Source organism: Lissotriton helveticus, chromosome 4_1 (genome assembly GCF_964261635.1).
Source record: "Lissotriton helveticus chromosome 4_1, aLisHel1.1, whole genome shotgun sequence".
NCBI classification, from domain to species: Eukaryota; Metazoa; Chordata; class Amphibia; order Caudata; family Salamandridae; genus Lissotriton; species Lissotriton helveticus.
In genome coordinates this window covers 1,478,953,157-1,479,483,156 of record NC_136063.1, presented here as the reverse complement: position 1 = coordinate 1,479,483,156, position 530,000 = coordinate 1,478,953,157, and the positions used below count along the sequence as shown (strand labels likewise).

Below are 530,000 nucleotides of genomic sequence, written 5' to 3'. Positions count from 1 at the left end.
CCATGGGGCTCTCCACATCTGTGAACCTAGTAGATCTCATCACACCCCTGTACACCCCCCCCCCACACCACTACCACCACCCCCCAATCAGGCCCTGTACAGCCCGACAGGTGCGCCGCTGGCGTTGTGTATCTCCAAGGCCCCACACCGAGACTTCCACAGAAACGTGACATGGGGCATTCACCGCGGTGACAGCGACCCCTGCAGAGCGCCCCTCGGCACGACAACTGGCCGTAAAAACACACACACAAGCATGTGGCCCTTACCTTTCTTAATGACGGTCTGGTCGGGGATGTTAATGTTCTGATCCTCCACGTGCTGCAACACAAGAAACACCACAGCGGCTGTCACGACATGCCGATAACACAACAACTCAACAATAGCTCGGGACGGCACGCGCGGGGAGAGCTCCCTGACTGCGGCCTTGTGTGAGCATCCACGTGTGAAACACTTCCGGACGCCACTGTGTCCCATGGCCTCCTGCCCGAAGCTGGGTGTGCTGGTGTGTGTGAGGGTGCAGGGGTGACGTGCAGTGTGCTGACGGCCCAGGGCCCCTCTCACACCCCAAAGCCACCCCCCGAGGAGCCTCGTTCCGCTCGTTCATAATCTGAGGTTGTAGACCCTGGGGTTAGGCCCTACATTGGAAAATCATATTATTATTATGCTTTCTGTTTGTCTACTCTCAGAGGATGCATACCCATAATCTCCATACATGTAAAACTGAATACATAAATGTATGCCCGATTACATTGAAAAATATAACTCTTCGTCACAATTCACTCGGAGAGGAACTGCAAATCTCTCACTCGCCTTATTTTTACAAGTATTGCCTGTTACTTTAAAGGCAGACTCTTGTGGTCGAGAAAGCACACAAGTGGCACGCAAAACACATTCTCTGTTTTTAAATCAACCATTTTCAACCGAACTCGGAAAAAATGGAGGACAAATTAAACGGCTTTGGGTGTTTCAGATGAACGGGGGTAGCGCCGTGCCACCAAGAGCCAGGGTCCTGCCCGCCCACCCCTCCAACAATAACACGGGCTCTAACATTTTCCGTTCTGCGCGGGATTTATGCGCCCGCTAATTGCGCCTGATCTGAATGATTCCGCCCGGATGGGGCCTGCGCGCTTTATTGCGCCTTTTATGGTTCTCGGCGCGCTCATTTGTAACCCGCCTCAAGTGCTTCTGGGTTTAAGGATAATTAAACTAGAGAAGGATCGGAGAGGGGTGGGTGGGGGAAAGGGGGGCACTGCCAACCGGGAAAGGAAATGTAAATATATTTATATTTATAGTCCTTTGGGCTGTGTTTAACGGCAATATTATTATGGTGGAAGCTTCTGCCAGGCGCCATCGATTTTTAATACAGGGAGAATTAATTATTACATAATAACTGATACATTGTCTATGCACCTATCAAAAGACCGACATAAAATATTAATATGTAATTATAACAATGTGTGGGGGCGTGTGCACACACGGACAATATAATATTTGCAGAATTAGACGACTGTCCTCCCTCCACCGTAAATTGTTTTTAAAGTCTGTATCTCTGAACGTAACTGTAAATACTTAAAAAAATACATTTAGAAAATTTAGTCGGGTGTGAAACAAAAATTATTCTGAACGGGTTAAAGAGGGGGCTGCAGAGAAGGGGAAAAGGCGCTGCCTTTAGCTTGAACTATTTCGAGGCGGAATGTACCTGGAAACTGTTCACAATGAAAAAGGCCGCCGTCTGTGGTGAGACAAGGCGACACACATTTTCCAGGAGTCAGATTGTCAAGGATATTCCGTGTTCAGTCCCAGGTTATTTGTATCCAAGCGTGTATTTCTCGGTGGCTCGTGTGTTGTTATATTTTGCACACACTGACACGGCTGCAGCAGCCAGATATGGCCGGCGCTGCCTCCCTGCTCCTGCCTCGGGCACAGGCCTATTTTAGGCAGATAGCGCTATAATGGAGTGTTATTTTATAATCAAAGCCTCCGCGTGTTGAGAACACGTCGCCGTGTCCTGGTGTGTATCTGGAGGGTTGTTTACAGCGCCCCTGCACATGGGAGGGTATGTATTCGGCTATTAACAGCCTGCACAGGAGGTTAGACTAAGGGGGCCCAAATATATATGAAACTAGGCAGTCGCCTAGGGCGCAAGTCGCACGAGGCGCCTAGAGAGCCTAGTTGCTGGTGGCTAGGCTGTACCTGGCTGTGACCCCTGCCTCATACTTCTGGTAGGAAAATCATTAGGTTTAGGGGCGATGGTTGCCCTAAAGCGGCATACTGGACAGAAAGATAAACCACCACGAAGCCATTACAAGGGTGGTTGGCGCTATTCAAAAGCGATTAAAACAAGGTATCGAAGTGCTGTGAAATTCAGACAATAAACTACTGTAGAAGGACAGCCATAGGAAGGAAGCAGCAAGAGGCACTTTAAGGCCAGACGCGGGTTGTGTTGGATTAGCTGTGCGGCACACACAATGTGTGATCAGGGCCATCTGCACTTTATTCAGTGATGATAACTGCAGCACCGTGGCGAGGGTTGCTTCTTTCAGCGCCGTTTAACACTGAAACTCGGTGTAAGAAGCATTTGAAACACTTTCAGGTAGAGGCGGATTCAGGGCACACATTCGCTGAGCTCGGCCTCACCTCAATGCCCTGGGATCATTTGTTCATTTTTTACCAAAACCTCAGTGTCCAAAATAGACATTATTCTGCCTGAAAATGATTTGCCATTAGCTGCCTTTGGGTTAGACCCCGATCCCCGTATTAGAACACTTTCTACACCTGCCATAGTTCCGTTTTTTGGTAGTGTTAGGCCCTGGTTGTAGTACTGTGTATTGTAGGATGGCATGGGACCCACGGGGCCTCCCTGGCATTCTGCCCTGCATGACAGTCCCACCTCAATCACAAACGAATGTATATCTGCCCCGAGCTCCTCTGTATGCGACTCCTACATAAGGCACCATTTCATTTAACTGCACACTAGTGAAAACAGGAGGACTTCCTGTCGGTGAAATTAACTCACAATACACTATACACACCACAACCCTTCTGAATGACTTAGAGCGCCCCCACACACAGAATTAGGAGTTGCAGGGGGCTGTTAGAGGTGATGTGAGTGGTGTGTGATCCATTCATTCAGCCCCCATCGCTCTGCACCTGTTTGGCACCCCTGTAACCCCCCAAAATGCACTGCTTGGGCCTAACCATTCATTGAGAGCCGGTGTGAGGTGTGAGTGCGTGTGCACGCCTGCACGTGCCTGTGTGAGAATGGCATTGCCCCGTGGAAGCGCGCGTGGAAGCGTGCATTGGCGCATGTCTCCGCGCCCGTGCGCAATTGCGCGCGTCCTTACCGACACGTCCTCCAGGGAGTGCGGCAGCGAGTGGATGGAGATGTCCCCCAGGCCGGAGCCCAGGCCGTGGCCCCCGTGCAGCAGCTCCTCGTGGCGCCGGTAGTCCCTGCGGGGGTCGAGGCCGGAGAGCTGGTGCGGGAGCCCCCGGTGCGGGTGCAGCAGGCCGGCCTCCTGGCCCTGGCGCTGCCAGCTCGGGTGCTGGGGCTGCGGCTGGCCGTGCAGCGAGTTGAGGCTGTAGGGGTCGCTGACGTGCGGGTAGTGCTCCTGGGACTGCGGGTAGATGGGCTGGTAGGGCGGCGGGAAGTAGGGCGGCTGGAAGTCGGCGTTGGGCGTGTGGGAGAGCGGCGGGGCGCTGCTGTAGGGGGACTGGCCCACCGGGCCCAGCTGCGGCAGCCGGCCCGTGCCGTTACTGGCGCCATCGTGCCGGTCCTGTGGGAGAGAAGCACACGTTAGTAGGCACAGACACCGCACACACAGAAACACTCTCAAATACTGCCTTTACTAGAGGCGGAAACATGAAAACACAACACTTTTGTGAGGTAACGTGCATAGGTAACAGTCAGCCGGCGCGCAGCAGTGTGTTTACTCAAGGCGTGTTTATGTGCGTGCGCCCTCACAGTGAAAACAAAAATGGAAGATAAATGAAATTACTTTTATGACTGAAAAACTAACACACACTCCGTATACTCTCACGGATAGTCGGTGCACGTGCGGTGGCTTCAAACATGCGCCCTTGCCAAGCGAACACAAAAGCACACACACCGGGATACTTTTAAGGGACAAAACATCCAGGCAGGAGGGCCCTTTAACTTTGTTGTTGTTGTGTATGTCAATGGTTTCTGAGAGTGTTTACATACCATTGACATACAAAAAAGGCACAATACTCCCTCGCTTTGGCGTCCCAGGGCTCTTTGATGCGGACTGGCGGCCACGAGCATTCTCCAAACACTAGCAAACAGTTTATAATTATTAGAAAATAAAGGCAACTTCTCGCCGCTCTTACGGCAAAAACGACAAAACCTCCCGGTAAGACATGCCTTTGTGCATTTCCCCATGGCTGCAGCCATGAACGGTACAAACAAAAATGCAAATTAATATCTCGATAGTAACTGCTGGGCTGTGTGTAGGAGCCGCTATGCTGTATGTGATAATTACTCAATATGGCTTTCCAAATATGTACTGCCAACATTCAACGTATTCACAATAACAGTTCTACTCTTAAATTCCTTGGAATTTCTTGAAATATTTCGATTAGAAGTGTGCGCCTCCTTCACGTGGAGCTTTAATATATATAATAAATACGCTGTTAATGTCGTTTGATTATAATCTGGTGAAACACAACTCATCTTTGTAGCAGAGGCTACCCCGAGCTCAACGACAGCTGAGCCCAAATGTATTCGGTAAAATATAGCATCGAATTATACGCGCATAAAACATAAGCTCAAAACTATGGCGTTAATGTCGGATACATTCTGTGCATTGTTCTGGAGCTCGCCACTGCACGCGCCAGTGTGTGTGTGCACCGTCTGCCAGGGCCCACAATGTGTACAGAAGGCAGTGAACACCTCCGAATGCTCTACACTAAATAAAATTGTGTCGGGGTCACACAACTGCTTCCCTGGCCCAAATATATCATGTCTGTCTAGGTGTACACCCGACCAGATCGGCAGCCCCTGGGCTGATTCACACACATAAAGCCGTGTGCAAGTGACACAATGAATCTCGGAAGCCTCACAACCGCCACACACTTTGGGGTAAGTGTAATACCGCCAGGAAGGGCTGCGGATGTAACAGACAACAACTACCACAACACAGTCGACAGCATTAGGTAATTTTCCGCACTGAGTTAACATATACAGAGTGTCAGGCAACCACAAAAAAAAAAAACATTATATTTTTATAATATGTGCAAAAATTAAAATACAAGCAATGTCTGTCCTGGATATAATGACGGGCGAGGTAAAAACAAAGCACGTGTATGGTGTAAGATAAAAACGTGCAGGGATGTAAAAAGGTTTACAAAGCGACCTTTTTACTCTTTGCATGGATTCCACAGAAGTGTTGCCGGTAGGGAGGGAGCATAGCAAGGAATATTTATAAAAAATATAAAAAGCACGCAGCAAAAACAAAGCCTTACAACAATCACGGTGGCTGTGAAAGCCAAAATAACGAACAACCACAACAACCTGTACGTACATCTAAAAATAAAAAAACAAACAACTCACCATTGCAGAAAAACTGTGCACTAACATCTTCGGGCGTTAGAGAGAGAGGGGATCGAAGGGTAGAAAAAAATCGAGAGATGTGACAACAAGGAACGAACGAGTAAAAATAAATAATAATTATAAAATGGAAAAAAATACAAGAAGGCAGAAGAAAGCCAAGCGCTATGCTGCGTGTGCAAGGCCAAAGGGTGTCACAGACGGCGAGCCAGGACTCGAATCCATGTGTGCCTGGGGAAGGGCTCCTCCGGGGATGCGCAAGCGGCGGTGTCTCTCCCGGTTTGTAATGGCAATTGAAAGTTTGTGTGTGGTTTCCTGTCCCCCCTCTCTCTCTCCTCAGCGCTCCTGCCTTCCTTCTCTCGCACCGTGTGCTCCTGTGCAGACAGCCGGCTGCTCTCTCTCTCTCTGTCCCTCCCGGCGCAGCTCCCGGTCCCAGAGAGCGGGCTGCTCGCCTTTGACTCCTAATAGCAGATATTCATGACTATTAATGTTACACGAATACTTAATAAGGGGCCGAGAATGGCTGCAAATCGAGCGTGAAGCGAGGAGGCAACTCCGAGGCAGAGCCCGCTCCGAGTGACGTCCATTGACTGGAGGGTGGGAGGGTCTGATCGGGGAGGTGGGAGGCAGGCTGGGGCGGGGAGGGGGCTCTGGGTGGGGAGGAGAAGGGGGCGAGCCCGGCGAATCAGAGGGGAGGAAGGCAAGGGAGCCATTGTGAGCGGCTTCCCAGGCCGGGGGAAAGCGAAAGAGGAAGAGATGTGACGGGGTGGGGGTGCGTGGATGGGGGCAGGGTATGGGGCGGGGGGGCAGAAAAGGCGAGGCAGAGAGGGGCATAGGTGTGGGAGACAGGTCGTGAGAATTTTGGGGTGAGGGGTCCTGACAGTACCAGGAGGAGTGTGTGTGGGGGTGATTATTATGGAGAGATTTGCAAGGCTTTTGCCACAATTAATCTCTAAGCGGCATATGCCCAGGGTACGAGGTGCCCAGGAAGATGGCATGACTGGTTGCCAGGAATGCGGGCAGCCAGGAGTATTTTACAGCGCTTAGAAACGACACAAGTAATGTATACAACACTCCTTTAACATACATACCAATATACCCTATTCCGGCGGGAAACTCCCGATTTTAAGCCAAAAATGGCTTTATTTTAGCTGGCTCCCACCTGGAATTAAATTTTCTTCAATAGAAGCCAATGGGGAAATTGAATTCTCCCTATTTCTGTTTAAATACCTTCCACTTCCCTGTCCTAAAATGTTGGCATGTAGGCTTTAAGCATGTTATAGTTAACGAAACTTATTTCCATCAGCAGGATAACGCGTGGTGTGTCATGCGCAGCATCGCCCATTCATTCGCGGGCCTCTGGGCGCTTGGGGCAGTTTAGGAAGGATGGGAGGGGGGGCTGGGATCAGGGGGCGAGAGAAGGGGACGCCGGAAGATGCGAGGGTTATACTCTGCCCGGGACTGAACACCTTTGAGTCTCGCGAGTCTGAGGTCCATAGGAGGGGAAACGGGCGCGAGAACCAGACGCCCCGGGTGGGATGGAGAAAAGACGGGGAGGCTGGCGCGTGAGCAGTCAAGCCTACCTGGCGGCATGCGGTGCCCTGGGCTCGGTGGCATGTCTTTGCACGTGGCTGCCAGCCTCAGGTGTGCAGATACACCGAGCACATGACAGCGCGGTTGTAATGGCCTCGAGGGAGGCATAGGGGGAGCTAGAGCAGCGCATAGGAACGAGGATACAAAGGAGAGAGGTCACGCGAACGAAGATACCACCTCCGCCACCCAACCCCCACCCCCCACAAAAGCTGCATAGAGCATGAGGAAGCAGAGGGCGCACTGAGCTAGCGCCCCCTGCTGGAAGAACCCCAGAAAGAGCGGGAGAGGAGAATCAGTATGGCTCCCTGGAGGAAGAGCTAGAAGCAAAATAGGATGGTGGGGACACCTTGAGTAGCAGTAGTATGAGGGTACGGGGGGGGGGGGTAGCAGTAGTATGAGGGTACCTGGGGGGGGGTACATTTACTCCATGTAAGTAATTGTGGTGGCACCTGGGACACCCAGGCTTCCTGTAAGATGATGTTGAGTTACACTAGTAGTGGGGGAGGGGTGTCCTTGGGGGTACACAGGCTCCATATAAGATGTTGAGTTACAGTAGTGGGGGCACATGGGAGTACTTGGGTTCCATGTAAGATCCTGAGTTACAGTAGTTTAGGGGGGGGGGTTGAGGGTCATATGCTCCCTGCAAGAAGATGTTGAGTTTCACTGGCATCGGGGGAGGGGGCACCTAGGGCTGCACGGGTTTCCTCTTGAATGGTGAGTTACAGTAGCTTGGGGGGGGGGGGGCACGTAGGGTAGATAGACCCCCGGAGGAAGCGCTTGAACAATATCAGTGCAGAGGAGTGCCCCTGGGGCAGATATGTCAGTGAGGTGAAAGCGTGAGGTGCCCCAGAACCCGGGAGGGTTCCTGGGGGCTCACAGCCCCATTTTGGAAGGCAGTAAAGTACAGTAGTAGAGAGGAGGGCCCCCCGGCCCGCTGTAGGAGAAGCTGGAGGCACAGTCTGCCAGGAGACTGCTCCTGTGGTGCAATGGCCCCCGCAGCGAGAGGAAGTGGTTAGTAAGAAGATGGCCCCTGGGGCACCACAGTGCCCGGTATACATTTCTTGAGGGTTCTTGAGGGACAGCAGGATAAAAGATGGTAACTTGGATTTAAATCACCCTGCAGGAAGGGAGCAGGTGAAGAGAGCACCGTGGTGCCAATAGCCCTGCTGGTGGATGAACTAGAGGTGCAGTGGGCCAGCAGATGGCACCTGGGGCCATGTACCTACCTTGAGTAAGAGCTGAAGAAATAGAATGACAGAAGATACACCTGGGGGTATATAACCCCTCCCCTGTAGAAGAACTGGCAGTATAGCATGACAGAGGTTGTGCCTGGGAGTATATAGCCCCCATAGAAGAACTGGAGGTATAGCATGAAAGAAGATACAGCTGGGGGTATATAGCCCCCATAAAAGAGCTGGAGGTATAGCATGACAGAAGATACACCTGGGGTATAAGTCCCCTGGAGAGGTATAGCATGACAGGAGATGGCACCTGAGGGTATATAGGCCCCTGGAGAACATCTGGAAGTATAGCATATCAGGAAAGGGGAACCTGATGGTTTAAAGTCTCCCCTCCCCCCCTCCCCCCCGGAAAATAGCTGGAGGTATAGCATTACAGAAGATGCACCTGAGGGTAAATAGACCCCTGGACAAAACCTGGAGGTATAGCATGGAAGGAAAGGGCACATGGGGCCTACAGGGCCCCAGGAGAAAAATGGGGATATAGAAGTATCCTCAGAGGGTACTTAAGGGAATTATTGTCCCCTTGAGAAAGATGTGGAAGAAAAGTAGGGTACGACAGGGCTCGTGCGACCATGCGGCTCCTACAGAAAGAACAAAAGCTCGGAGGATAGGAGAGAGTACCCTAGAGAGCGTACAGCCTATTCCAGGAAGTGCTGGGGGACAGCATGAGAGGACGCCCTGGGAGAAGATCTCTGCTAATAGTAGGATAGAAGAGGACACCTAGAGGCATAGGGCCTCCCGAAGTCAGAGGTGGGGTGTAGCAAGGCCTGAGAGGCCACCTGTGGGCACATGATCCCATACCGGAAATACTGGATGCCTCTTATGATAGGTAGGGAGAGGGTAGAGTAAGCTATAAGAGGACACATGGGGGAGTTAGACCCCTTAGAAAAGTGCTGGAGGTCAGGTAGAAAGTAGAGGGCACCAGAGGGCAGATACCGCCCTAAAAGAGAGCTGAATGTAGAGTACGAAGTGAGAGGGCACCTGGGGGTACGCCGTGTGGTAGCTGCCGTCTCCCGCCGCTCCTCTCTTGGCGCTGCTGCTCCCCGGGGGCGAGAGGCTCCCCGGGCTCTCCGGGCCTCCGGCCTCCTTCACTTCCGCCTCTGACGCGGGGAGGCCCGGCTCCCCGGCGGCCTGGGCCCGCTCCATGCCTCCCCTGAGGAGCACTCCCTTCCCGCTGCCGCCCCCACACACACCCGAGACCTCCTCGCAGCCCGGGCTCGGGCTTCTAGGCGCCTCCGGAGCGCTCCACCGGCAGGGCCCGGCTCACGCCTGAGGTGCTGCTCCCGGAAGCCCCAGAGGCGGCCTCTTGAGGGCCCCGGGTGGCGGCGGCGGCTGCGGGGCGGGTCTTGGGGCCCGGGGGTGAGGTCCCGGGACAGGCCTCCCGGTGGGGTGTGGAGGGTGCAAAGAGACCCCCAGAGCGCCGCAGGGAGGCCGAGCCCGCTGTACTCTCCAGGCACAGCTCGCAGACCTGCTCCCTCCCTCCGCCGGCTCCAGAGCAGAGGCAGAAACCCGTCCGACCGGCTGCCCCACTCCAGACTACACCCCCAGAGGAGGGCGAGCGGCAGGGCTGCCGGCCCGGAGCTGCTGCTGCAACAACAACAGCGCCCGGCAAGTCCCTGCACAGCCCGGGGCGCACCTGGGAGGCCCTGCTGCACGCCCCGGGAGCCGGGCTGCACGCACCTGGGGGCGGTGCATGCACGTGAGAGCATGGCCTGTACGGGCCTGGGAGGCCCTGCTGCTGCACGCACCTGGGGGCGGTGCGTGCACCTGAGAGCATGGCCTGTGCGGGCCTGGGAGGCCCTGCTGCTGAACGCACCTGGGGGCGGTGCGTGCACCTGAGAGCATGGCCTGTGCGGGCCTGGGAGGCCCTGCTGCTGCACGCACCTGGGGGCGGTGCATGCACGTGAGAGCATGGCCTGTGCGGGCCTGGGAGGCCCTGCTGCTGCACGGACCTGGGGGCGGTGCATGCACGTCAGAGCATGGCCTGTGCGGGCCTGGGAGGCAGCACTGCAAGAGCGAGGCCCCACCACACACCCGGGAGCACAGGGGAGCATACACTACAGGGACCTGGGAGGCAGCACTGCATGCAGGGACCACACCACACACACACCTGCGAGCACTGCTCACACACGGAACCATGCACTGCACAGACCTTGGAGACCGCACTGCAAGCAGGAGGCACGCTATACACACCAGGGAGCACTGCAAGCACAATCGAACAAGCACTGCCCAGACCTGGGAGGCCGCACTCCAAGCAGGGGCCACACTACACGCGCATGGGATGTCCAACTGCACACACATGGGAACACTGCCCGCACAATTAAACATGCAATGGACAGACCTGGAACGTAGCACTGCAATCGGCGACAGCATGCACTGCCAGAACATTTAAGGCCACACTACACGCATCTGGGAGCACTGCAAGCACAGGAGATGACAAGATGCACACACCTGGGAGCACTGCATGCCAATCAAACGAGCACTGCCCAGACCTGGGAGGCCGCACTGCAAGCAGCGAAGCCACACTACACGCGCCTGGGACCACTGGAAGTTCTTGGCACGTCAAACTGCACACACGTGGGAGCACTGCATGCCAATCAAACGAGCACTGCCCAGACCTGGGAGGCCGCACTGCAAGCAGCACAGCCCCAATACACACACCCGGGACCACTCCATGGCACGTCAAACTGCACACACGTGGGAGCACTGCAGGCACGTGGGATGTCAAACTCCGTACATCTGAGCTCAATTCACGCAGATGGGACGTCCAAGTTCACGCACCGGGTAGCAACCGCTGCACAATCCTGATGCACGCACGAGGGCATACACTGCGCACACAAGAGTATACACTGCACGCTCCTAGTACAACGCTATGCACATTGGACGCCACGCTGCACACACTGACAACACAGACACGGTGTAGGCACAGCATGGCCTGAGATGGTAAATTGTACACAACGAAAACATGCACTGCACGGCACTGCACACAACTGGGAGCACGATAATCAGTTAGAAACATGCACTTGCCACATCCCATTGCCAGATGCACACATTGCACGCACATGCGAACACAGCACGCACACAGGAGACAGACAGTCCATTGCTGGCACAATACCACATGTAGGAAAGGCCACACTGCACAGACACAAGAGCACCTCGAACACCCGAGAATGCACAGCGAACATTCCTAGCACCACACGCTGCACGCACCTTGTGGAACACATTGCACCCACATATAAAGACGGAAGACAAGGCCCATACACAATCTCACCTGAAACGCCTACCCAGAAAATATTTGAGAGCACACGCCTCGGGAGCACGGCAGCTGGAGGCAGCACACCGCTACATCTATCTACTGCACACACAATGGAGAATACATTGTCCACTACTTTCTGTCCGTAGCAAATATTTGGGGCTTACGCCTGCGATATAGGCTCACTTACGCCTACTATATAGGCACACGTGGGAGTCCAAGTGCAGATATATGTGATTAGACAATGCCTATACCTGGGAGCAAAGAAAATGCATGGAACCATATCCTGCACACACATGATCAATAACTGTATGTGCATAGGAACACACATTGCATGTACCTGTAAGCGCCAGGATGCATTAAACCTTCAAAGAGAGACCTGGGGGTACAGAAGCAAGAGGGCCCCTGGGAGGAGAGCTGGGTGCAGAGGAGCTGGGGCAGGACCGTAAAGGACACTTTTACCTCTATAAAAAGACCCGGATGTGTAGTGAAGCAGGAGTGACTACCAGGAGGCCTGTGCCACCCGGAGTGGGAGATGCCTCTAGAGTGGCCACTTGTGGACGCATAACGTCGCCCCCCGGGATAGGAGTTGGAGGTATACCATGACAGGACCCACTTCTGGGGGCACCACTGGCCTGGGAGCACCCGTTGGGCACACACGCTGCAGTAATCCCTGAACACTCCTTGTGTTACTGTATATACGGGCGAGCCCACACCTGGGATACTTGGAACCACGCAGTCGGGAACACGCAGAGCGCGCGCTGCGCATTTCTAGGAACTAGCTGCACACACAGTGAAGCCCGGCACACCTGAGAGCAAGCACCCGAGAGCACGAACACCAGGGCATTGAAGCACAAGGAAAGTGCACAATTTAAGCACACAACACACACATGCACTTTGCGCGTTCTCGCCCCGCCCGCTCATAGCGCAGTTTCACCCTGTGCCCACCGAGATGCCCCTAAGTTTTATGGATGTCTCCGAAAGTGACCATCTATCAACCCGTGGGCGTCCCACCGCGCCCGTGAACTCGTCTTGCCCCCGTCACCGCCCCCGCCACACCGCTCTCCACTGGACTTCGGACCCCTCGCGTGACCCTTGCCCCGGCCCGTCCCGTGGACTTTGGACTCCAGCATCTCGACTTTGAGCTCCCTCCCGTGGACTTGGGACTTCCTCACGCCCCCTCCTGCGTACTTGGGGCTCCCCCGTGGACTTGAAGCTCCCACCCATGGACTCTGCCCCCCGTGGACTTGCGCTCCCTCCAGTGGACTCTGCCCACAACCGTGGCATTGGGCTCCCTCCCGTGGATTTTGGGCTCCCTCACGTGGATTCTACCTCCTCCCATGGACTTGGGGCTCCCTCGTGGACTCTTCGCCCCTACCGTGGCCTCCAGCCCCCCAAACCGTGGTACGTCGGCGGAACCCCCCCACCCCACACCCCCCGTACAGCCTGGGTGCCGCCTGTACGGCACAGGCGGCACGAGAGAGACCCACGACGCAAACAAAGGACGCGCGCCTCAGAGAGGACAATAAATGGAAACACACCACAGCCGGCTGTAGTGTGGGTATCTCTAAGCTCGCTCGCGACCGAAACAAACGCGAAGGCAGCGAAGGTCAGGACGTGAATATTATGCACAATAAAAATACACTTCCTGGACGCTGCACGAGCCACCTCAGAGGACCGGCGTATGCCTCAAATCTCACACATCTGTACAAGCTACCATATAAACATCACAAAGAAGCCATCAGACACACCGTGCACGTACTTGTGATTTTAATAAAAGACTACATGGGTAACACTTGCAATCACAATGAAAGCATCAGCGTCCTCAACACACCAAATGAACCCATTAGTTAATTTAAAACAATCTTTATTAACGAGAAAAGAAACACTCGGTGTCGTTTGTATACCTAGCGCTTCGGGACATCAGAGATTTGAAGCGCTACATAAATGCCACAAGATCACACAATGTGTGCGCACCCTGCTGTGCGCTGAGATGCGAGGCTCTGACAGAGCGCTGGCCACGTGCTTCTGGTGCCCGGGCTTGTGTCACGCGAGCCACGCTCGATGTCACACACGAGAACAATGAAGGCGCCGGGCGCGTGCCTGCGGTGGACAGTGTGTGCACAGAGGGGCAGTGGCGCAGGACGGGGGCGGTACAGCTCTACAGATATAACAATGGCATTACAAGGGGTCAGTGCCGGGGCAAGGGCAGTTCAAGGCTAGCAGTCACGGGCAGAGGTTGGCAGTGGACTAGCAAAAGAGAAGACGATTAGAGAAGGGGCAGGGGCACAACAGGGCAGCAGAACAGTGATAGGGCAGGAAAGCAGTAGCTGGGCAGTTTGAGTAGTAGGGGTGGTGACAGGACTGAATATAAGTGACAAGGCAGCAGAAGAGCAGTGACAAGGCTCTGGGCAGTGACGGAACAGGAGAACAGTGACAAGGCAAGTTGCAAGGGCCGGACAGGAGAACAGTGACAGAGTGGGTAACAGGGGCAGGACAGGAGAAAGTGACAGAGCTGGTAGCACAGGCGGGACAGGAGAAAAGCGACAGAGCTGGTAGCCGGGGCAGGACAGGAGAACAGTGACAGAGCTGGTAGCAGGGGTAGGACAGGAGAGCAGTGACAGAGCTGGTAGCAGGGGCAGGACAGGAGAAAAGTGACAGAGCTGGTAGCAGGGGCAGGACAGGAGAACAGTGACAGAGTGGGTAGCAGGGGCAGGACAGGAGATCAGTGACAGAGCTGGTAGCAGGGGCAGGACAGGAGAAAAGTGACAGAGCAGGTAGCAGGGGCAGGACAGGAGAACAGTGACAGAGCGGGTAGCAGGGGCAGGGCAGGAGAACAGTGATAGAGCGGGTAGCAGGGGCAGTGCATGAGTGCAGCGCAGGCCAGGGTCAGCGGTAAGGTTGTGAGAGTGTAAGGGCAGTGACAGAACAAGAAACCAGTGGCAGGGCAGGAGAGCATTGATAGCACTGCTGGCTGTGACAGGGCAGGGTGCAGAGACTGGACAAGAGAGACGTCATAGGGCAGTGGAGTACAGAAGAGCGGCGGGTCAGTCGCTGGAGCGAGAGACCATTGACAGGGCAGCGCAGCAGGCAGTGACAGGGCAGGAGAGACACCATAGCCCACAGGGCAGTAGCGCTTCGACTGGGCAGTAGAGTAGCAGGGACGAACGAGCAGTGGCAGGGCAGGAGAGACACCATAGCCCAGGGGGCAGTAGAGTGCAGTAGCGCTTCGACTGGGCAGTAGAGTAGCAGGGACGAACGGGCAGTGACGGGGCAGCGCTCAGGCCGGGAGCTGGTTCACAAACAGTAACCCGGATGCTCCACGGAGCGCTACAAGTCCGGACAGGAGGCCCCTGCCCACGCCTCTCACCTGCTCCGGCTGCATTTTTCACATTTCACGCTGTTTGCGAAACAAAACAAACCGAAGCAAAACAAAAAGGCTCGGCCATTTTTGTTTTTATGACAGCCACTCACGTGGACGGGGAAGGCATTCTCATTCTAAAAACTAATGATGTGCTACTTCTACGCACTTTTCGTGCTGCCCTAGCTAAACGCAACCGTTTCTAGAAAAACAATTATATTGTAACGCATAAACAATGACCTGCTCGGAATAAAAAAAAATTAAAAAGAGGTGGCCATGGTCCCAAGTGTACCACAACTCTTGGTATCAAAAAGGCCGGAAGAAAAACGACAATTTACTGATTATTGCGAAAATATTCGTGATGTAGGATTGCAATCACTTAACCACTAATAACTTGCCAAAGGTTGTCATGAAATAATATCTTTTGTTTAATGAAGAATATACCATTGTTCATTACAAATGTATAGTTAATGATTTCTCGATGCCTGAGTTATTGTAAGAAAAAAAATCGAAAATTCAAAAACACACCTTGGAAATAGCTAAAAATGGAGGCACCGGGGTTTTCATGTGCAATAGTCAACTGACTCGATTGCAAACTGACAGCAGGAGGTTCCCTAAAGCCGACCTTTCTCCTGTGTGCCGGTGTCAGGCAACTCTCACATGTCATCCTCTGGAGATTGTTTACGCGCTGTGCATAACTACACAAAAATCTCCCTTTTGCCTCAGCTGCCCATTTTCTTTCTCATTGCATGTGTACATTTATATTCGATTTCCTTTTCAAAAGTTTAGAAACTCAAATGAACTAAACAAACTTTAGGTTTCTAACACGACTTGTTTGAAACAAAAATCGCAGAGTATAGTCTAAAACGCGCTCAGTGCTTTTATGCAGTAATATGAAAGCAGGCGCCTATGCGAGTCTGTGGGCGCTTTAAAAGTCTCCCAAAATAAAGAAATAAAGCAAAAAACAACGTCCATAGTAATACAAGGGTGCAGAGGCAGTGCAGAACAGGACAGCAAGTGTCCTGCAGTGAGGTGCAGGTTCTGGGGTGCATCCAGGGGGGTCCCCACCCTCTCCGGAGCTTACCTCACATTCCTCGTACTTGATGTTGTCCGTCAGCTTCCAGAGCATTTTCATGGGCTGCCGTGACAGGGCCTGGCTTCTCCCCGCCTCGCAGAAGTATAGATCCAGTGTGCTGGTGAGAGAGGCGCGGCGCCGGGGAGAGGCAGGCTGAGCGGGAGCTGCTCCTGTCTGCGCGCTGACATCTCCCTCTAATGGCCAAACTCGCCCACTCCAGCGCTTTACCAGGCAGCCGGCGCCTCATTAGCATAGCCACCCTACCAATGGCTCCCTTGGCACGGCGCGTGCGGGGGGCACAGCCCGGGGCGCTGCTGGGTCGCGCTCGGCGCGCTCTTACTACTCCGCCCGCCCGTTACGGCACTTTTCAAGGGGTGGCGTTACTATTTCGGAAGGAAGCGGTGCCCATGGAAATAGAGGCGCAGGCTGGTTTTATTGCACTGGTACCATCTGTTCTTTAATATAACACTGCATTATTACACATACCTGGCATCCGTCCATAGGAGTGCCAGTCTCTCCGCCAACCACCCTTGCCATCCACCATCTATTCATTTAGCAATCTATAGCTCCACCGACCCATCCACCCATTCATCCATCGGGGTACGCGCAGCCCACCAAATGACCCACCTGCTTGCCATGCCTACATCTATAAATCTGTTTCTGTGATAACCCACCCGTCCGGCGCCCCACTTACCCATCAACCTATTCATCCATTATTTCATCATTTTATCCATGCATCCACCCGCTAATTGATCCATCTATTTCTCAAGCTGTCAAGTAACCAATTCATCCATCCACGTATCGGTCCATCCATTTATCGAACCACCAGTCCATCCATTCAAACCTGTTCCTCTACTCATCCGTCAACTAATACAGCGGTAGACCATCGATCCATACCTTTATGCATTCATCTACCCACTCACCAAACTGTCAAGTAACACATTCATCCATCCAGTTACTTTTCTATCCATGTATCGAGCCACCAATCCATCCATTCAGCCACCTATCCCTCCAGACATCTATGGATCCATTGATCCACGTTTTTGTCCATTCACCCACCCAATCATCAATGCACCCATCCATCAGACCATCAAATAAACACTCATCCATCGACTTCTCGATCCATTCATTCATCGAATCACCAATCCACCGATCCACCCCACTCGTCCGTCGTTTCTTCCCCGTCATTTCTTCCTTTCGTCTTCGCCTCCATCAAGCAATGCACACAGCCCTCCACCATCGTCATTCGCCAGCACATTTGTTATTTTACCCATCCAGACTTTTTTCTATTTTTCTATCAACCCACCCATCTATAGTTCTAGAAAACATCGCCAACACTACTCTGGTTATCTATCTATCTATCTATCTATCTATCTATCTATCTATCTATCTATCTATCTATCTATCTATCTATCTATCTATCTATCTATCTATCTATCTATCTATCTATCTATCTATCTATCTATCTATCTATCTATCTATTCTGTCTGTCTGTCTGTCTGTCTGTCTGTCTGTCTATCTATCTATCTATCTATCTATCTATCTATCTATCTATCTATCTATCTATCTATCTATCTATTCACACACACATACACGCATATGTATCTATCAACACCACGTCTATTCGTCTTGGCACCTGTTTGCCCATCTACCCACCCATCCACGTGCTCACTGCTCAGCGGTAAACTCTGCTCTGCGCTTGCCTAATGCTGGTGTTGACTGCCAGTGAGACTGGTCCTTTTGCTAACCCCATGTCTGTGGTATTTCTTGAGGGGCGAGGGCGCTGCCTGCGGCCAGTCTTAATTTCCAGACGCTGCTCTCTTACTTTTAAAACACAGGTCTATATGTAGCAGGGCTACCTCCACCGCGCCCCTCTCACGCACGGAAATGCACCGGGTGTGTGGCTCGATGGCCACGGAAGCTGCTTCTCAAAGCCACCCTTATTTGCAAGGATGTTGTTGACAGGTTGTACTGTTTCTGTCGCCCTTTCACCCGGAAAGAGAACTCGGCAATGACATGGAGCTATTTGGCTGCACATTGAAGCTAAAATGTCTGTGAGATAAGGTGGGAAGGACACTCTGAGCACAGGGCACGCTCAGAGGCCTGGCATGACCAGGCACTGAGGCCCCACAACCTTGTGAAAGCAGTGCCAGCCAAGACGCAGCAAAGCCACCCACCACCTCTCTTCCAAATCTGGCCTGGCCATGGAGCAGGATACATGTTATTTCACAGATAAGGCGCGGACAAGAGACCTCCTTCCAGAAATAAGTGCGACATCGCGTGTTATTTGTGCGGACATGCGGAGGGCTGACGGCCGCAACCCCGAGGCACAGTGCAGGGTAAGACCCCTTGCACTGCCCAGGAGTGGCCGCCGGGCACAGAGGTCCGCAGCCCCCGGAGCGCAGGAGCTCTGTCTGGCCCCGGCCTGGCTGCACCTTCATGCTGTTGTCTTTGCCCCCCTAGGAGCGGCCTTTGAGGTGCAGGCTGGGCCCTGCTGGGGGCAGGGAGACAAAGGCTGGGGTCTGAGGCGCCCCCCTGAGCCGGCTCCAGGCCTGGGCCCTGCCGGCATTACCATGACAGGGCTCGATGAATGGCACTGTGTGTATGTGGGGGGTATTGTCTCTTACACCCTTGGACCTTCCCACACACACGAGGCGAAATCGCATTTCTGGAGGGGCCGCTGCGGCTCGTGTGTGTATGTGGGGATGGGGTTGTTCCCATACACTCTTGGGCCTGTCAGGCCGCACACGTGTTTGATAACTGTAGCCACAAAAGGTGCCATCCTTCGCTTCCGCCTGTCCCCTGACCCAGGCCTGCAGACTCTTTACCCACACCCCCTGCCTGTCCCGGGCAATGTTACCATCACGTACGGCATTTGTTCTAGCGACCTCTGCGAGCCCCGGCGTCCACCAGATGGCCGCCCTTTCCAGCCGTCATAAAGTTGTTTTAAAGTTGCATTACAGCATTTCTGCCCCTTACTCCTGCAAGAACCCGTCCTTCCGAAATAAACAGAATTTTTTATATTGGAGTACATTTAATTTATCATATTAGCCTGTTATATTATTGTTAGTTGTATTATTTTTGTTGTTATAGTCATCATTATTATTAAACGTGGTGTACAGGGCCGTATACAACCCTGTTAAAAGTAAGAGTGGATGTGACTCAACGCGACGTCAATCGTCCTTGGACGGATGAAAGGCTGAGTGCCTCTCAGCTACAGTTGCTCGCGTAGCACTGGCGAGGGGTAAGCTGGCGGAGACGTGTTTACCCTTCTCTTTGCGTGAATCTCTTATAAAGGGGCAGCGGCTCCATAGCCTGGGGTCGACTGTGTGTGTTGTAGGGTGGCGTGGGGGTGGGGGCCATCGGGGTCTTACTATCTATTAATTTATTTGTTAAGCACCGATGCTTAATGAAGTTTAACACCAAACAACTGACGCTGCAGCAGCTAGGCGACCGCTTTACGGACAACCCTGATTTGTAAAATGCAACTTTCCCTAAGCAACAGGAGTACTACCTTTTAATTGCATTGTTCATATAAACTGCATTTAAGTCCAGCTGAAGCCTCCTGCGTATTGTCACCGTGCTGGCGGCAAGTCTGTAGCTCTCAACTCCACTTGTTGCTAAAAGGAGTCCCCCTTTTAATTCCTCGGCCTTTCCAGTACTGACATAACAGGAAGCTTCGAGTTGTGCGTCAAGACTTTATCAAAGCCAGAGGTGATCTGAGAGCAGAGATTGGAAAATGCACCAATCAATGGAGCCATGATACCCTGCCAATGAACTGCGACGGGCCAGGGTACCAGTAAAGCAAGCCCCGGGAGCAACAGAGAGCGCAAGGCTCCGCCTTTTAACACCGAGAGCCAAGATAAGCGGAGAGAAGAACACATGTGGATGTTTAATGTCAAGAGCAGTCCAGATCTTTGTAAATCACGATTAGCTTTATTCTAGGTTGCTTCATAATAATAATAACCCGTGGGACGCATGCGCTTTGTAATATACCCTCTCTCTGCAAAACTGAGGATGAAGGCAAAGAGGTCTCTTTTTTTAGGGGGGGGCACCTTTTTACGCCAGGAGCAGCTCTGGTCCTTGTGAAAAAGGGCGAGTTGAAATGCGGTATCCTTATTAGCATATGGAAGTGAGAGGGCACGCGCTTCACAATGGGACATCATCTTTCGAGGAGCAGTGCATAGCTTCGCCTTTCAACATTCCTAAAAAAAAATATCACCGAAAAGCGGAGGGCAACAATTTGTTTTGCACGTGACAGCCCTGGAGGTCTTTGTAAACAACAGAGAGTTGCGCTTTGTTTTTTTTGTTTTTGTTTTTAATATATATCTTCACATGAAAACGGATGCGGTTTGCAGCCACACGGTCTCGAGTGTACAATAACAATGTACGTGCGCTCTGGTAACACAGGCGCCAGCTCTCGCTATTTTCAGGTGAACATGTTGTATCACTAAAGCTTTTCGTGGTGGCCCGCCTCCCCTGAATTCTAACTAGCCCGAAATGCAAATCAAAGGGCGGGTAGCCACAACTCTCTTTGCCTTAAATCCTTCCTTCTCTTGAGTGTTCCCAAAGGTGGTGAGTTTACAGAGGCAATGCCACCCCAAGCCAACGCCCCTCCCTCCTGAAAAACTCTGCCCAGCAGTCGGGACCCCACCCCACAGGTAGAGAGTTACACAAAACAAAAAAAATAGACTCAGTAGAAGTGACAGCTCGGTAAAGGGCGCCCTGCAATGTGTACATTGGAAGTCCCACTGTCCTATGCTACATTTTTGAGTCACCACAGGTCTGCGGTCTGCACTTATTTCCACGTGTGATGCACTTGCACGAGTTCGCTTGTGCAACACAAGTCCGCACTAGAAACCACATTTGGGAAATAAACTGTGAACTATAAATACATTATTAGGAAACAAGAACAGTAAACATATTATTAGAAATTATAAGAATGAAATAAACAACACTAAATGTAAATATCAAAACAACAAAACTGAACTTTATGAGGCGCTTGCTTGCCAGTCCTGCCGGACAACGGCGCTATCCAGAGCAGGTGTTACCGTTACCCACAGTTGCCCCCAGGGGCATATTTCTGCTGTCCGAGGTGGTGGGCCCTATTGGTCCGCTGGGGTGACCAGGGACTGGGGCTGACTGCCTCTGGGAGGCCCGTCATGAGGCCCGGGGCAGCCGGGCAGGGAGTGACTTTCCGCCTCCTGCAGGAAGTACGAGACATAATTAGCACTTAGACGGAGTGAATGTGTACCTGCCAGTCGCCCATTTTCTCCTGGACGGACACTAGCGCTGCACCTCGATGATCTCCCCAGGCGAATCCTCCTCTTACCTCATCAGGAACTTCTCACCTGCAGCAGGGCCGCGCATGCGCAGTGCGAGCTCTGGTTAAGTGAGTGCACTGCCCGACAGGCTTGGAGCGCTTAGAGTGCATGCAGCACTTGGGAACCTGCAAACATTCTGCCTTATCATTTCCCTTCTCCGGCCCTTTCATTCCCTCCCTTCTTTGCTCTCTTCCACTTTTCCTTCCTCCCACCCTGCCTTCCATACCCGTTTCCTCCTTTCATCTCCTCGACCATTTCTCCCTTCATTTCGTCCTTGCACTCTTCCTGAAGGTTCATTCCTTGTCCAATCCCTTACTTTCATTTTTCGCTTCTATTTTCGTCCCGCTGGCCGGCTCGCGCTGCCACTCCATTCATCCTTACTTTTCTTCGTCTTACTTTTCTCCACCCACAATGCCCAACCCCCACGGTGCGGGGGGGGGGGGGGGGGGGGGGGGGGCATCACCCTCCAGGTGGTCCCGTCAGCACCGCACTTCTGCGGGGGGGCTCTAGATTGAGCCCGGAGGGGGCCCCTTCACGTACCCTGCAGGGGGGGGCCCTCAAGGTTCGTTACGCCACTGGTTCGTTCCTTCTTTCTTTCTTCAAAATTCTCTCCTTTTAGTTCTCACGTTGCTTTCTAGTGTGCGCGTTGGTGTGTCTACAAAGCGGTGGGGGGGGGGGGGGGCCGAGAGATAAACTAAGCAGGCGTAGTTTACGACCCTTATTGATACACACTCTTGCAGGACTCAGACAGGTGTTTTTTCCACGGGTCTTTTCACAATCTCCGTGTGCCATGCCGCTGTTTCTATTTTCAATGTGTTTTTTCCACGTCTCTTTACCTCAAAGAAAACAATGACTAAACGGTACCAAGGAAAAGACAAGCAAGATCCCTTGAACCCGGAGTCCATGGGGGGCTTGGGGGGGGGCAGCCGACCCCAGGGAGGTCCCCCCCCCCCCCCCCGGGCTGTTTGGGAGGGGCGGGTGGGGGCCATCTTGAAGCAGGCCAATTTTTTGGGCTTGTTTTGGGCTTCATTTATTTGCGGAGGAGCCCAGCCTATAAGGGGCTTGGGCTCCTCCCCCCGGCCACCATTTTAGGCTTAGGTGACCTGGTGGCCGGGTGTTAGCACAGGGAAAATTTGTTTCTGTGAGGTTTCTTCTTCAGCTTAGCTTTGTAATGGCGGGCGAGGATTATCGTGTACTTGAGGCGATCCGCCTCCTTAGCGAGGCGGGCCGCCTGGATTTGGTCATCGGGGAGCGGCAGGTCGAGCAGCAGCGGCCTCCGCGACGTGCGTCAGCGGGAGTCTCGGCCGTGGTGGCAGCGTGTTTGTCCCCGAAGCGGCGCCGCAACGAGGCGGTAAGTGAGAGGGGCCGCTCGCGTTCCCGCAGAGCGGCCCCGGCGGTCAAGGCGCAGCGGGGGAGGGGCTCGAGTATCTCTGAGCCCGCTGGTACTGGTGGTCTTTCGGCAATTGAGACGGTGGTTGGGGGATTTATGCAGGCGGCGCCGGTTGACATACCGGTGTCCGCCTTTAGGGAGCGTGCTGCTTCTGCTCCATCGCAGCAAGGTCGCCGGGCCTCAGGGCAGCGTGGTGGTACACGGCGCTCTGCCTCGACCTCTGCAGTGGCGGTTGGTGACGCCGCTGTGGGGGGAGGGGCAGAGGCCACCTTGGTGCGAGGGCCTCTTCCCATTCTATCGTCACAGAGCTGGTTTGGTGAGCAGGGGCATAGTGAAGTGGTTCCTGGGCAGGCTGGTTTTTCTCAGGAGGTTTCGCAAGCTCAGGGGTCGTCAAGGGGAGGGTTTATATTAACTCCTCCTCGGCCCCATAGAGTATCTTTTTCAGCTGCCGGGGAGGCAGTTTCTTCTTTAGAGGGAGTTGGTGTGGTTGGTTTACCCGGGGTACCTTATAGCCCCTTATTGTTTCCCCCCCCTTTATCTGTGGGGAGGGAGGTTGTTTCAGTGTGCAGTGGTTCAGTAGGAGAGGGAGAGTGGGCGCAGACTGGGGGGCAGGATATTTCCCCCTTTTTGCAAACAGGTCTAGGTGGTGACGCATTTGTTTTTCCTCAGGTTCCTTGTTATTCTGTGGCAGACAAGGGGTTGGTGGGTCCTGCTTCAGGGTTGGGGTCCGTAGGTGGGGCTCCCCCGGGGGTTAGGGTTCGGTCTTGGGGGGGTTTGGATATTTTTCCCTCTTGGGCGGAAGGGCTGAGGGATGCCGCGCAGTTTGGCTCTGGTGAGTCGCAGGGTGCTGAGGTTCCTAGGTCTGGCGTTGTGCAGTTCCCAGGTGTACAGGTTGGTGGTCAGAATAGGGCGTCAGGTTTTTTGGTAGGGGCACACCAGGAGGGCGTGGATATGGGTTCTCAGGTTCAGGGTCCGGCGTCGGCTTTGGTTCAGTCTATGTTAGAAGGCAGCAGTGATGAGGAGGTTTGTTCCCCTTCTCCCCCTCCGCTTCGTTTGAGCGCGGTCCTTAAGAATAAGCGGCCTGTTTCAATTGATGTTCAGGGAGGAGGACAGGTTTTTGACAGGGCGGCGGGGGACGTGTGCCCAGCTGCTGGTTATTTAGGTGGTTTTACTCCTGGCACATCAGTCCGGCCTTTTTCTTTTCAGGATAGGGAGCGTGCTGGAGCAGCGGACTTGGTAGGGCGGAAGGCAGCCCATTTGCGCCAAGGTGAAAAGAGGGTGGAGCCTTGCGCGGCACGTCCCGTCACAACGAGGGATCCCGTCGTGGTCACTACAAGCAGGTTAAGCGCGACCTCAGTGGCCCCAACGAGGGATGTCAGCGCAGCCGGTTTAAGTAGGTCAAGTGCGATCTCCCTGGCTCCACCGAGGGATTACAGCGCAGTTTCCAAGAGTAGGTCCTGCGCGACTGCTTTTGCTCCACAAGGTCTTCACAATCTGTTGCCAGTGAAAGGTGTTGTGAGTGGTAATAATGGTGGAGCATACAGGCGAGTACAGTCTGCCTCCCCGCCTCGCTCTCATGTCAGGGTTGGTAAGGCCCGTGATCGTTCACAGACCCTTGAGAGGGTCCGGAAGGACGTGGTGTTGCCAGTTGGAGGACTCATTAATTCTTGACTATGATGAGGATAGCCCTGAGGAGGGCGAAGTGCGGGATACTGTGTCTAAGGGGGGGCAGTCTCATGTGTCTTTTAGTTCTTTACAGGCACCGGTGGTGCGTGCTAGAGCAGAGTTGTCCAGACCGCGAGCGCTCGGCCCCTCAGTGAGGGCTCCTCGGACGGCGGATGACGTTTCACCTGTGGAGTGGAGAGCGGAGCCAAGCCAGCCTCCTTTGTTACGTCCAGGTGAGAATGTGGTGCCTCAGGCTAAAATGGTGTCTGTTGGGTCTGGGGACGATTTAGTCTCCTCGGGGTCTGAGGGTAGGTTACACAAGGGTCGTTATGTTAAGGATCAGGGTGTGGGTACTGATGGGGTGGACAAGGTGGTGGCGGCTAAAGTTGACAGTGGGACTTCTACTGTCGGAGCTGACACAGGTAAGGTGGTCCATAGTAAGGAGTTGAAAATCAAGAAGTTGCCCTATATGGGTGTCACTAAGCCGTTGGGAGCTCATTTAATGTTGAGCACTAAGGAGAAAATATAGAATGGTGAGTTTGTGGAACTCTTAAAGCTGTTACATAGGGAAGTGCGTGCTAAAGAGGGTTCCAAGGAGGAGGAATACGAATTGGCTAAGCGCCCTAAAGTCCCTTTGACCATCGAAAATTGGACGGCGGCGTTTTTAATATACGCTAGTGTATACTGTGAGAAGTTCCCTGAGCGCTGCGTTTCACTGTTTAAATACATGGATGTGATTCGTAAAGCTCAAATCACAAGAAATGATTTTGCTTGGGCGCAGTATGATGAGGAGTTTAGGGCGCGTATGGCTTGGGATCCTGAGGCGAAATGGGGGGAATTAGACACTGACCTTTGGCAACACACTATGGGTGCGTCCACTAGTGGTAAAACTATTTTTACGGCCAGTGGGTTGCCATTACTTTACCGCCCCTTTCAGGCGCGACCCACCCGGGGAGGGGTGGGGACTAGTACATCAGCACAGGCTAATGTTGGGACATGCTGGGATTTCAATCGAGGGACATGCACTAGAGAGTTTTGTAAGTTCCGACATGAATGTTCGCAGTGTGGGAAGAAGAGCCACCCTCTGTCAAAATGTTGGGGACTCAGGCCTCCGGGTGGGCAACAGTGGTCACAGCAGGGTTCAACACATTCTGCCACACCACAGACACATCAGGCTCCCAGGGGAGGGAGAGGTTCATCAGGTGTTGGGCCCAAAGGCTCGTACACCGGTTAATGTGGTACATTTGTCTGAGGCGCTACTAGGTTATGGGTCTGCTGAGCTGCGAGAGTTTTTGGTGTCTGGGTTCAGGGATGGCTTTCATCTGGGTTATGTGGGGCCTCGTTTGAGGAGGTGGTCGAAGAATCTCAGGTCAGCGGATGAGCATAAGGATGTAGTTCAGGAGAAGTTGAACAAGGAGGTGTGTGAAGGCAGAATGGCAGGTCCGTTTGATGATTGGCCTTTGGAGAACTTAATTATTTCACCCATTGGAGTGGTTCCCAAAAAAGACCCGGGGCAGTTTCGGCTTATCCAACACTTGTCGTGGCCTGATGGTGGTTCTGTGAATGACTTTATTGATGACGAAGCGGCTTCTGTCTCCTATTCTTCGGTTGATGTGGCCATGTCGTTGGTGGTGGCTGCGGGCCCTTCTGCTTTAATGGCAAAATGCGATATTAAATCCGCATTTCGACTGCTTCCAGTCCATCCTGAAGATTGGCCGCTTCTGGGTATCCAATTCCTTGGGAAGTGGTACGTGGACAAAGCATTGCCAATGGGCTGCTCCATGTCATGTGCCTTGTTTGAAAAGTTCAGTACGTTCTTACAATGGTTCTTCACACAGGAATCTGGTCACACTTTGGTCACTCATTATCTGGACGATTTCTTTTTTGTGGGTGCTGCTGATTCTTTAGACTGCCAGAATGCTTTGGTTAAGTTCCAGACACTTATGGTTCATTTGGGTGTTCCTTTGGCTCCGGAGAAGACCATGGGTCCTTGCGCGACCATGTCTTTTTTGGGCATTGAAATTGACTCTCAGTCCATGCAAGCTCGTTTACCCCTTGATAAGAAACGGAACATGTTGGAGTTGGTGCAAAAAATGTTACCTAGAGAGAAAGTCATGGTGCGGGAGGTTCAGGTCTTACTGGGTCACCTTAATTTTGCTTGTCGGGTGGTCAGGGCGGGCAGGACTTTCTGTAGGCGTCTGGGCAGGGCTCTGTCTGGTAGCTACTTGCCACATCACAGGGTTCGGCTGTCGGCGGGTGTCAAGGAGGATTTGCGGATGTGGGTCACGTTTTTGCATTCATTCAATGGTGTTCCTCTACACAGAGAGGTTGATTGGATGTGGGATGTGCAGATCTTTTCTGATGCGGCTGGTAGTGAGGGTTTTGGCTTGTATTGGCAAGGAAAATGGTGTGCTCAGCAGTGGCCCGAGCCATGGAAGAATGGTGGTCGGAGCATTGCCTTTTTGGAACTGTTTCCGGTTGTTGTGGCAGTTACGTTGTGGGGCCAGGAGTTGGCTCACAAGAAGGTTCTTTTCAGGATTGACAATCTGGCTGTGGTTCAAGTTATCAATCGACAATCTGCAAAAGATGTGCAAGTTCTGAAATTGCTCAGGGTCTTTGTGTTGGGATGCCTTAGATTTGATATTTGCTTTAGGGCCCTACACATTCCTGGTGTGGACAATGACATTGCGGATGCTTTGTCTCGTTCACAGTGGGAGAGATTCCGTGGGCTAGCTTTGGAGGCAGACGTGACACCGACTCCCATGCCGGAACATCTGTGGACGGTAGGCAACACAGGGTCTTTCAACTGGTGGTAGGGTCTTTGGCGCCTTCTACAAGATCAGCTTACGAGTTGGCGTGGAAAGACTTTTTGGATTCTGGAGCTGTCAGGAGAGAATTGCAGTGGCAAAGATCAGAGGATGTGGTTCAGTTTATTTTGTGTCTCATGGATAAGGGTTTAACCAGAGTTACAATTGCTGGTAAGTTGGCGGGGGTTTCCTTTATGGGGAAGTTACTGTGGGGTTATTCACCGTCGGCGGGGGAATTGGGTAGGAGAATGTTGGAAGGGTGGGCTCGGGAGCGGGGTTGTGTTCGGGCGGTGAGGTCCCCTTTGTCTTGGCAGCGGTTGGCAAGTGTGGTGTCTATTTTGCCGGATGTTTGCAGGGATAAATCTGAAGTGTGCCTGTTTTCCACTTTGATGGTTTGGATGTTTTTCGGCGCCTTTCGGGTGTCTGAGTTGTTGGGTAATCGGTTTAACAAGGGAGTTTTGTGGGGTGAGGTTCGTTTGTCTGGTAGAGGTGTTCATATTTGGCTTTCACATTCGAAGACTGATCAGAAGCAACAGGGCAAAGGTATTTGGTTGGAAGCTGTTTCTTCTTGGGAGACTTGCCCTTTGCGCTGGGCGCAGCGTTGGTGGGAGATTTCGGGCGGGGTTGTGGAACATAGGGTTTTTCAACACTTGGATGGTTCTGTGGTCACTACATATCAACTGCGCATGGTGTTGCGGAAAGCGCTGCGTCTGCTTGGGCTTGATGAGTCCTGTTATGGCACACATTCTTTTCGAATTGGAGCTGCGACAGAGGCTTTTCATAGGGGTTGGTCGAGGGAGGACATTATGCATTTGGGGCGCTGGACTTCCAACTGCTTTCAGCGCTATGTCCGACGTGAGGTTGGGGATGCGCTAGCGCCTGCTTCCGTTTTGCCTTTCTGATACTTCTTTTTCTTACAGGTTCTGTGGCTGGTCCTCGTTCTCCTTACCTGACGATATGGATTGTGGGACACTCCTTCGTTAAAAGGGCTCAACTTCAAGCTCGTTTGAGTTACTTTGGTGCTATGCTTGGCTTTAATGAACGTTTATTTCAGGTTGTTTGGAAGGGTAGGGGGGGTATGTTGTGGAAGGATCTTATTCCAGCTCTTAACTCGTGGATAGTGGGGGGGGTTTGTCCAGATATTTTGGTTTTACATCTGGGAGAGAATGACCTATGTTCGGTTAAGGGTGTTGTTCTTCTTAGGACCATGAAGAAGGATCTTTCTTTGTTACACCAACATTGGGCTGGATGTCACGTCCTGTGGACAGAACTGATGCCGAGAAGGTGTTGGCGCAATGCGGTTAAACCTAAAGCAATTGACAAGTCTCGCAAAAAAGTTAATCTTGAGGTGTCTCGTTTTTGTCGAGACTTAGGGTTTGGTCGGATTGTTCATAGTGACATCCGTTATGATGCTGTAGATTTTTTCCACAGTGACGGGGTCCATTTGTCCCGGATGGGAATGGATTTGTATCTTTTGGAACTGCGGGAGGTGTTGTCCCGCTGTTTGAAGGTCCAACGTGTCTTGGGTTAGTGTGGTTTACTTCCCCTCTTTCTCCCAGGTTTTCGGAGCTGTTTGGGGGGGCAGAAAGGTGGGTTTTCGTTGTTCCTCACCCACTGCTTTCTGGGTGGCGGATTAATTTGATTTGACACTTTTGGGCATGAGGGGAGTTGATATTTTGGAAATTGGATTTTGTCAGGGGAAGTTGTGCAGGTGGATTTCGGGTTTGGAGGCATAGGCTGGGGGATCTGGTCGGGCTTTGGCTGTAAGTGGGGTTTGGAGATTTGGTTTTGAGATTTGGTTTTGGGGCCTGTTGAAGTTATAATGTTGTAATGGGGGCTGTTTATGGTTTTAATATGTGATGGGGTATGTACGGGTGGGGGCGGGTTTGACGGAGGGTGAGGGGCGGGGGTGGGAGTTTTGGGGGTTGGAGAAACAATACAATCAATTTGAAAAGGTTTAGATTGTTAGGCTTTTGCCGAGGTAACGTTTGTAAATGTGCACCTGTTTCATTAAAGCGGCCTTTTTCACACTCTACTTGGTCTAGTGGTCTGCTCACTCCCCCCCACCCCTCCCTCCCAAGGGGGGCTTGGGGGGGGGCAGCCGACCCCAGGGAGGTCCCCCCCCCCCGGGCTGTTTGGGAGGGGCGGGTGGGGGCCATCTTGAAGCAGGCCAATTTTTTGGGCTTGTTTTGGGCTTCATTTAGTTGCGGAGGAGCCCAGCCTATAAGGGGCTTGGGCTCCTCCCCCTGGCCACCATTTTAGGCTTAGGTGACCTGGTGGCCGGGTGTTAGCACAGGGAAAATTTGTCCCTCCCTCCCTCCCTCTTGGTTTTCACCCCCCTCTTTTTCCATTAGGGGTTTTTTCTGGGTTTTTTGTTAGTTTATTCTGGTAGTCTGTGGGGCAGCTGTTTTGTTATAGGTGGACATAGGGTTCTTTGATTTGTTATTGTTATTCATTGTCGCTTGGAACAGGTGCGGTGCGGATTAATTTGATTTGACACTTTTGGGCATGAGGGGAGTTGATATTTTGGAAATTGGATTTTGTCAGGGGAAGTTGTGCAGGTGGATTTCGGGTTTGGAGGCATAGGCTGGGGGATCTGGTCGGGCTTTGGCTGTAAGTGGGGTTTGGAGATTTGGTTTTGAGATTTGGTTTTGGGGCCTGTTGAAGTTATAATGTTGTAATGGGGCTGTTTATGGTTTTAATATGTGATGGGGTATGTACGGGTGGGGGCGGGTTTGACGGAGGGTGAGGGGCGGGGGTGGGAGTTTTGGGGGTTGGAGAAACAATACAATCAATTTGAAAAGGTTTAGATTGTTAGGCTTTTGCCGAGGTAACGTTTGTAAATGTGCACCTGTTTCATTAAAGCGGCCTTTTTCACACTCTACTTGGTCTAGTGGTCTGCTCACTCCCCCCCACCCCTCCCTCCCAAATATTGGTTGTTCCAAGTCGAAAACCAGGTGAACGACGTCACGCAACCCCTTGTCCACTGTCCAGCTACGGGACAGCATTTTTAATTTTGCAGGAAGAGTAAGTATCAGAGGTACTCAGGCAAGGGTGAAACACGAAGAAAAAGAAAGAAAGAAAGAAAGAAAGAAAGAAAGAAAGAAAGATAAATATATGGGAAATAGAGTGAGGAGAAAACAAAAAGTATTAGAGCTGTGAGATGAAGGTTGTATAGCTAGATGAAGCAGCCTTCAAAGAAAGTTTTATTTATAGAACATTTGAGCAGTTTTCAGAAAAACATCAAACATTCTAATTGTAAAACTAATGAAGACACCCCATTAAAAAAGATCGATTGACTGTACTGAAAGTGCCCCCCATCCTATGTCCGCTTTTGGGTGATGCATTAAGTACTCAGGACAATGTGTTTTTGTGGTGCGCATGTGTAAAAGTAGAAAATGCACTTACATAGTGTGCATACGAATACTCTACATGTCCCACCTTGCTACTGCCGCCTAACATAAGCGCGCAGCTTAGGCCCAAGATTACCCCAAGCAGTGCTATCAAACATCCTTACTGATGGGCTAATGGGGTCAACAAACTCCAATGGTGACTAAATAAAGCCACTACAGACACAGAACCGGCACAAGGAGGGCTTAGATCCAACATTAAAAATAGAACCTTTGTGTGATTAAAACATGGTCACTGCAGCCCCACCTGACAGTACCGGAAAGTACAAAAACTTGTTCCCATATTTAACAAATTTGGGTTAGATAGCCACCGCCCACATGTGCACATGTTGAAGTCATCTTTCTTATATGATACCAAATGCTTGAAGCTTTAGGCCCTGTTAAGTTGAGATAAAAATCACTGCACAAGATGCTTGTACCTTTCCATATGTGCCTCAGTAAAGTGATTCTGTAACACAAGGCTTGCTCAACAAACATACGAGAACAGAGGAAGGTGCTAGCTTCGCCGCAAAGAATATCAGCATATCAAGTTTAGAAATATTTCTGATGTGCTATGATGTTGCAAATTGTTAAATGGAAAAGTACCAGGACTAATACATGGCATTACAGCGGAAAGTCCCAGAAACTGCCTGCTTGAGACACATAGTCAGCAACACTATGTTATGGACAATAAATGGTATAGCGCAGCCTAGGCCTTTGCTGGTTGGTTCAGTAGGCCATGCTTAATTTGTGCTACGTATGTTATGATGCTGTATCCTCTTGTGGTTTGTGCTTATAAAAGCTGTCAGAAATGTCACATCTTCAGATACTCAGTGACTATACTGTCTGTCTGTGCTGCATGTATTTTGCATTGTTTGTTGGTCTCCAATACATTCTGCTATCTTCTGTGTTGACAGAGAACTGTATCTGTGTTATTATTTCTTATTCTTATTTCAGATTCCACACACATCCCCAGCAGCCATCTTAGAATGGGTTTCTTAAAGCATTACCAATGCTTTCAAATATGGCTGCCAAGGATTCAGGTTCATCCGTAGTGGCCATTATTGAATCATTTGTAATATTTTAATATCCATTGTGGTAATCTTTGAATACACTGACCTCTTGTTAATCCATGGCGCAGGCGTGTGGCTTACACATCCTCAGAACCCATTTCATACATGACATTCTTAAACATCATGAGTGTTAATGTATAGCAGCATTTTCATGCAATTTTGTGACAAAGATAGTGCTTTTCAAAGACAAAAATGTTTAAACTGTGAAAACGGAATTCACCCAGAAACTCCTTACAAGATACATACTGTGCAGGTGTTAAATGCCTAAAACTTAGAAAGCAATGGATTGGTAAAGATTTTAGAAGAGGGCCATGAATGAAGGTGAAAGTTTACTAAGGCTGTGTGCCATTGAAAAGTGACAAAAAATTGTGCTAAAAGCTTAATGCCAAAGGGCCATTACTTTTCCAGATCAGCTCAATCACACATACCCAAGACACCGGTTTCCAGGTTATTGCCTGCTTTATAAAACTTGAAATTATTTAATCAATCAGGTTTTTATGCAAAGCTCGTTATACTGCGATAGCCCGACCAGGCTTTGCATCAACAAATTGCACCTCTTTGAAGCAGATGCTAATAAGGGAAATGTTATTTGGTCTAAAAACCCATACATTGCATGTATCCCGAAATGCACAGCACACATTCAATTCCTTTTGAGTTTGTCTAGGCAGAGAACTTTATACTGGTAGGGTATGCTTCTGTTACAAAAACTATGCTAAACATTGTACTTACTATCTCTGTACCATGGTGCGAGATTGAGTAGCACAAGACACTCCTATTAGAGCACAAGGGATGACAATATAATGCAGTGGTTCCTTCATAATTATTCAATTAAGTAAAAACAACTTACTTAGTGGCTCAGTCAATGCATTCCAATAGCATTTATTGCAAAAACAATATGCCACCAAAACTTACAGTCCATTAGAATGCAAGACATACAATTTGTATGTCATTTTAGTAAGCATTAGCAAAGCATGTACAATAAATAGGCAAGGAGCTTCAAAGAATATTTAGAAAGCATAGACATGTGAGTTGTGCAACAGTGAATGATGAAAACATATGCAGCAAAGTTTTGACAATAATGCTATTGGCTGCAATGCTGATCTATTCATTAAGACATAGTTATTCGAAACTCAATTGTACAATGGTAAATTTCATGAGAAATGGAGTCTAAGAATAACATATACGTTAACGTTTCGATCCCCAACAGCAATGATTTAAGACACAGCCTTCCTCAGGACAAGATATTGAATATCACCTCTGTCCTGTTAGTGGCAAATTCCATCTGAGCATAGAAGTCGAAAGGAAGGTAGGTTTCATTCACCAACTAAAGCTGAAAACTTTGCCAACAGATTCTTAAGCATGCACATGCATGACGATTACAACTAAATTTACGGAATTGGGCAAGCGATGACAGCAGCAGGCTAATCTTAGTAGATATGGATTAGTCCTGTTTTTTACCCTTTTGAACAACACAGTCTTAAAAATGTGGTTGCTGCATTTGCAAAAAATAAGTACATTTGTACCAAAGTGTGAGCATACTATTTACCAAGGCGCCACAGGGAACTCGGTCACCCCGCCAATATGGCGGTTGTGCTGGTCCCCGGGATGCGTCCCCTGTGGGGGGTGGGGCCAGCACAGAGATGATGCGGCCGTTGCCTGCCCCCCACAGGCAGCGATTGGACGCACAGGCCATGCCCCAGAAGCAGAACACGCACTTCCGGGGCAACGTAAGCAAAACGGGTCCCGGATCTTGCCGGGGCCTGTTTATTCCTGATTCTGGGGGCAAGGCTCCTATAAAAGGAGCGCGGAGCGGCGGCATGGTCTTTTCCTTGTCGCTCTGCTTGTGTGACAGATGTTCACACCCCCCATGCGCCAGAAGCTTTTGGATGCCTGTTTCTTTTTCCCCACCCACCATCCCCTAAGGCAACAAGGTTTAGAAAGTATTTATGATATCCAGGCGTTTGTTTAATGGTTTTCTTTCCAGATTGAATTTCGTAATCTTCTTCTCAGTTACTGAAGTTGGTGCCAAATAATGCCATATCGATATGTTTATTTTACAGGGCGACGTCATTTATGCTTGTCATATTTTTTGTCTAAGTATCCTTGGTCTGCGGTAAGGTCATAATTACTGGGTCAATTTTTACATCTCTTAGTAGGCATTCCATTGTTTAATGGGGACGCATGGAGGGGGGACAGTGGTCCCTCATTACACTCCGGGGGACGCTTACGGCCAGTAGGCTGAAGGGTGCTTGGGTAGGAAGTTCTGCTTCTGGCAGGCCCCTTGGGTCAACACCTGAGCAGGCTCATGTGCGCCAACGTGGCATAACATCAGCCCCTGGGTGGTAGTATTAGAGGGCATAGGGGGTTCCCGCAAAAAGGAATCTGATGGGCAAACAGGCCTCCTGCGCAAGGTCAATCAGTTAAAGGGGGACCTGGAAAGTAGTTGGGAACAGTCATGACCTTGCACGTAGGCTCATCCGGGATACGCAGAAAACAAAGTGTACATATTCAGTTTTAGGTTAGGTATGGCTATGTATTAGACTCATGTTAACAAATGTGTACATTATGTGTATTTGAAATGTTATTGAATATGTTTGGGTTTTCTGCATATTAATTTGTGTCAAGAATTGTTTAATTATGATTTATTAATTTTAATAAAATACGTCCGGGGTTATTCGAACCCTAATCCAATTTCTGTGTTTGGATGATTTTATTATCGGTGCCTTAGGGGAAAGAGGGGTTTGGAAGCAACCATCCCGGGTTCCCTGGCCCGGAGTTTTTAGCGGGTCAACAAATCAACCAAAGGGAGGGGACTCAGCAATACCTGGCTATATCACAATTCCCTTTGCCACTTCCTTGTTGAGAATACAAAATTCAGGTCTATTCTAAATAATGCTCAAAACACCTTAAAAACTTTCATTGTTAATAAGGTGCTTTTTGACCCATGGAAAATCTGTAATCCATACAAAGGAGTTCATCGGGTTCTCTTCCTAACATGGTCCTCAATCTATGTTTGATTTCATCAGTAGGAACTTGATGTTTGCGTAATAAAATCTGAAGATGGTACTGTTTTTTTTTCAGATCATGCTTCTGTGATTTCCTTATTAGATCTGAATTCTGTAAAGAAGCATTCACGGGTATCCATCTTTACTAGTTCCCTTTTCTTTAATTAATCATTTAATACAACATTTGAAGAAGCACTAATTATTTTGTATTGTGATAATGTTTCTAGTGGGATGCTTATAAGCCTATCATGAACACTTTTTATTTGAAATATTTCAAAGAAATGTACTGTATGTAGCTACATATTAAATATGAACTGTACTGGAATCCCTAGGTGATTGTATATTTGTGATATAAACAAATGTAAAAAAAGAACGGTTGCAAATTATTTTTACAGAGCAAACTAATAAATGCTAACTAATATTGATAGGGGGATGAAATAAGAAATGAGGATACATACCAGTGAAAACACTGAAAACAATAATTACCATAAAAGCGGGATCATTGTTTACAAAGGGCAAACCTCCCAGACTAGACAATTTATCCAATGACTTTATAGAATTTTTTTTAAGTTAGTATGTCCAAAGTTATTAGACTTATTTAATTTATATTTGCTGACACTAAATGCAGGCGGGGAACGTCTTTTTATCGGTGTTTTCTAAAATTAACATCTAAACAATTATTTGCCTTTTAGGCATTTGAGACCTATTTCCAATATTAATAATGAACATCTTTGCACATTTCTTGGCTTCCAGATTAAAACTGTATTCACCCTTCTGTTAAGGCATAATAGTACAGCTTTATACAAGGCAGATTACCCTCAAACAAAATGTTATTGTTTGCCAATATGAACTATGTTACCTCAAATCAAAATGTAATTGCCCTAAAGCTGCTATTAAAACGCTTTGTTTTTGGCTCAGATTTTTAAAACACGATTATACTTGTATAGTGATCATAATGCCAATATTTTTTTACCATTTATCCATTTTACTTTTTGACAAATCTGAGGTCCATTGTTTTAAAGCTTTATATGGCATAGAGTATTTTAAATTGACCAGCATTTTGGTGGTGTCCAAATCACATCAACTATTTGGGAATGTGATTTGTATTATATGTTAGAGATATCATCAATCTTAGCTTTGGTGATATTGAGAGGAAATTGAATTTTTGATGGGTTTATCGTATATGCCGTATATATCGTGTCCGGGTAATCTTGACTTTTTAAAATGAGGCGAGTTGCCATGGTGAGAAATTGACTTTCAATACTTCCTACATAATTATTTTTAAGGCCATTGAATCGATTCAGTTTCAATTCTGTTAAATCGGAAGGATTCAAGAATGGTTCTTTTCAGACTTCAGAAAACCAAAGTACAAGGAAGTGTACATTTTTCATATTTTAAAATGATTCATTTGTGTTTTGGCATTCGGCAACCTTACTGTTGGCTTCATCCTTATGTTGCATCAAAAGCTTCTGGTTGGAAGACACGTGAAGTGAGCTTCACTTTCAAGGAACTACTTTTCATGAATAATTGGGAACCTTAACACAAATAGCTATCCACAAACACTCTTCTGCTTTATTGTAATGACTATAAAAATAGATAATCTTCTTAATGATTCACTAATTCACTAATTCAAATAGTCTTCTTAAAACATTTATTTTGCAAAATACATATGGAAGAATTAAGTAAAAATAGTGTTTTGAAAAATTCAGAAAAATACACAAATAATTTGCCACTCATCTGTGTTTAGTGATTGTGGGTTTGCTACGTTCCAGAAATCTTGAGATGTGCATGGAGTTGCTGTTTCCATTTATATATGTTACATCTTGTCCAAGTTGACTGTGGATGATTCAGAGAAGGCTAATTAAAATGCATTAATTACTATCCAGTCCTATGCTGTTGATGTAGATTTCATGGACGATACTGCTGTGGGATGCAATTTTACACAATATACTTGCATTGTATCTCTGAAATCTTGATTCAAATTCTCTTCTTTTGGTGTACTGCTCCATTTAAAACCGATAAGATAATTCAATCCTTCAATTAAACATGACAGTATGGAAGTATGAGCCAATAATGTTATTTAATATGATATTTTATTGTGATAAAAAATAGATTTTGGAATTATTGTTTGAGAGAAAATTGTTGTGATTCTCATAGTACCAATTGTCAATTGGGGCATTTATTTTTCCTTCTTCTAAAGTCTGAACATCAAATTTTAGATTTCTTCCATACGTCTGGAAATGTTCTTCTGGAAACCATACGCAATAAAAATCGTTAATGTTATGGGGGAGTTTTAATTGTGCTCACCATAACATTGACAAAATAACTTACTTTATTATACACAATACTGTTAAGAGAGATGTATTCTTTTAGTCTTTTACCATTTATTGTCAAATAGATAACATATCTAGTGATAAGAAATACAAGATGAGGTTTCTCAACACAGTGAGTGTTCTGTTATTTACATAAATGACTAATATGTTAATGATACATAAGCTTGGTTACATTGTGAGTTAATATTAATTTCTGACGTTATTTATTTTATTTATGCAGTATTTTCTCTACTGATTTTCTGCTTTTTCGGATTTGCTCTATCATCCACCTCTTGCACATTTAGGGTCTGATTCACAAAGGTAATTTAAACCTTTTTGGTAATTTACTCTTTTGAGTATGTTTACTAGCTTTTCCTTAATCACAAAATCGAGGTGAAAGTTACTAAAAAAAAACAGCAGTAAGTTCATAACCACACATCGCCAACCCTTGGTACTGCAACGCTCTCCCATAGAAAGTAATAGAAGTAAAAGATAGAAATTAAACCCCACGGGAAATTATGGTAAATTAAATTAAATTATTAAAAATAGCTAAATATATAATTTAATTTGAGAAAAATATATAAAAATATACATATTTATAATGGAATTACAATATATGAATACCCTGTTGTGAACGTAGGCAATTTATTGCAATATAACTAAATTACTTTAAAATAATTCTATACATCAATTATGATAATTATTAATTCATAAGGTGGGAAAAATAATTTCATTTAATTTAGCATGTTTTCGTTAATCAAAGATGTATTTCAAAATTAACTTAAGAATGCTGTAGCTTTTTTTAATTTTTTCAATTCAGTTTCTGTTTTTTTCTGATTTACCTTCACTTTCACCTCTTGCAATTTTAGGGCCTGACTCAGAAAGGCACCTTACACTTTTGAGTAATTTACATTTGTATGTGAGAATCCCACTTTTAATTATTGCTTATGTGATTGTCCCCCTTTACAATGTAATCTCATGATGTATCTTTGAATAATGACATTTTGTGTGTAATTTTATGGTTATTTGTTTTTAACCAAATAAAGTTATAAATGAATGAATGAATGAGTAATTTACATTATGGAGTATGTTTACTACTTTTTGCTTACTCAAAAATCAGTAAGTCCAGCCCCACACATGGCCAACCACTGGTACTGCAACACCCTCCCTAATAAAGTAATGAAGGTAAGAAATTAAAATAAAACCCTATGGGAAATAATGTTGAATGAAATGAAATTATTTAAAATAGTTTAAAATATAATGTAATGTTAGAAAAGTACATACAAGATATTACATAATTATTATTTAATTTTAATATGTGTTAATAGCTTATTTTTAATCTACACAATTGCTTTAAATATTACTAGATACATTTAAAATAATAATATGAATAACTTTTATTGAAAACAAATGATTTTTTTCTGTAAGTTTAAATTAAAAAATCTATTCCCACCTAAAGAAAACAAATATTTTTATTATGCATTAATAATTATTGAAAGTGATATTGAAAAGTCGGCATTAAAATATTTTATAATCAAACAATAAATATGTCCATGCTATATAGTCATAGGTGTGTACACACACACACACACAGATATATATATATATATATATACATATATATATATATATATATATATATATATATGTATGTATACGAAATTAAATGCATTTATGTGTTTAACTATTTTAATTTAACTTAACATTGTTTCCCTAAGGGGTTTTATATTAATTCCATACCTCAATTATATGCTAGGAATGGGTGTTGCAGTACCAGTGGTTGACCATGTGTAGTGCTGGAGTTACTGCCTTGTTTTTTGTTATAGTAACTTACATCCAGATGTTGTGACTAAGAAAAAAGTAGTATACTTACTCATAAGTGTAAAGTACTCAAAAGTGCACGTTACTATTGTGAAACACCCCCTTATAGTCTTGTGCATATTGATAAGGTTTATGATTAAAAGTTTGTTACATGTACTAGTCTGAATTAATTTAATTTCACAACTGCTTGTGGTATCTCCTCAACTTAATTTACAATATATGATATATATTTTATTAGTGGTGATCGATTTATGAGATTTCTTAATCCTTCTATTTGATTAAAAAAATTATAAACATAACATTCTCAGAAATAAATCTGCTACAGAAATTCATGGTTACAATCTAAAATCTACAGGAATGTGAAATTATGCAGTTAGGGTCAGTATGTGCAATTGTAGCATCCCACCCCTTAAAACACATGATTTCAATGTTGACATAACAAATTACATCATCGTTCACATCATCAAGAGATCGAACACTGAGCATCCTCTCAGGAGATTACCCTATGACAGTCATGACAGGCCATTCTCTTCTGTAAATCAGGCTCCCCATTTGATCCCTGTCCACCAATAATTCTTCACAAAAGTCATTGACATTGCAAACCCTTTTGTTAAAAGTATTCTCAATGCATCTCTGTCATTGGGTGAAGTCACTTTTGAGTGCTTTATCATTTTTTATTTCGTTCAAAAGTTAAAAATAAATAATTGAAATAAATGTACATTAATATTCAACATAAAGTATATTTAATATTTATTTTTTAGTTAAATAAACTTTTTTATTTTGCCTATCCTTTTCCATGTGGAGGTCTCTCTCCCAACTGTGTAGCTTCCCTATGATAAAGTAAAGGAAAATCTCAAAAATATATTCGATTAAAAAATAAATATAAAAAATGTTTGAATTGTAAATACTAGTGTAAATTAAAGTTCTATGTTTATCTTAATTGGAGGCCCAAATTTAAATTGGCTGAGGTCACTTCTGAGTGGAAATTAGCAGCCGTGAAACCTCTGCAACAGATATCTTTAGCAAACCCTACCATACTATCCAACCTATGCCCTATCTTATTGCTTCCAGCTTTAACTGAAATGTTGGAGAGACTGGCGAACGGCTAATTAATAGCTGTCTTGGAAAATGACAATCTTCTTCACCCCTGACAATATGGCTTCCGTCCCAAACATTCCACAGAAACAGTTTTGTTGGAAGTATCAGACACTATAAAAACGACTCTGTGTTGATTTCACTTGAACATTCAATACCATTTCACATGATATACGCTTCAGACAAATTAAGGACTATAGCATTTCCCACAAAGCTTTGGTCTGGAATAAAAGATCATTAAATGATCGCTCACAAGTAGTCACTTTAGGACCCTGCACTTCAACAGGAAAACTTTTAACATCGGAATTGCCACAGTGATCATCTCCTTGCCCTATACTTTTTAATATTTATATGGCCCCTTTAATCTCTTGGATAACCTCATTTAGAATTCCCACTACATCTCATGTCAATGGCACACAGTTGATCCTCTCACTTGACAAAGGATCTTTAGGTTCTGAAGTGAATTTTAGAAACTACCTTAGCAAAGTTATTCTGCGGATGTAAGCAAACCATCTAAAATGCAACACAGATAAAACTGAGATTCTCTTGTTCAGAGAACCCAATTTCTTTTCGCCACCCCATTTGTTGCCACATTCTGTGCCTCTGTCTCCTGCCACAATTGAAGTTGTAGGAAACCTGGAAGCAAAATCTGATACTGCCCTCTCCTTCAGTCCACATGCCAAGGTGGTAGCATGCATGTGCTTCAACCTTATCAAGTCCCTGAGAACATTTCTTCAGTTTCTCCCACTAGCTGCTAGGAAATCGGTTGCAGTTGCACTTATCATCTCCCGGCGTGATCATTGTAACAGTCTATATGCTAAAGCCTTGAAATACATCTTTCACAAACTGCAGATGGTTCAACACGCAGCAGCTAGACTTGTGTTAAAACTCCCTAGATGGAGCTCTGCCTCCACTGGCTTGAAAACCCTACACTGGCTACCAGTCCACAAAGAATCCTTCTTAAGACCCTTGCACTGGAGTTCATATCCTTTAGCCCCTTGCATGCTAATGACGGCCCCCAGCCGTCATGCACTACAGTGCTTGTGTGCTGAGGACGGCTGGGGGCCGTCATGACCGCACCCGCGCTGAAATCTGCAGCACAGGAGCAGAATCGGCCCAGCATGGAAGGGGTTAAAGCTCCTGGACCCAAATAAATCACTGCTAGATTCACACATTATACTCCCCTAAGATCTCTTAGATCTTTTCATGCTAATCTCTTCAACCCCCTTCCATTCAGATAAAAAAAAACAGAGATGGTAAATCCTTGTCAGTATTAGGATCCAAGGTGTGGAATCCATTGCCTAGCCACTTGCGTTTTGTGGAATCGGTAGTCCTCTTCAGAAAGCTTATGAAGAACTAGCTCTACCAGGTCCCGGATGCACTCTGCTACTTCCTTATCCAATATAAACATTGGTGGTGGTCCGCACTCCATTATTAATCTGTATTAATCCATTATTCTTTAACCAAAAAAATTTCTACAAATGCGTGCGTCCCCGGGATTGTGCAAGCCCGCATACACTCGTAAAAGCATAAACATATGGGGAGCGTGTGCGAACACACTCCACTCCCAGGTGCACTGCTCATGAGGACATCAAATCCTGCTTCATTTCCGTCCATTTCACCGTTTCACATATTTTACATTGTTCGTCTTCTCTTAATCTACTTTTGTCACTTTTGTCCAATCCACCTAGTTCCCTTACTGCATTCAAGCAACTTCTCGTATTTCAATGTGCCCATCCGGGCTTCCTTTTGAAATAAGATCTTCATGCACCAAATTATTCAGAGCAGCAATCTTTTTATTTCATACAAAACCCAATGCATTTCGGGCTATGGTCCAGCCCTTCGTCAGGGGTAGCTGAAAACGGACAATTTAAATAATACAATATATTAGAATAGTACCAATATTGTTTACAGCCCTTTTTAAAAAAACAAACATTTACAATATAAGCGATCTCGTGCCCAATGCTAGTCAATACTGCATGGATACATATGTAAAACGTTTTCTTATCCATATCCTACATTGCGTACATAAACAATCCTTCCTTCCATCACCTCGAGAAATCTACTGTACCATCGGGGAGTTTAAATTACCGTGTGTAAAAAAATATTTAGCACCATGTTAAAAATTCAACATTTGGCAGTTCCATTCGACAGAGTAATAATAAGTATTATTTGGCAGACGCTCAATTGCTAATCGCTTATCCAAAACCTTCAATTATTTAACCTTGCTTGCTCACTGGATGCGATACGTATTAGCCTATTACCCACTAAATATTACTAGGCATCAAAAAGCAATCTCATTCTCATGCTTATCGTACCTGCTCATCGTACCTGCTCATTTTCTCATCTCTCGCAGCTCGCGCCGCGCGCTGCCGATAATTTAATCCCCCACACGTGCAAAGTTACGTTTCTTAAAAAAGCACATCCTGCTCCGCCCAATTCCTCGCCATGCTTGATGTATTCACAGTCCGCACTATCAACTACGCTCCCCACAATGCACCATGATGTTTATACCTAGTTATATTTATATTAAAAAAAAACGTTTTAATACGCTTATAAGAAATGTCCATTATCCATTTTTTGCTGTTTTGGTGTCCTTCCATGCTTACGAAGTGCTGCCGCTAGAGATTGTGGTTCCGAACATAGTTCAATTCCAAGTGGATTCGTGGGTGTCTTTTCTACATTTTCTGCGTTTTTATTAAGGGTGCAATGACCAAAGGGGGCTTTAATTATGAACATAAACATTGGTGGTGGTCCGCACTCCATTATTAATCTGTATTAATCCATTATTCTTTAACCAAAAAAATTTCTACAATGGTGCTAAATATTTTTCTACACACGGTAATTTAAACTCCCCGATGGTACAGTAGATTTCTCGAGGTGATGGAAGGAAGGATTGTTTATGTACGCAATGTAGGATATGGATAAGAAAACATTTTACATATGTATCCATGCAGTATTGACTAGCATTGGGCACGAGATCGCTTATATTGTAAATGTTTTTTTTTTTTTAAAAGGGCTGTAAACAATATTGGTACTATTCTAATATATTGTATTATTTAAATTGTCCGTTTTCAGTTACCCCTGACGAAGGGCTGGACCATAGCCCGAAATGCATTGGGTTTTGTATGAAATAAAAAGATTGCTGCTCTGAATAATTTGGTGCATGAAGATCTTATTTCAAAAGGAAGTCCGGATGGGCACATTGAAATACGAGAAGTTGCTTGAATGCAGTAAGGGAACTAGGTGGATTGGACAAAAGTGACAAAAGTAGATTAAGAGAAGACGAACAATGTAAAATATGTGAAATGGTGAAATGGACGGAAATGAAGCAGGATTTGATGTCCTCATGAGCAGTGCACCTGGGAGTGGAGTGTGTTCGCACACGCTCCCCATATGTTTATACTTCCTTATCCAATGACAGCTTTCCTTGCCTTTTCTTCCTTACTTGAGCTTTTGCAGATGCAACTCTAGCGCCAGGATGCTCCACTTGGAGTGGCAGAGTGCCTTACAAGATCTATATTCATTAATTCATTCATTGATGCCTCAAACTAATGCTTTTTCTCCTCTGATGATGATGCAACTAACATCTTATACATGCAATTCTGCTACACATTTGTCAATGCAACCCTGCTGTAAAGTGCGATCAGATTTATTCTTCAAATAAAAGTGGAAAGAACTTCTTAGGGCTGGAACAGGGTCCTAGACTATAGACAAGAATGTCCTGAGTGCATTAGCAAAGTCTTAAATAAACAGGGGGCAGAAAGTGGGATAATCAGTAATGAGAAGGACGAGGAGAGGAGTGGGGTTCATGGGGAAAGAGAGAATGCATTAGGACAAAGATGCAAAGCCAACCAGTAAGTGAGGTAGAGAGTGAGGGGGGATAGAGAAGAGAAAAGGAAGAGGTAAAGAGAGAGGGGGTGCTAATGGGGCACAGAGAAGAGAGAGGGACGGAGAGAGAGAGAGTCTGATGGATTGATGTGCATAGGTGAGGGGAGAAAAAAGAGGGAGATGGTGAATGGAGGGAGTGGCAGAGAGAGAGCGAGGAAGAGAAAGAGCGTTGTCAGCAGAGAGGAAGGGGATTAGAAAGGAAGCCACGGGTGGAGTAAGAAAAAAGGAGTTAGGCCGAGAGAAACGGAAATGGAAATATATAGAGAGAGGCAGAGAGCAATAGAAGATGTTAAGTGATAGAGGACAAGAGGATAGTAGAGGCAGGGGTCCAGAAAAACAATCCTGCACGCAACGCAGGCGCCCTTGTACCATGGTGCAAAGGTGTCTACATTGGCACTAGGCAGCCCATTGTGCACCAGCACATGGTAAAGGACAGGAATGTGCTGTATGCCATTAAATTCGGTGCAAGAAGTTAATTTTCTGCGCTGTGTCACTTTCTCATAACTGAGCCCCCGTGTGTCAGGGCTGTGTGCAAAAGTTCAGGTCCATCTCAGGTACAGGTGAACCCACATGTTCAGTTCTCCTACACTCAGTGCACTGTGCAGCGTTCCTGCTTTCACACAGTACTCACACTATGTTTACAAAGCAATCCCGACTTCAAAGCACTTAAAAAAACAGCACTTATCAAACCCTGTCAGAACTGATCTGCCCTGGGGGGCCTTTAGTTCAGGATGAGATGGAGAAGGTCAGAATTAAGCAGCTCAGGCTTTGCCTTTCCTCCCCCCTCCCCTGCCCCACCTCCCTCAGTGAGTGTCTCTGACACTGCACTAGTTTTCCTGGTCCCTGATCTCTGTGGGGTTCCATAAAAGGGGTTCGCATTTCTTTAAAAATGATCGCTCCGAGGCACCATCCCCTCTCGGGAAGCACACAGCTGCTTCAGAGAAACGAGGCACAACCACGAAGCGCACGGTCTTAAAAAAACTACAAAAACAAAGTGAGACCAAGAGATGACAACAACCAGGCTAATTCACAACGGCATCATGTGTATGTAAAGTATTACTTTACGTACTCTTAAAGAACTGGTCACAAAACACCTAAAACGCGACTATTCAGGGATTATGCATAAACAATTAGTGCAAATGGAATAGACTGTGGCCTCTCAATTAAAAAAAAATAATAATAAAGGAGTCCATGAAATACTAGTCCTGTTGAGGTATTATTTCATGTACTCATAAATGGCATTTTTGTATTGGCCCCAACGTTTTCTAAAAGATGGCTCCCAGAGAAATGATGGATTTACAACAAAGTTTCAACACATAAACATATGATATAATCGCAAAGACACGGATGATGAAAGAGGAGACAGAGCAGGCGAGATGGATGGTCGTTGAGTATTAGGGTTTATTACTGACCAGCTTAGCTGTTGTCATTCTACCTAGTTTAGAAGACTCAGAGCCCAGTCAGCCCTGCTGGACGGGAACCGCAGCCTCTTTTGTTGCGGATTGACAGCAGGAGCAGGTGCTGCACTGACTGAGCTATTCTTTGTAACTTAAGGCCCGATTTAGAGTTTGGCGGGACTCGCAAAGGTGTGGTGGTGGCAATTCAGCCACCGCCGAACCGGCCGTCTGACCCCCCAATATGAGTTGAGTGGTTGGACCGCTGCCGCTGCCAGGGAACTTGCGGCAGTCAAAGGCCACAATATGCTTGGCGGGACCACATGCACACCAGCTCCTGCACGGCATGAACTTTCGAGTCCATGCAGTGCGGAACCATGTTCCATTCCGGGTGCCTTTTTCAAAGGCACCGCAGCCTTTGAAAGAAGCACAGCAGTGGGACCGCCATGCCACCCACCCACCACACCACTTTTAAGTTGTAATATGGCGGGCATGCGGCGGCGGGTCTCGGTGGTGCAGGGTGAGGAGGTGAAGTATCGCCTGCTTTTGCACCACTGAAACTTGTAATTGGGCCCTAAGTGTTATTTTAATGGCAGTGCCTTGCAGTGTGTCAAAGGGCCAGAAAGCACATTGGTCGTTTTATATGTATGTATGTATTTATTTTGTAACGCCCCAGCTGGTGGCAGCCCCTTCCTACCAAGACCCTGCCACAAGGGCAAGTTAAAGTTGCACATAAGATAACCAGGCCTGGTGTGGTGCTCACAGCATTTTGTACACACCATGCTCATTTTGCCTTGGCCCTTAAAATATGTATTGATTTGTTTTTAGAAAATATAGGTAGACAGGTATAGTGCCAAACAACAAAGGATTTGCAGAACATTTGCAGATGTTATGCCTTTTCCTGGAGGGTACAGCAGCCGCGGCCGGTAGTAGGTGTAACTGCAGGGTGGTGACGTTGGGAGGGGGAGGGGCAGGGTGGGGGGTAGTAATGTATGGATTACGGACTTTAACAGGTAAGTAAATATATAAATAAATAAAACGAATTTTGTTGCGCACACTGCATCGCATTTGGTGATGCAGTGCACACAACGAAATTCGTTTTACTTATTTATATGTTTACTTACCTGTTATTGTCCGTAATCCATACATTACTACCTCCCACCCTGCCCCTCCCCCTCCTCACGTCACCGCCCTGCAGTTACACCTACTACCAGCCGTGGCTGGGGTACAGTAATAAGACAAGGTAGCAGCAGGTAGATTTGAAGTCAGCAGCAGCAGTGCTGTAAATAGGCATGTATTCTCAGGCCCAGTGGGGCATGTTTAACAAGCTTTCAAGCAGCGCAACTCCGCAAACCACCTTGCTGCGCTGCGTAAAAGGGAAAGGGCAGGAATGAGCCTTATTTAGCATTATACTGTGCATTCCTGTCCTTTCCTTGCACTGGCACACAATGTGCTGCCTAGCCCCAGCACAGGCACTCTTGTGCTGTGGTGCAAGGGTTCCTGCATTGCAGTCAGAATTGTTTTTGTGCAGGAAGGGACACCTCTGTATCTCTTAAAGAGGAGAGCCAGCACTTGTCAAAGGAGTGCAATACTTTTTAATGTGCGGGTATAAGCATTAATCAGTAAACAGGTACTCTGGGACAGTGACAACCTACACCTTTGTATTTTTGTTTCAAGCACTCAAGTGATGTACAGCACTACAGCAGGCAGCCGCTGTATACGCAGGGTCACTGGAATTATGTGATTCTGCAGTAGCTCGGTTTTCCGCATAATTATAGATTTGCAGTGTTTGCCACATAATCCATCTTCAGCTGCATAATCTGCAGATTTTAACAAAAAATGTTTCTAGCTCAAAGAGATCACAAGTTACTAAAATCGTAGCAACAGGTGTTGCTAAACAATGAAAGTCTCAGTGTGAAGGTAGACTTATTCTTTCCATTGGTTATTACTGTATTTGGACACTAAACTGGTAGTTAGGAGGTGAAACCTTTGCTCAGACAGTGTTAACATATGGAAAAATGACAAAATTATTACATAATACTGTCACAAAATGTGCCTCATTACGTTGCATAATTTGTCTTTTCGTGCCGCATAATTTAGTTAACTCTGTCATATAATTTGATTCTCCTCTGATGCCTAATTCCAGTGGCCATGTATATACATTAGTTAACAGCAGCAGTTCAGAAGTAGTCATGCCAGCTGCATATATTTAAAGACAGTAAAGTATGTAAAGAATACATTAATTTGTGGTCAACAGTCATCCAACAATGGGCATTTAAATGATGATATCCGAGTGGACATCAGTTACTGTGTTGAAATGAAGAAGATATGGGAGGGACACGGGAGCTGGATATGGAAACTACAGCAATGAGGCCCACTTCATAAATTCTGTTCTTTATTATCAGACAATAAAAGGGTGTGTGATTCACACTCTAGACTGTAGGCAGAGATCTTGAGTGAAAAGAGATCTACAAGCAAGTGCCAACTCACTTTAAAGTAATCAGGAGCCCTACACATGTACAGCTACAATTTTCAGACAGAAGGTATCATTAGTTCTTGAGTCAGAGAGTGGGCTGTGTAAGTGCCTTTCGCCTTAGGGCTTGCATTGAGTTTGATTTAGCACACCCACCCAGCCAAGGGAGACATTAACAGGGTATCTTAGTGTTTATTCCAAGCACTATCCCCCTAATCAATCAATCAATCAATCAATCAGGGATTTATAAAGCAAAGCACATCACCTGTGAGGGTCTCATAGTGCTGGGGTAGCTTACTGCTTCGTGGTGATTTGTTCAATTGAACAGCCAGGTCTTAAGTCCTTTCCTTAATTCCTGGAGCGATGAGGTGGACCTGAGGTGCAGGGGAACATCGTTCTAATCCCTGACAACCAGGTGTGAGAAGGAGTGTCCTCCGCTGTTGCTTCGGTGGATCCAGTGGGCGCCCATGAGGAAGAGGGAGGTTGTTTGTAGGTGTCTGGTCGGTTGGTGGAAAGTTGTGTGTTCATTGATGTATGCTGGTCCTTCAATTTGCAGGGCTTTGTATACATGGGTCAACATCTTGAACTGGCATCTCTTCTGGATCGGGAGCCGGTGTAGCTTCATGAGGTGCGGAGTGATGTGGGTTCATTTAGGGATGTCGAGGATGCGTCTTTCCGCTGAGTTTTATATATACTGTAATCTCTTCAGGAAGCATGCAGTGAATGTGTTCCTGTAGTCCAGCCCGCTGGTGATGAGGGCCTGCGTGACAGTTCTTATGGTGTAGACAAGGAGTCACAGGAAGATCTTGCAGAGCATGTATAGGGAGTGGAACCAGGAGGTTGAAACTGCGTTTACCTGTTTCTTCATAGATAACGTGCTGTCCAATAAGATTCCGAGGTTGTGGGCATGGTCTGTTTGCGCGGGGAAAGGGCCGAGTTCCACAGGCCACCATGCATCGTTCCATGGTGAGGTGTTGTACTCAAAGAGGAGGGCTTCCACCTTATCTGTGTTGAACTTGAGACGCTTATCCTTCCTCCAGGCGCTGACATTCATCATGCATCTGTGGAAGTTGAATCTGGTGGTGAAGGGGTCTTCCAACACCGAGAGGAGGAGTTGAGTGTCATTCGCATAAAAGATGATGTTGAGTCCATGCGAATCGATGGTGTTAGTGTGGAAGAGGGTGGGGCTGAGGGACAATCCTTGGCGGACGCCACAGATGATCTTCTTGGGTTCTGAAGTGAATGGTAGGAGACAGATCCTCTGGGTTATTCCTGTGAATGCGTAAACAAATCAAATTCAAGGTTTGCTGTATCATTCATAAGGCATTGTATGATAATGGTCCAACATATCTTGCTGAGAAATTCTGCCAGTATACCCCTCTTAGAGATCTCCGATCTAGCTCAAAATCCCTTCTCAAAGTTGCTCAGAATAATAAGTCTAGGGCTGGGGGAAAGCCTTTTCGTATCTTGCCCCACGGAACTGGAACTCTCTCCCGATTGCACTAAGGCAGTGCTCGGACCATCTTCATTTTGGAAAATCCCTGAAAACATTTTTGTTCTAGACGCCTCACATAGCACCAGCACTGTCACATCTGTCTGTTAGCTCAGAGATACCCCTTTCGGGGGTGGTTCAGGTGCTATATCAATAAATAAATAAATAAATAAATTGCTTGATCGAGAACCTTTGCTGGAGATGGGAGCAGGGAGGGGTCAGGAGTTCTTCGGTTCTGCTGGGTCAGCGGATGGTTTCTTCAGGAAGGGCCTGAATTCAACATGGTTCCAGTCCTCAGGGAAGGAGGCTGAGGTGATGGAGGTGTGCAGGACTTTCTTGAGCTCCTCACCAATTGTCTTGCTCCAGAGGTTTGAAGATGTGGTGGGGACAGCGCTCTGTGGGTGCTCCAGAGTATACAGGGTTCATGAGGGAGATTGTGGCAAGAGTTGTAAGAAGGACCCACTGGGTGAGTGGGTGTTCGGGGCTTGTGTTCGTGGGTGTGAGCAGTATGATTCTGTTGAAAGTGGAGGGTTAGGGGTTGAAGGTGTTTTTCATAGATGACTGTGATCTTGCCATGGAAGAAGCCTTGAGGGTGTCACCCAGTTCTTGGAAGGGGTGATGTCTTTCTTAGCGGCTGTGTTGCAGGAGAACTCCTTCAGGATGGTGAAGAGCTCTTTGCTTTTGTTTGTGCTGGCTTCTATGCAGTCTGTTGGGGCATTCTTCTTTGTTTCTTTTGGGAGGCGGTGGTACTGGTTGTGTGCTGTTTTGAAGATGGTATGGTCTCCTGTCTCTTTGCTGGTGCGCTGCTTCCTTTCTAGGTTCTGGCAGTAGCGTTTGGTGGATTTCAGCTCTGCTGTGAACCAGCTGGCTCTTCTGGCGTGTCCTTTGGATTTGGCTGGCTTGGTGGGCGAATTTGTTTGCGCATTGTTTGATCAACTGAGAGAGGGTCTTTGCAGCCTATTCTGGGTTAGATGTTGTGACTGGAAGGTGGGTGTTGAGAGCATTGGTCCACTAGTCTTCTGATATCTTTTTCTTTTGGGTGTACAGTGTGGTCAGTCCAGTCGGGTGGTGCTGGAGGCCACAGGATGTCAGAAGCTAAGGACTATGGTCTCCCTGAGGACATCAGGTGAATGAGGGTATATGAGGCCTTATTATCCAGCAGAAATCATCAAATCAATATCCCATCCTCTAAAGACCAATTAAAGACCTTAGTCTCTTCTCAGGATACTGTGTGAGCTGGGAAAAATCAGGTACTCTTGAGAATCGTTTAAAAACAAGACTGTGATTATTGGTTTCTTAAATGGGAATCAATTGGTCTGAGATATTTGGATACCATATGAATCTGAATCATGGAGCAGGTCCTACCTAGTAACATTAAAAAGGTATTATTCCAAACCTTAAAAAAATGGTGCCACACATAGAAGGTGATTAAAAATGTAGATCATAAATGCATTGAGGGGTGTTTGCGTCAATGCCAGTTTCTGATGTGGTTCTAGATTTTTGGTTCAACTTTGGAAGACAACGATTTGAAGTTTGGTAACTATGGTCTAAATGTTGGTCTGTTTTAGGCTAAATTACAAGGTTGTATGATGAGGGATGTATGACGTTACAACGCAGGCTATTACAACGCCTGCCTTTACAACGCGGTTTTTACATCGCATACCATTACAACGCATAGCGCTTTTGGGTGCTGGATAGTGAATAGTTTAATTTACTATTCCAACTCCAGTCCCCGTGGACACTAGGGAAGGTGTTGGATAGTAAATTAAACTTATTCCCTATCCTAGAGCGCCCCCCAGCGCAATGCGTTGTAATAGTTTGCGTTGTAATGACCGCGTTGTAATGGTAGTGCGTTGTAAAAGTTTCGTTGTAAGTGATGTTTACCTATGATGAGCTTCTAAGATAATGATAACATGCACCCAACCAGAAGATTCAGAAGATTAAATGTTCCTTTAGGATGATGTTTTCCTTATATCTATTTATTAACTCTGGGAGACGTTGAGATACAACTGCTGTAGTAAGTAATGTTACATTTGATTGGATCCTAAAAACTTCCTTGAAAGATGCATGTTTTGGAATACTTAACAGACCATTTGTTTTTTTTTCTATCTAAATATCAAAACAAACCTCGGGAAAAACCTCTCCTAGAGATCTTTCACCTGTTTGTGACTTATTTGAATAGACTAAAGATGCCAAAATAACAATTTCAGTAACCTTGGATTTTCATTGTATTTGTATAATAAACATGAGGATTTTTAGTACAACATAGAAGCTTTAAATTAGACTGTGCCTATTATGACCTCTGTGCTTACATATAGAATCGCTTTACATAGTCTTGTTGAATGATTCAGAAGGACGTTTTTTGTCAATGGTGCTTCATGGAGAAAGTAGCAGCAGTGTGCAATTAACCAGGATTTACACTATGGGGTGAAAGACGATTCTACGTTATACGGGCAACCATTTCACAGCATTAATGTTTATGTACAGTAATCTCATTTGGTAGACCTGAAAATATTTTTAAAAAAGATAAAGTTAGTTTAAAAAAAAGGTTATATGTTGAACTCTATATACCTTTGTTTTAACTACACTAAAAGGTATTTGTAATATAACTTGTGTGTCAAATTCCAACGGGGTAATATTCTTTGTAATTATAAAAGTTGAATCTTCTTTTCAGTCTTGATAAATTGGACTCTGAAACATGTCTCCGCTTTTTATTTCCAAAATACTAATTATTACTATTAGTTAAGTCAAGTAATTGTTGTAACAAATGTTTTGTATGTAGGTGAATATACATGCGAAGCAGCCGCGGTTGACAGTAGGAGTTCCTGCAGGGCGGTCACGTGGGGAGGGGCAGGGTGGGGGGTAGTAATGTATGGATTACGGAGTTTAACAGGTAAGTAAACTTATAAATAAATAAAACGAATTTCGTTGTGCGCACTGCATCGCATTTGGTGATGCAGTGCAAGCAACGAAATGTGTTTTAATCATTTATATGTTTACTTACCTGTTAAACTCCGTAATCCATACATTACTACCCCCCACCCTGCCCCTCCCCCTCCCCACATCACCACCCTGCAGGAACTCCTACTGCCGACCGCGACTGATGCGAAGATGTGAGATATTTTAACTTATGTAACCAGAAGTATCTGTGTTTGTTGGATTAAACGATTTGGTAAATATTCATGCTTGCATCCATAAAATTAAGATCTATTAAAAATCCATCGCAGTTTTAACAAAATATTAGAAATAATTACATAAAACAGGTGCCATTCAAATATATGTACATGAATTTTCTGCTGCACACTGAAACAGGGTGCTTAGGGCCATATTTATAGCAAAGTCATGCAGTACAGCAAATCACCTCGCTGCCTTTATGGAACGGGCAGGAATGTGCCCTACTTAAAAGAATATGGCACATTCCTATCTTCAGTGAAAGTGGTGGGATGCACACCATTTAATCTTGTGTTTATCTTTACTTGTCCATACTTCGTCTTAAAATCATCATTCCGTGCGTGCGTAATGGTTGTTATGCCTGCCCCGCTGGCATATCTATGACAATGTAGAAGGATGGGGCAACACGTTACCCCAAAACCAATCGCACAGCAACAACAAGCCGCTTTTGGCTTCGTTTAAACGATAATTCATTTCTCCATTAGTTTGTCTATTATTTTAATCCATGTTTTCTATCCTTCATTATACGACTGTGACCGTATGTAATTCCAACTCCAATCCACATCGGGGTTTGTTCTGCCATTTTCCTAGGTTTCTAATGTTCAAACTGTGCCCTCCGGACCTCAAGTTCAAGCATGACATGTGCAGAGGTTCGTCCAAAACAATGTTTATTAAAAGTCCAATGCATTTCAGGCACTGCACTGCCCTTCGTCAGGGAACACTACAAATGACAATAATAAAGGAATAGTGAACACCACATATACACATATACACGTTATTCAGTATCCTATCATTTATTCCAAACAGTCGTGAAATTTACGCAATAATATATCCATTCCTTCAAATAAAATAAAATTCTGCAGAGCCACCTTCCTACGCAATGTAGATAATAATCCTTCATTTTTACAAAAACAACCCACCCCTCTTCAATGCAATTTCCTTTCATCAACCCCCATATTTCTCTCGATCAAAAGGTGTCTAATTTTACTCACCCAGCAGTGTGTATATAACATCCTCTGTCATCCCTTATCTCTCTCCCTCCTTTGTATAATGAAGGATAGAAAACATGGATTAAAATAATAGACAAACTAATGGAGAAATGAAGTTTCGTTTAAACTAAGCGAAAGGGGCTTGTTGTTGCTGTGCGATTGGTTTTGGGGTAACATGTGTTGCCCCACCCTTCTACATTCCTATCTTCGTCACTGTGCTGGCACCATTTTGGCTGCCTAGCACCAATGCTGGCATCTTTGCACCATGTTGCAAGTGTGTCTGAGTAGTAAACAGGGTGTTTTGGTGCAGGAAGGGCCAGCTTCCAGCACAAAAACAATCCTGAGAGGCCTAGTTCTCCTTTCTATGTGTGCTCCAGAATCGGCACACATTGAAAGAGGAAGTAACAAGAAGAAATAGATATTTCTCCTCGTTACGCCTCACCTGGGAAGGCGCAGCATTTTGGGGCATTCCCAGGTCTACCACTTTTGGTAAATCTGGGAATGCATTAAAATACACGGGGAACACCGGCACAACTCCCATGGAACACCTTCTCAGGGCAGAGTAGCCCAACGCAGTGATTTGCGCTGTTACACTGCTCCTGATTTATGAAGCCACTCAGGGCCTTGCAAAGTGTCCTTGCATGGCTTCAGTTATCGCATTTTGGGTTTGCGTCACACATGCAACATGTTGTGTGGTGGAAGTGCAACACAACCCCACACATAAATATGCCCCACAATGTATAGGTGTATGCAGGGCACAAGTCCTAAAAAAAGAAGTGGGGGGACGCTGACGTCACAATAGGAAGTGACATCACGAAAGGTGGCTTGCACCATCAGACTCATTGCCTCCCCTCGCTCACCCCTTAGATGCGATTGCATCAGAGAAGCCAGCTCGTGAGCAGCGTTCCGAATGAGCTCCGATCTCGCCCCAGAGAGGCCAAAGAGTGACTGTGTGGCTCCATTTGCTCCAGTTATCCAGCTCCTGGTCAAATAAGTGGGGGGACGCCGTCCACCGGCGTGGTACCCCGACTCGAGCCCTGGGTGTATACATCATATATAGTACTGGGCCCAGTGCTTTAAATGGGCCGGTATTGCTCTTCTCTGTTTGGAGAACGAGAGTTCCTGCACTTCTCAGCAGAGGTGCAATACTTGTAATTGGAGCGTACCTGCACTTCTCAGAAGTAAGTAGGTACGATCTTATAGGGTACCCGCACTTCTATTTTTCAGTTTCAAGCCCTGTCTGGGCCACAAAATATCCTAAAATACCCAGACCATTAAATCTTATGGTATATCTACCTCTCTCTGCAACTATCTCATTTTTTGTGTCCTGCCGAGACCATTTAGCACTCTTTTCTGACTCCACTCTCTCTCACACACACATTCTCTCTCTTTCTCTTCCCCTTTCAGCTTCCCCTCTATCCATTCCTTTACCTCTCTCTCTCTCTCTCTCTCTCTCTCTCTCTACCAATCGCTGTCTTCCCCTGTCAGTCCTGCCCCTCTACTCTTTCTAGCTCATATAGACACAGAGACACAATTTCTCTGTCTTCAGTCATCTATTTTCCTATCGAGTGATCGGCTCGCCTCTCGCCCCTCTTTCTCTGTCTCACCACTTCTCCCCCTCTCGGCCACTTCCATCAGCTCTCAATGCCCCCCCCCCCTCCCCCTCTATCCCTCTTTCTCTGTCTCTCTGCCTCTCACCCCTCCATCCCTGACAATGATATTGCGCGAGCGAGGTTATAGCGCCACGTGTGGTTAAAGAGTCAATTCACTGTCTGTGCGCTCTTTATTATGCTGTTAGGTGCCCAGTCACCTGGTCCCGGCTCTGTGCACTCTCTCGCTGTCAGGCTGTCTCGTCCTGCGTTGTGAAAAAACAACACACACTTATGGTAATGCCTGTTTCCAAAAGAACTGTTTACCCAAAGAGCCTCGCGCTGCTTCAGAAGCCCCTCCCCCACCAGAAGTCAATCTCTTTGAATGCAGATTGCCATCGCCCGCTGCCCTGCAGCCTCTTGGCTGGGGATGGCCATTTGCATTCTGACTGAACAGGAAAAACCTGCCCTGGGGTATCTGGCGCTGCTCTCAGCTGCAGGTTTTTGGAAGTGCCTTTCTGAAAGCTGAGAGCAGAGTCGGGGGCCTCGACTCCTACTCTGCCGGCACTGGCCACTGTCCTTCGATCTCTAGGCGGTGAAGGAATTAAAAGAGGCTAAGGGTGGTAAAGTAATAGAGGACTATATCAAAAGGAGAAATGGAGCCAATGAGAGAGGGGAATTCATAAAGAAGGAGGGGAGAAGAAAATGAAAACAAGACGGAAAGAGAAGCAGAGGAAAGGGTGGAAGGGACTGTGAGCTAGGGAGGAAGAGAGAAATGACGTGAGGGTAAGAGGACAGGAAGGGTGGGAAGGAAAAGAGAAAGAAAGAAGGAAACAATGAAAGAAAGAAGGAAAGAAAGAAAGAAAGAAAGAAAGAAAGAAAGAAAGAAAGAAAGAAAGAAAGAAAGAAAGAAAGAAAGAAAGAAAAAAAGAAAGAAAGACTGGGTAGTGTTGCGGCTCCTCTGGATAGGGCGTGGCTTGGCTCCCTGGTAAATAACAACTTCCCATGCCTTCTCCGCGTGACGGCCGGATTCCCTGCTCACTATTGTCTGATTTTGTGGAAGGAAGTAGAGTTCCTCCTTTAATTATTAAATCGGAATAATTTCTCCGCTCCTGGCTGCCGAGTCCGCCCCTTGCGGATGCAGGAGGGGTGCAGTGCCCACAGATCTCTCCGGGGGCACCGAGAGGGAAGCAATTGCTGAAAGGAAATCATTAGCCAGGGTTGTTCTTGAAGGCATGGATTTGTGGACTCCACAATGTGGAGTGTATTTTACTGCACAACGCTATGCAGTTTTTCGGGATTTCCTATTGACTCTGTCACTAACTAGCACTGAACACCAACCAGTTAGAGGCTCTGAGACACATCTAAATTCCGCCCATGTCGTTTATAGCCTGAGTTAGCTCAAAGGGAGAAAGCACCTGTTTCCAAAGCAGATGTATAAACGGGAAAAGTGGAAGTTCGGTAATAAAAGTCGGTAGGCCAAGGCACCTGCTGCGTAGACAAGTATGGCGCAGGAGACTACAAATATGAGTTTCCGAGTGCAGCTGCTTAAATTCAAATGATTTTGGTTGCAAGAAAGTTCACAATGTGGTTCTATTTTTCACAAACTCGATGCAATCCAGCCTCGTCCAGAGGCAGTCTTGGAGCCCTCCACCTCAGTTGTCGACTCCTACACCTCAGGGGTTGTAGCACATAAAACAATTACAATGCTGTGAGAAGCAATTTCTTAGACGGGAGTTGCCATTTTTCCCAAGCATCGTTCCTCTGAGTATTTGACTGTTGGCAAGCCTTAACTCAGTGGATAAATATTGCCACCTTCCTAAAAGAATGCGATACGGGACCCGGAAACTCCAATATCTCACGCAAATAATATATATTTAGGCTTTGGACACCTGTCTTTCAGCGCTGGGAAGCCCCGTTGTTGGGGCAGCCATGCGCTATAAGTTGCTTAACAACATAACATAACAAGCAAGGCCCTGTGTTATGATCCTGCCCTGGGGTCCCCATTCGTCCCAAGACCGATGAATATCGGTGACACGACTAGGGCCCTTCATCACAGTCAGGGAGGAGGGGGTGGGGCTCATTCAGTGTTACGTCACTGACCTTGCGAGGAGTGACACTCAAGGGCGGTCTGTGCTCGATGAACGCGGTACCCCTGGGGGACCTCGCGAATACACGCTCTTCAGCTCCTGAAAGCCCTGGTTCCGGCGCTTCACGCCGCAGGTGCCCCCGCCCCATTACACACACGCAGAAGGGGCTTTTGAATGTTAGGAACCTAAAAATGCGATTTTCTAGGCAGCGTTCACGCACGCAATACGGAAGACTCCTACCAGCTCGTGAACTTCCAATGGAGATTAATATTTTAGGACGGAAAAAAAAGTTGAGAAATCGCATTTTCCCTTGTTCATTCAGATAGTTCCCCCTGATGAATAATAGGGCGTCTGTGTGTAAAGAATCACATTTACATCTCACTGGAGTGACATAAGGACTAAGGGGGGGGTTGTTGGGGTCTCTCAGTGTAGTCATACAGCTGTATTTCACTCACAGCTGAAAAGAAACCCGCATCTTCCAATTCTTTCAATCATGTCAAGGATATTAAACATGCTCCTGCAGTCATTTTGAACTACCTGTTATCTTTCTTTGTTTGTCTATCCAGATACTTTTAAGTGTATTTCTCATTGGACTGTCCATGTTATGAGAAAAGGAGGATTATTGATCATATTAAAAGACTGATACTTAGATAAAGATGGAGCAAGATAAAAAAAAACTACGGCCTGTCTGCGACGGGTCTGTCCATATCAGATTTCTTTGTGTAAAAGTTGAGATGGTGATGGGGAGGAGGGGGGAGGGGGGGGGGGTACCCCACACCACTAGATATTGGAAGTCTGATGATCTCTGGTCTTCCACCCTGTCATTGTGAAGTTAAACATGACGCAAAAGGGGCAGCACCCTTTAAACTCCCACTTCCGGCGTGCTTTGGTTCACCACTTCCGGAAGGCGTGTCTCGTGAGCTGAGATACTCGTTGCCCTATAATTCACCGCGGTGGTATTTATTTTAACCCATAACTTTCCACCTCCTCCAGGGAAGTAGGCCTTCGAAGATGAAGACTAAGGTGGGATGAAGAGGACTTGGTGGGGCAGTCTTGTTCCTCAAGGGGTGGGTGGGTGGGGGAGGGCGCCCCCCTAGGTGCTGCCCTCAGTTAAAGTTATTGAACATTTTGTAAAATAGGGCGCGAAACAAACAAAAAGTGATGGGTGGAATAATCGCTTTTATCTTCTCTACTGGCAGTTCCGCTAGGTGCAGTCTGTTGCATCTTTTTTCGTCTTTTTGTTCCTTTCGCCTTCAGGGCAAGGCTCTAGGGCCTGCAGATCGGACGAATAGAACTACAAATACTGGAGACTTTTTGGCCCCAAATGTTCTCTGTTTCGTCAACTACTCGGATGAAGACGGGATGCATTGCTCTGATGGTGCTTAATGTTGTCCGGTTTTACCCATGGGAATCAGTGAGTCAATTTGAAATAATTACCGATAAGCGTCAGAATTTTTTTTTTTTTTTAGTAGCTCATATTATTTATTGTGCCTTCCTTTTGCACCCAACTCTATTTGCGTCTCGAAGCGGCTATATCACCTACTCAGATAGGAAATTAATACATACATTTCAATTCTTCGGTTGAGATTCATTTTGAAACACTTGTTTAACTTAGCAAAAAGTAAATATATACGATTGTTCTGACGGAAGTAGATAGACACACTGACCGACAACCAGACAGATAGGCATCGGACTGATGGAAGGATAGGCGAATGGATAGACGAATAATAACTATGTATATGGGCCCGGTGTGCCCTGGGGCCAGGTAAGTCTTCACGGTAACTTTTAAAAGGGGCAGGGGTCCTCGACAGCCCTCTCCACCCACACGCGCTCCTGTCGCGTGCACCGCCCTGACACATTCACGCTTAATTCTGCATTCCGCCCTGGAGGTGAAACACATTCATGGCCTTTAAAAAGTCTTTGATCTCCTGCATAAACTTCGGTGTCTCGCGGAGTGAGAGCCAATAAAGTAGTAAAACATAAACACACACTCATAAATGGAAGGGACTGACTGGGCGGACGGCGAGACAGGGATATAATTAACTGCTGATCCTTTGGCGCCCTCCAGCGTCCATTGATCTTCCGTGCAGTTAGATGTAGCTAAATTCGTAGTAAACACGGGACAGATGCATCCGCAGTCCCCATCCTTTATTGGCGGGGTGAACGTCGTTTTTTTTGTTTGTTTTTTGCTCACAGGAAGACTACGGAAAATCACAATTAAAAGTGTTTATTTTTTTATATCAAAAGAACTAGTATATGTAATGGTTTAGCCCACGTGTGACGTGTCTGCTTGTAGCAACTTATAACTGAAAAGTGCAGCAGCAACCGGCAAAGCGCTCCCTGCCTCGTTCCACGATTCAAAGCACTGTCCGCAGCCTAGTCCATTGAGGTTCGCATTTCCATTTTATGTTTAAAATGTTCACAAAATGCAGGGAAAATGGCGTTTCCTTTATTACGTACATTACATTTTTTTGGGCTCGCGTTCAAGTACAGAGTTTATTTTTACCTGAAAAGGGAAAACATGCATTTTAATTCTAACGCTTGATTTTTTATAGCAAGGGTGTTTGTTTATGCTTTTATTCTACTTTTTTGTGTGTTTTTGCCATGTAGTCTTCAACACCTACGAATGAGTTGCACTTTCATATATTCTTTGGCGTCACTTGTAAATACCTCCATAAGCTTAGCGCCAACTTTACTATTTTGCCCTACTCTTTAGTGCTCACTATACCACGATGCTTTTCCCGTTCCAACATGAGCTAAAAAAATCAGATTCTCCTCCTGGTGGTACAATTTTCGCTCGCTTTTTGTACTCCTACGAGAGGTTATCGAATTCAAGTCTTACCGAGCTCAATTACACCGAGTTGTTATAAGTTTTTATTCACCTATAGTAACGATATTGAAATCTAGCATCATTTATACAACTTTTTAAACTGCCAATGCCCTGATTTTAAAACTCTTTACTTATTTTATTTTTCATTCTTGCCAATTGCCCTGTTACTGTTGCACTCTTTTAAAATTACAATTTTAACCAACAAAAATAAGCATTTGAAGAATCCTAAACTTTACGTACTCTTTTCTTAACAATACGAACTGAATGAAAAGCTATAAGTAACAACATCATTAAAGCTATGAATTAAAATGTGTAACTTTCATTCAATCAAATGTTTTAGAACTGTTACATTATTTTAAAATGCATAATTATCAATCCCTACTAGTTCCAAAGCTCGTGCTACTCGCTTTGAATAACAACTCTTTTTTTTTTTAAACGAATTACTTTGAAATATGTTACCTAGGAATTCGAAACTGTTTTGACCTCAAATTCTTTTTCCACGCCATGTCACACATTAGAAACGACGAACCTGGAACTGTCTAATATGTTTTGCTTATTGTATCCAATTTCTTGTCGCTTGAACAACCGAGACGAAACTGAGCCCCCCCAAACGAAAATATTTTAATCACCCATTTCTGTTACCTTTTGGGGACTGTCAGGTTTACTTTGCTGTAGGCAGGGCACGCAGTATCTGGAAATGCTCGGTAGATGTCATGTTTTGTTTTTGACTTTTTTGAGATTTATTATATATTGTTTTTTTATGCGACTGGCGTGAAAAAGGCTAATAATACCACAGAACATTCTGCACAGCCATGCAACAGCATTGGAATTATTTTTAACTTTATCTGGTCTAATTGGTTGGGGGTGAATTAGATTTACACCAAACAGTTCAGCTCCATGGCGCGGTCAGGCAGAAGATGCGGGGAAGGAGAGGGGGCTGGGGGCATCAGGCGAAGACGGTGTGGGGGGGATCACATGAAGATTTGCACCCGTGAAGTACCTATAAGCTAATCTTTTTTTTTTTTTTGCTTCTGTTTGCTTGTGCAATGGATAATGGAGAAAGTAGGCTGCATTTCAATCCTAGGTTGTTTTGCAGTAAATAAAGTTTGGCGCCTGGAGCAAAATTGGAGCAAACTCCTTTTGGGGTGCTTTGTGCATTGATGTAATAATGGAAGATAGAAAGTCATCCTGGTCCACCTTTCCAAGGAAAAAGGATGGGGGACATGTTTTAGACACTGTTAGTTTTCTGAACAGCTAGCAGTGGGCACATTCCTTGAGTTCTATTTTATCCCTGTGCAAAAATCTCTTTGTAGTTGGGACTGGAGGAAAACCTGTTAGCTCCGGCCATTATTTGTAAATGTATTTACACGGTCAACAAGATTAATGTAGCACGGATCTGCCCTGCTTTTGCCCCAAATAAAAGTGTACCTTCTGTGTCCTCAGATCTTTCTGATAGATTATGTCACACTCAAAGGGCAGCTCAGCGACCACATTTACATGGGAGGCTGAATGACAAATAACAACTTTAAATTAGATGGACATAGTGAAATCATTAAATCATGAAATTATATCTAGGTTAAGTTTACTCAGGGTGTAACAGAGTTATGAGGTGCAGAACTGGCGGGGCACGTAGTCGAAATGGTCATTGTCAGGCTGACAGATAATAAATAGTGCAGCAGGCAGCCATGTTATCCCAGTTGGGCAAAAAAGAGGAGCAACTCTAGGTTGCAAATAGAGGTAATGAACTGCAATAGTGGGAGTAATCTTACGAGTAGAGGAAAAGGTAGGATGTATATGCAATGAGTAAATACAATAGGGAGGAAAACTGAGTGGCTTGACACTCGTGGACCTACTTACAAACTGCACTTTGTGCCAGGAGCGGCCCGTGCAGGTAAGAGCAATGGGGCGGGGTGAGGGGGGGGGTTTGACAGACTACGAGAAGGGAAAATTAAATAAATAAGTAATTTTCCCTTATCATACTCTGTCGAGTCCCCCCCCACCCCGCCCCACCCCTCTTACCTGCACAGGCCAGTCCTGCTTTGTACTATGTTCTGTAGTACTACAAATGTACTACAAAATGCTATTCACAAACAACGTGCCGAGCCCTACACCTCCACCCGTCCTTTTTCAAAGCAGAGATCTTGGCATGCATAAGAATAAGTTTTAGGGCCCGATTACGATGCAGTTATGAAGGCCTCCTAACGGCATTTGCTCCGTCCGAATCGGATCGGGAGCATGTCTTTCCGACCAAATCAGAAAGGTTTCCAACAGACCGATTACGATGCAAGTTATGCATTAGGAATAACCCAATCCGAACCGGACGGAATTTGGAATGACCGAGCCGTACGGAGCAGAACCGCACGTCTCTACAGGCCGCATTTCTGAACGACCGATTACGATGCTGGATTGAGACAGCCTTTTCAAATCGTGCCATCCGACTTGAATCAGCTGTTAGAATTAGACTTTGGGAGCCCATAGCGGGCCCCCCAACACCCGGAGCCTTCCCAATCGGGCCCGTGGGGGTACCCTTGGGTCCCCCTTACCAGCCATGCAGAGTGTGGCAGGCACCAGGGGGTGCCCGCCACAGGGTGCCCAACTTTCCCCAGCCACCCCTTTCTTCAATGGAGCCTATGCATTCGGTCGAAACATAGGCTCCCATTGTAGTCAATGGGAGTCCGTCCAAATCGTATCTGGAAGCATCCGGATGCATTGTAATCAGTTGGTCGGACTTTCCCAATCCGGGTTGGTCGGAAACCATTCCCAAACCAATTCAGTGGGGATGCTTTCCTAACCGCATCGTAATCTGGCCATTAGTAGTAAATGTGGTACAAATGGGGGGAGTGTCTGAAAAATGGAGTATAATTGAATGAGTTTTCATGAATTCTAGACATCACCTTTTAATAATTATTAATACATTACATTTATATTAATATATGGAGCTGGATGGATTGTGAATATATATATATATATATATATATATATATATATATATATATATATATATATATATATATATATATATATATATTCACTGAAAAAACCATAGGTTTTACACCAGTTATAGTTAGGTGGAAATTTTACTCGCATAAAACCATTGAAATTCCCACGTTATAGTTAGTTGGACTCACTATAACTTGCGCGTGCAATGCACTGCTGATGACGTCACATATTACATCACTCATGACATGGTCAGTGACATCACTCATGACATCACTGATGACATCTCAAATGAGTCGCTCCAAGGTTGTCCACCTTTGAGTAGCACACGAGCAGCAGCTTGATTTATGTGTAGGTGAGGACGGGGATCCGCTTGTAGATGCCGCTCCATAATGGATCTGCCCGACGCGTTTCGAAGCTCCATATGCTTCTCTTCAGGGTCTTTAACGGAAGCGGTGTGCGCAACCGCTAACCCACTTCTCCATTTTCCATATGACACACCCACCAATGGGAGGCTCAAATGAGACTGTGTATTATGGGAAGTGTGGTGCGGAAAGCACATAATCAAGTCCTGTATGGACCCCGCAAGTGGGCCGTCCTCAATCCCATGTACGGCTGCTGTTTCACTTCCGTGACCCCCAAGGATGACGGGGTGGTGCATACTCCGCGTCTGGACGGCCGCGTATAAATTGTCGCTCCAAGGTTGTCCACCTTTGAGTAGCACACGAGCAGCAGCTTGATTTATGTGTAGGTGAGGACGGGGATCCGCTTGTAAATGCCGCTCCGTAATGGATCTGCCCGACGCGTTTCAAAGCTCCATATGCTTCTCTTAAGGGGCTTTAATGGAAGCGGTGTGCGCAACCGCTAACCCACTTCTTCATTTTCCATATGACACACCCACCAATGGGAGGCTCAAATGAGACTGTGTATTATGGGAAGTGTGGTGCGGAAAGCACATAATCAAGTCCTGTATGGACCCCGCAAGTGGGCCGTCCTCAATCCCATGTACGGCTGCTGTTTCACTTCCGTGACCCCCAAGGATGACTTGGACTTGATTATGTGCTTTCTTTCTTTATATATATAATATGTATATATATAATATGCATTACTTTAGGTGGGATTTGTTTTGTTAATAAGTCTTTAAAAAATAATTACATTTAATATATGTAAATAAAATTATATTGTTATTACAAAATTAAGTTAATAATGGTGTAACATTTTTTCCCGTTGTTTGGCTTGATGACTGAAATGAACGGTTGGCTCTGAAAGATCTAATTATGTGATTTTTTTATGGACACACCAGTGGATCTACCTATACTTCAAACCACAGATAAGTAAACCTTCAGACTTGGTGGCCGCTGATGCTTTGGTTACTCAAGCAGTTTTAAAGTTCTAACATACAGTTTTGAAAGATGTTACTACAAGTGAGAATACTGTCGAACAAATATGTCAAAAGCTGAGAGGGAGGAAGTCAATACTTTCAGGAATGATACAGACATCATCATAAAACCAGCTGGAGACAATGCTATTCTGGAAAAGTAAATACACCAAAATCAGGTCCCCCAGTTTGAACTATCAGGTGAGTGTTTCGGCCACAAGCAGGGATCTCCCGGCAGCCTTAAAGAAACAAGTTGCTGATGTGGTCCACAACAGCCATACCCTGTCATGTGTCAATAAAAAAGAGGAGACATTCCTGATTGAACTCAAGGCCAGAGTACCAGACTTCTACATACTTCCTAAAACCCACAAGAACAGGCACCCTTTGACAAGTAAACTCATTGGATCTTGGATTGGGTCTGACCAAAAAACTCTTTCCAAGTCTGCAGATTTTTTTACTCTGAGAGCTACATATGAACTCCTTTATGAAGGACCCAACTGGCATTCCTGCAGTGGTATAGGACTTAGGTTTGACCAGACATGCCGATTCCTTGTCACCTTCAACACTGAATCCCTCTGCACCAGCATCAAGGCAGGCAAGAGAGTGGTGTGCCGGGGGTCATTCTTTCGAATGGTACTTCTACACATGTAGTTCATTGCGTGAAGCTAGCCCTCAAGTGGCATAATTTGTCCTTTGAGGACGTTCTCCATTGGCAAACATCAATAACCTCAATGGGTGCAACTTTAGTGCCCAGCTTACCAATTATGTATAGAGCCAGTTTATAAGTTTATAGTTTGAGGACATGTGCATTTTTCATTGCTTTAACCCATTTAAAAACAGGAAACTACCATTACCACACAGGAATTACAACGTAATGCCTTTACAAGGTAACTTTTACATCACAGATGCCATTACAACACATGCTATTACAACGCATGCCTTTAAAACAGATACAGTTACAACGCATTTTAGGTAAGTTTACTAGGTAAGCTTTTATATTGGAATAATGAAATTCAAATTAGATGTTTAATTTTTAATGAATAATTATTTTAATGATTTGTAAATGTAATTAAAAAAATATAATACTGAAGAGATGTAAGAGAAATAGGGGTTATCTCTGGGGCAGTGTAATAATATCCTGGCATTAATTTTAATGTCTGGGTAATAATGCATTTTAATTTTTAATATTAATATTATTAATTAAAAATATACTCTTGGGATGTTTCACCCACCCTGTGGCACAGGATGTCATGAGAGTGTATTACAACTCAGGTATTAACTTTAATGCCTCAGTATTAATGTATTTTATTTTTTAATATTAATATTATTAATTTAAAAAAAACATGAAAAAATACTCTTGGTGGTGTAACACCCACCATCTGGCATGGGATGTGAGGGAAATAGGAGCTTTATGTGGGGGAGTGCATTATATCCTGGCATTCATTTTAATGCCTGGGTATTCATTTATTATAATTTGTAATATTAATATTATTAATTACGAAAATAGAAATATACTCATGGTGTTGTAACACCCAATTCTGAGACGGGATGTGAGGAAAATAAGGGTTTTAGGTGGTGAAGTGCATTAATACCTAGGCATTATTTTCAATACCTGTGTATTAATTTATTTTAATTTCAATATTAATATCATTATTTAAAAAAAGATTTCAAAAACACTGTTGGACTGTTACATCCACCATCTGGTACGGGATGTAAGGGAAATAGGTGTTTTGGGTGGGGGAGTGTATTAATATTCATGCATACATTTTAATATCAGGGTGTTTCTTTTATTTGACTAAGTAAAAATAATAATAACATTCATTTTCAAATAAAAAACACTCTTGATTGTGTAACACCCACCCTCTGGCACAGGATGGGAGGGAATAGGGGTTTTGGGTGGAGGAGCATATTAATACTCAGGTATTCATTTCCATACTTGAGTAGTAATTTAGCTACATTTTTAATATTAATATTAATAATAGAAAACATAGAAAACAACTCTTGATGGTGTAACATCCACCCTCTGGCATGGGATCTGAGGGAAATAGTTGTTTTGGGTGGGGGAGTGTATTAATATTCAGGCATACATTTTAATATCTCGGTGTTAATTTATTTGACTAAGTAAAAATAATAAGGACATTAATTTTCAAATGAAAAACACTCTTGATTGTGTAATACTCACCCTCTGGCACAGGATGGGAGGGAATAGGGTTTTGGGTGGGGGAGTTTATTAATACTCCAGTATTAATATGGATACTGTTGTAGTAATTTATCTCACATTTTAATATTAATATTAATAATAGAAAAAAATAGAAGCAACTCTTGGGGGTGTAACACCCGCTCTGTTGCATGGGATGTGAGGGAAATAGGAGTTTGGATGGGTGAGCATATTAATATTCAGGTATTAATTGTAATACCTGGGTATTCATTTTAAATCAATTTTATAATTTAGGGGCTCGATACGATGCCAGTTGGACTACCATCCGACCAACATCATAGCAGAATTGGGAGTGACAGACAAGTAGTCGTAATCATAATAAGGCCCTTGGAAGTTCAAAATATTTATTAAAATAATTAAAAAATCAGACAAAACAAATATATACAACTTTATTTATTTAAAATAATATTTAATAGTGCTTTAGAAATCTGAAAAAACTTCTAAAAATATTTCAGAGTATAACTTACTTAACAAAATTAAATTACTTCAAAAAGAAATGTGCTAACATATTTAAAAAAAACTTTAAAGTGCTTTCCCACACTTTCATAGGCCCACGTCGGATTGATTGTATTTTTTTCAAATTTTGGTTTCAAAAAGTAAGTTTACAGAAACAATAGGTTTTCTTTTAAACCAAAGTGTTAAAAAAGCAATTTAAACAAAAAAAAATGTGCGAGGTGTTTTTTAAAACTTAGGGCCCCATTGGGATGGCGGGCGGATTGCCCCCGCCGGGCCGGCGGTAGCCACCACTGGCCCGGCGGGGGCGATCTGCCCGCCATCCTTTCATCATAGACCCCCGCCATATTACAATGGCTGGGGGTTCCTCGGCGGACGGAAAGACCGTCTGCTGCTTTTCCACCCGGTCGACAAGTCATCCAGGCGGAAAAGGACTCAATATGGTGGCAGTGTCTGTTAGACACCGCCAGCCATATTACTATGTGGGTGGGAATATGCCTTTCCGCCACGGAAAGGCATGTGGTGTGTGCATGCGGGGGCCTGTTGCGGGCCCCCAGGGACTCTGGGGGGTTGGTGGTGCACATGCAGTTCCATGCACAACATGGCAGGCACTGCGCGGGGCCTGCCACATTGTGCATGGAAGTGCACGACATGCCTTACTGGCATTGCGGCGGGCGGTGCTGAGAGCACTGCCCACCGCAATGTCAGGAATGCAGGATGCACCCGCCAGTGTGGCAGGCACATCCTAATGTCTGCAACAGGACCCCCGCACCAATGGCGGTCGGTCCCAATCCCCGGAAAGATGGCGGGCTGACAAAGTCTGCCCGACATCCTAATGACCCCCTTAGTATACAGTATTCACACCACTGAAAACATGTGGGAGAAAGGACAAAATGGATGCCCAGAATCTGCAATTGGATTTTGCCGACATTTTGGATTTTTTAACTGGATGTTTGGTTTATGCAGGATATTTTGACTTGTGTACCTTTGGATTTTTGGATTTTGGGGCATCGCTTCGAAGGACAAGCATGGATTAATATTGCCTTGACAGTGAATTTGATACATGGATTTGTTGCTGCATTTTTATCTAAAAAAGCATCTTTTTCGTCATTTTGTTTTTGGGTTTGTGTTTTTTTTTAGACTACACAGTAGTTTTTCTAACAATTGTTTTGTTGAAAAATATGGCTATGCGAATCTGTGTATTTTTTCGACAGTTTACAATGGGAGTTGGATACCTTCATGGAATATGTATTTGATACTTTGGATTATTGGAGTTCAAGACTCTTGGTGAAGGGTGGTTGTTTACAAATCTCCAAGAGTTGAAGAAAGAAGACAACTTCAGGTAAGAAATCCGACATTCGCTTAATTACAAAAAATAATAAAAAAAATGGCAATTCAATTATTAACAAAAGCAAAACAGGCAAGTAAGATAGAATAGGTGTTGGTGTTTGCTAGAAATGTAGTATGCATGAAATATTGTCTAGGTAGTCTGGAGCCATCAACAATGAAAACTGTTGAATTTGCCCCAATAGTCTCTCTGACATTTATTTTGGTTTTTTTTAAACACGTGGGGTCTGACTAAAGGTCAATGATTGTGCTAGTCTCATAGGGGCCTATTTCGATGGCAGGCGGACACCGTAACGGAGCGCGGGATCGCCATGCACATTTGGATGCACCACCACACTGGTGGGCGCATCCTGTGCCTTTCCCATTGCTGGTGGATCTGCTGGCTGCAGACCCACCTGAAATGGAAAAGGACTGTGCACGGCACTGCTATGCAGTGCATGGCGATGAGCATTTCCCCACCCCTTTCATCCTGCAACGGGCCCCCAATGCAAGGACCGTATGCCTTTCCACGGCACCAATGCCACAGTGGAAAGGCCATTGACCACCAGCATCCTAATATGGAAGGAGTTGTCCTGCAGACACCACCATCATATGCAGGCACTTTTTCCGCCGGTCGACGAGAAAAGCGGCAAACCGCCGCAGACCCCCCATCCATCATAATATGGCGGGGGACATTCTAGTGAGGATGGCGAGTGGATCGCCCCGCCAGGCAGGCACTGGCTACCAGCACGGCGGGTGCGATCCACCCACCATCTCAATGGGCTCCTTACTTTGGAAACTTTGCTCCTTCCTCAAAATTCCCAAGAAATGATAAACGTTTGGATGAGGTTTTCTGATTGATTTGTTGAAGGAGTTGTGCCATCCCTCTATGGCATTATTAGTCTTTGCACCTTCCTCCAAGCAGGTCGTATAACAGTTCCACCAATCAAAGGGTACCATGGCTTTTTCCTGCGACCCGACCTGCTTAGATGGTCAGGTCGCATAACAGTTCCACCAATCAAAGGGTACCATGGCTTCCTCCTGCGACCCGACCTGCTTCGATGGCCAACCCATGTGTCTTTAAAGTAATTTAGTAAGGGTGCCAATTAGTCATCATTATATGTAAAGTACTCCGATTCAGTAATTGACGTGTAGAATTCATCCAAACTGTCATAAAGTACAAAGCATAAAGCAGTTTCTTTCTTTAATTCATACTGGTGTTTACTGTCTGAGATGTAATCCTCAACTAAGGATTAAAAAAAAAATTCTCTAATAGGCCTGTGAAAAGTGAAAAAAAAACTTGAATTTAGGTGTTGGGATATAATTTAGTAATGGTGTTAATAAGGGGTAATTTAAAATCAATTATCACTTTTATTGAGTATTTTAGATTTTACCACTGTCAAAAATTCAGTGTATGTTGAGGTTTGCTTATCAGGGGCAAACTGTACACCAAAGGAACTGTAGTGTTATTGATATTGGCTTGAATAGTGTATATTTGGGTGATGGATGGGGTGTGGATTTAAAGTAGAGTATCCTTTTCTGAGGGTTTTTATTGTCATGCAAAAGAAAAGTTTAATTAGTAAAGGTTACTGCAAGTTCAAGCAGAACGTTAATGTCAGAGTAGGTATAGGGTGTTCCACGTTATGGGTTACTTGCCTGGTTCTTTCTTTGAATAATTCTGTGGAGGTTAGGAATTTGGGGCATAGAACTTGCTATATGCATAGGAATGGTTTGGGATACCTCCCTCAAAACTGACAACAGGGTTCATTTGAGTGGGTGATAAAGTTTTGATTTGCTGGATGTTCGCTCGAACCTCAATCTCCATTGCAGAGGCAGGGCGGTTAAGCCCAGTGTTTTTTTCAACAGTGTCACCAAGAGTAATCGCTCTGCCTGTGCAATGGGTTGCATTATGCTGCACACACCTCGAATGAATCCTGGGCTCAGATCATCTTTCCTTGCAATAAAGGTAGCCACCGTACTTTAGCAGTCGATTATCTCTGTTAGATTTGATGTAGGTTGCCTCTCTTCCTGTTGCTATATTGTATTTGCCTGTAAAACTGGAGGAAAAGTAATTTTCTGTTAGAGTATTTACAAGTCCCAATGTTTATTACTTATAACCTGTAAAGAAAATGTGGTTAATATTTCTTGACTGCCTATTGACTGTTCTAACACCATTTTCTTTATTCCAATGCTGGACTCTGATTTTGCCAACTATGATTTTGTACTGAGATTTGTAGTTGACGCCTGTGAAAAGAAAGACAGGTTTTGAAAATAGTTAATGTCTGTGTTTTTACCTTTGTTGGTTTCTTTGTTTGACAGGTTGTCTGTCCTTTTGGTGGTTCAGGACTTTTTTCAATTAATATGGTTGAGTTGGATTACTCCATTCTGGGGGTTGTTGGGTTAGCTTGTATGGAAAAGTTGACATAAACCGAGATATTTAAATTGACTGTTATCTAAAGTACAGCTCACATTTACATTTTTTCTTTCTTTTGTTTAAACTGATGGTTGTTTTTTTTCCTTTTAGGGTACTTAAGAGAAATCTTTTGGTCAGTTTGGGTTGAAAAATTAGGTTTGGCAAACATTTTACCTCTCTAGCTCTTTCACTTTTTGAACAAGTGCTAGTTTAAATGGATTTGAGCACTGATGATGTGTATGTTTTGTCCTTTTTGATGGGTAAATTGCAAGTTCCTCTGCAAAAAATTATAATGTCTGAATGCTTTACTTTAAATGCATTACATTTCATGACCAAAAACTGATAAGTTTCTTCCCTGAGGCAAGCACCCGGCGGAGTTGGAATTGTATTTTTGCCTCCCACCACTGACCAGCACCTTCCCCAAGGCAAGCATCCAGCGGAATTGGAATAGTAATTTTGCCCCACCGCCACTGTCCGTACAGCAGAAAGAAGGTGGTCCCAGTAGAGCAACATCTAAGAACACACACAATTAAGTAATAGCAAACATTAAATTAGCCGTACTCCAAAATTATGCTCAATATTATTCATTCATATTGAACATCCATAGATGTTGTCCAACCAGTAAAACATCTGGAAATTGTGCAAAACAGATGTGCTCCAAAAAGGGAAGGAAGGGGGAGAAAGTTGTGTGCGTCAAGTGAGGTTTGGGAGTGAGAGGAAAGGTAGTGACAATATATACATCACAATGCTATTTACAATGGAAAAAGGGCTTGTCCAGCCCGGCAATTAATTGACAGCAGATTAACAGCCATTGTCTATATCACATAGGCACAGTAGTGCAGACACTGACACACTAAGACAAACAATAATGCATCCAATGCCACACCCAGGCACACACTAACACACCCAGGGACTTAGCATAGCAGACACTGACACACCAAACTTCACACTGATACAGACACTGACACATCCAGCCAAACACTAATGCCTCCAATAACACACCAAGGGATACACTGACACCCCCAGGTACTTACCAATGCAGACACTCACAAACCCAGACATACAGTAATACAGACACTGGCACAGCCAGCCAAACACTAATGCATACAATACCACGCCCTGGCTTACACTGATGCATATGCTAACACACCCAGGCACATACAGATGCATACACTAACACACCCAGGCATGCACTAATACATACACTAACACACCCAAACACGCCCTGCACAAACACTGACACCCAGACACACACCGATGCATACACTGACACACCCAGGAACTTACCAATGCAGACACTGATACACCCAGACATATAACAATGCATACACCAACACATCCCTCCAAACACTAATGCATCCAATAAGACACCCAGGCACACATAGCTGGGTCTGGTGGCTCAGTGCACGAATGTGTCAACTGCAGGGGCCTGTGTTCGACCTCATGGTCACAGGTTCAAATGCCAGAGAGTCAACTCAGCCTCATCCATCCAAGGTCAATAAAATGATACCATTGAGTTGGGTAACAAGAAACATCTGTTATTCATCGCCAAGGTACCGACGGGTGAAAGTGCGCTTTACAAATACACATGTTGTGATATGTTATGTTATGTCACAGTGACGTATACACTGGCACATCCAGGCATACACAAAAGCAGACATTGATATACCCAAGCATACACCAATACAGACACTGATACATCTAATCTAACTCAAATGCATCCAACAACATACCCAGCCACACAATGATGCATAGAGTGACATACCCAAGGTGATATAATGCATACACTGACGCACCTGGGAATAAATTAATGCAGACACTGGCACGGCCAGGCATAGACCAAAGCAGGCACTGACACACCCAGCAAAACATTAATGCATTCAATAACACACCCAGGCGTACACACATGCACACACTGACACACCCACTCTCATACCGATATAATCACTGACACAATAAAAACACAGAGTTAGCTATATGTTTGAGTAAAGGGTGGCTCTAACATAAACTTTTTTTTTTAGAAGGTTTTTTAACTTATTTATAATGTTGTTCTTTTTTTTAAACAAACAGCAATAAGTGTAGTAAAAAGGGTAAGGATGGGGAAATGCAAAGATGCAACTGGCTTCACTCTTCAACAAACATTATTTAGTCATTGGAAGCAAAAAAAAAAAAAGCGAACAGCGATGTTTCTTCACTGTATCCAAGAATGCACCCACAAAAAAACATTTTTACTGTGACATGCATGTGCCATTTCGCACAGTCAATAATCATGCCACGCAATTCCAAATACAGGCAGTTGTAATAACTGCAGCTGTTGAAGGTTCTCCCAAGGCTACTGTAGAGGTCGACTCTAATGCCACAGTTGCTTTCTCGCACATCATCTGGTTGTAGACCCTTTCATGAATTGTTTTAAGCAGACTGTGCAGGATTTCACGATTTGCAAAAAAATCGTGAAATCAGCAGTTTTGTAAAAATGCAGCGATTTTTACAAAACTGCCAGCGAAATTTAGAAAATATGTCAAAACACCTATGGTCCATACGAATTTCATGTTGAAGATGTAGATTTGTGAATCCCGAGAGATTCTGAAAAGCCATCGATACATGGATGCGGGGCAGGCATGTGTGTTTTACCCACAGTGGTAGGCTCCAAGGGCTTCAGCCCGCCTCCCTCCCCCGTCGTGTTTGTCAGCCCGGGTTGAGACAGCTTCCCGGGCTGGCAGCCGTCTTGCCTTAGCTGCACCCGAGTACTTCACAGATCTTTAAAGACCATTCACTTGTTAACTAGGCTTTGTTCTGTTTTCACCCCTGCACCTCCACTCTGCTCATTGCTGTAGGAATTTGACACCCCCCCCCCCCCCCCCGAAATTTGGCTCAAGTTGAGCCTCTGCACAGTGGCACGAAATAGTCGAAGCAGGCATAAAATCCTTCATCTGCACGCACACTCCACGTTCAGTGGATTGATAGGTCCGAAATACATGTATTCTTGCTGACTGCCCCAATAAAACCACTGCTGCCCTGATGAATGCAGCATGGAAGGAATCTTTTAATAGCCGGTTTCAAGCACACCAGGCTTGCATGCAAACATTAGATTACTAAAGGCCTGGTGTGCAGCATGCCCACGGGCACATACTCTTGTTTTGTACATCATTGGTATATGCATTTGCCACTGTTATTTATGGCATGTGTCTGCAAAAAGGCATCTGTGATATGGTTGAGTCTTTACACCACTTTCAAGAGGGCCGTCCAGAGAGTCTCAGCTGAGGGGGTTGTGAGCTGTGATTCATTCAGAAGCCATCAAGCCATCTAGCATTCGAAGCAGGAAGCGTGACTCATTCAGTAAACACGGAGCTGTTACATTGCCGCGCAGGTTTGTGTTAGCAAGTACTTGTGGATCTTGGGGTAGGTTATATTCAAAATTAATGTTGCTTCTTTGACATGCTCCAAAGAAGGGTGCCGTTCGTGCATAAGGGAGTGCTCTGCTGTGTGGTCTATTTTGAAGCCCTCATCCTTCGCTTCACTGGGAACTGCTGCCGTTTCCTGCCCGGTGTTTGTACCTCCCAAAGACACATTGCTGATTGGAGTGGGGTTGTTGAGGGGGAGCTGGACTGCGAGGACCAGAGTTACTAGCGCTTTGAGACCACGCGCACCTGGTGCCTCTTCCCGCCCCCTCCTCCCTGTAGACTATTAAATCACGCCTCACGGCCCCTTCTCCGCGGGTGCCGTTCGTGCATAAGGGAGTGCTCTGCTGTGTGGTCTATTTTGAAGCCCTCATCCTTCGCTTCACTGGGAACTGCTGCCGTTTCCTGCCCGGTGTTTGTACCTCCCAAAGACACATTGCTGATTGGAGTGGGGTTGTGGAGGGGGAGCGGGACTGCGAGGACCAGAGTTACTAGCGCTTTGAGACCACGCGCACCTGGTGCCTCTTCCCGCCCCCTCCTCTCTTTATTTAGCGACGCCCATACTCGCATACGAGGGACGCGCGCGGGCGGGCGCCGGGCGAAGCCCGGGCCAAGGGCGGGCCCGTTAGAGCCCGGGAGAGACCGGACCGGGCCACCCCTCTAAGTCTGTGTCCAGCTGCTCTTGGTTTGTTTGAACCTTATTTCCATAACCTGATCGGTTCCTGTGCAGCAGGAAATGATCAATATGGCAACGAGGGAGACGAGGAGCAAAGCGGCCACCCTGGTAACAGGTACTCTGGATAGTTTTCTCATCAAGGCAAATACTGTGGTAAACAATGGTCTCACAGCCCTAAAAAAACAGATAGCAGGGGGGATTGAAAGTTCGCAGCGAGTCTCCCCGGGCTCAACCACGGATGCTAGATCCCCAGAACTGCTGGATGTTACCCACTTATCCCTTCTGGATAGCATCGACCAAACAATTGAATCAGTGTTACAGCAGCTGAGGACATCATCCAACTCACAAAGAGATCGAGACTCACTTCTCACCATCCGAGAGTCAACGTCTCCCCCAATATCCCATCCAGTTCAGACGCGGGAAGAGGGGAATGACTCTAATTCTGCACATCTACGGGGTCTTCGGGAAGGTGCAGTCCCGAAAAGAAAAAGACCTAGGCAGTCAAAGGGTGTTAAGAGGGCAAAATTAGATCACATCCCAAACACCACTGGTAATACCATCGATGTCACGGAAACTTCTCCCGCCGTGATTATTACTGACATGGTGAGCCCAATACACCCTGCCCACACTCACACATCACTGCACCCTGGCCCGTTCATCTTTGGAGAGGGATCCTCTAGCAGTACAGACCACATCATCCATTCTTTTACTAACATCATTAAAAAACTGCTAGACCCACTGCTGGTTAAACTTGACTGTATAGATGCTAGACTTTTAGCCATAGAAAAATCAAGCGGGGGTAGGGATGTCCAGCAAGGATTGCGAACTAGCACTCAAGGAGAAATTGGGATAAACACTGGGATCTCCCCTTCACCCAGTGCTCCCAGGGCTCTGATTCCAACGATGCCCATTTCCACTGTCACGGTGAATGTGCCCACAGTTACCCCACCTCAACCCGTCTCATTACCTCTACCAAGGCAACTCCCTCCTGTGCCTCTTGTCAGGAAGTCAAAGTTGCCTACTCCGACTACGACAATGAGGCAGGAAAAGCTGCCCAATGTAATGGCTGACCACCCTAATCAGACTAGCTATAGCCTAAATCGGCCAAAAGCAGTTAATCTGCCTCCAGAGGCGGCGGCCTACACTGTAATCCTGACTGGGGTTCCTGAGCTTTCTAGCCTTGCGGTGGAATCTTTTGACTCCTTACGCAACAAAGTCATTAGCTGGTTGAATGTTCATAGGCCTTTACCAACAAATCTGAGAGGGGAAGTACTGATGGTTAGGATGGTTCCATGGGTTGGCCAGACTGCATAGAAAATAGGGGGTGATTGCATTCTTGTAAGTTTTAGGAATTCCCAGATTGTCCCCCATATATGCAATTGGCTTGGGAGCACAGGGAACACATCCATTGAACTGGTCCAGCTGTCGTTTTTTTACCCAATATGCGATGACTCGCATCTTGGGGTAAACGACGGCTGGACTAGGGTGGGATTTGCTATTGACGGCTCAAGGTATAGGCACCCACGTCATGACATATTTACACACAGTAATTATGTTCATGCTAACAGATACAGCTGCCTTGACCAGGTTGACTGACTCTCGATGGCTATATGTACTGGGGACAGAGAAGGGGTTCCCCCCCACACTGTTCTGTTGGGAACAGGGACAGTTGTCACTGATACTCCCAACTGTAGCCCTGTCCCCTCTTCATCGGAGAGGTCAACCACCATTAATACCCAGGGTTACTCCACCAATCAATTGCTAAGATCATTTCACTATAACCCAACATCTCAAGATGCAATCGATCTGGGGGTCCAAGTGGGGCAGGTATTCTCGGATAGGTCTCCACCGCCATGTACAGACAACCTTGGTGAGAGAGTGAGGGGAATGGCATCCAAGTCAGGGCCGGGAACAATGAAGGTCCTTTCGTGGAACGTTGCAGGCATCCCCAATACATTAGATTCTAATGACTGAGGGTCCCTAGTAGACAGTAACGATATCTGTCTCTTTCAGGAGACTTGGGCTAGGGAAGTCTATCCCAGGGCGGGTTATGCAACTTTCTATATCCATGCTAGGTGGGGTGGTAAAGGGAGGCCTTCCAGTGGACTCGCTATCTGGGTGGCTAGTCACATTGGCTGTACAGCAGAGATAATACCAACCTTTTCGGAGGGCATACAATGTGTTCTTCTTAAATGGCCACACGCCCCTAATCTGGTGATTGTCACTGTGTACTCGCGTCCAGTTAGTGTGTCCATGGAATCATCCACTTTGGATGATTTATCCTCATTCTTGGGGCAACTACCCGCTGATTGTAAAATACTGATGGGCGGAGACCTCAATTGCCACTTTGAACCACTGAAAGGTTTGAAGGAGGGTGCCCTAACTGCTGAGGATGATTATTGGGGGATTCCCCCCTGTCAATCACCAAACCCGAAATTATGGTCCCCTTTAGCGGTGCAGGCTACGTCCCTAACCCTGAACTACGCCCTGAGAGCCTGTAATGGGCGCACTCCATCCGACACCCCCTCAGTGTGTACCTTCAATAGGAAGGACCACGAGTCGCGTCTGGACTACATTTTTGTAGATATAAGCATGTGGTCCAAGGTTCTGGATTTTAGGGTAATTGAAAGAACCGATAGCGACCATAATGCTCTCTGCTTAGATATGGTACACCCCGTGCCCGAAGAAGGGACGCCACTCACAGACCCAAATGAAGACACAGGGAACCTAGTTTTATCTAATAACAGACGCAGGGTAAGATGGGGGAAATTAGTAAGCTCAACAGAGTGCATCACGAAAATCTATGACTTGGCACTCCCAAAGTTAGTTGAATTGGATGAACTAATTAATATACCCAGAGCTACCGATTTTAATGAGAAACTAGCCCAAATTCATGCAGATTTAGTGGGAAGCTTAGGAGAGGTTTTCTACCCTGAGGCGGTGACTAAGAAGAAGAGGACACCAATCTCAGCTTGGTACAATTCTACATGTAAAAAGATAAAAACCGAGCTGATCCTTATGATAAAGTCTGGCACCAATAAGAACAAGGTATCTGAGTTGAGACGGAAATACAGGGAAGCCATCGCCCAGGCAAAGTCAGAATGGGATTGGTATAGATGGCATGACCTATCTTTGGCACTGGAAACCAGGGATTCAAGAAAATTCTGGTCTCTAGTCCATACAGGTACAGCCGAGCCGAAATCAGCGGTGGAGCCAAATATCGCTGCCTCAGTATGGGAATCCCATTTTAGTAAATTGTATCAAGATACTCCTGTAATTCCCACAGAGGCAGCTCTCGACACCACCTCTGAGCCCGAAGAAAAATTAGAATTGACACTGGGTGAGGTAGTAAATGCTATGGAGAGATTGGCTTTGGGGAAGGCCCCAGGTCTCGACAAACTCCCTGGAGATTTGTTTAGACACCAACCTGAGATCTGGGGTCCCTACTTCCTAATCATTTTCAATTCCATTTTAGGAGGGATGGAGATCCCCTGTACTTGGCTGGGGGCAGAGATAGTACCGATCTTTAAAAAGGGCTCTCCTCTGCTCCCGGCCAACTACAGGCCGATCAGCCTTATAGACGTACCCCAAAAACTCTTTGCCCGTCTTCTCCTGGACCATCTCCTTGATTGGATGGAGGACAATGCTATCCTCAGTCCACTCCAGGCGGGCTTCAGGAAAAACACGTCCACCATGGACCAGATTTTCCGCCTCATCCTTCTCTACTGGAAAACAGTGGGGATCGAGGGGGGGAGTCTGTACATGGTGTTTGTGGACCTGAGATCCGCATTTGATTTGGTACCCCGCAAGAAATTATGGGCGGTTCTCAGGGAGCTAGGTGTTCCTCCACAATTGCTACAGGCAATAATGAGGCTCCACGACGGTAATTTTGCCCAGGTTAGGTGCGGGAGGGATGGAGCGTTGTCATCTAGATTCCCAGTTCTCAGGGGGGTAAGACAGGGTTGCGTTCTTGCGCCGACCCTGTTTTGCCTCTTTGTTAACGGTGTCATATCCCACCTTGATAATGTCAGGGATAACGATGCCCCTAGGTTGGCAGGCAGGAGGGTTCCGGCAATTATGTTTGCCGATGATGCCCTCCTGCTCTCCAAATCCCCAATGGGGATCCAACGGATACTGGATGGGTTTAGGGATTTCTGCAGGGCGCATGACCTGGAGATCAACGCAGAAAAAAACCAAATTCATGGTATTCAATCCCTCCACAACAACTAGGCCTAATCCAATCCTGGGATCCGAAAGGCTGGAAAGGCTTAGAACGTTCCAGTACTTGGGGGTAACTTTACATGAAAACCTATCTTGGGGTCCACAGATTGCAAGATCCCGTTTAAAGTTATCCCAAATGGTGGGGGCAATCTTGAAGGTTTCGAACTCATCAACCTTCAAACCTGTTAGTCCAGCCTTGGAGATGTATAAAACCCAAGCCAGAACAGCCTCATCCTATGGTGGTGAGCTATGGGGCCATAACGCTGGGACAGAACTTGTTAAGGTGGAAAACATCTTTCTCAGACGTTTGTTGGCTCTTCCCCAAGGCACACCTTTGGTACCATTGAGACTAGATATGGGGCTCCCTTCAAGAGGGGATGAACTGGCTCTAAAACCATTGAGGTACTGGCATAGGCTTTGGTCCACTGGTGAACTTTCCCACTACAGGCAAGACCTCAAGCATGTCCTGAATCTCAACTATTGTGACAGAATTCCATGGTTGGTATATGTTAAACGAGAATTCTACCGATTGGGACTGGCTGAGCTGTGGGATGACCCCGAAAGAGGTTGTCTAGGGGTGTCACGCAAAATGCTCACTAAGATTTTCAAGAACAAAAGCCTACTCTCGCTCGTTTGTGCACCAAAAGTCGGCACCCTTACTGAACAATTTTTGGCCACCAAAAATTCTTTTTATTTTGGAGGTTTTATGGATATTATTTTTCCTATCTCTGCAAGGAAACTTTTTATTCAGTGGAGGTTTGGTACACTGCCCCTTAAAGCCTTCACAAGTAAATGGACAACGCTGGACGATAAAATCTGTATCGTTTATGGTCTCAAATGGCCGAAATAAAGAATTTTGGATTGGATTGGAATTAAAAACACGCAATCACTGCCTAACACGGTTCCAAATCTGCAGCAGCCTTTTCGGATGGAAACAGCCCACAGTGACAGTGCACTCTGTGCATCCAGAGTCAGAAAGACAGTACAGGAAGACTAGCAGAATTAGCTTGAGGGACAAGTGTTACTGTATTAGTTTCCTTGGAGATCCAGCTATCTGAATCAAGGCGCTGTATGGTCCCACAAGATTGGGGGGCATCAGAGGCACTCTCAATTCTTCGAATTGACGTGGGTAGGTGATCAGAAGTGGGCAAGTTACATTGGCACACTCAATTGCTTTTAGTCTACCATGAATGAGTCAAATAGTCTCTTGCGTGCTGGGTATGTACAGCGTTTGTGATGGTGAAACTGACCTAACCTCCAAATTTACTACAGCATTAGTGGCATACACTGGACTGCCAACTGAATTGGGCAAGACTTTATCCTTATGGTGACAGTATGCAGAGTCCTTTTTTTACTTTTCCCTGGGTGCGACCTGGGAAAAATCAAAGGCTTCACAGCATTAACTAGATCTCAATCAATAGTTACAAGTTCATGTGTAATACAAGGATTAACTCTCCTCCATCAGGAGGACCCATATGTATTTATTCAACTCAGGTTACTTGATTCAGTACTGGGGCCGGCGACTTCTGATGCTGGTAGAGCCTGCTTATCTTCCAGCAAAACCTGTTTGGTGGCACCTAGGCTTTCCTCAACATTACTGATCTCATGGTTGAGGGCCCCCATAGCACTATTTAAAAAATTTGCTAAAGAGGGTGCCTGAGGAAGAGGTGTACTTCCTCTCAGTTCCAGAGGCATCGGTGCCCGACACGATGCATACATGGGCACTAGAACATCCCAGGGAGAAATACAGCACACTCCCACAAGGTTAGGACTGGAGCTGTGCTCCCGTAGAGCTGCAGATACTATAAATATGCCTATTACAAGTGGAATACTCTGCTAAAACAGTTTCCATATATTTCAGGCTGAAAATGAATGATTATGAGTAAAATATAGTGCCGCAAAAATGCCACTAAATTTCCATATTTGTACCGCTAAATTTCCATATTTGTGTCGCTAAATTTGCTAACCCATGCCGCAATATGCTGGGGGGTCTGTTTAGATGCTTCCCCATGAAACCTGTCCCATGTGAATACTTCTTTGCAGTGCCTCTGGATAACTGCTTGCCTCAAATATTGCACAGCACATATTTTGCTATTACCTTCTTTTCCCCAGAAGGTATAGTAAAGTGCTTCCATACTTCACTTTATTTTCTATGAGGTGGTGTGTCTTCCTCCGCATCCTCAACAGGTTGTGGATGCTCATCTTGGATGGGTGATTTAGCTTCAGACATTGTGTAAAATCAGAGCAGCACTGGTTCTTAATCCTCCTTCTAAAGACTTCACTGGAAAAGTACCTGCTTTTAGGTGTTGTTTTCCATGGGGAAGGTTGGGGTCCTAATATATCCAATCAGAAGGCATGGTGTCAGTGGGTTTTTGAACGAATTCGCGAATCCGGTCTGTAAATTTGCGCATTGGCTAAATTGGTAAAATTGTAACTTTTTTGAAACACAGATATATGGTGGTCTATATATACTTGTAAATATGTTCACACCGATGTTATTAATGCCAACAGAGGAGTGTATACATGGGCAGCAATTAATACAATTTTCAGCGAATCCACGAATTTAAAGCCACGACTTCGCTCTGCTCACATGATCGGTAGTAAAAAACATAGTGTAGTAGTCCTTCTAGGTTTGCTGACCTGCATAGGTACCGCAAAATTATGAAAAAAAAATTTGTTTAATTACGTTTAACCACTTGGATGCTAAGGTGTTTTATGGCTTTGAATGTAATTTCCATTGAAGTCAATGGAAACTCCATGACGAGCTGGGCTCGTCATGAGCGTCGAAGGGGTTAAAAAACTTAATTTAATTTACATTAACCACATATATGATTTGTATGTTTTTAAAATTATAAAAAGTATATATAGAAAAAGAATATTTCCAGTACAGGAAAAAATAAATATAAATTGTAATACACTAAGGGGCTAATTGCGATGTCATTTGGAAAGGCTCAGAACGGGATTCGGATTCTCTGATTCGGAACCTATGTTTCTGACCAAATCAGACACATTTCCGACCGACCAATTACGATGCAAGGAAACCGTTCGGGCTGTCTGATTTGGTTCTGATTGGCATTCGGACAACCCGAGTAATTTCAAGCCAAATCGTACAGCTCCATGGACACAGTTTCCGTCCGAGTGGTTATGATTGGCAATTCTGAAAGCCGTTCCAAATTGGTCTGCCTCACACAAAACAGCTGTCAGAATCTGACTTTAGGGGCCATAGCAGGCCCCCTTCATCCATAGGCCTCAGTTAGGGCCCTGGGGGGTACCCATGGGACCCCTCTTTCCAACCATGCACAGGGTGGCAGGCACCATGAGGTACCCGCCACAGGGTGCAAGGTTTTCCACAACCACCCCTTTTTTCAATGAGAGCCTGTGTTCTCGTTCGGAACACAGGCTCCCATTAAAGTCAATGTGAGTCCGACTGAACGATGTTCGGAGGCATCATAACTGGTCGGTCGGACTCTCAGAACCTGATTCCGTCTGAAATGATTCCGAAACCAATTCGTATTCGGCCCCTAATTATTAAAAAGAGACCCCATAAATTCTTTGAAAAAAAAAAAGAGACCCCATAAATTAACAAAAAAAACTAAACATTAGATGGACATCATATTTTAGAAATTGAATTTGATAAGCCTTTTAAAGTCACTGAAAAAAACAAGGGTTACAGGTACATTATAGTTAGGCTCCGATTCACTAGTAAAAAAAAAACATAGAAATTCAGCAGTTATAGTTACCTGAGCTAATTATAACTCACACCTCCGCAATGCACTGCTTATGGCCTCACATAGTACATCACTCATGACATGGTCAGTGCCATGAGGGGGCATAAGTTATAGTTAGCTCAGGTAACTATAACTGCTGAATTTCTATGGTTTTGTACGAGTGAAATCTGAGCCTTACCATAACTTACCTGTAACCTTTGTTTTTTTTCTGTGAATTTCTAAGGTTTTTTTAATTACTATTTCCTAACTATAATGTCCCTGTAACCTTTGTTTTTTTAGTGAATATATATATATATATTTTGCAACTGTCCCGCCTCCCGCCATTGGCCATGATGAAGCCCCCCTTCAGTTGAAACGTGTTGCCATAAAATTTTTCTTGAAAGTGAAAGGGCTGAGTGCTGTTTTTGGTGCCCATCTGACTCGGGAGGCGCACCAGCTGCAATTTGCAGCTGCAAATTTGACACACCTCACTCCTATATAAATATATGATACTTGTTCCCGGATACCGCCCCCACAATTCACCAGCCGGTCAGACATGGGCGACACAGGAAGACGGCACACAAGAAGATTTGGAAATTTCAGCCGCAATCTTTATTTCAATCTTTATTCCATTTTTATCATTTTTTCTAATCCTTTTTCAAAGGGCATGTACGCCAAAGAAACAGACCTACGCATTTCAGCCGTAGCCTTAAACTGGTTCCTAGAGTTGGTGCAAAGAGTGTCATCTTTAAAGGGCAACAGCCCCCTTTCTCCAACCTCCTAATTAAAAACAATTTTACTTTTTAAAGGGATTGGATCACATATTTCACTCTTATTTATAACTGAACAGCATTATATTTCACAAGTTTAATAAAACATTTACTCATTCCTTTTTTAACTATCATTGAAAAGTACATCCTTTTATTTAAATAGATTGCTAACAATTAAAAAAAATTAGTATATCAAGACATCCTATTCTTTACTATGTTGTAAAAAACATTTGTATATCAATACATCATATTCTTTAGTATTTTGTAACGTAAGCTTGTGTCCCCATTTAATTGTCAAATTTCAATCTTCACCTTCCAAAAACCATATTCTTATCAGCATACACATCGCCCTAGCATAGCTATGACCAGAGACAGAGGAGCAAAGCAGAATGGAGCAGAATTCTTGGTCTCATTTTCTACAAACTTCGGGGCATATTACCAACCACTAGCGATAATTATCGCTATGTTGGCTTAGCGGCAATATTTTTATCGCTGTGCTGCGGCGATTTTTATCGCTTAGGAACCTCGCTATTAACAAGGTTTATCTCCAAGGCGATAAAAATCGGCCGAAATGCATGAATATCGCTGAAAAGTCAGCGATATTCATGCATTACCGAGCAAATGCTCTTAGCCATGTTATCCACCTACCATTGGATAACATGGCTAAGAACTGCAAAGGGCAGGTGTTAGCTTTTGGAGATATTCGCGCTTAGCGCGAATATCTCCAAAAGTTGGTAATAGGAGATAGCGATGTTAGCGACTGTTTCCAGTCGCTAACATCTTGGCACGCCCACTTTGCATGTCATTAGTGATAAATTTCACTGACATGCAAAGCGGGGCCCAAGATGGTCGCTATCTCCTACTAGCTGTTGCTAGCTGGTGTTAGCGACAGCTAGGTAATAGGGAGATAATTTTATCTCCGCTTTCTTGGCTTTTAAAGCCAAAAAAGCGGAGATAAACCCCCTTGATAATATGCCCCTTCATATCTTATTACCCTTAGTAGTAACCCCAAATTTACACACCATGACTGTATCTATATAATGTGTCAACCATTCAGTTTGAAATTCCAGTTGAAACGAATTTTACAGTGCCTTGATATTGTGCAAACCTCGCAAATATATTGTCTAAAAAGTACCTGCTCTTACTGGCAGTATAGATCTATGTCTTGGGCAATATATAGTATTTTCTTCCCCTGCACATAAAAATTGGCTCATATTTCACCATTCAGCAAATATATGCACGGTACCGAGTGTTTCTAATTATAAAGTGCACAGACAATGGTAACATCATAAGATGTCTCTATATATGACGCTAAGTCACAGTATATTAGAAATGAGCAAACATTGCAAAGTTGTTGTCTAGACAATACTTGTCTTTGACTTTAATACAAGTCTCTGGAGCAAGTATATGCAAAGTATTGAGTACTTCCAACTATAAAGTGCACAGAAAGTGCTACCATCATCTAAAAGGCTCTATATATTGGCTCACATATACCCTCATGAGCAAATATATGCAAAGTGCTGAGTGCACAGACAATGCTACCATCATCTAAATGTCTCTATATATGACACTAAGATTAAAATCAGTTCACAGTCCATTTGAAATGCGCAAACCTCGCAAAGTTATCTAGACAATATTTGACTTTAATACAAGCTACTTGTGCAAATATATGCAGAGTGACAAATGATTCTAACTATAAAGCACATAGACAATGCTACCATCATCTAAAAGTCTCTAGTTATGACACTAAGATGAACATAATTTCATAGTACATTGGACATGTGCAAACCTTTCAAAGTTGTTGTCTAGGCAATACTTATCTTGAATACAAATCTAAATATGTAGCTTGTCCAAAGTGCAATACTTATTTACCCTATATATAAACCTTCACAGTTGATAATGTCACTTAGATAAATGTGTATAAAGTGCAGGGTGCTTCTGACTATAACGTACACAGACAATACTATCACTGTCTAGATATTTTCAGCAGCAAGATTATAACCCTCCTAATATATATCGCCACATGTGCAAATATATGCAAAGTGCAGAGTGTCTTTGACTATAAAATACCCTGACCATGATCTTCTTCTTGTGTCTAAAAAATCTAATCTCAGCCTTCTAAACATCCCATGAAATCAATTTCCCTACTTCTTTCAGTTCCAATGAATACAGTCCATCTTGATTCTGCCTTTCTTATTGCTGCTTCCCTCCTCTGATCTTATTTGGGATATGTTCGATGTCAGAAAATGTAAAATTATTCAGACTGCCAATATGTTCTTTCCAGTAATGTTTGGACATTACATAACCAAAATCTTTGTTCGAAATTGCCCTCATATGCTGAAGAATACGTAACTTAAGCTTGATGACTGTGCTGCCGATGTACTGTTTGCCACATCCAAGATATATTCTATGTGTTGTTTCAGACAGTATCCTTTCTTTTATCTTCTTTTTTGTGCCATAGAGAATTCTGATATCTACCCAATGTTATCCATGACGGCAAGCCTTAATTTTTTGACCTATCACAAAGCAGATTCTTTTCAGCAAATTTTCTTTTTGTGCCCCTCCTCTGGTGAAGTAGCTCTGAGTTAAAAGCTCTGCTAAGGATGGTACATTTCCGTAAGTGAAATGTAGGTGCTCTGATGTTAAACCCACGAGGTCCTCATCCCTTCTCAACAGTTTCCAATGATTTTCCAATGTTTTCTGACTCTTAATTTGACACATAGAAATCAATGATAAATCTTGTCACCTCATTGAACTCTGAATTTTTCTTCGATGTTTTAGGGATAAGCACATTTTCTATGCTTCTTTGCTCTTATTTTGGCCTCATCTAGTAGTCATATGATAGCCATACCTTCTGAACCTTTTGTACATCTCATTCATTTGTGCCTCATATTCACGATCTTCCAAGCAGTTCATTCAGGCACTCAGAAACTCTCCATAGGGCATGCTCCATTTAAGAGCTTAGGGATGGGCACTACTGGAAGCTAAAATATTATTACAGGCCGTGGGCTTTCGAAATAAAGTTGTACACATCTTACCATTTTCAGTGTATACTCGAATGTCCATATAATATATTATGTTCTTGCTGATGTTATATGTAAATTTCATTTGCAAACAATTCTGATTCAAAGATTGTAAAAAGTATTCCAGCTCCTCTACTTCACCTTCCCATATTAAAACAGGTCGTCAATATAACGTACCAAAAGGACCACTTACTTCATCTTTGTGTTGTCTTCTCCTGACCCTGTGCACTCCGGTAAACAGACAAAATATCGAATTCAAAATATAGAATAGCCATAATATCAAAGTCAAAATATAGAATGGACAAAATATCGAATGGACAGAATATAGTGGTGAAAAATATCAAATGGAAGGTAAGTAATATAATATCGATTTTTTTAAATATAGAAAATCAAAATATCAAAGAATATAATATAGGTATTAAAATATATCGAATTTTTAATAATATCGATTTTTTTTAAAGTTTTTTGTATGTTAGTATATTTGTCAAAAATGTATTTTTTTGGTAATTTATTTCAAGTAATGAATTTTATGTCATTTAATTTTTGCGTAAATTAATTCTGTAGTAGGTTGTGGGTTTATAGGGGAATAGGGTGGGAAGTAATTTAATTATATTAAATTAAATATTAATTTATAGAAATTACTAATTTTTAATTTAATTTTGCATTTTATTTCTGTAGCGGGTTGTGGGTTCATAGGGGAATAGGGTGGGAAGTAATTTAATTGTAATTAATTAAATATGTTACTTTATTTATTGGTATTAATTTTGAATTAATTGTTAATTGGTAAATAATAAATTTTTAATTGGTAATTAATTTTAATTAATTGATTAATTGATAATTATGTTAATTTTATTAATTTATTTTCCATAGCGGGTTGTGGGTTTATAGGGGAATAGGGTGGGAAGTAATTTAATTGTAATTCAGTAAATTATTTTTATTTATTTATTGGTATTGATTTTTAATTTATTGTTAATTAATTGTTAATTGGTAATTAATGTGTATTAATAGGTAATTAATTTTATTAACTAATATTTATTTGTATTTTTCATTGATTAATTATGACATATTATTAAATTGATAATTAATTTTAATTAATTTTGTATTGGTATTGATATTTAATGTATTTTTATTAATATATTAAATCGTTACTTTCACTACTGTTGCACTCTCTGGAGTGGGAATAGTAGTTTTTACCCCTACGCTATCCAACGCTTTCCCTACTGTTGCACTCTCTGGAGTGGGAATAGTAATTTTTACCCCTAGGCTGTCCAACGCTTTCCCTACTGTTGCACTCTCTGGAGTGGGAATAATAATGTTTACCCCTACGCTATCCAACGCTTTCCCTACTGTTGCACTCTCTGGAGTAGGAATAGTAATTTTTACCCCTACGCTATCCAACGCTTTCTCTGCTGTTGCAGTCTCTGGAGTGGGAATAGTAATTTTCACCCTACGCTATCCAACGCTTTCCCTACTGTTGCATTCTCTGGAGTGGGAATAGTAATTTTTACCCTTCCGCTATCCAACGCTTTCCCTTCTGTTGCACTCACTGGAGTGGGAATAGTAATTTTTACCCTCCCGCTATCCAACGCTTTCCCTACTGTTGCACTCTCTGGAGTGGGAATAGTAATTTTTACCCTCTCGCTAACCAACGCTTTCCTTTCTGTTGCACTCACTGGAGTGGGCATAGTAATGTTTACCCCTACGCTATCCAACGCTTTCCCTACTGTTGCACTCACTGGAGTGGGAGTAGTAATTTTTACCCCTACGCTATCCAACGCTTTCCCTACTGTTGCACTCACTGGAATGGGAATAGTAATTCTTACCCCTACGCTATCCAACGCTTTCCCTACTGTTGCACTCACTGGAGTGGGAATAGTAATTTTTACCCCTACGCTATCCAACGTTGTCCCTACTGTTGCACTCACTGGAGTGGTAATAGTAAATTGTACCCTTCCGCTATCCTACTGTAAAAATATTGTATATTATTTAAGTACTTTTAAGTATGTTTTAGTTAATTATATTTATTATTTAATTCATTTTAAATTACTATTAAGACATTTAAAAAAAATCGATATTTTGACTAACTATATTTTTTAAAACGATATTTTTTCCTCGATATTTTGGTAATTCTATATTATTGCAATCGATATTATGTCAGTGATCCATGCACTCCACCTTCCAGTACCCCATTGTTACATTCACATACGTGGGTGTGAATGAGGTGCCCATGGTCGTACATGTTTTCTGTTTGTAAAATTTGCCATAAAAAATTAACACATTATTGGTTAGGCAGAAGGACATCATATACAGGAGCATACATGTATGGTCAACCAGAGTCAATGCGCGCATTCTGAGAAAATATTCACAGGCTCTCAAACCATCTTCATGGACAATGAATGAATAAAGAGAAACCACATCAATTGTGGCCATTACATATTCCGGGTTCCATGATATTCCACTAATGCAGTTCAAAAAGTCCATTGAGTCCCATATATATGATTGTAAGTTGGCCACATATAGGAACAGAAAAATATCCACAAACCTGGACATATTTTCCAGTAGGGAGCAGCATGAACTAACAATCAGGTGACCCAGGGGATTATCCAAGCTTTTATGTACTTTTGGAAGAACATAGATCATCGGAACGATTGGATAAGTGGTCCTCATATATTTCAATTCATCTTCATCTAAAAGGTCCTGTTCATGCCATTCCCATAGTTTAGTGTGGAATTCCAACATGATCTTACTCGGAGGAATTTCCTTCAATTTCTCATAATTTATAGGGTCATTTAGTTGTCGTTTGACCTCATGGTAATATTTGTGGTGATCCATCACAACTATATTTCCACCTTTATCAGATGATTTTATGATGATACCCTCAAATCTGCAAAAGCTCACCAGTCATCCGCCTTCATTTTTTGTTGCAACCAACCATTCAACTTCTTTTCCTTTACTGAGACGTCTCTCAAGTCCTCTATCATCAGCTCATGAAACATATCTATCTTGTTACCCAGTGGGAGCTGGGGGAAAAATTTAGATTTAACTTTACCTCTGCTGCTTACAGATTTGTGTGTTTCGATGGCTAACAAATCGCAACACTCAATTTCTGACATTTCCTCCATTTCACATTTCATTTGTTGAAACCTACTTTCTGTTTCCAGACTACATAAGGTTTTCAGCTGAATTATATCTTCTGATGTTAAAATGGATAACCCTTGGGGAACTCCAGATTTCCTTTTGGTTGAGGGCTTGGTAGCAAAGAATTTTTTCAGTTTTAAGTTTGTACAAAATTTATAGAGGGCTGCTCTTGCGGTAACTAGATCCGACCTCTATATTGGGACAGAAAGTTAGACCCTTGTGAAGTAGATTTTTATGTTTGATTTAAGATTTTTGCAGAAAGATTGAGGACCAGGTCATCCTCAGGATAGGAGCCAGTCATGTTGTTGTTTTTATTTATTCCTTTCCACCTTTGGCGCCCCTTCCTCTGTTTTTTTCTGGCTTCACCTGGTTCTTTTTGTTTTCCTCCCGAAGCTGGGTGCTCCCCTGCCTTTCCCCCGGGTCATAATCCTGAGGAGACGCATTTCCTCCGAGAAGTCTATTCTTTGATGGCCACTCATAGATTCCGAACTAACTTCTGAGCTCTCTGCACTTGAAAATTGTATTGGCTCTTGTTCCTGTACTTGATCCATGGCTTGTCTGTTGGTATCATAACTAAGCATGGGCGGATTTTGCGGATTGGCAATCCGCGGATCTGCGTATTTGCGGATTGCGACAATACGCAAAATCCGCGGATCCTAGCGTATTTTTTTTTGCGTGTTCGCACGGGTTTCTGCAAGTTCGCGAGGGTTTTATTGTACAAAACGCTCGCGAACGTGCAGAAACCCGTGCGAACATAATGTGCCTACTCATGGCCAAACGGACGGGGGTTCCATGCGAGTGCACATGCCTCTTGTGTGTATAAAAGGTCAGAGACCGATCAGAGCAGCAGATCAAGAGACATAAGCTCCTGGTCACAGGAACAGCTCGAGGATTGCTTGCTGGTGAAAGTCAAGGATGCATAGGCCTCTATCCAGCATCACAGTTGATTTTCGACGGTAAATTTGGGAAGAAGGCACACCTGCCCTGCCTCCACGACGCTCACGATTGTTTCTGGGCTGATGAATGAGTCACTGAATTTAAGCTTCAACTAGGGCACATGCTTTATTGATATCTGTAAGTGCTTCCTCGTTGGGTAAATGTAAAGTGCTTTTACTACACTACAGCTGCCTAAAGTGCCAGAGAGTTGTCTACAGCGACCATGTGTGTGTTACTATACAATCGCGCCGAAGGGCGCAGGGGTCACTATTTACAATGGCGCCAGCAAGCTGCCAGCGCCGTTGTAAAATAGTTACAAAGTTAGCTTGCACAGGAAGCACTTAGATAAAATAAAGCAGCACCTGCTTCGTTTTATCTAGTGGTTCCTGTGCAAGCTAACTTTGTAACTATTTTACAACGGCGCTGGTAGCTTGCTGGCGCCATTATATGCGTGGGTGGGGGTTCAACTTTTGAACCCGTTACATCCGCGGATTTTTTCGGATTTTTTTGGAAAATACGTAAAATACACGGATTGCGTATTCACCAAAAATCCGAAAAATCCGCGGGCGTAACGGATTTGCCGCCCATGCTTAATCATAACGACAAACAAAAGTGTAAACTCTTCCAGTGTCATAGTCGATTTCATCTCTATTGAACTTTTTCATTTTCTTCAGCTGTATTTCTTTTTCATGCTTTTCCAACCTTTTTTCTAATTTTTCAAAAAGTGTCTTCCCTTCTGCGGTTTCCTGACATTTCTCCAGGGACTGTTCTAATATATTAATTTCTCCATTGCAGATGATAATCTCCTCTCAACATGTATGATGAGGGTGTTGATTAATTTTATGGAGCATTTAGAGGTGTCAATTTGCCAGCATATCCAAGTCCAGGTCACTCAGGCCGGGAAGGACGAAAATTCTTAGACCTCTCAGAATGCGTTTGCATTCTATATACTTTTTGAGGGTCACACTCTCCCACCACAAGTTTATTTCCATTATTCTTGCCTACTGCAATTCCCTTGATAGTTACTTCAGTGTGCTGATGGTATTTGAATTGATCCAGGTCTTCCCTTGTGGGTCATTTACATCTGCACTATCTTCTAACATCTCTTTCAGAAGTTTTTCTCAATTGCTCTATCTGTCTGCCGTCATTCACATGAGTCAACTTATTATTGTGATAAGAACACTTATGAATGTTTTTCAATCTCTTTGACTTTTTATTGAATATATTTCAAATAGTCCAAATCCCTCTATTTATTTATTTTGGACGCACTACAGGTTTTTCTACATATTGTGCATGAGGGGCTTATGCTCCGCGTGTTTTAAAAATGGACTGATTTGCACTGATTTGAACCGTTGTTTTAAAAATACTTGATAGTGTACGCAACCTGTCCTTCTTTCATACGCTAACGTGGTGTCCGTCTGTTAGAGTGGGCCCGCGGCAAGGTTAGTGTTGTAGCTGTTGCTCCTCCCCAGTCCAGACTTCCTGCTTAACTGGATGCTGCGTTCGCGCACCAGTAATTGTGATATTTAGCTTGCTGTTTGTGCGTGGAGGCTTATGTTCCACATGTTCTAAAAATTGACTGATTTGCACTGATTTGTACCGTTGTTTTAAAAATACTTGATAGTGTGCGCTACCTATCCTTCTTTCATACGCTAACGCGGTGTCCGTCTGTCAGAGCGGGCCCGCGGCAAGCTTAGCGTTGTAGCTGTTGCTCCTCCCCCAGCCAAAACTTCCTACTTAACCGGATGCTGCGTTAACGCACCGGTAATTGTGATATTTAGTTTGCTGTTTGTGCGTGGGGGGCTTATGTTCCACATGTTCTAAAAATTGACTGATTTGCACTGATTTGTACCGTTGTTTTAAAAATACTTGATAGTGTGCGCTACCTATCCTTCTTTCATACGCTAACGCGGTGTCCGTCTGTCAGAGCGGGCCCGCGGCAAGCTTAGCGTTGTAGCTGTTGCTCCTCCCCCAGCCAAAACTTCCTACTTAACCGGATGCTGCGTTCACGCACCGGTAATTGTGATATTTAGTTTGCTGTTTGTGCGTGGGGGGCTTATGTTCCACATGTTCTAAAAATTGACTGATTTGCACTGATTTGTACCGTTGTTTTAACAATACTTGATAAGGTGCGCTACCTGCCCTTCTTTCATACGCTAACGCGGTGTCCGTCTGTTAGAGCGGGCCCGCGGCAATGTTAGCGTTGTAGCTGTTGCTCCTCCCCCAGTCCAGACTTCCTACTTAACCGGATGCTGCATTCATGCACCTGCAATTGTGATATTTAGTTTGCTGTTTGTGCGTGTGGTAGGAAAAAAGGGGAGGGGTTGTGCCCAAATTAACCTCATGTACATGAGCACATGACATCAAAAAGATGTATACAAATACAAAGAAGCACAGAGGGATCGATTCAATATTTATTTGTAATCAAGGTTAAATTAAAAACCTTGATATATCCAAAAAAGAATTTTATAAAGTAAAGAATACACAAATTATAGTCACATAGATAGCTATATCAAACGACTAGGTGGAGCACATAAAACGAGCAACAAATAATTATAAACAGCGAGAGTACCTTCACTTGAACTCAATCTTTCCATATAATACAATATACAACATATACATCACATATATATATATATTTACACACGAATTTCACAACAACACAGCCCTACAAAAAATAATAAACAAAAAAACCAAAAAGTTTTTCACAGAAAACACTTATATATCTATGTGCGCATTCCTGAATTGCAATGCTACACTACCAGGTAGTCCTATGTAACAGCGCCTGGGGAAATTAATTACCCCAAAATGATTATTTAGACCGGCGCCTATGCTACAGTCTAGCACAAATTAACAATTGAAACGGACTCTTCCACAGAATGTCTGTTTGTGCGTGTGGGGCTTATGTTCCACATGTTTTAAAAATTGACTGATTTGCACTGATTTGTACCGTTGTTTTAAAAATACTTGATAGTGTACGCTACCTGTCCTTCTTTTATACACTAACGCGGTGTCCGTCTGTTAGCGTGGACCCGCGGCTCCGCCCCAGCCCAGACTTCCTACTTAACCGGATGCTGTGTCCGCGCAGCAGGCGCGCCGGTGGTGCACCAAAGGCAAGCATGTCCGCATCCGTCTGCCCCCCGGGAGCAACCAGTGCCAGCCACACTGCCCGTTACACGTTAGAGGAGCAGGGAGGTAAGAAGTCCTTCAGTAGAAAGGAATTGATGGCACTGGATAATGTCAAGTGCACTGGTGGGGAGAAATGGACAGTCCTTCAGAATTTCTCTAGGACCTGTCCTACCTGCCAGTTTTGCTTACACACCAGGGAGCCTGTCCCCGCCCTAAATACTGTGAGAGAGAGTAGAATTCAGGCTGCACTCATTAATTCGCGCTCCATGGTCAAACATGCTCTAGATATCCGCGAACTTCTCTCGGACGATCACCTAGATGTGCTATTTATAACTGAAACCTGGCTAACTGAATCCTGTGACCCGGTGATTGAGCTTGCCATAGCTTTAAGAAATAAAATGGCAAGATTGGACCGCAAAACAGGGATTGCAGTTGTGTGCAGGGAGACATGGGTCCTCTCCAGTGAGGCTTCAGTGGAGTTAGCGGAGGGGGAGGCACTTGACTTCTCCATCGTCATATCGCCCCATTACACACTGGGCGGTACATTGGTGGTACATTGGTCTACCGGCCCCCTGGCCCTCCGGGAGCCTTCCTGAGAGCCCTGGATGATGTTATCATTCCTCGAGCCCTGAGTTTTTCAAACTTCCTCCTTCTGGGTGACTTTAACATTCATTTCTGAGTCCTTGGGTTCTAGGGAGCTAATGGACATGTTTGATCTGGCACAGCTAACTCAGTGGATAAAGTCGCCCTCACATCAAGGGGGTCATATAATAGACCTGGTATGCTCTAATTTCGCCTTGTCTGCATCTGACCCCCTTCAGGTCACTTGGTCAGACCATTATTTGGTACAGTTTTCTTGGTTCATAGGGAAACCTCCATCCTCTATAGTCCTGGCTCATAATAAACCGGCTCGGAAGATTGACATTCCGGCTCTCTCTAAGGCTCTTTCAATGTCATGTCCGGCGGCCACTTTGGATCTTGAAGGAGCGGTCTATAGATTTTCCTCCTGGATCAGCCAAGGAGTGGGTAAAATGTAAAAAATGTAAATCCAGTACTTGTATAGCGCACGAATCACCCCCAAAGGGGTATCACAGCGCTGGGGGCCGTTGGGAAGATTAAGCGAGCTATTGCCCAGAGTCGCATGGTACTGGGCAGACCCCTGCCAATGGAGCCGGTTATCAAACCGTGATCCCCAGCGTCATTCGCCCTGGCCACGGCACCACACCTCTCCCACCTCTCACCAGAAGGTGTCAAGACCCCCCTCCACCGGGCGACTGAGACCAACTCTATCTAAATCATGGTATTCAGGCACACTAAGAGACCTAAAATTAGGCTGCAAAACATTGGAATGGTGCTGGCATCTGGACTATTGTCCACTGGCCAAAATTGCTCTCCGCAAAGCTCAGAGAGACTACTATGCAGCTATTAGGGAGGCAAAAAGAAGTTTCTTTGCAGAACGGATAGCAAAAGCTAACAACAACAGCAAGGAGAATTTCTCTATTCTTAGAAGCTTTCAGGCACCTGTTGCAGAACATACAGTCCTTCCTGTATCATCTCAATGGTGTGAGGAGCTGTCTTCTTTCTTGGTTGAGATAATACAGAACATCCAAGACAGTCTCGGGCCGGGTTCTCTGGCCCGAGGGATTTTCTACTGTCGCCTCTCTCTGTGTCCACTCCATCAGTCCCTCCTTTTATGAACTTTGTGCCCACAGGTGGACCAGATACCCTGGCCATTCTCAAATCTCTCAAACCAGGGTCTCCGACGGACCCTTTCCCTGCTAGATTGTTGGCTGCAGTCACCGAGGTGGTATATCCAGAGGTCAATAGATGTATCAATCTATCCTTACAGACTGCTGCTGTACCTTTGAGCTGGAAACAGGCTAAGCTCCTATATCTTCTGAAAAAAACCCTCTCTAGACCCGTCCAAACTTGTCAGCTTTCGCCCTATATCTCTTTTACCAGCACTGACAAAGGTCTGCAAGAAGGTTGTTTTCCGACTGCTGGAGGCCTATGTGGAGACTTCTGGGCTTCTCCATCCGGCACAGTCTGGTTTTAGGGCAACTTATAGTACTGACACTGCGCTAGTGGAAATGGCTGAGGTCATCAGAGAGTGCCTGGATGCGGGCGTCAGAGCGGCCCTGTTTCTACTTGACCTCTCTGCTGCCTTCGATACGGTGCCCCACCAACTACTCCTTGCTCGCCTATCAAATATAGGCATTGCTGGCTCCGCCTGGGACTGGTTGAAATCTTTTTTTAGAAGAGCATTCCCAGCAGGTTTGGATGCCTCCTTTCCCATCAACTGCCAAGAAAATGTCCACTGGAGTCCCTCAGGGCTCCACTTTGAGCCCTTTACTCTTTAATATCTATTTGACTCCTTTGATTTTTCTGGCTGAGGAAATGGGTGCTAAAATAATTGCATACGCTGATGACACCCAGCTCCTATTTACTTGGAAGGATTCCGACCTGTCGACAGAAGTTGCCCAGACTTGTCTCTCTGCTGTGTTTAGGTGGTTGGCTCATGCCCAACTGAAATGCAACAAGGACAAGTCTGAGGTCCTTTTATATGGTCAGTTGCCACCCGCCTTCAGAGAATCTTTATGGTCTCCAGACTCTCTCCGTCCTAACTCTGAGGGAGCTCCAGCAAAAAACTTGGGTGTCTGGTTCGAAGAGGACTTGCGGTTTGCAGTGCAAATTAAGAAACTCACTGGAGTTTGTTTTGGCACCCTTAAGTCACTTAGAAGGTTCTTCCCCTTGCTTCCAAGGTCGGCCAAGGAAATAATTGTGCGTGCTCTCATTCTCTCCCGCATTGATTATGCCAATGCTCTGTATGTGGGAACCCCTGGATATTTACAAAAAAAACTTCAGACCATACAGAATGCCGCGGCTAGACTTCTGTTTAACATCTCAGGAAGATCTAGCGTAAAGCAGCACTTACACGAGCTGCATTGGCTGCCTGTGGCTCAGAGAGTGAAATTTAAGGTTCTTACTTTGGCACACAGAGCTCTGCACGAGCTTGGTCCACTCTACATTAGGAAGCATTTTGCTTTCTATGTCCCCAACAGATTGATGCGCTTAGCCACCCTTCGACGGATGGAGATCCCACGTTTCTGCAGAACGCGGCTGGGAGGCCAGTCTCTGTCCGTCAAAGCAGCTATTGCATGGAATTCCCTGCCCTTGGAACTACGGCATACTCAGGACCTCATACTTTTTAAAAAGCAACTGAAAACCTTCCTTTTCAAGCAGTCGTGCTAATGCTTTCATTCCATCTGGTCACTGTTATTTTGCGTGCCAGGACCTTCGTGAGTATTTGTGCGCGGTATAAATCCATTATAACATAACATAACATTATAACATAACATACAATTTTGCAGCCGATAATTCCTCACAAATCAATTGCAAATTTATTAGTTGCTGGACAATCCTTATTTTAGACGTCTTTCTTAGAATTTGCAATAAACCAGACTACGGCCCGACTGTGTCTTTTTGTACTTGTGCGAGTCAACACATTTCGGGCATCGGTTAGTCAGCGAGCATGGCAGACAGGTCCAGTCAAACATGCAGCGAGTCTCCCTGGTGAACCCCCTCACTCGACAAACTCACCTCGGAGAACTCTCACCACCCACTCTACATCAAACCCCCTTACTGTCTCGCTCCAACCTCGGGTCCCTCTCATTTTCTCCCTTGACTGCCTGTCACGGCTGGGGACAGCTTTCTTCCATCACAATCCAGAGAAGCAAGCCGGTTTCTGGAAAGCCGCATTACTTTCGGGTGCACGTCTTGCATGGTCCGACTCGCCGTTCAACAGGATACTCATTCCCGGATACTGCCCCCGCAATTCACCAGCCAGTCAGACACGGGCAACACAGGAAGACGGCACACAAGAAGGTATGGAAATTCCAGCTGCAATCTTTATTCCATTTTTATCATTTTTTCTTTTTCATTTTGCATTTGCACCACAGAAACAGACCTACGGTTGAGGCCGCAGCCATCTACTGGGTCCTAGAGTTGGTGCAAAAAGTTTCATATTTAAAGGACAACAGCCACCTTTCTCCCACCACCAATTTAAAAACAATTTTACTTTTTAAATGGATTGGATCACATATTTCACTCTTTATAACTGAACAGCATTCTTTTTCATAAGTCAAAGTACGCTTACCCATCTTATTTTAACCATCATTGTAAAGTACATTATTTCATTCAAATCGATTGTTGACAATTAAAAAGACATTAGTATATCAAGACACCCTCTTCTTTAGTATATATATACACACACACACATATATATATATATATATATATATATATATATATATATATATATATATATCAATCACCTACTGGCGGTCTCCATTGGTAGTTATAGTTAGGACCTGATTTCTATTAAAAAATAGCATTAGATTTTCTGATAACTTTTGCATTGTTTGATGAACCTGTGTGAAATTTTCAAAACTATTGGTACAGTTACTTCAGCTGCTGTCTTGAAAATTTCAGGGTGATCCATCAAGCGAGGGCCGAGAAAAAGGGGGGTCCCAAAACGCTGTTTCTCCATGTTAATTTCCATATGAAACTTTAGACACGTCTACAACCCGAACTGCGAACGGAATTACACCAAATTTTGCAAAAAGGTAGCTCTTGGTCCAGAAAGCACTCTTTTTGTTAAATGGTGTAAATCTGTTCAGTACGTCCTTAGAGATGTAAAGATTTCTTAGATATATAAATGTGGCCACGGTGGATCCACGAGCCCTCCTGATCTCGTGCCTGAGATCTGATTGGCTGCCAATACTTCAAACCAGTAAGTGTTGGCGGCAATCTTGTGACTCGGTTAAACCAAGGCAGAAGCAGAAACTTAAAAAAAATAAAAGGGGGCAGGATAGAAACACCCTGAACCGCTAGGCCTGTTCAGGGGGTCCCACAAGGACCCACAGGGCCAAAAAAAAGGATTTGTTTTAAAATTTCAGCGGGAGTCACGAACGATCTACGAATCCGCCTGAATTGTTTTTTTAAAATGAAGCGCATTCTCCTGCGCTCGGTTCAATTAAGCCCCGGGTGGGCCAGGTCCCGGTGGCAAATACAAATGATAAAGCGGGGGCCCGTGCTGGCTTCCTGCCGCCCTGGGGACCGCCACCTCCCTGGTGCTATACACCCAAAACAATGCAGGGCGGCACGCACCCCCGCAGCCCTGGAGACTGCAACCTCCAGGGGGCTTGAATACTGAAATGCAGGGGCCACGCAGCCCCCCTTAAGCCCCAGGGACCACCACTCCCTGGGGCTACATCTAAAATAATGCATGGAGGGGGGCTCCAGCCCCCATGCAGCCCTGCGGAATGCCACCTCCCTGGGGCTTGAATACCGAAATGCGGGGAGACCTGACCCCCCCACAGCCCCGGGACCGCCACCTCCTTGGGGCTTTATCTAAAATAATGCATGGGGGCTTCAGCCCCTCCTCGCAGCCCTGGAGACTGTCACATCCCCAGGGCTATATGTGAAAATAATTCTTGGGGGACCGCCATCCCCCGCAGCACAAATGAAGTAATGACGGGGGTCCATTGCAGCCCCCTGGCCCCGGGGACCAGAAGATGGGAGGGTGACCGCACGTCCTCCCTCCAGGAGCCCTCCATGTCCCTGGGGACTCTCACTCCCCAGGGCCAGCACACCCCGGGATATGGCAAGTGCACTGCTCCCGCCAAGTCATAGCTTCCTGTACAAGATACTATGCTTAGAAACTAGGAAAAGCGTTTCCCACTTTGTATGCGTGCTGCAGAGTGCAGAGGAAGAAGTAATGAAAGCATTTCTCCTTCCTTGTGCCTAGTTTAAAAGGGCGCAGTTCTCTCACACTAAACCCAATCTACTGTATTTGGTAAACTGGGTTTAGCGTGAGAAACATTGGGTGGTTGCATGGGAACGCCCATGCACCACCCTTGGCACGCCCCAATGTTGCAAAGTAATCTGAAGCAGCGCTATGCGCTGCTTCGCATTACTTTTACATTATTTCCAATGCTAAACAAGTTTGTGCTGGAAAGTAAATTAGGGGAAAAAAATGTTGTGCCGTTTTCAGTCACTTTTGAGACGCAAACACAGCACAAACGGCCACATGCATCCAACGATTTTGGAGTCGCAAACTGTGCAAATCGGAAAATTCGGCCGTTTGCGATTCCAAAATCACTTTTTGGTATGCATGAAACATTTTTTGCATTTCCTAAAAATGCGATTGCATTTAAGGAATCGCATTTGTGCGATTCCTTAAATGCAATGCATGAATGTTTTTAAAATTGCGAATTCTGAAATAGGAGGTGCAAATTAACACGAGGTTGACCCTCGTGTTAATTTGCGAAATCTTTAAAAAATGCTCAAATAAGCATTTTTGAAAGTGTCATGTTACACACACACATGTCCTTTGGACATGTGTGTGTGAAACTTGCATTTAAAAAAACATTTCAAGGGTGCAGGGGGGTCCTTTGGACCCCCCTCAGCACCCTTGAAATGCATCAACAAATTGCGATTCGCAAAAAAAAATTGCAAAAAGGCATTGATTCCTATGGGCCTCTAGGCCCATAGGAATCAATGTAATGCCATTCCTTAATTGCGATTCGCAATTAAGGAATCGCAAATACCGAAAATTAAGAAATCCCCCAAAATGTTAGGATTTGTTGATGCATAGGATTTTGCAATTCCTAAATTGCGATTCCTTAATTTTCGCAATTTAGGAATCGCAAAATCATACAATGATGCATGTGGCCGTTAATCTTAGTTAATCTCCCCCTAATTGCGCAAAAAGACAAAGAACTTGACAAAATGCAGGTCAAGCCACACAAAGTCAAAATTCACAGCACCACCTAAAAATCACAACCGCTATGAACTGCAATGCAGATAATGTATTTCCCCAGAGATTTCCAATTTCATTTATATAGCGCATCATACCACTGAGCTCCTGGTAAACTTTTTAGGTCAGGTGCTGATTTACAAAACGTAGCCTGTAATCCTTGCACAAAAGTAGAAGAAACATCAACATGCAGTTCTGCTTTGATGCCTATTTAAGTACAGCAGTTTAATATGTTTTCTTATTTTATGTGAAATATTTTGTGAAACTTACTGAAGAAATTACATTCTCATCACCGCTGGCGGCATGTCCTCTAGACAAAAGTTAGTCAACACTACCATCTAGTGGCAAATATGATCTTTAGTGAAGTTGCTCTGTAAGTAGTAGAATGTTGCAATGGAAAATGCATTTACTATTTATTTACCTCCTACTGAAAGTGCGCATTAAAACTTTATTATCGATCCCTATATCAAAAATGTATCCAGAATTTAACAATACAATTTCACACTTACACATCTAATGCAGATGTATTCATATTTTATCAAATAAAATAAAATCTGAAAACATTTACACAGCCTCCTACACAGAATAACATTGTCACTTTACATTATATGTCTTAATTAGCGTCTTTTGGGGGACCTTGCAGTTGTGTCCTCCCGCCTTGGCCCCTCAAATACAGACACCCAGTAGGGTAGCCAACTGTCCTGAATTTTGCGTGTTAATCATGGAATCTTTTTAGCGTTTTTTTTATCGCTCAGCATTCCTTCTAGGTGTAGTCTCTTGGCACTATAGTATAACGATTAAGCATGGATGTTGTATATATCCTATGTTTCAACTTATCTGGTAAACAGCTGATGAACAGGAGTTTAGAGATTTTCTAAACTTAGTCAGTGATGGATTCCGGTACATTTCTGGAGGGACGGTGTGCCACAATTGCACTCCTTGAACTCTGAACGCTCTAGCTCCCTATTTGGAATATTTTACTGATGGTGTTTCAAGAAAGGATTTGCTACATCACACCCAAAACGTGGAATGACCTCCCTCAACACTTCAGAGCCTCCTCTTCACGTCTTGAGTTCGGAAAGAAGTTGAAGACCTGGTTCTTCATATAAGCACCTTGGGACCACACACCTACACACCTTTGCCAACCGCCTGGATACCCTCTCGAGGGATTAGTGCACCATACAAATCAACATAAAATAAGCTTTCTCCTTTTTCAAAGTGAACACATATTGTTAGAATAGTGGAAAGAAGCATAGAGAATGTATGATTTGCCCAGGATCAAACAGTTGGTTAAAGTGAAAGACCAGAGACTGTAGCACACTGTTATATGTTCCAAATGTGACACCTCTACCACCATATTGTAGTTCGGTGACTATACAATGAGACTAGGCACTGTCCCTCCTCTCCTAGGTAATGGGCAGTCCATTTTGTTTAAGCATAAACACATTAGCAAATTTTACACTTTACAAAAAGGGAGCTGAGGAATACGTTCAAAAAGTGATTGCCAAAGAGCACACAATTTGACAAAATAGGGAAGTAATGATTAAAATCCATGGGGCAGATTTACGAGCCCCGTGCGCCACTTTTGCGTCACTTTTAACATGGGAAAAGTGACGCAAAAGTGGCGCAATGGGCTTGTAAAGCTGGCCCCATGTCTCTGGTTACATAGACTATTGCTAGCCTACAAGACCACAGATCGTTTGATAGTCATTCCGATGGCAGGACCAGCTAACTGCTCTTACCAGGGAAATGTCACTCTGTTGTGAGCTTTAGAATACGGCGTATCTTTATTTCCAGCATATTTAGGTGAAGTGGAAAAACTGAGATCAGATGTCAAGTATCATAGTTCCATGGCTAAAACATATCTGCTGGACCACATTTAGTTCAGTTGTCTGTCCAACCCAGTGACTTGCTTACCATTTGAAGAGTTCTGTCAGTGTTTTATAGCACTCACTGCATGTACTGAGCCCAGTGCTTAATTTGTTAAAGAAAAAAATAAATAGGTGCTAATGTCCAAATATGTTTTTGCAATTTGTTTGCAAAGGCTATTTCAGCCTGAGACTATGTGCACTGGGAAACTTGACTGTGAAAGTCTTTAATGATACAAACAGTTTCCAGTCCACATACGCTTACCTGAATTCTGATTTTTAAAGTGACTAATAAGGGTGCGCTGTTGATACATATGTATATCAACAGCACATGTATGCTCTTCATAGTTTGAAACAGAGCATATCCAACTCACCCTTTCAACCATGCCTGCTGGTTCTAGGTTCAAATACTGCAACCACCCACTTGTGATTTTTCTGGGATTTCATTTGATACACTTTTTGCCATTTCTAGTTTAGTTTGATGTGACAGATGGTTCACTGACAAAATATCGACACCACAAATATCATGGGACATATATATCATGTCAAAAATGTCGGATACAAAAATATTGTTATCCTACACCTATAATGTAAATAAAAAAGATATTTTAAAAAAACATTTTATTATACACTACTATTCAAAACTATAATTATGGAATGTAAACCTAGTTAAACATAGTAAACATTACATATATTAACATTAAACAGTAATACAATGTAAATGAATTATATTTAAAATATTTAAATAATTTAAAATTATATATAAATGTTATACTTATTTTCTTAAAAGCTAATACATGTGTATGTTTATTTAAACATATACAATTTAAAACAATTAAACAATAATAATTATAATTTATGTTTATGTTGCAATTCACTAATTGGGTTTGCTAAAGGAGAAACGGATGAAGTGGTGTTCAGTCCAGAGCAGTTCCGTGGTGCGGCTGAAGAAGATGCTTTTTCTTCCTGCGAAGACGGGGTCGAGTGTGTGTCCCACTGTGTGAGTGGGGGTGGAGACTAGTTGTTTTAACCCTATGTTGGTGTGGTTCTCTAGGAGGGCGGTGATGTTGGGGTCATTGTGGTTGTCCAGGTGGAAGTTCAGGTCTCCGAGTAGTATGTAGTCTGTGGGCTAGGGTGTGGGGTGCGATGAGGTCGGCTATGATGTTGGTGAATGGAGCGCATGAGCCAGGTGGTATGCAGATGATTTTTCCACAGAGCATCGCTCTGGGGTTGGTCTGGATCTGGAAGTGGATGTGTTCCGTGGGGGACAAGGCGTCATCCAAGTCGGTGGTTGTCAATCGGCGGGAGCTTTTTTGGATGATGGCGAGGTGGGGCGTTTTTTTCTCAGGATCTTGAATCCATGAGGGATGGCAGTTGAGATGTCGAGTGCATAGCTGACAGTTGTTGTTGTGTCTGTGGTTGAGAGCGTGGTGGTTGCTGGGGTCGGAACGGCATGGTTCCTGGCGCTGGTCATGGCTGGGTCGTGGACAGGCACAGACGGGCTCGCCTTTGGTGTGCCAGCAGGTAGGGGTCGGGTGTCGGGTGAGCAGCTGGGAAGCAGGAGTGGGAGCAACAAACTGGGGCAGCGGCAGCGAGTGAGGGAAGAGAGATGGAAAATAGCAACAGAAAAAAGAGCAAGAAAGAAAAAGTGGCAATAAGAGGCAAAAAGAGAGAAATCCCCTTTTGTAGTAAGTGTGCTCCTTTCCCCACCCACTCCCTCTAGTGCTACCCACATTTACTAACACAACTTATATTTAAATGTGTGGACACTCTGCAGTCAGGGTGGAGAAGTGCATACACAAATGTATAGGTATTGTAGAGGTGTAAAACTCTTCAGCATAATCCTTTATTCACATGTAGTAATACTATTATACTTAGCAAAGATTGAATTGACATGGGTGGGCCTCATTTATATGTTGACGGTATGGATACTATGTTGCTATGGTGACAGAGTATACATACCACTAGCATAAAGGTCTGGCATTCCGATTTAAATGCAGACAGACTTTTGGTTTGACTACGGCAGTGACTACTCCATCGTCGCCATAGCCAACCCTCTCTGACAGAATAAGGGCCATCAGAGAAATGGCTACATGTCCACCCACCCAATCAGGTGGGGCGCATAGGTGCCCATTTTTTAAACTGTCTGTCACCGCCAGGCAAACCCTCGCAGCGAGAGACAGTAAAAACCAAATAATACCCCCCTCACCATGGGAGACAACTCTAATAGTGAGGGCATCACTTTTTCCTGTTCTGTGATTTTCTGTTTGAAAATTAAAAGAGAATACAATTTGATGCAGGGTTTGGTCATGCTGATGAGACACTGTAACAAACAGTGGATTGTTTTGACAGCAACTGCCATAACAGAAGTTCCTCACAATGCTTTTTTAATGACTGTCTGCCTGGCGGTCATTTATAAATTTGACGGGCAGTCCCTCCATCATGGGAACAAAGGTATTTACTTCACCCCATGGCGGAACAACGTGTCATTCGCCAACATATAACTGAGGCATGGTTTTTCTTTATTTACATAATATTTGTCATTGTGATATCTGTACATCCTTTTTTAATTGGCAAGCTCAATTCGAAGTGCAATGTTTAGAATATTTTAGATATGAAATTGATGCTATTCTTCAAACATTTCCTGAAGCACTTCTGGTAGTCAAAACTGACAAACCGATCATATGTTTTAATAATTATAACAGGTCTGTTTATTTAGCCTCTAGAGATTATAAGACATTTGTTAACTGTGACACATAATAATTTAAATGCTACATCTTATGTTTGGAATGAGGAACTTACTTTATATTTTATCCTTGACAATGAAAAAAAAGGTTTGACCATGTGACATCTCAAGCTCACTGCCTGTGGCTTCATAAAACTAATTTATATGTGTTATTTAATTGCCCTTTGACACTTCAAAAGTGTTTAAGGCAAATTTCTTAGCCAGTTCAATTTGTTGGTACTGCTTGCAAGCTCAATTTGAAGTGCAATCTTCAGAATATTTTAGATTTGAAATTGTGTTTGATGCTATTCTTCAAACATTCCCTGAAGCAGTTGTAGTGATCAAAACTGAAAAACCTATCAAAGATTTCAATAATTATAACAGGTCTGTTTATTTAAGGTTATAAGACATTTGTTGACTGTGGATTCATAGAACGAATTTATGTGTGTTATTTAATTGCCTTTGGACACCTCACAAAGTGTTTAAGGCAAATGTCTTAGCTAGTTGTTGGCTTTGTTTGGAGGGACAGGTACCCTAAAGCACCTGCCATATGATTGCCCACTTATCTCTGGACATTGGATTAAAACATGGGAAGTATTTAACAAAAGTAAATATAACCAATAGCATTGCCTATAAATTAATTATTTGTAAATCATATGCATCATCTAACTCGTTACCAACAGTGCATATGAGGGTATCTAAGTTTGGTGTGCCCTCTGCAATCAAATCAATTACAAGTAACTGGAAAGAGACTAAAGTATTGTCTGTGAACTCTTGGTAAGCATGGAAATAAAATGTATTAAATCATCTTCTGAAGATTTAGATATGGACAATCTATTGATAGATAATACGTAGTACTTACAATAGTATTTTTATCTGTATTGCATTTAAATGTTTTGTATCAATTTAAATATATATATATTTATATATATATGTTTATGTTTATATATGCATTATGTAGCTCTTTTTTAATTTTCTTTTCCTCATTGTATTACAATCGTGGTACTGTGTAACTATGATGTTATAACGTTTTTTAAATTACAATTAAGGCTTATTGTTTATTATGTAATTGTATATTTGACTGACATATTGATATTGTATGAAACTCAAGCACATTTTTTGAACATGAGAAACTAGAACTTTTTATTAAATTTGAAGTAATTGTGGTAACGGTTTGAATGCAGTAAATGTACCTGGAATGTGTAACCTACTCAATTTCAAATCAGTGTAAGGCATGACTCGTGGGTTGGGGCTACATGCTAAGAGTTTTACAGCTCCAGCCACAGGGTTAACTAAGGATGAGGTGGTGGCCAAAAGTCCCATTGAAGATACTATGGATAAAGGGAGCTGGTTGAGTGTGGCTAATGGGAGCTGGTTGAGTGTGGGGATCAGTCACACTGAAGGGTTGTTAATGAATAATGATCTCCTGTCTGTCTGCCATTTCCCTAGCCAAAGATGTGATAATTCAGTTACTTTCCTGTGCATTAAGGATTGAAATACATCTATTATAAAAACCATCCTGTGTTTCCTAATTGTAATGTTTCTAGTATTAGCACTGAGCACTGTAGAGTGGCTCCATTTGAAAGCTTTTTGGACACATTTACATTATTGGAGAATCAGGTATTGAAAGATTTGTCACTGTTGGAAGTCAGAAGGCTACAGCAGCTTTATTGTTTTAACAGGTTATTTATTTGAATGCTAATTGCAGGTTGCTTCTCACTCAGGGAAATAATAATAATTTAAATAGGTTAAAAAATTGAGTCGGACAGAATTTACAGTGATTGGAATTTACCATGCACTATGCTGAAGTAAATAAAGTATATCAAGGCTGATAGATTTTAATATACCCCACCTACGAAGATGAGGAATCAAAATTGTAGTATAGAGTGGAAAGAAGTCCTCGACAACCTGTCTTGTCTATTGTTGAAAATATTGGGCCTGATTCACAAAGGTAAAGTTAGACAAAAGTCTAACTTTATGACTTTTGGTATTCACAGAGGGCATTTACAAGTAGTAACTGCTCTTTGTGAATACCAAAAGTTGGACTTTATGACTTTCGGAATTCGCAAAGGGCATTTACGAGTAGTAAATGCTCTTTGTGAATACCAAAAGTCTCACTTTACCTTTGTAAATCGGGCCCAGTAACTTTGCCCAACAAGCACAGGAGAAGCATACACCTCCACTGGTACAGCTGGAACAATAACATGTACATTTGGATTTTGGTAAACAAAAAGAGGCATTTTGTCATGTTGTAATATGTAGAATTGTTTTCATTCTAACCTTCTGTGTTCCTCGTGATCTCTGCAAGGTTCTCTATTCCTTGCAGCGGTTACTGGGACACAGTTGCTGTGGAATACGTCCTGTGCAGGGTGCGTCCTGCCTTGCTCCTGTGATCTTTTGGAATAAACTTCTTATTTTTACTTTCAAGCCTGGATTCATACTTTACAATTTGGCGATGATCTTCAGAGAACACTAGGAATACCCAAATACATACTTGGAATTTCCGGACTTTTATGGATTTTCATTCTCGCAGTTATTTAAAAATTTGAATCCTTCTGGATCTTCACGTGATTACTATGTTCTTGGAATTCATTTAAGGTACATCTTTACAACTTTCCATCCATTCAAAGACCCTTCTCCTTTCATTTAAGGGAAAATTCATGATCGGCGAGGGTAATATGTTTGTTTTTTCCCTACGCTTCCCTTAAATTTAACCTTCTTTCTAACACAACTTTTACCTTTAAAAGTTATCTGCATTATTTTTATTAAGGAGTTAAGGATCCAATGTGATTTTTAAAGAAGCTGTATTTAAAAGATGCAACTTACTGGGCTTTGAGAACTTTAAGTGTGGAGTGTTCTTCTTCCATTCTCCTCCCTGTTCTCGATTCCCTCGTCACTTACGTCATATACGTAAAACTATTTCCTCTCGACATCGTCACCGCCTAACATTACGGACGAAGCTTACATGTGATGTATCTGTACGTGCCACCATTTTGGAAGTACATTATTTCGGCACCTTTACATTGATTCTCATTATCGCGTGTCTCTCGTTAATATAAGGACAACATTGATTTGAGCATATTTACTGTTTATGCTCTAGCTTTTTAGTTTTTTTTTCCAATGTATTCAGAGCATTTCCACTACTTTCCATGAGTGCATTTACCGCGAGCAAATTCACTTTAGTTGAATTCTTTTCAAACATGTAAATACTGTTTAATCTATTTTTTGTTCTTCTCATTGCAATGGCTACTCATAATCTTTCAATACAACCTCCACAGGCCTTTTGGCCAGCAGGAAGGGAACCATGTATGAAATGGTTAGAATGGAAAGCTTATTTTCTGAACTTTATAGAGACAATAGATGAAGAAGGCAAAATGAAACCTGAAAGAAAAAAAAATGTTTTTACATTCAATTGGAGCTGGTGGTTTAAAAATGTACGATGAAATGACTAAAACAACTGGTGGGGTGAATCTAATGTATTGTTAGATGTTTTAAATGATTTTGATAACCATTTTTCTTCCAACGTATGTATAGGTATAACGAGATACAACTTCTTTCATAGAAAACAGGAACCTGGTGAAACTGTTGACGTTTATGTTGCTGCTCTTGAAAAAATTACAGAGGATTGTAAGTTTGACCATCTTCAAGAACAATTTATTAGAGATCAGGTTGTTATGCACATTCGAGAACCAGCAATCCAAGATAGACTCTGGATTATTGGTGATGCTGATCTTAAGGATGTTTTAGCTACAGTCAGAAAAGCAGAACTCTCGAGTAGAAGTGCCAAAGTCATTAAAAATGAGACAAAGGATGACGAAATTCAGGAACAAGTTGTGTCCAAGATTCAAAATAAGACCAATTTTAAACAAAAATTTCAATCCAAATCTAATACTTCCGATTTTAAGAAAAATGAAGATGTCAGATGCTACCGTTGCGGAAGTGATTCTCATTTGGCCAACAACAAAGTGTGTCCTGCCATTAAGGAAAAATGTTCGAATTGTGGTTTAATTGGCCATTACTCTAGAGCTTGTAGAATGAATAAAAGAAAAAAAGGTAAAGTTGTTTGCGATTCCTCAAGTGATGATGAAACCATTGTTAAGAAAATTAAATTATACATTGTTCTGTTCAAGAAGATTTGAGTGATAATCAGATGGAAATGCAATTTATCTTCAACATTTCGTCAACCAAAGAAATAAAAAAGAAGCCAATTTGTAATATGTTGATTGGGGAGTATCTATTGATATGTATGCTTACTCAAGCTCTGCTTATATTATTGTTTGCAGAGATGTCTGGAATTCCAAAATTTTACATTATTTAGGTGAAAATCTTTACACTCCTGACATTGCTCCAATGTAGTGAAATTGGCAATACTATGTTAGCCAAGTTTCCTAAAGTCTTTAGTGGCAAAATTGGACATAATTTATTTATAACACTTATAAATCGCTTTATCGCCTAACAGGCATCCTGGCACTCCCCCAACAATGTACAATCAGACTAGTGTTCTGGGAAACGCATGAGTGACCAAGTTACACACTCGAAAAGAGCCAAGTTTTTTGTCTCTTCCTAAATGGGAGGAGGTCCTCAATTTGTCTCAGCTCCAGTGGAAGCCTGTTCCATAATCGAGCAGCCAAGGTGCCGAACATCCTACCTCCTAATTTTTTTTTTAATCCTGGGTACCTTTACCAGTCTCGCTGAAGAGGAGCAAAGGTTTTTCTCAGGAACATACCAAGCAATTTTCCTCCTCAGCAGTGTCGGCACAAGCCCATGCATGGCCTTAAAAATTATACAGAGGGATTTAAACTGGGCTCTCTGAAATATCGGGAGCCAGTGCAACTCTGACAGAGCCAAAGAAGTAGAGGAACATCTTGGTTTCCCCAGGGCTAGTTTAGCTGCTATTGCTTGGATCCTCTGGAGCCTTTCCATTAAATATCTCGGGGATTCCAGCAATAAGGCATTGCAGTAATCTAATCTGCTTACGATGGTACATTGCACTATCAATGCTCGAGCATGTGCTGGCAGAAGTGGAAGAATTTTGCGCAACACTCTAATAATGGCAAAACAGCTCTCCACGGTTTTATTTACCTGTGATTCAAGCGTCAGCTTAATATTAAACATAACACCCAAGTTACAGACCTTCTCAACAGGAAGCAGTGGGCAGGTTGACGCTAATGGCCAGAAATAAGGGGAGCACAGTAGGATTCTTCCCCACTGGACAGTGGAGAATATCTGTTTTTCTCCGAATTGAACTGTAGCGAGTTCTCCTTCAGCCACTGGGCAGTATCTCGAAGACAAGCATGAAACACATCAAGAGGTGTTGCCTGTTCTCCATCTAAGGAGAGAATAATTTGAGTGTTGTCCACATAATTTACAATGTTAATATTATATGACCTTATGACAGCAATTAAAGGTTTCATATGAACCTGAAATAGGATATGGCTAAGCACAGATCCCTGCAAGATATCAGTAAAATCCGACGGATGGGGGGAAAGCGCCACTGCCTGTCTCCTATTTGAAAGAAAGGATTAAACCAGCTCAAAGCCGTGCCTGCTATTCCCACCTCTTTAAGTCTCTCCAGAAGATTGGCGTGATTGACCGTATCGAATGCGGCAGACATGTCAAGCAGGATGAAAACCACCGCTTGACCTCTGTCTGCACGCATACGAAGCTCATCCATCACAGTCACTAAAGCCCTCTCTGTACCGTTAGCTGGACAGAAACCGAATTGCGCATCCTCTAGGATTCCATTGGTTTCCAGATATTTAGAGAGACCTCTCAAATTCAGATTTAAGGGAATTTAAGAGAATCATTAGGAAAATTATATGTTTCTAAGCGTGGAACTTCTATACTTGGGTGGAAGGACCAAGGTAATCTTAACATCATTTTAAATCCCAATAGTTCTGATCCCGTTCTTGTTGTTGATGAAAAGGGCAACATGCGTACTTTAGGTGTACAATGGAGCCTTATGCTAAACCTCCTTGGTCTTATGTCTAGATAACACTGATTTCACAATTTGGCTAACACTTGTGGCACATTCTATTTGATTGGTGCATGGTGAATACCTTCCAGCAATTGAGAATCCATGCCCAATTAAGTTTTACAGACAGAGAAATCTACACAGAGTCTCTAGGAGTGTGTCTAATGACTCTGCTGTCAAGATAATAGCAGAATGATTTATTCTCCTACAATCTGAGTCACTATGGTAAACACAGGTTTGTATCGTACAATAAAACAATTCTGTTACCCTCAAAGGGCATATGCCCAGGAAGAAAGGGAGGGTTCTCCAGGGTAGGATGGGGGTTCTGGGGTCATGGAGGCAAGGGGTGGGTGGAGGGTGGAGGGGGGGTGGGTGGGGGGGGAGTCGGGGGGGGGGGGGTAAAAAAACAAAAATTAAGTTCTCATTACACTCACCACTTACCACTTACCAGATTCAAGCTAGGTGGGGTTCCCCATTAACCATTTGGGGTTTTGGACGTCGGGTAAGGGGAAAATTTCATGACTAATAATAAGGTTTCCTATATCTCCTGGAATGTTAACGGGCTCCGCTGTCCCAGAAGACGAAGGCTAGTCCTGAAGTGTATAGAACAATCGCAGGCCAAAATAGCTCTTCTCCAAGAAACACATTTAAGTTTTATTGAGGGTAATGAGGTTTTTGGTAAACTAAGATGGGTGGGGGCCTATTGCTGCTCTGGGCAGACAGTTGCAAATAAGGGGGTTGCAATCTTGATAAAGGCTGGGACAGGAGGTACCATTAGATCAACATCAACGGATCTCACAGGAAGATGGGTTATGGCTCACCTAGATTTTAGCGGAAAATTGCAGACGATTATTTCTTATTATGGTCCTAACATAGACGATCCTACCCACCTACTTAAAGTACAATCTAAGTTGGTGGAGGTTAGATCACCCATCATTATTGGGGGGGACTTTAACGTCTTGCTTGACCCCAGGCAGGATCGTTCCAATTACTGTAAGCATGTGACCGCACCGCGATCGAAGTGTGCCATGGCCAATATGATGAACGAGCTTGGGCTAATTGACGCTTGGAAGGTTAAGGGTGGGGCAGCACCAGGATATACCTATTTCAGTAAAAAAACATGGTCATGCGTCGAGGTTGGATTATATCTTAGTGGACAGGCAGTATTTAGAGATCATGAAGGATATAAGAATTTTACCTACTATTATATCTGATCACGCACCCATCATGTTCTCGGTTTCGACTAATAGGGTTCCAAGTACGGTATTACCTAGATGGACCCTAAAAAGGTCCGCATTGTATAGTCAAGATATAGTTACATCTGTTAAATTATCTATAGAGAATTATTTTACTGATAATGCTGGCTCTACTCTTCCCGAGTATGTTTGGGATGCCTGGAAAGCACATATAAGAGGTTCTCTTCACAACCTAATTTGTTCGGAAAATAAGGAGGAGGCCAAGAAATCTAAAACGTTGAAGAATAAAATAACCTCGCTAGAGAACGCTCGACTGGATACACAACAACCAAATTTAACACGGTTACTAGACGAGTTGGAACTCCTCAGATCAGAATATAGAGGGCTATTCGATCAAACAATAAAGGCTCAATGGGCCGTTCATGTTATGGATAATTATGAGTATGAGGAGAGAGCCGGTGCAGTCCTGGCAAGTAAGATCAGAATGGACCGGGTGCGCAATAATATTGACAGGTTAATGATAGATGACCAGGGGAATATATCCTGCAAACAGACAGATATGGAAGATCATTTTCTCTCTATGTTCTCTAAACTCTATGAGGAAGAACCATCTTCAGCACATGAGAACTCCGTACAATGGCTGGAGAGTAAGGCCCTGCCTATCCTGACCGATGAAGGTAGAACCATTCTTAATAGCCCCTTCACTGAGGAAGAGGTCAGGAATCATATTAAAAAATTAAAAAATAACAAAGCAGCAGGGCCTGATACCCTCCCTGGCGAAGTTTATAAAATTTTCCATGAGAGTCTGGTACCTAGACTATGTGAATTATTCAATTACGTTTATAGTCAAAGGGGTAGGATACCAGCATCCTAGAAGAAGTCCATCATTGTACTTATCTTAAAGCCAGGGAAGGACCCCCTCAATGCAGACTCATATAGACCCATCTCCCTGCTAAACGCTGACTATAAAATCTTTACTAGTGTTTTGGCGGGGAGATTGGCTAAACTGGTTCCACAACTCATCAGTTCGGACCAGAAAGGCTTTGTGCCCGGAAGATACATTCATGAGTTCATTCTGCAGTTGATTGGAAGCATAGATCTGGCGGTGGCACGGTCGTAGCCCTTGGCGGTAGCTGCATATGATGCGGTGAAGGTCTTTGACCGTGTCAACTGGGGATTTTTGTGGAATGTACTTAGGGTAATGGGTTTTGGTGAGACTTTTATCCAAACCATGAGAGGGTGCTATGAGGGTGCCTCGGCGGAAATTTTATTGAATGGTCTTTTAACATCAAGCTTCAATATTGGGAGGGGTACAAGGCAGGGGTGCCCCATCTCGCCCCTCCTTTTTGACATTTATATTGAGCCGTTGGCACAAGCATTGAGGAATTATGAGACAATTACACCTTTCAAATACAAGGAGTTGAGTTGTAAGCTTGCCTTATATGCTGATGATCTCTTGATTTATACCAGCAACCCTGCGGAAGTACTCCCTAGGGTGGAGATGATAATGGCTGATTTTGGCCTCCATTCGGGGTATCAAATAAATAACTCGAAGACAGAAATCATGTGTTGGGGGATAGATAATTGTGAAGGTCCTTGTAGCAGCCAGTTTAGATATTTGGGAATTATTATCACTTCAGATATTAATAACATAGTTCAAACTAATATAAAGAAACTATGTAAGAATATTGACCAGCTCTTCTCCAGATGGCAGAACCTTCCCCTTACAATATATGCCCGAGTCAACCTGGTCAAGATGATAATTCTGCCTAAGTTAACCTATTTGTTCAACTCAATACCTCTTATTTTTCCAGATAAAATTCTCGCGAATATCCAGGGAAAGATTGGCAGTTTTATTTGGGCTAAAAAAAACTCCAGGTTGTCATGGAAAAAGCTGAAAAGAAGATTATTAAAGGGGGGGCTAGCAATACCTGATATAAATTGGTATGCTTTATCTTTCCAGTTGAAAAATATCCGATGTCTTCTTTCATGCCCTGACGATTCTAATTGGGGGAGGATTCTGAATATAATGGTAGGTCAAGAGGGAGGCGAGTCCGGGTATCTATATAAATTTGGAGCAGTAAAATACCTCAAAAAAGTACGTCTAAAGGTTTTAAAATCAGCTCTTTTTGAATGGAACAAAGTTAAAGCAAGATGGAGAATCAAATATTATTCTGAGTGTGCCCCAATCTGGGAATCTCCAGGTTTGCCCCCATGCCTTAGGGATAGCCTGTCTCTTCCTATTAGGAGAGCAGGAATAAGTATCTGGTCTGATTTAATAGCATCAGAAGGGGTCCTTCCGTGGGAGGTATTGAGATCTAGGATAGGGGACTCTTTCTCTAGATTTAAATACATTCAACTCTGCTCCTGGTTTATGGCCGAGAAAGAGAACATCGGTGGTAATTGGGAAATCGAGCGAGCTCTCCTATCTCCTGGGCCTAGGAAGAAGGAAGTTGGGCTCTGGTATAGGAAAAAGCTGGAAACTGAGAAATTGCAGTCTCCCCCATTACATCGGGTTTGGAACTCTACTAGGCTGGAGGCAGACTCACCTACTTTGTTTGATAACTCTCTTAAAGTACTTAAAAAATATGTTAGGACAGTCTCTCTCAAAACAAATCACTTCTACACTATAAACAGGCTCTATTATACACCTAAAAAGCTGGCTAAGTTTGTTAACCCATCTCATCTCTGTCCAAGATGTGGACTCATAGAAGCGGATGATATACACATCTTTTATGACTGTCCGGTAGTGGGACCCTTCTGGGATAGAGTGGAGAGGGCTATAGAGAGTATTTTTAAAACAAAATTATGCTTGAACTTAGCCAGAGTCATGTTTGGTCTGGATGCAGATCTCATTGTTGGATTGAGGGAGACACAAGTTGTTTTATTCTTTTTTTTTATTTTGATTGCTCGAAGAGAAATTTGTAAGATCTGGAAAGATGCCAGCCCTCCATTATATGAAAATTGGCTTCGAGCTACACTTAGAACTGCACATTTTGAATCACAATCAACCCATAATGTAAATATCACGGTGTGGAAACCTTTTATGGAATGGGGGAAAGCAATGAGGCTGTTATAGTAAATGCAAGGTCCAATGATTACACCATGCCTTGGTATAAAAAGGCAGGCCAGGTTGGCCCCAGGCGAAAGCAAGAACTCCGGCCTGGGGCGCCCAGGATAAGATTGGGCCAACGGAGACAATTTGCACTCGTTAGTGGTGAGATGAGGACAAAAAAAAAACAATTCTGTTACAGGGAGTGTGCCTAACTGAGGGGTGGCAAATTCAGAGAACATTTACCCTTTATGTTTCATATTACTATCCTAAAGATGTTACATGATTGAATGACACCGCCCTACAAATAATATGTATTTGGCTTGCACATGCTAGAAAAGTATTGATTCCAATGGTTCCTAGGTAGAATTAATCACTTTCTAAGCTAGGGTGGAAGAGGGTACAAAATAGGGACAAGATGAATGCCTTGATTGCTATTGGTACTTTGAAGAAAGTAACAACTGAGTCTAAGGGAACACACCTTTTGAACTGCACAGACATGATTGTCATCAGAGATTTGCTTGAGTCGTGAGACCACTACCAAATAGCATCAATATGTGTATGGTCCGAGTCAGCACCTACAGTATTGGTAAGCATTATACCAAAGCTATGACAACAGAACGTATTCAATCATTTAATAAGCAAAGTAATGCAAGTGTTTTTCTTGAAGGACTTCATAGGAAGAGCAAGTGAAAAAGAGATTTATTATTATGGATAACAAAGTCATTAATGCAGACATCAGTCAATTCTGACCAAGAAGCAGTCTGGAGAACTAAGGAGATAGATCCCAAAAATATTAGAGGCACAATTAGAATAAGAGATGGAGACCTTAGATTGTTGAAAGAATCTATTCAGTTTTAGAATTTATATCATCGGCCCTTAAGAGTGTAAAAAATACATTCTAGTACTATAAACCTGAGCAAGAGCAGTACAAAGTTATATTTGCATTGCAATCTTAGTTACATGTACTAAAATATCACAGTGCCAAGGAAACTTATTAAAGACTCCAGGAAATCTGAACCTTATGTATGATGAATGATTTTGAAAAATATTGAGTAAGCAGAACTCAACTTACAGTTTAGTTTCTATAAATGAATATGAGCTATCTCCATTCATCCATACAAATAGTCAAATATTACACTGTTAATTCACTGGTTCATTAAATTTAGAGGACTGTTTAGGTTAAAAAGAAATAGGGGGTGTACAACAAATTGGAAAACGCTCTTGTATATTATTCTTGAAGAATCCCAAAGTCATTATATTGTCTATTGGAAGAACAACCTGTATTTTTAAGTAATACTGATTGTGTTAGCCCGTTGGGTACTTCCATTATATGTAAAAACCTATGCTGCACAATGAATGCAACTCAACAAATTCGAACGACCAATGTACATAGCTGTCCTATCCAAAACAAGCTATTTCTTAAGAGTTTTTAGTAATGACAAAAAGCTCATGTTTCGATAGATTTGCGAAACAGGCTGTTCTTTGAAAATACGAATCAGTTAAGTGCTTACACTGTGTGAAAGGCTTGAATGTTTTGGATATGATCTGATTTGTTCTCACTACCATAGGACGCAATCATGTTGCCCATTTAGCTGAATGATAACAAGTTCTTATATGTAAGAAAAGGGGGTGGGGTCGCATACTACTCACACACCGGCGGTGTCGCCCCTAAGGACTCTGGTTAATGTAGTTATGTGTTCTGCGATGCATCATCTTTCGATCTTCTGCTGTCTTCGCTGTCTTCGCCATCCCTGGACACGTGTTTCGGGGTATCACCCCTCATCAGCAGGGATAGGCCATGTTCTGGGGTTGCCGATGGCTGCCAAATATCTGCCAGGTATAGTACCACTCAGGCGCGTAGGTGCAGGGTCCCAGGCTCGTCAGCCGGCGGCTCAAGGGAGCTTAATGTTACAAAAAGGGGGTGGGGTCGCACACTACTCACACACCGCCGGTGTCGCCCCTAAGAACTCTGGTTAATGTAGTTATGTGTTCTGCGATGCATCATCTTTCGATCTTCTGCTGTCTTCGCTGTCTTCGCCATCCCTGGACAAGTGTTTCGGGGTATCACCCCTCATCAGCAGGGATAGGCCATGTTCTGGGGTTGCCAATGGCTGCCAAATATCTGCCAGGTATAGTACCACTCAAGTTAGCAAGTATAGTTTCAATATTATTTAAACAAGATATAACACTAAATCCCACTAAGTGATGTTATGTTTTACAGGTAACACACAGTATCGCACAGATTACAAAGCTAATACACCCAGGATACCCCCAGAATTTATTGAGGCCTCAGAAACTATTTTACATGCATTAAACGCAACAAGATTCATCTCATATGGAAAATTGCTGGCAAGGGAATATTGAATGCATTTAAATACAAACTAGGCTCAACCTCACAAAGACTAGGGTACTTCAAAACTATTGATCTTTATCCAAATTTGCTGTAATGTTACTAGTGGACAATGCACTAATAACCAGGAAATTAGCAATGAAGAAATGTATGTGCTCACTAGACCTCAGGGGTGTTCCAAGTGTTAATGTGAAGATAAAGATGCTGGTTTAGAAACAACATGTCATGATACAAGAAAAATGTCAAATATCTGCACACATTGCTTACATTAGCGAGATAAAGTGAGCAAGTGTACGTTTGCATGCGTTGCACCAACTAGTCTTATTGTATTGTAATTGCATTTATATAGCACTAACTACCTCTGGCGAGATACTGAAGAGCTCTGCAGGGAGAAGCATGTTACTCTGGAACCCAATATTTGACGTGAATCCAGTGGTTATTGTTATTGTTGGTTATTGGGAATAGTCAGGTGCTTCCAAGGAAATCATTCCATGTGTTTACTTCAGGTATATGTGATATTTATTTAAATATGTTTATGGTATACATTTACAATGGGGCGTGGCTGCGCGCGCAACTGGAATGGACGCCTGCGGGTAGAGCTCCGCGCCGAGCTCCCCTTCCCGGCGCAGTTCTCCGCTGAATTACCCTATTCAACCGGCCGAAAACCACAGGCGCGGTGAATGTTCATCCAGACCCAGCACCTGACCGAGTTTGGCGGCGATCGGAGCTGCTGAACCACACCGCGACCTCCTGAGAGGGCGCCCACGTCGCCTCCTGACCCGGCGGACTCCCAGGATACTCCGAGGCCCTGGCGGAAGCGGAAGGCCCGAAAGTGCGGCCTGCAGAGGGCACTTGCGAAACGAGAGCGCCCACGGACGGGACGCTCAGAGCACCTCCCCGATCACCAGTAGGCGCTATATACAGTACACGGTGAGACCTGGGACCAACCCGAAGGGCGGAAGACGAGGGAGGTGACCGCTGGGACCGGAGATACGAGGAGATACACGGACCCGGACCCGCGACAACAAGCGCCGCGGAGCCCAAGCAGCAAGGAGGACGGAGGTGAGCGGTGACGGCCCGAGACCACGAGAGGGGACCACACATGGGCACAGTCGACCGCTGCTGAGGGCCACACACACAGACGGTGAAGGCGGCGCACAGCGCGCGAACCCTACGCCATTAATAACAGCAAGGGACACGGAGCCACCCGAGGAGCGAGCGGCACACCGTGAAGTCGACCGGCAAGAGCGCTCTCGATCTGGGGCGAGCTCCCCGGGGCACAACTGAGCACACGGAGCAGACACACACAAGCATCCAGACCTGGACCCCGGCAGGAACCAACATGGCGCCCGCCACACGGAATTGACGACAGTAAGCGACAGCAACTGGAGCAGCGAAAAAGGCTGAGGCCTGGTGTGCGACTCGCGGACAACTGCCGACATAAGCAGCCGCAGGCAAACCACCCGACCACTGATTGCATGCGACGGATCACGAACGCACCCACGGCAGGGGGCCGACCGGGCAGTGCGACAACGAGGCCACGAGGTGAGCGCAGTCCACATCAATAACAGCGCCACGAGCCGAGGCACCCCCAGAGCGGCAATCGACATCCGGCACGCCCAGACGGCGCACAGACCTCCCAGCCTGGGGTGCAAACTCTGAGGCCAGTCCACGCACACGGACCGACACGAGTGGATACCTGCCGCTGACCGCCACCACCCGCCACCACACGAACGGAAGCACTGGCCACTGCCTGCCCACTGGCCACTACTGTAAAACCACCAACCCGGCCCCCCTCTCCTCCACGGCCTTACACTACCGACCCACCCTCCGGAAGCCGCATCGCTGCAGTCATCGCTGCAGGGGCCGAACGCGGGTCGGGGCACTGATGTCTAACGGGACCAGGACGCGGACCGGAACCGGAGGCGCTAACTCCAAAGGCAGGATGGACAAATCCGGTAAGACTACCGACCAAGACCAGACAGCGGCCAAACTTGACACCATGCTAGTGGCCATGGAGTGGCTGGAGGAATCCATCCAACTCACCCGAACCTCCCTAGCCACCAAAATTGATAGCGTGGCCATAGACCTCACGCACCTTCGGGCGGACCACAAAAAACTAGCGAACCGCACCACGTCCCTGGAAAGTAATATAGAGGAGCTACAGCCCCAAGTTGGGCAATCGAATAAACACATACAGGACCTACTGAACAGGGTGGAATTCCTAGAGGACAGGGCCGAAGATGTGGAAGGCAGGGCGCGAAGAAACAACGTGCGACTGGTCGGTATTCCGGAGAAATGGGAAGGGAGGAACCCGGAGGAGCGCATGGAACGATGGCAGTAAACTATACTTCCGGAGGGATCGCTCTCGCCGCACTTCATGGTGGAATGTCCCCACCAGGCCCTCCACGACAGGCTCCAACCCGAGACCCATGCTACTCCGCATATTGAACTATAGAGACAGAGACTCAATCTTGCGAGAGGCACGCAAACTCCAGGAGGTGAGGATTGAGAACATGTCGGTGATGTTCTTTCCGGACTATACAGTGCAGGTACAGAGACAACGGCACTCCTTCCTGGCAGTGAAACGACGTCTGCGAGAACAAGGCCTACAGTACTCTCTGTTGTTTCCCGCAAAACTAAGAGTGGTAGCCGGCGAACAGACACACTTCTTCACTGTTCCAATCGAAGTGGAGGCGTGGCTGGACAGTGGCACAGACACGGCCCCCAGAACGGCTGCGGACCCTACTGGCAGACACCAACCTGGCGGAAATCGGAGGAGACGCCGGCCACGACGGAGAGCACAGACGGGCGCAAGGGGACAGGCGAGAACACCTCCCCCAGCGGAAGCCACGCAACTGGAGAAGCAGGATGCCCTCCGCCTAGTGATGGAACTAAGCCGCTCCCCTGCACAGAGCGAACCGACTGGAGACAGCACGAGAGAACCTCCCAGTGACGATGAGGCCATCTATGGGGTGCCGGACTCTCAGGCCTCAGGCGCCAGACCGGACGTCACGCCGCAGACGGCGGACTACATCAGCTGATTGAGTCGAAGGACACGACGCCCTGGGGACGCTCACCGAGGACTGCGATGCTGATCACGTGGAGAGGACCAAATCACACTGCGGCGCAGCAGACGACTGGGAGTCTTGTGCCCAAGGGCGACGCACCCGGCCCTGGCTGGGGCGTGGGAGCTGAGACCACATCTGACTCCTTTTCAGTGGATATGCGACCTGGGGACAAAGCAGAGACTAGTGCGCGGTCGGCGCACGGTTCCTGAGAGCACATGACAAGCAGATGGCCAGCCAAGACACGTAATGTATGGTGTTTAATACATGTATACAAGACCCCCTGTATTGCAAGTAAGGTCTGGACTGCCATGTGCCCCCCGGGAAGGCGGGAGGCCTTCATGGAATGACTTTGTTAACTTAAGAACTATCGCTATAGTGCGCACTGTATAGCGGCCCCCCTTAGAGTTAGACTTTGTTGCTCTCCTTGAGAGCATGGACGGAAGCACGTTTGGCCTCCGACCCTTTGGCATTCTATGTGTTCATCACGTTCAATGGCTAACCGTTCCGTTAGCCGTGTTTCTTACCCCCCCTTCATTCTGATGCTGTGGTATGCTGGATTGGATACACTCTTGATGAACATAGTACGGAACACCGGCACGGTGGGGACTGTGGGACTCGTGGGGGCATGGTGGGGGAGATGGGAAAGGGGACCCGCTGAAGAACTGTAATATCTGCAATTAAAATATGTACATGGAATGTGATGGGTATGCACACACCATCTAGACCAGAGGTCTTCAAACTTTTTGATGCCAGGACCCCCTTGTAAAACCTTTTTAGGCGTAAGGACCCCCTTCCGACAAAAGATTTTAGAAACTGGTTCTCCTCATCATCAACAACTATCTACAACCATAAATGCGCCTGTTAGACCTCATCCCATCCATCCATCCATCCATCCATCCATCCATCCATCCATCCTTCATCCATCCTTCACCCATCCACCCTTTCATCCTTCCTTCCATCCATACATCCATCATCCATCCATCCTTTCATCCTTCCATCCATGCATCCATCCTTTACCTATCCACCCGTCCATCCATCCACCCATTATTCATCCACCCGCCTTTTCACACATCCATCCATCATTCATCCATGCAACCTTTTATCCATCCATACATCCATCCCCCCTTTCATCCTTCCATCCATACATCCATCCTTTACCTATCCACCCGTCCATCCATCCACCCACCTTTTCACACATCCATCCATCATTCATCCATGCAACCTTTTATCCATCCTTCATCCATCCACCCTTTTATCCATCCTTCATCCATCCACCCTTTCATCCTTCCATCCATACATCATTCATCCATCCTTTCATTATTCCATCCATATATCCATCCACCCTTTCATCCATCCATACATCCATCCTTCATCCATCCACCCTTTCATCCATCCATCCATTCATCCTCCACCCACCTTTTCACACATCCATCCATCCTTCATCCATCCATCCACCCTTTCATCTTTACATCCATCCACTCATCTTTACATCCATCCACTCATCATTCATCCATCCACTCATATTTAATCCATCCACTCATCATTCATCCACCCACCTTTTCACACATCCATCCTTTCATCCTTACATCCATCCATCCTTCCTTCATCCTTCCTTGCTTCCATCCATACATCCATCAACCCTTTCATCCTTCCATCCATCCTTCATTCCATCCATACATCCATCCATCCACCCACCCTTTCATCCTTCAATCCTTACATACATTCATCCTTCATCCATCCACCCTTTCATCCATCCATCCACCCACCATTCATCCCCCACCTTTTCACACATCCATCCATGCAACCTTTTATCCATCCATCCTTCATCCATCCACCCTTTCATCCATCCATTCATCCTCCACCCACCCACCTTTTCACACATCTATCCATATATATATATATATATGTATATATATATATATATATATATATACATACATACATACATACATACACACACATGTACACACACACATGTACACACACACACACACATGTATGCATGTGAACAACCCGAATGACAGAGTGCGGGCAGCTAATGTGCGTGTTTATTTAACACTTTTTTATGCACAAAATGCATCTTCCTGTCCAAAGCTACAAACATCATCAAATGCCAGTTTTGAATTCCGAACACAATTGCTGAAATTTCGCATAATTGTGCAAAGGAAGTTAAGCAGACTTTGAACACCCCCAGTTATAATGCGGAGAGGCTTGCAAAAGGACCACACATGTTTCACTCACCCCTTTTGCAGGTAATGTCATGCAACAGACAATCCAAAGGATGATTGAAAGGTTTTCTCCACGTCTGTTTGTTTCAAACGAGTGTTGTCATTCTCACACAGAAATCCCAATTATCATACGGGCGGGGGGGGGGGGTCAAAAAATCACGGACAGCGGAGTGCTGGCAGGGGGAGGGTGGTGCGAAATCCATCCAAGGACAGCAGAATGCGGGCAGGGGTGTGCAAAAATGCACAGACAACGGAGTGCGAGGGGGAGGGGGGGGCCCAGGAGAGGTGGCAGAAAGCAGGCGAGACCAGCAGCCACCATTCCACTGGCACACTAAGATACCTACAGGTTAAACTAGCGCTATATAAAACGTTACAAATTAAAATAAACTCCACAGTGAAGTCCATTGAATTCAAAGGGCTACAGCCTCCTCCCCCAGCCCCCCCAGCTCGTGTATGTGAGCCCTGCTGAAACAGCCTCAGGGACATATACAAAGGCACACCAGAGTACTTCACAGGTCTTCAAAAGACCTTTACTTGTTAATGAGGCTTTAATGTTTTTCACACCTTGGTGTGAATAAGGCCTCCGCCGTGAGCACCCTCAATCAGCCCGACGCCAGGAACTGCACTCTGACAGAATCGGCGACCCCCTTCCCAGGACTCCACGACCCCCCTGGGGGTCGCGCCCCACAGATTGAAGACCTCTGATCTAGACGATACCAGATTTACTCATACCTCAAACGCCATCACATACAGATAGCTCTCTTACAAGAGACGCACCTCTGTGAGTCGGAAACCAACACCTTGCGGCGCAGATGGCGGGGACAATTATATGCCACACACTACTCATCTTACGCTAGGGGGGCGCTGGTGTGGGTAAAACCGGGCACCCCATGGACAGCGCTGGAATCCTATGTGGACCCCGGAGGGAGGTATGTGGTAGTAAAGGGCAGGTTGGACGGGAACCCGCTGGTGCTAGCCTCAGTTTACGCACCTAATGCGGGACTGACAGACTTCCTAGCACAACTGTCGAACACGCTGGCACCATGGCACGGCACCCCGTGGGCACTGGGAGGTGACTATAACTGCACAGTGGATCCTGTCCTAGACCGATCCCACCCCCCCGCCACCTAACTCACAGGCGCTGAACGCTGCGCACGCCCTTCAGGCTTGGTCAACGCAATGGGACTTGCAGGATGCGTGGCGCAGCCGCAACCCAATCACCAAAGTCTGCTCATACTACTCGGGAGCACACGCCCTACACGTGCGCCTTGACAGATACATGGTCACTAGTGAGATTCTACCATTTGTCAGAGATGCACATTATATGGGCCGCACCCACTCACACCACAATCCACACTTTATAGAACTAGCATGGGAGTGACCACGACCGCCGATACCCACATGGAGGCTGCAACCTGATCTATTATTAGATAGCACATTTAGGAGCTTCATAGGTGCCCAAACGACGCAATACTTCATAGACAATAATGGAACGCCATCCACACCCCAACTAGAATGGGACGCATTCAAGGTGGTCCTCAGGGGACAGTGTTTAGGCACACAAGCTCATTCTAGACGGCAGATAGAGGCAGACCTAAGACACCTGGAAATGGACCTGATGCACGCAGAACGGGTAGCGACTGAGGGAGATAGCAACAGACTGCTGGGGGCACGGGCGGACCATGACAGATTAATGGATAGATTAAAACATGTTAACTTTGCTGCCCACTCGGCCCGCACACACCGCTATGGCGACAAACCTGGCAAACTGTTAGCCTGGTTAATACAGCGTGAAGATCGTACTTCGCCAGTAACGGCGATACGCCCGACCAACGGTCCGATAGTATACACACAGGCGAAAATCCATGACGCCTTTGTGACACATTACGACACACTGTATCGGTCACAACTGCTGAATTCACAACCGGATATCACTGCATACCTGGCTGAGGTAACGCTCCTCACCCTAACGGATGACCAACGAGACGACCTTGGGTCGCCGCTAACGGCAGATGAGCTGCGCGACGCCATCTTTGCCCTTTCCAACGGCAAGGCCCCAGGCCCGGATGGGCTACCAGCTGAATACTACAAGGCCTACTCGGATATCCTAATCCCTGAACTCCTCAGGACGTACTCGGCAGCGCTGGAGGACTCGTCCTTGCCTAAGTCGATGAATGAGGCAACGTTGGTATCTCTCCTTAAACCGGGCAGAGATGGCACACTCCTGGGATCGTACAGGCCTCTAGCGCTGTTGAATACGGACTACAAGATCCTGGCGTCAACCCTGGCCCGGAGACTGGCGACATTGGTGCCCGCCCTGGTGCACAAAGATCAGAACGGCTTTGTCCCGACACGGTGCACCTCCCAAAATATAAGGAGACTGTTCCGAGTGCAGGAGTATGCGTCCCGAACCTGGCCGGAATCGGGCTGTTTAGTTTTAGACCTTGAAAAAGCATTTGACTCAGTGGAATGGCCCTATCTACTGGCAGTGCTACGTAAATTCGACCTGGGAGAAGAGTACATCGAGCTGGTCGGGCTACTGTACCAGAGGCCTGAGGTGAGGATACGCACAGGCGGGCTGTTGTCTGGTGCCATCAGGGTCAGAAGGGGCACCAGACAGGGCTGCCCACTGTCCCCATTGCTCTTCTCGCTGGCAATGGAACCTCTCGCTGAGATGTTGCGTAGCAGAGGCACACATTGGGGCATCCCGCTAGCAGATGGCACGCACATAATATCACTATACACTGACGATTTGCTCCTGTACATCAGAGACCTTAATCACCTACCACTGGAACTATCGGACATCTTCGGGACGTTCAAGATCATGTCGGGCCTAAAGGTCAACTGGGCCAAGTCAGGGGCATACCCATTTGCTCCCAATACCCCAGACCCTGAACTCCGAATCAACGGCGAGAGGCTGCCGTGGCACTCCACCACGTTCAAATACCTGGGGATACATATATATAGACACCCCCCAGATATCCTAGACGGGAACCTGACGCGGGCCATCAAGTCCATCAGATCCCAAATCGCCTTTTGGAAGACTCTTCCACTGACTGTGACAGGCAGAGTGACATTAACGAAAATGATTGTCCTACCCGGGCTCCTCTATTACTTTGCAAACATCCCGCTATACGTCCCGGCCCGCACCTTCAGGGAACTAGAAACCATGCTTAGAGAACTGATCTGGAACACGGGAAGGCCTAGAGTAGCGCTGACAAAATTGTACACCCCAGTTGGCGAAGGAGGCCTAACGGTCCCAAATCTGGAACTTTATTACCTGGCGGCACAACTGCAATGGGTGGTGGCTTGGCTATCAGGCAGACATCAAGAAGACACGGCCACAGCTGTGGATACACTGTCCTCATTGCAGATACACTCATTATTCCACCCACTGACGAGCACTAGGAAACACACCCAACTACATGTAGCAGTGGCCGTAAAATGCTACTCTCGATGCCTGCGACTTACCAAAGACACTGAACCATACGCCCCTGCACTCCCACTCCTAGGCACCCCCAAGACTACGAATGTGGTCACGGAAACAGCCCTGGATCATTGGACGCGGTCGGGAATAGAAACTATGGCGGATCTATACGCTGACGGCGTCCTGCTCCCCTTCGCGACACTTGCCACCGACACGGGATTACCGGCAGGACAGTTCTTACAACATGCTTCCATACTTAGAGCATTCATACAAAAATGGGGAAGCATCACTGACGAACCCCCCACACATCAACTAATACAATACCTTCATGTCATGGGGAATGGCATGCATGTAGTGCACTGGTTGACCCAAGCACTGTTAACACACACAAAACGCTCCTTACAACCGTTGCGGGATAAGTGGGCAACAGACAGAGGGAAAGCCTGGACGGACAAGGAGTGGGCGGTAGTATTAGCAAGCCCCAAGAACATTCCCCGCAACGCGCGCTTCAAACAGATTCAATTCTACATACTGCACAACGCATACCTTTCCCCAGACAGGATCAACCAATACTTCCCGGGAACCGCTGCAGGTTGCCCAAGATGCGCGCTAGAGGGGGCGGACCTCCTACACGTGCTGTGGCAATGTCCGCAGCTCAGAACATACTGGCGGTCAGTGTTACAGATACTAGAGCGGAGCACGGCAATGCCGATCCCTCACACATGGGAAGCATGCCTACTAGGCCTCTACCATAGGACCAAACAGAATAAAGTGCCCTCCCGCTTTTGGGACCTCGGCCTCCTCACGGCCAAGAGACTAATCACCAAACACTGGAAACGTGCGACACCACCCCTGACAGAACACTGGTGCACCTCTCTGGGCAACTGGGCAAAAGCAGAAAGCATTTCCCTTCACAATGAAGAGACGGCAGGACTACGACAGTTCCCCATTGCGGCACAATGGGATGAGATGCTCAACTCCTTCCATAGGGAAAGCCAAGAGCCGGGTGCCCCCACAGGAGACGCCTCCCCGAACGGAGAACACGGAGGCGGGCACGCACCACCAGACACAGCTGTAGGTGGCCCCGCTGCTGACAACCCCACCTGACCGGCAGGACAGACCACATCCCCCCCACCTCCCCCCCTCCCCACACACGACACGCGTTCACCACTGAAGGCGCGCCGCCCTCCCTGGGCTGGTGGAGCAACCGTGGGCCAGCTACGATGTCACCTCTGAGCCCCCAATTGCATCGATATGTATCCACCGCACCACGCATCACGCACCTCCAAGTTTGACAGCCCCACACACACCCCATTCTTTCTATTTTTGTTTTTCCTTTACTTAATGCTGATGAGGCTGACATGATTGAGCTGTACTTCCACCATTGTTTCCATTGTGATATAACAATTCATTATATGCTTTACTCCAAGACCAATGTACACGTTCTCGAGCTGCATGATACTGTATAATGTGCAATTCATGTTTTCATTTCTCCTGTGAACCCAATAAAGGATATATTTAAAAAATGAAAAAAAAATGGTATACATTTACAATTAAATCAATAACAAAAGCTGTATCGACAAAGTGACAAGTTAAAAAAAGTAATTTGATTAAATGGCTTGTAAAACAGTATTATTCTTGTAATATCATTAAATGATGAGTGTATGTAATCCTTAAATTTTTCATAAAACTACTATATTTAACGTGAAAGCAATATATAATTTTGCTTCTGACAGTACTTTAACTTGCAGCTCTAAAAAACATAGATATGTTGTCCTAATTTGTAGGAGTTTAGGATAAATACACATAATATGCTCTAAAGTCTCATTCATTTTGTTACAAAGATGATACACTGTTATTTTTCTGAATGTATCTAGCTACCCTCAATTTAAAGAATTGGAATATACAGTTATCTAAATTGTATATAAGTATTCTTGGTTAGATTCAAAACTGAAATACAGATAATGCTATCTCATTATGGTAGGAGTCTTGAATCAAAATGAACATGTTGTTATGAGGAGGATAATATGTCATGGAGGTAGGATGTTTCCATTATTTTTTGTGGCTCCGTTTGTTATGGCTCATCATATTGAATTTGAATAGTGAATCAAGTGACGCTAAATCATGTTTGATAGTGATTGTAGCAATCTTCTTTACCACGGAGTCAGGATAGTTTGAATTACGAAGAATCATTTCTGATATAATTAGCTACCTTCTGATGCAGCATTGCAATCACATGTTGTTCATGAGCGCAATACGGTTTAGCGACTCTAATGATGTCAAGCCAAGTATTAATCTGCGAGAAAGTGGATTATCAGTTGCAGTTGTTGTAAGCCTTCACAAAGTAATATATGTCACTATTCTATGTCAGACCTAGTTAGGGTTCTTTATATCAAACCTTAGCTCAGTCCTGGGTACCTATGGCACAAAGCAGCCCAGCTGAACTCAAATGTAAACAAGTGTGAAGCATTTATCAGTACCAAAAAGGACAATAAGTAAGAAACATGACAGTAAAAATCCCACTTTAATTTATAAAAATAGCATATATTTTATCTTTAAGTAGACACCAAAATGATAAAAAGCTGAAATGATTGTGTACGTTTTCCATAAATCACTGCAATTCACTCTAAAATGTTTTGTAATTCACTGCTTTTCACTCTTAGCAGTAGTCTATGAGCCTTGAATGTGAAGGTCCCGGCCAAAGTCAAAGTTTCAGGCCAACTGCTATGGAGTAAGAGTCGGATGCAGGGGCCAGGTTGGTCCCGGTCAAGATTTTACCTTCGCACTTTTCTCAGTGACGGGCTTGCTGACATAACCCTGCAGGTTATGGCCGATTTTGGACTCCACATCGGAGGACATCCAAAGTCCAGAAGTCCGGAGGAAGCAATGGTTCTCAACGGTGTTTGAAGCTACATATGAACAGGCAAGTAGCAGTAGTGTATGAGCCTTGGAGTCTGTGCCCTAAAAAAGCTATCTTTTGCTTTAGGCTCACAAGCTGTAGTTTTGTGGGAAGAAAGCGTACACTCTAGCACCAGCCAAATGTCCAGGACCTGTGAACTACCCCTTGGGGGCTAGGACTCAATCTCATGGGCTAGTCAACTAGTCCTTGGAGTTCACTGAATGGTCCCTGGCACAAATGGGAGCAAGTCCAGCCCTCGGGGTCTCTCGCCGCAGGTTCAATATCTCTCAAAGTCCTGCCTTGGTTCAGTAGGTGCAGTCTTTTTTGGTGCAGCCTTTCATTCTGAGGTTCGTAGGTTGGGAAGGTGCAGTCATTCTTCTGTTCTTTACAAGTCCAGCAGTGTTCTGAGGCTGGGGACTTGGGATGCCACTTTTATCCAAATTTTGGCATTGTGGTTGAGGAGGACTCCCTAACCAATGGGGGCAAAATTCCCATATGGCAACCCTAGGAACTTTATCATCATTTTCTGTGGGGTTGGCAAAAAACAATCCCACAGTGCATATCCCTGCACAAAATCATGATGCTAAGCCTTTCTTCCCTAGGTCAGAGCCATGGCCACATCCCTGAGGCATGTCCAGTATAATGAGCCACCCCTCCAGGAAAGGTTCTGCAACAGGTGTTGACTTCAGGAAGAGATGCCAGCATGTCTACCTGTACAAAAGATTGGGAAAGCTAAGGTGTAACTTTTATTTGCCTATCAGAGGCTGGGTCATCTGCAGACACAGCCCTTTGGCCATCCCTTTCCAGAAAGTCATTCAAACCTAGCAGAAGGGCAGTATGCTGTATTGGGTGACACCTGCTGTAGTGAATCAGAAACAACTGCTAGAACTTTAGGGCAAGAAGGTGGTGACTTTCTATAGTTCCCTGGACCGGAAACAAGCATTCTGGAACCAGTTTCTGGCTAATCAGCCGTCATCAGCCAGGCTAGCTTGGATCCAGTGGTAAATTGAGCAAGGGACCCATGTCTGGGCATACCCTGCCAACTTAGGGCGCACAAAGTAAAACCAAAGGGGATGATGGACGGAGTGTTGACCATTGCAAGCACTCACACCCAGTCAACTGATCTGGGTTTAATCCATCATCATTCTTTAGCTCACTCCACCACCCCAGTTCAGACATGGCCTTATGCAAATCAGTCTGACACTGTGCCTCATGGGAACAGTTCAGCCCGAACTGCCAAGCCATGTCTTCCCTGAACCGGAAACAAGCATTCTGGGACCTGATTCTATGATATTACTGAAAAGTTGCTCCAACAATTTACTCCATGAAGGTGTTTTTTGCTTAAAAAACATTATTGCAATACCGTTGGCTGCCGGAGCCCTGTAAGATCAGCAATTGCTGATTTTCTGAGCAATTTCCTTAGTAGTGACTAGGAAAGTTTGAGAGAAGACACCACTGATACCAGTAGAAAAATTGATTTTGTACATATAGTTTTCTGATAAATAATATTTATTTTCCATATGAGATGTTATAATCATATGATATCTTATCCATTAAGGAGCCTAGATGGAAATACATGCAGAATGTTCAAGAGTTTTGTTTTGATTTATTCTTTTTTTTTTCTTCAACTGAGCAATCAGCGCAAGACAGTTTTTGCATGGTATAATCGCAAACAGGTATAAACATTGTCGTCATCAACAAAGCCACCTCAACACCCTCCCCTAGATTTGTGTGAACTAGTATTCACCACCAGTGCCTTCTCGTTATGGTTATGTGGTTTCGTTCTGAACCAAGAAACGGTAATGAATGGGCCTCAAGGATGATGGATAGGGCTGTACGCCCTCGGGGCCCCGAGTCGGTGTCCCCTGTGCGGTATGCGTAGTGGACTGTTGCGTGTCGTCAAGCCCGAAGTGTCATCTCCACGGATCCCAGATTTTATGAAATGTTTTGGGACACCCTCTGCTACCATATGTGGTCTGCTCGGCCGTCATATATATGTCTATACTCCTCGTCCACTCCTGAATAGTCGGCTTATCGGCCGCCCCCATCTCCTGGCTATATCTCTTTTTGCCACTACAAGCCCCAGGGAGGCAAAAGTTAACTGTGTTCTGGTGATGTCCACCTCGCTTGGTATCCCGTGTATCACAAACCTTGGCTCCATAGGCTACGGCACCCCTAGGACCATTCCCAGTAGTCCGATTACCTGTACCCAGTATGGCTGAAGTTCGGGACATGCCCAAACCGTGTAGAAAAAGTCGCTGTTAGCCGTGGTGCAAGTCAGTCGAAGTGGTGATTCTGCCCTTCCCATTTTATGCAACCTCTCCCTGTCGTAATATGTTTGGCGTATTATCTTAAACTGGATAAGCCGGAGCCTCACCTTTATGGCAACTTCTCTGGGGTGCATTAGCAATGCCTCCCAGCCTATGTCTTCCATAGCCCCACCTCCCTCTCCCACCTTGATCGGAGCCCTACTAACACATCTGGGATATTGTTGTTAATGGTTCTGTAGGTAAAGGAGACCGCTTTATGTGTTAGCTCTTCTTGCAAGAGCCTGCCCTCCAAAGGTGCGTATTCCGGGAGTTGGTCGCTGGGGACATGCCAAGCGTGACGCAGTTGTGCGTGTTTTAAGGAATTGGAAGTCGTTCATGTCATATTCCTGCTTGAGCTTTGCCCATGTTTTAAGCTCCCCTTTGTCAGCTATATACCCTATCGTGGAGACCCCTAGGGAATCCAGGCCCCAAATCCCATAAGCTTTAGTAGTTCTTTGAACCAAGTCCCCTCCCAGAGCAGTGTGTTCCGCGTGACTCATCCCGTCCTACCCATGGTCTTGATCACCCTCGTTCATGCCGACAAGGTCACTTGAGTCGCGGGCAACAGGCGGGAACCACCCTTCCCCTCGTAAATATAGTGTAAGTACGTATGAGGTAGCAATTCCTCCCTCTCAAGTGGGTACGTGGGGTGGTCTCTGTGTTTGTGTAGCCACTTGTTTATGGGTATCAAATGGGACACCCAGTAGTAGGCCTCTGTCAGGGAGAGCTAACCCTCTATTGTAGGGATTACGTTGCAGCCTCTTGAGTGCAATTCTAGGATGACCCCCTTGCCACAATAGTGTTCTAAGTTTGCAAGCTATTTTCGTAAAAATAGCTTAGGGTAAGAGATGGTACGAGTTTTAAAGAACGTATAGGAGTTGGGGCCGGGTGATCATTTTAAAAATGGTCGCCCAATCCAGCAGGGTGAGGGGGAGGTCTCTCCACCTCTCCACATCTGACAAAGTTATTCAAGACCGTTCCCAGGTTTTCCCTCCTACACACCTCCGGATGGGGAGTGACGAAAATACCCAGATATTTGAAGCCCCTCTGCATCACTAGCAGTTATCCGGGCAGGGAGCAGTCTATTTGTGCATTAGTCAGACAGTAGAGTGTGGATTTGTCCCAGTTAATTTTGAATCCTGAGTGGCTTCCGTATTCAGTAATCAAGTCTAATAGTGCTGGTATGGTCTTTTCGGGGTGAGAGGTGTACATCAAAATGTCATCAGTATAGAGAGAAATCTTCTCCTCCTCTTTGTCTGTGGGTGTCATATGAACGCCACAAATAGAGGGGTGTGTCCTGAAGGCACAGGCCAAAGACTCGAGGGTGAGCGCAAAAAGAAGGGGTGAAAGGGGACAGCCCTGTCGCATCCCCCTCTCAATGGGGGAAGGGCACTGAGCACCAACCATTGAAGCGCACCGTGGCCATCGGTTGGTTAAATAGGAGTGCCACCCAGCTGTGGAATTTCGGCCCTAGCCCAAATTTAGTCAGAGTGGCACAGAGAAACAGCCAATTGACAACGTTGAACGCTTTTTCTGTGTCTAATGATCTAAACACCTGTGGGCAAGTCCGGTTCTGTAGTTTCATAAGCCAGTTGTGAGTTCGCCTGAGGTTTAGATGGGTAGATCTTCCTGGCATAAATTCAGACTGATCTTCATGGATCAGGTCCATGATCACTCCCAGGAGACGCTTTGCCAAGATGGTGGCCAGGATTTTAACTTCCAAATTCAGCAACAAAATGGGTCTATAAGGCCCACAGTGGTCACGGGGCTTGCCGTCCTTGTGTATGACCACGATAGCAGCCATCCGCAGGTCCGGAGGGAGAACACCTCCTCATGTGAGTCAGTGAAAAGTAGGAGGAGGTGGGGACATAGGATATACATGTATCGCCTATAAAACTCTGCGGGTAACCCGTTTGTACCAGGTGTCTTCCCAAGGCGAAGTTTCACCACCGTCTCCTGGACCTCCATCAATGACAGGTCGTCTTCTAGGCGCTGAGCTTCCACTTCCACTAGTACTGGGGTGGGAATCATTGCCAGCATAGCATAGCACCTCCCTCACCCATCTATCCTGGACCTCTTGCCTGGTAATCCAGGTTAGGAGCTTCCCGTCCTTGTTCCCCACCTAGTATAGGCGGTATAATGTTGCCAAGTGCATTTTTTTTGCATTATCCGGGGCCAGTTTCTTGTATTCCAATCGCAGGGTTGAAAGTTTACTAGTGATTTCGGGGTCACTGCTCTGAACGGCCTGCATATCTAATTCGCTTATTTTGTGTTCCACCGCTATCAGGCATTTATCCTTTTCTTTCCTTTCCCACGCTACACGGTTTTGGGCCTATCCTGCAGCACGGTCTTGTAGGCCTCCCAGACCGTCACACTGGAGGGGACAGAGTCTTTGTTTTCCCAGAAGTAGACTTCAGTATACGCCCTAATCCCACTCGCAATTTTGGCGTTGCTCAGGTCCCATGGGCTCAATCTCCAGTTGCGAACTCTGTCCCTGTCCCTCAGACCCATCTCGACCAGGAGCGGGGAGTGGTCCGAGAGGCCTCTAGCTGTGTATTCTGAGCGTCCAGAGTCGTGTAACTCTCCCTTGGGGATACATATGTAGTCCAGTCTGGAGTTTGTGTCATGGGCCCCAGAGTAAAAAGAGAACTGTCTGGCTAAGGGGATGTTTTTTCCCTCCAGACATCCATCAGGCCCATCGTTGTGGAGAATCGCCGTAGTGGTGTGGTCAGTATGGATCTGTCTCCCCCCCAGATCGGCCCAGAGTTGGGTCCATGACGTCATTAAAAATGCCGCCCACTATGTGCAGGGCGTGTCTCAATCAAGATGTCAATCACCTTGGTCATGGTGGGCGCTTGTAACCTGGGTGGGCGCATACATGCAAATCAGTGTGATCTCAGTACTTCCTCATAGCCCTGAGACTCCCATGTATCTATCCAGGGGGTCCTGCCAAAGGTGTGAGCTTTGAAAGGGAATGTTCTTCTTAATCAGGATAGCCACCCCCCTTGCACCAGAAGTGAATCCTGAATGTGTCCAGGACCTTGTAGGCCCCACGGCCGATAACACCACACTGTATGCCCTTAAGGTGTGTTTCTTGCAACATTGCAATATCTGGATGGAGCCTTTTAATATGTTGCGACACTAGTCCTAGTTTAATCTTGTCCCCCAGCCCATTAATGTTCCACGTCATAACCGTTAAGGTGGGTTGTCGGGTCATGTTACATCTGGCGACCTTGTACCTATAGCACCAAAATCTAGGGGTATGTGGAAGGAGTAGTTTCTTACCTGTAACTCCAGGTCTGTAGTAGGGGTATCTCTGTTATAGTCATAATCTAGTGAATAGTCCCGCCCATGTGCGTGGACCCCGGAGCAATCAAAAATAATCTCAAGTTGTCTTCCTTGCAGTCCTGCATTGACACTTAAGAGAAAATGAAAGACAATAATGCAGCATGTACCTACAATGCTACACTGTCCAGTACTTCAAGTAGAAATGCCAAGGATATTTCACCAACATCACATTTACCATAATGTGTCAAGTTCCATCCACAGAGAAACTTCTCCTTCACAAAATCCTTGGAATGATAGAGAGGAAGGGATGGACAGACAAGCCTCCATAGGCTGCCAATATGTGTTTGAAAAAGGGATACCGTGCCTTTAAGGAACTCTCCAGAGACCCTCGGTATCCTAGCATGCACAGCCAAGTCTTTTTACTTTCAGTTCTTTTTGAAGGTGCATAAAGCAAGGCCTGTAGCATACATTACAGTACCATTTTCTCCTCAAGAGAGGAGGGCGGGCGCTTATGACTATAACAGAGATACCCCTACTACAGGACTGGAGTTACAGGTAAGAAACTACTCCTTCTGTAGTAGGAGGTCTCTGTGTATAGTCATAATCTAATGAATAGAATGGCAAGCCCATCCCAACAATCTAACCGGCGGTGGAGAAAAAGACAACACCACTACTGTGCAAACAGATTTCTTAACGAAGCCTGCCCCACCTGAGCATCTGCTCTGGCATCAGAGTCCAGACAGTAATGCCTAGCAAAGGTATGGACCGACTTCCAAGTGGCAGCCCTGTAGATCTCTGCAATGGGAACATTACAAAGCAAAGCTGTTGTAGCCGCTTTGCCTCTGGTAGAATGAGCCTTAGGCTTACCCCCTAAGGTCTTGTTCGCTTTCTGATAACATAGCTGGATACATGACACAATCCACCTGGAGATGGACTGTTTAGAGGTAGCCAGACCAGTCCTGACCGACCCATAGTTGACAAGCAATTGGTCGGACCTACGAATATCCTTGGTCTTATCCAGATAGAATTTCAACACCCTCCTGACATCCAGGGAATGGATGAGAACGCTCCGCTGGAGTGAAAGGGTTCTGAAAAAACGTTGGTAAAGTTATAGTCTGATTAACATAAAAATCAGAGATTACCTTAGGAAGGAACTTAGGGTGAGTACGCATAACAACCTTAGCAGCATGAAACACAGTATAAGGTTCCTGGCAACACAATGCCTGAATTTCACTCACCCTGCGGGCCAATGTAATGGCCACGAGGAACGCCGCCTTCCACGACAGGTGCTGCAGTGAAGCCTTGAGCTCGAAAGGTTCTCTCATCAACCTGGACAGCACCACGTTCAGCTCCCACGAAGGCAAAGGAAGCCGAACAGGAGGGAACACCTTCTTCAATCCTTCCAAAAAATCCTTTATCACAGGAATCTGGAAGAAGGACGTCTGCGAAGGACATTTCCTGTATGCAGTCAATGCTGCGAGGTGAACCTTAATGGAAGAGAAATTAAGTCCAGACTGAGCTAAATGCAGAAGGTATGGAAGGATGACATCTTCCTTGCAGGTCGTCGGATCACACCCATGGACCATTCACCTGCCACTCCTGCAAGTTCGTCTGCATCAGGACCCACACCAAATCCACTTCCTCCAAACACAGCTGCGACTCTAACCACCTGAAGTGCATCCTGCTGAACACCCGCTCGGTCCACAGACACGCCACTGAACTCTGGGACCTACTCGACACTACTTCACCTGACGTCGCCTTCCTTACAGAAACCTGGATGAACGCCTCCTCAGTGCCCGACATCGCTATAGCCAACCCGGATGCTTACAAGATCATCCGAAAGGACCGCACCAACCAAACAGGAGGAGGCATCACCATCGTCCATAAGAACAACATCCAAATCTCGACCAGCTCCGACGATAACCTCGCGACCGCCGAACACCTTCACTTCCAGATCCACACCGACCCCAGGACCACACTTAGAGGCACCCTCATCTACAGACCACCAGGAACCCGCACACAATTCAACGAAGACATCACTGACTTCATCAGCCCACATGCCCTCACCTCCGAGAACTACATTCTACTGGGAGACCTCAACTTCCACCTGGAAAAGAACAACGACAGCAACACCACCACCCTTCTGGACAATATGGCCAATCTCGGACTCAAACAACTTGTTGACACCCCCACCCACTTAGCCGGACACACGCTAGACCCTATCTTCACCTCCAGCAAACACATCTCCCTCGATCACACCACAACTCTCCATTGGACGGACCACAGCTGCATTCACTTCAGCTACAAAAAGACCACGACCCACAACCCCCCACATCCTATTCCTCGAAGAAACTGGAACAAAATCACCACCGACCAACTCCTCACATCGCTTAACCAAAACCCTCCTGCCATATCATCGGACCCAAACCAAGCTGCCACCAAACTCACACAATGGATCACCCACAGCGCTGACGATTTAGCACCCTTGAAAAACCACCAGATCAAACAAGGTAGCAAAAAGGCCCCCTGGTTCAACGATGACCTTAAGAAATCCAAGAAGTTATGTCGTACCCTCGAGAAAACCTGGAGAAAAAACCCAACCACTGACAACCTAACCACCTTCAAAGCCGCCACCCGCAGACACCACCAACCGATCCGATCAACAAAGAAATCAGCATTCAAGGATCGACTCGACAACAACGCCCAAAACAGCAAGGAACTATTCAACATCGTCAAAGAATTTACCAACCCCACCGCCGGCACCAACGACATCACTCCCTCCCAAGACCTCTGCGACTCTTTATCCTCTTTCTTCCACAACAAAATCGCCGACATACATAACAGCTTTGAAAACCAGTCCGAAGAACAGTCCACTCCACCCACCCTCGAACCAAAACAGCACTTTCACAACCTTTGCACATGGATCCCAATCACTACTGAAGACACCATCCGCCTGATGAACTCCATCCACTCAGGTTCACCAACCGACCCATGTCCCCACCACATCTTCAACAAAGCAAACTCCATCATCGCACCCCATCTCCGTGATATCATCAACTGTTCCTTCGACTCCGCTACCTTCCCGGAAAGCTGGAAACATGCCGAACTCAGCGCCCTTCTGAAGAAACCCACAGCAGACCCCTCTGAACTTAAGAACTACCCCCCCATCTCACTCCTCCCATTCCCTGCCAAAGTCATTGAGAAAGCCGTCAACAGTCAGCTCGCCGCCTTCCTTGAATCCAACAATTCCCTCGACCCCTCACAATCTGGCTTCCGTGCCAAACACAGCACCAAAACCGCCCTCATCGCCGCCACAGACAACATCTGAACGCTACTGGACAACGGAGAAACAGCTGCCCTCATCCTACTTGACCTCTCCGCCGCCTTCGACACAGTCTGTCATAGCACCCTCATTCAACGCCTCAGCAACGTCGGAATACAAGGAAAAGCTCTGGACTGGATCATCTCGTTCCTCGCCGGAAGAACCCAGAGAGTCCGCCTCCCCCCATTCAAATCAGAGGCCACCGAAGTCATTTGCGGCGTACCACAAGGATCATCTCTCAGTCCCACCCTCTTTAACGTTTACATGAGTCCCCTCGCGCGACAACACAACCTCAACATCATCTCCTACGCAGACGACACCCAGCTGATCCTCTCCCTCACCAAAGATCCAAGCACCGCCAAAACCAATCTACACGAAGGAATGAAAGAAGTAGCCAAGTGGATGAAAAACAGCCATCTAAAACTAAACTCGGACAAAACGGAAGTCCTCATCTTAGGATCATCCCCCTCTGCCTGGGACGACTCATGGTGGCCACCGGCCCTGGGTACAGCACCCATACCTACAGATCACGCACGTAACCTGGGCTTCATCCTAGACTCCTCCCTCTCGATGACCAGACAAGTCAACGCCGTCTCATCTTCATGCTTCAACATCCTACGCATGCTAAAAAAAATCTTCCGTTGGATCCCCACCGAAACAAGAAAGACAGTCACCCACGCACTGGTCACTAGCCGACTGGACTATGGAAATACCCTCTACGCCGGAACCACAGCCAAACTTTAGAAAAAACTCCAACGCATCCAAAACGCCTCCGCCAGACTCATACTGGACATCCCCCGTCAAGCTTGCATTTCCGGTCACCTGAAAGACCTCCACTGGCTCCCCATCAACAAAAGAATAACGTTCCGTCTCCTTACCCACGCCCACAAGCCCTCTACGACCTAGGACCTGAATGCCTCAACACGCGACTGTCCTTCTACACACCCACCCGACAACTACGATCATCCAATCAAGCCCTCGCCGCAATTCCGTGCATCCATAGATCCACCATGGGAGGAAGATCCTTCTCCTACCTAGCAGCCAAAACCTGGAATTCTCTCCCCACTCACCTCCGCCTCACACAGAACCACCTCTCCTTCAGAAAGCAGCTAAAAACCTGGCTATTCGATAAGTAATGCACCCACCCCCACCTAGCGCCTGGAGACCCTATGGGTGAGTAGTGCGCTATACAAATTCTCGAACTTGAACTTGGATCATAGTTCTTAGACGTGCACCAGATGCAAAATCTCTTCCACTTGTAAGCGTAAGAAGTCCTAGTGGAAGGCCTCTTAGCCTCTTTCAATATGTCCATGCAATCCTCAGGAAGATTCAAGTGGCCATATTGCACTATCTCAGGAGCCATGCCACCAAACTGCCCCCGAACTTCATGAGAAGGTCCGGCCGACACGGCAGCCGCCGGGGAGGTAGGAGCGACCGGTGAAGTAGGTCCGTGAACCACCACTGTCTGGGCCATTCCGGGACGATGAGGATCATTCGCGCCTTGGACTGAGACAGGGGAATTGGTGGAAAAGCGTACAGAAAGCTGTTCGACCAGCTGATCCATAACGCGTTCCCCAGAGTCCCTGGCTGGTAATACCTCGAGGCGAAGTCGCGGCATTTTCTGTTTACGGCGGTGGTGAACAGATCCACGTCTGGAGTGCCCCACATGGCAAAGATGTCGTCGAGCACCTCGTCGTTTATGACCCACTCGTGATTTTCTTGGATCAACCTGCTGAGGGCGTCCGCCTGAACATTCTGCACACCTGGCAGATGAGTCGCCATTATCGTCAGTCCTCTGGCTAGCAGCCAGTACCAGATCGCCTGCGCTTCCTGTGACAGTGTGCGCGATCTTGAGCCCCCCTGCTTGTTGAGATAATACATTGTGGTCGTATTGTCCGTCTGCACAAGCAAGGAGTTAGTCAGGAAGGACGGATGAAAGGCCTTCAGTGCCAAGTGAACAGCTCTGAGTTCCAGGAAATTGATGTGATACGTGGACTCTGCCGGAGACCACGTTCCCTGGATCTGTAGATGGTCTGAATGCGCTCCCCAGCCCTGGAGAGATGCATCCGTCACGATAGTCTGAGTGGGGATGTCCTTGTGGAAAGGAACCCCTCTGAGGAGATTCTCTGCTGAGCACCACCATCTCAGGGACTGTTGGGCGTGACGAGACAACTGGATCCGGTCGTCCCAGCACCCTTTCCTCTGGTCCCACTGGTCCTCCAAGCATTCCTGCAGTGGTCTCATGTGGAGACGCGCATGTGGAGTGAGGAAGATGCAAGAGGCCATCGACCCCAGTAGAGAAGACACTTTCCTCACTGTTGTAGATGGAGCAGCTATGAGAGCCTGAGCCTTCCAAAGGATCGATAAGCGTCTCTCCTCTGAAGGAGACACGCTTGCTGACAGGGTATTGATGAAGGCTCCCAAGTACTACAGGCACTGGACAGGAATCGGGACAGACTTGGACATGTTTATGTGCAACCCTAGCTGGCTCAATAGAACAGCCGTCTTGTTGAAGTACAGTTGCGCTTCCTGGACGGTGGAGGATTTGATCAACCAGTCGTCGCGGTACGGGTAGACAAACACCTTGTTCTTCTTCAGGTGCGCTGCCACCACTGCCATGCATTTGGAAAATGTCCTGGGGGCAGACTTCAGTCCAAACGGTAGTACGGTGTACTGATAGTGACTGGTGCCGACTAGAAATCGCAGGAACTTCCGGTGTTTCCGTGCAATGGGCACATGGAAGTACACAACTTGCAGATCTATTACGCAAAGCCAGTCTCCCCTTTGCAGCTGAAAATAGATCTGGTGCAAAGACAACTTTTCCCTGCGAATCCATTTGTTTGCTTGTCGCAAATCCAGAATGGGCCTGAACTCATTCTTGTCCTTCTTCTGTACTAGGAAGAAACGTGAGTAAAGGCCCTTTCCCCTTTGAGACAGAGGGACGTCTTCTATCGCCCTTTTTCTTAACAGGGCATCGGCCTCCGCCTGGAGCTCGCGCCGTCTGAACTGCGAGCAAATCTGTGGAATTGCTGGAGGCGGGCTGGTGAAACAAAGACTGTATCAATTGCAAACAATATTCAGCACCCACTTGTCCTGAGTAATTTGTCTCCACTCTGCCAAGTAATGTTTGATGCTTCCCCCCACCGGAGTGGATAACGGACGAGGGGGAAGGAGCACCTCAGGGCATAGACCCGGCCAGGCCTTTGGGCGTCGAGGAGGACTGCTGGCCACCTCTGCCCCTCTGTCGTTTCTGGAAAGGCCGCCTCTGGTACTGCTGATGTTGCTGCTGGCCAGTTTGACGACCTTGCCCTCTGCCCTGGGCACCAAAACGCCTCCGGAAGGGGTGAAAAGTCTTCTTCTGCACCTTCGGCTTCTCTAACCCGACAGCCGTCAGGGTTTCGACCTCTGCCTTCATGCGGGCCATCTCCTCATCAGCGTGTTTTCCAAACAATGTCGCTCCCGAGAACGGCAGGTTGGCGACCCTCTGCTAGGTCTCTGGTTTCAGCGACCTCAGGCGCAACCAGGCATGACGTCTCAAATTTATCCCGTGGCAGTAGCCATGGGCAGCCAAGAGCGAGGAATCCGCCGCCGCACTGATCATTCGATTGGACACCATCATGCCCTCGTTGATGATCTCCTGAAAATCCTCCCTCTTGTCCCTAGCAAGATGCTCCAAAAACTGCTGTAGGGAATCCCACAACGATCGGTCGTATCGCCCTAGGAGGGCCGTGGCACTAGCGGCTTTCATAGACGTAGCAGCCGTACCGCAGACCTTACGACCCGCAGAATCCATCTGTCTACTCTCGGGTACCGTGGATGATGGAGCAGTAGCGTGTTGTTTCCTGACGGCCGTGACGATCACAGAATCTGGGACGGGGTCCGATCTAAGAAACGCCGGATCGGAGTCTGAAGGTCTATATTTCTTCTGCAGCCTGGAGGGGCGGATCTTGTTGATGTCGGCATCAGGAAAAGCTCCTTCGCCGGTTCCTCCAGCCCTGGCACCAAGGGCAACAGGGGTCGAGACAGCTGCCGCTTATGGAGGGTCTCGAAGATCACTGATGTCGCAGGTGTGGGCACGGTCAGGGTAATACCCAGCTTCACCGCCCCTCGCAATAGCACCTCTTGAAAGGACACAATGTCGTCCACTGGCGACACTCTCATGTGGGGTGAATCTGACAGAATGGGCGATTACCCCCGTGCACTGGACGAATCCGTATGACGGGATCTCGACCTATCTCGTCTGTGAGGTCGCCGGGTCCTTGTAGATGAACGACTGTCACTCCTAGAGCGGCGTCTTCGCCTGGATCGCGATCTGGATCATGATCTGGACCTCCGAGGTCGTGGACGATCCACCTGCCTGGTCGGGGGTAGAATCTGCGGCGGTAGAGCCAGAGTCTTCGGCTGTGGCGTCCCCTTAGGTGGTGAAGGGAAGCGCGGCAGCGAGACGGACTTTGGAGGAGGCCGTGGTGGAAGAGGAGGAGGGCGATGAGGAGGAAGCGGAGGCGGAGGAGGAGGAGGAGTCTTCGGTAGAGGAGGAAGAGGAGGAGGAGGAGTCCTAGGAAGAGGTGGAGGAGTGGGACTCTTCGGCGGCAACAGAGGAGGCGTAAGCGACCTCGGCCGAGAAGGTGAGTAGGCTTGAGAGTACTCCGAGTTGGAAGATCTAACCACTCTCTTCTTCTTTGCAGGTCTTCGCAATGAAGTCCTAGAAGCAGACCTTCTAGTAGACGAACGCCGGCGCTGCCGAGACCGGGGGCTCGTGGAAGCAGAGGACAGGCTGACCACCGATCCCGGGGTTGCCGTCCTTGCCCTGGATCGCCTCCCAGAGGTTGACTTCTCCTTTTTAGACGTCGACCTCTTCCTCGACATCGAATGCCTCAACGTCGACACATCCCTTGACGGCGATCTCCTTTTCCTCGACGTCGAGTGCCTGCTCCTCGACGTCGAACGCCGAGTAGACCTCAACGTCGAGCGGTGGTGTCGCCTCGACGGCGAGCGCCGGTGCCTGGAACCACCATGACGTCGATGACTCCTCGACTTTGATGTAGTTCTCGACGTCGACCTTGTCCGAGGTCTCGACGTCAGCCCCCTCGACGTCAAACGGCGACCCGGCTTCGACCCAGAGTCCTAGGTCGACGGGGAGCACACGGTGGTCAACCCTCTCGACGCCGACGTCGAGGCCATCGACGACAACGGAGAAATGTGCCGTTTTCTGGCCTTCTCTTGACTGGGGAGCCCCCCAGAGGCCGCAGCACGGGCAGAGGACTCAGATCCAGCCCTCCCATGCCCAGCCCCACCTTGATCCTGAAGTTTCCTCAGCTCCAGGCCTTGGAGCAGGATCTTCTCTCTCTCTCTCTCTCCTGGTCCTCTTGGAAAAGGACTGACAGATCTCACAATCTTCAGGGACATAGGATGAAGGGAGACAGAGGATACACACTCTGTGGACGTCCGATTTGGCCTTTTTCCTGGCACACTCAGGGCATCTGTGGAACAATGCAGGCATTTTCGACAGAAAAGGTGGCAAAAACTGGCAAAAAACCCCAGCAAATGGAAGAAGAAGTAGGTAGACGTCGAGTGAAACACTCTAAACACTTAAAAAGTGTCAAAAAATTAGAATTAAACTCAAAAAGGGAGAGCTCAATGCTCCAGGGTCCTGTTAGCGGGAGCCGGAAAAAAGAACTGAAAGTAAAAGGACTTGGCTGTGCATGCTGGGATAGCGAGGGTCTCTGGAGAGTTCCTTAAAGGCACAGTATCCCTTTTTCAGACACATAATGGCAGCCTATGGAGGCTCGTCTGTCCATCCCTTCCTCTCTATCATTCCAAGGATTTTGTAAAGGGGAAGTTTCACTGTGGATGGAACTTGACACATTATGGTAAATGTAATGTTGGTGAAATATCCTTGGCATTTCTAGTTGAAGTATTGGACAGTGTAGCCTTGTAGGTACAGGCTGCATTATTGTCTTTAATGTTCTCTTAAGTGTCTATGCAGGACTGCAAGGAAGACAACTTAAGAGATTATTTTGGATTGCTCTGGGGTCCACGCACATGGGCGGGACTATTCACTAGATTATGACTATACACAGAGATCCCCTACTACAGAAGTGCGGTTCCACGATGTCCCTCATTCAGTAGGAGTGTCCTGTCATGCAACCCTTGCGCTCAATAAACATTTAAACCCCAACTATGCAAAAAAAACATCTCCCCACCCCACCTCCCTCCATCCCCCCACAGCCTTCTGCCCCCCTATCGCTGGAAGTGGCCCTTGGCCGATGAGAGTTGGTAGGTCTGTCATCCCCCCACCCAAGTATGAACCCTAAAACCCCAACTCTCACAGTTTGCTGATAAGGTGTCCAAACTGTTCACAGTTCGAACCTAGGGGCGCTTTAGAGGAAGAAGGGGGTCGGTACTAATTAACGATACCTTCCCACTGGTGTTCAAGTTGCAGTACCCTGTTCTTTCGAGTCAATCTCCAAGGGTGGAGCTCCTTCTACTGGGGTCTCGACCTCCTTGCTTTGCCCAAGTGCCAGGATTGCTTCCTCCAATGGATGTTGTGATTCTGGTCCAGAGGGCATGTCATCATCTTCCGAGTCCGATTGTTGGTTAGGGGGGCTGGTTCTTTGCGCCGTGTCCGTTTCGGATTTTGAGCGCTCTCCTTTGCAGTGATCTTCACGCCCCTTGTCATGCGTGAGTTTTCTCAGGGCATACAGAGTTCCTTTACATAGTCTTCGTGGGCAGCTCACAGTTATGCGACTTCATCATCGGGGAGAGCCCTGCCCGTTGGTACTGCTCTTTGGCATGCAATTGTGTAGGGATGCGCCTCCCAGGGGTCGAAGCACTGGTCTTTCCTCCACCCATGCCCATGCCTTCTCTGGGGTCTGGAAGAAGTATGCCTTCCCCTGGAAAAGCACCTTTAGTTTTGCCAGGAACAGGAGCATATATTGAAGTTGAAGGGCGCGTAGCTTGACCTTGACAGAGTCAAAAGTGCGTTGTTGTTTCTGGACTTCTCAACTATAATCTGGGAATGTCACGATCTTTAGATTTTCATAGTGGACTTCTTCCTTGCGACACATTTCTCGCAGTATCATGTCCATGTGCAAGAATTTCAGCAGTTTTGCGATAATGGGCCTTCGTGGGGCACCAGGAGGGGGTTTAGCGCTTAATGCAGGATGTGCTTGTTCTTTGACGAAGCAGTGGGAAAACTGCTCTGCCAGGATAAGATCAGTCAGACAGTTTTTCAATGCTACTGTGTTAGTGCCTAACACTCATTCCGGGAACACCACGAAGTGGAGGTTGTTCTTTCAGGCCCGGTTTTCTGCGTCGTTGATCCTCCATTGCATGTCTGCTGTGGCGCTGTGCATGTCTCCCATCCCCTTTTGAAGGTCCTTGATGGCATCTTCCACCTCCGATACTCTGGTCTTGGCTTCCCCTACCCTCTAGGATATCTTGCGGAGGTCCTGTCGGAGTAACAACACCTCCGAGCAGACCTCTCCAATCTTCCCTTCTGAGGCTTCCTGGAGTTTTGTATAGCTTGGAGGAGCAGGGCTGTGTCGGAAGGCGGCTGTGCTGCCTCTGACCACCTCGGATTGCGTAGGGAGCATCTTAGTGCACTTTTATATTTTCACCTGCTTCTGGAGCTTCGGGTCTTTATCTTTAGCCATGTCTCTAGTTTCTGAGGATAGTGAGCTGCCCCGTCGCGTGGTCCCACGCGACTGATCCGGGGGGTTATGCTCTTCGCCCCTCTCGAGCCTGCGGTGCCGCACAGGACAGCGCAGCGGCCCACTGCTACCCAGCAGGAGACTGAGAGGGCAAAGGTATCTTGCCAGGGAAGGCTTTCGGTGTTACCCACGTGTTACTGGCCAATGGCTCAGACACACAAGTCAAGCACATCGGTTCCAGGTCTCACCCCTCGCCAGAGGCTCCCCTGGTGCACAATCCACTATGTCCCACTGCGTGGAGACTCTGACTAGGTCCGTGCGTCCGGGTACCCTTTTCTGAGCCACCCGCAAGTCAGGGCACCGGTGAGGACCATTAGGCTTGGCACTGATTGCAGATGTGGTGGTAGGCCTCTTTCCGCCTCCCTTGAGGATCAAAGGGGATGGGCCCCTAGGTCTATGTCCTGGTGCAAAACCTCCGCCGCACCCTGTCCCTCACAGGAGATGACCCTCCCGACTCACCTGGCATGTTGCCCGTGTTGGCCTGTCCGGCTCAGCTTCCTATCAGGAGGACCCAGGTCCTTCCTTCGCAGCACTCGCATGCACCCGCGATACACTCCGGACACTCTTTGCGCGTCTGCAGGCTTCTTCCACAGCAGGCTCTCAGGGATGTGGTTTCTTCAAGCGCTGCTTGGGGCACCACCCAGGACACAGCCGCTATTTCCTCACTCGGGGGAGGGGAAGGAGGGGGCTTCCTTACCCTCTGGTCACCGGCTGTCTTCCAGGGGCCGAGCCTGACAGGGCCGCCCGGTCCGCACTCCGTTACTCTCGGTGTCTCTGGGAGGGGGCCTAGGATTATGCAGTCATGACACTCACAGACTCCCCCCGCGCACCCAGTCCGCAGCCAGCAGCTTTCTTCTGGCCTCCACTTAGGATGGGCGCGGGGTTGGGTGGGGGTCTTACACACCCCTCCGCTACCCGCAGGCACTCTTATATCGCTGCACGCCACCTGTGCGGCCTGGGACACCGTCTATGTCACTGGCCACCGGCCCGCAGCTAGGGCCTCCCCCTCAAATCCAGCACCACCTTGTCTCGTCACTCGGGAGGGGCACCTCACCTTAGCTGTCTAGTTATCCTCCATGGGCCGGTCACAGATGGTCAGCCTCTGATCGCCTGCCGGCTACTTCAGTGGCATCAGGAGGGGCTCCAGAGCGTTGCCAGCACAACGAGCCACCATCTTTATGTCACTGCCTCTGGTCGACCTCTGAGTCAGAAACGCCGCACCACTCCTCCGCAGGTGCTTGCAGGGTCCCCATTGGTCGCCAGGGGGGAGAAGTCCCTCAGGGGAGGTAGGTAGAGGCAAAATTTGATGCTGGTTACTTCAGGATTAGATTCAGATTCAGTGCTCTGGTGGGAGCTCGTGCTCAGTGCATCTTACTCGGCCATGAGCTAGGCCACGCCCATCCTGTTTTGATTTATTCTTGAGCTACATCCATAGTTCTTCATGTTTGGCTCCTTAGAATAGTGGCTGCTGATTTTTGGAATTATGATTTAAGTTTTTAACTTCTTGATCACGATTAATTAAGTTGTATTCTTTCAGCATCTATCTTACTATTTTTCAGTAGTTCTAAATCTTTAAATCATATAAATGTAATTTCTTCCTTGCCTGAATTGTTGATTGATTACACCCAGTCATAGATGAATGAAAATAGAATGTTTAATGAAGAAGTTTTTCCCATTAAGAAATTGTAATCTTTCTAATATTTACAATTGTGTTGAGTTGATTTGCCAAGTTGGTGAAAAAAGGTTGCTTAAAAAGCGGATTGAGCCTATTTAGGAATGAGGAATTCCATGTTATCCTAAAGTTACTGGAAATAGTGCATTGTCCTGACCGTAGTGTTTTAGTTTCATTAAATTATCTCTTTTTCAAATGGAGACCGATATGTTGGGGATTGTGACAGCTTGCTTTTCTTGCTATTATTTTGAATTTGTTGCAGAAATCATAGTCTGCTTCATATTGGTATTTAAAATCAATAGAAGTCTTGATGTTATTTGCATTAAAGGTAGGGTTAGTTGGACAATCGAGTGAAAACCCTGGTTAATGTTCTAAAGCAAAGCTCATTGAAAAAATAAAGATTCCCTTTCCAGTAGACTTCGTACGTTTTTAATTCAACTGTACAGGTGGTATGTTACAGAGAGAATTGAGCAAATTATCTGCTAAAGAATGTTGTGCCATTGGCAGCAGGTATTCTGTGAAGTCTCTGGTTATTATAATTTTGGAGTGAATATGAATGTTGATAAGAGATGCCAATTTTTTCTAAGTAGTGGGAAAAAGCTCAGTACTCAAGCGCTCGAAAAGAAGTCCAGTAGAATCATTTAAATCATCACAATTCTGATTATCTCAGTTACTGTTAATCGCAATAAGAGACATAAGCCAGATGATTGTAGATCAGCAACATGCATTCAACAAAAGACAGCCAACACGTGTTATGTCATGATGAGGTGACTTCTTCAGGGCTATGATAAGAGTCAAACAGTCAGCTGTTGAAAGTCAGTTATAGCAAGGGGCTTATTGAGTCGAAACTAATCTGAATAAAATTCTCTTCGATTAGTTTGAAGTTGTCCTCAGGGGTTCTTGATGCCGCATGAATTAATCGCTCTACAGTTCACTTCGAGGAAATCTGGCTTAAAAGTAGTTCATACTAAACCTGTTAAAGGGAGTCATCTACTCATAGGTGTGTTCCTGGCCATCCCAAGAAGTGGAAACCCTGATAAATTTCCTAATCGTTCTCCATTCGGTGTGCTGCCTTTTAGCGTTCTGGAAATGCCACTAAGTACTGTTAATTGTAGTGAACTTGTAAGTAAGTCTGGGAGGGAAGTAAACACTTAATAGGACTAGTTTGTGACTGTTTTTTAGCAATGTGTCCAGAAAATGTGCGGACTTTGCGTTTACCGTGGTTCTTTCCCTATCTATTGTTGCTGACTAATGTTAGGAGATCCTGACTCGGATAGCCTTTGGGATATTTTCTTGCTGGTAATTCAATTTAGTAACTGATTGAGTAGTTAATTCCCATTTAACCAGTACTATTTACCTGATGTGGATTTTATTGGACTATTCTGCAGTCAATCATGAAGTGAATTAATGAAATGAATAAAAATCGAATTTGTAGAGGGCAGCTAATCCTCTATAAACTGCAGCACAGAAAATAGTCCAGGAGCGGATGGATGGTTTGGTGGTTAAATAGCCAAATGTTAAAACTTTTCCTCATGTCAAGTGGGTTTGATTTGGTCTTAAGTGCTAAAGGTAGTGTGTTCTACAATATTGCTGTGCTTGTGACAAAACTCTTACCACCCCATCTAACTCGTCTAAATCTATGAACTACAAGGTTTCCACTGGCAGAGAAACAATGAGACCTTGTCAGAAAATAAGGTTGAGAAAATTGTGACAGATTATTTGGACCCAGGCTATGTAAGGACTTAAAAGCTATGCACAGGGCATTGAGCTTAATGCGTTTTACCACAGGGAAAGAGTGTAACTGAACCAAAGCTTGAGAAGCAGAGTTGTGTATGGGAATACCCAGAAGCAAACGAGCCACTGTATTTTGGAGGGTCTGTAGTATGTTTAAGAAAAATTGTAGTTCTCTCTGTTGTTGTTTTGTTGGAATAAATACTAAACTTATTAAATGGTATCTTGTTAGTTTGATCCACTCTGGATTTTTTTCATAACAAACTTTGTTGAATTTCTGACCAGCAGAACCGGCCAAGGTATACACATTGAATGCACATAGCAGAATATGCTGTATAGGCCATGCAGGGCGGAGACAGCTCACAAATATATCGTAATGCACATGAAGAGTAACCACAAGCAAAGACTCATGGGTAATTAAACAAGCTGACCCAGCCACTATCCCTACATCTGCCCATGTTTCTGGGGCAGCTGCAGGCTTCATAAAGCACTCGCTCTTGCTGCACACACCAGTCAACTCCCCTTCTCAACTTCGACAGGGTAGGGGCCCAGGGGACAACCATCGCACTGTGATGTCCTGTTTTGCCAGCAGGAGGGCCATGCCCAGAAACGCCCTTTCCGCCCTCGTACTCCCAGATCGTTCAACCACCCCCCAAAAGAATCAATAGAGGAGTGAGAGGGGGACTTCCTCTCCCAGTAACCCAAAGAGGTCTCGGGTCTCCTTGGTCCACTATTGAAGTATCACTGTACATCACCATACCAGGCAAGTCGGGGTGGGGTGTAAGCCCACTAGGCTTAGGTGAATTGGGGAGAGATATGCATAATAGATGTAATAGGATTGAACAAGTCACCGTCTGGAGGAGGTGCTAAGTTCAGTGGGTGTCCCACCAGTCTGCAACATATATGGGTCCCACCCAACTCTCCCAATGGGTTCTGGGATGGTGAAGTGAACCATTGGAATTGATAACAAGTGTGCAGTAGATCTGGGATATTCCACCGCAGCCTGGGCTGCCCATGAGCAGACTTATTTGTCGGGATAGAATTGTGAATACCTTTTGACTGCTATGCTGGGGAAAAAAACAAATCGAAAGCTTCATGTTCAAAAGTTTGAGTGTTTGATTCTTTGGTTTGGAAAATCAATGGCAAAGGTTTGCTGATTGACCCTGAGCTGATCTTTCGATACACAAAAAGGGTGATAATTATGCAGTTTCCGGGACTGCTGAATCAAAAGGAGCAAGAAATGTTTCTGAAAAGACAACTAAATTCTTTGATGTAGAGCATTTCTCTATATAATCTCGGGTTAGACATGTACTGTGGGACAGTGAAGATAGAGCAAGTTGATGTTGTTTGGATTGTATAAGTGATTTTCCTAGGTTATTAAGACTTTCTTAGATGTACATTTTGTGGAAACTAAGGCGGATGTGGTAAGAAGTAAACAGGGATGGTTGGCGGATCAGAAAGTCGGAAAAAAAAGATGGCAAAGCGAAGAGTTAAGTGTGTGGAAATGTTAAAAGCACTTATCACTTGGCCTTTCATAGAGTGTCCAACACTTCAAGCACTGTGCAGGGGCTGCGGTAAGAAATGTAATTATCAAAGCAAGTGTAATAATAAAAATTTCAAGGGCAATGTTAAAGTAAAAGAGGTGGAGTATAGTGGTGATTAAGATTTTGAGTGTGTACAGATAGTTGTGCAAGTGGGTTGTGGTGAGCAAGAGTCCAGTTGATGAAATTTTAGGAGATGGTAAACAAACTAATTTTACTCTGGGGAGAAGATAACGTTGGTTTCTAATGAGTTCTTTAATCAGAACCTGGAGGGGAGTGTGAAGTTGATGAAACCTGACATCAGACCTTTGGCTTATGGTGGGGAATCTATAGAATTGAGAGGGTATTTCATGGGAATGATGGAGTATAAAACAAGATGGTTTGCTGGAAAGGTGTATGTTTCGTTAAGAGGCAACATCATTTTGAGCTGGTTTCATGCTCAATCCTAACAGTGATCTTACCATAATTGTGAAGGATGGGGTACAATCAGCCACATGAGTTAGTAGTGGCCTACCCTCATAGGAATGTGTGCAGAGTTTGATGAAGAATTTCCATGTGTTTAGATTCGAATTAGGGTGCCTTAAGGGGTTTAGTCACACAATTAAGTTGAGCGAAAGCACACAACCTAAATGTGGTAAAGTGCATGGAGTACCATTTGCTCTGAGGAATAAGATGCAGTTGGAAACATTGTTGAAAGACGGAGTCATTGAAGAGGTGGAAGGATCAGATTGATTAGCGCCAGTGGTACTGCAAAACTGAGCAGCAGAGAGTCGAGACTGTGTTGACTCGTATGAACTGAACAAGGGAGTGGCTATAGATAAGTCTCCCATCCTAAATATTGCGGAGATGTTGACATTGTTGAAGGGGGCTGAAGTGTTTTCTTCAATTGATTTAAAGTCAGCATATCATCAAATAGAACAGGAGAAGAATTTAAGGGTTGTCAATGTTTTTATGACACCATTTGGTATATATAGGATAAAAGAATGCCATTCGGATTAGTATTGGCAGTCTCTGTTTTTTATAGAGCTATGGGAAAAGTGCTGAAGGGTTTTGATGGCATCAAAATATATCAGGATGACATTCTTATTAATGGTCTGGATGTTGATGTGCACACTGAGAGTGAAGATGGTTCTTAATAGAATAGGAACAGTTAATTTGACAATAAAAAGGGAATTTTTTAAATTTAGGCAGATGTTCATAGAATGCCTGAGACATGAAGTTTCAGAGGATGGAGTTAAGTCAAAATTAAGCTTGGTAAGTGCTATAAATGGTTTGTCATTCCCTACGAATAAAGAGGAGCTTCTAAAATTCTTAAGGATGTAAGTTTATGCCTAATTTTGCAGCTAAAAGTACAAAGATGAGACTTTTGTTAAAAAGGGGGGGCGACATTTCTCTGGAACAGGGATTGTAAAGAGGAATTCAAAGTTATAATGAGAGAGCTCATTGGTGCTCCAAATTTATGAAGTTTTGACCCCCAAAATGAAAACCACCATCATTACTGATGAAAGTGTCAAGGGGTTAGGAGCTGATTGATTGATTGATTGATTGATAGGCTTTATTTCGATATAAAAATATCATAAAAGCTTGTTCAACAATTATAAAACACAACATTTACAACAATCACTTCCTAATTACACAAAAAGGGAAAAAGGGAGTCAAATGTTAAAACAAGAATTAAATTGACAAGGACAGCCTTCTTACACGAATCAACCATGACCATTTTAAAAATTTTGAAACACCGCAAACAACCAAAGCGGATGTGTCAGACATTAAAATGCGTAGCGCCACTGTGTGCTGGCGGGTGCCTAAAAGTCTACATAAGGGTTTGAGCCAGCACCTCCTAGGTGCACAGTAATCCAGACATTCGAAAAGAATGTGGGCTACCGACTCTACTCGAGTGGGACAACGCGCAAAAAAGGGGGAGGACTGGTGAGAGGATTTCCATCGGGCAATCAGTTCACCTACAGGTAGGGTCCCCACTCTAAATTTAAAATACAGGGCCCGGTCAAAAGGGATGGGGATCATATCTAGATATGGTTCATAAGCCACCACATCTTTAATCCTCACAAAGGCTACAGTGGAATTACAATGACGTGGATCTGTAGATAGTTTAGAAGAGACCCAATTCCAATACAGTTTCTTTATCATGGCTTTGGGTGGGGCAGTTCTCGATGCCCTTGCGTCACCAAGCCCTAACTCCACTAATAGCCGTTTTACATCCCTCAACCATTTAATCCTGGACCAGCATTCCGTTGCCATGACCTCTGATAGCGCCTCTGCATAGGTAGCTAATTCGGGCACCTGCCACAACCGAGCCCAAAGAAGCAAGGGGCGGAGTTGGGCTTGGTCCTTAATCGATCTGCAACCTAGATCCAATAGCACGGGTACTGTAGGTGTGCTCAGCGGGAGAGCCATCAGATCTTTCATAAATTTGCTCTCCGATGTTGCTAATGCGTCTAGGTTGCAGGTGCCCCACAACTCCGCCCCATACAAGGCAGCACTAACCCCTCTAGCTTTGTATATCTCCACAACTGGGGCGATAGGTTTGCTTGTGGAGGAGCGTTGCTCCTTAAGTAATACACCACCCACCCTTTTGTGACTAAGTAGCATTTTTTGGATGTGCGGGTTCCAGCTCAATGAATCGTTAAGGCGAATGCCCAAATAGTCGAACTCAGATACCCTCTCCAATGGGACAGAGTTCAGAGCCGGGGGACGCCCAGGTTTTTAGGCGGATTCATAATCAAATACTTGGTTTTATCAGTATTGATTACCAATCCCCTTAATGAGCAGAACTCCTGAAAGCTATTCAGGAGACTCTGGAGGCCCATGGGAGTCTTTGAGATGAGAAGGGTATCATCTGCAAAGAGCAATGTTGGGATCCGTTTACCCACCAGGGACGGAGCATCCGAGGGATTTCTTAACAGATGCTCGACCACTCCGTTCACTTAGAGAGAGAACACAGAGTGGGAGCTAGCACACATCCCTGGCGGACGCCCCTTCCCACAGGAATCCTATCAGTTTTTTCACCGTTCATGCCCCATCGCACCTGCGCAAAATTGCCGGCGTGTAGTCTCACAAGAAGGGACAGGATATACGGAGGCAGCCCCAGTTCTAACAAGACCTTCCACAACTCCTCCCTTGGTACCAGGTCAAAGGCAGTCTTAAGGTCTATAAAGGCCAAATACAGACTGCCTTTGCCCAGCACCACCACCTTCCAATACAAGAGAGCCAGTCTAAAGGCCTGTTCAATCATCCCGGTTAGGAGCTGTTCTTTTGCAAGGGGATGGTCCTAACACTAGAACTAATATGTTTGTGTCCAGGAGTCTGCGAGGTCCAGAACAGAGGTACTCAGTGATTGAAAGAGAGGCCCTGGCGATATATTGGGCGGTCATGAAAATGAAGACATTTTCGAGGGGGGTGAGTTTAGAGTCAAAACTGACCACAAACCATTGAGAGAGATATTTCAGAGCAAGGGGATCGACACAGTGTCAGGAAGAATTACTCGCTGGCTGGTGGTATAACAAGAGTACAATTGTTTAGTGGAATATATCCCAGGGATAAGAAATGTGGTTGCAGATGATCCATCTAGATTAGTGCCAGAACATGAAGAAGTTGAGTGCAAGTAAAATGATGTGGATGAGGAAGTGTTTATGTGCCATTGATGGGCAGCTATTTCCAAGGAGGAATGGAGAAAGGCTTTCTGCGAAGATGGTGGTATTCAAGAAGTGTTTGAATGGTTAAGAGTTGATTGGAGTGCCAAGGAAAATAGGCACCTGACTGGGGCGGCTGCATTGGTGGCAAAGTGTAACATAGCAAGACTGTGCGGAGCAAGTAGGCCCCCACGGCTAAAGGATTGGAAGATAGATCTGGACTGGTGCCAGCAGGCGGAACAGACAATTTACAACGTCAGAGGTGCAATATGGAAATTTGAAAAAATATCGGGTCACTGGATGCAATACAGGGGAAAAATGAATCCAGTAGAGTTGGGGGATGGAGGGGAGACTGAAACTTTGGGATGGAGGTTAAAGGGGAGGTGCAGCTGATTCTATCCTTGCTCTTCATAAGTGTTGAATACGGCAAAGCTGATGTTGTACTATAGAGTGGGCCTCCAGTGAGGGGCCTAAATATGGAAATGTGATATATGCATTTGCTGTGTATCTTGACCAACTGTAAAATAAAATAAATGTTTTACAAAAAAAAGAGTTGGAGTAAGAAGGAAAGGCAAGGAAAGTCAGATGTTTTGGACTATGAGAGAGGTGTTATTCCAATTAAATATTTGATTTTTTGTGGGACAAGGTCGGTGCTGCCGGTTGTTTTGAGAAAACTGTTACATAAACTGGCACATGAAGGTCACTTGGGCATATCTAAGATGAAGGTGAAGTTAAGATCGGTTTACTGGTGGCCAGGAATGGACATTGATGCAGAGAGATTGGTTCAGAGTGTGTTCAATCTATGATGAGAGATTAGATTTTGAAGCCTAGGACTCAACCGATGGTTATGAGACAATTACCTAAAGGTTCTTGGGAGAAAGTCCCACTGGACATTGTGGGTCCCATTCATGGTCAAGGTAGTACATTCTATGTCTTGGTTTTAATCGATCTGTGTTCATGATGGCCAGAGATAAAAGTCACCAGTGGCATGAAACAAAACGTGTAGTTACATTTCTTCTGGAACTCATCGATAGGGAGGGTGTCCCTGGAATATTGTTAATTGATAATGTTGTACAGCGGGTTTCAAGGGAAATTGAGAAATGTTCTACTGGGAAAGGTATCATACATAAAAAAAATTGCATATATCACCTTGAAGCCAACGGAATCGTGGAGCACTTTAACAGCGTGTTAAAAAAGACAATTAAAATAGCAAAGGATAATGCTGTGGACTGGAGAGAGGAGGTGTGTGGGAAAGTGTATGTTTGTCATTTGACCCCTTATTCTGAGACTGGCAAATCACTGTTTGAATCATTCAGGAAAATAAGGGTTAACACTGTAATGGCACTTGGAAGGTTGAATGAGAAATGTGAGTGTAACAAGGACAAGCTGATGGTGCGAGAGAGGGAAGTGAAGAAAATGGAGGCGAGGAAGAGATGGTTTGAGGACAGAAAAAGGGTTAAAATTACCAAAGTGAAGGTCGGAGATTGGGTGAGAATCTGAATGCCTGGAAGTTGTAGAAGATTTTCTGAGTCCATACAGGTCGCAAAGTTGTTTAAGAATGCAATTAAGACAACAGATACCGGGGTGTGGAATCTCAACAGAGTTATTATGGTAAACTATCGGGTGGAAGACAAGGTGGACGAAAGGGTAGAGGAAGATTAACGTGGTAGGAAGAGAGTGAAGGTGTGGGTGTGAGACGATGTTTCAGAAAGGTAATGCTTCCTAGGTATTTGGAGAATTATGTTTATACAAATACAGCAGGTGAATTTATTTCTCCATTAGGATTGTATTTTTTATATTCATTTTTTTCTCATTATTCTATGTATGTATCTTCAGAGGCTGTCCACATTCTTGTAGTAGTTTCTTATTTGGTCTTGCCACAGTTTGTTCAGTAGCACTGTACATGGCATTATTTTTATTTTATTTCATCTGCTCAATTAGTTTTTTTGTAGACTTTTTTTCTATACAATTATATGACCGGGAGGTGTGTGGTAAATGGTAATTATTTTGTGTGCACATCCTGGCTTTATCTGGGACTACGTAGAATGTGATGATGGGTGTTCCATTGGAATCTCTACTTGTGTATGTTCTAATGGAATGGATGTTGAAAAATGGAACTACAGCTTGACCATGGCTGATAACTGCTATATCTATCCAGTGCTTTGTACCTATGAAACTTATCACTCAAACCTTCTACGTTTACCCTGCACCTCATTTGAAGAAGAGTCCTCTTTGTAACAGTGACCCTTGAGGTTCTTGCATACAAATGAGTGAAGGGAGGGGGGTGAGGCAAAGGTGCAGTCAACATTCTGAGATCGAGAGGAAAAGTATTCCATGATGCAGTGGCAGCAGCGAAGGATTGTTTCATAGTAGCTGACATCCTAAATTTAGGAGACAGACGCAGAAAGGTTTTGTGACTCCAAAGACCCTTCGATCCGATTGAGATGCTAAGTTTTGCTAGGTAGGAAGAGGTACTTTCATGTATGGCACTGTGCATGAGGCAGCAAATTCTGAAGGTGATCAGGGATGTGATGGGTAGCCAGTGGAGGCTGTGAAATATAGGAGTGATGCGGTTGTATCTGTTCACGGAGTCTACCAGTCTTGCACCAGAGTTTAGGGTTTGGGGGCTCCTGCACAAAAATTTACTTTCAAAATCTTCTCTGGAGAAAAGTAGGGAAAGAATGGATATTTTAAGATGATTAATAGAGATAAGGCGATGGATTTCCAATTGTAAGCCGGCAGATCTGGGCAGGTTGTTTATATGTGGGATTAGTGTCAGAGACGAGTCTAGGATGAAGTCTAGAGATTTGGCAGATGGAGTCAAAGTTGCTGATTTCAAGGGTTCTAGGTTAGAGTGGCCGAGCTCAAAGCTGGGTAACCGGGTTTGATTCTGGGCAAGGACACTCAACATCCTGTTGTTCTGGGCAAATCATTTAATCTTCCTGTGCCTAACAAAATGAATGTGTCTGTCTGTAACACAACTGGTAATCAATGAGAGTGCTCTGATACGTTTGGGTCGCGTTCACGCTATATGAAACTCTAAAATACTGTAAAAAAATAGAAGAAATTATACTCATGACAGATGAGGAGGAAATCCGTTTTCTGTGGGTTTACTTGAAGGTTCTGTCTTAAACAGATTTGTAACAGACATAAGCAGCATCGTAGATTGAAGATGTCTTCAGTTGTTGAAGTTTATAGGTAAGGTTCAATCAATCAATCAATCCATCAGGATTTTGTAAAGCGCACTACTCACCCATGAGGGTCTCAAGGCACTGGGGGGAGGGTGGGTTGCTGCTCCGGTTCATTTGAAGAGCCATGTATTTAGGTTCTTCCTGAAGGTGTGCAGGGTCGGGGAGCTTCTGATGTTAACCGGGAGCTCGTTCCAGACTTTGGCTGCGACGTAGGAGAAGGCTCTTCTGCCAGCTCTGTTTCTGCGGATGCAGGGGGTCTCTGCTAGGGCGAGGTCGGCGGAGTGGAAGCTTCTTTTGGGTGCGTGGAAGGAGAGACTCTCCCATTGAGGTATTTGGGACCAATGTTGTGGAGGGCCTTCTAGGCATGGGTAAGGAGTTTAAAGGTTACTCTCTTATCTACTGGGAGCCAGTGGAGGTCTCGTAGGTGTTGGGTCATGTGTTCGTGTCGCGGGGTCCCGAGGATGAGTCTGGCTGCGGCGTTCTGGATGGTTTGGAGCTTGTGTAGCAGAGTTCTGTTGATTCCGGCATAGAGGTCATTGCCGTAGTCCAGTCTGCTGGTTATGAGTGCGTGGGTGACGATCTTTCTGCATTTGGCGGGTATCCACTTGAAGGTCTTGCAGAGGATGTGAAGGCAGTAGAAGCTGGTGGAGGCGATCGAGTTGATTTGGTGGGTCATGTTGAAGGAGGAGTCGAGGATGATGCTGAGGTTCCGTGTGTGGTCTGTGGGAGTGAGTGGGCTCCCAAGGGCGGTGGGCCAGGTATTGTCCCTGGCGGAGGTGGAGGGTCCGAGGATGAGGACCTTAGTCTTCTCTGAGTTGAGCTTCAGGCAGCTATTCTTCATCCAGTCTGTGACGTCCTTCATTCTATTTTGGAAGCAGAGTCTGGTGTTTTTGGTGTCCTTTGTGAGGGAGAGGATGAGCTGGGTGTTCAATTCAATTCAATTCAAAAATGCTTTATTCGGTATGTATGAATACAACCATATAGCAGAATGCAAATAATGTAGCATATTCATCGTTAGATTACATCAAACTCTAATTTCAAATACTAGCAATACTGTATAGAACAGTCATTCTGCGGCACACGAGCAAATAAGCATGTTAAAGTGCATATTAATACATTTACCTAATAATACATGTGCAAACTGGCAGTAATAAAGTGCATTTGATATGTACTATTATATAGTGCAGTATAAAGTTCTCATTTTCCGGCGCATGTGCAAATTGGCTAAAGTAAAATGTATAATAATGCAACATCTAATAGTAAATGCGTAGACTAGCAATAATAAAATGCATATATATCTAGGCCGTGTCTTGAGTTCGTACAGTTTTTGTAGCATATTCCTCATTGAATTACATCAAACTCTAATTCCATATAATAGCAATTACTATATAAGAAGTCATTCTACAGCACATGTGCAAAAGGCATATTAAAGTGCATGCTAGTGCATTTGCCTAATAATACATGTGCAAACTAGCAATAATAAAGTGCATTTAGTATATACTATTATACAGTGCAAGCTGAAGTTCTCGTTTTCCAGCGCATGTGCAAATTGGCAGAGGTAAAGTGCGTGTTAATACAACATCCAATGGTGCCTATGCAAGCTAGCAATAATAAAGTGCATATATAACTGGGCCATATGTTGAGTTCATACGGTTATTGATTTGCGTGCAAAAATGCATTTTGAAATATATGTAGCCACATAAAAACATATATCTGGGCTCTCTAAATTAAACATCAATTGCAACGCTGTTTTGGTGCTGCGCGCATGATAATTTAAAAAGATGGGTTTCAGGTAAAACTTTCTATAAAACTTATAAAATTTACAAAACAGCATAAAATAACAGCTACTCTGCTTGGATATACCGTCACAGGGGCATAAGCATGTTCCAGGTTTCTTAGTTAGCGGAAAGGCCACTAGGTGGTGCACAATTCCTAATCGTAAGCGTGACAACACAAAACGGTGAGAGCTTTTAGTTACAGTGGTGAGATACGATTGAAAACCATCATTGGGGCTATGTTCTAAGTAAGAAGTGAACGTGCTTTGTTTTGCATATTTAATCATCCTGGTACTTCTAGTATGTCTCAGGAAAGTGACTTTAAGTTCCTTTTTTGATAGTCCTGACAATGCTGTTGGTTCATCAAGAATATCGCATCCATAAAGCGTTTTATACCACGATTGAATGTGACATAACCAAGGTATATTTGAGCAGCGATCGAGCATTAAGCAATCGTTAATCACATCCTGAGTGAATTTCGTTTAATCTTTAGACCAGATTGATAGCCACAGTGCCAGTGGGCGTAGGGCAATTGAGTCCTTAACATAGTTTAAGCCCACTTCCCTGTGTGTTATCTCATTTGAGGCCGCAGCCGGGGCACAGAGCAAACGTTTCAGAAAGGCATTCTCCTCATATTGAATTTGATTGCCACTCTGATTGTGTTAACCCCATATCCCTGCCCCGTACAGGGCTGATGTTATACACCTTGTGTTGTATATGGACACCATCTCTCGAAGTCATCGACCCCCTAATTTTGCTGCAAATCTAAAAACACCATTAATATTCCTTACCTTACCTTGCACAGGCGGTGAAACCGCCAAGGAGAGGTAACTCAGGTCGGCAGAATAACAGGGCCGGTGGCGTCCTGGGAACCGACTGAGCATGGAGGGGAGCGCACGCGATAAGTGCGAATGGCAGGGTGTGTCCTGGTCGTGTCCTCCATGCTCAGTCGGTTCCCAGGACGCCACCGGCCCTGCTATTCTGCCGACCTGAGTTACCTCTCCTTGGCGGTTTCACCGCCTGTGCATTTGCGGTCAGAGTCGTTTCTCCACCGCATCTCATCTACGAGATTCCACCCAACGTGTAGCCCTACAGCCCTGATGAGTTACACCTCCTTCACGGTGTGACGAAACACGTGTCGGCTGGCAACCTCCTTACTGTACCGTCCATTGTTTGACTTATAAAAGCTTTATTCACAAGAATCATTGACATTCCTCGCTTCCTTTTTTCGAAACATTTCACCCTTTATGATTAAAGAAACCCAGGCACGACACTGGGATTAACAACCAAACGTGCATGTGCACAGGATCTGTTCTCATTGCAGTTGGTCTTGGCCTGCCTAGATCATTTCAGGGGCCTTTTTTTACGAAGGGTTTGTGTTCCCCTGTCCTGTCTTTGCACCGCGTGCCGACTGCACAACGATCTCAACTACAACATCATACTGCGCAGAGCACCACTACTTCCTACTCCTCAACACAAACCCAGTCTCCTACCAAAATTCTGCATCGTCTGCACCTGTGCATCATACAGGAACCTTCCAAAGCCTGTGAAGCATCAAAGACACCTGAAGAAATCTCCCTTGGAGTGAAGGAGTCACTCCCCTGCATTTGCAGGCACTGTAACTAAGTCGACCGGTCTGAAGATCCTGAGCTCCTCCGGACTCCATGAGCTCTGCAACACAGGTGGTGGTTTTCCACAGTTCCTGAGGCCTGCCCTGCCCTGCCCTCTCACCAAGTTTGAGGCTAGTATCCCTTGTGGGAGTTGCAAAAACCGAACCCCTGTAAAAGAATCAAACTTGCAGTTGCAAAGGATTGTTGGCTTCTTTGCAAGAAGATCTTCAGGCTCCAAGTATCCCCACCCTCAAGCACCTCCAGTGACCAGAATCTTCAGCCACACCGCATCATGTGCAACGTGGCCTGCATCTTTTGGTGAGATGCTTGAGGTCCTCTAACAGCTCCTGTGCCTCAGGCCTGTGGGTCCACTTTAGGGTCGCGCTTGTTTCTTTAGGGCTCCCCTGATTGATCTGGGCCTACCCTGACTCCCCTGCTTGTAGTGTGTCCCCTGGACCTTGCTGGTCCCAACAGTGTTCCTTCTTTGATGCCTGCATTGCTTGCCTTTGCCAAGGCTTGTTGGTGCTCCCGTCGGGCAATGACCCATCAGCACTCGACATCCTTCATGGGACAGTTTGTGCATGGCCGTTGGTCCTCCTCAGTGTCACCTGGTCCTCAGAGCTGCAGAATCAAGGTCACCATCATCCATCCTGCAACATCTGACATCGGAGGGCATTCGTCTTCCAAGTCTCCTGGTCACTCCTAAGTGACATAGACTCTCTCTCCACTGCTTTCAGGTACTTCTTATCAAGAATCCATCCTCTGATTCCACTGGGCACTTTCTCCTCTTCCAGCAGTGGCACTTTCCTGAAGTCCTCTATTGGGTTTGACGGCAGTTTTTGACACCACTTCACACATATGCAACAGGCTTCCCTGGTGTAGGTAACGTGGGTACTGGGATATCCACGGGTCGGGTGGCTCACAAAACATATGTCTTCCATGGGGTTTCTCCAAGATCCACTGGGGTCTTTAATCTTTAAAAATCCAACCCCAACTTGCAGAGAGTTGTACGGAGTGCACAGTCGTGTTTCCACACTGCACACGCTCTCCTTGGGATCCCTATCTACTCACCTTGGGTTGTTCCTTGGGGTCCCAGCACTTCTAGGTCCTCTCGCCCCCATCTTAATCCAAGTCGTGATTCTTATACCACTTTCTTAGTATATGGTTTGGTCCCCCCCTGGAGCCACTGTGTACTTCGTGCTTTTTACTGTTACTTTACTAAAGTATTGTGTGCATTGTGTTTACCTCCATGTTGGAGATATTGGAACATACTAGAGAGTATTATTTAATAAATACATATTTTTTATAAATACTTGGTGTTTTTTTTCTCCAGTTAATCTATACAATAAGATTGATTCCTGGTGAAACAAGCCGCTTTAGACTCCTTCTGGACTATGCCTGAAGGCTGCTCTCCACAGCTACCACTTTGAGAGCTTTCTAAGGTTGTCTAAGACCTCGTAAATCACCATAAGGGTTGTCTGGACTGGTGCAACGTGCCAACTTACATTAGTGGACATCATATACCAGGCCAACTTGTCACAAATGTTTTGAGGCATGTGGGTTTGATTGGTTAACAGAAAAAGGACTAAAGCGTGTCTGGGTCACTAAATATCAAGGTGAGCAGTCACAAAGTCAGAATGCTAAAAATTAGACTTTACTTGCTCCCCTTCTCCTCATTTAGCATTTTTAGCATTGTTTCAATCGCTTGGAGCTCTGTTCCTCTGTTTCTGTAAACAGGGTTGTAAATCTTATTCTTTACCTGGTCACAAATGTGGCAGCTGTGTCTCAGTTCGCAGTCATAATTCCCCTTTCTTAGTCTTATAGGCAGGGCTGCAGCTGTGTCTCTGTTCCCAGTGTAAATTCATCATTCTTAGTCCCCTAGGCAGTGCTGCAGCTGAGTCTCTGTTCTCAGTGGTAATTCCTCATCCATAGTCCTTTAGATAGTGCTGCAGCTGCTTCTCTGGTCCCAGTGGTAATTCCTCAGTCTAAGTATTTTACACAGTGCTGCAGCTGCTTCTCTGTTCCCAGTGATGATTACCCATTCTTAGTCATCTAGGCCGTGCTGTACCCAGTGGTAATTCCTCATTCTAAATCCTCTTGGGAGTGCTGCAGCTGTGTCTATGTTCATACATCCACTACACTCCAAACCACAACAAATAAGTAAAAGACATTGTCATTTACAACGCCAATAGCTCTATGTCTGAAAAATGTGAGACCTATCGCATAGCAAATGCTTGTTTGTATAGCATGACCTAGTAAAAAAGCAGCAGAGCACTGTACACACTCAAAGGCAAGTTTAGAGTCAATAATTAATAGGAGAGGTAGCTGGGAGCAGAAGCATAGTGTTATTGCATATGGGTTCTGGTCCTGGTAAACAGAAATGTACTATTGCTGCACACAATCTAAGTTAAGGGGGTCTTTGGTTTCTGAAAAACAATGTAAAACACCATCCGCTTAAGTGAGATCCAATCGCAGCAGAAGAGGATATCTAATCATGTGGTGTATTCTTTCAGGAACCAGTGAGGAACAGATATTTTTATAAAGAAACTAGGAAACATTTATTAATATCAACAGTGAATGAAATCACAGTAATTTGCTATAAGGTTTGTGATCTTGCTTCCTGGTATCCCACAGCAAAAGATCGACTACTTTTGCTTTCCTGAAGGTCTGATAGAGTTAATTCTTGTCACACACAACCTCATTTATTTGATCCTGAAAGATGAATGCAGGCAAACACTGGTTTCTGAAAAATAAAGCTTTGGCATTTGAAAGTCGAAGGCAATGACTCATTTGTTCTCTTTCTGGTGGCACGAGAACCCGTCTTTGTAGGGCACAGGTGCCCATTGTACGACCGAATGTGTGAGATCCATGCCAGATTTTCAGGCTAACTACCAAAATATATTTATATACAATGAATTCAAGTAGAACTCGTTACCATGGTCTGTATATTATCCTGTAAATTAGACACTGTTCCGTTCCTCGTGGCCATTTACTGGACACGTCCACTGTAGGTGATCCAGGATACTGTTCTTTGCAATGTTAGTGGTAAGGCTGTAATAACATACATTTACATAATTTCATCTGAATATCTGAAAAACATAGTTGATTAATGGAAGTTGAAGGAGAGCATAGCTCTCCTTCCCAACTGACCAAAACAAACATTCTATGAGAATGGCAGACTACTTAGCAGCTAAGGCTATATTGCATTCTTCGTGGCAGAAACACGCAGACACTGATGAATTTGGACAAGGATGTTGTATTGTATTGTATAACAAACTTATATAGCGCGTGCTGTCACCCAAAGGGTATCCTGGCGCTGTTAAGCTTCCACTGAAGTTAGCATTATGCTTGTCCCTTTATTTCTTGCAAGTTGGTTTGTTAAAAAGAATAAAAGAGAGATACTGTAGCCCAGGGTGTACAAAACAAATCTTCAATGTACGATAGAGGTACACCACTCTCAGATCGGCAAGACATGATAACCACCTGGTTAGCAGAATAGTGTGGTTATACTGTCCAAGAACCATGGCCCTTTATTTTTGGAGTGCTGGTAGGGTTGATTTCAGGGAGCAGTATAAGACACATATTGAACAGTTATTGTCCTTGTCTGACAACAGCCCACATGCTATTGTGAGCCTCGCAGTTGAACTACAAAGTTCATAGTGATCAGAGTTTTAGGGTAGAATTGATAAAAGACTGAAGGCCCGATTACGATGGTGGTGGGCCAGCCAACGACAGCCCATTGATTGGTGGCGGTCCCACCGCCATCACAAACTATTATTCCGCCCGCCACATTTGGATGGCGGGCGGCTGTGTGGCGGTCAGAAAGACCCTCTGCCACGGACTCAACTGGTTGATTAGAGGCGGAGTAATGCCTACAATGGTGGCGGTGATCCAGGCACCACCGTTGGAATTGCGATGTTCCTTTCTGTCAGCCCTTTCCTGGCGGTGAACTCATGAAAAGGCTAGTGGAAAGGGACATTGTTGCCCCCAGACACGGGAACTGGGGGGCACCTATAGTGCCCCCCCTACATATCCCTGCGCCATGTGGCAGGCACCGCATAGTGCCTGCCAAGTAGTGCAGGGATATGTGCAGTGTCCCTTTTTAGGTCTCGCCCGAGCCATCGCATGTACTGCACTGAGAGACATTCAGTAAGTGGGTTTTGAAAGTGCTACCACATGCCTTTGCTAGCCTCAAGCTTGCGGTTACGTGCGCAGCCGCCATCTGTCTTTCCTCCGTCACGGGTCATTAAGTGCATCGCGATCATTTTCCCTTTCGCGGCTGCGTCACTTTCATGGCTGCGCGGCCATTGCTTGTTTCCAGTGGAGAACAGGGGTCATCTATTCAAATAGCTTTGCATTATATGGGGTTGGTTTTTAAACAGCACTTACTATACTCCTTCTGAGAGCTAAAGCACTTTCCAAATGGTCGTGGAAGTAGCTAGTACGTGTTATATTGGTTTTTATGCACACTTTCAATACCTGGGTATGGGTTACTTTTTTTTCCAAATGATCAGTGGGACTCTATTGATTTCTAAGGGAGGGTACACGTCATATATTTATCAATGGGTTGCTGTGAATCACGATAGCAGCGAGGGCGCCAGTTCCTCACTCACTTTCTAAAAAAAAAAAAACTTTGTTTTACACACTTTAACAGCTTTCTTTATTATTTATTAATTAACCAAGTTTGCAACGACACATATTATATATATATATTTAAAGGGTAGGACATACTGCGGGTACCTGTCTATTGCATGCATTTTCAATGGGATTCATCAGAGCTATTGAACAAGGAAACAAAACAGGATAGAGTTCCAACCCTCTTCTCCAAAGACCCCATCTACTGTTCACAAGTGGGTTTTCCCCTGTCGCTTATGAGGGTCGTGATGTACCTCGACTGCCCGGATTGAGTTATGTCAGGACACCACCGAGGTGTGTCGAACACATTTTCCCAGTATGTTCTTGTTACTTGTCCCGGTTCACTCACACAGGCGAGAAATCAAATCCGTATCCGTTCACAACCACTCATTTTACCAGCCTTGTCATGGTGCACCGCAGCAGTGTATTTTATCCACCACAAGCTCACCGCTGGGGGTCTGGGATCATTCAGAGTCGGGCTACAGCTCGCCGGGTAGCACAAAAATATTGAGTCATCCATTTCCCCACACAAGTCGTCGACTGATATTTAGCCATCCTCCCCCGTGTAACCTCTAATTGTAGAATGAAAGGATCTGGATTTTGGCACGAGGACCTTTCCCCCCCACATTTATTTTACTTGTTTTGTCTGAAACTCACTGACGTTATGGCAGAGCATCCGCATGGGCATCGGTGTGCCCTGTCCCCGCACATGCCCGGGTGACTCGAACATTACTATGAGACGCCCAAGGGTGCAACCTACCGACTACCCTATACCTAGTATAAAATCCCTCTGGACTGTGAGCACATGAACGACCTATCAGTTGTAGACCACACGCCAACCATACTTCCTCGAGATATCTAATCCCGAGTCCCCCTCATCTTTTTCCCTATACCTATGCTTACTTAGTTTTGTGCTAAATACCCACTTATCTGATCAAAGCAATTACTTCGTTTTTAGTTTGGAAAGTGACTCTTTAGTGCCACTAAGTGGACAATGTTGATAATACAAGAACAGTAGGTCCTGGGTAAGGAAATTGCTTCGCTTTCTTAGTCCGTAAAGGATGTGATTGTGCCCATCCTGTTTTATGCAACTCAATGCTTAACAACAAAGATCGGTGCTCGGGCTTTTTCACAGTATAAATGATCTTTTAGAGAAATACTGGGTGCATATTTTTATTATTCTCACCAAAGATAAATAACTGCACAAGGAAATTGCATGTTATTCCAAAACAAAAAAAAACAAAAAAACATATAGTACATATTAAAGTGATGCCAAAGGCGAGATCTGGCTTCTCTTTCTGTAGCTTTGTTCGAGTGTGTTGGTCTGTTGTCACCAGTCTCCCATGGACTTTCTGTCTTGTATAACATAAGTCTCTTGAAAATCAGGAGTGAATTTGTTGCCTGTAAAAAGTGGTTGATTCAGAAGGCAGCGCCTTGAGGCTTCCACGCCAATGTGCACTCATACAATGTATACCTTTTGTAGCTCCTATTTGTCTAGTTCCAGATCCTCCCACAGCCCACCCGCACACATCCTCCAACCGGTGCCAGCTTCTTACATTTCCTAGAACCACCTACACTGGCTACCTTTGCAAGCCGGACACACCGCTTACCAGTGCCAACTTATAAAAGCACCCACCAGTGAAGAAACTGCCCACCAGTCCCACCCCTTTCCACTGTTCACTGCTGCAGCACTTCACACTGCGCACCGGTGCAAGCGCTTGACACTACCCACGGAGACCCGCACTTACTCTGCCCTCCTGTTCTTTACTCTGCCCACCTATTCATGCTACTCACACCATACATCAGTGCCAGCTCCTTTCACTTCCCACCAGTTTCCATTCCTACATTGGACATCAATGCCAGCTTCTCCCACTGCGAACCACAGTCTACTCCTTGCACAGCCAGCCAATGTTGTCTCCTCATACCGCAAGCCAATGCGAGCTCATCAAACCAGCACCAATGCAAGCTCTTCACACTACTCGCACTATCGACCGGTACCAGGTCCTCACACTGCTCACCAGTGAAGACTCGCTATTCTTCCCACTAGTGCCAGATCAACAGATTGCCTAGCAGTGCAGTGACACAGAGAAGGCAGTGCTGTGTGTCCTTGCAAAGTGCGGCTCTGACTCATAGACAGCTTTCGCTGTTTTGTCAGCCTCTCGGTTTCCAAAATAAAACAAGCATTGGCATAGCCAATAGGTCACGCCTTTGGGACATTATAAGTGTTTAGTTATCCAGCACAATATCCTTGGTGCAACAACATCGTGTTGCATGATTAAACACTTATAAGGTCCCAAAGGCGAGACCTATTGGCTATGCCATAGCTTGTTTGCATTGCGGCAGGTGCTGCAGCCAGCAGCACCTGCCGCAGTGCAAAATATAGGCATTGCAATCGCTGTGGTGGGACCACCGACAGCCTGTCGGGCAGTCTTCTCACCATCGTAATCGGGCCCCAAGTTCTTTCTAATTAAATAACAGTGCTCTGATTAACAGTGTGGAGGGTTCACTCTGGATATGTCCTACATTCCATGTTACGTGTGTTGCATGAAACAACCATCCTGAAGTCTTGTTCTATATTTGAAAATAGACTACTTTGCGTAATCTCAAGTTACATATTTTACTTTTAAATTTACAAAACTACACAATTACATTAAAGTGGCTCAGTGATTAACAACTAATATGTAATAATCAGAAGTATATATATAAATATATCTAAAATCCACTGTCCTCTTCAAACTCAGAAAACCAAATCTATGATACAGTGCATCAAACCTGAATATCTGTTCTAGTGTTATATCAACACAGTTAATTTCCGCACAAAGCAAATTGTGGAAGGGAAAGAGTTCTTCAATGCTCTCCATGTGTGTGCAATGGGTCTAATGTTCATCCTTTTAAGACATATCTTCAAATAACAACACCATTGCTGACCAAGAACTAGTACACCCACAAGGTTCTCCAATGGAATGCTCCTACACTGTCTGCGCAGGAAGGCAGTCCTTTCTGAATTGCTACCCACGGTCTCAATAAAAATAGAGGACCAAATTCACATTATATATACACTGTCTTGATGAAGATATATTCAAACAATTTTATTTAAGACCTTCAACTATCTTGCTCCACCAACACCTTAATGGATGCTTTAAAGCATGTGTAGTAACAGTCCATTTTTGGTATATAAAAAGTTGTTTATATTGCACTGTTCCCTTACTTTCAGGCCATGGAATAATATTGTCATCCCAACTTTGAACCAGCTCCAATTCGTTTGAACCTTTGTCAAAAACCAGGCCTCAGAACCAGGCCTCAGAACCAGTCCTTCTCAATGGAACCAAATCAGATCATATTCCTCTAAGATGGGAACCCAATTCAGTGGTTTTAGTTTAAGAGCCATCCTTATTAGGGCACCTATTCATTATATTTTTCGAGAGAACTAAAATCTGTTTAACAAAATTTAAACTTTAAGTACCTCTTAGACATAAACCAAAATATATGTTCTCAGAAATTTTCATGAACATTGGTAATCAAACATCAGCACAATAAATAAATATTTGGGACTCTTTCATGGCAAGTGTGAATATTTGAGCAAATAGGCAGACAACCAAACGTCCGTGATGGAGCAATGCAAAACATCATAAAAGACAAATTCACAAGCTTTTAAGGCTCTTCTTCCACCTGCACAATCCTGCATGAAAACACAGTTACAGCATAAGAATGGGTACCACTGTTACCTTAGCCTACCATTCCATCAGAGCCACTAAAAATGTACACAGCTGCTATGTTTACACAAATGAACAGCATTCAATGCAGCAGAAGGTCTAGGTCGTAAGCAGGCTCGCTTCTTCTTCCCTGTCTTCTACTCACATTGAATAGAGAGGTGAAGGTCATCTATATTTTATGAAGGTGACTGAAGAAAAAAATCAGGATCAATATTAGAAAACAGGCCTCACAAGAATCCCACAAGCTACCCCACTCCCTGCTTTTATCCCTATTTAATCTTTGGGTTAGCTCTGGAGCTTCTTCAGCATTGTAAAATTCTTGAAAAGGTGCTAAATCTGCATTTCTAAGAAACACCACTTTCAACATTAGTATGGAGAAAACAAAAAGGTACTGGGACAACATGAAACATGCAGTACAGGTAAAGCAGTCTTGTGATTGGCAATGATGCATCTGCCAGGGGGAACATTCACCCACAAAAAATTTGAATGCTGGGTAAATGCCTCTCCCTGAAATAACAAAGGAGTCTGCAGTGCCCCAATATAAGATATGCCTGTTATATGAAGATCAGGTTGCTGTACAGTATTTAATAGCATTTATTTTAGATTCAGGGACCTTTCAAACTTTAAGGAGTTTTAACAAAGTACTTTCTAATAAAAGAATGAGCCACAAATAAGAGTGCATGACAGATGGTTATTATTTACAAGACCTTTGTGAACCATCTTGTTCTTCCCACACATACATTGCCTTCATAACAGGCAGCTGATATATGTCCCCTCATTTTGCCACCAGACTCTGTGTTTCTGAGCTTTGCCGGTCTACCACCTTCATATCTTACCCACACTGCCCCTGCCACTCTTGTGTTGGATCCTTAATACCAACTACTCCCTCCTTGTCAGATTTTTCCTTGTGGATGGTGACCATTTGGATATCTAATCCTGATCAATCCCTCCATTTGTCTTATACCCATTGCCATTATCTCCAAGGCTATTTGCTTGACTGCCACACCCGTAGCCTCAGATCCTCATTACTCTCTTTTGACCACTAACTCAATATTTACTGCCGCAGCATGTTTTTGATACTCAAAAGCACCCACATACTCCTTGTAAATACAAATGTATTCCCTTAGATCCTCACACCACGATTCTTCCTCTGCTTCAGTCCGGTAAAGAAATGAAAGAAAGCAGTAGCGCTGCATGAAAGTAGGTGGAGGCTATAAGCATAGTCTGCCACTCGATAGGTACCTCAACAAAACATGTGAATTCTTGCCATAATTTTCACATTCATTAAACATGTAATATAAAAGTCTGAAGAACTAGTTCATGTAGTGGATTAAGTTCCGGAAAATCAACAGCCTATTTGTGAAGAGTCATTGAAAGTTACAATGGTAATAAGAACATACTTTACGCAGTACAAGACACTGTGAGTGGTCTCGCTTAGTGTCCACACTCCTGACAACTAAACTTTAGAAATTAATTAGTACATGTAAAGCAAACTGTAGTAGTAGTGCTGGCACACAAATCCACAAGTCTGAGGGAATACGAGTTGCTCTGCTAAGGAATCAAGGAACTAGAAGCATGATGGGACATTCTAGTTTTTTGAGATAAAGAAAAATATAACTAAACATGGGTCAAAAGGGGGACACTGGAAAGACGGGTGCGCATGTACTGTTAGCCTACTGCATACTATTTTCAAGAATAGAGTTCTGATGATTCTAACCTACATTTTGGTAAAAGAAGGTATTAAGTGTAAAACCACAAATAATTAGTAGTAAAGATTTGCTTAGGTACAACTTCATCAATGGCTCAGTTTCCGTTTTCTGCACAAAGATATATTTGTTGTTCCTAAACACCAAATCAGACTAGATATGTTATAGTCTACTAGAATCACAAAGATACTCGGTTCTACTAGTTTAAAGATTTATTGCTTATTTTCAGAAACCATTTCATATACAGTACAAGAAACTGAAGAAGCAAAATTACATTGGTCACGATTTCACCAGAAATGCTAATGCTAAAAACAACCTGACCAGCAGAGGTCTAATTGTACATGAGACAAGATTCCCAGAGGTCTGGTAAAGTATGTGGGATATGTTTATACTTTGAAACTAAAACTGCCCGGTGAAGCCATGCATCAGAAAGCAAGATAATACAGGCATTCCATATCATACCATTACTGTTTTCAGGTACAAATGTGTACTTTTAAGAAAAAGATACATAGTTTAATAAAAGATGCAATAAAAATATCTAAACATTGTTAAGAACATAAAAAATTAACAAGTCAGGAATCTATTATTTTTCATTACCCAAATGCATTTGCAATGTTGCTAGGCAAAAAGCATTTTCATGTTCTTCTTGATGAACAATAAAACAGACAAGCTTAAAAGCCTTTTACATTGTACAGTTTATGGCTTAGTTTTTTAAAATCTGCTGTACAGTGAAAGTATGTTGTTTCTACCAGAAACTTTGTTTTAACAAACACCTGAATAATTTTGATTATCCAACAACTATCTATCAATATATCTAGACACCAGCTGAACTGCTGCTGACACTTTGATAAGAATAACTGTAGGTATTGGATGCGGATGATGAAGCGGTTGCGTCAAAGCTACCTCTCCGGGATCCACTACGGGAGCCTGGACGGGAACCTGACCGGGAGCCTGGAGCAGAAGACACATTGTATGGACTACTGATGCCTTTAGATGACATTGAGCATGCTTCAATCATTCGTAATCCAGTCTTATCTTCTACCATCGATCGGTCTATAGCTTCTTTGTAGGAGATCTTTAATTTGGTTTTCGGGCAGGTCAAGACTTTGGGATAGTTGTTGACATCTCGTAATTTCTGTGCAGCTCGCCCATCTATCATCCCTTTTCTAATAGCCTCCTCTGTAGATATCCGCCCCTGCACTTCTGGATCAATGAGGCCTCCGGTGATGTACTGGAATTCAAGAAAGCGTTGGCCAGCTTCATATGGCAGCCAGTTCACCTTCATGGCTTCTGCTGCTGACAATTTATTCTTTCCTCTCACACCTTCAAACCCAACATAGGCTTTCTGAGCCTGTTTCAGCCTTATTGCCATCTCTTGATCAATCATACCCTGCAAAACAGCATCCTGAAGTGAAAGCTTTTGACCAGTGGAAATATTTATTATGCCTCCTGTGCAAGCTTGGGCTTCTAGTAAGCGTTGCCCTGTAATTGTGTCAACAATGCCACGTTGGATGCCTTCTGAAATGGAAATCTTTTCTACATTTTCAGAATCAAATATGGCAGCTATTGGACTCATATCTTCCAGAAGATCTGAGAAAGAACCACTTTTGGTAATTGAGCTACTTCTAAATCCTGGTGACGACGGCGTTTTGCTCACTGAATCAAGCCTGGTGGCACTTAACACATCATCAGAGCCATTCTTCTGGCAGATTAAATCTGCAAACTGAGTGAGGCTCAAAGTTCCAGAGCGATACTTCTCAAATTCTGTTTTATCAATCACACCTCTTTCTATTGATTCTTGGATGTCATACTGGTTGCCCGTTTTCCTGTCCACCAGAACGACTCGTGTGCTGCCATCTGATCCAGTTATAGTTATTTCTTCCCATTCACACTCCTGTTCTGAGAGTTCAATAAATGTTTCATAATCAATAAGACGTTTGTTATATGCTTCCTGCACAGTCATTTCCTTGTTTGTGTCTGGATCAACTATAACAACTCTCCGTTTTCTTAGTGTATTCTTTTGGGATGTTTGCACAGCTTTTTTCTTCTCTCTCAGGGGCAGCAGGCAGAGATTAGTCTTGCTGTCCACCATGCACCGGTCCTTCAGTTGCAAATAAGTTAAATTTTCCTCTGTGTTAGGATCAAAGAATCCTTTGGTGTCATCACTTGGATCAGAAAGAATCTCATTCATCTCTTCATTGAAAAAGCCACGTTTGTATGCAGAATCTACTGGTAAACGATGGCTGGCTTTGGGATCAATTATTCCACCAGTTGCAATCTGGGCCTCTAGTAAACGAATCCCATGGCCTTTTTCAATGAGTTCTTTGTTCATCGCCTGGAATAAAGAGATGATATTTCCTGTCTCTGGGTCTTTGTACCCTGTAACAGCCCGTTCAGCAGAAATAAGTTTCTCCTTAAACTCTATTCCAATTAGTCCCCTTTTATATGCTTCTTCAACTGGCAACCTCAGATTATTGACAGGATCCACTATGAAACCAGTGGCTGCTTGGGCTTCAAGAAGCTCAAGAGTGGTACCTGGTCGCAGCAAGCCTTTCTTCATTGCTGCATAGATGCCAATTATTTCTTTTGTGGCCTCATTGTATACGCCAGCAATGCAGCTAGATCCCTGAAGATATTCTTTAATACTTTCATTGACTTCTTCGAAAGTAATTTGACCTTGTTCAAGTTGTTCAAGTGTTGTTGCACGCAGAACACCTGAATCTACCAACTCATTTGCAGTAACTGGCTGCCTTATACCTTGAAAGGACATGCTTCTCTTTATTACTGGCAAGAGGAGCAAACCTGTGTGTGGTTCTATTCTGCATTTATTTTTTAGTTGTGCATAACTGGCTTCTTTTTTTGTGAGCGGATCAATGTAGCCCTTTGATTCATTCAAACTTGTATACAGGTCTCGATCAATCAGCCCTCGGGACAAGGCAACCTCTTTAGGTAAGTAAACACTATTTACTGGGTCCACAATGCCTCCGGCAGCTAACTGAGCTTCAAGCAGGCGCATCCCTGTTTGTCTATCAATTAGGTTTTTCTTTATTGCTTCTCCAAGGGCTACAGTCTTCCCAGAGTATGGGTCCTTAAAACCAGTGACAGCCTTTTCTGCTGCATAAATTAGCTCTCGGTCTGGAAAATCAACTAGGTCTCTGGCAATAGCATTGTCCACTGTCAACCTTTCATTTTTGTATGGGTCAATAACGCCACCTGTGGCAGCCTGCGCTTCCAAAAGCTTAACAACTGCTTCAGGATCAATTAACTTCTTCCGCTTTGCCTCTACAAATGCATATTTCTCCTTTGGTGTTGGAGATACACCGGCAATTGCCCCAGCCCCTCTAAGATATGGTTCAATGTCTGCAGCAACTTCTGTTATAGACTTTTGCCCCTTAAGCAACTTGTCATATGTTGTTTTGTCTATGATCTGACATTCAAGAAGTTGCCGTGCTGTAACCTTTTTCCGCAAACCATCAAACACAAATTTTGAGGGATCTACTGATAGTTCTTCTTCAGTTTGCGTATGTATACTGGAGCCAATAGATCGTTTCTTAAGATTTTCTAACTCCCTCTGAAGAGCTAAACGCTGAGCTTCAAGCTCAGACTGACTGGCTCGGTTGGTCTCATCAACCTTGCGCCGGCATCTCTCCTCAATTGACCTGATCTCTGCCTGCAGTCTTTCAATTTCACTTTTCAGAGTCATTTTTTCTCTCTCTGCTTTTTCTTTTTCTGATTCAATCCTTCGAATATCCTCCTCTTTACGGCTGTACTGGCTCTTCCACTGGTTTAAGTCATTGCGGATTTGTTGTTTCTCATCTTCTAACCGTTGCTTTAGTCGAGTCTCAGATTCTAGTGTTGCTTTAGCTCGGCTTAACTCCTCTTCTAATCTTTGTAGTCGTGCTTTGTCTTGGTCCAAGAGTTTGATTTTCATCAACAGGCTCTCTCTTTCTTGTGTAATTTCTGTAATTTGGCTTTTGGACTCCTTAATCTTATTTGTTGCCTGGATGGGAAAACAATGAGAGAATAATATTTTGTCATTGAAATCTTTCAGATTATTTACATAATCTTAAAACTTTCATACATCCAATAAATTTACTGTTTTAGACCACTGATTTTCAACGTATTGGCCTATTGGCTTCCCTAAAGTATTGACCTCTAACAAAGGTTTGAAAAAATTAATAAAAAGCAGAGGGGGAAGAAACGTACCTTTGAAAAGAAAGAAATGAATATATTTGTTATTTGAAAGAAGGATTAGAAGGAACTTTGGTTAATAAAGGGTCTCACACCTAATACAGTTTATAATATATGTCAGAATTTTAATTCAATTAGCATGTTATACATGATTCAAGGCACACATAGCAAACCAAGACAGGTGGTTAAAAGGAATGCATGATTAGGAGGAAGGAAAAAACAATTAAAAAGGATTAAATCACAAGAAGAGAAAAAATCCCAAAAGGTAAGAACTTATTAAACAGTCATTTTCAAAAGCAGCTTATGATCAAAGTGGAAAAAACGACAATACTTGGTTTTATAGTTATATACATAGCTTTATAGGAAAATAGTAACACTGTGAGTTAAACAACTTGGCACGCTTCGGCACTTTATTATGTCTGGAATATAAATATATGTACTAATAGACACTGCAATATCATATTTATGCATGCATGTATGTTACATTGTAGTAGAATCCATTTTTTCTAGGTGCAGTAGTAGCACAAAACAGATTACAGTTTGCCAGGGGTTGTCTGTTGTCTGAGAACATCATTTTCTGGGTTTATTGATAGGCTAAAAGCTAACATGGACTCCGTCAATAAATGTAAAGGAGAGCCCTTACCACCATGAATTGACTATGATATTTAATTTAAAATATAGTGGGGATTGCTCTAATCCCTGAAATAGACATACATTTGAAAAACTGTCCCATTCTTTTTATAGAACACCTACGAGGTATTATTTATAATCTTTGTGTTTTTTTTGCTGATCTATGTAATGGGATTAGTTTAAGCTATACTGATGGTAGGAATTATTTTGCATCTAGATTTGCAAGACTGCAGACAGATGGAGTTACTGGTTTGGTGCATCCTTTATTACTATAACTCCCTTAGTTCCACCTACCATTACATTAACCATTGCATCTGACTTTGAGGAAAGTACATAGACAATTTAAAAGTGAACTTTAAAATAAAAACAAATTAAAGGGATCACGGTTGAGAAAATAAAATGTGTATTAAAAAGAGTGTAACTCTGTAAGTCATTTATAGGAGATTGGTTTGAAGAACGTTAATAATTACTAGATTACTCTAGCTCAGTGTTTTCCAAACTGTTTCCTGACCCACTGGTGGGTCATGCGCAAATTTGTAGCGAGTCGTGAAAGTTCAAGCAATAAAAAAATGCCTTTAAATTCTGTATTTATCTGGTCACATTTGATGTGCTTCCAGGACAGAGGTCAAATATAAGGCTATGTCTTCTCAGAAAGTTGCTGCTTTTTCCCATGAGGATCGGTGTTTACAAACTCCTCTCACTTAGCAGCCAGAGAAAGAAAAGTAAAGTGAATTATGTGACAATCTTGCTGGTGTACAGGTGTTTTAAAAGAAAGGCTGAAGGATGTCAGTTTTTGTACCACACAACAAAATGTAAATAACTGCGAATTAACTGTACAGATTCAGCAGTTAGGAAAGCAAAAATAAGGCCCATTTTTCAGCATTTCTGAAGTGTGATGGAGACAAAGATTTTAACAGGATCAAACCGAATAAAGAAACTACATGGTGGTGCACAAATGATAAATATTCACTGAAACATGATTCCCACGTATCATTTTTGTGCAATATAGTTTTATCAGAAAAACTGTGTCTGTGCAGATTTAGCTGCATTTCAATAGAAAATGTGCTCTGTTAATGACAGTGAGCTACTACATGATACTTCAGTTACATTAAAAATCGCCCACCTCATGTCCACTAAAGCTAGGTGGATTGCAGAAGTTTGGTGCTCTAAAAAGCAGGATGTGGTTCTAAAAGTTTAGCAAACCTCTGCTCTAGTTATGTGAGCATTTTAACTTAATATTAACTTTAACTTAAGATCATTGGATTGATATTTTGTATTCAATTTTATATAATGTGATTATAGGTCAAATTTAAATATGTAGTATTTAGTGGGACTACAGTTATGGCTAAGATTACGTTCAGGGGTCAATGTACACTTACATTTAGTTTTTGGATTAGTGTACAAGTCATGAAGTCAAGTAAAGTGTATCTTGATATAAGCACTCATGGATAGCATGTTGACATAACAGCAGGTCGAAACAGTGGGCTTTTTAATGTTAGGCATGGGGTGGAGGATATGGTCGTTAGCAGATATGGAGAAGAACTAATAGTAGAAGAAGTAATGGTAGCTGAAATAATGACACACATCCAGTAAAATGCATGTATTTCAAAGTCCTACACAGACAACTTTACTAGACCTCTTATAGAGAATTTACTTTGTACTTTTTTTTTAGCTGATTAAGTGTTCCTAGGTTTTGTCAAGGATATAAAAGGCATTTGTTGGTTCGCAAATAAATTAACACTCAATAATTTAACATCAATGGTATGTAGAGATACCTGATGAATTTCCAGGAATTGATGATAGGCACCAGTTGATATCCTTAAGATAAGTAGCTGGCACTGATAAAGGTTTGTTGGGGAAACACAAGATTGAAAGCAATTGCATATGTTGTGGTGTGGAGGAAATATAATTCCTACATGTGTTATGCAACTGAGACCAAATGATCAATTTTACCATTATTTGAAAAAATAATTAAATTAACGTTGATTGTACTTTTTATCTGAGGTGGCTAACATAGGCTAAATAGGTTCAGATACATGACAGATTTTCATGATAAACTCGTAAATAAATTAGCCATAATAAATCTCAAATAAATCAATTTACAAAGTCAGCATTTTTGATATGGTCCTACAGTAACTATGTTGGAGACTTTTGCTTCAGTTCCTCTTATGAATCTTAACATCTAATTTTTTATATTTTCAATGTTCATATGTTTTTTAAATACAAAAAACAATGAATGTACTTCCCCAGTCTCAAAGCATGTGTTCTACTCTTCTCCCTTGAGAGGGAGCTGCGGTACCCTATTATAGCCTCTCTTCCCAGCATTAAGTAGTGGTCTATTTCAGGATAAAGTTTACATGCCAAGTAAATCCAAATAATAAAAATAAAGTTATGGTTAATACTAGACCTTTTCACAATAACATTCGTTTGGTTACATGTATAATTACTAATATGGCATAAACATGCATTTTAAAAATACCCTTGTGCATATGTATATAACATAACATATGGGTTAACCATACAGTTATGCATGCACTGAAACCATTATTAGCAACCATCCCCGCAGTTTTGTGACTTCAAACATGGACTGTTTGAAGACAATTTGTAGAAAAGCATTTATTGCAAAAGAGAGAGTCTATCTTATTTTTATGCAAGCCAGTGCATTTTATAATTAAAGTGAATGTTATAGTGTTGTAGTATTTTTTCAACGGGGTACAAGTTAATAAAGTTTCCTGACAAATTAACCTTTCTCCCTAAATTAAACGTACTTTAACTCTTGATGGTAATCTATTATTTGATGTTTAAAACTGGAGAGAGAATAGATTTTCTGCGACCGAGTGTATACACAACCAATAGCTATTCCGAGGTCCTCAATATTTGTTCAGTTGAGCAAAACCCTGGAGATTTCACAATCAAAAACAGAACCACATTTATAGATATTTGTGAGCAGATGATAAAACAAGCAACACAGTTGTGGCAGAATAAATATGATTCAGATACACTTAACTAAATTAGCGTGGAAAGCCAGTCATTTGATTTACTCGGTCACTTGACAGACACAAAAGTCAGGAGGAAACATTTTTGAATACCTCTAGTGCCTGCCTTTGGAACTTTTCAATTTCCTGTCTCAAATTTCCCCTTTCTTTCTGTAACTCATTAATCAGCCCCTGTAGTTCTAGGCTTCGTGCGTTGCTTGTTTGCAGTTGATTTCTTAGCTCAGTAATAGTGGCATTTTTTTCACCATCTACTTCGTCTTTGCTCTTTCTCACGTCGTCATTTTCCAGCTTCACATTTCGGAGCTCCTCCTCTAATCTCAAGTGCTCCTTGGTGAGGTTCTGCGTGAGAGACTGTAGCCTCTCTATTTCTATTTTACACTCATTCAGGCTCTTATTGCGTTCTTCGATAGCCTTTTGAAGATGCTCATTTCTAAGGTGGGCCTGCTTTAAGCTCTCCTGCTCCTGAAGCAGCTGACGTCGCAAGGCATCCACCTCTGCTTTGAGCCTATTCAATTCGTCAATTACATGTTGGTTCTCCCTAAGTTGGCTGTCTAAAGAATCTCTGTGCTGCCTAAGGTCATCTTCACTCCTTTTCTTTAAAATGGACATTTGCTCCATCTGCTGGGTGAGATGTGTGACATTATTCATTTGTTCTTTGTAGGATCTTGTCAGGCTTTGCATCTCTTCCTCCAGCATCCTTCGCTTTGCAGACTCCTCCAGCAGATTCTTTTTGTGCATGCCATTTTCCTCCTCCAACTTGTGCTTCTGGAGGTGCAGCTCTCTAAGACTGCTCTGGAGTTTAGAAATGTCTTGGTCTCTCCCATGTTTCTCCTGCGATGTCCTTTCATGCTCACTCTGCAGTTGGAGGATCTGTTTCTCATGGTTAATTTTTAAAGTGCTGATTGCCTCTAGGGTGCTAATATTCTCCTTCTGCAGATCAAAGTTGCTCCTCTGCAATCGAGCAAGCTCATCCTCCAGTGATTTCCTCTCCCTACTTTCAACTTCTACCAACTTTTTCAGTCGATCAATTTCCATATTCCTGTCCTGAATGGTCTTTGCAGCATCGTCAAGTGACTTCTTGTACCTCAACTCTTCTTCTGAACGGAGTTTGTGGATCTGCTGCAGTTCAGTCTCTAGTTTTTGTTTTTTTTGGGAAATCTCAGAACCTGATGTTTTATGGTGGCGAATATTTTCTTCACTTATTCTCAGACGCTCTGTGGTCTCAGTCAGTGTGCTGTTAAGCCTGCTAATTTCCTCATTCATTGACTTCTTTTCTCTAATTAAACTGTCAATTTCTGCTCTGTAACTAGATGCATCATTTTGGTTTTGCTTAGACACCTCTTGGATTGTTGTCTTTGTAACGTTGATTTCAGTCTCATACTTGTTTTTTAGGCTTATAATTTGCTCATCATAAGTGCTCCTTACCTTAGCCAGGTCATTTTCACATTGCCTGTAGCGTGCAGCCTCTTCCTGTAGCTGAATCTTAAGTTTCTCAATTTCCTTGTTTCTATCCCGAATGGTCTTTGCAGCATCATCCAATGATTGTTTGTAATTTGAAGTATCTTCTGAGCGAAGCTGAACAATCTTCTGGTACTCCAACTCCAACTGCTGTTTTCTTTGAGTAATGTCTGAGCTAGAGGCTCGCTGTTGCAAGGCAGCTTCTTCTGCTCTTCTTTTCTGATCATTTGTTTGAGCAATGGCCTCGTTCAGCCTCTTTATTTCTTCTGTTAGGCTCTTGTTTCGACTTGCAAGGTTTTCAAGCTGTGATTTGAGTTCACTGCATTCATCATTCTTCTCAATGGATATCGTCTTTATTGTTGTTTTCGTGATATTGATTTCGCTTTCATACTTGCTCTTCAGATTGATTAGTTGATCCTCATATTCCCTTCTTACCTTAGCCAACTCATTTTCATAATCCCGTTTACGTGCTCCTTCATCCTGCAGAAGAACCCTCAACTTCTCTATTTCATACTCCTTTTCTTTGACTGTCTTCTGAGACTCTAATTTTTGCCAGTTGATGCTTTCCAATTCATTTTGCTTTTTTTGCTGTACCTGCTCAAATTCATTCTTGTGCTGATCAAGTCTGTCTTCTGCTGCCTTCCTTCGTCTCTTTTCCTCTTCAATTTCAAACGTCAGTCTTGCAATCTTTTCGCTGAACTCCTTTATTTGGCTGTAACATTTCTCCAGATTTGCCTTAGACATACTACCATCCATTTCAACCTTCCTTTTCATTTCCTCTAGAAGAAGAAGTTTTGATTTGTACTCTGAACATTCCTGCTGGACCTTTATCAGATTCTGATCCAGGTATTTGTTCTTGGAATTATTGTCAGAGTTTGCATCTCTGGCAAGTCTTAGTTCCTCTTCTAGCATTTCAATTCTTGTATTTTTCATCTGTGAAATAAGAGAAAAAGTAAATAAATCCTTATTAGTGGTTCACTGTATCTTCAATGCAAACAAATAAACACAAACATACCAATGTTGTTGAGGTAAATGCAAGGCAAATTGAAAGCTATACCATTGTAACAAACATAATATTTCAGCATCTAATTTTTTTTTTTACCAAGATTCCTACACAGTATTAGAGACTTTACATTAAAAATGGCATCTAAGTAATCGGTTACATATGGTCATAGGTTTAACAATTGCAAAACATATCTACCAGTAACATTCCATGAATTCAGACCTGGTACTCTCCTTATGTTCTCTTGAGGTAGACAAATGTAATCCCAATGAATGTCAATAATGGAACTTATTATTTAAGAGTCAGGTACTTAGGTTTCTGGCACACAGAATATGAATTGGTCAAGATTATTAAAGTAGTAAATCCTCATTTATTTTTATTTAGCGGCGGCAACAAGCCTAATTCAAGCACTGATGCTGTTTTTAGGTCCAGTCTGAAAATGCAGATCAGTTGCATAGGTCTAATAACTAACATGATAGTCTGCTTGACCACGTTTCCCTAAAATATGTTTTTATGTAGCTGTAATATTGTTAACCTCAAGTTCCTGCTTAAGTACTTTTCGCTGGCACATCCTAGCACAGTCCAAATCCAAAGTACTAGAGTCACAATTCATGAAGTCCTTTTAAATTTACACCTGATGATAATTTGATTTACATATGACAGGAATTTACTTTAGGTAACCCTGACTCATAAAACAAGTACATTATCCTCTGGAGTTCTGTAATATTGTGCAAACCCAACAGTTTGAAGGTATTCACAAACAACTTTTAAACCCAGTTACACCTGGAAGTGGTTGAAGATTCACTATGTCATGGAAAGAAGTCAATTAATTTTGATGGTGGATTTGTTAAGGGAATGTGTTGAACTTGGCACTTTTTGCAGGGTCAACCCGGAACTTTTTGCCTTCCTCCTGTATTTTGTCTGACCTGTTTTTGTTTGTTTTATGACTCTGGGCACTTTACCACTGCTGATCAGTGCTAAAGTGCATATGCTCTCCCTATTGTAAATTGATGTGTGGATTAGTGACTCCATGATTGGCTTTTTTGATTTACTGTCATACCCTAGTACAGTGCACTGCAGGTGCCCAGGGCTGGTAAATCAAATGCTGCTGGTGGGCTTGCAGCATGGTTGTGCCACCCAGAGAAGCAGACTGTAAAGTGTGTCTCAGGTCTGCTATTCCTGAGCCTGTGTGCAGTCTGGTACTGCCATGTTGACTAGGCAAGTGCACCCACTTGCCAGTCCATCAACCTTCCCTTTTCTGCATACTAGTCACCCCTAAGATAGGCCCAAGGGCAGGGTGCATTGTAGGTAAAAGGTAGGACATGCCCTGGTGTGTGTGGCATGTCCTAATAGTGAATTACAGCCATTTTCGTGTTTCACTATTGCAAGGCTACCTGTTCCACATAGGCCAAAATGGGCAGTTTGATTATAGCATCTTATAATTCTAACTGACTCAGGGAACTAGGTAGAAATTCGAGTTTAGTATGCCTGAACACAGAATGATAAAATACATCTTTTAGTGAAGTTGGTTTTAACATTGTGTTTGAAAACGACACTTTTAGAAAGTAGATATTTTCTTGCCTAACTATCCAAGTCTGCCTCTGCTAGGTTGTGTATTCCTTGTCTACAGTTTGAGTGACAGGAGCTGGGGGATTCCAGGAGTCAGGGTGAGTCAGCACAGGGCAGAATAGACCCATCTGCATGTATGTAGAGTGGTGGGAGGGGAGCACCTGGGACCTGAATAGGGTTGTGCCTGCCTTCCACAATGCTGGCTCCACCTCCTGTGGTGCGTCTGATGTCTCTGATCCACACTGTCAAAGGAAAGGAGTCTTGTCAACAAAGTGCTCCAAGGACTGCACAGAAATGGTTTGGACTGAGTTCCTCACTGTTGGAACTGGCCCTTTTTGCAGGGTCATCCACAAACTTTTTGCTTCTTCCTCCCTTATTTTTCCTGACCCGTGGCTGTTGGCAATAGGACTCTGCGCACTTTACCACTGCTGATCAGTGCTAAAGTGCATATGCTCTCTGTGTAAATTGCTATTCTGATTGGATATACATGTTTGGCATATTTGTATCACCATGAAGTCCCTAGTAAAGTGCACTGGGTGTGCCAGGGCTGGTGATGACAAATGCTACTAGTGGGCTTGCAGCACTGATTGTGCCACCCACATGAGTAGCCCTAAAATGGTGTCTCAGGCCTGCCACTGCAGTGCCTATGGGCAGTTTAGAACTGCCATGTCCTCCTGGTCAGTGTCCACACTGACCAGGCCTAACCCTTCCCTTTTCGTGCACATCAGCCACCCCTATGGAAGGCCCAAGGTACCCCCCTGGGCAGGGTGCAGTGTATGTGAAAGGTAGAGCATGTACTGGTGCAGGTAACATGTTCTGGTAGTGAATTACAGCCATTTTCGTTTTTCACTATTGTAAGGCTATCTTGCTCCATAGACTAACATGGGGGATGCTGGCTACAGTGGTTAACAGCATTTCTTCCCATAGGAACAAGATAGGACATAAGTATCTAGTATCCCTGAACTCAGAATTTAATAACATCTTTTAGGAAAGGTTGTTTTTAAATCCTGTGTTTGAGAACAGCACTTTTAGAAAGTTGCTGTTCTCTTGTCTGACCCTTCTGTGTGCCTGGGCCTGTTTGTGTATTGACTGTCTGGTTTGTGAGTGACAGGGGCTGGGGAATTCCCCAGCAGGATGGATGAGTCAGCACTAGGCTGAATGACTGCAGTTGCAACTGGAGTGGTGGGAGGAGTTAGCACCTGGGCTGAATAGGGCTGTGCCTGCCTTCCACAATGCTGGCTCCACCCCCCTGCTGGGCGGCTGAGGACCCTGCCCCTCACTCTGAAAGGAAAGATGCAGCCAGCAAAACAAAGTACTCAGGATCCACCCAGAACTGGTTCAGACCGGGCACAGGGCCCACATGCACCAAGAGAACAAAGACTTTAGGGGTATAAGTACAGGACCCCTGACAACAGAAAATTAGATCATCCTGGAAATCAAGAAGGAACCTCTGCCAAGGAGAAAGCTGACTCTGAAGAAGGAAGATTGTCCTGCTGTTGCTCTGCTGGACTGACCTGCTGTTGCTTTGCTGCCAAGGAGAGGGGAAGGACTTTGCTGTGTGCTGTGTCCCCTGTCTTGAAGGAATCTCCAAGGGCCTGAGAAGAGCTGGCTCCCTGTTTTGAAGTCCCAGGAACAAAAGGACTTCACCCCCAGCTTCCCTGAACTCTGCTGAGAGAGTTCTGTCCCTCCTAGAGTGCTTGATCCAGTTGTGGGGCCTCTGGAGGTTGGACCTGTGCTGGGAAGCTTGAAACTAAGCTTGAGTGACTTTTGAATCTGAAAAGTGTCGCATCGCTCGCTTGCGGAGCGCATCCCCGACAGTGCGAGAAGTTTCCCGCCGCTACGGAGGTCGAGATCGTCGCAGCGCCTGACGCCGCTGCCAGAGACGTCGCATCCTTCGTTTGCGGGACGCACCAGACAGGTGCGGGAGAATCGAACATCGCTGCGAGTATCGTCGCAGAGCCTGTCGTCGCTGGGTGAGAACGCCGCACCGCTTGCTTGCGGACCGCATCACGTCGCTGCGAGTGTCGTCGCAGAATCATCGCATCGAGGAGCTGCAAGAGAAAGGATCGCCGCTGGACCGCGCATCGTCACCCCGGAGATCGTCGCAGCACCTACGAGATCGTCGCATCGTGCCTTTGCGAGAACAGACTTCCTACGGAACCTACGCACCGGAATCCATACAAGTGGCCTTCCTCCCCATACAGACCGGATTCGTCGCAACACGCCCGCTGCTGCAGCGGGGCTGTCGCATCGCCTCACCAGGGTCTCAGGAGCAACGCATCACTTGTTTTCCACCGCACCAGCTTCGCTTTTGGAACTTTGTTGCAACTAAAGGTACTGTGAGTAAACGTGACGCAACTGTGAACTTTTCACGCATCTGTGGTTTATTTTTACCGCAACTTGAAGAATTTTAACGCAACCTTAAGAACTCTTTTGAAAACATATTCTTGAACTGTGTATGTTGGATTTTTGTCGTTTTGGTCTTGTGTAGTTTTAGATTAAATACCTTTATTTTTCTAAACTGTTGTGGAATCAGTTTGTGGTGTTTTCACTGTGTTACTGTGAGTGTTGGTACAAATACTTTACGCATTGCCTCTGATTAGCCTAGACTGCTCAGGCCAAGCTACCTAGAGGGCGAGCAGGGGTTATCTCAGAGAGTTATCTCCTTGTCCTGACTAGAAGCAAGGGTCCCTATTTGGACAGTGGTACCTACCCCTGCCAACTAGAGACCCCCAGATCTAACATTGGTGGTCAGGAGGTGGGATTTGAACTTGTATTTGTACTTGACCCACAGTAATTGGTGTACATCACTAGTGAGTGCAGACCACTACGCCACCACATACTGTTTGTTTTTTCCGGTGTCCTCCTGGAAGTATTTTTGGATATTGAGACTCTGGCTAAGTGTTGCACCTATAAAATCCTGCCAAAATGGAAGTCAACTTTTTTCACCTGTGCATCTACACAGAAGAGGAGATAAAAGCCTTTTGCAAGAAGAGGGGGCTGCCTGTGGAGAAAGGTTCCACAAGGAGGGATCTTGAGGCATGCCTGTATTCCCATGAGGCCAGAATTTGGGAAGCAACATTAGCAGATGATTCTGAGGAGGAGGACTTCTCTGATAGTGAAGAAGAGAAAGATGAGTGGCTCCTTGCTGCTGAGCAAAGGTGCAGAGAATTAGACCGGCTAAGCAAGGAAGGTATGATCCGGTGGGCCTTAGCCCAGAAAGAAAAATGGGATGCTCAAGGAAGGAGCTTTGCTGAGTTGGAGGTGGAGTCCAGCTCAGATGGTGGCAGCATGATTATGATATCTAGTGTGGAAAGAAAGGTACAAACACCCAGAGATGTGGCGCCTGACTTGAGGGAGGGGGTCGACATACACCAGGGGGTTCAGGTTTATGATGTAGTTCCAGTGGAGTGCAGTGTCCCTGAAGTAGATGGGGGGACTGGCACAGGGGACCATATTCCTAGTGGTGGGAGGGACACTCTACTGACTCTAGATGAGAGGTACAGGGAGAGGGGTTCCCCATGGTAGAAACCTTGGTGTGTGTGTGTGAAGACCAGCCAGAAGAGTGTGGGTTGTGTGACAGAGGCAGTCAGATACTGTCTTGCCAGTCTCAAGAGAGTGGTGTGGGGTACTTGTGTGAGGCACTGGAGGGTGAGGCAAAGGGTAGCGTGGTTAACAACTGTGGGGGGCTGTGTGATTCATTTGTTGGAGAGCATATTTTAAGTCCCTGTTTTCCAGAGCTATGCCAACACCCGGTGGAGTGTGAGTTCTCTGACCCCAGAGAGCTTGCGTTGGAGGTAGACCTCTTGGTGGATTCCAGAGAGTCTGAGGAGGCATTGGGGAGTGATCCCAAAAGGAGTGGCTTGGATATCTTCCAGACCTGTGAGGTGGAAGAGGCTCAGTGTAACCCGGTTAGGTCCCAGTGTAGTGGGAGGGGTGTAGGGGCTCATGTCCGGTCTCAGTGGAGAAGGAATGAGTGTGGGACGGTGTGTCTCACGGTGCCCGAAACCCAGTCTCAGGGCTTGGAGGGTTCCTCGAGGGAACAGCAGGTTGGGGGCCTAGACTGTACTTGTAGGCCATTTGAGGAAGATCTCCTAGTGTCTGGTGAACGGGGAGTGCCTGTAACCAGGCCTCTATCAGTTCTGGTGTCTGGCAGTGCTGCTCCATTTGGGAGGGTACAGAAGTCCAGACTGAGGGGTGAGAGGGGGAAGGAGTCCCCAGTGGGAGAACCAGTGGGTCAGGGACCAGTCGGAAGGGCTGAGTCCCCAGTGAGTGACCATGGTGACCTCACTTCTGTCCTGGGGGATCTTCCCGCGCTGTCAGGTGGACAGGGGTCGGGAGATCTGCGCCAGGCAGACTGTCACAGGACACATGAGTTGTGTGTCACCCTCAAGGGGGTACTATGTGAGTCCCTAGAAGTCCTGGCGTGCCAGGCAAATGCACAACCGCAGGTTTTGGTCCCTGGGTTGGGAGACCAGGTTCAGGATTTGCCTGACCTGGAAGGAAGGACATCTGTAACCAGTGTCCTGACCAATATGGTTCCATGGGGTACCCCTCCAGTAGGGAGGGTGCAGCGCTCTGGAAGGGGGTGCAGAGGGAGGGAGTCCTCGCCTCTGATCCCGGTAAAACCTGAGGGGTTAAACCCTAGGTTGGGAGACCAGTTGCTGGAGGGAGGTCCTGAACTGGTAGGAAAGTTGTGTTCTTGGTTATCCTGGTGGACAGGGTTACCCCTGGAAGGAGGGCAGGAGTCTCACCCTTGGGGTGGACTAGGCCACAACCTTGTGTTGGCCAGGTGGGTACTGTCTACTAGTGTGGGCATATCTGTGAGTGAAGTCCTGGTGCGCCAGGCAAGTGTTCCACTGCAGGGGTTAGTCCCTGGGTGGGGAAGCCAAGTTCAGGTGCTGTCTGACCTAGAGGCTTTGGAGCCTAGGTTTGAGGGCCAGGCCCGGGGTATCCCCCCTGACCTGGAAAACCAGTTGCAGGATAGCACCCCTGAACTGGTGGATGAATGGTGTGGGACACCTGCCACAGGTGCCCTGGCTATTCTAGAAGGGGGTACCGCTCCAGGTTGGAGGGTACAGAGCCCCAAGGAAGAGGAGGACTGGGTGTGGAGAAGCCCACCTCAGCCTCCTATCCAGCCGCCGGATACAGGTCCGGGACTGGTGGGTCAGTGCCAGGATGTTAGACCTGACTTGACAAGAGAGGGAGTGGACAAAGGGTGCCAAGCACCTGGGGCTACTGCCCCCCACCCTCTGATGCCACAGGGGTTTGAGAGCCATGAGAGGCATGAGGCCTGGATCTCACCCTTGATCACTGTTGGTGGTCACTGTGGCTTGCTGTCTGTCTGTTGGGACACACCTGTGAGTAAATTAAGGTTAGGTGCTGCACAGGTGGTGTCCACAGGTGAGGAGAAGGGTTCCACATGTATTGGCATGGTGGACCCTGAGAGTATGGATAGAGTGATCCAACTGGGTTTAGGACGGCGTAGAACAAGACTGCCCTGCTGTGTGGGCCAGTTTCCGTGTTCTATCGCCTTAAGCAGGGAATCCCATTGAGGTATCGTTTGGTCTACCCTGGCTTTAGGCTGGAAGGGGGTTGTGTTGGAACTGGCCCTTTTTGCAGGGTCATCCTCAAACTTTTTGCTTCTTCCTCCCTTATTTTTCCTGACCCGTGGCTGTTGGCAATAGGACTCTGCACACTTTACCACTGCTGATCAGTGCTACAGTGCATATGCTCTCTGTGTAAATTGCTATTCTGATTGGATATACATGTTTGGCATATTTGTATCACCATGAAGTCCCTAGTAAAGTGCACTGGGTGTGCCAGGGCTGGTGATGACAAATGCTACTAGTGGGCTTGCAGCACTGATTGTGCCACCCACATGAGTAGCCCTAAAATGGTGTCTCAGGCCTGCCACTGCAGTGCCTATGGGCAGTTTAGAACTGCCATGTCCTCCTGGTCAGTGTCCACACTGACCAGGCCTAACCCTTCCCTTTTCGTGCACATCAGTCATCCCTATGGAAGGCCCAAGGTACCCCCCTGGGCAGGGTGCAGTGTATGTGAGAGGTAGAGCATGTACTGGTGCAGGTAACATGTTCTGGTAGTGAATTACAGCCATTTTCGTTTTTCACTATTGTAAGGCTATCTTGCTCCATAGACTAACATGGGGGATGCTGGCTACAGTGGTTAACAGCATTTCTTCCCATAGGAACAAGATAGGACATAAGTATCTAGTATCCCTGAACTCAGAATTTAATAACACATCTTTTAGGAAAGGTTGTTTTTAAATCCTGTGTTTGAGAACAGCACTTTTAGAAAGTTGCTGTTCTCTTGTCTGACCCTTCTGTGTGCCTGGGCCTGTTTGTGTATTGACTGTCTGGTTTGTGAGTGACAGGGGCTGGGGAATTCCCCAGCAGGATGGATGAGTCAGCACTAGGCTGAATGACTGCAGTTGCAACTGGAGTGGTGGGAGGAGTTAGCACCTGGGCTGAATAGGGCTGTGCCTGCCTTCCACAATGCTGGCTCCACCCCCCTGCTGGGCGGCTGAGGACCCTGCCCCTCACTCTGAAAGGAAAGATGCAGCCAGCAAAACAAAGTACTCAGGATCCACCCAGAACTGGTTCAGACCGGGCACAGGGCCCACATGCACCAAGAGAACAAAGACTTTAGGGGTATAAGTACAGGACCCCTGACAACAGAAAATTAGATCATCCTGGAAATCAAGAAGGAACCTCTGCCAAGGAAAAAGCTGACTCTGAAGAAGGAAGATTGTCCTGCTGTTGCTCTGCTGGACTGACATGCTGTTGCTTTGCTGCCAAGGAGAGGGGAAGGACTTTGCTGTGTGCTGTGTCCCCTGTCTTGAAGGAATCTCCAAGGGCCTGAGAAGAGCTGGCTCCCTGTTTTGAAGTCCCAGGAACAAAAGGACTTCACCCCCAGCTTCCCTGAACTCTGCTGAGAGAGTTCTGTCCCTCCTAGAGTGCTTGATCCAGTTGTGGGGCCTCTGGAGGTTGGACCTGTGCTGGGAAGCTTGAAACTAAGCTTGAGTGACTTTTGAATCTGAAAAGTGTCGCATCGCTCGCTTGCGGAGCGCATCCCCGACAGTGCAAGAAGTTTCCCGCCGCTACGGAGGTCGAGATCGTCGCAGCGCCTGACGCCGCTGCCAGAGACGTCGCATCCTTCGTTTGTGGGACGCACCAGACCGGTGCGGGAGAATCGAACATCGCTGCTAGTATCGTCGCAGAGCCTGTCGTCGCTGGGTGAGAACGCTGCACCGCTTGCTTGCGGACCGCATCACGTCGCTGCGAGTGTCGTCGCAGAATCATCGCATCGAGGAGCTGAGAGAGAAAGGATCGCCGCTGGACCGCGCATCGTCGCCCCGGAGATCGTCGCAGCACCTACGAGATCGTCGCATCGTGCCTTTGCGAGAACAGACTTCCTACGGAACCTACGCACCGGAATCCATACAAGTGGCCTTCCTCCCCATACAGACCGGATTCGTCGCAACACGCCCGCTGCTGCAGCGGGGCTGTCGCATCGCCTCCCCAGGGTCTCAGGAGCAACGCATCACTTGTTTTCCACCGCACCAGCTTCTGCTTATGGAACTTTGTTGCAACTAAAGGTACTGTGAGTAAACGTGACGCAACTGTGAACTTTTCACGCATCTGTGGTTTATTTTTACCGCAACTTGAAGAATTTTAACGCAACCTTAAGAACTCTTTTGAAACCATATTCTTGAACTGTGTATGTTGGATTTTTGTCGTTTTGGTCTTGTGTAGTTTTAGATTAAATACCTTTATTTTTCTAAACTGTTGTGGAATCAGTTTGTGGTGTTTTCACTGTGTTACTGTGAGTGTTGGTACAAATACTTTACGCATTGCCTCTGATTAGCATAGACTGCTCAGGCCAAGCTACCTAGAGGGCGAGCAGGGGTTATCTCAGAGAGTTATCTCCTTGTCCTGACTAGAAGCAAGGGTCCCTATTTGGACAGTGGTACCTACCCCTGCCAACTAGAGACCCCCAGATCTAACACTCACCCTCTACCTTCAAAGGACAAAGGATGCGCTAGTATAAATATTGGGACCCAGACCCAAGAACTTTAGATCACTTTCGGGAAACAAGAAGAACCTTTGCTGAGGAGAGGAACCAGAGAAACTGAGGAGGAGATTATCTATAAGCTGAGAGCTGTTTGGGGGATTGGCTTGCAGTGGTTGCCTGACTGCCAAAGAAAGGAGAAAGGACTTTGTGCTACTTTCAAATCAACTTGTGAAGGATCTCCAAGGGCTTGAGATAGAGCTTGCTTCCTTCTGAGGTCTCAGGGACAACAGACTTCACCAACCAGCTCCCCTGCCTTCCCTTGCTGGGAATTGAAGTGTCTGCTGTTGAGCTGGGCCTTCTGAGAGACTGCGTGTCGCTGGGAGCTGGAAGCGCGACTCAAGATGAAAGAAGCATGTCGCTGCTGCAGCCGTTGTCGTCGCATCACCGAAGAAGAGTGGCGCCGTCGCAGCAGAAGCAAGTCGTACCACGGGAGAAGCAAGCCGCCCATGCAGCTGTCGCCATCACATCACCCGAAGCGCATCAACGGAGAAGAGTGTCGCCGTCGCATCACCAGAGAAGCGTGTCGCAGGGCCTGTCGCGGCTCCGGAGAATGGTTGAGTCGCCTCACGGCCGTAGGGCATGCACGCATCGTTGTCGCATCAAGAAGAAGATGCCATTTTGTTTCACTGCACCGGATCTTCATTGCATCACGGTGCTGCTGGTCGCATCGCCATGGAAGCACAGTAAGAAACCGACGCACCACCTCCCCACGCAGAGAAGAACCAATGCATCCCCTACACAGCAGTAGGGACCCGACGCATCACCGTTCTTGCGTGTAAGGAACCGACGCATCACCTTCCCTGCAACACTCTCGTTGTATAGCGTTACACATCCAAAGGTACATTGAACTTAAACTGTTGCATTTTACATCTAAAGAGAACTAAGCTATTTCTACCATATTTGAATTACAGTATTGTGGATTTTTGTTGTTTGTGGTCTTGTGTTAAGCCTATATAAAAATACTTATTTTTATACTCCGGCTTGTGTGGTGTCCATTTGTAGTGTTGTCACTGGGTTACTGTATGTGTTCACAAATGCTTTAAACACTGCCTCTGAGATAAGCCTGTCTGCTTGTGCCAAGCTACCAAGGGGGTGAGCAGGGTTTATTTTAGGAGTGTACCTCCTTACCCTGACTAGACGCAAGGGTCCCTATTTGGTCAAAGGTACCTGCCTCTGCCAACTAGAGACCCCCAAATCTAACAGAATGCCTTCAACAAAAGGTATTCCCAGTGGGGGTAAAAACACTGAAAGAAAGTACCCTAGCAAATATGTGACGCCATTTCCCTATGCACAATTGTTCATTATGTACAGCTGCACATGTGGAAATGCCTTGGCGTATTAACAAATGAGAATTCACAAAGGGTTTTAAAAAGCAAGCTTGGAAACCTGCAACTGTTATTGTTTTCCAGGCATATTCTTGGAAACAGTGGAATTCCAATTTTTTTATTTGCATAATATAAGACAGTGTAATCATATTTTGAAATTCATTATCACTAGGCAATTATGCATTTTTGATTTTGTTTATCTCTCTACCCCCCACCCATCCAACAACTCCCCCGGGAGGAGGAGCTTCACGCGCAACCAAGATGGCCGCGTGAGCACAGGGCTCCCGAGCCCCTCGTAACCTCCCGAATATATCCTGTCACTTATCCTGCTCGCTGTTGACATCTTCGTGCGGATGAACCACAGGAGAAGCGAAAACTGAAATGTATATCCCGATCGGACCCCGGAGACCGGAGTTGTGGTGTTGGAAAGTTTGCGGCCTTTGCCTCTTGGATGACCGGCGCCCGATTTGGCATGGTGCCCTGGGCATAATTGAACAACATCGGCCTAAGGCAGCAAAGGTGGCCGGTCCGGTTTCACTTTTGCTTTGGTTTTTGGCTCTTGGTTTGGATCCCGGGCCTGGGGACGCCTCACCCGCTTCGAAAGTTCGTACCCCGATTGGTTCTTGGGCGTGCTGAACAATATTTGGAGTTTTGGCTGTGGACTAGAGTATAAGCTGTCTTTTTTGGCCATTTCTACTCCTTTGCCCGAGGGCCATTTTGGACTTTCGCTTTCTTGACTGTCTGCTGCTCTGTCATCTTGGTTGACATCCCTTGCAGTTGGGTTTTGTCTACTGCTCTCTGGTTGGCCTGCCTCTTGATTTGGATAACACCTGGGATTATTCTGAAATGGCGAACAAACTGGAGGGGGACAAACAGAAGTTGAAAACCACCAGACGGGGTGGATATACCCAAACCAACATCAGGGATCGCTATGCTCAGGTTAAGGGGTCGCCCAGTGGACCGGGTAGGTCACTGGAGGAGGCGAAGGGTTCATCGACTCCGGTAACTGAACCAACTTTACAGGATGTGATGGCCGCCATCGATGGTATTAAGTCTTCCCTCGAGAAGCAAATGGAGACCCTTGCCCATAAATTGGATACGGTGGCGATCGATGGGAATTTGATCCGCACGGACCTTACAAAAACCAATGAAAAGGTCAAATCGTTGGATATAAAAACATCGAGCCTAACGGATGACGTCGTTGACCTGCAGACCGAGGTCCGTAACTTAAAGGCCTCCAATGACATTGTTATCCGTCGCCTGGAGGATTTTGAGGGGAGGGCTTGGCAGAACAATGTCCGTATAATTGGGGTTCCGGAAAAGGCGGAAGATCAAGCGGCTGACCTCTTTGTTGAGGACCTTATCGTTAATCATCTAGCACCCAAGGGACTGAGCAAGTTCTTTACGGTGGAACGGGCCCATAGAGTCCCGGGCGGCAGACCGAAAGTGGGAGCCCCGCCGCGGCCTATGATAGTGTGGATTTTTAACTTTCGGGATAGAGACGCTATCCTTCAGGCTTCGCGGGCGGGTGGACCCTTGAAGTTTGAGAACTCTCCCATCAGATTCTACCCGGACTTCACGCAGACAGTCCAGAAACAGAGACTCCGTTTTTTGGGGGTGAAAAGGAGACTTCGAGATATGGGTCTCAAATACGCCATGCTTTTCCCGGCCAAGTTGAGGATTGAGTATAACGAACGGGTCTATTTTTTTGATAAGCCCGAGGTGGTGGCCGATTGGTTGGACACTCTGCCGGCCCAACAGGATCCAGAGAGTCAGTCTGGCGGAGCGGAGGGAGGACTTAAGGGGCAGGAAGGAGCGCCATTTGCCTGGTTTCTGGGGACACTGGGGGGATTGTTACTGTGGTGGTTCCAATTCTGATGTACATTTGACTGTGATTCGAACGGGGGGTTGCAGGGCTATCGGTTGGTCTTTCTCCTCCTCAGCTTTACTTCTTGTAGTTCAGTTTAGATGTGGGGGCGACAGGCACACTGCGAGTTGGGGTGGCTCTTTAGTCGTAAGCAGGGGTGCAGGGTGGGGGGTGTTGCAACGGGTTGTTTGGGGGGGGGTGTTGGTTTTCAGGTTACTGTTTTCGCAAGGCGCTATATTGCAGGACATTTCCATTGATATGCTGGACTCTGTTCGGGGTTGGATCTTCTTTCTCTTTCATGATGGGGGGTAGGGGGTTGAGGTTGATGAGTTGGAATGTTAACGGGTTGGGGGACAAGATTAAGCGTGGGGTGGTACTGCAACTTTTGAAACGTCACTCCCCTGATGTTGTTCTACTTCAAGAGACCCACTTGATAGGGAATACAGGTCATGCCATGAACAGGAAGGGGTATCGTCTAGTCGCCCTCGCTTGGTTCTCTTCTGGGTCCCGGGGGGTTGGAATCCTTATTAAGAACGCTCTCCCGCTTGAGGTGGACTCCACGGTCCTTGATGATAGGGGACGCTATGTGGCTGTTTCGGGGCGGGGGGAGGACCGCACGCTTTCCCTAGTTTCTATTTATATTCCTCCCGGCCTACAATCTACTACCTTTGCTGATTTGGGACAGGTTTTACTCGATCTCCCCGGGGGGTCTTTGATACTGGGTGGAGATTTTAATGCGGTGGTTTCCGGTATGCTTGATAGACATCCACCTAGGGATCTAAGGGGGGCGCATGGTTGGCTGCCTGACTTCATGGACACACTGGGGCTGGTGGACTGCTGGAGACTGCTCCATTCTACTCAGCGGAGATAATCATACACTAGATAGAAAGTATGACTTTTGTCCAACCGGACAAGAATTTATTTTCATAATATTTTTCAATAAGTAGCGTTTAAGAAACAATCAATAACAAGTGGGCATAGCCGTGACCCACAAAACACAAGACAGAACAACGAAAGGGATTGGCCAAAAGGCAAGCCAAAATGGGTCTGTATACTTGTACTCAGTTTACACAGACATATATCAACTTTTAAACACCATTGCACACTCTAATACAGCTTAATCTTAGTGCATAAGGTGTATTGGTGTCGATGACGTTTCGATGCCACTATTAAATACCAGGCATCATCTTCAGGACAATAGAATTATACATTGTAGTCTTGACAGTAATATGCTGCGCCTTTTTATGTTACTATGGCAGGAGGTATAAACGAGTCTCATGTAATTCTGTGAGGCGCGCGGGCTCAGTCCCTCGGGATACACGGAAGTAGATGAAGCAATTTGGCTCACCACTACCACAATAATGCGATTGTGCATTTCCCACCAGCTGGCGTCCAACACGCGCGATTGCGCAGGGATGCTCTGAGACTTATTAAGTGGAACTGATACCCTGACAGCTGGCCGAGCAACCCTTACTAACTCAATTGTGAAGGAACACGCTTCACATAGTTCCTGCTAGTTACTTTCAGATAGTTGAGGGTTTGCAGAGGAAATTGTTGTGGGATGGCAGACCTCGTATTGCGTTTGCCAAATTGACGCTCCCGTGGTACGACGGGGGTATCGCTCTTCCCGACATTAAAAGGTATTATTGGGCATCGCAATTAGGGGCCATCAACCATGGTATGTATGGCCCCGAGTTAAATCCTGGTTTCGCCATGGATAGGTGGTTACTTCCCGGGGGCAACTATTATAGGGTGTTATATTTTAAATCGGTGGTGAAGTCTCTGACGGGGCCGACGAGGACGGCCGTACGGGTCTGGCAGGATGCCACTAGTGCGTTAGGGTGGAAGGATCGTTTGACCTTGGCGACCCCGCTTTTCGGATCTGATAGGTTTGGTAAATTGTGGAACACTAGGGGGTTCGAAAAGTGGGATCTCATTGGCATCACCAAGGTGGGAGACCTCTGGGTTAAGGGACAAGTGAAGTCGTTTGCGGTCTTGCAGACTGAGTTTGAATTGGGAGGGACGGAGTATTTCCGTTATGCTCAGGTTCGCCATGCATTGATGTCAGTCTTCCCGGAAGGGGAGGAGATACAGGAATCTACCCCGCTGGAGGACCGAGTGTTGGATGGTCATATGCCGGATAGTACCATCTCCCTAGTGTATAAAAAATTGATTAACCACAGGGCAGACCTTCTGTCGCAATTGCGAGATCAGTGGACCCGTGACGGCCTTGAGCTTGATGATGAAGACTGGCAGTCCGCGATCTCCTCTCCCAAGGAGGTCGCGATTCCGGCATGACTCAGATTAGTTCCGCTCAAAATATTGCACAGGGTATATGTCACGGGTCCCCGTCTGGTTCGAATGGGTTTTTCTGAAGAGGGTCTGTGTCAACGGGGTTGTGGACAGTTGGGTATGTCTCTCCACATCATCTGGGAGTGTAGGGAAGTCGCTGATTATTGGAGGAAGATCCACGAGGTGATTCAGGAGCTCACGGGTGTGGCTCTCTTGCCAGAAGCCAGGCGCTGCCTGTTGAATGTTTGAGAGCCCACCGATCATAATGTGGCTCAGACTCAATGGGTGACTCTAGGGGCCATGATCGCTAAACGTAATATTGCACAGTTGTGGGGGTCCAAAGGCCTCCTACTCTTGAGGTGTGGATGGCAAACATGGATTGGTGCATGTTCAGGGAAAAAACTGTATATTTGGCTTCGGGTCGTCCCCGGAAATGCCATAAAGTCTGGGGTTCCTGGAACCGGTATAGAGGAGACATATGTGTACCACCAGCGACGGCTGTCTTTGATGTCCCGCTTTCCCCCTGACCCCGCATTAGTCCTTGACCGCTTTAATGTCTTTGATGCCTCCTCTTCTCCTCCCCGTTCCCCCGTCAATGTGTTGACTATTCTATTGTCTATTGCAATGATTTTCCGCCCTCGTACAGTCTATGCACTTTATGTATTTTGTTGTTGCCTTGCTTGTTTTTCAATAAAAACAAATATAAAAAAAAAAACTCCCCCGGGGAGTTGTCCATTGTCTAACATTCTGTTTTCCTGAGTTTGACACAAAATGATAGCCTAGCTCCTTTACAGTTTACTATTACAAATGTGACCAAAGTTGCCAGTTAGAGCCAGTCAGTCATGTTGTTCATGCATTATTCATCAACTTCCCTTTCACATGAACCCCAATAAGACAATGGGTCATATCATTACCGTACTGGTTTCTTCTCTATAAACTACCCGTTTTCCTCTATCCATCTAGTCAATGGGGTGCCCAGATTTGTAAGCCTTTCATATGTGAACGTATTTCCCTCCTTGCATAGATTGCCTTTTCCAGATTATAATTTGCAAGCAGGCGAAAAAGCCATTGCTGAAATCTAGCGGGGGGGGTTGGGTTGGGATCTAGCCATGTTGATGCTATGCATAGACGGAGGATCGCCATTCCAATCAATACTAATTCCTCTCCGATTTTCCTCTGTGTATCCAGTGCTACCCCAAGCCCTATCAGGGACAGAGAGAGGGAGCATTCTACTCCTAGAGCCTCCTTAAGGAAGTTGATGACCTCCAGTTTAAACTTGCTAACCATGCTGCAGGAGGCAAAGATATGGATCAGGTCTGCCTGAAATAATGCACACCTGGGGCATGATGTTCCTTTCCCAGTCCCCCATTTGGCAATTTTTTTGGGCGTATAGTATACTGAAAAGCAAGTTTCGTAGTATTGTGCCTGTAGCCGGAATTAAGATGCTCTGTGCCAATTTACATGAGTGAAAAAAAAGGTCCTCAGAGAACCCAATTTCCTTTTTCCACTTTAGCGCCGGTTCCTCCATGTCATCTTTCATTAGAGAGATCAAAAATGTATGAACTACCCGTGTAGACAGATCTTTGTTTTCAATCAGTTCATCAAATATGTCATAGTTAGCGAATCCTATTTGTCCACCACCTTTCTTGTTCAAGAAAACCCTTATTTGAAGATATTTGTAAAAGTCCCTTTGATCTATCTCGAAGCATTCTTTAAGGTTTTCTAAGGAGACATGGACAAGAGGAAAGAAAAAAGCTCCAGGTTTTGTCAGTCCAATCTCACCCCATCTTTTAGTTATGGGGCCTTTAAATATTTCTTGCAGATTTTCCTTATTGCAAAGTGGTGCATAAAAATTGAGCCATCCAATTCCGATCAGTCTTCGAACCGATTTCCAGATTTTAAACCCCCCTTGTTGTGTTGTGAAGCTGACTTTTTTAAAGTAGTCGCCGTTAAGTTACTGCCAGGCCCAGCCCCAAGCTTCCACCCCCATTATAAGTTCTAAGGGGTCGGTACGTCTTCTAGCGGTCTATCTTTTGGCTTCTCTTGTATTAGAACTAGATTGTGTAATAGTACGGTGGCCCAGTAATAAAGTCTTATATTTGGTAGGGCCAATCCCCTCTTTCCTTGGGTTAAGTAAGGAATTCATAGGCCCTTTTTGGCTTGGCGTATGCCCAGACAAATCGGGAAAAGAAATCTTCTATTTTCTTCAAATAGTCAGTTGAGAATTCCAGTGGAACAGCATGCAGAAAGTATAAAAACTTGGGAAAATATATCAGTTTAATAATGTTGCATCTGCCAATGATAGATAGATGGAGATTATGCTGTCTCGACAGGTCCTGATTAACTTTAACTAGTAGGGGATCGATGCTATCTTTGACAATGTTATCAATGGTTGCTGATATATTAATCCCTAAGTTGGTCGCTTTTTTGAGGCCTCCGGTATCATTAGTCATTAAGTTCTTGTTACCCACTATTTGCGTTTTGCCACAATTAAGAGTATCCCGAGAGGGTCCCATATCTCTCAGCTTCTTCTTTGATTTATGTATAGCAGTATCAGGGTCGGAGGTCACAAGGGCAATGTTATCGGCATATGCCAAGACTTTTGTTTCCTAATTATGTGTTACAATAGGCCTAATAGTCTTATTATTTTCTAGTTGTCGGAGAAAAGGGTCAATATAGAATGCAAATAGCAACTGTGAACTTGGACAGCCCTGTCGGTGCCTCTTGTTATTTTAAAAGGATCTGCAAGTGCTCCGTTAACAAATACCCTCGTCGTAAGGTGAAAATAAAGCATTTTGATAGCCTGTAGTAGCCCATCTCTGATTCCCACCCTTGATAGGGTCTCCCATAGAAAAAACCAGGAGATCCGGTCAAAGGCCTTTTCTGCGTCTAGCAGGATTAGTGCCACCAGGTCTTTGGATATGCTGGTGGCATCTAAAAGTGAAATAACCCTCCTTGTGTGGCCTGTTGTCCCCTGCCCTGGGATAAATCTGTGCTGCCTGATGGAGATGACCTTATGGATAACTGATGCCATTCTGGTGACAAGGATTTTTTTAGTAAATCGTACTATCACTATTAATCAGTGTTATAGGGCGATATGAGCCAGGCTCGCTGTAGGAAAGTGGCTCTATATATACTGGACCAAAGTAAGGCACAGTGTGTATAGAGTCCCCAACCCCCAGAGGTTTGGCAAAGGCTAAAGTTAGATATAACCTTACTCTCTAAAGTGGTAGCTTGGTCGAGCAGTAAGGTAGTATCAGAGGACAGTGTAAAGCATGTGTTGTACACACTCAGTCAGCAAATGGTCTCACACACTCAAGAACTGAACTCTATGCCAATGGTTTTGTATCAAAAGATATAGTTGTTTTATTTTAGAACCAACAATTTTGGTTACAGTAGTGATTTTTAAGGAATATTATTGTATTTTAAAAGTTGACACTTAGAAACCTTTTCAGATGAAATTGCCAATGTTATCCTATGGAAGGTAGGTTCACGTTTCTTTTCTAATCCAGTACTGGACTCCTAGGTTCAGCACTGGGACCCCTCTCTAAAACAGGTAAGTAATTACGTTTTGGTAGGTGGTACGATTTTTAAAGAATATTTGTAGTATGCAAAAATCGACAGAAGAAATGTCACAGAAAAACAGTCAATGGTTTCCTATGGAAGAAAATTCAAGTTGCAGGTAAGTACGGTTAGAATTACTTTTCAGGATTGGTGCTGGGCTAAAAGGTGCCAATTGCAAAAACAACAAGTGATGGACTGAATGTGGATCAATGTCACACACTCCCCCAGTCAAAAGATCTGGGCCCAAATCCATCGTTTTTTTGCACTCCACACCACCCTGGGTTAGACAATGGCGATATGCAAATCAGCTCTGACCCTGTTGCCCCATGGGAACAGTCCAGTCCGAACTACAAAAGCCATGTCCTTCCCAGAACGGAATCAAGCATCCGAGGACCGGACCGGTTTCGAGGTAACACCTCTCTTCAGCCCGGCTAGCTTGACTCCAAGTGGTGTGGAGTGCCTGGGACCCACGTCTGGGCATCCCCAGCGCACTTAGGGCGGCAATTGCAAAAACAACAAGTGATGGACTGAATGTGGATCAATGTCACACACTCCCCCAGTCAAAAGATCTGGGCCCAAATCCATCGTTTTTTTGCACTCCACACCACCCTGGGTTAGACAATGGCGATATGCAAATCAGCTCTGACCCTGTTGCCCCATGGGAACAGTCCAGTCCGAACTACAAAAGCCATGTCCTTCCCAGAACGGAATCAAGCATCCGAGGACCGGACCGGTTTCGAGGTAACACCTCTCTTCAGCCCGGCTAGCTTGACTCCAAGTGGTGTGGAGTGCCTGGGACCCACGTCTGGGCATCCCCAGCGCACTTAGGGCGGCAATTGCAAAAACAACAAGTGATGGACTGAATGTGGATCAATGTCACACACTCCCCCAGTCAAAAGATCTGGGCCCAAATCCATCGTTTTTTTGCACTCCACACCACCCTGGGTTAGACAATGGCGATATGCAAATCAGCTCTGACCCTGTTGCCCCATGGGAACAGTCCAGTCCGAACTACAAAAGCCATGTCCTTCCCAGAACGGAATCAAGCATCCGAGGACCGGACCGGTTTCGAGGTAACACCTCACTTCAGCCCGGCTAGCTTGACTCCAAGTGGTGTGGAGTGCCTGGGACCCACGTCTGGGCATCCCCAGCGCACTTAGGGCGGCAATTGCAAAAACAACAAGTGATGGACTGAATGTGGATCAATGTCACACACTCCCCCAGTCAAAAGATCTGGGCCCAAATCCATCGTTTTTTTGCACTCCACACCACCCTGGGTTAGACAATGGCGATATGCAAATCAGCTCTGACCCTGTTGCCCCATGGGAACAGTCCAGTCCGAACTACAAAAGCCATGTCCTTCCCAGAACGGAATCAAGCATCCGAGGACCGGACCGGTTTCGAGGTAACACCTCTCTTCAGCCCGGCTAGCTTGACTCCAAGTGGTGTGGAGTGCCTGGGGTGAATGTGTGACATTGATCCACATTCTGTCCATCATTGTTGTGTTTGCAGTTACCGCTCTAAGTGTACTGGGGATGCTCAGACGTGAGTCCCAGACACTCCACACCACTGGAATCAAGCTAGCCGGGCTGATGAGAGGTGTTACCTCGAAACCGGGCCGGTCCTCGGATGCTTGTTTCCGTTCTGGGAAGGACATGGCTTTTGTAGTTCGGACTGGACTGTTCCCATGGGGCAACAGGGTCAGCGCTGATTTGCATATCGCCATTGTCTAACCCAGGGTGGTGTGGAGTGGAAAAACGATGGATTTGGGCCCAGATCTTTTGACTGGGGTGAATGTGTGACATTGATCCACATTCTGTCCATCATTGTTGTGTTTGCAGTTACCGCTCTAAGTGTACTGGGGATGCTCAGACGTGAGTCCCAGACACTCCACACCACTGGAATCAAGCTAGCCGGGCTGATGAGAGGTGTTACCTCGAAACCGGGCCGGTCCTTGGATGCTTGTTTCTGTTCTGGGAAGGACATGGCTTTTGTAATTCGGACTGGACTGTTCCCATGGGGCAACAGGGTCAGCGCTGATTTGCATATCGCCATTGTCTAACCCAGGGTGGTGTGGAGTGGAAAAACGATGGATTTGGGCCCAGATCTTTTGACTGGGGTGAATGTGTGACATTGATCCACATTCTGTCCATCATTGTTGTGTTTGCAGTTACCGCTCTAAGTGTACTGGGGATGCTCAGACGTGAGTCCCAGACACTCCACACCACTGGAATCAAGCTAGCCGGGCTGATGAGAGGTGTTACCTCGAAACCGGGCCGGTCCTCGGATGCTTGTTTCCGTTCTGGGAAGGACATGGCTTTTGTAGTTCGGACTGGACTGTTCCCATGGGGCAACAGGGTCAGCGCTGATTTGCATATCGCCATTGTCTAACCCAGGGTGGTGTGGAGTGGAAAAACGATGGATTTGGGCCCAGATCTTTTGACTGGGGTGAATGTGTGACATTGATCCACATTCTGTCCATCATTGTTGTGTTTGCAGTTACCGCTCTAAGTGTACTGGGGATGCTCAGACGTGAGTCCCAGACACTCCACACCACTGGAATCAAGCTAGCCGGGCTGATGAGAGGTGTTACCTCGAAACCGGGCCGGTCCTCGGATGCTTGTTTCCGTTCTGGGAAGGACATGGCTTTTGTAGTTCGGACTGGACTGTTCCCATGGGGCAACAGGGTCAGCGCTGATTTGCATATCGCCATTGTCTAACCCAGGGTGGTGTGGAGTGGAAAAACGATGGATTTGGGCCCAGATCTTTTGACTGGGGTGAATGTGTGACATTGATCCACATTCTGTCCATCATTGTTGTGTTTGCAGTTACCGGGCTAAAAGGTGCAGCACTGAGGTCTCTCCTGATAACAGGTGAGTAAATTGGAATTCGTTGTTCGGCTGATTTTAGGTGAATATTTTAAAGTTCCAAAACTCCACACTTATAAGAATTTCTGAGTGAAACCAGTCAATGTTAGCCTATGGAAGAAAGGTGAGTTATCGGCTTTTAGGTAAGTACTCGACTGGCAGAGTTAAGGTTCTGGGCTTAGACTCAGGGGTCACCCAGGGTCAGGTAGGTACAGCTGGTACACCCTCAGCGGCACAGGGGCAGCCGGGTGCAGAGGTAGTTAGGCCCAATGTTATCCAATGAGAGGCAGGGGGCCTTCGGTTGGTGACTGCTGGCTAGCAGGCCACGCGGCTGTGGGAGCTGGGTTCCTGGTCACTTGCTCAGGGCAAATGGTGAAGTAGGATAGGACACAAGTTGCATGGCCAGGGGCACTCGGGCGGCTAGGTGCAGGGTGCTTTTGAGCCGGCGGGCGCTCAATGTAATTCAATAGAGATCTTGAGAAGGTAACAAAGGCCGTAGGCCCGAGGACGAAGGATCTTCTGGAGCGACCAACACTTCGAGCGGTAAGTTGGTATCTTGGAGGGCAGGTAGGCATCCCGGAGTTGGGCACAGGAGGCCGGGTGCAGGGGTGTCTTTGCACGTCGGGAAATCTTACCCTCTGCTGGTCGCGGTAGGAGGTGTCCCTGGTTCTGAGTCTGCACGGCGTCTGGGTCGTCGAGGAGGGTCCTTGGGCACTGGATTCCAGGTCAGAATCGCCAGGGGGACGTCCTCAGGGTCTTTGTCCACTTGAGCACCGGCCGGGCTCGGCGGGTGCAGAGTGGGCTGGATCCGCGGTTCCTGGCTGGCACCAGGGGTATTGCTGTTTGAGCAGAGCCACTGCTTGTGGGAGTCCCAGTCTCTAAGAGGGTCTAGGCAGGCAGGTCCTCCGGGGTTCTTGAGGTTGCTGTCGGCAGGGGACGCCAGGAGCAGGTTCAAGGATCAACAGGCCTGTAGGGCTGGGGCCAAGTCAGTTGGTGTTGTCCTCTTGTTAGCAGCTGTAGGGCTGGTCTTCTTCTTCTTGGTCTTTTTCCTTTTTTCAAAATCGGGATCTGAGTAAGGAAGGTTCAGGGTGCCCCTAAATACTACATTTAGGGGTGTTACAGGTAGGGAAAGGGCAGGGACCAATAGGTCCCTGTCCCGGGGTGAGTACACTGTCTATCCTGCTCCTCTCAGGTGTGAGTGGGGCAGGAGCCTATCTCTAATTGGGCAGGGCTTCAATATGGCCGAAGCCCGGAGTTGTGCTTCACCTCGCCTCTTTCACCTGAGGGGTGGAGTTGGCACAGGCTGGCACACCCCCTTTCCTAGCGTAGGTTTTCCCGCCAGTCTTCCCGCCAGAGTGGGGTCAGAACCAGTGGGGGCCAGTTGCTGAATACAGCAAGTGGTCTGGAGAAGCTCACAAAGGCGGTATGCCTTTGAATCTTCCCCCTGCAGATCCTGGGGGAGGAGGCCTAGCACCTCGCCCAGGATGTGCATTGTTGCAGGCCCAGGAGAGCGGGGGCTCTCCACCCAGGGGTCCAGCAACATGTCTGCTGTGAAGCAGCCTAGGCAGCCTCTCAGACCAGACGTGGATTGTAGGTTAGGTTTCAGGGGGCATCTCTAAGATGCCCTCTGAAGGGAATTTTACATTAAATCCCACACTGGCATTAGTGTGGGTTTAATGTGTTGAGAAGTTTGATATCAAACTTGTCAGTCTTCAGTGCCCAGGAATAGCCCTGGGTACTGTAGGGGCACCGGGCACATGCACCTGTGCCCACACCACTGGCATAGGGCACCAGCTAGAAGGGTGACGGATGTATGCGAGGGCAGTGGGTGTGTGGGCATGGCACACAGGGATGTGTAAAACTATTTTGTGTTCCAAGCACACCAAATTCTACAATTAATCTATGTTTCTTCAATATAAATCGATCTGTGTGCTGCGCCTAATGGAGTATACCCTATTTACTCCTATTATAAATGAAAACATGTGGTCCTCTAGCCTCGGTTAGTTGGAACTTAGGAGCGCACTCAGCCTGGAAAGGCAGTGTGTGGATGTCAGGGTGCAGAGCCCCTAAGGGTGGCACAATAAGTGCTGCAGCCCTTAGGGATCTTGTCTGGTCACAATGCTCTAGGTACCTAGGGTACCATTTACCGGGGGCTGACATGTGGCCAGAGGTGCCAATTGGGTTTCAGCTTCAATACAGTTTTAGGGAAGGAACACAGGCCTTGGGCACCTGATTGGCAGGAGCCCAGGGCACACTCAGTCAAAGCACATCAGCAATGCAGCAAAAAGTGGGGGCATACCAATGGAAGAAAGATGGCACTTTCTCACACTCGCATGTTTTTTTTATTTTTAGGAAATCGCTATTTTGGCGGGTGACCTAGAGTCTGGAGGTCTTCCACCCTTAAATACATGCATAAATAGCTGGGTCATACAGTCTTTAAGCTGCAACGAAATTTTTTTGTATAATTCCAGAGGGTAGCTATCCAAACCAGCAGCCTTGCCATTAGGGAGACTATTAATGGATAATAATATCTCAATCCATTGCGGGCGCTCATCTAACAGTAGGTGTTTTTCCCAAGAGAATTGCTCCACGGGGATTGGACTCAAATATGCCTTGACTTCTCCCAGTTCCCTAGATGAATCCTCCTGATATAGTTTTTTTGGTAGTATGCGTTAAAAGTGTTTCTAATTCCATCTGGATCTGTAACCACACCTAGCACTGGGTCTTTCATTTCTTGTATTATGTTCTGCGTTGCTTCTTGTCTAGCTCTAAATGCCAGGTGGTGCCCTACCTGCTCACTGCCCTCATATGCTTTATCTCGCCATACTGCAAGTCTGCAACATTTTTCGCAAGGATTCCCATAATATCTGATTTAGACACAGCCACTTTTGTCTGCGCTACTGCGGGATCCCCACCGATTGGAACACTCTAATCAGGTCCTCTTCTGCAGCTGACAGACTACTTAGTGTATCATTAAGAAATAATCATTTTTTTTATATGAGGACAGGGACAATCTAAGGATTCCCCCCCATATTCCTGCTTTTAACGTATCCCATACAACCTCGATTCCTGTCCTCCCTAAGTTCTCATCAAGAAATTGAGGGATCCATTTCCTCATATAACTCAATATTCCTCATTCACAATCAGGGCTTGTTCAAAACTCCATGTTGCACCACCCTTAGTTTTTGGCCTTCTTCCCTTGATCTCAGCCATTAAGGGGTTATGATCGGACACTATACGTGGGGCGTTCTCAATACAACAATCATGGAATGGGACACTAGTATGAAGTCAAGTCTAAAGTGCTCCCTGTGTACGAAGGAAAAAATGGTAAATCCTGGGTCAGAGGGATTTCGCCAATTTCAGAGGTCGCAGAGTGCGTGATCTAAGGATTTTTGTCCTTAATGCCCAGAAGACTTTCGGTTTCCTACCACTATATGTCCAGTTAGTTTCTGAGTTAAATGTTTTATCAGCAAGTATGTTTATGTTAAAGTCCCCACATAAGAATATGCGGAGCAGCCAGGCAATAAGTTCATTATTCACGTGCTCAAACACTCCTGGATTATCCAAGGTGCTGCCATAAACTGAAGAAATGGTGAATGATTGCTCATTGCTTTGAGGGCATTCAGTTATTACCCATCTTCCTAGATGTTCCACTGATGTTTGCCTAAATTGTAGAGTCATGTTTGATGTCAAGATTGCCAACCCACGTGTCCGTGTATTTTGTGTCATCCCCCCCAAAATTGTGTAGCCAAGTGAATTTAATAGGTGCAATTGAGCCCTTTCAATGTGAGTCTCCTGCAAGCAGACAATGTCTGTCTTCAATAGCCGCAGCCCGGCTGCAGTGTGTGGTCTCTATTTAGGGTCATTGAGACCACAGATATTAATAGTGGCTATGAGTATGTTACTCATCAAGCAAGAAAAGAGAAAAAACCCACAATACTTGTAGAGCATCTCCCCCTTTTGCCAGCCCCCCAACCCCGGTTCCCACCCAACCCCACCTCCCCTCCCACCACCTACAGCTGAGGTAACCTGGCCCTGCCCGATGATGTCATCGGAGTAGTCATGACCTCGCTGCTCCTCGAGACTCGCTCCCTCAAAATTATCCTAAAAAAAATAAAATCAAAGAAAAATCTGTGAATCTTATCCTAATATTTTTTTCCCAAATCTTTGTCAATCATTATTTTAAGTCATGCGTCCTGTGGTTTGGCTCTGTCTACAACTAGACCCCACTCTCAGTTTGGCCAGAGATCTCCTTTAAATATGTTTGGGCCTGAATTTCAGTGAGAAAGCTGCAGGTTGACCCCCTGAAAACAACCTTTAGCCTAGCTCAGATCTGCAGATATACTTCTGCCCGAGCTGCTGAAAAGGGGCAAAGAATTGTCTAAGTTTCCACCTTCGCTCCACAGTGGCATGAGCGAAATCCGTTCTCATGAAGCTCACTCCATAAAATTCCTTTTTGGCGTTTGGTCTGGCCAGATTGTAAAGGGATTGCTGAAGTAAAAAATTCCCAAAGTATACAAACAGTAAACGCGGCTGCTCAGAAGTAGATGAGGGACATTTTGACGGTGTTAAGGAGAATATGTGGGCCCGCTTGATCTCTTTGTCCTAGTCCCAGGTGTGCAGTTCAGGAAAGGCCCCCTTTAGCAACGGTAGCATATATTTTCTGGGGTCGTTCCCTTCGGCTCCTTCTGGGATGCCAAGGACACGGAGGGTGTTACGGAGCTGTCTCTTTTCATACTCCTCCATTTTCCACATTAGATCCTTTACTATGCCCTCATGTGCATCGCCTTGTGCTTTCAGTGTGACAAAGTCCTTCTCCAAATTTTCAGTCCGAGCCTCCACTTAGGCCATTCTGTCTGCGATTTCACCACATGTTCTGCCCACTTTCTTGACTGCCCCTTGCAGTTTTTTGGTGGCAAGACGTGCTCTCCGATTGTCTATCTTTACCTCCTCCTGAAAGCTCTTGATTGATTGTAACACCACTGCTAGGGCAGGTTCATTCTGGCTCCCAGTCCCTCCATTCTCAATGTCGCCTGTAATTGTGTGGTTTACCCATGAGCGGATTGTTTGATCTGCTATAGTGGTAAATTGAGAAGCTGAATAGTCCCTTCTCAGTTCCACAGTGCTTCTGCAGTCGGGGATCTCGCTCCTCCTTCTCCTACTTCCTTTATTTGTTAGGGATTTCTTCTGTGCACAGGGTTTTGAGAGAGGCACAGAGTCAGTGGTGCTCCTCTAAATACACCAATCTTCTTCGCTGGAGGCGGTGTGCTCCGATCAGATAATTTGGATTCATCAATTAGGAAGTAGAATTTCTCCAGTGTATCAGGTGATCTGGCCAAAGGCAGAGGGGCATCTGCCTTGTCATTTCCAGCTACATTTCCACTTTCATTTCCAAGGAGCATTCACTCCCAATTATTTCCACACTATCTGGACACTTCTGCTGGCCATCTTGGGGGCCGGCGATAAAGGTTGCAATGATAGACTCTTTAGTTTCTAATGCCAGGTCAGGGGCAGTATTTGGTTGGTGGCTAGGCCCAGGTGTCACCCCTCAGGTTGATGTAACGTCAACCAGGACTTGCTCGTTGTGCTCATTATGCTCCTCTGCCCTCTTCCTTTTTTCCAGAGCCCTATGCCTGCCTCCATCTGTTAAGCCAAAGATGTTGGTGATTAATGGTTGGCAAGAAACCAAGTCCCGAGGGGTTTTTGGCTGCTTTTTTTATTGTGTCAGTTTTATCCGTATTTTTACTTTTTTCAGTCTTTTACACACCCTTCCCTTTGCCCCCACAGGTATCGGTCCTCTTTCCTTGATTTTCAAGAGTCAGCATGGAAGATTGGGTAGCTGCAGTCGCTGTTGACAGAGAAGACTGAACACTTTCAATCCTAGCGTTCTTCACACCCCGTCCTGTCATACTTTCCCACTGGGAAATCTCCAACAGAGTGGTGGTGATCTCTACCTCTGTGTGCAAAATTACTAGAAGTAATTTGACACTTCTAAATGCTGATGTAGGAGGCTGCAGCCCTTGCAGGTATAAATCTACATTTGGTAATAGTGAGTATCAAAAATGCATTGAGTTACACCTAGGTGGGGCAGTAAATAAATACAGAAAATCTAAACATGGTTTTACATTTGTGAATATCACTGCTCAAGAAAGCAATTTGCAAGGGTAAATTCCAATCCGGATTCATAGAATCAGGGTTGGTGACTTTTACGTTCACAGAGTGCATTTAAGAATGCACACATTATGCCAGAGAGGTGAAATTTCTGAAATGGCATAGTTTGTGACTAGTTGTGAGTGAGTGCATCCGGTGAGAAGGTGGTTCAGACCATCTAAGCCACCTGGACTTTTCGCACTTTAATCACCTGATTTTTGAGCTTTTACTGTGGCTGAGCCTCATAAGCTGGGACTCACCCACGGTAAACTTGTGATAAAAAGGACTGCATGTGGTTTCTGCCGGTGTCCGCCTTGTGAGATAAGGCCGCTTGGCTGCAGCCAAGATAAGTGGCACTAGACTGGTTACATGTGGGCACGTTTTGCACCCGTGTAAGGACTGTGAGGGGGGAGATTCCTGTTGTACGCAGCCCAGGAACTGGGTAAAGATAGAATGTTGTAGAAGGGACTATGCAGAGTTGGGTGGTGACATGAAATAGGCTTTTAATGTGGGGCTACACATGAAATGGGTAGTCAGTGTGCTTTACTGTTTCACTCTAGGAACACGCCAATATACTCCTATGAAGGAAGAGACCACGTGGGGTAGTTTCAGTTTCCTTGGGCCTACAAACTCCAGGTATGCACAAAAGTACACAGTAAGTTGAGTGAAAAGAATCATTCTATGTCCAAAGGCATATCTGTACTGCTTATGAGCCAATGTCATATTCCTCTGACTCAGCTCAGAACCAGAGCCCAGGCTTGGTGTGACCCTGCCACTCTGGAATAATTACCTTTATCACCAAGCTGTACCATCCGAGGCCCAGCCCTTCACTGCAAGTATTCTCAGGGTGGAGGTCTTCTCTCCAAGATGGAGAGATGGGGTGAAGCTGCAGGACATCAATCAGCAGCTTTCACCCAATGCCAGGCACTAGTCCTGCTCCAGGCTTGGGCCGTGATGTCAGCAAGTGGGGAAAGGGGGCTTTTTAGAGACCATGTGGCATAGGACCCCTGGACAACGCCATCTTGAAGTATCCCAGAGGCCAGTGAGGAAGGCGGGATCAGGGGAAGAAAGGTGATGTGGCCCTGCAGGTTAGGACACAAGTGCATTCCTGCCAGCCCCCTCCACTTTTTCTTAAAAAGTCTTGCACAGGAAGAGGAGCTCTCTCTGGGATGCGGTCTTGCTGAGGAAGACTGGTTCTGGGGGCTGGCGCCATGGGCAGTTGGAAGGAGGGGCCCCCTGACTGTCTCCAGGGCCAGGAACTCTGCCTTTTATGCCTCCAGGACTGGTGAAAGAAGTGCTGAGATTCTGCGCAAGAAGAGGAGAGGCCCAGAAGGAGAGCCAGGTGAAAGTCTGGTGCAGAATGCCAGTGAAGCCAGCTCCTTGCAGAGCTCGCCCTCTCGGAGGACAGTAGGGTGGTGGAAGGTGCTCCAGATGGCTAGGGCTGGCCACCAGGAGCAGAAGGAGATGAATGCCGGTAAGATCGCCCACCCCCCCATGGGCCCGATATACTGCCCGAAAGGTAGGTGACCTTTGATGAGTCCGACGATGAAGCACACAGGGTTCCGCTGCCGGTCTCCAATGTGCCCCCGGGCGGATCAGGTCATGAGAGCTGCGCCAAGAGGAAGATAAAGCCGGGAAGCCCTTTAGTGCTCTCCACGAAACTGACGCGGGACCCAGGATCCCATCCCTGGGCCCCAAGAAGTGAAGTTGGGGTGCTCCATTGCGCCCCGTGAAGGTGCCTCAGGGGCCTTTGGGCCCAGATGAAAGTAAAGTTGGAGGTGCCACCGCACCACCCGTGAAGGTGCCTCAGGGGAACATGACCCCCATATACAGGCCTGATGAAAACGGAGGCAGCGAGTGCCGTCATACCCCCGTGAAGAGGCCTTAGGGGCCCAGGATCCTACCCCGTAGGCCCAGACAAAGAGGAAGTCAGGGATCACTGTCGTGCTCCCTGTTAGGCTGGACGGGGGACCAGGACGCCTCGCCCCATTGGCAGGACAGAGTAGTGCCGTTGAAACTTCGCTGCATCACTGCCAGGCTGGTCACGCCCCCGTCTCTGCCCGCAGGAATGGGTAGACCAAAATACAGGGTCGGCTCCAGCGGCAGCACGTGAGGGTGCTGGCCAGGCGGAGAGCCCGCGAAAGCAGCCAGCAGTGGGCTCCCGTCCCCAAGCTGCTCTCCAACAACTTACCTTCACGGGAGGTGCCAGGTGGGACTACCCCTCCCCTCCAATGAATGACCGATACGTGATGTGAGGCCGCCAGCCAAGTCAGTGCGGCTCTCCTCTGAGCAGCAGGAGAGCCACTGCTTAAGGATGCATGCTCCAGAGGGAGCGCCCCATAATTCCCTGCAAGGCCTGGCAGCATTTGGGGGTTAGAATGGCTTGTGGTGACCCCAGGAAGATGGGGTCATCAACCTCATGAAGCACATGTGCGGCGTGAGCTGCATGAGGAGTGCAGACTTCCAAGAAAAGAATTGGGAAGTCCCCAGCCTGAGTCTCTAGGGCTCAGACAGGAATAACCATTCAAGGGATTCAGTCCAGTGTTAACTTCCTCCGAGGCTGGAACTTTTGTTCTGCAGCATGGAGGATCCTTGTTTTGGGGGGACAAGGATTATGAGTTGCTTCCAGGTGGGCTTCATGTGGAGAGTCCCTTTCGAGGGAAGGAAGGTGTTAAATGTGCGGAGGTGCATTTACATAAATGTGGTCCTTTTGTGACTAGATGTCACATGTGATATGTGATGTTAAAGTTGAATTGGAAATATGTTGCTAGAATTCTTGCAAGGGTACCTGGTTATAATTGCATAGCCATGTAATTATAAATGTGAGCTCTTTTAGGGGCAGTAACTGAATTGTGTTGTACATGTTACCAGATATAATAAGTACTCCTCACTTCAAGTCATGCTTTGACGTGTATTTTTGCTACTGTGATTTAAGTGTGTATACTGTGTTGTCAGTATGAGGTGCTCTCGGTCAGGGTTATATGTCACTATGGCAGGTGTTACCAGTAAAAAAATGCTTATTGACATAATGTGGTGGGCAGCCACTAGCTTGATGCCAGTGGTAAGGGCCCTCACTCCAAGCTATGGTCAACCCGTGGCATTTGGGGGCAAAATGATGTTCATACATGTGAGTGGTGGTACTTACGCAACGTCAAGAAGTATTTCTAGCATCTACTGTATATTTGTAAATTGTAGCGTAGTATTGAGTAGTGTGTGTGGAATAAATGAACTTATTAAAAAAAGCACAGACTGGACACTCAATTATCGAGTGTTATTTCTGCGTATCTGTCAATGGTGATTACTAGCCCACACCACTACCTTGACTAAGCTTGGTTGCCCTGCAACGCTACCATCTGAAAGTCAAGCGCTACGATGGGGTGTTTGGTTCCCAGTGAAGGGCAAATGTAGATCCATTACTTGTGCACGCCTCACAACTAATGCCTCTTATTCCAACAATCTGGACAAGTTAAGAAACACCTACAAACTTACAGATTTGGGGGTATTTTTGTATCTCTGGCAGGCAGATTCCGTCCCTGTAAATGCGCACAGAAAGAGCTTTTCCAGGTTGAGATGAGAATGGTGTAACACCATATTTAACGGGGTTTTAGGAGAATGGAATTCCCTAGTGGGGAAATAATTTCCTTGACAATGAAAAAAGTGCTCAGATATTAGCATTTGCAACTCGTGGTTATTTCAAATGCATAAATGTTACACACTGCTGTAAATCAAAGAAATCTATAAATACATAGATTTTCTTCAACATTCTTCAAATCTTTTGCAAATCCCAAAAAGAAACTAAGTTGGTCCTATTGAACAAATTAGGTTCGAATCAATGCCAACAGACCCTTTTCAGGTGAGAGACTACCAATTTTTTAAGCCAAAAACAGCTTTATTTTAATTTTCTCTAACCTGAAATTCTCTCTGATTCAACAGAAGTCAATGTAGAAATAAAAAAAACCTGATTCAAAATCTTCAACTTTCCTGTTATACAATGTTGGCATGCATGTGTTATGTAGGCAATTTACCAACATTCTGACAGGGCCATTAATGACCTCAAGTAACTTCAACCAACCCATACTAATCGTCAGCCCAATCATCTATAGTCACTTTCCTTCTTCTACGAGTTTGAAGGGTCCCTCTCTTTTGAAATCATGACAGGGATGGCATATTTACATACTTTTAATTTTGAGTATTATGTTCCAATTGTTTTTTATTTGCCCAAAACAAACACTGACATCCATCAAAACTTGTTCATTTGTTTTTCCAAAAGAGTACACTATAGTGTGAATACAAGTAATCTCAAAACTAATGTAGAAGCCTGGGGTGCATAGAAAACAAGAGGGGCATCTAAAAGAAGTGTGTACATGCAGTCAACACTATGAATATCGTTTACACAAACAATTATCCAATGTTAAACTGCAAAAACAAATGTGGATAATATTTCTATAGAATGTGACACTTAATTTTTCTTTTCTTGTCACATAATTCAGTGAACCCTGCCACATAATTTGTTCATTTATTTATTTATTTATTTATTTATTTTGAAAGTTTTATATAGCGCGAACAAGATCTTTGCAGATATCAGATCGCTTTACAGACGAAGGGTACATCATGTGAGTAAATAACAATTGGGGTGGGGAAGGTACATGCGGAAGCATAGTCAGACAGTTACATCAATAATGATACAAGTACAAATAAGTGGTAGCGTAAACAATCAGGTAGGTCAATAACACGAGTCATACAAAAATGCAAAAAGATCAGTAGAACTGAATGGTACAGCGTCTGTAACTGTCATCCCCAGTAATAATTCAAGTGTATTTAGCCATGACGATAGCTTTTACTTCTTTCTTAACAAGCATTTGCAATGCAATAGGTCTCGCATTATGAAAGTTTGAGCTATTGGTCTTGTAAATGACAATTTTTTTATTTATGTGTTGATTTTGAAAATAGCTAAATTAATAGCTTTGTCATTTTCAATGCCAATAGTTATAACTTTCGCACATGTGACGACTATAGCATTTGTAATGCAACATGTTTTGTATTTACGTGACTTAGATGTATTGATATTACAAATAGCAACTGCTTTTAATTTTTTTAAATAATTAATACTTAAATAAAAGTGATTGTAATTTATATTGGCAATAGCTTAAACTTTTGTAAATAACGTTTGTGAAGATTATGTTCAGTGTATTTTATTGTGATGAAAATCCAAAAACAGAAGTGAAATAACATCTTTTTGTGACATTTGTAATAAAGCTTGAAACATTGAGAGAACATAATTGAACCAGTTGTTGTTGAATGGTTGCACAGATTGATGCTGTGATGTCGCGGAGTGATGCTGGGATTGCGCTGAGTGATGCTGGGATTGCGCTGAGTGATGCTGGGATTGCGCTGAGTGATGCTGGGATTGCGCTGAGTGATGCTGGGATTGCGCTGAGTGATGCTGGGATTGCGCTGAGTGATGCTGGGATTGCGCTGAGTGATGCTGGGATTGCGCTGAGTGATGCTGGGATTGCGCTGAGTGATGCTGGGATTGCGCTGAGTGATGCTGGGATTGCGCTGAGTGATGCTGGGATTGCGCTGAGTGATGCTGGGATTGCGCTGAGTGATGCTGGGATTGCGCTGAGTGATGCTGGGATTGCGCTGAGTGATGCTGGGATTGCGCTGAGTGATGCTGGGATTGCGCTGAGTGGTGCTGGGATTGCGCTGAGTGGTGCTGGGATTGCGCTGACTGGTGCTGTGGTGGTGCTGAGTGGTGCTGTGGTGGTGCTGAGTGGTGCTGTGGTGGTGCTGAGTGGTGCTGTGGTGGTGCTGAGTGGTGCTGTGGTGGTGCTGAGTGGTGCTGAGTGATGCTGTGGTGGTGCTGCTGAGTTCTCTCTGCAACTGCACTCTGAATCTGCACTCTGAATCTGCACTCTGCACTCTGAATCTGCACTCTGAATCTGCACTCTGAATCTGCACTCTGAATCTGCACTCTGAATCTGCACTCTGAATCTGCACTCTGAATCTGCACTCTGCACTCTGAATCTGCACTCTGCACTCTGAATCTGCACTCTGAATCTGCACTCTGAATCTGCACTCTGAATCTGCACTCTGAATCTGCACTCTGAATCTGCATTCTGAATCTGCACTCTGAATCTGCACTCTGAATCTGCACTCTGAATCTGCACTCTGAATCTGCACTCTGAATCTGCACTCTGAATCTGCACTCTGCACTCTGAATCTGCACTCTGCACTCTGAATCTGCACTCGGAATCTGCACTCTGAATCTGCACTCTGCACTCTGAATCTGCACTCTGCACTCTGAATCTGCACTCTGAATCTGCACTCACAATCTGCACTCACAATCTGCACTCACAATCTGCACACTGCACTCTGCACTCTGAATCTGCACTCTGCACTCTACATATGGTATGTTATGCTTACATACGTTCCATATATTATCCATGTATATGCCACATTTAGTTAAGAATATATGTTCTGTTTAGTTACATTACTTTGTTTGTATACCCTTTTATGCTGCTCTAAAGTGATTTCAATGGGTGAAATGCGGAGCCTGGCCGAGAGTAACAAGGCAGTGCTGGGAGGGGGGCTGCGCACCAACTGAAGTGCTCTGGTTGCACGGCCTGCGGCCGTGTGAAGTGGTTGCACGGCCTGCGGCCGTGTGAAGTGGTTGCACGGCCTGCGGCCGTGTGAAGTGATAAGCCTTTGAAGTATGTAAAGGCTGTGTTTGCGGGGAGAGAGAGGGGAGGTGCTGGTGTGGGAGGAGTGCTGCTACGGCCTGGGGGAAGCTGGCTGGGGAGGGGGAGGAGAAATGAATGGGAACAGAGTTTATGGCCCAAAAGCGCGTGCCTGTGGCCACGTGAACTTCAAGAAAACGCCAAGGAACTAAGCCCTTGATTTGAAGAGGATTTCGAGCACTTGAATTCTCGCTCCTCAATGCGCTTGCGCGCATTTAAGGTCACGAGACCTAAAAAAGTATGGTAGAGGAGATGAGCCTGGTTTCAGGGGGGAGTGAGTTCCAGATCCTGGGTGCCATTCCTGAGAAGGAGCGTTTATAGGTTTTTTCCTTGCGGAATCTTTGGGGCTTTAGCAAGAGATTGTTTGTGCCTCTAGTGTTTCTGGAGCCTCCAGAAATCGTCAGCTTCTGAGCGAGGTATCCGGTGAGCTCAGGTGGACAGCCTTGTGCGTCATGCAGGCGATTTTCAGATGTATTCTGGCTTCAAAAGGTAGCCAGTTCAGGGCTTTCAGGTCAGGGGAAATGTGTGAGTGTTTTTTTGATCCAGTGATGAGTCTTGCTGCGGCGTTTAGAGAAGCTCTTATGGGTGCCGTAGTAGTTAGGGGGAGACCGCAGAGGGCGATGCTGCCATAATCTATTCGAGGGATGACTAGTGCTTGTACCGCAGTTTGGAAATCTTTGGCTGGAAGGAAGGGTTTGAGTTTCTTAAGGTATTGATCTGGTAGTTCGCACCCTTAGTTGCTTTGTTGATGTGTTCCTGCATGTTGAGGTTGGTGTCAAGTGTTATGCCTAAAGATTTTGCTGAGTCCACGATGGTGGGATGAACATTGAGTGCCGTTAGGTGTTTAAGCCAGATTTGAGCGGTAGTGATCTTCGCGGGAGGTGAGATCAAGAGGAACTCTGTTTTAAGAGCATTGAGCTTGAGATGATTAGCGGCCAGCCAGGATTGGGTGCTTCTGATCGTTGAATTCAAGAGCGTAATGTCTTTGGGTGATTGTAATTTGAGATAAAGTTGGGTGTCATCGGCGTACATGTGGAAGTGAACATTGGATGCTTGTAGCAAGGTGGTGAGAGGTTCCATAACTAGGTTAAACAAGGTTGGGGATAGGGAGGATCCTTGTGGGACGCCTAGCTGTTACTCTTGAATTTCTGCGATCTGTTGTGTAGAAAGGTCGTGACCACTTGAGCACAGTTCCAGATATACCCATTCTTGTGTTTAATAGATCGAGTAAATTCTCATGTTTGACGGTGTCGAATGCAGAAGAGAGATCAAGAAGGATGAGGAGGCAGGTATCGTTTTGATCTAGGATTTGAAGGGCGTCGTCAATTATGTGAGTCATAGCAGTTTCTGTACTGTGATCTGCTCTGAAGCCCGATTGATGAGGGTTGAGTAGATCAAACTGATTAATGTGTTTAGTCAATTGTATTTGTGCGCATTTTTCCAACAGTTTGGCAAGAGTCGGAATATTGGTAATGGGACGGTAATTATTTAGTTCAGAGGGGTCGGCTGTAGGTTTCTTTAGTAGAGGTGTGACTTGTCCAACTTTGAGGGAGTCGGGGATGGTCCCTTGTAGAAGTGAACTGTTGATAATTTTAGTCCAGAGTGGGAGGGGCGACGGGGTAAGGTCTTTGACAGCGTTGGCAGGAAGGGGGTCCGTGAGGTGATTGGCTGGTTTCACAGTGTTGAGCAGTCTACCAATTTCTTCTTCCGGATAGGTGACAAAGGATGACCATGTAGCATTGTTTTTTGGTTCAGTGGGTGCTGTGCAGTGGGGTTTGGGGTAGAGACTTACGTCAATGAGGAGATCGTTCTTTATGTTGTCGGTTTTTTGGATAAAGAAAGAGGCGAAGTCTTCACAGGAGGGTGCTTCACCCAAAGTGCTGAGTGGTTGGGGTTGCTCCTTGGATTGTGTTCTGATTAGCTCAAACAGCTTTCTCGGACGATTTTTGGCTTGGTCGAGCTCACGGCTGAAGAAATCTGATTTTGAGCGTTTTATTTTCCTGAAGTAGGCATTTCTCTTTTTCTTCAGCGTTTTTAAGTGCAGTGCGGAGGGAGCTGATCTCCAGGTGCGCTCTGCCATTCGCATGGCCCGTGTATCGTCATTGAGACTCCCGTCGTACCAAGGATTGGACATTTTTGTGGAGGCTCTTTTTAGCTGCATAGGTGCAGCTTCATTAACTATAGAGGTCATAGCGTTGAGATAGTGATCCGTCAAGGATTGGACATCCGTAACGCCGGTAGGAGGAAGTAAGAGGTTGCAGCTGTTGGGGGTAGAGAGTTTGGGTTGAGTTTTTTCAGGTCTCTTTTCCAGACTTTGGGCTTGAAGGATTGAACCGGGTTAAATTTGACTTTTTCATTGATGAAGAATGTGACAATATGATGATCTGACCAGTCACAGGGTTGGATAGATTCGAGTTGGATAGAGTCCTCTTTGGAGATGATAAGGTCAATGATAGAGCCTTTCTCATGGGTCGGGCTGTTGCATATTTGGGTGAGGTCAAGGGCGTCGAGGAAATTTTTAAGACTATTTACCACCGCGTCATTATGATCGTTCCAGTGGAGGTTGAAGTCACCAAGGTATATTTGTGTGAGTTGTCGCCCGGAATTGGTTGTGATCAAATCCATGATTTGTTGCGAGAAGGTAAGGTTGTCCCCTGGTGGGTGGTAAATGCCGTGAAGAGAGCATATCGGTTTGCCCTCACTGATAATATCGAGGCAGATGTATTCACAGGAGGTTGGGGAGGGTAGGGAGGGAGAGGTTACTTTCAGGACAGAGAGGTTACTCCTGTGTATACATGCGATTCCACCACCTTTTTGACCAACCCTGTCTAGTCTAGTGATGTGGTAGTTGGGGGGAACCAGTATGTCCATTATAGGTGTAGAAGATTCAGTTAGCCAGGTTTCAGTCATGATGATTAGGTCAAGGTCCAGTGTTAAGATGAGATCAGCGATTGCGGAGGAGTGCCTAGAGGCCGATCTGCAGTTGAGGAGGGTGCATTTGAGACGGGGTGTGTCGAGGGTGGAAGGGGGTTCTAGAGAGAGGGGGACTTTTCTCAGGTTACTAAGGATAGAAATTCTGTTGTTTAGTGTGGGGGGTCTAAGGGGATTTGGATGAATCGTTGGAATGGCGCGGAGGGTGGTGGGTATGTTGTTAAGGGGAGCTGGGTCGTAGGAGCGGAGGAGGGTGACTGTGTCGAGGTCCGATAGTGGGTTGCAGGAGCGATGGGGACGGTTTTCACGATTGCGAACAGGGATTGAGGTCCTGTGCGGGGGGCGTTGAGTGCGAGAGTCAGCCGACCGAGTGGAGGTCCTGTTGGGAGGGGTAGTGCTGGTGAAGGCGGGTGAGGGGTGTCTGGGGTGTGTGCAGAGTAATTGTTTGATGATGTGAATGTCTTCTGTGAGCTTGAGGAGGGTGGTGGGTGAGGAGTGAATGGAATGTATGCAGAGTAGTTGTTTGATGATGTGAATGTCTTCTTTGAGCTGGAGGAGGGAGGCCATAACGGAGTCTAGTGTGGGATGTGTGTTGGGGGTGGGGATTGGAGGGTTGGGGGTGGATGACATAGGGGGGAGGTTGGTGGTATGGAAGAGGGTATTGGTGGTAGGCGGAGAGTGCATGGTGGAGGATGGGCGTATGTTAGTGGTGATGGGGGCGCATGTAGGGTAGTGGGGGGTGAGAATGGGGGGAAGTGGGATTGTATGTGGTTCTTTTTTGAGGAGGCGCAGTTGAGTTGATAGAGGCGGCGTGTTCTGTGTGATTAGTTAATGGGTGGAAGTGGGGGCTGAGAATGGGGGGGATAAAGGGTGGGGTTTGTCTGTGTGCGTGTCGATCTGGTGCTGAACTCGGTTAGGCGGATTGTGGGTGGGAGCTGTGGTGTCGTGGGTAAAAAGAATGGGAATGTGGGCTGGTGAAAGGGGCGAGGGGGTACGGCTGGTGTATGTGGGGGAAAGATCTATGTCTGTGATTGAGGGGTGTGGGGTAGCAACAGTAGATGGGTGCATGACTAAGGTGCCGGTGGTAGAGGAGAGGTGCGTGTCGTTTTGGGGCTCAGCTAGGTTAGAGGCATTGTGGTTGGGGGCTGTGGTGTCAGGGGTGAAGGGAATGGGAGTGGTATGAATGGAGGTCAAGGTGTTGGTGGGGGGGAGGGAGTGCGGCTGGTGTATGTGGGGGAGAGATCTAAGTCTGTGATTGAGGAGTGTGAGGTGGCTACAGTAGGTGGGTGGATGAGGAAGGTGCCGGGGGTAGAGGAGAGGTGCGTGTCGTTTAGGGGATGAGCTAGGTTAGAAAGGTTATGGTTGGGGGCTGTGAAGTCAAGGGTGATCGGACTGAGAGTGCTATGAGTGGGGGTCCGCGGATTGGAGAGGTGCTGTATGAAAGTGGGGAACAGGTTGTCTAGTATTTCCAGGTTCCTGTCTGTGGATTGGATTAGGACAATCCCGTTGTTATAGATAGTGATGGTGGTTCTGCCCGGGAAGAGTTGGGATGGTGTGATGGAGAGTGTTCGGCCATGAGCGGATTTCCTGGTGTTGGAGACGGTGAGTAAAGAGAGGAACGTTTTTCTCCATTGAGCTCTGCGTGTGGTGTGGAAGATGATATCAATGTTTACGGCACCATTGACCGGTGAGAAGTAGGTGTCTGCAAAGGGAGTTTCAGGGTGGGACCTCAGTAAGTTGTGTTTAAAGCGTTTAGCGGCTTTTTTGGTGAGTGTGGGTGGGTAGTTGATTCTATATGTGTGCTTGCCGATGAGCTCCATGTTGGGATGACGGAATAGGTAGGTGTGGGAGGGTGCCCAGTAATCACCGGTTGCATGGAATGAAAGTGACACTAGTGGGCAGCCAAAGTATATGCGGTAGTAGTCAATGCAAACCGGGATAAAAATTGTAGTGGGTGCGGGTTGCACAGATGTAGGGTGCACAATAATGATATACAGGAGCAGAATACAAACGCATCCACTAATAACCAGTTGCATGGAACAACAGTGACATTAATGAGCAGCCACAGTATATGAGGTAGTAATTGGTGCATACAAGAATAAAACTTGAAATGGGAGCAGGTTACATAAATGTAACAGGTCTATATGAGCAATTAGTTGGTGCATTACAGGAATAAAAAGTGAAGTTGGTGTGGGTTACAAACATGTACAGAATAAAATGTAGGTATAATACTGACGATATACTAGAATGAAATACCGATGCAGGCAGTAAAATACCTGAATCAAAAGTGACAATAGTGAGTTGTCAAAAATGAGTGGTCAAAAATAAATGAGGTACATGAATCAGTAGCAAAATAGAGTTGCAACAAAAGTTATATGTTATATAACAATGGTGAGTAGTCAAAAATAAATGAGGTACATGAATCAGTAGCAAAATACAATTGCAACCAAAAATAATATGAGACCAAAAGTGACACTAGTGAGCAGCCAAAATATATGAGGTAGCAATCGGTGCATACAGGTGAAGAAAAAGTGGGATGTGCAGGATACAATTAGGAATATAGACATATAATACCACTGTAAAAGGCAGACACCCTATCATAATCTGGCGTGTAAACAAATGATGTAAATATATGAGGTAGCATCGGTGCATTACAGGTGAAGAAAAAGTGAGATGTGCAAGATACAACTAGGAATATACATATAATACCACTGTAAAAAGGCAGACATTTTATCGTGAGGAATGACTAGTCCATGATGGTCGCCAAGGATAGACAGTCTAAGATGGCCGAACTGATAGGGGAGATAGGGAAATTAGTCCTCTGTCTGCTGCTATTACTTTGAGCACAGGGAAGGGCAATTTCACTTTCAATTAGAGCAAGCACTGCTCGTAGCATGCTGGGAGGGAGGCTTATCTCTACTTCTGGTGGTCTTGTGTGGAGGAGTTAAGCTGAGGAGCCTCGTGGACATCAGAGGCATCGGGGGGGGGGGGATTTATTGCTACAGTTTTATGGCCCCAGCCATTTTGAACAAAGGAGATAGTTTAAAAATGTGAGTAGGCGGGTGGGGTGAAATAAATACCTTATGTACAAGCTGCACCGTGAGCATGTTGAGTTTGCAAGCAAAGATTTGCAGTTACAATGTTTAATCAAAGTGTGTACAGGGCGGGAGGGGGGCCTCTCTCAGCCCTCCGATATCGCTGTCGCCTCCAGCCTCCGGTGGCTGCACCGTGAGCATGTTGAGTTTGCCAGCAAAGTTTTGCAGTTACAATGTTTAATCAAAGTGTGTACAGGGCGGGAGGGGGGCCTCTCTCAGCCCTCCGATGTCGCTGTCGCCTCCAGCCTCCGGTGGCTGCACCGTGAGCATGTTGAGTTTGCCAGCAAAGTTTTGCAGTTACAATGTGAAATCAAAGTGTGTACAGGGCGGGAGGGGGGCCTCTCTCAGCCCTCTGATGTCGCTGTCGCCTCCAGCCTCCGGTGGCAGGCTCCACTCATCCGACGTCCCTCCTGGTCCCTCCTGGTCCGGTTAGTCTCAGCTCTCACTCCATCAGCACCTCGGGGCAGCGGCGCCACACAACCGTGCTGCAGAGCGAGCGGGAGGGGGGGGGGTCCGTTGTCGTGGCCGCGTCTGAGGTGTGGGCTGGTCGCAGCAACCGGTACAACAGCCCCCGTCTCTGCCGTGGAGAGGGCGGTGGGGGGCCTCTCTCAGCCCTCCGATGCCGCCGTGACTCCACTGCTGTGGAGCCGGCGGCTCTGCTCCTCTGCTGATCTTTGCTGGTCGCAGCAACCGGTGCAACAGCCCGCGTCTCTGCCATGGAGCGGGCTGGGGGAGAGGGGTCTCTCTCAGCCCCCCGATGCCGCTGTGAATCCTCTGCTGTGGAGCGGGCTGATCGCAGGATAATCCGCGGTGCAGGCTCAGCAGGCTCCCGGAGCTTCAGCCGCTCAGCCCCGGCGACGCAATGGGGGTGTCTGACGACGAATGTCCAGTGGCAGGTCGCGGGGCTTTGCAGGCTCCAACCTCCGCCAAACCTCCGCCAAACAGTGCCGGCTCAGCAGGCTCCCGGAGCTTCAGCCGCTCAGTCCCGGCGACGCGATGTGGGTGCCTGAAGGCGAGTGTCCAGTGGCAGATCGCGGGGCTTTTCAGGCTTCAACCTCCGTCAATCAGGTCAGCGGGCAATCCGGGCAATCCAGTTACTTGTGGTACTATTCCAGTTACTTTTTCTGCTTCCCTTCCGTCGTGCTGGTGGGTGCTAACAGGGATAAAGCCCGAAATGGGATCCCAAGCACTGGGAGCTCTTCACAGGAGCTCCTACCAGGCGGCCATCTTGGATACAGATTCATTCACTGGCACATAATGAAAGTGGTACACAGTTGGGACCACTCATCTGAAAAGTATCTGTTGTAAGAGACAACCCAGCAGTCTGGATGATCATACAGGCTTTCACCAGGTTCCACCTTCGGTAACAAATGAATTTGCTTTTTTTTTTACTTATCATGGTTGTAAAGATAGCGAAGAAATGCACTCATTTTTACTAACAAAAAGAACTGGAATTTGAGGGCTAAGGGCCGGATTATGAGTTGGCCGGGAGGACCACCAGCCCGCAGTGGCAGCGGTTCTTGAAATGCAGCCAAGCCGGCGGCATCCCACCGGCCACATCAAGAGTTCATTGTGGGGCTGGTGGTGTGTGTCCTGTAGAGACTTGGCAACAGCATACTTCGGCTCTGCTTTTGAGCCTGAAGCCGTTGTTGACCATTCTGCAATGCCTCCAACCAGTCAGACACACTATTTCCCTGCAGTACGATATGCAAGAGAAACAGTGCGCGCAGCAAACCCGATGGCATAAGGGGAAACACTGATGACACCAGTAGCATATCTCAAGGGCACACTCGCCCTGGAGACAGTTTTGCACCCCAAAATCTGCCTTTCCGCAGACCGTTGCATGGTGATGTCCCGCCAGGGAAAGGTTGTTGGAAAGGCAGGTCATAATACCCACGACAGTGCCAATGCCTGCACCACCTCCATTGACTGCCACTGTCTCCCTTACCGCTGTAGCCCAGATATTGGTGGTGGTGGCAGATTGGAGGCTGTTTTCACGCCCACTTCGTATTCCGGCAGTCGGACTGCTAGGTATGTGGGCGGGTAGACCGCCAAAATGTAATGGCAATTCCCAGACCACCAAGGTCATAATTACACTATTTTCCCATTTACCTCTCATATTAAATTTCCTTATTGGAAGATAAAAAGAATTTGAGAGACACATGCATTAGCACAAAGTATGTTAGTAGGGATGGTGAAGATGATCTTAAATCACCAAACTGCCAGAAACAGAACAGACATGCTTTTTCTTGAACTTATTAATATGCTTGTAAAGCCATCTAGGAGGTAGCACAACTAGGACAGCTAATAACCGTTTACAGGGCAGTTGCAGTGTGTAGAAAATAACTCTTCCTACTTCCTTACTCAAACAGACACAAATAACTTCAGTACTAAAGAGCTGAGCAACAACTGGAGCATCTTAACATTAGCAAAAACACACAGCAAACGTACCACTTAGTCTAAAAAAAGGAGCATTTCTATAAAGTGCAACAGGCATCTAGTCTGACTAAAGTTTCGCTTAAAAAGAAAATTGAAACATTATTTAGACCAGCCATTTGGATTAAGTTTCACTCTATTCGTGGGACAATATTTGAAGGTAAACTATTTAAATATTCTGTGTTCTTATTACCCTAGTATGTTTGGAAAACCTAATCTAATGCTGCCAGTACAGAAGACACAGAATACCTGGATGGGTTGGGTTACAAGGCTCTCCAAGATCTGGAGATGTGTTAGTTTTTGTCCTGGGTAGGCAAGGGAGTAGTTAAAAAATTAAATTACCCTCACTTCAAATTCACATCTAACACATATATATTCAAACAAAACATACAAAGAGTGAAAATGCAACACTCCTTAGAAGAGTTCCCCTCACTATCGTTCCATACCATCTCTTCATTCATCTTGTCACCCATCTGTCCATTCCTTAATCTTTGCACCACCCATCCCCATTCATTTATACTTTTTACACCCATTCTTTCATATATACATCCATCCTTCCGCCCATCCACTCATCAATATTCAAGTATTCATCCACCCACCCTTTCACGTAAAATGTTTTTACCCTTCTCGAGCTACGCATTTTTCCATCCTTCATTGCTCCTTTCAAATTTTCAATCCAAACTTTCACCTGTTCATCTAGCAATCACTTTCACCTCCATTTCCTACTTTACTTTCGCATTTCTCTCCTTCGTTTCGGTCTTTCTTTCCTCTTTCTATTAACTCCATCTAATCTTATTTTTCTCGCTCTAGTTCTTTCTTACCTTTCTCTCTCATGCAAATCTTTTCTATGTGCCCCACTCTCTGCGTTTTCCCCTAGTTTATTTATTCCTCTTAGTCTGACTCCTTCACTATGCATGCCAGCTCAAGGCCCACAACCCTCTTTCATGGTATTCCCTTGCAATGTTATTTGTGGGCATTTTATCTACACACATAGGATGCCCATGACCATCTAATTAATATTCAAGCAGACCTAGTTTACCAGTGTATAGGGCACATTGGTAGCCACTCCTGAATTGTCATCACTGTGTATAGGTTATGGGTGAAATATTTGTGTTAGTTACTGAAATAAAGCTTTGGATATTAACTGCTTCCAGCAATCAAATGGCATTTCGATCTAAGGCGAGAAGAAAAGATGCAGAGGTAAGAACGTAAGATGCAGTTTCTGATTTTTAAGAGCAGGGGATGACTATGGTGTGCTACTATGCTTTTGTGAAATGATACACAGATTTCCTTGAAGTGTGCTTTGCTTATTTAGAGATGGTTTGGTCTGAAGGATTATTGTTGTTATTCATTATTTATTAACTGCTCTTCTAAGTAGTGGAGTCATTTCATTTTCTTAATTAAAGGTCCACACCGGAGTTTTGTAGGAAGCTGGCTCTTTAAATAATGTACCAAAAAAAAGGTACACTGTGTAAAGAGTCCAGGCAAACCTCAAAGGAATTAGAGAGGCACCATTGACACCCCAAATGCTCTGTTTTGTGGTAATGTGGGCGAGAAGTTAGACATATCAGAGGGTAGTGCTAAGCATTTATTGCACACACAAAGGCAGTGAGACACACACCCAATAAAGAATCAAACAACAATTTTTTAAAATAATGCATACTTTTATATGAATTGAGATAGCAAAATCATCAGAATCAGGTAAGTACTTTTCGAGTTATACATTTTTACAGTTTTCAAAAGTTGACAGTGCAATTTTTCGTAGCGGTAATGTTATCCTATGTGGAAAAACATGTACTGCATTTGAGCACTTAACAGTGACTTACAGGACTGTTCTCTGGGACTTGAGGCGAGTATGGAGCAAGGTCCACAGACACACCAACAGTTCACCCTAGGAGGCTCTGGGGCTTCTGTGTGCAGAGGAGTGTTACAGAATTGGGTGTTCTATTCACTTCAATGGGGAACAGTCTGTTTGGAAAGAGATTGCAAGCTGGTACTGGGGGACCATTCTGGGGGAACCCACAGGGGGGCTCGACCCTTGAGATGCTTGAGAACGGCGGGATAACAGTGATCCACTTCTCGGTCTGTGGGGCTCGGGTGCAGTGGTGTCTTTTGGCATTAGGTTCAATGCTTGAGTCTCTAGCGGTTGGAGGGGCCTGAAGAAAGAGGCTGCACAAGGCAACTGGAAGTCCAGTCTTGGCAAACCCAAAGATGGGCTTAGCCTCAGAGGGTCTGGGGACCCTTTTGGCACCCTCACCTCCCTCAGAATCAGACTGTGGGGCAAGAGTGAGGAGGTGCTTTGAGGCGTTGGGTGGTGGTGGTCAGAGGCTTACTCTGTGCCTTGGTTTCTGCTGAAGAGGTGCAAACAGCACAGCTGGGCCACTCACAATGTGCATCTCATTGTCCCCGAAGTCCCTTGATGTGCTGGTCAGTCTTCATCAGCATTGGAGACCGGACTGGACAAAACAAGTCTTGGCTGCAGCAAGGGGTCTGGTACCCCAGGTATTAGCACTGCACAGCTCCGGTCGGTTCTGGCTTGCCCACACTTGGAGGGAGGATGGCTCTTACAAGTAGGAGCACATTGACCTCTTCCTGAGAGGCTGCAGCGTTGGTAGTCCTGGTACATGGCAAGATGGTAAACTGGATGTGGCTTCTTTGGTGGCTGCAGATGAAGGAGTAGCCCCTCTACTCCAAGGGAGTTTCTCTGGTGAGTGGCCAAGCACTGGCAAGCCCTCCAGGTTTCTTGGAGTCTGCACAGTGGCAGGATGAGTCAGGTTCTCCATGAGTGACAGGGAGCACAGACAGGACGGCATGGTTAGTGCCAGGTCAGTAGTTACTCCTTTGTTCATGGGTCAGCCCGTCCTCTTTGTCCACTTCTTTATTTTGTCCAATGAAGTTTGAAATTCTGGTAGTAGAGGGTCCACTAAATAAACCATTTAGGGATGTTAAGGGGAGTGAGTCATCTAGTTAATGGCTACTACCAATGGGCTACCTACCCTTGAGGTCACTATGCCCCCTAAATAACCACTTCCTTTGGGGGAGAGGTCATCATTTTGTCCCAGAATTCCTAATTCCACCACACACAAGATGGTGCAAATTCAAAATTTGTATTCACTTGAAGCTGATCACCCCAGAGGTGATCAGCCTGGCAGTGCAACACACCTCCTACATAGCTAATGTTCCCACCTGGCATGGTGACAGATGGGCCCAGGGCAGGGATGGCATTTCCCCTATCTGGGGAAGCCTTGGTTCAGATATAAAAGACAACAGAGGCCTTTGAAGCCTCCTGCAGTGATATGCTGATATACCAGCCATCCTGGAGAAGGAGGTGATAACACCTGCCTCCAGAGCAGGCATTGTTCCTGACCACCTAAGAGCGAGCGCTCTCACCCCTGGGGTCAGAAATTTATTTGTGGTGGCAGACTGGACAGCACTAGTCAGCCAGGGACGGTAGTTTCATGGGGTAGTTTCAAGGTACCCTCTGTGTGTATGTATTAATAAATCCATCACTGGAATCAGTGTGGATCTATTAATATGAGGTGTTTGATACCAAACACCATTGGTTTCAGTGACGCCATTATGTAGCTGGGAAAGTAGGTTTGACCAGTGCCCAGTACATACCTTAAGATGGCTTCCCTGTTCACTTTTACTGAAAGTAATTGAACTGGTCAGCACAAAGCCATATCAACTCATGCAGATATTTTCTCACATGTAATTTAGTGCACCCTGCCATAGGGCTTTAAGGCCTACTGTACGGGTGACTTACAAATATTACATTCAATGTTAGGGGGACCATGTCATGTTTTCACTTTTTGGAGCACCTCGTCTTGAAGCCTGCAGTGTCAGCCTGTATGAGTTTGGTGCTGGGTCCCATAAAATGTCACAAGGTATGCTGCAGCTCTTAGGGGCCCTCTTTAGTACCTAGGTCCTAAGTACCAGAGATGCCACTTACTAAGGACTTACAGAGGTGCTAAATGACTGGTCACTCGGGGATCAAGTAATAAGTTGTATTGTTTTTGGGAAAGAACACTGGCACTAGGGGCTTGGTTAGCAGGATTCCATTGCACTTCAGTCAAAATTGCATCAAATACCAGGCAAAAAGTGGGGTGGACTACTACAATAAAATACTATTTTCCCACAGGTATATACAGCTCAAATACATTTTTCTTTTTCAGGACCCGATTTTTGGAGGCGGTAGGCTATTGGAGGATTTAAATAGTGACTATCATTGTTTTCAGGGTAGATAATATTATAAAAATCTGCACATGGGAGACATCAAAGTAACAGGAGGTTAAACTGTCTGTATGGTTAAGGCGCAATGCTTGAAAGGTTTCACATGTGGCCTTTAAGCATGGGGCTGTATTTTGCGGAACAGGGTGGGAAAATGCTTTACAGTGGTCTGAGTAGTATAAAATAATTTGATTGTAATAAAGACATTTAATATTTTGTGATCAACAAGTCAAGGGTGTAATGGCCTTCTTTTCAGGGGGCACAAAGATGCTTGACACAAGAGTGTGGTGCATGTGGTGGTGGCCAGACAAATCTAGGTTAAAAATGTCAGTGATAATTTACAACACCCCCCGGACAACGCCTTCCCATCCATACCAACACCAATGGCAGCTGGCGACCTCCATGGAAATTACACCCACACAGTGGAACCGCCTGTGGCAAGACATCCCTAAGGTCTATCGTAGTATCCCGCAGAAGGAAAATGCATACACAATTATGACACAATGGTACTACACACCTGCTCGATTGCACAAGATGTTCCCTGCCTCTTTCCCTTTGTGCTGGACGTGTTCGACGGCATCTGGGGATTTCATACACATTAGGTGGGCTTGCCCACTCATGGCCCTGTTATGGAAGGAGGTCCTTAGCCATATTAAAAGGGTATTGGGTTTCCACCTGCCTGATTCCACAAGCACAATCCTTTTGGGCATCAAGCCTGCCAGCTTAAAGGCGCTCACCCGCAGTGATTGGACTATAGTGCTTCACATGCTTGGAGATGCTAAGCAACTTATAGCTTTATACTGGAAGAAAGAGGAGACCCCCCAATTGCTGTTTGGTATATGCGATTATAGCATGTCATAACCATGGAACTCTTTACAGCGAGGCTGCAAGTGCGTGACACCCAATTCACAGCTGTTTGGCAACCCCTGATTAAATACCTGTGCGCAATAGAGCATGCGTGTTACATGCCCATTAAGCTTAGGGTGCTATGACTCTTCGAAGATGCTATACTTCCGCCTGCTCCCAGCAGATTGCTCCCGCAGCCAGATCAACCAGGCACGCAGCCTCCCTTAATAAGTGATAGGACTTTCACTAATGAGTGCCGCTGAACACTTCCCCCTGCACGCCCACACCATTCTTACTCTTACTGCTATCAATCTCCACTCATCACTGTTCGCCTTCTTTGGGCCTCTTGCCCGTGATCTCAAGTTGCCGTTCTTCAAAGGTCCTGTGAAATCCCACAATAAATCAATATTGCACTATATAATGTACCACGCGGCCGGCCCCACATGGGTTGTAGGCGACATGCTGTGTTCAAAATTACCTTCTTGTTGCTTCTTTATGTTCCTAGAAACACTCCTGCAAAACGCGGCAGGCCCTAAATAGGGTTGTACGCCTGACACTGTGTACATCTGGACCTGTGTTCTATTCATAATTCGAAAATAAAACAGATTTCAACAAAAAAAAATTCAGTGATAATTTGCTGATGTGGGGAGAACGTAAAGAGGTTGAACATCCCTACTAGTCAGAGGGAATATTGATCTTTATGAGAAGAGTGCTTAAATGACCAAAAACAAAACGATACATTCTTCTTTTGGGGGAGGGGAGATGGGGCAAACAGAAGAAAAATAGGTAGCATTTTTTACAATAAGACTACATGTATCCAGGCTGATTTAATGAGTAATTCACCTTTATGTCCTCCATGTTCTTGGACATTTCATTCAGGAATTTATAATAATCCCCACCTCTGGTGAGAAGTTCTATGTAACGACTCTGAATGTCTGCAGCCTGAAGGAAGAAAAATGCAAAGGAGTCAAAATATATTTCTTAAAAATAGAAATACAACCTTTTTCAAAGTGAAACAATGAGAAAGATGGATAGATAAAAGGCAAAATATATATCAATAACAGATCATTTACTTAAGGAGCATGGTTAATTTAAGTTTATTTGAACCATAGCCAAGTTGCATGTTTACTTTAAAAAAACAAACTCCACCAAACACACTTCACAACATGTTACATGGTAGTATACACAAAGATACAGTTCATAGTTATTACATTAGAAACACATAAGAATTCTGGGTCACCCAGTCAATGTTTGCAGCACTACTAATGGGTATCATACCTATCTCAAACAGCCTTAAGTTTTGACTGCACAAGTGAAATGCCCTGTCATTTAAAAATCTCAAATTGTTTTATTAGAGTGACACACACTGTTGAAGAGAAGATTTATATATTCTAAATCTACTGTACACGACTGCATTGCTGATTGTACGAGATTCACCTCGTCCCCAGAATTTACCTTGCGAGGACCATGTACACCCTCTCAAATTGTATATTTGTATTGGGCGATATTAGCCAATATAGAGCAAGGATCATTATATTTTACCAAAACCTGTTCCGCTCAGATGTGGGTTGCACATTGATTTCACCAATACCTTACTCATTGTTCTGATGAATTCCCTTTCCTTTGCCTGGGTTTTTACCAAAACCCATTTAGGATTGGTACCACAAACCACTTATGGGTCTTTGAAAGTGAAGTGAAATGATTACGATTATGGTCAGCAAAGGTATATAAATGCTTATATGCAAAGGGCAACAAGAAGAAGAACCTCCACAATAACAGCTCACTTGGTAAACCAAAGGGGTTTTAGTTCATATGATTGGCGTAGGTCCCGATTTAGATCTAGGCAGACGGTTACTCTGTCACAACAATGAGAAAGATCCTGTCCGCCGAACAATAAATTCCATTATATGCTATGGGACTAATATTTCAGTGGATGGGATGTCAGTCATCGTGATGAAGTAATCCGTCCACTGATACCTAATACAGGCCCTTTGTCTCTGGCTAGTGGGTGGTCATGAATCTTACTGAATCACTACTATCTATCTGACCAATCTTCTCCAATCGCTACACAAAACTATCTATTGATCGTCAACTCCACTTTGACTAGTACACTAATGTTCCGGATTCTTCCAAAGAGAATCTTCACAGCAATGTGGAATTTCCTGTATCTCTGGAAGGCAGTAGAACAAATACCTGGGTAGAGGGGGTGAGCTACAATAGAAATTGAATCTATATACTTGGCGAAATCCATGTCGAGGAGGAGGCAGTCCCTATAGCCCGACACCCTTGCATAACTCTGACATGCGATTAAAAACAAGGGATGGCGCAAGAGGCATTTTCAGAATCTGTGCCCAATGTAAACCAAAAGCCCTCTGCCATTTACTGCATTTCAGTTACTGTTTCCCAGGAAGGACACAACACGTCTCGATTAGGAACTTGACAGCTATCGAAAGGGGGCCAAGGACCACAAATCAGTCTACCTACGCAGGCATTCTTCGGTTTTCTGTTCTTAGAGCGACCATCTCAAGCCCACCTAAGAAACTACGGAGATCTTTTTTCATGAAGATGCTAGTCAATGTCCTAAATACATTCTTGTTCCACTGGAAAACTCAACTTTCATTCAGCAATTATTCATTTGGGCTGTAGACCTTTAAAAGTTAGTGTCACAATTTTACAAATTTGCCAAAATACATTGAAAACTAGAACCCTGGTTTGTTTTGAATTATTATTCTCTAATTTCAAGGGGTTTATTCCTGTGGCCCATTAAACGATCATGCAACCTATTTGCAAGATAAATAATAAGCATGTTATGTTAGGAGCTTGTGCTCCATTTTTCGAGATTTTCAACTATTGAGTAGGAACTCTCATTTGAAAGGGGCAAACCAAATGGTATATCCTTTATCACACTCAGCCTCACATATCTAGGTTATTACAGAATTCTGCAGAGGTGCAATTTTCCTCACAAGGAAATCAGAAGGGGAACTGCTAGCACAAATGCTAGCATTTCTTTTTATTCCCATGGCCTCCCTGTAAAGGCTGCACAATGGTAGACCTGACGCCATGTATTGCTTGGTAGAAGAATCCTGCCTTCTACTCCTGCTTGAATATTGTTGACCACTATGATGAAAGAAAAGTCGAATCAATCCAAGCCTAAGTATATCGTGGACCAGTTACTAACAAATACTTTGGGGGCATGAGTATTTCTTGAAGGATGAATAGAAAAAACTGGTCTTTCAGTTTTCGTGGACTTGGCCATGATGCTATCAATTCAATTAGTTCGCCTTTGCCACCAAATTAAAGGGCTATCAAATAGACTAAACTCCTCCCATCAGTACCTACAATACTTTGTAGAGACTTTCTCATAAGAGAGCAAAGCTAATATGTATCTATGCTGAACCTACAAAAATTATGTTTTACTAAACTAAGCTACTGTATAGGATGTGGCATTCTGCCAGCTGAACAAGAAAATCTTTTTTTGTATGGTATAGGATGACAAATGGTTGTATAAAGTGGCAATCGCCTAACTAGATTTTTTACTTACTATTGCACTTAAATTCACTTTATGTTGTGGTTCCAATTGTAACATCAGTCACTAAGTATCTATTCAGGCTGATCTCAAATACCACTTCTACTGGCATTCAGTACACTGCATGGTATTCTGGCTACAGCAGAGAACAGCCTGCATGTCCAATATAACTACAGCGGAAAAAGACAGTTTCACAGTCAAAACTTTGTTGTTTTTTAATATTACTGTAACAATCTTCTTCAAGCCAGGCTATCACAATAAAACTTCCCAAATTGCAGCATGGCCAACCTCAGCATAAAGAGCATTGTCGTACCTCTTGTAATACAACTCCTGATGGCGACTGGACCATTGTCCTTTTTATTGGTATGTTTAGTAAAGTTTCAAGGCCCGAACTATAGGATGCTAGCTGGAGTTCATAATCCTGAAAATCAAAACACACAAAATGTGTTAATAAATATTTAGATGAAATTAAAAGTAGAACAAAATATGTTGAAAATTTCAAAAGCAGATGCGCATATTGACCTGGGTAATCATATTGTCACCGAAATATCAACAGCCCCCTTGTAGCTATGCCTGGGACAGAAGCTGCATCACCCATCAGTAAAAACTAAATTTCAACTTCAGCAAGTACAGGAGTGGGGTACATAGTGGTATAGGGGAGGCAGATGAGGAGAGAGACGCATGGGTTGTCACTGTTCTGTTTCTCTTTCCATTAATGCTATGCTGGGACACTGCATAAAGCTGTGACCTGCCAAGTACTTGAAAACACTAAATTGAAGGTGGTTATCATACTTGAAAAAGACAAAAGTATTGCACAAAGGACTGCCTCCCGCAGACTGCGCAATTACCAACAACCCTTAAGGAACCAATCACATAATGGGACTAAAAGTGTAAATATAACCGTGATATACAGAAAATCACTACAAGTACGTTTTTCAACACATGAAACCTGAATCCTTATGCCATTTACTAACTGTTCCACAGTGGATGGAGCACATACAAATAGCATGATCTATACTCAAAGGTTAAACAACTTGTTAGTTACATCAGCAATACACACTAGGGCATGACCAGAAATCATGTACAGTGTTAACCACTCATACAAACTCAGCTCTGAGAACTAAAGCAATTCTTGTTAAGTGAATGTGTGTAACTCATACATTACCGCATCACAAAACAGAGGCAAAGGCTACAAACTATGTTATATTTATAGGAGTATTACTTAACCTCTTCCGTGCGGCCCCGATTACCCCCCCGGTGCTGAGCCCTAATGAAAACAGGCGTGGGCATGACGGAACGGTTCCGTCATAAGCACAGCTCGACCGATGCTCATGAAGGTACCGTTCCGTCATGAGCATAGAAGGGGTTAAAATACACTGCCTTTGGTTATAGCCCTTGTAAATGTATGTCAAAGATACGTTCAATATCCTTTCACTGGGTAGAACACTACAAAACCTCTGAGGAGCACTAAAAACCATGCATAAGGGAAGGTTGCGATGATAATTATAGTAAAAGAGCTACTCTACATTCATATAAAAACTGGTGGCATCCCAGAAAAAGCAATGGAATTCTTCAGGTAAGATATCAATTCAACTTTGACATCACCGCCATGTACTGCTTCATGCCACACACATCATAACGTCCAATCATTAATGATATTACAAGACATCACCTTTGGATTTACTCACTGAAAACTTTAGAAACTATCTTTCTGTACCTTGATCGATGATGCACACTGCTCTGCTGTCTTCTGAACCTCTTCGACATCGTCTCGTTTACCATTTATTTCTGTATTCAAGATCTATTTAGGAAAAGGAGATCCTCATGATTATGTCTAGATTATGTATACAACATTGTACTTTTTACTTTTCAAATCAGTGCAGCGAAGCCACTTCACCAGACAGATGCATTGTCTTTGCTCTTCAAATTATTTCCAATTTTGTAAAAGACAACATGCTTTTTGTATACATCCCTTGCAACAGATTTTCTATTCGGTAATCAATGTATCACAGTTTGAATTATTAAAAAGATAGATGGGTGTGGAGTACAGGTTGCACACAGATGTTAGAAATATATGCTTAACTCTCTTAGCATTAGTGACAAGGCAGGCCTCACTTTGTTCCATTGCTCTATAGATTTTCTATACTAAATATTACATTTTCAACTACATTGCTGAGAGCTATGTGGTAGAGATATACATGCCTTAAGGCTCACTCCCAGCACAGAGTCACTTAGTGGCTCTAAGCCATTCATAAAAATACAAACAGAAGATCTACATTCATTATCTTTAAAAGACTCAACAACTACAGTTTTAAAGTTCTTTTACAAGCTCCACACTGCATATACCTTCTGCTCATTTAAGTATCTGGAAACTGTATTAGAATCAACCAACTTTGTAGATTCTATGACATCTTGTCGATGCTTTGTGTCACCAATCCATCTACTGAGTCCTTGCCAGAGTTGCCTGTAGTTTCTCAACTGCTTGCCCTGCTTTTCCAACTCCCAAGATCTACAAAAAGACATTACCACATTATGTTAATATCACTGCACAGGTATCATAGAATGCATCAAAGTAATGATTTCTCCTACTGATATAATAAAAAGAAAATTCAATTGGTACAAACTAAGAAGCAGTTCAAAACATCATAGTCCTTTGATGGCCAAAATATTGTGTCACCTCTTCTGGCACATGTCACGTATGCAGAGTGAGCAAAGACAATTTGAAGTAAAAATTGACAGCCAGAGGCCAAAGAGAACCTGTAGCCATAATTTAAAAAAACACAGTCCCATTGCTCATTGACCAAAGATAAACATAACAGGCACAGGGAGATGATGAAGGGAGGGCTGAACCTTTTCAGACACTCACCTCCAGTCACAAATCTGGGTTGAATCCATCATCGTTCTTTATCTCACTTTGTCACTTCAGTTCAGACCTAGCTATATGCAAATGTGTCTTGACCCTGTGCCTCATGGGAACAGTCCAGCCCAAACTGCCAATACAGGTCTTCCTTGAACAGGAAACAAGCATCCTGGGACCGGTTTCAGGGTAACACCCCTTATCAGCAAGGCTAGCTTGACTGCAGTGGAATTGAGAGCTCCGTCCATGATCTCCTTGTGTTTGCTGTGTTCGCCCTAAGTAGGGAGGGTATGCCCAGACGTGGCTCCTTTGCTCACTTTGCCACTGGATTCAAGGTAGCCTGGCTGATGAGGGGAGCTACCCCGAAACCAGCCCCAGGATGCTTGTTTTCAGTCCAGATCTGTGACTGGGGGTGAGTGTCTGAAAAGTTTTGGCACTCCGTTCATCATCTCCTTGTGTTTGCAAAGATAAAGATAGGCAAACAGCTTCACAAGGCTTCCATTAGCCACCGGAAAGTAATCCTAGTTGTGGTGGCCCTTCTGTAGTATAATTGAGAAACAAGGATACCATATTCAGGAGGCCAATGGTAGGCATATTTTTTCCCACCGACTCTACACCCTAATCTCGAGAACACATAATAGTAGAAAATTGCCAGAATCAACATTTTTACTATACTTAATGTACAACAGTTTTCTCACATACCTGTCATCTATTTCTTTCTCAATCCTTTGCCAGCGATCATTTAGTTGGGTTACTTTGTCACTAAATTTGGAAATGTCCACATCGCAATTTGAAAAGGACTGTGCAATCTTGTTGTTAATTTGCATTGTGTTCTGAAGCTCAGTTTCCATGTTTCTCAGCAATGCTTTCTTCTGTTCCAGTTCAATTTTCATTTTCTAGCAAAGAAAAATAACAACTATATTCAGCCCCTAGGAAGACAATTCGTATAGATGGTATTGCTAGTGTACATGACATAACTTCTAGCATGAAACAATTTAGTGAACATACATATAAAACTGTATTAGGGCCCTTGCAATCTAGATGCTAATGCTGTTTTCTTCCCAAAGTTAAAATATATGGTAAAACGCACTTGACAATTTGCAATTTAGTCCACTGAAAGAGCTGGCCTGCTTGCTGAGTGACTAGGTGCTTAGACTTTAAGACAGCTCAAACTTTTTCGAATGAAGCTTAAAGCACTGATGTGCACTGGGTCCCTACTAACCAGACACCAGTGCCAGTGCTCGTTCCCTACAACAAGGTTCTAAATGTAATACAATTGCCACACACAGTGGCACCCCTTTAAGTTGTTAGTAAGTGGTACCCTTTGGTATCTAGGGAATGGGTACCAAAGAGGGTCCCCAAGGGCTACAGAATGTATTATGCCACCCACATACAAATTGCATGCAGCCTGCCATTGCGAACTGTGTGTCATGGAGCAAACCATGAATGAAAACATGACATGGCACACTTCCTGTGTGCCATGCCAAAGTCACTGAATGTACTATATGTAAGTCACCCCCACAGCAGGCCTTGTAGCCCTAAGGCAGAGTGCATTATATTACATACATGGGCATATTTGCATGAGTAGATAAGCCCCTGAGCTGTTTAGCTCAATTACTAGAGGGTGCAAGTGCACAGGGAAGTCATCGTAAGCAGTACTTAATTTGAACCAGTGGTTTCTAGTGCTTGGCACCAGCACCTAATAGTCAACACCGGTACTTGTGACAGTCTGCCACAAGGTGGCACTGTCTGGCTAATTTAGAGATGACAACACCAACAGGTAATTATTCATTCAATTTACATTAGAAATGACTATTACCTTCTGCCAAAGCCATTCTTATAGCTTTGGAGGCTTGAAATAGTCTGATTTGTCACGCTTGTAGGGGTGTAATGGTTAGAAGTTGTGTTGTTACTATGATTAGCAGCGCTGGCAGGGGCAATAGGTGATGTTAGCTGCATTGGCCTCCTGACAAAAGCCCTGGCACGTACTATTATTTTTCAAACAAATTAAGCACTGATCTTAAGTATCTTTACTAGTCACCAGTCATGATGAGTTCCCCAGCTATTTGATGGATTCACTGAAAACTATGGTGTTTGATATGAAACACCTTGTCTTAGTAAATCTGTACCCTTCAGAGTACAAGATTTGTTATGACATGCCCCCAAAGGGCACCTTAGAGGTGGCCCAGAAATACACACCACTATCTAATGTGCTGACTGACTGCTATCATCCAGCCTGTCACCACAGACATGTTTCTGACCCCCTACAGGCGAGAGCCCACACTCTCTGAAGCCAGAAACAATGCCTGCTCCGGAGGAAAGTGTTAACCCCTCCTCCAGCAGGATGGCTAGTGATTTAACATATCAGGGCCCGGGGCTTCAAAGATCCTAATTCTTTTGATTAGGGACCTCAGCTTCCTCCAGACCTGGGAGATGCCACCACCTGCCCTGATGCTTATTTGGCACCAGGACAGGTGGGAAATTAGCTATACAAGTAGGCGTGTTGCCCTACCGGGCCAGTCACACCTCTAAGGTGGGCTGCCCTATGTACTCCACGAAAGAAGGATGCCACCATCTTGTTTTTGGTGGAATTTGAAACTCTGGGACAGGGTAATGCCCACTCCCCAAAGGACGGGGTCATATAGGGGGTGTAGTGACCCCAAGGGTAAGAAGCCTATTGGCTACTACCGTTCACTCCCCTAAATGCCCCTAAATTCAGTATTTAGGTGGCCCCCTGACACCAGGAACTTAGATTCACCTGACTTAAGAATAAGAATGACAAATAAGAACCAACGAATGCAAGAACTCAGGCCTGACTCATTCTGCAGCTGTGCCTCCTCGCCTCAGATGGCTGCCAGCACTTTGTCAACGAACAGCATCTCCCTTGAAGTGGAGGAGATACTTCCCTGCAGCTGGCAGGCACTGAACGCAACTTCCAGTACACCAATCTGCTGACCACCATGTCCACTGACACAGCAGCCGCCGAGGAAGAGGTCACCATGCTTCAGGAGGTCAGATCCACTTTCTTGCAAGTTTGGAGATGCCAGGACCCCCTTTAGCTGCCCTACATCAATACCCAGGGTACAGGAGCCATTGAAGCAGCCAAGGCTTGTTCAGTGTCAAGCCCGGACAGCAACACCGCCAAGACCGACCTACCAATGTGGGATGTCATCACCAGCAAGGCAATCATTGAGAATGGTACAGCTGTCCTGTTTTGTTCCCATCTCGCAATTGCCCTAATGCCAGCCTACCGAAGGTGCACCCATGCTCCAGAGATTCTCAAGAACCAAGCCCCCCTTTGGGTTTCGAAGGGCTTGTCCCCAAACCCCACTTGCAGTTTTTCAACTTGCAGGTCTCTCCATAGACTTCAGCGGTTGCGTTCGAGGCTACCTTTGTGACCAGCACCTCTACACGCCAGGGCAGGTAAGCCGATACTGCTGGTGGTTCTAAGGACTTTGGCCCCTACTTGCCTTAAGTCTAGAAGATCAGTCCTGTAAATCGTTTGCAAGTGAACCTATGCAGTGTATGTTTTTCCCAAAGGATAACATTACTGTATTCAAGGCTAATACCTCACAGCTAAGAGCTGTATTTTCAATGTTTTCTAAAAATTGCTAACTCGAAAAGTACTTACCTCATCTTCTAGATCTTGGTATTTAAATTAATATAAAAATCTGTTATTTTTCTAAATTGGTGTTGGATTTTGTTATTGAGTGTCTCTCTCATTTATAGACTCTTTGTGTGCAAAAAATGCATAACATTCCCATCTGATAAGCTTAATGCTGCTCGACCACACTACCACAAATAGAACACCTTACTCAGCTCCTGTCCACTAATAAGGGATACCTGGACTCTCTGCACAGTGCACCTCCTTTTAGTGCACTATATAGAAAGCCATATTCCTACAATTATGGACTTGCAGTGTTTCCACTAGCACTTTATTTTTGCTGTTTTTTTGCATCAACATCTAGCTGAATCTTGTCTTTGAAGTGGTAAACAAAGCGATGCAGCTATACTTCTTGCCTCAGATAAATCACATTTTTGTTGCTGTTAATATGTCCCCTTTCTCCTTTCCACTATGTTACTCCCTTGCTCCCCCTCCTTCCACTCTCTCATTTTTCTCTGCAGTCCTTCGATGCACCTCCTTTGTTCCTGTTATCCATCACATCTGTTCTCCTTTAGTCCAATCTCTGCCTTTCTCCCTTAGTCCTCCTTTCCCCTTTGTAATCTCCTTCATTAACACATTTTCTCTTTGATCTTCCTCTTTTTAAACCGACCTCCTATTCCTCTAGCCAGCTTCTTCATGTCCACTCTCTTTGATTTTCCTCTTTTTCCACCCTCCTTTGCCCCTTGTCATACCTCCCTTCCCTTAGTGTCTATGACCCTCTTTCCTATTCAATCCATTTCACTCCTTCTTTACCCTGTTCTCCGTCCTTCCTTTACATTCTTTCATTTCTTGCCTCTCCTACTCCCATCCGTTAACTTCAACGTTAGCTGTCTAGTGATTTGGGGGCATCTTAGAATATAGAAAATGCAGACATCCCCAGAGACAAGCGGAGCACCGTAAATAAAGAAACTATTTAAACGAGGTGTGTAAGTAAAACTGCTGTATCATTCAGGTACATTCAGTTTCATAAAGCTATGAATGCATGTGCAAGAAGGTACAGAGATTCAATTTATGTATAAAAGCCCAGGGTACACTATCAGTGCCTTTGATTAGCATAGAAAGGCATCTGATTTTCAAAATATCAGTGTTTGATTTATTATCTGCACAGGCTAATTCATGCACATGGAAAAACAAAACAATGTATACAAATGGTCAGCAGTTTAAAAAGAACTTAACTCAGGTCAAGATTCACTGCCTGGCAAAACAATGCATGCAGATGTAATAGAAACCACTGAAGGACGACTATAGACAGACTTCACTATTTATTTGCTGAGCTTTATATAGTGCAAACATGACCCATTAGGGTTTTGGGGTGCTTTTACATAAAACAGTCAGGTCATACCTGCAAGGTAAACAAGCATTGGAAATGCAATAGGTCTCGCATTAGGAAAGTTTGAGCTATTGGTATTGTAAATGACAAATTTTTTATGTTTGTGTTTGTTTTGAAAATAGCAAGTTTAATAGCTTTGTTATTTACAATGCCAATAGTTCTAACTTTTGCAAATGGGACACCTATTTAAAGTACAAGAGAAGATATTATGTATGTAATGGGCACATTTGTTAAGATTACTAGTATGTGGTGGGGGGAGGGGGGGCGGAGTTGTAAATGTGATAATGCTTGTGACTGGTAAAGCAGACACGGCGCCAGAGACACAGTTATTGCAGATTAGTACAGGATAAGAGAACAGGGAGTTAGAGAATGAGGCGGCTGGAAGAGAAGAGCAGATTAGTACTGGAGAAGAGAACAGGGAGTTAGAGAAGGGTGCGGGTGGAAGAGAGCAGCAGTTCAGCCCATGAGAAGAGAAGAGACCAGGGAGTTAACAAAGGAGGTGGGGTGGAAAAGAGCAGCAGAGCAGCACAGGAGAAGAGAACATGGAGTTAGAGAAGGAGGTGGGGTGGAAGAGAACAGCAGATCGGCACAGGAGAAGAGAACATGGAGTTAGAGAAGGAGGTGTTGGAAGGGAACAGCAGATTAGAACATGAGAAAAAAACAGAGTTAAAGAAGTAGGCGGGGTGGAAGAGAGCAGCAGATCTGCACCGGTGTAGACAACATGGATATAAAGAAGGAGGTGGGGTGGAAAGAGCAGTAGTTTAGCACAGGAGAGGAGAATAGAGAGTTAAGGAAGGTGTAGGGTGTAGTTGGAGGGTGTAGTTGGAGGGTGGAGTTGGAGGGTGGAGTTGGATGGTGCATTTGGAGTGAGGATTTGGAGGGTGGAGGAGTTGGAGGGCTGAGTATTTGGAGGGTGGAGGATCTGGAGGGTGGAGGAGTTGGAGGGTGGAGGAGTTGGAGGGTGGAGGAGTTGGAGGGTGGAGGAGTTGGAGGGTGGAGGAGTTGGAGGGTGGGTGGAGGAGTTGGAGGGTGGGTGGAGGAGTTGGAGGGTGGGTGGAGGAGTTGGAGGGTGGAGGAGTTGGAGGGTGGGTGGAGGAGTTGTAAGGTGGAGGAGTTGTAAGGTGGAGGAGTTGTAAGGTGGAGGAGTTGTAAGGTGGAGGAGTTGTAAGGTGGAGGAGTTGTAAGGTGGAGGAGTTGTAAGGTGGAGGAGTTAGAGGGTGGATTTTGAGGGCTGAGTTGGAGGGTGGAGTCGGAGGTTGTGAGGGTGGTGACGGTGGTGAGGGTGTGAGGGTGTGTGAGGGTGTGATGGTGTGTGTGGATGAGGGTGTGAGGGTGAGTGAGGGTGTGAGGGTGAGTGAGGGTGTGCGAGTGTGTGTGTGTGTGTGAAGGTGTGTGTGGATGAGGGTGAGTGAGGGTGTGTGGGTGTGAGGGTGTGTGAGGGTGTGAGGGTGAGTGAGGGTGTGTGAGGGGGTCTGAGGGTGTGTGTTGGTGTGTGTGATGGTGTGTGAGGCTGAGTGAGTGAGGGTGAGGGTGTCTGAGGGTGAGTGAGGGTGTGAGTGTTTTGAAGGTGCGGGGGTGAGGGTGTGTGAGGATGAGTGAGGGTTTGAGGGTAAGGTGGTGTGAGAGTGAGTGATGGTGTGTGAGGATGAGGGGGTGAGGATGAGGGTGTGAGGGTGAGGGGGTGTGGGGGTGTGAAGGTGAATGGGGTTGATTGAGGGTGTGAGGGTTGTGAGGGTGAGGGGGGTGAGGGTGTGAGTGTGAGTGAGGGTGTGTGAGGATGAGGGGGGTGTGATGGTGAGTGAGGGTGTGCGAGTGTGTGTGTGTGTGAAGGTGTGTGTGGATGAGGGTGAGTGAGGGTGTGTGGGTGTGAGGGTGTGTGAGGGTGTGAGGGTGAGTGAGGGTGTGTGAGGGGGTCTGAGGGTGTGTGTTGGTGTGTGTGATGGTGTGTGAGGCTGAGTGAGTGAGGGTGAGGGTGTCTGAGGGTGAGTGAGGGTGTGAGTGTTTTGAAGGTGCGGGGGTGAGGGTGTGAGGGTGAGTGAGGGTGTGTGAGGATGAGTGAGGGTTTGAGGGTAAGGTGGTGTGAGAGTGAGTGATGGTGTGTGAGGATGAGGGGGTGAGGATGAGGGTGTGAGGGTGAGGGGGTGTGGGGGTGTGAAGGTGAATGGGGTTGATTGAGGGTGTGAGGGTTGTGAGGGTGAGGGGGGTGAGGGTGTGAGTGTGAGTGAGGGTGTGTGAGGATGAGGGGGGTGTGATGGTGAGGAGGTGTGAGGGTGAGTGAGGGTGGGTGAGTGAGGGTGATAGGGTGTGTGAGGATGAGGTGTGAGTGAGGGTGTGATGATGTCAGGGTGTGTGATGTTGAGGAGGTGTGAGGGTGAGTGAGGATGAGTGTGTGAGTGTGAGGGGGTGTGAAGGTGACTGAGGGTGTGTGAGGGTGGGTGAGGGTGTGAGGGTGGCTGAGGGTGTGAGTATGTGAGGGGTGTGATGGTGAGGATGTGTGTGGGTGAATGAAGATGAGTGGGCGATGGTGTCAGGGTGTGTGAGGGTGTGAAGGTGGGTGAGGGTGTGTGGGTGGTTGATGTGCGAGGATGAGGGTGTGAGGGGGTGTGAGGGTGAGTGAGGTTGTTTGAGGGTGTGAGGGTTGTGAGGGTGTGTAGGTGAGTGAGGGTGTGTTAGGGTGGGTGAATGTGTAAGGGTGGGTGAGGGTGTGAGGATGTGAGGGTGTGTGATGGTGAGGAGGTGTGTGGGTGAGTGAGGATGAGGGTGTGAGGGTGTGAACGTGGGTGAGGTTGTGTGGGTGGGTGAGGGTGTGTGAGGATGAGTGTGTGATGCTGAGGGGGTGTGAGGGTGTGAGGGTGTGACGGTGAGTGAGGGTGTGTGAGGGTGTGAGGATGTGAGGGTGTGTGATGGTGAGGAGGTGTGAGGGTGAGTGAGGGTGTGAGGGTAAGGGGGTGTGAGGGTGAGTGATGGTGTGTGAGGGTGAGTGGGTGAGGTGGTGAGGGTGTGAGGGTGAGTGAGGCTGTGTGAGGGAGGATTGTGTGAGGTTGAGGGGATGACCTAAAGAACAGCCAACCCAAAACAGATAACCTATAAATTGCTACTTGGAAGAAACACATACTCAATGGCGCAGGTATACAAATAGGAATGTCACCCAAAGATGCCTGCACATTTCTCCCTAAACGTTGACCTACTCAAGTAAGCGACAATGTACCGTTAGGCCTACCCACTCTTTCATAAAGTTTCTTCCTACCTGTGCAATTAGAACTCTGATAAAACAATGTCTCTTCACTAACATTTACAATTTCTTTTTTTCTTTTAATCAATTCTGTTATGAGTAAAGCGACATCACATTTGAAAAGTAAATCAATGATGCTGAGGTCATGTACTTCAGAACAACAAGGCCAATATCACTTCTTAATACTATGAGGAATAGGAGCCTTTGACAAGGGATCAAGCAATAATGTTTAGATTCAATACAAATATCAGAATGTACTGCATGCAACACATCACCTGTAGGCTAATAATATCGAACAAAAGACAGAATGTGAATTAGTCATCCATCCAGTGAAGGATGGATACGAATCCTTTGAGGTCAAAACTGTGCAGCCACTGTGCAGAGCACTTTTGCACACATTCAGAAGAGAGTAGATGCTGAACGGAAGGCACTTTTACTAACATTTTTAGATCTTAATGCACATCTCGGGTAAGTCAGATGTTCTTAGTATGCGGAAATAAGGATGATGTTTTCCACATTACTCATCCAATCGTCTGACTGCATCACCTCAAAAATTGCTGCTAAAATTCCAAATTGAAAGGACTCCACAACGAGAAACTGGTTTAATCATGCAGATTCAGAACTGGTTTAACACCACCATTCTGGAAGCGAGAATAGAACAACGGGAATAAATGCATTCGAATATTAACCTTCTGGTATAAGCTGTGCAGGCGAGGGAGGCGAGGGAGGGAGGAGAAATGCGAGAAATGTGTGAAGCAGAGGGCGGGGGTAGCGGATACCTTTGAAGTGAAGCTAAGCTTCACTTCAAAGGCTTGTTGGCACAGCGCACGCTGGGGAATGCCTGTGGGAGGGAGGCTGGTGTCTGTGCACGCGCTTTTTATGGCAATGCGCATGCGCATTGAGCGAGCTTTACACGGGCACTGCATGGAATCGCCCGATCTCGGTAAGCTCTGTTTAAGCCCCTTTATCTCTCGCTCCGCTCGCATTGATAGGTCACGAGACCTAAAAAGCACTGGAAATGCAGTAGTTCTTGCATTTGCTTGAGTTAGAGCTATTGGCGTTGCAAATGACAATGTTTTTTACCCATGTGTTATGGAGTGTATGTACGCGGTGTGTAGTGGAAATGTGAGGGTTGGATTGGAATTGTTAGTTGTGGAATTGTGTTGCGCGGAACTGTGTGGTGTGGAATGGATTTGTGCAGTGGAATTATGTGGCATGGTGTGCAGTTGAATTATGTGGATAGTAATTATGTTTTATTTAGTATACAGGAATTATGAGGAGTGGGATTGTGTGCTACAGAGTGTAATTATGTGGAATGGTACTTTGTGTTGTGGAGTGGTATGTAGTGGAGTTTGATTATGTGGTGGGCTGTTGAATTTTGTGGCATGATATGGAATTCTGTGGCGTGGATTATATGTATGTGGTGTGTTGTGCATTTTTGTTGTTGAGTTGAATTATATGGTTTACTGTCGAATTGCGTGGATTGGAAATGTGTGGAGTTGAATTGTGTGGCGTGGAGACGTGGATAGCTTTGCCCTTTTGATGACAAAAAAAACAAATAGGTAGAAGCTTAGCTCCAGATCTGTGTTTTAGGTGATGAAAGAAAAAGACAAGCAAATACATCTCATTACAGAGCTCTGATCTTTCCCGGGTCCCATGCATAGGTGGTTCTTCTAGGCCAGGCTTTCTTTCTCTCTCCATTTTGGTAACGTTGGGGGAGGAAGATGGCTCAGTGATCCAATAATCACCTCATACATCTGCATTAATCTAAAGGATCGAGTTTGAACCCTGGGAAGACAAACTTCCTCTTCGGAGGTTGGCAAACCAAGTCACATTAATCTGTTATTTTCAGAGCTTAGGAGCGGAACAAATTGCTCGAAAAATATTTTAATTGGTATATTACTATAACAGTTTGAATAATGAGATAATCAACCCTACAAAAACAGGAATGGAAAGACAATTTAAAAAAAATCTGGCTTGGGCAAGCTAATAAAGCATAGACCTGAGAAACCGAACATCCCCGTTATTCATTTTTACATTTAATCATCTCCAGCAATACTGTAAGGATTTTATCTATATTGATTTAGAATAAACAGCAGGGTGTGTATATATGAAATAAAGCAGTTTGTGTAGCTTAAATGGTTAACTCACCTGAGAGAGCAAAAGGCACTAGATAATAGCTTGAACACTCGACAACGTGAAAGAGAAAAAAATCGTAAAATGATGTTTCGCAGTAACCTTGGGCCACAAGAGATGCATTCATGGAGCTGCCTGTGAAGACCAATAACAAACCAAGCGAGGAGGCGAGGTGCCGGCTCCCCTTCTTGGATGCCTGAAACTAGACGGCGAACACATTTTCAGTTTTACAAGTCCTTGCCAAAAGTAGCAGCCTTTAAGGCTGGTGTACAAATGCAGAAATAAGGGTTCTGGCGGGGGCTCGAAAGCACTCTCCAGACAGGACTTGGGTGGGGGACGATACAGAGGCTCTCTAAACAAGCCTGGTGTTCAAAAGAATTCCTGTTAGCTCTTTCAGGTGTATTTCCCTTGAATTTTGCACATCTTAAATGCTGGGTTTAACACTTTTTGAGACAGATCGTTGGTTGATCAGAGACCCCTGACTCTATTAATTGAAGTCAGATGCTCAAATGTTTGGTACCTGTGCTGATCTGTGCCGAGGTGTGTTTATTAGTGGTATTACATATTTTTTTATTGGTTTGCGATTCTCTCCCAAATATCTTTTTTATTGCCACTGCCAATGTTTTGGTTTTTTTTGCATGAAAAGAATCAATGCTCAGATTAAACAGGGCAAACCAGAACATGTCTTGTACATACGTGATGTGGTTCTAAGGAGGAGTTTTGTGCACATTTTCACAGTTAAAAAAAATCCTCCATGCCATGCAGTTTATGTAATGTAGCTGCATATAGCATGGCGATAGTTCTGCAATCAGTACTTAGGCTTACAGTTGTATTCGCTTTTAGTATTTGCATAGGAATTCCATGACAGCAACTTCAATATTTAAGAAAAAAAAGTTGTAACTTTTTTTAGGTCGCAAATTCGAGACCTCTTGTATATACATTAGTATATGCTTGTTATATACTTATATGTGTATGTACTATGTGGGCTCTGGAGATCAGCCCTAGGACTTACCTGCTTCCGCTTAGGGACTTTTTTTCTGTTCAACTGTCTCTATTTAACGGTCTTCATAGAAAACGACCACCAGAAGTCAGTAAAATACCAGAATTGCTTTCTGCTGAGAGACTTTCTTTATTTTCTTTTTCTGGCAACTGCCTCGATTTAACTTTCTTGATAGAAAACGACCAGCAGAGGTCAGTAAAATACCAGAATCACTTTAGCATTCTCTAGATTCCAGTCCATAGAAATGGTCTTCCATGAGCACCCGGGGACAATATTTTTTTCAAATCTTGTATTTTCAGTGATATGACCACCAAAGGCCCTGACAAACAGAGCTTTGGACTATACCATTTCCCGCTGAAAGGCAATATTTCTCCCATGTGTTCTCATACCTGACGTACCACGCAGTTTGGTGCTTACTTTCCCTCAATGTAAGAGAACAGTAGATGTTTTAGCACCCAGGCTAATGTGCTGCATAGCTAAATACATATAAGGTCACAAAGGTGAGACCGATTGCATTGCAAATGCTTGTTTTTTTGTCAATAGGTAAAATGGAGATCAGGCTTTAAAGCATGAATGTATAAGTGCTTTTCCAACTACAATGTATGCTCGTTCAGCTGCCAATGAGATGAAACACTCCCATTCTCATCTTTGGACTTCTTTTTATTAAGATGAATATATGCACCAAATGGACTGCAAAATCACCGGTGCTGTTTTATGCAGTGGTCATAGAGCGAGTTAATAATAAGGTAAACGGAGCTCTTTTAAACTTACCACCCTATGAGCAAGATAAATACAAAACAATTGTTCATCTTGGATCAATTGAGAGAAACTTGCATTTTTGCAGTAGTAAGCCATCGTACAGATTCAGGCTCATATTGTTTTCTGTGGAGCGGCTTTAAATGGTGAGGAGTGCGTCAGACGTTCTTTCAAACAAACACAAAGAAATGTAATTAATATCACTGGGGCAGCAAGATTGTCTTTAACAGAACTGTCAGCGCTCTTCAGCTTCAGAAGCAGTGGAGAGTACTGAGCAGACAGTTTAACCTCGGTAATAAGACCCCGGCGCTCCCACAAATACTTAACACAGCGAATAAGCCAGCCTGGATGTGAAATATGTCCTTGCTTCTTTTGTCAGTCAGGGGACGAAGGAATCAATTTCTGGTAACACATTTTCAGGAACAGGAGCCAATTACACTCCAGTGCGGTTCCACGGTGTAGTAAGCATTCCAAGATACCAAAAGTGCATAGTTGCTAACTGTTCTGTTTGTGCAGGGACAGTCCAGGCAAGTTGGAGACTGTCCCGGGTAATATTTTTGCAGAAACTGTTCCTCTTTATTACACACAGGTACGGAAACAAGAACGTGCTATCTGCAGCAGCCCAGTGCTGCAAAGTGTCACAGGAATTTTGTTTTCAAATGTTGGCAACTGAGTAGTTTATTAGTTCAAATAATAACAACCGGTATGTTCCCCAGTATTCTCCTACCTGCCAAGCGGAGTGTGGCAAGCCCTGCTCACTCTGGTCTACCAGCATCAATATGAAGCTCTACTTTCTCTCGAGGGAAATCTCGCAACCAACAGTTGACGGAGCTAAGCATAGTGTGCGATGAACAATTGGAAACAAAAACAAGGATGGTGAGGGAGCCAAATCTGAGGCTCAGGGCCACCGCATATGGGGTGCAGACTATAATACTGGTCATGTGGCAACGCCGGGACCAATCAGGGAGCAAGGCTTTATTTAGGACCGCTTCCAAATAAAGCTAATTTTACTATCCTGTGTTTCAAGCTGCTGGGGCAAAAATGTGAAATCATGGAATGGGTGGGGGCATCTCTAACTGTTATGTGTCTGAGGCGTTACAGTCTTCAAAAAAAAAAAAACCTGCACTCAGTAATGAACCTTCTGCACGTTTGTAAACATCGAATCGAATAAACCTCACCCTTTCCCCCTTCCGTAATTAGGTGCAAAATCGTACACGGCGTGCAGGAGCCGGGGTATAGCAGGTGTACATGTGTTTGTAAATGTGTTTGTATTTATATAGCGCACTTCTACCCAGAGGTCTCGTAGCGCTGTATTCATACCGCTGTGGAACCCATCCTGGCTTTCCTGTGAAATGTCCACTCCTGGGCACCCCCAAGGTGAAGCCAGGCATCCAAGCGCTGCTGGGGCCGTTGTGGAGATTAAGCAAGCTATTGCCCAGAGTCACAGAGTGGGACCCATGATTAGACTAGGCACCGAGGCGAGAATTATCAGGTCCGGGGAAATTGAGTCCAAGAGCCGCCGAGGCGAGAATTGAACCCTGGTCCCGGGCCTGACCTCTGCATCAGGGTCTGCCGCTCTAACCATTGAAAAACCATTGAGCCACGCTTCTCCGTGTGGCAAAAAGATGCGTAAGGTGTGGTTGCAGAAATGTTCATGCCCCGTTAAAAGGAGGTCTTGGAATGCGGGGTGCAAGTAAGGCAGCTAAGCGAAAGCTCAGATTTGGGGTAGAATGAGGAAAAGAAAATCCAGCTCCGAGGTCGAACAGACGCAATGTTTTATGGCTCCTGCTTGCCTGAAGAACTCATGAAAGGTCTCAGAATCTAGAATTCCGTCTAGAGCTGTAACTGCTAAGGCATTAGCTTCTTCAATTGGTTTTCCTTCAAGAAATGTAAAATCACCCTGTAGTTGGCAAATAACACATTGTGGTAAACACAGCATATCCCCTGCCCCAGCACTTACGTTTTTGTTTCTCCCAAACACCCAGGTCCCATCTCTATCATGCAGACCGAGCTGACGGAGGGAGATTGTGGCGCTGGGGTGAGTGCTAGAGTTCGAGGCAGGTGAAGGAGGGGTAGCAGGATTTAGAAAGTGACACGGATGGAGTGCTGTGGGGGAAGTGGACCCCCGTCTTTCTTCAACCCGTTCACCATCTAAAATGGTTGAAGAATATGGCTGTTAGGTACTAAATTATTTGCAGCTGTCCTTCTCTCCTCCTGGACTACTGACCATTGGAAGCACTTTTGGAGTCCTGTTTTTTCCTTCTACAGATGATTTGTTTCCATGCGTGTTAGTCCCACTAAACTAAACAACCTGGTATGTGTCTAGATATGGGTGGTCCGTGATATCAGTCCCCTGAGCAGATCATATGATCAGTCAAAGAAGCGGGAGTTGACCGCGTATTTCTGATCCTCATGAATATTTTGTCAAAAAGCTATAAGTCAGATGACTGAATGAGAACATTTCCATTGTTGTAGATGGAGATGGTAGCTTTGGACATGAATAGCGCTGAGGGTGTTATGGATATTCAAAGGCCATGTGGTGTTTTCCTGGATAAGTTAATCTTGGGCATTACGGTAATGGCTCTTCTCCATTGGGCTCTTTTATTGGCGAAGAAGATTAAATCAGTAACCACAATTCCTTTATTAGGGCAAAAGAAGATAACAGAAATGAGCGTTTCAGTGTTCCATTTGAGTAGTTTATGCTTGATGTTTTTTGCTGGATTTTAAGTAGGTTGGGGGGTATTTAATATTGAGTGCATTACAACCTAACTGTGACAGCAAGCTATCAGAAGGAATTGAGTAGTCTGACTCCATTTTATCTACTGAATACAACAATTTAAGCATACATAAGGGCCTACTCAGAAGTGCAACTATCTATAAACAAGTGACCAGTGCACATATTTAGCCAAACTGTATCTTAGATGATAATTAATGCACTTCAATTTGGGTAGCAGAGTTACTCCCAGTGTAGTCAGGAGGTTTCCAGACATTTTGCTGTAGGAGGCATTAGGAGCTTTGGAACTTCTGTGTTATAAAGCAGTGAAAGCCAGAGAAGTGCAACTAGGGAGACACAATTTAGAAGAAAGCATGGAGTGGGCAGGGAACCAATGCTGATTACCCAAGTTAAGACTGATAAACACCCACGACTTTGAAATGATTAGGGGTGCAAAATATTAAATATATGGAATTATAAGAAAGACTGAAACAAATTAGTGCAGATACAATCAAACAATTGTACGGGAGACCTGCCAAAAGCGTTGCAATATGACTGCTCCGATAGGGCTCCGGCTGTAACCTTGTTGGTGAGCGAGAAGTCCTTCTTTTCTTTCAGTGAATCACCATAGGGGGAGGAGAGAGCCTGGACATGTCTGCACAGGTCTCTGCTCAGTTGATGTTTCAGTGTTTTGCTCACCTCCAAACCTACAAACACCGGATGTAGACAGGAATAAGTACGCAGGTGTTGACAACGTTCACTACCGAGCACCAGCCGTCTGACCCAACATATCCCGGACGCGAGGCCTTCCATATTCACGTGCCGCGACGGTCTGCAGCCTTGAATTTAGCGCTAATCTACCATCGTAGTCCCAAACGCTCTGGGGGCTGATCCTTATGCCGCCTAAGTAGGCGACGGGCACGTCTTTAATCAAGGTCTCTGACTTCTTACAGAATTCTGAAAAACGATCTACACTTTGATGAGACACAGGCGCAGCAACAATGACCCTCAAAAAGCGGATCGCCTGAACATGCTCGAGAACTACAAAGTTGAACTACGCAGTAACATCAGTCGCGACATCAAATCCTCAATGGATCATCTACGTTCGGCCTGGTCGGGGCGGTGTCGTCCCTGCAGCAAGATGTGGATTCGGTGTGCACCAGGGTCCTTGACCTCGTGACACAACACCAGGACCGCGATCTATAGCCCACCAGATCCATGGGAACTTCCTGCCGACCTACCTTTCTGCCTTCACCTGTCCTGGCCCTAATCCCCACCCTGTTTATCGCCTTGCTCTACTCCTCTCCACTTTCCTGTTGCTGACCTCTGCCTTCACCTGTCCTGGCCCTTAGTCCCCACCCTGTCTATCTGTGAATTTTTCCCTCGTCATTTGAGATCTAGCTACTTTGTCTGATGCCCGATGGAGCTACCTGGTTTAGCTATAGGGGAGACAGGTCGGGGATTCCCTCCTTGGACGTCACCTACCCAGTTGGTCTTCAGCCAAATTTCCTTTTGTCTCTCCTGTCGTCTCTTCCTGCATCCTCCCTCTATTTTTGTCTCTCCTTCTCTCCTCTCCCAATATATTGAGACTGAACTATTTTGTCGAATGCCCGATGGAGCTACCTGGTTTAGCTATAGGGGAGATGGACCATGGACTCCCTCCTTGGTCGTCACCTACCCAGTCTGCCGTTAGACAGACCTCATTTCGTCTCTTCCCCTATCCCCCCTTTCTCTCCTTCCATGCCCCCTCCCCTCTACGCTCCATTTATTTTTCCCTGCTTGTTCCTTAAATTGTTTTTCCCATTGAGACCGAGCTATTTGGCCAATGCCCGGTGGAGCTACCTGGTAGCTATAGAGGAGATGGGTTTTGGGACTTCCCTTCGACCGTCATCTACCCAGCCGGACTTTGGACAGACTTTCCTTTCGTCTCTCTGCATTATCTCCCTCCTATCCCTTTACCCTTCCCCCCTTCCCCTCTACACTTCAATTATCTCGTCTTCTATGTCTCTTGCAATTGTTTGTCTAGCAACTGATGTAAATTGGAAGTGATGTAATCTTGTAATTGTAATTTTTGTGGAACCTCATGTAAAGCGCTCTGATACCTCCGGGTCTAGCCAGCGCTATATAAAACTCTTAAATAAAATAATAAAATAATATTTCAACTTCATGAGTTGAAGTTCCTAGAAGTCCCTCTTCACTTTCCTTGTAATTGCCTAAGCCACATCCTCTTTTCACCACGACTTACAGAGCAAAGCTGCTATTTTGGGATGAGGCCAACATGTAGGAGAGGGGACAGAGGTCCCCAAAATAGAAGCTTCTGACCTAAGATACCCTAGCTACAAAAAAATCAGCCTGATCCGCCCAGGCACGGAGTTCCATCAGGATCAGAGAGGGGCCCATGCTAGTGAGCGATAGTAAGATGCAAGTGGTGGGTGTAGGAGGGTAACTGAACAAGGACAGCAGTGACTCCACCCAGGAGTAGAATCCATCTCGTAGGTAGACTTTGGGTTAATCCAAACTGTTCTAATATAATTCTAGTTGTGATTAAATTTGTCAGGGAGGTGAATGGCAGGGCATTAACAGGGATATTTAAAAAGAAAGATCCTATGAACACCATCCTATGAGTCGCCTGTGAGAAGAACGTTCATGAACCAGCTTGAAAGGCATCACTGGGAATTTGCACACAGAATAAACTCTAAGTTTTGATGTGTTAGAGTTACTGAATAAAAGGCAAATACATTTGAAAGGCCTTTGGTGTGTGCTTGCTAATCACGTACTGTTAGTGTAATAAGTCATTCTTCTACCACTTACACCTGTTGTGAACCTGTGGTGCTTGCGCAGAAAGCAGAGACTCTAACACGGTACCCAGAAAAGGAATATGCTACTTACCAGTATGCATCTGTTCTTGGCATAGAGGGCTGAAGAGTGGTACATTTATGAATAGATCGCCATCTGGTGTTGGGCTCGGATGATTGCACTTGTTTTTCTTCTGGAGAAGTCTTTGTCGTCATAGATGACTCCTCCTCTTGGTGTTAGTGCGCATGGGCATCGGCTCCATCCTTAGATTGTTTTGCCATAGTAGGGTTAGATGGAGTAGTGTAGTATTATACATAAAGATATGCCCATGTAAGTGTATCTAAATAAGATAATGTTGGGACAGACACAGGTTTCCGGGGAGGCAGGGAGGGCATGTACCACTCTGCAGCCCTCTATGCCAAGAACAGATGCATACTGGTAAGTAGCATATTCCGTTCGAGGCATATGGGCTGCACATGGTACATTTATGAATAGATTGTACAGCAGTTACCTCCCTAGCGGTGGTCACCAGTGTCTGTCGCAACTGTTTGAAATAGAGTTTTTAATACAGCTTGGCCCACTCTGGCTTGTTGTGCAGCCTGTACATCAACACAGTAGTGCTTTGTGAATGTATGTGGTGTAGACCAAGTTGCTGCTCTACATATGTCATCTAGGGGAATGTTCCCTAAGAATGCCATAGATGCTCCTAGTTTTCGTGTAGAATGAGCTCTAGGAGGAACAGTTAATGTTCTCTTTGCTTTAATGTAACATATTTGTATACATCTTACAATCCATCTAGCGATGCCTGCTTTAGAGATAGGATTGCCCTTATGTGTTGGGGAAAATGCTACAAATAGTTGTTTAGTTTTCCTGAAGTTTTGTGTTCTTTCTATGTAGTACAAAATGGCTCTTTTGACATCTAGTGTATGTAGAGCCCTTTCTGCTACCGTCTGTGGCTTTGGAAAGAAGACTGGTAGTTCCACTGGCTGGTTGATGTGAAATGCTGAAATTACTTTAGGCAAGAACTTTGGGTTTGTTCTAAGAACCACTTTATTCTGGTGTAACTGTAGGAATGGTTCTTGTATTGTCAATGCCTGTAATTCACTTACTCTCCTGAGTGAGGTAATGGCTATAAGGAAAGCCACCTTCCATGTAAGGAATTGTATTTCGTACCTATTAGTCTGGTGAGTACTACGTTGAGGTTCCAGACTGGGGAAGGTGGTAATCTTGGTGGAATGACTCTTTTAAGGCCTTCCATGAAGGCTTTTATCGCTGGTACTCTGAACAGTGATATGTGCTGCCTGTTTTGTAGGTACGCTGCTATAGCTGCTAGGTGTACCCTGATAGATGTGTACGCTAGATTACATTGCTGTAAGTGTAATAAGTAGCAGATAATCTCCTTTGTTGATACGTCCAGAGGGTTGATATTGTTATTAGTACAGTGTATAGCAAACCTTTTCCACTTAACTGCATAGCATGCTCTGGTGGTGGGACGTCTCGCTTGTTTAATTATCTCCATGCAATTTGGGGGTAGATCTAAGTATCCAAATTCTAGGATTTCAGGAGCCAGATCGCTAGGTTCAATTGTGTGGGATCTGGGTGCATTATTTCTCCATGGTTCTGTGTAAGGTGCATGGGTAGAATTCGTAGCTTTTGATGTGGCACTTGTGAGAGTTGCAGGAGCGTGGTGAACCACGGTTGTCTTGCCCACGTGGGTGCTACTAGTATCATGGTCATTGAGTGTTGTTGCAGCTTTCGGACCACTAATGGGATTAGTGGGAGAGGGGGAAAAGCGTATGCAAATTTGTTGGACCAATTTATCCATAACGCATTGCCCTGCGACAGGTGGTGCGGGTACCTGGACGCGAAGCTTTGGCATTTTGCGTTCTGATGAGTGGCAAAGAGGTCTATCTCTGGCTGTCCCCATCTTTGGAAGAATGGCTGCAGTATTTGTTGGTGCAGTTCCCATTCGTGTATTTGTTCCGACTGTCTGCTTAAGATGTCTGCTATCTGGTTTTGGACTCCTGGTAGGTGTTCGGCTAACAGATAGATGTTTTGAGGAATGGCCCATCTCCAGATTTCCTGTGCTAGTCTGGATAGTTGGAGAGTGCGCGTCCCCCCCTGTTTTTGAATATAATACATTGCTGTCATGTTGTCTGTTCTGATCAGGACTGCTTTGTTGGTAACATGTATTTGGAAGGCTTTCAATGCTAGAAACACCGCTAGTAGTTCTAGGTAATTGATGTGCAGTCTTTTTTCCTGCACACTCCACCTTCCTTGTACTGTGTATTTCTCCATATGTGCTCCCCATCCTGTGAGCGATGCGTCCGCTGTTATTGTCACCTGTGGAATTGGTTCTAGGAACGACCGCCCCTTGGCAATGTTTGTTGTGTTCCACCACTTCAGAGAGCGGTGTGTGCGGTCGTCTACCAACACCAGATCTGTAATCTGTCCTTGAGCCTGATTCCACTGTGTCGCTAAGCATTCTTGTAGCGGACGCATTTGTAGTTTGGCATATGGTATTAGCAGTATGCAGGATGACATCATCCCTAATAACTGCATGAACACTCTTGCTGGTAGTGAGTGTTGTGGCTGGAATCTTTGAATGATTGTAAGCATTGTTTGTATCCTGACTGGATTGGGGTATACTTTGGCCTTTTCTGTGTCTATCGTAGCCCCCAGATATTGTTGAACCTTGCTTGGTTGTAGGTGTGACTTTGTATAGTTCACCGTGAACCCTAGCTGGTGTAGTAGCTGAATTGTCTTTTGTGTGTTTTGAAGACATTCCTCTTGTGACTTGGCCTTTATTAGCCAGTCGTCCAAGTATGGGAAGACATGTATTTGTTGTCTTCTTAGGTGAGCTGCCACCGCTGCCAGGCATTTTGTGAACATCCTTGGTGCCGTTGTGACACCAAACGGAAGGACTTTAAACTGATAATGTTGTCCTTCTACCACAAACCGGAGGTATTTCCTGTGGGCTTTGTGAATCGGGATATGAAAGTAAGCGTCTTTTAGATCCAGTGTAGAAAGAAAGTCCCCTTTCTTCAGTAAAGGAAGTACCTGTTGGAGCGTGACCATGTGGAAATGTTCCGAATTTATGTATGCGTTGAGAGGTCTTAGGTCCAGTATTGGTCTTAGAGACCCATCCTTTTTGGGAATTAGGAAGTATAGGGAGTATACTCCTGTTCCTTGTTGGTGCTGTGGAACCTTCTCTATGGCATGCTTTCCTAGCAGGGATAGTACTTCTTGCTTTAACAGTGTCAGGTGATCTTGTTTCATTGGACGCTGTTTGGGGGGGATGTTTGGTGGGGTAGATGTGAGTTCCAGGCAATAACCATGTTGGATAATTTGTCTCACCCACCTGTCTGATGTGATGTTTTCCCAGACAGGTAGGAACTGTGATAGGCGTCCCTCGACCGGTGTTATATGGTCTGGGGGGAGCTGTATGAAGTCACTGCTTTGGGGTTGGAGAGTTGCGGTTGTTGTTGTTTCCGCGACCTCTACCCTTGTTGTTGTTACCTCTGTAACTACCTCTAGAATTACCTCTGGGTGATGTAGGTGTAAAAGAGGTTTGTTGCTGGCTTGTACCTGTATTTTTGGATCCTCCTCTATAGGTGGACCTACGAAAGGAACCTCTTTGTGTCGGCTGTTGCAATGCTCCCATTGATTTAGCCGTTTCCGTATCCTTTTTCATCTTTTCTAAGGCCTCATCTGTCCCTGTGCCGAAAAGTGTTTTTCCATCAAAAGGTTGGTTCAGTAACGATGTTTGTACCTCTTGTTTGAACCCTGATACCCTAAGCCGTGCATGTCTCCTTAACATGATGCTTGTGTTTGTAGCTCTTGCTGCAGTGTCTGCTGCGTCTAGGGCGCACTTTATGGAAGTGTTTGTAATTAACTTCCCTTCTTGTATGAGTTGATCTGCCTTCTTTTGATGTTCTTTAGGAAGATGTGTGATAGTTTTTCTAATTCATCATAATGCGCTCTGTCATACCTTGCCAGTAGTGCTTGCGTATTAGCTATGCGCCAGCTGTTTGCCGCTTGAGATGCTACTCTCTTGCCAGAGGCATCTATTAGCTTAGACTCTTTGTCAGGAGGTGGAGCTTCTCCTGTAGATAAAGAGTTTGCTCTCTTACGCGCGTTTGTGACCACTAGTGAGTCTAGAGGAATTTGCCCTTTAATGTATATTGGGTCTTTTGGAGCTGCCCTATATTTCTTATCGATTCTTGGGTTCAGTACCCTAGCCCTCACTGGGTCTTTGAATATCTCTGATGTATGACTGAGAAGGCCCTTAAGCATTGGTAGTGTTCCTGATGTTCTTTGTGCAGTAGGTAGTGTTTCTAATAAGAAATCCTCTATTTGAGGTTCTGCATGTAGTTCTACCTTCTGATATGTTGCTGCTCTATTAATGAGTTGCGCAAAACCAGTATTATCATCAGGAGGTGAAGGTTTTGAGGGATACATTTCAGGGTCGTTATCGTTATCTGACCCTACATTGTACTCTTCCCATGGGTCTGCCTCCTCTGGGATTGTGTCTTCATCATCCCCAGGATGTTCCCCCTCCCCTGTGTCACTCTCTACATCTGTTGTAGGTGTAGATGGTCGTGTGGGAGGAATATTTGGTCTATTGTGAGGAAGAGGAGAAGATGGTGTGTGTCTAGGTTTTGGAGAAGGGGGAGGAGTTGTATTTGTCCCCATTGTTCTCTTCTTCGGATGAGTTTTGTCGTCCGAATGTTCATTCTTCCTCTTTTTAGGTAGTTCTGTGACTACCTTGCCAGTTTTTGGATCAATAAACAGAGTCTTTTGTTTAGGATCGGTCTTGTATTCCTGTGTCGGTACCGCAGTTTTCGGTTCCGAAAGGTGTTTTTTCTTCTGACTGTCCATTTGTATTTTCGGCACCGAGATTTTATTCGGATCCGATGTCTTCGGTACCGAAGATGTCCCCGGTGTCGAGGGTGTTTTCGACGTCGAAACGTGTTTCGGTGTCGACATGGACTGCTTCGACTTCGAGCTTTCCTTGACTTGGAGCTTTGGTGTCGATGTGGTCCGTTTATCGGAACCACCATGATGGGAGACCGAGTGTTTCGGTTTCGGTTTCGTTGCCGGGCTCGAAGGCGGGGCGTCGGAAACTTTTTTCGGTTGTCTGACCGGGCTCGAGGACGGGGTCGACACCGTGCGGGGTCTGTTCTTTGGTAAAGGGACGTCGTCACTCACGGTTTGTTGGACGTCGATTTCCTCGACGTCGGACTCGTCCACTTCAGACCCCGCCTCGTCGGCCTCTTCTTCCTCCTCTTCTGGGTGCTGGTCCTCGAACAGCTCCGGGATTGCTTGTGACTGCATTCTCGATACCTCGTGTCTTCGGGCTCGACGGTTTCTAATCGTCGATTTTGAAGAGAACGCTGCACAGGCCTCACAGTCCCTGGATTCGTGTTCAGGGGACAAGCAGAGGTTGCACACCTCGTGTAGGTCCTTGTGTGGGAACTTAGCACCACACGTTGGACATTTTTTGAATGGAGTCCTTTCCATGGACCCCGGGCTGGACTACTTCGAGTTTCTCGTAGTCGTCGTCCTTCGAAACGCGTCGGTATGGAAGTGAAGTCGCGTTCGATAACAATACCGTCGAATTGGAAAGGGTTACGCGCCGAATATGACCTTCTTTATCGAAGTCGGTCCGGAGCGCTTCGATCCTCATCCGAACCCGATGGCGGAAAAAAACAATCTAAGGATGGAGCCGATGCCCATGCGCACTAACACCAAGAGGAGGAGTCATCTATGACGACAAAGACTTCTCCAGAAGAAAAACAAGTGCAATCATCCGAGCCCAACACCAGATGGCGATCTATTCATAAATATACCATCTGCAGCCCATATGCCTCGAACAGAATGATATCTGCATCTTGCATTTTTTGATCCTTGTTCCAGTGTGCACAAAAATCAGGGCTTCCACATGAAAAATGGAAGTCCTAATTGGTAGAATCAGGATTTTCATGCAGAAATAAGCAAACGCCCCAATTCTGAGTGGGTCGGAAGGAAGGTGCAATTCATTGCACTCAAATTCAGACTCATCAGGGTTTGGAATTTATCAAGTATCATAATTTGCACCTATTTTTACTTTTTGGCGAGTAAAATGCAAATTTTTCTGCATAGGACAGCAAATGACCGGTCGCAGTAAACATAATACTCTTGTCCCCTTTTTAAATTCCAGCAGGTTTGACCTTCTGAAACTTAACAAAGAGTGAGGACTTGATAGCGCTCGCTAATAACTGGGAACAGTAAATACCATACAACTCAAAATTACGACTGCTGCCAAAGCAGTTTTTTTTGCAGAGGCCATAAAACTCAGTCAGACTTAGAATCAGGTACTTAATCTTGAGGAAAAGGCAGTCCATCTAGAAATAATAGGTGAGGAAAGCTGGCAGGTAAGGGAGAGGTTATGATGGGATACACAAAACCTTTCCATACATTTTGTTATCCAGAAAACACGGCAAGTTTTCATGGTGGTATGTGTCATGGAAGACCTCATTGAAAAGTATTTTCTGATGGGGAATGGGGTAATAGAGGTTAAAAAAGCAAAAGTCACTGCAACCCTAAACATAAAGCAGAATTGACTGATTATCCACCTGCATAAAGACAGCCAGGCACATATTGGGGTTAGTTAGAACCTCCTGGAAGTTAACTAAAGTCCCAGATTTCCCGGATTTAAGACTGGACACAGTGAAGAAAGGCAGCAGTTGTAAATCCCAACAGAAGCTATATTACTCCTGTTGTGATTTCGGACTGCTGAATCAGTCCCAAGATGCAAATGGCCTGATTACAACTATGGTGCGAAGTCTGTATCGGATGCAAGCTGGAATTTTCCCCTCAAATGGGATTCCAAGTTGGTCGGTATTTGCTACACACTAATTGCACATCTGCCACTTGCCTGTGTGCAAATTCCGTACATCACCCTATCTGTTCATGAGTTTCTGGCAGGCAAACTTGGCGAGAGTCTTGTTAACAAATAGCATAAAATTCCTACATGTAGAGACTGGAACATCTTTCAGCATGGGTAAATATGGCAGGTGTAGCTCTTTGATTTTATCCACTATTAAGACTTTAGTCTTAGATACAATCGAGCAGACAGAACCAGTTGTAGGCCGTTCAAGTCACACACAAGGTTATAACAACCTGAAAACTTGATGCAACCAAGAAGAACTTCTTCGTATATCAGATTTTGAGTAGGCAGTCAGGGGCTTTTTAGCCTATCTTCAATCATTAATGTAGAGAACTTGAAATCAATTGCACAGCCTATTTCCATCTCTCCAACCATCAATGTATGAAGGCTGAGATGTCTGAAGTCCAGGCCCACAGAAGGCGAGGTGTCATGTGCATTTTCTGGGGTTTTTATGACAACATTTCTCTTTTCTAGTAGAGGACATTGACCATGCCCATTTTAAATATCAAATATAACCTTTCTTCAGTAGGTTCTAAGTATACAAGAAATCTAAGAAAATATTTATTGAATGAGTGAACCATTTCTACATAAATGAATACGTTCAATTACATTTTATCACTTTGCAAATTTTTTCTAAAATTCATTAAGAAGTATAAAACATTTCTCTCACCTTTAGCGCATTTCGGTAGGCCTCTACCTTGTCAGGGTCCAATGAAATAGTTTCCTCTTCAGTGAGTCTGGCTTCGTAAACCTTGATTAAGTCTTCTGCTTGGAGAATACTTTGGAGCAGTAGTCGGAGTGACTTTAGCCTGAATGAAAATAAAGTGACAAAATCGGTCAACATTTTTACAGAAAAAGCAAGCATTCTTTATTGTAGCTAACTTTTAAGGTGAAAATACACACAAAATGCTAGCATTTGACCAATCTGTTTGTTAGACCATATAAGATGTGGGAGCTGACAAACCTTTAGGGTGTATAGCTCATTGAATTTGTACACAACCTTTCTTTTGACTTAAATGAACAGTTAGAATGGGAGTAGAGATGGCACAGAGCAGATCACACCACCCACCTCCAGTATATCCGTGGGATTGGTGCAGATGAACAGCAGATTAAGTTGAGATCCTCCTTCCCAGCAATGCCGTGGTAGGCCAGAGAGACCAAATGCTGGCACTATAGTCTGCACATCTGCATGGATCGAATGTCCTGCCATAAGGTCTGAAGCTGCAGCTCAGACAAACAAGCAGCCGCTCAGGCTGTGACCTACTTCCTTTTTATGGTTACTGGGGTGCAGATAACTCTGCAATAGATGGTTAGGCAGTTCCAGATCACAGAAGAGTCCCACAATTATGGAGAGCCCTTACAGGTACATGCAAGTGAGAGCCTGAAGGGCAGTTGACCCACAAAAAGAGTAAAGAGCTACAGGACTGAAGGTGACTATCCCTGGACTCTAAGAAAGGCAACAGTATGAAACTCGCCACAGAAAGTCGGTGGATTCATCGTAATTTGTCACTGAAGACCTGCTCAGAACAATAAACGTCCATGTGGTTGCTGCCCGCTGGTTTTTCCTGCTGTTCTGGCATTTAAATGGTTGCAACAGTGCCCTAGAGCCTCATTATCCTTCTTACAGTATGTGTTGCTCGTAGTTATAAAATAGTAAATCTTAAGGCTTACCAACATTCAGGAGGCTGGGTTGACCCTCTCTACTGTCTTGCACAGGGACAAATTCCTCCTCTAAGTCACCACATTTCTCTAGAGCTCTATTTGGTGGGAATCGCAAGCCCATCCAACTGTGGCAACCCAGGCCCTTAACTGATCCAAAAGATGGAGGGTGGCTGTATGATTTGTAATACTCTGCTTCATGAGATGATTCTTAAGCAAAAGACATACAATTGATGGATGGAATGCAGAACAAATCAAAACATTCACCCCCAGTCAAGAGATCTGGGTTAAATCCATCATTCTTTTGCTCGCCATGCCACCCCAGTTTAGACCTGGCCATATGCAAATCAGTCTTGACCCTGTGCCTCATGGGAAGAGTCCAGCCTGAACTGCCAAGCCAGGTCCTCCCTGGACCGGAAACAGGCATCCTAGGACCGGTTTCGGGGTTTCACCCCTCTTCAGCCATTATTGCTTGATTCCAGTGGCACAGTGAGCCCCAGAGATTCTTAAGACATTAACTGATCCACAGGTAGCCTTGTGTTTTTGCAAAGCTGAGAAATGCTGCACAGAACCTGGTCTTAGGGATGGTGATTGCCTCCAATACCAAAAAGGCCATATATTTCACAGGTGTACATTGCTCACAGAATTTGGTAAAACACACACCATTATGGTAGATATTTTAATCTGGTCCTGGACCTGACCACTGATACAGCAGGTACATCAGACAAACACAGTGCCTAAGATAAGGTGGTCTTGCACAGTCTCATGCAGAATCACAACTTGGTTGATTTCTAGAATGCCAGTCCTTTAGATAAATATTACACAATACTCTTGCAGGTTCATAGTACCTCAAATAGTATAGATTCTCTATTACATGACACACTCCTTCAGCAGCTACTGCACACTGACGCACTACCCGGGGCCAAACAGATCATTCTCCAATTCAACTTGGCATTCACTTAGGTCAAATTTCACCACCCACAAAACATTGGAAGATGCCAGCATTGACAAATAGACTACTGGATGAAAAATGCCTCAACTCACATGTTACTCCTCCACAGGGAGGGGGAGACTGCCTTATTGGTTGCTTCAGCAGAAACTATGGACAGCCACACAGGCAACCTGGTGAGGTCTGATAATGAGTGACTTGGACATAACAAAGAACAGATACCTTACTGAAAGCTTTTGGTAATTAAATATTATTGAAGCTATGCAGGCAGAATACAAACCCAATCCCAGCCCCCTCTCTCCTGCATTCTAGAAGTGGAGACCTGTTCCCTTAAATATCACTATACTAAGGCTTAAGAGGAGATCCTAATGAACCTCAAGTGGAGACGGGAAGAGATAGCAGACAGGATACTCACATTTCATTTCAAACGGAGGGAATCCAAACTGACCATACCGGTGATTAAAGGTGAAGAGAGAAATCTTATATACCCCAAGGATATAGCATCCTTCTATGAGAAGCTATATACATCATCCTATGTGATCTGGCTCTAGAAAAGCTCCTGAAGTCTATCCGCCCTCCATCTGTCAACGAGGAGGGCCATGCCCTACAGAATGGTGAAATTAACATAGAGGAGATGATTGACACCACTGTTAGTCTGCTTAAGTGTAAAGCTTAAGTGAATTCTTTAAAACCTACTAAACCAGGTATCCCAGATACTCTACAATGGCCTAATTTACAAAGGTATCTTACACTTTTGACTAAGTTTACTACTTTTTGCTATTCACTAACAGCTCTTTTGTAGTAACTTACACTTTTGTAGTAAGTCCAGTATTACACATGGCCAACCTAAAGCACTTCAACGCCCTCCAGTAGAAAATAATGAAGTTAGGGACTCAATATTTTAACAGTGTAAGTTACTGCAAAAGTGCAGCTCATGAATAGCACTTTGTAGTACGTTTTATAGTACTACAAAAGTGAAGTTTGTGAATCAAGCCCAATGTTTTAAGGAAGCAGATTTCACAGGCCCCTTGGCCCAGTAAGGTCATCATAACTCTTCTCCCCAAGGCCAAAATCTTAGCAACCAGGCAGTTTAAAGGTATCCCCTCACTGATCCACCACTCACAAGTGGGATTTGTATCTGGGTGGTCTTCCAAGAACCACATGATAATACTCCCATACCTACTCTGAGAGTCACAAAAACAGTAAGTATTGCCCTTGTTTCCAAAAAGGCTTTTGATCCAGTGGAGTGTAAGTATCAGTTTCAAATAGTGGCACACTTTTGTCCAGGAATGAATCTCTAGGAATAAGTAGTAATATCAGACCCTGACAGCGCAAATGAGCTATGAAGGCTTCTTGTCATGTACCATTTACATAAATAAAGGCAAGAGACAGGGGTGCCCACAGTCAGCTCTCCTCTTCCTCTTGGCCTTGAAACCCTAGGCCACTGCAATCAGAACTTTGCTGTAGATTTGAGATATTCCATCTCAATTAGGTCCTATAAACTCTCATTTAAGTGCAGATGACATGTCTTCTTAATAGAGTACCGGCCTATGTTGTTGAAGATAGTTTATGTACTTTGGGCCAAATCTCAAATGGATTTTAGAAAGTGGTCCCAACTCCAGCTGTACTTGCGGGGCACGTTGCAAACAGTGAAGTTGTTAATTGCACAGCATTACAAAATTGTTCCTGGATGTTGCTGTTAAGGATTCATAGATTGCTCTGGTGTATGGATTCTAATATCAAGGTGTTGAAGTGGAGAAATGCTTGATTCCAGGAAATTGAATGCACATAATCCAATGACCTGTGTATGATAAATATGGGTTTGAATTACCTTTCACATCACTTATCCTAATTCACATACAGGCCCCCAGCTATCCTTAATGCCCAGCCCACACATGCATAAGGAGATGTATTATGTCCTGCGACCAAGGCCTTGATGCATTGTGCAAATATAGCATAACATCACCACAATTTGACAATCCAGTAATCAAGGACAAGCACGGAAAGCAGCACATGGACTTCCAAATGGTAGTTCCTGGATCCACACCTTGGCCCACTTATGGCACAATGCAAGACTGAATATAGGTGAATCTCCTGCACACTGGAATGTGTGGAGGATGACTGGAGTTGGCCAACTAGATTAATTGATAGCTACAGAGGCTTTGAAGCCTTTTTGTGATCTCCAATCTGAATTTGGGCTTGAACCGACCCAAAAATGGAGTGACTCACAACTGATCCACTTCATACAGACAATTATCGCCTGTTTGGAAATACCTTGAGACTAGAGCAACCCGAAGGTAGTGGTGTTGGTCCTATATCGCCTTCTGGTAAATCACATCCATGCTGGCCTGTACAGCAGGTGGCAAGGCAGCACTTGCAATTAGTGCTGCAGCATGATTACTCACTGGAGGATAGGTAAACCCTGTTTTCCTCTCATAACTGGCTTCTTAGAGAAGCTAGACTGAAATGTGCCTACTTTGAAGTCCTCCACAACTGGAACTGGACATCATCTGGGATGCACAGAGCAGATCAACAGCCCCACTCCAAATGCCGAAGGTGTTAAGAAGTGGTGCCCTCCAAACACAGACAAAGATTGCTGGTGACAGCATTGGCAGTAGCAACTGCATGCATTCTTAGAGTCTAAAGGGAACACTCCCTGCTGAACCACAAGGAACTGCTGACTGAACTGGTGAAGACAGCCGACTGTGAGCGCACTATATACAATAATTACAATGAGATGACTAGTTTTGAAAAGGCATGGGAACCATCTGTTTGTCCACTAGTTGCTGTGTCTTGACTGGTTTAAGAAAGCTACATCTGTTTGGTTCTGTTGTTATCTATCTCGTTGTGAGAGAACAATCCCTTACTTTAGAATCCTTAAAAGGGAAATTAAGGCATGAATCTGACTGTGGCATGATGGGGTAGGAATTGGTCTTCGGTCCTTCGTTAGTTACTTACCGTGTGTGAATTTTATTATTCATGGGTCCTTTACTTTGCTCAAGCATGCTGATAGTTCTATTAGCATGCTTGAGCAAAGTAAAGGACCCATGAATATTAATAGATTTCACAGACAGTGAGTAACCAACGAAGGATCAAAGATCAGTCCAGTGTGCATATTTTCTACAATATCCTCTTACAATATCTTATGGCACAGGTCGATTTGCTCCATGAGTGCATTTCCAATACCTATTGATGTATCTATAGTTTAAAACCAATAGAGAACTAATGCAAAACAGAATGGAGGTGACAAATAAACACAGGAAACCCCTATTAGAATAGTTACTCATCTATACAGCAATAGTTTTAGCCGAAAACTGTTTCTGGACACCTTCGAGGACTGGTAGGTCCATTTCTCTCACACACTAGACTGGATGACCCAAACAAACACCTATTATATACAGCACACTTCTGGCTTTATTCTGCTTCATCTTCCTCCACTTTGCTAGATTGGCTGAACTCATTCAAATCACTGGAAATTTCCCAAAAGATGGTCTCCTCTGTAAAAATCAGAATTTATTTTAGACTCTCCTCTAACCCTTAAAACTCACATCACCAAACTTCACCCTATAAACTACACCTGCTACAGGCAGCAAAACCAAAATTGCCTGCTGGCGAAATCATCGCCGTGGTGAAAAAATGTCTTGGCACACTAGGTGGAGATCATCTGTCTCAAGAAATCTCAACCTAGCTCCAATCAAATACACTCACAATTATGCAGCTAAGTTGGTTTATTTGAAGGGATGAGGGACAAGAAAGATAACATCACTTCATATCTCAACACATTGTGGCACTATTAGCAATGGTGTTAACAGCAGACTGAATTAAAAGAAGAAAAGATGAAAAAGTGATGTCTGCAGCTTGATGATTCGTGTATTTTAGACAGCATTTAGGGAGACTGGGGTGGTATATTGCATCAATAAAAAGCCTTAGAATTAATGCATAACAATATTTGTGAACTAAGTGTGAATTATATTATACATTCTAATGTGACGAGATGCTGGAACACGTTAATTAGCACAGGTATATTAGATGAGATTACTTTTCAATACCTCTCCAAGTAGATTGAAGAGAAATCATTGACATTCTCCATTTTTTGAAACAGTAAACTCAGCTCGGACTGTACATAGGATGACTTGTCTGAGCCCTTAAGGGTGACCATCATTTCTTTAATCTTGCTGAGCTCTGCATATAACGCCTGGGACTCACTTCTCTTGCCCTGTAAACAATATAGGACAAAAACGTCAGTGAATGCAACATTAAGATTCTGTTGTTCAAACTGTCAGTCAGTGTATTATCAAAGGCAGGTTCTACTCTCTTTCTCCTATGTAGTGAAACCTTTAGAGCGCTTGTGACTTACCTGTATTTAGAGGGACCGGTTAATATAGGTTTTAGATTTACCTGAAGTCCATGATACACTGATATGGTAATCTAGTATGAAGCTTTGCTTCAATAAATAAAACAGTGGATGTCAAACAATAGAATATCTGTAATAAGACTCTCATCGGACATTAAAGGACATCCGCAGTGCTTCACACTTGGATGCTATCTTCATGTATATTCACACTAATATTTTACTATATTGCATCTATGTACCGTTGAGGTATTATATTGTATTTATTAAACATTATATTTAATGAGTATTGCTAATGTACCTAAAAGGCAAAAATATGCTTTGCATGCAACAATAAAAGCATAAGAGAGTAAGATACTGCAGGGCTTCCCAAATAGAAAGGCTTACAATAACATTTTCAACTGATGTGAAGATAGGAAAAAATGAAAAACAGAGGCAGAGAATACACGCAACATATGTTCAGATGAATTTGGTATTTTCAACAATCTTCTGAAGGCAAGATGGTCTGGTTTCGAAAGTGGGCGAGTGAGAGTTTGAGAACTAGTTTCCACACCAGTAAAGGAAAGCTTTAGTGCCAGAGTTGTTTCCAGATTTGGTATTCCCAGGCAAAGAGTATCTTTGCTGTGAATACCAATTTGTCCTCTGGAAATGGTGAGCAGAGAAATGCCCTAGTCTACAGCCATGTAAATTAGAAAGAAAATGTTTCATTTTATTCTGGCCTGGATTGGAAGCCAATATAGTTCCTTTATTAACGTCATGATGTGCCTGACCTTTCTCTTCACAGATATTAGTCAGGCCACTGCATGAAAGTCAGTCTTGATTATGAGAGTGATGCCTGAGGCACCCCAGCTAAAATGGTGTTGCCAACATCCTGATGAGTGCCAAGAGGTGAATAATTTGTTCTAACAGTATTCGAAGAAGTTTGCACCCTGGACCATCTTGATGAATGCACTGGTGAAGCTCAAGTATTTCACAGAAGAGGTAAGAGATAGGTAGGAAATTTCAAATGTTTGTTAATTTTGAAGAGTGGTGTCAAGTTTGTTTTGTGCTTCGGGGTGATGAGTACAAATTCGTGATTTATAGAATTTAATATGAAGGGGTTATCGAACATTGGCTGCTCCGTATTTATGATAACCTCGACAGCATCATGGGGAGGATGTAAGGTTCATATGGATGCATACCAGATTTGAAGTTGAACACCATTGTGACTAATAAATAATTTGTGTAAACCTGCTATAAAATTCACAAGCTGTGCATTGACATTGAAGTAGTGTCTACTCCTTAGTAGATGTTAGAAGCCGGAGCATTCCTAAATACATCTAAGGTATTGCTTGACCACATTTTGGTCTTGCCTATGTAATGAATCAATGTGGCAATGTCTTCTAAAAATGTGAATGTAACTCAAGGTGACTGCCCGATATATAATTGTGTAATTAATATCATCTGATTAAAACAGTGTAGCTGACTTCCCTTCAGTGGACCTCTCTTGACCTCTCTGGTTGCATCTTAACAGACAGATTAGAATATTCTGATGCACTGTGCTCTTCATCAAAGAATCCCCTCTTTAGTAACAGCAGTGCTCTTATAAGCTAATTTCCCACCAGTCTTGGTGTCAAATGGTCCTCTGGGTAGGGGGTGGCATCTCCCATGTCTGAGGGAAGCCTGGGTTGCATATTAAAGCCAACAGGTGCTTTGAAGCCCATGGCCCTGATATGCTAAATCACTAGCCATCCTGCTGGAGGAGGTGTGAGCAACTTGGGATTATTTCTGGGCACACCTGCAGGAAGTCAGAAACCTGTGGTGGCAGGCTGGTCGATGCCAGTCGGCCAGCTCACTAGATACGGGTAGGCTTTTCAGGGGACACCACTCCGGTGCCCTCTGGGTGCATGTCATAATACATCTAGTACTGGCAGCAGTACAGATTTATTAAGACAAGGTGTTTGATACCAAACACCATACATTTCAGTAGAGCCATCATGTACCTGTGGAACGCGTTATGACCAGTGTCCAGTAGATTTACTTAAGATGGCTTTTCTGTTCACTTGTGCCATCTAGTAATTGAACTAGACATCACAGGGGCATATCTGCTCATGCAGATATGTCTTCACATGTAATATAATGCACCCTGCCTTAGGGCTATAAGGCATGCTGTAGGGGTGACTTACATATAATATATACAGTGACTTTGCCATCGCATACAGTGAGTGTGCCATGTTGTGTTTTCACACACGGTTTGCACCAGGTCACACAACCTGCAATGGCAGTCTGCCAGCAATTTCTATTGGGTCCCTAATACATGCTGCAGCCCTTAAGGACCCTCCTTAGCACCCATGCCCTAGGTACCAGGGTTACCATTTACTCTGGATTTACAGGGGTGCCAAAGTATGTGCCAATTGTATCACAATTAGACCATCTTACCTTGTCTTTAGGGAATGAGTAATGGCACTAGGGCCTGATTAGCAGTGACCCAGTGCACATCATTCGAAAAACATCAGTACCAGTGGCAAAAAGTGGGGGGTGACCCTGACAAAAAGGTGCACGTTCCTACAGACACTTATGTGATCTGTGGAGGAAAGACACCCTATTTGACATGGTCACCCTGACTTTTTGCCTGGTATTGGATGCAATATTGACAGAAATGCACTGCAGGCCCTCAGTGCCAGATCTCTTTTCCGAAAACTGTACAATTGTTCCCTCAATTGGCAATACATTTAGCACCCCCTGCAAGTCCTAGTAAATGGTACTCCTAGAACCTAGGGCAAGGAGGCTAGAGAGGGTCCCTAAGGGCGCAACATATATTGTGCCACCCTAATGGACCCCTCAGCACACTCGTTCACACTGCCACTGTAAGCTGCGTGAAACAGCGCAGAGAAAAGTGATGACACAACGTAGCACACCTCCTGCATACCATCCCTACAGACACTGCCTGCAGTATAGATAAGTCACCCCTACAGCAGGACTTCCAGCCCCAAGGCATATGTGTGGAATTATCTACATGAGCAGATATGCCCCTGTGATGCCTAGGCCAATTTTTAAATATATCAAGTGAACAGGGAAGCCCTTTTAAGTACATGTCCTGGACACTAGTAACTACAAGTTTCCCAGCTACACGAGGGCTTCACTGAAACTAGAGATGTTTGGTATCAAACATCTTGCAATAATTAGCCCACATGGAGTCCAGTGATGGATTTATTATTACAGGCACCCAGAGGGCACCTTAGAGGTGCCCCCTGAAAATCTACAACTACTAATGTACTTGCTGACTGGTGTAGACCAGCCTGCCACCACAGATAGGTTTCTGACCCCCTGCAGGAGAGAGCTTGCACTCTCCGAGGGCCTAAACAATGCCTGCTCTGGTGGAAGGTGTTGTCACCTCCTCCAAGCAAGATGACTAATTAATCAGCGTATAAAAGTGAGGAGGCTTCAAAGGCCTCTGCCACCTTTGATATACGACCCAAGGCTTCCACAGACAGGGGAAATACCACCCCAGGCCCATTTGACACTCGTACAGACGGGAAAACTCGTTAGTCAAGAGGTGTGTTTCCCCATCAGGCTAGTCCCACCCCTAAGGTGATGTTAACACTAAACTTAGAATTTCACCATTTTGGTTTTTGGTGGAAATAGGCTCACTGGGTCAGGGTTAATGCCACCTCGCACAGGATGTGGTCCAATAGGCTGTGTAGTTGTGATAAAGTTAAATAACCCATTGACTACTACCTGTCACTCCCCTTAAAGCCATTAAATTGAGTATTTAGGAGGAACCCCTGATGCCAGGAACTCAGATTTGACTGATCCACTAGAAGAGGACAAAAAAGATTCACAAGACAGCGAGAACTGAAGACTCATGTGGACCTTTGGTGCCAAACCCTGCCTGCCTGCACCAATCTCAATAATTGTGACCTGAGCAACTACAAAGAACCCCAGTAGACTTCCAGCCCTACGCAAATTGCCAGCAATCTCCCTGTTTTGAAGGGGGGGGGTGTATATACCGCGAAATAGACCCGAAGGGATCATATCACTTTACTTGAGCACCAGTTGTGTTACAGATGGACACATGAATTATTTTTATTAGGCACGGAGGGATTAAGTGCTTTGCCCAGAATCAAAGGATGTTGAGCGTCCCCGCTGAGACTCGAACCCGGTTCCCCAGCTTCGAGTAGAGGAGCTACTCCCCTGCAGTCCGCTGGCATAGTCCGGTTTACCGTGTTGCCACTCCCCAGCCAGCCCGACACAGCAGCCTTCCCGGAAAAGGTGTGCTCCTGTGCTCCAAAAGGGCAGATCTCTCCCCCCACCGAGTGATAGGACAACAGATCTGGAACTGAACAGCACCACTACTTGGGGTACTGGACCCCTTGCAACAACGAAGGCCTGTTTAAGTCAATTCGGGACTCTAACAGCGGCAAGAATGAGCATCCGTCGAAAGACGAAAGCACCACAGAGACCCACTTTCAGAGCGGCCCAGCTGTTCTGATTTCTGTGCCCTCAACCAGCGAGATGGATAACGGAAGGCCCTAGGATGCAAAGAGCCCAGCCGACCTTTCCACTCTGCTCCCAAGCGCCCCAGCCCTGGTACTGGCATACCGGCTATGCCTCCTAATTCCCAGGACCCCTGTGACCCGAGCCCCCCTGTTGAGAGCCCTCCGGACTTGTCCCCCTCTACAGCCTGTTTGTAGGTGTCCACTCTTTCTTCCCATCTGCGTAGCACGCACAGCTATCAACCCGACAAGCACCTTTGGATGCCCCAGGACAGGAAATGAGTAACTGCTGATGGTACTTTGGACCTTGGCACCCTATGACTAAGTCCCCCAGAAACAGACCATAAAAAACTGTATGCAACATATGCCTTTTCTCCCATAGGGAAGCATTGCTGCGTAAAGATGCGTTTAAGTTAAATGTTTTCTTACCTGTGAAATTCAACATATTAAAAAGTTCTTACTTGATAACAAAGTTCTTGGTATCAAAAATATGACTTCTTTTTCTAAATCGGTCTTGGATTTATTCTTGAGTGTGTATCTCATTTATTGCCTCTGTGAGTACAACAAATGCTTGGCGCTACCCTCTGATAAGCCTATACTGCTCACTCACACTACCACAAAAGAGAGCATATAGTGTTATAATTTTTGCCTCTGTAAATCGATACCGGTTACTTGGACCCTTCACATAGTGTACCTAATATCTGTCCACTATATAAAGAGACAGCTTCCTACAATCTGAATTACCCATGTATGCGTCACAGTCACGGGATGGCCAAGGGAAACTGGAATTTAGGGGTAGAGTTCAAGTGTGTCTTTAAATGCAATATCTCTGGAACAGCAACGGAAATTTAAATGGTTCCAGAATTGGATAATGTGCATCAATCAATGAGACATTATCCTAAGGCATAGGTGAAAGAAAGAAATCCTTGCATACCTAAGAATTGAATAGGTGTGATACAGAAACCCAGAGTATCAATGGTGGCATGGTGTGAATTAAGGCAATGAGTTTCATCAAACGCACAGTCTTTGAAAGTCTCTTGTCTCCTGCAAGCCCTGAATCCTCTTTCAGAGTACTCATTTCTAGCTGGGGTCTGGCCAGCCGTGGGTCAGCTCATCCCTAAATAGCAGCATAAATTCCTTTTCTTCCAGGGTAGGTGAAAGCAGCAAAGGTTTATCCTTTATCCGTGGAGTGGTGTGGCTCACTGGTTAGAGGCGGCAGACCCGGGAGCAGAGGACGGCCCAGGACCAGGGTTCAATTCCCGATGCGGCAGGGTCTTGGACCAGGGTCAACGGACTCGATAATTCTCGCCTTGGTGCCTACTCTAACTAGGGATCACACTCGGCAACTCTGGGCATTAGCTTGCCTCATCTCCACAACGGCCCCCCACATACGCCGGGGATGCCTGGTTTCACCTTGGAGATACCCAGTAGGGACCATCTCACAGGTAAAGCCAGGACGGGTTCCCCAGCGGTCTACAGCGCAGAGATACTCCTTCGGGAGTCGATTCTAGCGCTTTAGAAACCCACAATCAATCAATCAATCTGAATCCTAGGCTATATCCCAGATATGACAAAACTAAAAATGCATTTGGTCTGCTTCATGACACCTTATACAAAATTGCAGATTAATATGTCTGGTATGCCCAAAATATACCTACAATTGGAATCAAGACAAGTAACCAAGGCCAAAGAGGCTGAGTCGCCAAATTCCATAAGCCATACTGCTGATAACAGAAGAAGACAAAAACTTTATAAGAATGTTTTCCCCCCAGGCTTCAAAAGGGGGATGAACAGGAATCAAATGATCGAAAGAACATCAATTCCCAAGGAAACAGTTAAACCGAGGGATTCTCTGAAATTTCCAGCCACATAAAATGTGAATTGATCCAGACTCAAATCAGACAGCTTGCGCGGGGTTTAGCGATCTCCATAAAGATCTAGCAGTGAATCTGCCCTGCCGCTACAACCAGTCGAGGTCAATCTTTTTTAATTAAATAGAAAGCTTCAGAGCTACGATTCTGACAGTGTGTGTTCCCTTTCAACTTTGTGTCCCAATCCCAAAAAAATGCATATAAATGGACAATTAAGCTATGCGGGAAATAAAGTCAGGACACTTGGAAATGGATCTATGGGTCATACCTCCAAGTCTGATATCCGGGCAGCAAAGTCTTTAAATGCCTCTTGATCCAGATTAAATGTATTCTTCTGAAACAAACTCATCTCATAGCTTCCCAACCGCTGACGAATCCTCTGGAGCTGAAGCAATAGCTGCGTTTCCTGCTTCTCTCGCTCTCTATCAATCTGTTGACCTCTGTCAATTTCCACATATCCATTTGATGAAGACCCAACTTTATTGGAAACTTCCCTGATAACTGCAATGCAATTCAAAAGAAGCAGAAATATTATGTGTGAAGTGACTGTGTGAGGAAAAAAAAAACAATAGTTAGACATAAAATGTTTGTGGCTAGAAGTATGGAATGTGCATGCTCAATCTTCAAAGACATTCAAGGGAAGAAAACGAAATCAGAGTTGAATAAATAATACCATGGCTATGTTAAACGAAACATGTAATAATTGGTTACCATGCGGAGGCACATGAAAACCTAAAAGCCACATGAAAATCTAACTGAGGTATTTTACCAACTGTCTGTGAAGAAAAAAAGTGCAAAAATTATGTAAATTACACACAGGGGGTTCAATTTAGCTTCCATTAGCAGATCTAAGACAAGACGTTCTCATCTACTTTAAGCCTAAGTATAACAGCCATCGCATCTTCTGCAGGTGAAAGTAGCATAACTTTTTTTAATGCATTAACTCAACATACGCTATTTTTCACCATAATTTGTAACGGTCCTTCCTAGTTTTCCATAATGATCACTTTTCCTTATTAGAACACAAAAAGCCACCTTTCCAATGGCAGTCAGTAGTGAACGGGTGATGGCAGACTATCCCTAAAATGAGATTCTATTAAAAGGGGGTGTATGTGTTCGCAGGAGCCACGACAGGGTGAACATTTGTCCACTCAGCAAGCCAGCAAGCTAGAGTTCCAGCACACTTTGGTAAGTCTCTCATTCCCCGCCCGAAAACTCAAAGCCATGTTTATATCTGCAGTAGGTACACAGTACCAGCTGAAAGGTCCATCGTAGATCTCCTGCATTTTACTTTGATAAATAGCGTTACTACTCTACAGCAAATACCCCCAGGCAGCTACCCCGCCGCAGCTGTGGATGTAGGGCAAAAGAAAGGAATGCAAAGCACATTTCAAAGAGGAAACCATCTTTTGGATTGAAGAGGGTGCCGCAGTATTAAAATTCAATTGGGAAGATATGGCAGGCCAGAGTGATACAGGCACTCCTGGGAAATTGAGGTTGTAACAGCCTGTGGAGGGCGAAGCACCAGTTTCAAGCACCCCAGCCTCCTTGTCAGGACTAGGGATAAGTGTTAAGACTACTGACTCTCTGAAACTGTCATCTACTTCTGCTGAGAGTTCAAAAAGGCTCAAGCCGTCACATGCATCCCTGAGATATTTCTGAAAGCAATGACTTCAGGGGGGGAAGAAGAGGTGTCTGCATAATGGTTAGATCAGGCCTCAATAGCCAAACACTTCCTATTATGAGGTATTCACAGGTAAAATTGGAGGTCTGCTGTTGAAGGCTGTTATGAATATTTTTATATCTGGATGAAGACCACTGATGGGGGGAGACACAGCAGAAAACTGCTTGCTGCTTAGTGATAACATCTACTTAAAAAGAGGATATAACTCTACCAGGGGAGCTTTGTTCACATCTTAATGACTTGCCATCAAAATAGTTTTAACAGACTTGAGAATTACAACAAAAACGTTCCGATGTTTAATCATACATGGTGGGAAATAATTAAGAAAAATATTACCACACTTTCGTGCCACATACCTAATTATAAAAGCCTTTAAACTGAAGATTAATTCAGTCATTTTATTAAATATGCTTAATCTTATACCATTATAAGATGCTCACAGTGCTGCATTCGTCTGTGTCGTGTCGACCATTTTGAAAGAACACACAATAAAATTCTAAGAGGGCCACCTGCAGCTGTTGGCTTTGTCATTGCAAGAGCAATTCAACATGTATTCGCAAAACAAATAGTGCCTACAAATGGATGGCTTGACAACAGAAGGAAGAGAGAAGTACTGGAGTGAGTGAATGAGAGAGATGCCAAGCTCCAGCAGTGTTTGGTGTTGAAGCAAGGAGGAAAGAGCAATATGGAGGAGGATGGGGGGGGAGGCGGTAGGATTCAAGCATGGCTGGGGAGGCAGGAGTAGGGAGAGAGCGACATGGGAGAGTAAATGAAAGAGAGGGAAGGAAGGGAGCAGGAAATGCATTCCCAGTGAGTGCTAGACCACAAATGGTGCATGCAACCGCAACTAATCAAAGGTCCTGGACATCAGCAAGGGAAGGATACAGACTATATCAGTCCAACATCAGGGTAACACACAAACAGGGAGCAAGACCCATAGACAGGAGCAGGGGCCTGAAATGGACAAGGACGTTTTCCTATCATGAGGAGGAGGGCGGGGGTGTAGACCCATAACCCATTCTAAGTATGTGTTAAAGCACCGGTTATAATGCGGTCTATAGTGACGCAGAAAAAAATGAGAATGAAAAAGAAGACTGGGAGGGATGGTCCTAGAACAGCGCTATGCAGAAATGTTTCAGCATACTGCCAGAAGGAAGAAACAAACCTTGGGTGTTGAGCTCAGTTATGTGCTTTTGTTGCTGCTGCTGCGGTTGCTGAACCTGGATTACTTTAGTTGTTTGATAGTTCGGGAGCTGAACCACTAAGGTCTGATAATGTTTCTGAGCTTCTGAAAATTGAGACTGCATCTTTCGCTTGTCATCATCACCAAACATCTCTGATCCTTGGCTGTTTCGAAGGAATTCTTGGTAATGAATTTCCAGATCTGATACAACTTTTTGGTAATCCTCATAACGCATTGTTTTGAGCTAAAAACAAATTTAAGAAATCAACAGATTTTTTTAGAACAAGCATTTTTTTCACGGATTCATTGGTACATAACATCCAAAAATTAAGTGCTTCATAAAAGAAATGCAAGCCTGATCTAAACATTTTAAGTAGTTTAAACATGAGCATATAATACATTTTTGCAGGTGCCACGATTAAATTAACCAATCAAAACACAAATATGATTTTGTTTTCTATATCTTACAAAATCTACAGATGCTTTGGCACACAGACCAGCATTAATATGAGAAAGGCCAACACACTCCATCATTCTTGGGTGCAGATACAACTTACCATGTAACTTATTATACTAAACTGTGCTGAATACAAACTTTCTGTTATGGTCACATGAAAGACTGAAAAATCAAGAGCACCTTTTTGAAAAAAAAGAATTTAATGCTGAAGTGAATGTTCTTTTTTAGGAGAAATAGGAAACATGGGTGGTAGGTTAGGCCACCACCTCTGAAGAAAAGATGCCACCATGAAAAGCACACTTTGAAACAGCTTCTCCAGATATATCCTATAAAATGTAGAACAAAGATCACTTACAGAATATATGTAGCAACAATCTGCATCCACTCCTGAAAGACGTGCTACAAAGCCTCTGTGAATTAAATGACTACCTGCCTCATACTAGTGTCAATACTGAAAAACTTCCCAATAGTTTTCGAAATTGTGCTGAATAAAAAGCCAATCTATTTAGAGGTCACAAGTTAAGCTGTCCCAAAGCTAAAACATATTCAGCTTAGTTCTCCTTAATTACAACATTGAATAAAGTGATACATTCACAATTTAGCTTTGTGTAAAGTCTTTGTATTTGTCTGAGTTCATTAAAGAACACCTAAAAATGAGCGAGGTTAACAACCACACAAATACACACCTTAGCAAGAGTCATTGCTCTAATTTTCTCAATGTCCATCATACAATATTTCCAAGACACCAAGCTTTTCATGTTGATGTACAACTGGTTCCAGAAGGACAAAAACAATTCATAGTACTGCTCAATCCTGGAGAGAAGATCAAAAAACATTTCAAGATTACCACAGAAAACATACTTTGTGAGGTACTGATGATTATTTCAGTTTCGAATAACATAACATCACCAATAACATTACTGATATGGCAAACAGTCAAAAGTTTTAAAATATGTTTAAAATCATATCACCTAAACTTTTCCAAAGTATGATGTATCTTTCCGGGAGGAAAGAACAAGATGTGTTGGCATCAGGCAGCAATTATCGTGTTTATGACATCACTTACGCAAATAGAATGATGGCTTTTAGGACCATTTAAAAAAAAAACACATATCAAGTTTTGTTTAGCCTAATATTATATTTTTCCGAATTCAAGAAACAGCTCTTAATGAGTTTCACCAATTTAGGCACGAAAAGTAAGTTTCATCTTCATTAGTCTTTTTTCAGAATATGAATTAAACCGTTTTTCAAAAAGTAACCAAAAATGGGTTTTTACTGAGTTTGCTCGTGTATATAGGTATTTGATCAACTACACTGACTAACCTTTGAAAAACTCTGCATTAACAAGGTCAAAGGTTGCTAGAAACTTCCAAAAATGGTCATTAGGTGGATCCACAAATATGAAAACAAAACAATGCACTATATTTGTAGAACGTGATATGTACTGTATCTATCACTGATGATGTATGTTAGCTGACAAACTGGCATTAAGATAGCTTTGGCAAGGACGAGGCTCAGAGACAAAATGAGTCTGCAGTTCCATGCAAGAGACTGGAGGAGGCTATTCAGAGTTTTGTAAATGTCCTGTCCACATTACTGATTACATACACTTTAAATAGGACTGATAGGAGATCTGTGAATTTATGGTTGAAGTCCTGCATTCGCCAAACACTTAACCCCCTCGGTCTACAGATCCAAAATGGATCGACAGATCCAATCGAGATGCGGCGTCATCTGGGTCAACACACAGATTTAGCTTGAAGTGGCAAAGTGTACACAGCTACCAGGCAAGATGGCACAAAAGCCACTGAGGAGTATGTACATGGAACACATATCACAAATGAGTGTGGATGAGACATAGGTACCAGAACTGTGTTGAGGACAATTATTCTTAAGAAAATGTAAATTATGGAACAACTCCCCACATTCTCTTGCTCCTATCAAATGCAAAAATATATTTTAAATTACTCCTGAATTGAGGACAACTATACCTAGGGGCTAGAGGTAAATAAGTAAGCACCAGAAATAATAAGATGATACGACTGTGAGGAATATGTGTACACACGCCATATTAGTAAGTCTAGAAAGATATCTTGGTTGCATTGTCATCAGTCAAAACACAAGAAATGCTACTATTGGCACTGTAACTTACTTTGTAGAAAGATCTACAGCAATCGGATTTGGTGGAGGTACGATAAGGCTAACAGAAGGAACCAGCATATCAAGTCCTCCTGGGCCAGTCACGTGCCATTTACTCCGCTCTGAGTTGTTCTTCAAAATGCATTCATCTCCTTTACGTATAGTTTTCTACAAAAAAAATATGAGGTTTGTAAAGTTGAAACAGACATTTTTCATCTTAATGCACAGGTGTACATTGACGTTGAGCGGAAAGTATCCTGCAATCCCTAATAAACAAAAACTAATGATCAATCACCAACCATAATAAGGAAAATGATCCCTTTGTTTATTTTAGCTACTGCTATGTTTTTATATTGCCTTTTGAAGATGAAAAGTTAAATATCCTAATAAAACTAAAGTGACAACATGGCTTTATGAAGATATCGTTGATTCTAGTGACAAATGAAGAGAGTAGACCATACCCTGTCTCGATTGGGTAATCTCCTTCCTTTCAGGTTGAGCTACCACCAGAATGGGTGTGATATTGCTCACCTAGGAGTGCTCAATCTCACAAGAAGTAAAATCCACCTATCAAAGTCGCTGGTTTCATATACTGTCATCAAGCACAAAGTTTGGAAGGTCTCTATAAAATGGTGGATAGACTAATGTCGGAAAGGATCAGATACCACTGTCTCACATGGTGGAATACAGCTATTGCTTAATGTGGAGTACAGCTCAGGGTAGAACCAACTCTCTTTCTTCAAGTCTGCCTCACTGAATGAGATAATGTCTCACACAGTGGGATATTATTCTCTAAAAGCAAGCTGCCCCTGCATCGAAGATCGGGCAGCCACGGCGGACTTCTCAGAAGATGATCCCAAACAGCCTCCCTTGGACCTGAAGGAAGTTGTAACTGCATTTTTTTAATAAACAAACTCCAGACAGCAATCAAGCAGGACTCCGGACGGTCAAATGCCTACAGCTGACAATGGAAGAATCGGATGCTCCGTGACTCCTTTGAGACGGATTGAAAAAAGTCCCTGAGGAACCAGACTATGGCGAGAAAACAAAGAATCAAGTGCAGGTCCGCTCCTCAGGACCGGTAAGGCGCAAAGAGGAACCCCATCTAGTTACAACAACAGGAGACTCAGGACTCGCTTCCTTTTGCCTGACCCTAAGATGGCGTCAATGCAAAAGCAAATCAGATGCCCACAGATAGTGCAAGTCCCCTTAGCTCCCCCAACCTCCTTCACCAACCGCATATTTCTGGACCGCTGTACCGGTCTATGAATCGGCTGCCCAGTGACACGAACATTAGGGTCTGAAGACACAGAATACACAGACTCACAAGCACAACCGGCCGGTCCCCAAGATGGCAGCCATTCACCCCTAACTCACAAACTCTTCATAGAAGGCCCTGGTCCGGTCATCACTCACTGTGAGCAGAGGAGTAGGACTAGTCACTATTCATTCTTTTTCTGCCTGCAGTAAAGGCGAAGAAGCGGTTATTCTTCCTAAACCAACCTGGAAAATACCTGCTAATAGCTAGTGCAGGGTAACTATCTTCCTACAGGATTCTGTTGGAGAAGTATTTTTTTTCTTTCCCCAATTGGCTGATCACTCGACCTGGGCTAGTAACGACTGCTCCTTAAACAGTGTCACTTCACGCGTCTTACCCAAACCGGAAGGGAGCCTGTCTATTCCTGGCTACGCTTTGGCCACAGTTCCTGAAAAGCCCCTGGTCAACTCACCACACTGATCTCTCCTACACGCGGGCTAACAGATAACACTCTAGCCAATCCACTGAGGTCAGACACAATATTCACTAAAATCACATGGGCTAATAACTAACACCCTAGCCAACCACTGAGGTTAGACACAATATTCACTAAAATCATCAACCTGGGTTTTGCCTCTGTAGTTTAGATCATTTCTCCCCAGACTACTGTGCTGAATCGCACCTTAATCCCCTCACAAGTGCATCCCCCCGTCCAACTAATGGACAGTATGGCAACCACCACCCCATCCCGCCCCTCCCTTTCCAAAGGACTAAAACCACACGGCCTGGACTCCTTCTCCATCATTCCCCCCTCCCAACCCCACTCCTAAAGCAAAAAGAAACCTTAAACACCGGCTGATCAGACAACACCCAGAAACCCTAATTGCGGACACATACTATTGCTCTTCCAAAGGCCAGATAAAAATTGACCTCATTTTCTACACCACGAGAACTGCTAATTGGAACAACCTCCTCAAGACACATCTGCACATATCGAAAATAACCAACACCACCCACAGCTGCAAACTTACGATCAAACTCCCTGATCGCTCCAAACTTAGAGGCAACACCTCCGTGACCATATACACCAACGGCACAGTCTTGATCCAAGCCAATAACGACAACCTAGAATCCTTTGACTCCCTCTTCCCCTCACTCCGCGATGCCCCTCCACTTTCTCATAGCTCCCAGCCGTCCATCCTCTTGTTCCCAAATAGAAGCCCCCCATGCGATTGCACAGGAAATTCATAAGACCCCAGCCATGCCAGACAACCTCCAGACACCATCTGACAAGCCGTTCACCCCACCCAGAGAGGATTCAACTCTCTCACAACCCCCTTTCAAATCAGAGCCCCGACATAGACGTGGCTTCCCAAGTCCATTCCAACCAACACCCACCTCCCCCTTCCATAACCCACCACCCCACAATACCTCTGTCTTGCAAGCCTGCCTCCTCTCGCCAATCTCCATGCTCCACCCTGTTTACCCCTCTCCGACAGCGCCCAAATTTCTGCCCCCGCTCCTTCAAAATGGATACCACAACATAGATCAGGCCCTCCAACCCCGAGCAACACCCATCCCCGCCTTCCTTAATCACCCACTCTCAACAAACAACCTGCAATCTCAGGGTGCTACCCTTGAAGCCTATCCCTTTCCCTCCACTGCCACACAAGAGATGGCAGCGGGACCCCCACCGAGACAGCCCACTCTCAATATCCAGGACCTTCCATAGAGGAAATCGGGGCAACTCAAACACCAAAAGTCAATGCAGAGAGTCCAGCCCACACCGACACCCCCGTTCACTGACACCACTCACGCAAAGCCGCCCAATATCCAACTGCCTAGATCATCCACGACCCCCAATTCGACTCAGTCCCAGAGACCCAGAGACCCAGAACATCCGCCTGAGATGCCTCTTCCCTTCCCTACTTAAAGACAAACCAGCGACTGACCCTGCTAGAGAGACAGCTTGAAAGGGTAATTCTGGGTCTCTCAGAAATAGTAGGGAACGTCACCACACTCCGAAAACCCACCCAACATCCACTTCCAATTCCCCTATTCGCCAGCACTAATCACTCAAGGCCTCATGAGACCCAACGGCTCAACTGGAACACATATAAAGAAAGAGGGAGGCCTCCTTTTGGATATGGGACAAGGAGAGAGCACTGAAAGAACTAGAACAGGTCCCAGAAATTCACTCGTGTGTGGTCAACCCCATAGTGTGTATGCGGTATATCTCAAATCGCTGCACAAACATAGAACAAATCCTTTTTCAATCTAAGGGCCAAAAACAATAACAATAATCATAAACCATGTGTATATAAAACCAAGCAATTTATTATAAATCATTAAAACAATGTTTATACAGTACTAGTACCCAAGGTTGTATACAATATATAATATAAAAACAAATATTTTTTTTTTAAACTGTTACACAATGTACCAATTATTCACAGAATAATAATTGTTGTAGATGTCGACGCAGCGTTTCGGTGTACCAACGATATCACCTTCTTCAGGACAAACAATTCTGTGGAATGTTGACTTTTTACACAAAACCTCTCTTTCAATTTAGTGGGGTTTGTGGTTCCAATTTATTCAGGTGTGTAGATCATCTGGTGTCTTTACTTCCAGATTTGCTGACCTTATTCAGTCAGGAAATTTCTTTAACGGAGGTACTGGAGGGGGGCCACCGTATTTTGTTACATTAAAATCACAAAAAAATAGGGATTCAGGGTCCCTTCTATGCAGCGCCACTGGATGCCTTCAATTCATTCCACAGCGTCGGTGCACTTCTTTACTTTAAAAAGAGGTTGTTCGTTGCCTCAATGCTTTAAAATCAGTATCGGCCTCCCTGCTCCCCTCGCAGTCCTACTCCTTTTCAGTTTCGTAATTCTTCCGCCACCGCCAACATGGTTTATGATTATTGTTATTGTTTTTGGCCCTTAGATTGAAAAAGGATTTGTTCTATGTTTGTGCAGCGATTTGAGATATACGGCATACACACTATGGGGTTGACCACACACGAGTGAATTTCTGGGACCTGTCCTAGTTCTTTCAGTACTCAACTGGAACACAACCCCCCTCCAAAACCAAGCTCAAAGACCCATAAGAACAAGAGCCTCCTTGCCCACTGAAGAAGCGATAGATCTTGCCTCCACATTTGACACAACCATTACTGTCACCCCCAGATCCAATATTCAGGTGATCACTGGTATGGGAAGAGACTGCCCCCCCACCAAACCCTTAAGACCACCAGCCCTCCACACTAATATCCCCAGGGCTCCCTTAACGAAGAACCCCAATAACGAGAGTTCCAACACCAACTGCATGCTCATTAACTGCAGGTCGGCATCCAAACATGCAACCAAATTGGCAGAGACCATCCTCACACATGACAGTGACATCACATTCATCACTGAAACTTGGCTAAACAAGTTCTCTCCCCCAATTATGGACATGCTTGTGCCCCCGGGCTACGATATCTTACACAACGACAGAAAAAAACAGAGAGGAGGGGGCATAGCAATCATACACAAGAACAGCATCTCTGTAACGGAAACCGACTCCCTCAAATATTACTCTTTCGAATGTCATACTACAACCATTAAGATGAGTGACAACAACTCACTACTCTGACATCTCCTCTACCATCCGCCAAGAAACACCTCCTCCTTCGGTGAGCACATCTCCGACCTATTAACTCCTTAGGTCTGGTTAGCGCTATATAAAACTCATAATATATAAATAAATAAATAAATAAAAGACCAATTAACATCTGCTGATCAGATGGGGGAGCAACAGCCAGCCCTCTGAGTCTAAATAGGATCTTTTGAGATTTTTGATTTTCGAAAGGAAACAAATGTATGCTATTGTAAAAGGCTTGCCATAGCTTTAAAGTTAATTAGCTCACATATTTATAAACAAGAACTAGCAAAACCAACAGGATTGGCTTTTTATTAGGGGGAAGTGTTTGGTAATAGTTGAGAGGCTTTGCCATGTTGCCTCCAGCTGTCTCAGAAAGAAAATCCCAGTATCAATCAACATCTTGGGCTACAATAACTTGGAGGCTGGGAGTAGGGTCCCTTACCTTTGCTGAATATAATGTATTAGCAAAGGTAAGCTGTACTCTCAAAAAAGAGCATTATAAAAAAAGAGTCAGAAGATAAGGTTTGCACTGTATATGATTAACACTAAAGGCATACACTGTGAAAAATATTACATAGTTAATAAATTTGAAAAAGGACCAGCTTTTTTATTTCATCTTTGAAAAAGTTGATATGCTTATTATGGCCCACATATGGCTGTCAATTACAAGCTTCACATCTTGTTACAACTGCGGCCTATAAAAGCACTACTTGGTGCACTATCACAAAACACTAATGAAAACTTAAATGGGTCAATGTAACTTTCCACAAAAAGACATGGTGTTGATTGACACCTCATCACAGCAATGTCAAACATAAAAAACCCAGGAAAGCCAATAGCCGACACAAACAGACAGAAAGAAAGCCCACCCTTTTTTAGGTCGAGCCTGAGTGAGCGCGCATGTGCTACTCTGCGAGACTTGTTGTAGTGGAGTTTGGAAGAGAAGCCCCGCCGACTCTCCGCCTATATTTTTCATTGGCTTGTGTCATTGTCCCTCGTAAACGCTGGCTTGCAAGTCGTTGTTGGAGTTGTTAGTCCCTCCTTAGCACTGTCTTATCTGCATTTGTAACCACCCATGGCGACTGGCCTTTTAGTGAGGATGCGAGATGGTATGTCTTATTTAGTTTGTAAAGAGTCTTTTCTTTCATGGATTTCTCCTACTGCAGGCATGACATGCTTTACTCGCCATGACCACTTTCACTTTAAAGCAGCCCTGGACAATGGCGGCTGCTTCCTTGAAGTGAAATAGGTTTCGCATTTACAAGAGTTTGAGCTATAGCCACTGTAAATGACAATAGCTTAAACTCTCGTAAATTTGAGATGTATTGCATTGCAAATGCTTGTCCTCTTTGCTATTTCTTATTGTACTTCATAAGGAACTGAGGACATGCGGTATTTCTGAGTGCTAAGGCTATCTGTAGCCACATATAACAATTGCCTGAGAAAATAAATGGAAACACATACCAGTCCTGCCTTTAGCTCACTAGTTTGTAAACCAACTAAAATCACATTTTCTGACAGCATGAAATGTCTAAACAGAGAAATTGTATTAATTTACCAAACGTTGTAGAGCGGAATTCTGATTTAACCGCATGAGCGCTACCGCGTTTTCCCGCTGTGCGCTGAAAAATAAAAAATGGCTTGATCGTGACGAAGCCAGCTCGTCATCCGCGCAGCGCAGGTAACGCTGATGACGAGCTGGCTTTGTCATTAGCGTCGAAGGGGTTAAATAAAACTGAATAAAGATAAACCACACAAACAAGATTATAAAATGTGCCCATACCTAAATTACCGAACAAATCACCACAACCCATGGGTGGTCTTTCCTAGTCTACCAAATATTTCAAATAGGTACAGATATAAACAACATTAGTTTTACACATGTTTCTATAGCACAAGTTGTCTTAACCAATTGACAAAGCCTAAATGAGACAAAACAATTCCTTCTCCATGAGATCTGCAGGAATGAGCTAGCAGACTAAACTGAAGTGTGCAAACAATCATCAGTTGCATTTGGATCCTACTGAAAACACTTTTAACAGAGGTCTTGAGAACATACATTTATGAACAATTAAGGAGAGTCAGGATAACGTTATTCTGCTGGATACCAGGCCAAATACCTTGCTCCCCCTCTCCAACCAATATTCTTAGCATTTACTTGAATCAGACAATTAATACTGCTAGACAACTATCAAATAAGGTTGATCAATTTGTATGGCAAATCCTGCCTCGGGCAGCACATTACCTAATTAATTTACTTCTTCAACTCGGAGTCTTATAAACTTACATTTCATTTGACAGGAATCAACAATCTTTTTTCAAAGGCGTGAATGAAATATTATGTTGTGAAAGGGAAAATAGCACTCATAATCAACCATTCTATTCACTAGATGAGTGAGAAACTAAACAGGAAACAAGAAAAGCAAGGACTCTGACAAACAATAACCACATTTCAGTTGTCAAATGAATAGGTTGGCTGGTCCATGCACTTGTTGAACACACTAGGACCCAGAATCGTCATTAAGTTATTTTATCTGACAGCCATACTGGGCAGAGAAACTCGGACATGCACACCATACCTAAAACACAAGACGCAACAATCATATGCATTTTGGTGAAAGTCATCATCATCAAAAGACTTTATTCGGTTATAAAACTTTGACAACCATAAAAGTACATAAAATCACAATTCAGAATCGGTTTACATATTTCAGTCAATACAAAAAGTAGTTAAAAATACAAAGACTCATGGCTAAAAGGAGTTGTATTTTAAAAAGATATCGTTTGTCTTGAGTGAAAAACATTTCTAAGAAATACAGAAACAGATGCCACTGAAAATATGTCTTCAAGTTTCTGAATAGCTAGGAAGGCAGGTCGACATAGTCTAAGATTCAAGTATTTTAAAATGGGCATGATCCACCTTTTCCTTGGAACAGTATAAAATTTACAAAAAATAAAATATGAATATCTGATTGAGTGGAGGTATTGGTGAAAGTCAAAAGCCCTATCTCCATACAGAAACCCCAAAATGGGGAGGAAGCTTTCTGCAACCTGCAGTAAGAGGCAGCATAAATGGCAAATGTTCCACAAAACACCATTGAGAACCAACACAAAGGTTCCAGTGGTAAATAGTCTCAAAAACTTCCTCGATGCCCTCAACCTCACCCAAATATGCAACCGCCCGACCCACGAGAAAGGATCTATCCTCGACCTGATCATCTCCAAAGAGGAGTCTATCCAACTCGAGTCCATCCAACCCTGTGACTGGTCAGATCATCATATTGTCACATTCTTTATCAATGAAAAAGTTAAAGTTAACCCGACTCAATTCTCCAAGCCCAAAGTTTGGAAAAGAGACATGAAAAAACTCAACCCAGGCTCTTTGCCCCCTAACAGGTGCAATCTCCTACTGCCACCGACAGGCGATACGGACGTTCAAACACTGACTGACCACTATCTCAACACTATGACCTCTATAATTAATGAGGCTGCACCTATGCAGCTAAAAAGAGTCTCTACTAAAATGTCCAATCCATGGTACGACGGGAGACTCAATGAAGATAGACAAAACATGAGAATGGCAGAGCGTGCATGGAGATCAGCTCCCTCGGCAATGCACCTAAAAGAACTGAAGAAAAAGAGAAACGCCTACTTCAGGAAAATAAAACGCTCAAAATCAGACTTCTTCAGCCTCCAGCTCGACCAAGCAAAAAAACGCCTGAGAAAACTGTTTGAGCTAATCAGATCACAATCCAAGGATCAACCCCAACCACTCAACACTGGGCGTGAGGCACCCTCCTGTGAAGACTTCGCTGCTTTCTTTATCCAAAAAACTGACAACATAAAGAGCGATCTCCTCATTGACGCAAGCCTCTTCTCCAAACCTCAGTGCCTAGCACTCACTGAACCAAAAAACAATGCTACATGGTCTACCTTTGGCACATACTCGGAAGAAGAAATTGGCAAACTGCTCAGCACCCTGAAACCATCCAATCACCTCACGGACCCCCTTCCTGCTACCGCAGTAAAAGACTTTACCCCTTGGCTTATCCCTCTCTGGACTAAAATTATCAACAGCTCTCTCCAACAAGGAAGCATTCCTGACTCCCTCAAAGTTGGTCAGGTCACACCTCTACTAAAGAAACCTACAGCCGACCCCGCTGATCTCAACAATTACCGTCCCATTACCAATATTCCCACTCTCGCCAAACTGCTGGAAAAATGCGCACAACTACAATTGACTAAACACATTGAGCAATTTGATCTCCTCAACCCTCACCAGTCGGGCTTCCGAGCAGGACACAGTACAGAAACTGCTATGACTCACATAATTGACGACGCACTTCAAATGCTAGACCAAAATGACACCTGCCTCCTCATCCTCTTTGATCTCTCTTCAGCATTTGACACCGTTAAACACGAGAATTTACTAGAGCTACTAAACACAAGAATGGGTTTATCTGGAACTGTTCTCAAGTGGTTCACCTCCTTTCTTCACAACAGGTCGCAGAAATTCAAGAGCAACAACCTGATGTCCTCGCCAATACCCGTAACGCTAGGTGTCCCCCAAGGATCCTCTCTATCCCCAACTCTGTTCAACCTAGTCATGGAACCTCTCACCACCTTGCTACAAGCATCCAATGTACACTTTCACATGTACGCAGATGACACCCAACTTTATCTCAAATTACAGTCCCCTAAAGACATCTTGCTCCTGAACTCAACGATCAGATGCACCCAATCCTGGCTTGCCGATAATCATCTCAAACTCAATGCCCTGAAAACAGAGTTCCTTCTGATCTCACCTCCAGCGAAGATCTCCACCACTCAAATGTGGCTTAAAAACCTAACCGCACTCAATGTCCAACCCACCATCGTGGACTCAGCAAAATCTCTAGGCATAACACTCAACACCAATCTGAACATGCAGCAACATATCAGCAAGGCAACAAAGGGAGCGAACTTCCAGATCAACACCCTGAGGAAACGTAAACCCTTCCTCCCAACCAAAGACTTCCAAACTGCAGTACATGCACTAGTCCTCCCTCGAATTGAATACGGCAGCATCGCCCTCTGCGGACTCCCCCTAACTACAACTGCACCCCTAAGAGCTTCTCTAAACGCTGCAGCGAGACTCATCACTGGGTCAAAAAAGCACTCCCATATTACCCCTGACTTGAAATCCCTGAACTGGCTGCCTTTTGAAGCCAGAATACATCTGAAAATCGCCTGCATGACACACAAGGCGGTACATCTAAACTCACCCGGATACCTCGCTCAGAAACTGACAATCTCTGGAGGAGCTAGAAACACTAGAGGCACAAACAATCTTCTGTTGAAACCGCGAAGATTCCGGAAGGAAAAAACTTATAAGCGCTCCTTCTCAGGAATGGCGCCTAGGATCTGGAACTCACTCCCGCCCGAAACCAGGCTTATCTCTTCCACTACACTCTTTAAAAAGGAAGTAAAAGCTATCCTCATGGCTAAATACACCTGAACTACTATCTCGAACACTGTTAGTACTCTGCACCAATATGTGCTACATGTTTGACACTTTTGATTATTTGTATTAATTGTTTTATTACTCACGTGTTTGGCTTTTTAGCCACCTATTTGTACTGTTTGACCTATTGATTTATCTGTCTGACTATGCTTCCTCATGTACTTCTCTCTGTAAAGCGCTCTGATATCTGCAAGGATCTTGTCCGCGCTATATAAAACTTTCAAAATAAATAAAAATAAAGCTAACCAAGCAGTGTCATCTGCTGACATCTTGTGAAAACATCATCTCGTATTTCATATTGTAATGTTGGGGAAAAAAATTCTAACAGTACTTTTGACAACAACAGTTTTTTTCTAAAAATCTAATTTAAAAAAATATTTTACTCAATCATTATACATATCAGATGATTTTGTGTTGTGTAAACTGGTCCTCATACCTGTTCCTGCTTGTAATCACAGAGCGCCTTCAGGACGATGGGCTTGTTGCTTCGATACTCCGGATTACGAGGCTTCAGCTGCACTATCTTCTTGGATTTATTCACCACATTTTGAACTTGCCTCTTGTATTCCTGAATTTTCTCCCGTTCTTTCTGTTAAAAGACAGAAAATTAAATATATTTATTTATGCCTCAACTCCTGGAAGCTACGTACAATAACCTTCTGAAGTAATTTAGTAGTTTACAGCAATCACCATTCACAGTGAAAATTTGAAATGTGAGGGAAACAGCGTGTACAACTCTGTCAATACCACGCAGGTAGGTAACAACGCGGACGTTACATCCTCCGCGTTGTTACCACGCATGGCATTACATCGCAAGTCGTTTGTACGGCTTGCGCTAGATGGCGCGCAACACCTGGGAATGTGTTGGATTTTAAATCTAACACATTCCCTGCTGTTGCGCTAACTGGAGTAGGAATAGTAATTTATACTATTCCTAAATCCAGCGTGCCATCTAGTGCAAGCCGTAGAAACTACTTACGATGTAAAGTAATGCGAGGTAACAACGCGGACGATGTGAAGTCCACGTTGTAACCTACTGCATGGTAATGTATGGCGTAGTAACGTCATACATTCCTAAGTTGTAAGAGTTTCCATTGTACAGCTAAGCATTTACACCTCAAAACTATTCTGTGGAAGATAAGATATACCGTACAAGTGGGCTTTTGGAATAATGTAGTGCAACTAATGGTGGCCAGGTTTTATGATTTTAATTCTTCCTGTACCCAAATAGGTCATACATGTGGATGTTATTAATACCCACTGACATGTTTTTTCACTTTACACCAAACCATCAAAGATATTTTGAAACCACACTAGAAACAAATGTTTGACTAATATAGTGGTGAATCTGCTGAACAATGTGGTTTCCAGGTATTTGACAATTTAAATATGCCTGTAATTTGGTGGTGAAAAAGTAAGATGAACATATAAAACCTATATCTATTTTCTTTAACAAGGCAACATTTTCAAGGCAGGGTACGATGACTTATGTAAATCTTACAAAATGTATTTACCCATAACTGCAGTGAAATAAATGAGTGCGGCGTAGGTTATCTGCCCACAAACATCATTCATAATGAAGTGGCTCTGAACCTTCAAAATCATGAGACTTGTTCACTGGTCATCTGGACATTACTAAGTAGGGGAGAGAACAGCAATCTTGCCAAGCCAACCAGAAACATGTATGAATGTATCATCTCAAGGGAATTGTTGGCATTCGTTATTGGTATATGTTCAAACATTAGCAATGATGGAATTAATCAGCAGAAAGTCACCACTGCTTCTTCTGATGGATATTCATATTTTTTTACTAACAAAATGTCCGAGTGATGGAAAGGAGACCGACTGGGTTTGGCTGATTGTAGATGACATAATTTGGTTATTTTGTGGAGAACCTCCTTTTGATTTTGAACTCAGTATTTCACCTAGTGTTGGGTGAAGTGTGGACTTTTTCATTCTACTCCTACTTTATAACAGGTGTACAACTCATCCAATACACTACAGAGCTTCAAGTCCAATATCTTGCAACGCAGCCTTGACAAGCTAGATGCCCAAGTACAGAAGTGCACAAATACCTTTTTAGCGTTGACAATTACTGCAACCATGCAGAGCCTATTTGTCACTAAACCCCAGTATTTTGCAAGGGTAATGAATCCTTTCTGCCTCCAACCTGAACTACTTTACTAGACAGTGTGGAAGCAGGAGCCTTTGAGTGCCTTTTTTATTAAATATTAAATCCCACACTCAGTGTGGGTTTAATGTGCTGAGAATTTTGATACCAAACTTCCCAGTTTTCAGTAAAGCCATTATGGTGCTGTGGAGTTCGTAATGACAAACTCCCAGCAACATATATTCTTAATGGCATTACTGCACTTACAATGTCTACTGGCTAGAGGTGTGGCTGGCCTATGCCAGGGCAGTGAGCTGTAGGCATGACACACAGGGATGAGTGCCATGTCGACTCTTCACTTTGTTCTGTACCAAAACATGCAGCCTGCAAAGGCAGTGTGTTAGTGTAAAGGTACAGGGCCTCTAAGGGCGGCACAATAAGTGCTGCAGCCCTTAGAGTCCTTCCCTGGCCACAATGACATTGGTACCCATGATAATTTTTACAAGGGACTGACATGTGGCCAGAGAGGTGCCAATTGGGGGTACAAGGTATAGTTTGGGGAATGAACACAGACTTTCCTGATTGGCAGGGACCCAGGGCACATCAGGTCAAAGTACATCAGCAGTCTGGCAAAAAGTGTGTGGGGGGTGTTACTGCAACAGAAACCCATTTTCCTACAGATGGCGCAGTGGATGAATGGATGGTGGAGTGCATGGATGGCTGGAATAAGGAACAAGTGAAAGATGGATGAAATAATGAATGGATGACAGAGTGTAAATGTGAAATAGTGGGTGGATGGAAGGGTGAAAGAATGAATGGAAAGATGCCTGAAATGAAGAGCCAAGGGAGCTCTTCTAGGGAGGTTAGGGCGCACTTTGTTGGTGCCATCGGAGCTTTCGTTGAAAGTGGGGGATATTTTAATGTGCTGGCTACTCCCTTGCCTCCATCATTTATCTTTAGAGCCAGCAAGGTTTTTTCTCTGGATTGCTGCCTTTTAATTTTAAGGAGAAATGAAATGTTTCAAGGGCAAGCATTGTGGGCATTAATTGCACGCAAGAGTCCACCATCCTCTTTGGCCCAAAATAAAAAAAGAAGAATTAGAACGACGAACGAGACTTGGGCACCACCAAAAATAAACAGTAATACAGCTCGCCAAAGTGGGTGTTGAAAAATGAGAGAAAATCACTGTAAAGGGTACACAAAAAAAATCCAACTTCGAAAAAATACCCTTCAACAGTGACCCTTTAAAGACAACTGAATGAAAATATCTATGGCACAGAGATGTTTGGAAACCACGAATGGTGGCAGGCAAATTAGCTAAATAATGGAATTGACATTAGTAGATTACATCATTCTCACGATTTTTTGTGGACAGTTCTATTCAAACTGATAGGATGCCAAGGGGATATTAGCAAAGTATTCCCGAATTTTTCCACCAGGTGGCAGTAGTGGTAAGCATGCGATTCTTTTGACCTCCTACTAGAGAACTGCTGTAGGATCCTCGATGTTACTAAACTTGAGTAATACCGCACTGTTTATAAAAACAAGACGCTCTTCAATTAAAAGAGATCGTTAAACATGTTTTAAAGGTGCGCTTCATTCAGCAAGGAAATGAAATAGCATCAGATATTCTAACAAAAGTAAGGTATTTCTGAAGAAAGAAAACCACAACACTGTAGGCAAGATTGTGAGTTCAAAGAGGAGGGTAACCTTCTTCCGAGAATACCTATCATGCCGAATGTTTTAGGACTCCTTTGTGGGAAATGTATTTTATCAACGCTTAGAAAAAGAAAATAAAACCTCTGAACGCCCTGAAGTGTCAAGTACACAAAAGAAATGTCGTGTCTTCACACTCTACCAACATCCACCCTAGTAAAACAGTGTCACTCATGAAATGCATAATTCCATGCAAATCATTTTATACGAATGTCATTAGTGAAATATCCGACAGTCCTTCCTAAGGGTACAATGAAACATGTGTAAACTCTCGCAGCCAAGGAGAAATGCAAAGTAAACCCCTGAGAAATCCACAGTGCGGTCCCTTGCAGTTTATTTGATTATCTTTCCCTGCCAATACAGCTGTAGATGGTGAAGCATCTTATCCCCAATTTCACATTGCAGTGATATTTGCATCTAGAAACCGACTAAATGCCCTTGAATGGTGTATGGATGGTTTATTCATTTGCATGCTGCCAAGCACCTACCAGTCAAAATAGGGAAAGCCGGCCAGGCTTCTGGGTCCAGTTTATGCTTTAACACAATTCTTTCGAGAGGGACATCTCTTTAATACGAGAAGGTCTCACAAACTGAACTTTACCAGTTCCCACATTACTTCTTTTTTTTTTTACTGCATTCTGCTCAAGGATTCTGTCTTCCAAGAGTGCGACTTGACACATTAATGTAACCAAGAACAAAATGGTTCAATCCTGTGTTTCGATTTAACAAAGAAATGCATTCTGGTAGTTGTAGTCTTGATTTCCTTCAAACAAACCATTTTCATAATTTTACGTGGTTACAGTAACAAAGTTCTTAAAAGGCAATCTCGGGACAGTAGCATTGCTTTGTTGGTGATATTAAAGTTATCTGGTAAACCAAGGAAGAAGTTCTAGTCTGTTGTATTCTTTAGCGGGGTCCCAGCACCCTCAGGCTGCAGTACAAGTGTACAGAAAAACTTTCCTGTGAAAATTTGTAAATGCTAGCCGTTCATAGATAATTAACAGTCCATGTGTCTAAGTCAAACAAGACTGTTATTTAATTCTAATAAACCTTTTTTCCAAGTTCATACATTAACTAATTTTCTCTAAAATAAAGTTCTTTCCATTTCTCACCAAGTTTTGTATTTGTGAATCCTTTTATGGTCAGTAACTTTTTTGCTGTATTTTGTTGGGATTTTGCAATAAATATATTTCATATAGCAAGCCCTTTATAGGTGATTACAGCATATATCATTTTTACAGATTTCAGAATTTGGGTATTTGCAAGTTCCCACCCAAAGGAAGCCTGGCCATGGTGAAGCCTCGCAAAACCAAACATTTCGAAAAGGAACCCCACCTGGGTGCTCCAGAGTTGACTTAAATGAGTCTCTTATATTCCTTAAAGTTTAGGAGTCCCAGTTCTGTGTGATTTGCATTTTAGGTTTTGCAAAACGAGGCAGGTATGTGAACGAGATTAAGTGAAATGTCCATTTCCTAAGTGCAAGGGCCTACAATGAACTAAAAATAAAATGGTAGTACCTCCAGATTTTTGATCAGTTCCAGTATATGCTGCAGATCCATGTTCTTGTCGCAGGTGTACTTCTTTCGGATGGAGTCATGTAAAGTCTTCAAGTAGGTGTCAGTGCTCTGCGCCTCTTCAAAAAACTACACGGAAAGACATAACAGCGGTGAGATGCAACCTGTGGAAAACGTTTCTGAAACCCTCAGGAAAAACAGAACAGTATACTTTTTCCTAATCAATTTCCTAATCTTTAACGTTAATATGCACATTAATAGAGGAACAAATTAGCTTCTTCAATCAGAATGCAATGTTGTATAGCAACATTCTGTAGAAAGAGTGGAGCCGATGCATAAACATCTTCTAAAAAGTCATCAATTTACTCTTATAGCTTTCTTCCTCTGTTTTGTATTCACTTCACATTTAAGCAAAGTGTATATTTTCATCCACACTTCTGCTGCCCTACACTTCCACATATGGACTGTCCACTACACATTCCATCGGAATAAATGGGGCAGAAATGAATGTGCCAGCAGCGTAGATTTATTTTTCTGTTTTCTGTACCAGGAAAGTAATTTTTGTTGGCGAAATACCATATTCTAAACCAACTGCATGTAGAGCAGTGCTCAAGTGTTTTTCACATCCAATTTGCACACTTACTCCTGGTGTTTTTGCTGCTAACCTTAATATGCAAATTGGGCGTGAAAGGAATTGTGGTAGTTTGTGAGCCCCAGTTTCACACTGACCCCATGGATATTCTATGTGTAACAATAAACGTACTGCAATGCAAAATTCACCATGTGTGCTTATTCCCCCATATTATGTTATTAGAAACTCCATATAGTGTTAGGCTGTAATGAAAAATGTTTCAGTTTTCTAGAGGAAATGTAAATCCAGATGGACCACTTGCTGAATTTCCACCATCACGTAGGTAGCTGGTGTATTCACCTCTTAGCTTATTTTATTTCACAAATTAGAGGATTTTCCCCGCCCACCAAGCTCTAAATCAGGGTCTTAAAGTCAGGCAAATATTTCAATCTTCAGGAGTGTGGATTTGAGGTTGGCAGCCTAACTTTTGTGGTCCTGTAAGTATATCCGATGAGAGCCGAAAGATATACGCAACCAAGGCTCGATATAGGTGAGGGACATGTAAAAACATTTCACATCTGGGTACCTCGGTCAACGAGGTCAATAATGAGAGCAGAATCTTTAATGTTCTGCTGGTAGTACCTCAGATTTCTAGTGGACTAATCAGTGTCACAGATCTATTCTTTAGGAGATGGGTTGTGAACAACATCAAGTAAGTCATGTGTCAATCTCGTCAACCATAGAGAATGAACAGGATTATTACAGTACACACAGTTTTTAACATTTGTGTCATGTTTGCAACTTTCAGTGCAGGATTCCTGAATGCTTACACAATATTCAAAAGTATCATGTTCATGGATAAAACCAATTTACACCACATGTGCAGGACCATACCTGAAAATATGCGGCATTCTCCTTCAGATGAACATCAATGCATTTGGTGATCTGGAGAATCCAGCTCCATTGTGTCTGTAGAGTGTCCATGTATGCCTGAAAAGATAATGAAAACATGTGTGAATCAACAGCGTTGGAAACCCACATCAGTGGCCTCTAATGGAGGACGACTATTAGGATGCCGCAGCAAGAATCATACTGAGTACTGTGACTTACAAGCCCTACTTCTTCACTAGATCTTTGAAAGCATACTTCTGATCACCATGACTTTTTCAAGTGCTTGTAGATTGAGATGTGGCTAGTGCCAGAATTCTGTGTATTTGCCAGATGGCTCAAATAAGTGTTGTGTGTACTGGCATTCTGGGGAATTTAGCCAATGTCCTTTGTCCACTAAAGTAGTCATGAGCAGGGGTGCTGTGGTGAAAGAGGACACTGCTACTTGTGTCAGGTTTGTGGTGCACAAGTTAAATCAACGGTGTTTAAACATTTTCATTCAGCGTCTTATAGGGGACCTATTGCTAAAGTTAATCAGAGAAACAGGGTGAAAAGGAGAGGTTTCTATAATAAGACAGTCTGGTGAGCAGGAACTTGTGTTTTTCATGAGCTTTGGAGCCAACTTTTCCAAACAGGGACTAAGGTTTAGTGGTACAGGAGCACGAGGAAGGACACTGCCCCTTAAAAACAGCATGGCGCTGCAGTCAGCCACTCATTTCCAGTACCCCAGGAGAAACATGTCTATTACCAGCTCCAATAAATGTATAGCCAATCTTCCCTTGGCAACAGTTTCACAGATGGGTAATAACATTTGAAACTGATTTTTACATTCACAACAGGAGTACAAGAAAACAGTTTTAAAAAATCATCCCTTGCACAATGCCACTCCATTGCTTTCTTTTTTTAATGTACTTTTATACATGCATAAGTACATGAGGAAAAGCACAGATCGATGATTTTTGTGATAAATAAAAAAAGTTACCTCAATTTTGTCCGCTGCCGGGTGCTGATTGGCAACTAGTTGGTCACTTTCTTGCTTCAGTTTGTTTAGTTCTTTTTCTTTCACCTCCAGTTGGCTCATAAGTTTCTGGCAATAAAAAATAAAGGTAAAAATCAACATATTATAAAATACAGACACAAATGTGACCTGTTAAATAGTGATGCCTGAAGAAGGCCAAGGTCAGTGAAGGACAACAGCGGACTCATATAGCTCATCTGCAGGACAACACCTTTCTCACAGTGTGGACCCTCACAGAGAAAGAAAGGCTTCACAGATGAATTCAAATGCCTTTTTTCAACGTTAAGTGTCCTATGAGCATTTTTATGCACTGTATATTATGAGTTTGGCAAATCTATTTGGTATAATATCCAACTGGCTCTTTGGTCAACTTTCGTACAATATTAACATAATTTGAATGCTATACATGCAGTCCTCTTGCTCATATGGTTGTGAAGGCACATGTACGATACGTGCCTTTACTAGGGGAAACTACAGAGGTGAGAGTGTACCAAATTGAGAAAATAATGACCTCCTCGAAAACATTTGACATGATGCCTTATCTCAACGTATACCGGACTACATACGTCCATGTGTCTCTATTGGAGTTTATGGCTTCCAGTTTGAAGGCAAAAGCTGGGAATTTGTTTAGAGAGGGAGTTATTCTTTATGTAAGGCCAAATGGCAATGAATACAACAAAAGCAAAGACATATTAAAAAATAGGGGTTATTTGTTTCTCTTGGGAAATTGATCATGTTAGAGCACATGATAAAAGGGTGAATTCCATTTACACGTTTTAGCTACAAAACCATCGGTACCTTATTTGTACTTTGCAATGAATATTACTACTCTTATAAAGATATTACTTATTTGCAAGTCATCCTGCAGCTATTCACCTACTTGTTTTAGTATCTGTCCAGCAGACACGGGACAAGGGTACTATTACAGAGAAATGGTAAGTAGATTAGGTCTTGTTTGAAATATATTTGGTATGCGCAATGACCCAAAATTAAAGAAGAACACAACATGGTAGGCTATATCATTTACTGGATTTAAACAGCAAAATTAAATAGAAATAGGGATTTAATAAGATTTGATTTAATGCAGCGACCCTCCGGTGGTACTTTGCAGCTACTTACCGAGAATGACTCTTGCTTTTTACCAATGTCCGTATTCTTGTCGCTCCAATCATAGAGAAGTTCCTCTTCCTCACGGTCGTTGATCCACATGATCTCCTTGGAAGTTGCCTGGATGATGCCCTGCAATTGCCGCAGTTGATCCATTTTTTCAAAGGATGATTTCTAGCAGGGGTAAATCAATCACACTACATGTTAGTGGCAGAAAGTCTACCATTCCTCATGGCCCAGCCTTGTAGTATTGTAAGATGTGCACACACTGGTCAGTCACAAGCTGGAAAACAAAAATTCTAGTCTTTCAGAAAATCTTGAGATTGAGTGATTGTGGGAAACTGGACCTCTGAATTCACCGCCATAGAATCAGCAATTGGAAACTCTCTGCAGTTTGGTTTGGCCCAGCATGGTCCAAAGACACTACATGCTGACTGTACCGCCAGTGAAGTGACCTGCAGATAGCTTCCAGAAGGGGGCAAATGAATGAGGATCCATGTGTCCCCTTCTGGAAGCTATCTTTTGGAGGCAGAGTCTAGGGGATTAGATGCAGTTCACAGAAAAACAGAAACAAGCAGTTTATAACGAGCTGTAAATTTTACGATATGCTATTAATTCACACAAAAAACACATATGAGAATACGTTTTATTGGATTATGTCACATCTTTCACAAAGTAAAGCAACATCAAAATCACATTTCAAATGTTCTATTTAGACCTTGGAAGCTCACTGCGCATGTCTGTAAACAATGACTAAGAGTGAGTGTATTTGATGCAATACAGACCTATTCATTCATAAAGTAATTTGCCAAAACCTGACACTATAGAGCAAACAAGATTAAAAGGAGCCCAGAAAAAAAGAGCTCTCGGCAGCCAAGATGTCTTAAGTATCAGTACCAAGTGTACACTACCAATCAAGAGGAACTGGAGCAGAAAGTAAGCAACATCACACCGCCTTTTTATAGTTTATCTGATTATGTTGTATGCTATTTTAACTTGGGTTAATGATAGTGCCCTAAAAATAGTTGATAAGTGAATTGCTGGAAACCTTGCAGTGTGTACTACAAATCTGCACTTTAAAACTACAAGCCAGAACACGTCCACTTTTATTTAAAAACAACTGCTGCTAGGAATAACCCACTGCTGCTAGACTGTTGCTTGATTGTGTTTTTGCACATTTTGGCTAAGCTTCGCTGACGGGGAGGCCCTTTTTAGGCACGCCAGAAGCACTCCCACTAGGCACCATCTTGGTAGGCCTTCTAGTTCATTTTGCACACTGCAAATCTCACCCTATTTAATAGGAGACGGACTGAGGGCATGCCGCTGGCGTGCCAAAGGCAAGCCTGTCTGCACCCATCCGCACACCGACCACGCACAGCACCAACACCTATGCTGTTCTCCCCCGCAGCACGGAGCTCTCCAGGACCCCAGCACTTAAGTAGAGTGGAGAAATTATACAAGGGAAGAGCTTCTTGCCCTGAGACCCTCTTTTGCTGAGCTTCAGGGCCACGATCCAGGTGTGCGAGCTAGCAGCAAGCTAGCAAGCTCACCCCAGCAGAAACTACAACAGGGATAGTACCAAAAGGAAAAGGAATCCTCCATCGTGGGCTTATTAATGCCAGATGCCTCTGTAAACATGCCATAGAAGTTAAACTCTTACTGGGGGACAGAGGGACAGATATTCTATTTGTTACGGAAGCATGGGCCTCACCAGATGCAAAAAATACCAAGACCAGGAGAAAAATTGGAAATTGGTATTAGGAGATTACAAAGAACAGCTTAAAAAAGGTAACAGCAGACTATTTTGCTGAACAGGTAGTACACTTTCTATATATGGCCAAAACGGTGTTCTCCTTAGTAAAAACATTGCAATCCCCACATTTCGCCACACAAAGAATCATACCATCGCAAGAGATGTGTAATGGGATTAGTTCATTTTTGGAGAACAAAATAATGAACACTGTACATAATTTAAATATAAATGACTCAGTAAAGCCTCTATGACCTGAACACACCCGTAATATATAGAATCCACCATACAGGAGCAGAATAACAGGATTCAAAGGCTTGAGATCATCCCTCCAGTTATGGAGAAGAATTTCTTGAGTTGGCAGGAGCCATTACTTTGGGCTCCTCGCTCGACCCACTCATTCCAAAATCCTGGAAGGTGCTTGCACCACAGCGGACCAAGGCTTTAAGATACGTCTGTAATCTTCCTCTGGCCACTGCAACGTTCCCAAGGACTGGAAACCATCCACAAGCCCTAAAGACTTTGTTAATTTGGGCCCCATTTCTCAGCTACCTTTTCCAATAAAAGTATTACAAAGATATATCAATAATATTATATCGACCCATATTAATGCCAGTAAATGGTTCCACGTGGCCCCATTTGCGTTTAGGCCTCATCATGGGACTGAGACAGCTCTGGTTTCAGTTACTGATGATATCAGAGGACTGTGGACAGGGGTCAGCAAGTGGTTCTGGTACTTCTGGACCTGTCCACAGCACTCAATACAGTGGATCACTCCATCCTGCTCAAGACATTGGAGGAAGCTGGTATGGTGGGAAAAGCCTTCGATTGGTGCAGCTCTTATCGAGCTGACCGCGAACAGGCAGTACAACTTCCTCCTTTTCGTTCCAGCTTCACTGCACTAAAGTAGGGAGTCCAGCGTGGCTCCTCTCTCAGTCCCACCATGTTTAATGTATACCTCCAGCCTCTCATTAAACTCATACATTGGCTGGGAATTAACTGCATTAATCATGCGGACGACACACAGCGGATTGTCTTGTTCAACCCAGGATCCGAGGGGTCCTTAAACTCTTTTCACCAGTGCATGAACAGAACAGTTGATTGTCTTAGAAGCAACTCGATACAGTTTAAAGCTAGAAAGATGGAGACTATGCTCTGCCAGGTGAGGAGGGCAGAAGTCAGTCATCTAAATTATTTCTGACTGACAGGAGACAGCTCAATTCCTGTATGGGTTGACCCTGTACGAGATCTGGGGGTACAATTAGACTCCACCCTCTTGTTAGTAGACCATGAAAATAAGACATCCAATATCTGCTTTGATCTTATGAGAGCTTTACATAAAATCCTCCCACTTATTCCAACCAGCTGGCACTCCTGGATCATCCACAGCACCATCATAAACCAGATTGATTATTGTAATGCCCTTTTCATCAGCACACCTGAGAAGGCCATAAAGTGCTTCACACTAATTCAAGCTGCAGCTGCCAAACTAGGGCTTGGACAGAAATAGAGTTCTTCCGTGTCTTCAGTCCTTGACTCCGTGCATTGGTTACGAGTGAAAAAGATAATTTCTTTTAAAGTAGCGCGCTTGATGCACATGATTGTCTACCAGCAGGTACTTAACACCCTGGAAGATACGATTACTCCATACCAACCAGGCAGATTACCCCGCTCAGCCTCTATGCCTAAACTCAAGATTCCTAGGCACTAGAAAGCAAAAGCCAGAGGCAGAGTCTACTCAGTTCAGGGAACCAAACTGTGGTACAATACAACAACGCCCATTTGACTCTCTCATGAGCATTTATCCTTCAAGAAACTCCTGAAAACATGGATCTACAGGCAGTAGTTCCCCCTCGGGAAGGTCAGGCTTATGTCCTGCAGCGCAAGGAAGCCTAAGGGTTGCAGTTGCGTTTAGCAGATATTTTATAATAATAATATTTGCGCATTCAGAGACGATGTATGTCTTGTTTTCATGACAACCTCTTGGAAGCACATGGCAAGTCCAACATGCATTGTTTCAAAACAGCTGTTGTCATCAAATGTATTATTGCACCCACAAGATTATCTAGTGTGGGATAGATATCAGTCATTGTGCTGGGCAGGGAAGAAGTCGAAGCAGGGCCTCATGGACCTCAAAGAGAGGATGCAATCCCTTGAGGCGAATGGTGGTCAGTCGGACGGGGGCACTCCACAGCACCAGTTGGCGCTAGTGCAACAGCACCACCATTTACTTCGGAAGGATGCTAAATTGGCCTGGAAGGAGCACAGAGCCGGATATACCAATGAGGAGACATTGGCTGTGTCAGGCCACAATTTCTCTATACCTGTACTTTGGATGTGCAGGGGGGTTTGCTGTCAGCCCGCCCCCCCCCCCCACAAGGTGGCCCAGAACTTTGCAACATACTTTATGAAGAGTATGCCCAGAAGGAGACATTGACTCTTGCCCAAATTGTCGAGCATGTGGATTCCCTACCTCCTCGGGCCCTTTCAAACACCGCTCGGGTTCAACTGGAGGAGGTAATTACAGAGGAGGCGCTCTCCCTGGCGTGGTTACGAAAGGAGAGAGCTCCTGGCTCCAATGGATTCCTGTGCGAATTCTTTAAGGCCTATATACCTGGCCTGAGTAAGCATCTCTTGGGCTTGATTTGTTCAACCATTGAGGAAGCATCACTCCCGCCAGACTGGTGACACGCGGAACTTGTGGTCGTTCCTAAACCGGTTCACCCACTGTAGGAGCACTCTTCATATCACCCTATTTTCCTCCTAAACATGGAGGTGAAACTTGTTGCCAAGATCTTGGCCAACAAGCTTGTGAAATTTAGCCCAGATGTCATCCACCCGGAAAAGGCAGGCTTCATGCCAAACTGGGCCACACGCCATGACATTAGGCGGTGTACTGTGCTTTGGCTCTTGCAGATCGCCACGGAGGGGCTTCTGGCAGCTAAAGACAAAGTGTTGGATTCCGTCAGATGGGATTATCTGTTTGACGTTCTCCAGAGACTAAATCTAGGTCCCAGATTTCTTTCCTATTTTCGGGTAATATAACCTGATCTGTCAGCGACGGTACAGATTGCAGACGCGGTATGGGAGTAATTCTTGATCCGTAGGGCCATGAGGCGGGGGTGTCAGCTTTCCCCCATTGTTATTTGCGCTGGCAATGAAGCTGCTGGGGTCTGGGTTCAGATTGATTCCCAGGTGAGGGGCTTCGAGTGGACTGCAGACAAGTCTGATAGAATCGCCCTCTATGCGGACGATGTCCTGTTTTTCCTTACTGACCCACAGACCTCAGGGCCACGCATTCTACTAATCATGCATATCTTCAGCAAAACGTCGAGGCTCTATATGAATGCCTCGAAAGCTGTAGTGTTTCCTGTAAATGGCCGTGCTGGGACTGCGGAGATGGCGTAGGGCTAACGTTAGTCAGTGGTGGCTTCAAATATTTGGGAAAGTATATCTCGCCGGACACGGAACGGTTGTGATGCCATAACCTGGCGTCAGCACTAGCGTGGGTAATAGAGGAGGTGCTGGTCTGGTCGCTTCTGCCGCTGTCACTGACAGGCAGGTCAGAAATCTTCAAGATGGTCTCCCTGCCCTGAGTGTTCTATCAACTGCAGAATTACCCATATGCTATCCCCCAGTCATGGTTCCGACAGATTAATGCCGCTCTCTGTGGGTTCTTGTGGATAGAAAAATTATTATTGCAGGCAAATAGTTTGTCATTAGTTCACCGTTTTTTGCTTATTTAACTTAGATTGTGTAATTTATTTATTTGATTTTTGAGTTTTATATAGTGCTAGCTAGACCCAAAAGCATCAGAAAGCTTTACAAGTTGTGAGCATAGGTTAACTCGAGCGAAATACCTCGATACATGTGTCTCAAACACAGTCCTAAAAGTGTAAACACTACAGCATTACAATATCGAGGACAATGAAAAAATAAGAACATAACAGTACAGCATTATGGTAAAGACGACAGTGCCAAAATAGGGACTGACTGGGTCAGGTGACCGTAATGAAAGAGTCTGTAGAGGGGGGTTGGAGCTTTGTGAAGCATGGGTCAGCTTTAAAGCATGTTGAAATAGTTGTTTGCTAAGCAGTAAAGATTTGAGGTCCTAATTCACTGCTGAGGAGAATAGCCCTAAAGAGGGCAGAGGTTACAGATGCAGCTAAAAATGGAAAACAAAGATTTTACAAATGTTGAGGCTGTGGGTTACTCTTAAACTTACCAATAAGGTGTCATATTCTTCTTCCAACTGGTAGATTGCTCCCTTTTCTCGCTAAAAAGAGAAACTAAAGTAATTAGAATCATGCAAATAAATAATTGGTTTTAACATTTCATGCACAATTGCTTACCTCACAATGGTACAATAACACAGGAAGTTACAATATATAACATGCCTGTTGCATGGCAAGACAATTTTTTTTTAATAGGAAAGGGTCAGTCTCACTTCACTGGGCTCATTTTACGTCTTCTACACATCTGAGCAATACACTGGGCACATCAAAAGTAATTTACAGATGCAAATTCTAGTTATTTATTCACAAATTTAGATAGGGTGAATCTCACATTCCTAAAGTACATTTATGAAACTAAAAATTGCTTTAGGCACCACACATGTTTGTCTAATGTCAAATAATGTCATATTATTCTTGATTTAGATTCGTTTATTCTTCTTGTTTGCCATAATTCTATACTGGTTAGTCGATCCTTTTATGCTACTCACTCACTACCTATTATTAGACTATTCACGTTAGCCTGCTGTATCTCGATGCCCCTTCCCCTTGCTCCCTGTAACCTTTAGATACTGTCATAAGCCATTCCTTTAGCCTAAGTTCTGCTGATTTTATCGTAGTTGTATGAAAGACTCAGTATCGTCTTATATTATCGCTTATTTGATTGTTTATTGATATTTTATTAGCACATGACTTCTATCCGATCATGCTACAGAATTTTATATTGCACCCAATATTATGTTGCGTCACCCTCACCCTCATACTATCCTCACCCCTTGTTTCTGTGAAGCGCCCTGATATCTGTAAAGATCTTGTTCGCGCTATATAAAACTCTGAATAAATAAATAAATAAATAAATACACAAACTCATATTTTATGGTTGCAGATGGCAACTTTGTAAGTACTTTCCTGACCGGAAATGCGCCCTGTGAAAGAAAGAACTTTGGGAATTCTAGGTGAATAATAGCAAACAAGCACACAATCCAGAGCGTGAATTGTGTCTCCGTTTCACAACACGCTGCCTCCTTTATGAGGAGTTTTATTTTGGAGTTTTCCATAGCGTTAACATGACCGGTTAGGGTATCAGAGCGCTGTATCAACAACAGGTAAGTTCTCCATACAAGGGAGAAATGCAAAATGAATTTGCAATCATCAAAGCTTATACAATATAACCCTTAATAAGCACATTTAAGCGCTGGATGTGTACCAGAAAGTAGTAAAGCAGAGTGACTTCAGGTCTGCACTTGAAATTGGTTGAGAGAAAAAGTAATCTCCTATCGGTCACATAAATAATATTTACTTGGTACCTAATTAGAGTCCAACCAAATCTTTATTAATGCTGTTCAATGTTAAACTTAATTAAAATGATTTACTACCAAGCTTTAATGTATTTTGGGGTCACCCTTCTTCAGGTATCTAAAAATGATAAATGTCTCTTTGCAGAAGTTTAGAATGGCTTGTAGAAAGGAGATACCGGTCTCGTCGAGATCCCAAAAAATAATTAATAAATGCACATTTTGAGACCTGGTGGCTCTAGGAGTGGGTTCCTAAGTGAAATGGCCGTGTGTTTGTTGATAACGTGTCCAGAAGGTTTTGATTTCCACTGAGATTTAGTCCAAGGTGTAGACACCCACATACCAAGGCAATTGCCTTTTAATGGGGGATATCATGGGATCTGTGGATGCTAGTCGCACCACAGTCAATATGGGAATACAACAAGGATGTGCATTACAAGATGGCAAAATTAGTTAACTCTACGATGAGAAGAAAGCGCCTTCAGCAAGACACTGGGAGACTGTATCCTAAGATGGCTCACTGTATGCAAATTCTACCTCTCAAGATATAGTATCAATCAATTAGCCGCTGGGTTATACCTATATGCGTTTTGATTAGGAACAGTTGACCTTTACACAACTGGATGATAACAGTAATAGACAGGCAGGCCCACAGTATTTTGATATCTGTGATAGATGAGATATCAAACGGCATATGAATCGATTGGTTCTGCGCCTTTGTGCAGTTCTACATAGCTCGGCAGATGCCAAATAGAGCTTGAAAAGGGTCTACTGTGGGATGTGGATGCATTAGGTTTGGTTATGGAAAAAATTATCTCATCCATTTAAGAGCCCTGGCGCCGGGAAACCCACTGCGGGTAGCTGTTGCGCATTAGAAGTTTAAATAAATAAAATAAAATAAATAATAAGAGCCAATCTAAAACACCACAGGCAAATGGTGAGTGTGCATGGGCACAGTGTGGTGCATAATACCACAAGTTACTACTGGGTCATGAACTAACAGGACATCAGTTTACCTTTGCCCAGGAGACATATGAGAGTTTGAGTATTTTTTTAGTGTTGCTGGCCCACCTTTAATCAGAATATTAATGTAACCAGCCATGTGTTAACAAGTTAGTAGAAGAGTTTGCGATGTTTTTTCTATGGACCTAACCCAGAGAAAAGTAGATTTTAGGTGAGGGGTTGTTCTGGGTGTAGTATAGTTTGGGGGGGGGCTTTTTAGAAACCAGTAAAGCTTGAGCCATTTTTATTGTTTTTAGAGTTTTATATAACGCGAACTAGACCCGAAGATATCTGATATCAGAGCGCTTTACATAGCACGTGTTTTGCTACACAAGTGCTCATTCATTTTTGTTAGGCACGGGGAGATTAAGTGATTTGCCCAGAATCACAGGATGTTGAGCGTCATTGCCGAGACTCAAACCCGGTTCCCCAGCTTCGACGTCGACCGCTCTAGCCGTAAGGCTACATCCTCTCCCCAATTTTAGAAATACTTTAGAAAGATGTCCAGTGTTAGTGTGAAGTTGAGGGCGCTGAGCCATGTTTAGATAGCAGAACATTCTAGTTGACAACAGTGGGATGGCCATTACGTGCCTGGTGGAATGGGAGGCCCTAATGCCTGGGCATTGCATTCACCTTGAGAGCGCCGCACATGATGACGCCTCTGCGAGGGACGAATTGATCATGCAGAGAGACTGTCAAGCCCACCTTCTAGAGTCATTACGATGCATAGATTATGGGGCATATCAGGCCATAATGCATGCAGAAGGCGGCAAGCTAGGCCGCCCCTTGACGCGGTTACTGAGGTGCGCAATGTCCACTACCCCAGTGACTGCTCTCTGGGTTACTCTGATGTCAGTAGTCACAACTGGGGATGAAATCCATAATGTTCTGCTCATACTTCTGTGCACTATATAATCCAAAACTTGAGGAATGCCAATCCCAGGTTCAAGAGTTTCCCTTCTCTGCGGGATCAATCTGCCAGAGGTGACGCAGGAACAAAGAGAAACTCTGAACAGCCCCCTTATGGAACAAGAAGTTCGACGCGTCATTCGCAACTCCCCTACATGCAAATCCCTAGATGTACTGTACACTGAGTTCTACAAGGCCTACTCCCTACATTGCTAGAACTATACACAACTGCCCTCTCTGTCAGGCAGTAGCCCTCGACCCTCTGGGAAGCCCTCCAGGCCTCACTCCCGAAGCTAGGACGGCACCCCCTCAAGATTGCCTCTTACAGACAATTGTCTATGTTGGCCAGTGATTACAAGTTCCTAAGCAATGTTATAGCAACTCTTCCATTAGAGCACATACCGACCCTGGTCCACCTGGACCAAAATGGGTTCATACTAAATAGATCCCCAAACCTGAACATTTGAAGGATGCACAGACTGCTGGATTAGACTCTGCGGCACTGGCCCTAAGCAGCCTGCGGCTTGCTTGGTCCTGGACCTTGAAAAGGCATTAAACACCTTAGACTGGGGATATATGTTTGCAGTACTAGATACAATGAGCATAAGGGCCAGGCTGCAGGGCATGATTCAACTGCTCGACGCTGAATCCACAGTGAGGGTGAAAACAGGGTAGTGAATATCGGCCCACATCCCAGTTGGTAGGGGCAAGCGTTAAGAGTGTCCTCTGCCTCCCCCGCTCTTTGCCCTGGCGATTGAGCCACTTGTACAGTGGCTCTGTCAGGCAGGTTGCACGTGGGGTTTTACTCCTCGGTGGCATGGTACATGTAGTCTCCTTGTACGCTGATGATGTCCAAGCCTATGTTAAAGATATCCAAGAGGGTGTAGATGAGATAGCACACATTCTGAATGCCTTTCAGTCTGCATCAGGACTAGGAATTAATTGGGCCAAGACTTGCTTGTTCCTGTCCCACCTGGAATGCCCCCATAGCACACTGAGGTGGGCACCCAGGCCATCCAATGGGAACCTCACACCTTCTGATATTTGGGCATTAAAATATACCACTCACTCCAAGATTAAATAGAAGGAAACCTCACAAAGGCGATTGCCTCCCTCTGGCCCCAAATCACCTTTTGGTGCTCCCTTCCCCCTTACAGTACAGGAGCTCAGTATCTCTCTTCAAAATGGCGATGCTCCCAAGACTCCTATACTATTTCACTAATTTGCCAGTGGGTATTCCCAGGAGCACCTTCAGATCACTGAATGCAATGCTCAGCACCCTCATCTGCAACAAGGGGAGGTGCAGAGTGGCCCTGGCCAAACTGCAGCTCCGGATAAAGCGAGGAGGGTTGGGCACCTCGGTCTTTGAGCACTACTACCTGGTAGCACAACTACAGCTGCCTACCCGCTGGTTGGCAGGGCACCATTTAGCAGATACAGACATGGAGCACAAGAAGAGGGCACTTCAAGTTGTGCGAGAACTATTTCTCCCCAATGCAGTGTTGCCCATGGCCCGTATCGGCCTCCTACGAGTGGCGTACAACAGCTAAAGAAAGGCACTGCGAGTCATGCTGGAAATGCCACAATATGCTCGGGAGATTCCTTCTTGCTCCATTTGGGCCTTCCGGATGCAAATAAGTCATGAGGAAGTGCAACTCTCGGAATCGGAGACTCGAGGAGACCTGGTCCATGACGAGGTCCTCATTCCCTCTGACAAACTGATGAAGCACATGGGCCTCCGGGCAGGCCAATTCCTGACATATAGGCAGCTAACAAGAGAACTGGACCGACTGTGGGGCACAGTGGAGACACACATTATCACAGTAGGTGCTGGCCACCTGGCTTACTAAGGCCCAGGACCCACAGGTGTCGCTCAGACGGGCTTGGGAGAATGATATTGGCTGCGAGCTGGCCCAGAAGAAATGGGATAGAATACTGCTGCACCCTTGGAAGGTTTCCCGTAATGCTTGTTTTCAATATATACAACATAACAGCCTACATAGGGCATACCTTACCCCAGCCAAGCTATACAAAATCTACTCTGCGACATCACCGACTGCTCATGCTGATGCGCCCCTGGGGCAGACAGGTTACATATGTTCTGGAGCTGTCTGATTGCCTGCACCCTTTGGACAGAGGTCACAGACACCGTTACCAAGGTTACAGACTGCACGGACATAAACTGTGTAGCCAGCGGCTTAATGGACCTATATAAATACGTTTGGCGGTGCCTCTAATCACTTCATTGTCATGGCGTTGCTAATGGCACATCAAATGACTGATATGCACTGGAAAGCAAGCGCACTCCAGGGCGTGGCAACTTTTAAATGAGGAAGAGCGGAAGCACTACGCTCTGTCGGGAAGAAGCTAGTGGATTGCGGAAATGCCCCATTGTGTCCGTATGGGATGACCTACTCTCCATCTTACAGGCAACAACAGACAGTGACACTGTGAAACAGACCATTGGGGACATTCTGTCATTAGAGCCCCACCCCCTTTTTTCCACCTTACAACTCCCCCCTTCTCGTTAATTTCCGCACCATACAGCCAGGATTTAAGGGCAGTGCCTCTGTGCTGTGCATTCTGCATCGGTGCAAGCCCTGCACGTCTCTGATAGACTACAGGCAAGACTACACATCAGTACCACGCACTACATGACACTCGAGGCTTTTCCAAAGCTCACAGTTTGATTGGACTGTCGCGTTAATCAAACCTGTACTGACATGACATTCTGGATCAACATTTGTTAGCACTGGGACATGCTGCAATATGCCTATAATTGTGGTCTTCAAGAGCTGGATATGTGGTAATACTGGTGTTTGTAGATTGACGAGGTAGAACAGGTCTAGTTGCCTTCTTGGAACTGGTCAATTTGAGTTTTGGGAAATGCTGATTAAGTCGATTTTATTATTGTTTTTCTAGAGTTTCTCTTATTGTTCGGATTGTTTGTTCTAGCTCTTTATGGACATGCCCATCCATTTTATACTTAATGCAGAAAACAGGGTGTGGAGTTCTGGGTGTGGACGTATTTTTCTTTAATTTGTTCTTATTAGCATGTCAAGTTTTAAGGTTGTGCTGGCTATTAGAGTGTTGAATGTCAACACAATGCCTGTTGTCCTTTGTTAAAAAGAGGTAGGATGGGAAAGTAGGCCAAGATGTGCTAGGGTGTGGATGTTGAAGAGATGCCAAAAACAAACGTTTTGCACATTTGTTTGGGATGGAAGCTTGAGCTCTGCCAATTTGTTGAGGAGAAAGGTGTCAAAAGGTGGTATGGCCAGTTGGCCCTTGTTTGGGTGTTACCTGAAAACAGAAACTCTTTAGTAATCATCTGGTGTAGTGTATGGCCAACCCTCTGCAACTGACTCGTAAAGTGTGGGTTGCGGACAGATGAGGTTGTACATAGGTGGATGATGGTGAAGAACTGGGTCTCAAGTGAAGTCCCTGTGATATTTTAGCAGAATGGCAAATGAAGCCAGGAGATCAGCTATTCAAGACGTGTGCAGTGGGCCTATAAGTGTTCTACCTGTAAACTACAGCCAGTAGTTAGCTGTGATTATGTTATTTGGCAACGAGTAGCTTATGGTCTCTTAAGTGCAGAAAAGACTTCCTGGGAGGGGTTGGAAGGTACGAATTATCAGAAGGCTAAAGGGAAACCACCTTCTATTACACCTCCCTCATGACTTATGGACAACTGTAGGTGGGTGTGAGCAGCTACTACAGCTTTGCAGATTTGCAACCAAGGAAAGAGGCTGGTTTCTGTCATGTGGACGAAATTAGGGTGTGACCTTCATTGGTACATAGTGGTTATGAGAGAGCAGTAATTCAGAGGCAAGTGAGTCCAAATCTATGTGTCTATTCAGCTAGTAGGCTTCTTACGTGGTCCACTATCATGGTAAGAATCATTCAAAACGTTCAATAATCTGAAGAACAACAAATCCAACACCTGACCTGGAATATAGCTCCAACTATTCGCGATACTGTGAATTCAGATCTGCATAGTTCAGTACAACTGCGGTTGGTGAGCTGGATGCTCCCCACTGGATTTTAACCTTCCAATTCTAAATTGTATTTTAAAAACATGTCCCATATACGGAGAAGCAGACATTTTTTATTATGAGATAACCAGTTGGTGGTATTATTGAAATGAATGACTTGCAATAGGTGAGAATGTGCAGGCCAGACACCAGAGAGAATAGGGCAGATCACAAACTTGTGCTTTTAACCACACACTAGGTCCTTGGCAAAGCTATGTGGCAAGTCTCTGTCTCTCGGCACTCAACTCCAAAGAGAGACTACATCTGCCACTGGGTGGTCCCTCATCTGTGCTAAGAAAGTGGCTTGACATTCCACGAAGTCAATTAAAGCGCCAGTAGATATTGGTGCCCTTTTAAACAAGCCTCAGGAGTAAACAGGTAGGAAAGCATAAGTACTCCATAGTCAACTAGAGGTGGTGATCACTTCCTACTTTGCTGATAAACATGCCATTATTTTGCCCGCAAATGGAGAACTCTGAGTGATGCCTATGAGAGACACAGAGAGAGTTTTTTGTCAGTGTGCGTGTCTACCTGTCTGTGTGTGCCTATCGATCAAATGGCTTCCAGGTTTACCATTCTACATCCGTTCTAAATACTTCACTACCTTTCCAGCCAATACCAGCAGTGTCCTCCTGATAGGTGGGAATCGGAATGAGTGACATCTAATAATACCAATCATCACTGTCACACTTTGTAGCCTTCACGTCTAGGTCAATCAGATTGTTTCCATGAGGTTAGGCAGCACATGAGCCCTGATTCGAATGATTGTTTGTTTTCCCCAATAAATGCCAGGTTTAGGAGTCTTTTAATTTAATTCTAAAAACATGTAAAACGGAAGGAATCCGAAAGCTAAGGCTGTGTGGAAAGGTGAGCCTCAAATTGTGCCTCCCTGATCCGCATAACTGTAGTCAACAAGTAAGACGTGCTTACTAACTTTTATTTTATGGTAATACGTTTCAAAGCTAGGGACGGTGAAAAGGCTAACTAACCATTTAATTAAGAAATCAGAGAGGCGGAGTCAACGTGGTGAAGGCTGTTTATGCTTCCCCGCTCACGATCTCGAAAACTCTCCCTTTATTCAGCATCGACAAACCTCTAAATACTAACACCATAACCTACCGAAAACAAAATGTTCCAACAAGTCGTAGACCTATGGGGGTGTTGGAGTAGAATAAAAATGTTTAGTTTCAAAAAGCACCCGTAGTAGGATAGAGGGTACACACTGAGGACAGGCTCTCGGACACCCCTCCAACTCCTCCAGTGGAGTCGCCTTCTCTTGAATCACGGCAGTAAAATTGGCTTTACAAGAAATGCATTCACTGTCGCAGAACGGACGCGGCGATGCTTGGAAAACAAGCATTAACACGTCCCCTTTCTCTCGCCAGAACTTGCTCACAGAGATGATGCGAAAGGGAGGAAGCCGTGTTTGCATGATTATTAAATATATATATAACACTCTCTCCTCCGGCCGCCGGCTACACCTGGTGCTAAAATGTAAATCTGGTTCAGAGGAAGCCGACCGCAGCCCAGGGGGGGGGGGTTCCTTAAATATTTCTCCGGCCTATTGTTTTACTCTTTGCCCTAAAACCGTGGGCCTGCGCCAAGTTCAGCTTTGCATGTGGTTTCCAGGGATACCACGACCTTTGTGGGCCTGTCTGCGCAAGGACTCCACCCTCAAAGGCCCTGCCCCCCTCTTCAGCTATGTGGTATCGAATCCCGCCACTGCTTTGAAATGTGCAGCCAAAATTAATCCACCGTGCAGGCTGCACGGTGCAGCGCTGTTTTACTCTTCGCGCTTCCGCCTCGAAGGAACGGCTTTTGCCGCAATTTACAGGGCTGTTATTCTGCTTGTTTTGGATAGTAGAGGGCGGCGCTGGTGGGTATCGGGTGCCAGCCCGCCGTGCCAACCCACAGTGCCGAGCAGCCTCTGCTCACAAAGAACTCACTAATGCCTGCCCAATTCTGCGGCGAGGGCTCCATTTCCAAGCTCATTATTAATAACCTCCAGCGAATAAAGCACAAGTAAAGCAATATGCCTTCCTCTTGGCTCAGTTTGGTTTCAGTGGGATCTGATACCCTGGATTGATCCCTTTCTCCTAAAAGCGTTTGGCCTCTGATGCACTGTTGATGCCAAAAATGCATTGGTCTTTATCACAGGCGGTCTGACTCACTCCATGACCTTCAGGAAGGAGCTCTGGAAAGTACTGGATCTCACAATCTCCAGTTGTCTGGCAAGAAGGGACAACATTGGTGAACTTCTTTCAACCCACTAGTGCTACGAAGTAGCTCCTACTCACAAGAAAGCTCTATAGCTCTATACCAACAATTAAATAAGTAGGTACATTCTACAGAAACACTCCTTGAAATCAGTAAAATTATTAACCACTTCCCAACACCCATAATGAGAATGGGCAGTACATTCCAGGATGGACATGTTCCTTAAAGTAGGGACTAACTTTCTCTGGCACCAACTCCTGGGAAAAGGTTTTCAAACTCGACTGTGCTTACACTAGAAGTGTTCCAGCAATGCAGATGGCGGCATTCACTCTTTTAAGGTGCCTTGATCAGAAGTAAGGTTCGTGCTAACACCACTCACTCTCCTTCTCCAATAAATTTCACTCTACCTGCATTTGCCTAGAAGTCCTGCCACATCTTACTGAAATTAATGTGGCGCCCTACTCCAGCCCCATGGCCTACTAAATCTTGTGTTCCGATCAAGTTCCTAACCCCACTCTGACTTAAATCCAGTCGTTTTTTTACACCCCATTCCAGACCCTAAACTCACACCTCTCGTACACACCCCTACAGAAACTGCACCCACTTTTTACCAATCCTATGCACTTATTGAAACCCACTTAAATTATTAAATAATGTATTCTTCTAAACATTACAAACGCTCCTCCTGACCTTGCACCTTCACTGATCCCTTTCCAGATCCTTCGCCCTCTTAACCACCTTGAAGACCCCAAATCTTTACTGCAGCATTCCAGACCATCCATTACCTATGACAGCCTTCCAAATACCGCACCCTCGATGTTGGCTCTCCACACTCTGAACCCTCTATGGCTGCCTTCCAGAACCTGCACCTTTTACGATTGCCTTTCAGACCCTGCAAGTTCGATGGAGGCTCTCCAGAACCTGCACACTCTAAGATGGCCTCCCAGACTCTGCACCCTCTATAGTGGCTCTCTGTACTCTGCACTCTCTATGGCTGCCTTCCAGAACCTGCACCTTCTACGATTGCCTTTCAGACCCTGCACGTTTGATGGAGGCTCTCCGGAACCTGCACCCTTTAAAACGGCCTCCCAGACCCTGCACCCTCTACGGTGGCCTTCCAGAACCTGCATTCTCTACGATTGCCATCCAGACGCTGCACGTCCAATAGAGGATCTCCAGCACCTGCACCCTCTAAGACGGCCTCCCAGACCCTGCAACCACTATGGTGGCTCTCCGTACTCTGCACCCTCTACGACTGCCTTCCAGACCCTGCACGTTAGATGGAGGCTCTCCAGAACCTGCACCCTCTAGGATTGCCATACAGACCCTGACCTTCTATGGCGGCCTTGCATACCATGTACCCTCTATGACTACATTCCATACATTGCACCTTCTATGCCTGCCACCGAGACCTTACACTCTGAGTATTTTTTGTGTATTCTGTACCTTCAAAAACTGTATTCCCATCTCTGAAACCTCTATAATCCCTTGCTATATCCTGCAGCCTGTATGACAGCCTGCTAGACTTCATCTCCTCCCTCCTCCCTCATCCCTTCAAACCCCTCCTATTGTCTTTTTTTACCTTACCTATAGTGCATACGCTGAATACTAAACAGACCCTGCACATGAAGTTAACGCACTCCAAATCAGGCAGCCTCTTAGACTACCTTACAGCAGCCGCGGCCCGTGCAGGTAAGAGCGGTGTGTCCGGGGATTTCGATGGACGATGAGGAGGAAAAATTAAAAAATAATTTTCCCTCATCATCGTCCATCGAAATGCCCCTCACTGGGTCCCACAGCTCTTACCTGTACAGGCCGTGGCTGCCTTACAGAACCTGCACCCCGAGTACTGTCTGCTAGAACCTCTACTCTCAAACTACACATCTTCTATGTACATCTTCCCGCAGCTACACCTTGTATGACTGCCCTTCATATCTTACGCTGTCTGAAAATCTTACAGATCCTACACCCTCCGCAAATGCCTGTCAGACCCTCCGATGTCTATAAAAGCCTCCTGGGTGGCACAATCTCTACTAACAACTTCCAGGCCCTGCACCCTGTATGCCTTCCAAACCCTTCACCATCTAGAACTGCCTTTCACCCCCACCACTGTCTATGAAAACCTTCAGATCCTGCTCCTGTTGCCAACGCCTTCCATATCCCTCTACCTCTATGCTCATCCTGTCTTCCAGTCACTCTGTCCAATCATGCATCTTTCCATACCCTGTATTTACACGTTCACCCTGTCAAATACTTTCAATGCACCTACCCGGACACTGCAAACACCCCTGTATTATCTTCGCACCAACACCTACCCAATCATTCAAACACCTGCCCTTGCCTGTTGCCTCCCTCCCGTCATTGTGTACTGTCTTTGCTGTGCCCTGCTCAACTAAGTTCATTTCACACCGGTCTTGCACACAGGACGGCATGCTGGTTTCTCAGTGGATTTGAGAAGGAAGGATGTAAAACTAAGAAAGACATTTTCCTTAGATGGAATACAGGCGACGCTCTTCAAAGCTTAGTGTTTAGTTGGATGAACTGATTGGGGAGCAGCAAACCAACATAAATTCAGATCCTCATCTTTGGTATTTTCCAAAGAGGATGATCTGGAACCTTTTTTGCAGCAAACGTGGATATTTGTCACAAAAGAGCATTCCAGGAAAACCCCATTTTGGTCTGCAGCCTTGGATTCTAAAAGAAATTAAACAATATTCGGTGAGGCACGGCGAACGCAGTCAGACTGCCAGTGCAACCCATAGCACATACTTCAGACTGGGAGAAGCTGACCGAACAAAAACGGGACCGCATCAGAACTATATTACACGGGACTATTATGAAACAGTACTTGTCATCAGACTCTGCACCGAAAGGCCTCCTGGTGACCAATGCACCGCGTATCTTTCTGAATGATGCCACGTTTCGTAGAGAATGGGCCATGATCGCATGGCATTGCACGCGAGATTGGCTCGTTCTTATAATAAAAACTGCCTTACGTCTCTCAGAGGCTCTACTAATAGAGATCCAAGAAACTGAATCGCAATTCAGAACGACAGTGACCGGTTATAAGAAGAAACTCGGTGAGATTAATCGGGAACTCAACAAGTATAAAGAAAATCTGTTGCAGGCTAAAATAACAAAATTTCAAAAGGACTTAAAAAAGTTTGAATTTAACAAAACTTATCCTTATGCTGACCCAAACTTCACGGTCCCAACTAGAAGTAATAACGATTCAGACCTCACAGATGACAACTCCTCCAACAGTAGCGGATCCAGTACAGGCTCCAACAGACAAGGAAGGAGACGAGGAAACAGAGGGAATCGAGGGAATCAGCGATTTTTCAACCATGCACCCAATTGGCCAGCAGTACCACCTGCCGGGTATGGACCTCCACCTTTCCCCTTTCCCCATCCCCAGTTCCCTATGATGGGTTGGAACCCAGGCTGGCACCAACCACCACCCCCTCAGAATCAATACCAGCAGCCTTTTTTAGAGAGGGGTTGGAGAGGGAGAGGCAAAAGCAGACGGACAACCAACCAAGTATCCTGGCAGACAGACGACCCAGTCGGCAACCACACCAGGAGCAAGACACCACAAGCAGGAACAAGCAACCAACAAGTCTAATCACCAATCTTTCGGATCTACAACTAACAAGCACTGAACAACAAGTCCTTGAAAAAGGTCTAGGCTTCGTGCCATCAGCCCGCCCAGACAAATTCAGGCTTCATTGCGAACTAACTGACTTTTTTCGGAAATTGAAACTAAAGGCCTTCTTTGAAGGAAAGGAAGACCCCAATGCAGATCTTCGCAAGGGCGATACGGGTCTCAGATTGAAATCTACATTCACACCGCCCCCTCATACAGTACCAGCAGCCATCACAGCATTTGAACAAGCAGTGTTCCTGGATTTGGAAACTTGTCAAAATCCTGAGGTATATGGGAATTTCAAGGCTGAAGAGTACCAAGCACTTGAGACACTGAAGAACAACACCAAAATTACCATTAAACCCGCCGATAAGGGCGGGGGTATCGTCATCCAGAACACCGTTGACTATGAGAAAGTATGTGAAGGTCTGCTCAATGATACCAATAACTACGTTCCTCTCACTCATGACCCTTCGGCTGATCTCCAAAACCGAATCTCCACCATGGTCAAGGAAGCTGAACAGAATGGTTATCTTTAAAAAAATGAGGCAGATTTCTTGTCTATTAGCAAAAGTATAGTCCCTTACTTTTACACACTTCCTAAGGCTCATAAAAATAAATTGCCACCCCCGGGAAGACCTATAGTCTCAGGAATTGGGTCTCTACTAGAACCCTTGTCCACCTTTTGTGATCAGTTCTTGAAACCCATTGTTCCAAATACACCCACATATTTGAAGGATACTAAGAGCTTACTCCATCAACTACAGTCTATATCCTTTGAGCCAAATTCGATAATACTGGCTACCCTAGATATAGAGAGTCTGTATACGAGTATTCCACAAGATGAGACGATCAAAGTCCTAAGCTCAGCTCTCAATTCAGTCTCTTGGGAGTACACTACCCCCAAAGAATTTATAATAGACTGTGCGACTATTGCACTCAAAGAGAACATTTTTGCATTTAAGGGACAACTGTTCCTCCAATGCTCTGGTACCTCAATGGGCAGTACATTTGCCCCGAGTGTGGCGGGGCTATATGTGTCTGATTTTGAAGCAAAGAATATTCAATCCATCACGAACCCCTTCATCAGAAACATATCCTTTTGGAAGCGCTACATAGATGATGTGCTACTCATTTGGAAAGGGAGTATGGAACGTCTAATGGAATTTCTCAGATGGATCAATACCATCAACAGATATCTGAGATTCACCCACACTGTCAGTACCACGGAGGTGGTATTCCTTGACATAGTGATAACGAATAGTGGAACAACATTAACCACTAAAACTCACTATAAAGCGACTTCAAAAAACAACTTATTACAATTTTCCAGTTTTCACCCACGCCCACTGAAGGAAAACTTGCCCTACGGGCAATATCTACGGATTCGGAGGAACTGTAGTAGCATATACGATTTCAAACAACAATCTACCGAATTGACTGAAAAGTTACAACAAAGAGGCTACCCTGATCATATCCTGAATAAAGGATTCAAACGGGCACGGAACCACAAATGAGAACTGTGGAGGAACCACCCCTTACATGTGTTACTACCCATAGCACTTTGTCTAACCTGATGAAAAAATCCATTAATAAAAACTGGAAAATTATTTCCAGTACCAGGAAGGACTGGCCAAAACCCCTCTTCTCATTTAGAAAAGGTCGTAGTCTAAGAGACTCCTTGGTGCACACTAGACCTAAAGAACCAGCGTCCTTGCCTACACGCAGTATCACTGATGCATGGAATCTACCAAGGGTCATCTCTGCTTCTGCCCAACACAGAAAATTTAGTTACTAAATTGGATACCCCCAATGGAACACTTGTACTGGTGCTATTGTACCGTCCACCGCAATATATGGCCACATTCCCTTCTACCCTAGCTGAGTCATTGGCTCCTTTGGTCACCAACCATTCCAAACTCCTTTTGGTTGGTGACTTAAACTTCTGGTTTGATAATACAGCGTCAGACCCACAAGCTGCTGAGACAAAGGAACTTCTTGATGATCTCAATTTGATACAATTTATTGATATTGAGACTCATCAGAAAGGTCACAGTCTCGACCAAATTTGGTCGTTGAATTTATCTATTTCCTCAATAGATATAAAACCTTGCAGCTGGTCTGATCACCACTGTATAAGCTTTTCTTTCCAACTAGATAAGAATATTCAATTTAAGCTACAAACCTGCAGGACCATTAGGAAATGGACCTCCATGGATATGCCCATGTTTTTAAATTTTTTAAATGCTTCCCTTCCCCTAGAGAGTACTAACGTGGAGGAGGCTGATTCTCGGTTTAAAGAATGGCTTTCCTCTGCGATTAACATTTATGCTCCATCTACCCGCCTTTGCAGCGCTAGGAGTAAAGATGCACATAAATGGTTCACTCCTCAGCTAAAAAAATTAAAACTGGAAGTGAGGCAACTGGAAAGGGCTTGGCGCTCTCAGTATTGCCCCCTAGCTAGGGCTACTTATTGCCTAGCAAGAAAGGCATACCAAAAAGTACTACTAAACCAAAAAACTGCCTATTTTTCATCCAAAATTTTAAATTCCACCAATAAGTCAAAGGATATCTTCAGGATAGTGAACGACCTCTGTAATGATGAAAGAACTTCTCCTCCGGTTGTTCCTACACAAGCACTATGCAACTCCCTGAATGATTTCTTTAATGAAAAGATTTTATTGATCAAACAGCACATCTCCACACTCCCAACGTGTGCCCCTGTGGATGACATTTCTTTTAATTTCCTAACTTTACATTCTTTTCCCCTTATCGACTTGAAAGTCTTTTCAGAGCTATTAGCCAGAGTCAAATCTGGCTCCCCTATGGATGTCTGTCCCCCTCAAATTATGAAGGAAATTGGTCGTGCCATTCCCAACAGTATGATGTCCCTGCTTAACAACTCGCTCATCTCAGGGACGGTTCCTAGTAGTTTTAAGCAGGCCTTATTGATACCCCTCACGAAGAAACCTGGTGTGGATCCATTGGACCTCACGAATTACCGGCCTATATCCCTGCTGCCCTTTCTGTCCAAAATGTTGGAGGCCCATGTTACCAACTGCCTCTCAAATTTTGTGGAGGAATCGGGCTATTTGCAACCCAACCAAGCAGGATTTCGGCCTGGCCATTCTACCGAGGCAGTCATATTGGCTGTCCAGAACATCTTGAGGTCCAATGCTGATAATAACCTTCACCAAGCCCTTGTGCTCCTCGACCTGTCTGCTGCATTCGACACGGTTGACTATTCCATTCTGGTCAACCGTGTCGAACAGGCAGGCCTTAGAGACTCTGCTTTGGCTTGGTTGAAATCGTTCTTATTTGAACGCACCCAGTCTGTCTGTCTAGGATCTTTTTCAGCTCCTAAACTCAACTCCTTCTGTGGGGTCCCTCAAGGCTCTTCCCTTTCCCCTTTATTATTTAATTTGTATATGCGGCCCCTTCTTTTTGCTCTGAGCAAACACAAAGTCATTGTATATAACTATGCAGACGACCTGCAGTTAGTTTTTACACTTAATTCCCCAAATGCTGTGGAGGATTTTCAATCAACCATGACTCTGATCCAGAATTGGATGTCTCTAAACCATCTAAAATTAAATCCGGGGAAAACCGAGCTGATTTTGCCCGGTAAGAGTGAAATTGGCTGGAGCCCCAATTTCTGGCCCATGGACATGGGCCTTCCCCCAAAGAAATCACAAACAGTAAAGAGCTTGGGGGTTACTATTAGTGAGGATCTCTCTTTAAAATCTCAGATCGGTACGGTGGTGTCTTCTGGTTTTTTCCAATTGAGAAAAATCAGGAAAATCGCACACCTCCTCACCCACTCTGCCCTAATCCAGGTGGTCATGGCCCTAATCCTTTCCCATATTGATTTTTCCAACAGTCTCTATTTAGGCCTACCTATAGGCCAACTTAGAAGACTGCAGTATCTGCAGAACCAAGCCGCGAGACTGATTTGTAACGTCCCCAAATGGGTCTCGATCAAATCTGGCTTAGAGACTTTGCATTGGCTTCCTGTGGCTCAAAGAGCTGAATTTAAAGCTGGCTGTATTATTTTTAAGGCTCTGCAAGGGAAGGGCCCTTCCTTTATTAAACAGCTGATTGGCAGATACGTTCCTTCACGTAGCTTGAGGTCAGCCCACAAAGACCTACTTGAGGTACCTCGCTTTAAGAAGAAACGACAGGGAGGTAGTAGCTTTCATTTCTTAGCAGCAACCCTGTGGAATTCTCTGCCGCCAGTTCTCAGGCAGTGCAAGGAGTTTCTTGCATTTAGAAAGGCATTTAAAACGCATTTATTCACACAGGCATATTTGAAATAGAGACTTTCGTTGATTTACCCTTGTTATGTTTTTTATCTCTTTCCAGCGCCAAGAAGCCTTTGGGCGTATGCGCGCTTAATACATTTTAATAAAAAAAAAAAAAAAAAAAATTAAGGGTCACCAGACACTATCCATGCTCCAATTGCTCCGTGTGCCACCTGACAACGGCCACCAAATCGTTGTCCTTGGAACCGGACAAAACCTGGTGGCAAAGATCGCACACTAATTGTAATTCAGCTAACGTTGTTTATCTCATCACATGCCCCTGTTCATACCGATACGTGGGCATGACCACGAGAAAGGTCAAACAGAGGGTATGTGAACACAGAAGTAATATAAGATGCAAGAAGACCACCACCAAGATGAGCGACCATTTCTTACAAGCTAATCATACCACCAATGATCTAAGATGGACTGTGATTGAACAGCTCACTGAAGGCCCCAATACTGTGGAAAGACTGTTTGAGAAGGAACAGCGATGGGTGTATCGGCTTGGCACCCACCTCAGTGGTCTGAATGATGACATTCCATGGGGGGCTATTAGAAAATAAACCTCCTTGTGGGATTGATCTCTGATTGATCTCTGACTATCGGTTTGCTGGTCATCAGATTACACCAGGCCTTTACGTTCTGTTTCATTTTTAAAGGCGTCCTCTCTTACATTCCCTATTTAAGGGGTCGAGCTTAGCTGCATTATGCGCATTGTCAACTCCTTTAATTGGAACGTGTGAGCTCACATTCAACAGAACCCTTTTTGTGAACCCCTTTTTGTGACCCCTTTGCTATTTTTAGCTTTAATATCGCTATTTTTAGCTTTAATATCGCTATTCCCCGTGATTACAATTAATATGGTAACCCTGCCTTTCCATATTCACTACAACCACGGCAGTGCCGGGAGTTGTTCTATCTAATGTGGCTTTTCCATTCCTTACAGTTACTCTAATCGCTATGGCAGATAATACGATAGTAGTTGAGACGTGCTAGTCTTTCTACGTCTATTACTGAGTGTTTACTGCGACCGCTTTCCCCCATTGGTCGTCCTCACGTAAACGCGCCTTTGGCCACGCCCATTCTCGGAAGAGCGCACGCTGGTGACAGAGCTCCGGCTTCATATACAGCCTGACCCTTCCGCCTCTTGATCGTCGAGACGCGATCGTGAGGGCTGGTCAGGTTCACAAAAGGGTGCCTGGCGTCGTGGGCGTGATTGCGGTTTCGGCTGTCTCCTTCATTTCTCCGGCTTGAGCTAAGTACCTTGCGAGGCTTCCCTACTAAGTTTGTCGTTTGTTTGTTTGTTTGTCTTTCCGAATTTTACAGGATGTGCCAAATACGCCGTCACTCCCCTCCCGCAGTCTATGGGGTGAAATTTTCTCTCCTTGCAAGTGAGAACCATTAAACGAGCATTTCGCTTTCCTGGTGATATTGGTCACTGGCCCTTGGCCCATTGATCGTTTAGTTCCTACCCAAAAACGCGGTATAGACTGGGATCCGTAGTGTTACGCCCATCCCCCACCATACCACGCAGTTTTTATGCGCCGCATGAAATAACACATGCTCACTGGTGGGCATCAATGTTGTTCGCCCATCGACACTGGCACTACGTGATAATTATATTACACTGATAATGCTATCATGTAGTATGAGAATAGATAGCCACAGGCAGAACCACACACCTCTGCGATGTAGTCGTGTGTTGTGCACTTGTCTGTACACCTGAGCACTAGTCACCACTGTATGTCCGGTGGCCTGCAGAACAATAACTAATTGTGTATTTGTCTGTTTATGTCTGTCTGTACCCTTTATCTTTACAGGTGCATCTAATTTTTGAGTCTCCTATTCTGAGACTAGAAGGGTTGAGCCTCCCGTTTTTTGATCGGTGAAGCCACCTTCCCAGTGCACTTCGACAGATCTTTTTACTTTCACGTCCCTTGGTAGGGTGGGCCTTAGCGCGCTCATACCGCCGGGGTTTAGTCACTCTAGGTCCTGACGAATGCCAGGTTAATCATACCAACATTGGCTGAAACATGTTGACCGCTCACGTAATGTTATTGGAAACAGGCCATCCAATTTAGTTGACCTTGTTTACCAACACATATTTTAATATGCCCTTGGTGATCAACCATTAAATGAATTTTTTATACACCCAAGCCATTTTTAAGTCACCACCTCACACTATTCACGTAAATCTATCACCTAGCCTTCACATGTTCACATTACCCGCTCCGCAGTAAATCTGGCGTTGAAGCACACTGGGGTGACATTCGGTCACACCCAGTGGGGCCCGATGATGAAGCATGTCACCGACTAGGTCGGTGAGTGAGGGCTTTCTAAACACACCTAATTGGTGTTGTTGACTTCTTGTGCTCAGCTACCTTTTTGCTTTTCATCAAGTAGCACTCTTTTGTTGTTATTTTTCTAACCTACTTAAAATATCATTCACGGAATTGATGTTCTTGGAAATTGTAGAACCTGCCAAAACAGAAATGTTAAAGAAGTCGCAAACCTATGTTTACGTTGGCATTAAAACTCCACAGGATGGACCTCTGTTGGATTTTGCTTTAAAGTCCTATCACTTTTACCTTTTGCAAAGTAAAGCAAGGGTGAGCTTGCACATATTGGTGGAACAAGCATGGAAGGAGAGTGTCCTATGTGTGAGAGTAGAGCGTCACACATAAGGGTCAGAGAGTCGTAACAACAGGTGATGGAGATGGTGAGTGTGCTGGTGTAACACAAAGGTGCATTAGAGTAGTGATTTATGCATGGTTGGTAGTGGCAATAGTAGAAATCGCTGAATATTTGATGAGTAAGATGTTGTGTGTCAGGTCCGGATATATGCTTCATTTATGTTATGGAGATTTGATGCTGCACCAGAGCATGGAGAAGTTGCTAGACTGTGTTCCCGGAAATACGCATCCTACATATTGCTTTCCCCTCTGGAGCCACGAATTAGAGCTCATATGAGATAAGTAGCCGCGTGTTAAATGCATTGCAATACCATCACTTAGACAGGCGATCTTACCAGGTCGACTTTGATTTTATCCAGCTCCCATCGATAATCTGCAATGGCGTTGTGAAACTTCCTGTGGTTGCTGATCTGTTGTTCTACAGATGCGGCATCAAACCCCCAATCTGTCAACTCCATCTGGCGCTGTGTGGAGGGAAAAGGCAAGGTGAAAATTACTATCACAAATAAACTATAGTCAAAAACAGAAAAAAGTTTGTGTGGAATAGGCAGTCGCCCATGGGACTACTGCCCAACACTCAAACAAACCAAACGAAAAAGAAAATGTTCATTTTAAATGAAGCCCAACGTCCTTTAAGGAAAAGGGGCTGCAATTACATTTTTTTTTTTAAACAGACTTTTTTTTAAAGTGTGATCACAGTCATGGTGGTATACTGACAGCTGCTACAGGCCACAACGGCTGTGATGGCATCCAATCGTAGTGGGTCCCAATTTGAGACCTACCTCACAAATACTCATCAGGTAGCCCAGATTGAGACCCACTACAATTCAGAATTTTGGAAACCGACATATTAATACACAGGTTAGTGCAATTCCTTTCCATTTGGAAAAAGGCATTACACTTTGCAAGTGGAAATTTTGTACATTGGGCCCAAAATGAGAGGCACGTAACACAGTAAGGAAATACTCATGCAGATCAGGAAAATTAGCCTTCGAATTTAAGTATCTACACCGTTTTAAGGCAAACATATTTTTTATTGAAAAGCGCATAGAGAAAACACTCTAGAAATGCACCCATTCTGCAAAAAGCTAAACTACCTGTTTTCTAAGATCACACATCCAACAGTGAGTGTTTTCTGCAGATACATGGAAGAAACATCAGGAAACGTCCTTAGCCTTTCATTTACTTTTCATATAAAATTGCAGTGTTAACAAGAAAAATTCAGAATAATCATGGAATATAAAAAAAGTATAAAGTTTCCAAAAATATAGAAAATGTCAAGTTTGAACTTTCCTAGGCAGGTTTCAGCAGTGTATTATTTCCTAAAGAAAGCGTACCCAAAGCCATGATCAAGCTGTCTTGTTGAGCAAACTTCAAATGACTCAAATGGGTGTGGTAAAACAAGTATGTGGATACAAAACATTCATTCCTACACACAAAACAAAATAAAGGACGCCTGCCCCACCCTAAGCTACTGTGAAAATACTTTTGATGAAAATACTGTATTGTGCAGCTATTTCACGCTGTAGGTTGTACCGTGCTCACACATCCCAGCACGCTTTTAAGGGGCACTTTCTTGGAAAATTTAGTTTATAAGGATTCAACACGTAGGCCTCCACCCGATGAATACCAATACTGTTGGGTGGAATATGAACCCATTCCACGTTCAGATACCATAGTAATGCATGTTCTTCCTAGTTCTAAGGTAAGCAACACAGAATGTTGCAGGTTTTACCTGGCATTTCTTTGCAGGGGGGAAACTGTTGTATGCTGTAATTTTTACACATCTTGGAATCCTCATTCCGACACAGAGTACTGTTTGTGCCCAAGCTTAAAACTTACAATCGCTCATTCTCTGGCATCGCCCCAAGAATCTGGAACTCCCTTCAGGTGAAACAAGACGGATTCCCTCTACACTTGCCTTCAAAAGGGAAGTTAAAGCTCTACTAATGAACGATGCCTTGAACTAGATGCTTTGCTCCTCCTGCCTATAGCTTACTGTATACATGTCATTTGTTGCGACCCATTGTCGCCTGCCATATTGTCTTGTTTATTCTTGATGTATATTGCTCTACTTTTCGTTCTCACCCAACCTGCTTCGATGTCCACCTTAATTTTAGCCTGCTCCTGTTGTATATTGTCCCACTTTTACCTTGATTTTTATCCCCACTAGCTGTTTTCATATGTCTTCCTCAACCGTATGTAAAGTGCTCTGATACCCACCTGGGTCATGTTCGCGCTATACAAAACTTTATATAGATAAATCAGGGTTTTCGCAGCCCTTAGAATATGGTTAGTATCAATTAGAGGCACACTAAATCCAAGTATGGAAGACTGAAAAAGGTCTTCTTTTTTAAGGTATCCTATTGAAGTCCTGAGTGTGACCAGTAATTAATTTAACATTACATGACATACAGAGGGACTGTATGCTGCAGGAAACTCAACGGTTCTTGTTCCGATGACTGTTGGCCCCTTTTGAAATTAGTATTAAAGATAGGTTACTGGATAAGGTAGGATAGTTGGAGCTTGGAATCCTTGGCCATAATCATTTGTTGTTGTTGTTGAATAACATTGAATGTTATTTTGTGGATCCCATAAAACTCAATTCAGAATTACAAGACAAACTCAATGGTACTGATTGGATCAACCTCAGAACCATGAACGGAGCAGATTTGCTTGGATGCACACCCGCGACTTCTGGATGCACACAGGTTTCTGTAGGGGGCGCTCAACTCGCTAAGCTGTCATACCGGCTTGACCAGGACTTGGAACCAGTGCTGTTTTGAAACTATTATTGATTTTTTAATTAGAAAATGAAAGATCATACAATTCCGTTACCAAGTTTCTTACTTTCATCGACTTTCCGATGTAGGCTGAATGAGCGCACAGTGTATACGCACACTGAGTGCGAAATCCATAAATCACTAACATCACAGAATCAAACTGCGCCTTTGAGGTCATGTCCGTGTCATCACAAGGGCCTTTGAAAAAAACGCATGCTAGCCAACTTTGTACAGTAAGGTGTTGGTGTCCTGGGGAGAGACAAATGGTCTGATTTGCAGGAATTTCACAGTACTTGACCCAATCTTGCATTTGTACTTATTGTGTTATGGTGTATAATGAATTTGGCATACCGTGGTTACCCACTGTAGTCCATGCTTTTAGGATGATTTATGACATTCTGTGTGCTCCGATTCCTCTCGTCCACCAAGTACAGCCTCACATCTGGTGACATTCGAATAAGTTCAGGCAGTGAACCATACACATGACCAGACTGCATGAAAGCACATCCTTCAGTCGGCGATGGATTTGCAAATTACTCTTAGAAAAACTTTTCCCAATTGGCTCAAAACACGAAAACCCATCAACCAATCAGCAGCCAGAAATCCCAAGCCTCGCTGTAAATGTTCTCTGAGAACTGCTGAGGTCTCATGGGCAGTGTGTCATCCGTGTTAGACAGTAAGACAGTAGCACACATCAATGGAACTCTAAAATGATATGGTGATGCCAAAACTCCTATTTGGCCACAGTTAGTTTTCACTTATCTTGGTCCCTTGGCACTGTTGTACTGCTATGATTGGAGAGCCATGCTACTGCTTTATAATTTGCAAGCTTGTTTGAACAACCAGGTCTTCAAACATTTTCTAAAAGAGTTGAAATCCGCAGCCTGACGAATTTTTAGAAGAAGAGAGTTCCACAGGGTGGGCGCCATTACCGATAACTCAGTGCCGCAAGATTTACTTTTCCAGTATCTCAGAACAGTCAGTTTGATAGCATGGGTCAATCTCACGTTATGTGAAGGTACAACTTTTTAGATCATATCTGTCACAAATTTGGGCGCTAAACCATGTATGCTTTCGTACGCCCTGCAACAAGCCTTAACAAACCATGCGCTCATGTGAGCCACAATTTCAAGAACTATTGTGGTCGACATACAGTCTGGTTTCACTGAGTTACAAAGACAAGCAAAACCGAGAAAGGAGGCGATACTAGTAATGTACAATTAGGAACAGGCAGTAAAGCAATGACAACACATGCTGCACAGCTCCACGCCCATGCTCGGTGAGGTCGGGGATGTCTCATCGAGTGAGCCCATGTCCAATCATTACCTTGGACTTTAAACCCTTAACAGGAAATCGGTCTCATTATAATGCCAAACAAAGCAACAGAAGCAAATACAGTAGGTCTGCCAACGCCAGTAAAAGGGTGTAGGCTCTGCTGTTCACCATGAATCACCATGGAGATGCGCCCAGGATCACTACCACCTGATTTCCTTATCAGCCATGCACGCATGATCAAAGAGCCCTTGCAGAGAGGTAGAGACAAGGACACTTGCACAACAGCCCTAATTCCAGGGAAAACAGTTCCCTGCTATTGAATTTCAGTGCATCTGATAACTCCACTACCTAGGAACAGGTTAAACTCTGGTCTGAAGGAAACTGATGGCACTTATAACAAGCATTGGTAATGCATCTGTTTCGCCTATGTAATGAATAAAGAGATGTTTTCATCAATCATCGTCCAGGAGAAGGAAAGAGATCCCTGATAGACAACACAGGGGTGGAGAGGATGTGGCGCAGTGGTCAGAGCTGCTGACTCGAGAGCTGGGGATCCCGGTTCGAGTCTTAGCAGCACTGCGCAACATCCTGTGATTCTATGCAAATCACTTAATCTCTCCGGGTGATAAATTGTTATATACATATGCTGCAATAGCAAAAGGCAAAACTTCATGAAAATATAATTCAACCAAAGCGGACGTTAGCAGTATTTCGGCAGCGGGAAACTGATAAGGGAAGCAGACGAGGAACAAGCATTGGTAAAACCAGGAAAATAACTACAGCCAATAGAAATGGAGGAGAGGTAAGTGTCAAGCCCCGGAACCAATGAGAAGCCAGGAAAGAGAGGAGGCTGGATGCAAGTCCCTTTTAAGTTTATATTAAAAACAATACATTTCTCAAGCTCAGCGCAAGCTCTGTGCAGGCGAAATCTAAAAAGCAAGGTTTACTGCTGTCATTTCTGTATGCTTGCTTAATTGTTTTTGGAGTAATCCAGTGCTGGTTAATGCACACATTTGTAATATTTAATCTCTCAATGTGTACGTCAACTGGTCTCATGAAACACTGCTGTCTATAGCCAGGCATTGATTTACCATTTTGGGATTAGGGAGGGTTTGATAAACCAGCATTTTTAATAAAAAGATGAAAACCTGGAGCCCAGTGCTAAGGCTGTTTCTGCAACCACATCGCCTCTTGATTGTAAACACAGTTAGGAGCACTGTCATGGTCACACCCACTTTGCAGTGCATGGTCTGTAATGAACAACTGATGGAGTGTGGAACCTAGCAGAATTGTAAAACGGTATTTTGGGGGTTGGTTCTATTAAGGAAACATTTCATATTGTTTCCAAGCGCATGTTTTGTAAACTGCACAGGGAATTTCAGTCCCAGCTGTAATATGATTATTTGCACACCAGTAAGGGTGAAAATAGTATTCTCAAAGCTAAAAATAACAAGACCTGGAAAGCCAGTAGGTCTCGCCTTAGCACAAGCTCTTGGCTTTGCCAATGAGTTTAAGTCATGTTGTACACTAATGTGGCTGCTGTTCAGCATGGCTAAAAGTTAGTGGTGTAGAGGGAAGTGGCTAAAAATGGAGCAGAATGGTGAAGAGTGGAGCAAAGTGGCGAAGAGTGGAGGAGAGTGGTGAAGAGTGCCGAGAAGTAGAGTAGAATAAAGTGTCGTAGAGTGGAGCATCTTAGAGCGGCATAGAATAGAGCGGCATACAGTTGTAGAGTGTAGTCGGTTAGAGAGGCCTGGAGTGAAATGGCGTAGAGTGGAGTTGCATATAGTGACGTAGAGTGCAGCGCAGAGTGGAGTGGAGGGACACAGAGTGGAGTAGAGCGGTGTAGAGTGGAGTGGTGTAGTGTGAAGTATGCATGATATGGTAGCACACTGCCATTACAGACAACACATTTTCAATTGAAATTATCTTACATTTGCACAGACAGTTTTACTGATAAATCTATACAGCGCACAAGCAATAATCTTTGGAAATAGAATCACCTAGTGTACTGATTTGTTTTGATCTTATTAAAATATTTGTTTCCACCATACTTCGGAATTACAAAAATATGTGCTTCATTTGTGCTTTCCGAATTCAGCTATATTCTGAAATATTTGAACAGTTCATTTACATACATTTAAATTTTGTTGTGTGCCAGAAACAAAAACGTTTCTTTCCCAGTACCCGGCAAGATTGTCACATAAATCCTCTTGCTTTGAAGTCAGAGAAAGAAAAGTAAATGCTAAGCTCCCTCGGAAGACACAGCCTGACATTTCAACTCTGTCTATGAATGCACAGCAAATGTGACACGACAAGAACACAATTTAAAGGCTTGTTTACAGAAAGGAGGACTCATTTAAAAATACAAGGAGAGATGGTGAACAAGCTTTGCTCCAGGGGGGAGACTTAAGACATGCTGGACAACCTAAAACAAATTAGGCCAGCAAACTGAATCCTCAAAAACCACAAAGCCAATATTAAGCAATGGGTGGAATGCATTTCCAGGGAAGCTTTGAGAAAGCCCACAAGAAGTCTTTTCGCAACCAGACAGCTGTACTGTCTGGTAGACTTTGACCCTAAAATGGGTGCAGTCACTGTGTGACTCCACCCTATGTCGTCAAACAAAAAAAGGAATTTCAGGTTGATAAATACATTTGCAGAACAGTGTGTGTTTTTTTAATAGAGTAAAATATGTGGTCCAGTCAGTTTTGGTGCGTCTCCCACAAGGCTTTAAGAGTCACATACTTGAGAAGACTGCCTTTAATCTGAATATGTGCAAACTAAGTTTTGATTTTTTTATGAACCATAAATGTTTGTCACAACGCAGTTTAACCTCAAACATATTCAAAGAGGGTTATAGGAGACCCATTAGGTTCAAAGAGGCATTCCTTCATCTGGGGGATGGTGCGTATGTACTCCCACAGCGTCCACACTGACAAGGTGGCAAATCAGGTTGCAGTTCTTAATGCTCCCAGTGACCCCCTCTGGAATACGAGGTCACTGTATCTTACAGCACATGGGTTCCTGCCCGATTGGCACAGTGAAATCCTTCACAGCAGCCCCTCCTGGCACAGGGGTTCACCGTCCACTACCACACAAGTCTTTGACCCTTACCTCATAGCAGTCTTTTTCATGGCGGCCCCTCCTGGGTGGGATATGGAGTCACGGACCCTGCGCTATACATGGCTCAGGCCCGATTGGCACAGCATAGCAAAGGCTCAATTCGCAGCAGCCCTCTCCTGGCATACGGAGGTCGCTGACTCTGTCCTACACACAGGCAATGGCCCGATTGGCGCAGCAGCCGTTTCCTCACGTCTCGCACAGGGAGGCCTCTCGACAGGGCTCCCCACTGGACCTTGCTCCCTCCAAAGCTCTCCTCTTTCTCACAGTGCACACTGGTCTTCACAAGCAGCCAGGCGCTGGTGTTCCAGGCTACAGGGCAGGTGGCCTCGGATTCCCTGGGTGATGTCTCCTCACCCAGCAGGGAGACAAGCAGGCCTTGGCCCCCAGTCCTGGTCAAAGGCAAAACTCTTGCAGAGCTTCCCCTCCTCACACATCCTGTCTGACTGCTTAGCAGATGACAACTTTTGGATTCTCAAACTCCCCTTTGAGACTCAATGAGCATTGATAACGTCTAGTGATGGTACTCGTTGCCTTACTCTCACATCTTGAGCCCCGACTCTCAATATCTAACCAGCACCTTCCAGTTGTAGCAGGAAAAAAGTTTTAGAAACAACTACATTAATCAATGTAATCAAAATAAAACACATACACGTAATTAATAGATCTCTCATTACAACATATTCCTTCACTTACACAGTCATAATTACAAACTAAAACAATTAAAAAACATATCTAAAATAAATGTCATACTAGGTTCTTTGAACAAAATTTTAATTACCTCAATGGCAATACAGTAGAACTTTAACCGCTTCGCTGCGGCCGGAATTCCCCCGCTGTGCGGGAGAATCCCACCCGTGCGCGGTTCGGACAGCTCCCGGCCGTACTTCGCAAACGCCCACCATGACATCAGACGGCCGGGGGCCCTCCGACGCATGGAAGCGGTTATAGTCAACAATAAACATCCTGAATCTCACAGCGCCATCACATTATTATGTGTGGGAACTGTGGGATTCAGGATGTTTTTGCTTCTTTCAACTCAATCTGCACCATTGTCCCTCTCTATAAATCTTAGCCAAGCTGCCTTGAACCCCCATTACTGCGGTGTGTCTACACTTGATGTGCATAAACTCTGTCTCAGGAGCATGGGCACTTGTACAGATAGCTCGGGAAGTCAAACTATGTGCTAGAAACCAAGCTATTGAAGGGGTTTTCCCCACATATAAATGAAAACCTGATTTAACAACATTACCCAAAAACATTTGAAACAATATTATTTAACTAGCCTTTTTGATTTTGTCAAGTTGAGCAAATGATAATAAGTCCAATTAACTGGATTCCAGTGGAGAAACTCTGGGTAGACAAAAAAATAATATGAATATCGCACCGAGTAACCCTGCAGAGGTGAGGACTGCAGTCCCAGAAGCTTAGAAACCCAAAACCTTGCTAGGCACTATCTAAACTCCACTTCCAGGTTTCTTCTTCTTCTTTTTGAACTCTCTTGAGCTTCACCTCTGACAAAAAACAGATCCTCTCAAGTTCAGAAGAGCTTAGAAGACTCTCTTGGTACCGTTTGCACAGTACTCTATGACACTAGGGTCATCCGCCTTGATATGTTCATTTGTAATGTCCTTCGTTACTCCTGATTGCAACCGTCACTCAGAAATGTTGTCACAGCAGGGATGGCTCTCAACAAATATATATGCAAAACATACATTATTTTTTTGTTGACCTGTTTTTGGGAATAACATTCCATTTCTTCATGCCCTATTAACACGACTTCTAATGTTTAGAACTCTCTGACGCTGGCAAGATCATCAACAAGTAAAACATGAAAATAAATTCAGCAGCAAAATAGAAAGTTTAAAACAAAGAAGAAAATTCCACTACACAAAAAACCTTCTCACTGGAAAGAGATGCCATTCAACATTTTAAATCACCAGTACCTCATTACTACCTTGCGTCCACCCCACAAATGAAGTCAGCCAACCATAACCAAAACGCAGAATATAAGAAAAGTCACATAAGGAAAGAGTGTTTTACCCACTCAATGAGTGGGTCCGCCATCATGTTACCTTTTGTTGTCGGATCTGACTTAAAGTGTCAGTAGTGATGCGCTTGGTGTATTCATCCCACCCGGAGCCGCTCTGAGAGGAGAATCCACCACCCTTTGAGCTTTTCCTTCCACGCGGCGTCTGAATTGCTTTTTGAAGGGCACGCATTTGTTCCTGAAGCTGAAGAAACCTGTGAAAGAAGTACACATTGACAATAATACTTTATTTGTCTATCATCTTTTTAAGTACAAAATTGAGCTGCAGGGACAGTTAATCCTGGATTTTAATGCTCAGTAACCATGCATTTGTGCCATCTACAAGGGTGCGGGGAGTAGGTACACAAGATATTCCATGCTCATTTTAATATACTGCATGGCGGTGTCCGGATATTTCATAATATTGGTAGAAGGTTCATGATTTCGTGGAGGGCGGTGGGCCGTGCTTTTTCCCTGACATCTCAAGGTTGTTTCACTGGGAATAATGGACGAGTGAGAAGCTGGACAGAGCACTCCGATAATTGTGGGATTGGTGCTGACTGGTAGCGAAACATAGCATATCAAAGAAATGGAGACGAGCCGCCTTTCCCAAGCTTGTGGATTGGCGAGGGGTAATGGACGATTGTACTGTATGCGCATAAAGTCAGATGTTGAACCTGAAAATCTGGTCGCGAGTGACACAGCAGGGGGTGGGGGGTGTCAGGTTTCTCTCTTATTGGTGGCTTCTTCTCAGATCTGTGTTGTAGGAGTAAGATGTATGGTCAGTAACTTTATGTTTCTGGACTTGGTGAAGAGATACCAGTTGTGATAAATGGGATTATGATGCTGGCAGGTACTCGACTGATGCTAAAAATCTTCTGTTTGTTAAAAAATGCAAATAAAAGGTTTTGTCAAAATAAAAACAACTTTTTCACAGAAATCAAGGCTACTGGAGGAGTTCAGTACCTCGTCACAAGTGTAATGTGCATATCTTTAGCAAGATGGGAAAGATCTTCAAATGCCATTACAATCCACTCCTGTTCCTAACAGGCTGCGCAACATAGCAATCAATCACGCCCAGCTCCCACTCTCCAACCTCAATCTTGTTGCCCACACTAGACAGTGGAAAGACACACCAGGAGCACTATCCTTCTTCCCACTATTTGCAAATGAGTTACCTTTTGTGGTAGTTGTCACAAGGCTTTCCCATTTGCCTCATTTCTCCAATAAGGCCAGCAATGATTTCCATGTTTTCATTTGCCAGCCCCATAGTTTCATCCAACTCTCGGTTTCTCAGCAACTGGGATCCATCACCAAAATTCAGTTCCTGTAAGATACATTTTTACAAACAATGAAAAACTGGAGCACAGTCTGAGCATTATATACAGATAAAGCACTTGGAAGAAAGAAAGAAAATCAGAAATAAGTGAAATATTCAAACCAACGTGACCGAAAATAAGGTTTTTCAGACCAAATTTAACAAACTAACTTAAAATGGAAAGCAAATTGAAAAAAAACGTACTTTTTTTGAAAAGTACTCAATAAGAGAAGGAAATGTAAGATGCAGAGCCATGAGCTTCAGATGACTCATCAGCGTACCAAGAAACACAGAAGAATAGGAAACGGGTAAATCAAAACAAAAAAAGTGAAGGTGGACCACTGATGAAAGGGAAAAGAAGGGCGAGAATCTTTCAGGCGTTTCAGAGGAGCTGAGAAAGACACAAAAACACATGGGGAAGATTGTGGAGGGAAGCGCAGGATAAAAGAGTGGGCTAGCTTAGTGGACTCTAATTAAACATTAACAGTGATGCAAGTAGAAGTGAAGAAAACAAAATGGGCAAAGGAAAAACAAAGGAAAAGAAATATAGGAAATGGAATAGTAGATGTGGACTTCCCTCAATTAGAAATAATGCAAATTTCAAATATAAATCATTTGACAAAATAGTTTGAAAACATTTTTCGAACATGTTTTCAAACAAAACAGTTAACTTGATTTGAAAGTGAATATATACCATGTGCTCTCCATGCGCAGATAGCTGCATTGAGATGAAGGAAAGTCTTCACCCAAAGGTAATTCTGATTTAATTTAATAGGCAGACCCGCCCACCTTGTCGTGTATTTTCTGTGGGGCCCATTGTGTTTTCTAACTTAGGTTCGCCTAACAGCATGTAGTGAGTCGTGTTTGCATTGCACACATAATAAAAGAACATGCTTGTTTTTGTGCTAAACATTTATTTTTCCAAATAGGCTGCACATGTTTTGTTATTCTGCTCTTCTGCTGGGATTCACACGGACCATTTCGTACAAGGTCAAAAAACACTGTGCTCTGTTTTTGCTCTGGTCGGACACTAACACCTAGACACAATAGAGAAATCCAGCTGCTGTTTTGAAACACACAGTTCTTATCATATAAACTGAGACTTGCTGTTTTGAAAAGCAGAGAGGACACATTCTCGCAGAGCAAAGGTGCCGCGACGAGAGAGACCTCCGTGACCTGAGATGTAGTACAACTATCTATGCGGGCCAGGTATGGGGTCCCCCGCTAATCCCAGATATCTCTAATATCTCACTCTGATTCCATAGTGAGGTTAGCCTTATGCAGATCTGTCTTCCTATATGACAGCCCTTTTCATTGTGTACAGTTTAATGATGGTCCTATTCACATTTTTGACCTGTATAGGTCTCTTATTTGCAGCAAAGTTATTGCATATTAGAGCACGATAAGTTTCAATTAACTAAATTTTCTTTGTTCTCTTCTCCGTTTATTATGGACCTGTATGAGTGGGAGAACAAAAGGAAGCAGCCTGCTTCCGTGATCCCTGAGAGGGTCTAGAGTGTTGTGTTCTAGGGTGCCAACTTACTTGTTTCTCTGGGACGGTTAGGAGGACAAGTAAGGCACTATGAGCTAGTCTGGATCTTGGCCCGTAGGTACTGATGTGGTATGGTGACAGTCCCTACATACTGATGCACTGTGATCCCAGGCATAGTTCTGTTGTTTCTAAGCAGAATTACTGCAACAATCGCATGCTCCCAGCTTTCGCCCCCCATCCTCCAGGTCCCTCAGTTACGAAACACACAACCACAACTTCCTGGGAGATGCAGGTATTTTGGGAAGGATCAACCCACTCTCAATGTTCCTATCTCACTAGTCTCTTTTATTCTCCCTTTCTGTTCAGCTCTTCACTGTCCTTAGCACCTTGCGGCAGCATTAAGTGCAATACAAGCAAGAAACATAACTTGTCGATCTTTAAACTGAGTGTCTGCATGAAAGAGGTCTGTGGGACTGGATGTCTGTGGATAGATGGCTCTTGGCGTGTGTGTAATGGATGTCTGTAGCTATGTTGTCCCACATACATGTGCTCAATGTCCAGTCAATGCATGTATGGGTGTAGTTTGCGTGAGTGCATAGCCTACCTACTGGCTTTTTCAAATACTGATATAATTAAGACCATTTTATCGGTTGTTTTCGCATCGGCTACTAGATAAACCATTGAATGGACAAGGTGCGGCTTTCAGTTTGTACTCCTTCACAGTACAAAGCCTTACATACAAACAGTAAGGACATGAAGAAATAATCTGCTATCAAGTACCAGATCTAGATTCTACATTAGGGGGATAGACCGGGTTCCCTTATATGTGTGGAACAATACAACCTCCATTTTTCACTTGCCGCTTGCTTTTGGGCCACTGCTTTTAGGCATCTGCTTTCACACACCAAAGTAAGGGGTCATCATATCCACATATTTCAAGATCTCTGTGCTGAGCAAGGCACTTTTTCGAGGGACAACAGTAAATAAATACACACATCTTTACTGCACTAGCAATTGCATTGTAAATACACACGCTCAGTGGAAGGCTAAACATGTGTTGGAGCTTTTGTTGTTGCAGTATTGCTAGCTTTAGCAGAAGCAGCCGGTCTCCAAACTGTAGTTAGGGACTGGGAAAAGGCACTGTTTAAAAGTCACCTTCACAAGTCTTTACTGACAAGTCAGGTTAATGCATGCTGTTGATAACAACAGTAAATGGATGCGCTGGGAGTAGGTGAGTCAAGTTAGTGAAGAAACTTCAGTGCAGGAAAACAGAGGAGCAGTGTTTAGCTATCAATGGTGCAGCAGGTGCAGTGGTAACACGGCCCAGGGGGTTTTACTACGTCACTAGGGGGTTAGGAAAGTCCATATTCATGACTGCGTTAGGGCCCATAGCACCATGGCCATGCCACTCTAGGAGAGGCCTTGTTCACTCTACCATTCATGCATCCAGCAGTCTCGAGTTACTGTGCTTGTGCCAAGTACATTTCAGGATAGCCTCAAGGAACTACTTGTACAAGTGGGAAATCTTAAAGCTTTCTCGCCAAGGCAAGCTATAATTATTTAAGTACAGGTGACTTAAATAAGCGTTTTTCTATAAAACCCATACAACAAGGGTAAACTAGTATGTTGGAATTAAGCAGTCTTTTCTGTATGTGCATTTTTTTCTCCTCTCCTCTCTTGCTGGCAGTTAATGCAAAGTTTTACTGCAAAATGTTCTCCCAGGTAACTTAAAAACCCTTGCATTGTAGTCTAAAGAATAGCATGTTGTATCTAAGATTAACAAAACATCTAAGCCAGGAAAAAAAGTAGAAATTAATTTGAACTGGGGAAAGCCAGTACATTTGTTAAGAAGGCACCAATTGTTGGAATCCAGTAATTATTATCTGGTACTTGCATGATGATTTGAAAAAGGTTCTAGTTTCCTATTAACGATGCAAAGAGATCTACTGGGGTTTGACAGCCAGCAGTGCTGCTGGCTTTCTCCTGGTAGAGCACCTCTCCAGGAGGACTAGCTGTTCTGTGCTGTGGATTGTTCCAAGTTGATTTATTTACTCAAGAGTGTGGGTTTTGTTGACTCCGCACACTACAGGTAGCCCTATTCAAGGCACTCAAACCATATTAGCACCAGCTACTTGAACTGGGACCAGAGGGGCTTTACAACACTGACAACAAGCATGAGCATAACAAAGATAGTGTCATAAAGTATAGGAATTTTTATAACAGAGATAACATAAGTGGCTACAGAAGAGGAAAAACAAATTACAGTTAAATAAGGAGCAGACAGATATAACTATTCCAGGTACGAAACTTAACTGGAGGAAAGCAGAAATACATACATAAAATGAGTGCTTCAATTGTTTAAAAAAATATAGGTGCCCAACGTTTTTCTTAAGCACTCGCCACTGGCCCTGCTGAATTGATAGGGTTGCTGAATGCCAAGGCAGCTCAGCATCCACCCCTGCCTCTTTCTTCCACCGTCCTACACGTCTTGTTTCTGTATTTGACTCTTGCGGTTTGGTTTTCAGCCCTGCCTTTCTCTTTGTTACTGTATCCGTAGCTTGCTATGCTTCCTTCTTTCTCCCTTTCCTCACCCTTTCTTTCTTGCTCTGGGTCAAAGTCTGAGGTATGAAAAATAAGATTCGATCCCAATGAACCCAAAGTAAGCATTGCATAAAGCTGGTTATCGCTAAAAGGGACTAAGAGTGAAAGCATGCAGAGCTTATGATAACAGGTTTGGGATAAGGAGTTTTAATATTTCTGAAGGAACAAATTCCTTAATGTTAAAGGTTGGAAGGGGGAAATTTTAGGCCTGGACTTAGGTATTTTTATCCATTGGTCTGTTTTGTGTCATTCACAGCATGGGGCAATGGGTCAACCCAGCAAAATGCTGCCACTCACTAAATGTGAGTGGCAACATTTTGCCCTGTGTCAAGGAGCACACCCACACACAAAAGTATTCCTATTCAGTGCCAGGGCCTACTATGTCAATGTGTGCATTTTAAGACTAAAACATATTGATTTAGTGAGGAAATAAGTGTCAGAGTGCATTCTTATTTTTAGGGAGGATATGTACTTTTTGGTAGGCCAATCTGCCACATTCCAGAGTTTCAACAGCTATACAGTGGTCCTGTTAAGATAGGTGAAGTTTAATTTCAGTTCGTGTAAATGGAATCTGGCCTTTGCCTGGATGTGATCCTTTAGCTGGAGTTTTTTTTTACTCAGGATGAATCCAGGGTGCATGACCAAGATGGCACCTTTGGGGGTAAGATCTGCATCTTCAATCAGTTTATTTTGGTGCGGACTTGCAAGATTTTAATGTTTCACCTATCTTTATTGCCGACACATGCCAAGTGCTATCATCAGCCACCTTGCACTGCGTTCAGTTTGTACAAAGGACAGATATCGCCTGCAGGACTTTAAGTGGGTGTACTCCAAAGCAGTTACCCTACTAGGAATCACAAGATGACCCAGTAGTTTGGCTCTGCACGTGCTTACGTTGGCCCGGTTTTAAAATAGCAAATAATTATGTTATTTACATCATGGCATGTCTTTAACAGATCAATTCCAACATGGACTTGGCATTTGAAGAACTTCTCAAACACAAGAGCACTAGTCATAGATGAGCATCAACAAGATCAAGTATTTGTTAGCAAAGGAAAGAAGACTTACCGGCTGCGCAATGGCCTCAGCATGCATCAGCTGTTCTGCACACGTCGACAGGAGGTCTTGGATAGTGTTCGTACGTCTGGACATGGTTACCGTTTGCCTAAAAGGAAGATGCGTAGATTGAGCTGAGTTGATGCAACAAAAACCATGAGAAATAGAACGATCCAGAAAACAAGGGTGTGAGGATCTGAGTGTATTGTATCATTTTTCTGTGGTGCCTTATTATGGAATAAACTCGCAAAAACCTTTATTGGGTCCAGTCAGGCTTGTTTGAACAACCTTAAGCTCAACCCTGGGTAGCTATGGCTTTTGAGCAGCAAGGAATAAACAAAGGATCTTAGTGTGAAGCATTTAACAGCACCAAACAACAGAATAAGAAAACCACACAATATAAAAGAAACAAGACACCTTTTTATTAAAAATAGAGTGCAGAAAGCTGTATGTAGGTGCCAGCCCACGTGAGGCCACTGGACCACTGTTGCACAGAGTGGCAACTTTCTAAAAGTTGCTTAACTTTAAAAGTGGCAGTAAATCTGATCTGGGCATCAGGTTCGGGTTAATGCCATAATTCATTTGACACCTTACAGTACCCATATTAATTAGTCCCATTAAGTAGATATCCAGACTGGGGTGTCAGCGATAACCCTGTGTTAACCAATGGTACTACTAACTTTTCCCCAGCAAAACGGCAATTTGGAGGTTTTGCTGTTAAGACATACATAAATATATATGTCTTACTTAACAATATGCAGATAACTGCCACAGTTCTTTTTTCGTCCTTACATAGGGAAGACTTGCATATATTATTAAGGGAAGTGGTGCTTTGCCATTGATTTTAATGGCAAAGTCGAACTATCAGTGTGACACTGCCCTTCAAGTCTCCAATGGCAGGCTGGGAGCCATTTTGTACCTTTGACACACTTCGAGTGGCCCAAACAGTGCTTCAGCCCTGGGCGGTGACTCTGCCTTACATGTCCTGGGTACCATATACTAGGGGCTTATAAGTAAGTCAGTCCTTGCCAATTGGGGGTAGCCAATTCAACATACACTTTGTAATGGGTAAAAACACTGGTACAGAGGTTTGATTAGCAGGCCTCAGTGCACTGTCAGAGTAAAAAACCAGCAGCAGCAGTCCAAATGGGGGTGAACATGCAAAAAGAGGCATTTTCTTACAAAGTGCCAAGTCAATTTGGTCAGAAGAATGCATGGATCTGCCAATGACCTGCTGAAGTGTGCAGCTTGATAACAACAAGTGGATCTTGGTGAACAGTGTCTCTCAATACAGAATTGAATTGAAATGTGTATGCGTGGTTGGTGGAACATTGTGTGCTTTTGAAGAAAAACCTGAAAACTACAGTAAAAATGTGACTTGAAAAAGTGCAGCAAAAAAATTAATCCTGAAGTACAATCATGGAAAACCTGCAATTGATTTGAACCTAAAAGGCCAAATGAACTTTACACCACAGAAGTAAAGGGACTTATTTGTGCATCGCAATTATACATTCATCCAGAATGGATGCTCTGTCGGACCGTCAGCGGCATCTCAGAAAAAAATCTTTTGCTGTTCGACTTTAAGATTAGAGTTATTACAATTAGCGGGTCTCTCAGCTATTGGTGTTCTATTTATGAAACATGAATACAGAATATTACTTATCCCACAGAAATTAGGCTATATTTTTTACTAGCTTGCAGCATTACCAGAATCCCTGACCCGAAGTACACAATTTGAAGACTGTAAAACGGTGCCCATTTATAAATACTCATGGGTAAAGAGCTGTTCGTTCAAGCTTGGGTTCTCCAAAGTTGGTCCTGGAGGGCCGGATCCATGCCAGATTTTTAGCATAACCCTATTTAGATAAATGTAGTTATGGTAAACATTTGGCATGGATCCAGTCCTCCAGGACCGACTTTGGAGAACCCTGCTCCATCCATCAGGCTCTCTAGAAGGTATTATTGCTTGAATGATTCACAGGGGCAAAGACCTTGATGCATAGAATTGGCCGGGAGACATGAATTCTGGGATGCAATTACTGCTAGCTGATTGTTTGCATTTGACAGCAGCATACTTATTTCATGCTGTTTACTGTTTTAAGGATGACAAGACAGAAAATGCAACTGCATATTCTCTACCATTGTTTCCACCGAAAGCACAGCTTTAATGAGTGCTTATACATCCAAACATCCATGGTTATCCTTGAGCCTGTATCTGAGTTGCTCATTCAGGCAACTCCTGATAGGTCAGGGGTCCTTTCCATCTCATGCGATCATGCACAAAGGATAATAGGACCTTGCAAAACTGTCACCAGATGAATCACAAAGATTGGAGTTCTGAAGAGTGCTATTCTTTTTAATTTCAAGGACAAAATTGGAGGCGGTATGGATAAAGCTTGGCTGAGAAAGGACGCAATGGATGCCTTGCATAACCAACCAAGATTGTTGGTCTCAATTATTCTTTGCAATCATTGCCCGTGTCTCTTTTGAGGGTCTCTACCAATAGATGGCAGCAGGAGGCTATGACTGACCTATCTTCCCAACACTAACAAGACAGACAAGGCTGATCTCTAAATGACAAAAAGGAAGAAATCAGTCCCAAGGGAGAAACTGTGAGAGGGAGGTACCTGTATGTGGTGTCCAGGGGCTGAGGGAGCACACCACTGCCTCCTTCCTAAGGCAAGAGCCCCACTAGGGTTAGATAGTCAGACACACGCTGGGGGCTGCATACCGATGATGATCAAAAAACAAGCATTTCACCCTCCTCAGACTCTCAGCCTCCACTGCGGGCAACGTCCAAATATGACAAAACAGTTTATATCAGAACCCTGCTTTAGTCACCGACAGGAGGACTCCAGCGGTGATTTCACGGTAAAGCACAAACTCGTGATTTCTTAATTTAAATCAAAAACCCAGTGAAACAACACACACACACACACTACTTATTGCAGTAAATGCCTTCTAGTCAGAGCTTTACAGGGGAACTGGGAAATAATATGTTGTGTTAGCATCTACCATACCTATTTCTGATTGTACTGCATTTTCACAGCACATTTTCCCTTAATACTTGTGCCAAGTTTTTACAGGTGAACTCTGTCCGGGGAAACTTACAATGGTTCGGCTATTAGAGCCAACTCAAAATTATAATTCCTCTGCAAACCATGTTTGTGCAAGGATTATACTTTTTCCCCCTACTCACAATCAAAGATAAACTGTAGAGCACTTGATAGGTGTCATCAGCCTAACATCCCAACCCATAAATACACAAAATTTAGCAATTACTTATTGGTGGGTGACTGCTTGCCGATGCAGCCTTAAATCATGCATCCCATGTGGAAGCTAGAACCCGTGAACAGATGAAGCCGATGCTGCACCTGGACAGCAGGTTATGTTATTCATTGTCAACGAATGAGAATGTACTTTGAGTCTCAGTATGTCCCGGATTTTTTTTCTCTTCCATTTACTAGAGTCCAACATTTATTTTTCTGTCGTATTTATTTTCTGTCTTAAATGTAGGACAGGACTTTGGTACAATATCTTGTGGGTTGTCAACTTGTCCAGACTTCTGCCCACCACGCAGTATGATCTGGTGGCCCTTCCTGGAAGCTTATCAGGTTGCCCTGTTGTCAAGGCCTTCTCACCTAGTCCTATCTTTTTAAGTTGGACGTACAGTTGACACTTCCCTTCACATGAGAAGTCATAGGTCTGATTTTTTTTTATATCCAGTTAATAATATTTAGAGAGACCTGTGTCTTTTAGTTTAAGGATGTATAGGGTTTTCATGGATTCGCTGCGGGGTCGATTATACATGGGACATTTTATCCCATAAGTTCTATTTATTGATTTGAGTCCTGAAAAAATATCTTTGAGTAGCTGTAGGTCCATCCTCAGCCAACAGTAACTTAGTTCTAACTGCTAGATAGGGTCTCGTTTTTGTCTGCACCCATCACTCAGGTAGGGGACTTTCAGAGGAATTCTGCAGCGTGTCTTTCATCCTTATCCGTTGTTTAATTTACTTTTTTTCTTATGCTGGTCAGTCTCTCTGGCCAAACGTGCCTCCGAATTCGCTCTTAGTCTGTGAAACTGATTCCAGTCCTGTGTGGTACGTCTTTCCATCTGCATGATAACCACAAAGTCTGGGGCTAGCTGTTCCAGGCCTTAAGACTTTGTTGTGGTCCTTACTTAAGTCCCATATGACATCCTACTAACCTCTTAATTATGCACAACCTCGGTGGGTCTGGTCAAAGGCTCGTGACACAGTGAGAAAAGCTCCAAAATTGAGGGTCATGGATGGACTGCTTGCAAAAGCCTCAGTCACCGATAAACTCTGGCCACATTCCAGACCACCATTTTATACCCACTCCGGACGGGGATCAACCACATGCAAATCAGTCTTGGTCCTTCTCCAATTGGAATAGTCGAGCCCAAACTGCCAGGCCAAGTTTCCTCTCAACTGCAGGCTAGGTTTAGCCTAGTTTTATGCCACAACCCCGCAATTCCCCAGCTCAGAAACTTCAGAGGGCAAGAGAAAAGGCAAAATAAGATCCCGTCTCATTCAGATGCACTTCCAGAAGTCAGACACAGACCACTTTAACATACGAGAGTATTTGCAATTGTTATCATTCCTTGACCAAAAAGGAACAAGACTTCACAGCTACTTGTGCTCTCCAGGTGGAGCACTCTAAGACTCGGCAGTTTGGTGGTACACATGCCTAGTGCACAAATAAAGAAGAAGTAAAATAACCTAATGGGTCTCTGATTAATAAACTGGTCATCACCTGTAATTTCATTGGGTGCACCCAATGGGTAAAATAATCAATTCTATGCTCCACCATGCACAGATTACAAACACAAGCATATTACTTCTCAGCAGAGGGCTAAGCACTTATCCCCACATTGTAGAGAATATAATCTGTAGAATAGAAAGGATATTATGACAGAAGATCCATTATAATTTGAATGTTAATTGTACATTTGGCAAAGCGACAGATCACACATCTTCATCTCCCCAGATGCCGCTCGGCATTTGTGTAAGTGCGGGGACACCGTGTCCCTTCCGCAAAGCTTCCGCTCTCTCGTCAAGCGGTAACCTTTTCAAAAGCAGTAAAGAGTGCGGAGTTTCCCTGCAGATGGAGCGGAACGCCATCTTAAGTGACGTTCAAAGCTGCAGCTCACTGCACCCACTCAAAGGAAGGCCTTGAACTTCAGCCAACCAAAGAATGGGAAAAGAAGACTTAAAGTGCTTGTGTGGCATAATTTGGCCCCACCCTTGTCTTCGCCTACCAAATGCCATGGGCGAAAAACACCCGCTGGAAGAGTAATGGGATTGTTTCCCTCGCTCAATTATCCCTGGATTCAGTTCCCGTGCGTGTTAGCACTGGTTCGCCATAGGTGGAGTTAATTACTGCAGAAGCTGCCGCGCCTTCAGAGAAAACTTTAATATGGAATTATGGAACCTGTCCCAACTGCCTGTGCCCTTCATTTAATTTAGTTTTAAATTTGTGCTGTAGCTTTTTATGCTGCGCATACTGGTTTTTGAAAGCATGTTGTATGGTATGGTATCTACTAAATCTGAGGTAATGAGGCGTCCCGCGCACAATCCCACTGCACGGGATATTAATGTCAGTCAACAGAGGCAGTGGACTTTTAGAGCAGGCACCCCACCTGCGTCAGGCGAGGAAATAATGATTTTTGGAATGCAACCATCATTCTGAAGTTATGCAACACTAAGGGTGAAAGGACAGCAGCTCTATGTGGACATTTAGCCTCACGCGGTATATTCGTTAAGGCTTTGTTTGTTTTTGACTTTGCAGAATTCAGGAAGACACAATACTGAAACAGGGAGGTTGACTGCATTTACACCTGAGAAACAGTCACACAGCAGTGTCCATGCAGTTCAACCTGTTGGGCTTCCAACGAGTTTGAAGTCAGATAGCTTAGGAGGGTGAAATCCAGCGAAATCAATGTTGTGGCCAATGATGCAAAGGTCAGAAAGGCTTACATGAGGACGCCCCCTGGGAAGTCTGAGGGAGCATCTCCAATATCTGGAGTGCGAAGAGGAGTCCAGGGAGATTGACACCCTCTAAGTGAGGGTGTGTTGAGAGGTAGGCAACATGTCACAAATAGTTCACATTCTTTCCTCAGTCAGAAGACTCCAGGCCATACAAACTTAAGCAGCTGGGAAACAAAAGCAGCCCAGGCAATTTTCTCAGACCAGCCCCTGCCGGCACCGGGAAGCTGGTAACGCATATTTGCTGCTTTTGTTACTGGAAGCCGATAATGTAGCACCGCTGCAAAAACTGGCCCACAGGATCAAACAAAACCCGTCCCCACCACTGCAAATCTGGCCCCTACCCTTCCAGCCTACCGGGGAAATGCCTGATGCACAGTCCAGCCAGGCCAGCCCTGAACATAAGTGGGCAGGCTTACCCTCAACACCCCACCTAGCACTCACATCACTCCGCACCTCAAAGAGCTCCACTGGCTCCCAATCCACAATCAAAACACTCTTCAAACCCCTCACACACACACATACAAAGCATAACACTACTTGATCCCACTTACCTCAACAACCGCATAAACTTTCACTCAGCCGGACTGCCGGACTCGAACTTGCACACACACCCCGCATGCACAAAATCAGATCTGCCGTCTGCCTCGCTCCTAAAGCTTGGGAGAGCCAGCCTCTTCACATCAGAGCCACCTCCTCAGTTCTGCAGGAGACTGAAGACCTGGTGATTCACCTTGCCCAGGTCCTGGTTTGGCCATACAACTTCCACTTTAGCACAAGGAGGCCCTCCCTAGTGAATCATGCACTATAGAAATACACATAACATACCCGGTTACCTTAAAGATCAGAAAATCCTTTGATTTAGGTTGGTACTTTACCGACCAGACTAAACCTTATAAATAAATCACGCAAAGTATCAAAAATGATAATCGTGCAAACAAAAAAAATGTTCTAATACCAGGTAAAACAATCACTGACAAAGTCACAAAGTGACGCGTACATCACACAGGAATAGATATATGCAGACAATGAAACACTCCTACAGATTTCCATGCACACAGACCAACACACATACAGACACTGAGGAGGCATACTGACCAGCTGACATATTGGAACCCCTGCACACAGATCTGCAGGCACCCATTTATACAATAAGACATTCAGTTTGTAAATTACACACAGATTAATAGAAACACAATTTGCAATACACATGAACAGAGCCAGAACAAGCTAAAGCATCAATAACACATGTAAAGATACTAGGACAGTCCAACAAACCTGCTTAAAGTTAAAGAGCACATCCACAGCCGCATGAGGAGGACAATAAGCATGTAAAGGGTCAGACAATCTGACGGATATCTTGATATATGTCCTGCTAATTTCTTTTAGAAATCATTCCCTTTAGAAATTATTGTTAGCCCAACTGAAGCAAATGACGACTACAACTACTGATATGCAATGATTTCTCAAATGAAACACCAAGACTAGAAGCATGTTACTTGGTGTACATGTACAGTTAGGATACCTTACTTGCAGTGCATCATGCACTCATTACGTTTATCAAGATTTATTTATTGATTGATTAATTTAATTGTCTAAACAAAATATACATGTGATAGTTATAATGTTGATGATTGCATTTATTTTCAATCAGGCTCAAACTTTTGAGAGTCAAAGAATCTACACCAACATATATCACAGAGGACCTCCTCATCAGCCTGGTTGAAGGAAAAATAGTCACCTTGATAGCCCCAAACCTCTCTCCATCATATGACACATTAGAACTTGCCATTCTTCTGTAGGGGATCAAAGAATGAATAGTTTCATCAGACCTGGACATACAGTCGATCTACATGTACTATTCAATTGCAGTTAGTAAACTCAAGGACAGCTCCTTCTTAATTTCAGAAGAGCGTCGTCCCGCTAGTCAAAGTCAGTCACAAAAAAATAAAATGATAATAAAACAATAATATTTTATTTTTCTGTGACAGACTGAGCCGATGCCAGTTTAGGGTGGGACGGGGCCAGGCCATGGCAGAGGAAGGAGTGATGGGCACTGTAAAGTGCGCATGTCAGTTTGGCCGGCCGTCTTAGGCAGGCCAAACCGAGATACGTACTTCCATTACCCCAACCCAGCTGTTGCACAGCCAGGTTGGAGAAACAGCAGACACCCATGCTCTTTTAGAGCGGCAGACCAGGCCTCTCAGACCAATTGTGGTGCTGCTCTCATGCTAAGTATAGCATGAGTGATCTGCCTCTTACTGTGCCTTTCTCTCTTAAGAATTGTTGGTGTTGCAGGTCAGAAGAGGCTGATCACAAATTCGTCATCCGGAAATATTATGGTGCTTGATTTTGGAAGTACCCACGTTTGTTCTTGTGAATTAAGTGAAGACTTACACATCCAAACATTGAATTGAATCCACCAGGATCCAGTGGAGTTATTTCAGGGCTGGATTAATGTGATCCCATCTTTTCAAGCTTAGTCACAGTCTGGCCACACAATTGTGCCCTCTGTGCAGTCCGGGTGTGTAAAATGCTTTACAATAATCCAAGTGGGCTGTCATCACACACTGCATAATTTTTATTCAATGATTATTGTGGAGGAGTAAGAGACTTTTTGCATTTTTATGCATGGAATAGGTATAAGTGCAAGTTGGTGCCCCTGACCAATGATTCGATTTAGGATGAGATCAGTGTTGAATAAGTCTCTCAGGTTTTTTGTGTGTGCTTTTTTTTGCTTTCCGTGTAGGAAAGAGGGATGACCCAGTCTTCCAGGGCAGTCACACGTGCATCCAAAACTGCTCTTCCCATAATTATTTATGAGGTCTATTAAAAAGTAGGTGCTAAATAGAAAAGAGCTGTGTTCCATGGAAAATCTTTCCTTGGTAATGCTTACAGCAAGGAGCCAAAGTTGATAGGAATCTCAAGCTAGACTTCCGATTCCTCCATCAATGCTGGTATGGATTTAGAGAGCGAAAGGCTGCAATGGGGGAGCTTATTGTAGATAAGACTTTCAGAAATGGAGTTAAATCACCCCACGCTGGACACCTCAGTTAGAAAGGCCAGATCAATGAAGCACCCTCCACGTAACACTAAGCTTCAGTATGTCTGATTAGTTCCAAGTTAACAATACAATGCCAGAAGTTATAGAATTCTTTAGGGAGCGGGATTCATAGCTATCACTGACATCCGGTTACAGAACTCCGCCGCCAGGTTGGTGTTGAGAAGACCTAGGAGAGCTAACTCGCAAAAGGCGCTGGATGCGCTTCATTGGCTACCTGTGAAGAAACGCGTGCTGTTTAAGTGCCTCCTTTTCTGTCACCGAATTGTCTGGGACAGGTCGCCCGCATACCTAAAGGATTTAGTCAGCCGATATGAACCAACTAGGACCCTCCGTTCGGAGGGTGCCAGACTGCTGACAGTCCCCAGGATAAGGAAGGCTAGATTAGGTGGACGATCCTTTGCGCTCCAAGCAGCTCAACAATGGAATAAACTTCCCTTTGTTATGAGACTGGAGAGCAGTGAAGCGCGGTTTAGGGCCTTGCTTAAAACTCATCTATACACTGCGTAGAGCATTGGATCTTTATCTTGCTGTTTCACTGTTAGCTTTCAGCGCGGGGACACGCCGCGATGGCGTTACTGAGCGCTTTACAAGCTCTTTTATTATTATTATTATTATTTTGCCGCACAAAACAACACGCTTTGTATTAACAAACAAAATAAAAAGAAGGTGTCAGACTGGTTTTAACTGTTCCTCCAGACATGACCTAATCAGTACTAGGTGCTTGAGCGATAAATACATTTTAAAGCATTTCATTTCAATGATCCTGAAGTCCCAACTTCTCGCTTGTGAGAAGTGTAAAGTAGCATCAACTTGGTCACCAGGGGGATTCCTAGAGCCAATGATTGAATACCAGGTATCATAGATGGATCTATCCATACAAGTGTTAGTTATGTGACTTTAATATTTGGATCAATATATATTCAAATTTCTCCAAGGCGTAGCCTTGAATTGTTAATACCCCAGGAAAGATCATTCCTTTTCTGTATTTTGAAGGCCGATGCATAGTATCTGTTCATTCTTTTACTGTGTCGCTATCCTTTCCAATGAATTCCCTATTCACATCTGGATCAGAACAAATATAACTCTAGATGGCATTTCTTTGAGCTCGATCGCCCCTTAAAAAAGAAAGCACAAGAGAAATCTAGAAGAGGCAAGAATAGTATCTGGCTTTTTATTTTCTTTAAGTAGATTACGGAAAATCGACTCATAACAAGATTGTCAGGGAACCCTAACGAGATTTACAGTTGTTAAAGAATCTCTTTTCTAACCTTTAGCCTTATAAATGAACAGACTTTGTAGGTCTGCAAGAGTTCCAGAAAAGAAAGACTAATCACAGCTCAGGTGTGCTAAGATGTGGTAAATACAATAGATTGAGACAGAAAAAAAGGCCAATTTTGGTAACGGCTAATTATCAGTAGCGGTACATATCTGTAAGAGTAATAACTATATGTAGATTTACTTTTGCAGTGTAGGTTAACACACCTGTGCATCTCAGGAAAGCTCATCCTCGGGGTCAGTCTGGTACTTTTACAATCACTGAGTAGGTCAGAGAAGAACACCTACACTCACTGACAAAGTGAGAAGATAAAGGACAGTCCACACTAATGGGAATATCCTTCCACGTCCCATCAACACAGCTGCGAGCTCTGATGTGAGAAGTTGTGAAAAAGGGAGGTATAAGTGCGAATGATCAAAATAAGTGACCCCTTTATGCAAAATAGTTTTCAATGACTGTTGTATGGTACCGTCAGGGCCACTGGAATTATGCAATTGTGCGGCAGCAGCGATTTTCGCATAGTTATAGATTTGTCGCATTTGCCACATAATTCATCATCTGTCGCATAATCCGCAGACTTTAACAAAAAAATTGTTTCTAGCTCAAACAGTTCAAAAGCCGCAGCAAGTGATTCCAAACAGTGAAAGGCTCTTTGCAAAGCTGGACTGGTTAACTTTCTGTTGCTTGTTGCTATAGTTGAGTGTTGCCCATACAGTCTTACCATGTTTAAAATTGACAAAATAATGAAGTAATCCTATTACAAAATGTGCCGCGTTATGCCACATAATATGCCTTTTTTTGCCACATAGTTTACACAACCCTGCCACATAATTTGGCCCTCTCCTGCCGCATAATTCCAGTGGCCCCTAGTATAGTACATTGATTTCATAATTGGCATGGCAGTCAGGTAAACATTTTTAGGAGGTGCTCATGACCAGCTCCCACGTTCAGGATAAACAGACCCCTTGAGCTCAGCTGCCCAGGAACCAAGCTCACCACAGAGTGCTCCCCGCTGGGGCTTTGTAGCATTCGAGGCTGTTGCTCTGTAAGGTTCACTCCTTCCTCACTCTTCCCTGTCCTCTCTTACACTTCTTTGATTTCTATATCCTTCCCTTACTCACGCCTCTGTCGGACGCCAGCTCTCTTCATTCATTTCTCTAGTTGTCTGCTGTTTTTAGGTCTCGCCTAGGACCTTTAGCCGTCGCTCATTTCAAGCACACACTCGTGCTTGTGGCAGCATCCACCTTGCGGGAGCAAGCAGGGGCGTGCCATCATCACTCCACGGGCTCACTTCCTGTTCCCTCTCTCTCTCGCGTGCATTTCTTGTTTTTTTTAAAACTTTCATGCGTGCATTCCTTGTTATAACTCCTGTAGGTTCTTTTTCATCCATGCTTACTCCCTTTGCAACTGCTGTCTGTGTTTCTCTCCATCCTTCTTCACTACTTCTGTTGTTATCTCTTCTTTCCCATCAACGTGCATTGGAATGCATTAAGATTTTGAGCAGGGTATGTTTAAGTTTTCCCTGTTGCATTGTTTGACCTCAGGTTATGATTAAGAGTGCAGGTCTCTGAATCCCCTCTCTTGGCTTAGTGATGCTGCTAGCAATCTCCCTCATACAGCTGACGCAAGGACTTGAACGCTGGCCCCCCCTCCATGATGCAACCACACATAATAGTGATGAAAAACCACCCCCAGAGCAGATGCGTGGCACTGCTAAGCCCCCACCACGCATTTTCTGCAGTCTGCCCCCGAGGCTTGCCTGGGATTATGGTACAGGTGAAAAATCTGAGGAGTGGCAAAAAAATCCAACCTAAGGCTCTTATTAGGAGTTGCCTGGTTAGTCCTGTGGGCTAATTATCACACTTGATAAAATCCCCAGCAGAGGTGTTCGAAATGTATTGTGTGCGATAGTTATCCCCGCTGCAAGTTTTGGCCCCAAATGAGGCATAGTTGCAGATTTTGTTGCCACTACCTAAAAATCCACATGCCCTAGTATTTTCTGTGCATTTTCTCTCTCAGGACATATAGGCAGGTTTTTACCGAGTGAGCTAAAATCCTCACAACTCTTAATTACGATCCAATCATAGAAACCACACAAACGGAACCATCACCTCACTCTGCCTGGCACACCGAGGAACAAGATGCACAGACGAGTGGTATGGCAGGGTTGTCACGGAAATTCATGCAAACAAGAAAAAATGTACCTCCCTATCAAACTGGGTAGTTAAACAAGCATTGGCATAGCCAATAGGTCTCACTTGTGCTACCTTGTAAGTATTTAGTTATGCAGCACAATATCCTTAGTGCAACAACACTACCTATTGCATGGCTAAACACTTATAAGGTCCCAAAATCAAGACTTATTGGCTATGCCAATGCTTGTTGTGGTAAGGAAAGTAATTGAAACTAGAACTGGGCTATGTGAGGGCATCATAACCACTAGTCGCCTTAATAACTTCCAGCCCAAAAGTGATATTTCTAAGTGTCAGAATGAAGAAATGCAATTAGAACATAGCTTGACAAGCTACATAATTGGTCCATCTCCAACCCCCCCCCCCGAAAGTTGGCATTAGTTTGACCCAATTTTTCTATAGCTTTCACTGTGTTCTAAAACAAACACCTTCAGTTGTAATGGGCTTTTAACTACCCTGAAAGGTTAAAAGGTAGAGTTCCCCTCCTCAGGTATTTGACAAGCAGACACTCTGACACCAACAAAAACACAATGAGGACATGTGTAGCCGGTCATAACAAAGGGTCTGGGGCATGGGTACTCACAAACCTTTTCCCGGGGGCCGCAAAGTTTGGTCTATGCTGTGACCGAGGGCTGCACTGATGCCAACAGGGGGTGCAAACTGGGTGTAGGGTAAGCAAAATATGCATATATATATATATATATATAGTGTCTATCTTACAAATGAGTGGTCCTAAAGTTAAGGGCCTAATTATTTCCTTTCCCTAACTGCAATTAACCTTTAAATAAGTGTTTGCTGTATATGTTTTCCATTTTAGTGCTGAGTCGAGTAAACAGCAGCACAGTGCTGCTGCTGCTGCCCAGGGAGCCGCACGTAAAGGTGAGGATGGCCGCATGCGGCCCCCGGGCCGTAGAGTATCACTGGTCTGGGGGAACCCCTGCAATGTTTTACTCTCTTCTATAGATCGTCTTTCTCTGGGCGGCTTGACTGGGTTATAGGGCCTTGAGGAGGTGCTCAACATGCTAGTCTGACAGGTCAGAGTGTGGACTGTGTTTTTTTATCTTTTTGTGGCCTGTTTTATGGTCTGATGGGCAAATTTTAAATTAAAGATTGCCTACAGCAAGCTCAAATCAAAGCAGCCTTCCATACCTTGCAAAACACTTATACAGTGTTTCTTTACAAGTTCAAAACTGCATGAATTTGCAAACATGGCACTTTTTTAGCTAAATTATTGGCTAATGGAGGTCACTTTTATTCTGGTGCCCGGGTCTGTTTCCTGCCCCCGTTCAACCCTGCTGCTTCGCCACCCAGTAATGTACAAACTGCCACCCCTAATGAATCACAATCCTATACCCAAGTATGAACTACCAAGTCCTCATGCCAACAACAACACTTATCTGGAGTAGTGTATGCAAGAATATCTAAGGCCTGGAAATCCAGTTTTCCCACTCTCCCATGTCACTTAGGAGCACAAACACCGGAGTGACTTAGCGTGACAGCTATGTACCTTCTGCACACACTCTCACATATAGTCCCAATTACAACAGGCACACCCGACCATTGCTCAGTGTACTCTGTATAGAGGCCAAGGATTTGGATGAACATGTACTCTGATCCCCTTTATGCATAAAGGCCTAGCTGTACTCATCCCGCCTGACCTCAGACCTGAATATGGCAATTTTAGATAATATGTAATTGCATCATACAAAACAGTCTCCCTGTAAAGACCAGTAACGATTAAGTGCCACTGTGTTGTCTTGCAAACCTTATTTGCCTGACAGGATTTTATGGTGCACTGCCTGGCAGAATCAGGCATAAAAAAACACCTCTTACTCTGCACTGTGACTGATACAAAGGCCTGGCTCTGTACCCTGCAGATCCCAATTCAAGACATCCGCAAGAGCTGTCCAGACCAGCAGAGTCCATTTATACAATCCTTAATAAAATAATCCCTATCAGGCCATGGAAGAAATTCAATGTAAAATGATTCCAAGAACCCTATCAAACCTCCCCAGTCATTGACTCAGAAATGTCTGTATCCCTGTTCCACCAATAGGCAGCAGGGGCATTTGACTTTAAGGTACCTCAATACACTTTACACCTGGGCCTAACATAAGCTGTACCAAAAGTAAGAAAACCAAAAACCAGATTCCTCAAAGAAGAAAAATAGTCAATCTCAATGAAAACAAGAGCCAATTAAAAACATGCGTGGGGCAATGGATGGAGCTTAAAATCCATATCCTGAACACAGCGTGCAGCGAAGAGACAGCGCAAGCGTTGCCTAGGCGAGACCTAAAAAAAACAACTCCAGGAAGTTTAAGGGAACCCAGCAATTGAGGCTTGGATATGATCTCCAAAAAGGAATATGCTTTGCTTGCAATTAAGGCTTTTCACAAAGCTCTCAACCTTGCCATATTTCATTATGGATTACATTTCACACCATTCAGCGAAGTCCCACGACGCCTTCACACCTGGAGTCAGTGGTTCTGATTCTGCGGTGCATAGATGAGAGCACAATGTTGGTAGTGGTGCCAGCTATTAGAGTTGCATATTGGTGCATGATGCCAAGGAAGCTTGCAGCAAACTTGACGTAGTAGCCTATTATTGTGGTTTAAGCATTTGCCATTAAGTAAAGAAGTGTGAGAATAGGCATAGAAGCAGCATGGCTCAAAAAGATCTGTGTGAAAGAGGACAACGGCTGAAGGAGGCTGAACCACATCCTCTTAAGAGTATATGGAATATGATGACAAAACAATATGTTTACTGAGAAAGTCAAATCCCATCTAACCTCAAAGTGTTAATTTCTCCAAATTCCAAACAACGCCAACTACTATAACACCACAATCACAACAAAACGTATACGTAACAGCAACCATGGCCACACCACTGACGTTATAAATCCGAAAATCATAATAGTCCACAGTGACAGTTACAGAACCCACAAGCCACGTTTGAAAGTACCAAACCTCCAAAGGCACAATGAGGACACATCAAATGCAATGAAGCACAATATAATCTCCACACCATAGCAAAACATAGTGGCCATCCATCTTTGTTCATACTGCTCCCCAAAACATTAAATGTGCATGCCAAACGAGAATATGTGAAGAATAATAAGTGTTGTGTTAAAAATGTTATCTGCTGAAACAATAAGACCTGGAACAGAGGCTAAAATATTTCTGGTCAATCCAGTAAAACAAAGGAGAATCGAGAATACTTATTCTAAGACTGTAGACTAGTTTGTCATGAGTTAATCTTAAAACTAGCATTACAACACTGTATCTCTTTGAACGAAGTTCAATCATAAGAATGTATCACAGTTAATTTAGGCTCAAGGAGCGCAAAGAAAATAAGGCCTTTTATTGAGTGGTTTCAGACAAAAAACAATTATACAAGAAAAAAATATATAGCCAAGTGTTTCCTGGAATTTCGTGCGGAGCAGACAATTGGAGTTCTTATCCCAAAGCCAATGAAAAGTATTTCCTCCGCTGATTCCTTAACTATGAGACTGCAGTCTCACCTTTGGACTCGGGTGATGATACCAGGGGAGGTTGTATCTCCTGTGTGATAGTGGCGTCACATCTCCAACTTTAACACTAAACTATCCTTAGAATTCACACAGTGGGACTATATTTTGGATCCCTTTTTAGGTCTCGCCTACGACGAACGCGCTGAAAGAGCGTTCTCGCAAGCGAGAACTATAGTCGTTGTCTCAGCAGTCTGAGACCGACGAAGTGAGACAAGACCTGGCCGCGCGCAGTGTTTCTCCATAGGATAACGTTGTGCGCGCGGCCAGGTCTTGTCTCCACAGCATGGCAGGAAAGGATCGGATCGCATCGCGCGCCTCTCTGGAATGCAGGGGAGTCTGCAGAGAGGCGCGCGGCGCTGTTAAAGCTTCCATGAGCGGCCCCCTCCTTCCTGTTGCGTTACCCGCACGGCGACATCTGTTTTCAATTAGGAAAACAGATCGCTCGCTGTGGCGAGGGCGCGCAGCACTTCTGGCCTTGTTTCTGCTGTAGCTGCATAGGTTTACATTATCAGCGAATCAGTGATTTAAGGTTTTGCTTCACATGTGTCACATTTTAGAAACACGTGAACGTGTTGTAGTGCGGAGGCGACCGGGCGGGGCACTAAGATTGGCAGCTTCGCTTCTACGGTATTGTGAATTTATATAGCATGTTGAGCCCAGGGTTCCCAGGGTTAGGCTGGCAGTATCCTACATTCCCGTCTGTACATTTAGCACTGTTTATTTGTGCATGTGTGTTTGTCTGAACACTGGCATGTCTGGGTGTGCAGCGCTTTCCGAAAGCCGCATTCTGCAGCTTGTGTGCACGTGCGTGGCATCCACTTCAAGGACACCGCGCTCTGTTTTTTTAAACTTTAACACTAAGCGCAGCACCCGCTTCAAGGACACTGCACTCAGTGCTAAAGTAAAAAAAACAAAAAAACAAGCACAGTGTCCTTGAAGCGGCGCCGCGCTCAGTTTTAAACTTAAGCATTTACAATGCAATTGAACCTAATGCATTGCCAATGCTTGATAGTGATATGGTGTTCCTCTTTTTAGTTAGTGCCTGGTATTGGATCTGTTTTCACACCCATTACATGTCTGCTGAATGGGAAAAGGACACAGACATTAGTCAAACCCGGGGGCCATCTGAAATACACACGAGTCAGCGCAAACTACCAGGGCTTCCAGGGGCAGAGCCAGCACAAGCACGGCGCGCAACACATGTCGCGGTGACCACAAAAAAACGGCGGCTCTAAGCATCCTGAGGGAGTGATTTTTCACCTTGCATTCAGGATAATATTCCCATGATTGCTTATTCAAGCATTTGAATACTGCACAAGTAGTGTAAGTACAATTTTGTGTGTACGTCCTGACGAAAGCTCCGCCGACCCTTCTGGGCCTTTAGGAGCTGAAACATGTCGACTTTTAAAAAACAACGTATATGATAATCTGGTCACACGATTATCGAATATATCCATTGGTTTTTAGTTTACAGTATTCACCTTCTTTATTAAATTTGTTTTTGGTGCGTATACTGTTTTTTAACTATACCCTCGCTGGTTGGCCATTGTACCTCTCATGTTTGATCTCTGGATACTTCTACACTCTCCAGAGGTGCCTCGGGTGAGGCAGGCATACCTTACATTTGACTACCCAATGACTATGCCATGTCGCTAGAAGAGGGGCGGACACAAATATACCGCATCGTAAAAAACTTCTGGCTTCTATGAGGGTTGTCAAAGTGAACCAATGGGTTTGTAGATACAAGTGTCCTTTTCTACTTGATTACCAAAATATTGTCCATGGGGAACTGAATGGGACAACTATTCCTCATCCCTCCTTTTGATGAACGAGCGCAAACTACCCTCATCTGTAATGGGTTCAGAAATTATTAGCGCTCAGCTTTCCTCTTGACATTTATTAATAATTTGTTAGCATGAAATCTATTGACTGTTCGGAGTTAAAGTTGTTGTACACTGCTGGTCTGAACTTGCATATTTTAAAGGCAAAGTTGTTTCTGGGCAATACCGTCATAGTTGCTCCAGAATTTACACTAAAAGGTTCAGCAGTTTCCAAGATGATGCAGAGTAAAAGACACCGGCATCTACAAAATGTTGACTTTTTATGCTTTTAGCCAGGGTTAATTTTTATTTTTATTACATTCCTAGCTCACAAACAACAATAACCGATTACTTTTTTAATGTAGCAATTTTCTTGTGCGGTGACTAATGTTACTGTGGGCTTTTGAATGCCTGCATCGTCTTTTGATTTTTATTAGATCATGGCTGTGTTTTCTATATAGGATGTTGTGTAACACAAAGGTCGCCGTTTATCAGACAGCACAGCTGACTGGCTGGCTATGCGAAAGACATCTTGGTGACTTTCAGAAAGTTGACCTGGTGATTCACTTCCGCCCATGGCTTGATATTGGCTCTGTGGTTTCTAGCTCACGTCAGTATTCTTGCACGAACTCTTTTTCTGTAATAAAAGGCCTTTAAATCTTATCTTGCCACAGTTGATGAGCATCCACAGACAGAGGTAAAATGTTAAGCTGTGTTTTCTTGTGAGTCTGGATTTTATTTTGCTTTTGAGTTGCCCGAAAGTGAAAACGTTTATATAACATGCATTTGCAATGCAATAGATCTCACATTTATGCGAGTTTAAGCTATTGGCATTGTAAATGACAATGCCTTTTATTTATGTTTTTAAAACGAAAACAAAAATAAAAAACATTGTTATTTGCAACGCCAATAGCTCAAACAAGCGTAAATGCGAGACCTATTGCATTGCAAATGCTTGTTCTTCCTCTTCCCATCTCTCCCGCTGGCTCCCATTCTTTCACACCTACCCTTTTGGAGTTTTCCCACTCACACACACACACACACACCCTCTACCCATCCATCCATCCATCCATCCATCATATGCTTCCCTGGTCACATCCTCCTTCTTCTTTTCTTCCATTCTAAAATCCCTCTTTAAACATCTCCGTATCTCATTATATCTCTCTTTCGCTATTTCCGTTTAACCTCAGTGTTTTTTTCTGAGATAGTTGCTGAGATCGTTGGCACAAAAGTCATCCTAAGATTTACAGCAAGTCAATTAAATTTGTGCTCTGCTAAAAGCCAAATAACAGACATTCTACTAAACAGGCATAAAGCCACCGGTCTGCACCAGACTTTCTCACCAACAGTAGAGCCGTTTTTATCGCTGGTCCCATTAAAAGCACTATACACCAAAGGGTATTCTTTGAGGCACTTTGTAGAGCATGCAAGGTCTAGGTCAAGGAGTGGTCTACCTCAAGCATATTGTTAAGCGAGTTCGATTACTAAGCAGCAGGTAGTTAACAGGCTTCAAACGCAACCATCTCAAGGTACCACTTGCCAAGAAATCTATGTGCGGTGGAAGCGCATTACCAGATCCAGAAGCATGACCTAGAAAATTCTTCCATAACGATAATCCAGAGGGAATGATTAAACTATAACAAAGGAAAGCCCTAACCACCATGCTATACTGAAGTCTTCAAAACAAAACTAATCGACAGCGTGATAGAATGCGCAGCATTTTCAGCCAGAAGGACCCTGAAAAGCAGCTGAAATGTAAACTGAAAAGTTCCTAACGTTTAGCTAAGAAAATACCAGTTTTATGGAATTACCCAAGAAAATATTCACCCAATCCGAAGTGGTATTTTCAAAGTTGGCCAGTATTGGAGTACCACATATCATCATTACAACAAAACGTCACATTCGGTAGTACTCCCCAACTAAGAAATTGAGAAGAAATGGGGAAAATTCCTTTTTGGGACAACAGAGAAGCAAAAACTTCAATATGATTTCATATAAACTTCTTCTGTAAACCCCCACAATGCTGGAACAGCTTTATGTGAAAATCCTATAACCCTTCTTGGTGCTTCAATTACCCTTTTCCCCGCCAAATACACAACCACCCTAGGACCATTTTCATGCCTCCTGAGAGAATGGAGATTTCACAAAAGAAAACAGAAATGCCAGAAACAGTACTGCCCCATTCTTGGCTTGCTTTCAGAAACAATCCCTATAATTGTTACTCGGAAGTGGGAAACCCACACAGATCCTGGGAACCAAGCCTCTGTGTTTTTATTTCAGAATTTGTTCTGCCTTACCTTGGCATTCCGCAGCTGCAACAAGGTTTTATTTTTCTACAAAAAAAGACACAACATCTTTAGCCTTTCCAGTAGAGACCTTGAACGAGTTCAGGGTCTTTTCCATTTTAATCTGCTCTTAAATGAACAACAGTTGCGGACTTTAAAGCAGTTTTTACGCGACCAGAGAAAAAATATGAAATAATGACTGGCGTTGATCGGGCATGCCCTATTTCAAAAGGCAAGGGTCCACCCCCGCAGTTTCTGGAGCTCAAGGCTTATGCGAGTATACAGTTGCCAGACAACAAAGGTTTCTTGGAAGGAATGAATACCTCTGGGTACTGACACTCTTTGCACACTGTACACGTGATCACAAGAAAACATCATTCCCGAGTCCAGGCATGCCTTTAATAAGTCTAGAATTATAACCAAGACATTCTGATTTTGCTAAAATGTTATATGAACGATATACTTGGTTGTGGGGGGGAGGGGAGGGGGTTCAAGCCAGCCCTCTTTATGCACTTGTCTGATATTGTGCCGTTCACATTTTTCTTCTGCCCACAACAGCATAGAGCATGGGACAAAGGGTCAGCCCACACAGGACACTGATTTACTGTGAGTGACGTCATTCACGAGGAGTGTATTCACACACAAAGTAGTTCCCTTCAGTGCTAGGGTCAACGATGGCAAAGTTTCAAAACATGCCCTAACCATTCCGGTTTTTACATAACGTGTGTAAGGAGGGTTGCTAGGTATCTCAAAATATTTTTCAAACAAGTAAAATGACAAAAACAGGTATTTTCGACCCTTCACATGCATGACAGACATGCTGCCTGGATCCTGCACACATACAGTTAGGCCAAATGTAATTTTGACTTATGCATTACCATTATTAACTGTGCATTTATGTGGAAGAGATAAAAAGTGTGCCCCGCCTCAGATACCGATTCAACAATATGACATCCACACCACTGAAAAATTGAGGCATCTCATACTGTAGAACCTTTACACATCAACCTACAGATAAGCTCCACGCATAAAATGTATTAATGAATGGTGAAAGTCAACAACTCCAGTGTGAATTCTTAAAACCCCCTGCAAAGAGGCTCGCAAACAATGCCCGCTTAATGCAGTAACTGGCTTTGAGCCAACTTCTCGCACACCTCTCATTAGGAAGAATCGACTTAACAAAAGGACATCAATGAAAATGGGAAAATAATACTATTTCAATATTCTGTAATTTTTGCAATCTATCTTACACCTGGTGCACAAAACTCGGGCCTGATCATCTCTTTGGATCTTGGGAAGTCCCGGGAGACAATGGAGGGCATTACAAAGAGCATAGCAGATCTAGAGCTCAACCTGTGGGAGTGTTTGCTAAGAAAATTCAATATCTGAAGTTGTATCTCCTTCAAGAACCTTTTATGTTTTTTAATCAACTCCCGCCTGCCACTACCCTCCTCCGCCTCGCCAAAGAAGGTTTAATAGCCACAACCTAAACTCTTTAATGTAGTTAGGTGAAGATTAACAGAATTTGCCAGTTAACAGATCGACTGCGCATGTTTGCTTATCCAATTATCCGTTGGTCCATTTCAGCCGCCGGCTATGGGTGGATATCGATTCCCCAAGATAAGCTCCCATCACACCCTCTATTGTTCCGAAATACTGGCCGCAAATAGGAGTGGCTTCTAAGCCCTTTCTAGGCAGGTTTAGGTTTTATATTCCTCAATCAAAGTTTTGCCTTACAGATAAACAGAACCAGGAAGAAGTGAGACCTCGTCTAGAGTACTCAACAGGGCGTATCTTCAGAGGCAAACATTCGGGATCCGTACCCTTCATCCTAACCAGTGGAGCATGGAGCTCAATTTAAACAGGGCAACATATGTTGGGGAACACAATTCTTAACATTTGCTGCCTGGCTGAAAAGAAACTGGACCTCAAAGGGCATTTCAGCCAGAAATTTTGTTTCGCCCTATTTCCTCCAGCATTGGAGGTTCATAGGGGCCTTGAGCTCCAGAAGCAACTCTGTAAAGGTCAAGGCGCTGTTTCATTAACGTGAAAAAAAATATTAATTTAAAAAATAAAAGAAATGCCTTTGCAATTGTTGGAGGTATTCACAGTAAGACTAACGAACAACAGATATCAGGAATTTTTAATACTGAGCCAGGCAGCCATGCAGAATTCTCGGAAAGCAATCTATAGCTATTGGTGCACAACTAGATCAACTTTTTTTATAGGAACAAAAGGGCATGAGGACAGAAACTCCTCATCCGTCCCTTACTCTCCTAAAGCGTCCATGCTTGCATCTCAGGTCCACACTTCAGATGGAGGCCACTAACTTACGTTTCTGACATCCTTTGTGGTACGTAAAGCTACAATACGCCCCCCAACTCAAGCTAGAGAACACTGCAGCACTAGGATCCGAAATATTTCTCAATTAATAAATCGGATGTGGTCCGATCTGAACCCTTCTTCTACTAGCTTTGTAGTTGAGAAAAACATACTTTATTTAAAATGTGTACAAATGGAATTTGTGTAGCAGAACTTCAGCTGGCTTCTTGGGAATAATAATGATAATCTGTTTTTAGGACTTGCTTGACAGCACAGCTGTTTGCAAGACACATTGTTACCATGTTTGTAAAACTCATAAATAATTGCCTTTGGCTCTACCGAAAGGCATACTCCTTCGCCACTCAGGCTATTGGCTGTTTGTTGTATCATGACGCCTTCTACAGAGTGCTTGCGTTGCAGTGCATGAGGGACTGTTATACATGTTAAAAGTAAATTGAAGCCTTTCAGATTAAATCATTTATACCATACATGGCTTTTTGTAATGTTTTAATTAGGACACTTCTTCATGATTTCCTTGTCTTGTCGATTTTATTTTCCATCTGTGTCTTTACTATTGACTTTTCATTTATGTTTAGTTCCCGTTGCTTTTTCCCCCTGTGTGATTGTTTCCATTGTTTTCACCACCAGTCTCTTATTTATATTACATCATCCTCTATTTTCCCATTAAAAAAAGCTTTGAAAAAAAAACGATGATTGGCTAACATATGTAAATACAGGTGCATGCACAAATGTTTCCTATGTTAAGCGCATTATAACCAGACCTATTAGCTTTGCCTATTATTGTTCAATCAATCAATCAACACTGATAGAATGCAGCAAATCACCAGTGAGGGTCTTGAGGTGCTGGAGATGTTGGCTGCTGCAAGGTGGTTTGATAATTCGAACAACCAGCCCTTGAGTTATTTCCTGAATTACTGGAGAGACGGTGCAAACCAAATCAAAGGTTTCTGGTCAGTTGGAGGAAGGGCAGGCGTTTGTTGATGTATGCTGGTCCTTCATTGTGCAAGGCCTTGTAGGCGTGCGTCATCATCTTGAACTGGCATCTCTTTTGAATTGGGAGCCAGTTATAGTTTCTTGACGTGGGGTGTGATATATGTCCTTCTAGCGAGGTCGAGGATGAGTCTCGCCGCTGCGTTTTGTACTGTTCGGAATGTCTTCAGGAGGCGTGTAGTGATTCCTACGTAGAGTGTGTTTCCATAGTACAGTCTGCTGGTGAGGAGGGCCTGCGTGACGGGTTTCCTGGTGTTGAGAGACAGCCACCTGAAGATCATGCGTAGCATGCAGAGGGTGTGAAAGCAGGTCAATGAAACTGCGATGACTTGTTTATTCATGGATCGTTTGCTATCCAGGATGATGCCGAGGTTGCAGGTGTGATCTGTTGGGACAGGTGGGTGGGCAAAGTTCCACAGGCCACCTGGCGTTGTTCCTTGGTGAGGTGTTATTCCCGAAGATGAGGACTTCCATCATGTCTGTGTTGAGTTTGAGACAGTTATGCTTCATCCAGTCTACAACATTCCTCATGCATCTGTGAAAGTTGGCTTTGGTGGTGGAGGGATCTTCGGACAGTGAAAGGATGAGATTATGGCATGTAAGTGTTGAAGACGGTGAGGCTGAGGGAAGATCTTTGGGGTATTCTGCAGATGATCTTCTTGGGCTGCGAGGTGAACGGTGGGAGACAGATTCTCTGGGTTCTACGGGTGAGGTACGAGGTGGTCCATTTGAGGGCATCTCCCTGGATCCTGATGTGGTGGAGTCTGTTGATCAGGATGTGATGGGAGACGGTGTCAAATGCAGTGGAAAGATCCAGGAGAATGCCATTTCTCCACGGTCCAGGAAGGCTCGGATGTCGTTGGTGGCTGCGATCGGTGCTGTCTCGGAGCTGTGGTTAGATCGGAATCCACATTGGGAGGGGGCCAGGAGGCTGTGGTCTTCAAGGTGTCGGTGAGTTGCTGGTTGTTCGATTTCTAGAGGAGTTTTGCTCTATAGGGGAGCTGCGAGATAGGTAGGTAGTTCTTTGGTACGGCTGGGTCAGCTGAGGATTTCTTCAGGAGGGGTCTCACTTCAGCGTGTTTCCAGTACTCAGGGAAGGGGGACATGGTGATGGAGATGTTCAGGACCTTCTTGAGCTCCCTGCAGATTGTCTTGCTCCCAAGGTTGAAGACGTGGTGGAGGCTAGAGTCCATTGAAGTTTCGAGTGCACAGAGTTCATGATGATCAGTGTCTTGCATGGTGAGGAGTTCACAGTGGGTGAGCAGGTGTTCGGGGTATGTGCTCGTGGGTGTGAGCTGGTTAACTCTTTCAGCGGCAGAGGGTTGTTCGAAGTTTTCGTAGACAACCGAGATCTTGTTGTGGAAGAAGTTGGCGAGGTTGTTGCACAATTCCTGTGAGGGTGTAATGTTGTTCTCAGTGGCTGCTGGATTGGAGAACTCTTTCATGATGGCAAAAAGTACCTTGCTGTAATTTGTACTGGCTTCTATGCAGTTTGTAAGGGTGTTCTTTTTGGTTTCTTTCAGGAGGTGGTGGTACTGGTAAAAAGGCGGTCTTGAAGGCGGTGCGGTCTGTCTTTTTGCTGAGGTGCTACTTGCTTTCTAGCAGTCGCCAGTTGCTTTTGGTGGAGCGCAGTTCTTCAGTGAACCAACTTGCTTTTTTGATTGGTCCTTTGGCCTTGGCAGTCTTGGCAGTGGCAATGGTGTTGGCACATTCCGTGATCCACAGGAGAAGTATTTTACTGCTTGTTCTGGGTCGTGTGTAGAGTCTGGGAGGTGGGAGTAGAAAGCGTTGAACAGTCCACTTCAGTCTGGACTGTTCCCGATGAGGCGCAGGGTCAATACTGATTTGCATATGGTTGGGTCTTATTTGGGGTGGCATGGTGAGCAAAAGAATGATGGATTTAACCCAGATCTCTTGACTGGGGGTGCATGTATGATTTATTCAGCATTCCGTCCATCATTTGTTTGTCTAGCACTTTTCACCCAAAGTGGGATGGGTATGCCCAGATGTGGGTCACTTGCTCACTGTGCCACTGGATTCAAGCAAGCCTGGCTGACAGAGAGTAATACCCAGAAACCGGCCCCAGGAGGCTTGTTGCCGGTCCAGTGAGAACCTGGCTAGGCAGTTCGGTCTGGACTGTTCCCATGAGGCACAGGGTCAAGTCTGATTTGCATATGGCTGGGTCTAAATTGGGGTGGCATGGTGAGCAAAAGAACGATGGATTTAGCCCAGATCTCTTCACTGGGGGTGAATAAATGATTTATTCAGCATTCCGTCCATCATTTGTTTGCATAGTAGAAAGCGTTGATCCATTTGTCTTTACTAGTCTGATACCTATTTCTAGACTCTGTGTGTGGATTTGGGGGGCACGTAGCATGAGTGGGTTGGTCCTGAGATGGTGAAGTGGATGCTGTAGTGGTCGGTCCACGTGAGTTGTGTGGCGTGGCTGTACTCCGGCTTTAAGTGGGCCGGGTCTCACCGAGTTTGAGCACTAGCAGATTTTTAAAGGGGGCCTCGAAACGGGTCTCTATCGGGCTCTGTTTTGTGCCCTGGCACAAGCAGTCCGTTGTTTGCCAGATTGCAGTGACAGCAGGCACATCAATGTGCGCTGCTCACTTCTCACTAGTGGAGAAGTTATGGCATGACGTAATGCCAGGTGAGGGTTGTAGAGGAAGGGAAATCCTTGCTTCTTACATCTCCCATGTGTCTGCTTTTTAAAACACAAGACTCCAAGCGTTGTTGCGAGTGAGGGGCCCCTATTGACTAGCACACACTGCAAATTGCCACTTCTCTTTTTGAAACTCAGGAACAGCAACATTGTGCTGTGTCACTAGGGCTTTAAGTGGAAGCTTTTTCAATATTATAAACAAGCCATAGGTGATGCTTATTTATCTTATGCAACTAACAACCATGGACAAAGCCAATAGTCCTGACTTGTTGTAGGTATGATGTTACTTGCTGTATCATCTATTTGGATGCAATGACAGAAACAGCAATATACAAGTCGGGCGGCACACTATGTTAAGCACAGATTTTTAGCTTATGTCTTTTAAGCCACGCCCTTAATTACATTGGCCACGCCCCTTTGAGGCACCCCCCAGTTTTTTCATCCCACTTAAAACCCTGGCTTTACTGGACCCTGTCGCTGGAGGTGAAGATGGGTTCAAGCGTGTTTCTTGTGATGTGGGTAGGGTCGTTGACAAGCTGCTTGAGGTCGATGTTGCTCATGCTCTTCAGGAGGTCGGTGGTATTGTTGTCTCTCAGATCATCGTAGTGGAAGTTGAGGTGCCCAAGGAAGATGTAGTGCTGGGAGTCGATTGCGAACTAGGCAATGAGGTCCGGGATGGAGTTGCAGAACCTGGGGGGTAGTTCTTGTGGTCTGTAGGCCAGGGTGCCTCTGATGGTGCTTTTTCCGCTCATGTGTAGTTGGAAGTTGAGGGGTTCTATTATTGGGCTCGGGTCGTCTGGGTATGTTGTGCAGTGAATGGTATCCCTGTAGGTGATGGTGATTTACCCTCTGTGTTTGTTGGTTCTGCCACTGTATATTGTAGCATTCAGTTATGGCGCAGCCTGATGCGCAGTCAGGGTTTAGCCAGGTTTCTGTGAGGAAGATGACATCCGGGGAGAGGAATGAGATTGTGTCCCGGATCTCCATGGCGTGCTTACTAAGTGATTGTGCATTGAGTAGGATGCACTGGAGTTGTGTTGAGGTGGCCTCGGCTGGTGTTGCAGATCGGGCCATGTTTGTGGTGTCTCTAGCGCCATTGGTTGCTTTGGTGTTGAAGGTGAGGTGGCTGTAGCAGCAAGTGAATGGCCCTCTGGTGGGGCGCGATGATATGCAGCAGCAGTGATTACTCATGCTTCTGAAGTCCATGGCTCGGAGGTAAGCAGTGGTGCAGCTTCGCGGGATGGAAGGGCCAGGGGTACTGGTGCTGGGCATGGTCAAGGCATGGATGGGCTCAGCCGGCGTTGCCTTTGGCATGCCTTCAGTGCGCCGGTGGGCTGGCTACGCAGCGCCCTCCATAAGTACTCCTGGGAGGTGAGAGGATGCGTCCGGGAGGCGAGAGGGGAAGGGAGTGGTAAATGTCAGGGGAAAAGGAACAGTAATGACGGAGACAAAACGGCGGGAAAAGCAATATTAAACAAAATTAAATGTAATTAGCACATGAATGCAGTAGATGGGGACAAATGCAGCCACTAACAGTGCTCAAGTACTCACAGGTGGCTACAAATATTTAGGCACAAGAAAATGTGCACAAATAATGGCAGCAAATTCAGGAGCAAGAAAATCCCCTGAACAGCGGGATCGAGGCGCCAGGGCTTGAGGACCTGGGTCAGCGGGAGAGCGGTGCTCTTGAGTCGAGTACCCGCTTTACATAGTGTTCCACACCACATTTCTGCTATTACTATTTGTGTAAATGACTATTACCTAATTTTATACCACTGAATGTGCAGACCTCAAAAGGCCAGAGGACAGAGTAGGCCTTAACACAATGCAAACTAGTGACATGCAGACCTCAGCATATCAACAGAATTGTTAACTCACTTTTGAGGCCCATGGGTCGTGCTGCCAATCTGTATCAGCTAAACTCAATTGTTGAATTCTGAATTGTATTGATCCTCTACTCTGTCCTATTCCTATGAATTTGCTTTTCATCACAATCTTTTTAAGCTGTGCGAAACCAATGGAAATAAGTGAGGAGGGGACTCTTCTATGGCATTACCTGGGCCAAACATTTCAATTTCATGAATTGGGATTGTCAATGATGACCACTTGGCGTGTCTTAGCTCATGGAACCAAATCGCATCTTCCAGTATCACTTAGACATGCCTGCCAACATCTTGAAACTAGATCCATTAACGTGCATCCATTTCAATGAGTTTTTATTGGAGGTATTCAGCATCAGGCAATACAGTAAGAGTAAAATCTGTGACAAATGCAAAATGACTGTACATTTATCAATTTTTTCAACTGAAAAAAAGGATGCAACATGCTTAAATTAGCGATAGTATCTGTTCCCTATTAACGTAAATTGATTGACACGAAGGCAGTCCCAGGCGGAAGACAGCTAAAACCAGGCCTATTTTTCTGGCTTAATCCATCGGGAGACTCCAGTCTGAATCGGGCGGGTTGGCGTGAAAATGGCGTAAAAGCCATCGATAAAACATGGCTGTACATGAACATGACTACACCTGTAAAAGCATTTGGTATCTGTTGACGTGTTTCAACACGCCCATTTGTCACAGACTTCGAAAGAGTGCACTTCTCACAGAAGTACAAATTATGGTTCAAACAAAGACTGGAACTTTACTCCCAACGGTGTAATGCAATATTATGTGCCCACCATGCATAACGTGTGAGAGACCCCCAGACTCACATCTCACAGATATTCATAGGTCTCGGGATAAAAGGGGGGTCCCTAAAGGATGAGGCATCATGCCCCTTCTGACCCTCTAAGATCATTACTAATAATTTGACACTAAACTAATCTGCATTTGCCTCATTGGTGAGAAACGTGATTAAACACAACATAAATGCGTGTTGTTGACATGTCAACGCGACTACAGTTTCTTCGTCTGACTAAGTCTGCAGGGGTGTGTAGGGCATCTTATGAACCTGAGAGGACCGGATGGAACTGGGCTTTGTGTGTGCCCCACCCTAATTCCAAAATTCCACGAAAAGCTTTGGGAAGTTAATCTCCCCTGACATTTTCCACCTCGTCTGACATTTCAGAGATCTCACAGCCCATTCTTAAACTGGAGAGCTTTTCACCAAATGCAAATCCTGCTTACTGGGGTCTTGCACTGAGGTTTGGTAAAAAAAAGTAAGCATTGGCAAAGCCAATAGTTATCACTGATGCTAGAGCAATTAGCTTTGCCAATGTCTTATGCATATTGTATAGCAGCATTGTTCAGCATGGCTAATCATTGTTGGCATGGCATAGAGTAGAGTGGAAAGGAGTGGAGTAGAGTGGCGCAGAGTGGAGTGGTATAGAGTAGAGTGGCATAGATTGGAGTGGTGTAGAGTTGAATGGTGTAGAGTGGAGTGGTGTAGAGTAGAGTGCCGCAGAATGGCATAGTGTAGAGTGGCATGGCGTGGCATAGACTGTAATGAGGTGGAGTAGCATATGTGATGTAGGTTAGAGTGGCATACAGTACATTTGTATACAGTGGAGTGGTATGGGGTGGAGTGCATTAAGTGGCCTATGGTAGTGTGGAGCAGAGGGGAATGGTATCAAGGAGAGTGGCATAGACTGAAGTGGCGTACAGTGGCACTGTGTGGAATGAAGTGCCATAGAGTGACACAGGGTAGAGTGGAGTAGATTAGAGTGGCGTAGAGTAGAGGTGCATGGAGAGGGGTGGTAAAGAGTGGGGTTGTAAAGAGTGTGGTGGCGTGAAAAAGAGATGCATGGAGTAGAGTGGTGTGGAGTAAATTAGAGTGGAGCAAAGTAGAGTGTCGTAGAGTGTAGTGGTATAGAGAGTCGTAGAGGGGCTTCGGGTGGAGCAGAGCATAGTGGCAGGAAGTGGAGTGGCACAGAATGGTAAGTAGGGTGGCATGGAGTAGCATAGAGGGGGTAGAGTGGTATAGAGAAGATTGGCATGGAGTGTAGTTGAGTGGCGTAGAGTGCAGTGGCTTAGAGTAGAGAGGTGTGGTGTGCCAAAGAGTGGCATTATGTGGAGTGGAGAGAAGTAGAGTGGAGTGACATAGAGTGGAATGGCATAAAGTGGAATGGAGTGTGGTAGAGTGTATTAGCGTGGAGTATAGGGACGTAAAATAGTACAGTTGTGGGTGTGAGTAACTAAAGCATCAATAGACATGACAGATCGGATCAAAGCAAAACAAATAGAGAGCTGCAAGTCTGTGCTAAAAATGAGAAAAGTAGATTGAACGTCCAGAAATAATACAGAAAAACGTACTAAAAAAAATAGTGTGTTGCAAAAAGAAGAGGAAGAACACATGTACTCGGTCCATATTCCAGGGAGGAAAAAACACAAAAAGGTAGGGGAAGCCAATGGCAGCTAAGCAATCAAATTATTGCATATGAGAGTGACAACAAAAACAACTAATGGTATGCTGTGTGTGGGTTGTAAGCCCAGTGAATTGTGAACATGTCTTGCGTTGTGTGGGCGAGACCTAAAAAGAACAAAAACAGTCACTGCATTGTTATAATAATCCAATTTGAAAAGCGTGCAATGCCAGGCCTTTTAATAAACTGATGTTCCTTGTGCAAAATTTCCACAGGCCAGGTGAGGCTATGACTTCGGGATATATAAAGGTTTGTGTACTAGTAAGCACTGGCAGCAATCCAATTTCCTGCCCATGGCAAGTCAAATCAGTGTAAACAAATTTCCACTGCTGAACACACTAGACTGCATCTTTCATGGGTGCCACCGCTGGTACCTGCCATTCCCCATAAACCACTGCCCATCACCCCCCCCCCTTCTGATCCCACAGTGTGTCTCATTTTGGTTTTCTAGGAAGTGAAACAGCTAGCATGTCTCAAAGCTTTTCCTTTTAAGGCATTGTTTGCAAAGTAACAGTCAAGTTTTCTGTTCAGTTCCAAAACGTGCATTAACTGCACTACGAGGCCAGCCCCCCCCCCCCCCCCGCTCTCCTCAAGGCACAACAGCATCAATGAATTATCTAGGATAACTGTGGTGGAAGTTTCTTTGTTGATCAGATTCCCACTAATATGTTCTTGTGTGTGCTCCCTTATGTGTATATGACCATATATGTTTCTCTGGGTGTATTTTACGTCATTAAAGGTAATTTGATTTGCGTCTATCCAGTAATGTTACAGCATTAACAGTCACCCTTTCTCTTCATCCAGTTTTTATGGTATGGCTTGACAGTGCAGCTGTTGCCAGAGAATTATGTGAGAATCACCAGGAGAGGGGCTTTGGCTTCACCCACATGTTGAGAGCCAAGAGTACATGTTTTGGGCAGAAGTTGATTGCTTCCAACAAAAGCAGCTTGCCCTTTACGCAGCAGTGATCATTTTTTTTTATTCAGGTTGCCAGAGGTTGAACTGTCAGTGCATACACATGACATAGTAATGCTAATAAAGTGTGTTAGATGACTAGATAGTTTATGTTGTTTTTCTCTGGCAGCCGCAGCTCAGATGGAAGGAGGGCAGTCATTAACTTCCATGGATTTTTAGGTCTGGGTTGACAGTTTAACTGTCACTTGACCTTTTATCCTACACCAATATTATTCTACGGTTCTTTGCTTCCACACTAATACATATCCATTCCTATGTTATCTACTTTTAATGCTTTACATTATCATACAACATTTCTTTGAGAGTCAGACATACTGGCATTACCAATGCTAGCTCCAGTTTTCAAAACAAATAGTTTGCACTAGTTGGGTTTCGCCTGCCGAAGGCTGCGCTCTGCGCAGCTCTTCAGCGCAGGTGAAATCCTATGTCGACAATAAGCACTTCGGGAACGTCCCCCGGCTCTCATTGGCTAGCTCCATAAATGGAGGCTAGCCATTGAGTGCCGGATCTGTCCGTCAAGGCCGGACCAGATTCGGGGGCGTTCCCGAGATTTTTTCCCTGGGCGGAGTTACGTTTTTTCCGTTCCCTCCCCTTTCACTGAAAGTGATTTCAGATGCGCTGTCCATTCCCGCCCCCTCTGTGTGCCTTTCCGCCCCCCCTCGCTGTCCTGTGCACGTTTCCCGCCGTCCGTGTCCTCTCCCGCCCCCTCCCGCCGTCCGTGTCTTCTCCCGCCCTCCTCCCGCCGTCCGTGTCTTCTCCCGCCCTCCTCCCGCCGTCCGTGTCTTCTCCAGCCCTCCTCCCGCCGTCCGTGTCCTCTCCCGCCCCCTCCCGCCGTCCGTGTCTTCTCCCGCCCTCCTCCCGCCGTCTGTGTCCTCTCCCGTTTACAGGTATGATCGATACGCCTGTGAATTCTTATTTATTAAACAGTTTGCCTTAACGGGCCGTAGCCTCGCCGTATAATAACCTAACTGGAATGACATCACTGTAATCGCGTTAAAGCGAGATGCGTCATCATGTTGACTAGGCCAGAGGATACACGGTAATCCTTTCGGTTCGATTTCATCGCGCTGCCCCTTTAAGACGAAGCTTCAGTTTGTTTACATGTCATCCTTCTCCGCAGAACTCCCATGCTGGCTTCGTGGACTCCCTATTCATTGGTCAGTAGGGCTCTGCTGCCATTGGTCTTCCCCTTCACAGCTGTTGTCTGGCGCCCGGCAACCAAACTCAACCGCGCGCTTGTGTGAGAACAACAAATACATACACCGACTTTCCTCCGCCCCATTCCCTTCGGAGGATATCTATTGGCTCAAAAAGAGATGGGCGAAGGCCAAGCGGTACGGTGGCCAATTAAAGTAATGTTGCTACCCAACGTTTCGCAGCTATAGGTTAGTCGAGATGTCACTGACAGGCCAGCAGGGTTATGTGCGCATGATATATTAAGTGTAAAGGTGTAGGTGCCAAGGGTATCTTGTTTAAAGAGAAGCTGGTTATTTTTTTTACTTTTTTAGCCCAATCCGCTAGATATGTTTTTAGGTGAGGACAGGGGTGATCATTTAGCCTCCGCCTCCCCGAGACTCTTGTTTTGAGGCTTCTCTTACAGCCCGGCACCCCGAAGACCAGCTGTGAGTGACAGCTTCGGCTGTTCCCACCAATAAGAAGCGGGCTGTATATACTCCAGGGCAATCATTGTTTAGACTTAGAGCATATGTGACGGGGAGTAGAATCACTAGTATTTTTATTTATTTATTATTTTATTTATTTAAAGCATTTTTATTACCCGAAGGTGTCAGAGCACTGTACAATAGAACCAGTTACGTTACATGAGAGAACTGTTACAGAAATGGAACAAAACAAAGGTGTTGCTAAGGGGTTCACCACCCTCGGATAACTTATAATAAAGAGACTCTATCAGAACAATATGTTGAGTATAGTACTTTCTGAAAAATGTGGATGAATTAGCTTACGTTGATCACAAATAAGAACCATACTAATGCCAAACCAGAATAATTGCACAATATAACGAAAAGGTAAGCCAGAACTTACAGGCTGTAGACAGTTGCTCCAGAAGTCTCATTCACTTGCACATTTTGGGCTGCATTGAGTCTGTGCTTTCAGTCCTCCCTCGCAGGGGTTAAATTTACGAAGGATGGAAAATGTTTGCGCTTTTAAAGCTTTCTAAATACAGTTTCAAAAGGCTTTATGGTAAATTGGAAAGACATCATGACATTTCTTTTTTAATCAGACTTTACTGTTCTCTATCCTCAGTTAAGCAGGTTCGTGATTTTTGTGGGCAGGGCTTGTTTTGTATTTTCTTTTGGTAGGGCGTGCGCTTGTTTTGGGCTTCTTTTCAAGGGGGAGTGTGCTTGTTTTGGATTTCAGACCTCGCAACACGAGTGGCGAGGTGAGACGCAGTCGTGGTATCTGTGCACAGACTCTGTCCATGGGACGGCTTGCCTGCCCCCTCCACTAGCTGCCCCGATGTCCCCTTGCAGAGCCTGCGGGGGCTGGACGCCCTGCTGTTGTCGTTGGTGTGGCTGCAGCCTGTGGCCGGTAAGGAACTGCAGCTGTGTCTGCTTTGGGTGGAAGGAGGAGGATTTGGGGGGGGGGGGGGATAGATAATCGAGGCAGTATTGCAGAGTGTATTATTTTAGAGGATATACGGGTTATGGGCTTCTGTACGGGCATGGGAGACTTTGGCGGAGACTATGTGTTTTGGGGTATATGGTACTTGAGTAGTCAGTGTTCGTTCCTTTATGAGGGGGGTATGCGGTGGTTTTCTTTTGGGAAGTATTTTCGGTAGGTTGTGCTCTTGTGCATTGTCTACGTTTTTTTGGGATTTGTGTTGCTTTTTAAGGCTATGAGTTGTTTACTTAGAAGTAGTCTGTGTTTTTGTCCGTTTCCATTGGAGAGAGGGTATGCGCAATGTTTTCTTTGGTATGTTTCTGTTCGGGGTGTATGTTTTAAAAGTGTAGGCTTTTCTTTGAGTGCCGTTTTGTGTGTGTATGTGGGGTACGTGTCTTCGGGCGGGCATGAAGGGTATTGTTCTTGCATTACAAAAACCCGCGCACTAAAAATTTATTCTGGTTCAATGATGTGGAACTAAGGAGGGTGACTGCTTTGCAGGTATGGGATGTGGGAGGAGGGTTGAGTTTAGCAGGGTCCGTTATGCAGTAGTTCGTGGGTAAAAACAACTGTTATGGTTGGGCTGCGGCTAGCAGGAAAATAGATGGGCAAGCATGCATGGTATCGGCGGACCAGTCATTAGGGCTACATGTCTGGTTTCATTCGGAACAGTCTATTGATGTGGAGAAGTGTGGCTCAATGGTTAGAGCGGCAGACCCTGATGCAGAGGTCTGGCCCCGGACCAGGGTTCTATTCCCGCCTCGGCGGGTCTTGGGCTCAATCTCCCCGGACCTGATAATTCTCGCTTTGGTGCCTAGTCTAATCATGGGTCCCACTCTGTGACTCTGGGCAATAGCTTGCTTAATCTCCACAACGGCCCCAGCATGCACCACCTCGTTTTATTTTATTCTAATTGTAACAGATCTTTGTGTAGTGTGCAGAGTAGTGAGTGTGCAGAGTAGTGAGTGTGCAGAGTAGTGAGTGTGCAGAGTAGTGAGTGTGCAGAGTAGTGAGTGTGCAGAGTAGTGAGTGTGCAGAGTAGTGAGTGTGCAGAGTAGTGAGTAGCTAGGGAGTGCAGGGGGAGTGCAGGGGGAGTGCAGGGGGAGTAGCTAGGGAGTGCAGGGGGAGTAGCTAGGGAGTGCAGGGGGAGTGCAGAGTGAGTAGCTAGGGAGTGCAGGGGGAGTGCAGGGGGAGTAGCTAGGGAGTGCAGGGGGAGTGCAGAGTGACTGCCGACATTAAGCTAATGGCAATGTAAATGACAATGCCATTTATTTATCTGTTTTCAAAACCAACACATAAATACAAATGTTGTCATTTACAATGCCAATAGCTCTAACTTTTCCAAAGGCGAAACCATTGCATTGTAAATGCTTGTTTTTAAATTGGAAAGGATTTAAATTTCAAGGGAGCGGTTTTCTTCTGTAATTCGATGGGCCACCTGATTGTGCTAACTGCTGTTTAATTTGATGGTATGGAATGGGACTTTATATAGCGCTTACTACCCATGACAAAATGCTGAAGCGCTTTGCAAACGGTAGTACCATAGATACTTGCCTAAAAACTAACATAGGGCTTCCATGTAGTGGCGTGCAATCCATGCCAAGCTTCAGCACCTCATATGAGGTAGTAAGCACTATATAAATACCCATTTCGTACCAACACTCATGAAGCATTCTTGTAGCATTTGTAGTAAATATGCTGTTGCCAGGGGAGTGAATGCAGTAATACTGGCGGGTCTGACAACTGGTAGGTGATAAAATACTAAACCTAGTGCCGGATGCCACTCCTCCTTTGGGGATATGTGAAGCTGTGGATCACTATAAGCTACCTCTTCCGTTGCGTCTGATTCAGTCTGAATGTGAGTTTGGCAAAGCCCTTAAGACTTGGCTATTTAACCGGCTTGATTAGCTGCTGCTCTGTCTGGTACCTCATTTTCTGCCCACTACAGCGCTGGGACACCCATTTGGGGTAGCTGTGCGCTCAATAAATGCCTATTATTATTATTATTATCAATTCAGTGTTTGTACGTTGTTAACTGTTTCACATTTATGTAGGTTGCATTGTATTTATATTGTAAGTTGTGTACATAATTAAGTCTGTGCATGTGATGGATGCTTCCAAAATAAATATAAAGATAACTATATGTTTCAAAAGAGGACAAGAAACAGAAAACATTAGGACAGTGAGGCAGAGACTCAAAGTTTTCGATTATCACGGTTAGAGACTGGGAACGAAAAAGGTACGGGCTTTATTGGAAATGTAGATTACTTTATATTAATCAACCAGAAGATAGGAATCTTCAACAAGTTAGACTCAAAAGTGGCCATACTGATGTTTTTGAACTTACAAGTTCAGTCAAAGAAACACTATTTTGAAATTTTAGAAAATATCTCAAAATCTTTCCATCATTGGCCACCACTTGACTCGGTCACGGATTTTAAAACAACTCTTGCATGCTTCACAAGCATTTTGTGGAACCCTCCCTACACCACTGGGCTAGTTGCAACTATTTTAGAGTAGTTCCTTCCTACAGAAGGTGAATCCACTCAATGAAAGAATCCAAAGGTGCAATCCAATTTGCTCAAAACTGTTTCTCCTCCCCTCTCAGGTCAATATGAAAAGATCTGGTCGGTCTGAGTCTGCTAAACTGAATGGGTTACTAATAGAAATGTCACTGTGTGAAAGCACCAAGAGGTCCAGTTACAGATGTTACAATATACCACAGAATCTCCACAGACACACACAGATTGTTATGATTCCCACCAGGGCCGGACTGGGATCCCAAAGCAGCCCTGGCAATTTTGTCCGACAAACCCCACACCCGGGAAGGGGAGTGGGGGCAAGCATGGATGCACTTCTGCTTAACAAAACCTGCCCCCAGCACAGCTGCTTTTGTTACTGGGGGCTGATATTGCAGCATTGCTGCAAAACTGGCCCCCAGTAACAAAACGGCTCCAAAACAGGCCCCCACTGCTCCAAAACCAGCCGCCACCACTCCAAAACCAGCCGCCACCACTCCAAAACTGGTCCCAGCTTTTCCAGCCTCCCGGGCAAATGCCCAACGCCCGCTACAACCAGCCTGACCCTGATTCCCACTAAAGCCACTGGCATTGCTGGGCATCGTGCTATGAAGGGCCATCTGGAGTAAGTTGCAAACTCCACTCCGGATGTCTACATGGTGAAATGCTGATGGTCTTATATGATATAGTATGTTAACAGAGATCTGTGTAGGGCTGTATTGCAATTAATATGGCCTCGCAGGGCTATCGGGCCAGTCGCCCTCACGCCCAGGGACCAAGGATTCTGTTTCCACTTTGAGTAGGATTAACAGGTGCGGTTGATATATCTTATATGTTTGGCATACTACTGTTTGGTGTGTTTATCGAAATATTTGGCCCTTTAAAAGAATTCTAGGTATTAAATGTGTATATAAGGGGATCATCTGTTTCGGTTTTATCCTGCCAGTCACCAGAGTACATAAAGGGCTTCCTTCCATCCTTCCTTCCTTCCTACCTACCTACCTACCTCCCTCCCTCCCTCCATCCCTCTCTCAGTTCAAGTGTATTTTATAAATTGCTTCCAGCCTCCACAGCATGAACAACTGGTCAGCCAACTTCAGCCATTCGCTCTCTTCTCTGTGAGTGACAGCATTTTGCTTGTGCACATCTACCTAAAATGTAGTCCACTTCACTGCCAGGGCTGGTAGACCAATTTCTGCTTACATTTCATTTTCCTATGAAATTTATTTTGGCAAGGAGTAGTTTTTACTCATTTTCTGAAAACATATGCAAGTAAATTTTAAACAGCACCATTTTTACCGTTTATTACTTTTACACTTATAATGCATATTTCATATGTTTGAAAACAAAGTTACAGGCTTGGCGAGGCCAGAGTTATTGGCTTTGCCAATGGCTGTTATTAGGGGGACATTTCATTAAAGGGAAAGCTAGTTGCAAAGCTAGTTGCAAAGGCCGCAAAGTGCTGTACACAGCAACCGGCTCTGTAGCCAATATGTGAGGTAGAAGCGAAAAAGGGCGCATACATGCGTCAATGACGACAATGGCAAAAAAAAGCACAAAAAATAGTAACAATATTTATCAGAACTCTCTGGAAATCCCTTAACAGTTTCAACGTCACACATGCTTCCTTGTGATATGTCTCTAGCGGAGGAAGTGACATTTCATGACTTGATAAGTCAATACCAACTTCCAATCGACTACCTTATTCACTTTAAAGTTGTATGCATGGGGCAGTCTGGGGACACAGACCAAGGTATATTTATAAGCGTACCTTAAATTATGGATATTGTTGGTGTTATGAACTCAGTTGGGCAAGCTTCAGTAAAAATAGTGGAATTCAACAAACCATTGTTCGATGAGAAAATCATTAACATTCAGGGTCCTATGCTGTTTATTACAGCAATAATCAGCAAATCAGCTGTAGTGATGTAAGGTCATGCAGGTTATGTAGTGTCCTCCCCGCCCGGTCATAAGTAAATGATCACACTACACACAGAGCTCGGTATTACATGTCTTTATTCTTCAGAGTGTAACCGTTAACTGCCCGCCCTACGTCATGAAATTTCTTCACACCCAATCACGACACTATTCTACAGAATCACTCAGGGCCTAGAGGGGTCCCAATATCTCTAACATACACAACACTAGATGTTATTGAACTACACTAAAGACAGCTATGTCAAATTACTCCACCCATAGTCCACCACACTAGCCCAAAATTAGAAAACACATCTTTAAATAATGACCGCTCAGCCCTCCACAGGGCTTGGCCGCCCCACTCACTGCTGCCGCTCCTGCCTGCCTTTGCCGCCTCCTGCCTGCAGATTCCTTCGCTCGCTGCCCGCTGCTCCTGGGAATTTCCCGCTGCTCCTGGGAATTTCCCGCTGCCCGCTGCTTCTTGGAATTTCCCGACGCTGCCTCCCTGCGGCCCCGCCCCCCTGTGATTCCATTCGCCGCCCCGCTCCCGCCACCCAGCTGCTCCTCCCTCCCGGCTCCTTACTTATGACGCCCCCAGAGCGACCGCGCAGCGGACGCCCGCAGCGGGAGCACCGATTGAGCGCTGAAGGTGCGCCAAAGGTAAGCCCGTCTGCGCCCGTCCGCGCCTGGCCCGCGCCCAGCGCCAGGACCCCTGGCCCTCCCCGCCGAGGCAAGACGACCCGACTGACCTACGACGCCGCCACTCTCAACGCACTCAATGCCGGCCGGACCCACGCCTGCTGCCGAGCCACCCCGAGACGCAAACACGGACCCTTCACCTGCTGCACCTGCAAGTTCACCTGCCTCCGAACCTGCCCCGCACCCGCCAAGGCAAACACCAGCAGCAACCACCTCAAGTGCATCCTGATCAACACCCGCTCCGTCCACAGACACGCCGTGGAACTCTGGAACCTCCTCGACGCTACATCACCGGACGTCGTCTTCCTAACGGAAACCTGGATGAACGCCTCCTCTGCACCCGACATCGCCATCGCCATCCCGGACGGGTACAAGATCATCAGGAGGGACCGCATCAACCAGACCGGAGGTGGCATCGCCATCGTCCACAGGAACACCATCCGCATCACGACCGACGCCAACGACTCCTTCGCCGCAGCCGAACATCTCCACTTCCAGATTCACACCAACCCTAAGACGACCCTCAGAGGCACCCTCGTCTACAGACCCCCGGGACCATGCACACAATTCAGCGAAGACATCACAGACTTCATCAGCCCGCACGCCCTCCCCTCCACCGACTACATCCTCCTCGGGGACCTCAACTTCCACCTGGAGAACAACAAGGACCGCAACACCACCGCCCTGCTGGAAAACCTCGCCAACCTCGGACTCAAGCAACTGGTCAACACCCCCACCCACTACGCCGGCCACACGCTTGATCCCGTCTTCTCTTCCAGCAAGTACATCACCTTCAGCCACGCCACCGGACTCCACTGGACCGACCACAGCTGCGTCCACTTCAGCTTCAAAAGATCCACGACCCACCACCACCCGCAACAGGTACCTCACAGGAATTGGAGCAAGATCACCGCAGACCAGTTCACCACCTCCCTCAGCCAGAGCCCACCCGCCAACACAACGGACCCCAACAAAGCAGCCCGCAACTTCACACAGTGGCTGACCGCCTGCGCCGACGACCTCGCGCCACTAAAGAACCCTCCCAGCAGACCCAGAAGCAAGAAGGCATCCTGGTTCACCGACGACCTCAAGAACTCCAAGAAGACCTGCCGCACCCTCGAGAAAGCCTGGCTCCTCGACCGGACCACCGACAACATGACCGCCCTCAAACACGCTACCCGCAAGCACCACCAGCTCATCCGCACCACCAAGAAGAAATCCCTGAAGGAACGACTGGACAACAACGCCCACGACAGCAAAGAGCTCTTCACTATCGTCAAGGAGTTCTCCAACCCCAGCACCGGCACCAACGACATCACTCCGTCACAAGACCTCTGCGACTCCCTCGCCTCGTTCTTCCACTGCAAGATCGCCGACATCCACAACAGCTTCGGCGCCCCACCCACGCACCCAACCGTCGAACCAACGCCCCCCACCGCCACCCTTCGCACCTGGACCACGGTGACCACCGAAGACACAGCCCGCACGATGAACACCATCCACTCCGGATCACCGACCGACCCCTGCCCACACCACGTCTTCAACAAGGCCGACTCCACCATCGCACCCCAACTCCGGAACATCATCAACGCCTCCTTCAACACCGCCACCTTCCCGGAGAGCTGGAAGCACGCCGAGATCAGCGCCCTCCTGAAGAAACCTACAGCGGACCCCACCGATCTCAAAAACTTCCGCCCCATCTCGCTCCTCCCTTTTCCTGCTAAAGTCATCGAGAAGATCGTCAACAGACAGCTGACCGCCTTCCTCGAGACGAACGGATCCCTCGACCCCTCGCAGTCCGGCTTCAGAGCCAACCACAGCACCGAGACCGCCCTCATCGCAGCCACCGACGACATCCGGACCCTGCTCGACAAGGGGGAAACAGTGGCCCTCATCCTCCTGGACCTCTCCGCTGCGTTCGACACGGTCTGCCACCGCACCCTAGTCCAGCGCCTCAGCAACATCGGTATCCAAGAGAAGGCACTGGAGTGAATCATCTCGTTCCTCGCCGGAAGAACACAAAGAGTCCGCCTCCCCCCGTTTCGCTCCGAGGCCACCGAAGTCATCTGCGGCGTCCCGCAAGGATCTTCACTCAGCCCCACCCTCTTCAACATCTACATGAAACCTCTCGCAGCCATCGCACGCCAGCACAACCTCAACATCATCTCTTACGCCGACGACACCCAGCTGATCCTCTCCCTCACCAGAGACCCCGACACCGCCAGAACCTGCCTACACGAAGGGATGAAAGACGTCGCCGAGTGGATGAAGGACAGCCGCCTGAAACTGAACTCGGACAAGACGGAAGTCCTCATCCTGGGATCTTCGCCCTCCGCCTGGGACGACTCCTGGTGGCCCCCAGCCCTGGGCACCGCACCCAAGCCAACCGACCACGCACGCAACCTGGGCTTCATCCTGGACCCCTCCCTCTCGATGACCAGACAAGTCAACGCCGTCTCCTCATCGTGCTTCAACACCCTGCGTATGCTTCGCAAGATCTTCCGCTGGATCCCGACTGAGACCAGGAAGACTGTCACCCAGGCACTCGTCACCAGCCGACTGGACTACGGAAACGCCCTCTACGCCGGAACCACAGCCAAGCTACAGAAAAGACTCCAGCGCATCCAGAACGCCTCCGCCCGACTCATCCTGGATGTCCCCCGACGCAGCCACATCTCCAGCCACCTAAGGAACCTGCACTGGCTCCCCGTCGACAAGAGGATCACGTTCCGGCTCCTCACCCACGCACACAAGTCTCTCCACGACCTGGGCCCCAAGTACCTCAATGACCGCCTGACCTTCTACACGCCCACCCGCCAGCTACGGTCCACCAGCCTCGCCCTCGCAGCCGTACCACGCATCCGAAGAGCCACCGCCGGAGAAAGAGCCTTCTCTTACCTGGCTGCCAAGACTTGGAACTCCCTCCCCATCCACCTTCGGCTGACCCAAGACCATCTCGCCTTCAGGAAACAACTCAAGACCTGGCTGTTCGAGCAGTAGCATACCCCTCCCCCCAAGCGCCTTGAAACCCTCCCGGGTGAGTAGTGCGCTATACAAATGGCATGATTGATGATTGATTGATTGATTAGTGCTTCAAATTGTTGTCTTCTACCATGAAAAATGCATAGCCACATAATGTCCTTGATATGGCATCCATTACCTAATGAAGGGGGAATATCACAAAACAAGAAAGCACACGAGTTAACCAAGCCTTGATCAATCTGATCAACCATCCGAGTTCAGCTTCTAAGAGCTGGTTTAAATGTACAGGCTATGAACGCAACATAGCTCAAGGCTCTAGATTGTGTAACGCAAATGTATGAGGCAATGAGAAGATTGTTATCATTGAGCATTACGTCTAAACATTGACTCAGTGACACCTGACAATTGTGCACGTACATAGGGTAGAAACTGCACCGAAACAAATGCAAAGTAAAGTTGAATGTAATTTTAAATTCATCGCACTATTTTACAGAATTCAGCACTTGGGAGCAACGCTTTACAGGGTAGGTATTTTCAAGCCAGAGATGACGTCCAAGGAACTGTGCACATAAACAGAAGAAGTGTCACAGGGGTATGCTACCAATACACACTTTTCATAAATCTACAATGGGGAAAGTGCTCTTGCAGCAGTTTTGCTTGAATAGTGATTTCCAGTTGGCTAGCCTTTGGAAACTCAGGATGCCAAGCATGAAGCTCACTCCTAAAGGGTGGCATTCCAGAAAAACATTCTGCTGTAACATCCTTTCCACTAAACCCGGTTATCTAGAGCCAATTTCTTGTCCTCTGTAAGCCTCTCCTTCAAACTTTTTTCACCAGCTCCTGTGGTGTGTTCATTAAACAGGCTCATGAAGGACTAACAAAATAGCAACAATGTTATCATTTTTGAAGGGATGGTGCCGTTGCAGCTACTTCAAACCAACCCCAGGGCTAACATTAGTGACAGCTTCCCTTTTAAGCAGAGATGCTGCTTCAGCTTACTCTTTGTTAAGACTAGTATCAAACTTATGGCATAAGGGCTGATGTCATTGCACAGTTTGGCTCTAGTACACATAAAACATGTCCTTTGAAAGTACAATTAAAATGGCGACATAATATGGGTTCTCTTCCGGATTGGTTGGTTATGGATGTATATGCTTGCTCTGGACAAAGTTATTGGACTAAATTAACATTTCTGGGCACCAGTTTATTTTCAATGATGTCAGGTGTGTAGCCTAAAGCTGCACTACCGTGATTATTCAGAGATCTTTTCTCCATAATCCAGTTCCTCGAGGCAGTCAAAAATAATTGTCGAGAGACTGATTTATCCCTCTCCCTTCCCAGCACGGTGTTCAGAAAACAATGTTGCAAAGCTTAAAGAAAGACCTTGCTAGTTGCAGGGAAATGTCTGAGCGGGAGGTGAGGTGTGTACAGCAGGCCAGGCATTAACGGAAATACTACAATGCAGGTATTGTGAAATGTCCTTTGGAGAAGACCTGTTGTGGCGAGAAGATAACAAGCATTTGCAATGCATTAGGTCTCGCATTTGCGATGGTTTAAGCTATTGCCATTGTAAATGACAATGTCTTTTATTTATCTGTTTGGCTAATTAACACATAAATACAAGGCATTGTCATTTACAATGCCAATAGCTCAAACTCTTGTAAAAGCGAGACCTATTCAAAGAAGCGGCCGCCATTGTCCCAGGCTGCTCGGAAAGTGAAAGCACGCATGGCGCGCTGAATATTGCAGGAAAGCATGTCATGCCTGCAGTAGGAGAAACTCATTAAAGAAAATAGTGCTTACAGATTAAACTAGTTAAAGGGCTTTTCGCTCGCTTCGCTTGCGAGTCCTAAAAAGATGTACAGTGTAACAACTGAAGTTAAAGGGCCAGTCCTCACGGGAGTTTACAAATGAAGACAAGGCGGTACTAAGGAGGGGCTAACAAGCCTATTAACGAATCAGGAGTGAGCATTTACGAAGGGCAGTAACACAAGCCAATGACAAATATGGGCGGAGATAGGACGGGGCTTCTATTTCATACTCCAGTACAGCATGCCGCAGAGCAGCGCATGGGCTGCCCAGGCTCGACCTAAAAATTTAACTATGACGAAGTCATCCTGATCCAGTGCACGAAAAGTTTCTACCCCTCACAAACCATGATCCCATCCACAAACTCGTATTGAGGTTCACTGTCCCAAATTAGATTTCTGATAAAGATGTATAAGGTTTATTTATTTATTTATTTTGAAAGTTTTATATAGCGCGAACAAGATCTTTGCAGATATCAGAGCGCTTTACAAAGCAGGGAATATAACAAGAGAGTGAGAAGCAGGTCATTAGGTATAGCGAAATTAAACGTAATAAGTGAAATGGGTAGGTACGTGGGGGAGCAAAGTAGAACAGGTACATCAGTAATGCAAGTATTACAGATAAATGTGTGCATAGATAGTCAGGGAAGTCAATAATACAGGTGAGACACATAGTCGTAGCGTTCGAGCAAAATAATACAGATCGGTGTAAAGTCTTTACAGCAAAGTAGAACAGGTACATCAATAATGCAAGTATTACCGATAAATGTGTGCATAGATAATCAGGTAAGTCAATAATACAAGTGAGACACATAGTCGTAGAGTTTGAGCCAAATAATACAGATCGGTGTAGAGTCTTTACAGATCTACGTTAATAGGTTAGGTGTATTTGGCCATAAGAATAGCTTTTGCTTCTTTCTTAAAAAGTGTGATGGAGGAGATGAGCCTGGTTTCAGGAGGTTAAACAATAAACAGTCTTCCTAGTGTTTTTTTTCAGTTTACAGTAAAAAACAATGTAAACAGTGATATAAAAGGTGTGGGTAACTGTAATACCACGTGCAACCATTAAAAACGTCTCAATAATATAAACAAACATTGGAAAAGCCAATAGGTCTGGCATTGGCAGGGGTTATTTTGTCAATGTTTTTTGTTAAAAAAAAAAAAAAAAACATTTTGAGGAGCTGATGGCCCCTTCCCAATGTAAAAAATGTATACTGGGTTAAAGTTTAAGTATTTTCTTGCTCCCTTTACTAATCCCTGCTAGTGAAGGGAACTACTTTATGTTGATGTGCTGTTTGTGAATGAGCAGAGTGCTGTGCAGAGTGAGATAACGGCTGGAGTGGACTGCCCCACTGGTCTATGGAGTATGCCGTACCGGGCAGAATAAAAATGTGGATGACTCGACAGTAGACCACAAGATGAAGAGGGCTGACTGAAAATCCCTTATATTATATATACAATTTTAGGAAAAAACAAAAGTCATTGGCCACTGCCAGACTCAAAAAGATGTTATGATACTGTGAGATTCAACGTACTGAAGTAACTATTCAAAACTCTTTTGTGGCTCGTAAAAAAACTGACTGTATATTTGGGGTACACTGAGCTTAGTAAGTGGTAAAGATTTTCAAATAATAGAACATCTTAATTTAGGCAAACTTATCGAACACATGAAGCTCCATGCAGTAAATAAGATGTTATGACAATTTAAAAGGAAAACAAACTTTCTAGGCTCGACCAAATTAAATGTGGAAGTTTGACCGGAAGTTAAACGGAGATTAAAAAGGGAGTGTTGTTTATGTCTCACAGAACTTTCATCCATATTTTGGGAAATTGTGTCAGATGGGGCTCCCTGGTTATTGGTCTGGCTTATCCTTACAGAGGTGTGGTAATGGTATTGTTTCCAGCAAAGTCAGCATATTCTGTTATGTTTTTGCTCGAATGAAGCACTTCTGTCGAGTCAGTCAGGGCTGGGTGGTGGTGTTTTAGGAATGCGAGTTCTAATGGGTCTGTCAAGGATGAGATCAGACGAATGCTTATTCAGAGTGCCCTGCAAAATGTTCCGGAACACTCCCACTCATGGAATATCATCTAGAGGAGCTACTTAACCTCTAGCACAACCGTGTGATGCCTGTTCTGATGAAAGGAAGGCACTTTCCTACAACTGAGTTTGGTTGAGGCAATTTGCCTTAACAGATTCTTCTCTTTGTGGGTACAGGTCACTTATCGCACAACTTTAGAGAACTCATTACCATGAACCGGAAAACCACTGTCAAGTTTCATAGTCCGAGTGGCACCATTTGCAGTGCCACTGGAATTATGGGGCAGAGGAGGAGCAAATTATGCTGCGGTGTTGACTATTTTTTATTTATTTAATTGGATTTTCCATAGCGCAAACATTACCTGAAGGTGTCAGAGCTCTTTACAAAAGAACCAGTTGCGATACATAAGGACTTAGGATTACATGAGTTACATAAAAGATACAAACAGGAAAAAAAATTACAAATGTACAAGTTGTAAAGTCACTCAAGGAAGAGATTAAACTATCTGTCAAAAAAGGCAAATTATGCGGATTAATGCAGCTCATTTTGTGACAGTATTTCTTCATTATTTTGTCACTTTAACACATGGTAACCCTTTCTGGGAAAATATTTCACCTTATGTGTACCAGTTCAACATCTAAATACAGCAATAAGCAATTGAAAGATGACCAGTCAACCTTTACGGAGTGGTTTCCACTATGCAGAGACAGGTCACCAAGCATTTAGTAACTTTTTATCAGTTTGAGGTAGAACATCTTTTTTTGTTAAAGTCTGTAGATTATGCAGCAGATGATGGATTATTATGTGGCAAATGCATAATTATAGGAACATCGCCGCGGTTGCAGAATCACATCAAGCCATTGGCCTTGATAATAGGGCAGTATTTCATTTCTAGGTCAATTAACCATAAATACAAATTCGTTACAACAGCCACTTTCACACTCCTCAGCTATTTAGGCCTACTGAAGAAATATCACTTTGCTCTCTTGGGACACTGGCTGGGTTCGACTTCAGTCATTAGATGACCAACTCCATCATTTTGATCCACCGTGGGAGAAGGGTGATGCTCGCAAGTGGTGGGAATCTTTAAGAATCCACATAATTCAGATTTTTTTTAATTCATCTCAATATGATGAACAACAGAAGTGCATTAGTTGAATAATTGTTGGTCTGGCAGACCAAATGGGGAGGGGTTTACACTAACTTATAGGAACACGACAAATTAACAATGGAGTTTTATCGCTAAGGTTTGGGTGTGCTGTGAAACACCACAATACACTCAAACATATATTCTTGGGTTGGGAGTGGCAGCGTCTGTGGTTAGAGAAGGTGAGTGAAAAATCACTTGATTTTTTTTCCCCATTAAACTTACCAAAATTCCATTAAAAATGGTGAAATTGTGCTTTTAAAGAGAAATATGGTGTGCTGGTATCACACAATCATTTTTCACGGAAGCACACCCTTTGCATGAAAAAGACTTGCGAGAAACCCACTGTAAAAACTGATTTGAGTACAAGCAAGAAACTTTCTGTAAGAACAAGTGTTTTGCTGGCAAAAAATTTGAGAAATTAATGAATCTGAAATAGTGAGAAATTACAAGAAACGCGAAATTCTTAAATAATGCATATTTTTTTCCGAGGTAATAAATCATGAGAAATTGAGTAATCTAAAATGTTGAGAAATTTCACAAAGTTCCCATAACAACAACATTCTAAAATAATGCATATTCTGCCAACATAATAAAAATTGCGCCTAAGTCCAGTTTGTACAGTACAAGGGTCAGCAATCCTCTAAGCGTACATGATTGACCATAACACCTGTGAAATTTTCCTTTTGACACTCTTGTACGATGGCTCCAGCAAAGCAGGTACGAGCAAAGGGAATGATAACACGCAGCACGACTTTGTCGATGCTCTGGCAAAACACCTGCAGAGAGAACTTTGAACTTTCTTCTGAACTTCCAAGACAATTTTTCACTTATTTCATGGTCAAATCGCTGGGAATTTACAGTGTCAAAATATTAGGACTGTGGTGAGGAGAAAGGTGGGGTATCAAGCAATTATGATATTCCAATAGACACGGCAAGTAAGTCGGAACACAGGTGCTTTGTGAAAGCTTTCTGCAAATACCGATGGAAGAGTGAATTAAGCAAATCAGACTAGAGGTTATTTTAAGAATTCGGTGGATATCACAAACCTTGTCGATGTCACAGCACTGTGATGCCAGAGTGCATGTAAGTCAGATAGAGGTGCACTGTGAGAGCTTTGTAACCCTCTTAGGGGAAGGACACAAACATACACGTGCCAGTGCTTAATTTGAGCCAGTGGTTTCCAATGCTCGGCACCACCACTTAATTATTAACACTGGAACTTATGACAGCCTGCCACATGGTGGTGCTGTTTGTCAGATATAGAGATAAGCACAACATCAGTTGTTTATTAATTAAAAAATGACTAATAACCCGCCATCCAAGTCATTCTTACAGTTTTAGGGGCATGGATAGCGTGAATTGTCACACTTGTAGGAGTGCGATGTTTAGTAGCTATACTGTTCATGTCATTGGCAGCGCTTGCAGGAGCAATGGATAGTGCAAGCTGCCTAAGGATGGCCCTGGCATTAATTATTTTATTTCTTTACAAATTAAGCACTGCACACACCAGATAGAGCAATCTTGCGGGAGCTTGGTAGATGCAGTCACACTAGGGCATGATGTCAGTACAGAATAAGCTCCGGGGATGGTTCAGCAGTCACAGATGCTCCTGTGGTAGGTAGAGGAGAGGTGCACTGTGAGAACTCTGTGGATGTCTGTCAACACAAAAAAGCAACCCTGGGTCTAGAGTGAAAAAGGACTGCAGGAAAATCCCTTATAAACGAACGGTTTCCCTCACCAACCCATGAGTGTCATGCTTCATCATTGGTTAACCTCCTCGCACTGCAAACCTAGTTGCAGTGTGGGCTACAACCCCCTCACTGAGAGGGAGGAGCTCAGGGATGTTTTGTGGTTTCACCTAGAGGTATACTAAAACCTACAGATGAGCTGGGCGTGGAGGGAGTGTAGAAAAGGGTGAACATGAGTTAAAACCAGCTCCCTGGTATGTCAGAACAAACTTTAGTAGGACATTTAAAGGTCAGGATTAAAAGGAATGGGTTACAGCAGGGGAATTCAACCTGTCATAGACTCTACTGGGTCGACATGTTTCAGCTTAAATACGGGAAACGGCCTTTACAACTAAGCCGTTTCCCCGAAATCTTTAACCACGCATGCAGTACAACGCATGCGTGGTTACCACTAATGCCTTTACCACGCATACCTTTACTACGATGTTTGTAGTAAAGGCATATGTGGTAAAGGTAAAAAGAAAAAAAGGGGCGCTTGGGGGGGGTCTCCCCCCCAAATAAAACAACTCACCATAAGTCACGTCGGCGTCAGCGTCGTTTAAGAGAAATCGGAAAAAAATGCCGTTTTCTCTTAACGACGTATGACGTCACCACGCAATTATTCGAGGAAAAGTTTATCCGTGGTAAACGAATTCCGTTGTAACGCATGCGTGGTAAAGGCATGCGTTGCAACGGAATTCGTTGTATCATCATATATTCCTTAAATACCCTCCATAGAGTTGATGTGGCTTTCTTCAGGACCCAAAAAGTGCCAACTGAGGTGAATCAACCACACACAGATGGTTGGTGAGGGAAACCGTCCTTTAAAAGGGATTCCCCTGCACTCCTTTTTCACTCTAGACCCAGGGGTGCTTTTTTGTGTTGACGGATTACATTGCTGGTCGTTAAACCTCCTCTGGCCTCCTTGTGTGTATAGAACTCTGTGGATGTCTCGATAGCAGACATCATTGAATGGTGCAGGGTAAAGTATTTTGTTGACACCTCCCTGGATGTCTCAATACCAGACATCGGTAAATGGTGCAGGGTAAAATAAAGTGATATGGTGACGGCTCTGTTACTATCTCCGTTCCTGCATAACAAAGCATGGTGCATGCAGGTCAGTATGGAAGTGCACGGCGAGGGCCCTGTTACTATCTCAATACTTGCATAACAAAGCATGGTGCATGCAGGTCAGTATGGAAGTTCACTGCAAGAGCCCTAATACTAGCTCAGGACCTGCATAACAAAGCATGGTGCATGCAGGTCAGTATGGAAGTTCACTGCAAGAGCCCTAATGCTAGCTCAGTACCTGCATAACAAAGCATGGTGCATGCAGGTCAGTATAGAAGTGCACTGCGAGGGCCTTGTTACTATCTCAATACCTGCATAACAAAGCATGGTGCATGCAGGTCAGTATGGAAGTTCACTGCAAGAGCCCTAATACTAGCTCAGTACCTGCATAACAAAGCATGGTGCATGCAGGTCAGTATGGAAGTTTACTGCAAGAGCCATAATACTATCTAAGTACCTGCATAACAAAGCATGGTGCAGGTCAGTATGGAAGTGCACTGCGAGGGCCCTGTTACTGTCTCAAGACCTGCATAACAAAGCATGGTGCATGCAGGTCAGTATAGAAGTGCACTGCGAGGGCCCTGTTACTATCTCAAGACCTGCATAACAAAGCATGGTGCATGCAGGTCGGTATCGAAGTTCACTGCAAGAGCCCTTATACTATCTAAGTACCTGCATAACAAAGCATGGTGCATGCAGGTCAGTATGGAAGTTTACTGCAAGAGCCCTAATACTATCTAAGTACCTGCATAACAAAGCATGGTGCAGGTCAGTGTGGAAGTGCACTGCGAGGGCCCTGTTACTATCTCAAGACCTGCATAACAAAGCATGGTGCATGCAGGTCAGTATAGAAGTGCACTGCGAGGGCCCTGTTACTATCTCAAGACCTGCATAACAAAGCATGGTGCATGCAGGTCAGTATGGAAGTTCACTGCAAGAGCCCTAATACTACCTCGGTGGATGTCTCAATACCAGACATCGGTAAATGGTGCAGGGTAAAATAAAGTGATATGGTGACGGCTCTGTTACTATCTTCGTTCCTGCATAACAAAGCATGGTGCATGCAGGTCAGTATGGAAGTGCACTGCGAGAGCCCTGTGAATGTCTCAATACTGGGATAATAGTGAATAGTGCAAGACAAAATAGTGGGGCATTGAAAGGCATCTGAATAGGCTGCAGTTGCAAGGTCACTCTTGGCTTCGTCTGTATTTAGATGCAATACAATGTGCAGCAAGTCGTATGAATTAACAAGCATGACGTGCAATGGAGTCTTGCAACGCCAAAGCCCCGACATGGCACACACCGAGCAGCTATTTGAACTGTAAGCGTCAAAAACAGCAATAGACGCGGCCTAAGACAGGGATCCTGACCTGGGAGCACGTCTTGCACGTGTTTTTGTTTCAATAGCTTATAGACAATGCATTCTAAATTGATACACCTTAAGACACGTTTCCTCATAGAGCGCATGTCTTTTAATGTTCCACTGTGAGACTTCGGTTCTGACGTCCACAGACCTGGAATCGAACCCCCGGTTTCAAAAGTTCAGAAAGGCTCCACCCAAGCCCCCACCCCCGTCTTACTGCCTCTCTCCAAAACAGCTCCCTGCTGAGGAATGGCAGAAAGGGAACGAGGTGCCAAGAAAACATATATTCTAGGAACACGATGACTTTGCGTTGTGTACATCAGAAAGTGGCAGCAAACATTGGCAAAGCCAATAGTCTCGCCTTTTTGCTGCCAATGTAGACCTATAGACTTTCAAAAGTTAGTCATCATTGCCAATGTGAATGGGACAAAACATTAGCGAAAAACAAAAAAAACGTAATGGCATGACGGCTACCCAGCATCACAAACGAAAGCCCACTGCACATCCAGCTAACGCCCACAAGAGGTATATAACAACTAAAACGGACACTGAAAAAGACCTAAAATGCCTCAGGGAAAGGGTGTGGCAGAAACTGGGCATTCCGTGCTGTGTGCTCGGGATATCGCTGCACTGGCCTAAGGCGATGAGACAAGTCAGGAAAATATGTCACAGCCACATGTCAGGACTTCACTATTTGGTATCGTTGCTGTGCTAGGGGAAATTCAGCAAAGGATTTCCTTTTTTTGTGATTCAGCTTGAGCAGACTCATACCTCTCATCTCTATGTGAGTTTTGTCATCAGGCACTGAGTGTGCCGGTACCTCAACCAATATGCCGCCATATTCATAAAAGGTCCAAAAAGATTTTTTTAAGAATCCTGCATGTAGTGTTAGGTTCTGGCTGTGACCCAGAAGCAGCGGAGTGTGGTCCCAGCACTCCAATTCAACCACCTTTTGTGATCCTGACCAAACAGCCATTCCCCTGTGCATGAGTTCCTTTGCAAGCTAAAGTTAGGAACAAATGTAACAAATTATATTTATTATCAATGTTTACACAACTTAATGTTTATCACCATCACAGCAGCTCCTGAAAGTCATGGTCGCCACTGTAGTTTAACTCAGAAGATTAACCCAATAAGCCAGAATCATGACCATGGGCAGATTCATCATTACACACGTCCGTCAGATGGTGAAATCGGCCCCGATGACCAATAAGAGCTTCACCATTTTATATTCTTTTGACCGTGACGCTCGGTGTCCATTGTGTATCAAATGACATTCTACGATATTTTCCGTAATCCCACTAATTTTAACGTTGAGGTTCCAAACAAAGCCCTACAGTAATCGCCTGTGTTAAAATGAAGTTGTGTGTTAAGGACTGGAGAGTACCACATAAAGCAAGAACAATTTCCTTGTGGCTTTATCAGTGTTGACTGCTCCACAATGAGCCAAGAGGCTTACGTGACTCAACGGGCTTAAAACAATACTAAGGTCCAAAAATTGATGCAAATAAAATGGTCACTGGAAATTAAAAATGGAGATGAAAGAAAAAAATCCTAGAACATTGTACCCATCACATTGATTATCAATCAGAACCCTCTAGGGAGTACAAAGTCAGCCTCGTTGATATCACAGAGCCCTTCTTATTTCCATTATCTTTGGGCACTGTGCAGCCATGAACCTCCTTGAACTGACTCCAAAGGACATCACAAGATGCTCTAGTCCTTATACAATTTCTTTAGAAATGACTGGACATGATCCCCTCTCTTATGCCCTAGTCAACGGACTGGAATCAGTTTCACCAATCAGTCGCCTCAAAGCATCGATTGAAGGGCTTCTCCTAGGATGCTCAATAATGCTGTTACTTCTTCTCAACAACTGTATGTAGCCACACACACTGGGAAATTGACCACATGGCCTCTAGTTCCGGTTCAGCAATGATGCTCAACATCCTGTGATTCTGGGCAAATCACTTAATCTCCATGTGCTTAACAAACAAATGAATGTGTCTGTCTGTAATGCACCTGATGGTCACTTAAAGGGTTCTGATACCATCAGGTCAAGTTTGTGCCATATAAAACTCTGAAAAAAATAAACTAACACTAGGACCTGTTACCAAATACAGAATGGTTGTTGAATATTTAATGCACATTATTGGTTTTGTGTGTTTTATAGCACAAGCTCCATCCGAAGATATCAGGTCTCAGAGTGCTTTAAATGAGCACCAGTTGTGTTACAAACAGACACATCCCTTTATTTTTGTTAGGCACAGGGAGATTAAGTGATTTGCCCTGAATCACAGGATGTGGAGCGTTGTTGCCAAGATTAAAACCCGGTTCCCCAGCTTCGAGGTCAACTGCTCTAGATGAAGAGGACACATCTGTGCATGAGCAGATCTAAAATAGAAGTGTATCAGAAGACACACACAAGCTCACACTTTTCAATTTGCCATAGTCCTATGAGAAGCACAAGTCTCCATAAAGAATGAGAAGAATATAGAGATCATTTCGCTTGAGAATTTTCTTTCTCCCGCAGACAAAAGACATCATCAACAGACCAAACAATCAACTTGTGATGCTTTTTAGGGACCTTCTGCTCCTCCAGTTGGACGAGCAACAGAGCTTACAAGACCACTGTTACAGTTATGTCTGAATTACTGTGTTATTGTTCACACTGTCACCTACAAAAATAAATCACAATAACATCAATTGATCTAGAGCAGAGCAACTGGACTTAATAAACCTGAGGAAAATAGACAAAGTCAACACAACACAGCAGATAACTACAGGGTACAGCACTGGATCACAGAGGGACAGTGAATCAAATGTAAGATGCTATGCACAGTACATAAGGGCTAGAAAGCAAAGACCCTACTACCTGTAGAAACCGGCACGCTTCATTCTCTCGCTTGCAGTCTCAGAGCAGCTTCGGGATGGAAAAACACAGACAGACGAAGCATAAAGGGAGAAACGCCAATGACCGCAGAACTGCTTGGCCCACCAAATATTACCTTGCTAGACTAACGACTTTTAAGAAGCTGAAAACAGCACTATTACTGGATGCCATCTTCCCACTGTTGACCACACCGAGTCAATAACCTTTAACTGTGAAACCAGAGCCTTATGCTGAAGCACTAGCATGAGGCATTTACATCAAGGCATGATGACTAAAGCACTCGCTTGATAACCTTCAATGACAGTCCAACTCTTTAGACAGAGCTCACTTGTGCAACACACACGGCGTAAACTCAGCAAAGTGAAGTCACTGAAATGTGATGGGTGGCCCCACAAAACACAAATAATTAAAACTGAAAAACACACAGAAGATAGTGTCTGAAGAGTCCAACAATTATACTGTAGAGTTTGTTCTCTTTGTTTTTTCTCTCCTCCTTTAGAAGGTACACATAGTTCAACGGTGTCAATATCAATATACTCTTCTCTGATATTAAAATACCATGGGAGCCGTGGTATGAAGTCTCAGAACAATTCTCTTTATTATTCTTCAATACATCAAAGAAACAGCCCATCCAACACGTTTCGCCATCCAAGAGGACTTCATCAGGAGTAATGTATTTTGTTACAGCAAAGTCACATCGAAGTCTAAGTGTAAAATGGATCAGTTTGCCCCAAAATTCTTGGAACACTCGTACAGCTCCAATATTGTAGGGAAATGAGGAGAGAACAAACTTTACAGTATAAATGTTGGACTTTTGAGGCACTCCCTTTTGTGTGTGTTTTCTGTTTTAATGTATTTACGGTTTTGGAGTAGTTTGACCATTAGAAGGTGAGTGCAGACCACTATTACCTTGTGGAACTAGCACCCGTGCAGCTGTCTTTAGGCAGAACTACTCTCACTTTGGGATTACAAATAATTATAACACTCACTTTGAATAACTGAAGGTAAAAAATAAATAAGTTTACAACTTGATACCTTCTAGCATGCCGTGATTCTAGAAAGAGGTTGTTCCCATCATCACATGTATGCAAATCTTTCCCTGAAAGTGGAAGTGATTTGTAAGACAAACAGCTATCAACAAAGTACTTACTAGATATTCCGATGCCCACTTTGTTTTAATGGTGGCACTCCCACTACTGTTTCATGCTCTGAAAATGTGTTAAAATGTTTAGTGTCATAGACTAAACAGCAAGCTGTCTCCTTTGCACCAATTAGGAATTTATCCCAAGATCACGGATTCAAACAGAAACAAGCATGCACTATTTGTATAGTATTTTATCTACATTTTGTTGAAAGTTCACAGTGCCAGGTTCATTAAAGATTTTTCGATCACTCTTTTAGAATTATTCCTGTCATAGCTGTGAATTGCACCTGGATACCTCAGCCTGATTCACAAAGCATCGTCTATGAGTAGTTGAGTCTCATTCCCGTCATTCAGTGCGGGTTACGCTTGAATTTTTAGGCTCCGTTCACAAAGCTTTACCTGCGAGTGCCTGAGTCCTACTTCTATTTTGAGTGTAAATTGTACCTGGATTTCAAGCAACAATTCGCAAACCTGTTTCTACTAGTAGTTCATCACTCTATATTTCTGAATTACAGCTGGATATCAGGCCACGATTCACAAATCATTATTTGCGAGTAGACATGCTTATTCATAAACCTGATCACAAACATTTTTTTCCAGTCAGCATATTTTACTCCTACAAATTCATGAGAAAATCACACTTCAGCCTGAAGTAAGACACAACTACTCGCAGGGAAGGACTAATTAACCAGACATACAATGTTTAAAACGTGAAGTTCTTGTGCAATTTCAATGAGATATAACAGTACTCCCTCGACTTATTAAACAATGGGTTAACGTGTATCACGAAATAAATATTAGAATGTCTCCATCAAATAAATGTAGCTGTGGAGCGGATGAACTGAGTTCAGAGATGAAACCAGTCTTCACTCTGTGTCGACTGAATATAAGGATGGAACCTGCAGCCTTGGGGTCTCATCAACTTGCAGTGGGACCCTCACCAGCTCAGCAATCAGAGGGATTGTTAAATTCGTTTTCTGTGTTTACTAAGTGTAACATTTAAAGATGTTAAGAACAGAGCTGGGGTTTGCCCCTTAAGTCCACTCAAATTAGCCAGATGGTGAGAAAGTGATTTGCCAATATCAAACTTTTTGGCCAGAAAAAGTAGGTTCAGAGCTGTGCACCCATGGTTCCGCAGCCAGAAATGCATATGCAAAATGTGGAAACGGCAATGACCTTGAAGGGTCTATTCAGCATGGCGTTTCACGAATGCAGGCGCAGAAAATACGGCATTTAAAGATGGAGCCAGTATTTTAACTTAAGAGAGTCACGTTCTGAAGAAAACGCCTGAATCTGAACCTTACTGATGCACAGGGTCAGGCTGGCCTACAGGGCAACAGGCAGCGCCCGAAGGGCTGGTCTGACAAGTCAGTGAAGGGTCCGTGTTTTTTGGCTGTTTGTGGGCCTACTTCATGGTCTAATGAGCTTTTACTGTTGATTTCCCAGATATAAAAAAAGCATTGCCTGCAGCAGGCACAATTCCATGTCAATTTCCATACCCTGCAAAACACTTGAGTGTGTCTTCGTAAGTTGACACCAGCTGCAGTTTGTGCAAACATGGGCTGCCTTTTTAGCTATCTTATTCACTAATGGATGAAACTTTTATTTTGGTGCTGTAGACTTTCATTTTTTAGACAGATGACGCTCTGTCACAGTTTGGGCCCCAAAGGCCTGTAATAGGTCACCTGTTATAAATACTGTCTGTTTACACAACCCGTGGGTAAACATTAAATTAAAATAACGGGTCTGAGATCAAGTTGACACAATACAGGACCCCCGTTTGAGGGGGCAGATGAAAGGCCTCTGGAGCTGTGTTGCAAAGAATGCCACTAGACACATAACACAGACGTGAGCTCACCCGGCAGTGAGGGGTGCGCCGTGACCTCTGCACTGGGAGTGCTGGTTGTTATCTCCTGACGAGAGAAAGGAGCAACAACCGAGCAGAAGCAAATTTACAGCAAAAAAAGACAGAAAAGAATGTGTAAGCCGGGAGGTGTCGGCTTACTGACACCTCAGTTTTAATTAAACCAAAAGTCAGGTAAATGGCACAGATCTGCCATGCCCTCTATTGTATGCAGGACATTTGTACCAGCCACTACCGCGTGCATCTTTCTTTTAGGTAACAGAAATATTGTAGTTTATTCCTTTAAATAAACTAAACCCCTCCAGGTTATTCTGCCAGCTTGTCTATGTAGCAGTTCCTGCGACAGTCTGGCGGCTTCCAGGCGCTGAAACTTAAGGTGTGCTACTTTTGCAACCCGACGAAACGCATGTTATCGACTTTTAGAGCATGAAAGCCTAGGTCAGTCCCAAATAATTAGAATTCACAGGCAGCACAGACGTTTGCGAAGTGGCCCAGTTGATCTTTGAAAGTTCATACACTATTCCACGTTATTGCCAGTTTCTTTGTTTTTCCGGTGAAAGGTAAAATGCCTTTGCATTTTTTATCGCGATGCTATTATAGTATGGCGGCCTGATTCTGCAGCAGGTGCCTTAATCCACTGTGCATGGCGGCTTGTCATCTCACCAGGCTTTGAATATTAAGGATCCCTAAACTCCCTCGTGGATTGTTATAAATGCTTCCTGGTCGTAAACTCCACAAACATTGAAGAGCTACGTCAGGTTTTACTGTAGCTTCCATCCTGGGTGTTCTGCCAGGGCCTGTGAGCGGAAGAGAGAGCCCTCCGGAGCCGCCCAGGTGACTGCATTGTTCAGGTGAGCAGGGCGGCTTGGGTTTCAGCAGGAGTCTGTCTGCGGCTGTCTCCTCCCAGGATTGTCTCATACCGGAAGCACTGCCGCAGCCCCACGGTATCAGAGTCTCCCTCAGGGGCGTCTGATGAAACCTTGCATGGTTCCGCCATTACAGAGGTGCTTGCTAAGCCGTCACACCGAAAGAGAGGGCGCCATCTTTGCGCAGCCTTCGTGCATGCACATATTATTGTTGTTTTTATTTCTTAATAGCACGTGTATTATTGCACAACACACCCTCAGTAGAACCTCATCCAATCATCTGCTTAAATTGCGTTATTGCTTAAATTCCCGAATACGTTTTTTAATGACTTCAGACAAATGAAAAGGCTGTGCTGCTTTTACCTCCGAGACCTTCAGTGTGGACCAGGTGTCAGCGGCAGTCAGTCAGCATTCCAGCAACCATACCAGAGCAGCAGTGAAACAATTTAACAGACTCCCGCCATCGCCTCAGTAAAGAAAGACAAATCATGCACCGAGTTAGAACATTAGAGACTTGGTGCTGTAACTCGTGGAAGTCCTGCTGCTCACGGGTATCAAAGCTGTCCTCCCAGTTCACGAGGAAGACAACAATCCAGAAACAAAGAGGGTGGGGGGGGGGGGCACAAATACGGGGAGCGTAATTTGTTTCAATAAGTATGAAACAAAAGAAGTAAGCAATGGTGTCCAGGTGTATGCGCTAGTCCTTGATTTGTTCTATTCACTGATATTGACGATGGTACAGAACGGAGCACCGTGCTTAGTTTATAACAGAATACGTGTCAGGGCCACAGGTTTTGCTCAGTATCCCACAGCTGGAGCTATCAAAGGCTGGAGTGCTGAATACCAAGCTGCCTAGCCTCGATTCCACCTCATGCCTCTTCAATCAACCACCAGTCATGTCCTGACTCATTATCTCTCGCTTGCGGGTTTTCATTCATGCTTTCTCCCTTTGGTGCTGTTTTTCCATCTTTCTCTTCCTCTTCCTTTCACCCTTTTCAATCGGGATTCTTGTAAAGCTTGACTACTCACCCGTTAGGGTCTCAAGGCGATTAGTGTGTGCTGGGAAGGGAGGATCTGGAGTTCACACGAAAATCCAGTTCTTGAGGTCCTTCCTGAATAGAGGGAGAGACGGTGATTACCTGAGATGTAGAGGCAGGAAGTTCCAGGTGTTCTCAGCGAGGTAGGAGAAGGATCTTCCTCCAGCCGTGGTCTTGCAGATACGTGGGATGGTGGCCACGGCCAGTCGGGCGGAGATGTCTGGTGGGGGTGTAGAAGGAGATGCAGTGGTTGAGATAAGCCGGTCCGTCATTGTGGAGGGCATTGTAGGCGTGCGTGAGGAGCTTGAATGTAATTTTTTTGCTGATCAGGAGCCAGTGGAGGTCTCTCAGGTGACCGGGATGTGGCTGCTGTGGGGAATGTTCAGGATGAGTCTGGCAGAGGCGTTCAAAATGTTGAACAGTTTCTTTACGAGTTATATCGGCATAGAGTGCTGTGCCATAGTCAAGTCTGAGAGACTTTTCTGGTTTTTTTTTTGCTTTGAATCAAAATCTGCGAAGAAAAAATAAGTGCTTTCCCCAAAAATAAGTACAGGTGGGCCTCACCGGCTCAATTTATGCACGACTGGGTTGAAATGCATACCCAGGGTCACTAGAATTATGCGATTCGGCAACCTGTGCGCTTTCCACATAATTATGGATTTTCCATAATTTCCCCATAATCCAAATCTGCAGCCTAATGTGCAGACCTCTGCACAAGGTCACTATTCCTTTTTTCGAATCTTGAGGTGATCCTAAATACTAACGTCACGCTGGCACTGAAGATGGTGATAAACATTTATAAAGTACACTGTTATTCAATAGAATGTCCTGGTACTAACAGAGAACATATCAAGCTGAATAGATTAGGGAGTTGGATGTAGAAAACAGAAGTTTTACAGGCTTTCACACGAGCAAGTGATCAGATTAAAGACGGAGGGAGAGCAAGAGACGATGCCAGGCCTTAGAAGCACGGAATGAAAAGGATCTGCCACCTAACAGAGTTTTAGGAATCTCCAGTAACATCTATGATGAAATGGGGAGTGTATGGACCCGCTGATAAAAAATGAGCTTCAGGAAGAGATGCTTAGTACCAAGACCATAGATGCCTGTGTGACAAAAGCAGATCGCCTTAAAGAAACAGCGCTTTTCAATGTGAAGCCCAAAAACTTGTGAAAGGCCCTAAGCGATATGGTAATGATGGGGTAAGTGTAATAGGAACTGAGCAGCAAAGTTTTGAACCATCAGCAACTGGAGAACAAGGGGACACTGATGCTGCGCCTTCATTGCAACACATTGAGAACATGACATTAACTCAAATGAGTCAACACCTATCCAGCCAATCAAGCACTGATCTTCATTAAAAGACAAGTCAACCCAACAAGCGAACTTCTGGCTCTTGCTTCACTAAACAAAGTGGGTAACCACGGCAACGTGATTTAAATTGGTACTTTTATGTGTTTAACATTGTTACATACAGCACTTGGTCCAATTGGTACTAGGGCGCTTCACGAGTAACATGATGACAGCAGTAGCAGTAGATAGCAGTCCTGACACACAGATCAACAAGTGCTAAAGAGGATGGTTACTCCAAATGACTCTTCTCCCTATAGGACCTTTACCATGGGCAGGCTCGGCCACACCCTTCAGAGGGCGCAGGAGCAGCCTGCACCAGTTTCCCTCCAGTCTAACCTGACTCTAAAGAAAACATACCCTGCCCATGTTCCCAACACACGGGTAATTGAAGATGACAAGTGGGAGGGGGCGCCACATTTTGTTTCGCCCAGGGCGCTATTTGAGCAAAGGCCCGCTCTGGAAATGAGTGCGCCTTTTCTATTGCACTTGCAGCTCCTGGGAGTGCGCTCTGCGGTGAACGAATAGTCCATGTGGAGCAGACCTCTGTAGTGCCCTGCCGCACAAAACACAGTCCTCAAATTTGGACTGTCACAAACAAAAGCACGTTTTGTGTCGACAGCCCAGGCCATTGTGTTTCCTGGTTTGCCGTTAAAGCAAAACAATAAACAAGCATTTACAATGCAATGGTTTTGCCTTTGTTAAAGTTAGAGCTATTGGCATTGCTCTTGACACTCTGAAGCTCCACTCTGAAGCTCCACTCTGCACTCTGAAGCTCCACTCTGCACTCTGAAGCTCCACTCTGCACTCTGAAGCTCCACTCTGCACTCTGAAGCTCCACTCTGCACTCTGAAGCTCCACTCTGCACTCTGAAGCTGCACTCTGAAGCTCCACTCTGCACTCTGAAGCTGCACTCTGAAGCTCCACTCTGAAGCTCCACTCTGAAGCTCCACTCTGAAGCTCCACTCTGAAGCTCCACTCTGAAGCTCCACTTTGAAGCTCCACTCTGAAGCTCCACTCTGCACTCTGAAGCTCCACTCTGCACTCTGAAGCTCCACTCTGCACTCTGAAGCTCCACTCTGCACTCTGAAGCTCCACTCTGCACTCTGAAGCTGCACTCTGAAGCTCCACTCTGCACTCTGAAGCTGCACTCTGAAGCTCCACTCTGAAGCTCCACTCTGAAGCTCCACTCTGAAGCTCCACTCTGAAGCTCCACTCTGAAGCTCCACTCTGAAGCTCCACTCTGAAGCTCCACTCTGATGCTCCACTCTGAAGCTCCACTCTGAAGCTCCACTCTGAAGCTCCACTCTGAAGCTCCACTCTGAAGCTCCACTCTGAAGCTCCACTCTGCACTCTGAAGCTCCACTCTGCACTCTGAAGCTCCACTCTGCACTCTGAAGCTCCACTCTGAAGCTCCACTCTGCACTCTGAAGCTCCACTCTGCACTCTGAAGCTCCACTCTGAAGCTCCACTCTGCACTCTGAAGCTCCACTCTGAATCTGCACTCTGAAGCTCCACTCTGCACTCTGAAGCTCCACTCTGAATCTGCACTCTGAAGCTCCACTCTGCACTCTGAAGCTCCACTCTGAATCTGCACTCTGATGCTCCACTCTGAATCTGCACTCTGAAGCTCCACTCTGCACTCTGAATCTGCACTCTGCAGCTCCACTCTGAATCTGCAGCTCCACTCTGCACTCTGAAGCTCCACTCTGAAGCTCCACTCTGAAGCTCCACTCTGAATCTCCACTCTGAAGCTCCACTCTGAAGCTCCACTCTGAAGCTCCACTCTGAAGCTCCACTCTGCACTCTGAAGCTCCACTCTGCACTCTGAAGCTCCACTCTGCACTCTGAAGCTGCACTCTGAAGCTCCACTCTGAAGCTCCACTCTGAAGCTCCACTCTGAAGCTCCACTCTGAAGCTCCACTCTGAAGCTCCACTCTGAAGCTCCACTCTGAAGCTCCACTCTGAAGCTCCACTCTGAAGCTCCACTCTGAAGCTCCACTCTGAAGCTCCACTCTGCACTCTGAAGCTCCACTCTGAAGCTCCACTCTGCACTCTGAAGCTCCACTCTGAAGCTCCACTCTGCACTCTGAAGCTCCACTCTGAAGCTCCACTCTGAATCTGCACTCTGAAGCTCCACTCTGCACTCTGAAGCTCCACTCTGAAGCTGCACTCTGAAGCTGCACTCTGAAGCTCCACTCTGAAGCTCCACTCTGAAGCTCCACTCTGAAGCTCCACTCTGAAGCTCCACTCTGAAGCTCCACTCTGAAGCTCCACTCTGAAGCTCCACTCTGCACTCTGAAGCTCCACTCTGAAGCTCCACTCTGCACTCTGAAGCTCCACTCTGAATCTGCACTCTGAAGCTCCACTCTGCACTCTGAAGCTCCACTCTGAAGCTCCACTCTGAAGCTCCACTCTGCACTCTGAAGCTCCACTCTGAAGCTCCACTCTGAAGCTCCACTCTGCACTCTGAAGCTCCACTCTGAAGCTCCACTCTGAAGCTCCACTCTGCACTCTGAAGCTCCACTCTGAAGCTCCACTCTGCACTCTGAAGCTCCACTCTGAAGCTCCACTCTGCACTCTGAAGCTCCACTCTGAAGCTCCACTCTGAAGCTCCACTCTGAAGCTCCACTCTGAAGCTCCACTCTGAAGCTCCACTCTGCACTCTGAAGCTCCACTCTGAAGCTCCACTCTGCACTCTGAAGCTCCACTCTGAAGCTCCACTCTGCACTCTGAAGCTCCACTCTGCACTCTGAAGCTCCACTCTGAAGCTCCACTCTGCACTCTGAAGCTCCACTCTGCACTCTGAAGCTCCACTCTGAAGCTCCACTCTGCACTCTGAAGCTCCACTCTGAATCTGCACTCTGAAGCTCCACTCTGCACTCTGAAGCTCCACTCTGAATCTGCACTCTGAAGCTCCACTCTGAAGCTCCACTCTGAAGCTCCACTCTGAAGCTCCACTCTGAAGCTCCACTCTGAAGCTCCACTCTGAAGCTCCACTCTGAAGCTCCACTCTGAAGCTCCACTCTGAAGCTCCACTCTGAAGCTCCACTCTGCACTCTGAAGCTCCACTCTGAAGCTCCACTCTGCACTCTGAAGATCCACTCTGCACTCTGAAGCTCCACTCTGCACTCTGAAGCTCCACTCTGAAGCTCCACTCTGAAGCTCCACTCTGAAGCTCCACTCTGAAGCTCCACTCTGAAGCTCCACTCTGCACTCTGAAGCTCCACTCTCCACTCTGAAGCTCCACTCTGAAGCTCCACTCTGAAGCTCCACTCTGAAGCTCCACTCTGAAGCTCCACTCTGAAGCTCCACTCTGAAGCTCCACTCTGCACTCTGAAGCTCCACTCTGAAGCTCCACTCTGCACTCTGAAGCTCCACTCTGAAGCTCCACTCTGCACTCTGAAGCTCCACTCTGAATCTGCACTCTGAAGCTCCACTCTGCACTCTGAAGCTCCACTCTGCACTCTGAAGCTCCACTCTGAATCTGCACTCTGAAGCTCCACTCTGCACTCTGAAGCTCCACTCTGCACTCTGAAGCTCCACTCTGAAGCTCCACTCTGAAGCTCCACTCTGAAGCTCCACTCTGAAGCTCCACTCTGAAGCTCCACTCTCCACTCTGAAGCTCCACTCTGAAGCTCCACTCTGAAGCTCCACTCTGAAGCTCCACTCTGAAGCTCCACTCTGAAGCTCCACTCTGAAGCTCCACTCTGAAGCTCCACTCTGAAGCTCCACTCTGCACTCTGAAGCTCCACTCTGCACTCTGAAGCTCCACTCTGAAGCTCCACTCTGCACTCTGAAGCTCCACTCTGAAGCTCCACTCTGAAGCTCCACTCTGAAGCTCCACTCTGAAGCTCCACTCTGAAGCTCCACTCTGAAGCTCCACTCTGAAGCTCCACTCTGAAGCTCCACTCTGAAGCTCCACTCTGAAGCTCCACTCTGAATCTGCACTCTGAAGCTCCACTCTGAAGCTCCACTCTGAAGCTCCACTCTGAATCTGCACTCTGAAGCTCCACTCTGAATCTGCACTCTGAATCTGCACTCTGAAGCTCCACTCTGAAGCTCCACTCTGAAGCTCCACTCTGAAGCTCCACTCTGAAGCTCCACTCTGAAGCTCCACTCTGAAGCTCCACTCTGAAGCTCCACTCTGAAGCTCCACTCTGAAGCTCCACTCTGAAGCTCCACTCTGCACTCTGAATCTGCACTCTGAAGCTCCACTCTGCACTCTGAAGCTCCACTCTGCACTCTGAAGCTCCACTCTGAATCTGCACTCTGAAGCTCCACTCTGCACTCTGAAGCTCCACTCTGCACTCTGAAGCTCCACTCTGAATCTGCACTCTGAAGCTCCACTCTGCACTCTGAAGCTCCACTCTGCACTCTGATGCTCCACTCTGAAGCTCCACTCTGAAGCTCCACTCTGAAGCTCCACTCTGAAGCTCCACTCTGAAGCTCCACTCTGAAGCTCCACTCTGAAGCTCCACTCTGAAGCTCCACTCTGAAGCTCCACTCTGAAGCTCCACTCTGATGCTCCACTCTGAAGCTCCACTCTGATGCTCCACTCTGATGCTCCACTCTGAAGCTCCACTCTGAAGCTCCACTCTGAAGCTCCACTCTGAAGCTCCACTCTGAAGCTCCACTCTGCACTCTGAAGCTCCACTCTGCACTCTGAAGCTCCACTCTGAAGCTCCACTCTGCACTCTGAAGCTCCACTCTGCACTCTGAAGCTCCACTCTGAAGCTCCACTCTGCACTCTGAAGCTCCACTCTGAATCTGCACTCTGAAGCTCCACTCTGCACTCTGAAGCTCCACTCTGAATCTGCACTCTGAAGCTCCACTCTGCACTCTGAAGCTCCACTCTGAATCTGCACTCTGATGCTCCACTCTGAATCTGCACTCTGAAGCTCCACTCTGCACTCTGAATCTGCACTCTGCAGCTCCACTCTGAATCTGCAGCTCCACTCTGAAGCTCCACTCTGAATCTCCACTCTGAAGCTCCACTCTGAAGCTCCACTCTGAAGCTCCACTCTGAAGCTCCACTCTGAAGCTCCACTCTGAAGCTCCACTCTGAAGCTCCACTCTGAAGCTCCACTCTGCACTCTGAAGCTCCACTCTGAAGCTCCACTCTGCACTCTGAAGCTCCACTCTGAAGCTCCACTCTGCACTCTGAAGCTCCACTCTGAAGCTCCACTCTGCACTCTGAAGCTCCACTCTGAAGCTGCACTCTGAAGCTCCACTCTGAAGCTCCACTCTGAAGCTCCACTCTGAAGCTCCACTCTGAAGCTCCACTCTGAAGCTCCACTCTGAAGCTCCACTCTGAAGCTCCACTCTGCACTCTGAAGCTCCACTCTGAAGCTCCACTCTGCACTCTGAAGCTCCACTCTGAATCTGCACTCTGAAGCTCCACTCTGCACTCTGAAGCTCCACTCTGAATCTGCACTCTGAAGCTCCACTCTGCACTCTGAAGCTCCACTCTGAAGCTCCACTCTGAAGCTCCACTCTGCACTCTGAAGCTCCACTCTGAAGCTCCACTCTGAAGCTCCACTCTGCACTCTGAAGCTCCACTCTGAAGCTCCACTCTGCACTCTGAAGCTCCACTCTGAAGCTCCACTCTGCACTCTGAAGCTCCACTCTGAAGCTCCACTCTGCACTCTGAAGCTCCACTCTGAAGCTCCACTCTGCACTCTGAAGCTCCACTCTGAAGCTCCACTCTGCACTCTGAAGCTCCACTCTGCACTCTGAAGCTCCACTCTGAAGCTCCACTCTGCACTCTGAAGCTCCACTCTGAATCTGCACTCTGAAGCTCCACTCTGCACTCTGAAGCTCCACTCTGCACTCTGAAGCTCCACTCTGCACTCTGAAGCTCCACTCTGAAGCTCCACTCTGAAGCTCCACTCTGAAGCTCCACTCTGAAGCTCCACTCTGAAGCTCCACTCTGAAGCTCCACTCTGAAGCTCCACTCTGCACTCTGAAGCTCCACTCTGAAGCTCCACTCTGCACTCTGAAGCTCCACTCTGAAGCTCCACTCTGCACTCTGAAGCTCCACTCTGAAGCTCCACTCTGCACTCTGAAGCTCCACTCTGCACTCTGAAGCTCCACTCTGAAGCTCCACTCTGCACTCTGAAGCTCCACTCTGAATCTGCACTCTGAAGCTCCACTCTGCACTCTGAAGCTCCACTCTGAATCTGCACTCTGAAGCTCCACTCTGAATCTGCACTCTGAAGCTCCACTCTGAAGCTCCACTCTGAAGCTCCACTCTGAAGCTCCACTCTGAAGCTCCACTCTGAAGCTCCACTCTGAAGCTCCACTCTGAAGCTCCACTCTGCACTCTGAAGCTCCACTCTGAAGCTCCACTCTGAAGCTCCACTCTGAAGCTCCACTCTGAAGCTCCACTCTGAAGCTCCACTCTGAAGCTCCACTCTGAAGCTCCACTCTGAAGCTCCACTCTGAAGCTCCACTCTGCACTCTGAAGCTCCACTCTGCACTCTGAAGCTCCACTCTGAATCTGCACTCTGAAGCTCCACTCTGCACTCTGAAGCTCCACTCTGAAGCTCCACTCTGCACTCTGAAGCTCCACTCTGAATCTGCACTCTGAAGCTCCACTCTGCACTCTGAAGCTCCACTCTGAATCTGCACTCTGAAGCTCCACTCTGCACTCTGAAGCTCCACTCTGCACTCTGAAGCTCCACTCTGCACTCTGAAGCTCCACTCTGAAGCTCCACTCTGAAGCTCCACTCTGAAGCTCCACTCTGAAGCTCCACTCTCCACTCTGAAGCTCCACTCTGAAGCTCCACTCTGAAGCTCCACTCTGAAGCTCCACTCTGAAGCTCCACTCTGAAGCTCCACTCTGAAGCTCCACTCTGAAGCTCCACTCTGCACTCTGAAGCTCCACTCTGAAGCTCCACTCTGCACTCTGAAGCTCCACTCTGAAGCTCCACTCTGCACTCTGAAGCTCCACTCTGAAGCTCCACTCTGCACTCTGAAGCTCCACTCTGAAGCTCCACTCTGCACTCTGAAGCTCCACTCTGCACTCTGAAGCTCCACTCTGAAGCTCCACTCTGCACTCTGAAGCTCCACTCTGAATCTGCACTCTGAAGCTCCACTCTGCACTCTGAAGCTCCACTCTGAATCTGCACTCTGAAGCTCCACTCTGCACTCTGAAGCTCCACTCTGAAGCTCCACTCTGCACTCTGAAGCTCCACTCTGAAGCTCCACTCTGAAGCTGCACTCTGAAGCTCCACTCTGAAGCTCCACTCTGAAGCTCCACTCTGAAGCTCCACTCTGAAGCTCCACTCTGAAGCTCCACTCTGAAGCTCCACTCTGAAGCTCCACTCTGAAGCTCCACTCTGAAGCTCCACTCTGAAGCTCCACTCTGAAGCTCCACTCTGAAGCTCCACTCTGCACTCTGAAGCTCCACTCTGAATCTGCACTCTGAAGCTCCACTCTGCACTCTGAAGCTCCACTCTGAATCTGCACTCTGAAGCTCCACTCTGCACTCTGAAGCTCCACTCTGAATCTGCACTCTGAAGCTCCACTCTGCACTCTGAAGCTCCACTCTGAATCTGCACTCTGAAGCTCCACTCTGCACTCTGAAGCTCCACTCTGAAGCTCCACTCTGCACTCTGAAGCTCCACTCTGAAGCTCCACTCTGCACTCTGAAGCTCCACTCTGAAGCTCCACTCTGAAGCTCCACTCTGAAGCTCCACTCTGAAGCTCCACTCTGAAGCTCCACTCTGAAGCTCCACTCTGAAGCTCCACTCTGAAGCTCCACTCTGATGCTCCACTCTGAAGCTCCACTCTGATGCTCCACTCTGATGCTCCACTCTGAAGCTCCACTCTGAAGCTCCACTCTGAAGCTCCACTCTGAAGCTCCACTCTGAAGCTCCACTCTGCACTCTGAAGCTCCACTCTGAAGCTCCACTCTGCACTCTGAAGCTCCACTCTGCACTCTGAAGCTCCACTCTGAAGCTCCACTCTGCACTCTGAAGCTCCACTCTGAATCTGCACTCTGAAGCTCCACTCTGCACTCTGAAGCTCCACTCTGAATCTGCACTCTGAAGCTCCACTCTGCACTCTGAAGCTCCACTCTGAATCTGCACTCTGATGCTCCACTCTGAATCTGCACTCTGAAGCTCCACTCTGCACTCTGAATCTGCACTCTGCAGCTCCACTCTGAATCTGCAGCTCCACTCTGCACTCTGAAGCTCCACTCTGAATCTCCACTCTGAAGCTCCACTCTGAAGCTCCACTCTGAAGCTCCACTCTGAAGCTCCACTCTGAAGCTCCACTCTGAAGCTCCACTCTGAAGCTCCACTCTGCACTCTGAAGCTCCACTCTGAAGCTCCACTCTGCACTCTGAAGCTCCACTCTGAAGCTCCACTCTGCACTCTGAAGCTCCACTCTGAAGCTCCACTCTGCACTCTGAAGCTCCACTCTGAAGCTCCACTCTGAAGCTCCACTCTGAAGCTCCACTCTGAAGCTCCACTCTGAAGCTCCACTCTGAAGCTCCACTCTGAAGCTCCACTCTGCACTCTGAAGCTCCACTCTGAAGCTCCACTCTGCACTCTGAAGCTCCACTCTGAATCTGCACTCTGAAGCTCCACTCTGCACTCTGAAGCTCCACTCTGAATCTGCACTCTGAAGCTCCACTCTGCACTCTGAAGCTCCACTCTGAAGCTCCACTCTGAAGCTCCACTCTGCACTCTGAAGCTCCACTCTGAAGCTCCACTCTGAAGCTCCACTCTGCACTCTGAAGCTCCACTCTGAAGCTCCACTCTGCACTCTGAAGCTCCACTCTGAAGCTCCACTCTGCACTCTGAAGCTCCACTCTGAAGCTCCACTCTGCACTCTGAAGCTCCACTCTGAAGCTCCAATCTGCACTCTGAAGCTCCACTCTGAAGCTCCACTCTGCACTCTGAAGCTCCACTCTGCACTCTGAAGCTCCACTCTGAAGCTCCACTCTGCACTCTGAAGCTCCACTCTGAATCTGCACTCTGAAGCTCCACTCTGCACTCTGAAGCTCCACTCTGCACTCTGAAGCTCCACTCTGCACTCTGAAGCTCCACTCTGAAGCTCCACTCTGAAGCTCCACTCTGAAGCTCCACTCTGAAGCTCCACTCTGAAGCTCCACTCTGAAGCTCCACTCTGCACTCTGAAGCTCCACTCTGAAGCTCCACTCTGCACTCTGAAGCTCCACTCTGAAGCTCCACTCTGCACTCTGAAGCTCCACTCTGAAGCTCCACTCTGCACTCTGAAGCTCCACTCTGCACTCTGAAGCTCCACTCTGAAGCTCCACTCTGCACTCTGAAGCTCCACTCTGAATCTGCACTCTGAAGCTCCACTCTGCACTCTGAAGCTCCACTCTGAATCTGCACTCTGAAGCTCCACTCTGAATCTGCACTCTGAAGCTCCACTCTGAAGCTCCACTCTGAAGCTCCACTCTGAAGCTCCACTCTGAAGCTCCACTCTGAAGCTCCACTCTGAAGCTCCACTCTGAAGCTCCACTCTGAAGCTCCACTCTGCACTCTGAAGCTCCACTCTGAAGCTCCACTCTGAAGCTCCACTCTGAAGCTCCACTCTGAAGCTCCACTCTGAAGCTCCACTCTGAAGCTCCACTCTGAAGCTCCACTCTGAAGCTCCACTCTGAAGCTCCACTCTGAAGCTCCACTCTGAAGCTCCACTCTGCACTCTGAAGCTCCACTCTGCACTCTGAAGCTCCACTCTGAATCTGCACTCTGAAGCTCCACTCTGCACTCTGAAGCTCCACTCTGAAGCTCCACTCTGCACTCTGAAGCTCCACTCTGAATCTGCACTCTGAAGCTCCACTCTGCACTCTGAAGCTCCACTCTGAATCTGCACTCTGAAGCTCCACTCTGCACTCTGAAGCTCCACTCTGCACTCTGAAGCTCCACTCTGCACTCTGAAGCTCCACTCTGAAGCTCCACTCTGAAGCTCCACTCTGAAGCTCCACTCTGAAGCTCCACTCTCCACTCTGAAGCTCCACTCTGAAGCTCCACTCTGAAGCTCCACTCTGAAGCTCCACTCTGAAGCTCCACTCTGAAGCTCCACTCTGAAGCTCCACTCTGAAGCTCCACTCTGAAGCTCCACTCTGCACTCTGAAGCTCCACTCTGAAGCTCCACTCTGCACTCTGAAGCTCCACTCTGAAGCTCCACTCTGCACTCTGAAGCTCCACTCTGAAGCTCCACTCTGCACTCTGAAGCTCCACTCTGAAGCTCCACTCTGCACTCTGAAGCTCCACTCTGCACTCTGAAGCTCCACTCTGAAGCTCCACTCTGCACTCTGAAGCTCCACTCTGCACTCTGAAGCTCCACTCTGAAGCTCCACTCTGCACTCTGAAGCTCCACTCTGCACTCTGAAGCTCCACTCTGAAGCTCCACTCTGCACTCTGAAGCTCCACTCTGAATCTGCACTCTGAAGCTCCACTCTGCACTCTGAAGCTCCACTCTGAATCTGCACTCTGAAGCTCCACTCTGCACTCTGAAGCTCCACTCTGAAGCTCCACTCTGCACTCTGAAGCTCCACTCTGAAGCTCCACTCTGAAGCTGCACTCTGAAGCTCCACTCTGAAGCTCCACTCTGAAGCTCCACTCTGAAGCTCCACTCTGAAGCTCCACTCTGAAGCTCCACTCTGAAGCTCCACTCTGAAGCTCCACTCTGCACTCTGAAGCTCCACTCTGAATCTGCACTCTGAAGCTCCACTCTGCACTCTGAAGCTCCACTCTGAATCTGCACTCTGAAGCTCCACTCTGCACTCTGAAGCTCCACTCTGAATCTGCACTCTGAAGCTCCACTCTGCACTCTGAAGCTCCACTCTGAATCTGCACTCTGAAGCTCCACTCTGCACTCTGAAGCTCCACTCTGAAGCTCCACTCTGCACTCTGAAGCTCCACTCTGAAGCTCCACTCTGCACTCTGAAGCTCCACTCTGAAGCTCCACTCTGAAGCTCCACTCTGAAGCTCCACTCTGAAGCTCCACTCTGAAGCTCCAATCTGAAGCTCCACTCTGCACTCTGAAGCTCCACTCTGAAGCTCCACTCTGAAGCTCCACTCTGCACTCTGAAGCTCCACTCTGAAGCTCCACTCTGCACTCTGAAGCTCCACTCTGAAGCTCCACTCTGAAGCTCCACTCTGAAGCTCCACTCTGAAGCTCCACTCTGAAGCTCCACTCTGAAGCTCCACTCTGAAGCTCCACTCTGAAGCTCCACTCTGCACTCTGAAGCTCCACTCTGAAGCTCCACTCTGCACTCTGAAGCTCCACTCTGAAGCTCCACTCTGCACTCTGAAGCTCCACTGAAGCTACACACCGCGCAGGGCAGCTCTGGATGCTGATGCGAGAGGCCAGCTGGGAGGCGCGCTGCTCGTCTTCCTGCTCGTGCTGACTCGGAGAGAAAACTTGTTTTCATTGGGAGAGCGGCCTTCAAAGACCCGGTCACTGCGCCTCTCCGAGTGTTTAGCTTGGGATAAAATGGGCGCAGTGTTGTGGTGATGACAGTAGAGCAAGGGAGGTGCCGGCAATGCCGGACCAGACTCGGGGGCGTTCCCGGCGTCGCGTGACGTCGGCAAAAGGCAAAGAATGTCAGGAACGCCCCCGTGTCTGGTCCGGCATTGACGGACAGGCCCCTCGTCCAATGGCAAGGCTCCGTTTACGGAGCCAGCCAATCAATGACGAGGGCCGACCCAAAGCACCCTACAGTTCTCAACAGGATTTCGCCTGCGCGAAAAGCTGCGCAGAGCGCAGCTTTCGCTAGGCAAAACCTAAAAAAAAACTCACTGAAAGGGGTGGTGGTGTTATAGGCCCTAATGCCACCTTGGAGTCAAGAATGAATGAATCTTTATTGTTCAATTAATTAAAACTGTTACAATATTCTATCAATGAACAAAAGCTTGTTTAAAATCTTGGGAGTCAAGAAATCCCTGCGCCTCAGTGAGCAGTCCGGGGGAGCCTCGACTGCCCCACGGGCCACCAACCAACCAACGCTTGGAAAGTAGTCCAACAAGTCTGTCAGCAAAGAAAGCCCGGGGGCGGGGCAGCTCTTTCAATGGGCAGGTGCTGGCATGGGCCAGAGTACAGGGATGAGCTCACAGGGGTGTGGTTTAAGGTGTTGGCCACAACTTGAAGTTGCAGGAAGCCTTCGGTGTATGTGTTCGGGACGGCCTTTAAACCCAGGACACACAGACTGGTCAGGGTTGTGCGGTGCATCGAGGTGCGAAGCAAGACATGTCTGCTGGTACAGACACCTGGACATTTAAAATAACTCACATTCGACCATAGGGAGAATCGGAGGATGATGCAAATATTGTGTGAGGTAGAAAAATGGCCAGAATGCATTCACACTAAGGCTGCCACACCAATTTTGCAGCACCACTTCCATGTTGCACGCAGACTGTAATTTTGCAACGACCGCTGCACGTGTTTTAACAGTTCAAAACAACATTTTTCATGAGTTGCTTGAATAAAATCGGCGCGGCAAATTTTCGCATGCGCCAGTGCAATCTCAGTAATCCAAAAACATAGATGCAAAATTGCCCCAGTTCCAGTGCACACCACAGCAATATGGCTCTGAAGCACTTATTTTGGTATTTCAAACACTCTTAAGAGAAAGTGCTCCCTGTACACCATTTAGCACCTAATATTAACCTACATCCAGGGCCACTGGGACTATGCGATTCTGCAGCCTTGGTGTTTTCTGCAAAGTTACTGAATTGCAGCACTCACCACAAAATCCAACATCACCTGCATAATTCGTAAAATTCAACCAAAAATATTTTGTTTGAGCTCAAACGGATCACGTCACTAAAACCGTTGCTACATGTGTTGCCAGCAGTAAGGTCAGGGCTTTAAGTGGACCGGGTCTGAGCACCAGCAGTTTTTTTTAAGCAGGCCTCGAAACGGGTCTCTATCGGGCTCTGTTTTGTGCCCTGGCGGTCCGGTTTTTTTCGAGCCTTGTAGGAGAAGGGAAATCCTTTAAAGAGAGTCTTTTTCTCTCTGGATTTCCCTTCTCTTTTCGCAACATTGTTCTGGTGTTACCAGGGCTTCAAGTGGAAGCTTTTTCAATATGATATACAAGCCATAGTTGCTGCTTATTTATCTTATGCAACTAACAACCATTGGCAAAGCCAATAGTCCTGACTTCTTGTAGGTATGATGTTACTTGTTGTATAATATATCTGGATGCAATGACAGAAACAGCAAAATACCAGTCGGGCGGCACACTGTGCTAAGAACAAACTTTTAGCTTACATGTTTTTAAGCCACGCCCTTAATTACATTGGCCACGCCCCCTTGAGAGATCCCCCAGTTTTTTCCTCCCACTTAAAACCCTGAGTAAGGTGCACTTAATTGTGCAGTGGTTGGTCAGTCACCTTTCAGTTGGCGATTAATGGATTTAGGTGAGATTAAACGTTTGCCCAGAACCTGTTAACATGGTAAGAATTACAAAAGAGTTTACTAATGCAGCCACACAAATGTGCGATCATATGCCACATAATTTGCCTTTTCTTGCCGCATAATTTAGTACTCCCCTCCTGCGTGATTAAATGACTCTCCTTACATCCATGCTAACTGCCTTGCTTTGGCATTGCAAACTATGCAGCCAGGGCCTGTGCTGGAATGAACCATATTGTTTATTTATGAACAGGGATCCTTCTTGTGGCCTGGGCGGGGCTATGCGTTATCTGAGGCCTGCAACCCGCCCACTCCCATCTGCACACAATGGACTCCGAACAGGCTAGGGAGTAACATGTAAAAACCGACCTTCCACCTGGAAGGCAATGGCATGAGTGTAAGATCACTGCTCTGCTGCTTGGTTCTTGAAGGAGACTTGCTGTCTTAGGGCCTGATTACGAGTTTGGCGGGCCATAGGATCATCGCACCAGTGGTCTGACTGCCATATTACGAGTACGGACCATAAGAGGACTGCCACAGCCACCAGGGATCCGCGATCCCTGGCGCAGCGGAAAAGAGGCCGCAATATGCTTGGTAATGCTGCTGCGGCACTGCCAAGCACATTACAAGTTTCCTCACTGGGACCCTAACCACGGCGGTGAGATCGCATTGAAAGGGTGGCAGTGAGGAAACAAAGGGGGCCCCTACAGAGTTCCCTGGTGCCTCAGGCCCATGGAGTTGCATGCAGGGGGGCAAATGTTGTGCACCCATGTGTGTATGCACAGCTCTTTCCTGCATGGCATGGACTTCACAGGCCATGCTGAGAGGGGGGAAAATGTTGTGCGCCCCTATGTGCAGGCACCCCCTTTTTCTGCACGGCATGGACTTCACAGTCCATGCTGTGCAGGAACAGGCTTTGACGCTCCCAATGCAATGCCTTTTTGAAAGGCACCACCATGGGAACACCAAAGGAATGCCCGAGGAAACTCAATCAGGCGGGCAGCAGGTGGTTGAGTTTGGTGGTGGCATGCCGCCCGCATTGCCAAACTCGTAATCAGCCCCCTTAGACCCTCAGTGAACAGGACAATGCTTGGGTGCGATGATCCCGCCTGGGCAAATACCCATACGCCATACCTTAGGGTGCAACTTTTTTTTTTAAACACTGGTTCTGTTTTACTTTCCCATTACAAGTTTCACCATTTGAAATGGGGTATACCGGCGTAATACTGCATCCTTCCTCCCAACCCCCGCTCGGAGCTGCAAAACTCAGAATCTTTCGTTTTTCTAAAAAAAAAATGTGCCAGGTATTACCTGTCAAAATGTTGAGGGGGAGAAACTGACAGGTGTGGGATAGAATCATTTAAGCACCTTGCATCAATGATCATAGATAGGGAATAGAAGCATATCCCAGTAGAGGTGAGTCTAGAGACTAAACCCAAGCCACACCTCTCTACTAACCCTCAACTGGGAGTGTCACCAGCCTCGGTATCACCCTCAATCTCCACACATGATAAAGTGGTGCTACACCTTCCTCACCTCTCCAATAAATTGTTTCCCACCAGTCGGATCACCCTGCCCAAGCGCCTGACTTCCCTGGCCTTTAAGACGCACTAGGGTAAGAGGTAAACCAGGTGACAGATTCTGAATTCTGGAAAGCACAATGTATGTAGACAAAGTAATATATATGTATATATGGGAGTTCTTTCAAGATGGCATGTTGGAAGAAATCCCAATTTTCAGTTCTTTCCTCGTGTGTCTACGTCACCTAACCCTAAAACTGCAGGTTAACAGTCTGCAGGCAGAACCTTCAATTCAGGGCTTAAGATGTTTATGAAAGGTTCTACTCACACATATATCTTGTTCTGTGTGTCATACACATGTAAACATTTTCTTGTGGGCAGTTCCCTTTCCAAACAACCCCATGCAAAATGGGAGTGTTGAGCACTTTCACAGCTATACTTAAACATTTCTGTCTAGAAGAAAGACTTCCCAAGATTTCAGGTATGGCTGTAGAGAGGAACCAGATGTCCTCTTACAGAAAGCCCAGCAGGACAGGAGCTGTGACTTGTGATCTAGAACTTGTCTCCGCAGCCTTCCTGGCACCGCCCAGAAATGGCACAAGTGCTGTGCAAAAATCCCAAATAAATTTACTTGCCCCATGTCTGGCCATGAATAGTCCATCCACTACCATGTTTTCCTTTGCATTCTGAAACACGTAGTTTTGATTTTATCATTTTAAATATGCTGTCACAATTTTATAGTTCAATTGATGGCCTCCCAGACAGAGCATGTTCTAAGATGCCATGAAAATGGTGATTAGTACAAAACAAATGTGACATGTCAGAACAAGTGCTTTGATTTTACCATTATAAATGTAGAACTGCCACTAAAGGTAGAAAGTCATAATCAGGACCCAATAAGCTACACATAACTGGCATACAATAACTTGATATCTCTGAGACGCTATGTGTCATCAGGAGGATAGTCATTTCCGTTTGTAGAAAAAGCACCAAAGCACACACTCTATTGCCTTCACTAAATCCTTGATAAGACAATGTATGTAGTTGATGTTCAGTTGAGTACTGTCTCTCCATTTATTTTACACACAGCTCTGTACATGGCATGAACAAGTTCATCATAAAGGCAGCGGACACGTGTTCTGTCCGTAGGGCTTTTTCAAGGCTAAAAGGATTGATCCTACTACCACACGTCGTGTACCAAGCACATTCAGTAAATCCGTCAAAAATCCCTTGTAACAGCAAAGCAGAATTATTCTGTGTCCTCCAATAAAAACATCAGCGTATCTGATTGCCAAACCAGCCCATCAAGTGCATTGATAAAGTAGTGCCTCACACCATCAGCTTGCTTAAATGGTAAACTGCAGAGACCATGAAAGCCTGCCTGCCCCCATAAAAGGTCAAGGGCTTTTAAGCCTTACAAAAGTCCAGTGGTCGAAACACGTGTCCGCTGCCTTTACGGTGAAATTGTTCATGCCATGTACAAAGTTGTGTGGAAAATAAATGGAGAAACTTTACTCAACTGAACATCGATTGCATGCATTGTCTTTTCAAGGATTTAATTAAGTCAATAGTCTGGGAATTCGCAACCTAGGTGGCAGGGTGCCGTTACCTTGTGAGCCCCACCAAATGGACTGCAGGTTATTTTCTTCGTCAAGGACTATTGGAAACACTTATGTATATACATTTATGACATGTCCTTCTGACACAATTTTGTTATTGATGTGCAAGCAAATGGCATGGCCACCTTTGTTTTGTTGCTGATAGTCATTTCCGTAAAGGGCTAGCAGGAGAGTATACGTTTGAGTAAACAAACAGCTCAATTCTCTCCGACATCAATGAATCTGTCCTTAATAACAATCTGTCTAATGTGGTTTAACCGCAATTATCAAACAAAATCGGAGAACTACGTCAAATATACCACAGCAAATGAAACAATAAAAGAATCTTATTTCTCTCTTGAGCGTCCGACTGAGTCACTTAAAGAGTGGGAGGCACTGCCCTCCCCTTTGGCGTCTTAACCACATGAAATATCAGGTCAGCTCTCAAATACCCCAGGTCCCTGAGTGGCCCAGTTTGTTTTGCATACTTCAATGCATAACTATAATGGGATTAGCTGAACTACAAATCCCATAATGCAAAACAAAAAACGTGGAAAGTGTGATAAATCCATCCCTGTGCGAATTTAGAACCTCTGATCAGCAGGTAGGTCACTGGTCTGCTGTGCCAATTTTCCAGCAAGACACAAATAATACAATAAAAAGAAAAGCTTCAAAAACCAGATCGCAACAAATATATCGGTGTTCAATTGTTACTAAGTGACTTCATGTCAGTTAACGCAGTCTTCAGTTCAGTGCTTTTCACTGATAAATCCCTTTAATTCAGTTATTTAACTCAATGGACTCAATCGAAGTGAAGAACCCCAGAAACATAATGTTACTTAAGTCAATATCCAAGCACTGAAAACTGCCCTGTCGACTTGTTATCATCTGGCAGTGTGTCAAGGGCCGCTCCAACCTGACAAATTACTCCAGACCTTTACGTCAGGTTTAAGAAGTGGCTCACAGCATTTAGCGAGTGAAAATTATTCTCGTAAAACAGTAATTCTTAACCTGTGGCCAGCGAAGCCTATTTAGGGGGTCCGCGACTGTTTTACAAAATTAAATATTAAAATGAATACATGACATAAAGTATATACAAATAAAGAACCAAAGTTGAAAATGGGAAAACTTTTTGTATATTTATTTGTGAATTAAACAATATATTTAAATGGTTGAGCATTTGTTTGGTGAATACTTGTCTTTGTATTTTTCCATATTGTTATGAGGCACAAATCATAAACATTCCTTAGGCGGTCCCTGTCTTCTAATAATGAGCCTGTGTGGGGTTCTCAGACTAAAGTGATCATTAATTGGGGGTACACATAAGTTCAAAGGTTAAGAACCGCTGTCGTAAACAATCCTCTGTAAGTGGATTAAGACAGAGCTCAAGTTTTCCCACGCCAGGCGTGAATATTTCATCCAATCCATTTTTTTTAAATCAATGCCTTCTAATAACCATTATGGGTTGAAAGGGGAACACTACAATTACCAGAATGCACCGGGGGGAAACAAAGATAGCTAAATAGAACAGGGTGGAGCTGACGTAGCGCCGCGAGAACAGCAAGAAGGGATACTTCCTAGAGGTAACAAAGTTAATGTTCTGCCACAACCCGACCCACCCAGTTTACAAACTGTGTTTGAAAGTCGCGGGTGGCCCCAGGATTACACTTCATGGTGGGTTTAAACCCGGTTGATACAACAGGGCGTGTGAGGCTGCAGAGGGTCACACAGTTCACAATGCTCTTACCCTCCTCCGTAGCCGTCCCCGCTGGAGTCGTAGCTGAGCTGTTGCTGCTGCAAGTAGTACACTTTCTGCGGCCCCATGTTGGCGGCCATGGGGGGCCCCATCATGCGGCCATGGCCTCCCATCTCGTACCTGCCGCTGGTGTTCATCTCGTACCTGGCGCCTCCGTTCAGCTCGTGGCCCGAGTCGGCGTGGGTCAGTCGGCCCAGCGTGTTGAGCCTGGTGGTGGAGCCTCCGTTCACACTCATCTCCCCGGCTCGGAGTGGCGGCGAGCCACCAAGAAAAACAAACACGGAGGGAGGGGAGGCCCGGCGGGGGAATGGAGCCGAAGAATGGGTGAGGGGGAGGGACCGTCTCCGAGCCCAGCGCGCTCTGTCCCACCTCCTACAGGCCACAGGTGGGCAGGAGAGCCGCGGCGAGGCAGCTGGGATCCGGGGAGAGCACGAACCCGCTCCTGCCCTGGCAAGAGGTGCAGTCCGTGTGGCACCGGGCAGAAAGGTGGCAGGTGCTTGGCACTGAAAGCCACACCTAAGTTTTTTTGTGTATGTTTTTTTCTTCAGTGAGAAACTATTCTGAGCTGCTGAGGCAAGCACATTGTGCGGCTCCTCGCCCTGGGCTGGAGCGCTGTGTTGTCTTTCCAGTTCCTCCTCCTTCTCCAGTCGGGTTGTTCACTCCCTTGCTCCCCCTGTCTCTTCCCGCTCACCTGCACGGAGCCCTCGCAGGCCAGGCCTTGGGAATGTTTCGTTTGCAAAGCGTAGGCGGCAGCTAGAAGAACTACACGGAGCAAATCTCTAAGTCCGTGTGTCCAGAAATCCAAACTTTGTAAACAACAAAGGAGTGAGCTTTGAATGTATCGTCGCCGACAATGCAGGGCACTTGATTTCAACTGCGTTACTTTAGTTTAGTTATTTTTTTTTATTTTACTTGTGTGTGATTGTCTTTAAAACGCAAACCTAACTCCTATGTGGTTCAGCGCGCTGAATGGCACGTAAAAACCGAAGTGTACAAATATAAGTAGCAACGCTACAAATAAAATGTGAGTGTGATACATTTATTTGAAACAAAAATGTAAAAGTGTGTTAAGAAGTTAAAACGTGTAGGTTTGGAAGTCCGTAAAAATATGGAAATATAGATTGTGCGTAGGGGGGGGGGGGTACCCCCCTTTTTTCTCATTTAAATACCAATAAATGCAAATAACGTTTGCAACTTGTAGAAGCAGAAAATTAAAATTATGTGGCAATGGAGAACCAAACTATGTGGCAGGGATGAATTTATAATGCAGTAAGATAAGGCACATTCTGCCAGTTAGTTTCTGTAATACAATATTTGACTCATCAGAAAACGAGTTTACAATGTGTGACTTTTTTAGGTCTCGTGTCAGCGAAAGACCTTATGTCGCCGGCTTGCGGGAATGTTGGACAGGGGATGTCCACGCGCTTTCCGTCGGCGGATTTCATCTCGTGGGCACGCACGTGCACATCTCCTGTTCAACATTCAGCAGCCTCTTGACTCTCATTTGCGCACACACAGCACACTCACGCATGTGCACACACATTCCCACGCGCACACACTCACCACCCTCCTCCCCCGGCACACACAAACGCGCACACGTACACCCTCCCAACCCCACTCACCGGGCACACGCAGGGCTTCCATCAATGGGGGGGCGGGCACCGTCAATGTGCCCCGACGCCCCCCCCCTCACCGGGTCTGTTATACTCCTCTCGTCCTGTCCCGCGGTAGTGGCAGTTGCATGGGATCGTAGGCGGCTTGCTCCCTTCCCTTCACAGGAGCGCTGGGTAGGCTCCCGTCCGCTTCCTGTCTGTGCTGGTGGCCCCGCCCTCAACCAGTCAGTCCCGCCTGGCTTCCTGTGTCTCGTTTTATTTTCGATTGGGCTTTTTCATAGGTGCCCAATTACAGTAAAGACAGGAAGTTATTGGGACGTTTCTGCTGTCTATAGGGCATTTAACAAGGAGTCGTTTAAGCTGGATTTGTTACCTTTTATTGTGCAGACTCTAACCTCGGACTGCGGCCAGTTATAGCTGCATTTTGTTGATTTTTTTTCTTCACCTGCTCCTGATCTGCTGCTTTCTGCGCCTTGGTGTTATCGGTGCGCACCAGGAAGGCGCCGCTGGTGATGGTGCTGACTGAGCTGGCCGTGAGGCTGAACAATGCCGACTACAAGAACTGGGTGAAGGCCGGCCACTGCCTGCTGCTGCTCAAGAGCTCCCTGGAGGGCTTCGTGGGCTCCCAGATGAAAATCTTCCACCAGCACCTCCTCACCGAGAGCCCCGTGCTGGGCTGAGGCAGGCAGCGCTGCACGGGGCACTGCCGGGCGCAGGACAGGCAGGTGAGTGCAGCGCGAGGACTGACTGTTCACGTCACACACAGGTGCGGGAGCCACGCCATTCCTCGGGGATAATAGGTTTTCTCATATGTAACACTGTGCGTTTCCTACCGTCAGCCTACCTTGAATGAAAATTCTACAGTAAAAGCAAGCAACAGAAATGCACCCACTGGTAAACAGAGCTGACATCTTTTTAATGACACGCTCTTTATTACAGAGCAGTAGTTTCACAAAGCAGGGCATGTTGCCATTTTGTATGGCATTGATACAAATAGTTACAGGGTCCATTCTAAACGGAAAGGCAGACGAGTCTGATGCGCAGTGGTGAGTGGCCGTCAATTAAACTTTAGTGCTTAAGCTTTTCCAATGCTTTAATCACAAAGTACTGAGAGCAAGCCCGCTGCTCCCCTCTGTACCAAGCAGTGTAACACTGCTCGGTACAGAGGGGAGCAGCGGGCGCACTGCGTTTGTCAACTAGTTACAGAAAACAGCACAATCGTGCAGTCCTCCGAGAGAATTGAGGGGCTTCGGTCAGATGACCCTTTTTTAGAAACAGGGATTTTCAAAAAACATGACAGGTAGGCGCGGTACATCAACAGGCTTTGAAGACAAGCATTTGCAATGCAATTGGTCTCGTATTTATGAGAATTTAAGCTATTGGCATTGTAAATGACAATGCGTTTTATTCATGTTTTAAAAAATGTACTAATTGTAAGAACGGTAATTGTGGCCTTACGGATGTAAATGGTTCTCCACTAACACACTATCACCACACAAAGGAAGGTAACTGCCTGAATGAATGTTTATTTTCTTTAGAAATGGATTTTGCAAATGACTTAGTTGAACCCCCTGTTGATTTTATGCCAACGTTTCACGGGAGGGGTCTGTCAAGTGTAATTGACTACATACTATGTTCTCAAAATATAAAGGCCCAATTGACTAATTTTATCACAGGTTCTGATACCAGCAGTGATCATTTTCCTAACAGTGTTTCACTAATACTTCGAAATGTTCTCTTTGAAACTGACAGGCTGAGTTTATTGACCCAACATACATTGACCATGGACAAAGTAAATGGGTTTTCAGTAAAATGGGCTAAAATCGACCCAGCAGCAATTTCTAGTAAAGTTGTAAGCAGAGCCCTTCCTTGGTTGAACACTTGTCTAGCACTAGACTCCTCTCCATAGTTGATCATCGACAGTTTTCTGGAAATTGTCAGAATAATACGGGAAGAGCTGACTAGCAATCAAAAGTCCAAGAAATCAAAACCTAGTAAAGTTGTAAGCAGAGTCCTTCCTTGGTTGAACACTTGTCTAGCACTAGACTCCTCTCCAAAGTTGATCATCGACAGTTTTCTGGAAATTGTCAGAATAATACGGGAAGAGCTGACTAGCAATCAAAAGTCCAAGAAATCAAAAACTAACGGCTGGTTTAATTCAGATTGTCGCAAAGCCCTGAGTAACTTAAAAACAGCCCTGCATAAACCTATTAGAGACCAAGATGAAATTAAATCACCCAGAAAGGGCTATAACTTAGCTCAATACAATTGCAGGAAAGAAATTAAGAAAAAACTGTGGGCCCAACTCCACGAGAGTTGTCTAACAAAAGACAGGTGGTAAACCTGAAGACGACCTAGGAGCATTACTGCGAGCTTTTTTAGGTCAGGGCTCGGGAGGCCATCGAGGGGGAGGCGGTCAGGCCCAGAGAGGCAGAGGCAGGGGCAAAACACCACCAACATGGCAGACTTTTTCACCCAGCGTGACACGGAGCAGGGGGCGCACATTTCAGAAGTGATAGAGCCAGAAACACCTATCCAAGTCCCGGAGAATGACATCGTAGTTAATCTATCTAGCTACACACTCACGATCACTGAAAAGGGAGTATTAAATAAGGGATTGGGATTTGTGCCCACACCCCAGCATGATCCATTTCTTTGCAGGACTGAGTTGTCCGAAATGATGCGCAAGATCAAGCTGCACACATTTTTCCACGATAAAGAAAAGACCCCTCTATCATTGTTCGATACGAATCTACACCGCCCCTCCACTTTCTGTCCCCCAGTATCAGTTCTGGGTCCCGAAGTTGCAGTCTTTGAGCAACGAGTATTACACGAAGTGGAGGCTCTTGAACAACAAATACATTTCCATCAGGGCCACAACATGACCAGAGAAGATTGGCAAGCCGTGAAAGCATTACAACTGAATTCCGCGATCACCATCAAGCCAGCGGATAAGGGTGGGGCGGTGGTCGTGCTCAACACCGCCGACTACGAGATGGAGGTACTTAGACTTCTATCCGTTCGCACCAATTACAGCCCCATAATGCGTGACCCCTCCCAGGAACTTGCTAGTACCATCAAAAACCTGGTGGCTGATGCTGTATATAAGAAATGGGTTACCACCAAGGAGGCGGATTTCATTATTAATGCAAATCCCCGTGTTCCGGCATTCTACATCTTGCCGAAGATCCATAAGCCACAGCGCCCTCCGCCAGGACGTCCAATCGTCTCTGGTATACAATCGATCCTTGAACCTTTGTCTCAATTTTCTGACCTCTTCCTCAGAGAAGCAGTCATCACTCAGAAATCATATGTGCAGGACACTACAGATATCTTGAACATCTTGAAGGACATGACTTTTGACCCTACCAACCAACTATTGGTCACGATTGATATCGAATCATTATATACCAGCATCCCCCAGGGCGCTACGCTGGTGGCAGCAGCTAGAGCCCTGGAGGCGATGGAGTGGTTCTATGACACACCTGTGTCATTTGTCCTCCAATGTATTGAGCTAGCTCTCACGAGAAATTTTTTTGAGTACAAAGGACAACTGTACTTACAGACGTCTGGGACATCTATGGGGGCTGCAAAAATGGAGTGGGGGAGGGTCAAAAGAGGGCAATATTTTAACGACCAAGGTAACTTAAGCCCTTACAATAGTAAAACAACAAGAAAGAGCCCTGGTCAGAATCAATGTGAGTATGCCATGTTGAGTATGAGACCATGAGTCCATTAATGACACTGTAGTGATATCACTGGGCTGAAAAAATTCCCATCAGCCCACCCATCTGGTGGTGTATCGTCACGTGGGAGATGTATCATAAATCCACCTCTTCAAGCAGCTGTGATTGATGCTAAGAATAGGATTTTGACAATTATCAGACCACAGTGATTCACTTGTGATGTCAGTGGGGTGCAGTGCGCGTGAAAAAGTGAACGTGTGTAATAAAATTGACTCAAAAGGACCAAAAATAAGTTTATTCAGTATGGTACTATGGTCAAAACTAAAAACAATGCCTTAATAGTTTTAAATAATAACTAACCAGAGGCATAGTGTGTATTGGTCGACATGTTTCAGCTAGATGGACAATGGTCCTAGCTTTCTTCAGGACCCGGTGAAAATACTGCGACTGCAAATTTACACAAATGTTTAATGTACTGTTAGTGTTGAATTTGTACAAATAATAATGGATAAATCCTACCAGTTGTTCTGAGCCCAGATATATACTGGTGGCAATCCAATCTTAACGTCTATCCTAAAACAAGATAGAAAGATGTACAATTCAATAGTGTGAAGAATAGTCTCAAGGATACAACAAACAAAAACAGGCACACTAACAACACGGTAGAGCAATTCTCACCGCAACAGAGTAGTTTAATCAAATACCACTGGATAGGTGTATAAAAATCACAACAATTTTACAAAATATATAGACTCACCCAGCATTATGTGGGATAATGCCTCACCTCACCCGGTCACCCACTCGGGAAAAGGGGAGGCCCCGCTCTGTCAGAGAAGAAAAATTCAAAAGACCTCAGACAAATATCAGGGGTCCTTGAGTGCAACATAGTCACTATTTACATATAGTTCTACTGAGAAACCTAGTTATTTAAAAGGAGATTCAACCTCCAAGAAACCAGGCAATGACTATGCAAGGTAGTCATGATGTACTGGGGACAAAAGGATCTTTTTGATGTAAATAAAGAACACACTAAATAAACAAGTACTTATGTTTAAAGAGGTTTCTCTAACAAGATCAAAGTGAAAAACGAACATAAACCAAAAGTGGCTAACCAGAATCCCTACTCAGGCGTCTTACCTGTCCGTCGGTACCTCTGTGTAGACTTCCGAGAGGGAGTGGAGGTAACTGACGGACAGGCGCGCCCGTCTATTTATATCTTGGTTAATTAGTGATTGAAATCAGATGTGTGCAATAGTGCGCTCAATCTCGCGATATGCGAGTGCGCTATATACTGTGGCCATGCGCACTGAAGAGATCTTAGCCAGCGCGCTACACCCAATGTCCATGCGCATTGTAAAAGCTCCGAATAAAGATAGCGAAGTTAAGCGCATGCGCGATGCGGAAATGCTATTGCCTCGCGCATGCGCAATACAACTAGCAGCGCGAAGTCGCGCCAGTTAGTGAAACATTCAGGAAGCATGCGCAGTTGTTAGTGCATGCGTGTTAAGGGTACCGGACCGCTATACGAGCGTCAACACTGCGAGGTACTCAATATAATCCCTCCTAACAGTGTTGGCAGCTCTATAATCATAAAATATGAGCGCCGGTAAGGTGACAAGGTCTCATTATCAAAAAACTGTATAAAGTGTCAGAATAGCATTTGGTTGTTGGGATCTGGCAGCCAGACTTAAGGAAATATGTAGATAGCAAAAAAGGTACATGTATATAGGAATACATTTAGTTGTTTGTACCCAATGTTTTGGCCAATGCAATAATACAATTCACACAGAGTATATCACGTATGAGGCTCAAGCAAACCCATCATAGGCTCTATAAACTGTAGTATGCAGGTTAACACTTATAATTAAATGATAAAGTTCTCAAAAATCATGGACCACTACCCGGACATAGGTAGTTACAATGACGTCCATGGTATATCATCATTAAGTCCCTGGATGTGGCTTTTAAGAAGGAAAATCCATTTTTGTTCTTTCCTAAATAGGAACTTTGATATGTCATTGATATGGGGAGGGATGAACGGCTGTTCAAGGATTAGCCATTTCATCTCTTCAGCTGAGTGTCTTGCATCTAAGAAGTGGTTCGTCAGTTTGGTAGCCTGTTTACGACACCTGATGGTGCTCTTATGTTCCCCAATTCTTAGTTTAATCTTGCGGGTGGTATAGCCAATGTATCTGAGGGAACAAGGGCAGGTAATCATGTAGATGACATTGTCAGTGTTACAATTCGTGTGTTTCCTGATAGTCCATATCTTTCCTGTGCCAATGTCGACTGTCTTGGTTTTCATCGTCTGTGGACAAACACTGCAAGACCCACACGGATAGTGACCGGTAACCTGTGGAAGATCCCACAAGTTAGCGGATTTGTCACAAATGGAAATCCGGGGCCTAGTGTGAACAAGAGTGTCCCTCAGACTAGGTGCTCTTTTAAATGAAAAGAGGGGTTTTGGAATGTTAGCACTGGTAGTGTTCAGGATACCCCAATGTCTGCGAACTGTACGTTGCAAAGTATTTGACAATGCATTATAAGTGCTAACAAACGTCAGTCCTTCCAAAGGTGGTTTAGGTGGCCGTTTCTCTATGAGTGCTTCACGGTTGTTGTTTGATGCACGTTTCCATGCTCTCTTGACAAGATTACGAGGATATCGTCGATCTTGTAATTGGTTGGCAAGCACATTGGCGTGTTTGTTGAACAAATCTCTGGAGGAGCAGTTCCTCCTGAGTCGGAGAAACTGCCCTACTGGGAGATTGTCTACTAGGGAACGAGGATGGTAACTCTCGAAGAGCAATAGTGAGTTCCTCGCCATTGGTTTTGTGAAGAGCTCACTCTGAAGTCCACAGGATTCAGGAAAGATGTGAAGATCCAGAAAAGAGAGTCTCTCGTGACTATACTCTAGGGTGAAATTGAGATGTTCATTTTGTTCATTGAGCCATAGATGAAAAGCCTGGATCTCAGTGACAGAGCCTCGCCAAACCACCAGAACATCATCGATATACCTCTTCCATAGCACCAGATGGTCAAAATGTGGGTTGCTATGGTTGAGGACATGATGTTGTTCGAATTGATGCATATATAGGTTGGCGAGGCTCGGGGCGAAAACACTGCCCATCGAGGTCCCAGAGATTTGCAGGAACCATTGGTCCTCAAACTTGAAAAAGTTTTGTCTCATAGCCAATTCAGCGCATGCTAGAATAAAACTAACAGGAGTAATACTATCAAGTTCGTCTGTCGACAGCAGACTCCTGATAGTATCGAGTGTGTCCTGCTGCGGTATACAAGTGTAGAGTGATTCTACATCAAAACTCACAAGCAGGTCAGTCTCTACGTTGAATTCTACGGTAGGTAAGAGTCTAAGGACATCAGCGGTATCCTCGAGGTATGTCGGCATTTTCTTGACCAAAGGTCTAAGAAAGAAATCCACAAAAGTGGAGAGAGGCTCCAAAAGGGAACCAATCCCTGAGATTATGGGACGCCCTGGAGGTGGTCTAGTGGCTTTGTGAATCTTGGGTAGACAGTAAAAGCCAGGGGTGATTGGCTTTTCTGTCACCAAAAATCTGGCTTCATGTGGTGTGATCCATCCTTCGGTATTGCCCTCATCCACTAAAGATCTGATTTCAGCAATTAGACGTGGGGTGGGGTCTTCAGTTAGACGTTGGTAAAACCTGTCATTGTCTAGTTGTCTCAGACACTCCTGTCTCAGACACGCCCAGATGGGTGGGCTGATGGGAATTTTTTCAGCCCAGTGATATCACTACAGTGTCATTAATGGACTCATGGTCTCATACTCAACATGGCATACTCACATTGATTCTGACCAGGGCTCTTTCTTGTTGTTTTACATCTATGGGGGCTACATTTGCCCCGAGCCTGGCCTGCATTTATGTGGGCCAGTTTGAGGAGAATGTGATTTATCATCCCTCCAATCCGTTCCTAAGTAATATCCAGGAATGGAGACGTTATATAGATGTCCTCTGTATCTGGACGGGTACAGAGGACCGGTTACATCTATTCCTTGATTGGTTGAATCAAGCTGATGAAAGCCTACGCTTCACCTGGTCAATCAGTAACAGTAAGGCAGTATATCTGGATGTGGATATATCAGCGGATGAGAATAAGCTGGTCACTACGGTCCATCAAAAAGACACGGATAGAAACTCTCTCCTACATTACCACTCATTTCATCCACGCTCCCTTAGAGATAACCTGCCGGTAGGTCAGTTTCTTCGATACCGCAGGAATTATTCTACAACTGAAGCATATGTGGGCCAGTCCGCTTGATTGGTCAACAGATTAAAGCAGAGGCAGTATCCGACCAGAGTTATTAAACATGCACGCAAGAGGGCTCTGAATACCCCATGCGATGCCCTGCTTGAACGGAATGTAAAAATCAAGCATCCGTGCCTACCGGTTGTGACCACCTTTGATCCCCTGTCCACAAAAATAAGACAGATTATCCGTAAACATTGGACTATATTGGACACCCCTAATGACAAGATGCCAGTCCCTCGCTTTGCATTCAAAAGGGCAGCCAACCTGCGTGACAAGTTGGTACATACGAGGAATGTGACTATCAGCCCGGAAATTAAGCCCATCCCGACGGGTCACTACCCCTGCGGTGGGTGCTCTGTGTGCCCACTGACCACCGCTACTAAAGAGATCACATTACACAATGGCAAGACCTGGTACCTGACTAAATTTAGTAATTGTAACACCACACATGTTATTTACAGAATTACTTGTAGTTGCGGGTTACAATACATAGGTCTCACCACACGTAAAGTGAAGGTCCGCATTCAGGAGCATCTCAGCACGATTCGAGCCAAGAAACTCACCACACGTTTGGTGCAGCACTTCACAGAAAAAAATCATGGTCAGAGCGACTTAAAATGGACAGTATTGGAGAAGGTGGTGGGCAACACACACAGTAAAAAAGGTAACACACAACCTAGATGCCATACTGGCGAGGAAAGAAGCCAGGTGGATTTATTTAGAGAAGGCAGACAAAGAGGGTCTTAACGATTCCATTGAATGGAACAAAGTGAGCAGACGTTAGATTCCGTGGTTGCCTCCCGTAGATCCTCGATACAATACATATGTGGTTGTCACCCCCCCTCTAACAAGCATTCCATCAATGTGTGATTCAAGCTCTTTCTGTATATTATATACTGTTTTTGGTAATTTTTCTAAAAAACCTGCATCGATATAGGGACGTCTGATAGTGTTAATAATTTTGGCATTAACATAGTTCCTTCTGCCTTAGTTGTCTTCACGATGCTAGACCCCATGGACTGCCCTTATAGCACATTTATTCATGTACTGGGTGGTTCGATACCAGTTTGCATCGCGCTTTTCCTTTGCAGCGCTTGGACTCTCGATTGGCTTGTTTAAACCATGATCTGTAGAAATGTTCTAAATAGATGGTCAAGTGTTTATTGCTATTTGCTCATTATGAATAAAGTTCGGTGATTGTATTTATCCTGAGAGTCACTTCATTACTTTCCAAAGATGGCCGCCACGTTACGTGAGGGGCGGAGCCCCGTCCGGGGTACTTCCGCGTCCCAATCCAGGTTTGGATTGCGAGACGTCGGAAGCGCCGGAGGGACTCGGCAGCGATATGTGTCAGCCGGGCTCGGCTGCACTTGGCCCTGGCCCAATCGCTAGGAATCCATACCAGTACCGGTAGGAACCCTCCGCTCGGGTGTACACCTAGAGCGGCGGGCGTTTTCTTCTCTTAACAACTTCACAAACCTGGCAGGTGAGCGGAATCCCCGCGAGGTTGCTGGTTGTGGGAGCGGTTATACGTGCCAGCACTTAAACATCCAGGCAACTTATCTCCCTACTAATTCTACATTACCAACCTGGTGACATTAGTAACACACTGTCATCTGTTGTTTTGTTTTGAATCTAATTGTGGCAGTTATCATCCTTGGATAACTCGGTGGCAGATTCTAGAAACAACATAGGGAGTTTTCCCCGCCTCACAAGTACTTTGGAATAACCAAAGAATATAACCGTGGACATCATTATGTATGAAACTGGATTGCTATGTGTTTTTTGTACAGGTGACTCACATCTAGGAGTTTCCAAGACGGACTCGTGATCTTTTGACACGCCGTCTTTCTGATGCTCGACGGTATATCCAGCATTTGCGAGCATAAGGTAATCACAGCGAACCGCTGCCACTAGCTTTAGTGTGATGTGTGCGTAAGCCTCTATTGACTCACCATCTGACTACTGCTGTGCACTGTTTTTAAATGTGTGTATGTGTACAGGTTCCCATATGAAAAATGGAGGATTGAGAATAGAGACCCAACCATTTGCCCTGACGAAATTGCCAATGACAAGGCAATGAAACATGTCGGTCCAGTCATAACAATGAATGGTATCAATTTAACCATTTTTTAGAAGGTGAAGTTTGGCAGTACCAGAATAAAATCGACTCAGCCAGCCAAACCTCACCGTTTTATAATATAATTTATATTTGTCGGTGTTGGGTGTAGGTACTTGTCAACTTTTTCTTGAGCACTCCTCTCTGTCCTACCAGGTAGTGTATTTGTACACTCCCTATCTGTTTCTCTATTCTGTCTTGTGCCCATTCTTTTTGCACTTTTTCATCCTCCCAGCAAGGAAAGTAACCGATGATGAGAAGTGGGTAGACCGGTCATTTGCATACCGGGAACCCCCTCGGGTGTTACGTCCGTGAGGTACTTTCCTTGCTTTCTCACACATATTTTCTTTATGTGATGTATCCTGTGCACACCTTTTTGTATATCTTAAAGGCATGTCCGGACCTGTAACACAGCACTGGTTTAATTTAGCCGCTTGGTGAGCCAATATGAGGTATGGCCCCTTGAGTTACATAGTCTGAGATTTATACCGTGCAGGCTGAATAGGGCTTTTTGTTTCAGATTTGTTGAGTGGGGGGCTGCCCTAGATAGCCTTTCTTCCCCCTTTCATCCCCTTTTGATTGATTAACAAAAGACAGCTCCCTGTTTTGGCGCACGGTTAAATCACCCTTTTTGGTTGATACCACCACTTCTCGCCATCTTGATGTGGTGGTGACGGCTGAAGAGTGGGTAGCACACTTTTCCAAAATATTTGGTGATTCATCTACACAGACTATCACCGAAGGTAGGGAGGATGGAAGTTTAAGTCAGACTTATCCAATAGATCTTGCGTTTAGCCATAAAGAAGTCATCAATGCATTATCTTCTTCTAAGACTGGCAAGGCACCAGGCCTGGACGGGGTACCCCTGGACATCTTTGCATACAGTCCAGACCTTTGGACACCTTATCACTCAGGTTATGTCCGCTGTTACAAATATAGGTCTAATAGACTCCTGGTCCACCTCAATTCTCCTTCCTATCTTTAAGAAAGGCGAGCGTAACAATCCAGCCTGCTACAGGCCGATCTCCCTCCTGGATTCCTTGGGTAAAGTTGCGGGTCAGTTAATCCTGGAGCGTCTCCAGGATTGGGCAACCACGAATAACATCATCACCGACCTGCAATACGGCTTCCAAGAGGACCTGGGCACCGTGGAGCAGGCTTTAAATTTAGCCCTCTTGATTGGCAAGTATGTAGGAGTTAAAGGGGCTAATTTATATCTAGTTTACGTCGACCTTAGCGCAGCTTTCGATTGCGTCATCCATTCAAAGCTGTGGTCTATACTCGGCGAGCTAGGGGTCGACCCCCCCCTCTCATCAATTTTCTCCACGAACTCTATTCTAACGCCTCAGCTTGCGTCAGATATGGAGTGAATGGAGAATTATCACCATCTTTCGCCATCAATAGGGGGGTTAGACAGGGCTGTGTTCTGGCTCCCTTCCTATTCAATCTGTATACAAATGGCCTAGAAGTGGCCATGCTTGAAGGGAGTCAGGACCTTCCAACTATTAACCATCGCCCTATCCCTGCATTATTATATGCAGATGATTCTGTTATATTAGCAAGAACACTCAACCAACTACAACTAAATAAGTACTGCGAATTTATGTCATCCCTGGTTTTAGGAGTAAATAAAAACAAAACTTTTGTAATGCATATTGGGCGTAGGGCGAAGAAAACGAAACCAATAGTTATTGATAATGTCAGGTTGGAACGAACCAGGGAGTATCCATACTTAGGAATCCTAGTGGATGATAAATTAAGCTGGAAGCAGGGTTTAGTTAGTAAAAAATTGCTCTTTCAGAGAGCAACTTCAGCCCTAGTTTCCTTTTCAAGGAAATTGGGTAAGCCTGCCGCAGCGGAATTACTAAAAATCTGTTACGCTAAATGTCATAGCGTAGCGACCTACGGTGCAGGGGTCTGGGGGTACGTACCAGTTGAAGTCCTTCAAACAGTTGAGAATGGGTTTATAAAATATCTGCTGGCTGTACCTCAAAGTGCCCCTACATACGGTTGCCACATTGAGCTGGGAATCGACTATCTGACCGATAACATCAGGGTTCAGCCGATCCTTTTGTGGCACCGTGTTTGGACCAAAACGCAGTGCCACCTAACCCGCTCACTCTTAACAGACTGCCTGGCCCTAGCTAATTGGTACAATATTCCATGGCTCCAGTATGTAAAAAATTTCCTAGGCGACCTTGATCGTATTGTATATTTCCGGGATCCACCTACATTGATGGACATTTCTAGGAAAGATTTGAAAAAACTTTGCCTCTCTCATCTCAGGGAACTACGATTGACACAGGAATTAAGCAAACCTTCAAACGCTCATATTTTAACACTTCAGACTACTTTGGGGATCCAGCCATATTTAACCTTCTATTTAAGTACTTACGACAAATATTTATTGACTAGGTTTAGATTTAATACATTTTACCACCTAGTCACATATCCAAAGCAGCAAGACTGGTCACACAATTTAATGAAATGTCCCTGTGATGGGATTTCGGACCAGTCAACAATACATATAATTCTGTTTTGTAGATATTATACGACCCCACGTAAGCGCTGGATTTTGCCTGTATTGCGCACAATGGGTTTGAGAAAGTGTTGGCCCGCTTACTTGGCACTACAGTCCTTGGACTCTGTATATATTGCAAAATGTGTAGCTGGCTTCCTAAAACTATGTCTAAAGGCGCAGTCTTTGTGTGGCTTAGCTACCTGTGTTAAAGTTATACTCTTATTGTTTAGTGCTGTCCTTGGACCTTGAATACAACGCCAATTCTGTAATGAGTATATTAGAATCACGCTTAAAATTTGTTGCAGAAAAATCCGAGGCCCAGCTTATTGTTCTAAATGTACGTTATTGTTAAATGAAGTTCTTTTATAATCTTTTAAAAAAATGTATTTAATGAATTGTGCTTTTATTTAATTAAGATGTATTTAGAAATGTAGTCTTTTAACCAGTGTATGTACTTTTTATGGTTATGCAAAATTGTAACCGAATAAAAGTTTTATGACTGACTGATTTAGCAGCTGTCCTAAAACACATCGTGGATGTATGTTAATGGGCATAGCATGTCAGGAGTAAGAAGTAGTGGCAGAGAGGAAGTTCTTCTTTCTCTCTTCAACCCTGATATTCTGTGTGTGGGAAGGGTTTCTGTTTTTTCATGCTGCATTATCTCTCTATGTAGGTGCTAAGGCTGGTAGTTTTTCTAATACTGTTACCATCACCACCACAGCTTCTTTCCAGTGCCTTGCTACATGAAATTTGGCTTCCTGAACACTGATGGAGTGAGAGACCAATATGAGTATTATTGCCGATTCCCCCACTGTGCCACACATTGTCATAGCATACTCCCTGGTTCAGCTAATTCACAGTTGTAGCACCCAAGCTGGCCACTATTTCATCTTGCCTGCAGTCAAACGCCACTTTTGCAGCATAGACACATCTGTGCGAAAACATTCCAAAACTTCATCCAGGCCAAAACAACTGCGGGATCGCACTCCGGCATGGTACAAACAATCCATCCCCATGCAAAACCTTTCTAACAATGGGTTTCACATGTGGATGAATTGCTTGCACCACACTGGAGTACAATCCGGCAATTGGTTTGGCTCTCACAGCATTTTAGAGTGTTTTCACATGGATTTGGTTATGCTGTATTTAACTATTGATGTGGCATGATCACCTGACTACCTCAGCACTGTATGTGACTTCTACCGCATGGAGGTGTTGTGGTAGATGTCATTTGTTGTCCTGAGGAGACCCTCTTGAATCGGGGTGTGGGTCGAAACTTAAACACCGTTAAAGGGATTTTCTGTAACAGACTGATTTGTAACACATATTCAATTTGACTGTTAGCAGACTTTTGTGCAAATTCGAGGATAATAAAGTGTACCGAGATCAGTGTTAATCTCCTAAGGATTTTGTTGCTCCACTTCTGAGCCAGGTCAACAAATCAATAAATCAATACATTCAATTTTATGTGAAGCACATTAGGCTCCACAAAAAAAGACAGAGAATATTTTAATATCATACCATGAAGGTTAGTCTTTACAGAAGGCAAAAATTCAGATTGGCACCAATTAATAATCAAAATGTGTATGCTTCAGTTACTATGCAATTAAAATTAAATGAAAATCTTATAACCCAGCGGGGGGAGCCAACATGTGCCGTTGCTTGAATGGGAAGAACAAAGGGAAGTCTGTTCTCTCTAGCTCTCTCTCTGAGAGAGAACTCTAAGATCTCCTACTACTCTCTTCTGAACTCTGGTATGAACTGAAAACAAACAAATTCTAGCATTTTACACCTATATACAGTTCTTACAAGACTGTCCAATCTGGTTAAAGCAAGGTGATACTATTACATACTCATTAGGTTCCTCACAATATAAGCTTCTAACTGCGTCCATCAAACGTGCACTTACTGTAACAAGATAAGAGACCTGGGCTAGTCTGTACATGGTAGGACAGTTGTCTTCTTGAAGCACTATTTATTAAAACATTTCACGATAATCACAAAACATTTCTTCATTAGGAAATGAGGGGAAAAAAAACATCGCATTTGACAATTCGAAATCCAGCTCACCCAGAAATAAAATATTCCCAAAGCAAAGACGGAAAACAATGCTTGACATTTTTAAATTCACGCCTACATTAGTTATAGTCAGTCTAAACGTGAATAATATGATTTCTCTCTACATATAGCATTTGCATGTCTATGGGTTAATGTTGTATTAATGCAACAGATTTAATAAAAAACACTTATCCAAATCCTTCTCCCTGGTGATTTTGGGAATCGCCACAAATCACATTTTCGCTAATTGAATTCTCCCATTGCACAGAAGGAGTCGATTTTTGCAACTTGCCTCTGGACTCCTCCAACCCCTTGAGCTTACAATACACTTTGTCTTGGATGTTATCCGTCTCAAATTCTTCTCTTTTCCTCTTTCTTTCTGTTTGTGGTGCCATCTTCTTTTCTCCTATTTGTGGTGCCATCTTCTTTTCTCCTGTCAATTTGACCTACTCTTTTTCGAAATCATTATGATGAAAATGCATATTGCACATATCAAAATAATTAGTAGCAGGGTAATGCAGTCCCAAGGATTCCTCTAATACTACCAAACCACTTGCAATTTTTTGAAAAGCCTTTCTATGTCGCTTCAAAGACACCTGTCTCCTCTAAATTCTTCACCTCACAAGAAATGTCTGTCACGTTAGACTTGTTAATAAGGTTTCTTGCATCAGATAAGTAAGTGCAGCACTGCTGAACACAAAGCATGCAGCAGGCTCCACCTTCTTTTCCTAATAAGATGTCTACAGCAAGTCTATTTTGCAATACCAGAGCTCGTAGGTCACAAGCTCTTCATTTACTGCAGTCAAAGCAGCAGCCAGGTTAGTAGCCAGACGATCTACCAAAGTAGACTGCTTTCTCATCTTCAAATCATTTAAAACTACACTTCTAGAAGTATGGTGATAATAAATTGTGGTAGAGGTGTTCCCTAAAAGGGAGTAACCGCACCTTCACATATGGAGTGTACAGAAAGTTATCATGGAACTAGAATCAAAAGAATATGTGAGTATAATATAATTGGAGTGCTACAGAGACCACCGTCACTCACTACCTAAAGTGACTAATGCCAAGCCAAAGGATTGGCAACCATGAACATACAAAGAGAGGGGTTGAGTTGAGTGCAATCCTAAATATAGCATAAGGCAGGTGACTTTGCTAATCACAATAGTTGCATGTCATCAAGATAACAGAAAATATAAGTCATGACATTGATGAATCTTCTTTCTTAAACACAATATAGAAGCTAAAGTTCATATAGGTTTGTGAGTCCTTTTATTCAGGAAACATCAAAGGAAATAGCCAAAACATCACAACAGGAACAGCCAACATGTGTTGCGTCTGTACAATGTCAGTACCATGACTTTCTCAAGGCAAAATGGATGAGTGAGTCACAGTAACAAAAGAGACTTATTATAACAATTGAGAGCGAGCGTAAGATGTCCAAAATCTGGACTGAATATAATATAAGATGAGCTCAGCACAATTGTAGAAAGGAGATGTAGTCAAAACCGTGATAAAGTCTCTTAGGAAAGACCAGTTGATACTCATCCAAGGGAAAGAGTTAGATTGTCACTGTGATGTGTCAATAACCACATATGACAAGTCCAATGGAGGCGTGTTCAACAAAATACCGTTTGAATGGCAAGAAGATATCTATTTCCAAATATTGTCAATATGATGCCAATCGAAAAGTGAGGAAATATCAGTCGCTTTTGTTACCGAATGGTAAATACCGAAATTTATATCGATTCGGTATTTACAATTTGGTAATTGCTATTTAGGTAAATAATTCGGTAAAAATACCGAATCTGTAAGATTCGGTCATTACCGATTCGGTAATTACCGAATCGGTATTTGCCATTGATTCCTATGGGCCTTGAAGCCCATAGGATTCAATAGCAAATACTGATTCGGTTATTACCGAATCGGTAAAATTACCGATTTTACAAGGGGGACAGGGTGTCACTTTGACACCCTGTTGCACCCCTGTTTCGGGCTTGTGTGCCATGTGACACACAGACATGCCCTACATGGCACACAGACATGCACAGATGTGCATGTATACAGGAATTCGTTATTTACCATGGAATAGTATTCCATGGTAAATAACGATTTGGTAAGGGCCTGTGGCACCTACATATTGATTTACAGACTCGGTATATTTACCGATTCGTTATTTTACCGATTCTGTAAATTTACCGAATCGGTAAATATACCGATTCTGTAAATAATATGCCCCCTACATGTCAATTCCCAAATACCGGTCGGTAACGACCGAAATCGGCCGTTACCGACCGGTAATTGGCGAGCTACATCTGGCCCTTTGTGTATTAGTATTAGTAGTAGCGAAATAAAAGTATATTAAGCCCTTAGTCTATTTGAGAAGCTGGCCTGGTATATGTTGTCCACATATGTAAGTGGGCACCCTGCACCAGTCCAGACAACCCATATGGTGATTTAAGAATTCCAGATGGCATTTAGTTGGGGGTTCTATAGGGCACTATATTGTTTAGCTGGCCAGGGGTCACCAGGGGAACCTGATTTGCACTTCTGCAGTTCAGTCAGCGAGGCTTCAGAGATCTCAACAAATTCTGAGAAGACTGGCTTCAGAGTCTGCTCCAGATTGTAATCACTAGTCATCTGAGAGACGTAGGGTGAGCCAGGGAAGGATGCATAAATCAGAGCGATTTTCTCCTAGAAAAAATCGGAGATTTTGTTGCATAGTGTCTGTGCGGGAGGATGAGTGTGGTTAAGCGCAAGTGGGTTGGTAAAAGACTTCACAATAAAAAAAAATCCCTAGAAGAGTTCTTAGCATTAGTAATCCGTTCAGCAAGAAAGTCTCTTTTTTTTTCACTGAGGAGCTTACAATACTCTTTAAGCGCTGCCCAATAGCAAGTTTTACTTTCAATGAAATAGATTAGTCTCCAGCTATGTTCTAATTTTTTACATTCAGATTTTTTTTGCTCTGATCTCATCCGAGTACCGCGGTGCAGAGGGGGACGTTCTTGGTAAATTTACAGGTTTCAGGGGGACCAGGGAATCAAGCAATTCGCTAACCCATTTATTTAAGTTTTTGATGCTATCCTCAAGATCGTTTGAGAGAGAAGGCTTGGAGTCCTTCAGATGTTGAGAAAGCGACTCAGAGGTAACCCTCCTCCAATTACTTCTAAGATCTTTGTGGATGGAGGTGGCTCTCCCAATGTTTGTCAGGTGTAATTGGAAAGGGATCAAGAAGTGATCTGACCAGATCACTGGAACAGGTGGATGGACTACGATGTCGAGAGGTTAGAGCAAATCAGGTCCAGTGTATGGCCTGCCTTGTGCATTGGAAATAGTATGTGTTGAATTAAATTACAGCCGGCTAGTGTGGAAATGAAGTTGGTACTACGCGGGCAGGTAGGATCATCCACATGTAAGTTCAAGTGGCCTAACCTCGTAAAGTTGGAATACCGTGTGCTGGCCTGGGCAATGTAATCCACGAGGGTGGGGACAGCTGGAGTCAGGTGGTCTGTAGAGCTGGAGCCCTGAGCAGGAGGTGGATGCTGAGAGTTTGATACAGAAGGGCAATGCTTCGATGGAATCAATCTGCTCAAAGTTGGACGATACGATCTCCCATCTAGTTTTGTGGATGTTTGCTAAACCACCCCCAAGTCTCCCACTTTGCCTATTAGCACAGACAGTGCCATAGTCCTCAGGGATGGCCAGAGTCAGCGCGGGATCAGACTCATCACAAAGCCACGTCTCAGTCAAGAACAAGAGATCCCAGTTGTTATCTACAAGGGACTGATGTATGTCCAAGGCGTGTTTGAGCAGGGATCTGAAGTTGATTAGGCAAGCCTTTAGCTCCACTTCCGTGGGTAGTGTAGCCGGGTTAAGGCTAAGGGTCTTACTTCGCTTTGTGAGGCAGCTGCTATTAGGGACATACCCACAGCATGGGCATATGTGGGTTCCTTTTGGACCTCCAGGGGTCAAAAGAGGCGGGTTGGTGCAAGTTGGGGGCCTGAGGGAAAGTAACTCCGTCCGACTAAACATATGACGGTGGATGCTGGGGATTAGGGCAGCATCACTGGCCCTGGCTGCCGTCCGGCCGCAGACGGGTGCAGACTGGCTTGCCTGTGGTGCGCCTTCGGCACACCCTCTACGCGTCGGTGCCATAATCTCTAAAAATAGCCCGGCCGAGTTGGAATGCTAGGGTGTCATCCTGCCAAGATGGCTGCTCGTAGATGTCCCTACCAGGAAGAACTGAGGGACACCCTTTTGCCTAGGGCTCGGTATTCTCCCTCCACTGAAACAGCATGGGGTTGCTGCGGTGGACCGGGAAGTTGGCGAGCACGGAGGTGACGAATAGTGAAAAGTGCAGCACAATTTACAAAGCACAGGTGAGGGTTAAAAGCAGTTTTTCAATTTCCCAGTTTTCAGTTTTTAAAAAACGCACACAAGTGAGTCTCCGCACTAGCGCAGCATTAGAAGCCAAACGAGACCTCAGCCTATCTGTCCGCTGCGCGTCGGCGCCATAATCTCTAAAAACAGCCCGGCTGAGTTGGAATGCTGGAGCGCCACCCTGCCAAGATGGCCGCTCGTAGATGTCCCTACCAGGAAGAACTGAGGAACACCCTTTTGCCTAGGTCTCGGTATTCTCCCTCGACTCAAACAGAATGGGGTTGCTGTGGTAGCCAGGGAATCGGCGAGGAAGGAGGTGACGAATAGCGAAAAGTGCAGCACAATTTACAAAGCACAGGTGAGGGTTAAAAGCAGTTTTTCAATTTCCCAGTTTTCAGTTTTTAAAAACACACACAAGTGATTCTCCGCGCTAGCACAGCATTACAAGCCAAGCTAGACCTCAGCTTATCTGTCCACTTGGCATATTCTCCTTTTGGGATTGGGAATCTAGAGGAAGTTAGGAAACCTTTCTTTGGCCACAACTGTCCATAGTTCTGGACCTCACCAAAACTATATTAACTATTGGGGTAAAGGGTGGCACTGCATCTATTGCAGACACTGATTGCTCTAGTATGAGCAATCAGTTCAGACACTGTTCTCAGAATTACTTGTCTGTCTCTTAACCAAGAGCTATTCAAAATCAAAAGCAAGTTAAGATCAGTGTCTAACAGGTGGGCATCTCCAATGTCAGGTCTTGACTTGGTGCAAAAACCGATAACAACTAGACAATTATGGACAATCTCTTCAGTGTGTGGGTCACTCTCTTGGATGGGCAAAAAAGTACCAGGGTTTAAAACATTGGACCGCCTGAGAGAAACATTTTCTGCTGTCAAAGTCACCAGTTCATATTTAACCAGCCTGCTATTTATCATGTGGATCAGTAAGATCTTGACTGAATGTGGGACTATCACAGTATGTTAGTAGCACATAACTATGCTTTTGCTCTGTTGGATGATATCACACAAGTGTGTCTACGTCTTTGAGGCAGCCAGGAACAGCTGCACCCTCGGGATCGAATGTGGCAGGGAAATAAGCCACTGCCTGTTTTAACTTCCATATGGGCTTGTGTCAATTCACATAGTTTCACCATTTTCTCCCGGTCGAGACGCGAACCAGTGCGTTACTCCAAGGGAATCGAGGAGCCCTGTCGTCCATCTTCAGACAGGGAGATCCTTTTTTTAAAATATAACTATTGATGCAAACTACCTCGAAGAATCATCCTTTTATCCAAACTAAGAAGCAAATCTGTGCATTATCCTGAAAGCACTAAAGAGCTCTGCCGTCTATCTTCGGGCAGGGAGATCTTTTAATATACGACACTTAATCTAAAACTCAATTTGAGATCCTTTACTTCGCCCAGTCGAGACGTGAATCTATATATCACCTCGAGGGAATAAAGGAGCCTTGCCGTTCATTTTCGGAAATTCACATGGCAACTCCAGAAGAAGGCGCTGGTCGCCGAAACGCGCGTAGAGGATTATTAGGCCACCTTTTTTAATACTTTGATATTGTTTACATTTGTTTTTTCTTTCAATTCAACTGTTTTTATATTCTGTATAAATTACTGTATAAATAACCCCATGTATAATGCACGATTCTTGGAATTTGTAATTTTGACTAATTTACATTTGTAATTGTTTTAAGTCACTGTACACTGTGTCTTTTTTAAAAAAAAAACTAAGAATAAAATTCTGATTTTATAATAATTGACAGCCTGTGTCCCTCTACATTAATCCTGGTCCTTGTATATTCCAAGTTGCCTAGGTTGTTTTTTGTCAATTGAGTTTATTTCCCTGACCTAGGAACTACGTTATCTATGTCTTCAGGGGGTCCTTGCTAAATACACATTGTCAATTCACATAGTGCACATCCATCTCTCTCATGACAATAAAGGACAAAGTTCTTGTTGAAATCCGCCATTCCAAGTGCTGGTGTATTGCAGAGTTTCTCTCTGAGGGCTAGGAAGACACTCATGCATTTGTTGTCCAAGGATAGCAGAGCATTCACATCGTTGTGGGTAATCCTTTGTGGAAGCTTAACCACTAAGGAAAAGGTGTGACTACACTGATGACAAATGCCCACCACTCTCTAGAACATGCTGACTTCTTTCTGTGTTGTTGGAGGGTTCATTCTCTAGATTGAGGAGTGTAATTCTTTGGACACTATTAGCTCCTTTCTCAGTGTGGTGTACCAAGTAAGGAACTTCACTCTGGTAGTATTGTAGTTGTGTAGGGCGCACCTTGTGTCTGATTTAACACATCAATTGTGTCTTGTTTACAGGCCTCTGATATTGATGCCACCAATAGGTCATCAAAGTTTAGCACTGTAACCGAGCTGCAAGTCTGCTGTAGTGCCTCCAGATTTGTCTTCAATGTCTGATAAAAAAAAGTGAGGGGCTCTCTCTCTTGTCTTGTGGGACTTGACACCACATAAGGATTTTTTCCTCAGAAAGCGAAAGGAAATTGGGACATCACATGGAATCCACAACAGGATTTGGTAACATGGGACTACACATTGAGTGATTCACTTTTCTGAGATCCTGACTATCCTCTATTTTTTGTTCAGGCTTTGCAGACCCATCACTAGTGAGCTGCAGGGACTTCCTAGCACATCCTTCATGATGCCCTGTACTAATATGGCTTCAGTGACAGGCGTGATTACTGGCATCACCTCAGGCGTGATGTTATTTTGGGGTGTTCAGGGATACTCTGCTTTAGGTTTCACTATGGCTCAACATTCTTAATCAATCAAATGTCACGAGGTAAGTCTTCCTTGGTTAGGAATGGGAACCACTCCACTGTTGAGTCTCATGAGTTTAACATAAAGTCTACATGGGTGGCGTGGCTTAACTGCATGGCCGCATAGATGATCTTTGCCTGAGCTCCTCGCAGCGGCCCTTATTCTGTTTGAGTCCTTCAGAATCCTACCCTTACGACCAAGGAATTATCAATCGGAAACGGCACTGACTCGAACTTGAGTTATCCTGTGCTACTGGGTGTGTAGCAACTAGTGGAAATCGCTCCGGCAAAGTTGACAAGGCCTCCGTTGGGAACGTGCGCCATCTTGGGACACGGAGCCGAAGCGCAGTGGAGTTCTGGACGGCCCGAGCCTCGATCGGATGACTGGGGCATGGGGCTGGCCTGTCCAGAACTAGACCCAGCGGACCTGAGAGTGTCTCCCCGAAGCAGCTGAGGAGCCTGTGAACAGTGGCTCCGTTGCATTGCAGGAAAACGGAAGGGGACGAGGCTCGACGGGTGCGGGTGCCGGGTCCTGTGGCGCAGAAGGTAGGGTGCTGGTTTGTTTTGGAGGCACGCAAGGAGGTGCACGGAGTAAGTGCGGAAGTGCTATCAGCCTGCCGATATTCGGAGGAGCAGCCCAGGGACTGTCGAGGGGCTGAATTTCCTGGCAAATAAGGCGCTGTTCCCATAGAACTTGGGGTGAGTGCTGCTGGGAGGTTGCAGGGGGGGGTCCTACATGATCATGGCTGGATTGCATCCACAATAGAGCGAGCCATCTATTCTGTTCTTTTTGACCGAGGGATCTCTATGAGTGGCCCTACAGCTAAAGCAGGAACATATTGCCCCAGAGAGGGAGCAAGGCGCATTTAAAGAACATTGTGTGAAACAAAAAGCCCTAATCAGCCTGCATGGTTAAAGTCACAAAGCCCTGTAACTACTGGGGCCATATCTTTTATTGGCTCACCTAGATAAAATTCATCAATGTTGTGTTACAGGTCAGACCATACCGTAAAACGTAAAAAACTGTGTACAGCTACACCCACAAAGAAAATATGTGAGAAAGCAAGGAAAGTACCTCACGGACGTAACACCCGAGGGGGTTCCCGGTTTAATAATTACCGGTATACCCGCTTCTCATCATCGGTTACTTTCCTTGCTGAGAGGATGAAGTGTGTGCAAAAAAGATGTGCACATGAGAGAATCGATAGAGACAGGTAAGGAGTGTACACATCCACAACCTTGTAGGAAAGAAAAAGGTGTTTAGAAAGAAATACCAAGTGCCTACACCCAACAACCAACAAATATAAAACAAGTGAGGTTTGGCTGGCTGTGTCGATTTTATTCTGGTGCTGCCAAACTTCACTATTAAAAAATGGTTAGGTTAATACCATTAATTCATTGTAACTGGACCGACATGTTTCATTGCCTTGTCATTGGCAACTTCGTCAGGGTACGTAGTTGGGTCTCAATTCTCAAACCTCCGTATTTTAGTGAGGACCTGTACACAGACAAACATAAAATAGAGCGCAGCAGTGGTCACTAGGTGCATCAATAGAGGGAGGTCTATTCTAAGCCAAACACAACCACCCAGTCAGTGCAGGTAGCTGCAAGGCGCTTTGTTTACCTTTTGCTCGACTGTGGTAATCATACCATCGAGCATCAAAAGACAACGTGTCAAAGATCACGTGTCCGTCGTGGAAACTCCTTGAAGTGAGTAACCTATGTAGGGAGCAGATAAAAAACACACAGTTGGTTCACCGTACTACAATGCGCCCCGAGTCAAGAATGTTATATGGGTGTGCTCCTGAAATAAAATTTCCAAATGTGAACCCCCTGCTTGTGTCACCGCTACAAGCTGCAAGTCACTGGAGTGTACAGCAATGACACAGTTTCAGTGGTGGAAAAACGTGGGAGCTTGGTGATGTTATATTGCCAGTACTCCATGGTCTTAGGTTTCTAAGGCAGCGGGTAGCCGCTTAGTAATCATTGCGTTGTCAAAAGTGATCAGTTGCAACCCGTGCATAAGTGCCTCAAACTTCCCATCATGGTTCGGGAGGACACAGCGGCTTGCCTCCAACATGGATCACCTAAATAAATGAACCCCCAGCCCGTGCGGCGCATCAATCAAGAGCCCCAGTAACACGGAAACATCCTACCGTTCTAGCGGGGTTTTGGATCGACTTAAAAACGCTCCCCTTGCCAGCTACCACATACCGCTACTGAGTCCCTCCGGCGCTTCCGACGTCTCACAACTCAAGCCTGGATTGGAGACGCGGAAGTAAGCGTGGGGGACTCCTCCCACCACGTAATGAGGCGGCCATCTTGAGTAAGTAGCGAGGCACAGAGTAAGGTGCGATTTCAATCGCTAAACTTTATTGGCCAGTGTCAAACACATCGGGATCGATCTCTACATGTATATGAAGTGTGGCAGCTATCAGTACCCAATAAAATGTGATTGTATTCTGGCGAACTCACATTTGGGGAGAAAGACAAATGAGGGCATTAAAACAGTAATGCCTAATGCAAGAGTAGATGCTAGTGTGATGTATATTCCATATGCCTAGCGATCCTGTATTAAAGAACCAGCCTAACATTGGAAGTGAACTGGCGGGAAGCATAATTGGGACATTGCTCCGCGCGGTAAGACATGTAGGCACAGAGAGTGCTCTGCCTACTTCCTCACCCCCTCTTGGACTCCTAAAGACCGTCTCTCCTGACAGTTGTGAAGTGAGTTGCTGGTCTGCGGGGAATCATGAGGGGCCCTCAGTTGGTAAAGGGGGCCTCCTGGAGAGATGCAACACATGTTAAGACCTCAGCCTCTGTAACCTGCCCGAGCTGCAGCACGGGGCACTAATGAGCCTGCAAAATATACCAGGGAATAGGACTTATGGGCATGGTGACCTAGATCCTAGCACGACAGTGGAACATTCACTTGTAGCTGAACTATTGTGAGGTGGACAGTGCACGGGGTTCAAGATCCGATTGGTGGTTACTTCCGGATGCCCCACGAGGCAGTTTATGACCCCCACATTCCCAACGAAGGGCTGTGGTAAGAACAATTAACTGATAAGCGGAAAGCAGCTGATCAGTGATCGTTATGGGGAAGGATAAACCACCCAAGTCTCAGACAAACAAAATCCCTAATTATGCGCAGCCACTGGTGCATGGACTGGATCAGCGGGATGGTAATGTCCACGGGGATCAAACACCCCCGGAGAAGGCTGATGAGGGTCCCCATACATTGATGGATGTGATTCAGGCTATTCGAACGACCAGGGACGAAATGGTCAATAGAATTGACTCGGTGGCCATTGAAGTGAAACTGCTGTAGGCTGATTTAAGGAATGTGTCTGATAGTGACCACCACCGAAACAGATGTAGCTGCATTGCAGTCGGATGTCAAGTCCCTTAGTGCCACTGTCGTTGAATTAAAAAGGCAAGTAATAAAGCTTGATGAGACGGCGAAGGATTCGCTCTGACACCTTCGGGTAAAGTCCGCGCTATATAAAATTGCATAAATAAAAAAATAATAATAATAATTCGGAAGGGAGATCACGGAGAAGTAATTTGAGTTTCGTGGGATTTCCCGAAAAGGCAGAGGGCCCCTCCACTGAGTTCTTCCTGGAGGAGTGGCTCACCAGAGTGATTGCTCCTAAGAAACTCTCAAAGTTTTTTTACATCGAGCGCGCACATAGGTCACTGGTCCCGCCCCCAGACTGAGAGCACCGTCAAGAGCTATTATTGCCAAACTGTTCAACTATAGGGACAGAGACTTCCTGCTCCAGCTTTTCCGCAATCTTGGTCAATTTATTTTCGAGGGACACCATCTCAATATGCCTGGACTAGAGACCAACGTGTGTTAGATCAAAGGAAATCCTAAATTGTGGTTAAAAGAAGGCTGCGCGAGTTGAACTTGAAATACAGCCTTCTGTTTCCTGCAAAACTAAGGGTTGAATATGGAGGACGCACGCTCTTCTTTTATTCGGCGGGGGACGCCACAGATTGGCTGGACACTAAGGGAACAGGGGGACGAAACCTGGTTCCATCCACGGAGTCTTATGGGAGTCATACAGGGTCAGGGATACTGCAGGATCATCGGCGATCTCAAAGACAGCATCAGGTGGAGGCACGAAGGGACCCCAGTCAGATTAAAGTGCTGCAGGATGGCACATTACGTGAGTCTGACACAGAGACGGTCCCAGAATCTATTGTAATGACACAAGTCCCAGAAGCGGACATTGATGATCAGGGGAGTGAGCAGGAATTGAATTGGAGAGGTCGAGAGAGCACATAAGTGTTAAAAGTGGTAGACGCACATACATTAAGCAAAGAATAAATGGTTCATAAGGGCTAGATGAGACGTACTGATAAGAACGTTTAATAATAATGTATTTTGAATACAGGGGCAGCCGTGGGGCTGCGACGCCCCGTCAGAGTTAGGCCCGGTGAGAGACGCTTGAGACCAATCTCGCTCCTTATCGGGCCGGTTCTCTAGCACAGCACTCAGAGTTTCAGAGCCGTGGCTCTACATGATATGGACTAACAGACATTTTGTGGGTAGGGTGGTTTGGGGTGGTACATGTCAAATTTTGCACTAGTTTTACTGCTATTGGCCAAACTCACGCAACTGTTCAGTAGGAGGGAAGGCGATTGTTCTGTTTCTACTGTTCTCATGTTTCGGGGATGGTACATATGGTCATGGGACAGATACGTTGTTGGACAATGTACTGGGGCGAGAGTAAAGGGTTAAACAGGGAAGATGCAGAATGCGATAGTTGGGCATAAGATCCTATAATCCTGACAACACAAATACTGAAATTCCTTAGTTGGAATATAAGGAGAATGGTGGGGCTGGTGAAAAGATGCAGAGTTTACACCTTTCTGAAACGGTATAAAGTGGGGATTGCTGGTTTGCAGGAAACGCATGTATGGGGAGGCACTATTGCAAGTATCCGTAAAAATTGGAGAGGGCGGTTAAATGCTACCTCTTATTCAGGATTTGCACGGGGAGTGATGATTTGGGTGGCCCCAGCAGCCCCATTCCACCACTTGAGTCAGGTGTTGGACCCCGAAGGATGATATGTTATTCCCCATGGGAAATGGGAGGGCTGGGAGCTGTGTATTATTAACAAATGGGAGGAACCAGAAACGGACTATATTTAGCGAGGTCCAGTGTACATGTCCGGGAGAACAGTAACACAAGGAGGGTACAAAGTTCCCCGAGTGAGGTGAGAGTGTGAATGTAGCGTAGAGAAGGAAAAGGAAAAAAGGGCGGGGAATTTCCCTTTTTGGAACTAAAACCCTCACACACCTAGCAAGCTAGGTGTCATGCTTCATAATATGGGCTCTGCTCCTCGTCAGACTGGCGCTGCAATGTCTGACGGGCACCCGCGAAGGGGCTCTTTATCGGAGATCTTCTGTTCCAGCCATATGGTGCATGCGTGTGAGAGGGCAACTGAATGTGTAGTCGTGAAGTGAGAGTGATTTAAAAAAGGTTAGGCAATCCACAGGGAACTTTATTAGTGCGGTTGACTCCCTTGGTTAAAAGGTGGGAGTGGAGATAGGTGCTGTGATAAGGTTCACAGTGAGATATCTACAACCCTCTGGTCAGGTCAACATGTTTCTTGCATTCATTGCAATTCTTCAGGACCTAAGTGCTCAGTACTACACAGTGAATGTTTAAAATACAACCTTGTGTCTTGAGGTCAGTAGAAAAGCAGGCCGAATGGTCCTGCCCTTAGACGAGCGACCTAGAAGGGAAAGAAGAGCACACAGCAGTGAAGCACAATTAGTGTAGTGCTCCATTACTATCTGGGTTCTATGTTCTCTACGCTATACAGACACACTAGTGACACAGAAAAGAAATTGAAAATTAGTGGATATTGATTGGGCAAAACACCCACAATGGTGGTGAAAATTTCAAATGAGAATGGGGACGAAAGGACACTTCAATAAGTGAGACACGGGTGATGCGTCACTCTGCTTACCCTAAGACAATCCCTAAGGTGCCCCGCAGTCTGCTCCCGTGGGACCTGCACCTTTGAGTAAGGTACCTAAGGGAGAGAAGTAAACCTTAGAAGGGACATGAGGCCAGCTGTAAGAACGTTATCACAGGGTCCATCAGGCATTGCTCAGGGCTGAGCCGTCGCTCTCGTGTTTTACCCTGTACCTACTCATAGAGGTATGTCTACTGGCACGTGAGCCTCACGGAAGCAGAAGAGGCGGCGACAATCGCTCAGGAAAGGATCTCAAGGCTCTGTTAATGGTAGCCGGATCCAACCCCCTCCTCACGTCTCCACATATGTTAATTGGTGGAGGGAGGGAAGCAGGAGAGGACCCGGTCCCGAAATCTAGCCGGAAAGACACCCCGGGTAGGATCGATGTGCCCACTATGATCCGTGAGTGCAAAACGGCCACGGCAACCAATGAGGGGCAGGTAGCTAGGAACTGCACACAAGGTGGGGCGCATAATGCCAGGAGCATCACCGTAGTGATCCCGGACTTGGCGTGCAACAAGGACATTACAGATTACTCACCCAAGCGGCGTGCGGTCTCTGCCGTCAGCACCTACCCCCACGCAAAGTCTGGTCAGGACAAGGAGCGACTGGTGTGGAGCTTGGGCATTAACCGTCGCTCTTGTAGCCACCGCCGTCCCGTCTCGCTGGATCCGCGTGGGGCGTGGTCGTATGGCCCGGTCCCGCGCATGCGCATCGCTGGGGAGGGAGAATGCATGCAATTATCAAGGCCGAGCCATAGTCTCGGGGAGGATTAATGCGGCGGCCATCTTTGGTAGTGCACGTAATGTGATTGTACTGTAAGAAATGTGGCTACCAATAGGTCGTGGCTCGACAACAGTTACCAAATACACACGGAGGCAATTGTAAACCAGCTAACAACATGCTCAAACGTTGGCAAAAGCTCAATACCCCTCGATGTTAGGGAAGGCGAGCAGCTTGTAAAATGTGATCCCGTGATGTCGTGGTAGAGAGTGGTAGTGGATCACATTGCAGGGGTGACTAGATAGTGGTCACGGTAGTGCATGGTTGGTCGCTCAGTTGCCAGGTAATGACACTGGTATGCCAGGGTGCAAAACGGGGTTGTTTGGTTCAGGGTAATGCAAGGCAACGATACTCAACTTAAGCAAAGCACTATGTGTGAACAAGTGTCAGAGCAGTCATTGAACATGGGCTCAAGGGTTACTAAATCAGGACCGACCCCCTATACAGGTCTATCGTGTTAGGGAGGACCATGGGACAGAATCATTTAGACCCACCGTGTCTAGCCTCAACCGATGCACCCATCTCTGTTCAATCCTGAACAGTGACTGGGGGGAAATGGTCGGGTGAGATTCCAGTACCAGCCAACGGACACTATCTGCTGAATGTCCCTGTTGTGTGTAATGGTCGTTAAGTCTGGTGTGCGTCTTCAGGCATCTAATATTGCTTTTATGCTCTGTAATTCTGAGCTTCACTTGTCTCGTTTTCATCCCAATACAATGTTTATCACAGGGGCAAGTGAGCATGTAGATGCATCTGGCGCTATTACAGTTAGTGTGCCTTTTAAGATGCCAGGTGAATGTGTCCAAAAGCCTGATTTGTTTATATTGATTTGTTTGTGGGCATACAGAGCATCCGAATGTGGTATGGGTCACGCACTCCTCTTTGTATCAACCTGTTGGGTTGTGGTGTGCTTCGAGGATATCACCCCCTGACAAGAAGGTGTAGTAATCAAGTTCGGTCTGTGGTACCTAAGGTAAGTACCAACTCCTTGAGCACAACCTTAAAATGAAAAATTCACTCTTTCAGCCAGAGTTGTATAGAAGCGCTGTCCATGTTTAATTCACATGTACTGAATTACATCGATTGTCCAATCTTATTCAAATGAATTATGTATCCAATCCAATTGTTGCATTTAAACATTTTCACAATTTCCCTCCCGATGCATTTCGGACCTCAGTCCTTCGTCAGGGGAATCCTACAAAGACAATGACATCGTCTAAGAATTGTACCCCGAGGTACATTCAACCAATTTACATAAAAATTATAACAATAAACTAAGGTGCTCAACCCATGATGGAGAGTTGCATAATTATCATTGTGCTGAATCATTCTATTAAAATAATCAACGTGCTTATTTGAATGAAGTCAAAAATTAATAATCATGGAGTTCGTGATAAATCAACCAGTTCCAAAACGCCCAGTGCTCAGTGAACGGTACTAATGTCCAATTGCGTACCATGCAATCGCGTGCTCTGTGCCTGATATATTCATTATAGTGCCCTTAATCGAGAAGTTACAAAGCGCCCAGTGCTCGGTGATCAGTGCTCATGTTCAATTGCGTAACGTGCCATCGCGTGCTCTGTGCCTAATATATTCGTTATAGTGCCCTTAATCGAGAATACAAACAAACAGTAAAATACCGATTTGCAACTTACAGAAAGAGGTGCAGTGAGAGCCCGCGTCCCACTCGTGTGCTCGCCGGCAACTACAAGCCGAATTCAAACGTGAACGCCAACATAAATAAGGGATAACCCAATGCATGCAAACCCGAGGGTCTGTGGCGGCCATCTTGTAGTGGTATAAAAAGGTCTCCAAAAGTGTTAAAAAGTCAATTCAGAAACAAATTGTGTGGTACAAGTGAGTTACAAAGTAAACCTCATTACTTAACCAAATAAACTTGATCAAAGCTAAAACGGCAATTTATAATTAAACTGAGATATATCCATAACATCACAGTAACATTGAAAGTAAAGTAAATTGATGCATTAGCATGAATATGAAGGCAAGTATCAGTGTCTATGGTAATGTTCTACAAGTAATTACAAAAAGGGGGTGGTGATGGACAGAGTATCTGAGTTAATCAGAACACTCCTACCCAGTCAACAGATCAGGGCTTGATCCATCACCGTTTTTTAGCTCACTGCACCATCCCAGTTCAGAACCTGGCTATATGCAAATTAGTCTGTCTCTGGCCCAGTGCATCATGGGAACAGGGCAGACCAAACTACCAAGCCAATTCTTCACTGGAAAGGGAACAAGCTTCCGGGGACCGGTTTCTGGCATTACAGCCGTCTTCGGCCCGGCTTGCTTGAATCCTGATGGTGCAATGAGCAAGGGACTCATGTCTGAGCATACCCTTCCACACTCATGGTGGCCAAAATAATTACAAAAAGGGGGTGGTGATGGACAGAGTATCTGAGTTAATCAGAACACTCCTACCCAGTCAACAGATCAGGGCTTGATCCATCACCGTTTTTTAGCTCACTGCACCATCCCAGTTCAGAACCTGGCTATATGCAAATTAGTCTGTCTCTGGCCCAGTGCATCATGGGAACAGGGCAGACCAAACTACCAAGCCAATTCTTCACTGGAAAGGGAACAAGCTTCCGGGGACCGGTTTCTGGCATTACAGCCGTCTTCGGCCCGGCTTGCTTGAATCCTGATGGTGCAATGAGCAAGGGACTCATGTCTGAGCATACCCTTCCACACTCATGGTGGCCAAAATAATTACAAAAAGGGGGTGGTGATGGACAGAGTATCTGAGTTAATCAGAACACTCCTACCCAGTCAACAGATCAGGGCTTGATCCATCACCGTTTTTTAGCTCACTGCACCATCCCAGTTCAGAACCTGGCTATATGCAAATTAGTCTGTCTCTGGCCCAGTGCATCATGGGAACAGGGCAGACCAAACTACCAAGCCAATTCTTCACTGGAAAGGGAACAAGCTTCCGGGGACCGGTTTCTGGCATTACAGCCGTCTTCGGCCCGGCTTGCTTGAATCCTGATGGTGCAATGAGCAAGGGACTCATGTCTGAGCATACCCTTCCACACTCATGGTGGCCAAAATAATTACAAAAAGGGGGTGGTGATGGACAGAGTATCTGAGTTAATCAGAACACTCCTACCCAGTCAACAGATCAGGGCTTGATCCATCACCGTTTTTTAGCTCACTGCACCATCCCAGTTCAGAACCTGGCTATATGCAAATTAGTCTGTCTCTGGCCCAGTGCATCATGGGAACAGGGCAGACCAAACTACCAAGCCAATTCTTCACTGGAAAGGGAACAAGCTTCCGGGGACCGGTTTCTGGCATTACAGCCGTCTTCGGCCCGGCTTGCTTGAATCCTGATGGTGCAATGAGCAAGGGACTCATGTCTGAGCATACCCTTCCACACTCATGGTGGCCAAAATAATTACAAAAAGGGGGTGGTGATGGACAGAGTATCTGAGTTAATCAGAACACTCCTACCCAGTCAACAGATCAGGGCTTGATCCATCACCGTTTTTTAGCTCACTGCACCATCCCAGTTCAGAACCTGGCTATATGCAAATTAGTCTGTCTCTGGCCCAGTGCATCATGGGAACAGGGCAGACCAAACTACCAAGCCAATTCTTCACTGGAAAGGGAACAAGCTTCCGGGGACCGGTTTCTGGCATTACAGCCGTCTTCGGCCCGGCTTGCTTGAATCCTGATGGTGCAATGAGCAAGGGACTCATGTCTGAGCATACCCTTCCACACTCATGGTGGCCAAAATAATTACAAAAAGGGGGTGGTGATGGACAGAGTATCTGAGTTAATCAGAACACTCCTACCCAGTCAACAGATCAGGGCTTGATCCATCACCGTTTTTTAGCTCACTGCACCATCCCAGTTCAGAACCTGGCTATATGCAAATTAGTCTGTCTCTGGCCCAGTGCATCATGGGAACAGGGCAGACCAAACTACCAAGCCAATTCTTCACTGGAAAGGGAACAAGCTTCCGGGGACCGGTTTCTGGCATTACAGCCGTCTTCGGCCCGGCTTGCTTGAATCCTGATGGTGCAATGAGCAAGGGACTCATGTCTGAGCATACCCTTCCACACTCATGGTGGCCAAAATAATTACAAAAAGGGGGTGGTGATGGACAGAGTATCTGAGTTAATCAGAACACTCCTACCCAGTCAACAGATCAGGGCTTGATCCATCACCGTTTTTTAGCTCACTGCACCATCCCAGTTCAGAACCTGGCTATATGCAAATTAGTCTGTCTCTGGCCCAGTGCATCATGGGAACAGGGCAGACCAAACTACCAAGCCAATTCTTCACTGGAAAGGGAACAAGCTTCCGGGGACCGGTTTCTGGCATTACAGCCGTCTTCGGCCCGGCTTGCTTGAATCCTGATGGTGCAATGAGCAAGGGACTCATGTCTGAGCATACCCTTCCACACTCATGGTGGCCAAAATAATTACAAAAAGGGGGTGGTGATGGACAGAGTATCTGAGTTAATCAGAACACTCCTACCCAGTCAACAGATCAGGGCTTGATCCATCACCGTTTTTTAGCTCACTGCACCATCCCAGTTCAGAACCTGGCTATATGCAAATTAGTCTGTCTCTGGCCCAGTGCATCATGGGAACAGGGCAGACCAAACTACCAAGCCAATTCTTCACTGGAAAGGGAACAAGCTTCCGGGGACCGGTTTCTGGCATTACAGCCGTCTTCGGCCCGGCTTGCTTGAATCCTGATGGTGCAATGAGCAAGGGACTCATGTCTGAGCATACCCTTCCACACTCATGGTGGCCAAAATAATTACAAAAAGGGGGTGGTGATGGACAGAGTATCTGAGTTAATCAGAACACTCCTACCCAGTCAACAGATCAGGGCTTGATCCATCACCGTTTTTTAGCTCACTGCACCATCCCAGTTCAGAACCTGGCTATATGCAAATTAGTCTGTCTCTGGCCCAGTGCATCATGGGAACAGGGCAGACCAAACTACCAAGCCAATTCTTCACTGGAAAGGGAACAAGCTTCCGGGGACCGGTTTCTGGCATTACAGCCGTCTTCGGCCCGGCTTGCTTGAATCCTGATGGTGCAATGAGCAAGGGACTCATGTCTGAGCATACCCTTCCACACTCATGGTGGCCAAAATAATTACAAAAAGGGGGTGGTGATGGACAGAGTATCTGAGTTAATCAGAACACTCCTACCCAGTCAACAGATCAGGGCTTGATCCATCACCGTTTTTTAGCTCACTGCACCATCCCAGTTCAGAACCTGGCTATATGCAAATTAGTCTGTCTCTGGCCCAGTGCATCATGGGAACAGGGCAGACCAAACTACCAAGCCAATTCTTCACTGGAAAGGGAACAAGCTTCCGGGGACCGGTTTCTGGCATTACAGCCGTCTTCGGCCCGGCTTGCTTGAATCCTGATGGTGCAATGAGCAAGGGACTCATGTCTGAGCATACCCTTCCACACTCATGGTGGCCAAAATAATTACAAAAAGGGGGTGGTGATGGACAGAGTATCTGAGTTAATCAGAACACTCCTACCCAGTCAACAGATCAGGGCTTGATCCATCACCGTTTTTTAGCTCACTGCACCATCCCAGTTCAGAACCTGGCTATATGCAAATTAGTCTGTCTCTGGCCCAGTGCATCATGGGAACAGGGCAGACCAAACTACCAAGCCAATTCTTCACTGGAAAGGGAACAAGCTTCCGGGGACCGGTTTCTGGCATTACAGCCGTCTTCGGCCCGGCTTGCTTGAATCCTGATGGTGCAATGAGCAAGGGACTCATGTCTGAGCATACCCTTCCACACTCATGGTGGCCAAAATAATTACAAAAAGGGGGTGGTGATGGACAGAGTATCTGAGTTAATCAGAACACTCCTACCCAGTCAACAGATCAGGGCTTGATCCATCACCGTTTTTTAGCTCACTGCACCATCCCAGTTCAGAACCTGGCTATATGCAAATTAGTCTGTCTCTGGCCCAGTGCATCATGGGAACAGGGCAGACCAAACTACCAAGCCAATTCTTCACTGGAAAGGGAACAAGCTTCCGGGGACCGGTTTCTGGCATTACAGCCGTCTTCGGCCCGGCTTGCTTGAATCCTGATGGTGCAATGAGCAAGGGACTCATGTCTGAGCATACCCTTCCACACTCATGGTGGCCAAAATAATTACAAAAAGGGGGTGGTGATGGACAGAGTATCTGAGTTAATCAGAACACTCCTACCCAGTCAACAGATCAGGGCTTGATCCATCACCGTTTTTTAGCTCACTGCACCATCCCAGTTCAGAACCTGGCTATATGCAAATTAGTCTGTCTCTGGCCCAGTGCATCATGGGAACAGGGCAGACCAAACTACCAAGCCAATTCTTCACTGGAAAGGGAACAAGCTTCCGGGGACCGGTTTCTGGCATTACAGCCGTCTTCGGCCCGGCTTGCTTGAATCCTGATGGTGCAATGAGCAAGGGACTCATGTCTGAGCATACCCTTCCACACTCATGGTGGCCAAAATAATTACAAAAAGGGGGTGGTGATGGACAGAGTATCTGAGTTAATCAGAACACTCCTACCCAGTCAACAGATCAGGGCTTGATCCATCACCGTTTTTTAGCTCACTGCACCATCCCAGTTCAGAACCTGGCTATATGCAAATTAGTCTGTCTCTGGCCCAGTGCATCATGGGAACAGGGCAGACCAAACTACCAAGCCAATTCTTCACTGGAAAGGGAACAAGCTTCCGGGGACCGGTTTCTGGCATTACAGCCGTCTTCGGCCCGGCTTGCTTGAATCCTGATGGTGCAATGAGCAAGGGACTCATGTCTGAGCATACCCTTCCACACTCATGGTGGCCAAAATAATTACAAAAAGGGGGTGGTGATGGACAGAGTATCTGAGTTAATCAGAACACTCCTACCCAGTCAACAGATCAGGGCTTGATCCATCACCGTTTTTTAGCTCACTGCACCATCCCAGTTCAGAACCTGGCTATATGCAAATTAGTCTGTCTCTGGCCCAGTGCATCATGGGAACAGGGCAGACCAAACTACCAAGCCAATTCTTCACTGGAAAGGGAACAAGCTTCCGGGGACCGGTTTCTGGCATTACAGCCGTCTTCGGCCCGGCTTGCTTGAATCCTGATGGTGCAATGAGCAAGGGACTCATGTCTGAGCATACCCTTCCACACTCATGGTGGCCAAAATAATTACAAAAAGGGGGTGGTGATGGACAGAGTATCTGAGTTAATCAGAACACTCCTACCCAGTCAACAGATCAGGGCTTGATCCATCACCGTTTTTTAGCTCACTGCACCATCCCAGTTCTGAGGTACATAGACGATATTTTCGTCATATGGCATGGAGATCTTGAATCATTATCATCAGCATTAACAAACTTGAACAACATCAACGATCGTATTCAGTTCACGCATGAAGTGAACCAGTTAACTATCACATTCCTGGATGTCAGAGTGATGCGGGTTGGGGACCATCTGGAAACCAATTTGTATAGAAAACAAACGGACAAAAATAACATCTTGCACTACAATTCTTATCACCAGAAACCATTAAAGAATCACCTCCCTTTCTCACAGCTTCTTCGGGTTAAAAGGATTGTATCCAATGAACTTGAATATGAATTGCAAGCTCAACAAATGTTGGAACGTTTTGAGCAAAGAGGATACCCTGAGAACATTTTGATTAAAGCTAAAGAACGATGTGACAATCTTACACGTCAAGACACACTAGTGACAAAAGATAAGGGTGACACCAAAAGACCAGTGGTAGTATCCAAATTCTCAGAAGCATCCAAGGCATACAAGGCTTCAATTTTGAAACATTGGCCGATCATATGTGGAGAACAAGACTTTAATGGTATTTTTAATCAACAGCCATTATTTGCCTACATGAGAGGTAGAAACTTGAAAGAAATTATCAAAAATCCTAGGCAACATGAGCAAACCATTTTCAAAGGAAATCAGCCTTGCTTGAATTGTAAGAACTGCAACAACATGATAAAAGGTCCGATACTAAAACATCCTCTGAAGGGCACGAACATCAGACTCAAATTGAACGCAACATGTGACACTGAGAATGTGATATACATTATCAAATGCCCTTGTGGATTGGTTTACACTGGTAAAACTTCAAGAAAATTGAAACTGAGAATAAACGAGCACAAGAGCAACATAAGGACAATGAATCTGAAATCTAATCTTGCCTTACACTTTAAAGACAACCGGCACAACATTAGTCAACTGCGATTTGCTGCTGTGGAAGTGGTGAATAAACGGGATGGCAGAGATAATAATGATTTTCTATTACAGCGTGAGAATCACTGGATTAAGTTTCTTCAATCAATGAAACCATCCGGTCTCAATGATCGGATGGAATTTATATGTTACTTGTAGAACATTACCATAGACACTGATACTTGCCTTCATATTCATGCTAATGCATCAATTTACTTTACTTTCAATGTTACTGTGATGTTATGGATATATCTCAGTTTAATTATAAATTGCCGTTTTAGCTTTGATCAAGTTTATTTGGTTAAGTAATGAGGTTTACTTTGTAACTCACTTGTACCACACAATTTGTTTCTGAATTTACTTTTTAACACTTTTGGAGACCTTTTTATACCACTACAAGATGGCCGCCACAGACCCTCGGGTTTGCATGCATTGGGTTATCCCTTATTTATGTTGGCGTTCACGTTTGAATTCGGCTTGTAGTTGCCGGCGAGCACACGAGTGGGACGCGGGCTCTCACTGCACCTCTTTCTGTAAGTTGCAAATCGGTATTTTACTGTTTGTTTGTATTCTCGATTAAGGGCACTATAACGAATATATTAGGCACAGAGCACGCGATGGCACGTTACGCAATTGAACATGAGCACTGATCACCGAGCACTGGGCGCTTTGTAACTTCTCGATTAAGGGCACTATAATGAATATATCAGGCACAGAGCACGCGATTGCATGGTACGCAATTGGACATTAGTACCGTTCACTGAGCACTGGGCGTTTTGGAACTGGTTGATTTATCACGAACTCCATGATTATTAATTTTTGACTTCATTCAAATAAGCACGTTGATTATTTTAATAGAATGATTCAGCACAATGATAATTATGCAACTCTCCATCATGGGTTGAGCACCTTAGTTTATTGTTATAATTTTTATGTAAATTGGTTGAATGTACCTCGGGGTACAATTCTTAGACGATGTCATTGTCTTTGTAGGATTCCCCTGACGAAGGACTGAGGTCCGAAATGCATCGGGAGGGAAATTGTGAAAATGTTTAAATGCAACAATTGGATTGGATACATAATTCATTTGAATAAGATTGGACAATCGATGTAATTCAGTACATGTGAATTAAACATGGACAGCGCTTCTATACAACTCTGGCTGAAAGAGTGAATTTTTCATTTTAAGGTTGTGCTCAAGGAGTTGGTACTTACCTTAGGTACCACAGACCGAACATACAGAGCATCCCCCACATGGGAAATGACCCACTACTGGTGGAAGGCCCCACAGAGTACTCTGGGTACTGACATTCTGTTTGTTAGGCCTTGTGTGGATCAGTGCGTCCTTAAGATTAGACGTGCGTTTGAACGCAAACCTAGGACACGGAATATCCAGGCTGCCTGAATTGATGATGTTCCAATGTTTATTTATTGTCTTCTTAATGAAGGTCGAATTTTTTGTAAAACAGGTTACGCAAGTGATCAGTTCTTCGGATTCTTTAGGGTGTGTTTCCAACAGTGCTTCCCTGGGGTTATTCAGGGCTCGTTTACAAGAGTTGTGGATGAGCCTTGTCGGGTATCCCCTGTCCTGTAATTTGTGTTGGAGGAGGCTAGCCTCCTTTTTGAAGTCAGCTTTGGTGGTACAGTTCCTCCGGACCCTGAGGAACTGCCCAAAGGGGAGATTGTCCCTCAGGGCTCTGGGATGGTAGCTCTCATATAGTAGCAGGCTATTCCTATCGGTGTCTTTGCGCTAAAGAGTAGTGCTCAACCCCTCTGGGTTCAGACCGATTCTGAGGTCTAGAAAGGGGATGGCTGTCTCAGAGATGGTGCCTGTAAATTTAAGGAATGGGTTCTGTAGATTGATCCATGTACAGAACGCCTCGCAGGTCACGCGGTCTCCTCTCCATAGTACGAGGATATCGTCTATGTACCTGCGCCAAAGTGTTATGTTGCCATGAAAGGGGTTGTGTGCAGCCCTTATTATGTTTTCTTCAAAGGTAGCCATGTAGATACAGGCCAGACTGGGGGCAGAGCTCAAACCCATAGAGATTCCCCGTATTTGGTGTTAGAGCTGGTTCCCGTATTGAAAGAAATTTTCAGTTAAGGCTATAGTAGCGCAGGCTATTAGGAAAGAGACTGGTGTTGGTGAAGACCACTCTTCATGAAGGAGGGTAGACTCAATAGCTTCAAGAGTGGCCTGCTGAGGGATGTTCGTATATAGTGCTTCAACGTCCAGTGTTAGGAGGAGGTCAACTCCCTCCCTCCCTTCAATGTTTTCTATAAGACGGAGCACATCCCTAGTGTCTTGTAAAAACGAGGGTATTTTCCTAACCACAGGTTGTAGGAAGGAATCGCAAAACTTGGAGAGCGGTTCAAGTAGCGATCCGATACCTGAGACAATGGGCCTCCCAGGAACCGGTGTCACTCCCTTGTGAATTTTCGGGACGGTGTAGAAGTATGGTGTTATAGGCTCAGTGGTTGTTAAAAAAGCTGCTTCATTCTTGGTAATCCACTCATTGGTCTCGCCCTCCATGATCAGGCTAGTGATAGTTGTTGTAAGCCGTTTGGTAGGGTCTATAGTCAGGGGTCTGTAGTGGTCGGTCTTGGCTAACTGACGTCTGCACTCTATGTCATAGTCACAAGTGTTCTGGATGACAGTTGCGCCACCTTTGTCCGCTTGTTTAATTACAATGATAGTGTCATTGGCCAGAGATTGGACAGCCTGTCTTTCAGCTGTGCTCAGGTTGCTGTAGCTGGTGGTGGCAGGTTTGTTGGCCAGGCCCTTAAGTACTGCCCCCTCAAAGGCTAGTACCTCAGGTGTAACCATGTTATCTGTTTGTGTGAATGTAGATGGTTTTCGTAACCCAGTGTCAGTGCTCTCATTGCTAGGCCTGTCTTCAAAGAAGGCACGCAACCGTACCTTTCTAAACAGTTGTTTAATCTCACACATTTCAGCAAAGCTGTCGGGAGTAGGTGTGGGGACAAAGCCTAAGCCTTTTTCAAGAATTTTAGTCTCAATCGGAGTGATTATCCTATCAGAGAGATTGACAATTAGACTCTCCTTCCTCTGGTTGTACTCCTCGTTTGTACTGAGGTTGGCGTTGGTGTCTGATCTTGCCACTGCACACCTTTTTGACCTCCTCGCTTGCGCCCTCTTCCTCTGCCCCAGCCTCTGTCTAAAAAAGAGGGGTTCATTGGGTAAAACTGTGGCGGTCCCTGTGGGTAAAAGGGGTATTGCCAAGGTGGCATCATCTGTGGTGGCCCATGGAACATTGGTCCATTGTTATACCCTTGATTAGGATTACAGTGACGTTGGTTGCGATTGTTGTTGTTAGAGTAGTTGCCACTCGAGTCACTGCCAGAGGATTCCCTACCAGTGTCTGAGCCCTCATCGGAAGAGTAACCATTGTTTGAGGTAGTATATCCGTCTTTCAAGTAAGGATAGACTTTTTCTTTATTGAAACTCGCCACATCCTTCTGTAACTTCGTCATTTTCTGTTTGAGGAGGAACTCTTTATTCTCAGCTATTTCGTGGTTAATCTCTGCCAATTTGGTTGTGAAGGGAGATTTAGTTAGTGTCCCTTTGATGGCTGCCTCTATTGCTGTGATTTTTACTAATAGAGCGTCTGCCAACCTCTTGGCCGTTTGGACGATCAGAAAGAGGAGATCCTTGGTGCACTTCCACGAGACTTGGCACCAATCTAGCTTGAATTGGCCATCCTCGAGGAAGAGTCTCGGGATGATGTTAACAATTAGTCCCTGGGGAGCAATGTTAGCTCTCAAATATTCGGTCATCATCCCTCCATGGACAGTGATCCTTAACCAGTCTTTTTTCATTTGAGTGAGCGTCACCCAATCCTCATTTGAAGAGCCTGAGGCGGTAGCTCCTCCAACCCCAAAGAGTGAAGGTGCAGATCTTAAGGCCTCTGCTATTGCGTCTTCGTCGAAGCTCAAACCTGGGATGTCCTCCATGGTTGGTGGGAGTAGTCAAACCAGGTAAAAAGCGAAGTGTTAGTAAAAACTCGAAATAGGAGTCCCTGGAGAACCAAAGTAACTTCAACAGAGACCCTAGGTCCTCTCAGTAAATTCTTACTGTAGGTAACCTCAATGGTTCCGCGGGAGTGTTCCCGCGCACAATCTATCAACAAAAGGGAGGAACCAGAAACGGACTATATTTAGCGGGGTTCAGTGTACATGTCCGGGAGAACAGTAACACAAGGAGGGTACAAAGTTCCCCGAGTGAGGTGAGAGTGTGAATGTAGGGTAGAGAAGGAAAAGGAAAAAAGGGCGGGGAATTTCCCTTTTTGGAACTAAAACCCTCACACACCTAGCAAGCTAGGTGTCATGCTTGCCGCTTGAGTGAGTAATCTGTAATGTCCTTGTTGCACGCCAAGTCCGGGATCACTACGGTGATGCTCCTGGCATTACGCGCCCCACCTTGTGTGCAGTTCCTAGCTACCTGCCCCTCATTGGTTGCAGTGGCCGTTTTGCACTCACGGATCGTAGTGGGCATATCGATCCTACCCGGGGTGTGTTTCCGGCTAGATTTCGGGACCGGGTCCTCTCCTGCTTCCCTCCCTCCACCAATTAACATATGTGGAGACGTGAGGAGGGGGTTGGATCCGGCTACCATGAACAGAGCCTTGAGATCCTTTCCGGAGTGATTGTCGCCGCCTCTTCTGCTTCCGTGAGGCTCCCGTGCCAGTAGACATACCTTTATGAGTAGGTACAGGGTAAAACATGAGAGCGACGGCTCAGCCCTGAGCAATGCCTGATGGACCCTGTGATAACGTTCTTACAGCTGGCCTCATGTCCCTTCTAAGGTTTCCTTCTCTCCTTACGTCTTCTCTCCCTTAGGTACCTTACTCAAAGGTGCAGGTCCCACGGGAGCAGACTGCGGGGCACCTTAGGGATTGTCTTAGGGTAAGCAGAGTGACGCATCACCCGTGTCTCACTTATTGAAGTGTCCTTTCGTCCCCATTCTCATTTGAAATTTTCACCACCATTGTGGGTGTTTTGCCCAATCAATATCCACTAATTTTCAATTTCTTTTGTGTGTCACTAGTGTGTCTGTATAGCGTAGAGAACATAGAACCTAGATAGTAATGGAGCACTACACTAATTGCCCTTCACTGCTGTGTGCTCTTCTTTCCCTTCTAGGTTGCTCATCTAAGGGCAGGACCATTCGGCCTGCTTTTCTACTGACCTCAAGACATAAGGTTGTATTTTAAACATTCACTGTGTAGTACTGAGCACTTAGGCCCTGAAGAATTGCAATGAATGCAAGAAACATGTTGACCTGACCAGAGGGTTGAGGATATCTCACTGTGAACCTTATAACAGCACCTATCTCCCCTCCCACCTTTTAACCAAGGGAGTCCAACACACTAATAAAGTTCCCTGTGGATTGCCTAACCTTTTTTAAATCACTCTCACTTCACGACTACACATTCACTTGCCCTCTCACACGCATGCACCATATGGCTGGAACAGAAGATCTCCGATAAAGAGCCCCTTCACGGGTGCCCGTCAGACATTGCAGCGCCAGTCTGACGAGGAGCAGAACCCATATGATGAAGCATGACACCTAGCTTGCTAGGTGTGTGAGGGTTTTAGTTCCAAAAAGGGAAATTCCCCGCCCTTTTTTCCTTTTCCTTCTCTACTCTACATTCACACTCTCATCTCACTCGGGGAACTTTGTACCCTCCTTGTGTAGCTGTGTATTATTAGCACGTATGCCCCGATTGTAGATTGCCCTGACTTTTTCCCCGCCATTGTCAAAGCAGCAACCGCATATTTGGGTGCCGAGATTGTCCTTCTTGGGGATTTTAATTGCGTCTTCAATGCACAGTTAGACAAAGAACCCCCAAGGGTCTACACTAAACCATGCATTTTATGGTCTCTGGAGTTACGGCTACAGGGTATGCCGCTCATAGATGAGTGGAGGGCTAGGAACCCAATGACAAAAGTGTTTTCTTGGTACACCCCAGCGGCAAATGCACTTAGCTGCATCGACCACTGTTGTCTTACGCCTTGGTTGTCTGCAGACACGGAGGGTATCTCATACCTCCCCCGGTATATTTCGCATCATGCTCCGCTGTTGCTCACTTTGAAAAATGGCCCGGGCCGTCCCGCTATTCCGCTCTGTAGGCTCAGGGTGGAGGCATTATCAGATCCACCTTACGCCGCAGTGGTCTCAGAGACTCTACAAAACTACTTCCAGGAAAACTGGGGGCCTGCTTCTCACAGAGCTACTGAGTGGGAGGCCATGAAGTTAAGAGGAGTGTGTATGAAGACCACGTATGGTGTGAAGCAACGGCTTGAAAGGGACATTGCGAAGCTTGAGCAACAACCACACAATCCAGAGGGCACTATACGAGAGACACAGGAACATTTAGCCGAGTGGATCAGAATCCATGGAGAGAACTGGATGCTTGGGCCAGGTTGGATACATTCACATATACTTCCTATAGACTGAGGCTAAATATGCAGGGGGATATACCAGGGGCGTTGCTAGCGAGATTAATTAAAACGGAAAAGGAACAAATGCCGATACTGCAATTACAAACCAGTGAGTGGACCCAACTCCAAACACAAGGGTAGACTTTGAAGGAATTTGCATCTTACCTGGAATCTATGTGTAAAGTGGCCCAGAGGACTGATTTGGGGGCATTGTGGGAGTTTTTGGAGGGCGTGCCTCTCCCTAAATTAGATGAAACAGACAAGGAGGCCCTTGGGGCACCAATCTCACGGGAGGAAATACTAGCATCTATACGGCGTCTGAAGCCTGAGAAATGCCCGGGTGGAGATGGGCTCCCGGCGGAGTTTTACCAGAGGTATGCTCTCCTATTGATAGATCACATCTTAGAGGTATTTTAAGAAGCCATGGATAGGAAAATTCTGCCAAATACAATGTCGGAGGCAGTTGTATCCACGATCCTTAAGTCAGAAAGGGACCTCCTGCTAACGAGTCCTTATAGACCAATATCACTCCTCAATGTAGATGCCAAAATATTGAGTAGGATACTGGCGTCCCGGTTACTGCCTTATATGTCTCAAATGATTAAACCGGATCAAGCCGGGTTTATCCCTAACTGTAATACCACACACAATTTGCAGCATCTGGTACACGTCTGGCATGCCCGAGTCTAGAGTCAGAGGAATGGGCGCTGTGCCTCCTGGATATTCAACAGGCGTTTGACTCGATGGAGTGGGATTATATGTGGCCAGTGATGGCTAAGACGGGGTGAGACAATCGATTCTCAAATGGATACAGACCATATATAGTACACCGACCGCGCAAGTACGCATGCAGGGACAAGTCTCGGAGAGTTTTGCCCTGAAGCGAGGTACTCGGCAAGGGTGCCCCCTGCCTAGCGTCAGAGGAATGGGCGCTGTGCCTACTGGATATTCGACAGGCGTTTGACTCGGAGGAGTGGGATTATATGTGGGCAGTGTTGGCTAAGATGGGTGTGGGACAATCGTTTCTAAAATGGAAACAGACCATATATAGTACACCGACCTCGCGAGTACGCATGCGGGGACAAGTCTCAGAGAGTTTTCCCTGAAGTGAGGTACTCGGCAGGGGTACCCTGTCTCCCTTTCTATTTGCCATAGTAATGGAGCTGCTCGCTATTACATTACGAACGAAAATGGAGGGTTGGGAGATACGTCTGGGGAAGCGCTCAAGTGATCTCTATGTATGCCAATGACATACTGGTTTACTTGCGTCAACCGGCAGAGGAAGTTCCGGTGCTCATTGACGAACTGGATCGGTTTGGTGTGTGGTCTGGCCTGTGTCTTAATCCGGGAAAATCCTAATTGTTTCCCATGGGGGGTATTAATACGAAAATCTGAGAACGATCTGCCCAAACTAGGCATGAGATGTTTTCTAGAGGGGGTACGATATTTGGGGATCACATTGACACATACGAGCACTGCTTATCTCGCTGATAATATATGTATGAGAATAGACGGGGTTAAGAGATCCGTTGCCTTCTGGAATGGACTTCCGTTATCCTTAATAGGGAGGGTAGCATTGACTAAAATGGTTATCCTCCCAAGATGTCTGTATACTTCCTTGTATATGGTCCAGCAGAAATATTTCTCAGTTAGACAGTCTGCTTATAGAGTTGCTGTTGGGGCCCAAATGGAAGAGATTAAAGCTGAGCACTCTGCAAAGACGGTGGGAGATGGGGGGTGGGGGGGAGGTCCCTCATTTGAATTTGTATTATATGGCCGCACAATTACAACTTGTGGTGCACTGGTTTGACGAGCAAGACTACTGGGAGAAGCGATTACTGGCAGGCACACACTGTGGTGTATCACTGTTTATGATGGGGTCGGGGGTCCCAGGATCTTTTCCCTATGTCATACGTCACGTCACGTTGCGTCGTTATGGGAAACCGCGGTACAGAAATTAGTCTGAAAGGCGCCATATGCCCCTGAGACTCCACTGTGGGTGGTTGCTCCCTTCAAACAGATAGAACAAGTAATGAACGTTGTTAAATGGAAGGAGGGTGGCTGCCTTTTGATGGGGACTTATACACTGCAGAGCGGTTTATAACCAGAGAGGAAGCATTTTTCAGTTGAGCAGGGGGCAGTATTTACAGTATGCTAAGATCTCAGCGGTGGCTAGAGATTTGTGGCCATCGTTCCCACAAGTGCCACAGGTCACATCAGTGCTCCAGACAACAACCACCTTAACAGGGGGGCAAAGACTGATCTCACACATATATAGAGCATTGCGGGAGGATGTCCCCTCTGCTCATCTACCGGTGCAGATTAAAAGGGATGAGGTAGTGGGCGAGCCCCTCACAGAGACACAGTGGAGTAGAGTGTATGATGCAGACAAACAAATAAGCTCTAATGCACGTTTCAAATTAATCCAATATAATGTGGTGCACCAGACATACGTTACTCCCCGAATACTGCATAAAATATACCCGGAGCGAGCAGATACATGTCCCAGATGTCAGAGCTCGGAAACACATTTTATTCTCATATTATGGGACTGCCCCGAGCTGGCACCTTACTGGAGTGAGATCATAGAGATTTTGCAGACTGTTACAGGATGGACTATACCAGCCACTATTAAGGGGGTGGTGTTGGGACTACTACCCACGCCTAAAACTAGGAAACTCACTAGGAAATTTATACAATTTGGGGTTCGTCCTAGTACAAACGCGACTCGCAATCCATTTGCTAAGTCCAGATCAACCCAAGTACAGAGAATGGATTAAAGATATGTTGGAATGGGCCACTGCAGAGCCAGGTAGTATGAAAAAGGTACGGAGGGATGATAAGCTCGAAGATGATGTGAAGGCCTGGTACTTACTAATCTCCGATTAACCAAAGCAAAAGGAAAAGAACCCTCAGCGGGATAACAGGTTTCCCCACACCCCACTCAGGAACAGTTGGGTTTGTTACCCGTATTAGAGGCCCCTCGCACAGCAGGGAATAACACAGACAACTGAGATACATGATTGAATGGTTGGTCTTCAAACCCTGTAGTAAATGTTGGTACCCATGACCATAGGGGAGGGGAGGGGAGGGATAGGGTGGGATAGGAGAGGGGTTTAAGTTTATAATTATTGTTATCAAGTTTAAAGGGATAAAGTGATATTGACATAGAAGATATATGTTTTTTCTTTTCTTTCAAGCTGAAGTAGTAATAATGACAACAGCTTATGTTGCAAGCCTATGTATCCAGATTGATTGAAATCAAGTTTGTAGCAGCACATGTAATATTGAAGTACCGAAAAATAATTACAAACCCAATAGAGCTATACTTACAAATAGCCCTAACACTAATTACTAATAATCAGTCAGTTGGCAGTGTAGAAGGTTCAATCATTTATTAAACAAACAAACTCTGCCAGAGGAGCCTCTCGTGACCTAACCCTTCGAGGTCCGCCGAAAAGACTGTTGGCACATTATCAACAGATCACATATATACTGTAACATTTCGAAACCGTTACCTAAGAAGGAAAAATACAAGTTGGTACAGGTTGGTGCAAAGGAAAGACCATATATGGCACACAAAGCGGTCTCAGTTTAGTTCAGCTTGTTATAGCAAGGTCGAGGAGGGTGACTCCCTTCTGCCAGAGTTAGGAGTGTCCACACAGCACCTCCTGGAATGTGCTTATCCATTCTACCCCCATCTACAACCTTGATGGGCCTAACGTGCAGAAGCAACAGTTAGCTACACGTGTCAGCCTATTTCTCGAGGGAAAGACTTTTCTAAATGCAATGGTGGGTTTCCACTATTGACGCAAGCAAACTAGGCCACAAAATGGCGCTGGTCGAGTTACTTTATATTGTTCGCGATAAGGCAAATGAACGAAATAAGGCATACATTAATCTCTCAACTTGTATATTGTGTAAGGTTACTAATACTCAGACTTCTTCACTAAAGTAATAGATGCATCACGCTAATATCTAATTGAATCACTACACTTTACTAGGCCTAATTCAGATTTCAGTTCCTCAAACCCTCCTTTTAGCGTGATGAAGCTAACTGAAAGAGTACTAATCCTGAAAGACGTCATCATCAATGGCCATCAATTCACGGATCTCCTGCTGGAGCATTAGAGATTTAGAAGGCTCGGGAGAAGGGACAATCATAGCAGTCAATTTGGTAGCACAATAAGAGCAACAGGCCGGACCACATTGCATGCAAAGGCAGCAAGTAAAGAGGACACCGGCTGCTCCAGCAACTATCATCAATAACTTCCAACCCCAGGTAGACAGAAGCCCCCAAAACCAGCTAGACAGTGACCCGGACCCATTGTCAGTGTGCATTTCGGCAGCAATATGGTGCAACTTCTGGATAGCTAAGTGGACCGTAGGGGCGGAGTCTGGAATGTAAACACAACAGGAGCTGCCGATCAGCCGGCATGCTCCTCCTCGATCGGCCAAGATGACGTCAAGAACCATCCGGTTTTGAAGAGAAACGAGCCTCGTCGCCTGAAGCTCTTCAGTTGTATTGGTCATAATCTCAGTAGTGATATTTATGACATTTTCCACTATTCTGGACAATCGCCTTATCTCCCTACTATTGAAGATCGGTCCCCAGAATGGGACCAAACCCTTGGTGAAATCTGTAAATTGTTGCAGGGAGGTGTCAGTCTGGACAACTTCAGTCATTCCGAGCTGTCTTCGCTGCCTATTGAAAATCCCTTTCGGGCTTTGGAGTTGATGTGTTTTATTGTAATCTGACAGTGCTATATATACAGGAGGGTATAGAAAAGACAGATAACATTGACCTGCCCACCCTCGCGGCAACCAGGTATAGGCATTTTCTCCACATACAAAATACACATTCGGGGGCGTTGGCAATGGTGGGCTACTAAAAATCTTCATTCTATAAGTATAATTGCAGATGCTGTTCCCAACCTGCACATGCCCAATCCCCTGCACGCAAAAGAGCGAGGAAGTGTTCAAAATAGGGATGGGCAAGACACGTTCACTGGTAACATTTCTGGTAATGAACTGCTGAAAATACTGAGAATGGTTAAAATTAGAAAAATCATAAAGTTCATCCTTCAACCAAGTACTGTTCTCACTTTCTGTATATAAGTTCATCCATGTCTCTGGATCCAGTGATCCCTCCCCCCCCCCGTTTCCTGCCGGATCAAACCCTTGATGCGTTTCAATATAAGCTAAAATCATAGTATAATCCTTCTCTGAGTATTGCTTTGGGTTTTCCACATAGTGGTTATACATGGCTGAAAACAGTTGGAACCATGCTTCACAACTACCTAAATATGATAATGGCAGAGAGCGGAACAGATCATGTTTATGCATAACTGATGGCAGGAGTCCACAAACCCAACACTCGGTCATGTTGGTGGTGCTATGAGTTTGATGGAGCATTTCTACGAATGCATTTTTAGCATCAGTCTGACGATGTCTTCCCTTATGTGGGGCTAAGGTAAACATCAAATGCTCAGGTGGGCAACGGTTGTGGGCATCATCGCTTGCATCAGATACTTATACTCCAACAATACAAATATACTCATAAAAATGGCTAGTATAATTGCTATCAGTAACACAAATGCTATTGGCACACGCATGGTCCAAGTAGAGAACATTGGCTCATAAAATGGCAAGTATGATGGTGCAAAAGGGCGTTCTTCTTCAGGTACAACACGACCAAAAGGGTACATTCCTAACTAAAAGTCCAAAGCTAAACTCGGGCAAAGCAGTCCGTCCTGCCAGAGGGTTCTTCTCCCTGTGTCCGTCTAGAGTCTCACAGGCAGACTCCTATCGTTCATCTCAAGAAAACATGGGGGTCAATTGGGGATTCAACTGGGGCAGGTTCGCCCGATCCCGTCACTCCTTCTTCTTGCCTTGGTTCTATTTCGCAGGCGTCGGAAAAAGGAACAAATGCAGTGGCTCTTTCACTTTCCTGGGTCAAGATTCCATCCGGGTGCTGCTGATCATAAGGAAGCGGGATTGGCAGCCGTTTAAGGTGGGAGACGTGGATCCAGTGCTTCTTCCCGTCCACCTTAACAGCCGTCCGCGTGGCGAGGAGGATTTGGAATGGCTTCGACCACCTCGGGGCCAAACTGGTGTCTCGTTCGTACTTCTTAACTAGCAACCACTGGCCGGGCTCCAATCGATGTCCGGGTCCCTCTGGCAGGGGCTGCAGTACAGATGCTACCTGCTGATGAATAGAACGAAGGTCTTTAGTCAGGGTATACAGATAATCAATCATCATAGGATATTCAACATCAGTAAAGGACCGTGGTCTAGGCACTCCCCATATATTAGCAGGCCACCCAAAAATCACCTCATAAGGAGAGAGACCAGAACGGGAGTGAGGGGTAACTCGTAATGATAGAAGGGCCAGTGGTAAGGTGTCAGGCCATTTCAAACCAGTACTCTCTTGGATCTTAGCCATTTTTAACTTCAATATCCCATTATTCTTTTCCACTAATCCTGCTGATTGTACGTGTCGACCTGCGTGAAATTTCTGTCGTATCTGTAATCCGTTACAAATATGTTTAACAAGAGCCCCATGGAAGTGCCCCCCGTTGTCAGACCAAATCAAACTGGGCACTCCATATCTTGGGATAAACTCCTTGATGAGAGTTTTTGCTGTAGCCAAAGCGGTGTTATCTTTAGTTGAATAAGCCTCTACCCATTTGCTAAAAACACAAACCACTACCAAATAAATATTTTAAGTTGTTGACCCGCTCCATATGAATATAGTCCATTTGTAGCACTTCAAACGGTAAAGTCGGAGGTGCAAAATTCCCACTCAACACTCTTTCCCCTTTTCCTGGATTATGCTGTAAACAAACCATACAGTATTGAACTAAATGGACAGCCGTCCTTGGAATGTTGGGATTATTCCATACCGGGTACAACAGAGCACAGATACCTTTTGCTCCAATATGAGCGGGACCGTGGGCCATAGTTACAACAGCTTGTACCAAAGCATTGAGCAGCAACCATCTTTGTTTTTCTGTTAAATCAACCCAACAGTTATTTTCATCCAACCTTCCCACTTCCTGCCCCCACCGTGGCAATTCAGCTGGAGTGGCTTCCTTCTGTATTTCTATCATGCTTTCCATAGTATTATTGAACAAATCAGATTCTTCCACCCATCTTGCTGAGGTTGTTACATACATAGTTGATAACATGGACTGAGCCGTCTGCTTAGCAGTCTGATCAGCAAAGGCATTCCCCTCCCCCACTTCATCCACCACAGCCTTATGGGCGCTGCATTTTATTATGGCTAGTTTCTTGGGCAAGGTGAGGGCAGCAAGTAATTGCAATACCAAAGGACCATTCTGTATTTTCTGACCATGGGAAGTGAGGAAACCCCGTTCCCTCCACAGCCGCCCAAAGCTATGGGCCACGCCAAAGGTGTACTGGCTGTCTGTATATATGTTAACCTCGAGTCCCTCACTTAACTCACAGGCTCGCAACAATGCCACTAATTCCGCAGCCTGAGCTGATCGATAGGGAAATCGAGAAGTCTCAACTACCGCTTTCAGCGTGGTGATTGCATATGCAGCTGTTGTTTGCCATCTGCTAACTTGAAACAAGACCCGTCCACATATAATTCCCCTTGCGGGTCAGATAGAGGAATGTCAGTGAGGTCAATCCTCCCCTTCGTTTCTTCTTCAGTCCAAAATATGCAATCATGTATATCATTTGTCGTTTCATTCGAAGGGGGAGGTAGCAATGTGGCAGGATTTAACGTGGCACATCGCATGATTGTAATATGTGAAGCAAACAATGTCAATTCATAGCCGGTAAGGCGTGCACTTGTAAGATGCTGCGATTTTGTTTTATTCAGCAATGCATCTACTGCGTGCGGTACCATCACTGTTAGATTAGAATTTAGAACGAGCCCCTCCGACTGCAGGATGGCCACCGCGACAGCTGCAGTGGCCCTCAGACAGCTAGGAAGCGCTCTGGCAACATTATCCAATGTAACCGAGAAGTAAGCGCAAGGTCTTTGTTTACCACCAAATCCTTGTGTTAACACTGAAAGCGAGCAACCGTCGACCTCATGCACATATAGTACAAAAGGTTTACGGTAGTCAGAAGTACCCAAGACGGGCGCAGAACAAAGAGCAGATTTCAAAGAGTCAAAAGAATGCTGACATTCGTCATTCCAAGGAAGAGGTTTGTGCACATCTTTAGTGGTTAGGTATAACAAAGGTTTAGCAAGAAGAGAAAAATTAGGTATCCATTGTTATGTTATGTTATGTTATGTTAATAATGATTTATTAAGCGCACTGACACCGATTGGTTTCCTGGCGCTATCGAAAAAACAGTAGACGTGACCAGAGATTTTTTGCGCATGCAGGATTATTGATATGCTTGTTTGTAGAGCCAGGTCTTTAGTGCTTTCCTAAATGACATGAGGTCCGGACAAATCCGGATCTCAAGGGGAAAAGCATTCAACAGGTGGGGGACCAATGTTGCAAATCTGCAGCCGCCTGAACGCTTGCGTTTGAAAGAAGGAATCTGTAGAAAGCTCAGATGGGCTGAACACAGATTGCGAGACGGGACATGCTTCGTGATAAGTTTGTCAATGAATTTGGGACTTTTACAATGTAGGGATTTAAAAATCATGCAGCTTGTTTTAAAGGTGCAACGTTGGGCCACAGGGAGCCAGTGGAGTTTCATAAGCAATGGAGTGGCCGGTTGCCATCTAGGTTAACTCAGGATCAGCCTGGCAGCGTAATTCTGTACCATCTGAAGACGTTTCAACAGATAGAGGGACAAGCCCAAATAGATAGAATTCGCATAATCCAGGTGTGATAGCACAGTGGCGATCACCACCTGGATAATGGCCTCCGGGGTAAGGAGACGCGGAACCTTCCGGATTTTCCTAAGTTGAAAAAAGCACTTGGAGACCACCTGGCCCACTTGAGTTTTCAGTGAGAGATCACTACTCAAGGTGACTCCAAGTGTCTTTGCCGAGTAGGAAGGTGTCGGGGCTTGCCCCATATCTTGCAGCCAGTAATGCGGACCCCAGTATTTGACACTGTCTCCTGTGAGAACTAGCTCAGTTTTTCCCGGATTTAATTTCAGGTGATTTTGGTCCAACCATGTTTGGATGTACCTCATAGGCGACAAAGTTGAAGATGGAAGTTTCCGAGTTGTCTATTGTGAAGAGCAATTGCAGGTCGTCTGCATAATTAAGCACCGTCACTTGTTTATTTCTGAGAGCCTGTATTAAGGGAATGATATAAAGATCAAACAAGTGGGGTGACAGGGAGGAGCCCTGAGGTACTCCGCATGTGATGGTCTGTTTGGTGCCAACTAGGTCTCCGAGCGGACTGCTTGAGATCGGTTCTCAAGGAAGGCCTTTAGCCAGCTAACCGCTGTGCCCCGGACGCCGGCCTGGATGACACGATCGATCAAGATGGTATGGTCGACCGTGTCGACCGTGTCAAACGCGGCCGACAAGTCCAGGAGCACCAAGGCCTGGGGGGAGCGTTTGTCTGCGCAATCCCGGAGGGTATCTAATACTGTGATTACTACCGCCTCCGTAGAATGGGCGGGTCGGAACCCTGCCTGGTGGGGTTCAAGACAGTTTGATTCCTCCATGAAATTGGACAGGCATTTAGCTACATGGGCCTCCATTACCTTTGCCAGGAAGGGGAGCAAGGAAATAGGATGATATTTTGCCTTGCATGTTGGATCAGTCCCGGGTTTCTTTAGGAGCGATATAACCGTCGCTTTCTTAAAAGCGAGGGGCACTAGTCCAGAGATTAAGGAGTCATTCAGGAGAGTGCAGGCAAGGGCAGAGAAGACAGAGAAGCAGTCTTTTAAAATATAAGGTGGACATATGTCCGACGGGGCACCAGATTTAATTCTTACTAGCAGCTCCTGAAATTGCTCTGGGGTAATGGGAGGGAAACTACTAAGTATGCTAGTGTTATTAGTAGCGACTGTTATGGGAGTGGTAGGATTCAGGGATTGTGGGATACTGGCTTTAATATCCGAAATTTTCTCAATAAAATAAACATTAAGTGAGTCACAGAGGGCCTGGGTCGGTGTTAAGCTGGGGTGGACACTATCTAAATTTGTTAGCTCATTGAGTATGGAGAAGATATCCTTTGACCTATTTGTTGAACTGAGGGTGCGAGAGGAGAAGTAGGCAGCTTTGGTGGCAAGAATGGCCTTCATGTAATCTTTCTTGGCCGTAGTAAATCTGATCTTTAAATCGGGGGTATAATTGCGACGCCATTGACGCTCGAGTTGGCGCAAAGCCAGTTTCTTTGCTTTTAGATCTGGCGAGAACCATCTTCGGGCGTCAGTGCGCGGGGCCAGTTTGACTTTCTTATAAGGGGCATGGATGTCACTAGCTGCTTGAAGCCAGTCGGAAAGGTTGGATTCGGATTAATTGATATCAGGATGGGGGGATGGGATGGAATTGGCCAGTGTCAGTAAAAATTGTGATCTATCTAGAGTATTCCATTTTCTCACTTGACCTCCCGCTGCCGTAGCGGTTGACTTGGTGGGAGAGTAGACAAGGTTAAATTTAAGAAGGAGGAGTTCAGACCATAGGCAAGGGATAATTGCCGGGGTTGTGACTAGCGAGGAATTGGACCAGACCTGGTCTAAGATATGGCCTTTACAGTGGGTTGGTGAGAGCACTCGTTGCGAAAAATTCAGGTTCGTAAGGAGCTCAGTGAGTTCACCCGAGTAGGGGCCTTCCTTAGGGTCGTTAAACCAATAGTTAAAGTCGCCTATCAGGAGGATCCTGGCATGGTCCATAGCCAGATTAGCGATTTGCTCGCCTAAGGTGAGAGGGAAAGATGGCATGTTGTTTGGGGTCTATACAAGAGGACACATGCGATCGTTGTATGGGGGTTTCAAACTTTAACACCAGATTTTCTGTGTCTGGTAGATTCAGGCAAGTCAGGGTGGTGACTTTCAGGTTCGAACGAATAACTGCCGCAACCCCCCCGCCAGATTTGCCTGACCCACGATCAGCGTGTATTATATAGTAGTTCGGTGGGAGTGCTGCTATTATATCAGGGGTGGAGTCTGGGGTCAGCCAGGTCTCAGTAAGTAGAAGAATATCTGGTTTGTCCGTATCTAACAGAAGCAAAATGTCCAACTGGTGTTTCACCAGGGAACGGGTATTTAGATAGAGGATGGCTAAGGAATGAGAGTAAGAGCCAGGCTCCGCCTGACTGTTGGGGTCAGGGCTTACCATATTGGAAGGTTCTATGGGGGGGTGCAGTCGGCTAGGATCCCTTGTCTCCTGGCCCTGGTATGCGTTTCCCTAGACAGATGTCCCTGGCCTCTGTTGAATTTCATGAGGTCCTTGCAGGAGTATGAGATTGGACAGGCAGCATGGCTGGCCCTAGGTCCCGTCTGGTCGCGGACGGGCGCAGACAGGCTTCCCTTTGGCGCGCCACCGGCATGCCCACTGCGCACGTCCGCTGCGCTTCCTAGACGGGGGTGCCATTTTATGCCTGCAAGGGCGGGAGGGGCCGAGCACTGGTCCGCTCGCCTGCTCCTCACCCAAGATGGCGACTAGGGAGCTGGACCCCAGGCAGCGCCTAATCGGCTGCGGTGGGGACGAACAAGGAAAAAACAAAGTGGCCAGTTAGAGTTTAGCAGGTCGGTCGGTGCCCGCACATTGGGCGCAATTATACAATTTAAAAACAAAATGAATGGCACTGATGCGATCACTAGTGCAATTTTAAAACAATGCTAAGTGCTAAGCACCCGTACACACACAAATCCCAGCTTCCGCCTCAGGACCTCCACAACCACGTGCACACTGTCAATCGGTGCACGCGAGGGGTATCAGGGTTTTAATGCCTGCAAGGGCTGGAGGGGCCGAGCACTGGTCCGCTCGCCTGCTCCTCACCCAAGATGGCGACTAGGGAGCTGGACCCCAGGCAGCGCCTAATCGGCTGCGGTGGGGACGAGCAAAGAAAAAACAAAGTGGCCAGTTAGAGTTTAGCAGGTCGGTCGGTGCCCGCACATTGGGCGCAATTATACAATTTAAAAACAAAGTGAGTGGCAATGATGCGATCACTTGTGCAATTTTAAAACAATGCTACGTGCTAAGCACCCATACACACACAAGTCACGGCTTCTGCCTCAGGACCTCCACAACCACGTGCACACTGTCAATCCATTGGCGACAGTAGGAAGTGATGCCAAGAAAAGCACAAACTTCACGCTGGGTGCAAGGGACAGACATGTTAGAGATAGTAGTAATTCGTTCAGGAGTCAAACACCTACCCTCCTTCGACAGTAGATGACCTAGCTAGGTCACCTCCTGTCGACAATATTGAAATTTGGACAGGGACACCTTATTACCTTTCGCCGCCAGATGGTGCAACAATTTAACAGTGGCATCCTTGCAACCCTGCTCGGTGTCGGACGCTACCAAAAAGTCGTCCACGTACTGCAGTAGTACGTTACCCTCAGGTAGAACTAAATTATCCAGAAGGGCCTGACTATAGATGCTCGGGCTTTCAGTATAGCCTTGGGGAGCACGTCAGAATCTAAAGCTGCGGCCAGATAACGAGAGGCTGAAGCTCTGCCTGCTATCTGGATGAATCGGGATACTGAAGAAGGCATTCTTCAGATCAATGACCGAAAATATTTAGCAGTTGGGGGGATCATTGTGAGGATAGTAGTGATATCAGTCACCATGGGGTACTGAGGCACCACTATCTTATTAACCTCTCGCAGGTCTATTACAAAGCGATATGCATCAATATTCCCAGGAGATCCGGAATCAGAGGATTTCTTCAAGATTGGGAGAATAGGACTGTTACAAATGTTAGCAGCAGTTTCTTCCACTACTCCTTTATCAATTAAATCTTGAATGATCGAAAGCAAAGCTCGCTCGCCAGCCGGCGAGATCTTATATTGTGGTATACGTGGCAATTTCACACCAGGTTTCAACGTAATGTGGACGGGTGGGATGTCTAACTTGCCGACATCCGCATCCCCAGTTGCCCACAACGAGTTAGGGATAGCATTGAACTCAGGGGGGAGAGGTTAATTTTTAGTGAAGCACTGTTTCATATTCTCTGTGTAGGGTTGTATCGTTAAGTAAACACCATCAGGGGAACAATATAGTTTCGCATTTAATTTCTTCAGCATATCCAGACCTAATAAATTATTACCACAATGTGAAGTCAACAAAAAGGAGGAATCAATTGTAGCGGGGCCAATAGTGAATGGAAGGGGTTTAGAGATGGGGCTTACCACCGGAACTCCTGAAAATCCCACGGATACATTATTTTTCCCGGACAGAGCCGCCCCTGGAACCAATGATCGAGCAACAGAACTATTCATTGCTCCTGTCTCAATTAGATAATTCTCGGAAGTCCCCATCAATTCCCCTTTCACATAGGGTCCTTGCTGATTGACTGGGACACTTGGCCCCTACTCTGTCCCTGGCTGTCCTATGGATGAGTGAATCCGTCCGGATCACCAAATGTATAATCCTCATTAAAGTATTGCCTACCTTGAGGGTTATCAAAGTGGTTTCGTTCAGACCTGCCTTGGGCAACTTCCTCTCTACGCATATCGCTCCGGTCCGGACCACTTCGGCCACGTCCCCGTCCTCGGACAGCTCCGTTCTGGGCAAGCAGTAGCGGACACTGGGATTTCCAATGTCCTTCCAGTTTACAATAAGCACACTGATTTAGCCCTAACGATTGGGCCGGGCCTGAGCTTCTTCCTGTCCCCACCCCTCTGGACATGGGCCCTCGCACTCCTCTCCCTCCTCCTTGGCCTCGAATGACTTGCTGTAACAATACCCAGGTTTTAAGGTCCTTAGTCTTTTTCTTGACTTTATCCTTATTCTCATTTTCCCTATGCTCATGATATTGGGCCATGCTTAGTATTACAGAGGGGGTAGAGGCCGTCCAGGTACTCTCTGCGGCTTGCAGCCAAGCTGAGACTTCAGGTATCAAGTTAGTCACAAAACTATTCACAAACAACCGGACTCCGCCCTCCGTGGCCAGGTCCTGTCCGCTAAAATCAATGAAAGTGCCCTCGAAGCGAGTGAAAAAATCACTTTCATCTTTCTTTTGTTTACAAGCAGTCAATTTATCCCAGTCAACTTTGCGTAGGGGAATTAACGTGTGCATATATGCAATTATTTTCATGGGGAGAGTAGTAATCTCATCCCTGGGCTTGTCTCGAGGCTTGCGGTCCTGGTCCCAGTCTTTCAACTGAGTCCACGTTCCCCCTAACTCTGCATGATCGGAGTCATGAACCTGTCGCCATATATCTACCGGGACCAACAGCCCGAAAAACAATTCAACATCAGCTAAAGTCATTACGGCCGACGCTGCGGATTCAGTTAACTCCTTATAGTAAGCGGTGGGATTTTTACGGGGGTCAGGCAACTGTGATTTTAATGCAAACACTTCACTTCGTTTTAAAGGCGTATAGACCCACTGTTCCTGAAACAGCGCATCCACTCGGGCCCTTGTGACTTGATCAGTGTTATCACGTAGTTCAGGTATCTCAGGAAGAAAAATGGGATGCAATTCCCTCATGGGATGCTGAAAATTCCAATTGGGACATTTCACGAACATTCTACCTCGGTATCTCACTAGCGTTTCTACATTCTTGTATACCTCTATCGGACTGAGATCGAACTTATGAGGTCGGTCCCAGATATCATACAGTACTTGAGGAGCTGTTCCGTCTTGGAAACATTGTTCCCATGCGTCGATAAGGTATCGAGACATTTGGTGCAAAGCATGTTGTTGCATGACTGGTTCGAAATCCTTTATGGTACTCCACAGGTCGGCTACTGTGTAGACATCCTTCCGCATCCACTTCACTGCTTGTTCTGTTATAGCCTCCTTCTCACTGAGGCTCTCGTAAACAATCGTCTAGCATTCATTCCACCCAAATCCCCCAAGGGGGTCCGATCCCTGTCCTCCGGGGTCGTACTAGCTGATTGAGACGTCCATATGGGACTGGGGGTTGCTAAAACGACCCGGGAAATACCCGAGGGCTGCTGTGCATCGGGCTGCTGTGCATAAGGGTAGCCGTGTCTCTCAATGAGGTAGTCGTGGCACGGGTTGCACCCAAAGGGGTGAGAGACACGTCTGTCCCAGGAGCGGAGGCTAAAGGTGCCGTAGCCGCGTGTAGGGGTACAGCGGGATATATGCGTTGCGGCGCAAATGGTGGAGGAGGTCTAACATCCAATAACTCTTCAATTTCATCTTCTGCCTCATTTTGTGTCACATAAATCTTGTCCACATGTAATCTAAACTGTCTGTCTAAACATTCAATATTTTGTTCAGTCTGATTTTTATCATGAGCAATGGCTTTCTGGGTTATGGTCTCTCCTTGCTTTATTTTCACTAATTTCTCTGCTCTGATACGTCTTCTCTTAGCTTCTTTCTGCCATTTGTTGAGGGTATCAAACATGGCCTGCCTGCTGCGTTTAGCAAACAGACGGTCCTGCAGATACTGGATCTTTTTCTCATCAAAGGAGCCTGTCAGCGGCCACTGTAATTCTACATTATCTTTAGTGTACTTATGCCATAGGGTATTGAATAAGATCGCAGCAATTCCATGCTTGCAATACATATCATGGCTGGGGCTCCCCTCCGGAGGGGCCGGCTGACTTTCGTCCAGTCTCGTACCCCCCCGGCACATACAACCAAAGCATAACTTACTAAAACATGGCATTGCTCCCCTCTATATTATCTAGGTGCCGCTTAGCTGAAAGGAAAAAGGGTTATTCACAGCACTCTCATACACATGGCCAGGTCGTACAATCAGTTTCGATCACACACAAATAGTGGACTAACAATAATTTTTACATCAACATAGATAATAAAACAACATATTCCAAACAAAAAGGTGGAGCCCGTCGACTCTCACCTATGGAGAACTCTCGTAATTTCCCAAATTCAAAAACAAATCAGAACTAAACAGTCTTGTCCTTAGACTGCCTAGAGATAGCCACACAGGTTTTGAACCACAGATCGACCTACAGACCATCCGGCAGCCTTCATGGTTCACCTCCCGAACTATTCTGGCCGAGCCTGCTTTTTCAAGCGCCGCTCCAGATCTGTTAGAGTGCTACCCAATCTCAGCTACCGGCATTTCCGAGAGCAATCCGGCCGGGTGTACACTTCTTCCATAAGTTACACCTAGGCGTCTGGACACAGTCTCTATTGTTCTCCCAAATCCAAAACGGGGCGTCTGCCCGTGCAGTCTCAATACTGCCCCGTCAGACCCCCCCCCTTCTGAGTTCTCCGTGGCATAAAAAACACCAAATACCAAATTCAAATCCAACGGATATCCAACACGAGACAAAACAAATCACTCACCTGGTGCACTCAGGTCTGATTGCAAGCTCCTCCACTGCTAACTCCTGCAGACTCAACGTGGTCTATTCTCGGGTTACACCCGTAGGACTTCGGCGTGGGGTCACTAGCAGCTTAGGCTCTCTCGATCGGGAGAGTGGAGCAACCCTCGAATTTTCGGTCGGTCCTTCCCCCCCAAACAAGAGGACCCTTCCCAATGTCATGTTCCTTTCTGATTACAGAGGGACGACCCCAACGCGGAGTCCCGGCGGAGTCGCCAACTAAAGTACCGAAAAATAATTACAAACCCAATAGAGCTATACTTACAAATAGCCCTAACACCAATTACTAATAATCAGTCAGTTGGCAGTGTAGAAGGTTCAATCATTTATTAGAAAAGTAAAACAAAAGATTTCCCGGTGGGAGATATTATTTCCTGCTCATAAGTCAGGGCACAACTCTCAAACACCATTCATACCATTCATTTTTGTGGAACGGGAAAACACTCGCCAGAAAGGAAAACCACCCAGTCTAATGATACTGTAAAAAATATACACTTTATTCTAGAATATACAACACTAATCAATAAATAAAAGTTAAAAAACATAAAAAACACAATGGAATGCACAGTTAAAAGCCACCTAATGTGGACGTGGAGAAAATTAATCTAAAGAGACATTTATATCTGTCTTTAGTCTGTCATTTCGGACCATCATTTGTCAACACTACGAGGAAAAATATTCCTTTAGTTCAGTTAGAATGTTGGCAATGCCGAATATGACTTTGAAGTTGGCGTCGACGCGTTTCGGAAGCTTAAGAAATGATAATGGCTTCCTTCCTCAGGACAGTTTGTATACGTATTCTCCACAAGCTGATAGAAAACCTAATGCATAAATAACATAAAATGTAACTATTAGAACCCTTTTACATTTTACACATTTTCCTATTTTTGACAGGACTATTTTGGCTACACACCCAATGTTTATGCTCTATTTTGTAAATCGTGATAAAGGTGGTACAACAACAATTCATAATCTCTGTGGGTTTGTCGGTGGTGCTATAGCCTTATTTTTTACTCAATTCCCAATTGAGATAATAAGCATTTCATGCACAAAGTTGGTTATGCACCTAGTTACGTTCATGATAGAAAAATAATAAACACAGGACAACATATTATGCTGGCAAAAGATCTATGTATCTAAATCCAGAAAAGCTTTCTTACACTCCCTCCATATTGTTTAACATTGCGAGATTAACATCTATAAAACGGGTTCACATAATAGCTACACATAAGTGTTCCCAATTAAAAACCACATCTTTACACCCCAAGCGATATGCCCTTCATTTACCAAACCTAATTACATTAGAATAGACCTTCACTCTTTCTGATTTCTATAAAAACATTTTGCTTTTTGGTTCATGTTCTCCTCGTTCTCTTGTCAAAAATACAACATTCATGCATCACCCATGCACACTGGCAGCGGTGATTCACTGACCGTAATGATTGTAATTTTCGTAAAGAGGCCACAACATATATAATGATCCTCAGCTTCGCTTCCGTGACAGTCACCTTGCTTTTCTTTCCTCTCCTACCTATGAATAGAACGGTGTCAAATTAGATGTTAGCTTACACTTATGCACTTATCGCATAGTGTGCTAAGTTTCGAGTTATATTCACCTTAATGTTTGGAAAGATGTTTTAATCACGACCCTCGTCTGTTTCAATAAAAAGTATTTTTCATCGGTAGGAGGTTTTAAGCGGTCCTGTGTTGATAACAGAAATAAACCGTATTATAGTGCCCTTTATATTTGACAATTGTTGTTCTGATCTCTACAAGGTTAAAGACGAAAATACCTTATAACTCGCTTGGTGCGATGTTTATTTGAAATTATCGGTCTCACAGTTATTTTAGGTGCTGTTCTTTACTGCAAAAATAGAGAAAAGCGCATTGCGTCAGCTTAAACCCGGGGCGTAGTCTAACTTATCACCCCTGTGTCTTATGATCAAGATCAAGTATTTCATCTTACCCGAGATACATAGGTCTCGTACCCTGAATAGGCTTGTTGTCCGGCTACCGGGTAAAATAGTGCACGAGGCTGCATGCAAGAAAAATAAAAGTTTTTGCTGAGGATTCAGTTGAGTAATAGGGGCTTGGCATGTTGTAATCTAAACATCCATTCCGCATTTAGTATTTAATCTTACCCGAGATACGTCGATCTCGTTCCTTAATTGGGGTTCTTGTCCAGCAACCGGGTAAAATAATGCACGTGGCTGCATACAAGAAACATAAAAGGGTTTTACTAAGAGTTCCGCTTAATAACGGAGACTTAGCCTGGTGTAATCTAAACACCCATTTCCCATTAGCTGTCCTTACCTAGTGTGTGCACACGGCTGGCGTTCCCGGTGCTAACTCTCGTGGCGTCTTTTCGATCACCGCTTTAGTGAGGAAATGTTTGCACGCCTCGTTCAAAGTCGCATTTTGATCTCGTGTGGAGATCACGTGGTTTAAAAGGGTGGATCTATATTCTCGAGTTAACCCGCTTTGGTCTGTTTTTTTTAAAAAGGAAAGTGGCTGCTCGTGAAAGAACTTTATTATTCAAAGTAAACAAGGACATGTTTTATGGTTGAATTACTACAGCCCATAGTGTGCATTTTTTGTTGCTTTTGGCTGTTGTTAAGCTGTAGTATTCTTTTATTAACTGTCACTTGCTTAAAATTTTTTGTACCTGTGTTCGAGTCGGGAGATTACCCCCTCGTGAAAGGTCCGGGTTAAGATTGATCAAAAATAAACGGAGTTTTTAATGCGTTTCTTGACCAAACACCACACGTATTATCTCAATATTATTTTGATTGTGCAAAGTATGTGGTGCCGCTCGGATTTTTTTTCCAAAAAGGAAATTAAATGCTGCCACGGGGTCACAGATCTCTCTATACGCTATTAAGAGAGTATTCTTTGGTTGCGAGAGATACTAAGTTGTTATGCTAGTAACATGATGGTCACGGCATACAGAAGTTCTGTCTACTCAGATTTTAGTATGAGAGGCAGTTTCGTGGGTCATATCTCAAAGAGTGCGCTATGACACTATTTTCATCCAGTCTTCTTTTGTATTGAGGCCTCTGTTGACAGTGTCTAGCGTGGAAATATACCACTGTTCTCTGTTTTTGCGTTTAATCTCAAGATTGCCTCCTCTTTTGGATGTCGTAATTTTTTCTATTACAAACCATTTGAAGTCTGTATGTTTATGCTGTAATTTATTAAAGTGATCCACCATGGGGGCATTCTCTTTGCTTGTTTTAAGTGCAGACCTGTGTTCCAACAAGCGCAACCTTATCTCTCTTCCCGTCTCTCCTACATAAGCTAGTTTGCAGGGGCATAAGATTATATAAACTAGGTTGCTACTTCTGCAATTGTTCAAAGTTTTAGCAAAGTTTTAGCAGTTATAGTGTAGTCGTTGTAGGTCAATGTCTTGCCAATAATGCAATTTTCGCATATTGAACAGTTACTGCACAGGTTGCGATAGTAGAAAATAGTGTCATAGCGCACTCTTTGAGATATGACCCACGAAACTGCCTCTCATACTAAAATCTGAGTAGACAGAACTTCTGTATGCCGTGACCATCATGTTACTAGCATAACAACTTAGTATCTCTCGCAACCAAAGAATACTCTCTTAATAGCGTATAGAGAGATCTGTGACCCCGTGGCAGCATTTAATTTCCTTTTTGGAAAAAAAATCCGAGCGGCACCACATACTTTGCACAATCAAAATAATATTGAGATAATACGTGTGGTGTTTGGTCAAGAAACGCATTAAAAACTCCGTTTATTTTTGATCAATCTTAACCCGGACCTTTCACGAGGGGGTAATCTCCCGACTCGAACACAGGTACAAAAAATTTTAAGCAAGTGACAGTTAATAAAAGAATACTACAGCTTAACAACAGCCAAAAGCAACAAAAAATGCACACTATGGGCTGTAGTAATTCAACCATAAAACATGTCCTTGTTTACTTTGAATAATAAAGTTCTTTCACGAGCAGCCACTTTCCTTTTTAAAAAAAACAGACCAAAGCGGGTTAACTCGAGAATATAGATCCACCCTTTTAAACCACGTGATCTCCACACGAGATCAAAATGCGACTTCGAACGAGGCGTGCAAACATTTCCTCACTAAAGCGGTGATCGAAAAGACGCCACGAGAGTTAGCACCGGGAACGCCAGCCGTGTGCACACACTAGGTAAGGACAGCTAATGGGAAATGGGTGTTTAGATTACACCAGGCTAAGTCTCCGTTATTAAGCGGAACTCTTAGTAAAACCCTTTTATGTTTCTTGTATGCAGCCACGTGCATTATTTTACCCGGTTGCTGGACAAGAACCCCAATTAAGGAACGAGATCGACGTATCTCGGGTAAGATTAAATACTAAATGCGGAATGGATGTTTAGATTACAACATGCCAAGCCCCTATTACTCAACTGAATCCTCAGCAAAAACTTTTATTTTTCTTGCATGCAGCCTCGTGCACTATTTTACCCGGTAGCCGGACAACAAGCCTATTCAGGGTACGAGACCTATGTATCTCGGGTAAGATGAAATACTTGATCTTGATCATAAGACACAGGGGTGATAAGTTAGACTACGCCCCGGGTTTAAGCTGACGCAATGCGCTTTTCTCTATTTTTGCAGTAAAGAACAGCACCTAAAATAACTGTGAGACCGATAATTTCAAATAAACATCGCACCAAGCGAGTTATAAGGTATTTTCGTCTTTAACCTTGTAGAGATCAGAACAACAATTGTCAAATATAAAGGGCACTATAATACGGTTTATTTCTGTTATCAACACAGGACCGCTTAAAACCTCCTACCGATGAAAAATACTTTTTATTGAAACAGACGAGGGTCGTGATTAAAACATCTTTCCAAACATTAAGGTGAATATAACTCGAAACTTAGCACACTATGCGATAAGTGCATAAGTGTAAGCTAACATCTAATTTGACACCGTTCTATTCATAGGTAGGAGAGGAAAGAAAAGCAAGGTGACTGTCACGGAAGCGAAGCTGAGGATCATTATATATGTTGTGGCCTCTTTACGAAAATTACAATCATTACGGTCAGTGAATCACCGCTGCCAGTGTGCATGGGTGATGCATGAATGTTGTATTTTTGACAAGAGAACGAGGAGAACATGAACCAAAAAGCAAAATGTTTTTATAGAAATCAGAAAGAGTGAAGGTCTATTCTAATGTAATTAGGTTTGGTAAATGAAGGGCATATCGCTTGGGGTGTAAAGATGTGGTTTTTAATTGGGAACACTTATGTGTAGCTATTATGTGAACCCGTTTTATAGATGTTAATCTCGCAATGTTAAACAATATGGAGGGAGTGTAAGAAAGCTTTTCTGGATTTAGATACATAGATCTTTTGCCAGCATAATATGTTGTCCTGTGTTTATTATTTTTCTATCATGAACGTAACTAGGTGCATAACCAACTTTGTGCATGAAATGCTTATTATCTCAATTGGGAATTGAGTAAAAAATAAGGCTATAGCACCACCGACAAACCCACAGAGATTATGAATTGTTGTTGTACCACCTTTATCACGATTTACAAAATAGAGCATAAACATTGGGTGTGTAGCCAAAATAGTCCTGTCAAAAATAGGAAAATGTGTAAAATGTAAAAGGGTTCTAATAGTTACATTTTATGTTATTTATGCATTAGGTTTTCTATCAGCTTGTGGAGAATACGTATACAAACTGTCCTGAGGAAGGAAGCCATTATCATTTCTTAAGCTTCCGAAACGCGTCGACGCCAACTTCAAAGTCATATTCGGCATTGCCAACATTCCAACTGAACTAAAGGAATATTTTTCCTCGTAGTGTTGACAAATGATGGTCCGAAATGACAGACTAAAGACAGATATAAATGTCTCTTTAGATTAATTTTCTCCACGTCCACATTAGGTGGCTTTTAACTGTGCATTCCATTGTGTTTTTTATGTTTTTTAACTTTTATTTATTGATTAGTGTTGTATATTCTAGAATAAAGTGTATATTTTTTACAGTATCATTAGACTGGGTGGTTTTCCTTTCTGGCGAGTGTTTTCCCGTTCCACAAAAATGAATGGTATGAATGGTGTTTGAGAGTTGTGCCCTGACTTATGAGCAGGAAATAATATCTCCCACCGGGAAATCTTTTGTTTTACTTTTCAAGTATATTGGTGCTCTATTTCCCTTTGGGTTACTAAGAGCCCCTCTCTTTCCTTTTTATCAATCATTTATTAAACAAACAAACTCTGCCAGAGGAGCCTCTCGCGACCTAACCCTTCGAGGTCCGCCGAGAAGACTTTTGGCACATTATCAACAGATCACATATATACTGTAACATTTCGAAACCGTTACCTAAGAAGGAAAAATACAAGTTGGTACAGGTTGGTGCAAAGGAAAGACCATATATGGCACACAAAGTGGTCTCAGTTTAGTTCAGCTCGTTATAGCAAGGTCGAGGAGGGTGACTCCCTTCTGCCAAAGTTAGGAGTGTCCGCACAGCACCTCCTGGAATGTGCTTATCCATTCTACCCCCACCTACAACCTTGACGGGCCTAGCGTGCAGAAGCAACAGTTAGCTACATGTGTCAGCCTATTTCTCGATGGGAAGACTTTTCTAAATGCAATGGTGGGTTTCCACTATTGACGCAAGCAAACTAGGCCACAAAATGGCGCTGGTCGAGTTACTTTATATTGTTCGCGATAAGGCAAATGAACGAAATAAGGCACACATTAATCCCTCAACTTGTATATTGTGCGAGGTTACTAATACTCAGACTTCTTCACTAAAGTAATAGATGCATCACGCTAATATCTAAGTGAATCACTACACTTTACTAGGCCTAATTCAGATTTCAGTTCCTCGATATGCTTGGTTTGGAAACGCAATGTTGTATTGAAAATGTCAATAAAAACCTTTTTTTTAAAATACATAAATTCTACATCTTCATTATGTGTCTTACGTTCCACACTGTCAGGTGTACAATAGGTCACACAATTCATTTTAGAGAGTAAGTCCCTGCCCCACAGATTGACTGGAATGGATTCACATATTGCAAATTGCTGGACAATTCAGGAGCCGTAGCTCAAACTGTGTTTGTACTCTATTTATTAGAGATGCCTAGAACTTGGACTTGTTTTCCCAAGACAGATAGGTTAGGGAGTTTTACTGTTCTTGCAGTAGAGCGGGTAGCTTCAGTGTCAATTAGAAATTATACGAGGTGGCCATTCACCTCTCCATCTACATATGGCCCGCTTTGGTCTACCTCTAGAACTGTGCCAACCATGCAATACTCTTCCTCTCTAAGGCTCCGTCATTGTGATTGCTCAAGGTGCAGTTCAATGGGATTGTCCAAAACTGGGAACTGTTGCAGTTTGACAGAAATTATTAAAGGGTTCTGCTGAATCTTGGAGTTTGGATTCAAACTGTACCTTCTGTTTACCATGTTTTGTTGCATCATTGGGGCTTGAGGCACATTAGCAATATATGACCTTTGAGCTTGCTTATTCTGCGATGGCATTGCATTCATATTTGTCATTTGAACATCATTTTGCACTGGATTTGGGTTCAATATGCATTCTTGCTTCCAGTGGCCCACCTTATTGCAAATATGACAAGGTGTGGTTTTCGTCAACATGTTTACGTCTATCCCTACATTCGAGCTGACAGCCATCCATCAGCCTCTGTCTTGAAGACCAAAATTCACTGCTTGCTTCAGCTGACCACCACCTTAAAAACCAACTTCCTGCATACACAAACCGACACTGGGAACCAAATGAAACCCTAAATTTGCCTAATACATAAGGTGCTGACATCCTTTTTGCACCAATTTAGTCTGCACCAGCATGAATTTCCCCTTAATCGTCTGCTTTACTTCCAAATCTTTACTGCAATATTTTGAATACCGAAGTATCTCAGCCAAGAAGTTCAACTGCCAACAAAACACTTTCCGCTGTATATGGGAACTAATTTCTGGGTGCAAACCCAGTATGAATTGAGAAAGGAACTCACTAAGATTCTTCCATTTGGATCTTCGACATATGTATGCTGTTTGAAAACTTGTATCAGCCTCTCGTAATAAGCATTTAACATCTCTTTGGCCTCTTGAATAGTTCTGGTTATTTTGAGCCAATCTATTTCTTTCTGTGGGACGTTCATTTTCAATGAACAAGTACCTGGTTATACTAGTCCATGACAGTAGGGGATGATGCATGTGTCTGGGCGTTTTTCTGTGGCTCTTCGTCAAGTCAACCCACATTCACTTTACACTCTGTTCACAAATTCTTGGGGACCTCAATTTTAAGAAACATATTCAAGTCTACCCAAAGCACTTTCAAAATGTTCACAATCCTTTTGACCTTTATGTACCATTTGTCAGGATTCTCGCTCAACTTTGGAAACCGATCAGAGCGACTCCAGGGCACATGAACGTTTGTACCTCAGTGCACCTCTCTCAACAGGAACTCTCCAGCCTCTGTGTCATTCACACTAGCTCTCTTTTCCATTCCTCCTGTTTTCTGTTTATTTTTCTTCTTATTCCTTTCACGCTTCGACCATCAGTTCTTATATTTTTGTACTATCCTCCACCTTCTGAAGCATTTCACTAACTTTTAAACAAGTACTTTCATACTTTACTGATCTCATTTTCTTTAATTTATCATCCTTCATCCTTCATCACCATCCTGAATTTATTCTGTAAGTATTTATTTTTTGACCTATCAATCCCAAACTTGTCAAGCAACTCTTTCAGTCTGGCTTGTTCCTCACATGCGTATCTTGCAGCCTCTGTACACAAAAACATGAGTTCAGTCTAACTATATGTGTTTATGAAGTCTTGTTCAAAAGTTCCCTTTAAGAGCTCCTTGACTTCTGCTTTTAATTTCGCTAAATTAATCTTTTTGGAAGGAGCCTCTTCTGATTGATGTTGTTATTCTGAAGCTAAAACTGTAGTGACAACAGATGTACTAGGGGCTTCCAGAGATGGACCCAAAGTGGCAGATGGTAAACTTCCCTCTGGGAGGGGGGGGCTTACTCAACATGTGTGCTTGCCACCACTGCTCCAAACTACAGTGGAGGTTGCACTCCAGTTTCAGAAACAACAGTGCATGGAGGTGGTCAAGATTTCAGCAACTCATCTAAGAACTCATCATCTGTCATTGATGATATCATTGATGAGGAAGGATAACAGCTAAGGTCCCGTCTGGCCATCTGACCTTGGATCCAGAAGGGAGACGTCTTGAAAGACTGCGCTGAAGGTTCATCAACCGGGCCCTTATCAGGGAGGCCCAGACGGGACACAGTGCAATGACCTTAGGTGTTATCCTTCCTGATCTATGACAACATAGGATATCCGCGCACTTCGCACCTCACCATCAATTTTGAAATTGGGGAATTATCGATTTTGGATTACCATTATTTCGTTTTACTTTGAGCCCCGATGAAGTTCAATCCCTATTGAACGAAACGCGTTGGCTGAAGCTCATGCTTTTTCTGATGACATTGAAAATAAAGGATTGCTTTACAAAAAGGAATTTGTCCTTTTTTTGGTATTATGAAAAGACATTCTGGGAGTGCACCGCTCCACATTTTGTAACGTATCAAGATACTGGTGAGGAAGAAGAATGCTCATTCACCCTCATATATAATGATCGCTAATGACCAGAAGACTAACATGACAGTCTACATTCCTATTCAGCATCTTTTGATTATCTGTTTAGGAGGATCAATTTGTGGGTGGGGTCTATGACTACCTGCTCGAGAAAATAGATGTCAGCAGTGCTTAATTTGTGAAAATATAAGTGACAGGGCCTTCGTCAGGAGACCACTCCAGCATGCACCCCCAATTGCCCCTGCCAACACAAAACTATTAATCATCACACTCCTAAAAGTGTGGCAAATCAGAATATTCCAGGACCCCGAAGCTATAAAAAAGGCTTTGGCGGCAGGTATTAGCCATTTTTAATCTATAATTCAATAATAAACATCTGCTGTTGTGCTCATCTCTAAATTAGACAGCCACGCCACCATGTAGCAGACTGTCATATTTGCGGGTGTTGACAATTAAGGGCCGATGTGGAGCACCGGAAACTACATGCTCAAATTAAACACTGGATATCAGACCTTAAGAATATGGAAGCACCTCAAATAACCTCTTTAGTTATAAAAAAGCCTATTTTCAGCATGAGAATATATGTATAAATGATATTATATATACATGTAGTACATGGGATTTTTCAATAGCTAGCAATAGTCATTCTCTAAATTTTACGTCACAACTCAACTGTCATACCAATTACAGTGAGTTCTGACATCACAATGCCTGCTGCCAGGAGCCGGGGTAAAGGCAGGTCAGGGCATGGAACATAAGCAGCTGATCATAGACTGAAAACAAAAGTTTCTTCTGCTCTGTTTTTCCAGCTGTACAACAACAAGCAGAAAGGGGATATGTACTGCAGAACTACCTACCACTCTGATTTAGTTAGCTGTGTACAATTGATCGGGCAGACCCCCAGTACTAGAGATTTCAGGTTTAATGGAAAGGGAAACACAAGAATGCATCTCAGTACACCTTCAATAGCCTCCTAAAAAGGCTGCAGTTTGGGGTAACTCCACCATATATGGAGGGGGTCTGTCAACAAACCACACCCTCCAGCAATTCCTCAAAAGGTTCAAATATATTCTGTGTATTATAAGTCTTGTCCAGCGCCAACCCTATATTTACTTGTAGTGTATCGTCTTAGCTTCATGCTTAAGAAGTGCTTGTGGACGTCCTTTCTAAGCAATTCCCACTCTTTGTTTGTTACCTGCGTGTCCAATTAGTTATCCAATTTGCGCTAGTATGCTCAACCCTCTGATGTTAGTGCTCCCTTAAATAGCATGCACGATTGTGAGATCATGTCCCTTTCATCTGTTCAAAAGGTGACTTTTCCCCTGTAACTCCTTCCCTCATGCTTTCCTCATCCCATCCCTTCTACCTCCTCCCCCCATCCTTGGCTGTATTAAGGTGGGTGTAACACAACCATCCAATTTCCTCCAGTCCAGACTCCTTCTTGCATTGAGTGAAGGATTTAATATCAGTATCCTGGAAAAGATATGCCACTATCCAACTTCCCCCCTTCTTCCATTGTTTATAGGGGACTGGTTTTAGTGCAGGTGTGAAGGATCTATTTTTAAGTAGTGGTGTATACAGAGAGGGAATGTGGTAAGCAAACCTCTCTGCCACATAATCCCAAACCTACAATGTTGTTTGTACTGCTGTCAAGAGATAGCCATTTCGAGCCTGTGGTGCTTTGGAAGCAATAATACAAGAAGAGGGGAGAGGCAGTTATTTGTGACAGTGTCTGTCTTGCCTGTATCCGAGACAAGCGCGCGTAATGCACCCAGGTAATTCGGCGTTTGCTTCACAATTTCTCAGACAGAAAACTTTCTCTGAGAATGTGTGAAAAATGAAAATATATATACATTGACCAGACAACGAGCCTATTCCCCATCCTGCTCACCCATCAGGACATATAATCTGTGACCTTGCCACCGAACGTTCAGACCTTGCATTTTGACCAAGTTCCGGTGGAGCTACCTTGATAGCTATAGAGGAGATGGGCCGTAGACTTACCCATTGGCCGTCACCTACCCAGCCGTAATTTGGGCAGACTTTACTACGTCTCTCTGCCCTATCTCCCTCTTACCTTTTTACCTCACCCACGTACCCTCTACGCTCCATTTATCTCGTCCTCTATGCTTCTTAAATGTTTCTAGCAACAGATGTAACTTGTAAAAGATGAAACTTTGTAACAATGTGGAACCTCATGTAAAGCACTCTGATACCTCCGGGTCTAGCCAGCGCTATATAAAACTCAAATAAACAAATAAAATAAATAATATATATATCCCCCTTACCTTCTACGCTCCATTTATCTTGTCCTCTATGCTTCTTAAATGTTTTTAGCAACAGATGTAACTTGTAACTGATGTAACTTTGTAACAAGATGGAACCTCATGTAAAGCGCTATGATACCTCTGGGTCTAGCCAGCACTATATAAAACTCAAATAAATAGAAAATATATAAATATTCATACGAATCTCCAATATCGTGCGCTCTCAGTAAAAACAAGTCTCAGCCTCCAATAAGTTGCAAAGTGTTTAATTCCCACAACGCGTTTCAACTGCTACCGCAGACTTTGTCAAGTGTAAATGTGCACTGCCAATTACTGGCTTAAGTAAAAACAACATGGTAAAAATAGTATACTGTGTGCTCCCTTATATCGAGGGGGGCTTCATGCCAATATGGGCTTTGATCTACCTAGCAGCGCCAACTTCATGCCATTGACAGGCTTTGATTTCTCTTGTGTTTACACATCAGGCACGGGCCAATACTGTGAGCCCCTTAAACAGCCTCACATGCAATTTTCCGTGATGAGGGTGGGACATTGTGCACCACACTTAAATGCATTGAAGATTCATGCAGCATGCATTCACTGCATATTTTTGAAGAAGTTTCAAACAATCGTACAAGGGTCCGGGACATTATTTCACCACTATTCCCCACTCAGGGGTGTATTTACATATAACTAGACTGTTGTGTTTAATTTTCATGCATATTTACAACACTGTATAGCGTGAGTTGGACTATAGCATTACTGAGTTTACTTTCAGGCATTGTCCTTTACACTGTTATTTTGTAACATCAATACTCCAAATGTACGCAACATGTAATTCTCGCATACTTATGCCAATATATGTAGTAATCTTTGGCACCACTCCAATATGGCCGCCATGTTTAGGCAAATTTTGACTCAGGACAGAGCCATCTTCTATTTTTACAATGTTGTTTTTCCTTAAGCCAGTCATTGGCAGTGCACTTTTACACGTGACCAAGACTGCGGTAGCAGTTGAAACGCCTTGTGTGAATCAAACACTTACCAACTTATTGGTGGCTGAGACTTGTTTTTCCTGAGAGCGCGCGATATTGGAGATTCGTATGGAAACTGTTTGCCGGTATGCTCTGTCGGCGTGTGCGCCACCTCCCACGGGTCTGACAGATCTGGAAGGAGCAGCGTGGTGATGAATGCTTCATCATTGGACTCTCACCCAGACACTGAATGTGAGTGAAGGCAGGGTTGAGTGAGTATGTTAAAATAGCCTTTAAATCCATTGTAACAAATGTATTATTCTGGGATCTAGGGCTAGGTTAAAATAGATCAGCGTGATGCTTTTAGGAATTAATGTTCCAGGCATCTGATAGGTCAACATGTTTCCGCCTTTATATAACCCGTAAAGGGTCAATAGGCTTTCCTCCGGGCCTCATTTTTACCCTGCTTTTTACGATTGCTAATTTTCTTTCCAATTAAATAGTAATAAACATGCACATTACCATACAGACCATATTTATAGGACCTTTTCTTTGTATGGTTGTAAATGACTTATTTTTTTCAAAAGACATCATAGGGGTACCGGGGGAGGATGTACTCTGTAGTCACACATTTATCAAGAGTACGTGTCTACTCATACTCCTAGCGTCTCCCTGTGTCCCTGCATGAAGCGGAGGATATGTCCTTATCATATACTTCTCACTCCTCTTCGGTGTATGAAGTGCTTTGGAAACCAGACCAGGTTGTACAAAGGTTTACTGATTATTGAGTGATCTATTCTAGTCAATACCGGTCAGACGCCTAAGACCTGTCCAAACCCACACTCCGTGGTCCTTTTATTGATACTCAAGTCTTTACCAAGTTTTCTGGATGTGCACCCTGAGGCTTCCAGCAGGTGGAAAGCAACACGCTCCAAAAAAAACTAAATAAACATATATTATCCATTTTCAACTTGGAGCCCTTAGCATTCACTCTAAGCTGGTCCGCTCAATAATGCATCTTAAAGTCTTATAAAGGTAAATCTCCCATGCCCCTCAATAGCTGTAGCCATCTTAACGGTACCTTGGTCCTAGCCTTCTTCTAAATAAAGTGGCTTAGAATCCTTTCAAACTGCTAAAGGGAATTCTTCTCTATATTTATGGCATGAACATGGGAGTATATTCATTTTGACAGTGCAGAAGCTGGCCGTCCAAGACAGCCTAATTTTGCACCATCTCTCTAGATCTCTTTTCACTTCTAATAAAGTTAGATAATTGGCCGAGTAAAGTTGGCATGGCTGCAGTGTTATCTTTTATCCCTAAATATTTTATACGTTTTGATGCACATGTGAAAGGGAGATTCTTCTTGATTTTTTGAACCATCTGCAGAGCAAGAGTCATGCTTTGATTTATCCATGTTTTGTTCCTTGAAGCTTGATCTCCTTGGCAGAGTTGTCTTGTTATGGGTAGCCTGAGTGTGCATTGAATGAGATTTCTATTAACTTCCTGGCTGCCCCTATCACATTTTTTCCAGGTAGTGGTGACATTTCGCCACCACATCTCTAACCAAGGGATGCTATGTGTATTTGTAAAGCACACTGTCACCAGCGAGAGTAGGCACTGGTTTCGCATCTGCTCAGGCCACCATCTAGTCCACTGCCTTCCTCATTAGGTTTTGTATGCTTTTCCCATCATGGTTTACATTAATGTGCTTTTATTGTTAATCTATGTCTCCATGACAGTTTATAAACTTTATGGAATCGCATGCCCTAGAGTATTATCTTGATGCGGCATCCTATAGTTAAACCTTCCCAAAGATAAAGATGTATATTGCGGTTTTCAATAATTAACGTTAAGGTCTTTATTACGAGTGGTCTGTAATTCATGACGGTGCCAATAACAGAAGTTACCAACCACACTGGGAATCACGTATATTGTTGTATTACCGCAAACAGTATTCACATGTGTGCTGCATATTATACCAGGGACAAATTCTCCAGGCCATACCTGTAGGACTTGGTCCTTGGTAAATTAAATCGGATTACAAGTTTAAATGTGGATATCAGTGTAGTAGCACTGGTTCCTCCATAATATTCCCTGTTGCTCTGGAGTCTACAAGGGGTTAACTTTTGAACCTGAATAATATCAGGGACCAGATAGCACCAATACCCCCTGTATTAGTAATAGTGGCTGCAGTGTTACCTACTCCTTTTACCAGGCCATTCTCATTAAGAAACTGTTAGACCTGGCACCATTGGTGTGGGTCTCCCTTCCATTTTTCGCTGTTGTCTCCTCTGTTTTTGCTGGTGTTAGATGCTCTGGGCGGTATGCCACTGCCATTCAGTGCCACAGCGCAAATGCTCCCTGTGTAAATATGACTGTGAATTGGTATATCCCTGATTGGCTTATTTGGTTTACCTGTTAGTCCCTAGTAGTGTGGCCAGTGTGTGCCCAGGGCTGGTAACCCAAATGCTGCTACTGGGCCTGCAGTGCTGGTTTGCGCCACCCACAGAAGCAGCTTGTAAACTGTTTCTCAGACCTGCCACTGCAGTGTCTGCGTGCAGTCCAGAACTGCCATCTTGGCTGTGAAGTGCCCATACTTCTAGCCCCTGAACCTTCCGTTGGCATCATGTCAGTCACCCCTATGGTAGGTGCATCGTGTGTGTAAGGTAGGACATGGCTTGATATGTGTAGCATGTCCTGGTAGTGAATCGCCCTCCATTTTGTGTTTCACTGCTGCAAGGCTACCTGTTCTCCATAGGCTAGAATGGGCAGACTGGCTATTACATCTTTTAGTCCTATCTGACTCAGGGAACATGGTAGAAATTCGAATTTAGTATGCCTGAGCTCAGAATAATAAAATACATCTTTTATCAGGGTTGGTTTTAATATTCTGTGTTTGAAAATACCACTTTTAGAAAGCAGGTATTTTCTTCCTAAGCCTTCCAGTGTGCTCTGCTGTTATGTGTATTGGCTGTCTGGGTTTAGAGGGGCAAGGCAGGCTGAATCAGACCTGGGTTGAATAGAGAGATCTGCATTGAGTACTGGGGAGGGGTAGCTCCTTGACTTGAATAGGGCTGTGTCTGGCAAGGGGAATGCTGGCTCAACCTCCTACTGTGCGTCTGATGGCAGACCCCCTCTTTCTGAAAGGAAGGATGCAGCCTGGTAAACAAAGTGCTCCATGCCTGAGCAGAATTGGTTCTGGCTGGGTTCAGTGACTAGAGACTGTTGAGAACAAAGACTTTTAGGGTATAAATATCTGTGCCCATACCACTGATTTTGGTATTGCTCCTGGATGTCAAGAGGAACCTCTGTCCGTGTTACTGAAGGAATCTGCAGGAGAGGACTGTCCTTGTGCTTGTGTGCTGTTTCTTGGATTGGCCTACAGTAGTTCCCCTTGGACTTGGAAGAAGAGGGAAAAGAACTTTTGAGAGACTTTTATTTTGCTAAGCAATCACCCAAGGGCTAGAAGAGAGCTAGCCTCCTGCTGGAGTCACAGGCACATCTGACGCCCCCACCATCCTCCTGAATCCTCCCAGCGAGGATTTTTATCTGCAGGTGAGGCCCCTTGAAGTTCCAGGGCCTCTAGTTCTACTACAGAGAAGAGAGTGCTGAAATAGTCGTTATCGCCCGTTTGGGAGCCGCCGCAGCTGAAGAGCATAAGAAAAATCATCGCGCTGCTGCCGCTGAGCGCTCGCAAACCAAAGATCATCGTATCGCACGCTTGCGGGCCACAAAGTGCTCGCTAACCCCAGAGATCATCGCACGTTTGCGGGCTTTTCGAAAGCTCGCTAACCCCGGATCATCGCATTGAGATCATTGCATCACGACATCGCAGAGCGGGTGCCGTGCGTTTGCCATTTTCCTCGCATCGCACCCGGATCGTCGCTCCCTTGCAGGCACCATTTTCTTTCATCGCAACAAGATCACACATGCAACAGATTCAGCGCATCATCCTCTCTTGCGGCAAGGATTCAACGCATCGCTGGCCTAGCGTGAAAAAGTCTGTCGCTTTGTCCCGCACACACCTGCAGACCGACGCTTCATCCTCCCTTGCGGCAAGGTTTCAACGCATCGCCGGCCTTGCGTGGGAATTCAATTCTCTTAACAATGACTGGTCTATCTGTCTATCTATTACTGGGAGCTGTAGGGAAATGTGTTCGGGCTATTTTTAGGGCTGTGCTCCAGAGGCCGGCAGAGAGCTGATTGGGTTAAGCTACAGCTGTTGAAGCGTTTGCTGCTCCTTGATGTAGCAGGTGGGAAGTGAGAGCAGCAGCTTCGTGCAGCCCCCATGGCTCTGCTCTAGATTCCAGGTTCAGTGGCACTGGGTCCAGTATGATTAAGTCTGAAATTTACAGACCTGGTAATTCTGGGCGGGGAGACACCGGAAATGTTAGATTGACCTGAATTGGTATCATCCTCTGGAGACAACTCACTGGACCACTCATAGTGGGGTGGGGGTAGTAGTACAGATATCACCTTGATGGTGAATTTAAATTACATTCCAATTGGGAAAGGCAAGTGATGTTGCCCTAGGTGCTCAGTATCGAAGACCAATGAGTACAAGAACTCCTTTACAAGGGATAACTACGAAGCTGCCTTTAGAAGCCCCTGTATTACTTGCTCTCCATCGACGCCCAGGCAATTTGATTTCTCTGACCATGTTAATTTGGTGGGGTTTTTTCCATGAGGAAGGTTAGACCGTAAAGAAATAGGCACAGCAGCAAACACCAGGAACTGGGATAGGAGTATCAAGCTCCTTTGCTGTGTTTGTTTGCAACAATTACCGAAAGAGGTTGCAACAGGCAAACTTGCATGAGAATGAAAGACCCATATCTGCCAATTCTTGGGTTGAAGATGTGGTACTTAAGATGGAATTCAAGGAGGGCCAATTGCTGTGAAGTATTTCTTCCTCGCTTTAATCTTCTCCATGTGCATCTTCAGCAGAGGTCTCCTTGCTTTTGTAGACAGGTACAAGGTTTACAAAGTACTGATCTACTCCTGGAAGGTTCAGCCATTGGCTGATAGAGCAATCCTTTATTTACTGTAGTTTCTACCAAATTGTAACCCCAAACCACTTGGCAATGAAGGTTGACAAGAAGGTCAAGAAAAGCCTACTAAGCTAACACCTTGTGGTAGACAACCCAAAGCGAAGCCGTGTCTTCAGTTCCTGCCAGAGCGCTACCACAGAAACCTCCCAGCAGCCACAATTTGTAGGTGAAGTTTTGAGGCGACAGCCAGTACTGTATTAGCAGACTTTAAACAAACCTATCATCCCAGGTTTGTTTCTTCATAATATTTTTCACCATAAATGAATGTGATATGATTTTTGGAGCCATCTGCTGATCATGTCCCACATAGCAAACAGTAGACACGAAAGTGACTTTGGACTGCAGCCAGGGACTATGGCGGTCAGTTAACTTGGAGAAAACATTGAATATTCAAGCCACACCTCAGTCGAGCTTTATCGCGTTATACCCTGCCCCCTGATGGAACATGGCGGCTGTGTTGCTTCACGTGGACAGGTTTAGAGGCGGCACGTGTCCCGAAGATAATAAACCTTTCGCTTGGGACTGCGCTCCCTTGAAAAGCACACACCGTGCGCCTCACAAAAGCAGGGCGTGGTGGGCCGTGGCTTGAATAACTTGAATGGCCGCTTTGCTGGCAATTTGCATGCCTAGCAATTTTGCTTCAGGTGGAGTTAATTTATATGGTTGACACCCCCGTCCGCTGGAGAGCGCAGAGAAAACACGTGTATCAGATTTCTGCTGTCGGGCATGCTGGATCAGGTAGTGTGTTCCTGAACAAAACCGTGAAGAATCAATGTAACCATCGACCTGGAAAGAATGGGTGTTCAGGCCGCGAGGCCCTCTCACTCAAGGTACCCATGAGGCTTAGGCCCATGCAGGAAGGGAAGGAAAGGTCTGTTGTTAAAAACAGATGGTTCAGGAATATTTCCAAAACCCATTGTTCTAAACTTGACAGAACTCCCAAATCTTGTTTGCTTGAGTTTCGAAGCAGTCCTTATTGCTGGAAACTCAGGAGTATATCACACCTAAATCTGTACTAACCGACTGCACCATTCAGAGAAAAAAGTTTTGAATTGGGCCCGGGGGCAGCAAGAAAACTTCTCGAACAGCACTGTCACTCATGCAGAGGCCGCACTTTGTTCAGTACACTTGACTTTCCAGTTTACCTGAGGTGGCCACAACCTAAAACTTGTCAAAGTTCGTATTCTCAGGCTGTAGCCTGTGAAAAACGCGTTTCTGTCGTGAACGAAAGTGTGTTTGGAGATTACTCCTCATCAGCAGCACCTCAAGCGCGCGGATCACAGAAGCTTCTTTAATACACAAAGGAACCTGTACACCGTCGTCGATAATACAGGCCCCTCCAAATGGTTTGTGCGCCTATCTTGTTGGCCAGATAGTGCTGTCTTTACTGCCATGTATTAAAATCGGGACCACTGGAAATATGTGGCAAGGGAGCGCCAAAGTATGTGGCAGGGTTGACTAACTTATGCAGCAACAAAGGCAAATTATGTTTAATAATGCAGCGCAACACTTTTATTTTGTAATTTTAAGACATGTTAATGCTACCTGAGCAAAGGTTTCACATCAAAGGCACCCGTTTAATGCCTGAATACAGCAATCAGCAACTGAGAGGTGCTCAATTAACCGTAGCAAGGGTTCTGCCGCTGAGTGGCACTACATGTGGCACTTTTTGTAATAATTATAATAATTCATATTTGTAAAGCGCAAACACATATCACCCCTTAAGGGGTTCAAGGCGCTGGGGGCCGTCAGGGCCTTGGCCAAAAAATCTCATAATTCCAGTGACACTGATTGCAGTAGGTGGGGCGTCTTAATTTGCTACCAGGCTATGTTGTCCTTGCACAGTTTATTGAAATGGTTCCTCCACATTAATAAACTGCACAGTAGAGTGCCTTGTAGGAGGGAGCAGACTAGATTGTTACGGCAACCATACATTGCTGGCAAGTAGCCCATGTCAAGACGGTGAATTTTAGTTTTTGTTTGTCAGTCAACCACAGTATGCATGCTTGGTCCTTTAGCCTCATACTTATAATGGTTAAAAATAAAACGGAATATCTCAGCATGCATAGTGCTCAGCGGTGGTTCTTCCGCTATGGCAGAGGAGCGTTATTCCAATGCTTTTCAGCAGTATAAAAAAGGAGCCAGAAGCCAGTTTTGGGACGGGGTATGGCTGTCATCACAGTCAGCAGGGGGAGGAGTGGTATGTGCAATTAAGTGCGCGTGATGATTGACCGGCCATCTTGGGTCGGCCAAACAGTCAGGCGCACTTTGCATGTTCTCCACTGGGTTGTAATTCACAGCCTGGGTGGAGAACATGCATAGGCTTGCAATCTCCATCTGAGCGCCGAACCACGACGCTCAGACCAATCACACCGGTGCTGTCATGGTGGCAGCAGTGTCGTAATTGGCTCAGGGGAGCCAATGTGCTTCAGGGAGGAGAAGCGAGGACAGACAATGGAGGAAGACGGCGGCCGTAGAATGGTAAGTGAATTTTTATTTTTTAACCCATCACTGGTAGCGCTACCTCACGAAAACCCAAGTTTATCCACTTCATAAGTATGCAATGTTACTGGTATGTTAAATAAAAAATTTGGCCAGTAATTACTGTCCCAAGAACTAACAGATTTTTGCATGATTTCACAAATTGCGTTTGTTCCAGTCCTTCTACCAATGATAAATTGCTGTGGATTACTAAAGAAAACAAGGAGAGCTTGAAGTACTGGCTCATAAGCTAGCCTTTTCTCGCTGGTTCATAGTCAACATTGCTGCATTGATACTCACTACATAGCAAGCCAATATATTGCATAAAAGTGACCATCAATGAAATGATATGCAACTAAGCAGCCATTTTAAAGAACACTAGCTTCAAAGGGCTATTTCCATGCACTTTTCAATAGTGGCAGGTGAAAGTGTGCCCTATTTAGGTCTATCCTCTAGAACGCTTTAGCTGTCTGCTGTTGAAAGACCTATTGTAGATCATACCAACACTTACAAGTAGTCTTTGGGTCAGCCTATTGCTTATCATTGATTGGTTTTCTTGTCAATCTGATTTGCTTCCTCCCTTTACGATGACTTTCCTTCCTTTTGTTGTATTTTTCTCTCCTGTGCATTGTTCCTTTACCGTTCTTTTGAATGCATGGCTTGTGTGCTTACACTACTCACGTTCAGAGAACTACTTTCTTCTTTTGCTTTTAGCATTCCATGTTTTTTCATGCTCTCCGTCCCTCTCCTTTGTATGCTACTTGCCTAACACTGTCAACCCCTAGTTGCTTTCACAGTCTTTACCTCATCCATTGCTTCGCCAAACACTGTCCTGCTGGGCCATTATATTTTATAAACCGGCCCATCTTCATTCCTCCACACCCCTTTAGTCCTATTTTTTTAATTTAATGAATACAAAACGTTTTAGGAGGTTATAGCAGCTGTAAATTGTTACTTGGGGGCTCCTTTCTGCAGTCATGCTTTTTATTTTTAATTTACTGCTCCAAAATCTGCATTGGTCCCCTTGGGATGGTAAATGAAAACTAAAAACAAAAAGGTGATAACGTTATGACATCTGTGTGCGCATGCCTGGTGACCCATCCATGCATATATGTAATCACTCTGTGGAAGCAGTAGCGTCATGATGCGTATGTACTCAGTTGTGATTACGTATGCACGCACATACTTCATTCCACTTGGGAGGTGGGAGGTAGTTGTTGATGCTCAACATCTAAAACAATGGACCCTTATCCAACTCAAAGGAAGGTGAGTCCCGGGGAGCGAGAAGAAAGAACGGCTGTTAATGTTTGCATCCTCCATGCCAATACACTAAAACACCAAGCAAACGTGACCAGTCTCAGAGAGACTAGATAATGAAGGGTCACTCACAGGGAATTACACATTTTCTAGGAACCGTCATGCCTATGCTATGCCTCAGAATTGAATAGGATCATGGGAATTCCCAAAAAACTGAAACTGATGGAACTCCCTTGGCTCCTCTTGCTTGCTCGCTCCGTCTTCAAAACCAGCTGCATCATCTACAAAGCCATCACAACCAGCACCCCACTTACCTTGCAGACAAGCTCACTATCTCTGGTGGTTCTCGGAACACCCGCATCCAGGACACCATCAGACTGCAGTCTAAGAATTGGAAAAAAAAGAGAAAACAAGACAACAATCCTTTTGCCATGTGTACTTCCAGGATTTTGAACAACATCCTGTATCCATCAGAACTGCCCCAAAGCTGCTCCAATTTAGGAAAGATTTGAAGACTCGCCTCTTTAAAGAACACTATTTCACATTGCATTAACCTTAACCAACTAAGCTTCTTCTCCAGTACCGACTTGCCTTTGTACGACGCTCCACTGCCTTTTGGCGTGGTTCCCACTGTCATACTACCATATGCAAACATACATACATACAAATTATGGTAATTACGGTGCAGTTCCCTTCCATATGCTTCTTTTTTGTTGTCTTCAGGGTGGCAGGGTGCTTTTGGGGTGGTTGTTAGACTGGACCGCTGTACTTCAGATCTAGACTAAAAGTTTTGAGATTCTTCAAGAGAAGCAAACAACCATACATCTCTGTTTGGAAATATCAGATGAACAATGGAGCACATACAACTCAAATCTCCATAAAATACAGGGATCTTGATTATTACAGGAGAAGAGAGACAAGGAGATGCCGCAACCTCGGTGAAAACCCAGAAGCTGTAGTCAGATCACATAATGAAACAGGGAAACCCTTTGTACATGAATAGTTTGAAATCAAGTGACCCATCTACTCTGCAAACCAAGACAATGCCGCACAGCAAGGTATAAAACAAGCAACGTGTTTACAAGGCTACAGGCCAGATCCATACTATCTTTGCCTATCAGGCCCCAAACCCACCTTCATGCCATGTCTGGTATACAAACAAATACTGACAGATGAATGAACACAACCAACATGATGATAGATCAGTGAGGTCTGGAAAACATTCCTTCCAATGGAGGACAACAAAGCCATTTAAGCCACAACCAAAAATGGGAACTACTGACCTTTGCTTCTACCACAACAGATAGAGAGACCAGTAAACATAAAGATGGGTGAGACACAACCACCAGAAAATGGGCATCGGTAAGGCTGCTCTTACCAATGCACAAAAAGACCACAATCACTGTTGTATGTCAGAATATCACATAGGGGCATATTGTGTGACAGAATATTACACAATAAATATCATTTTCATAAATAGTGTCCCATTATGTGTTGATTTTCTATCATTAACTATTTATGGCAATATTTTTGTAAACAATATTTAAGACTCTATATTTATGTCAGATGATATTCTGACAATGATTTTCTGGTGCCGTAGAGGCAAACCCAGCTCAAGTCCTAGTTTTGAAAAATTAAATCACCCAGAAACCCTACTAAGTGACATGGATTTGTAGCTACTACTGCACCCGGATTGGTAGCTACTACTGCACCCAAAGAATCATAACAGCAAGTCCCACTACTTCAAGACAGCAAATCCGCAATCACCACCACTGCTAGCTTTCTTCTATGAACTGAAGTAAACCCATGTAAACCTACATTTGTTGTGCACTGTGACTGACATCTCCATACAGCTAACATCAACCCTATGTTTTTGTTGTTTAATTCTCCGGGGGTGTATGTTTCTTGTACTTTACCAACATCTACATTCTGTCTCTATACTTGGTTGTAATCACCTCCTCTACCTGTTTTTAACCATAACTGGGACAACTACTTCTCAGGTAGAAGAAGTAATAGTTCCGGCCTTTTAACGCGTTTGCGGAGCTAGGCAGGCTCAAGGCCAGATCTGAGAAGATGATGTTCACTGCATTCTACTTGGGTTCCTTCATCCGATCACAACCATGTGAATACCTTTAATCAGGTGTCCCTGTTATCCCACTGTCCTGAAGAGAACTCAAGGGGACTTATTTATAAGGCCTTGCGACAGTTTTGCGCTTCCGTTGCTTCACTTTTTGTGACGCATAGGCGGCGTAAAACATGCCTCCTTTTGCACCCTATTTACAAAGTAACGCATCTAAGCAGATGCATCACTTTGTAAACCCTACACTACATTATACCTGCGTCAGGCATAGTGTATGCAGGGTGGGCGTTCCCACGTGAGTAAGCCTAGTAGAAGTGACACAGTGAAATCTACCAGATTTCATTGCGCCACTTCTAGGGTGCAAATGCGTCAATATCTTACGCCTGCCTCACCGCAGGCGTAAGACTGACGCAAGCCCTTTCACATGGGGCTTGCCCCATGTGAAGGACACATTGCTGGAGTTGCGTCACTTTTGTGACACACTCCAGCAATGCATCACTTTTGCACCATACAGATACGTCAGAAATACTGACGTATCTGTAACTCCTTGCGTCATGATGCGTCATACAGTAAATATGACGAATCAAACAAGTTGCAAGGAGGGCGCACTGAGAAGTAACGCATCGCTGCTTTCACACAAGCGATGCGTCACTTCTAATAAATGAGGCCCAAGGTTTATAAAGAGTTTCAAAGCAAAGTCTACACCAATGCTACACTAATTATCACTGACAACAGAATTTACCATTTACATTGATTCGCAGATGTGTGCATTTATAAACACATAATGAAAGCTGTTGCCTGTACAGAAAGTTATCACCTTTTCTTTTCCCTTTTTTTTTTTTTCTTGGGTCATGGCGCACATTTGTTGTTACTGCACCTTGCATGTGACTTCTTTTCAATTGCTATATGGTCTACAAATTACTACACTACAAGTGTAGTTACTATACTTTTGCGATTTAATTAAAAGCACCCATTAGGCTTGAGTGTATTAGTAGTTTTACTTCTTTAATTGTATGCTTAGAATATTTTTCTTTGCCTATGTACACAGTATGTTTGAACAACTTCTAGGTGAACTATTGTTTCGAGTATATGCTGATTCCCCAGTTGAAACTGGCATAAGGACTGCTCCTGTTATATACAGTGTAAATGAATCCCAAGCTGCTCGGACAGGCCTCTCTGTGAGCGGCACTGGCTCTGTGCTCCGAGGGAAAGCAGAGGACACAAGTTTGTAAAAGGGAGGGTGGAGTGTGATGACAGACGAATGGTGTGTTGGGTGCGTGATGTCCAGTTATTTATGTTTGCGTTTGAGATAGGAAGTCATGTTATGTATGGCTACCCCCTAATCCTCTACCTCTGCATATAAGAAGGGCAGATAATATGGGGAGGAAATGTGCAACATAAAATTATACATGGGTAATAAATTAATAACATATATGTTTTTCACTGTAGGGCATCACAGACAACTCAAACTTCCCTCTTTCTGTTTATTTTGTCACTCAGAAGCCATTGATGAAAAATGCCCTCATATTCACTGTTATCCATCTGTAATTCTATATGTAATTGCATTTATAGAGCACTTTCCACCACTCGCGAGGTGTTAAAGCAGTTTAGAGCTTTAGAGGTAGAAAGGGGAATGTCAGGAGTACCTAAGGACGAGCCACGGCTAGCAGCTGCTACCCCTTAGTCCTCCTAATTTACAATGAGCAACCAGCTACTGAGTGTTCTTTTGATTTCTGATATATAAAGGGAAGACTAGGAAAGGTGTTTAAGCTCTACACAACCATCATCCATTCTCCAAATGTTTATTCTAGCCTGGAGCCCCTAGAGCACCATGCCAGCATTGTAAATATTTCATGAATGCCACTTACAGTTATTAGTAATTCTCGAAAGCTTGAATTCACTACATGAAATAAAAACAAGCTTCCGTTTAGGAAAATAAACACATCTGCTTATGGGAAGATCAGACGGTTTCCCTGGTGGTGGTACAGTCTACCCCATACACAGGGTCACTGGAATTATGCAGCAGGAGAGGGCCAAATTATGCTGCAGGGTTGAGTAAATTATGCGCCAAGAAAAGGCATATTTTCCAGCATAATGGGGCACATTTCGTAATAGTATTACTTCATTATTTCATAATTTTCAAACTTGGTCACACTGTATGGACATTTGTTACACCATTAGTTGAACTGTTTGAGTTCGAAAAAAATGTATTTGGTTAAAATCTGCCGATAATGTGGGAGATGATGGATTATGTGGCAAATCTAAAATAATGCTAATATCACAGCGGTCGCACAATCTCAAAATTCCAGTGGCCCTTCCTATACACACACAGACATGTATATGTGTGTGTATATATATATAAATATATATATATATTATATATATATATATATAAATATATATATATATATGTATGTATAGTGTGTATGTATTTCAGTATACTTTGTATACTTTAGAACTAATAATATTAAAAATGAGTTCTTCATTTCTTTTAACTTCTGTAACATAGAGGCTCTTATAGCATCAATATATGTAATCACAATTTAGGAAAATGCATACTTGTAAAAAATATTAATCGATAAAACATACAGATTTGCCACAAATCTGCCAAGCGCAATAGAGCCAGTGAAAAAGAGACAATGTCCATGAAAAGAAGTGGCCAAGAGACAAAGGAAGCAGATTTGCATCAAAATACTATTGATTATGGCATAAAGACGTTGCCTCATATACAACTCATAGAACAAACATTGGCAAATCGTGTTTTACCATTTTTTTTGCAAGCATATGCCACAAAAATAAACATGCATTGGCAAAGCCGGGAGGTCTGCAACTGGCCACCAGCCTTTCTGAAATTTTTATTTTGATTTGTCATGGTTTGTCATGGTGTAAGCAAAACGTTTTTGTTGGGAAAGCTGCTGGGCCCACATCAAAAATATTTTTGGGTCTGCGAAAAGCACACATACCATAGTGGTCCCTGGCACTATGGGTGGATATACTCCTTGTGAAAGGGCAGCATGCCGTAACTCACAGTGAATTCAGCCAATGGTTGAAGGGGACTGGCTCATTGCCCCATGAGGCATGGTGGGGTTGGTTAAAGAAAAATGTGAATGACAACAGACTAATGGGTGATACCTGGCTAAAAAGCCCTATAACTAGCAATGTTAAACAAACAATTATAGTAAAATCAAAAGGTCCTGGATAACACCAGACCTATTTTTTTTTTTTTTTAAAGCCAATTGATCTGTCTTTGGCTGGTAACCTCTTTGCTTATGTTTTTTTGTAATATTTTTATTATTCTTTATTACAATAGGTAATAAGCATTGAAGTAATAGGTACGAAGGGAAGGTTTGTGAAGACAGATAGAGAGAGTTGTATAGATAGATAAATAGAGAGAATTCTATAGCTAGCTAGGTGGACAGGTCGCTATACAAATAGATATACAGACAGGTCGCTAGATAGACAGACAGAATGACTCACCGGTCGCTAGACAGTTAGATAGTTAGAAAGCCAGAGAGATTGCTAGACAGCCAGATAGATAGATGTACAACCAGACAGGTCGCTAGATGGACACACAGACTCTTAGGATTGCATGCATAGACATTCACAGATAGACAGAAAGACTGAAAGGTAGATAGACAGACACATAGGGTTGTATAGATAAAGAGAGTTCCAAAGATAGAGTACAAAGACAGATAGAGAGAGGTAGGGTTGCAAAGACAGATAGATAGATAGATATATAGATATATAGATAGATAGATAGATAGATAGATAGATAGATAGATAGATAGATAGAACCAATCGGGTACATTGGTAGACAGGCAGGTAGAGAGGTAGACAAGCAGACAGGCAAACAAACAGACAAGCAGGTAGACAAACAGGCAGGTAGACGAGCAAGCAGTCAGGTAGACAGACAGGTAGGTAGCTCGTCAGTCAGTCAGCTTCCTAGACATGTAGATCAATAAGATAGATAGATGAATAGATAGATAGATAGATAGATAGATAGATAGATAGATAGATAGAGTTGCATGCAATGAGAAGATTGCATAGATTGAAAGGGTTGTTTGGAGACATAGACAGATAAAGACGGACAGACAGTGAGATAGATAGATAGACTGGTAAATAGGCAGGTTTATAGATAGATAGATAAGCAGGTTGATATATAAACAGGTAGACAGACAGGCAGTTAGATAGACAGGCAGTTAGATAGACAGGCATGCGGTTAGACAGATATGTAGCTAGTCAGAACAAACAGAAAGACAGACAAGGAGACAGATAGGAAGACAGACAGGTAGTTGGGTAGACAGAAAGGGTTGCATAGATACATAGATGGTCAGATAGGACAGGAAACTGGAATAAACAGCAGAGCTAAAATTAGTTATATAAAAGTTAAATGTCTATATAAGCATGATAGGCAAGAGCACTGAAAGCAATCTAGAAAGTCATATATGCAAGTTAAACATACTAAATTGTTTTTCAAAAATAAAAACATACTTACAAGACACTAACACCCCCTTCGTAAACAAAAAGTAGAAATATTATATATATACATCATAGTTCTTCAATGAGTCGTCGAGATGCATGAACCAGTCTTCCATACATAGTCGTATAAGGTGGATGAGGTGGAGGAGCAGGGCCTACCTTGGGCACTGGGATGTAGAGGTAGGGGTAGGGGTAGAATTTGGGCTTTCCAGGCTCTAAGGCTGTATTTGTAGCAGCAAGAATTTGTTCCACCGAAAGAGCTGCAGGTATGCTTGAATTGACTATGAAGGTAACATTAGCCCGAGCTGCTTTACATGTTGTACTGTGACACTGCACTGGCACTTGCGAAAAGTAGTCAGCAGGATTTCGATCTTTCCGTGGCTTATGCACAAGAGTGTAATCGAACTCTTGCAGCCGCAACCCCACTCCTCGATGCAAGGGGGCATCTTGGCTTTCGGACTCCCACAAATGCTGAGCAACACCTGGTGGTCAGTGACAAGGGTGAAGTGCTTCCGTATAAAACACATGGAAGTGTTCACTAGCCCACACTATAGCTAGACTTTCTTTATCAGGTAGGGAATAAGCACTTTCAGTCTGCGACAGACTCCTATTCGCATAAGGCACAATTTGCCTTTGAGCGTTATCGTGTCCACTGTGCTGGGCAAGGATCGTACCTAACCCCACTGGGCTGGTATCTACTGCAATGTCAGTATGAAGTTTTGGATCCAAATAAGCCATTTCAGTAGGATTCATAGTTGAATGTTTGATTTTCTTAAAGCTTCGATCACATTCATTTTAGCACTTAAACACTGCGTTATGTTTTGTGAAGTCTCTCAAAGGGGCATTGACCGTGGCAAAATCACAAATGTACATGAAACAGTAACTGACCATGCCAAGGAAGGATCGCAGCATGGTCACATCTTGTAGTGATATAGTGGACGATAAGTCTTGCGCTTTAACCGGATCTGGTGCCATCCCATTATCAGAGAAAATATACACAAAGAATTTGAGTTTTGTTTTGTGAAACTCACACTTTTCTGCGTTCAAAGTGAGACCAGGGTCAGCACGCAAACGGCATACTTGTGTAAGAGCTTTGTTATGTTCCTTTTGAGTTGCTCCAAATCCCTGTATATCATCACAATAATTAAAAGCATATGTGACCAGATATATTATGCGGCGAATGACATCCTGAAAGAGTTTTGCAGCTGACAACACCCCAAAATGTAAGACCTGATTTAAAATCTTGGTGGATCTGATACTGCTGTCACTTTTATGACAGTTTCACCGTCTGCATACTTTGTAATCTGCCCACTCTATTTTGATGTGGCGGGTCTGTGGATGATAGTCCTTCCAAGTGATGCCATCTCCACCCGAATTTTCCTCCTGTGTCAACGGCGCCATTGGCAAAAGCGGCTGTCGGAGGGAGTCCAGCCAATTTTACTGCCTGGCAAATCATAATGTGCCTTCTGTCGAGGAAACTGTGGGCCTGATGTAGATCTTAGCGGATCTGGTCCCGATGTCACTTTTCTGATGGCTTCGTCGTCCGCCTACTTTGTGGTCCGTCCTCTTGATTTAGATGTTGGCGAGTCTATGGACGATAGTCTGTCCAAGTGCCGCCGTCTCCCTCCCAAAACTTTGCTCCCGGGTCAATAATGTCAAGGGCAAAAGCGGCTGTCAGCAGAGTCCAGCTAAGATTATCGCCGGGCCAATCACAATGTGAATTTCTGTTGAGGAAACTGTGGCGGGGACACCTACAACCTTTAGTTGGCGGAATCGAAGGACATGAGGTAGAAGCTTACCTTTTTTCTCTTTTCAGCTTCTGGTTCCGTCTTGCACCCAACTATTCAGGTCCGTCCTGTGCTTCTACTACTTGACCATGATGCTAATAACATATCATAACATAACAGGTATATTTGTAAAGCGCACGATTACCCGTAGGTGTCTTGGTGCTGAATAACAGATGTTTATTGTTACACAACTCAACTCTGTTGTCGCCGGGATCTAAGGTAAGCTTCTTTTACACTTGTTTTACTATGAGTCGTGTGTTAACCTTTGCTTTGGTCTTGTGTATTTTGACATTGCTCATACATGCAATGTGTTCCGTATTTGTAATGCAGTGGTGTTCATATTGAAAAATGAACACAGCTGTATTGACACTTAAAAAAACAATTGCTTGTTGTGGTGATTGTGGAGGTTGTGCTGTGGTGCCTGTGGTTGTACATTCATTAGTGTGTGTATGTTGTTTGTGTGTTATGCTATAAGTAACAAACGTGGCATAACACATTACCTACATATATTTTTGAAACATACACAACATATATGTGTAGTGATTAATAAGTAGTACTTACCAGTCTACACTCTATCAGGGACTCACTCTTTCAGGAATATGCTGCTAGGACAGTGCCAGCAGAACGGGTACATTTAATAAACTCAGTGCAAACCCGTCGGCCTGGCGGCAACGGATTACTGTTAGCCAGTAGAGGAGCCCGCCGGGTCACTGGAGGCCTGACGGTTACGTGATGGTAAACAGTTTGTTGATGCGGACGGTGGTTCAAACAGCCTACATCTAAATACAGTGGTCGGATTCCATCAGCTTGATGGAGTACTTGTAGTCACCGCCACGGATGGACGACGGGAGTCCCTCAAAGATATAAATCAGGCCCTTCGTCTTTTATATCTGAACAAACCAAAATGGGTCAAAAAGGTGGTAAAGTACCTTAAATTTTCCTCTAGTTCAAGTTGATGACATATCCCTTGTTCAGATCAAGGCAAAAAAAGTCATTGGCACCTTTCAGCTGTGTAATCATGTCTGCAATGTGTGGACCTGCATGCCATTCCCTCTCAATTGCATTGTTCGCATGTCAATAGCATTTTCAGTTCTTTCTCAACAGCTTCCTGCACGTGAAAAGAAATTTGACTGTGTCCTTGAGCAACAAGACAAATGTCCTCATTGATACGAAGTTGCACTTACATGGTCTTAAGCTTCTCTAGTCCATGAAACAATGACGAGAACTGACTTGCTATGTCTGCATGTACATTTATACTATAGTTGAGGGAAATCAGACCCATGTCAGCATCAGTACTGAAACTGAGTAAACATGCACTTGACAAAGTACCTTGAAGAACATTAATCGGCGCTTGTACTTTCGTCTTTTTGTGTCGCATGGTTGCTACAAATGAGCCTTGACTTTGCAATTGCTGGCAAAGCCCCAATGTATACCTTTTGCCTTCAAAAGTGTGAGACAAGGCACTGGTGATAGTTCATTGTACTTCTCTACACGGCATGATGTTTATCGAGGCACCACCGTCGATAATAAAAGGTATGGAACAACCATTAACCTTTAGTGTGATCTTGGAGCAATGTCCAAAGGAACGTGGTTGTTTCATGTGGCAATCTCACCTGGTCTCGGATTCTTGTCTGCACGAAGCCAAACTCACGCGTGCATGTACTTCACCAGTCTACATCATCATTGCACAGCTATCTTCTTCACTGTTGCTCGACAATGACGTTAAAGAACCTTTGGAAGATTAATTTAATGACGATCGAACTTGTTTCATTTTCACTTGCCTCAATTGATTTCTCTGCTTGTTCTTGTGGGCATGGCTAGAGGGTTTCTGGAACTTTATGGCAATCATTTTCTCTTCCCAATGTGATGCAGTCTGTTTCTCTCTCAATTTGCAAACGACTGTAAAATTATTTTCTTTCCTGCAGCCTTTGCATGTTTGCCTAAAAGGTGGGACATTTACCTTTGTGTAGAAAGGACAATCTACTGCAGAAACACAATTTCTTTTTCCTCTGTGACATCACTTTATGGCCATTGACCTTGTGTCTCTACTTATTTTTCATGTTCATTGCTGGTTCACTCTGGGCTTCTCCTGCTTCTATATCAGCAGCGGGCCTATCTGCACGTTCTTCTGCTCTTGCAGCCATGAATACTCTCTCTAGACTGAGTGTCTCGCACAGCATATGTCGTCTGAATGAATCGGAAAGGCAACCATTGATGACTCTGAGGCGGATAGTTTCTTCATCATTAACTTAATTGAATTTGCAATGCTTGATGATGGCCCCAAGTCTTTCAGCAAACTCATCCATCGTTTCTCCAGCTTACTGTCTTGCTTGGTTGAAGATGTACAATTCATAGTCGACGTTTGGCATTGGATTAAACTTGTTTCTAAATGCTGCCTCAATCTGACAGTAAGATGTTTCATCAACTTGGGGTATTTTCTTTATTGTTTCTTTCACTCCGTCACCTGCAAGGTTCTTTAAGTATTTGATGATCTTTTTGTCATTTGTTTCTCCTAGAGCGTTGATTAAATCATTGAATGTTTCAATCCAGGTGGTCAATCTGGTGCCAATATTCAGTTATTTGGTGGTATCGTATTGAAGAGGTGGTTTCAAGAACATGGCGGCATCATAACCACCTGTGTAACTTCCTGTTGTCAAGAGTAGGACTCACTCTGGCACCGTCTGCCTCTCACTTGGACCTGCTCCATTCATACAATCTTTAAGCCTGAGCCGTGTTTTTGCGTCAGTATCGTTGTGGACGATTTGATGTTGTATGGCCTCTTTTTCATCTAATGTGGTGAGTAACAGTTTTTTCTTCTGTACATAGCTGTCACCATTCTCAAACTTCTACACGGTACCTGACATTCATTGCTTTTAGCGTTTCTTAGCACTGGGATGCTTCTGCTTTTGGGGTGCTTTTTCACCTAGCTATCACGGCCTTCTGTGCTTCTCTGTACTTGGTTGTCACTGCCTTTAGTGCTATCATACTGTATGTATGCTGACATTCTGTTATGTTGTGGTGCAGTACCTCTTCTTTCAGTCTAACCAACAGGTTCCGGGCCGACTGTGACGGAACTTTCTCTTCAAAAGCATTGCAATGGCTGGAGTGTACATACAAGCATGGCATACAGGGGTGCAGTTAGAAATGCACTTTATTGCGTGCACACTACAAAACTAAAGTTACTACTTAATGAAGAACAGTTTCAAAGGGACACAATTGTGGTATGTTGTGAAATAGTAGCAGTCAGATAAGTTAAAAAAGGCCATGCAAAAGGCATTTACAACACCGTCAGCAGGAGACAGGAACTGATAAAGCTGGAATGTACCCTTTGCCTAGCATGGAAATCTGGTAGAAAGCACCCTGATACCGCATCAGACTCTAAACACAAAGCTGACACCAAAGTTATAAAGTAAAAACGGGCACTGAAGAGAACTAGCTTGTGTGTGGATGTGCTCCTTGTGAAAGAGCAAAATGCAGACACTCAAAGTGAAGTTATCCAGTGGCTGATATGACCTGACTCCCTGCGTTGTCTTGAGTGAAAGCAAATTGTGAATGACATACTAACAGACCAATGGATGAAGACAAATGGGTAAAAGCTAATGCCAATCCTAAAAAAAAAAAAAGAAACTATGCTGTCACTTAAACATGGTCATCTTATGCTTGTGATCAAAATGTAAAGTTTGAAGAATATTCACAGATGTTTCTGCTATGCCAGTGGTTATTTTAAGCAACAAGTCTTTCAGTTGTACCATTAATTTTTATTATTATTATTTATGAACGAGATAAGAATAAATTGTCACACAACCAATCAACTCAATTCGCAGGGAGCTATAATGTTACAATGTCACTTAAACACTTTATAACAGAAAAGGATTGCAGGCAAAATTAATAGCTGGTATTTAAATGTAATATAAAAAAGATAAATACAAGTTTAGGAGAATGTAAACAATGTGCACAGGCTTTGTGCAGCCAATGTTTAACGTGGGCTGACCCATTGCTGTACACTGTGGAGGGGGAAGCAAAATGTGAGTGCCAATTTAACAGACCAATAGATGAAGCCAGCTCACACAAAAAAACCTCTATTTAAGTGGATTGTATATGATTTGTATGGGGAAAAACTAGGTTTGGGAGACAGCTAACGTTGATTGTTGTTACTCCGAAAAATTCTAAGTGCTCACAATTGTCCTAAGACACTTTTCAAGGTGGTTAAGGAACTTTTGGATTCTAGAAATGTGTCTCCTTCACCCTCACTCTCTCAGACCCAATGGGAAGAATGCACTTTCTCTTTCACCCAAAAGGTGGAAAATATCCCCTCTCAGCTAGCGAAAAATTGTACAAATGGTCTAGAGCCGTATCTCCTTATGGATGAACAAAAACTTGCACAAGCTCAATGGTGATAAAAGTGAGGTCATGATTCTGGGCAACAACTCTCATCTCTGGGGTCCGCAACATTGGCCAGAATTGCCTACTCCCTCCCCTAAGGTTAGAATAGGCTTCCTTTTGGATGATAAATAATTTATCCATGAAGCCTCAGGTGGCTAAGGTGACGGCCAGTTGTGTTGCAGTGCTCAAGTGGGTGAAGAGGATCATCTGGATGATTCCTTCATCTACCCGAAGGACTTTGATTCAGCCCTAATCTTATCCAGGCAAGATTTTGGCAATGCGTTATATCAGGGAACCGGTATGAAAATGATTCGACGGTTACATATATTTCAGAACGCTACCGCCAGGCTTTTGTACCGGCTTCCAAAATGTGCCTCGGTTTCCCCTCTTCTCTGCGAGCTGCATTGGCTTACGATTTCTAAGCAGATTAAATTCAAAGCTTTAAACTACATATTCGTGCCTAAAGCTGGATTAGGACCACGCTTTATTCAGGATTTGGTGGTGGCTTATCAGCCCATTCCATCGTTGAGATCATTGAACCAAGCCTTGTTTGTTGTGCCTAGATTCCGTTTGGTTCGCATGAAAGGGCGCTCCTTTGCATTTTGGAGCCCTAAATTAGGGAATTCCCTCCCAGAGTAATGTAGAAACTGTACATCACAACTTGCTTTCCTGCAAAGGCATGAAGACTTGTCTTTTTTAATCTGAAGAACATACATACCCCTTCTTTTTGCGTCGCACTGGGAAACCTCTTGGGCTAACTGTGTGCATTATACATTTCTTTTAATAACAATATTAATAAGAACAATTCCAAAGTTCAAACCTACAAATTAGTATACTGCCCAGCTTGCACAACCACAGATGAGCCTTGTGTTGACATTCTGGCAATATTTAGCCTGAACAGAAGTGCAAACAGTGGAATGCATTTGCAAAGTACCCATTTTCCGTTTTAGAAAGATTAGTTATTAAGACAACTTGCTCTTGTTTTAGTCAGTCACGAAAGTTGTGCGTTATTACATCAGGTAAAAGAAAGGGATGAGCAGTTTTTTTCTCCCCCTCAAATATTTTATGTTTATTCTGTAATGAAAAAGAATACAGACTGTTTTAAACAATATTTAAAAGTAATGTCTGCTGGTTCCGCCCTGTAAACAAAAGAAATGTGTGCTGTTCAAGTCAGTGGTAGAAAGGAATGTGGACCAAGGAGGCAGTACCTCATTCGCTTTAAAATCTACTTTGCTCCATTTATTGTCTGAACATGGGGGGAGGGAGGTGAAGAAGTGAAGCGCACAAGGCACGAGGATCTGACTTACAAGCTGCTCTGAGTCGCCCACCAATATTATTCTGTTATAATTGATCTATGTCTCTTTTCCCTCTGTGGCTCAGTTGGTGTGACTGCTGGAATGCTTGGTGACATGGTGACATGCTTGGAACTTGACTTAATAAACCTATCCTGTTTGTACACCTGGCTCAAGGACTTCTATTTACAACATATTCATTGGATGTCAGAAAGTACAATGGGGGGGGGGGGAGCCAGTGCAACGCCTATAGACATCTGTGAGATATGAGAGCCCCTGGGATGCCATGATTTTGCATTAGCCTCTTCCCTTGACAAACTCTGGTGCAAATGTACAAGCCCCTATTGCACCACAGCGTCACTTTTATCAATGTTGTGGTGACGATAGGGGCTTAGCCTATTTACAGGGCAGCGTTAAGCCACTTAATGTGGCTTAACGCTGCCTTGTAAATAAGACCCCCTTTCACGCTATGCTTAGCGTGAAAGGGGTGGGTAATGGGTGTTGTGGTGGGCGTTCCACTGCAGCACCCATTGCTTTTGATTCTGCTCCCTATGTACAATGACAGCATACATAGGAAGCAGCGCCAACATTAAGACCAGGTAAAACCTGGTTTTAAGTGGGTGAAACAAGGAGAAATTCACTATTTATAATATAAAACTAGCAGCCCGTCCCGACGTTGTCCGGGTATGAAATAGAATGTGTGTAATGTGTGTATTTGGCAAGGGCAATTTATTTTAAAATCTCGCGGTAGACAACATTTTTTGTTTCATTAGAATAGGGACGGAGAAGGCAAGCTGCAGCCCTGGTTGATGTTAGCAGGCGCATGTAATTGGTGTAGTTATCCGCCGCCTGAGCCGGGCTACAGCCCTGGTTGATGTTAGCAGGCGCGTGTAATGTCGTTGAATGAGAGAGTTATCAGCCGCGGGTAAATCCGTTTAATGAGAGAGTTGAGTGAAAGCGAGTAGGAGAGGCTGCAGTAAATGTCCCCGCAGACACGCTCATTTGCGTGTTCCCCGGCTTGAGGCCCAGATGCAGGCCTGTTTGATGTTAGCAGGCGCGTGTTCCCCCGCTTGAGGCCCAGCTGCAGCCCTGGTTGATTTTATCAGGCGCGTGTAAATAGTGTACTGATCCGCCGCCTGAGCCCGGCTAGAGCCGTGGTTGATGGTAGCAGGCGCGTGTAATTTCGTTGAATGAGAGAGTTCAGTAACAACGCGCAGGAGAGGCTGCAGTAACGTTACTTACCAGGCCTCCAGGTGAACGCGTTTTTCACGCCCCCAGCACACTGCCACAGCAGAAGATCTTCTGATTAATGTACGACCCACATGGCATGAAGGGCGGAAGGTGGGACACGCCCCCAGCGTTTCTCACGCCCCCAGCATGCCCCTTGATGCGGCGCAATTGCGTTCACATGGCATGAAGGCCAGACACACGCCCCCAGCGTTTCTCACGCCCCCAGCATTTCTCACGCCCCCAGCGTGTCACGCCCCCAGCGTGTCATGCCCCAAGCGTGCCCCTTGATGCTGCGCAGCAACGTAATTGGCGCTTCTATGTACGACTCACATGGCATGAAGGGCGGACACACGCCCCCAGTGTTTGTCACGCCCCCAGCACACGCCCACAGCCCACGATGTGATGGCCGTACCACACGCCCCCAGCGTTAGTCACGCCCCCAGCCCACGCCCACAGCACAACGCAGACGCCCACAAGGGACTACTTTGCTGGCACGGTTCTTTTACCTTTTAAATGTATAGAGGAGTTGGCCTAACGGCTAAGGCGCTCGACCTCGGACCTGGGGATCTGGGTTCGAGTCTTGGTAACGACGCCAAAACATCATGTGATTCTGGGCAAATCACTTAATCTCCCCGTGCCTAAGAAAAATGAATGTGTGTCCTCATGTAACGTAACTGGTGCTATGTAAAGCGCTCTGATACCTGATTCAGTTCGGGTCAAGTGCGCGCTATATAAAACTCTGCAAAAAATAAAATAAAATATGGTGGCCGTCTGCATAGCCTATGTACTTCTGCTGCAACTGCCCTTTCCAACGCTGTATTGGGTGTTGTGATTGGTGCTGTGGTTACTGAGATGACCCGCCTCAAAGGTTTGGTCTCTCTCTTTATAATATTAGTATGGATATAAATGTGATTGGGGAGGCTGATTTATATAAACCTCCCTACATCACAATCTTGTTCCTGCCTCACTTTCCCTAGGGAAAGGGGTTGTACAATAATTTCAAGCCCCCACTTTGCCCAGGGCCGAGGTTAGTTTGCTTTCAGTTGTTTTCCTCTCATTGCTTGTAAACAAGGGGAGTAAAGCAAATCTGAGTCTACAATGAAGATGTTCAGAGTACGATGCATATGCAGTGGTGTTTTGTAGTTTGTCTTTTCTCAGTTATATGCATTCTTTGTCATGCTCACTAAACATTCACATTTTGCATTATGCCTCCAAAATCTTTGGACGGAGTTTCACAGTAATGTTACGCAAGTAGGACATTCACTAAGGGAAATCACGTTATGTAGCGAATGAAAAATTATTTTGAGACCTCCTCCTATTATTTTTGAACTGCGTCACTGATCTGCACTAGTGGCATGCTCCTAGATATCCCCAAAATATTTTCATTCCCAATTTTGGAACAGACTAGCCAGAGGGAGGCAAAATGTATAAAAGATCCACAAATCGAATTTCCTGTGGACCAAGGTTTCAATCTTAACTGCAGAGGTGTAATGCATATACATCTAAAATTCTCATGAAGTATGTTCTTCATTAATCACTAGCAAAAGTATTTTCCCCCACAAAACCCAGTTCACAAATCTATTTGTGCACTAACATTCAGCCTGCGTGTGCAAGTAAATACACTTTCCATTCCTGATTGAAAGACTTAGGATGGGGATTTCTTATCACTACAAATCTAGTTGGTTGAAGGGGCTGATTTAAAGGCTTTAAAGGGTGTGTTCATCAGGAAATGTCCATTGTCTTGTAAATTGGTGGGAGTTAACCAGACAACCATGTGTACTCTCTCACACTGTCAAGTGCAGAAGATAATGCATTTTAATGAAGGAAAAGAGAAATTGACACCACTATATTGACAAGTTTGTAGACAAAGGGGTTTCTTCATAGAATGTGTTTTTTTGTTAGACAAAAGAAAAAAAGTTTACAAAGGATATGCACTTTAGCATCACTTCTACTTCTATGGAAATTGGTATCCATGTCGGTACTCAAATTGATCTGCAACTGCTGCAGATTTCCAGAAGTCCTTCAGAAGTCCTTCAAAATGCAGAAATTTGTTCACACGTTGAAGTAATTTTTTACTTTTTCCAGGCAACGTTTATGAATCTGCTTAACAGAAGGCTTCTAAAAATTTAGGACATTAAACAGTGGAAAAAAAGCATAAAAGATCAACTGACACTTAAAGATCAGGACTAGTTGGTTGAGGTGTTTACAACATGTGTGTTGTTGAACTGGTATCAACCTCGATGAAAATGGTTTGCTGCTCTAAGAAGCCAGTAAGTCCAACAAGCACCACTGAACAATAATCCTTTAACCCCTTCAGCGCGCATGACAAAGCCAGCTCGTCATGGGCGTTACCTGCACTACGGGCATGACGAGCTGGCTTTGTCACGTAACGCGGGTTTTTTTTAAATCCAGCGCGCAGCGGGAAAACCCGCTAGCGCGCATGCGGTTAAAAGCCATTGTAGCCGTCACCCTGTCAATCATTATGTTCACTAAAACCTACTACTTCCCCACTAGGGTAGTTTTAAACTTTGCTTTTTTTCTCAAAATCCTATAGTATTTTCTTTCCTGAAAATGTACTTTACTGGTCTTTCTATTTAGTTATGAAAAGGAAATTGTAGCCTGGAGCGTATGGCGTGTATAGCCACACTGATAACTGATGTGTCATTTTATATTTGAGGAGTACTATACTTTATTCAGTATTACTTGTGTAAATCCCATTCTACTAAGATATGTGAGATCACTTTGCATCTTTACATAATCAAGTTTCTCAAAGGCTTTACCTGCCATTTGTCATTGTGGGACCACTTGTTGAGGCTTGCATTCTGCATACATTATCAGCTAAGACATTTTTATTCATTCCCAAATTGTATTTAAAGTAGATCTAGAGCTATGCGATACACAGCAGAGAGTTATGTTATTTTAATTCTAAAAACACCATTATTGCCTCTAGCTCTTCCGCCATTTTCTGCAACCTTCCGATCTTCCACCTACCGATCCACCTGCAGACCTTGGTTATGCAGGACCAGTGATCCTTTCCACATTGATCTATAATTACTGAAAGGAGATTGAAAGGATTGAAAGGATCTCTACTCTCTCTCCCTCCACCAATTGATGATACGTGAAAAGCAGCGTGCAGCTGTGGGAGATCAAAAACACGAGTCCTCTGAACAACAGTCCCCTGTGATAATTGACCATGGCTGGGAGTTTTGGACTCAGTTATACTAGTGAAGAAATAGAAGCAATACTTGCCAGACCACCACTACTCATGGAAGGCGACCTTTCTCAAACTCTTTCTTCTACCGAAGAATGGGACGAGTTGAGTGAAATGAAAAAGGAACAAGTCAGAACAGCTGTGCACGGCATTATAATGACCGAGTACCTTCGGGTCAATGCGGCACCAAGAGGACTGTGGGTGACTAATGCCCCCCGGATATTCCTCAAAGATCTAGCCTTCCGGAAAGATTGGTCCTCCATCTCATGGAAGTGCACCAGAGACTTCTTGGTACTAATAATAAAAACTGCCACCAGACTAACAGAAGAATTGATGGTAAAAATAGAAATCCTTGAAACCAAACTGAACAATACGGTAAATATAACCATCTACAAGACCAGACTGGAAGAAATCAATAAAGAAATGAAGGATAGTCAAGAATACCTTACACAAACGAAACTGCAAAAACTAGCCAAAGAACTAAAAAGGTTCTCACTAGAACGCATACATCCATATAGCAGTAAGGATTACAAACCTAATGACAATTCATCCAACAATGCTTCAAACAGCAAATGACAGTTCAGACCAAAGTGGGGATGATTCCACAAAGCGTGGGAGAGGAAACTACCGGAATAGAAGGGGCAATAGGAGAGGACAGAATAACTTCTGGAGACCACCATACTTTCAAAATGGAGGCCCTAATATGCCTTTCCTCCTTTTTAACCCACAATTCCAAGGATGGCCTAATCCTTATTTTGAAGTACCCATGAACCATCAAATGCAACAAGGGGGCCATAACTACCAACAAGGACGTCCTTTTTTAGGGAATGGCCAGTCCAACCGACGGTCCCGACAAAAAGGGATAACCTGGTCCGACCAAACAAGATAAGTCGAAACCAGGAGTGTAACGAAGGCCAAGACGGGATCGGGCGCAACAACCTCGTCGTCAACCTGACTGACAGAATCCTAACTAAGGATCAACTGAGCGTCCTGAATAAAGGACTTGGGTATGTCCCCACTCCAAGAACTGACATCTTCAAAACAAAATGCGAGCTCGCAGCCTTTTGCCGTACCCTGAAACTGAAAGCCTTTTTTAAAGACAACCAACAATTGACACAAGAAGGAGATACAACACTGAGGAATAAATCGACATTTTGCCCCCTCAACTCAGAAGTCCCAATTGAAATATGCACCTTTGAACAGGCAATTATGAAGGAAGTTGACCTATTGCATAATCAACCACAAAAACCTTTTCAAAATATCACCAAGGCGGAACAACTGGCTCTCACTGAACTCAAGAACGATGGAGAAATCGTAATCAAACCGGCAGACAAAGGGGGAGGAGTAGTGTTACTAACAACAGCTGGATATGACAAACAATGTATAGACCTCCTTGCAGATACAAAATTTTATGAGGTTCTAACAATAGATCCAACTGCCCGTCTACAAAGAACAATATCCATGATGGTGGAAGAAGCGGAAGCCAATAATTGGGTGTCCAAAAAGGAGGCAGAATATCTGGAAGTAAAAACACCAGTAACACCATACTTCTACTCCTTACCAAAAACGCATAAAGGCAAAATGCCACCACCAGGGAGACAAATTGTGTCCGGAATCAATTCAATTTTGGAACCACTGTCAGAATTTGCAGACCAATATCTAAGACCACTGGTCCAAAAGACACCCACCTATCTGAAGGACATAAGAGACCTCTTAAACATGTTACAAAACTTTGAGTACTCGGAAGGAACAATGCTCTTAGTGGGCTTGGATGTAGAGAGTCTCTACACTAGTTTGCCACAACAAAAAACACTAGACACTCTTGAAACAATTCTCTTTAACATTGACTGGCCAAACAAAACCCCCAGACATTTTGTTTTGGAGTGCTGTAGACTAGCTCTAATGGAAAACTTCTTCAAGTACAAAGACCCCCTCTTCCTTCAACGCCATGGAGTATCAATGGGCAGTACATTTGTCCCAAGTGTGGCGGGGTTGTACGTTAGCACTTTTGAACGCACCTTCGTTCAGAATGAGAACAATCCCTTCCTTCATCATATTCTCTTTTGGAAGAGATATATAGATGATATCTTTTTAATTTGGAAGGGTGATAAGGAAACCTTGACGGACTTTCATCGCTGGCTCAATACCCAAGATGAATGCTTGAAATTTACATACACTGCCAATGAAAGTACTTTAGATTTTTTAGACATTACCATCTTTTCTAAAGACAATACTTTGCACACCCGTACTTTCTTTAAACCGACGGCCAAGAATAGCCTGTTATCTTTCCAAAGCTTTCATCCAAGACCCTTACGGGAAAATCTCCCGTACAGCCAGTTCCTTCGCTTGCGGAGAAATTGCAGCACAATTACTGACTACAAAAGTCAAGCGAATGACCTATGTGACAAACTACTTGTTCGTCAATATCCCAAGAAGGTGATCAACACATGCAAGAAACGTGCCCGCAACCAACCAAGAGAAGCACTCCTAGAGACGTGTGCCAAATTGAAGGAGGATAGGATCACATGTGTAACCACTTATAGCCCAGTCACCAACCAAGTGAAGAAAATCATCAACAGAAACTGGAGAATAATAACATCTCACAATCTGAATTGGCCTAAACCGATGTTTGCCAACAAGAGAAGCCGCAACCTCAAGGACTTGCTGGTGCACACGAGACCCCCACCTAAGAAAAAGAAAGACACACCTGGACTGTGGAATAACAGTCCAGTAACAGGCCATTACCCATGTGGTAACTGCACAGTTTGTGACACTACAAAACTCACAAAGGAATTACAGCTGCTTCCCAACTTCAATTGGAAATTAAAAAGGCATACGAACTGCAACACAAGCCATGTCATTTACATGATAACTTGCCCGTGTCAAATGAGATATATTGGCATGACCTGTCGTAAAGCAAAACAAAGACTTTGCGAACACCGCAGCAATGTGAACTGTAAAAAAACAACCACAAAAATGTCAACTCACTACAAAGAATCTGGGCACTCTGTGAATGACCTACAGTGGGTCATCCTAGAAACCCTCGAAACTGTGGACAGGAATGCAGCTAAAATTCTATTTGAAAAAGAGCAACGTTGGGTGCACAGACTTAAGACAGACAGTGAGGGCCTGAATGATGCAGTTCCGTGGTTATGTCTTAACAAATAATTAATACTCTGTCTGAATTACAAATTTTTCCAACGTTCTCTAACCTTGAGAAAATTCAGAATGAGCGCCCAAAAGAGTACATTCTCATAAACTCCATCTGTCATCTATTTCCAAGCAAGAAATGATTACAATTTTCATCTGAAAATTAGGTATAACAATTTAGTACAACTAATAAGTACAAACACACGAGTAACTCTTCAGTTTCCATCACTATGCAATAAAAGAAGACAGGTTACACACTGGCGATTGATTCCGGGTTACCAAGGGCAGAGACAGCACAAGCTGCTAGATGGGTGTTTGAAGGCTAGAGGTATTGAGGAGCCTTGTCCTTTTCGCTATGGAGTAAACAGCAAGTATTAAAACCCCTTTACTAAGCTCCTTTTTTCCTCACTCCACAACAGTGAAGCCTCCCCCTAACTGCCATGGTTCCCGAGGAGACAAGTCTTACATAATGTAGAGGTACATTACATAAGGTCTAGTTACACATAACCGCATGTGAAGACTCTGCTGCGTACTGAGTTTTGCTTAGTTTTAAACTTTTGTTAGAAGTGCCTACCTTTCGAATAGAATCTTTTTCTGAATAGGCTTTCCAGAGTGTGCATTTAAAGATACTATAGCGGCAGTATGCACATGTTTGATTTTCAGAATACATGTAGAACGATTGCTTGGTACCGTCTAATAATGAATGCATGTACTTTGAAATAATAGTAAGAGTCTACACTCGAACAGGTATTACATCGTTATACCAATGTCTAAGATAATCGTGATGACACAGTAAAATTGATTAGAGCCTTTGACGTCATGGTAATGTAACAATGAAATTGCGCCTTAAAGTAAATAGCGCTTTTAATATCAGGGCACTGTAAAGAAATGATTCCATGACACCTAAATACGAATATGGGATTTATACATCACAATATTCCGCATAGAATTCTGAGAATGAGTAAGTTGACGCTTAATATGAAAGTGACTCTGAGTCTAGTATTGCACAACTCGCTTTTAATTATATGTTTTTTCTAATAATATGCTTCATAGTTCTCAACTGTGTCTCTATGTCATTGTACATTGCTGAAGTGTCTTTTCCCACTTATTCGCAACAAATGTGGTTGCACTATCTCCCTTTTCTCTTACTACAGGTACAATGTGACCTACTACCACAAAACGAATCAGGTTACAAATTTACCTTTTCCTTTTTTTCACTTAATCACTTTATGGTCCTGAGGAAAGACGACTGACCAACAGGCAGATAAGGCTGAAACATGTCGACCACTTTTAACCTCACAAGTTTAGTACGCTAGAATTCCTAAATAATTCCATAGCGACACGCCTTAACCTTCTACCCGAATCCAGAAATATTAAAGTTGAACCTCTGGCTGTCCGGGTATTTTAGAACACCTTTATAGCACTATTTCACTTATTCACCATCACTACTGTTTTAACCAATGGTACAACCTCCTGGCGGAGGGTGCAAACCAAAACTGACCCAAGGATTACGCACGGACACGTGTTACAAGAAGCGGGGACACATCATATACCGCTACACGACTTTGAAAAAACACGTGTATGAGGGTCTTTTATTTGGGAGACACATACCGATCCACCTGCAGACCTTGGTTATGCAGGACCAGTGATCCTTTCCACATTGATCTATAATAAACCTTCTAAACATCGTAATACCTATTTATGTAGAACATACCACAAAATATACTTGAATTATTTTGCATTAAATAAAAATACGAAGGCAGGCAAAAAGAAAACAATCCTATGGCTGACTCAGAGGAAAGAAGTTAATCAGGGGTGAACCACATATAAAGCACTATGCAGGAAGAATCACCTGAACGGCTGGCACAGCCAAAGTTACCAATAGCTCACAACCACACGAACCACAGAAGACCATACATACGAATGAGTGCTGGTGGAAATACATAATGAATCCATAAACCCATATCAGATCTACACCTTCCTTCAAACAGAGCTTCTAGTGTTACCTAGGATGTGGGGTATGCACCAGCAATCCTTCTTGGCTTCAAGACTTCCGATCTGGGATAGGAATCATTGCAGGAACCCGGAGTGGTAGCCCCTCAAATGACTTCTCAGACTTATTTGAGGACAAATTCCAATCTAAATCCTTGTTTTTGTACCAGGTCCACCATACCAACCTTTGTAATCTTAGAGGGGTGAAGGAACACTCCAAGTTACGCAAACACTCAGAGTGATACATCTGCCACAACGCTTATGCTTTTATTGATTACGTTAATTTGTACAACTGTGGTTTGCAATGGGAGGGACACTGAAATTCCAATGATAAAAGATGGACTTCCAGATTATGATTGTACTTGAAATTGCCACACATGAAGCTAATATTAACATGAGAAAGGAAACAAATGAGGAATTTGCAGTCAAATACTTTAAGAATCCCCCATCTAAAACAGAAATCTGAAACTACTCCGCAATCTGGGTAAAACTAGAAGTACCACCCGTCCTTCAGACAACATTAGTTAACTGCAAAGAAAGCATTAGGAAGAGATAAAGGGACCTCAACCTGCCAAATAAGAGAGCCCACAGAACTGAGGAAAAATCAAATGAGATTGCCATCTGGTGTGCCAAGGAGGATAGTACCAAATTAGGACTAAAAACAACAATCCATGAGCCACCTGTGAAAATGCAGGAAGCATTGATACTAGCCTCTTTAATCCCAAGCGCAGCAAGGCCAGTTCATAAGACAAACGTTGTGGTCGGTTTTGCATAAACGGTGAAAGTCCAAAAAGAAGAAGAAGAAGAGTTGGCAGTGCTGCAGGCGGACACCAATGCCAATGAAGAAAAGCAGAGAAAGGACACCACTATCTTTGTGAACATAAATCCAGGACTGATGTGCAATCCTGCATATAAATTGCATTCATATATCAAAAGAACGCCAACAAGATATACTGAAAACACAAAGCCCACCATATGTGAACAGCAAGAGAAGATCTGGGTTCAACAGATCCTTGCTTTAGGGATCAAGAGACATGTGAACTACCCTCATCTGAATCAGCACCATCAGTAATAAACAAGACATCCAACCCCCTGACAAAAATGAAGAAGCTCCACTGAGAAGGCCTAATGAGTGTCAACTCAGTGCAAATAAAATAGATGAAGAACTAATCAAATGAAGGTTATCAAGTTGGCAGGATAAAAAAGTGGCGCCAAATCTAAAGACCAGGACTAAAAGGAGACTAAACAAACCCGCTTCACAAAAGTACATGCAGGAAGGATAATCTGTGGCATAAGATTAGCTTCAAATAGAAAAGGAGAAAGACTGGGTAGACTTCGTAAAGATATTGAACATATTCGGCTTTCAGGAAACGTGGACCACAGAGGAGATCGTCATGGATGGCTTAACCACCTACTGCATTCCAACAAGTAAAACGTTTAACAAATTCTACTATAACGAGAAATTTACAACGAATCACACTTGAAAGGGCCAGCACATGACTCAACACATGTAAGACTTATTGCCTCCCCTGGAGAGTACAAGAAGGCAGAAACACTATTTTCAACACTAGAAAGGGCAGTAAAAGACTACAGTAAACGTGGCTAGTAGGGAAACACTAACTATCATATTTTGTGGAGACTTTTACACCAGATTAAATATTGATAAAAAAAGAGATAATCAAAGAAGAGTCTCCGGCACATGAGATGGTAAAAAACACCAGGAAGGGAAGACAATATAGATCAGTGATGTCAGCAGGAAGAATGTGCACTCTTAATAAGTGCTCAAAGTGAGATACTCTGGCAAAGAGTACTTTAAGGGCACACAAGACACAGAGTATCGAATCCTGGCATATGATGATTGACATGATTGCTTAGCATAGAATAGCAAGTGATCACAAGCCACTTGTTTCAACACTATTTTTGTGCTGGCACAATCAGGTCCCCTAAAAAATGTTACATTTTGTTTCCCTTGGAGAATATTCCTTGAAATGAAAGCAGCAGACACTAACATGGCCACCAGAAAGTTACAACACCCTCGCCCATTTCATTGAAGTTATCTCAAAGTACTTCTGGAAGGAAATAGCGGACCTTGGAGGGCAGCCAGGACACATCATTGAGAGAGCACAAGTTTGGAAAAAATGTATAAGTACGCCATATTTACAAGCACGTAGTTAGTTAACATGTACTTTGCACCAGAGTGTTTATATTTAGAAGTGAAATACACCGAGTGTCTTATATTCAGTGGTGAAATGCATAGAATGTTTAAGTAGAGTAACAATAATCATAACTGTGTGAGACTAATGTAGAAATGTTTGGGATGAATATGAAAACCTCACGTTCTCATGTTACAGGAATAATGTAAGAGTTGAATGTAACTCTAAAACCCAGTATTTTGTGTAGGCCTCATGGCAATTCACAAGCAAATCTAAACGTGCTGCTAAAATAATGTGAGACAAGGTTGACATGGTTCTTTCAAAATGTACTATTGAACTTAGGGTTAAAAGTATATGCTTTATAGATGTGTTATTTTAGAAACGTATGCTAGTTAAGAATGTTTGCTGTTTAAATCAAGTTAACGTTTTAAGAGTGCAGGAACCTGTTGCATGTAAATCAAGTAGGCCAGAGCAGATAATGTCATGTAGTTTAAATCGTCATGTGCTCGTTAGAGGAGAGGTCGTGAGGTGTCCAGTATGGAGCTCTGAGAGTGTTTTATGGCCTAAGATATGGTGAAGTCTGGAATTTGAGGCCCACTGCAGGACGAGCTGTATGCAGGTGCGAGGGTCCTAATCAGCTCGAATGAAAGGGACTTTGTTCAGTGGCGCCTTGCGCAGGCCTGTAGGAGTTTCCAGGAATTTCAGGGGGTATCAGCGCACGGAAGAAGAAGCCTGGGAACCAAGGTCAACTATAACGAGGGTCTTCAAGAGTACCATCATGGAGTTTGCCGCGGAAAGATGTACCACGTGAGGGGCGTCCCAAGGGGCGTTTCTATTGGAAATGTGATGTGGTATTAGGGAAAGTGACCCGGGAGGAGAGCAGAGCAGATGATTTTGGGAGCCTAAGGAAGCGGATGGGTAGGCAGATAGGCTGATCAGGAGAGACCCATTATCTGAGAAGAGATAAAGAGAAGTGCGTGATCTTCTTAGGAAATCACCACGGCTGACACCTAGAGGGTTAAGATCTTGCTAAGTAGGGATGTCATTTAGTGTAGTGTAGGGACAGACTAACCTTAATTTTCTTTTCTGTAATGACTTTGAGGTTGCAACTTGTATTCATTTTGGCAACGCTCATGTTGTTAGAGCTTGTACTTATTATTTTGTTCTTCAGACTCAGACTATTCAAGAAGTTCATGTTCATAGTGATACCGATATACCTTTTGAATCTCATTTTGAGAAGTTTGTATCTTCAGTTATCTTTGACTTTATATTAAATCTTTAAAACTTAATTTTGGTCAGTGGTCATTTAGAGTGGTGTAAGTTCTTAAATTGATTTTTTATTGTGAGATTACCTTTTACTCAAGACAGGTACCAACGATTCAGTCGACAGGAAATGGGATTTGGTAAGATAATTAGTAACCAGTAATCCCGCGTTAGCAGTTGGTAGCAGAGTGAGGATGGTTATCTTCTTGAGGAAGGTAATCTAGAGAGGTTAGTTTACCCCAAGGCCCGAGACGTCGAGAGACGAGCAGCGGAAGAATCGTGTGCCGAAAGGTGCAGACGGTGCGAGAAAAGCAGCAGTATCGGAGAGTGAGTATAAAAAGGGTCATGCGTGAACAGATTGCGGTGTTTTGTGTTGTATTTGTATTGTAATGTCTTGCGGAGTTGAATGCCTGTAGTGTGAAAGAGAGAAGGTTGTGAGCGCGCGCAACCTGGTAAACTGGTAACCTGGTAAACGGGTGTACTGGTGAAATCTTAAGTTCAGGCCAGAGCTTAAGTGGTTTTGGGTGTATCGAACATCCAGGGTAGTTGTCGACCATAGTACGGAGGTCACGAGGTACCATTGACCGCCGTGGATCCAAGATAGGGGGAGTGTAAGAGTGAGTGTATGAGTAACGGACGCTGGTCGAAAGTTACTGTGTGTGAGTAACCTATCGGAGAAGGCGATTGTCTGGAAGTAATCGGAAAGACATTTCGCCAAGTTAGGGTGACAACTACAGAAAGACTGTGGGCGTACAGTCAAAGAAAGGTGATCGCTTGGACGGAAGTAATCATTTTTCAGAGTATGAATGGGATGCGTGCATGACCGAGGAGACGAGCTGAGAAAGGAGGGGAACTGCTGCGAAGGGGGACGGGTGACGTCGGCTAGAGCCGCGCTGTGATTGAGCGGTTGGTGTGACGTTAGCTAGAGCCGCGCTCTGGTTGGGCGGCTAGAGTGACGTCGGAGGAAAGTTGCGTACGGATAGGCCAGTTAGTGAGAACGGCGCCGAGAT

General features: G+C 44.9%; 2 protein-coding genes across 8 annotated transcripts in view; both read right to left on the bottom strand.

Annotated features, from left to right (window-relative positions):
* Positions 1–16,247, bottom strand: part of TFAP2A (transcription factor AP-2 alpha) — a 33,012-nt gene extending 16,765 nt beyond the window's left edge. For 2 of the 5 annotated variants that reach the window (XM_078688073.1, XM_078688074.1), the window contains exons 1-3: positions 9,382–9,879; positions 3,345–3,773; positions 267–318 (exon numbers count right to left, since the gene is read on the bottom strand). In XM_078688073.1, the coding sequence (XP_078544199.1) occupies positions 267–318; positions 3,345–3,773; positions 9,382–9,546 (646 nt within the window). In that variant the 5' untranslated portion in view covers positions 9,547–9,879. Of the gene's footprint in view, positions 1–266; positions 319–3,344; positions 3,774–5,569; positions 6,151–9,381; positions 9,880–16,098 lie in introns of those variants that run through there. The other 3 variants (XM_078688075.1, XM_078688076.1, XM_078688077.1) reach the window with 3 other exon arrangements.
* Positions 16,248–171,274: 155,027 nt separating this feature from the next.
* Positions 171,275–419,791, bottom strand: DSP (desmoplakin). Of its 3 annotated transcripts, none has more exons than XM_078688070.1 (24): positions 418,992–419,791; positions 340,175–340,271; positions 334,874–335,022; positions 333,742–333,910; positions 324,824–324,952; positions 304,382–304,432; positions 298,419–298,580; positions 297,264–297,368; positions 296,288–296,383; positions 294,826–294,951; positions 289,919–290,071; positions 279,087–279,241; positions 277,621–277,747; positions 276,460–276,721; positions 273,879–274,111; positions 266,963–267,129; positions 260,976–261,114; positions 236,450–236,643; positions 235,237–235,399; positions 234,608–234,691; positions 233,204–233,311; positions 230,208–230,306; positions 178,991–181,288; positions 171,275–175,080 (listed from the first exon to the last, which is right to left on the bottom strand). In XM_078688070.1, exons 1-24 carry the CDS (start codon positions 419,234–419,236, stop codon positions 171,895–171,897), a joined length of 8,697 nt encoding a protein of 2,898 aa, XP_078544196.1. In that variant the 5' UTR covers positions 419,237–419,791; the 3' UTR covers positions 171,275–171,894. The 3 variants fall into 3 exon arrangements, with proteins under 3 accessions (XP_078544196.1, XP_078544197.1, XP_078544198.1); XM_078688071.1 differs by having other exon boundaries at positions 180,323–181,288; XM_078688072.1 differs by having other exon boundaries at positions 180,950–181,288.
* Between the last annotated feature and the right edge of the window lie 110,209 nt (positions 419,792–530,000).

Bases quoted from the DNA above. Each gene is read 5' to 3' on its own strand.
- DSP (XM_078688070.1), bottom strand. From the start codon at position 419,236: ATGAGTGTGAACGGAGGCTCCACCACCAGGCTCAACACGCTGGGCCGA. The intron at 335,023-340,174 runs GTAAGTCTTCTT...TGTATCTTACAG, and splicing joins CTGAGGCCATTGCGCAGCCG to GAACTGAATTTTGGTGATGG. The intron at 324,953-333,741 runs GTAACATGATGG...CCCTCCACACAG, and splicing joins GTCAGATCCGACAACAAAAG to CGCCAGATGGAGTTGACAGA.